We start from the raw sequence: 576,716 nt of genomic DNA, 5'->3' as shown, positions 1-576,716 counted from the left end.
CGTCATTACGACATTATGACATCATCGTCGCCATGTCGACCCTATGACATCACCGTCGCCATGACAACCATTATGACATCATCGCCATGATGACCATTATGATATCATCGTCGCCATGACAACCATTATGACAGCATCATCGCCATGTAGACCCTATGACATCATCGTCGACATGGCGGCCATTATGACATCATCGTCACCATGACGACCATTATGACATCATCGTCGCCATGACGGCCATTATGACATCATCGTCACCATGATGAACATTATGACATCATTGTCGCCATGACGACCATTATGACATCATTGTCGCCATGACGGCCAATATGACATAGTTGCCATGACGACAATTATGACATCATCGTCGACATGACGGCCATTATGACATCATCATCACCATGACGACCATTATGACATCACCGTCACCATGACGACCATTATGACATCCTCGTTGCCTTGACGACCATTATGACATCATCGTCGCCATGATGACCATTATGACATAACCGTCGCCATGACGACCATTATGACATCCTCGTTGCCTTGACGACCATTATGACATCATCGTCGCCATGATGACCATTATGACATAACCGTCGCCATGACGACCATATGACATCACCATTGCCAGCACAACCATTATGACATCATCATCACCATGTCAACCAATATGACATCATTGTCACCATGACGACCATTATGACATCATCATCTCCATGACGACCATTATGACATCACAGTCGCCATGGCGACCAATATGACATCATCGTCGCCATGACGTCCATTATGACATCATCGTCGCCAAAACGATCAATATGACATCATCGTCGCCACGACATCTATTATGACATCATCGTCACCATGACGACCATTATGACATCGTCGTCGCCATTACGACACTATCACAACATCGTCGCCATGTCAACCCTATGACATCACCGTCGCCATGACAACCATTATGACAGCATCATCGCCATGACAACCATTATGAAATCAGCGTCGCTATGATGACGATTATGACATCATCGTCGTCATGATGACAATTATGACATCATCGTCGCCATGACGGCCATTATGACATCATCGTCAAAAAGACGACCATTATGACATCATTGTCGCCATGACGACCATTATGACATCATCGTCACCATTTTGACTCTGTGATATCACTGTTACCATGACGACCATTATGACATCCTCGTTGCCTTGACGACCATTATGACATCATCGTCGCCATGAAGACCGTTATGACATAACCGTCGCCATGACGACCATATGACATCACCATCGCCAGGACAACCATTACGACATCATCATCACCATGTCAACCAATATGACATCATTGTCGACATGACGATCATTATGACTTCATCGTCGCCATGACGACCCTTTGATATCACCATCGCCTTTACGACCATTATGACATCATTGTTGCCATGACGATCATTATGACATCATCGTCGCTATGACGACCATTATGACATCACCGTTGCCATGACGAACAATATGACATCTTCGTCGCTACGACGTCCATTATGACATCATCGTCGCAATGATGACCGTTAAGACATCATCGTCGCTACGACGTCGATTATCACTTCATCGTCGCCATGATGACCATTATGACATCATCGTCGCCATGTCGACCCTATGACATCACCGTCGCCATGACAACCATTATGACATCATCATCGCCATGATGACCATTATGATATCATCGTCGCCATGAAGACCCTACGACATCATCGTCACCATTTCGACTCTGTGACATCACCGTCGCCATGACAACCATTATGACATCATCTTCATGACGACCATTATGACATCATCGTCGCCATGACAACCATTATGACAGCATCATCGCCATGAAGACCCTATAACATCATCGTCGCCATGACGACCATTATGACATCCCCGTTGCCATGATGACCATTATGACATCATCGTCGCCATGACGACCGTTATGACATCACCGTCGCCATAACAACCTTTATGAAATCAGCGTCGCTATGACAACCATTATGACATCATCGTCGCCATGACGACCATTGTGACATCCTCGTTGCCTTGACGACCATTATGACATCATCGTCGCCATGACGACTCTGTGACATCACCGTCCCCATGACAACCATTATGACATCACCGTCGCCATTACGACTATTATGACATCATCATCACAATGACGACCATTATGACATCACCGTCACCATGACGACCATTATGACATCCTCGTTGCCTTGACGACCATTATGACATCAACGTCGCCATGACGACCATATGACATCACCATTGCCAGCACAACCATTATGACATCATCATCACCATGTCGACCATTATGACATCATCGTCGCCATGACGACCATTATTACATCACCGTTGCCATGACGACCATTATGGCATCATCGTCGCCATGACGACCAATATGACATCTTCGTCGCTACGACGTCCATTATGACATCATCGTCACAATGATGACCGATATGACATCACCGTCGCTACGACATCGATTATAACTTCATCGTCGCCATGATGACCATTATGACATCATCGTCGCCATTACGACATTATGACATCATCGTCGCCATGTCGACCCTATGACATCACCGTCGCCATGACATCCATTATGAGATCATCATCGCCATGATGACCATTATGATATCATCGTCGCCATGAAGACCATTGTGACATCATCGTCGCCATGACGACGGTTATTACATAACCGTCGCCATGACGACCATATGACATCACCATCGTCAGGACAACCATTATGACATCATCATCAATATGTCAACCAATATGACATCATTGTCGCCATGACGACCATTATGACATCACCGTCGCCATAACGACAATTATGACATCACCGTCGCAATGACAACCATTATGACATCATCGTCACTATGAAGACCATTATGACATCATCGTCGCCATGAAGACCACTATGACATCATTATCGCCATGACGATCATTATGACATCATCATCGCCATGACAACCATTATGACATCATCATCACCATGACGACCATTATGACATCATCGTTGCCATTATGACACTATGACATTATCGTCGTCATGTCGACCCTATGACATCACCATCGTCATGTCGACCCTATGACATCACCATCGTCATGACAACCAATATGACATCATCATCGCCTTGACGACCATTATGACAAAATCGTCGCCATGACAACCATTATGACAGCATCATCGCCATGAAGACCCTGTGACATCATCGTCGCCATTTCGACTCTGTGACATCACCGTCGCCATGACGACCATTATGACATCACCGTCGCCATGACGACCATTATGACATCATCGTTGCCATGATGACCATTATGACATCATTGTTGCCATGACTACCATTATGACTTCATCGTCACCATTTTGACTCTGTGTTATCACCGTCGCCATGACGACAATTATGACATCATCGTTGCCTTGACAACCATTTTGACATCATCGTCGCCATGATGACCGTTATGACATAACCGTCGCCACGACGACCATATGACATCACCATTGCCAGGACAACCATTATGACATTATCATCACCATGTCAACCAATATGACATAATTGTCGCCATGACGACCATTATGACATCATCGTCGCCATAATGACAATTATGACATCACCATCGCCATGATGACCATTATGTCATCATCGTCACTATGATGACCATTATGACATCATCGTCGCCATGAAGACCACTTTGATATCATCGTCACCATGACGACCATTATGACATCATCATCGCCATGACAACCATTATGACATCATCATCACCATGACGACCATTATGACAACATCATCGCCAAGACGACCATTATGACATCATCGTCGCCATTACGACACTATGACATCATCGTCCTCATGTCGACCCTATGACATCACCATCGTCATGACAACCATTATGACATCATCATCGCCATGATGACCATTATGACAACATCGTCGCAATGACAACCATTATGACAGAGTTAAGGGAGGGCAATAACCCTTCACGGTTGACCAAGTGAGTGTCAAATTATTAAATTATTATGTTGATTGCAATCCATAGAAAACCAAACGGAAACAATGTTCTGTATTGGGAGGATTCAAAGAATCTCTGATCCCGTTTATTTTGCTTAGCATTTTATATTGTTTTGAGTATATCAAATAGCCAATCAACTCTACAGCCATACTACAATACTATTGGCTAACTGATGTTAGTATAATTATTAAGGAAACACATATATGGTCATATTATCATAGTTAGTTTGAAGCGCTATGCAAATTTTACAAGGTCAAACCTGGCCTAAACAAGTTAGATAACAGTGTCTGACAAAATGTTCTCTTGAGAAAAGGTTAGTGTGAGATAACTTCTATGGGAAGAGAAAGAAAGAATGTATGTTATGCAAGGAGTGATATTAACATGATTTTAAAGCGAGTAGACAAAATGGAGTAGCTCTAGCATGAGTATCAATATGTCCTTTACAACAGCATCATCGCCATGAATACTATATGACATCATCGTCGCCATTTCGACTCTGTGACATCACTGTCGCCATGACGACCATTATGACATCACCGTCGTCATGACGACCATTATGACATCATAGTCGCCATGACAACCATTTTGACATCATCATCACCATGACGACCATTATGACATCATCGTCGCCATGACGATCATTTTGACATCATCGTCTCCATTTCGAGTCCATGACATCACCGTCGCCATGATGACCATTATGACATCGTCGTCGCCATGACAACCAATATGACATCATCGTCGCCATAACGACAATTTTGACATCATCGTCGCCATGACGACCATTATGATATAATCGTCGCCATGACGACCCTATGATATCACCGTCACCACTACGACCATTATAACATCGTCGCCATGACGACCAATATGACATCATCGTCGCCATGACGACCATTATGACAACATTGTCGCCATGACGACCATTATGACATCACAGTCGCCACGACGACCATTATGGCATCATAGTCGCCATGATGACCAATATGACATCATCGTCGCCATGACGACCAATATGACATCATCGTCGCCATGACGACCAATATGACATCATCATCGCCACAACGTCCATTGTAACATCATCGTCGCCATGACGACAAATATGACATCATCGTCGCCACGACTTCCATTGTGACATCATCGTCGCCATGAAGACCATTATGACATCATCGTCGCCATTAAGACATTATGACATCATCGTCGCCATGTCGACCCTATGACATCACCGTCGCCATGACAACCATTATGACATCATCATCGCCATTATGACATGATCATCGCCATGACAACCATTATGACAGCATCATCGACTTGAAGACCCTATGACATCATCGTCGCCATTTCGACCCTGTAACATTACCGTCGCCATGACGACCATTTTGACATCACCGTCGCCATGACGACCATTGTGACATCATCTTCGCCATGACGACCGTTTTGACATCACCGTCGCCATGACGACCAATATGACATCATAGTCGCCATGACGGCGATTATGACATCATCGTCGCCATGACGACCATTATGACATCATCGTCGACATGACGGCCATTATGACATCATCGTCACCATGACGGCGAATATGACATCATTGTTGCCATGAAGACAATTATGACATCATCGTCTCCATGACGGCCATTATGACATCATCGTCACCATGATGACCATTACATCATTGTCGCCATGACGACCATTATGACATCATCATCGCCATGACGGCCAATATGACATCATAGTCGCCATGACAACAAATATGACATCATCGTCGACATGACGGCCATTATGACATCATCATCACCATGACGACCATTATGACATCACCGTCACCATGACGACCATTATGACATCCTCGTTGCCTTGACGACCATTATGACATCATCGTCGCCATGATGACCATTATGACATCATCATCACTATGTCAACCAATATGACATCATTGTCGCCATGACGACCATTATGACATCATCGTCGCCATGACGACCCTATGATATCACCGTCGCCATTACGACATCATCGTCGCCATGACGACCATTATAACATCATCGTCTCCATGATGACCATTATGACATCACCGTCGCCATGGCGACCATTATGGCATCATCGTCGCCATGACAACAAATATGACATCATCGTCGCCATGACGTCCATTATGACATCATCGTCGCCATGACGATCAATATGACATCATCGTCGCCACGACATCTATTATGACATCATCGTCCCCATGACGACCATTATGACATCATCGTCGCCATTACGACACTATCACATCATGGTCGCCATGTCAACCCTATGACATCACCGTCACCATGACAACCATTATGACAGCATCATCGCCATGAAGACCCTATGACATCATCGTCGCCATGATGACCATTATGACATCATCGTCGCCATGACGACAGTTATGACATCAACGTCGCCATGACAACCATTATGAAATCAGCGTCGCTATGACGACCATTATGACATCATCGTCGCCATGACGACCCTTATGACATCATCGTCGCCATTACGACACTGTCACATCATCGTCGCCATGTCAAACCTATGACATCACCGTCGCCATGACAACCATTATGACATCATCGTCGCCATGACAACCATTATGACAGCATCATCACCATGAAGACCCTATGACATCATCGTCGCCATGACAACCATTCTGACATTATCAGCGCCATGATGACCATTTTGACATCATCGTCGCCATGACAACCACTATGACAGCATCATCGCCATGAAGACCCTATGACATCATCGTCGCCATTTCGACTCTGTGACATCTCCGTCGCCATGACGACCATTGTGACATCACCGTCGCCATGACGACCATTATGACATCATTGTCGCCATGACGACCATTATGACATCACCGTCGCCATGACGACCATTATGACATCATACTCGCCATGACGACCATTATGACAGCATCATCGCCATGAAGACCATATGACATCATCGTTGCCATTTCGACTCTGTGACATCACCGTCGCCATGACGGCCATTATGACATCATCGTCACCATGACGAACATTATGACATCATTGTCGCCATGACGACCATTATGACATCATCGTTGCCATTTTGACTCTGTGACATCACCATCGCCAGGACAACCATTATGACATCATCATGATCATGTCAACCAATATGACATCATTGTCGCCATGATGACCATTATGACGTCATCGTCGCCATGACGACCCGATGATATCACCGTCGCCATTACGATCATTATGACCTCATCGTTGCCATTACTACCATTATGACATCATCGTCACCATGACGACCATTATGACATCATCATCGCCATGACGACCATTATGACATCACCGTCGCCATGACGACCATTATGGCATCATCGTCGCCATGACGACCAATATGACATCATCATCGCCACGACATCTATTATGACATCATCGTCACCATGATGACCATTATGACATCATCGTTGCCATTACGACACTATCGCATCATCGTCGCCGTGTCAACCCTATCACATCACCGTCACCATGACAACCATATGACATCATCATCGTCATGACGACCATTATGACATCATCGTCGCCATGACAACCATTATGACAGCATCATCGCCATGCAGACCCTATGACATCATCGTCGCCATGACGACCATTATGACATCATCGTCGCCTTGAGGACCGTTATGACATCACAATCGCCATGACAACCATTATGAAATCAGTGTCGCTATGACGACCATTATGACATCATCGTCGCCATTACGACACTATCACATCATCGTCGCCATTTCAACCCTATGACATCACCGTCGCTATAACAACCATTATGACATCAGCATCGTCATTACGACCATTATGACATCATCGTCGCCATGACAACCATTATGACATCATCATCGCCGTGAAGACTCTATGACATCATCGTCGCCATGACGACCATTATGACATTCCTGTTGCCGTGACGACCATTATGACATCACCGTCGCCATGACAACCATTATGAAATCAGCGTCGCTATGACGACCATTATGAATCATCGTCGCCATGACGACCATTATGACATAACCGTCGCCATGACGACCATATGACATCACCATTGCCAGCACAACCATTATGACATCATAATCACCATGTCAACCAATATGACATCATTGTCGCCATGACGACCCTATGATATCACCGTCGCCATTACGACCATTACAACATCATCGTCGCCATGACGACCATTATGACATCCAAGTTGCCATGACGACCATTATGACATCATCGTCGCCATGACGACCGTTATGACACCACCGTCGCCATGACAACCATTATGAATTTAGCTTCGCTATGACGACCATTATGACATCATCATCGCCATTACGACCCTATGATATCACCTTCGCCATTACGACCATTATGACATCATCGTCGCCATGACGACCAATATGACATCATTGTTGCCATGACGACCATTATGACATCATCGTCACCATGACGACCATTATGACATCACCGTCGCCATGACAACCATTATGGCATCATCGTCACAGTGACGACCAATATGACATCATCGTCGCCACGGAGTACATTATGACATCATTGTCGACATGATGACCAATATGACATCATCGTCGCCTCGATTTCCATTGTGACATCATCGTCGCCATGACGACCATTATGACATCATCGTCGCCATGTCGACCCTATGACATCACCGTCGTCATGACAACCATTATGACATCATCATCGCCACGATGGCCATTATGACATCATCGTCGCCATGACAACCATTATGACAGCATCATCGCCTTGAAGACCCTATGACATCATCGTCGCCATTTCGACCCTGTAACATTACCATCGCCATGACGACCATTTTGACATCACCGTCGCCATGACGACCATTGTGACATCATCGTCGCCATGACGACCGTTTTGACATCACCGTCGCCATGACGACCATTATGACATCATCGTCGCCATGACGACCAATATGACATCATAGTCGCCATGACGGCGATTATGACATCATCGTCGCCATGACGACCATTATGACATCATCGTCGACATGACGGCCATTATGACATCATCGTCACCATGAGGACCATTATGACATCATCGTCACGATGACGGCGAATATGACATCATTGTTGCCATGATGACAATTATGACATCATCGTCACCATGATGACCATTATGACATCACTGTCGCCATGACGACCATTTTGACATCATCATCGCCATGACGGCCAATATGACATCATAGTCGCCATGATGACAAATATGACATCATCGTCGACATGACGGCCATTATGACATCATCATCACCATGACGACCATTATGACATCACCGTCACCATGACGAACATTATGACATCCTCGTTGCCTTGACGACTATTATGACATCATCGTCGCCATGATGACCATTATGACATAACCGTCGCCATGACGGCCATATGACATCACCATTGCCAGCACAACCATTATGACATCATCATCACCATGTCAACCAATATGACATCATTGTTGCCATGACGACCATTATGACATCATCGTCGCCATGACGACCCTATGATATCACCGTCGCCATTACGACTATTACGACATCATCGTCGTCATGACGACCATTATGACATCATCGTCGCCATTAAGACATTATGACATCATCGTCGCCATGTCGACCCTATGACATCACCGTCGTCATGACAACCATTATGACATCATCATCGCCACGATGGCCATTATGACATCATCGTCGCCATGACAACCATTATGACAACATCATCGCCTTGAAGACCCTATGACATCATCGTCGCCATTTCGACCCTGTAACATTACCATCGCCATGACGACCATTTTGACATCACCGTCGCCATGACGACCATTGTGACATCATCGTCGCCATGACGACCGTTTTGACATCACCGTCGCCATGACGACCATTATGACATCATCGTCGCCATGACGACCAATATGACATCATAGTCGCCATGACGGCGATTATGACATCATCGTCGCCATGATGACCATTATGACATCATCGTCGACATGACGGCCATTATGACATCATCGTCACCATGAGGACCATTATGACATCATCGTCACGATGACGGCGAATATGACATCATTGTTGCCATGATGACAATTATGACATCATCGTCACCATGATGACCATTATGACATCACTGTCGCCATGACGACCATTTTGACATCATCATCGCCATGACGGCCAATATGACATCATAGTCGCCATGACGACAAATATGACATCATCGTCGACATGACGGCCATTATGACATCATCATCACCATGACGACCATTATGACATCACCGTCACCATGACGAACATTATGACATCCTCGTTGCCTTGACGACTATTATGACATCATCGTCGCCATGATGACCATTATGACATAACCGTCGCCATGACGGCCATATGACATCACCATTGCCAGCACAACCATTATGACATCATCATCACCATGTCAACCAATATGACATCATTGTTGCCATGACGACCATTATGACATCATCGTCGCCATGACGACCCTATGATATCACCGTCGCCATTACGACCATTACGACATCATCGTCGTCATGACGACCATTATGACATCATCGTCGCCATGACGACCATTATGACATCATCGTCTCCATGACGACCATTATGACATCATCGTCGCCATGACGACCAATATGACATCATAGTCGCCATGACGGCGATTACGACATCATCGTCGCCATGACGACCATTATGACATCATCGTCGACATGACGGCCATAATGACATCATCGTCACCATGACGACCATTATGACATCATCGTCACCATGACGGCCAATATGACATCATCGTCACCATGACGACCATTATGACAGCATCATCGCCATGAAGACCATATGACATCATCGTCGCCACGGAGCACATTATGACATCATTGTCGACATGATGACCAATATGACATCATCGTCGCCACGACTTCTATTGTGACATCATCGTCGCCATGATGACCATTATGACATCATCGTCACCATTAAGACATTATGACATCATCGTCGCCACGTCGACCCTATGACATCACCGTCGCCATGACAACCATTATGACATCATCGCCATTATGACATCATCGTCGCCATGACGACCATTATGACATCTTCTTCGCCAACAAGTCCATTATGACATCATCATCACCATGACGACCATTATGACATCATCGTCGCCATGACGACCATTTTAACATCATCGTCGCCATGACGACCATTATGACATCATCGTCGCCATGACGACCCTTTGATATCACCGTCGCCATTACGACCATTATAACATCATCGTCGCCATGACGACCAATATGACATCATCGTCGCCATGACGACCATTATGACATCATCGTCTCCATGACGACCAATATGACATCATCGTCGCCACGACGACCATTATGGCATCATCGTCGCCATGACGACCAATATGACATCATCGTCACCACGAAGTCCATTATAACGTCATCGTCGCCATGACGACCAATATGACATCATCGTCGCCACGACGTTCATTATGACGTCATCGTCGCCATGACGACCATTATGACATCATCGTCGCCATGACGACCATTATGACATCATCGTCGACATTACGACATTGTGACATCATCGTCGCCATGTCGACCCTATGACATCACCATCACCATGACAACCATTATGACATCATCATCGCCATGATGACCATTATGACATCATCGTCGCCAAGACAACCATTATGACAGCATCATCGTCATGAAGACCCTTTGACATCATCGTCGCCATTTCGACTCTGTAACATCTCCATCGCAATGACGACCATTATGACATCATCATCGCCATGACGACCCTATGATATCACAGTCGCCATGACGACCATTATGACATCGTCGCCATGACGACCAATATGACATCATCGTCGCCATGACAACCATTATGACGTCATCGTCGCCATGACGACCATTATGACATCACCGTCGTCATGAGGCCATTTTGACATCATCGTCACCATGACGACCAATATGACATCATGGTCGCCATGACAACCATTATGGCATCATCATCGCCATGACTAGCAATATGACATCATAGTCGCCATAATGGCCATTATGACATCATCGTCACCATGACGACCATTATGACATCATTGTCACCATGACGGCCAATATGACATCATCGTCGCCATGATGACAATTATGACATCATCGTCGCCATGACGGCCATTATGACATCATCGTCACCATGACGACCATTATGACATCATTGTCACCCTGACGACCATTATGACATCATCGTCGCAATTTTGACTCTGTGTTATCACCGTCACCATGTCAACCAATATGACATCATTGTCACCTTGACGGCCATTATGACATCATCGTCGCCATGACGACCGTTAAGACATAACCGTCGCAATGACGACCATATGACATCACCATCGCCAGGACAACCATTATGACATCATCATCACCATGTCAACCAATATGACATCATCATCGCCATGACGACCATTATGACAACATTGTCGCCATGACAACCATTATGACAGCATCATAGCCATGTAACCATATGTCATCATCGTCGCAATTTCGACACTGTGACATCACCGTCTTCATGATGACCATTATGACAACCTCGTTGCCTTGATGACCATTATGACATCATCGTTGTCATGATGACCGTTATGACATAACTGTCGCCATGACGACCATATGACATCACCATCGCCAGGACAACCATTATGACATCATCATCAGCATGTCAACCAGTATGACATCATTGTCGCCATGATGACCATTATGACATCATCGTCGCCATAACGACAATTATGAAATCACCGTCGCCATGATGACCATTATGACAACATTGTCACTATGTAGAACATTATGACATCATCGTCGCCATGAACACCACTATGATATCATCGTCGCCATGACGATCATTATGACATCATCATCGCCATGACAACCATTATGACATCATCATCAACATGACGATCATTATGACATCATCGTTGCCATAATGACACTATGACATTATCGTCGTCATGTCGACCCTATGACATCACCATCGTCATGGCAACCATTATGACATAATCATCGCCATGACGACCATTATGACAACATTGTCGCCATGACGACCATTATGACAACATCGTCGCCATGACAAACATTATGACAGCATCATCGCCATGAAGACCCTTTGACATCGTCGCCATATCGACTTTGTGACATCACCGTCACCATGACGACCATTATGACATCACCGTCGCCATGACGACCATTATGACATCATCGTCACCATGACGACTCTATGATATCACCGTCGCCATTACGACCTTTATGACATCAATGTTGCCATGACGACCAATATGACATCATAGTTGCCATGACAGCCATTATGACATCATCGTCGCTATGACGACCATTATGCCTCATCGTCGCCATGACGGCCAATATGACATCATCGTCACCATGATGACAATTATGACATCATTGTCGCCATGACGGCCATTATGACATCATTGTCGCCATGACGGTCATTATGACATCATCGTCACCATGACGACCATTATGACATCATCGTCGCCATTTTGACTCTGTGTTATCACCGTCGCCATGACGACAATTATGACATCCTCGTTGCCTTGACGACCATTATCACATCATCGTCGCCATGACGACCGTTATGACATAACCGTCGCCATGACGACCATATGACATCACCATCGCCAGGACAACCACTATGACATCATCATCACCATGTCAACCAATATGACATCATTGTCGCCATGACGACCATTATGACATCACGGTCGCCATAACGACAATTATGACATCCTAGTTGCCTTGATGACCATTATGACATCATTGTCGCCATGACGACCATTATGACATCATTGTCACTATGACGACCATTATGACATCATCGTCGCCATGAAGAACACGATGATATCATCGTCGCCATGACGACCATTATGACATCTTCATCGCCATGACAACCATTATGACATCATCATTACCATGATGACCATTATGACATCATCATCGCCAAGACGACCATTATGACATCATCGTCGCCATTACGACACTATGACATCATCGTCCTCATGTCGACACTATGACATCACCATCGTCATGACAACCATTATCACATCATCATCGCCAAGATGACCATTATGACAACATCATCGCCATGACTACCATTATGACAGCATCATCGCCATGAAGACCATATGACATCATCGCCATGACGACCCTATGATATCACCGTCGCCATTACGACCAATATGACATCATCGTCGCCATGACGACCATTATGACAGCGTCGTCGCCATGACGACAATTATAACATAACTGTCGCCATGACGACCATTATGACATCGTCGTTGCCATGACAACCATTATGACACCATCGTCGGCATGACGACCCTATCACATCATCGCTGCCAATTAGACTCTGTGACATCACCATCGCCATGATGGCCACTATGAGATCATCATCGCTATGACGACCATTATGATATCACCATCGCCATGACGACCATTATGACATCATCATCACCATGATGACCATTATGACATCACTGTCGCCATGAAGACCATTATGACATCATCGTCTCCATTACGACACTATGACATCATTGTCGCAATGTTGACCCTGTGACATCACCGTCGCCATGACAACCATTATGACATCATCATCGCCATGACGACCACTATGACATCATCGTCGCCATGACAACCATTATGACAGCATCATCGCCATGAAGACTACTATGACATCATCGTCGCCATGACAACCATTATGACAGCATCATCGCCATGACAACCATTATGACATCATCGTCACCATGACGACCATTATGACATCATCGTCACCATGATGACCCTATGATATCACGGTCATCATTACGACCAATATGACATCACCGTCACCATGACGACCAACATGACATCGTCGTTGCCATGACAACGATTATATCATCTTCGTCATGACGATACTATGACATCTTCGTCGCCAATTCGACTCTGTGACATCACGATCGCCATGACGGCCATTATAACATCATCATCGCCATGACGACTATTATGACATCACCGTCACCATGACAACCATTATGACATCATCATCACCATGACGACCATTATGACATCATTGTCGCCATGAAGACCATTATGACATCATCGTCGCCATTACGACACTATGACATCATCGTCGCCATGTCGACCCTATGACATCACCTTCGCCATGACAACCATTTTGACATCATCATCGCCATGACGACCACTATGACATCATCGTCACCATGACAACCATTATGACAGCATCATCGCCATGAAGACCCTATGACATCATCATCGCCATTTCGACCATTATCACATCATCGTTGCCATGACGACCATTATGACATCATCGGGCCATGACGACCATTATGAAATCAGCGTAGCCATGACGACTATTATGACATCATAGTCACCATGACGACCCTATGACATCACCGTCGCCATGTTGACCAATATGGCATCATCGTCACCACGACGTCCATTATGACATCATCGTCACCATTACGACCATTATGACATCCCCGTTGCCCTAACGACCATGATGACATCATCAACGCCATGATGACCGTTATGACATCACTGTCGCCATGATGACCATTATGACATCATCGTGGCCATGACGACCATTATGAAATCACCGTCACCATGATAACCATTATGACATCATCATAGCCATGACGACCCTATTATATCACCGTCGCCATGACGACCATTATGACATCATTGTCGCCATTACGACCAATGTGACATCATCGGCGCCATGACAACCATTATGGCGGCATCATCGCCATGAAGACCGTATGACATCATCGTCGCCATTTTGACTCTGTGGCATCACCGTCGCCATGACGACCATTATGACATCACCGTCGCCAGGACGACCATTATGACATCATCGTTGCCATGACGACCATTATGACATCATCGTGGCCATGACGACCATTATGAAATCAGCATCACCATGACGACCATTATGACATCATGATAGCCATGACGACCCTATGACATCACCGTCGCCATGACGACCAATATGACATCATCATCACCACGATGTCCATTATGACAACATCGTCACCATGACGGCCATTATGACTCCATAGTCGCCATGATGGCCATTATGACATCATCGTCACCATGACGACCATTATGACATCATCATCGCCATAACGACCATTATGACATCATCGTCGCCATTACGACACTATGACATCATCGTCGCCATGTCGACCCTATGACATCACCTTCGCCATGACAACGATTATGACATCATCATCGCCATGACGACCACTATGACATCATCGTCACCATGACAACCATTATGACAGCATCATCGCCATGAAGACCCTATGACATCATCATCGCCATTTCGACCATTATCACATCATCGTTGCCATGACGACCATTATGACATCATCGTGGCCATGACGACCATTATGAAATCAGCGTAGCCATGACGACTATTATGACATCATCGTCACCATTACGACCATTATGACATCCCCGTTGCCCTAACGACCATGATGACATCATCAACGCCATGATGACCCTTATGACATCATCGTGGCCATGACGACCATTATGAAATCACCGTCACCATGATAACCATTATGACATCATCATAGCCATGACGACCCTATTATATCACCGTCGCCATGACGACCATTATGACATCATTGTCGCCATTACGACCAATGTGACATCATCGTCGCCATGACAACCATTATGGCGGCATCATCGCCATGAAGACCGTATGACATCATCGTCGCCATTTTGACTCTGTGGCATCACCGTCGCCATGACGACCATTATGACATCACCGTCGCCAGGACGACCATTATGACATCCTCATTGCCATGACGACCATTATGACATCATCGTGGCCATGACGACCATTATGAAATCAGCATCACCATGACGCCCATTATGACATCATGATAGCCATGACGACCCTATGACATCACCGTCGCCATGACGACCAATATGACATCATCGTCACCACGATGTCCATTATGACAACATCGTCACCATGACGGCCATTATGACTCCATAGTCGCCATGATGGCCATTATGACATCATCGTCACCATGACGACCATTATGACATCATCATCGCCATAACGACCATTATGACATCATCGTCGCCATTACGACACTATGACATCAACGTCGCCATGTCGACCCTTTGACGTCACCGTCACCATGACAATCATTATGATATCACCATTGTCATAGCGACCATTATGACATCATTGTCGCCATGACAACCATTATTACAGCATCATCCCCATGAAGACGCTATGACATCATCGTCACCATTTCGACTCTGTGACACCACCGTCGCCATGACAACCATTATGACATCCCCGTTGCCATGACGACCATGATGACATCATTATCGCCATGATGACCGTTGTGACATCACTGTCACCATGATGACCATTATGACATCACCGTAGCCATGACGACCATTATAACATCATCGTAGCCATGTCGATCCTTTGACATCACCGTCACCATGACGACCATTATGACATCATCGTCGCCATGACGACCATAATGACATCATCGTCGCCATGACGACCCTATGATATCACCTTCGCCATGACGATCATTATGACATCATCGTCGCCATTACGACCAATATGACATCATCGTCGCCATGACGACCTTTATGACATCATAGTCGCCATGACGACCTTTATGACATCATCGTCGCCATGACGACCATTATGACATCACCGTCACCATGGCGAAGTTTATGACATCATAATCGCAATGACGACCAATATGACATCATCATCGCCACGACGTCCATTATGACATCATCGTCACCATGACGACAATTATGACATCATCATCTTCATGACGGCCATTATGACATCATCGTCACTATGACAACCATTATGACATCATCGTCGCTTTGATGACCATTATGACATCATCGTCGCCATTACGACACTATGACATCATCATCGCCATGTCGATCCTTTGACATCACCGCGTCGCCATGACAACCATTGTGACATCATCGTCGTCATGACGACCATTATGACATCATCGTCGCCATGACAACCATCATGAAACTATCATCGCCATGAAGACCCTATGACATCACCATCGCCATGATGACCATTATGACATCCCCGTTGCCATGACGACCATTATGAAATCATCGTCGCCATGACGACCGTCATGACATCACCATCGCCATGACGACCATTATCACATCACCATTGCCATTACGACCATTATGACACCATCGTCACCATGACGACCATTATGACATCATCGTCACCATTATGACACTATGACATCATCGTCGCCATGTCGACCTTATGACATCACCATCGCCAGGACAACCATTATGACCTCATCATCGCCATGACGGCCAATATGACATCATCATCACCATGGCAGCCATTATGACAGCATCATCGCCATGAAGACCCATGACATCATCATCGCCATTTCGACTCTGTGACATCAACGTCGCCTTGACAACAATTATGACATCACCGTCGCCATGACAACCATTATTACATCATCATCGCCATGATGACCATAATGACATCATCATCGCCATGTCGACTATTATGAAATCAGCTTCGCCATGACGACCATTATGACATCATTGTCGCTATGACGACCATTATGACAGCATCATCGCCATGAATAACCTATCACATCATCGTCGCCTTTTCGACTCCGTGACATCACCGTCGCCATGACGACCATTATGACATCACCGTCGCCATGACGACCATTATGACATCATTGTCTCCATGACGGCCATTATGACATCATCCTCACCATGACGACCATTATGACATCATAATCGCCATGACGACGATAATGACATCATCGTCGCCATGACGACCACTATAACATCATCGTCGCCATTTCGAGTCTATGACATCACCGTCGCCATGACGACCATTATGACATCATCGTCGCCATTACGGCACTATTACATCATCGTCGCCATGTCAATTCCATGACATCACCGATGCCATGACAACCATTATGACATCAACGTCGCCATGACAACACTATGACATCATTGCCATGACGACACAATGACATCACCATTGCCATGACGACACTGTGACATCATCGTCGCCCCTATGACATCAACGTCACCATGACGACCAATATGACATTGTCGTTACCATGACAACCATTATGACATCATCGTCGTCATGACGACCCTATGACATCATGGTCGACAATTCGACTCTGTGACATCACCGTCGCCATGACGGCCATAATGACATCATCGTCTCCATGACGACCATTATTACATCACCGTCACCATGACAATCATTATGACATAATCGTCACCATGATGACCATTATGACGTGATTGTCACCATGAAGTCCATTAGGACATCATCGTCGCCATTACAACACTATGACATCGTCGTCGCCGTGACATCCATTATGACAGCATCATCGCCATAAAGACCACTATGACATCATCGTCGCCATGACAACCATTATGACAGCATCATCGCCATGACAACCATTATAACATCGTCGTCACCAAGATGACCAATATGACATCATCGTCGCTATGACGACCATTATATCATCATCGTCGCCATTACGAAACTATGACATCACCGTTGCCATGACAACCATTATGACAGCATCATCGCCATGAAGACCACTATGACATCATCGTCGCCATGAAGACGATTATAACATCAACATCGCCATGACAACCATTATGACATCATTGTCACCATGACGACCAATATGACATCACCCTCGCCATGACGACCATTATGACATCATCATCGCCATGACGACCATTATGACATCATCGTCGCCATGATGACAATTATAAAATCAGCGTCGCCATGATGACCATTATGACATCATCGTCACCATGACAACCATTATGACATCATTGTCGCCATGACTACCATTATGACATCATCATCACCATGACGACCATTATGACATCATCGTTGCCATTATGACACTATGACATCATCGTCGCCATTTCGACTCTGTGACATCACCGTCGCTATCACGACCATTATGACATCACCGTCACCATGACGACCATTATGATATCATCGTCGCCATCATGACCATTATGAAATCAGTGTCTCCATGAGGACCATTATGACATAATTGTCGCCATGACGACCCTATGATATCACCGTCGGCATTACGATCATTATGACATCAACGTCGCCATGACGACCAATATGACATCATCTTCGCCATGACAACCATTTTGACGTCATAGTCGCTGTGACGACCATTATGACATCACCGTCGCCATGACGACCATTATGGCATCATCGTCGCCATGACGACCAATATGACATCATAGTCGCCATGACGGCCATTATGACATCATCGTCGCCATGATGACCATTATGACATCACCTTCGCCATGACAACGATTATGACATCATCATCGCCATGACGACCACTATGACATCATCGTCACCATGACAACCATTATGACAGCATCATCGCCATGAAGACCCTATGACATCATCATCGCCATGAAGACCATTATCACATCATCGTTGCCATGACGACCATTATGACATCATCGGGCCATGACGACCATTATGAAATCAGCGTAGCCATGACGACTATTATGACATCATAGTCACCATGACGACCCTATGACATCACCGTCGCCATGTTGACCAATATGGCATCATCGTCACCACGACGTCCATTATGACATCATCGTCACCATTACGACCATTATGACATCCCCGTTGCCCTAACGACCATGATGACATCATCAACGCCATGATGACCATTATGACATCATCGTGGCCATGACGACCATTATGAAATCACCGTCACCATGATAACCATTATGACATAATCATAGCCATGACGACCCTATTATATCACCGTCGCCATGACGACCATTATGACATCATTGTCGCCATTACGACCAATGTGACATCATCGTCACCATGACAACCATTATGACGGCATCATCGCCATGAAGACCGTATGACATCATCGTCGCCATCTTGACTCTGTGGCATCACCGTCGTCATGACGACCATTATGACATCACCGTCGCCAGGACGACCATTATGACATCATCGTTGCCATGACGACCATTATGACATCATCGTGGCCATGACGACCATTATGAAATCAGCATCACCATGACGACCATTATGACATCATGATAGCCATGACGACCCTATGACATCACCGTCGCCATGACGACCAATATGACATCATCGTCACCACGATGTGCATTATGACAACATCGTCACCATGACGGCCATTATGACTCCATAGTCGCCATGATGGCCATTATGACATCATCGTCACCATGACGACCATTATGACATCATCGCCATAACGACCATTATGACATCATCGCCGCCATTACGACACTATGACATCAAAGTCGCCATGTCGATCCTTTGACGTCACCGTCACCATGACAATCATTATGATATCACCATTGTCATAGCGACCATTATGACATCATTGTCGCCATGACAACCATTATTACAGCATCATCCCCATGAAGACGCTATGATATCATCGTCACCATTTAGACTCTGTGACACCACCGTCGCCATGACAACCATTATGACATCCCCGTTGCCATGACGACCATGATGACATCATTATCGCCATGATGACCGTTGTGACATCACTATCACCATGATGACCATTATGATATCACCGTAGCCATGACGACCATTATAACATCATCGTAGCCATGTCGATCCTTTGACATCATCGTCGCCATGACGACCCTATGATATCACCTTCGCCATGACGACCATTATGACATCATCGTCGCCATTACGACCAATATGACATCATCGTCGCCATGACGACCTTTATGACATCATAGTCGCCATGACGACCTTTATGACATCATCGTCGCCATGACGACCATTATGACATCACCGTTGCCATGACGAAGTTTATGACTTCATAATCGCAATGACGACCAATATGACATCATCATCGCCACGACGTCCATTATGACATCATCGTCACCATGACGACAATTATGACATCATCATCTCCATGACGGCCATTATGACATCATCATCACTATGACAACCATTATGACATCATCGTCGCTTTGACGACCATTATGACATCATCGTCGCCATTACGACACTATGACATCATCATTGCCATGTCGATCCTTTGACATCACCGCGTCGCCATGACAACCATTGTGACATCATCGTCGTCATGATGACCATTATGACATCATCGTCGCCATGACAACCATCATGAAACTATCATCGCCATGAAGACCCTATGACATCACCATCGCCATGATGACCATTATGACATCCCCGTTGCCATGACGACCATTATGAAATCATCGTCGCCATGACGACCGTCATGACATCACCATCGCCATGACGACCATTATCACATCACCATTGCCATTACGACCATTATGACACCATCGTCACCATGACGACCATTATGACATCATCGTCACCATTATGACACTATGACATCATCGTCGCCATGTCGACCTTATGACATCACCATCGCCAGGACAACCATTATGACCTCATCATCGCCATGACGGCCAATATGACATCATCATCACCATGGCAACCATTATGACAGCATCATCCCCATGAAGACCCCATGACATCATTGTCGCCATTTCGACTCTGTGACATCAACGTCGCCTTGACAACAATTATGACATCACCGTCGCCATGATGACCATTATTACATCATAGTCGCCATGATGACCATAATGACATCATCATCGCCATGTCGACTATTATGAAATCAGCTTCGCCATGACGACCATTATGACATCATTGTCGCTATGACGACCATTATGACAGCATCATCGCCATGAATAACCTATCACATCATTGTCGCCTTTTCGACTCCGTGACATCACCGTCGCCATGACGACCATTATGACATCACCGTCGCCATGACGACCATTATGACATCATTGTCTCCATGACGGCCAGTATGACATCATCCTCACCATGACGACCATTATGACATCATCATTGCCATGACGACGATTATGACATCATCGTCGCCATGACGACCACTATAACATCACCGTCGCCATTTCGAGTCTATGACATCACCGTCGCCATGACGACCATTATGACATCATCGTCGCCATTACGGCACTATTACATCATCGTCGCCATGTCAATTCCATGACATCACCGATGCCATGACAACCATTATGACATCAACGTCGCCATGACAACACTATGACATCATTGCCATGACGACACAATGACATCACCATTGCCATGACGACACTGTGACATCATCGTCGCCCCTATGACATCAACGTCACCATGACAACACTATGACATCATTGCCATGAAGACACAATGACATCACCATTGCCATGACGTCACCATGACGACCAATATGACATTGTCGTTACCATGACAACCATTATGACATCATCGTCGTCATGACGACCCTATGACATCATGGTCGACAATTCGACTATGTGACATCACCGTCGCCATGACGGCCATAATGACATCATCGTCTCCATGACGACCATTATTACATCACCGTCGCCATGACAATCATTATGACATAATTGTCACCATGATGACCATTATGACGTGATTGTCACCATGAAGTCCATTAGGACATCATCGTCGCCATTACAACACTATGATATCGTCGTCGCCGTGACATCCATTATGACAGCATCATCGCCATAAAGACCACTATGACATCATCGTCGCCATGACAACCATTATGACAGCATCATCGCCATGACAACCATTATAACATCGTCGTCACCAAGATGACCAATATGACATCATCGTCGCTATGACGACCATTATATCATCATCGTCGCCATTACGAAACTATGACATCACCGTTGCCATGACAACCATTATGACAGCATCATCGCCATGAAGACCACTATGACATCATTGTCGCCATGAAGACGATTATAACATCAACATCGCCATGACAACCATTATGACATCATCGTCACCATGACGACCAATATGACATCACCCTCGCCATGACGACTATTATGACATCATCGTCGCCATGATGACAATTATAAAATCAGCGTCGCCATGATGACCATTATGACATCATCGTCACCATGACGACCCTATGATATGACTATCGCCATTACGACCATTATGACATCATCGTCGCCATGATGAACAAAATGACATCATCGTCGCCATGACGACCATTATGACATCATCGTCGCCATGACGACCATTATGACATCACCGTCACCATGATGACCATTATGGCATCATCGTCGCCATGATGACCAATATGACATCATCATCGCCAAGACGTCCCTTATGACATCATCGTAACCATGACAACCATTATGACATCATCGTCGCCATTACTGCCATTATGACATCATCGTCGCCATCACGACCATTATGACATCATCGTCACCATTATGACACTATGACATCATCGTCGCCATGTCAATCCTTTGACATCACCGTCGCCATGACATCCATTATGACATCATCATCGTCATGACCACCATTATGACATCATCGTCGCCATGACAACCATTATGACAGCATCATCGCTATGAAGACCCTATGACATCATCGTCGCCATTTCGACTCTGTGACATCACCGTCGCTATGACGACCATTATGACATCCCCGTTGCCATGACGACCGTTATGACATCATCATCGCCATGACGACCGTTATGACTTAACCATCGCCATGACGACCATTATGACATCACCGTAGCCATGACGACCATTATAACATCATCATTGCCATGACGACCATTAAGACATCATCGTCGTCATTAGGACACTATGACATCATCATCGCCATATCGAACCTATGACCTCACCGTCACCAGTACAACCATTATGACATCATCACCATGACGACCAATATGACATCATCGTCGCCATGAGAACCAATATGACATCATCGTCGCCATCACGACCATTATGATATCATCGTCGCCATGACGACCGTTATGACATCACCGTCACCATGACGACCAGTATGACATTATCGTTGCCATGACGACCATTATGACATTATCGTCACCATGACGACCATTATGACATCACCGTCACCATGACAACCATTATGACAGCATCATCGCCATGAAGACCATTATGACATCATCGTCGCCGTTTCGACTCTGTGACATCACAGTCGCCATGATGACCATTATGACATCATCGTCGCCATGACAACCATTATGACATCAACGTCGCCATGACGACCATTATGACATCATCGTCGCCACGACGTCCATTATGACATCATCGTCATGATGACGACCATTATGACGTCATTGTCTCCATGACGGCCATTATGACAACATCGTCACCATGAGAACCATTATGACATCATCTTCACCATGACGACCATTATGACGTCATCGTCGCCATTTCGAGTCTATGACATCATCGTCGCCATGACGACAATTATGACATCATCGTCTCCATGAAGACCATTATGACATCATCGTCACCATTATGACACTATGACATCATCGTCACCATGTTGACCCCATGATATCCCCGTCGCCATGACGACACTTTGACATCATCGTCGCCATGTCGATCCTATGACATCACCGTCGCCATGACGACCAATATGACATCGTCGTTGCCATGACAACAATTATGACATCAACGTCGTCATGACGACCCTATGACATCATCATCGCCAATTCGACTCTGTGACATCACCATCGCCATGACGGCCATTATAACATCATCGTCGCCATGACGACCATTATGACATCACCGTCACCATGACAATCATTATGACATCATCGCCACCATGATGACCTTTATGACATCATTGTCACCATGAAGACCATTATGACATCATCGTCGCCATTACGACACTATGACATCATCGTCGCCATGTCGACCCTATGACATCACCGTCGCCATGACAACCATTATGACATCATCATCGCCATGACGACCACTATGTCATCATCGTCGCCATGAAGATTAGAGATGAGCGGTGTTCGACTCGAACTGTTCGCCAATCTCAAATTCGAGCTGTTTTGGGCGGTGTTCGAGCCGATCGACGAACACGAACGATTTGCAAAAAATCCGGCTCTTCGAGGTTATGTTCGATAGCTGTTCATGCACCAAAATCGTAACTGGATTTTTTCACAGTAATACTGTTAATCAATGTTAATACACATTTTCAGTGTACAGCGGGTGGGGGAAGGGACAGGGGATGGATCTCTGCAGAAATAATGCCGATCTCCTTTTTTTTTTTCTTTCCGGCATTTACAGTGGGGAGGTGCAATCTGTCAGCCTATCAGCAGCGCACACATGCAGCAAAGTGCTTTTTTTTCACACAAGCAAGGGCATGTGTCATTGGCTGTGTATGTCACATGTCCTTGCCCTATAAGACCCAGCCATTTTCCCCGTCGCCACCATTTTCTCACTGCTGCAGCTGAGTATTAGCGCTATATTGTGTAACTGTGAATTGCAAGCGAATTTTCTCTTAAATAGACAGAAAGGTTTAGGGAGTAGGGACTAGTTGTAATTGCAGCCCTTTTGAGGGCTAGGTTACAGCAGTTCCTAGCACTTTTTGCCTGGAAGGTCTGTGCTCTTAAATAGACAGATAGGTTTAGGGAGTAGGGACTAGTTGTAATTGCAGGCCTTTTGAGGGCTAGGTTACAGCAGTTTCTAGCACTTTTTGCCAGGCAGGTCTGTGCCAGTGCTGTGTGTAGCGTCGGCGTCCCTGCCCTCTGCTAGGCAGGGACGCTGTTCCCCTCACCTCTCTGCTCCGAGCCCGGCGTCCTCCTCCCGCTCTGCTGGCAGCGCGCGCTCCTTCCTGGCCACTGTGCTTAGGGCGCGCGCGCGCGCTCCCTCCCTCTTAAAGGGGCCGCGCGCGCCGTCCTAAGGAGTCCCCGGCCAATGGCCGGAGGACTTCACCATATATAAGGCACCTCCTCCAAAATGGAGGTGCCCGAGCAATGTTGTTGCACTGTTCACTACTCTGCTTCAGCCCTCAGGTCCTGTTGCCAGTTACCTGCCTGATTCCTGCCAGAGTCCTGCCAGTTTGCTGTCTGCTACCTGCCTGCTAGCCTTCCTGGAGGCTCTGCCGTCACGTGCTGTGACCACCTGCTATTCCAGAGACTCCTGCCCGCTCACCTGGGAGCGCACATCTGCTACCTGCCTGCTAGCCTTCCTGGAGGCTCCTCCGTCACGTGCTGTGACCACCTGCTATTCCAGAGACTCCTGCCCGCTCACCTGGGACCGCACATCCGCTACCTGCCTGCTTGCCTACCTGGAGGCTCCGCCGTCACGTGCTGTGACCACATGCTATTCCAGAGACTCTTGCCCGCTCACCTGGGAGCGCTCATCTGCTACCTGTCTTTTGGACTTCCTGGAGGCTCCGCCGTCACATGCTGTGACCACCCGATTATCCAGAGACTCTCGCCTGCTCACCTGGGAGCTCACGTCTATCATCTGCCGCCACAGGTCGTACCAATCCTTTACCCAGAGACTGCCCTGGTCACTTGCCGTGACCTCCTGCCCGTTCATCCAGAGACTGCCCCGGTCACTTGCCGTGACCTCCTGCCCGTTCATCCAGAGACTGCCCCGGTCACTTGCCGTGACCTCCTGCCCGTTCACCCAGAGACTGCCCCGGTCACTTGCCGTGACCTCCTGTCCGTTCATTCAGAGACTGTCCCAGTCACCTGCTGTGACTGCCTGCCCGTCTACCCTGGTCGCCACCCGCTCCCTTACAAGGACCGCCCCCTTGTATAGTAGCTCAGAGGTTCCGCCTCCCAGACCCGTTACAGTTTGCTCGGGCCATGGAACCCGGTGGCACCCAAGCTCCCTCGCTCTCGGACCTCTGTCATGAACTGTCCCGTCAGAGGTCCCAACAGGAGTCCATCCTGGGTCACCTGCGGAATGTCAATTCTCGCCTGGACACTCTGACTGCTCCACCAGCAACCACCGCCAGTGCCATGACTCGCAACCCGGCAGCTCCGCTGCCCACCAATACCATGGTATCCTACCCCGGACCCCGGCTTTCTGCACCTCCTCGCTTCGGAGGCGACTCCGCCCAGGCTCGGGGCTTCATAAATCAGTGCACCCTGCACTTTGAACTCCTGTCCCACCAGTTTAACTCCGACCGGGCCAAAATTGCATTCATCATGTCCCATCTCACCGGGGAGGCCCTGGCCTGGCTAAATCCTCTATGGGAGAGAGGAGACCCCCTGGTGTCCGACTTGCCTGCCTTTCTCATGGCTTTCCGGAAAGTCTTCGACGAACCCGGACGGAAGACCTTATCCGCATCATCTCTGCTACGCCTCCGTCAGGGAAGTCTCACCGTGGGCCAATATGCCATACGGTTCCGTACCCTTGCCTCGGAGCTGGCCTGGGATAACGACGCTCTGGTATCCGTCTTCTGGGAGGGTCTGTCCGGCCGTATTAAAGATGAACTTGCCGGTCGGGACATTCCTACCACTCTCGATGACCTAATAACTCTTGCCACCCGGATTGACCTACGGTTCCAGGAGCGTGCCAAAGAGGTCACCCGTGAGAGGAGGTTTCCACGTCTAGCTCCTACTTTTCAGAAATCCGTCTCTCCCCAGGTACACTCTCCTGAGCCTATGCAGGTTGACCAGACCAAGATGGTCAAAACCCGTCAGGACTTACGCCGTGCCGAAGCGAGCTGCTTCTACTGTGGCAGTAAGGAGCACCGGATCCGTACCTGCCCGGAGAGGTCGGGAAACGCCTGTGTCTAGGTTCGCTCAGAGAGGTCAACCTAGACAAGAATAAATCCTCTCCATCTCTGCTACTGTCAGTCTCTATTATCTGCGGGGAGAATCGTTATTTCGAACTAGCCCAACTTGACTCTGGAGCGGCCGGGAATCTTATCTCACAGTCCCTGGTAGAAAAATACCGCATTCCCACCAAACCTCTGGCTGTACCATTATCTGTCGCTGCTGTGGATGGGGGCCTCTTACCACGTCCCATCCAACTCATCACCGAATCCGTAACTCTGCAGGTGGGAATGCTGCATTCTGAGAGCATCTCTTTTCATGTTCTGCCTGGACTCTCTCACGCCCTCTTACTAGGTCTACCTTGGCTCCAGAGACATGCACCCGTGCTTGACTGGCAGACCGGAGAAGTCCTTCGCTGGGGACAGGACTGCCATAAGACTTGTTTGGTTCCTGTTCATCCCGTCCGTCCTTCTCCTACCCCAACTAATCTACCTGGACTTCCGATTCCCTATTGGTCATTTGCTGATGTCTTTAATAAAAAGGAGGCAGAGACATTACCCCCTCATAGACCATACGACTGTCCTATCGACCTGTTACCCGGTACTACTCCTCCCCGTGGGCGTATTTACCCATTGTCCGCTGCTGAGACCCGGTCGATGTCCGAATATATTGAGGAGAATTTGGCCAGGGGATTCATCCGGAAATCTACCTCCCCGGCGGGAGCAGGCTTCTTCTTCGTAAAAAAGAAGGACGGCTCTCTCCGTCCCTGTATTGACTATAGAGGCCTTAACCAGATCACGGTGAAGAATAAGTACCCCCTTCCGCTCATTCCAGAATTATTTGATCGCCTGAGGGGGGCTAGAGTCTTCACCAAACTGGACCTCCGTGGGGCATACAACCTGGTCCGTATCCGTCAAGGGGATGAATGGAAGACTGCATTTAACACCCGGGACGGCCACTATGAATATCTGGTAATGCCCTTTGGTCTCTGTAACGCTCCTGCCGTCTTTCAAGAGTTGGTCAATGACATCTTCCGGGACCTTCTCTACTCCTGCGTTGTGGTGTACCTGGACGACATCTTGGTCTTCTCTCCGGATCTCCAGACTCACCGGAGGGACGTTCGTCAGGTCCTGCTCAGGCTCAGGCAGAACCACCTCTTCGCTAAATATGAGAAGTGCCTCTTTGAGCAGACCTCGCTTCCGTTTTTGGGCTACATTATTTCTCAGACCGGCCTACGAATGGATCCAGAGAAACTGTCTGCCATCGAGAAATGGCCCCGACCGGAGGGGTTGAAGGCCATTCAGCGGTTCCTGGGCTTCGCCAACTACTACCGCCTCTTCATACCGCACTTCTCTTCCCGGACTGCCCCAATTTCCGCGCTCACCCGTAAGGGTACTAATCCCAAAGAGTGGCCGCCTGAAGCAGAGGAGGCCTTTCTTTCCTTAAAACAGGCCTTCTCTTCCGCCCCGGTGCTGCATCGTCCGGACGGCAACAAGCAGTTCTTTCTGGAGGTTGACGCCTCCTCCTCTGGAGCCGGAGCTGTACTTACTCAAAAATCTTCTTCCGGGAGGATGGTAACTTGCAGCTTCTTCTCCAAACTCTTCTCCTCTTCTGAGCGCAATTATTCCATAGGAGACCAAGAGTTATTGGCCATCAAGCTGGCATTGGAGGAGTGGCGTTACCTACTCGAGGGGGCTCTTCATCCGGTAATAATTTACACTGACCACAAGAACTTGGCTTATCTCCAGCATGCCCAGAGACTTAATCCGCGCCAAGCCCGGTGGTCCTTGTTTTTTGCTCGCTTTGATTTTGTTCTACATTTTCGCCCGGCTGACAAGAACATCAAAGCAGACGCCTTGTCCCAATCCTTTCTGGTATCTGATCTCGAGGAAGAACCTAAACATATCATCGATCCCGCCAGAGTAATGCAGGTGGCTCCCGTGAGTCTAAATCGTCTCCCTCCCGGTAAGACGTTCGTATCGGTACCTGATCGGGAGAAGATCCTACACTGGGGTCATTCGTCTAAACTAGCTGGCCACGCCGGTCAGAAGAAGACCCTCCAGCTTATTTCCCGGCACTACTGGTGGCCTAACCTGCGCAAGGATGTAATAGACTTTGTTTCTGCCTGTGTGTCCTGTGCCCGCAACAAAGTTCCGAGACACCTGCCAGCCGGTCGCCTTCTTCCTCTGCCAGTACCTGCTGCCCCCTGGCAGCATATAGCGATGGACTTCATAACTGATCTTCCCGTCTCTGCCGGTTGTACGGTCATTTGGGTGGTCGCTGACCGCTTTTCCAAGATGGCTCACTTCATTCCCCTGCCAGGCCTCCCGTCTGCACCCGAGCTGGCTAAAGACTTTATCCGCCACATCTTCCGTCTTCATGGCCTGCCCCGTCACATCGTGTCGGATCGTGGGGTACAGTTCACTTCTCGTTTCTGGAGAGCCACTTGTAAATTGCTAGACGTCACCCTGGACTTCTCCTCCGCTTACCACCCACAGTCTAATGGTCAAGTGAAGCGGATCAATCAGATCCTGACCAGTTACCTCCGGCACTTCGTTAATGCCCACCATTCTGACTGGGTGGATCTCCTGCCATGGGCCGAATTCTCGTACAACAATCACGAGAGCGAATCTTCCTCCAAATCCCCGTTTTTTGTAGTCTTCGGTCAGCATCCTCGGATCCCGTTTCCCGTCTCCACCTCGGTGGACAATCCGGCTGCGGAATCTCTTGTTAACAAATTTTCCTCCACATGGGAGAGTACCCGGTCCGCACTCCTTCTGTCATCCGAGCGTATGAAAAGACATGCTGACAAAAAACGTCTGGATCCTCCTCAATTCCGTCCAGGGGATAAGGTCTGGCTCTCGTCCAAGTATGTCCGGCTCAAGATTCCTTCCTATAAGTTAGGGCCTCGGTTCATCGGTCCTCTGGAAGTCATCAGTCAGATCAACCCGGTGGCCTATAAATTGAAACTCCCGGCCAACTTGCGGATCCCTAACTCCTTCCATGTATCTCTCCTCAAACCTGTGGTACTTAACTCTTTTTCCAAGTCTACAGGCACGCCTCCTGCTCCGGTTTCCGCTGAAAACGAATTTGAGGTAGAGAACATTCTGGCTACCAAAAGGGTAAGAGGGAAGACCTTTTTTCTAGTAGATTGGAAGGGGTTTGGTCCTGAAGAGAGAACGTGGGAGCCCCGGGAGAACATCCATGCCCCTCTCATCCTTGCTAAATTTCTGTCTGGCCTAAAAAAGGGGGGGCCTAAAGGGGGGGGTACTGTAGCGTCGGCGTCCCTGCCCTCTGCTAGGCAGGGACGCTGTTCCCCTCACCTCTCTGCTCCGAGCCCGGCGTCCTCCTCCCGCTCTGCTGGCAGCGCGCGCTCCTTCCCGGCCACTGTGCTTAGGGCGCGCGCGCGCGCGCGCGCTCCCTCCCTCTTAAAGGGGCCGCGCGCGCCGTCCTAAGGAGTCCCCGGCCAATGGCCAGAGGACTTCACCATATATAAGGCACCTCCTCCAAAATGGAGGTGCCCGAGCAATGTTGTTGCACTGTTCACTACTCTGCTTCAGCCCTCAGGTCCTGTTGCCAGTTACCTGCCTGATTCCTGCCAGAGTCCTGCCAGTTTGCTGTCTGCTACCTGCCTGCTAGCCTTCCTGGAGGCTCTGCCGTCACATGCTGTGACCACCTGCTATTCCAGAGACTCCTGCCCGCTCACCTGGGAGCGCACATCTGCTACCTGCCTGCTAGCCTTCCTGGAGGCTCCGCCGTCACGTGCTGTGACCACCTGCTATTCCAGAGACTCCTGCCCGCTCACCTGGGAGCACACATCCGCTACCTGCCTGCTTGCCTACCTGGAGGCTCCGCCGTCACGTGCTGTGACCACCTGCTATTCCAGAGACTCTTGCCCGCTCACCTGGGAGCGCTCATCTGCTACCTGTCTGTTGGACTTCCTGGAGGCTCCGCCGTCACATGCTGTGACCACCCGATTATCCAGAGACTGTCGCCTGCTCACCTGGGAGCTCACGTCTATCATCTGCCGCCACAGGTCGTACCAATCCTTTACCCAGAGACTGCCCCGGTCACTTGCCGTGACCTCCTGCCCGTTCATCCAGAGACTGCCCCGGTCACTTGCCGTGACCTCCTGCCCGTTCATCCAGAGACTGCCCCGGTCACTTGCCGTGACCTCCTGTCCGTTCATTCAGAGACTGTCCCAGTCACCTGCTGTGACTGCCTGCCCGTCTACCCTGGTCGCCACCCGCTCCCTTACAAGGACCGCCCCCTTGTATAGTAGCTCAGAGGTTCCGCCTCCCAGACCCGTTACACTGTGCAAGTGTTTTTCACAGCATTTGGCTAAATCTAACTAAGCCAATCCTTTTGCACCTCTAGCAGTGTGTGTTAGTCAGTGGAGTAGCCTATCTGTGTTGCAAGCTATACCACCTGTGTATCTAATACCATTTTTTTTACTGCACCTAGCCAAGTAAAACCTATTGGGCATAGTAGCAGTGTCTGTTACTCATTGTAGTAGCCCATCTGTACCAAGCCCCACCACCTTTGAATTTAATAACAATTTTTTACTGCATCTAGCCCAGTAAATAATTTTGGGCCTGTAGCAGTGTCTGTTACTCATTGTAGCAGCCCATCTGTACCAAGCTACACCACCTTTGAATTTAATATCAATTTTTAACTGTATCTAGCCCAGTAAATAATTTTGGGCCTGTAGCAGTGTCTGTTACTCATTGTAGTAGCCTATCTGTACCAAGCTACACCACCTTTGAATTTAATATCAATTTTTTACAGCATCTAGCCCAGTAAATAATTTTGGGCCTGTAGCAGTGTCTGTTACTCATTGTAGTAGCCCATCTGTACCAAGCTCCACCACCTTTGAATTTAATAACAATTTTTTACTGCATCTAGCCCAGTAAATAATTTTGGGCCTGTAGCAGTGTCTGTTACTCATTGTAGTAGCCCATCTGTACCAAGCTACACCACCTTTGAATTTAATAACAATTTTTTACTGCATCTAGCCCAGCAAATAATGTTGGGCTTGTAGCAGTGTCTGTTACTCTTTGTAGTAGCCCATCTGTACCAAGCTCCACCACCTTTGAATTTAATAACAATTTTTTACTGCATCTAGCCCAGTAAATAATTTTGGGCCTGTAGCAGTGTCTGTTACTCATTGTAGTAGCCCATCTGTACCAAGCTACACCACCTTTGAATTTAATAACAATTTTTTACTGCATCTAGCCCAGTAAACAATTTTGGGCCTGTAGCAGTGTCTGTTACTCATTGTAGTAGCCCATCTGTACCAACCTACACCTGTTATGATCTGCAACATAAACTAGGGAAAAAAGGGGAGAGCTGTCCCTACAGTAAGACTAAGCTGAGTCCCTACGTTGTAGCGAGCGACCTGTTCCTTGTGAACAGACCCGCCTACATCCTCGGCTAGTCTGAACGGAGACCTATAGAGAAAGAGAAGGGTCCCTAAAACAACTAAGGACTGGGACAAAAATGGGACACCTCCTAACAGAAGTTGTTGCAGAGCAAAAGATAAACTGACAAAAGTACTAGAGGTCCAGAGGACCAAGCAAACTACAGATAGATAGGCACAAAAGCACCTGGCTAGAAAGACAATCTAAACAACACTAAAGTTCAGCAAGACCAGAAGGGCGGAGCTAGAATATATAGGAAGATGGTCACGTGACCGCAAAATACAAGATAGAAACAAAAACAAACAGGAGGGTTCTAACAGTACCCCCTCTTTGATGAGGATCCTCCGGATCCTCCAGGCCCAGGCCTATCCGGAAATCTCCTGTGGAAAGCTCTGACAAGTCTAGTGGCAGAGACATCATCTGCCTTAACCAAGGAGTTATCCTCGGGACCGAAACCTTTCCAAGCGACGAGATACTGCAATCTCCCTCTATGCTCTCTGGAATTCAGGATACGAGAAATTTCATATTCGCCATCTTCCACCAATGGAGGAACTGTGACAGTGGCCTCCCTATCCGATACATGAGCCTTTTTCAAAAAGGAAACATGAAACACAGGATTAATCTTCCAGGAGGAGGGAACCTCCAACCTAACAGCAGACTGGTTAACCACCTGAAGCACCTTAAATGGCCCCACAAACTTCAGACCCAATTTTTAGAGGGAATCCTCAACCGCAGATTCTTTGAGGACAACCAAACCATGTCACCCACAGTAAACAAAACCTCTTTACGTTTCCTGTTAAAATACTTCTTGGACTTTTTGTTAGCCTCTTGAAGGTTACAATGTACATTAGTCCAAACTTTCTCCAAATCACAGGAAAAATTCTCCTCCTCCGGCACCGCCGACCCCAATTTGGAGAACGAACCAAAAGACGGATGTCTCCCAGTACAACAAAAAAAAGGAGAACACCCAGCAGAGGAGGATGTATGGTTGTTAAGAGCAAATTCTGCGAGTGACAGAAACTCAGACCACCCCTCTTGATTGTCTGCCACAAAACAACGCAAAAACTGTTCAACATCCTGGTTCTTTCTTTCAGTCTGTCCATTAGACTCAGGATGATAACCAGACGAAAATGACAAATGGACTCCCAACCTGTCACAAAAAGCACGCCAAAATCGAGCCACAAACTGAGGTCCCCTATCAGAAACAATGTAGGTGGGAACACCATGGAGCCTGACAATTTCCTTAACAAACACCTTAGCGAGTGTCTTAGCGCAGGGTAGCTTAATGAATGGAACCAAATGACACATCTTGCTAAAACGGTCCACGACCACCCAGATGACAGTGAGACCCTCGGACACAGGAAGGTCAATAATAAAATCCATTGCCAAATGCGTCCAAGGCGCACTAGGAACCTCCAGAGGGCAAAGCAACCCCGCAGCAGGGGTATGGGAAGCCTTTGACCTACACCGTACATTGACGCACCCACTTGATGACTTCCTTTTGCCACCCAGGCCACCAAAAACTGCGACTGATAAGTCTCTTAGTCTCAGAAATTCCTGGATGACCTGCCAACCGAGACTCATGATACTCCAAAAACAAATCTCTCCTAGAGGTTCTAGGCACAAACAACCTCCCATGAGGAGTGCTAGATGGGGCATCCTCTTGGGCTTTCAGAATCCCTTCTTCCAAAACGGAGTCCAATGCTGCTACCACAACTCCTTCCTGTAAAATGCTCTCCTCCTCCTCGGTACCAACCATGGGAGAAAAGCTGCGAGATAAAGCATCGGCTTTAGCATTCTTAGAACCAGGGATATAGGTAACAGAAAAATTAAACCGAGAAAAAAAAAGTGCCCACCTAGCTTGACGGGAATTCAAGCGTTTGGCAGCATCCAGATAGATCAAATTCTTATGATCTGTGGAAACCTGAACAGGAAATTTAGCACCTTCCAAGAAATGATGCCAATGTTCAAATGCAAGTTTAATAGCCAACAATTCCCGATTACCAACATCGTAATTAAGTTCGGTTTCTGAAAAAATTTTCAAAAAAAAAGCACAGAGATGTACTCCATCCTTGTTCTCCTGAGACAAAACTGCACCGACCCCACCGAAGAAGCATCAACCTCGACCAAAAAAGGCTTGGTCTCATCAGGCTGCATAAGGATAGGGGCAGAATTGAACCTCTCCTTGAGATACACAAAAGCTTCAATGACTTCAGTAGTCCACTGGACCGTATTCGCACCTTTCCTGGTGAGATTGGTCAGCGGCTCAACAATTATTGAAAAATTCTTAATGAATTTCCTGTAATAATTGGCGAAACCCAAAAATCTCTGTGTCGATTTCAAACCAATAGGCCTAGGCCATTCCTGCACAGCCTGAACTTTCACCGAGTCCATCTCAAAGCCCTCGCTGGAGACAATGTAGCCCAAAAAACTAATTCTCTGCACAGCGAACTCACATTTCTCCAGCTTAGCAAAAAGTGAATTATCACTCAATAACTGCAACACCTCACGTACGCTCTGCCAATGGGACTCCAGATCTGGTGAATAAATCAGAATGTCATCCAAATACACAACCACATTCTTGCCAATCAAAGGTCTCAGGATGTCATTAATAAGGTTCTGAAAAAACGCGGGTGCATTGGTAAGACCGAAGGGCATCACCAGATTCTCAAAATGACCTACCGGAGTGTTAAAAGCAGTTTTCCATTCATCATCCTCCTTCATTCGTAACAAATTGTATGCCCCCGGGAGATCAATTTTAGAGAACCACTTGGCCCCCACTAACTGGTTAAACAAGTCCAGAATTAACGGCAATGGGTAGGAATTGTGTACGGTAATCTTATAAATTTCACGAAAGTCCACACATGGACGTAAACCACCGTCTTTTTTTAACAAAGAAAAATCCAACAGCCACAGTTGACTTAGAAGGTCTAATGTGACCAGCAGCCAAGCTCGTCTGTATGATTTCCTCCAAGGCCTTTCTTTCAGGGATAGTCAGATTAAATAAGCGACTCTTGGGAAGAGTAGCTCCAGGAACAAACTCAATGGTGCAATCATAGTCCCTATGAGGAGGTAAAACTTGCGACTCCACCTCTGAAAAAACCTTCCAAAAATCCTGAATAGGTACAGGTAATTCCCCTTTTTCCACAGCCGCAATGCGACCATTACAACATTTATCATAGCACTTAGGACTCCAAGACTTAATCTCATTAGTAGACCAGTCCAGTAAAGGATTGTGCAGTTTTAACCAAGGCAAACCTAAAACCACTGGAGAGGGTAAATTATTTAATACCACCAAATCCAAATTTTCTTGGTGAATGCCAATGAAAGTGAGGGGAAATGCAGCAACCTTGTGAGTAATACATTTCAAAGGAGTGTTATAAATTGCAATCACAGAAATAGGTGATGACAAAGGTTTGGATTCCAATTTAAGTTTTTCCAAAAACCCCTCATCAATCACATTAAGTGTTGAACCACAGTCCACAAATACCTGAAATTCAATCAAATCTTCCTGCAATGAGGTACTCCCTGAAAGAAATACTCCCTTAGAGTTCAAACAAGCAATACGGGCGTAACTGACCTTTTTTTTTTCTTTACTTAAACGAAGCTCACAGTTCTTAATCAAATGGTCAGATTTACCACAATAAAAATACAATCCCTTGGAAAACCTGCTGTCTCTTTCCTGAGAGCGGAGTGACATCGCCCCAACCTCCATTGGTTCTCCACCGTCTGAGCAGACCCTCTGGGAACTAGGAGCTGCCATTGCAGGAACTTTTTCATCATAAACCCTGGCACGCAGTCTCCTGTCCACACGTATAGCTAATTGCATGGCTTCTTGCAAGGTTTCAGGTGCAGGAAATGCAATCAGCAGATCCTTAACCCTTTCACTTAGACCAGCAAGAAAAAAACATTTTAACGCGGAATCATTCCATTTCACTTCTGAGGACCACCTTCTGAAGTGTGTACAATAATTTTCAACATCACCTGACCCCTGATTCAAACATCTCAGTTCTGTCTCAGCAGATGAGACTCGATCAAGATCGTCATACAATATCCTCATAGCAGAAAAAAAATCCTCCACTGACCTAAAACACGGATTATTAGGTTGGAGAGAAAAGGCCCACCCCTGTGGTTCCTTGTGCAAAAGTGACATGATAAACCCAATGCGCTGTGATTCATTCCCAGAGGACTTTGGTCTCAAACGAAAATATAATAAACAAGCATTTTTAAAGGAAAAAAAATCTTGTTGTTTACCATCAAAAATATCAGGGAGTCCTACCTTCGGTTCCACAAAATACGCTCCAGGACAGCTACTCACGTGTTGCCGGAGCTCGGACACCTCCAGAGACAATCCCTGCCGGCGTTGAGCCAAATCTTGAACAGAAACAATACTGATCCCTGGATTTCTTTCCTTAAAGTTTTTTTTTGTTTGGCTGGATTTACTGTTATGATCTGCAACATAAACTAGGAAAACAAGGGGAGAGCTGTCCCTACAGTAAGACTAAGCTGAGTCCCTACGTTGTAGCGGGCGACATGTTCCTTGTGAACAGACCCGCCTACATCCTCGGCTAGTCTGAACGGAGACCTATAGAGAAAGGGAGGGGACCCTAACAGAACTAAGGACTGGGACAAAAATGGGACACCTCCTAACAGAAGTTGTTGCAGAGCAAAAGATAAACTGACAAAAGTACTAGAGGTCCAGAGGACCAAGCAAACTAGAGATTAATAGGCACAAAAGCACCTGGCTAGAAAGACAGTCTAAACAATACTGAAGTCCAGCAAGGCAAGAAGGGCGGAGCTGGAATATATAGGAAGATGGTCACGTGACCGCAAAACACAAGATAGAAACAAAAAAAACAGGAGGGTTCTAACAACACCACCTTTGAATTCAATAACAATTTTTTACTGCATCTAGCCCAGTAAATACTTTTGGGCCTGTAGCAGTGTCTGTTACTCATTGTAGTAGCCCATCTGTACCAAGCTACACCACCTTTGAAATTAATAACAATTTTGTACTGCATCTAGCCCAGTAAATAATTTTGGGCCTGTAGCAGTGTGTGGTACTCATTCTATTAGGCCATCTATACCAAGCTCCACCAACTGTGTATCTAATAAAATTGTTTTACTGCTTCTAACCCAGCCAATCCTTTTGGGCTAGTACCATAATTTGGCCACTCAGATCTGCTAGGTTTCCATCCATCGTTTTTGGTGCAAACAACTACAGAGTTGTCAAATAGTTAACCACCAAAATGAGTGGCAAAAGGCCTGCTGCTGGTGGAAAGGGGAATAGGCGTGTTGGAAATGGAAAAAAAGGTTGTGTCCGTGGGGTAGGTGTTAAAGCAACAGTAACATCTGCAGAAGAAAAACCATCTTCCAGCCAAACTAAGATGTCTACTTCTTTTCGTGGACAATGTGATACGATCCCTTTCTTACGAACACGCCCATCACTACAAATTCCAGATGAGGCACAAAAACAGCAGGTGCTCCAACAGATATCAAGTGCTCCTTCAAGTGGGCTCTCCTCCACCTCAACTTCAACATCACAAATACCCCAGACCTCAGAGGTGTCACCCCAATCGCACTTGCTTCCTCACAGCTCCCAAGTCTCCAGCTGCCCGTCTGAGTATGGGGCAACACAGATGGTTGAGTCTGCAGAGCTGTTTACTCATACTATAGCCTGGGAATTGGAGGTCTGCTCCAGAGCTTCTGTGAATCCAGACGAGGAAATGATCTGCACTGATGCCCAGAATCTTTGAGTCGGATCCAGGACCAGATGAAGAAAATTCTGAGCATAATGTAGACCCTTGTTCCCAAACTGTAACTCCTGTTGGTGGAGACAATGATGAAGACAATGATGAGACTCAAATACCTGATTGGAGCGACAACTTGACTTTTCGGTCAGGGCAGGAAGAGGTTGGCTCGGAGGACGACGGGTGTGAGAACACACAGGGTGATGATGACGAGGTTGGAGATCCCACTTACTGTCAACTCACAGTCAGCCAGTCAATGAGGTCAGCATCAGAGGTGGAGGAGGATGCTATTGACAACGAGGTTAGGTTGCGACTTCCTGGACAGAGACGGAGTACTGGAAGCACTTCAACAACTGCATCCTCAACCTGCCTCTGACCACAAGTTGTGGTGGCTCTTCAGGTCACATGGGCTCAAAGCCTTGCATAGCCTGGGCATTTTTTCAGATCGATAAGGATGACCCAACTCATGTTATCTGTAATATTTGTCACCAAAAACTAAGTAGAGGCCAAAAAATCCTTAGTTTGAGTACTTCATGCATGAACCGTCACATGGATATGAAGCATAAGTTGCAGTGGGAAGCTCACTGTGCTACAATGCGGCCTAGTGGGCTGGACCAACCACCGTCTGCCTCATCTTGTGCATCCGTGGCCTCTTCATCCTCTGTAACTGGAGGAACAGCAGTCACACCTGTTTTTGGACACAGACCTGCCACCTCTTTACCCGCAACAGCCAGTGTGATTGGCAGGTCATCATTTCATTTGGAAGTGGAAACACCAGCTGGTGTTGAGCACTCTTCGACATCGAGAGCACCACCTTTGGATCAAGGCAAAAAACCTAACATGTCCGCCTGCACCTTCCTCACAGATCGTCAGTTTGCCGGGGACACCCTACTCAACCCCGTCTAAGCACAACAGCCAGCCCTCGGTCCCTCAGGGGTGGACAAGTAAAAGACCATTTCCTCCTAGCCATGACAAAGCTAAGAGGTTGAATTTCACCATCTGCAAGCTGTTCGCTACAGAAATGCTGCCTTTCCGCCTGGTGGACACAGGGGATGTTCGAGACCTTATGTCCATCGCAGTGCCCCAGTACCAGATGCCCAGTCGGCACTACTTCTCAAAGAAAGGTGTGCCTGCGCTACACCAGCATATCGCACACAACATCACCGCTTCTTTGAGAAACTCTGTGTGTGACAGGGTGCATTTCACCACAGACACTTGGACGAGTAGGCATGGACAGGGGCGTTACATGTCGCTGACTGGGCACTGGTTAACTATGGTGACAGCAGGACAAGGGGCTGCTGTCCAAGTCTTGCCGTCCCCACGAGTTGTGCGTCAATCCTCTTTATCTAGAAGTTCCTCCACTGCTTCTGCCTCCTCAACCTCCTCTCGGTCCTCCACCTGCACCCAAAGCCTGTCTGGTAATGCCACCCGCTTTCTAACTGCGCAGAAGGAATCCTGCACACCTCCTTACTATGCTGGCAGCAGGGCTCAACGGCATCAGGTGGTTTTTACTTTGAAATGTCTGGGAAATGTGAGTCACACAGCTGAGGAGTTGTGGTCAGCTCTGGAGACCCAGTTTCATGAATGGTTGTCTCCACTGGACCTGCAACCAGGGAAGACCGTGTGCGACAATGCTGCAAACCTGGGTGCGGCACTTCACCGGGGCAATGTCACACACGTGCCTCGTATGGCTCACGTGTTGAAACTGGTTCTCCAGCAATTTTTAGCCCACTATCCCGGACTAGATGGCCTTCTGCAGAGGGCACGGTCGCTGTGTGCTCACTTCTGCCGTTCACATCCCGCAGCTCAAAGACTTACATCTCTACAGAAGCAGTTGGGCCTGCCAGTTCACCGGCTGAAATGCGATGTGCCAACACGGCGGAATTCAACTCTGCACATGTTGCAGAGACTGGTGTGGCAGCACCAACAAGCCCTGGTGCAATACGTTCAGACGTATAGCCTGGGCCAAAGAGATCCAGAGGTGGGGCAAATCACGCTGCAGGAGTGGTTTCAGATCAGGGACCTATGCACCCTTCTGCACAGTTTTGAAATGGCGACGAAGATGTTTAGTAGTGTTGAGCCACCCCCATAGTGTTCGAGTTCGGTTCGGTTCGTCGAACACCGTCGAACACTGTTAAAACCAATGGCAGGCAAACAAAAACACATAGAAACACATAGAAAACACCTTCAAAGGTGTCCAAAAGCTGACAAACTGCTCAGAAGACACTCTCTTTAAAAAAGCCGGCCGGCAATTCAGCAGCGGCATACACAGGTACCCGACAATTTAGACAAGAAGGAATAGAGCATCACACATAGATTAGATAGATAGAAACATGTCAGTCACATATATAAGAAGTACAGTGACAGTGTTGGTTACTGTACTTGTCATTTATTGTTAAAGGATTTATTAAAAAAAATATTAGTGTTTTCATGCACCGTCTCTTTAAAAAAGCCGGCCGGCAATTCAGCATCGGCACCCGACAATTTATAACAGAAGGAATAGAGCATCACACATAGATTAGATAGATAGAAACATGTCAGTCACATTTATAAGAAGTACAGTGATAGTGTTGATTACTGTACTTGTCATTTAGTGTTAAAAAGAGGATTTATTAAAAAAAAAAATTGGCGTGGGGTTCCCCTTAATTTTACTCTCTAGCGGAGGTTAAGCAGATGGCTGGGGAAGATGTTTGAAGCCTGGGAAGGGGGTAATACCCACGGAGCTTCCCAGGCTACTAATATCAGCCCCCAGCTGAATACATAGCCTTTACTAGCTATTAAAATGGGGGACCCTTCAAAAAATGACTTGGGGTCCCCCCTATTTCAATAGCTAGCAAAGGCTAGGCAGACAGCTGGGGGCTGATATTAATAGCCCAGGAAGGGTGCCATGAATATTCGCCCCCTCCCAGGCTAGAAACACCAGCCGTCAGTCGCCCCAGAAATGGCGCATCCATAGGATGTGTCAATTCTGGCACTTAGCCTCGCTCTTCCCACGTCCCTGTAGCGGTGGCAGTGGGGTAATAGGGTTAGGGTTGATGTCAGCTTATAATGCCAGCTGACATCAAGCCCAGGTTAGTAATGGAGAGGCGTCTATAAGACACCCCCATTACTAACCCCATAGTCAAAGTTACAAAAAAACACAAACACCCAGAATAAAGTCCTTTAATTGAAATAAAGACACAATTCTTTATTGTTCTAAATGAAACCATACTTACCATCACGCCCATTCCAGCTGAAGCCAACGATCTCCTGCAATAAAAGTAAAATAATAAAGCAACATCATCCTTACCTTTCCATGGTTCCCACGACAGCTTCAGCTCTGCTACATTCACATGACAGGCTGGACCGCAGCAGAACGCTGCCATCCAGCTTGCCATGGGGCAGACACTGAGAAGAGCAGGCATGCTTGCGCTCTGCAGTGTCTCTGAAGGATGACAAGCTGGATGGCAGCGCTCATCTGTAATCCAGCCTGTCATCTCAATGCCATCCCTGCGTGGGAGAATTCTCCTGCTCAAGCGCTGAGAATTTTCCCACGCTGTCAGTGACGTGCATGAGGTGAGCCGAGTTCATTGGACATGAGCTCACCTCATGCACGTCACTGACAGCGTGGGAAAATTCTCCTGCACTCACCGCATGCGCAGGAGAATTTTCCCACGCTGTCAGTGACGTGCATGAGGTGAGCTGAGTTCATTGGACATGAACTCGGCTCATCTGGATGCCGTCATAGCCAGACACTGAGGAGCGCAAGCATGCCTGCGCTTCTCAGTGTCTGAGGCATAGCAAGCTGGATTGCAGTGTTCTGCTGTGGTCCAGCCTGTCATGTGAATGTAGCAGAGCTGAAGCTGTCGTGTGAACCATGGAAAGGTAAGGATGATGTTGCTTTATTATTTTACTTTTATTGCAGGAGATTGTTGGCTTCAGCTGGGATGGGCGTGATGGTAAGTATGGTTTAATTTAGAACAATAAAGAATTGTGTCTTTATTTCAATTAAAGGACTTTATTCTGGGTGCTTGTATTTTTTTGTAACTTTGACTATGGGGTTAGTAGTGGGGGTGTCTTATAGATGCCTCTCCATTACTAACCTGGGCTTGATGTCAGCTGGCATTATACAGTGCTCCAAATTATTATGCAAATAATATTTTCTCAGATTTTCCCAAATTACCTATATGAATTGCGGTCATTGTAAATTTCCAGTCAAATAACTATTAGAGTACAATTGAAAGGTTTTTGTACAAACTGCCTATGATAACAGTATATTTTTTAAAAAATAAAAAACTCAAACTGCACTCAAAATGCATGTTCCAAATTATTATGCACAGCAGAGTCTTCAACCTTTTCATTTTAATAAAGAACAAAAAAATGGTCATTTTTGAAATTATAAGCATTAGCAGGTTATTACAAACTGAAATCAAACAGTTTTCAACTCAAAACTTTATTCTAGGTGATGTTACATTTGCACATAGGACCGCTTGTTCGAAAGGAGCTTCTGAACTCTCTCGTCCATTGAATTTGTCAGGCTTTGGATGGTTTTTGCTTCCAATTGTTTTGCATGAGGACAGAATACCCTCCCAGAGCTGTTGCTTAGATGTGAACTGCCTCCCGCCATCATAGACACTCCTTTTGATGATGCTCCAGAGGTTCTCAATGGGGTTGAGGTCAAGGGAGCATGGGTGCCACACCATAAGTTTGTCCCCTTTTATGCCCATAGCAGCCAGAGATGCAGATGTATTATGTGCAGCATGAGACGGGGCATTATCATGCATGAAATGATCTCGATGGTCCAGATGGATGGAGTGGAGGATGGCTGGTTGATGGACACCCCATGCAAACACGGCTAGGGCGCTAACAAGGAGGAGGTGGAGTAATGTTTTGGGCTGGAATCATGGGGAGAGAGATTGTCGGCCCTTTTAGGATCCCTGAAGGGGTAAAGATGAACTCCATAGTGTATGTTGAGTTTCTCAAACAGCACTTCCTTCAATGGTTCAAGAAGAATAACAGTGCATTACGCAGCAAGATCATTTTCATGCATGATAATGCCCCGTCTCATGCTGCACATAACACATCTGCATCTCTGGCTGCTATGGGCATAAAAGGGGACAAACTTATGGTGTGGCCCCCATGCTCCCCTGACCTCAACCCCATTGAGAACCTCTGGAGCATCATCAAAAGGAGTGTCTATGATGGCGGGAGGCAGTTCACATCTAAGCAACAGCTCTGGGAGGGTATTCTGTCCTCATGCAAAACAATTGGAAGCAAAAACCATCCCAAACCTGACAAATTCAATGGACGAGAGAGTTCAGAAGCTCCTTTCGAACAAGCGGTCCTATGTGCAAATGTAACATCACCTAGAATAAAGTTTTGAGTTGAAAACTGTTTGATTTCAGTTTGTAATAACCTGCTAATGCTTATAATTTCAAAAATGACCATTTTTTTGTTCTTTATTAAAATGAAAAGGTTGAAAACTCTGCTGCGCATAATAATTTGGAACATGCATTTTGAGTGCAGTTTGAGTTTTTTATTTTTTAAAAAATATACTGTTATCATAGGCAGTTTGCACAAAAACCTTTCAATTGTAGTCTAATAGTTATTTGACTGGAAAATTACAATGACTGCAATTCATATAGGTAATTTGGGAAAATCTGAGAAAATATTATTTGCATAATAATTTGGAGCACAGTGTAAGCTGACATCAACCCCAACCCTATTACCCCACTGCCACCGCTACAGGGCAGTGGGAAGAGCGAGGCTAAGTGCCAGAATTGGCGCATCCTATGGATGCGTCATTTCTGGGGCGACTGATGGCTGGTGTTTCTAGCCTGGGAGGGGGCCAATATTCATGGCACCCTTCCTGGGCTATTAATATCAGCCCCCAGCTGTCTGCCTAGCCTTTGCTAGCTATTAAAATAGGGGAGACCCCACGTCATTTTTTTGGGGGTACCCCATTTTAATAGCTAGTAAAGGCTAGGTATTCTGCTGGGGGCTGATATTAGTAGCCTAGGAAGCTCCGTGGGTATTACCCCCTTCCCAGGCGTCAAACATCTGCCCCAGCCGTCTGCTTAACCTCCGCTAGAGACTAAAATTACGGGGAACCCCACGGCAATTTTTTTTTTTTATAAATCCTTTATTTTAACACTAAATGACAAGTACAGTAATCAACACTATCACTGTACTTCTTATATATGTGACTGACATGTTTCTATCTATCTAATCTATATGTGATGCTCTATTCTTTCTGTTATAAATTGTCGGATACCGCTGTTGAATTGCCGGCCGGCTTTTTTAAAGAGACGGTGCATGAAAACACTAATATTTTTTTTAATAAATCCTTTACACTAAATGACAAGTACAGTAAGCAACTCTGTCACTGTACTTCATATATATGTGACTGACATGTTTCTATCTATCTAATCTATGTGTGATGCTCTATTCTTTCGGTTCTAAATTGTCGGGTACCGGTGTATGCCGCTGCTGCTTTTCATGTTTCACTGTGAGCACTGTTCCCATCGATTTGGGCAACCACTGTAATGCCACAACCACCATGGCTGTGGCATTACAGTGAGTGGCAGACAATCCCTGCATGATTGGTGCTCTAAATGCCAGACATGCAGGACACGCTTTTGGCACAAAAACAGTTATCGAACATAACCTCGAACAGCCAAATTTTTTGCAAATCGTTCGCGTTCGTCGAACGACTCGAACACCGCCCAAAACAGCTCGAATTTGATATTGGCAAACAGTTCTAGTCGAACACCGCTCATCTCTAATGTTTAGTGCTGACAATGCCATTATCAGCATGACTATTCCGGTGATTTACATGCTGGAGCACACGTTAAACAGAATTCGGAGTCAGGTGGTGGGACAAGAGGAGGTGGAGGAAGCAGAGGTGGAGTCGTATGAAGGGACAACATCTCCAAGGTCCAGACGGTCGGCAGCACCAAGGTTGCAGGCATGAGAGGGTGGGGAGAGGGATTAACCAAGGCGCATGGTAGCAGCCAAACTGTTGAGGAAGGTGCAGGAGCCCAGGAAGAACTGGAGGACGAACTGGCAATGGGCATGGAAGACTCATCAGATGAGGGAGACCTTGATCACATTTCTGTTGTGCGAGGTTGGGAGGAGAGGGCAGAGGAAGGAAGCATGATTCTGACCTCGCCACCAACACAACAAGGACTTGGTGCTCCTGGATGCGCAAGACACATGAGTAACTTCTTGCTGCACTACCTGCAACATGACCCTCGGATTGTCAGAATTCGAAGTAATCCTGACTACTGGGTTGCCACACTCTTAGATCCCCGGTACAAAAGTAAATTTGCCTAAATAATTCCTGCCATAGAAAGGGATTCACGCATGCAGGAGTATCAGCAGAGGCTGTTGCAGAATCTTACATGTACTTTTCCACAAAACACCAGTGGTGCACGTAGTGAATCTCACAGGAGTATCTCCAAGTGAACATCAAAGCCATGACTGTGTCACTGGACCCTTGCTCATTTTGGGCTTCTAATCTGGAAAAATGGCCTGAGCTCATCACTCATGCCTTGGAGATCTTGTCATGCCACGCAGCCAGCGTTCTCTCTGAACGTGTGTTCAGCGCTGCTGGTGGTGTGCTGACAGATAAGCGCACGCGGCTGTCCACTGACAATGTAGACAGACTCACGTTCATAAAGATGAACAACTCATGGATCTGCAAGGACTTTTCGACCCCTGTGTCATCCTCGGGAGACTAAAAGCTTGAGGATTTTGGAAAATTACCTCACCAACCATTTTAAGCAACTCTGGGGCAATTGATGCCACTTAAGTGTTGTCTGTGCCACAATTTTTGGAAAAAATGGAGACTCTTTTTGGAGTCCCCTTGCTGTGTTTTATGTGACGTTGGCATCGTCAATTCCAGGTGGGTTGGGTCGCCCCCCCTCCCCTTTTAACCATAAGAAAATACATACACTATGGCTTGGGGTAACACAGATGGTTGAGTCTGAAGAGCTGTTTACTCAGAGGTCTGCTCCAAAGCTTCAGTGGCTGCTAGTCAGCGTAGTAGCCCAGCTGCCAAGCAAGCTGCACCGCCTGTGTATCTAATAAGAATTTTTAACTGCATCTAGCCCAGGCAATACTTTGGGCGTAGTAGCCAAGCAGCCAAGCAAGCTGCACCGCCTGTGTATCTAAAAAGAATTTTTAACTGCATCTAGCCCAGGCAATGCTTTGGGCGTAGTAGCCCAGCTGCCAAGCAAGCTGCACAGCCTGTGTATCTAATAAGAATTTTTAACTGCATCTAGCCCAGGCAATACTTTGGGTGTAGTAGCACAGCTGCCAAGCAAGCTGCACTGCCTGTGTATCTGATAAGAATTTTTAACTGCATCTAGCCCAGGCAATACTTTGGGCATAATAGCCCAGCTGCGAAGCAAGCTGCACTGCCTGTGTATCTAATAAGAATTTTTAACTGCATCAAGCCCAGGCAATACTTTGGGCGTAGTAGCCCAGCTGCCAAGCAAGCTGCACCGCCTGTGTAGCTAATAAGAATTTTTAACTGCATCTAGCCCAGGCAATACTTTGGGCATAGTAGCCCAGTTGCCAAGCAAGCTGCACCGCCTGTGTATCTAATAAGAATTTTTAACTGCATCTAGCCCAGGCAATACTTTGGGTGTAGTAGCCCAGCAGCCAAACAAGCTGCACTGCCTGTGTATCTAATAAGAATTTTTAACTGCATCTAGCCCAGGCAATACTTTGGGCGCAGTAGCCCAGCTGCCAAGAAAGCTGCACTGACTGTGTATCTAATAAGAATTTTTAACTGCATCTAGCCCAGGCAATACTTTGGGCATAGTAGCCCAGCTGCCAAGCAAGCTGCACTGCCTGTGTAGCTAATAAGATTTTTCAACTGCATCTAGCCCAGGCAATACTTTGGGCATAGTAGCCCAGCTGCCAAGCAAGCTGCACCACCAGTGTATCTAGTAAGAATTTTTAACTGCATCTAGCCCAGGCAATACTTTGGGCTTAGTAGCCCAGCTGCCAAGCAAGCTGCACCGCCTGTGTATCTAATAAGAATTTTTAACTGCATCTAGTCCAGGCAATACTTTGGGCGTAGTAGCCCAGATGCCAAGCAAGCTGCACCGCCTGTGTATCTAATAAAAATTTTTAACTGCATCTAGCCCAGGCAATACTTTGGGCGTAGTAGCACAGCAGTGAAGCAAGCTGCAGCACCTGTGTATCTAATAAGAATTTTTAACTGCATCTAGCCTAGGCAGACTGTGGGGACCCCCAACCAAACCCAGACGCTCAGCACCCCTACCGCCCCCCCTTTCCTTGACAATACAATAATGTAACTCTTACAACTGGATGGGTGAGGATCGGTCACAGCTTTATTAACTCTTTATACTCATTTCATTAGAAAGGCATTTTATTTCTAAAATAATTCAGCTTGTTGCAGCATGCCCTGTGTCTCCACACCGGCATGTTGTCCAACAAGTGTAACTCTCCAACATGTCCTTTCTATTTCCAGGCCACGGAGGATCCTGCGTACTCGTATGCAGGACTCTGACCCCCATCCATCACTCTTAATGCTTGTTCCACTCCGTCCTGGAGTCCTGACAGGAATATGTCCAGTCCAATATCCATTAAGTGAACACCGTCGGGCAGTATGAGGCCTGCTTTATCTCCTTCCAGTTGTCGGTGTCGTATCACTACACCGCCTGTTTCTTATACATTTTGCCATCTGAATATTTATTACCCGCCTTGTCTGTTCGATGGCCGTGATGTCTCGCGCACCTTGCCATACTGCTATCGGCACAATCTCTGACCATACTATAGTTAGTTTTGTGAAAAATTCTCTGAAGCACTCAGTGTTTAGTTTCATTATTGCCATTAGTTCTGCGCTCTTAGGATGACCTAGGTCGTTTCCCCCGGCCTGTATAACTAAGATGACCGGACCTCTTGCCTCTCTCCCTACCTTGATTACCTCCATTAGTACCTGTGGCCATTGCAGGCCTCTAATACCTCTCCAGTTGAAATATGTGTTATAAAACTCTAATTTCCTCCCGCCTGGGCGGACTTTCGCCCTTTTTTCTGCACAATATATATACGAGTGGCCTATCACCCACACTTTTGGCTTAGCGTCACCTGTAAAAGAAACAAACCACGTTAGGATAACAAGTCCGGTCTTATGTATCTCGCCAAACACGTGGATCGCCATCTCCCTATCCTCTGAACTTCCGTTTCTGACAGTCCTGCTCTTGCTGCTTCCGTGGCCGCGCCTATGCGGAATGAGTGTGTCCCGTAATCTTTGGGGTGGTTCCCTGCCGATGTTATGCATTTATTAAATATAGCTTGGAACTGGTATCTTGATAATGGCGTTCCATCAATGTGTGATAGGAAGAAATTACTTTGTGATCTGATGGTTACAGTATATATGTTTTTACTATTATTACCCAACTCAGTGTACCGTATTGCATTATTGGCTATGACTACGTCCTGATGTAATAAGCCTCCACTGGTGGTAATTTTGGATTGAGGGACTAATTCGTTTATGCATAGCGCCCCGAAGAAGGCGATCGCAAATACAGTAGACAGTAGTGTTGCTTCAAATTGTGAGTGTCATGTTAATGGTGTTAGGGATATGGTGTGAGAAATCAGTTTTAGTGACACGGGACGTCTACACTCCTGACTTGGCTGACCCCTTTTCCACCCTTTTATGGATTGTCTGATGATGAATCTCTTTGTCACATGTCCCCAATTCAGTAGTTGGAAGTGAAATGCTACTCCGGTCAGCCACCGCTGCGCTGACGCCCCTGATATGCCCCTCATCATTAGCTGGTGGAGAAATTCTATGGTGACTTGTAATCTGGCTTGTTCACATTGGTCAACGCATCTGCCTGCTACTAGTCATGTCCACTGTTCCCATGCCTTATCGTATGCTTGCCACGTCGACGTGGCAACTGACGCTCTGATTAATGGCATCAACTATTCGCCACTAGATCCCATAGGGAGGGTGGGTAATTGTTGCCCGATGGGTGGGCATTGGGGAGGAGCTCTGTGAAAATCTGCCAATTGAATTGTGATAAAGCGTTAGCAGTAGCGTTAGACCCCTCAGCATCGAGGCTAGCGCGGACCCATATATTGTGTTTTAGGCACAGGTATGCTAGCCGACGTAGTAGGCCTAGCACTGGGAGAGGCGATGATGCCATCTTATTAATGCAGTGTGCTAGGCTGGTGTTTTTTGTTATGAAACATATATTTTTGTTAGCCAGGCGCGCGCCCCATATTTCTATTGCTACCACTATTGGGAAGAGTTCCAGGAGTGTCTGTTTTTTTGTCAGCACTTGTTCTGCCCAATACGGAGGCCATAAGCTTGTGCACCATTGGTTATTTAGTATCGCTGCATATACCCCTGATTCTGCCGCCCCGGTGATTAATCTTAGTTGAATGTTGGACTGTTCTGCTGACATAAATAAAGTGTAACCGTTGAATGATTATAAGAAGGTTTTCCACACCTCTAAGTCCACCCGTAGCTGCCTGCTGATTCTGATTCTATGACTCGGTTTTGATGCCCCTTTTCTTGCGGGCGATAAATAACGAGAAAAAACCCTTCTGACTGGCATCACCCGGCTCGCAAACACGAGGAGACCTAGTAATACTTGCATCTGCTGTAGTGTTACTTTCCATACTGCGCAAAAACCCTCGATCAGGTGTAATGTTTTGGTATTTTTTCCCATGGGAGGCGGAACAACCTTGCTGTGATGTTTATTTTGATGCCTAAGAATGATAGCTTTGTTGTGGGGCCTATGGTTTTTGTTGGGCATAATGGGACTCCAAACCGACGGGAGATGTTTGTGAATTCGTTGAGTAAGGGGCAGCGAAAGGGGATGACCAATCGCCACGGCCCGCGGAGGGGCCACCACAGTCAGTGACTCCTTCCTTATTTAGTATAGAGTCTACCAATACTTTGGACGTAGTAGCCCAGCTGTGAAGCAAGCTGCACCGCCTGTGTATCTAATAACTATTTTTTACTGCATCTAACCCAGCCAATCATTTGCTAGTATTGCTAGGAGCAGAGTCGCATGGGCTCTAAACCATGCATAGCCCGGGCATTTTTTGAGATCGCTAAGGATGACCCAACTCATGTTATCTGTAACATTTGTCACCAAAAGCTAAGTAGAGGCCCAAAAAACAATAGTTTGAGTAATTTATGCTTGAACCGTCACATGGATATGAAGCATAAGTTGCAATGCGAAGCTCACTGTGCTACAATGTGGCCTAGCGGGCCAGACCAACCACCATCTGCCCCACCTGTGTCATCCTGGGGAGACTACTGTAAAAGCTTGAGGATTTTGGAAAATCACCGCACCAACAATTTTAAGCAACTCTGGGACAATTGATGCAACTTAAGTGGTGTCTGTGCCACAATTTTGGGAAAAAATAGAGACTCTTTTTGGAGTCCCCTTGCTGTGTTTTACATGACGTTGGCATCATCAATTCCAGGTGGGTCGGGTCTCCCCCCCCCCTTTTAACCGTAAAACACTGCATACACTATGGCTTGGGGTAACACAGATGGTTGAGTCTGAAGAGTTGTTTACTCATACTACAGCCTGGGAATCTGAGGTATGCTCCAACGCTTCAGTGTCTGCTAGTCAGCAGAGTAGCCATCGCCTGTAGATCTAATTACAAATTTTTAACTGCATCTAGCCCAGGCAATACTTTGGGCCTAGTAGCAGTGTCTGCTAGTCAGCGGAGTAGCCCAGCTGTTAAGCAAGCTACACCACCTGTGGTTTGGACACTTAATTTTTTCAAAGGAAACGCTTCGGGCCCCCGGGACACTCAGTGAAGAGCATCGGGGAGGCGCCCCAAGGCAAAGGGGCTGGGACTGGCGGTAGCACGCCTTGCGGTGTTCCGCCAAGCTCGATCCTTATTAAAGCTTTGTAACTGTAGCAGCTTTAGTTGATGCTACTGGAGCTGAAATTACCGCGGCTGCTGGCATTAGACTTGCCCTCCAAAAGATCCTTGTAAAAGGATTTAAAGTGTACTCATTCAAATTACAGAGCCAATTTAAATTACAGAGATCAGACCTACCTCCACCGCGGGGGGTCTCGACCCACCAGCGGACAGGCACCAGTTTTGGGAGAGGGGGGCTGGCCGTCAGGGTCCACCTTGGCTCTGGCACAAACCCGGCGACACGGAGGTCGCATGGGCAGGAACGGACTGGCCGTGTCGGCTTCGCACTCCAGCGTAGTCCCTCTGCCCGCTCGCGCCCGCAACCTCAAAGGGATGCGCAAGCGGCTTTTCTTCCAAGGGCTGTTTCCCGTTCAGCAGGAATGTGGGGGAGCTCAGGTTGGCCTTCCACCATACTCACCTCCCTCGCCCTCTTTCCTTTTTCCGTTCTCTATCTAACCCCTCATCTCTGTGGTGTCCGCTCGCCCTCCAGCTCGCTCCTTCTCACAGGTGGACTACCGCGTGTATTCACACTGTGGCGAATATTTTGGGTCCAGGCATAAGAAGTTGTCGAGGTAATGGATAATCTGTGGCCCCTTAGAAACATCCATGACAACCAATTCGAGGAAGCAACTAAACACCTCAAATAGTGAGCAGGATCTGGAGCACCCCATGGGCAAACAGCGATCTATATAGTATGCTCCTTCCCAGAAGCAGTCCAATAGGCACCCCCTCAATGTCTGTTTTGGCCATTAGGGTGCCCCTTCCCAACTTCTTGACCCGCCTGATTGCCTTGTCAAAGGATGTACAGTATATACTTCTGTACTTGGTTCCGCGTCGATGTTGTCGTTTACTAACCTGCCCCTTGGATATGACAAATGGTGGATTAGTCCGAATGTATTGGGTTCCGTTTTTGGCACGACTCCCAACGGGGATACCACTACGTCTTGTAAGGAAAGTGTTCTGAATGGAATCGCCATTCTACCTAAAGATATTTCATTTTTTAATTTTCTTGTCACAACGTCTGGGTGTTGGTAGGCTGATTTTAGATTTTTACTCCAGCCTTTCTTGGTTTTAGAAGGGCATGACATGCCTATATCTGTGTCTCCCCTTCCTTTTACTTCTCCACCTCTTTTCTTTTCACATGACTATATGTACTTGTCACTTTTCCATGTGTTAGTTGTGTCTTCTGAGCAGTTTGTCAGCTTTTGGACACCTTTGAAGGTGTTTTCTATGTGTTTCTATGTGTTTTTGTTTGCCTGCCATTGGTTTTAACGGTGTTCGACGGTGTTCGACGAACAGTTCGATGTACAGTTCGGTGAACATACCGGTGTTCGACGAACCGAACCCGAACACTACGGGGGTGGATCAAATCTAGTCATAGGGTCTTCATGGCGACGATGATGTCATAATGGTCGTCATGGCGATGATTATGTCATAATGATTGTCATGGCAATGGTGATGTCAAAGGGTCGACATGGCGACAATGATGTCATATTGGTCGTCATGGTGACGATGATGTCATATTGGTCGTCATGGTGACGATGATGTCATATTAGTCGTCATGGTGACGATGGTGTCATAATGGTCGTCATGGTGACGATGATGTCATAATGGTTGTCATGGCAACTGTGATGTCATAATGGTCGTCATGGCGACGATGATGTCATAATGGTCGTCGAGGAGATGGTGATGTCACAGAGTCGAATTGCCGATGATGATGTCATTGGGTCATCATGGCGACAATGATGTCATAATGGTTGTCATGGCGACGATGATGTCATAATGGTCATCATGGCAACAATGATGTCATAACGGTCATCATGGCGAAGATGATGTCATAATGGTCGTCATTAAGACGACGATGTCATAATGGTCGTCATGGCGACGATGATGTCATAATGGTCGTCATGGTGACGATGATGTCATATTGGTCATCATGGCGACGATGATGTCATAAAAGTCGTCATGGCGAAGATTATGTCATAATAGTTGTCATGGTGATGATGATGTCATAATGGTTGTCATGGCGACAGTAATGTCATAATGGTAGTCATGGCGATGATGGTGTCATAATGGTCGTCATTGCGATGCTGATGTCACAGAGTCGAAATGGCGACTATGATGTCATAGAGTCTTCATGGCGATGATGCTGTCATAATGGTTGTCATGGCGATGATGATGTCATAATGGTCGTCATGGCAATGATATCATAATGGTTGTCACGGCGACAGTGATGTCATAGGGTCGACATGCCGACGATGTCATAGTATCGTAATGGCGACGATGATGTCATAATTGTCGTCATGGCGACGGTGGTGTCATATTGTTTGTCATGGCGATGGTGATGTCATAATGGTCGTCATGGCGACGGTGGTCATCATGGCGACGACGATGTCATAATAGTCGTCATGGCGACGGTGATGTCATAATGGTCGTCATGGCGATGGTGATGTTACAGAGTCGAAATGACGACGATGATGTCATAGGGTCTTAATGGCAATGATGCTGTCATAATGGTTGTCATGTTGACGATGATGTCATAATAGTCGTCATGGCGACGGTGATGTCATAGGGTCAACATGGCGACGATGATGTCATAGTGTCGTAATGGCGATGATGTCATAATGGTCATCGTGATGACAATGATATCATGATGGTAGTCATGGCGACGATGTTGTCATAAATGTCGTCATGGCGACGATGATGTCATATTGGTAGTCATGGCGACAGTGATGTCATAGGGTTGTCATGGCGGCGATGATGTCATAATGGTCATCATGGCGACGCTGATTTCATAATGGTCGTCTTGGCGACAATGATGTCATAGTGGTCGTCATGGCTATGATGATGTCATAATGGTCGTCATGGCGACTGTGATGTCATAATGGTCGTCATGGCGACGATGATGTCACAGAGTCAAAATGGCAATGATGCTGTCATAATGGTTGTCATGGCGACGATTATGTCATAATGGTCATCATGGAGACTGTGATGTCACAGAGTCAAAATGGTGACGATGATGTCATAGGGTCGTCATTGTAAGGATGATGTCATAATGGTCATCATGGCGACTATGATGTCATAATGGTCGTCATGGTGACGATGATGTCATAATTGTTGTCATGGCGATGATGAAGTCATAATGTTCGTCATGGCAACGATGTTGTCATAATGGTCGTCATGGCAACGGTGATGTCATAATGGTCGTCATGGCAACGGTGATGTCATAGGGTCGACATGGCGACGATGATGTCATTGTGTCGTAATGGCGACGATGATGTCATAATGGTCGTCATGGCAACGATGATGTCACAGAGTCTAAATGGTGACGATGATGTCATAGGGTCGTCATGGTGAGGATCATGTCATAATGGTCGTCATGGCGACGATGATGTCATAATGGTTGTCATGGCGACGATGATGTCATAATGGTCATCACGATGACGATGATATCCTAATGGTCGTCATGGCGACGAAGATGTCATAATGTTCGTCATGACGGCGGTGATTTGATAGATTCGAAATGGCGACTATGATGTCATAATGGTTGTCATGGCAACGATGATGTCATAATGGTCATCTTGGAGACGGTGATGTCATAATGGTCGTCATGGCGACGTTGATGTCATAATGGTCGTCATGTAGACGGTGATGTCATAATGGTCATCATGGCGACAATGATGTCATAATGGTCGTCATGGCGACGATGATGTCATAATGGTCGTCATGGCAACGGTGATATCATAGGGTCGTCATGGCGACAATGAATTCATAATGGTCGTCATGGCGACGCTGATTTCATAATGGTCGTTATGGTGACGATGATGTCATAATGGTCGTCATGGTGACGATGATGTCATAATGGTCATCATGGTGACGATGATGTCATAATGGTCATCATGGTGACGATGATGTCATAATGGTCATCATGGCGACAGTGATGTCATAATGCTCGTCATGGCGACGGTGATGTCACAGAGTCAAAATGGCGACGATGAAATAATAGGGTCTTCATGGCGATGATGCTCTCATAATGGTTGTCATGGCGACGATGATGTCATAATGGTCATCATGGTGACGGTGTTGTCATAGGATCGACATGGCGACGATGTAGTCATAGGGTCTTCATAGCGATGATGCTGTCATAATGGTTGTCATGGCGACGATGATGTCATAATGGTCATCATGGCGATGATGATGTCATAATGGTCGTCATGGCGACGGTGATGTCATAGGGTCGACATGGCGACGATGATGTCATTGTGTCGTAATGGCGACGATGATTTCATAATGGTCGTCATGGTGAAGATGTTGTCATAATGGTTGTCATGGCGATGATGATGTCATAATGGTCTTCATGGCGACGATGATGTCATAATGATCGTCATGGCGACGATGATGGCATAATGGTAGTCATGACGACGATGATGACATAATAGTCGTCATGGTGACGATGATGTTATATTGGTCGTCATGGCGATGATGTTGTCATAATGGTTCCCATGGCGATGATGTCATAATGGTTGTCATGGCGACGGTGATGTCATAGGGTCGACATGGCGACGATGATGTAATTGTGTCGTAATGGCGACGATCATGTCATAATGGTCGTCATGGCGACGATCATGTCATAATGGTCGTCATGGTGACGATGTCATAATTGTTGTCTTGGCGATGATGATGTCATAATGGTCGTCATGGCGACTGCGATGTCATAATGGTCGTCATGGCGACGATGATGTCATAATGGTCGTCATGGCGACGGTGATGTCATAGGGTCGTCATGGTGATGATGATGTCATTGTTTCGTAATGGCGACGATGATGTCAAATTGGTCGTCATGGCGACGATGATGTCATCATGGTCGTCATGGTGACGATTATGTCATAATGGTTGTCATGGCGATGATGATGTCATAATGGTTGTCATGGCGACTGTAATGTCATAACGATCGTCATGGCGACGATGTTGTCATAATGGTCCTCATGGCGGCGGTGATGTCACAGAGTCGAATTGGCGACGATTATGTCATAGAGTCATCATGGCGACGATTATGTCATCATGGTTGTTATGGCGACAGTGATGTCATAGGGTCGACATGGTGACGATGATGTAATTGTTTCGTAATGGCGACGATGATGTCATATTGGTCGTCATGGCGACGATGATGTCATCATGGTCGTCATGGTGACGATTATGTCATAATGGTTGTCATGGCGATGATGATGTCATAATGGTTGTCATGGCGACTGTAATGTCATAACGATCGTCATGGCGACGATGTTGTCATAATGGTCCTCATGGCGACGGTGATGTCACAGAGTCGAATTGGCGACGATTATGTCATAGGGTCATCATGGCGACGATGATGTCATAATAGTTGTCATGGCGATGATGATGTCATAATGGTCGTCATGGAGATGATGATGTCATAATGGTAGTCATGACGACGATGATGTCATAATGGTAGTCATGGTGACGATGATGTCATATTGGTCGTCATGACGAAGATGATGTCATAACAGTTGTCATGGTGATGATGATGTCATAATGGTAGTCATGACGACGATGATGTCATAATGGTCGTCATGGTGATGATGATGTCATATTGATCGTCATGGCGACGATGATGTCATAATAGTCGTCATGGCGATGATGATGTCATAATGGTTGTCATGGTGACGATGATGTCATAATGGTTGTCATGGCGACGGTGATGTCTTAATGGTCATCATGGTGATGATGGTGTCATAATGGTCGTCATGGCGACGCTGATGTCACAGAGTCGAAATGGCGACGATGATGTCATATAGTCTTCCTGGCGTTGATGCTGTGATAATTGTTGTCATGGCGATGATGATGTCATAATGGTCGTCATGGCGATAATGATGTCATAATGGTTGTCATGGCGACGGTGATGTCATAGGGTCGACATGCCGACGATGATGTCATAGTGTCGTAATGGCAACGATGGTGTCATAATGGTCGTCATGGCGATGATGATGTCATATTGGTTATCATGGCGACGGTGATTTTATAATGGTCATCATGGCGACGTTGGTCGTCATGGCGACGAAGATGTCATAATGTTCATCATGGCGACGGTGATGTCATAATGGTCGTCATGGCAACGGTGATGTCACAGAGTCGAAAAGGCGACGATGATGTCATAGAGTCTTCATGGCGATGATGCTGTGATAATGGTGGTCATGGCGATGATGATGTCATCATGGTTGTCATCGCGACGGTGATGTCATAGGGTCGACATGCCGACGATGATGTCATAGTGTCGTAATGGCGACGACGATGTCATAATGGTCGTCATGGCGATGATGATGTCATATTGGTTGCCATGGCGATGGTGATGTCATAATGGTCATCATGGCAACGTTGGTCGTCATGGCGACGAAGATGTCATAATTAGAGATGAGCGATGTTCGAATCGAACTGTTCGTCAATCTCAAATTCGAGCTGTTTTGGGCGGTGTTCGAGCCGTTCAACGAACCCGAACAATTTGAAAAAAATCCGGCTGTTCGAGGTTATGTTCGATAACTGTTCGTGCACCAAAATCGTAACTGGATTTTTTCACAGTAATGCTGATAATCAATGTTAATACACAGTTTGAGTGTACAGCGGGGCGGGGGGAGGGGCAGGGGATGGATCTCTGCAGAAATAATGAAGATCTCCATTTTTTTTTCTCTTTCCCGCATTTACAGTGGGGAGGTGCAGTCTGTCAGCCTATCAGCAGCGCACACACGGAGCGAAGTGCTTTTTTTCACACAAGCAAGGGCATGTGTCATTGGCAGTGTATGTCTCATGTCCTTGCCCTATAAGACCCAGCCATTTTCCCCGTCGCCACCATTTTCTCACTGCTACAGCTGAGTGTTAGACGGCACTGCTGCTGCTGTTAGCGCTATATTGTGTAACTGAATTGCAAGCGAATTTTCTCTTAAATAGAAAGGTTTAGGGAGTAGGGACTAGTTTGTAATTGCAGCCCTTTTGAGGGCTAGGTTACATCAGTTCCTATCACTTTTTGCCAGGCAGGTCTGTTTTAGTGCTGTGCAAGTGTTTTTCACAGCATTTGGCTAAATCTAGCTAAGCAAATCCTTTTGGGCCTCTTGCAGTGTGTGTTAGTCAGTGGAGTAGCGTATCTATGTTGCAAGCTACACCACCTGTGTATGTAATACAAATTTTTTACTGCATCTAGCCCGGAAAATAATTTTGGGCATAGTAGCAGTGTGTGGTACTCATTGTATTAGGCCATCTATACCAAGCACCACCAGCTTTGAAATTAATAATAATTTTTAGCTGCATCTTGCCTGTAAAATAATTTTGGGCATATTAGCAGTGTGTGCTACTCTCTCTATTAGGCCATCTACACTAAGCTCCACCAGCTTTCAAATTCCTAATAATTTTTAGCTGCATCTTGCCTGTAAAATAATTTTGGACATATTAGCAGTGTGTGGTACTCATTCTATTAGGCCATCTATACCAAGCTCCACCACCTGTGTATCTAATAAAATTGTTTTACTGCTTCTAACCCAGCCAATCCTTTTGGGCTAGTATCACAATTTGGCCACTCAGCTCTGCTCGGTTTCCATGCATCGTTTTTTGTGTAAACAACTCCAGAGTTGTCAATTAGTTAACCACCAAAATGAGTGGCAAAAGGCCTGCTGCTGGTGGAAAGGGGAATAGGCATGTTGGGAAGGGAAAAAAAGGTTGTGTCCGTGGGGTAGGTGTTAAAGCAACAGTAACATCTGCAGAAGAAAGACCATCTTCCAGCCAAACTAAGATGTCTACTTTTTTTTAGTGGACAATGTGATACGATCCCTTTCTTACGGCCACGACCATCGCTACAAATTCCAGATGAGGCACAAAAACAGCAGGTGCTTCAACAGATATCAAGTGCTCCTTGAAGTGGGCTCTCCTCCACCTCAACTTCAACATCACAAATACTCCAGTCCTCAGAGGTGTCACCCCAATCGCACTTGCTTCCTCACAGCTCCCAAGTCTTCAGCTGCCCATCTGAGTATGGGGTAGAACAGATGGTTGAGTCTGCAGAGCTGTTTACTCATACTATAGCCTGGGAATCAGAGGTCGGCTCCAGAGCTTCTGTGAATCCAGACGAGGAAATGCACTGATGCCCAGAATCTTTATGAGTCGGATCCAGGACCAGATGAATAAGGTTCTGAGCAAAATGTAGACCCTCATTCCCAAACTGTAACTCCTGTTGGTGGAGACAATGAGGAAGACGATGATGAGACTCAAATACCTGATTGGAGCAACAACTTTAGTTTTTTGTCAGGGCAGGAAGAGGTTGGCTCTGAGGACGACGGGTGTGAGAACACACAGGGTGATGATGACGAGGTTGCAGATCCCACTTACTGTCAACCCACGGTCAGCCAAGAGATGAGGTCAGCAGAGAAGGTGGAGGAGGATGCTAGTGACGACGAGGTCAGGTTGCGCCTTCCTGGACAGAGACGTAGTACTAGAAGCACATCAACAACTGCATCCTCAAACACAACTCTGCCTCTGACCAGAAGTCGTGGTGGCTCTTCAGGTCGCATGGGTTCTAAGCCTTGCATAGCCTGGGCATTTTTTTCAGATCGATAAGGATGACCCAACTCATGTTATCTGTAACATTTGTCACCAAAAGCTAAGTAGAGGCCAAAAAATCCATAGTTTGATTACTTCATGCATGAACCGTCACATGGATATGAAGCATAAGTGCATAAGTTGCAGTGGGAAGCTCACTGTGCTACAATGCGGCCTAGCGGGCCGGGCCAACCACCGTCTGCCCCATCTTTTGCATCCGTGGCCTCTTCATCCTCTGTGACTGGGGGGACACCAGTCACACCTGTTTTGAGACGCAGACCTGCCAACTCTTTACCTGCAACAGCCAGTGTGATTGGCAGGTCATCATTTCATTTGGAAGTGGAAACACCAGCTGGTGTTGAGCGCTCTCCGACATCGAGAGCACCACCTTTGGATCAAGGTAACCTAATTTTCCGCCTGCATCTTCCTCACAGACCGTCAGTTTGCCGGGGACACCCTACTCAACCCCGTCTAAGCACAACAGCCAGCCCTCAGTCCCTCAGATGTGGACAAGTAAAAGACCATTTCCTCCTAGCCATGAGAAAGCTAAGAGGTTGAATTTCACCATCTGCAAGCTCTTGGCTACAGAAATGCTGCCTTTCCGCCTGGTGGACACAGAGGATTTTCGAGACCTTATGTCCGTCGCAGTGCCCCAGTACCAGATGCCCAGTCGGCACTACTTCTCAAAGAAAGGTGTGCCTGCGCTCCACCAGCATGTCGCACATAACATCACCGCTTCTTTGAGAAACACTGTGTGTGACAGGGTGCATTTCACCACAGACACTTGGACGAGTAGGCATGGACAGGGGCGTTACATGTCGCTGACTGGGCACTGGGTAACTATGGTGACAGCAGGACAAGGGGCTGCTGTCCAAGTCTCGCCATCCCCACGAGTTGTGCATCAATCCTCTTTATCTAGAAGTTCCTCCACTGCTTCTGCCTCCTCAACCTCCTCTCGGTCCTCCACCTGCACCCAAAGCCTGTCTGGTCATGCCACCCGCTTTCTAACTGCGCAGAAGGGATCCTGCACACCTCCTTACTATGCTGGCAGCAGGGCTCAATGTCATCAGGCGGTTTTTACTTTGAAATGTCTGGGAAATGTGAGTCACACAGCTGAGGAGTTGTGGTCAGCTCTGGAGAACCAGTTTCATGAATGGTTGCCTCCACTGGACCTGCAACCAGGGAAGGCCGTGTGCGACAATGCTGCAAACCTGGGTGCGGCCCTTCGCCGGGGCAATGTCACACACGTGCCTTGTATGGCTCATGTGTTGAAACTGGTTGTCCAGCAATTTTTAGCCCACTATCCCGGACTAGATGGCCTTCTGCAGAGGGCACGGTCTCTGTGTGCTCACTTCTGCAGTTCGAATCCCGCAGCTCAGCGACTTGCATCTCTACAGAAGTCGTTGGGCCTGCCACTTCACCGGCTAAAATGCGATGTGCCAACATGGTGGAATTCAACTCTGCACATGTTGCAGCGACTGTGGCAGCACCGACAAGCCCTGGTGCAATACGTTCTGACGTATAGCCTGGGCCAACAAGATCCAGAGATGGAGCAAATCACGCTGGAGGAGTGGTCTCAGATCAGGGACCTATGCACCATTCTGCACAGTTTTGAAATGGCGACAAAGATGTTTAGTGCTGACGATGCCATTATCAGCATGACTATTCCGGTGATTTACATGTTGGAGCACATGTTAAACAGAATTCGGAGTCAGGTGGTGGGACAAGAGGAGGTGGAGGAAGTAGAGGAGGAGGAGTTGTATGCGGAAGGGCTAACATCTGCAAGGTCCAGAAGGTCGGCAGCACCAAGGTGGCAGGCATGGGAGGGTGAGGGAGAGGGATTAACCAGGGCGCATGGTAGCAGCCTAACTAGTGAGGAAGGTGCAGGAGCGTATTAGGGATAGTCAAACCAGTTATTTTCTCAATCATGGGAACCACCTTTGCCCAAATGCATTTATTATAGGGCATGCCCACCATATGTGTGACATTGTCCCTTCCCCCTTCCCACATCTCCAACATCTATCTGAGACCACTGGATACCATCCATGAAGGACTGCTGGTACCCGGTACCATATAGAGATAATTTTGAAGGAGGTTTCCTGAGCTTTGGACCCTATTGAGGTTTTGTGTGTTAGGAAGAAACATTTATCCCATTGTGAGTCAGAGAAGGACTTCCCCAGTTCCCTTTCCCATGCACCGCAGAATCCTGGCCTATTTTCAGTTACCTGGGCAATGAGGAGATTATACAGTATGGAGATGGAGTGTGTGGGGGGTGACAATGATAGGCTCAATTTTTCAAAGTTTGTGAGATCTCTATGAAGATGTGTGCGCTTCTTAACAGTTGAATAGAAGTGTTGTAACTGGCTATATTCAAAATTAGCCTTCGGGGAAGCGGCTCTTCCCTGTAACAAGTCATTGAGGGGGAGCAGCGAAGTATTGGAGATGACATGAGAAAATTATATTGGATGGGATTTATTTGAACCGAGAAATCTATTTGCAGATAGTCCTGTTGGGAAATCTGGATTATCTGAAATCGGGAGCAAGGGGCCCTGGGGGTCGATTGAGGATAAGCTTTTTTTTGGGGATCTCAAAGCCAAAGCAGTGGCATAAGTACTATATGACATGAGGCCAAGAGAGGGGACAATTAAATGGGCGCACTATGGGAGAGTGGTAAGAGCTTTAGGACAAATGGATTGAGCTATTTTGACCCACAATTTCCCCTCCGAATGATGGAAGAAGTCCAGGATTCAAGCGTGTACTGCTGCCATGTAATACCTTCTACAATCCGGAAGGCTAAGGCCCCCCTTTTGTTTGTGTCTGATCAGAACGTCCCCCCGAATACGTGGACGCCCACTTGCCCAGATAAATCTGCAAAAGCTACTGCGTAGTCTTTTCCAAAAATTTGAGGGAATTACCACGGGAATGGTTTGGAAGAGGTATAAGAGTTTAGGTAGGACGTTCATTTTTAGTATATTTATTCTGCCGAACCAGGAAAAATCCTTCACCGTCCAAGAAGTAAGATCTCTATGGAGTTGTTCAATAAAGGGCCTAAAATTAAGATAAAATAGACGGGAGAGGTCTCTATGAATACAAATTCCTAAGTATTTGATACCCTGTGAGGGCCAGGCAAAGGGAAAGTTGGACTGGATGGAATACTGTATGGATTTGGGGAGGGAGACATCGAGGGCCTCAGACTTCGCTGCATTGATTTTAAAATTTGACCATGTACCAAAGTGATCTATTTCAGCCATAACAGCAGTGATGGATATATATGTGGTTGAGCGATATATACTAGGACATCATCAGCAAATGCAGAGCACTTGTACTCGGTGCCTCCCACCTCAATCCCCCTAATATTGGGGTTATCGTGAATTGATGAGAACAGGTGCGCCATCACTAGGATGTATAAGAGAGAGGACAGAAGACATCCCTGCCTTGTCCCATTGGTGATTATGAAAGGTGATGATAATGTTCCATTTATCTTCAGCCTAGCTGACGAATTGCGATACAGGGCCATGATTTTTGCTATAAAAGGGTCCCCTACCCCAAGCTTTTTAAGAGAATAATATATGGCATGCCAGGAGACTCTATGGAATGCTTTCTCAGCATCCAACGAGAGTATCTAATTACAAATTTTTAACTGCATCTAGCCCAGGAAATACTTTGTGCCTAGTAGCAGTGTCTGCTAGTCAGCGGATTAACCCAGCTGTTAAGCAAGCTACACCACCAGTAGTTTGGACACTTAATTTTTTCAAAGGAAATGGTTCGGGCCCCCGGGACACTCAGTGAAGAGCATTGGGGAGGCACCCCAAGGCACAGGGGCTGGGACTGGCGGTAGGACGCCTTGCGGTGGACCGCCAAGCTCGATCCTTATAAAAGCTTTTTAATTGCAGCAGCTTTAGTGGACGCTACTGAAGTTGGAACTCTATTTTATTATAAATGTAAAAACACAAACTAGTACAAGTAACGAAAACAATTTCCAGCAATATAACCCATACATAAACAATGTATATACAAGGGACCCCACCTGCCTGACAACCACCATACAACCACAGCCTATCCAAACATACCTCAAACTTACTCCAGACTTACACCTGATTCTGCTGTAACAGAAACCTGAGATGCAGAAGCAAAATACATATAACAAAATATAATCCACATAAACCATATGAAATAACACACAACACTTAAATCATGAGTAACACATAATAACACATACACTACTCCAACTCTCACTATACCCCCAACCCGAACCGGCCTCTAAGTTCCGAAAAAGTCCTTCCGGACTTAGGGCGAACCCCGACAGTTTTGGGCCCGGGCCAGTCCAAGTTCATGCCTAACCCCCCTCAAAACCCCCACCCCACCTAACTAATCCGCAAAGTAAAAGAACAATGAGACAACAACAATAATAACAACAACAAGAACAATAACAAAAATACCATCCGCACCGTTTGGGTGCTTGTAAACCCTTTTCATGATACCATTCTCAAAACAAAAAGCTACTGTGAGAACTTAGCCCACCACCAGGAGGCTTGGAGCAATCCAGAACTAAGGCACCTGGAAGAAGAAACCCCTCCAGAGACGGGAGGCCCCCGATGCACCCAGCCTTTCATACTCCAAGGAGCGCACCTTCACCAGGTCACCAAGGATGTTGCTACATACCTCACCCACTGGGAGGATTTTACTGCCCGTCGACACTAAACACCGTGCATTCCATGTGAAAAACCTAACCACTAGGCTAACTAGAAAAAGAGTGCAATGGTCCCGTCCACCAAGGTCTCTGAATGCCCCATAGGCCCACTCAGCGTAGGAGAGGCCCGCCAGCCTAGGTCAGCCAATGGAAGCGCCCACCCTGTTGCATACCTCTGCATTAAAGGGACACTGAAGTAGGAAGTGCTCCATGCTCTCAAGTGTGTCAGCACAACTCTCACGAGGACAATTCCTATCCTCTGAGTTCCTGTACTTCAAGTTGTCCCTCACATACAGCTTACCATGAAAGCAGCGCCAAGTTAAGTCCCAATACTTCGCGGGGATCCGTTTTGAATTTAAAAGACGCAACCCCACCTCCAGATCCCAACTTGGGCAGTCCCTGAGGGCCAGTGGCTTTTGAAAATGGGTCGATTAGATCCTCTCCTCGAGAAGTTTCCTCGTGAGAGTCCTCACCTCCCACACTCCCAAACCCCACCAGCGTATTACTTTCAAAACCAGGGTAACATAAGCCGGGAGATGCCCGTGGGGTGTGCGAAGATCCTTCACACGCCCTCCTGTCTCCCATTCCTGGAAGAAGAACTGCAACCATCCCCTACAGGAAAATACCCACAGAGGAGCCCTCTCTTTCCAGAGGTTTGATACATTTAGCTTAAGAAAGGTGCAAACCAAGAACACCACGGGGTTGACCATATTCAACCCCCCTAGTCTCCTCGTACGGTAAGTAACCTCCCGCTTGACTAGGTTCAGCCTGTTTCCCCATAACAGTTGGAAAAACAGGCTGTAGACCCGCGTCCAGAGAGGCTCTGGCAAAATACAAACGCTGCCTAGATTCATTAACAATGGGAGCAGGAAACCTTTGCACAAGCTCACCCTTTCCCTCAGGGTCAAAGACTAACCCTTCCACTGGTCCACTCTCTGTGTGGCAGTTTTAAGTCTACTTTCCCAGTTTTTGGTTGGGTAATCACCCTGGCCAAATTCAACGCCTACGATCTTGGCATACTCTTGGGGCTCTGGGAGGGTGTCCGGGAGATCAAACCTGGGATCTCCTCCCCCAGCCAGAGACTCCCACACTTGCTCCGATTGGCCATGGAACCAGAGGCCCTGGAGTAGCCCTCCACCTCAGACATCACTGCCCACACCTCCTCTTCCAAGGAGACAAAAACAGAGACATCATCAGCATAGGCCACTACCTTCAGGGCGGCCTCCCGTTCGCCCACCTGGTCCATCCTCACCCCCGCTATTGGTCCACGATCCACCCTCCTTATGAAGGGATCCATCGCGAACACATACAGCATGGGACTGAGAGGACATTCCTGACAAACGCCGGAGCCTACCGCAAAGGCTTGTCCAATCCAACCATTCACAAGTGGGAAACTCTCCGCCCCTCTGTACAATGTCTTCAGCCAGTCCACGAACCTCCCTGGCAGACCATACCTCAGAAGAGCGGACCACAGGTACTCGTGATCAAAGGCTTTGGCCTGATCCAAGGACAGAAGATACCCCTTCCATAGGCCAGCCCTACCCTGCTCCACAGCCTCCCGGACACCGAGAACAGCACTAAAAGTGCTAAGGCCAGGAACACAGCAGTGCTGGGACTCCGAAAGGAGCCGTGGCGCAAACTTCACCAACCTGTTAAAGAGTACTTTAGCCAAAACCTTCCTGTCCACATTGAGAAGCGCTATGGGCCTCCAGTTCTCAATGTGCGACGGATCCTTCCCCTTAGAAAGAAGGATCAAAACTGACCTCCTCATTGATCTCGGAAGAGTGCCCGAGGAGAGACACTCATTAAAAACCTGAGTCAATAAGGGGACCAAAAGGTCCTTAAAGGTCTTGTAGAACTCTGACGTTAAGCCGTCCGGACCTGGTGATTTCTTGAGCTGGAGCCCGTCAATCGCCAGTCTAACTTCCTCTTCTTTGATCTCATCCACCAAGACATCGAGCGAGGGGTCTACCCCTGATTCAGAAATGGCCTCAGCCAGGAAAGCCGACGTCTCATCTCAAACCAGCTCCTTCCTCCCCAAGAGATGTGAGTAAAAGGATCTGACGACCTCCAAGATCCCAGACCTGGACCTGGTCAGGGATCCTGTACTGTCCCTCAGACCCACCACTATCTTACTACTCACTGACATCTTGCAGTTTCTGTAAGGATCGGGCGAGCGATACTTCCCGAAGTCACTCTCAAAAACCAAAGGTGTGTGCCTATCATACTGACATCTCTTGAGTAAGGCTTTCACCCTGGTGATGTCCTCACGGCCACCCCCAGTCGAGACAAGTTCCTCGAGTTTCCTCCTCAGGCCCCGATACAGGAGATCCCTGTAGAGGCTTCTTAGGTTAGAAAGCTGGCGGAAGAATCTCGCCACCCGATGTTTGAAGATCTCCCACCACTCTGACTTAGTGTTACCAAGGCCCAGCAGCGGTACCTGACTTTGAAAGAATTCCTCAAAGGACCGTCTTACAGCTGCTTCCTTCAGGAGTGACGAATTCAGCTTCCAAAAACCTCTTCCCATCCGAGGAGTCTCTGTAACATTCAGAGAAAACATAATCAGACAGTGGTCGGAGAATTCAACCTCTACCACCGATAAGGGTGAAGAGACTGCCTCCTCCTTCAAATAAAACCTGTCTATTCTAGACCTACTCTGAGTACCTCTGAAATAAGTGTAACCCGCGTGGCCCGTAGTGTTCCGGATGTGGACATCCACTAGGCGAGCCTCACTAACTATGCTATTCAAGGCGACGCTGTCGTAGGCCAACCGGTCTCTGGAACCTCCTCTGTCTTGGGGCCTCGAGACATTGTTGAAGTCCCCTCCAAAGACCACCTGTCGGCTACAAAACAAAAAGGGTTTAATACTCATAAAGAGACACTTGCGGTCCCACTTAGTCTGGGGGCCATAGATGTTTATGAGCCGAAGCTCTTGTCCCCTTATGAACACATCCAAGATCAAGCACCTCCCCATTTCCAACTCAATAACCCGTCGGCATACTACATCTGCGGTCTTGAAAAGGACCGCCACCCCGCTATACGGCTCAGCCGCAAGAGACCAATAGGATGGCCCATGTACCCACTCCCTCTTAGCTTTTTTAAGGGACGTGAGATCGGCCAACCTGGTCTCCTGCAAAAACAAAATGTCGGCGTCAAGCTGGCCGAGAAAATGAAAGGCCGTGAACCTAGCCACATCAGACATTATGCTGGCAACATTAATGGTCACCAGCATCAACAGGGTGAGTGCCGCCATCATGAGTGATCAAGTTGGACAGCAACCTTCTTCCCACCCCCCTTACCCTTTACATGTGTTCCATTTTTCTCCTCAGAGGACGATATAGCACGTTTCAGGCACACCGACACATCCATACCTGCTGTTCCAGACACAACTTTAACGGGCACAACTGTTTCAGGCGCACCCTTGCCCTTGTCAGGAGGCCCTGGGTCGACCCCCCCCCCACCAGAGGCCCGGTTTTCCTGACCCCCGATGTTGAGGGCCTGGCGCCCCTTTTAGCCCCTACATCCTTGTCCGCAACCCCCAGCACCAGACCCCCCCCATCCGAAGACAAGGGAGACTCGCTTAGGGCCTGGTACTGGTTGGAGAGCTCCACCGGAGGAAGGGAGGAAGAGCCTTCCTTTGGCACCTGACCCCGGGTTGCCTTCTCCTTCGAGTTACCCTTCTTCCTCACCCTTTTCTTCTCCCTCTTCTTTTGCTGTTGCCACTCTTCATTCCCCCCCACATCCACGCCTTCGCTGGATGAGGCTAAGGGAGCGGTGGGCCCCCATCCACACTGACCATCCTCCTGACCTCTTCATCTATCTCACTGTCCGGGACCTCAGCTGCAAGCTCCCTAGAACTAGGGACCAGAGGCAGGGACATAACCCCCTGGTCCCTCTCCACCACTCTCCTCGGACGCTGCTCTTTCCCTCCCGCCTCAGGGGGAGGTCTGCTCCTCACCGGTCCCTTACTTCCTATGCCGCCGCTAGTCCCTTCACCGGCTGGTCTGGTCCTCGCCTCCTCCCTACCAGCACCTCCCGGATTCAGGCCAACATTGGCATAGGAGCGTGGACAGCAACTAAACGGGTGTCCCAAGACACCACACAGGTTACACCGAATGTCCCTACAGGTTGCGGCCAGATGACCCACCCCTCCACACATCGCGCACTTCTCCACCTTGCACCCCGCGCTGAAGTGAGAGGGGCTGCCGCACCTGTGACACAACTTCGGCTGCCCCTGGTAAAAGATCAGGATTCGGTCCCTTCCCAAGAATGTTGAAGTGGGAATGTGGGTAACCGAGTAACCCGAGACCTTCAGTTTTACCATAAAGGTCCAGGCCCCTGACCAGATGCCATGCTTGTCCAGATTCTTTTTGGGAATCTGGACCACCTCCCCATACCTGCTCAGCCAGGTCATGATGTCCATCTCAGAAAGTGACTGTTACTGGTGAGCACGGTCACTTTCTTCACTGAGTTTTGGCGAGAGATAGCCTGGACTATAAACCCTCGCCATTCAGGGCAAATCCGAGCCAGCTCATACTGAGACCAGAAGAGCTCTAGGCCCTCCAATCTCACAAAGCTGACGTCGAAAAAGGTGGCACCATAGGGATGAATCAGGGCATAGATGTCATCAGCCCTGAAGCCCATCCCCAGGAAAAGCTCCACCACCTTGTCCCTAGAGGGGCACACTTCATGCCTTCCCACCGGAGGTGGACCACATTCCTACGGACGCCTCCCTGCCCTGCTGTCAGCAGAGACCACCTAACGTTCTCTGCCCCTAACTCTCGGAAGGTGGACAGACCATGTCGGTCTATCCAGAATGATAAATCTACCTCCCTACCCTCCACTGTAATGGACTGCTCTCCCCTCTTCAGGGCGTCCAGGAGATGCCATTGCAAGTAACCCTTCTCAGCGTCCCCTGACAAGGACCCTCCACCAACCGCGGCAGCGGCCGCCGCAAAGGTGCGGACATGCGAACCGCCCTCTAACGAGGCCGCCAACGAACCGGGATTCCTTGGCCTCACAATTGGCCCCTCATTCACACTCACACTCTGCCTCACAGCCTCACCTACCGCCCCTGCACCACTACCATCACCACCAGCCGTACCACTCACAACTTCCATACCTGCATCCTCACCTACATCCTCACCTCCTTCATGTACCCCATTCATCCCCACCTCATGCACCCCATCCATGCCAGCCAGAACAGGTGGGGTACTAACTGCTTTACCCAAGGTCCCGGCATCACTGGGGGGGAAGGACAGGACACTCACCACATTCGCAGCATTGCCCTTACTCCCCTTCTCCTCCTCTGCCACCTTGGACCCTCCAATATTCATGCACTGGGTATCACAGGGGCCGGGATTTTGGGCGCCGGGTTTTACCAACCTCACAGGTGCAGACACCCCTGCCGGTTTACCCCCGGCACCCTTGTCCCCAGCATGCGGCCCCTCAACCCTCTGGCCAGATACGGAAGCAGTGGCTCTCTCCTCCCCCACCATCCTCCGGACCTCAGCCAAGATCTCTGAAAAAGCCGCTCCGGCTCCACCGCCACAACCCCCACCTCCCTCTGCTCGAGACCCAGAGGCCATAGGAGACAGAGACAGGAACTCCACCACACTGAATATGTCTGGCGCCACCGCCAGCGATGACCCTTTGCCATCCCTACTGTCCTCCGTAGGGATCGCCACACCATCACCACTCGCCTTACATTTGCCTTTACTCTCCCCACCGGACCTGCGCCGTGGACCAACTTCATGATCCGGGCGCCCTTGACCGGCGGGGGTTACACAGGAGACAGCAGCAGCATCAGTATCATCATTAAACACGTAACGCATACTCACCGTCTCCTGTGCCTTCTTCTTGCGCCCCTTCTTCTCCTTTCCGGGTCCAGGATCTTCGTCCCCTTAACAAAAATGCTGGAGGTTCACCGGGGAACTCCAGCAACCGGACGCCGGCCATGAGCCCCCCGGACCCCGAAGACGTCTTCATGTCCTCCTCCTCTGATGTGCTGGAGGCAGGCAGCACCAACTGCTCAGGACGCAGACCGTAAGATTTAGGAGGCTCCCCGGTAACGCTGGCAGACTGCTCGACCGGGGTTACTGCCACCTCCTGGGACACTGTTCCTGGATCCGCCTATGTCTTCACTGCTGTCTTTCCTGCTGTCTTCCCTGCTGCCTCCCTCCCAGCCGCAGGTTTCTTCTGGGCAACTCCAGGTGCTGCGGTGGACAGGACGAGGGGTGGAGCAGCGGTGCAAGGCTTGCTGAGCCTTGTGTGCTATAAGTATTGCTAGCTGCTTTAACTTTCATGTCCCTACTGCCTCCTTCCTTCCCTCCGCCCACAGACTGTACAGAGGCAGTGCCAAGAGCTGCGGTGGGCGGGACTAGGGGCGGACGGGCAACCGCTGGGCTCTGCAGTTCCACTCGCGGCTCTCATGGTGGCCGCGCCGAGCACCGAGGTGGGCAGGGCAAGGGGCGGGCCAACAGACCGGGGACCGCTGGGCTCCGCAGTTCCATGTGTGTCTCTCATGGTGGCTGTGCCGAGAGCTGAGGTGGGCGGGGCTTGTGGCGGGCCGGCAGACTGGGGGCCGCTGGGCTCTGTAGTTCCACGTGTGCCTCTCATGGTGGCCATGTCGAGCACCGAGGTGAGCAGGGCTAGGGGCAGGCCGGCAGACCGGGGGCCGCTGGGCTCTGCAGTTCCACGTGTGTCTCTCATGGTGGCCACGCCGAGCGTCGAGGTGGGCGGGGCAAGGGGCGGGCCGCCGGTCCGGGGACCGCTGGGCTCCGCAGTTCCTCCTGCGGCTCTCACAGCCACCACGCTGAGCTCCAAGGTGGGTGGGGCAAGGGGCGGAGCCCCGGACCGCGATCCCCCGGCCTCTGTGCCTGCACCCACACTATCCTCTGCTCTCACTAAAAGCGCGCCTCTTCCTCCACCCCCCACCTTCTCCTCCTCCATGGCTGGGGTAACCCCTGGGGCTGCACCCAGCGCTGTGGTGGGTGGGACAGGGGGCGGGGCTCCAGACAAACGTTCCTTTCCAGGCTCCTGGCTGCAATGCATAGTCCTGGGTGTGCCTTCACTGCCCGGCAGGCCCCCTTCATGCGCCCCCCTTCCTTGCTGCGTGGTTAACCCCTCCTGGCCTGAGAACCGCTGATCGTTAGAGAATTTCTCAAGAAAGGGACCCGCAGCCCTCTCTATTTCCGCCTGCCTCTGCTCAACCTCGGCAATCCTATCCTTGACCCTCTGGATTTGCGTGGCGATCGCCGGGCGCTTCCTCTGGGCTGCTGCATTATATAGCGCCTTGGCCTGCCGCAGCTCCAGCAGGAGTTTCGCCAGTGCCACCTTCCCCTTCTCGTGGCACCGCAGCATCTCCACCACCCGCTGGGAGAAAGCCTCCGCCGACTCGTCCGGGCCCCTCTCGGCCCATGGGGCACTCCCCTTGCCTCCCTTCGGCTTGCCAGTCCCCTTGTTAGCCGATGCCAGCATGCTCACCGTAGCCGCTTCATGCTGGTACAGCCTCCCAGACCTCCTCACAGAGTCCTCCGACCCCACCCAGCCCAGACCGGGAGGGCCGGAGCCTGGGGATGCCCCCCGACACCCCTGCCTCGGTCCTGGGAAAACGAAGAGGCAAGGGTCGGGCTTTAGAAAAAAGTCCTATTTGGAGATTCCCAGGAGCTCCTACACACAGCTCTCACTCAGCTAGGAAGACAGGCCACACCTCCTCCACTTCCTGCTACCGCGGCTGCTCGCATGAGACTTGCCCTCCAATAGATCCTTGTAAAAGGATTTAAAGTGTACTCATTCAAATTAGAGAGACAATTTAAATTAAAAAGATTAGACCTGCCTCCACCGCAGGGGGGCTCGCTCGATCCATCAGCGGACAGGCACCAGTATTGGGAGAGGAGGGCTGGCCGTCAGGGTTCACCGCAGCTCTGGCATAAACCCGGCGACACGGAGGTCGCACAGGCAGGAATGGACTGGCCGTGTCGGCTTCGCACTTTTTTGGTTTTAGAAGGGCATGACATGACTATATCTGTGTCTCCCCCTCCTTTTACTCCTCCACCTCTTTCCTTTTCGCATGACTATATGTACTTGTCACTTTTCCATGTGTTAGTTGTGTCTTCTGAGCAGTTTGTCAGCTTTTGGACAACTTTGAAGCGTTTTCTATGTGTTTTCTATGTGTTTCTATGTGTTTTTGTTTGCCTGCCATTGGTTTTAACGGTGTTCGACGAACAGTTCGACGAACATATGGGTGTTCGACGAACCGAACCGAACTCGAACACTACGAGGGGTGGCTCAACACTAGTCATAATGGTCATCATGGCGACGGTGATGTCATAATGGTCGTCATTGCGACGGTGATGTCACAGAGTCAAAATTGCGACGATGATGTCATATGGTCTTCATGGCGATGATGCTATCATAATGGTTGTCATGGTGACAATGATGTCATAATGGTCGTCATGGCGACGGTGATGTCATATTGGTCGTCATGGCGACGATGATGTCATAATGGTCGTCATGGCGACGGTGATGTCTTAATGGTCGTCATGGCGACGGTGATATCACAGAGTCAAAATGGCGACGATGATGTCATAGGGTATTCATGGAGATGATGCTGTCACAATGGTTGTCATGGCGACGATGATGTGATAATGTCATCATGGCGACAGTGATGTCACAGAGTCGAATTGGCGACGATGATGTCATAGGGTCGTCATGGTGACGATGATATCATAATGGTCGTCATGGCGACGATGATGTCATAATGGTCATCATGGCGACGATGATGTCATAATGGTTGTCATGGCGACAATGATGTCATAATGGACGTCATGGCGACGATGATGTCATATAATGGTCGTCATGGCGATGGTGATGTCATAGGGGCGAATTGGCGATGATGATGTCATAGGGTCGTCATGGTGACGATGATGTCATAATGGTCTTCATGGCGACGATGATGTCATAATGGTCGTCATGACGACGGTGATGTCATAGCGTCGACAATTACGACATCATCGTAGCAATTTCAAGTCTATGATACCACCGTTGCCATGACGACCATTATGACATCATCGTCGCCATGATGACCATTATGACATCATCGTCGCCGTTACGACACTATGACATCATCGTCGCCATGTCGACCCCAAGACATCACCGTCGCCATGACAACCATTATGACATCATCATCGCTATGACAACACTATAACAAAATTGCCATGACGACACAATGACATCACCGTTGCCATAATGACACTATGACATCATCGTCGCCATGTCGATCCTATAACATCAACGTCGCCCATATGACAACACCGTCGCCATGACGACCAATATGACATCATCGTCATCATGACGACCCTATGACATCATCGTCGCCAATTCGACTCTGTGACATCACCATAGCCATGATGGCCATTATGACATCATCGTCGCCATGACAACCATTATGACATCACCATCACCATAACGAACATTATGATATCATTTTCGCCATGAAGACCATTATGACATCATCGTTGCCATTACGACACTGTGACATCATCGTCGCCATGTCGACCCTATGACATCACCGTCGCCATGACAACCATTATGACATCATCATCGCCATGACGACCACTATGACATCATCATCGCCATGACAACCATTATGACATCATCATCGCCATGACGACCATTATGACATCATCGTCGCCATGACGACCATTATGACAGCATCATCGCCATGAAGACCCTATGACATCATCGTCGCCATTTTGACTCTGTGACATCACCGTCGTCATGACGACCATTATGACATCACCGTCGCCATGTTAACCATTATGACAACATCGTCGCCATGACGACCATTATGACAACATCGTCGCCATGACGACCATTATGACATCATCGTTGACAATTCGAGTCTATGATATCACCATCGCATTACGACCATTATGACATCATCGTCGCCATGACGACCATTATGACATCTTCGTCTCCATTACGACACTATGACATTATCGTCGCCATGTCGAGACCATGACATCACCGTCGCCATAACAACCATTATGACATCATCGTCGCTATAACAACAAAATGACATCATTGCCATGACGACACAATGACATCACCATTGCCATGATGACATCACCGTCGCCATGACGACCATTATGACATCACCGTCGCCATTACGACCATTATGACATCATCGTCGCCATGTCGACCATTAAGACATCATCGTCGCCATTTCGAGTCTATGATATCACCATCGCCATGACGACCATTATGACATCATAGTCGCCATTACGACACTATGACATCATCGTTGCCATGTCGAGCCCATGACATCACCGTCGCCATGACAACCATTATGACATCATCGTCGCTATTACAACACAATGACATCATTGCCATGACGACACAATGACATCACCGTTGCCATGATGACCATTATGACATCATCGTCGCCATGACGACCATTATGACATCATCGTCGCCATTACGACACTATGACATCATCGTCGGGATGTCGATCCTATAACATCACCGTCGCCCATATGACATCACCGCCGCCATGATGACCAATATGACATCGTCGTTGCCATGACAACAATTATGACATCATCGTCATCATGACGACACTATGACATCATCGTCGCCAATTCGACTCTGTGACATCACCGTCGCCATGACGGCCATTATGACATCATCGTCGCCATGACAACCATTATGACATCACCGTCGCCATGACAAACATTATGACATCATCGTCGCTATGACAACACAATGACATCATTGCCGTGACGACACAATGACATCACCGTTGCCATGACGACCATTATGACAGCATCATCGCCATGAAGACCCTATGATATCATCGTCTCCATTTTGACTCTGTGACATCCCTGTCGCCATGACAGCCATTATGACATCATCGTCGCCATGACAACCATTATGACATCACCGTCGCCATGACAAACATTATGACATCATTGTCGCCATTACGACACTATGACATCATCGTCGCCATGTCGACCCTATGACATCATCGTCGCCATGTCGACCCTATGACATCACCGTCGCCATCACAACCATTATGACATCATCGTTGCCATGACAATCATTATGACATCATCGCCATGAAGACCCTATGACATCATCATCGCCATTTTGATTCTGTGACATCACCGTCGCCATGACAACCATTATGACATCACTGACTTCAAGCGCTGAGGTGAGCGGGGCTAGGGGCGGGCCGGCAGACCGGGGGCCGCTGGGCTCTGCAGTTCCACGTGTGTCTCTCATGGTGGCCACGCCGAGTGCCGAGGTGGGCGGGGCAAGGGGCGGGCCGCCGGACCAGGGACCGCTTGTCTCTGCAGTTCCTCCTGCGGCTCTCACAGCCGCCACGCTGAGTTCCAAGGTGGGTGGGGCAAGGGGCGGAGCCCCGGACCGCGATCCCCCGGCCTCTGTGCCTGCACCCACACTATCCTCTGCTATCACTAAAAGCGCGCCTCTTCCTCCACCACCCACCTTCTCCTCCTCCATGGCTGGGGTAACCCCTGGGGCTGCACCCAGCGCTGTGGTGGGTGGGACAGGGGGCGGGGCTCCAGACAAACGTTCCTTTCCAGGCTCCTGGCTGCCATGCATAGTCCTGGGTGTGCCTTCACTGCCCGGAAGGCCCCCTTCATACGCCCCCCTTCCTTGCTGCGTGGTTAACCCCTCCTGGCCCCAGAACCGCCGATCGTTAGAGAATTTCTCAAGAAAGGGACCCGCAGCCCTCTCTATTTCCGCCTGCCTCTGCTCAACCTTGGCAATCTTATCCTTGACCTCCTGGATTTGCGTGGCGATCGCCGGGCGCTTCCTCTGGGCTGCTGCATTATATAGCGCCTTGGCCTGCCGCAGCTCCAGCAGGAGTTTCGCCAGTGCCACCTTCCCCTTCTCGTGGCACCGCAGCATCTCCACCACCCGCTGGGAGAAAGCCTCCGCCGACTCGTCCGGGCCCCTCTCGGCCCATGGAGCACTCCCCTTGCCTCCCTTGGGCTTGCCAGTCCCCTTGTTAGCCGATGCCGGCATGCTCACCGTAGCCGCTTCACGCTGGGACAGCCTCCCAGGCCTCCTCACAGAGTCCTCTGATAGAATCATAGAATCATAGAATGGTAGAGTTGGAAGGGACCTCCTGGGTCATCTGGTCCAACCCCCTGCTCAAAGCAGGATTCACTAGATCATCTCAGACAGATGTCTGTCCAGCCTCTGTTTGAAGACGTCCATTGAAGGGGAACTCACCACCTCTCGTGGCAGCCTGTTCCACTCATTAATCACCCTAACTGTCAAAAAGTTTTTTCTAATATCTAATCTGTGTCTCCTCCCATTTAGTTTCATCCCATTGCTTCTAGTCTTTCCTTGTGCAAATGAGAATAAAGATGATCCTTCTACAATGTGACAGCCCTTGACATATTTGTAGACAGCTATTAAGTCTCCTCTCAGTCTTCTTTTTTGCAAGCTAAACATTCCCAAATCCTGCAACCGTTCCTCATAGGACATGGTTTGCAGACCAGTCACCATTCTGGTCGCTCTTCTCTGAACTTGCTCCAGTTTGTCTATGTCTTTTTTAAAATGTGGTGCCCAAAACTGTACACAGTATTCCAGATGAGGTCTGACCAAAGAGGAGTAAAGACCGATAATGACTTCACGTGATCTAGACTGTATGCTTCTGTTAATACATCCCAGAATTGTATTTGCCTTTTTTGCTGCTGCATTACACTGTTGACTCATGTTCAGTCTATGATCTATTAGTATACCTAAGTCTTTTTCACATGTACTGTTGCTTAGCTCTATTCCTCCCATTCTGTATATGCTTTTTTCATTTTTATTGCCCAGATGTAGTACTTTGCATTTTTCCCTGTTAAAAACCATTCTGTTGGTTGCTGCCCACTGCTCCAGTTTATTTAGGTCTTTTTGAATCCTCTCTCTCTCTTCTCTAGTATTAGCTATCCCTCCTAGCTTTGTGTCATCAGCAAATTTAATCAGTTTACCCTCAATTCCTTCATCTAAATCATTGATAAAGATGTTGAACAATACAGGTCCCAGGACGGAGCCCTGTGGTACCCCACTTGAGACATTCATCCAGCTGGATGTGAAGCCATTTAAAACCACCCTTTGAGTCCGATCACTAAGCCAGTTATGAATCCACCTAACAGTTGCCTGGTCCATTGCATACTTGGTCATTTTTTCAATAAGGATGGTGTGAGATACTTTGTCAAATGCTTTGCTGAAGTCAAGATATACTATATCTACAGCATTTCCCTGATCCACCCAGTCAGTGATTCTGTCATAGAAGGAAATTAAGTTAGTCTGACATGACTTGTTAGTTACAAACCCATGCTGACTCTGGTTAATCACTTCATTCTTATCCAGGTACTTACATACATGTTGTTTAATAATTTGTTCAAAGATCTTTCCTGGTATAGAAGTCAGACTCACCGGCCTATAGTTCCCTGGGTCCACCTTCTTCCCCTTTTTGAAGATAGGAACAACATTTGCTCTTCTCCAGTCTTCTGGGACTTCTCCTGTTCTCCAAGAATTTTCAAAGATTATGGAGAGTGGTTCTAAAATTTCTTCTACGATCTCCTTCAGTACTCTGGGGTGTAATTCATCTGGACCCGGAGACTTGAACTCATTTATGTTAGCTAAATATTCCCTCACAATCTTTCTGTTTACAGATAACTTGGATTCCTCTATTCCTTTAAAAGGACAGTGAAGATCAGTTGATGTTACATTTTCTTTCTGAGAGAAAACAGATGCAAAATAGGAATTAAAAAGTTCGGCCTTCTCAACATCCTCTCTTACCATTTCTCCATTTTCATCCTGTAAAAATCCTATAGCATCTTTGACTTTTCTTTTACTTTTGACATACCCCCAAAATCCTTTTTTATTGCTTTTGACATCTCTTGCAAGCCTTAATTCATTGTCAGCTTTAGCTAACCTGATACGTGCCCTGCAGGATCTGCAGACTGCATTATAATCTTCTTTAGATATGCCTCCCTCTTTCCATTTAATAAACATTTCTTTCTTTCTTTTTAGCATGTGTTTAAGTTCTGTGTTCATCCATCCTGGTTTCCTTAAATGCTTCCCATTCTTCCTACTTTTCGGGATTGTTAACGATTGTGCTTTGAGAATCTCATTTTTAAAAATTTCCCATCCTTCCTGGACATTTTTGGATAGATCCTTATAGATCCTGGATAGATCCTTATTCAGTCCTCTGACCCCACCCGGCCCAGACCGGGAGGGCCGGAGCCTGGGGATGCCCCCCGACACCCCTGCCTCGGTCCTGGGAAAGCGAAGAGGCAAGGGTCGGACTTTAGAAAAAAGTCCTAGTTGGAGATTCCAGCAGCTCCTCCACACAGCTCTCACTCAGCTAGGAACACAGGCCACACCTCCTCCACTTCCTGCTACCGCGGCTGCTGGCATGAGACTTGCCCTCCAATAGATCCTTGTAAAAGGATTTAAAGTGTATTCATTCAAATTAGAGAGACAATTTAAATTAAAAAGCTTAGACCTGCCTCCACCGCAGGGGGGCTCGCTCGACCCACCAGCGGACAGGCACCAGTATTGGGAGAGGGGGGATGGCCGTCAGGGTCCACCGCAGCTCTGGCATAAACCCGGCGACACGGAGGTCGCACGGGCAGGAACGGACTGGCCGTGTCGGCTTCGCACTTTTTTGGTTTTAGAAGGGCATGACATGCCTATATCTGTGTCTCCCCCTCCTTTTACTCCTCCACCTATTTTCTTTTCGCATGACTATATGTACTTGTCACTTTTCCATGTGTTAGTTGTGTCTTCTGAGCAGTTTGTCAGCTTTTGGACACCTTTGAAGCGTTTTCTATGTGTTTCTATGTGTTTTTGTTTGCCTGCCATTGGTTTTAACGGTGTTCGAAGGTGTTCGAAGAACAGTTCGATGAACAGTTCGGCGAACATATGGGTGTTCGACGAACCGAACCGAACTCGAACACTACGGGGGTGGCTCAACACTAGTCATAATGGTCGTCATGGCGACGGTGATGTCATAATGGTCGTCATTGCGACGGTGATGTCACAGAGTCAAAACTGCGACGATGATGTCATATGGTCTTCATGGCGATGATGCTGTCATAACGGTTGTCATTGCGACGATGATGTCATAATGGTCGTCATGGCGACGGTGATGTCACATTGGTCGTCATGGCAACGATAATGTCATAATGGTTGTCATGGCGACGATAATGTCATAATGGTCATCATGGCGACAGTGTTGTCGCAGAGTTGAATTGATGATGATGTCATAGGGTCGTCATGGTGACGATAATGTCATAATGGTCGTCATGGCGACGATGATGTCATAATGGTCATCATGGTGACGATGATGTCATAATGGTCATCATGGTGACGATGATGTCATAATAGTTGTCATGGCGATGATGTCATAATGGTCGTCATGGCGACAATGATGTCATAATGGTCGTCATGGCGACGATGATGTCATAATGGTCGTCATGGCGATGGTGATGTCATAGGGGCGAATTGGCGATGATGATGTCATAGGCTCGTCATGGTGACGATGATGTCATAATGGTTGTCATGGCGACGATGATGTCATAATGGTAGTCATGACGACGGTGATGTCATAGCGTCGCCATGTCGACCATTACGACATCATCGTCGCAATTTTGAGTCTATGATATCACCGTCGCCATGACGACCATTATGACATCATCGTCGCCATAACGACCATTATGACATCATCGTCGCCATTTCGAGTCTATGACATCACCGTCGCCATGACGACCATTTTGACATCATCGTCGCCATGACGACCATTATGACATTATCGTCGCCATTACGACACTATGACATCATTGCCATGACGAAACAATGACATCACCGTTGCCATGACGACACTATGACATCATCGTCCCCATGTTTACCCCGTGACATCACCGTCACCATCACAACCATTATGACATCATCGTTGCCATTACGACACTATGACATCATTGCCATGACGAAACAATGACATCACCGTTGCTATGTCGACACTATGACATCATTGTCGCCATGTCGATCCTATGACATCACCGTCGCCCCTATGACATCACCATCGCCATGACGACCAATATGACATGGTCATTGCCATGACAACCATTATGACATCCTTGTCGTCATGACTACCCTATGACATCATCGTCGTTAATTCGACTCTGTGACATCACCGTTGCCATGACGGCCATTATGACATGATCGTCACCATGACGAACATTATGACACCACCGTCGCCATGACAACCATTATGACATCATCGTCACCAAGACGACCAATATGACTTCATTGTCGCCATGAATACCATTATGACATCATTGTCGCCATTACACTATGACATCATTGTCATCATGTCAACCCTATGACATCACCATCGCCATGACAGCCATTATGACATCATCGTCGCCATGACGACCACTATGACATCATCGTTGCCATGACAACCATGACAGCATCATTGCCACAAAGACCACTATGACATCATCGTCGCCATGACAACCATTATGACAGCATCATCGCCATGACAACCATTATGACATCATCGTCACCATGACAACCATTATGACATCATCGTCGCCATGACGAGCATTATGATATCATCGTCGCCATTACGACACTATGACATCACCTTCGCCATAACAACCATTATGACATCATCACCGCCATGACGACCATTATGACATCATCATCGCCATGACAACCTTTATGACAGCATCATCGCCATGAAGACCCTATGACATCATCGTCGCCATTTTGACTCTGTGACATCACTGTCGCCATGACGACCATTATGACATCACTGTCGCCATGACGACCATTATGACATCATCGTCGCTATGACTACCATTATGACATCATCGTCGCCATGACGACCATTATGAAATCAGCGTCGCCATGACGACCATTATTACATCATCGTGACCATGACGACCATTATGACATCTTCGTCGTCATGACGACAATTATGACATCTGAGTCGCCATGACGACCATTATGACATCATCGTCGCCATGACGACCAATGTGACATCATCATTGCCATGACAACCATTATGACATCATCGTCGCCATGACAAACATTATGACATCATCGTCACCATGACGACCATTATGACATCATCGTCGCCATGACGACCATTATGACATCATCGTCGCCATGAAGACCATTATGACATCATCGTCGCCATGAAGACCATTATGAAATCAGCGTCGCCATCACGACCATTATTACATCATCGTCGCCATGACGACAATTATGACACAATCGTCGCCATGACGACTAGTAAGAAATCACCGTTGCCATGACGACCATTATGACATCATCGTCGCCATGACGACAAATATGACATCATCGTCACCATGACGGCCATTGTGACATCAACGTCACCATGACGACCATTATGACATCATCGTCACCATTACGACACTATGACATCATCGTCGCCATGTCGATCCTTTGACACCACGGTCGCCATGACAACCATTATGACATCATCGTTATGACGACCATTATGACATTAACGTCGCCATGACAACCATTATGACAACATCATCGCCATGAAGACCCTATGACATCATTGTCGCCATTTCGGCTCTGTGACATCACCGTTGCCTTGACGACCATTATGACATCCTTGTTGCCATGACGACCATTATGACATCATCGTAGCCATGACAACCGTTATGACATCACCGTCGCTATGACGACCATTATGACATCACCGTAGCCATGACGACCATTATAACATCATTGTCGCCATGACAACCTTTATGACATCATCGTCGCCATTACGTCACTATTACATCATCGTCGCCATGACAACCAAAATGAAATCATCGTCGCCATGGCGACCATTATGACATAATCATCGCCATGACGATCATTATGACATCATCGTCGCCATGACGACCATAATGACATAATAGTCACCATGACGACCATTATGACATCACCGTCGCCATGACGACCATTATGAAATCATCATCGCTATGACTACCATTATGACATCATCGTCGCCAAGACGACCATTATGAAATCAGCGTCGCCATGACGACCATTATTACATCTTCGTTGCCATGACGACCATTATGACATCATCGTCGCCATGACGACCATTATAACATCTCCGTGGACAAGACGACCATTATGACATCATCGTCGCCATGACGACCAATATGACATCATCGTCGCCATGACAGCCATTATGACAGCATCATCGCCATGACAAACATTATGACATCATCGCCACAATGACGATCATTATGACATCATCATCGCCATGACGAGCATTATGACATCATCGTCGACATTACGACACTATGACATCATCGCTGCCATGTTGACCCTATGACATCAGCATCGCCATGACAACCATTATGACATCATCTTCGCCATGACCACCATTATGACATCATCGTCGCCATGACAACAATTATGACAGCATCATCGCCATGAAGACCCTATGACATCATCGTCGCCATTTTGACTCTGCGAAATCACTGTCGCCATGACGACCATTATGACATCACCGTTGCCATGACAACCATTATGACATCATCGTCGCCATGACGACCATTATGACATCATCGTCGCCATGAAGACCATTATGAAATCAGCGTTGTCATCACGACCATTATTACATCATCGTCGCCATGACAACCATTATGACATCATCGTCGCCATGACGAACATTATGACATCATCGTCACCATAATGACCATTATGACATCATCGTCGCCATTTCGAGTCTATGACATCATCGTCGCCATGACGACCATTATGACATCATCGTCGCCATGTCGATCCTATGACATCACTGTCACCCCTATGACATCACCATCACCATGACGACCAATATGACATGGTCGTTGCCATGACAACCATTATGACATCCTCATCGTCATGACTACCCTATGACATCGTCGTCGTTAATTTGACTCTGTGACATCACCGTCGCCATGATGGCCATTATGACATCATCGTCGCCATGACGAACATTATGACACCACTGTCGCCATGACAACCATTATAACATCATCGTCACCATGACGACCAATATGACTTCATTGTCGCCATGAATACCATTATGACATCATTGTCGCCATTACACTATGACATCATTGTCGTCATGTCGACCCTATGACATCACCGTCGCCATGACAGCCATTATGACATCATCATCGCCATGACGACCACTATGACATCGTCGTTGCCATGACAACCATGACAGCATCATCGCCATAAAGACCACTATGACATCATCGTCGCCATGACAACCATTATGACAGCATCATCGCCATGACAACCATTATGACATCATCGTCGCCATTACGTCACTATGACATCATCGTCGCCATGTAGACCCTATGACATCACCTTCGCCATGACAACCATTATGACATCATCACCGCCATGACGACCATTATGACATCATCATCGCCATGACAACCTTTATGACATCTCTGTCGCCATGATGACCATTATGACATCATCGTCGCCATGACGACCATTATGACATCTCTGTCGCCATGACAACCTTTATGACAGCGTCATCGCCATGAAGACCCTATGACATCATCGTCGCCATTTTGACTATGTGACATCACTGTCGCCATGACGACCATTATGACATCATCGTCGCCATGACGACCATTATGAAATCATCATCGCCATGACTACCATTATGACATCATCGTCGCCATGATGACCATTATGACATCATCGTCGCCATGACGACCATTATGACATCTCTGTTGCCATGATGACCATTATGACATCATCGTCGCCATGACGACCAATATGACATCATCGTCACCTTGACAACCATTATGAATGACATCATCATCGCCATGACAAACATCATGACATCATCATCACCATGACGACCATTATGACATCATCGTCGCCATGACGACCCTTATGACATCATCGTCGCCATGACGACCATTATGACATCTTCGTCGCCATGAAGACCATTATGAAATCAGCGTCGTCATCACGACCATTATTACATCATCGTCGCCATGACGACCATTATTACATAATCGTCGCCATGACGACTCTTAAGAAATCACCGTTGCCATGACGACCATTATGACAACATCGTCGCCATGACGACCAATATGACATCATCGTCGCCACGACGTCCATCATGACATCATCGTTGTAGCGCCGGCGTCCCTGCCCTCTGCTAGGCAGGGACGCTGTTCCCCTCACCTCTCTGCTCCGTGCCCGGCGTACTCCTCCCGCTCTGCTGGCAGCGCGCGCTCCTTCCCGGCCACTGTGCTTAGGGCGCGCGCGCTCTCCCTCCCTCTTAAAGGGGCCGCGCGCACCGTCCTAAGGAGTCCCCGGCCAATGGCCGGAGGACTTCACCATATATAAGGCACCTCCTCCAAAATGGAGGTGCCCGAGCAATGTTGTTGCACTGTTCACTACTCTGCTTCAGCCCTCAGGTCCCGTTGCCAGTTACCTGCCAGATACCTGCCAGATTCCTGCCAGCTTGCTGTCTTATTCCTGCCTAATATTCTGCTACCTGCCTGCTAGCCTGAGGTCCGACGGTCTGCCTTACTACTCCTGTCAGTCTGTCTAAGGACCAGCTTGCCCGCTCACCTGGGAGCGCACATCAACTACCTGCCTGCTTGCCTGAGGTCCGACGGTCTGCCTTCCAACTCTTGTCAGTCTGTCTATGGACCAGCTTGCCCGCTCACCTGGGAGCGCACATCTGCTACCTGCCTGCTAGCCTACCTGGAGGCTCTGCCGTCACGTGCTGTGACCACCTGCCTGTCCAGTGACTCCTGCCCGCTCACCTGGGAGCGCTCATCTGCTGCCTGTCTGCTAGCCTACCTGGAGGCTTTGCCGTCACGTGCTGTGACCACCCGCCTGTCCAGAGACTTCTGCCCGCTCACCTGGGAGCGCTCATCTGCCGCCTGTCTGTTGGTCTTCCTGGAGGCTCCGCCGTCACATGCTGTGACCACCCGTTTATCCAGAGACTCTCGCCTGCTCACCTGGCAGCTCACGTCTACCATCAGCCGCCACAGGTCGTACCAACCCTTTACCCAGAGACTGCCCCGGTCACTTGCCGTGACCATCTGCCCGTTCACCCAGAGACTGCCCCGGTCACTTGCCGTGACCATCTGCCCGTTCACCCAGAGACTGCCCCGGTCACTTGCCGTGACCATCTGCCCGTTCATCCAGAGACTGCCCCGGTCACTTGCCGTGACCTCCTGCCCGTTCTTCTAGAGACTGTCCCGGTCACCTGCTGTGACTGCCTGCCTGGTCGCCACCCGCTCCCTTACAAGGACCGCCCCCTTGTATAGTAGCTCAGAGGTTCCGCCTCCCAGACCCGTTACAGTTTGCTCGGGCCATGGAACCCGGTGGCACGCAAGCTCCCTCGCTCTCGGACCTGTGTCATGAACTGTCCCGTCAGAGGTCCCAACAGGAGTCCATCCTGGGTCACCTGCGGAATGTCAATTCTCGCCTGGACACTCTGACTGCTCCGCCAGCAACCTCCGCCAGTGCCATGACTCGCAATCCGGCAGCTCCGCTGTCCACTAATACCATGGTATCCTACCCCGGACCCCGGCTTTCTGCACCTCCTCGCTTCGGAGGCGACTCCGCCCAGGCTCGGGGCTTCATAAATCAGTGCACCCTGCACTTTGAACTCCTGTCCCACCAGTTTAACTCCGACCGGGCCAAAATTGCCTTCATCATGTCCCATCTCACCGGGGAGGCCCTGGCCTGGCTAAATCCTCTATGGGAGAGAGGAGACCCCCTGGTGTCCGACTTGCCTGCCTTTCTCATGGCTTTCCGGAAAGTCTTCGACGAACCCGGACGGAAGACCTCATCCGCATCATCACTGCTACGCCTCCGTCAGGGAAGTCTCACCGTGGGCCAATATGCCATACGGTTCCGTACCCTTGCCTCGGAGCTGGCCTGGGATAACGACGCTCTGGTATCCGTCTTCTGGGAGGGTCTGTCCGGCCGTATTAAAGATGAACTTGCCGGTCGGGACATTCCTACCACTCTCGATGACCTAATAACTCTTGCCACCCGGATTGACCTACGGTTCCAGGAGCGTGCCAAAGAGGTCACCCGTGAGAGGAGGTTTCCACGTCTAGCTCCTACTTTTCAGAAATCCGTCTCTCCCCAGGTACACTCTCCTGAGCCTATGCAGGTCGACCAGACCAAGATGGTCAAAACCCGTCAGGACTTACGCCGTGCCGAGGGGAGCTGCTTCTTCTGTGGCAGTAAGGAGCACCGGATCCGTGCCTGCCCGGAGAGGTCGGGAAACGCCTGTGTCTAGGTTCGCTCAGAGAGGTCGACCTAGACAAGAATAAATCCTCTCCATCTCTGCTGCTGTCAGTCTCAATTGTCTGCGGGGAGAACCGTTTTTTCGAACTAGCCCAACTTGACTCTGGAGCAGCCGGGAATCTTATTTCACAGTCCCTGGTAGAGAAATACCGCATCCCCACCAAACCTCTGGCTGTACCCTTGTCTGTTGCTGCCGTGGATGGGGGTCTCTTACCACGCCCCATCCAACTCATCACCGAATCCATTACTCTGCAGGTGGGAATGCTGCATTCTGAGAGTATCTCCTTTCATGTTCTGCCTGGACTCTCTCACGCCCTCTTGCTAGGTCTACCTTGGCTCCAGAGACATGCACCCGTGCTTGACTGGCAGACCGGAGAAGTCCTTCGCTGGGGACAGGACTGCCATAAGACCTGTCTGGTTCCCGTCCATCCCGTCCGTCCTTCTCCTACCCCAGCTAATCTACCTGGACTTCCGATTCCTTATTGGTCTTATGCTGATGTCTTTAATAAAAAGGAGGCAGAGACACTACCCCCTCATAGACCATACGACTGCCCTATCGACCTGTTACCTGGTACTACTCCTCCCCGTGGGCGTATTTATCCATTATCCGCTGCTGAGACCCGGTCGATGTCCGAATATATTGAGGAGAATCTGGCCAGGGGATTCATCTGGAAATCTACCTCCCCGGCGGGAGCAGGCTTCTTTTTCGTCAAAAAGAAGGACGGCTCTCTCCGTCCCTGTATAGACTATAGAGGCCTTAACCAGATCACGGTGAAGAATAAGTACCCCCTTCCGCTCATTCCGGAGTTATTTGATCGTCTGAGGGGGGCTAGAATCTTCACCAAACTGGACCTCCGTGGGGCGTACAACCTGGTTCGTATCCGTCAGGGGGATGAAATGGAAGACGGCATTCAACACCCGGGACGGCCACTATGAATATCTGGTAATGCCCTTTGGTCTCTGTAACGCTCCTGCCGTCTTTCAAGAGTTGGTCAATGACATCTTCCGGGACCTTCTCTACTCCTGCGTAGTGGTGTACCTGGACGACATCTTGGTCTTCTCTCCGGATCTCCAGACTCACCGGAGGGACGTTCGTCAGGTCCTGCTCAGGCTCAGGCAGAATCACCTCTTCGCTAAATACGAGAAGTGCCTCTTTGAGCAGACCTCGCTTCCGTTTTTGGGCTACATTATTTCTCAGACCGGCCTACGAATGGATCCAGAGAAACTGTCTGCCATCGAGAAATGGCCTCGACCGGAGGGGTTGAAGGCCATTCAGCGGTTCCTGGGCTTCGCCAACTACTACCGCCTCTTCATACCGCACTTCTCTTCCCGGACTGCCCCAATTTCCGCGCTCACCCGTAAGGGTACTAATCCCAAAGAGTGGCCGCCCGAAGCAGAGGAGGCCTTTCTTTCCTTAAAACAGGCCTTCTCTTCCGCCCCGGTGCTGCATCGCCCGGACGGCAACAAGCAGTTCTTCCTGGAAGTTGACGCCTCCTCCTCTGGAGCCGGAGCGGTACTTACTCAAAAATCATCTTCCGGGAGGATGGTAACTTGCGGCTTCTTCTCTAAACTCTTCTCCTCCTCAGAGCGCAATTATTCCATAGGAGACCGAGAGTTATTGGCCATCAAACTGGCATTGGAGGAGTGGCGTTACCTGCTCGAGGGGGCTCTTCACCCGGTAATAATTTACACTGACCACAAGAACTTGGCTTACCTCCAGCATGCCCAGAGACTTAACCCGCGCCAAGCCCGGTGGTCCTTGTTTTTTGCTCGCTTTGATTTTGTTCTTCATTTTCGCCCGGCTGACAAAAACGTCAAGGCGGACGCCTTGTCTCGATCCTTTCTGGTGTCTGATCTCGAGGAAGATCCGAAACACATCATCGATCCCGCCAGAGTAATGCAGGTGGCTCCCGTGAGTCTAAATCGTCTCCCTCCTGGAAAGACGTTCGTATCAGTACCTGATCGGGAGAAGATCCTTCACTGGGGTCACTCGTCTAAACTGGCTGGCCACGCCGGTCAGAAAAAGACCCTCCAGCTTATTACCCGGCACTACTGGTGGCCTACCCTGCACAAGGACGTAATAGACTTTGTTTCTGCCTGTGTGTCCTGCACCCGCAACAAGGTTCCGAGACATCTGCCAGCCGGTCGCCTCCTTCCGCTTTCTGTACCTGCTGCCCCCTGGCAGCATATAGCAATGGACTTTATAACTGACCTCCCAGTCTCTGCCGGTTGTACGGTCATTTGGGTGGTCGCTGACCGCTTCTCCAAGATGGCTCATTTCGTTCCCCTGCCAGGCCTCCCGTCTGCACCCGAGCTAGCGAAAGACTTAATTCGTCACATCTTTCGTCTTCATGGCCTGCCCCTCCACATCGTGTCGGATCGTGGGGTACAGTTCACCTCACGCTTCTGGAGAGCCACTTGTAAACTGCTAGACGTCACCCTGGACTTCTCTTCCGCTTACCACCCACAGTCCAATGGTCAAGTGGAGCGGATCAATCAGAACCTGACCAGTTACCTCCGGCACTTCGTTAATGCCCATCATTCAGACTGGGTGCATCTCCTACCATGGGCCGAGTTGTCTTATAACAATCACGAGAACGAATCCTCCTCCAAATCCCCGTTTTTTGTAGTCTTCGGTCAGCATCCTCGGATTCCTTTTCCTGTCTCCACCTCTGTGGACAATCCGGCTGCGGAATCTCTCGTTAGCAAATTTTCCTCCATTTGGGAGTGTACCCGATCCGCACTCCTTCAGTCGTCCGAACGGATGAAAAGACACGCTGACAAAAAACGCCTGGATCCTCCACAATTTCGTCCTGGAGATAAAGTCTGGCTCTCATCTAAATATGTCCGACTCAAGATACCTTCTTACAAGTTAGGGCCTCGGTTCATTGGTCCTCTGGAGGTCATCAGTCAGATCAACCTGGTGGCCTATAAATTGAAACTCCCGGCCAACTTACGGATCCCTAACTCCTTCCATGTATCTCTCCTCAAACCTGTGGTACTTAACTCTTTTTCCAAGTCTACAGGTACGCCTCCTGCTCCGGTTTCTGCTGAGGACGAGTTTGAGGTAGAGAACATTCTTGCCACCAAAAGGGTAAGAGGAAAGACCTTTTTTCTAGTAAATTGGAAGGGGTTTGGTCCTGAGGAGAGAACGTGGGAGCCCCGGGAGAACATCCATGCCCCGCTCATCCTTGCTAAATTTCTGTCTGGCCTAAAAAAGGGGGGGCCTAAAGGGGGGGGTACTGTAGCGCCGGCGTCCCTGCCCTCTGCTAGGCAGGGACGCTGTTCCCCTCACCTCTCTGCTCCGTGCCCGGCGTCCTCCTCCCGCTCTGCTGGCAGCGCGCGCTCCTTCCCGGCCACTGTGCTTAGGGCGCGCACGCGCGCTCTCCCTCCCTCTTAAAGGGGCAGCGCGCGCCGTCCTAAGGAGTCCCCGGCCAATGGCCGGAGGACTTCACCATATATAAGGCACCTCCTCCAAAATGGAGGTGCCCGAGCAATGTTGTTGCACTGTTCACTACTCTGCTTCAGCCCTCAGGTCCCGTTGCCAGTTACCTGCCAGATACCTGCCAGATTCCTGCCAGCTTGCTGTCTTATTCCTGCCTAATATTCTGCTACCTGCCTGCTAGCCTGAGGTCCGACGGTCTGCCTTACTACTCCTGTCAGTCTGTCTAAGGACCAGCTTGCCCGCTCACCTGGGAGCGCACATCAACTACCTGCCTGCTTGCCTGAGGTCCGACGGTCTGCCTTCCAACTCTTGTCAGTCTGTCTATGGACCAGCTTGCCCGCTCACCTGGGAGCGCACATCTGCTACCTGCCTGCTAGCCTACCTGGAGGCTCTGCCGTCACGTGCTGTGACCACCTGCCTGTCCAGTGACTCCTGCCCGCTCACCTGGGAGCGCTCATCTGCTGCCTGTCTGCTAGCCTACCTGGAGGCTCTGCCGTCACGTGCTGTGACCACCCGCCTGTCCAGAGACTTCTGCCCGCTCACCTGGGAGCGCTCATCTGCTGCCTGTCTGTTGGTCTTCCTGGAGGCTCCGCCGTCACATGCTGTGACCACCCGTTTATCCAGAGACTCTCGCCTGCTCACCTGGGAGCTCACGTCTACCATCAGCCGCCACAGGTCGTACCAACCCTTTACCCAGAGACTGCCCCGGTCACTTGCCGTGACCATCTGCCCGTTCACCCAGAGACTGCCCCGGTCACTTGCCATGACCATCTGCCCGTTCACCCAGAGACTGCCCCGGTCACTTGCCGTGACCATCTGCCCGTTCATCCAGAGACTGCCCCGGTCACTTGCCGTGACCTCCTGCCCGTTCTTCTAGAGACTGTCCCGGTCACCTGCTGTGACTGCCTGCCTGGTCGCCACGCGCTCCCTTACAAGGACCGCCCCCTTGTATAGTAGCTCAGAGGTTCCGCCTCCCAGACCCGTTACAATCGTCACCATGACGATCATTATGACAACATCGTCACCATGACGGCCATTGTGACATCAATGTCACCATGACGACCATTATAACATCATCGTCACCATGACGACCATTATGACATCATCGTCACCATGACGACACTATGACATCATCGTCGCCATGTCGATCCTTTGACACCACCGTCGCCTTGACAACCATTATGACATCATCATCGTTATGACGACCATTATGACATCATCGTCGCCATGAGCACCGTTGCCCTGACGACACTATGACATCATCGTCGCCATGTTTACCCCGTGACATCACCGTCGCCATCACAACCATTATGACATCATCGTTGCCATTACGACACTATGACATCATTGCCATGATGAAACAATGACATCACCGTTGCTATGTCGACACTATGACATCATCGTCGCCATGTTCATCCTATGACATCACCGTCGCCCCTATGACATCACCATCGCCATGACGACCAATATGACATGGTCATTGCCATGACAACCATTATGACATCCTCGTCGTCATGACTACCCTATGACATCATCGTCGTTAATTCGACTCTGTGACATCACCGTCGGCATGACGGCCATTATGACATGATCGTCGCCATGACGAACATTATGACACCACCGTCGCCATGACAAACATTATGACATCATCGTCACCATGACGACCAACATGACTTCATTGTCGCCATGAATATCATTATGACATCATTGTCGCCATTACACTATGACATCATTGTCGTCATGTCAACCCTATGACATCACCATCGCCATGACAGCCATTATGACATCATCGTCGCCATGACGACCACTATGACATCATCGTTGCCATGACAACCATGACAGCATCATCGCCATAAAGACCACTATGACATCATCGTCGTCATGACAACCATTATGACATCATCGTCACCATAACAACCATTATGACATCATCGTCGCCATGACGAGCATTATGATATCATCGTCGCCATTACGACACTATGACATCATCGCCGCCATGTCGACCCTATGACATCACCTTCGCCATGACAACCATTATGACATCATCACCTCCATGACGACCATTATGACATCATCATCGCCATGACAACCTTTATGACAGCATCATCGCCATGAAGACCTTATGACATCATCGTCGCCATTTTGACTTTGTGACATCACTGTCGCCATGACGACCATTATGACATCACCGTCGCCATGACGACCATTATGAAATCATCATCGCCATGACTACCATTATGACATCATCGTCGCCATGACGACCATTATGAAATCAGCGTCGCCATGACGACCATTATTACATCATCGTCGCCATGACGACCATGATGACATCATCGTCGTCATGACGACCATTATGACATCTGTGTCGTCATGACGACCATTATGACATCATCGTCGCCATGACAACCATTATGACATCATCATCGCCATGACAAACATTATGACATCATCGTCACCATGACGATTATTATGACACAATCGTCGCCATGACGACTAGTAAGAAATCACTGTTGCCATGACGACCATTATGACATCATCGTCGCCATGACGACCATTATGACATCATCGTCGCAATGACGACCATTATGACATCTCTGTCGCCATGACAAACTTTATGACATCGTCATCGCCATGAAGACCCTATGACATCATCGTCGCCATTTTGACTCTGTGACATCACTGTCGCCATGACGACCATTATTACATCATCGTCGCCATGACGACCATTATGAAATCATCATCGCCATGACTACCATTATGACATCATCGTCGCCATGATGACCATTATGACATCATCGTCGCCATGATGACCATTATGACATCTCTGTTGCCATGATGACCATTATGACATCATCGTCGCCATGACGACCAATATGACATCATCGTCGCCTTGACAACCATTATGACATCATCATCGCCATGACAAACATTATGACATCACCATCACCATGACGACCATTATGAGATCATCGTCGCCATGACGACCATTATGACATCATCGTCGCCATGACGACCATTATGACATCTTCGTCGCCATGAAGACCATTATGAAATCAGCGTCGCCATCACGACCATTATTACATCATCGTCGCCATGACGACCATTATTACATAATCGTCGCCATGACGACTATTAAGAAATCACCGTTGCCATGACGACCATTATGACAACATCGTCGCCATGACGACCAATATGACATCATCGTCGCCACGACGTCCATCATGACATCATCGTCACCATTACGATCATTATGACATCATCGTCACCATGACGGCCATTGTGACATCAATGTCACCATGACGACCATTATAACATCATCGTCACCATGACGACCATTATGACATCATCGTCACCATGACGACACTATGACATCATCGTCGCCATGTCGATCTTCTGACACCACCGTCGCCTTGACAACCATTATGACATCATCATCGTTATGACGACCATTATGACATCATCGTCGCCATGAGCACCGTTGCCCTGACGACACTATGACATCATCGTCGCCATGTTTACCCCGTGACATCACCGTCGCCATCACAACCATTATGACATCATCGTTGCCATTACGACACTATGACATCATTGCCATGACGAAACAATGACATCACCGTTGCTATGTCGACACTATGACATCATCGTCGCCATGTCGATCCTATGACATCACCGTCGCCCCTATGACATCACCATCGCCATGACGACCAATATGACATGGTCATTGCCATGACAACCATTATGACATCCTCGTCGTCATGACTACCCTATGACATCATCGTCGTTAATTCGACTCTGTGACATCACCGTCGCCATGACGGCCATTATGACATGATCGTCGCCATGACGAACATTATGACACCACCGTCGCCATGACAACCATTATGACATCATGGTCACCATGACGACCAACATGACTTCATTGTCACCATGAATACCATTATGACATCATTGTCGCCATTACACTATGACATCATTGTCGTCATGTCAACCCTATGACATCACCATCGCCATGACAGCCATTATGACATCATCGTCGCCATGACGATCACTATGACATCATCGTTGCCATGACAACCATGACAGCATCATCGCCATAAAGAACACTATGACATCATTGTCGCCATGACGAGCATTATGATATCATCGTCGCCATTACGACACTATGACATCATCGTCGCCATGTCGACCCTATGACATCACCTTCGCCATGACAACCATTATGACATCATCACCTCCATGACGACCATTATGACATCATCATCGCCATGACAACCTTTATGACAGCATCATCGCCATGAAGACCTTATGACATCATCGTCGCCATTTTGACTCTGTGACATCACTGTCGCCATGACGACCATTATGACATCACCGTCGCCATGACGACCATTATGAAATCATCATTGCCATGACTACCATTATGACATCATCGTCGCCATGACGACTATTATGAAATCAGCGTCGCCATGACGACCATTATTACATCTGTGTCGCCATGACGACCATTATGACATCATCGTCGCCATGACGACCAATATGACATCACCGTCGCCATGACAACCATTATGACATAATCATCGCCATGACAAACATTATGACATCATCATCAGCATGACGATCATTATGACACAATCGTCGCCATGACGACTAGTAAGAAATCACTGTTGCCGTGACGACCATTATGACATCATCGTCGCCATGATGACCATTATGACATCATCGTCGCCACGACGTCCATCATGACATCATCGTCACCATGACGATCATTATGACATCATCGTCACCATGACGGCCATTATGACATCAACGTCACCATGACGACCATTATGACATCATCGTCGCCATGACGACCATTATGACATCATCGTCGCCATTACGACACTATGACATCATCGTCGCCATGTCGATCCTTTGACACCACTGTCGCCATGACAGCCATTATGACATCATCATCGTTATGACGACCATTATGACATCATCGTCGCCATGACAACCATTATGACAGCATCATCGCCATGAAGACCCTATGACATCATCGTCGACATGACGTCCATTATGACATCATCGTCACCATCAGGACCATTTTGACATCATCGTCGCCCTGACGTCCATTATGACATCATCGTCACCATGGTGACCATTATGACATCATCGTCGCAAGTACGACACTATGACATCATCGTTGCCATGTCGATCATTAGACATCACCGTCACCATGACGACCATTATGAAATCATCATCGTCATGACGACCAAATTGACATCATCGTCGCCATGACAACCATTATGACAGCATCATCGCCATGTCGACCCTATGACATCATCGTCGCCATTTCGACTCATTGACATGACCATCGCCATGACGACCATTATGAAATCTTCGTCGCCATGATGACCATTATGACATCTTCGTCGCCATGACGACCATTATGACATCATCGTCACCATGACGACCAATATGACAGCATCATCGCCATGTAGACCCTATGACATCATCGTCGCCATGATGACTATTATAAAATCAGCGTCGCCATGATGACCATTATGACATCATCGTCGCCATGACGACCATTATGACATCATCGTCGCAATGACGACAATAATGACAACATCATCGCCATGACGACTATTATGAAATCAGCGTCGCCATGATGACCATTATGACATCATCTTCACCATGACGACCATTATGTTATCATCATCGCCATGAAGACCCTATGACATCATCATCGGCATTTCGACTCTGTGACATCACTGTCGCCATGACGACCATTATGACATCATTGTCGCCATGACGACCATTATGACATCATCATCGCCATGACGACCATTATGACAACATCGTCGCCATGACGGCCATTATGACATCATCGTCACCATGACGAACATTATGACATCATCGTCGCCATGACGCCCATTATGACATCATCGTCGCCATAATGACCATTATGACATCATCGTCGCCATTTCGAGTCTATGACATCATCGTCGCCATGACGACCATTATGACATCATCGTCGCAATTACGACACTATGACATCATTGCCATGACAAAACAATGACATCACCGTTGCCATGACGACACTATGACATCATCGTCGCCATGTTTACCCCGTGACATCACCGTCGCCATCACAACCATTATGACATCATCGTTTCCATTACGACACTATGACATCATTGCCATGACGAAACAATGACATCACCGTTGCTATGTCGACACTATGACATCATTGTCGCCATGTCGATCCTATGACATCACCGTCGCCCCTATGACATCACCATCGCCATGACGACCAATATGACATGGTCGTTGCCATGACAACCATTTTGACATCCTCGTCGTCATGACTACCCTATGACATCATCGTCGTTAATTCGACTCTGTGACATCACCGTCGCCATGACGGCTATTATGACATCATCGTCGCCATGACGAACATTATGACACCACCGTCTCCATGACAACCATTATAACATCATCGTCACCATGACGACCAATATGACTTCATTGTCGCCATGAATACCATTATGACATCATTGTCGCCATTACACTATGACATCATTGTCGTCATGTCGACCCTATGACATCACCGTCGCCATGACAGCCATTATGACATCATCATCGCCATGACGACCACTATGACATCGCCGTTGCCATGACAACCATGACAGCATCATCGCCATAAAGACCACTATGACATCATCGTCGCCATGACAACCATTATGACAGCATCATCGCCATGACAACCATTATGACATCATCGTTGCCATTACGTCACTATGACATCATCGTCGCCATGTCGACCCTATGACATCACCTTCGCCATGACAACCATTATGACATCATCACCGCCATGACGACCATTATGACATCATTATCGCCATGACAACCTTTATGACATCTCTGTCGCCATTATGACCATTATGACATCATCGTCGCCATGACGACCATTATGACATCTGTCGCCATGACAACCTTTATGACAATGTCATCGCCATGAAGACCCTATGACATCATCGTCGCCATTTTGACTCTGTGACATCACTGTCGCCATGACGAATATTATGACATCATCGTCGCCATGACGACCATTATGAAATCATCATCGCCATGACAACCATTATGACATCATCGTCGCCATTACGTCACTATGACATCATCGTCGCCATGTCGACCCTATGACATCACCATCGCCATGACAACCATTATGACATCATCACCGCCATAACGACCATTATGACATCATCATCGCCATGACAAGCTTTATGACATCTCTGTCGCCATGATGACCATTATGACATCATCGTCGCCATGACGACAATTATGACATCTCTGTTGCCATGATGACCATTATGACATCATCGTCGTCATGACGACCAACATGACATCATCGTCGCCTTGACAACCATTATGACATCATCATCGCCATGACAAACATTATGACATCATCATCACCATGACGACCATTATGTCATCATCGTCGCCATGACGACCATTATGACATCATCGTCGCCATGACGACCATTATGACATCATCGTCACCATGATGACTATTATGATATCTTCGTCACCATGACGATCGTTATGACATCATCATCGCCATGACGACCATTATGACAGCATCATCGCCATGGAGACCCTATGACATCATCAATGAATTTCATGAAATAATTAAAAAAAAATTGACGTGGGGCTTCGCCCTATTTTTGTGTCCAGCCAGGTACAGCAGGCAGGAACGGGCTGCCCCTAACCACCAGCTGCCTATTTGTACCTGGCTGGACACAACAATATAGAGAAGCCCTTTTTTTTAATTATTTCATGAATTTCATGAAATAATTTAAATAAAAAATATGTGGAGCTTCGCCCTATTTTTATGTCCAGCCAGGTACAACTAGGCAGCTGGGGGCTGGAATCCGCAGCGCAGGAAGGCCCAAGCTTTCTGGCCCCCCCCTGCTGCAAATTGCAGTCCGCAGCCACCCCAGAAAATGGCGCGTTCATAGAAGCGCCATCTTCTGGCGCTGTACCCAACTCATCCAGGGCCCTGGTGCGTTGACTCACTGGGTAATAAAGGGGTTAGGGCCAGCTTGGCATTATCAGCTGGCCCTAAGCCCAAAATTCATGGGGTCACGCCAATATTAGACATGACCGCCATGAATTTCTAGTAAAGTATTTAAAAAAAACACAACACCCAGAAAAAAGTCCTTTAATTGAAATAAACACACATTTTTTTATTGTTCTAAATTAAACCATACTTACCCTCACGCCCATTCCAGCTGAAGCCAATGTCTTCTGCAATAAAAGTAAAATAATAAACCAACATCATCCTTACCTTTCCATGGTTCCAAGGACGGCTCCAGCTCTGCTAAATTCACATGACAGGCTGGATCGCAGCCGAAAGCTGCCATCCAGCTTGCCATGCCACAGACACTGAGAAGCGCCGGCATGCTTGCGCTCCTCAGTGTCTGGCTGTGATGGCATCCAGATGAGCCGAGTTCATGTCCAATGAACTCAGCTCACCTCATGCACGTCACTGACAGCTTGTGAAAATTCTCCTGCGCTTGCCGTGAGCGTGAGAGAATTCTCCTGCGCTCACGGCAAGCGCAGGAGAATTTTTCCACGCTGTCAGTGAAGTGCATGAGGTGAGCTGAGTTCATAAACTCGGCTCATCTGGATGCCATCACAGCCAGACACTGAGGAGCGCAAGCATGCCTGCGCTTCTCAGTGTCTGCGGCATGGCAAACTGGATGGCAGCTTTCGGCTGCGATCCAGCCTGTCATGTGAATGTAGCAGTGCTGGAGCCGTCCTGGGAACCATGGAAAGGTAAGGATGATGTTGGTTTATTATTTTACTTTTATTGCAGGAGATCGTTGGCTTCAGCTGGAATGGGCGTGACGGTAAATATGGTTTAATTTAGAACAATAAAGAATTGTGTGTTTATTTCAATTAAATGACTTTATTCTGGGTGTCTGTGTATTTTTTTAACTTTGACTATGGGGTTAGTAATGGGGGTGTCTTATAGACGCCTCTCCATTACTAACCTGGGCTTGATGTCAGCTGGAATTATAAGCTGACATCAACCCCAGCCCTATTACCCCACTGCCACTGCTACAGGGCAGTGGGAAGAGCGAGGCTAAGTGCCAGAATTGGCGCATCCTATGGATGTGCCATTTCTGGGGCGGCTGACGGCTGGTGTTTCTAGCCTGGGAGGGGGCCAATATTCATGGCACCCTTCCTGGGCTATTAATATCAGCCCCCCGCTGTCTGCCTAGCCTTTGCTAGCTATTAAAATAGGGGGGACCCCACGTCATTTTTTGGGGGGTCCCTTATTTTAATAGCTAGTAAAGGCTAGGTATTCAGCTGAGGGCTGATATTAGTAGCCTGGGAAGCTCCGTGGGTATTACCCCCTTCCCAGGCTTCAAACATCTGCCCCAGCCATCTGCTTAACCTCCGCTAGAGACTAAAATTACGGGGAACTCCAAGCCAATTTTTTTTTTTAATAAATCCTTTATTTTAACACTAAATGACAAGTACAGTAATCAACACTATCACTGTACTTCTTATATATGTGACTGACATGTTTCTATCTCTCTAATCTATGTGTGATGCTCTATTCTTTCTGTTCTAAATTGTCGGTACCGGTGTATGCCACTGCTGAATTGCCGGCTTTTCCTGTTTGACTGTGAGCGCTGTTCCCATCGATTTGGGCAACCACTGTAATGCCACAACCACCATGGCTGTGACATTACAGTGAGTGGCAGACAATCCCTGCATGATGTGAAAGAATCCAGTTACGCTTTTGGTGCACGGACAGTTATCGAACATAACCTCGAACAGCCGAATTTTTTGCAAATCGTTCGCGTTCACCCAAAACAGCTCGAATTTGAGATTGGCGAGCAGTTCGAGTCGAACACCGCTCATCTCTAGTGGGGAGCCGTTCCGTCTCTAGCTGCCCTAACATCTGCCTCAGAGGACTGTTGCAGCGCTGGTGATCCTCACCAGACACCACAGGTGGCATCACGAACTTTCTGAACTTTTCCTAATAATTAATTCCCCTTTTTGCACTGACCGCCCTGGGTCAAGGACCGGGCCAGCCACCGTGATATCCCCCAAAAGCAGCCATAAGGCCCAGCTGCCGAGTACCCCACGGCCCTGGGGGCACGTCACACTCTTCCGTGGAGCCTCACTCCCAGTCCTTTTTGGTACGACAGTGTCACTGTATTATTGAGTATTACCATACACTTCTTGCCTTGGACATTGTTATACTTCTATATTGACCATGATTAGGTCCTATTTTGGTTTTACTAAGTGTTACATATTCTTAAATGTAATTAATTAAAGGTTATGTTTTAAATTACCCTTGCTGCCCTATATTTAAATAACGGGTCTGGAGATATTTTGGGGTTATTTACCCTTTTGCTGCAATTGCTTTTATTATTAAACCCTATTAAAGCCTGAGATGAAATAACGGCACCGCTGCAATCTCAGATATAGCAGCCATATATCTAAACCTCCATCTTCTGGGTTCCTTAATAACCCATCAGTGTAAAGCCCCTCCATGAATTCTGTACGTATCTGCCCCTGGATTCCACTCACGATGCCCACAATACAGTGTTTATGGCAGAGCCGGTATATGAGGCCCCAACATGGCAGGAGCCCAGTGACGGCTCCATGTGCGGCTCTCAGGTCATGTGACCGGCATGCGGACAGCTGCCAATCACTTTCCAACTGTCAGTGGCAGCGAGCGGGAGAGCGTTGGATTGATTGGAGAAAGTTTTACAAAATGACGTCCAGTGGACAAGAAAACGGTGAGAAGATGAGAGAGGATGAGAAGATGAATAAAAAAGAGATGAAGAGAGGTGAAGAGAAGAGGAAGAGAGAAGACAGCCCGGAGGAAGACATCAAGAAGAAGAAGAGGAGGAGGACTGAATCCAAAGCAAGAGAGCTGGGGGACGAGGAGCCAAGAGCAGGTGAGAGGCACATTCACGTCTCACAGGTCTCATGTGGTGGTAGTCCTAGATTTATTGTAAATGTCCTATATAAACAATATGAGGAGGTTCATACAAGTCCCGGTATTAGGTGTTACTACATGTATATGGAGATATTACTGACATTGTGTTCTTATTACTAAGGGGCCGGATGGTCCTCATGGACTTTATAGTTTTGTTAGTAGCAGGGCACGACAAAGTGACAGTTTCCCGTCAGATCTTCAGGTAGAAGGTTCATGGCCGAAATGTGAGAAATATGCAGAAAAGTTTCCTGTTTTATTACTGAAGCTCAGACCCCATTCCATGAGATTCTCCTGTGGTTTTTAGGTAAATTTGAAAAATGTCATAAAAATGTCGTCAGCAGTGTGTGAGTATGTGGTAAAAGGTTCTGGCAGGTGATATGATAGTACAGTATATGACTGCTCCTCATATGGTGCACTACACGTAACAGCGGCACCTTATCAAGCCTCATCTGTGGGCACATATAATGCTGCAGGATTGTGACCGGCCCTGATATCTGTAGGTGCAGCCATTCTCAACGATATGATGTCTACACAAGCCTTATAATAATATAGATAGAGCTACAGATCTAACATGTACTGTGATGCTGGAAAGTTTGTGAACCCTTCAGAATTTTCCATATTTCTGCATAAATTTGATCTAAAGCTACATTAGATTTTCACACAAGTCCTAAAAGTAAATAAATGACCAAATAAAACACTTAAGTAAAAAAATAAAATTGTTTTTGTAATTTTTTAAATGAGGAAAATGATCCAATTATGAAATATCTGTTAGAGACGGTTTTGTCATCTTCTTCAGCCTTAAGAGCATCAACAACGTTTCTTCTCAGGTCCTCAGTCATCTCCTTGGACCGCACCATGATACACCACCACAATCGTGTTGTGAATATCAGACTTTGATAGATCTGTAAATAAAACAGGTCGCCCACTCACATCTGATTGTCCTCCCATTGATAGAAAACACCAAACTGTAATTTCTCCATCTAATTATCTGCTCATCCTAAAGGTTCACATACTTTTGCCACTCACAGATACGTGATGTTGCATCATTTTCCTTATTTAAAAATGAAAAAAAGTTCTTATGTATTTGATTCATTGTTTTTATTTGGTTCTTCATCTACTTTTAGGTCTTTTGTGAACATCTGATGTAGTTTTCAGTCAAATTTTTGTAGAAATATGTAAAATTCTGAAGGGTTCACAAACTTACAATCATCACTGTATAATGGCCACTTTATACAATTATATACATTTATAGGCTCTTCCAGTAGAGATGAGGTCTGCAGCTTTCTAGAGGCTTTTCTCACAATCTCTACTTGATTTATTACATTTATTACAAATAATCTAATATTATATTTCTTCTTTCATTCCTTTAGGATCCGGCACCGCAATAACATCCAACACCCAACTTTCCATCAACGGGTTCCAGTTCCATCAGGTGCTGGGTGAGGGCAGCTTCGGCCAAGTAAGTATTACACCCGGTAGATGCCAGCAGTGGCCGGAGCTGAACTCTGAGTGCTGCTGTTAACCATTTAAATGCTACTGTTAATTTAAATGTAGTGGTGACCAGTGTCCGCGCTCACTGGATCCCATCGGTCTCCACAACACAACGACGAGGAATGGATGGATTACCATGGCAGCGCGGCTTGCTGAAGGCTGCTGTCAAAGCCATCTTTGTACTCCTGTAAAGGCCAACCATAGGCCGAACTTCACAGGAGACCCCCGTTTCAATATTCCCCCCCAATACTGTAGTATTGCAGTATATAGAACCAGCGATCAGACGATTTCAGGTTTATGTCCCCTCAGAGGTATAAAAAATAAAGTATAACATTTAAAAAACACTTGAAAATCTAAAAATGTTTCTTGTTTTAGAACTTCCATGTATGTTTGGTGTCGCCGTGATTACAGTGACCTGGAGAATTATGTTTCCACTCAACAAACACCGTAAAAAATCCAAGGAACAATGGAGGAATTACTTTGTTTTTTAACACAATTTTAACCCTTTTTGAATTTTTTTCATGTTTTTCTGTACATTTTATGGTAAAATGAACGGTGTCATCCACCAACTACAAACTGCCGAGCAGAAAACAGGTCCTTGCACCGCTATGTCAGCGGGAAAATACAAAGCTAACCGATCCTGAAGGGTATAAATAACAATAGAGGTTTTTCACCTCTGACTTCTTTAATGCTTCTTCTCCCTGTGTTTCCTCAGGTGGTCCTGGCATCTGTCCGCGGCCAAAACATCTACAAGGCCATTAAGATCATTGAGAAGCAGGACAATGCCAAAGCCCTACGGCGAGAGAGGCGGATACTCCTGGCGGCCAGAGACTCCCCATTCCTCAGTCACCTGGATGCCGCTCTGGAGTCTCAGGTACAGAGGAGTCTTCTTGTTCCCGTCATCTCTTCCATGTATCCATGTAGTCAGGGATAATATCTATGTATTGTGCTTTATTCCCAGAGCCAGGCCTATTTCATCATGGAGTATTCGTCCGGTGGCAGCCTTGAGTCTCTTATTCAAATGAGCGGCAAATTGAACATCGAGACTACACGGTGAGTATCTAATACCCACCCAAAAAAACTCTCTATATGCATTACACCACACATTGTAACTCATCCCACCCAAATAAACCCCTCTACATGCATTACACCACACATGGTAACTCATCCCACCCAAATAAACCCCTCTACATGCATTACACCACACATGGTAACTCATCCCTCCCAAATAAACCCCTCTACATGTATTACACCATACATGGTAAATCATCCCACCCAAATATTCCCCTCTACATGCATTACACCACACATGGTAACTCATCCCTCCCAAATAAACCCCTCTACATGTATTACACCACACATGGTAACTCATCCCACCCAAATAAACCCCTCTACATGCATTACACCACACATGGTAACTCATCCCACCCAAATAAACCCCTCTACATGCATTACACCACACATGGTAACTCATCCCACCCAAGTAAACCCCACTACATGCATTACACCACACATAGTAACTCATCCCACCTAAATAAACCCCTCTACATGCATTACACCACACATGGTAACTTATCCTACCCAAATAAACCCCTCTACATGCATTACACCACACATGGTAACTCATCCCACCCAAATACACCCCTCTACGTGCATTACACCACACATGGTAACTCATCCCACCCAAATAAACCCCTCTACGTGCATTACACCACACATGGTTACTCATCCCACCCAAATAAACCCCTCTACGAGCATTACACCACACACGGTAACTCATCCCACCCAAATAAACATCTCTATGTGCATTACACCACACATGGTAACTCATCCCACCCAAATAAACCCCTCTACATGCATTACACCACACATGGTAACTCATCCCACCCAAATAAACCCCTCTACGTGCATTACACAACACATGGTAACTCATCCCACCCAAATAAACCCCTCTACGTGCATTACACCACACATGGTTACTCATCCCACACAAATAAACCCCTCTACGAGCATTACACCACACACGGTAACTCATCCCACCCAAATAAACATCTCTATGTGCATTACACCACACATGGTAACCCATCCCACCCAAATAAACCTCTCTACATGCATTACACCACACATGGTAACTCATCCCACCCAAATAAACCTCTCTACATGCATTACACCACACATGGTAACTCATCCCACCCAAATAAACCCCTCTACGTGCATTACACCACACATGGTAACTCATCCCACCCAAATAAACCCCTCTATGAGCATTACACCACACACAGTAACTCATCCCACCCAAATAAACATCTCTATGTGCATTACACCACACATGGTAACTCATCCCACCCAAATAAACCTACCCACATGCATTACACCGCACATGGTAACTCATCTCACCCAAATAAACCCCTCTAAGTGCATTACACCACACATGGTAACTCATCCCACCCAAATAAACCTCTCTACATGTATTACACCACACATGGTAACTCATCCCACCCAAATAAACCTCTCCACATGCATTAAACCACACATGGTAACTCATCCCACCCAAATAACCCCTCTACATGCATTACACCACACATGGTAACTCATCCCACCCAAATAAACCCCTCTACGTGCATTACACCACACATGGTGACTCATCCCACCCAAATAAACCCCTCTACATGCATTACACCACACATGGGAACTCATCCCACCCAAATAAACCCCTCTACATGCATTACACCACACATGGGAACTCATCCCACCCAAATAAACCCCTCTACGTGCATTACACCACACATGGTAACTCATCCCACCCAAATAAACCCCTCTACGTGCATTACACCACACATGGTAACTCATCCCACCCAAATAAACCCCTCTACGAGCATTACACCACACACGGTAACTCATCCCACCCAAATAAACATCTCTATGTGCATTACACCACACATGGTAACTCATCCCACCCAAATAAACCTCTCTACATGCATTACACCACACATGGTAACTCATCCCACCCAAATAAACCTCTCTACATGCATTACACCACACATGGTAACTCATCCCACCCAAATAAACCCCTCTATGAGCTTTACACCACACACGGCAACTCATCCCACCCAAATAAACATCTCTATGTGCATTACACCACACATGGTAACTCATCCCACCCAAATAAACCTCTCCACATGCATTACACCACACATGGTAACTAATCTCACCCAAATAAACCCCTCTATGTGCATTACACCACACATGGTAACTCATCCCACCCAAATAAACCTCTCTACATGCATTACACCACACATGGTAACTCATCCCACCCGAATAAACCTCTCCACATGCATTACACCACACATGGTAACTCATCCCACCCAAATAACCCCTCTACGTGCATTACACCACACATGGTAACTCATCCCACCCAAATAAACCTCTCCACGTGCATTACACCACACATGGTAACTCATCCCACCCAAATAAACCTCTCTACGTGCATTACACCACACATGGTAACTCATCCCACCCAAATAAACCTCTCCACATGCATTACGCCACACATTTTCCTCCACATAGGACATATGTGTGATATACTATGTGGTTCTTCTGACTGTTTGGAGAGATTTAGTGTTTAATATCTGGTACCATTTGTGGTCTATGGTGATACGTAAAGAATTATTCCTGATGCTGACAGTTCTCCTCTACCCTGATGATCTGACCACTAGGACGTTCACCGATTCCGACAACAAAGCTCTAAAAATGGCCATCGATTCGTGGCACGCCACAGCTCCATTCATTCTTTCAGGGACGGCCAGAGAAAGCCGTGTACAGAACCCAAAATGGAGCAGTAGTTTGCATGCAAGGCCAGTATTTCAGACCTGCGCTCTCTGGACCGATGGGAATCCCACCACTTGGGCTCCAAACACTGAGTAAGTTACCACTTATCCTATAGGAAGGTGATAACTTTCAGTGTTGGGAATACCCCTTTAAGCTTTACTATGCAGTCAATAGGTTATATTAGAGATTATAATAAGTTTTCCCTTCAGGATGATTTCATGTCATTGATACTAAACCGTCTCCTTTTTTCATCAGGTTTATCACAGCAGAGTTAATTTGTGGCCTCCAGTTCCTCCGCGGGCATGGCATCACCCATCGGTAAGAGAAGAGGGCTTGTATTGTCTTGGGAATGTCAGTGATGTCAATGAGCTATGTCTGCAGCCTAGGTCTATATGTGAAAACCAAGTGATACATCTTTATTTTTCCTTTGCAGAGACATCAAACCAGCCAACATCATGCTGGATAAAGATGGTCACGCCCGAATTATAGATCTTGGGGTGGCGAAAGACGGTCTGACCGCGTCCAGTAAGATCTATGGACGGGAACCTTCCGCTACATGGCCCCAGAGGTGCTCCTGGAGAAAGCTTACAGCGTAGCAGCAGACTGGTGGAGCCTGGGGATAGTGGTATCCAAAATGTCATCTAGACATTCCCCATTTTACAACAGCCCCCAGAAGCAAATTGTCTACAAGTCAATCACCACCGAGAAGCCAAAATTTCCAACATGGCTCGATGTAGACGTGAAACATCTAATAAAGAAGCTGCTGCGGAAGAATCCAGAGAGGCGCCTGGGTGTGTCATGGAACATCAGAGACCACCCATTTTTCGGGATCATCTGTTGGGAGGAACTGGAGCAGAGGAGAGCACAGCCGCCCTTTATACCTTTCCATGTAAGTGAAGACTTATTACAAATGGAATTTAGGGTTTATAGACTATGATGATAAAAGTGATAGAAATCCTCCAGGCTTTAGTGATGGATGGAGAAATGTTTCTATAGACTAATGGGGAGTGTTCAGCTTAGTCCATGATTCATGGTATGGTAGGTCACTATATACATGCATGTCAGGTGTATATAGTAGGAGGAGAGGAGAGAAAATGCTGGTTTTTACATCTCTGTACACTTCTTTCTCTTGCAGCATGTTCTGGAGTGAATCATCTGGATTGGCCGGAGGATGAACCAGCTCTTCACCCTGTGTCCGACTTTTGTCACCAAGCTGGACACAGTAGGATAAACCCGCGCCACCTGCCCAGAACCCTGTGCCTCCTCCGCCCGCTGCTTGTGGACCCGACCTTGGCTTGCCCTGGACAACGACTCTCTCTGCTGATTCTGTGCCGTGAATAACACCATAATGCTGCCCCAGTCTCTTGGCTCTGAGTCCTCTGACCTCTGGCCTGAACTCGACATCTCTTGAAGACATGGATTCCTTTGGCTCTGAATAACTATTTGTAGCCAAGACCATCAAGTCCAGGATAATTACCAGCATGGAGTCTTGGAGGCAGATTTCCATCTTGGCACTTCACGCGGTGGTATGAGGTAAGTATCAGTATGGGCATTGGATCCAGGGACTATTTTCCGACTGCCGTGTTTTGAGTCAGGAAGGATTGTTTTTCCCCTTATATCAGGACAAATTGGCAGATGTCATAAAGGGTTTTTTTCTCTCCTTCCTCTGGATCAGCACAGTTGCCCCCCACCATTCATCCACCCCCTAATCAATACCACAATTACTTAGTAATGATTCGGGGACTAGTCTGACGGCCATGCGTGGAGTCGGGAAGGAATTTTTCCTCACTTGAACCTAAATTGGCCAATGGTTCAATGAGGTTTTTTCGCCTTCCCCCGGATTAATGAAATGTATTATAATCGTTAATCCTGAGAACAAGTCTGACTTTCCTAAGAGGAGTTGGAAGGGAATTTTTTCCTATTCCCCTGAATCAATAAAAGTCCATGGATCTCACATATCCTTGGCATTAAATCACCTGCTTCCCATCCACCATTAATAAAACTCTGTAATATGCACCCTATGTCTCTGTGTAGTTGCCTTTATTGCCAGTGGTAAGCCGCACTTTGCTCTGTGCTGTATTTCTGGGGTTCTCTGGTCTCACACTGTGATTACATTTTACATTTCTGCTCTTTACACTCCATAATTACAAAGTGACCATGAGAATTCATCATTAAGATCAATATCAGGGGCGGGCAGGCACATGCCCCCGGGCCGGTCTTCTTATCAATGTGTAGCGGTGTCCAAAGAATACCGCAAGGCAGGATTCAAGTACGGCACAGCAGACGAGAAGGCTGAAACAAAACTCCGGCTTTATTATGTGCAAAGGGATTATATGCCGGGAAGAGAGAATAACAATATTTACAATGACAATATCAATAACATGAATAGAGGAAGGAACAGCTGAAGCGAGTCACAAAGCTTGCTCCAGCTTTGGCAATGAAAGCTCAATACAGAAGTACACAGCAAGTTTCACATACTACTCTAGACTAGTCCCCTATCTGGCTTTCCGCTAATCGGGCCACGTTGCTACAGCATCCTAACTAAAGAAAACTACACTAAACCCTAGCACAGTTCACCATCGGTGAGTCACTCAGTGTTGCGCAAATCAAACACAGATGGCGGCCGTTGCTTGTTCGTGGTGTAACCGAGCAGTATCACGTCACTCGAGACCTTTTCTTTGTATATTGGATCTCTTTCTTCTGCAGGCAGGCAAACCTTGCTTCACTTTCACTGAGGTAAAATGTCTGGTACTCTCTGTTGTGTGTTACCTAAGGTCAGCAGCCTTCAGGGAAAACGTTCTCCAAAAAGGGATGGATTTCTCTACTCTTGACACATTTCTGACAACAAATCTTGATAAAGTCCACGCTCATATCTTTCCAGAGATTTATGGTTTCTTTTTATAGACTCTCTTTATCAGGAACAGGCAGGAGCCTCTCTGCTCCTTCAGACACACACACAGGTCCCTCTGCTCCCTGGTTCATTTCCCTCTCCCAGCACAGACCAAGAAGCAGGGGAGACACAAGTCCACAAGCAGAAAACCCAAAGGGGAGCATGGTTCCTTAAAGCCACAGTGTATTCAATGTCCGGTAAGGGCTGATCCCCTACAACTGTTCAGGACCCCCGGCCCCCGCGGCTTCAGCAGTGCTGTACCACCCATTACATCCCCTGCAGTCACATCACATTCTGTAATATGCTGCTGTGAGGAGACCGCAGAGGATTTACTGGCAGGTACAGCACTGCAGAGGCATCATCCGGCAGCTCTGAGCACGCCTCATCTTCACTGTACCTTTAAATGTCCTGCCTCATCAGGAAGAGGAGGACGCGCACATGCAGAGGCAGAGGCACGCTGTGCAGGTGAGGGCAGGACTCATCCTGCCTGTCAGAGAGAAGCAGCAAGATCAGAGGACGGAACCAGCGGCAGAGGCAGAGGAAGGCCGAGGAGCAATGTACTGTATATTGAGGCTGTAAACAGAGGCTGAAAAGAGATGTACTGTATATAGAGGCTGTAAACGGAGGCTGAGGAGCAATGTACTGTATATAGAGGCTGCAGAGAGAAACTGAGGAACGATGTACTGTATATGGAGGCTGTAAACAGAGGCTGAGGAGAAATTTAATGTATATGGAGGCTGTAAATATTATTATTATTTATTTATATAGCGCCATTGATTCCATGGTACTGTACATAAGGGGTTACATACCAAATACAGATATCACTTACAGTAAATGACTAACAATCATAGACTGGTATGGAGGGAAGAGGCCCTTGCAGGCTTACATTCTACAGGAATGGGGAAGGAGACAGTAGGTTGAGGGGTTGCAGTAGTTCCGGTGTTGTCGAGGTGGCAGCAAGCAAGGTCACGGCAGGCTGTAAGCTTGTTTGAAGAGATGGGTTTTCAGGTTCTGTCTGAAGGATCCAAGTGTGGCGGATAATCAGACGTGTTGAGGCACAGAATTACATAGGATGGGGGATATTAGGGAGAAATTTTGAAGGCGATTGTGTGAGGAACGAATTAGTGTGGAGGAGAGAAGGAGGTCTTGGGTGTTATGTTCTGCTACCAAAGCTAAGGAAAGAGAGGAGATCTGTCCCTACTATAGGACTCAGCTGAATCCCTACGATGTAACAGGGAACCTGATCCTGCGATCAGACCTGCTAAAGTCCTAATCTAGTCTGTACGGAGACCTATAGATGTGGGGAGGGAATCCCTACAAGTACTAAGGACTGGGAGGAATATGGGACACCTCCTAACAGAAATAGTAGCAGACAGACGAACAAACAAAATAGATAGAACATAGAGGTCCGTAGACCAAGCAAACTAACAGAGTTAGATACAGAGCACAGGCTAGCTAGAAAGTAGATATACAATGAAGTCCAGCAAAGCCAGAAGGGCGGAGCAGGATTAAATAGGCCAACAAGGTCATGTGACCAGCAAAGGAAAAAAAAACCTAACAGCAAGGTTCTAACAGTACCCCCCCTTCTAAGAGGATCCTCCGGATCCCCTAGGACCAGGCTTATCAGGAAATCTCCTGTGAAACGCTCTGATAAGTCTGGACGCGGAAACATCATCTGACCTCACCCAAGAGTTATCCTCGGGTCCGAAACCTTTCCAGGCCACAAGATACTGCAAACTACCTCTATACCGTCTAGAGTCAAGGATGCGAGAAATTTCATATTCCCCGTCCTCCACCACCGGAGGAACAGAGGCAGAGGCGTCACCATCCGACACAACAGCTTTTTTTAACAGAGAGACATGAAAGACCGGATTAATTCTCCAGGAGGTAGGAACCTCCAACCTAACAGCAGATTGGTTGACAACCTGAAGCACCTTAAAGGGCCCTACAAACTTGGGACCCAATTTCTTAGAAGGAATCCTCAACCGCAGATTCCTAGAGGACAACCAAACCATGTCACCAACAGCGAACAAAACCTCCTGTCGTTTCCTATCAAAGTAGTCTTTAGATTTTCTGTTGGCCTCCTGAAGATTACCACGCACATCCGTCCAAACTCTTTCCAAATCACCGGAAAAATTCTCCTCCTCAGGCACGGCAGATCCCAACTTGGAGAACGACCCAAACGACGGATGTCTCCCAGAACAACAAAAAAAAGGCGAACAACCAGCAGAAGAAGATGTATGATTGTTCAGAGCAAATTCGGCAAGTGGCAGAAACTCAGACCACCCCTCTTGATTGTCTGCCACAAAACAACGCAAGAACTGCTCAACATCCTGGTTTTTCCTTTCTGTCTGGCCATTAGATTCAGGATGATATCCGGACGAAAACGACAAATGAATTCCCAACCTGTCACAAAAGGCACGCCAAAAACGAGCCACGAACTGAGGACCCCTATCAGAAACAATGTCAGTAGGAACGCCATGCAGTCTGACAATTTCCTTGACAAAGGCCTTAGCGAGAGTTTTAGCGCAGGGCAGTTTGACGAAGGGAACCAAGTGACACATCTTGCTAAAACGGTCCACGACCACCCAGATGACAGTAAAACCCTCAGAGGGGGGAAGGTCAGTTATAAAGTCCATAGCCAAATGTGTCCAAGGAGCACTGGGGACCTCCAAAGGACAAAGCAACCCCGCAGCAGGAGTATGTGAGGACTTAGATCTAGCACATATAGTACATTGGCGCACCCACTTAATGACTTCCTTCTGCCATCCAGGCCACCAAAAACTGCGACCCACCAGTCTCTTGGTCTCAGAGATTCCGGGATGACCTGCCAACCGAGATTCGTGACACTCAACAAACAAATCTCTCCTAAAGGTCCCAGGCACAAACAACCTCCCATGAGGAGTGTTAGATGGGGCATTCTCCTGAGCTTTAAGAATCTCATCTTCCAAAACGGAGTCTAAAGCAGCTATCACAACACCTTCTTGTAAAATGTTCTCCTCTTTCTCACCACCGACTATGGGAGAAAAACTGCGAGACAAGGCATCCGCCTTAACATTCTTAGTACCAGGGATGTAAGTAACGGAGAAATTAAACCGCGAGAAAAACAGTGCCCACCTAGCCTGACGGGCATTCAGGCGCTTGGCAGCATCAAGATATATCAGATTTTTATGATCCGTAAGAACCTGAACGGGAAATTCCGCACCTTCCAAGAAGTGGCGCCAGTGTTCAAATGCGAGTTTAATAGCCAATAATTCCCGATTACCAATATCGTAATTCAGTTCAGTCTCCGAAAATTTTTTTGAAAAAAAGGCACAGGGATGTAATCCATCCCCGTTATCCTGAGACAATACTGCGCCAACCCCCACAGAGGAAGCATCAACCTCAACCAAAAACGGCCTAGTAACATCAGGCTGCATAAGGATGGGAGCAGAGGTGAACCTCTCCTTGAGATACACAAAAGCTTCAATGGCCTCAGAAGACCACTGAACCGCATCAGCACCTTTCCTGGTGAGATCAGTCAGAGGTTTGACAATACTAGAAACATTTTTTATGAATTTTCTATAGTAATTGGCGAAACCCAAAAACCTCTGTATCGATTTCAAACCAATAGGCCTAGGCCATTCCTGCACAGCCTGAACCTTAACCGGATCCATCTCAAAACCTTTGCTGGAGATAATGTAGCCCAAAAAACTAATTCTCTGTACAGCGAACTCACATTTCTCCAGCTTAGCAAAAAGCGAATTGTCCATTAATAACTGTAATACCTCACGCACGCTCCGCCAATGAGACTCCAGATCTGGCGAATAAATCAAAATGTCATCCAAATACACAACCACATTTTTACCGATCAAAGGTCTAAGGATGTCATTAATCAGATTCTGAAAAAATGCAGGAGCATTAGTAAGACCAAAAGGCATAACCAGATTCTCAAAATGACCCACAGGAGTGTTAAAAGCAGTCTTCCATTCGTCACCCTCCTTCATGCGCAACAGATTGTATGCCCCCTTAAGGTCAATTTTAGAGAACCACTTGGCCCCCAATAACTGGTTAAACAGATCAGGAATCAATGGCAGTGGGTAAGGATTGCGTACCGTAATTTTGTTAATCTCACGAAAATCCAGACAAGGACGTAAACCGCCGTCCTTTTTTTTTACAAAAAAAAATCCAACCGCCACAGGAGACTTAGAGGGCCTAATGTGACCGGCGGCCAAGCTTGTCTGTATGTATTCCTCCAAAGCCTTCCTCTCAGGAATAGTAAGGTTAAATAAACGACTCTTAGGAAGAGTCGCTCCAGGGACAAATTCAATAGAACAATCATAGTCTCTATGGGGAGGCAAAACCTGCGATTCCTTCTCAGAAAAAACTCTCCAAAAATCCTGAATAGGAACAGGCAATTCTCCCCTATCCAAAGCTGCAATACGCCCGTTACAACACTTGTCATAACATTTATGGCTCCAGGATTTAATTTCACTGGTAGACCAATCCAGTACAGGATTGTGAAATTTTAACCAGGGCAAACCCAATATTACTGGAGAAGGCAAGTTATTCAACACTACCAAATCCAATTTCTCATGGTGAACACCATTAATAGTGAGAGGAAATTCACTGACCTTGAGAGTAATATTCTTCAAAGGGGAGCCATCCACAGAAACCACAGCAATGGGGGATGATAAAGGTTCAGGTTTTAAATTGAGTTTTTCCACGAATCCCCCATCAATTACATTCAGTGTAGACCCGCAATCAACAAACACCCGAAATTCCATCAATTTTTCCTGAGCAATCGTGGAAGCAGCTAAAAATATACCCTTGGAATTTAAACAGGCAATACGGGCGTGACTGACCATTTTTTTTTCTTTCTTCATACGAAGCTCACAGCCTTTAATCAAATGACCAGATTTTCCGCAATAGAAACACAAGCCTTCCGAAAAACGACGGTCTTTTTCTTGAGAGCGAGGTGCCACCGATCCAATCTCCATCGGTTCACCACTGTTAATACACACATTATCATAACCAGAAACTGACATAGCAGAAGATTTGCTCTCATTAACCCTTGCACGCAGTCTCCTATCCACCCGTATAGCTAATTGCATAGCCTGTTGCAAATCCTCAGGTGTAGGATAAGCAATTAGCAGGTCTTTAACCCTTTCACTGAGCCCAGCAAGAAATAGACTTTTCAGAGCAGAATCGTTCCACCCTGTTTGAGTGGACCAACGACGAAAATGTGTACAATATTTTTCCACATTACCCGATCCTTGTTTTAAACGTCTCAACTCAGTCTCAGCTGATGCGACACGGTCAGGATCATCATATAATAGTCCCAAAGCAGAAAAAAAACTATCCACTGATCTGAAGCATGAATCACTAGGTTGCAAAGAAAAGGCCCACTCCTGAGGCTCTTTGCGCAAAAGTGACATTATGAACCCTACGCGCTGGGATTCATCCCCAGAGGACTTAGGTCTCAAACGAAAATACAATAAGCAAGCATTTTTAAATGAAAAAAATTCTCGGTGTTCACCAAAAAATAAATCCGGCAAACATACCTTAGGCTCCAAGAAATGTGCTCCAGGACAGTTACTCACGTGCTGACGGAGCTCGGCCACCTCCAGAGAGAGTCCCTGCAGGCGATGAGCCAAATCCTGAACCGACACCATGATGGAACAGAAAAATCTTTCCTTAGAGAATTTGCTGGCTGGACTTACTGTTATGTTCTGCTACCAAAGCTAAGGAAAGAGAGGAGATCTGTCCCTACTATAGGACTCAGCTGAATCCCTACGATGTAACAGGGAACCTGATCCTGCGATCAGACCTGCTAAAGTCCTAATCTAGTCTGTACGGAGACCTATAGATGTGGGGAGGGAATCCCTACAAGTACTAAGGACTGGGAGGAATATGGGACACCTCCTAACAGAAATAGTAGCAGACAGACGAACAAACAAAATAGATAGAACATAGAGGTCCGTAGACCAAGCAAACTAACAGAGTTAGATACAGAGCACAGGCTAGCTAGAAAGTAGATATACAATGAAGTCCAGCAAAGCCAGAAGGGCGGAGCAGGATTAAATAGGCCAACAAGGTCATGTGACCAGCAAAGGAAAAAAAACCTAACAGCAAGGTTCTAACATTGGGAGGATCGGAGGTTACGTGAGGGAATATATAGGGAGATTAGTTCAGAGATGTATGGAGGAGAGAGGTTATGGATGGCTTTATAGGTCAGTCTTAGTAGTTTGTATTGGATACACTGGGCAATTGGGAGCCAATGAAGGGATTTGCAAAGGGGGGTAGCAGAGGAGTAGCGAGGCGAGAGATGAACCAGTCACGCAGCAGAGTTAAGCAGGTAGGCCACAGAGGAGGATGTTGCAGTAGTCGAGGCGGGAGATGATGAGGGCATGCACAAGCAGTTTAGTAGATTGGGGGTTGAGGAAAGGACAGATTCTGGAAATATTTTTGAGCTGGAGGAGACAGGAGGTGGCGAGAGCTTGGGTGTGGGGTTTGAAGGACAGGGCAGAGTCAAGGGTTATTCCGAGGCAGCGGATTGTCGGTACAGGGGAAAGAGTGATGTCATTTATTGTGATAGAAAGATCAGGTGGGAAAGATATGCGAGATTGGGGAAAGATGATGAGTTCAGCTTTGTCCACATTGAGCTTGAGGAAGCGGGAGGAGAAGAAGCAGGATATGGCTGATAGATATGCTGGGATTCTGGACAGCAGAGAGGTGACATCTGGGCCAGAGAGGTAGATCTGGGTGTAGCGTACAGATGGTACTGGAAGCCATGGGATTTTATGAGCTGTCTATACAAAGAAAGGAAGTCCACACCTGTGCAACTAGTGAACAAATCCCTTGGAACACAATCCAGATGAGAGACCAGAAAATCCACAATGTCCAATACGACCGGGTGCTTACCAGTAAATGAGTGAATGTCAAAAAAAGAGAAAAAAGGAAAAAAAAGGTAGCACTCACCGATCTTCTTATAAAAGCCAACAATTTATTGATCCATTAAAAATGGTACAGGGGGAGAATGAAAGGAAACCTCCAGACGACGGTTACCTCATTTACACTTTGCATGCACATCAATTTATTTCAGTTCAGACTCCCAGGTTTTTTCTTTGTATATGGAGGCAGTATACAGAAGCTGAGAAGAGATGTACTGTATATGGAGGCTGTATACAGGAGCTGAGTAGAGATGTACTGTATATGGAGGCTGTATACAGGAGCTGAGTAGAGATGTACTGTATATGGAGGCTGTATACAGGAGCTGAGTAGAGATGTTCTGTGTATGGAGGCTGTATACAGGAGATGAGTAGAGATGTACTGTATATGGAGGCTGTATACAGGAGCTGAGTAGAGATGTACTGTAAATGGAGGCTGTATACAGGAGCTGAGTAGAGATGTACTGTATATGGAGGCTGTATACAGGAGCTGAGTAGAGATGTACTGTATATGCAGGCAGTATGCAGGAGCTGAGTAGAGATGTACTGTATATGGAGGCTGTATACAGGAGCTGAGTAGAGATGTACTGTATATGGAGGCTGTATACAGGAACTGAGTAGAGATGTTCTGTGTATGGAGGCTGTATACAGGAGCTGAGTAGAGATGTACTGTATATGGAGGCTGTATACAGGAGCTGGGTAGAGATGTACTGTATATGCAGGCTGTATGCAGGAGCTGAGTAGAGATGTACTGCATATGGAGGCTGTATGCAGGAGCTGAGTAGAGATGTACTGCATATGGAGGCTGTATGCAGGAGCTGAGTAGAGATGTAGTGTATGCATTTATTTTTTACACCATTCCTCGTGCGGTATAAGTGATTCGACGTCTTTATTCTTCGGGTCGGTGCGATTACAGCGATAATAGATTCATATCGGGTTTTTATGTTTGGCTGCTGTCACACTAAGACGCTTTTTATTGCAGAAACTGCATCGCCATACTGTGAGAGCTATAATTTTTCCATATTTTGACCGACAGAGTCATGTGATGGCTTGTTTTTTTGCAGGACAAGTTGACGTTTTTATTGGTGCCATTTTCAGGCACGTGACATTTTTTGATCGCTTTCTATTCCGATTTTTGGGAGGCAGAATAAACAAAAAACAACAATTCAGGAAGTTTTTTTTATGCCGCTCCGCGTGTGGTGAAATTGATAAGGCAGATTTATTCTTCAGGTCAGTACGTTTACAGCGGTACCACATTTATATTGTTTTTATGTTTTGGCGCTTTTACACAAAACTATTTTATAGAAAATTTTTATTTTTTTGCATCGCTTTATTCTGAGAGCTATAACTTTTTTATTCTTCGGCTCATGGAGCTGTATGGCAGCTTGTTTTTTATGGGACAAGATGACGTTTTCAGCGGTACCATTTTTATTTACATTTATCTTTTTGATGTTTTATTCCACTTTTTGTTTGGCAGTATGATGATAAAGTATCGTTTTTTGCTCTTTTTTTTTACGGTGTTCACGGTAGCCCCTCGTCATCTGTCCCCGTCTCCGCACAGCCCCTCATCATCTGCCCCAGTCTCCGCACAGCCCCTCGTCATCAGCCGGTCTATGCACAGCTCGTCATCTGCCCCCGTCTCCGCACAGCCCCCTTCTACCCACAGCCCCTCGTCATCTGTCCCCGTCTCCGCACAGCCCCTCGTCATCAGCCCCCATCTCCGCACAGCCCCTCGTCATCAGCCCCCGTCTCCGCACAGCCCGTCTCCCCACAGCCCCTCATCAGCCCGTCTCCGCACAGCCCCTCGTCATCTGCCCCCGTCTCCGCACAGCCCCTCGTCATCAGCCCCCGTCTCCCCACAACCCCTCGTCATCAGCCCGTCTCCGCACAGCTCGTCATCTGCCCCCGTCTCCGCACAGCCCCTCGTCATCAGCGCCTGTCTCCGCACAGCTCCTCATCAGCCCGTCTCCGCACAGCTCCTCATCTGCCGCCGTCTCCGCACAGCTCCTCATCTGCCGCCGTCTCCGCACAGCCCCTCGTCATCAGCCCCCTTCTACCCACAGCCCCTCGTCATCTGTCCCCGTCTCCGCACAGCCCCTCGTCATCTGTCCCCGTCTCCGCACAGCCCCTCATCATCAGCCCCCGTCTCCGCACAGCCCGTCATCAGCCCCCGTCTCCGCACAGCCCCCGTCTCCCCACAGCCCGTCTCCGCACAGCCCCTCGTCATCTGCCCCAGTCTCCGCACAGCCCCTCGTCATCAGCCCCCGTCTCCCCACAACCCCTCGTCATCAGCCCGTCTCCGCACAGCTCGTCATCTGCCCCCGTCTCCGCACAGCCCCTCGTCATCAGCGCCTGTCTCCGCACAGCTCCTCATCATCAGCCCCTGTCTCCGCACAGCCCCTCATCATCAGCCCCCGTCTCCGCACAGCCCCTCGTCATCAGCCCGTCTCCCCACAGCCCCTCGTCATCTGCCCCAGTCTCCGCACAGCCCGTCTCCCCACAGCCCCTCGTCATCTGCCCCAGTCTCCGCACAGCCCCTCGTCATCAGCCCCAGTCTCTGCACAGCCCTTCTTCATCACTCCTTCTCCGCACAGCCCCGCACCACCATCACTCCCCTCATCCGCACAGCCCCTCATCAACACCTTCCCCAGCTCAAGTAACATCATCCCTTTTCCTGTGAAAGCCCCCCAGTAAGCAGCCCCATAAAAGTAGCAGAGGCTATCTTCCTGTGTGACCCTCCTACATGTAGTAGCATCATCCATGTTTTCTTGCCCCCACAATCCATCCTCAGAGCCCCCACACTGAGGCCCGTGTCCTCATTCCCATCTGCACATGGCTCCATGGTGCAGAGCTCAGTACACGCACGGCCTCAGCACCACGCAGCGCCCCAATATCAGGTCAGGCTAGCATTGGCGGGGCTAGCATTGGAGGAGGCCCCGCCCCGCCCCTTCCGATGACATCATCTCCTCACTCCATTCTACATGCTACTGTGCATTGTTGCCAACCATGTGTACAAACAAGGAAGTGAGACTGCGCCAACCAGGAAGCGGCTATCCCACCCCGAGCAGTGAGCTGCGGACCTTTCCGGAGAGGGGTGAATGGGGTAACAGGAAGCATCATGGGTAGGAGAACATCAGGTCCCTGTGATGTAGAGATGCAGTGAATCATTATGCAGAGCAGGGCGGTCAGAATGTGAACAGCTCCCTACAGCAGCCGTGCAGTCTGCAGGCCCCCAGTGCAGCGGCCATGCTGAGACGGAGACTGCTCTGAGGCTGCCGCAGCCGTATACACTGAGGGTGCTACAAGGATTGGGGGGAATTAAAGAATAAAAAAGCCAATTCTGACACCAAATATTTATTTCATTAGATCATTAAACTAGATATTAAATTAGTAGATATTATTGTAATTATAGCACGAGGAAAATGGCAATATAAAAGAGAGAGAAACTGTATCCACCATAGCATAAGATAAGTCTGCTCAGATGGCAGCATGATGAGGTAACCCAGGGTCCGGGATCCCATAAGGCCAACCTGGGCCATGGCCGAGGGCGCAGCAGGTAGGGGGCGTATATTTATTATTAGTGACCTTCAGCTCAATCTCGAGCCATGACGACTTGATGGATGAATGCTCGGTAAGAAGATGGATCTTGTGCAGCCTAGAAAGGTCCACCAGGGTCTTCTCCAATGTTATCTTGATTGTATCAAGCCATCGGGTTGCTGGTGTACCTCTTCGTCTTGTTCCTTCTAGTCTTCTATGATGTCCTCCATACAGTATAATGGGCACCACATAGTCCTCCATACAGTATAATGGGCACCACATAGTACTCCATACAGTATAATAGGCACCACATAGTCCTGCATACAGTATAATGGGCACCACATAGTCCTCCATGCAGTATAATGGGCACCACATAGTCCTGCATACAGTATAATGGGCCCCACATAGTCCTCCATACACTATAATGGACCCACATAGTCCTCCATACAGTATAATGGGCCCCACATAGTCCTCCATACAGTATAATGAGCCCCACATAGTCCTCCATACACTAAAATGGACCCACATAGTCCTCCATACAGTATAATGGGCCCCACATAGTCCTCCATACAGTATAATGAGCCCCACATAGTCCTCCATACAGTATAATGGGCACCACATAGTCCAACATACAGTATAATGGGCACCACATAGTCCAACATACAGTATAATGGGCACCACATAGTCCAACATACAGTATAATGGGTACCACATAGTCCTCCATACAGTATAATGGGCACCACATAGTCCTCCATACAGAATAATGGGTACCACATAGTCCTCATACAGTATAATGGGCACCACATAGTCCTCATACAGTATAATGGGCACCACATAGTCCTCCATACAGTATAATGGGCACCACATAGTCCTCCATACAGAATAATGGGTCCACATAGTACTCCATACAGTATTATGGCCCCACATAGTCCTACATACAGTATTATGGCCCCACATAGTCCTACATACAGTATAATGGCCTCACATAGTCTTCCTTACAGTATAATGGCCCCACATAGTCCTCCATACAGAGTAATGGGCCCCACATAGGCCTCCATACAGAGTAATGGGCCCACAAATTCCTCCATACAGAATAATGGGTCCACATAGTCCTCTGTACAGTATAATCGCCCCGCATAGTCCTCCATACAGTATAATGGGCCGCACATAGTCCTCCGTACAGTATAATGGGCACCACATAGTCCTCCATACAGTATAATGGGCCCCACATAGTGCTCCATACAGTATAATGGGCCGCACATAGTCCTCCATACAGTATAATGGGCACCACATAGTCCTCCATACAGTATAATGGGCCCCACATAGTGCTCCCTACAGTATAATGGGCCCCACATAGTGCTCCAAACAGTATAATGGGCCGCACATAGTCCTCCGTACAGTATAATGGACCCACATAGTCCTCCATACAGTATAATGGCCCCACATAGTACTCCATACAGTATAATGGCCCTACATAGTCCTCCATACAGTATAATGGCCTCACATAGTCCTCCATACAGAACAATGGGTCCACATAGCCATCCGTACAGAATAATGGGTCCACATAGTCCTCTGTACAGTATAATCGCCCCGCATAGTCCTCCATACAGTATAATGGGCCGCACATAGTCCTCCGTACAGTATAATGGGCCCCACATAGTCCTCCGTACAGAATAATGGGCCCCACATAGTCCTCCATACAGAATAATGGGCTCCACATAGTCCTCCATACAGAATAATGGGCCCCACATAGTCCTCCGTACAGAATAATGGGCTCCACATAGTCCTCCGTACAGAATAATGGGCCCCACATAGTCCTCCGTACAGAATAATGGGCCCCACATAGTCCTCCTTACAGAATAATGGGCCCCACATAGTCCTCCTTACAGAATAATGGGCCCCACATAGTCCTCCATACAGAATAATGGGCCCCACATAGTCCTCCATACAGAATAATGGGCCCCACATAGTCCTCCATACAGAATAATGGGCCCCACATAGTCCTCCATACAGAATAATGGCCCCACATAGTCCTCCATACAGAATAATGGGCCCCACATAGTCCTCCGTACTGAATAATGGGCCCCACATAGTCCTCCATACAGTATAATGGGCCGCACATAGTCCTCCATACAGTATAATGGCTCCACATAGTCCTCCATACAGTATAATGGCCCCACATAGTCCTCCGTACAGAATAATGGGTCCCACATAGTCCTCCGTACAGAATAATGGGTCCCACATAGTCCTCTGTACAGTATAATGGCCCCACATAGTCCTCTGTACAGAATAATGGGTCCCACATAGTCCTCCGTACAGAATAATGGGCCCCACATAGTCCTCCGTACAGAATAATGGGTCCCACATAGTCCTCTGTACAGTATAATGGCTCCACATAGTCCTCCATACAGTATAATGGGCCGCACATAGTCCTCCATACAGTATAATGGGCCCCACATAGTCCTCCATACAGAATAATGGGCCCCACATAGTCCTCCATACAGAATAATGGGCCCCACATAGTCTTCCACACAGAATAATGGGCCCCACATAGTCTTCCACACAGAATAATGGGCCGCACATAGTCCTCCGTACAGAATAATGGACCCCACATAGTCCTCCGTACAGAATAATGGGCCCCACATAGTCCTCTATACAGTATAATGGCTCCACATTGTCCTCTATACAGAATAATGGGCCCCACATAGTCCTCCATACAGAATAATGGGCCCCACATAGTCCTCCATACAGAATAATGGGCCGCACATAGTCCTCCGTACAGAATAATGGGCCCCACATAGTCCTCCGTACAGAATAATGGGCCCCACATAGTCCTCCATACAGAATAATTGGCACCAGATAGTCCTCATACAGTATAATGGGCCCCACATAGTCCTCTATACAGTATAATGGCTCCACATAGTCCTCCATACAGTATAATGGGCACCACATAGTGCTCCATACAGTATAATGGGCCCCACATAGTCCTCTATACAGTATAATGGCTCCACATAGTCCTCCATACAGTATTATGGGCACCACATAGTCCTCAATACAGTATAATGGGCCCCACATAGTCCTCCATACAGTATTATGGGCTCACCCATAGTCCTTCATGCAGTATAATGAGTCCACATAGTCCTCCATACAGTATAATGAGTCCACATAGTCCTCCATACAGTATAATGGGCCGCACATAGTCCTCCATACACCACCTCTTGTTATGAATATAACCATCTCCAGCTCCGTCCATTTCAGCGCAGCTAGGAGAAGCTGGTGTGAAAACGCCAATAATCGCATAATTTAGGCGCAGCTCCGAGTTGCCGGGGATTAAGCTTGGCTAATAAACCAAACTTGGCATATGTCCATTCATCGTGTCACTGACGGGGGAAAGCTTCTACCTGTGTCAGTGATAAGGTGGAGATGTAACTTCTGGCACAAGTAGAACAGGATGATTGGTGAAGATTTAATACACAATTATCGGAAAATTTCCTGAAAATACGATTGATTGTCCTCCGGTGTGACAAGAGCTTTAAGTGCTGTGCTCCATTTTTATACTTTTCATAATAAAATTTTATTATGTACTCTAAACTTTAGTGCAACACTTTTGTCTGACAATAATTTTATTTTTCACTCTTTTTAACACCTATTGTTGTAGTAATCAATATACTGCACTGTTGTGTTCAGACTGTGCCGCCTGGTGACTATTTATAAGATTTATTTCAACTAAACTTCCTTCAAATATAAATTGGAGACTGTAGTTATCTTGGGGTGCGTTCAGACACTGCAGTAATGGTACAGCAGAACGCCACATTACCACACCACAAGAGCAGCGCTGCATATGCTTTACTTGTTGGGTTTTGTATAGATGGGAATTGTTTCCTTTCAGAATCCTGACACACAGCCGAACTTTGTTACTATGTTTTTGTGGTATGTTAATGTCCCCGCTTGGTGCCACTATTACAGCCGTGCGAATACTCCTTCAGTATTGATGGAAATAACGTATGTTATCTTGTACCTTTCCAGAACAGTCTCATTACAGGTTTTATATCGGGCTGGCTCTCGCGATTTCTTCCAGTGTCTTTATTGGAGGAAGTTTCATTCTTAAGAAAAAGGCATTACTAAAGCAGTGTGCATATGGTCAGCTTAGGGCAGGTAAGACCTCTACATTGTCCTCATGGCTCGCAAAGAGGAAACCACAATCCATTATTTAAAGGGTTTGTCCAGGTTTGAGCTGTAAGTCTGCACTCACTCCTGTGACTGCAGAATTTTGCTCCCCAACTCTGTCAAGATTCTCCGTTGCTTACCCCGGGAGCAGGCGGTCATGTGACTACAAGTATGCAATTTGCATACTTCTGGCCACATTCTGACTAGTCGTGCGTGGCCTTGCTCTATACAAGTGAATTAAGTGAGGCTGCATACGTCTAGTTGGCATGTGACTGCTGGTATGTAAATCGCGTGCTTGTCGTCAGGCGACTTCCTGCACTCGCCCCCGGCACCAGAGAATCATGACAGCGGTCGTTCAATAAAGCAAAACAGGGCTCTAGACTAATGACCAGTGGTGGCCCCCATTATGAACAGACATTTATCGCCCATACTGTAGGTGGGTGTTGAATGTCTGTTGTAGGGAAATCCCATTAAAGTGATTTCAGAATGTGTCCGTAGATTTGAAAAATAATTGAATACAATGACATAAAAAGTTTTTTGTATTTCTCCTAAGGCATTTTGTACACATATATAGAACCGGTCAAAAGTTTGGACACACTTGTTCATGCAATGGTTTTACTTGTTCTTATTGGAATGTGCACATTGTAGATTCAGACTCAAGGCAGCAAAACCACAAAGGAAAACATATGTAAACATGGAGTAAAGAAACATGGTGAAAGAAACTAGAGTATGTGTTAAACTTTAGATTCCTCAAAGTACCTTACATTTCCGCTGATGACAGTTTTATACCCCCTTGGCATTCTCTGAAGCAGCTTCATCTGGTATCACCTGGATTGGCCTCCCAGAGGTGCTGAGCACTTGTTGGCTGATTTGCCTTCACTCTGTGTCCAACTCATCTCAAACCATCTCAATTGGGTTGAGGTCTGGTGATGGTAGAGGTCATGTCATCTGACGCAGCCTCCATCCATCTCCTTCTTGGTCACATCGCTCTTACATAGCCTGGTGGTGTTTTGGGTTATTGTCCTGTTGCATCACAAATGATGGTCCCAGTAACTGCAAGTCAGATAGGATGGCATGTTGTTGCAGAATGCTGTGGTAGCCATGTTGGGCAGTTTGCCTGGAATATGCAATAAATCACAAACACTGTTGCCAGCAAAGCACCCTCACATCATCACACTTTTCCTCCATGCTTCACCATGAGCACCACACTGGTAGAAAGCAAACGCTCACCTTTTCTGTGTCTCACAAAGACATGGTGGTTGGTGCATAAAATCTAAAATTTAGACTCCCCAGACCACAGTACAAATTGACACTGATCTGATGTCCAGTCCTTGTGTTGTTGGCCGACACAAGTCTCCTCTTGTCTGAGGTCCTCAGTAGTGGGGCTTTGAAGCAATTCGACAATAAAAGCCTGCTTCTCACAGTCTCATCTCAACACTTAATATTGAGATGTGTCTTCTACTTGATGTCTGTGCATCATTTAGGGGGAATGTTATCTGAGGTGCTGTCAATTTGCTGTTTCTGAAGCAACTCTGATGAACTTATCCTCTGCAGCAGAGGTGATTCTTGGTCTTCCTTTGCTGTGGGTGTCTTCATAAGTGCCAGTTTCATCATGGCGATTAATGGTTTTCATTAGTGCATCATCAAGGTTCTAGAAATTTTCAAGCTGACTAATCTTCATGTCTTAAAGTAACGATGGGCTGTCATTTCGCTTTACTTAGTTGGGTGGTTCTTGCCATATTCTGGCTTAGAACAGTTGTACAATAGAGCTCAGTATTGTATGGAGCTGTGTACCAACACTGCTGGCCCAAAATACACCTGGTGGTTGCAAAAAATTTATGTTAGGGGGTGCCACAAAAAGATTCTGGATGAGGCATAGCTGTTCATTGGAGACCATTACAGGTGACCACCTGATGAATCTGGTTGAGAGAATGCCAATAAGGTGTAAAGATGATATCAGATTAGAAGGGGTGTTTCATATCTGTTTCTTTATTCCTTGTTTCCATATGTGTCCCTTTGTGGTTTTGCTGCCTTCAGTCTGAATCTTCAATGTGCACATTCCAATAAGAACAAGTTAAACCATTGTATGAATAGGTGTGTCCAAAGTTTTGACCAGTACTGTATGTTATAAATACTTTTTTTATTATTATTATTATTATTATAATACTTTTAAGACTTACGGATGGTTTGTAGTTAATTATTTTACTCATACAACATAAAGAACCTCTTCTCTACGACCAAGTACTCGGTTACCACTTGCTCAACCTAAAGGAATTCTTCTTAACTCAATCCTAAAACCCAAGTAATTGGGGTGCATTTTACCTCTGTGATATAGTTGGACATGTGCGACATCTGTGGGGTGTACTTGCTGCACAATGCCATGTACAGGTGCTTCTCACAAAATTAGAATATCATCAAAACATTAATTTATTTCAGTTCTTCAATACAAAAAGTGATACTCCTATATTATATAGAGTCATTACACACAGAGGGATCTATTATATAGAGTCATTACACACAGAGGGATCTATTATATAGAGTCATTACACACAGAGGGATCTATTATATAGAGTCATTACACGCAGAGGGATCTATTATATAGAGTCATTACACACAGAGGGATCTATTATATAGAGTCATTACACACAGAGGGATCTATTATATAGAGTCATTACACACAGAGGGATCTATTATATTGAGTCATTACACGCAGAGGGATCTATTATATAGAGTTATTACACGCAGAGGGATCTATTATATAGAGTCATTACACGCAGAGGGATCTATTATATAGAGTCATTACACGCAGAGGGATCTATTATATAGTCATTACACGCAGAGGGATCTATTATATAGAGTCATTACACGCAGAGGGATCTATTATATAGAGTCATTACACACAGAGGGATCTATTATATAGAGTCATTACACACAGAGGGATCTATTATATAGAGTCATTACACACAGAGGGATCTATTATATAGAGTCATTACACAGAGGGATCTATTATATAGAGTCATTACACAGAGGGATCTATTATATAGAGTCATTACACGCAGAGGGATCTGTTATATAGAGTCATTACACGCAGAGGGATCTGTTATATAGAGTCATTACACGCAGAGGGATCTATTATATAGAGTCATTACACGCAGAGGGATCTATTATATAGAGTCATTACACGCAGAGGGATCTATTATATAGAGTCATTACACGCAGAGGGATCTATTATATAGAGTCATTACACGCAGAGCGATCTATTATATAGAGTCATTACACGCAGAGGGATCTATTATATAGAGTCATTACACGCAGAGGGATCTATTATATAGAGTCATTACACGCAGAGGGATCTATTATATAGAGTCATTACACGCAGAGGGATCTATTATATAGAGTCATTACACGCAGAGCGATCTATTATATAGAGTCATTACACGCAGAGCGATCTATTATATAGAGTCATTACACACAGGGATCTATTATATAGAGTCATTACACACAGGGATCTATTATATAGAGTCATTACACACAGAGGGATCTATTATATAGAGTCATTACACGCAGAGGGATCTATTATATAGAGTCATTACACGCAGAGGGATCTATTATATAGAGTCATTACACGCAGAGGGATCTATTATATAGTCATTACACGCAGAGGGATCTATTATATAGAGTCATTACACGCAGAGGGATCTATTATATAGAGTCATTACACACAGAGGGATCTATTATATAGAGTCATTACACACAGAGGGATCTATTATATAGAGTCATTACACAGAGGGATCTATTATATAGAGTCATTACACGCAGAGGGATCTATTATATAGAGTCATTACACAGAGGGATCTATTATATAGAGTCATTACACGCAGAGGGATCTATTATATAGAGTCATTACACGCAGAGGGATCTATTATATAGAGTCATTACACGCAGAGGGATCTATTATATAGAGTCATTACACGCAGAGGGATCTATTATATAGAGTCATTACACGCAGAGGGATCTATTATATAGAGTCATTACACGCAGAGCGATCTATTATATAGAGTCATTACACGCAGAGGGATCTATTATATAGAGTCATTACACGCAGAGGGATCTATTATATAGAGTCATTACACGCAGAGGGATCTATTATATAGAGTCATTACACGCAGAGGGATCTATTATATAGAGTCATTACACGCAGAGGGATCTATTATATAGAGTCATTACACGCAGAGGGATCTATTATATAGAGTCATTACACGCAGAGGGATCTATTATATAGAGTCATTACACGCAGAGGGATCTATTATATAGAGTCATTACACGCAGAGGGATCTATTATATAGAGTCATTACACGCAGAGGGATCTATTATATAGAGTCATTACACGCAGAGGGATCTATTATATAGAGTCATTACACGCAGAGGGATCTATTATATAGAGTCATTACACGCAGAGGGATCTATTATATAGAGTCATTACACGCAGAGGGATCTATTATATAGAGTCATTACACGCAGAGGGATCTATTATATAGAGTCATTACACGCAGAGGGATCTATTATATAGAGTCATTACACGCAGAGGGATCTATTATATAGAGTCATTACACGCAGAGGGATCTATTATATAGAGTCATTACACGCAGAGGGATCTATTATATAGAGTCATTACACGCAGAGGGATCTATTATATAGAGTCATTACACGCAGAGGGATCTATTATATAGAGTCATTACACGCAGAGGGATCTATTATATAGAGTCATTACACGCAGAGGGATCTATTATATAGAGTCATTACACGCAGAGGGATCTATTATATAGAGTCATTACACGCAGAGGGATCTATTATATAGAGTCATTACACGCAGAGGGATCTATTATATAGAGTCATTACACGCAGAGGGATCTATTATATAGAGTCATTACACGCAGAGGGATCTATTATATAGAGTCATTACACGCAGAGGGATCTATTATATAGAGTCATTACACGCAGAGGGATCTATTATATAGAGTCATTACACGCAGAGGGATCTATTATATAGAGTCATTACACGCAGAGGGATCTATTATATAGAGTCATTACAGCCAATGAAAACACAAAAGTCATTATCTCAGTAAATTAGAATACTTTATAACAACAGCTTGAAAAATGATTTTAAAATCCGAAATGTCCTACTGAAATGTATGTTCAGTAAATGCCTCAATACTTGGTCGGCTCCTTTTGCATCAATTACTGCATCAATGCGGCAATGTGGCATGGAGGGATCAGCCTGTGGCATGGAGGTGATCAGCCTGTGGCACTGCTGAGAGGTTATGGAAGTCCAGGTGGCTTTGATGGCAGCCTTCAGCTCGTCTGCATTGTTGGGTCTGGGGTCTCATCTTCCTCTTGACAATACCCCATAGATTCTCTATAATAGATTCTCTATGGGGTTAAGGTCAGGCGAGTTTGCTGCCAATCAAGCACAGTGATACTGTTGTGTGTAAACCAGGTATTGGTACTTTTGGCAGTGTGGACAGGGGCCATGTCCTGCTGGAGAATGACATTTCCATCTCCATAAAGCTTGTCGGCAGAGGGAAGCATGAAGTGCTGTAAAATGTCCTGGTGTTTGGTCTTGATAAAACACAGTGGACCTCCACCAGCAGATGACATGGCTCCCCAAACCATCACCGATTGTAGAAACTTCACACTAGACCTCCAGCAGCTTGGCTTGTGGCCTCTCCACTCTTTCTCCAGACTCTGGGACCTTGTGGAGTGTGTCAGTGACTGCCTTCTGGACATCTGTCAAGTCAGCAGTCTTCCCCATGATTGTGGAGCCTACTGAAACCGACTAGGGGACCTTTTTAAACACTTAGGAAGCCTTTGCAGGTGTTTTCTGTTAATTATTCTAATTTACTGAGATAATGACTTTTGTGTTTTCATTGGCTGTAAGCCATAATCATCAACATTAACGGAAATAAACACGTGAAATAGATCCCTCTGTGTGTAATGACTCTATATAATATAGGAGTTTCACTTTTTGTATTGAAGAACTGAAATAAATTAACTTTTGATGATATTCTAATTTTGTGAGAAGCACCTGTATGTGCCCGCACGACAACCACAGGAGGACGACTGTAACAAATATCAAGGCATTGAATGCAACAGCGGTGTTCAGAGATAATGATGATGAACGCCCGACGTCACCATCTTCATAGCTCATATAAGGCCTGTGCACGTTATGCTTACAGTCCCCATAAAAAATGTAAAATAAATAACAGAGAAGGAAACTTTTTCTTCCAATAAAGAATATATTACGTATTGTTTTCCGCTTTATGGGCAGAGTTCAGCAATTCCTCATGGTTTTGCATGATTCTTTGTGTGACTTTTTAAAAAGTTTCAGAATTTGGTACAACTCCACTCGAGTCCCGCACCCCAACTCTGGTTTTTTGAGTACACTATTTTTGTTTGTGAAACTTTTGCATCATTTTATGAAACGTGACATTTTACACTAAGAAGTCACAAACACAACTTAAGACAGAAGTTTTTGTGCCAATTTGAGGGCTGTGTGCACCATTTTGAAGAATTGGGCGCAAAAATGGCAATGAGTACCACAAGACAAAAAAGAAAGTGACAAACCCTCCCTCTGCAAGCGATAAAACGGGGGCCTAAGTGATTGTGCGGGGAAACAGTGAGGAGACGGCAGCGACACAGGGCTGTTGGGGCTACAAGCTGCAGTGTGACCGCTGTGTAGGATTAGGGGCAGCTGATTGGTTTTGGGAATATAGTGTATTTTAAAACACTTTTCCGATCTATAGGTGTAGGCTGACACTTTGTACAGTTTTCAAACTTAAGTATTTATCCCTTCATCATGCAGGTCAAGGAGGACACGCATACCTAAAAGAGGGGCTCTGGTGGGCAGGACTTTTGTCCAGTGAGTATAATGTGGTATCAGGTATACGAAAAAAAATATTAATTTATAGACGCTGTAACTTTTGTGTTTCTGTTTTAACAATTGGACATTGTGTCTGAGTCACTGATATTGCAGCAAGTGGCAGAGTTCAGTGAGCGCTGAGGAGTTGCCCCTTCTTGCTAGAATTTACTTTCTTTGTGTGACAGACGGCTTTTGTGACTAATCACTGATTGATCAACATTGCATTGAGAAAAGGAAATAAGGCTGAAAGAACTCTGAGTATTGCAGTGGGAAAATGTGTATTTTGCCTGATATTTTTTGCCGCTCTGCTGGCTGCCTGTCTGCTGCTCTGTGGGATATTGTTCTGCTGCTCTGCCGCTCTTTTGGCCGCCCCTGTTGTCGCCAGGCCTCTGTTTTGGCCAGCCCCTTCTGTTGCCCGGCCGCTCTTTTGGCCAGCCCCTTCTGTTGCCCGGCCGCTCTTTTGGCCGGCCCCTTCTGTTGACCGCTCTTTTGGCCGGCCCCTTCTGTTGACCGCTCTTTTGGCCGGCCCCTTCTGTTGACCGCTCTTTTGGCCGCCCGTTCTGTCTGCCGCCCGTTCTGTCTGCCGCCCGTTCTGTCTGCCGCCCCTTCTGTCTGCCGCCCCTTCTGTCTGCCGCCCCTTCTGTCTGCCGCCCCTTCTGTCTGCCTCCCCTTCTGTCTGCCTCCCCTTCTGTCTGCCTCCCCTTCTGTCTGCCTCCCCTTCTGTCTGCCTCCCCTTCTGTCTGCCTCCCCTTCTGTCTGCCTCCCCTTCTGTCTGCCGCCCCTTCTGTCTGCCGCCCCTTCTGTCTGCCGCCCCTTCTGTCTGCCGCCCCTTCTGTCTGCCTCCCCTTCTGTCTGCCTCCCCTTCTGTCTGCCTCCCCTTCTGTCTGCCTCCCCTTCTGTCTGCCTCCCCTTCTGTCTGCCTCCCCTTCTGTCTGCCTCCCCTTCTGTCTGCCTCCCCTTCTGTCTGCCTCCCCTTCTGTCTGCCTCCCCTTCTGTCTGCCTCCCCTTCTGTCTGCCTCCCCTTCTGTCTGCCGCCCCTTCTGTCTGCCGCCCCTTCTGTCTGCCGCCCCTTCTGTCTGCCGCCCCTTCTGTCTGCCGCCCCTTCTGTCTGCCACTCTGCCGTCCCATAACATGAGTTGATGAGGAGTTGTCTACATACACATCTTTCTCCAAAGTGTCCCCGGAGACACAGTAACGCCCGGCAGCATGTTGCTCATGCTACTGTTGCCCGTCTGTGTGGCCGAATTGTGCTACTGTGTTCTGCATCAGTGTTTTGGCTGCAGCAGTGATGTCATGTTTAGAGGATGCACCACCACTGTAGCCAGTCAATGATTGATTGCAGTGGTAATGCACTCTGTCGATATGACATCATCACTGCAACAAAAATACAGCCGGTGCTGGACCCAGGTAGGGGGAGAGTGCCTACTCTGTTTATTTTAAGTGTTCTAGATAATTTTGGGTCCAGTTTCCTGAAATTCTAAAACCCGTTTTCTACTATTGCTTGTAATATTAGTGCTTGACCAGCCGATGTCGCCCCATATATCATATATATATAATGGCATTGGTGTAACACACCTGCCCCGGTCTGTAAGATTTTCTTGTGCTCCATGTCAGGCTTTACATATAGCCCGGCGTGCTCCATGTGTGGCATTTCCTGGGCCTATATGAGACCTCCCAGGACACACGCCTGTGCTTGGTATTGTATTAACACTTTCTGGTAACTCTTATTTGGTCTGTGCACAGTTTCTGTCCAAAGGCTCCAAGCCGTCTGTGGTTTCCAATCCATGAGTTACTTGTCTGCGGCTTCCAGTAACCCTGCTGTCTGTCAGTGGTCTTCAGGACTTCACCTGCTTGTCTGCGGCTTCCAGTAACCTTGCTACCTGTCAGTGAAGGACTTCACCTGTTGTTTGCGGTTTCCAGGACATACAGTTTGTTTCTACATATCTGCTTGTGGCTTTCAGGACCCCTTTAAGACTTTCAGTTTGTCTCTACACGTCCTCCTGTGGCTTCCAGGACGTCTCCTTTCTGCTTACAGCTTCCTGGAAGCCATAGCCGGACACGTAGAGGCAAAGTCTTAAAGGCGTCCAGGAAGCCACAAACAAGCAGGTAGCAGGGTTACTGGAAGCCGCAGACCAGTATCTCAGGGACTGGATACCACAGACGGCCTTGGAGCCTTTGGTCAGAAACTGTGCACAGACCAAATAAGAGAAAGTGTCACCGGTGTGTGTCCTGGGAGGCCTTATACAGGTCCAGGAAATACCAGACTATATGCAAAGCCCGACGTGGAGCACAAGAGAATCTCACATACCGGGTCAGGTGCGTAACAATTTCACGCTGTTTATTTTTTTCTTTGTTAAATTGTCAATAAAGTAAACAATTACAATAATCTTGAATAAAAACTAGTCGATAACTTGTTCAAGAGGAACGAGGACCCTCCCCGCGAGGGCTCAGTCTACAAGGGATGAGTGAGGGTACAGTAGGTGAGGGTAGAGCTGGTCGTGCAGCGGTATGGTGGAGCGAGGTCCCTGCCTGCGAGGGCTCAGTCTACAGGGGATGAGTGAGGGTACAGTAGGTGAGGGTAGAGCTGGTCGTGCAGCGGTGTGGTGGAGCGAGGTCCCTGCCCGCGAGGGCTCAGTCTACAGGGGATGAGTGAGGGTACAGTAGGTGAGGGTAGAGCTGGTCGTGCAGCGGTGTGGTGGAGCGAGGTCCCTGCCCGCGAGGGCTCAGTCTACAGGGGATGAGTGAGGGTACAGTAGGTGAGGGTAGAGCTGGTCGTGCAGCGGTGTGGTGGAGCAAGGTCCCTGCCCGCGAGGGCTCACAGTCTACAAGGGATGAGTGAGGGTACAGTAGGTGAGGGTAGAGCTGGTCGTGCAGCGGTATGGTGGAGCGGTGGTTACTGCAGGTTGTAGGCTTGTCGGAAGAGGTGGGTCTTCAGGTGCCTTTTAAAGGATTCCACGGTAGGCGAGAGCCTGATATGTTGGGGTAGAGAGTTCCAGAAAGCAGAAAAATCCAGCTCACAGATAAAGTCCAAAAAAGTGCATTTTATTTTCCAAGGTACATGAAGCGAAGATTCGCATCGTGTCGAAAGATGCCTACATTCTGGTTTTTTTTTGTGAACACACAATTTTAATCTTTGCTTCATGCACCTTGGAAAATAAAATGCACTTTTTTGGACTTTATCTGTGAGCTGGATTTTTCTGCTTTCTCTGTTGGATGTTGTGCCCAGGTGCTATCCGAGCTCCAGAAGTGCGGAACTGCAGGTGGTGAGCTGGATCTACTTCTGTGGGAGAGTTCCAGAGTAGGGGGGATGCACGGGAGAAATCTTGTATGCAATGAGGAGATTTCTGGCATATTCCCAGGATTCACCATAACTATATAACACATGCAGGACCCTTCAATGGAAAACACATCTATTCTGAGGATGGGACCCTGACGTGCCTCACAGGTCAGCAGAGAGGTGATTGGGAATCCTTTCATTCATATGAACATTCAGCTCCCCCATCCCTGACATCAGTGCATGACATGGTCCCATCCCCCAGATAGGGTCAGGTCCATCCTGGTGCCGGCATCTGATATACCTCATGGCATATCCTGTCCTATGGACATGCATTATATGTGCATGATGGAAATACTCCTTTAAATATCCGTTACTGGTTTTGATGTTATTGGTTTATGACTTTTTTGAGCGTATGTTCACACATGGCGGGTATGCTGCGAATTTCCATCAGGATTTGCCATACTGTCTTATTGTAGCTTCATACTGGATGAGATTATAACAAATGAAAATAATCAGCGTGGAAATTAAGCCACAGTGTGAATGTGAACTTCTGCTGCAGACTGCACTCCTTGTGATGTGTAGAGTCAAATCTGCAACCAATTTGCAAAGTATCTTTCCAGGTAACTCCTTCTATGTGTGGACATAGCCTGGTGGCCAATATGGGCTGGTGATCAATGGGGTTATTCATGTAAAAAGCTGTTTTTTTTTGTTATTTTTATTGTTGTCCATGTTTTATATTCCAGTGGGACTCGGTGAAACCGCCAACTTTGCAGCATACATCTTTGCTCCTGCCACATTGGTGACTCCCCTTGGAGGACTAAGTGTGCTGGTGAGGTAGGTGGACGCAGTGATTAGCAGGCCAAAGTCTGAACACTGTTTTTGAGGATGCTCCATTTTTTTCCATCTTGGCTACATCCGTTGGACAAGTACGGTGGATGTGCGCACTAGCTGTATGGAACGGTCCAAGGCCGCAGCAATTGTGACAGAAGGATTTTAGTGGTTTACCTACCCATCACCCTCTTCTCCCCGGGTACAAAACGCCATCATGTGGTTCCAGTTGTGTTTTCATCATAGTAGGGGCCTACTGGGCTTCATAGGAGATCGCCAGTTTAATGACACGTTCATGAGTTTAATATGTATTCTACAGGGTTAAAGGGGTACTTCCATCTCAAAGATCCCATTCCAATATGTAGTAGGTGTAATAATAACAATAATAATAATAATATTGACAAATACCTCCAAGCAACATAGCTAATCAGAAGAACTACACTACATTTCTAATTGGAGGTATTTTCTAATATTATTATAATTACACCTACAACATATTGGGAGAGGATCTTGGAGATGGGAATACCCCATTAAATCCCCTTAGTAAAATAATAAAATAAAATGTAAAAAAATAACATGTAAAATATTTTTTAAAACGTTCAAATCATCTCTCTTTACCCAAAATAAAAATGGGAGATAGTATTATTATATGGTGAACACTAAAAGGAAAAAAGAAAGTAATTGAATAATTGCTTTGTTTGATCACTTAGCCACCATAGAATACACTGTGTGCAGAATTATTAGTGAGTATTTTGATCACATGATACTTTTTATACATGTCGTCCTACTCCAAGCTGCATAGGCTTGAGAGCCAACTACCAATTAAGTAAATCTGGTGATGTGCATCTCTGTAATGAGGAGGGGTGTTGACTAATGACATCAACACCCTATATAAGGTGTGCTTAATTATTAGCCAACTTCCTTTCCTTTGGCAAAATGGGTCAGAAGAGAGATTTGACGGGCTCTGAAAAGTCCAAAATTGTGAGATGTCTTGCAGAGGGAGGCAGCAGTCTTCAAATTTCCAAACTTTTGAAGGTTGATCACCGAACAATCAAGTGTTTCATGGCAAATAGCCAACAGGGTCGCAAGAACCGTGTTGGCCAAAAAAGGCGCAAAATAACTGCCCATGAATTGAGGAAAATCAAGCATGAAGCTGCCAAGATGCCATTCGCCACCAGTTTTACCATATTTCAGAGCTGCAACGTTACTGGAGCATCAAAAAGCACAAGGTGTGCGATACTCAGGGACATGGCCAAGCTAAGGAAGGCTGAAAAACGACCATCTTTGAACAAGAAACATAAGATAAAACGTCAAGAATGGGTCAAGAAATATCTGAAGACTGATTTTTCAAAGGCTTTATGGACTGATGAAATGAGAGTGACTCGTGATGGGCCAGATGGATGGGCCAGAGGCTGGATCAGTAAAGGGCAGAGAGCTCCACTCCGACTCAAGGTGGAGGTGGGGTACTGGTATGGGCTGGTATCATCAAAGATGAACTTGTGGGACCTTTTCGGGTTGAGGGTGGAGTGAAGCTCAACTCCCAGACCTACTGCCAGTTTCTGGAAGACAACTTCTTCAAGCAGTGGTACAGGAAGAAGTTGGTATCGTTCAAGAAAAACATGATTTTCATGCAGGACAATGCTCCATCACATTCATCCAGCTACTCCACAGCGTGGCTGGCCAGTAAAGATCTAAAAGAAGAAAAAATAATAACATGGCCCCCTTGTTCACCTGATCTGAACCCCATAGAGAACCTGTGGTCCATCATAAAATGTGAGATCTACAGGGAGGGAAAACAGTACACCTCTGGGAGGCTGTGGTGGCTGCTGCACGCAATGTTGATGGAAAACAGATCAAGCAACTGACAGAATCTATGGATGGAAGGCTGTTGAGTGTCATCATAAAGAAAGGTGGCTATATTCATCACTAATTTTTTTGTTTTTTGTTTTTGCATGTCAGAAATGTTTATTTCTAAATTTTGTGCACTGATATTGGTTTACCTGGTGAAAATAAACAAGTGAGATGGGATTATATTTGGTTTTTATTAAGTTGCCTAATAATTCTGCACAGTAATAGTTACCTGCACAAACAGATATCCTCCTAAGATAGCCAAATCTAAAAAAAAACCAACTCCAACTTCCAAAAATATTAAGCTTGTATATTTATGAGTCTTTTGGGTTGATTGAGAACATAGTTGTTGATCAATAATAAAAATAATCCTCTAAAATACAACTTGCCTAATAATTCTGCACACAGTGTACAGCTCATCCTGCAAAAAAGAGCTTGACTGAAAAAAAAAGTTTATCCGAATTTGGCAGCCAAACAAATTTTATTTTATTTAAATAGTGAAACAAATAAAAAAAAATAAACAATAAACTTGGTATCGCCATTATTGTATTGACCACAGAATGTAGCTAACATAATTTTTATTGCAAAGTGAGAATCGTACAAACAAAATGCAAATGCGAAATAGCTAATTATTTTCCATTCTACTTGTATTGTATTCTCCTGCTTTCAGTACATTAGGGAATAAAATGTCATTTAAAACCACAACTCGTCGTTAAACTACCCTCCCCCCAAAAAAACCCAAACAAAAAACAAGCCCTCATATGACTATTTCTGAAAAATGGCTGCGTAATGACAGCCAAATTTTTCAAATCTGACATGTGGCAATAACTCTGGAATGTTTCCACATATCCCAGTGACTGTCAGCCGATTTATCATGTCCTATCTACAAGAAGCAAATGATGAGAAGTAGAGATCTGAGAATCCTCATGGATATTGGCCCCTTCCCAGCCTAATATGAGCAGCCCTCAGCCACCCCAGAAATGGCATATCCATTAGATGGGCCAATTCTGGCATTTAGCCTCGGCTCTTGCCTGGTGCGGTGGCAATCGGGGTAATGGGATTGTGGGGTTGATGTCAGCAGCTGGCGCTGACATCAAGCCCTGGGGTTAGTAAAGGAGAGGCGTCTGTCAGACACCGCCATTACTAATCAAGTTGTCAAAAGAAATAAACACACACAAAATAAAATCTTTATTTGAAAAATGAAAAACAAAAACTCCCCAACAATTTCCCTCTTCCACTCATTTCTTAAAAACAAAAAAACACGGGTCCGAATAGTTTAAATGGAGGTCCCACGACGATCCCCCGTCTCCATTTTCCAGTGTATGGAGCCCGTTCGGAGAACATGACTCCATAGACTGGAGCTGCAGCGATTGCCGGGTCTCTCAGAGCACAGCGTGAGAGGAGGAATGGTGAGAGGTGACGTGACCTCAGGTGACTTATGCAGACTCGTTCTCAAGGCTACATAAGTCACTTATGGTCATGTCTCTCGGGCGATGATGTCAGTAACGTCAGCCTTATAGATTATAATGGGTGTGCGTATATAAGTGTAAACGTTTAAAAACCGACGCCACACATACCAGAAACACAGACGTGTGAAGGGTGCCTTATTGTTTTTTTCCTTTGGCTCCAGCAGCCTCAATAACTCTTCTTTGGAGGGTGGGACAGAGAGGAGATGGTCCGTGGTGCGGGGCTGTCTCACAGAGAGGAGATGGTCCGTGGTGCGGGGCTGTCTCACAGAGAGCAGATGGTCCGTGGTGCGGGGCTGTCTCACAGAGAGGAGATGGTCCGTGGTGCGGGGCTGTCTCACAGAGAGCAGATGGTCTGTGGTGCGGGGCTGTCTCACAGAGAGCAGATGGTCTGTGGTGCGGGGCTGTCTCACAGAGAGCAGATGGTCTGTGGTGCGAGGCTGTCTCACAGAGAGCAGATGGTCTGTGGTGCGGGGCTGTCTCACAGAGAGCAGATGGTCTGTGGTGCGGGGCTGTCTCACAGAGAGGAGATGGTCTGTGGTGCGGGGCTGTCTCACAGAGAGGAGATGGTCTGTGGTGCGGGGCTGTCTCACAGAGAGGAGATGGTCTGTGGTGCGGGGCTGTCTCACAGAGAGGAGATGGTCTGTGGTGCGGGGCTGTCTCACAGAGAGGAGATGGTCTGTGGTGCGGGGCTGTCTCACAGAGAGGAGATGGTCTGTGGTGCGGGGCTGTCTCACAGAGAGGAGATGGTCTGTGGTGCGGGGCTGTCTCACAGAGAGGAGATGGTCTGTGGTGCGGGGCTGTCTCACAGAGAGGAGATGGTCTGTGGTGCGGGGCTGTCTCACAGAGAGGAGATGGTCCGTGGTGCGGGGCTGTCTCACAGAGAGGAGATGGTCCGTGGTGCGGGGCTGTCTCACAGAGAGGAGATGGTCCGTGGCTGTCTCAAAGAGAGGAGATGGTCCGTGGTGCGGGGCTGTCTCACAGAGAGGAGATGGTCCGTGGCTGTCTCAAAGAGAGGAGATGGTCCGTGGTGCGGGGCTGTCTCACAGAGAGGAGATGGTCCGTGGCTGTCTCAAAGAGAGGAGATGGTCCGTGGCTGTCTCACAGAGAGGAGATGGTCTGTGGTGTGAAGCTTTCTCACAGAGAGGAGGTGGTGCGAGGCTGTCTCACAGAGAGGAGATGGTCCGTGGTGCGGGGCTGTCTCACAGAGAGGAGATGGTCCGTGGTGCGGGGCTGTCTCACAGAGAGGAGATGGTCCGTGGTGCGGGGCTGTCTCACAGAGAGGAGATGGTCCGTGGTGCGGGGCTGTCTCACAGAGAGGAGGTGGTGCGAGGCTGTCTCACAGAGAGGAGATGTTCTGTGGTGCGGGGCTGTCTCACAGAGAGGAGGTGGTGCGGGGCTGTCTCACAGAGAGGAGATGGTCCGTGGTGCGGGGCTGTCTCACAGAGAGGAGATGGTCCGTGGCTGTCTCAAAGAGAGGAGATGGTCCGTGGTGCGGGGCTGTCTCACAGAGAGGAGATGGTCCGTGGCTGTCTCAAAGAGAGGAGATGGTCCGTGGCTGTCTCACAGAGAGGAGATGGTCTGTGGTGTGAAGCTTTCTCACAGAGAGGAGGTGGTGCGAGGCTGTCTCACAGAGAGGAGGTGGTGCGAGGCTGTCTCACAGAGAGGAGATGGTCTGTGGTGTGAAGCTTTCTCACAGAGAGGAGGTGGTGCGAGGCTGTCTCACAGAGAGGAGATGGTCCGTGGTGCGGGGCTGTCTCACAGAGAGGAGATGGTCCGTGGTGCGGGGCTGTCTCACAGAGAGGAGATGGTCCGTGGTGCGGGGCTGTCTCACAGAGAGGAGATGGTCCGTGGTGCGGGGCTGTCTCACAGAGAGGAGGTGGTGCGAGGCTGTCTCACAGAGAGGAGATGTTCTGTGGTGCGGGGCTGTCTCACAGAGAGGAGGTGGTGCGAGGCTGTCTCACAGAGAGGAGATGGTCCGTGGTGCGGGGCTGTCTCACAGAGAGGAGATGGTCTGTGGTGCGGGGCTGTCTCACACAGAGGAGATGGTCCGTGGTGCGGGGCTGTCTCACACAGAGGAGATGGTCTGTGGTGCGGCGCTGTCTCACAGAGAGGAGATGGTCTGTGGTGCGGGGCTGTCTCACAGAGTGGAGATGGTCTGTGGCTGTCTCAAAGAGAGGAGATGGTCCGTGGTGCGGGGCTGTCTCACAGAGAGGAGATGGTCCGTGGTGCGGGGCTGTCTCACAGAGAGGAGATGGTCTGTGGTGCGAAGCTTTCTCACAGGAGATGGTCCGTGGTGCGAGGCTGTCTCACAGAGAGGAGATGGTCCGTGGTGCGGGGCTGTCTCACAGAGAGGAGATGGTCCGTGGTGCGGGGCTGTCTCACAGAGAGGAGATGGTCTGTGGTGCGGGGCTGTCTCACAGAGAGGAGATGGTCCGTGGTGCGAGGCTGTCTCACACAGAGGAGATGGTCCGTGGTGCGGGGCTGTCTCACAGAGAGGAGATGGTCTGTGGTGCGGGGCTGTCTCACAGAGTGGAGATGGTCTGTGGCTGTCTCAAAGAGAGGAGATGGTCTGTGGTGCAGGGCTGTCTCACAGAGAGGAGATGGTCTGTGGTGCGGGGCTGTCTCACAGAGAGGAGATGGTCTGTGGTGCGAAGCTTTCTCACAGGAGATGGTCCGTGGTGCGAGGCTGTCTCACAGAGAGGAGATGGTCCGTGGTGCGGGGCTGTCTCACAGAGAGGAGATGGTCCGTGGTGCAGGGCTGTCTCACAGAGAGGAGATGGTCCGTGGTGCAGGGCTGTCTCACAGAGAGGAGATGGTCCGTGGTGCGGGGCTGTCTCACAGAGAGGAGATGGTCTGTGGTGCGGGGCTGTCTCACAGAGAGTAGATGGTCCGTGGTGCGGGGCTGTCTCACAGAGAGGAGATGGTCCGTGGCTGTGTCAAAGAGAGGAGATGGTCCGTGGTGCGGGGCTGTCTCACAGAGAGTAGATGGTCTGTGGTGCGAAGCTTTCTCACAGGAGATGGTCCGTGGTGCAGGGCTGTCTCACAGAGAGGAGATGGTCCGTGGTGCAGGGCTGTCTCACAGAGAGAGGTACTAGAGACAACCAGGCAGCAGCTGATGGGGCAGATACTGGGCAGCCGGGTTGGGCAGGCACCGGGTGCAGATCTAGCACGATTGGTGGCACAGAGTGGGGTCTTGTGGCCCCAGGCTCTCCTGCTTCACCTTACTGTAGCTATGTAGCCCTACCGTCATATATAAAGCCACTGTCTGACCCTGTTAGAAACAAAACTAGATGTAATTCTTGTATCACCTTGTACATTTACCAGGATTTGTACTCAGAGGCTTTTCTGTACTGATTGAGGATAACGCAGTCCTATGCCACCACTATATTCACGTTCTGACTTTCGTCTGTATATTTTCTTTTAGTGCTATATTATCGTCTCATTTCCTGAACGAGAGACTCACCTTCCCAGCCAAAATAGGCTGCGCTCTAAGTATTTTTGGCTCTACTATTATGGTTCTTCATGCGCCTCAAGATGAAGAAATTTCCACATTAGGCGAAATGGAGCAAATACTCAAGAAGCCAGGTATGTTATTGTTATATTCATGCCTTAAAGGGGTCGTCTGGCAACGGCACAGTGATGTCCTATCCACAGGATAAGTCACCAGTATGAGATGTGTGGGGTCCGACACCCAGCGCCCCTACTGATCAGCTGTTGTTTGCTCCGCTGGTGGTCAGATGTAAGCACGGTGTAGCTTCATTAAATGTGTAGCTCCTGCTGCCGGGCGACGCAGAACGGCTCCTATCCACAGGATAAGTCACCAGTATGAGATGTGTGGGGTCCGACACCCAGCGCCCCTACTGATCAGCTGTTGTTTGCTCCGCTGGTGGTCAGATGTAAGCACGGTGTAGCTTCATTAAATGTGTAGCTCCTGCTGCCGGGCGACGCAGAATGGCTCCTATCCACAGGATAAGTCACCAGTATGAGATATGTGGGGTCCGACACCCGGCGCCCCTACTGATCAGCTGTTGTTTGCTCCTCTGGTGGTCAGATGTAAGCACGGTGTAGCTTCATTAAATGTGTAGCACCTGCTGCCATGCGACGCAGAACGGCTCTTATCCAGAATGAAAGGGCTGTTCTGCAGTATCTGGCAGCAGTCAAGGGATGCACTACATTTTTGTTTTAATTTACACCCATTTTTGGCTTAAATTATGATTAATTAGTTGGCCATTCCCTTTTCAGGTAAGCTCCGTCCACTTTCCAAAAAAAGTTGTCTGAATGGCGTAAAATCTCCAAAAGTCGTAACTTTTTTACACAACTCACAACTGCTTGATGAATGAAGATAAGGAAAAAAACAATTGAAGAGTTTGTGCCTTTAAATGACTTCTTGATGTATAATAACCAGAAATGTAATGTTGTATCTCTGTCCTTCAGGTTTTGTGGCTTACGCATCGTGTGTGGCGTTGCTTTCTCTGGCGCTGGCGCTCTTAGCCGTTCCGCGGTGGGGTCACACCAATGTGCTTGTGTATACGCTGATCTGCTCTCTCATGGGCTCGCTCACGGTGGCTTGTGTAAAGGGCCTTGGTGTGGCCATAAAGGGCTTATTTTTAGGCAATGCAGTCTTTAAGGACCCCCTTACCTGGTTACTCCTGCTGTGCTTGGTCATCTGCATTTCCGTACAGATCCATTTCCTGAACAGGTAACATTACATATAGTTATAATGATTTGGATTATTATACATGTCGCTCTTTCTCCTTCATTTACAGCTACTTTTTCTTTCTCCAGAGCTCTGGATGTGTTTACTGCTTCTCTCGTAACCCCAATTTATTACGTCTTATTCACCTCGTCCGTGCTGATATGTTCGGCCATCCTGTTCGAAGAATGGCGACATCTTAACTTTGGAAATGTGTTGGGAACGGTCAGTGGATTTGTCACCATCATACTTGGCGTTTGCATGCTTCATGCTTATAGAGATTTCTCCATGCACTTTTCAACATTGCCAAATTATTTAAGGTCTGTGCAAAAGCGAGAATAAGCATGTCAGCATCAAGATGGGAATCGTCTAAGCCGTGTCTCTCCTGTCTCCCCAGGCATGGAGGAGCGGTGGTGGTGATGCAGGGTACGTCCTGGAGGTCTCCTCCATTCTGTGTCTGGGCAGTCCCAGAAGCCTGGTCATTTATGTGCTGGAGGTCTCCTCCATTCTGTATCTGGGCAGTCCCAGAAGCCTGGTCATTTATGTGCTGGAGGTCTCCTCCATTCTGTGTCTGGGCAGTCCCAGAAGCCCGGTCATTTATGTGCTGGAGGTCTCCTCCATTCTGTGTCTGGGCAGTCCCAGAAGCCTGGTCATTTATGTGCTGGAGGTCTCCTCCATTCTGTATCTGGGCAGTCCCAGAAGCCCGGTCATTTATGTGCTGGAGGTCTCTTCCATTCTGTGTCTGGGCAGTCCCAGAAGCCCGGACATTTATGTGCTGGAGGTCTCCTCCATTCTGTATCTGGGCAGTCCCAGAAGCCCGGTCATTTATGTGCTGGAGGTCTCCTCCATTCTGTATCTGGGCAGTCCCAGAAGCCCGGTCATTTATGTGCTGGAGGTCTCCTCCATTCTGTGTCTGGGCAGTCCTAGAAGCCCGGTCAACATTGGGCTATTACACAGATCCCCCGGGCCTGGAGCAAGCAAAGGAGCCGAATAATCAGCTGTTCTCCCAGCCTGAGCTTCTGCATTTGGACAAGAACCCCGTGACGTAACGACGTCCCAACAATGCCCTTCAGAGAGGACGTGGTAGAATGAAAAGACAATATTTCCTCGGTAATTATATGATACTATATCCCCTAAATTCTTACTCCTTCTATAGGAGATAATCGGATTTTTGGCTGCTATTTCTTGTAAATCCTGATCATTTGCTATCAAGTGCCAATTTTTCCTCATGGCATTTTGAATAAGGTCTATTTCTGCATTAGAAAACGCAGAAATAGAATGGTCAATCAAGATGGTACAAACAAGGCAATAAATAGATTCATCTTTAACCCCTTAAGGACTGAGCCAATTATGAGTAATAACCCTGGAACGCTTCAACGGATCCCACTGATTTTGAGACTGTTTTTCGTGATATATTGTACTTCATGATAGTGTTAAAATTTATTCGATATGACTTGTGTTTACGTGTGAAAAAATGGAAATTTGGTGAAAATTTTGCAATTTTAAAACTTTGAATTCTTATGCCCTTAAATCAGAGAGATATGCCACGCAAAATAGTTAATAAATAACATTTCCCACATGTCTACTTTACATCAGCACAATTTTTTAAACAAATTTAAAAAATTTGATTTAGATTTTGGTAGTATAGTTTGTGGGTGACATTTGTGGAGCCCCTAAGGTGCCAGAACAGCAGAAAAAACCCAAAAGTGACCCCATTGTAGAAATTACACATCTCAATGAATTCATCTACTGCTGCAGTGTCTATTATGTAACATCCACGCCAGGCTTTATTCTGGAGAATTCCAAATATCTCAGCTTAGTGCCCATACATTGTGCCCCCATATATTGGAGCGCCCCCATACATTTCTCCTGGTGACACACACCCCGTAAATTGTTAAGTGATCTCCCCGCTACAATAATGCCAAACATGTGGCCGCTTACTGCGGTTTAGGCACAGTGGGGCTCAGAAGCAGGGGGCATTTGGATTTGGGAGTGCAGAATTCACTGGATTTTATTTGAGGGGGTTGAAGCTGTCGCTTTTTCAGAATACGACTGGATCGCCAGTCTACGCTGCGCACTTACGTCTGAGTTTCTGTGTAAACCCTACAAAAATGTGATTCATACAAAACCCTCAACGGAACAACCCACCATAATGAGGCAGATGGAGACACTTTGGAGTCCGTTTGACATCTGCTCCTGTGGTCTCCATCTCTTTAGGCGTACACAGATCTGTGGTCGTCCACACTTGTGCGCTAAAAAAGCCTAAAATGATGGGACGCCCCAGGAACAGAGACCACTCCAAAGGGACTCCATCAGCCTCATAAGTGAGTGGCTCCATCTGGGTTTTTTGTCTGAATTGCGGTTTTGGTGAATTTACACGGAAACCCCAATGTAAGCGGTCACTGGAGAGCGCAGGATAAGGGCTCTTTCACACGTAAGTGTCTTCGGTACGAGTGGTGACAGTTTCCACACGTACCGGAGACACTGACACACGCAGACCCATTAAAATAATTGGGTCTGTGCACACCTCAGTGTGTTTTCATGGACCGTGTGATCCACTCAGAGATAAGTCTGTTTTTTTGTGGATACACGGTCCACAAAACGTTCCACACGGATGATATCCGTGTGACATGTACCGGTGTCTGGGAATCAGTGTACAGTTAGCGCTGTTCCCAAGCGCTGGGTGCTGAACGCTGCCCTCATCACTGTTACCTGCCGGCGCTGCCATCAGCACGAGCATGGACAATGATGAGGGAAGTGGTAGTCTGCTCCGAGTGTCCCCACCTGTAAAATTAAGAATAAAATAATCAAATCCATGTACTCACCTCTCCTAGGTGTCCCCCGCTGTAATCCATGCGACCGTTGCTGCCGGGGAGAATGAGCCACTCCGGAGCTGCGCTCAGTGAGTGACAGGACACCACTCCTGAGCTGCAGCTCTGGAGCGACTCCTTCTCTCCGGCTCCTCTGCAGCAGCGGTCGCATGGATTACAGCGAGGCACACCTAGGACCGGTGAGTACATGGATTTTATTATTTTATTCTTATTTTTACAGGTGGGTACCACTACCCTCATCAGTGTCCCTGCTGGTGCTGATGACAGGAAGCCATGATGAGGGCAGCGTTCAGCACCGGCGCTTGGGGACAGCGCTAACTGTACACTGATTCCCAGGCGCTGTTCTGTGTGCTCCTGATGTGACCCACGGTTGCCACACGTGTGAAACACTCGGACACACGGGACACGGATATCTCCGGTACCGGAGATATGCGAACGTGTGAAACCGGCCTACACCTGAGCCGAGCCTTATTCTGATTTTTTTGGAGGTAGAATGAAGAAATAGACAGCAGTACCAGAATAATCTTTATTTTTATTTTTTTCGCGGTTCACCGTGCGGTATAAGTGATAAGGTGGATTTATTCTTTGGTTCGGTGCAATTACAGCGATACCAGATTTATATTGATTTTTTTGTAGGTTTTGCTGCTATCACACAGTAAAAATGCTTTTTTATAAAAAGTAGTTATTTTCGTCGCTATATTCTGAGAGCTGTAACTTTTTTATTTTTTGGTGAACATAGCTGTATGATGGCTTATTTTTTGCGGGGCGAGTTGCAGATTTTTTTGGTACCATTTTGGGGCATATAGTAATTTTTGATCTCTTTTTATTCATATTTTTCAGACACAGAATGAACAACAACCAGCAATTCAATTATTGTTTTTATTTTTTGCGTTGTTCGCCGTGTGGTAAAAGTGATAAGACCGATATGTTTGTCGGGTTGGTACAATTACAGCGCTACCAGATTTTTTATTTTTTTTTTAGGATTTGCTGTTTTTACACACTAAATCAAATTCTTTTTTGTAAAATACTGTTTTTTGCATAGTCATATTCTGAGAGCTGTAAATTTTTTATTGAGCCACATTATGGCTTGTTTTTTTGCGGGACGGTTTGGCGTTTTTATTTGTTTTTCTTTTTTACATATGACTTTTTGATCGCTTTTTATTCACATTTTATGATGAAAAAGCGTCATTTTTGGCGTGTTTTTTATTTCTTTTTTTCTATGTTCACCAAACAGAATAAATAACATGACCGTTTTATAGAGTTTTGTAGTGCTGATGCCCTGCTATATATAGTACGAGCAATTGGAGGATCGCAGCTTCAAGTTATTACATACAGTAAGAAGTGGAAAAAAAAAAAAGTTTTTAAAAATATGAAAAAAATGTTACTTTTTTTTTTTTAATAATTGGAACTGAAACTAAAAAATACACGTTTGGTTTCGCTGCGTTCATAAAAGTCCGGTTTATCAAAATATAAAATAAATTAATCCGATTAGTAAACGGTGAAACAGGAAAAAAAATCGAAACGTCAGAATTTTTTTTTGGGCCGCAACATTGCAATAAAACGCATTAAGAGGTGATCAAAATATCGTGTCTATCCCAAAACAGTATCAATAAACACGTCAACTCAGGGTGCAAAAAATAAGCCCTTACCGAGCCCCAGATCACGAAAAATGGAGACGCTACGGGTCTCGGAAAATGGTGACAAAAACAAATTTTTTTTTTTCTTACAAATTTCAGATTTTTTTTTCACCATTTAGGTGAATACATGTTTGGTCTCTGTGCACTTATACTGACCAGGAGAATCATACTGCCTGGTCAGTATTACCACATAGTGAATGTGGTAAATCAAAAAATTGTAAAATTGCTCTTTTTTTTTTGCATTTTCACCGCACTTGGAATTTTTTTCCCGCTTTCCAGTTCACTATACGGTAAAAATCAATGGTGTCATTCAAAAGTACAACTCATCCCGCAAAAAACAAGCCCTCGTACGGCAATGGGGTACGGAAAAATAAAAAAAGTTTATGGCTCTTGGAAGAAGGGGAGAAAAAACAAAAACAGAAAATGGAATCTAGCCATAAGTTATACAGCACTGGCTATTTTGGCTTGCACCGAGTATCCGTCCTCAATACTGTGATTGCACACAATATAACTCTGTATTGATTTGTAGTATTCACACAAGGGCGTTATGTCATTATCACTTTCCTACCTTTACTATTTTATGTGTCTATTTTTATGCTTTTAAATATGTTATTCAATAAAAAATAAATATATTTGTACTTATTTTGTGCATCAAAAATTTCTATACGGGCCACTTATATATAGCTCATTATGTAGGGGGTTTATTTACTGTATATACAGTGGTGTGAAAAAGTGTTTGCCCCCTTGCTGGAGTCCCAAAGCTTTAGAAATTTCCAGACTGATAGATCTCAATTACTTTGATTCTCATTTGTTCCTGAATTTCTTTGAATCGCAGCATGATGTCTAGCTTTTGAGGATCTTTTGGTCTACTTCACGTTGTCAGGCAGGTCCTATTTAAGTGATTTCTTGATTGAGAACAGGTGTGGCAGTCATCAGGCCTGTGTTTGTGGTTAGGGAAATTGAACTCTGCTTCCCAAAGATGTGATAAACCACAGTTCATTTATGTCTTAGGAAGGGGGGGGGGGGGTCACTTTTTCACACAGGACCCTGTAGGTTTGGATTTCTTTTTCCCTTAATAATAAATATCTTCATTTAAAAACTGCATTTTGTGGTTACTTGTGTTATCTTTGTCTAATATTTAAATTTGTTTTGTGATCTGAAACATTTAAGTGTGACAAACACGCAAAAGAATAAGGAATCAGGAAGGGGGCAAACACTTTCACACCGCTGTATCTTTATCACATTATTAGGTTATCAGGTTATTTCTAAGTAGTTTCTATATAAATCACTGCTGTCCATCTTGACATGACCTAACAATGGCTCTGCTGTCAATGAGCTGAGACTTTGCCATCATGTCCACGACGAATAAACCTACGTTTTTCTGCATTTGAACTACTGTAGGGCTGATAGATTTCTTGGTTGCACTATTCCAGCGTTTCCTACGCCCCCGTCCTCCCGGTCCCAGCAGGTCATGTGTTCAGGATTTCCTTAGCATTGTACCATCACGGCACCAGGAATCCTCTCACCCGTGGGGCCGGTGACACCGGTCTATGCCAGAGGTGCCCGTGTGGGAGCTGCCGGCTGCACTGCGGAGACACTGGGTTAGTGCTGCTTCCTATTGTGTCCACAGATCATGCACTTTATTCTCTATTAACATGTGCTCTCATAGTTAACCCCTTCATGATCAATGACATGTTTACATCAGCGGCTGTGTCCCTGCCTTTGATGCCCTGGGCTGTTAACCAGTTAAATATTCGCTGTCAATCAAATGACAATGGCGTTTAACACGTACTGGCCGAAGCGCGTCACAAGTTCCTCCCATCGGTGCCCGTCACATGATCGCGAGGCACTGATTGGTTGTCATGACAGCCGGGGATCTGCTGATGACCCCCGTGCCTGTCATCATGATCGTGATTTTTGGTGTAACACAAGCGATCAGACAATCGCGGCTTCAAGTTTCCTAGGGGGGGGGGGCCTATTAAATACAGTAAAAAGTTAAAAAAAAAAAAAAAAAAAAGTTTTAAAAAAATATTTTAAAAATTAAAACAGATCACATCACCCCCATTTTTGCCTCATTAAAAATAAAACCATAAAAAAAAAATAAATACACATATTTGGTATTGTTGCATTCAGAAATGTCCGATCTATCAAAATATAAAATAAATTAATCCGATCGGTAAATGGTGTAATGAGAAAAAAAAATCAAACCCCAGAATTATGATTTTTGGCTGCCGCAACATATTACATTTTATTACAAAGAGACGATCAAAACATCGGATCTATCCCAAAATAGTATCAATAAAAACGTCAGCTTAGGGTGCAAAAAAATAAGCCCTCACCCGACCCCAGATCCCAAAAAATGGAAACGCTACAGATCGTTTCCATCAAAACTTTTCCAAACCTTTTTCATGCAAATTTCAGAATTATTTTTTTCCACCACTTAACATAAACAAATAAAAGCAAACCTATAGATGTTTGGTATCTGCGTACTCGTACTGACCTGGGGATTCATAATGGCAGGTCAGTTTTACCATATAGTGAACATGGCAAATAAAAACCCAAAAAAACAATTGTGGAATTGCACTTATTTTTGCAATTTCACCGCACTTGGAATATTTTCCCTGTTTTCCAGTCTACTATGTGGTAAAATCAATGGTGTTGTTCAAAAGTGCAACGTGTCCTGCAAAAAAACAAGCCTTCACACGGCCACATTGATGGAAAAATAAGAGTTATGGCTCTTACATAAAAGGAAGGAAAAAATGAAAAACGGAAAATTGCCCGAGGGTGAAGGGGGGTTAAAAAAAAAATTGTATTGGTTTAAAATTAAAAAGTAATAACCATAAAAAATAAGAAAGCCCCGTGTGTGTGTGTGTGTGTGTGTATAATATATAAAAATAAAAAGTTTACACCTCTCAGAACCTACAGATATTAAATTGGTTATTACACTAACATTTTTGGGTAGCTGAACGGCCTCTCCATAGACACATGTAGACGGCCATTAACTAGCGAGTGAGCGTTTTGCGCGTCCTTGATTATCGGCCCATATTAACATGCTGCAATCGCCCAAAGAACGAGCAAAATGAACATTTATCAGATCTTTTATGCTGGTATAAAAATCATCCATGATTCTGTATGGGGATAAGTGTAATAATGTGTATAGTGGAGCAGCAGTCCCAGCTGTCAGGGGGTCTGTGCCCAGGGAGGCAGTCCGGTTCCCAGGGTGCTTCCGGTCCTCCGCTCCTGCCCTGTGACATCGGATCTGCTTATCCAGGACCGCACACATCATGGCTCCTTATCTCCACTGCTCCCTGGCTCTTTGGTCTTCCTCCTCGTCTCTGGAGAGCAGAAGATACCGCAGAACAGACAGTAATTACAGCAGGATCTTGGAGCTGTAAATTAACTGAACAATAATTAAAGGGGTCGTCCACTCTAGTTAGTGCAGCTTCCAATAGACTGTATAGATGAACCTCATCTGATCGGACCAGCGCTTGCTGCAATTTTTTTTCTCTTTTATTTAAAACGAACTATTGGTCCATGTGAAAAAAACATTTGCGTGAACTACTACCACATTGATGAACATTGGTCCGTGTTCTGTCCTTCATTCTGTCATCCTACAAAAAAATGGAGTCCTCATGCAAATTTTAAAAAGTATTAGTAAAATATAACTATATAGAATTTAGTATTACCATAATTATATTGCTGTGAAGAATGGTTAAAGGGGTTGTGCAGTGTAAAAGGATAAGTCTGCAGTCATCTGAATCCCCTGAACCGCTGCGAGGATTCGCCGGTGTCTGAGCCGGAAACGTATGTGATAGGCATGCGCCCGGCCTCACTCCATATAAGTGTATAGAGTATAGTTGAGTAGCATGGGCAGGACAGGGCGTGGTCACTCTCACCCGTCAAATTTATCATAAGTTACGCCACAAAAGTATCATAAATGAGTCCACAAATTGCGTTGTCATATGACCACAAATATGCCATTTACATACATTTAGTCACGTGCCGACTAGACGTGTGCGGACCAGACACATCTAGTCGGAATGTGGCCGGAAGTCACTGAGTGACTGCAGACTTGTAACCCAAGGCCGGACAACCCCTTTAAGACTGGGCTATTTTAATATGGCCCAAACTGCCTGTGGTGGTAAAGGGACGTTATCATCTTATTATATGGGTAACATTGCGAAGTGTCTGTAAAAACAAGTAACTTTACAACTTCGCCTTTATCAAATATCTTCTCCATTTTGAAGAATAGAGGGATTTATAATCGTATAGTGTACACCTCGTAACCGCAGTAAGGAGCCGACAAGTGCTGCTCTGATGGCGGCCGACGTGAGAGTAGACAGGTGTGAACGTCGCCGTATGGAGAGATTACCACCTGCTCTGCATGTTGGAGCCGCGCCTGGTAATACTGATGACATACTGACTTCTGATAGGAGTCACCCTGCAGCTATTGCACATGACGTCTTTTTCAGGCCAATTTTGTCAGGAAAAGCGCTAAAACCCCAGCTCCAGAACTGAACACACACACAGTACTGTAAAAAGGTGTATTGTCACTTTTAACCACTTCAGCTTTCAAAATCCCCAAAACAGTGAAAAGAAGTAACATGTTCATTATTTGGGCAAAGTGTTCACTATTTAGTTTAAAGTACAAAAAAAAAACAACAAAAAAAAGCAGTAAAGGACTCAGGAAATACACTGCCAAGCGTTCCCGGAATCCTCTTTGCCTTCTCCTGTCGCTACCATCTTACATTTCCATGGGCGACATAGGAGAGAGTCATTTCTGTTATGTACTGCAATATTCTAATATATATACACTTACCCCATGTGAAGGGCATTGCTGTAGCTTAGGTATCCATGATTATGACCACTAACAACTGTCACTATATGAGTGGTCGTAAGCATGGATACCCAAGCTACGGCAATGCCCTGCACATGAAGTAAGCAACATAGCTAATCAGAAGAACTATACTACATTTCTAATTGGAAGTATTTGCTAATATTATTACACCTGCTACATACTGGTATATGATCTTGGAGTTGAGAATATCCCTTAATGTCATTGAATATTAATAAGGTTTTATATATTTTGTGGTTTCTGGACTCATTTGGGGTTGAAGATAATTACACAATTGTGTTTAGAGTAAGGCTATGTTCACACTGGATTTTTTTTCTGCAGCAAAATCCGATCTCTTGGCAGGAAAGAAGCTGTGGCAAAAACACAGGTTTTGGTGCGTTTTTCAGAATCCCAAAGTTCAGCTTTGCTTCCACCACAGAATCATGAACACAGGTCACCAATGGCAGTGCATTTACTTACTTTCACACTTTGGTCTGCCATTGGGTTGCTCACACCTTTGTCAGCCACAGTTTGGATTAGTACAGTTTAATTAGTGAAACATTGGCCAACCAAGGTGTGAGATTGAACAATACGTGGTCGGCCAATGTTTATTGTTACACATCACTAATTTAATTACACTGTCCTAATCCAAACTGCCATCTCAGGTGACCAAGACAAGATGGTAAACTTGGGAAATATCACAGGAATGAGTTTCACATACTGCTGTACTTGCTCTTTTTCACTAAAATGCAGCAAAACCTGATGGCAATGTTCACACTAGGCGTTTTTTCACCACCCATTCCTTTCAATGGGTGAAAAATGCTAAAAGAAAAAACATGCTTTATTGCGCAAAAAAAACATGCAAAGCACAAAATACTGATGACACAAAAACCAATGTGTGCGCAGGAGATTCCTGAAATCTCACCTTGCTGGTATTGTAAAAGGCAGCTGAAAATTTGCATAAATCAACGCCTAGTGTGAACATAACCTTAGACATCTTCATTAATCCGCTGCACATTTCTAGACTTCTCTAGAAGATATCATTACAGCACCACTACAGCGTTTTCTTTATAATTCCCTGTTGGAGTGGTGTCATTACTGCATGTTCCCAGCCCCCAGTAGTACACCTACCAGCCGCCATCTTCTGTTCTCAGCGCCGCTCCAGTCGTCTTCTGCAGGTTGTGATTTGCTGGGCACCGGACGTCACAGCTCAGTGTGAGTCTATGAGGCCAGAACGAGGTCATAGACTTACACTGAGAGCCTGTGACCGTTAGCTCTGATGTCCGGTCAGTCAGGAGCTGCGGTCACAAGATGGCGGAGCGGAGCCAGAAAGAGCAGGAGATGGCGGCTGGTGAGTATATTACCGGGGAACATAAACTAGTGACACCTCCAGCAGTGAAGAACAATGCTGACTGCTGCTTCAATGCAGATACAAGATAGGAAAAATTGTCTGTTTTTCATCCAGAAAAATAATGGTAGATTTTTCATCCTTATATCTACCATCTCTGGCATCTCATTTTTACATAATAATAAAAAAAGCACAATTTATTTTTCTACTCCTTCTGTGCAATAGGTCTGGTAAAAAGTGATGCAATACACATTGTCTGTATTACATCCACCTAACAAAATACAAGTCTCAAGGCAAAAAATATTAGGCTTGTGCTTGGTGCCATTCCCTGCCCCCCGCACCCACCACACACTGACATTGGATCCTGAAATATGCGGCACCGCACACAGGTACCCACTACATGAGCACCCTCTGTATGACCACAATCCAGGCGGATGTTCAGGGATCACGGTGTAAGAATGGGAAGAATATGAAACCAGGCATTTCTTCTTTTATTTGATGAGCAGACATTCATACATATGTACTGTAGCGATGCTTTCATGGTTAAAGGGGCTGTCCATTACTCCAACAACCCCATCCCAATGACTATATCCCCCCATGTAATATATAAACACTGTACTCCCCCTGGTGTCAGCGACGTTGGGTCTCACGTGATGTTGTTGAGCCCTGCAGCCAGTCAGCGGCGCTCCACTCTCACCGGAGGAGAGTATAGGAAGTATTTATTTTACATGGGGGAATAAAGCAATAGATTGGTCAAAAAAGTGGACAACCCCTTTAAATGAAAATACAATCGAGAACAATCAATTCAGCAGTGAGGTGAGGCTAGCGCCCTCCATGTAGTGACCTCCTCCGCAGCGCTGTGGACCTCTGATGTTCTCTGGCAGATCTGTAGCCTCGGGGTCTCAGCGGACGTCGTCAGCTTATTTTTTCCAAGGCCACAAAGAGAAGATACTCGGTGATGTGAGCATGGAGCCAGCGGCTGGCGGAGGACACTCCTGAACCGAAGACATGTTCTCAAAGAAATTCACTCCTCAGTCTGTAAGGCTCTCGGAAAAGGATCCACGAGATTTTTGAGTCTGTTCTAATCGGTTTAGGATAAATTGGCTTGTGTCTATAAATCTCTCCACACAGTTCACAAAGCAGCCCTCACTTCGGGCGTCCAGCTTTGGTCCGGGCTTCTCCATACATTTGTCCTGGAAAAATGGAAAACACAATCATTCACCAGGAGTCACACGTCTGGCACATAATCAAGAGGAAATACTCACTATAGTGTGTGAGTAACATCTGACATGGAGAGCACCATGCAAAGCCGTGTTATAGGGATGGACCAAGCCATGTACCTATACGTGCTCCCCATAGTCTCCTCTCACAGCTGTAGTACAGCATTATCATGGTGTCACATGTCCATCATCTGCATTATATACATATTAGATGTCGGGAAGGAGCGCAGCAATGATCTGCAGTCCTGTATTAGTGCTGGCGAGAAGCCGATCACTGCTCGCCTACAGCACTGACCAGGAGGAGGTTCCTTCTGTACCCCATCTCTCCTCATGTGCCACTATTGGTGGGGTAGTATGGCAGCCATAGGCCTAACAATGGCTTCTGGGTCTACCGTATATTTAAAGGGCTTGTCCAGGCTTGTTGTGGTACAAGTCTGCGGTCACTTTATATGACACTGCAGTGTCAGGATTCTCCTCCGTGACATGCCGACTACATGGGTGCGGCCTCGATCAATACAAGTGACTTCAACAACGTATCTAGTCATCATGTGATGAAAGCGTACTTACAGTCACATGAGTGACAGCTCCCGAGGCAGGAGATACTGAGAGCGCGCACTGCGAGGATGCACAGATCTGCAGACACAGAGTACGTGGAGACTTGTACCCCAAGCCTGGACAACCCCTTTAAGCCCACTAGGCTATACCACAGCGAGGGCCCAGCAGTCTGCCTGTAAGTCCCATACTGACAGAATACATTTCAACAGGTTACAAGAAGTGGCCCACTACCTAGTATACTGCACCCATAGATTTAAACCTTTTAAGTATTTTTGTAACTACCTTCTGCTTCCATTTGTGCCTGTGAGTGGCGCTATCGCTACCGTGACCCCGGCTACAGCTGCCGCTGATGTCACGTCAACTTCTGGACCTCCTTCATTCACCCAGGTGTGACCCAATCTCACGCACCCCCTGATAGACTAAGCTGTGGTCGGTGTTTCACCGCAAGTCACAGCCCGGTATCCAGCATGAGCTCTTGCGGCCAATGAATGCAGAGGAGAAGGAAAGAACGCACTGGAACCCAGACACCCATTCTCTATGGGGCGGCCAGACATAGCCGAGCGCAGCGCTCGACAGCCACATGAATGAGCGGAGCTGAGGGATTACAGGGATCCATGCGAGTCCCGGTAGACGGATCCCCACCGATCAGCAAGTAATCACTGGAAATAAAGGGAACCTGTCACCAGAAAAAAAACACTTAGGCTATGTGCCCATGATGAAAAACCAAAGACAAGCAAAATACCCAAGTAACCGGAAGTAAATGGGTAAATCGCACAGTGCAAAAATAACTAAATACCCTTATTTATTAACATAATTTTGATCAAAATAATGTAAAATGTTTATTCTGCCTCGGGTCTATGCTTCTACTAGGGGGTCAGTCTCTCTGCCCTTATCCATATGTACGTCACTTGACAAATGGTAAGGTTTTAATATTAGAGTTAGGACTGTCCCATAAGGGTTGCCGTGATGTTGCGGGATAGCTTTTACATTATTTGATCAAAATTATGTTAACTAAATACCCTTCATTATTTATTATTTTTGCACTGTGCGATTTACCCATTTACTTCCGATTTACTTGGGTATTTTGCTTGTCTTTGGCTTTTCTTTGTCTAGTGGCCTTGTGTGAACATGCATTTAAATTTTGCATGCACATCAATTTATGTTTCAGTTCAGACTTCTAGGTTTTTTCTATGTGCCCACGATGCAGAAATGCTCTGGATTTTTCCTGAGCGTTTTCTGCAGATTTTACATATCTTTTTTCTGCCAGGGACAAGCGTTTGTCAGGCGTTTTTAGCATCCAATTTCACATGTGGGTTGACAAGCGATTTTAGCATCACTTGGAAAAGTGCTTGACAACTTGGTCACACAATATAAATCCATGCAACCAGCATGGATTTATATTGGGTGACCAACATAATGTTAAAAACAAACAAACATATAACCTTATATTCACCTTCCGATGGCCTCCGCTCTGCTCCCGGCAACGTAAAAGGTCCTTCCATGACGTCAGTGGTCGAGTGACCTGTCACATGACTGCTGACGTCATGGAAGGTCCTTTTACATTACCGGTACCTGCCACGGAGCCAGCAGCGACGCCGGGAGCAGAGCGGGGGGCCATGGGAAGGGGAGTATAAGGTTACTTTTTATTTTAATTATTTTCTTACAAGTTGTATGGTACCCGGGTGCGGAGGAGAGTCTCCTCTTCTCCAGACCTGGGTACCATCCGCGCATTAATCACATGCGATCTTACGCGATCCAATGCAAGTCAATGGCGGCGATTTCGCACTAGAATCGGTCTTGCTGCGGGTTTTACCGCAATGCGAATTTGCAGCGGAAATTTCCGCATGATGTGCACAGCACATGAGGATTTTCATTGCAGTAAATGGCAGACCTATTACAAGCGATTTTAATGCGTTTTCGCAGCGAAAATACACCGCAAAAACACATTAAAATCGCTTTGTGTGCACATAGCCTCATCCTGCAGATATGGGGTTAATCTGTAGCCGAAAACTGCGGGGTGAGAATGATCTTTATTCTCTGGGCAGTGTGAGTATACAGAGTATACGGCTGTGACTGACACCGGCTCTGCATGCTGCTGACTGCGGCACTTAGAAGCACAGAGATGTGTGGTGGCCCTCCGCCGGCTCCTGGCTGCCATGGCAACCCATCTACAACCTACAATGGCGGTGACAGGAGGCTGCCCCAAGTGACGCCCCATATATTGGTATATATATTGGAATAATGCTGCTAATAGACATTACACCAGTCTGCCAGGAGAGGCGGGGGCACTGCAGTACAGTGTGAACAGGACCTATCTGCGGCAGCTGATGACAGCGCCCTGGTATAAGGAGGCGACATATATAATGTTTAATACACAGCACGAGCCCATCCTCCTCCATCAGTGACAGCACGGTGCACTCTCCTCTCACAGCCTGTGGGCGGCGCTCAGCCCGGCCTCTGGGTGCGGGGGGCACTAACATACCCAGCACAGCTCGGTCAGCTGATGCACCAGGCCCTGGAACCGCTGCTTCTGAGTCTCTGCCTCGATAAAACTCTGCAGCTCCGGGTCCGCAGCCGCAGCCGCCATGTTACAGAGCACACGGTGACCTTCGATCCGCCCCGGAACCGGAAGTCTGCCCCGCACTGCGCGCATCCTGACCTTGCGGCCATCTTGGTGTCCCCTTCTGCGCTACTGCCACCTTGTGGTAGAAACCGTGCACATTTTACCAACGAATTCCTTATTCATTTATAAAGGACACGTTAGGAAGCCTGTATAGAGTATATGACTCGCCCCCTGGGCCGTGGGGCACGCGGAACCGGGCAATAGGGAGACGCTGGGAGTAGTGCTGGCGGCCTGGTCCCGCGGCTCAGGGTGGTCAGACCAATGGTAGTCTGCTACGTACTGATGATAATGTCCGACTACGCCACCCGTGGATTTGCGGTCATTAGGAACCGCCGCTGCAGGGCAGACCGCTGGGGCTGATGGTGGGTGCAGCTGAGCTGGTGTGACTCCCCACGGGAACAGTGCGGCCCCAGGGCAGTGTAGTGGATGATGGGAGTGATGGTGGTGAGAGTCCCAGTACCGGTAGTGCTGGAGGCGCGAAGGAGCACACAGACAAGTTACAGTCCAGGGTCTTTACTCACAGTTCATGTGCTCCGGGTCACTTCGGCACCGGTAGTGACCGCCCGAGCCGTGCTGCATCCACCAGGTGTGGGGCTCGGTCAACTCCCAGGCAGTTCAGGAGCATGGCTGCCGCGGACTTGTGCGGGTAAACGTGGGCCCCATCCTCCGCTGTCCTATATGGTGCCTTCCTAGCAGGTTTGATGAGGTGTCGCACCAATAAATGATCACGACGACCGGTCTTTGGCTGAGGGTAGTTTCTCCTCCACCAACTTGGGATCCGATACCCTTAATCTGCCTGACCCTTCACCCTGGATTCTCGTGGGTTCTTAGGGTCCCTTCCACCTTCTTGTTCCTGAGCCCTTCTGTTTCTCTCTCTCTCTTCTTCTTTCCTGTTCTGTCTTCTTCTCCTTCCCTTGGCCTCTTCTCCAGGCCCACTACTCCTTCTCCTCTCAGGCTCCGGCCTCTTCTCTAGGCCTGCCTCTGGAGCAGCACCCAGCCTGAGCTGCTGCTCCCTGTCAGCTCTCCTCACAGACTGAACTTCTTATCTCAGAGCTAAGATGGTGCCCACCTTTTATACCTCCCTCTGACCATGAGCCCAGGTGACCAGCAACCAATGGGCTCCTACCTACGCTCAGGAACCAACCCCTATCTGCCCCTACAGCACTGGGTGTTCCACCCCCCTCCCCATTCCAGCCAGGGACATAGTCGGTCGTGCCTGCACTTCTGTCTAGTGGGAGCACCGTTGAGCTGTCCCTCGGAAATGGGGTGTGTGTGCTGTATGCAGCTAACTGAGCCCTGGTCCATACTCCATCCTTACCCGGGAGTGGAATATCACACCTCTGGCAGAGGTGCAATACCCCTGTAGCGGCCGAACCATCGGGGCGCTACATTTCCCCCTGGTAAAGCACAGCACGTCCTCGGGCTGGAAAAGAGCAAAAACAGTTGATTACAGGACATGCAAAAACTTTTTCAAAACTCTTCACATCAGAAAACAGGCAATACAGTTCAATTCCCTTTATGGGAAATGCTTTTCTTTTCTTGTCACACTATTATAAAACACGTACTAATACTTCTGGAACTCTTTTGACATATAAACACTATTAGAAAACATTCACATTACTATCTAGCAGCATATAAAAACTTTTCATATAAAGCATTTGCAGGAAAACATTTTTACAACACATTCTTGGATCCTGGCGGCGGTGCAACTTGCGACCAGGTGTGCACTCTTCTTGGAAGTGCAGGAACTTTGGCAAACTTGTAAACACGAGGGACTTGCTGTCCCGAGGTAGACGTAGTAGTCTTTTTATAAAACCAGTAGGGGGCGCTTTAGGAAGCGCAACTATATACAAGGGATTGGCCACTCTCAGTCCTCGGCCAGTTTTGGGAAGGGGAATGGCTGCTCACAGTCCTCAGCCTGGTAGGGGATGAGGGGATAACGTTCACACAGTTCCATAACAGCAATCAGTTCTCTGTACCCTAACGGGTAACTATGTACACAGGTACGTGGCTACTTACTAGTAGCGGTGTCCTCCATATGCTCCTTCTTCCTCCTCATATGGTTCTTCAGACCCGTCCGGGTCCTCTTGGCTCTCCTCATAGCCGCGGTGTTGTAGTTCCTCCTCAGTGAGCCGATGAACATGTAGGGCGTACGGTCCTTTTGCGCCCAAGTGGCGGGTGAAGGTGACCACATCACCAGGGTACAAGTCACGGCCACGGTGTCCCTCAGGTAGATGACTCTCAACGTCCCTGCGGGTCACAAAGACGTCGCCTGCGGTTTCTGGGCCCCTGATGAAACCCCAGCCGTTTTCCATGTGGAATTTGACTATGGTCCCGGTGATTCGGGGACCGCGGGCTGCTCGGGGGTCTTGGCGGGCCTTACGTTTTTGCTCAGCACTCTGGGCCTGGAGCCGTTCCTCTCTGACGCGCCTCTCTCGTCGCTCCCGCTCAAAGGTCGCCAGTTGCTGATGACAGGCCTCCAGACGACGGACCGCGTCTGCCCGGGTCTCTTGAGCGAACCCCACTAAGCTCTCATCGGCGGGGTCCCACTCAGATTGGGCTTGTTCTTGCGAGGGCGGTGTGACCTTCACGGGCTCCGGAGCTGGTGTTGAAGGCTCGCGCGCGGGGGCTGGGTCTTCCATGGCTGGCCACTGATCAGTTCGGCCGGCCACTCCAGCGGCAGTCCATCCGGACCGGTATGGTATGCTATTAGGTCCACACCCAGCTGTGGTATATTGGAGGGACCTGGTCTGGGAGCAGCGCCCGGGGGCACTCGGCCTTGCGACCAGGCCGGGGGTTTCTTGGTTGCGTCCGATGTCAGTCCCGTCCGGGACAGGGGCGCAGGCGTAGCGATGGCGCCCGGGTCATCCAGGCCTTGTGACCGGGCCGATGACGCTTCTCGCTTTACGGCGCCCGGGGTCAAGGGGCGTGGCGCCGGGCGGGGCGTGGCCGCGGCGCTCGCCGCTTGAGGCCTAGCTGGGAGCAGTGGCGGCGCGGCAACCGGCGTGGTGAGTGGGGCTGCGGGTTCCGCTGCGGGAGGCTGGGGCAGGCTTGCAGCTGCTGGGCCTGGAGTGGTGACGTCCCCTGTACCTGCCTTGGTCCTCACAGCTTCCTCTGCGACGCCGCCTCCGGCCTTCACTTCTCCTGCTCTGTCCTCAGAGGCAGGCGGACTCCGGGGAGCGGGTAGTACCTGCCGCTGGCGGGTCCCAGCCTGCCGGGCCAGTTCTTCTCTCCATTCGCTGAGCGCACCCCGCTGCGCTCGGACCATCCTCCTCTCCAGGTTCTCCAGTGCAGCTTGTGCACGCTCCAGGTCTCGGGGGAGCTGCGCTAGGACTTCTGCTAGGCTGCAGAGCGGTTCAGCCTGCAGCAGGCTTCGGGCCAGGAGGCTGGTGCTGCTGAGGGCGTCCATTCCCGGGTGCGGTCTGTCTGGACTGATCCAGACCGCGCCCTGCCCCACAGTTTTCTTCTCTTCCCACCCCCATTGGGGGTGGCCCCGGGGCAACTTGGTGACAATCACTTTCAGGGGCAGCCCCCCCACTTTGATGGACATCTCCACAGCCGCGCTCATGGCTGTTGGGGGCGGGCTCCCTCCTTGGCGCCATTCTGGGACCTGGCCCACGATGGGAGGTGGCCTCCTGTGGTCTTTTGGCGCGCACATTATGGCGCTCGTTCTTCTAGGGCGAGCGCCATTTTCAGCACAGTCAATTTTTAATAAAACAGTCTCTTTCTCTTCAGGCGCGCAGTACCCGTTGTTAGCGGGCACGTAATCCTGCCGACTATGCCAAAGCTGACTCGCCCCCTGGGCCGTGGGGCACGCGGAACCGGGCAATAGGGAGACGCTGGGAGTAGTGGTGGCGGCCTGGTCCCGCGGCTCAGGGTGGTCAGACCAATAGTAGTCTGCTACGTACTGATGATAATGTCCGACTACGCCACCCATGGATTTGCGGTCATTAGGAACCGCCGCTGCAGGGCAGACCGCTGGGGCTGATGGGTGCAGCTGAGCTGGTGTGACTCCCCACGGGAAGAGTGCAGCCCCAGGGCAGTGTAGTGGATGATGGGAGTGATGGTGGTGAGAGTCCCAGTACCGGTAGTGCTGGAGGCACGAAGGAGCACACAGACAACAAGTTTCAGTCCAGGGTCTTTACTCACAGTTCATGTGCTCCGGGTCACTTCGGCACCGGTAGTGACCGCCCGAGCCGTGCTGCGTCCACCAGGTGTGGGGCTCGGTCAACTCTCAGGCAGTTCAGAAGTATGGCTCAGGACCCCCTTTTGTCCTTTCTCTGGCCTGCCTCACCAGTGACCCACTTTTGTCCAGCTACCGCGGACTTGTGCGGGTAAACGTGGGCCCCGTCCTCCGCTGTCCTATATGGTGCCTTCCTAGCAGGTTTGATGAGGTGTCGCACCAATAAATGATCACGACGACCGGTCTTTGGCTGAGGGTAGTTTCTCCTCCACCAACTTGGGATCCGGTACCCTTAATCTGCCTGACCCTTCACCCTGGATTCTCGTGGGTTCTTAGGGTCCCTTCCACCTTCTTGTTCCTGAGCCCTTCTGTTTCTCTCTCTCTCTTCTCCTTCTTTCCTGTTCTGTCTTCTCCTTCCCTTGGCCTCTTCTCCAGGCCCACTTCTCCTTCTCCTCTCAGGCTCCGGCCTCTTCTCTAGGCCTGCCTCTGGAGCAGCACTCAGCCTGAGCTGCTGCTCCCTGTCAGCTCTCCTCACAGACTGAACTTCTTCTCTCAGAGATAAGATGGTGCCCACCTTTTATACCTCCCTCTGACCATGAGCCCAGGTGACCAGCAACCAATGGGCTCCTACCTACGCTCAGGAACCAACCCCTATCTGCCCCTACAGCACTGGGTGTTCCACCCCCCTCCCCACTCCAGACAGGGACATAGTCGGTCGTGCCTGCACTTCTGTCTAGTGGGAGCACCGTTGAGCTGTCCCTCGGAAATGGGGTGTGTGTGCTGTATGCAGCTAACTGAGCCCTGGTCCATACTCCATCCTTACCCGGGAGTGGAATATCACACCTCTGGCAGAGGTGCAATACCCCTGTAGCGGCCGAACCCTCGGGGCGCTACATATATACATCCTGCTCACAAGAGAGTTACTCCAAAATGTTCAAGTTATCTCCTATTCACAGGAAAGGGGAGACATCGCTGGGGGTCTGACTGCTGCGACACCGAACGATCCCAAGCTCAGGGCTCTGCACCAAGGGCCGCCAAGTGCCAGGGCCCTGCACAAACGGGGGGCTCTCACCATCGGGGACACCGGCACGCTATGGGGCCCATGAGTCGGGGGAGTGCAGTGCCAATGCTGGCACCGTCCCCCCTTCCAATACTCCCCTGAACCCACTGCTCCAGTCTCTTCAGCATCTTATGACTCTGTGACGTCTCAGGGCAGAGGGCACGATGGCGTCACTACTAGTGTTGAGCGAGCACTAAAATTCTCGGGTGCTGGAAGCTCGGGCCGAGCTCGCCGTGATACTCGGGTGCTCGACCCGAGCAACGAGCCCAGTGTTAGTCTATGGGAGACCCGAGCATTTTTGCGGCGGCACCCCCGGCAGTCTTTTAAAAGCCTAACAAGTGCCCAAAACGATAGTGACAGTGCTCAAATGACATGGGGACAGTATGGGCATCGCCCCAGGAAGCATTTCTGACCCCCAGGTCACTGCTGTCAACAACGTGGTCAGAGGTATTAAGCCACTTTAACAGGCTCACAATAAAACGTTCAAAAACGAAACTGAAAGTGCTTTCCTGTGAAATATGTTAAGGAACTTCCTTTCCAGGGTAAAGACTTGTGTATAAGGTAAAATAAATAACCCAAAAAAAAAATACTCCTCCACACCTTGGGCTATGTTCACAAGTAGCATTTTTTATGCGTTTTTGCACTTTTGTATTGCTTTCAACCAGGACAAATGCATTCACCGGGAAATGTCATTTTAACATTTTACAACCTTATCTGGCCATGTGCTGTGTGACACATGCATACAGTACTGAAAAGACATGGGGACAGCATGGGGAAGACCCCTGGAAGCATCTCTGACACCCATGTCATTGTCTAAATGTGTGCCCATCAGAAGTCATCCTTGCCGCATCAGAAGATGCAGACTTGCAACTATCCCCGTGCAAGTTCTCGTCCCAGGGCAGTGTTCAATAGTACCTCCCCCATTCCTTGCAATGCAAGCGCCAACCACCCACCCACCGCCAGGCTGCAATACCATACTGCTAGCTTGCACTTGAAATTGGGCCTTTTAGGCATGTGGAGGCGGAATCTGGCCACCACGTCATGGCTGTGTTGGCGGCCTGGAATCCATACTCAGTCCCCAGCCGCCCGGCGGCCGGGTGTCCACACTCGGTCCCCAGCCGCCAGGGGGCGGCCGGGTGTCCATACTCGGTCCCCAGCTACCCCGCGGCCGGGTGTCCACACACGGTCCCCAGCCGCCTGGAGGCAGCCGGGTGTCCATAAACGGTCCCCAGCTGCCCCTATTTCTCCTGTCAACTTCCCCCCACACACTTTTCTTAGCCCGGCCTGCTTTAGGGCAGCATTGGACGAGCCCACCAGAGAACCAGACTCCTCCGGTGGGCCCTGGATTCTCCATCAGGGGAGTTGAGAGTGCCAAGGTGAGGAGCATCATGATGATAGAAGTTAGCATCTGCTTTGTTTTCTTTTAATGCAAGCATAAGTGTGCAGCCTGCCACCCACCCACCCCCAGGCTGCAATGTCATACTGCTAGCTTGCACTTGAAATGGGGCCTTTTAGTTTGGAGGAGGCCGAAGCTGGCCACTACCTCATGTCTGCTTCGGCAGAGAGGTATCCATACTCAGTCCCCAGCCGCCCCTATTTGTCCAGGTGTGCCTTATACATAAGATTAAGTGCGCATACCAAAACATTACCTGTGCCCTCCCCAGTGCGTTTAGTGGGAAGGACAGCCTATTCCGCTGTAGTGTGTGCATGCCAAACCCCTGTTCATGGTACATGCGAAGATGCCTCCCACCATGCAACTGTCATTGCAGACTTGCAACTATCCCCGTTCAAGTCCTTGTCCCAGGGCAGTGTTCAATTGTACCTCTCCCATTCCTTGCAATGCAAGCGCAAGTATGCAGCCTGCCACCCACCCACCCCCAGGCTGCAATACCATACTGCTTGCTTGCTTGCACTTGAAAATGGGCCTTTTAGGCATGTGGAAGCGGAATCTGGCCACCACGTCATGGCTGCGTTGGCGGCCTGGTATCCATACTCAGTCTCCTGCCGCCCGGCGGCCGGGTGTCCACACTCGGTCCCCAGCCGCCAGTGGGCGGCCGGGTGTCCATACTCGGTCCCCAGCCGCCCCGCGGCCGGGTGTCCACACACGGTCCCCAGCCGCCTGGGGGCAGCCGGGTGTCCATAAACGGTTCCCAGCCGCCCCTATTTCTCCTTGGAACATCCCCCCACACACTTTTCTTAGCCAGGCCTGCTTTAGGGCAGCATTGGACGAGCCCACAAGAGAACCAGACTCCTCCAGTGGGCCCTGGCTTCTCCATCATTGGAGTTGAGAGTGCCAAGGTGAGGAGCATGATGAGGATGATAGAAGTTAGCATCTGCTTTGTTTTCAAGGAATGCAAGCGCATGTATGTAGTAGCGGCTAGGCCTGAGGTGGTCAGCGTTTTGGCGCATATCCTACCTCCTCCGAGGATTGCTGGATGTTTTCCTGCTACTATCCCAGTTCTATGACTCCCGTTAAAACAACGCTTCAGGTGATGAATGATGGATGAGGTGGTGGCAAAGGAGAAAGAGCAAGAGGAACAGGGACCATTCACATCAATATCAGGCCAGTCAACCACATTTGTCTTGTAGGATATGTTTCTGTAACAAAAGGAGCGGTTCGGCTACACAGTTATAGGGCATACAGTGAGTGCAATGCCTACCAAAAATTTTGAGGCACTCCAATGCCCCTTAGAAATGACATGGAGGTCAGAGGGCCTTAACTAAACCTTTTTTTCCATTTATACCCACTGGGTCTCCTGTGCACTGTTGGACTAAGCAGTGAATGGGAGGCTTTCCAAAAATTATGAGGAACTTCAATGCCCCTTGACACAGACGTGGATTACAGCATACTAAAAACCTTGTACCCATTATTGGGGTGTGGGTCTCCCTTAGTTTTCGCCTTTGCATTGAAAAGCAAAAGCTGACTAAAATTAGGAGGAAATGCAATGCCCGTTGGAAGAGTTGTGGAGGTTAGAGGTAATTAAAAACAACATTTCAATGCCCCTTGGAAGAGCTGTGGAGTTCAGAGTGGCTTAAGAAGACGCTTTTAATGCCCCTTTTAAGAGACATGGAGGTCACAGTAGCTTAACAAGATGGTTTTAATGCCCCTTACAAGAGCCATACAGTACAGCATATTACCAACATTATTCCCATTATTGGGGAGTGGGTCTCCCATAGTATTTGCTTATGCCTTCCAAACAAAAGCTTCCAAAAATTAGGACAGAGCAACTTGCAATGCCTCTTACAAGAGCCATGCAGTACAGCATATTATAAACATTAGTCCCATTATTGGGGAGTGGGTCTTCCATAGTATTTGCTTATGCCTTCCAAGCAAAAGCTTCCAAAAATTAGGACGGAGCAACTTGCAATGCCTCTTACAAGAGCCATGCAGTACAGCATATTACAAACATTAGTCCCATTATTGGGGAGTGGGTCTCCCATAGTATTTGCTTATGCCTTCCAAGCAAAATCTTCCAAAAATTATGAGGAAATGCAATGCCCGTTCGAAGAGTCGTGGAGGTCGCAGTAGCTTAACAAGACACTTTTAATGCCCCTCAGAAGAGACGTGGAGGTCAGAGTGGTATAACAAGATGCTTTTAATGCCCCTCAGAAGAGACGTGGAGGTCAGAGTGGTATAACAAGACGCTTTTAATGCCCCTCAGAAGAGACGTGGAGGTCAGAGTGGTATAACAAGACACTTATAATGCCCCTCAGAAGAGACGTGGAGGTCAGATTGGTAAAACAAGATGCTTTTAATGGCCCTCAGAAGAGACGTGTAGGTCAGAGTGGTATAACAAGACGCCTTTAATGCCCCTCAGAAGAGACGTGGAGGTCAGAGTGGTATAACAAGACGCTTTTAATGCCCCTCAGAAGAGACGTGGAGGTCAGATTGGTATAACAAGACGCTTTTAATGCCCCTCAGAAGAGACATGGAGGTCAGAGTGGTATAACAAGACGCTTTTAATGCCCCTCAGAAGAGACGTGGAGGTCAAAGAGGTATAACAAGACGCTTTTAATGCCCCTCGGAAGAGACGTGGAGGTCAGAGTGGTATAACAAGATGCTTTTAATGCCCCTTGGAAGAGACGTGGAGGTCAGAGTGGTATAACAAGACGCTTTTAATGCCCCTCAGAAGAGACGTGGAGGTCAGAGTGGTATAACAAGACGCTTTTAATGCCCCTCAGATGAGACTTGGAGGTCAGAGTGGTATAACAAGACGCTTTTAATGCCCCTCAGAAGAGACGTGGAGGTCAGAGTGGTATAACAAGACGCTTTTAATGCCCCTCGGAAGAGACGTGGAGGTCAGAGTGGTATAACAAGACGCATTTAATGCCCCTCGGAAGAGACGTGGAGGTCAGAATGGTATAACAAGACGCTTTTAATGCCCCTCAGAAGAGACATGGAGGTCAGAGTGGTATAACAAGACGCTTTTAATGCCCCTCAGAAGAGACGTGGAGGTCAGAGTGGTATAACAAGATACTTTTAATGCCCCTCAGAAGAGACATGGAGGTCAGAGTGGTATAACAAGATACTTTTAATGCCCCTCAGAAGAGACGTGGTGGCCTGAGTGGTATAACAAGACGCTTTTAATGCCCCTCAGAAGAGACGTGGAGGTCAGAGTGGTATAACAAGATGCTTTTAATGCCCCTCAGAAGAGACGTGGAGGTCAGAGTGGTATAACAAGACGCTTTTAATGCCCCTTGGAAGAGACATGGAGGTCAGAGTGGTATAACAAGACGCTTTTAATGCCCCTTGGAAGAGACGTGGAGGTCCGAGTGGTATAGCAAGACGCTGTTAATGCCCCTTAGAAGAGACGTGGAGGTCAGAGTGGTATAACACGACGCTTTTAATGCCCCTCAGAAGAGACGTGGAGGTCAGAGTGGTATAACAAGACTCTTTTAATGCCCCTTGGAAGAGCCATACAGTACAGCATCTTAAAAATATTATTCCCATTATTGGGGAGTGGGTCTCCCACAGTCTTTGCTTATGCCTTCCAAGCAAAAGCTGACAAAAATCAGGATGGAGGAACTTTTAATAATGGCAACACGGACCACGGTCACCCTGATGGTATAGTGGTGGTGGAGGTTGAGGATAAGGAGAAGAACATAAAACAGCCGAAATGAGGAAGCGTATACCCATGTGTGGGTGTGAAGCGGTGCATGTGAATACACCTCCCGAAATAACACAGTGGATTTTACTTTATGTTACTCTGCTGTCATTTGGTGGTGATGAGAAGTCTGGCCCAATCCAGCCCTCGTTCATTTTGATAAGGGTCAGCTTGTCAGCATTGTCAGTTGACAGGCGAGTGCGCTTATCAGTTATAATTCCCCCAGCGGCACTAAAAACACCCTCCGATAACACGCTAGCAGCAGGGCAGGCCAGGAACTCCAAGGCGTACAGAGCGAGTTCATTCCAAGTGTCCAGCTTGGTTGCCCAATAATTAAAAGGCACAGAGGAATCACGGAGGATGCTGGTACGGTCGGCAAAGTACTCCCTCACCATCCTTTGAAACTTTCCACTCCTTGTGAGAGTACCCCTCGTCTCAGGGTCAGTCCGAAGGGAGGGTCTGAGAAAACTGTCCCAGAACGTTGACAGTGTTCCCCTGCCTCTGCTGGATTGGAGTTGCGTCTCTCTCGCATGTACGCCTTGGTTGGGCAACAACGAACTGTGACCTCTGCTGCTAGCGTGTTCAGATGGGAATTTTTTTAACAGTTCTGCAGCAAGAGCCTTCTGGCACTGCCCCATTTTTGTAGACCTCTCCACCTCAGGAATAAGAGAGTGAAAGTTCTCCTTGTAGTGGGGGTCTACAAGTGTCACCAACCAGTAATGACTGTCACCCAACATTTTGACAACGCGAGGGTCACGGTTAAGGCAGCGTAAGATAAAGTCAGCCAAGCTTGCCAGACTGGTAACGGGCAAGATTTCCATGTCCTCACCAAGATGACGACTGACCATGCTCTCCTCCTCCTCCTCCTCCTCCTCCCCCCTGTCCTCAGGCCACCCACGTTGAACTGACGGTATGACAGTTGTACAGGTACTACCGTCTACAGCGCATGATACCAGCTCCTGTTCTTCCGCCTCCTCCTCCTCCTCTCCCTCATTGTCCCCCAATGCACGTTGGGATGAGATGAGGCTGGGCTGTGTGTAATCACCAGCTACAGCTTCTTGATCCATCTCATCATACTCTGGCTGCAATGCCTCCTCTTTAATTCTCTGCAGAGAGCGTTGCAAAAGACAGACAAGTGGGATGCTGACACTAATGATGGCGTCATCGCCACTCACCATCTTGGTGGCCTCCTCAAAATTTGTCAGGGTGGTACATATGTCAGACATCCAGGTCCACTCCTGAGGTCTTATGTGTGAAGTCTGACCTGAATATCGACAGCCTTGTTGCAGCTGGTACTCCACAACTGCTCTCTTCTGCTCACAAATCCTTAGCAACTTGTGGAGGGTAGAGTTCCAACGTGTGGGGACATGACACACCAGTCGGTGTGCCAGAAGCTGCAAATGCTGCTGCAACACAGCAAGGGCGGCGGAAGCTGTAGCCGACTTGCGAAAATGAGCTAACAGGCGGCATACTTTCACGAGCAGATCTAGCAACTCGGGGTACGATTTAAGAAACCGCTGAACCACGAGGTTAAGCACATGAGCCAGGCATGGTACGTGTGTGATCTCGCCTCGCCTCAGAGCCGCCACCAGGTTACGGCCATTGTCACACACGACCATGCCTGGATGTAGGTTCAGCGGTCTCAGCCACAGATCTGCCTGCTCTTTCACAGCTGTCCACAACTCACAAGCAGTGTGAGGTTTATCACCTAAGCTTATGAGTTTCAGCACAGCCTGTTGCCGCTTGGCGGAGGCAGTACTGCAGTGCTTCCAGCTTGTAACTGATGTGGTGATATCTGAGATGGAGGCTGAACATGAGGAGGAGGAGGAGGATGCGCAGGAGCTGTACACTGTGGGGGCAACTCTGACTGACATAGGGCCCGCAATCCTCGGTGTGGGGAGGATGTGTTCTGTCCCAAGGTCCGACTGGGTCCCGGCTTCCATTATGTTTACCCAGTGTGCCGTCAGGGAGATGTAACGTCTCTGGCCACAAGCACTTGTCCACGTGTCCATTGTCAGGTGGACTCTCCCAGTAACTGCGTTCTTGAGGGCACAGCAGATGTTTTGGAACACGTGCTTGTGTAGTGCGGGGATGGTACACCGGGCAAAATAGTGACGGCTGGGGACCGACTACCGAGGGACGGCCACTGCCATAAGGTTGCGGAAGGATTCCGTCTTCACCAGCCTATAAGGCAGCATTTCCAACGCAAGCAGTCGTGAAATGTGCGAATTTAGGACTGTGGCCTGTGGGGCGTTTGCAGCGAATTTCCGCTTTCGTTCAAAGGTCTGGGATATAGACAATTGAACGCTGCGGTGGGACTTGGACGTGGACGTTGATGCTGTTTCTTGAGAAACTGCAATAACAAGTGAAGACTGAGAGGAGGGGGCATCTTTACATGCAGTATGGACAGGGGATTGCCTTGCACACACAACAGGGGGTTCTATTGCACGCACAACAGCGGAAGAAGCAGTGGTGATGCCCGCTGACACTAGTCGTGGACCCTGGGGTTCGCCCCATAAAGTCGGGTGCTTTGCTGATATGTGCCTGATCATGCTGGTGGTGGTCAGGCTGGTAGTTTTGTCACCCCTGCTGATGCTGGCATGGCAGGTGGTACAAATGGCCTTTTTCGGGTTATCAGCAGAGTCTTTAAAAAAATTCCAGACTCTGGAAGACCTACCGCTTGTACTGGCAACGTCCCTCGTGTTGGTGTTACGAGGAACGGTTGCCCGCCTTCTGTCTGCGGCCACCACACTGCTTCTTCCTGCCTGTTGGGGTACTCTGCCTCCCTCCCCCTGTGTGCTGCTGGCCTCACTCTGCATGTCCTCCTGCCACGTTGGGTCAGTTACTAGATCATCCATCACCTCTGCCTCTTCCACTTGCGCACCACGATCCTCCTCCTCACTTCCTGGCAATTGTGTCTCGTCATCGTCCACCTCTTGTGACAAATTGCCAGCGTCGACTTCCTGTGGCCATGGCTGTTCAAATATTTGGGCATCGCTACATGGGATCTCCTCTTCCACCACTTCAAGCGGACCAAGCGAGGGACTCAAATCTGGAAATGGACCAGTGAACAGCTCTTCAGAGTGTCCAAGTGTGGGATCAGTTGCTGTCTGACGACACTCGGCATGGTGGGAGGAAGGACCATCAGGGTGAGAAGGAGTATGCGGTCGAGACTCACAGCTACTAAGAGTTGACCGTGTGGAAGACAGACCGGAGGTGGTGGTCCCCAGGTAACTGGAAGTATTATCTGCTATCCAATTAATAACCTGTTCACACTGATCAGTTCGCAATACTGGTGTTGCTCTTTGCTTCCCTAGTAATTCGGTCAAGAAGTGGGAGAGAGAAGATGTGGCTGTTAGTTGTGGCACATTTTCACCTTGGCCAAGGCCCCGTCCTCTGCACGCACCATCACCAGAACGACCAGTTCCACGTCCCTTGTCACGCGCCTTGCCCATTGTAAAGGAAGTAAAATAGCTTACACTCGCACTATCAATGGAAAAAGGTTAATAAAAAGTAGATTAGAACCGTGGAAGAGGAAAATCACAGTTCTATTTCTCTGGCCTACACCCGACTCTTTTAAACAATCAGAACAATCAGGGAGAAACTATTACTGTTTTTCTTTACGGAAAAAATACCAAAACCTGAATAATAGAGATTTTTTACCGTGGAATGGCAAAACCACAGTTATTGTTTACTGGGGTATACCATAAAATTTTAAATATATGTATTTGTGACTGAACAGTGAGCGACACACTCAAACAGGTTTTTTTTTAGATACAAACGGCCCAAAAGTGGATAATACAGAGATTTGACCCGTGGAACTGCAAAACCACACTGGGATTTGTCGGGCCTACAACAGACTATTTTCAACAGATATATTTTGTGTCTGAACAGTCAGGAGACACTACTGTTGTTTTTTAAGGCAAAAAATGCGAAAAGCAGGATAATAGAGATTTTTTACCGTGGAACAGCAAAACCACAGTTTTAATTTACTAGTGTATACCATGTATACCAGCCTTTTTTAAATATATAGGTTTGCGGCTGAACAGTGAGCGACACACTCAAACTGTTTTTTTTTAGATACAAACGGCCCAAAAGTGGATAATACAGAGATTTGACCCGTGGAACTACAAAACCACACTGGGATTTGTCGGGCCTACAACAGACTATTTTCAACAGATATATTTTTGTGTCAGAACAGTCAGGAGACACTACTGGGTTTTTTAAGGCAAAAAATGCGAAAAACAGGATAATAGAGATTTTTTACCGTGGAACAGCAAAACCACAGTTTTCATTTACTGGTGTATACCAGACTTTTTTAAATATATAGATTTGCTGCTGAACTGTGAGCGACACACTCAAACTGGTTTTTTTAGATACAAAAGGCCCAAATCTGGATAATACAGAGATTTGACCCGTGGAACTGCAAAACCACACTGGGATTTGTCGGGCCTACAACAGACTATTTTCAACAGATATATTTTTGTGTCTGAACAGTCAGGAGACACTACTGTTTTTTTTTAAGGCAAAAAATGCGAAAAACAGGAAAACAGAGATTTTTGACCGTGGAACAGCAAAACCACAGTTTTAATTTACTGGTGTATACCAGACTTTTTTAAAAATATAGATTTGCGGCTGAACAGTGAGCGACACACTCAAACTATTATTTTTAGATACAAAAGGCCCAAAACTGGATACTACAGAGATTTGACCCGTGGAACTGCAAAACCACACTTGGATTTGTCGGGTCTATAACAGACTATTTTCAACAGATATATTTTTGTGTCAGAACAGTCAGGAGACACTACTGTTTTTTTTAAGGCAAAAAATGCGAAAAACAGGATAATGGAGATTTTTTACCGTGGAACAGCAAAACCACAGTTATAAATTACTGGTGTATACCAGACTTTTTTAAAAATATATATTTGCTTCTGAACAGTGAGCGACACACTCAAACTGTTTTTTTTTTTAGATACAAAAGGCCCAAAACTGGATAATACAGAGATTTGACCCGTGGAACTGCAAAACCACACTTGGATTTGTCGGGTCTATAACAGACTATTTTCAACAGATATATTTTTGTGTCAGAACAGTCAGGAGACACTACTGTTTTTTTTTTAAGGCAAAAAATGCGAAAAACAGGATAATGGAGATTTTTTACCGTGGAACAGCAAAACCACAGTTATAATTTACTGGTGTATACCAGACTTTTTTAAAAATATATATTTGCGGCTGAACAGTGAGCGACACACTCAAACTGTTTTTTTTTTTAGATACAAAAGGCCCAAATCTGGATAATACAGAGATTTGACCCGTGGAACTGCAAAACCACACTTGGATTTGTCGGGCCTACAACAGACTATTTTCAACAGATATATTTTTGTGTCTGAACAATCAGGGAGACACGATTACATTTTTTTTTTTTACGCCAAAAAATGCGAAAAGCAGGATAATAGAGATTTTTTTACCGTGGAACAGCAAACCCACAGTTATAATTTACTGGTGTATACCAGACTTTTTTAAATATATGTATTTGCGGCTGAACAGTGAGCGACACACTCAAACTGTGTTTTTTTAGATACAAAAGGCCCAAATCTGGATAATACAGAGATTTGACCCGTGGAACTGCAAAACCACACTTCTGTTTATGTGGCCTATACCAGACTCTTTTCAACAGATATATTTGTGTCTGAAAAATCAGAGACACACTTTTTTTTTTTTGTGGGGTGGGGGGGGGGCACCAATAGGTTAATAAGACGGGTATTTGTACAATGTGAAGGAGGAAAAAAAAAGAGGATTTAGATGAAAAAAAAGGATTTTTCCTGGCCCCGAAACCTGAAGCTAAGTCCAGCAATTTCAGCAACTGGAGCACACAGGACTGTAATGCAGCGTTTGCTGGTATAACCACTGCGTCTCCTATACAGCCTGCCTGCCTGCCTGATATCTGGGATGGATATTAGTCCTGAGAAGGACTGTTTGTTTGTTCTGGCAGCCTTTACAGACCCTACACTAACTATTTCGCAGGATAAATCTCTCCCTAGCTCAGCAGCGCTGTCCCTACACTGTCTAATCCGGAGCGACTGTGTCCAAGATGGCGGCGCCCGGTTTTAAATACTCGAGGTGACGCTGTGCGGCCAGCCAATCACTGTAATGCCCACAAACAACATGGCTACGGCATTACAGTGACTGGCTGGCAATCCCTGCATGTTCATTGGCTCTGTAAAGAGCGCCAAACCTTCATGGCGGAGACCCGAGCTCCCGCCCGAGTGACCCGAAAATGCTCGGTGCTCGCCGAACATCCCGAGTAGCGTGATGCTAGGGCGAGTACCGAGCAGTGTCGAGCATGCTCGCTCAACATTAGTCACTACACCTCTCTCAGAAGAGCCCATTATACTGTATGGAGGACTATGTGGGGCCCATTATACTGTATGGAGGACTATGTGGGGGCCTTAATACTGTATGGAGGACTGTGTGGGGCCCATTATACTGTATGGAGGACTATGTGGGGCCATTATACTGTATGGAGGACTATGTGGGGCCATTATTCTGTATGGAGCACTATGTGGGGCCATTATACTGTATGGAGGACTATGTGGGGCCCATTATACTGTATGGAGGACTATGTGGGGCCATTATACTGTATGGAGCACTATGTGGGGCTATTATACTGTATGGAGGACTATGTGGGGCCCATTATTCTGTATGGAGGACTATGTGGGGCCATTATACTGTATGGATGACTATGTGAGGCCCATTATTCTGTATGGAGGACTATATGGGGCCTTTATACTGTATGAAGGACTATGTGGGGCCATTATACTGTATGGAGGACTATGTGGGGCCTATTATTCTCTATGGAAGACTATGTGGTGCCATTATACTGTATGGAGGACTATCTGGGGCTTATTATTCTGTATGGAGGACTATGTGGTGCCATTATAATGTATGGAGGACTATGTGGGGGCCATTATACTTTATGGAAGACTATGTGGGGCCATTATACTGTATGGAGGACTATGTGGGGCCATTATACTGTATGGAGGACTATGTTGGGTCATTATACTGTATGGAGGACTATGTGGGGCCCATTTTTCTGTATGGAGGACTATGTGGGGCCATTATACTGTATGGAGGACTATGTGGGGCCATTATACTGTATGGAGGACTATGTGGGCCTATTATTCTCTTTGGAGGACTATATGAGGCCATTATTCTGTATGGAGAACTATGTGGGGCCCATTATACTGTATGGAGGACTATGTGAGGCCATTATACTGTATGGAGGGCTAAGTGGGGCCCATTTTTCTGTATGGAGGACTATGTGGGGCCATTATACTGTATGGAGGACTATGTGGGGCCATTATACTGTGTGGAGGACTATGTGGGGCCTATTATTCTGTTTGGAGGACTATATGAGGCCATTATTCTGTATGGAGAACTATGTGGGGCCCATTATACTGTTTGGAGGACTATGTGAGGCCATTATACTGTATGGAGGACTATGTGGTGCCAATATACTGTATGGAGGACTCTGTGGGGCCTATTATTCTGTATGGAGGACTATGTGGGGCCATTATACTGTATGGAGGACTATGTGGGGGCCATTATACTGTATGGAGGACTATGTGGGGCCCATTATTCTGTATGGAGGACTATGTGGGGCCATTATACTGTATGGAGGACTATGTGAGGCCCATTATACTGTATGGAGGACTATGTGGGGCCCATTATACTGTATGGAGGACTATGTGGGGCCATTATACTATATGGAGGACTATGTGGGGCCTATTGCACTGCATGGATGACTATGTGGGGCCATTATACTGTATAGAGGACTATGTGAGGCCCATTATACTATATGGAGGACTATGTGGGGCCCATTTTTCTGTATGGAGTACTTTGTGGGGCCTTTATACTGTATGGAGGACTATATGGGGCCATTATACTGTATGGATGACTATGTGAGGCCCATTATTCTGTATGGAGGACTATATGGGGCCTTTATACTGTATGAAGGACTATGTGGGGTCATTAAACTGTATGGAGGACTATGTGGGGCCTATTATTCTGTATGGAAGACTATGTGGTGCCATTATACTGTATGGAGGACTATCTGGGGCTTATTATTCTGTATGGAGGACTATGTGGTGCCATTATAATGTATGGAGGACTATGTGGGGCCTATTATTATGTATGGAGGACTATGTGGGGCCCATTATACTGTAAGGAGGACTATGTGGGGGCCATTATACTTTATGGAGGACTATGTGGGGCCATTATACTGTATGGAGGACTATGTGGGGCCATTATACTGTATGGAGGACTATGTTGGGTCATTATACTGTATGGAGGACTATGTGGGGCCCATTTTTCTGTATGGAGGACTATGTGGGGCCATTTTACTGTATGGAGGACTATGTGGGGCCATTATACTGTATGGAGGACTATGTGGGGCCATTATACTATATGGAGGACTATGTGGGGCCTATTGCACTGCATGGATGACTATGTGGGGCCATTATACTGTATAGAGGACTATGTGAGGCCCATTATACTGTATGGAGGACTATGTGGGGCCCATTATACTGTATGGAGGACTATGTGGGGCCATTATACTGTATGGAGGACTATGTGGGGCCATTATACTGTATGGAGGACTATGTTGGGTCATTATACTGTATGGAGGACTATGTGGGGCCCATTTTTCTGTATGGAGGACTATGTGGGGCCATTATACTGTATGGAGGACTATGTGGGGCCATTATACTGTATGGAGGACTATGTGGGCCTATTATTCTCTTTGGAGGACTATATGAGGCCATTATTCTGTATGGAGAACTATGTGGGGCCCATTATACTGTATGGAGGACTATGTGAGGCCATTATACTGTATGGAGGACTAAGTGGGGCCCATTTTTCTGTATGGAGGACTATGTGGGGCTATTATACTGTATGGAGGACTATGTGGGGCCATTATACTGTGTGGAGGACTATGTGGGGCCTATTATTCTGTTTGGAGGACTATATGAGGCCATTATTCTGTATGGAGAACTATGTGGGGCCCATTATACTGTATGGAGGACTATGTGAGGCCATTATACTGTATGGAGGACTATGTGGTGCCAATATACTGTATGGAGGACTCTGTGGGGCCTATTATTCTGTATGGAGGACTATGTGGGGCCATTATACTGTATGGAGGACTATGTGGGGGCCATTATACTGTATGGAGGACTATGTGGGGCCCATTATTCTGTATGGAGGACTATGTGGGGCCATTATACTGTATGGATGACTATGTGAGGCCCATTATACTGTATGGAGGACTATGTGGGGCCCATTATACTGTATGGAGGACTATGTGGGGCCATTATACTATATGGAGGACTATGTGGGGCCTATTGCACTGCATGGATGACTATGTGGGGCCATTATACTGTATAGAGGACTATGTGAGGCCCATTATACTATATGGAGGACTATGTGGGGCCCATTTTTCTGTATGGAGTACTATGTGGGGCCTTTATACTGTATGGAGGACTATATGGGGCCATTATACTGTATGGAGGACTATGTGTGGCCCATTATTCTGTATGGAGGACTATGTGGTGCCATTATACTGTATGGAGGACTATCTGGGGCCTATTATTCTGTTTGGAGGACTATGTGGGGCCCATTATTCTGTATGGAGGACTATGTGGGGCCATTATAATGTATGGAGGACTGTGGGACCATTATACTGTATGGAGGACTATGTGGGGCCATTATACTGTATGGAGGACTATGTGGGGCCTATTTTTCTGTTTGGAGGACTATATGAGGCCATTATTCTGTATGGAGAACTATGTGGGGCCCATTATACTGTATGGAGGACTATGTGAGGCTATTATACTGTATGGAGGACTATGTGGTGCTATTATACTGTATGGAGGACTATATGGGGCCATTATACTGTATGGAGGACTATGTGGGGCCCATTATACTGTATAGAGGACTATGTGGGGCCCATTATACTGTATGGAGGACTGTACTGTCCGGTCTGCACTGTGCACTGTGAGGAGTCGCCGGTTTCTGAGCTATTGTAGAATTTACCAGAGAACCATAGACAGAAAAAATACCCAATAAAAGTTAACTTTTAATAATTATCCTTAAAAGTGTACTCTATAGTACAAGTGAGAAAAAACTACACATATATCTCAAAAACAGGATACCATGTAAGGAGAATATAATATGAAATTAGCAATTAATTCAGACAAACTTACCCTGGATAGCACCTAATAAGATTGCTCTCCCTACCTAACAGCGGAGTGTTTTTCACCCTAAGGTTCAGATGGTGTCCCCGCTCCTCGGAGGCTGTCCCTCTCCTTTCCCTAGGTATCCCTACACAGTCAAAAGATGCCACACACATACATATAAATGGACCAATTGTAGACTATTCATGTCATAATTGACATGCTCAATATAAAAAATTACAACAATACCATATCAGTGGGGAGTGGGCAAAAATAGATATAGTTGCACAAATAGAAGGTTTTTGATTTACAGTAGCCCACTAATATAAATAGATAGACATGTGTACCAGTCAGAGCAAGTCCGAAAAAAATATTAAGAATATTTTCTTCCCCAATCAAACTAGGATTCAAGCAATGCCATAAATGATATCAATTAGTTGGCCTTTAGTACAATGACTAAATGTAGTCAATCCACAATACAAAATTTCCCAAAGCTATAATAGCAATATTCCAGACATCAATATTATAAGATTCCTCAGACTGGTGTAAAGTCATCCGCAAATAAGGTTATAATTAATCCCTTTGTCCCAACCCACTGGAATAGGTAAAAATGTGTACTAGTCAGACCAAATAAGAAATAGTAATACACTTATCTTAATCTCTAGTCCATCTGAGATTCACACAGTGCCTTGAGTGGTGTCCATTAGATGTCCTTTTTTATATACATAACTGAATATAGTCAATCCACAATTCAGAACTCCCCAAAATAGTAACAGCACTCCAGGCATCAATTTTCAAGGTCCCTCAGACTGGTGTAAAATCATCAGCAGTAAAGTTATTCCTTAGGATCAGTCCCTTCGTCCCTACGCGTTTCACCCCCTCCTCAATGTGGGGCTCATCAGGGGACAAGAAATATTAGAGGAGATGAGCCATAATAGATGCCCGCATAATAGCTCCTTGTGTACCGGAGTCCAACCGCATGTTCAATGGTGGGATTCATCCTTATATATCTGTGGAATGCCATGTGCCACGAGATTAATTTCACCTGTGATCAATCCCAGCGTTACCCTGACTACGAGACGCAAGCTTTAAGAAACTGGCGTACCACCGTGTTTAACATCACTTCCGGTCCCAACGTAATACGTCATTTCCGATTGCGTAGCCCAGGGTATTAGCTAAGGGATCGTGCGAAGAATGCGTAAGCAAAGTACGTATCCTCCCGCTTTTTACGTCACTTCCTGGAACCACCAGGTGGAACGCTGACTGCGTTTCACTATCTGCATGGAGGATACCGCTACTCTCAGTTCAACGGGAACATGCAAGAGACAATCACTACCACAAAACAATAGACCCGGAAAATCACAAGATGAGCTGAATATTCCACCATAATTAAAAAGATGTGCATCCATCCCCAAAGAAAAAGGGGGGAGGGGGAATAGGTAGCATATTATCCACTTATGTGTGAGTAACTAAGCCAGTATTACAGTCCACCAGTATGGTGAATACACACACCGGGACTATCTGTAGATGTATAAAAAAGGCTGATCAGGATTTTTATCCGTAAGGCTAATTGAAACAACAGTAAGGCTATACAAAGCTAGAAAAGCTTAACTGTTCATTAATACCCCCGGGATTCAGAGATTCAAGCCAGAAAATCCATCTGGACTCCCGCTGCAGAATTCTTTTATCCCAGTCCCCCTGTCGCACTGAGGGACTCACCACTTCAATAGAACGAAATGTAATAGAATTTAAATCACCTCCATGGTGTGTATTGACGTGTTTCGCTAGAGGAGTATCTCGCTTGTTTCAGATGTCACCTAAGTGTTTACCAATACGTACTTTAAATTGTCTTCTGGTTTTTCCCACGTAGTCTTTTGGGCAAGTGCACGTACATACATAGACGACACCTATTGTTTTACAATTAGCAAAATGTTTGTTCCTATAGGTGCGTCCAGTTACAGAGCTCACAAATGTATCTGAGATGGAGACATAACGACAATAAGTGCACTGTCCACATCTAAAAGTACCAGTAGACCTCCTATCCAACCAGGTCCCCTCCTTCTTGGGGGGCACAAAGTGAGTATGTACTAGGTGATCTTTGACAGATCTGCCTCTCCTAAAGGTGACAGAGGGATAGTCTGCAATCCATTTGGAAACATCCGGATCTGTCCTCAAGATACCCCAATATTTTCTCAGGATTGTCATAATCCTAGGATGTTGATCATCATATGTTCCAATTAGCCTAGTAAGGGAGGTCTGTTCGGGCCTGGAGTGAGACACCAGTAATTTAGATCTATCCTGTTTAAAGGCATGATTAAATGCTCTATTGATCACCCTTGTTGGATAGTCCCGATCAGAAAAACGGTCCTTAAGGTCCCTAGCCTTATGAAAATAGTCAGAGGTAGAGGAGCAATTTCTCCTTAATCTTAAGAACTGGCCTTTAGGGATCCCTTGTTTCAAAGGAGCCGGATGATAACTATCCCATTTTAATAGGCTATTTGCTGCTGATGGTTTTCTAAAGATAGATGATCTCAATGAGCCAGATTCATCAATTGATATTATAACATCCAAAAAGGCAATCTTTTTACCTCCTATCTCATAAGTAAATTTAAGGCCCAAATCATTTTCATTGAGGCACTGTATGAACTCAATGAAGGACTCCTCATCTCCAGTCCAGAGGACGAGGATGTCGTCAATGTATCGGCCCCAAAATTGAATGTGGGGGCCCCCGACGACATCCTCGTCCCCAAAGACTATGTTGTCCTCCCACCAGCCAAGGAGCAAATTAGCATAAGTGGGGGCACAGGGGCTCCCCATCGCTGTGCCCCTAAGCTGGTGGTAGAATCTCCCATGAAAAAGAAAAAAATTATGCGTAAGAACATAATCAAGCAACCGAAGAATGAATTCGTTGTGTGGGATCAAGTGGTTTCCCCTTGTTTTCAAAAAGGACTCCACTGCCATCAGGCCAGCCGTATGGTGGATACTAGAATACAATGCCTCCACGTCTATGGAAACCAAAATAGTACCAGGATCAACTGTAATGTCATCCAATTTTGTTAATAAATCTGTTGTGTCTCTCAGATAGGATGGGAGAGCTGTAACAAAAGATCTAAGCATCTGATGAAGATAGATGCTTGAGTTTTGACTCAATGCATCCACACCTGAAACTATTGGCCTCCCTTTCAATGGTGGATAGCCCTTATGAACCTTAGGAAGGGCATAAAAAGTTGCAATCACAGGAAATTTTGGAAGCAGAAAATTCAGTTCACTCAATGAAATCAGATTATTTTGTCTAGCTTGTTGCAGAATGTCAGATAAGGTCCTCATAAAAGCAGGTGTAGGATCACCCTGTAATACCTGATATGATATGGTATCTGAAAGAATATTCATACACATAGAAACATATTGATCACAATCTAGAAGCACTATGTTCCCTCCCTTATCGGAGGGTTTTATGATAAGGGAAGTGTCACCACTCAAATCCTGTAATGCTCTCCGTTCATCAAATGTAAAATTGGGGTTCACCCTATGTGCCCTTGGATTTATTCTCCTGATTTCCTCCGTGACTAACGACGAAAAAATATCTATACTACCAATATCTCCTACAGGTGGCATTTTACTACTTTTAGGTTTTAAATCCGAGAAAGGGCCCTCTCCCAATACACGAGTGCCCTCGTTTTCAAGTTCAGCTAAGAGATGAACATCCTGGAGATCCTCCATTGAGATGCCCAATTGTAAACATTTATTTTTGTCATTGAGTGCAAAAAACTTTCTCCATCTCAACTTCCTCAAGAATAGGTGAATATCTTTAACCCACGAAAAAGGGTCAAAGCGAGTCGTTGGTACAAAGGACAGTCCTGTCCCTAAGACCCTTCGTTCAGCCTCTGTAAGTGTGTGTGAGGACAAATTTATCACATTCTTATCATTACCTGCATGTAATCGATGTGGTATTTTCTTATTGGCTAACGATTGTAATTCACCATTCTTTCCCGCAAATGGTAGCGTGCTTCCCTGTTCTCTAAAAAAGAGGGAGTTGAAGTAGAGGATAATCCCATAGATGGTGATGTGGAGAAAGATGGACCTTGGCCTGAATAACCTCGATTTTGCCATCTTCTACCAAACCCTCTCCTTCCTTGCCCCCTAGATCTACTAGACAGTCTAGGGGTTTCCTTCGGAGTACGTTCAGTATCAGAGGACTCCAGATCAGAGGAGGAGATGTCCGTCGTTGGGCCACCCATACTATTTAGGGCAGGATATGCTCATTTTTCCCTAAAATCAGTCAAATCTCTAGTGAATCGTTTATGTTTTCTATCTTTTAGAACGAGTTGATATTTTTCTACTGACACCCTCAGTGCTTCTTCTCTTGTGGAGAAGTCCAATGCGGACTTAAAGTTAAGGGCCCTATCTATCTGCTCTTTAAGGGTGGCTGCAGACTTCTCAAAAGTGACCTTTTCTTCCTCTAGTAGGATTTGCATAAACCTCAAAGATGAGGCTGTAGATTCTTTCTCCCACTTAGATAAAAGTGAAACTGACCTGCTCCTATGTGCTGGTAACAAGTTAATCCTTAGGCCACGTGGCACTATCCCTTGTTTTATATAGTTGTCCAATGATTGGACCTCCCACCATGACTTGATGTTTTCTTTATAGACTTCTAATAAATCCGTAAAGACATTCTTAATACTGGGCTCTGTTGAAATATTGACCCCACACTCAGTCCCTGAAAAAAGTTCCTTAGCCTCGTCCAACCATCTGTTAGTGTTTAAAGGTCCCGACAAAAATCCAGCCATAATACTCTCAAGAAAAACCAGAAAAATATTCACCAAACTAAATTGGTAATAGGGTATATATATTTACCAGAGAACCATAGACAGAAAAAATACCCAATAAAAGAAGTAAGTAAAATCTTTACATTGTACTATACCTATTTTTCTTTTCTGTGCATCATGAATCGTGGTATGTGTTAAAAGGCCCCACTGAGACTCTTTCGCCTGGGGCCCATGAAAATCTGCAGCCGGCCCTGTCGGAAGAGAGATCTTGACAACCAAGAAGAGGTTAGATTGGACACCTCCACCTGGACGAAACCCTCACTTTGATACATATATAGACTCTTTCAGATATTTGATAAAATCCACCATCCTAGACACAAACAAGAGACAAACATCCAACATGAGTGCCCAGGAGAGAAAAGCCATACAATCTCTGAAAACCAACAAAGAAATCATCATTAAACCTGCTGACAAGGGTGGTGCAATAGTCATGCTGAACACATCAGACTACATGAAGGAAGCAAACAGACAACTGATGGACACGCGCTACTAAAAAAAACTGGAGTCTGACCCTACACAGGACTATTACAAGGAATTAAACAAGTTGGTATCTTGTCTGCCTGACAAATCCATAAGAGCCGATGACCTGATACCAGAGAGTCCAAGAATAGGGACATTCTCGATGCTCCCCAAAATCCACAACTCTGGAAATCCAGGAAGACCAATTATTTAATGTGTGGGCTCCTTACTGAGCAAGTTTCTGGATGGGTTGAGTGTGTTCTTAAACCACGGGTAAAGAGTACACCCAGCTACATTCAGGACACGACAGACCTACTGAATAAACTAGCAGCAATAGGTCCTCTACCAGAAGGAACCATCCTGGCCACCATGGATGTGGAATCTTTGTATTCTAATATCCCACACCAGGATGGATTAAATGCCTGCGAAATCTTCATGGAAAATACAGGAATTGTTGCTCATTCTGTGGTCAAACTTACAAAATTCATCCTCACCCACAATTACTTTGAATTTGATAACAACATATATCTACAGGAGACTGGTACAGCGATGGGAAGTAAAATGGCTCCACAGTACGCAAATCTTTTCATGGCCAAGCTTGAACGTGACTTTTTGTCCTCATGTCCCATCAGGCCTCTGGCCTACTATCGCTTCATTGACAATATTTTCATCATCTGGACGGGGTCTGAGCAACAGCTGAAGACGTTCCATGAACACTTTAATCAATTTCATCCCACCATCAACCTAATACTCAACTACTCCTGTACTGAAATCAACTTTTTTACACCATCATTAAACTACAGAACAACAAAATCGAATCACCCCTGTATCAGAAGCCAATTGACCATCCAACATACTTTAAATGGGACAGTTTCCATCCATAACACATAAAAAAATACTGTCTACAGTAGCCATCAGATACAATCGGATATGTTCCAACCCGATAGAGACAAACACCTTCGTGGCCTCAGAGAGACCTTTTTTAATCAGGGATACATCCAAGAACAATTGAAAACCAGATTACAAGAACCACCAGAATATCAAGGAATCATCTCCTACATTACAAAACCCAACAAGAAAGCAACCGGGTGCCTCTAGTAGTCACCTACAATCCAAATCTGGAGGCGCTAAGGAGAGCTGCACGGAAACTACAACCTTTACTACAAAAAGATGCCCGATTACAATCCATATTTCCAGACCCCCCGCTTCTGTGTTTTAGGCAGCCCCCAAATCTAGGAAGCATCATTGTCAGAAGCTCCTTGGTTTACAGAGTATGATTCAATTTACTATAAATTTACTATAAAAGATATTTTGGCTACTCGCTGTGTTTAAAATGTGAACTTTACATGACTGTGTGACGCCTGTTACTCCAAAAAGCCCTTTAGTTTACCCTGGGAGATGGGGGACTCGGAGTCGGGTCCTGTGATGGAGAGATGGGGTGCAGCCGTGGCCCGGACCCGACCTGTGCTCAGGGCCGTCACAGTTTAAAAAGGATGGTGTGGGCTTATCCGGGTTGAGTGGCTGATTAACGACTACGCCACCTGTGGCACCTGGTGAAGGCCACCAGCGCCTCTGCAGTCCGCTGAGGCATAATGTTATGGCTGCCAGAGTTATTACTACTCCCCACAGGCGGAGCAAGGCCTCAGGGCAGAGGGACAGGAGGATGGGAGGCATACTAGAGGGAGACGGGCACCGCGTCGTGCGGTGTAGCGCAGAATAAACAGTCCAGAGGTCATAGGGGTGAACTTCCAAGGCTTTACTCACATAGATGGCATAAGGAAGGCGACTCCCTGCTCCCCGTGGAGTCTTGCGGTCACCAGAGACCTGGGTCCGACAACCTCCGAGTAAGTCCAGCATTCAGTCGGGACCCTACACCAGAGTGTTCCTGAACTACAGACCGATTCCTTTCCTGTCCGTGTGTGTGCTAATAGGCCGGGCCTCCCTCTAAGCTCCTCTCAGAACAAGGGTACGGGTGGCAGCTTCGCTCCATCCGATACCCAGTGGGATCCGCAGGGCCTACTGGGCTTTCCCGACCAGGACATGAAGTAGCAAGGTCGGGTGTTGGGGGCCGGTACCCCTCTTGCAGCCGGACTCCCTCTGAATATATCAGGTTGGCGAGGACAGGTGGCGTACTCCGCTCCGTCTGCATCCTGCCTGGGATCCATTTGCTATGGAGCCACACTCTCAAGCTCCGGGTCTTCTTGGTCATGGGCCTTGACTGGGTTGAGACATATGTTAACTTGAACCTGCCCCTCGACCCAAGGCCAGGGTATGAGGGCCGTGTCTCCATCCACTGCAGGTCCACACAGGATCCACGTTCAGGGCGGGAGATCACAATCAAAGACCGACCAATGACCAAGATGGCAGTGTGTTAAATATGAAATTTGAAGTGTAACTAACTTGTAAGTCCTCCACCCTCACCCACTAACTGGTTCCCCTAACTCTTGGTTCCCCAGTCTCCCTGTAACCAGGGGAGCAGCACCTAGTGCATACCAGCCCCCTCTGGTGGAGAAATGTGGTGTTGGATGCAAAGGTTGGGTCACGACTATCACACTGTTCTTACCTCAGAGGAGGAACACTTCACTCCATTAGAGAAGTGCAGCATCCCTGTGGCGGTCGAACCCTCAGGGGCGCCACAACTGCTTATCATGAACCTGCTATGAGATCCTTATTAGATGTTTGGTTGGGTGATAGGAGGGCCACAGGGACCTGACTGTGAGCTGTTCAGCCGGCGCGAGAGAACAATTTCTTGATTTGCTGAAGGTGTGAAGCCAGTGTCGGACTGGGGTGCCAAGGGCCCACCAGTAATCAACTCCAGGGTTCCACTTTTCAACTACTTGCAAATGTGACATTATCCTCTATCACAAATTTATATAACAATGAACTGGGTAGATTGTTAAATTAATAAGATGCTTCCTTTATCTGTACAAAGTGATTCAAGTATATAGTGCCAAGTACTGCTCATATAAGAGGGTGGTGGCCACTCTTGCACAGTGGCCTACCGGAGGATTCTCCTGTGGGCCAGTCCAAGCCTGTGTGAAGCAGAGATCAGGCATGTGTAAAGTTACCGAGGGCGCAGTGGTCGTGGTCGAGCTGCTGCTCCATAATGCCCTGGCACTTCACAGGAAAATCGTGTCCCAGTCTCAATGTGCTGTCAGGTGTGAGGTGCATCACACTCGTAGGCTGAAGGCCTCCGCTATCTCAGGTCCTCCATCCTCCGGAGCCGCCGTACATAGCTCAGGGGACACCAGGTTTGTTTCAACACACAGAAGTTTACTGGTCAGCTGAAGTTCATCAGATTGTAACACACAGTATCGAGCACAACACTTCTTATTTCTGGTTCCCTTAACACAATACATTTTCATCATCACTATCCTGCTGGACTATCCCTACGTTTACATCATCAGCCCTAGGGCGTTCACGCCCAGTTCCGCAGTGCATCGGAATCTGTTACCTTCCCTTCTCGCGGTTCCACGTCCATCGTTCATTGTCCCATGTATGCCAGAGGATCAGGCGCTCTCCATATTACATATACCGAACTACCAGCTCTGGATGTTGCAGGAATATCCGCAAGGGATTCCAGTAAGGCCTCTCACTGCCCCGAGCGTTATGTTCTTGCTCTCGCTGTCAGCCCACTGCACTTGAACTTGACCTTGGTTGCTGTACTACTCTATCTGAACGTCTATCAGGAAGCAGTCCCTTTTTACTGGGGCTTTTCCTTCCCATTATGGGCTAGTCCCATACATTAACTGTATCTTATCATTGTATTAAATCCTAATCTATACCTTATCCTATGCTGCACACTGTCAGCACTATGTATCTTATACTGTACATTCCCTATATTCCTGCACACTATACCTATTACACTAACAATACTTATCATTATTCATTACCATATCACATTATATAAAAAACGCAATACACAGTTCACACTTCACATGACAAGATATATGTAAAACCGCATGACACTATTTACATTATAACACACAACAAAGCGCAATTGGTGTCTCCAGGGGTAGGAACAGGACCGTATTTGCCACTAGGCACTCGAGGTTGTATGGGGCGCCACCAAGATGGAAGATTTTTTTTTAAATTTCCCACTTCTTCTTACCTCCACTGGACTGTGTATGAAATCCACTATCTTTATTGGGGGGTGCATGGGCAGAGGGGCACCGATCTGCTCCCTGCCCAGAGGAGGAAGTTAAATGATAGAAGTGAAGGACCTGTGATGACGTCATGCCTATGTGACTTATGAGTGGAGCCATGCAACAGCTTGCAAGTGAAATGTTCGCAGGAAACATCAGAAGAGAAAAAGCATTAGTGACAGGTAATTAGGGAACAGGGGTACATGGGATGCAGGCTATGTGGAGGTACATACGGGGTGCAGGATGTATATGGGGGTGCAGAATATATATGGGGGTGCAGAATATATGTGGGGGTACATATAGGAGGTGCTGGAGATATGTGGGGGTACATATAGGAGGTGCTGGATATATGTGGTGGTACATATAGGAGGTGTTGGAGATATATGGGGGTGCTGGAAATATCTGGGGGTACATATATGGGGGTGCAGGCTACATGGGATACAAATAGGGGTGCGTATACTATATGTGGGGGTACACATAGAAGGTGCAGGCTACATGTCAGGAGTATGTATATTGGGGTGCAGGCTACATGTGGGGGAACGTATATGGAGTGCAGGCTATATATAGGGGTACGTATGGGTGAGTGCAGGCTATATGTGGTGGTGTATATAGGGGTGCTGGCTATATTGGGGTACATATGGGAGTGCAGGCTATATGTGGGGTTACATATGGGGGTACAGGCTATATGGGCAGCATGGTGGCTCAGTGGTTAGCACTGTTGGTTTGCCGCACACGGAGGTCCTGAATTCAAATCCCATCAAGGACAACATCTGCAAGGAGTCTGTATGTTCTCCCCGTGATTGTGTGCGTTTCCTTTTGATTCTCCAGTTTCCTCCCACACTCCAAAAACTGATTGGGAATTTACATGGTAAGCCCTAATGGTGACAGTGATGATAAAGTCTGTAAAGTGCTGCGTAAAATGATGGCGCTATATTAGCAATGCATAATTATGATGAAACAGCTTCTTATCTTCTTAACCCCTCTATGACATTATATGTATTACTACATACCTGCGCACTGCGCATATTGAACCAGATAAGTATTAATACGCATCGGCGATTGCGCCCGCACACAGGCTGTGCGGGGCGATCGCCCTCGGGTGTCAGCTGATTGTCACAGCTGACTCCCAGTACTATGTGCAGGGAGTGGTCCCGCACCGCTCCCTGCACATTAACCCCCAAAATGCTGCAATCAAAGTCGATCACAGCATTCCGGGAACAAGAGGAGGTAAGCGCCGGTACTCACCTCCTCTCCAGCATCCCGCGCTGTCTCTCTGCCGGGTACCGGTGGTTGTCACGGTGACCCGATGTCGTCATGGCAACATCCGGGTGTAAAAGTTAAAAAAGTGTCAGAAAGTGAAAAAAAAATTGTAAAAATATAAAAAAAAAATGAAAAAAATTATCCAAAAAATTAAAATATACTGTACCCATGAATAAAGATTATTCTGAAAAAAAAGCAACAAAACAATAAAAGTACACACATTTGATATCGACCTGACCTATAAAACTGTCCCACTAGTTAACCCCTTTAGTGAACACGGTGAAAGAAAAAAAAAAAAAGAAAAAAATGATGCTTTATCATCATACCGCCAAACAAAAATTGGAATAAAACACAATCAAAAGGACGAATGTAAATAAAAATGGTACCGCTGAAAACGTCATCTTGTCCCGCAAAAAACAAGCGGCCATACAGCTCCATCAGCCGAAAAATAAAAAAGTTATAGCTTTCAGAATAAAGCGATGCAAAAAAACCCATTTTTTCTATAAAATAGTTTTATTGTGTAAAAGCGCCAAAACATAAAAAAATGATATAAATGTGGTATCGCTGGAGACGTACTGACCCGAAGAATAAAGCTGGCTTATTAATTTTACCACATGCGGAACGGAATAAAAAAAAACAAAAAAACAACTCCTGAATTGTTGTTTTTTGTTTATTCTGCCTCCAAAAAAATCGTAATAGAAAGCGATCAAAAAATGTCAAGTGCCTGAAAATGGTACCATACCATACATCGTGCTGCATACCATGGCATACCTGAATACCCAATGCAAACTCAAGTAGCGAGCACTTGCGCTCAAGACTAATGACAACTTATTCAATATGATGACCTAATGTTATCAAATTCTGTGTCGTACCACTGGGTTCAAAATGTTCACTATATCCCCTGATAAAATCCTTGAGGGGTCTAGTTTCCAAAATGGGGTCACTTGAGGGGGGTTTCCACTATTTAGGCACATCAGGGGCTCTCCAAATGTGACATGGCGTCTCAATTCCAGCCAATTTTGCATTCAAAAAGTCACACAGTGCTCCTTCCCTTCTGAACCCTGCCGTGTGCCCAAACAGTGTATTTTCCCCACATATGGGGTATCGGCGTACTCAGGAGAAATTGCAGAAAAGTTTTTGGGGTCCATTTCTCCTCTTACACTTGTGAAAATAAAAAAATTGGGGCTAAAACATAATTTTTGTGGGAAAAGTTTGATTTTTTACTTTCATGGCTCCATGTTATAAATTTCTTTGAAGCACCTGGGGGTTCAGAGTGCTCATCACACACCTAGATAAGTTCCCTGGGGGGTCTAGTTTCCAAAATGGTGTCATTTGTGGGGGGTTTCCACTGTTTAGGCACATCAGGGGCTCTCCAAACGCCACATGGCGTCCGCTAATTATTCAAGAAAATTTTACATTCAAAAAGTCAAATGGTGCTCCTTCCCTTCCGAACCCTGCCGTGCGCCCAAACAGTAGTTTTCCCCCACATATGGGGTATCGGCTTACTCAGGAGAAATTGCACAACAAATGGTATGGCACAATTTCTCCTGTTATCCTTATGAAAATGCAAAATTGGGGGTTGAAAACAATTTTTGTGGGAAAAATGTGAAAATTGTATTTTTCCGGCTCAATTTTATAAACTTCTGTGAAGCACCTGGGGATTCAAGATGCTCGCCACACATCTAGATAAGTTCCCTGAGGGGACTAGTTTCCAAAATGATGTCACTTGAGGGGGTTTTCCACTGTTTAGGCTCAGGAGAAATTGCACAACAAATTTTGTGATCCATTTTTTCCTGTTACCCCTGCAAAAATAAAAAAAATTGGGGTCTAAGGTAACATTTTTGTGCAAAAAGGTAAATGTTCATTTTTTTCTTCCACATTCCAAAAATTTCTGTAAAGTACGTGAAGGGTTAATAAACTTTTAGAATGTGGTTTTGAGCACCTTGAGGGGTGCAGTTTTTATAATGGTGTCACTTTTTGGTATTTTCTGTCATAAAGGCCCCTCAAAGTCACTTCAAATGAGATGTGGTCCCTAAAAAAATGATTTTGTAAATTTTGTTGAAAAAATTAGAAATCGCTGGTCAAGTTTTAACCATTATAACTTCCTAACAAAAAAAATGTTGGTTCCAAAATTGTGGTGATGTAAAGTAGACATGTGGGAAATGTTATTTATTAACTATTTTGTGTGATATATCTCCCTGATTTAAGGGCATGAAAATTAAAAGTCTGAGAATTGCAAAATATTCTACATTTTTGGCAAATTTCCGATTTTTTCACAAATAAGCACAAGTCATATCGAAGAAGTTTTACCTCTATCATGAAGTACATAAATATGTCATGAAAAACAATCTCAGAGTCAGTGGGATCCGTTGAAGCATTTCAGATTTATTACCTGATAAAGTGACAGTGGTCAGAATTGTAAAAATTGGCCTGGTCATTAACGTGCAAACCACCATTGGGGGTAAAGGGGTTAATCAGCCAGATGTCTAGATTTGTTAAACCAAGAGAAATACACTATTGTGTTCGTGTTGACTTGTGAATATATGTGTTTTTCAGTGGCTGGTCAAGAAGGACATACTATTATGTGTATAAACCTGAATGTTGACTTCTCTTCGTTTGGAAACAATAATGTTTGTTAATATGCTAATTACATATTGTACTAAAGACAGCTAATTTTTGATTTAAAGAGTCCCCTGCTATACCAACTATATAAATCGATTAAATGCACAAACAATGAGACCTGAGCCCTTTGGAATAATACCTTCCCTAATCCTTGACCAGTGGATGTGTACTTGAAAGGACAATTGTAACTAATTAAGGGACATATGCCTCTGTAGCAGGGAGAATTGAAAAAGGGAATCAAAGATCAGACTGACTCTTCAGGACATCAGCTTGGTAGCATGGCTCGATCCAGAGAGACACAAATTTGGGATTCTACATGATTCCAGCCTAAGGGTATATACCATATCGCCCTGACTGGAAGGATACTGATCTGATTCATTGACCATCAGAGAACCCATGGATACATTTGAGGAGACCAGGTTGAGACGATGAAGTCACCTGGCCCCATGGATATGTTGTTTGGGGTTGCCAGGTGGGACTCTCCGGTCACCCGGAACCCATGGAGAAACTCAGGGAAGCCAGATTGGGAACAGCCGGTCATCTGGCCCCATGGCAATTGTTGAAGAAGCCAGGGTGGGACCCTTGGTTTCCTGGCCTTGTACCTCGATGGATTGTCAGCTTTCTAAGCTTGCCACTACCTCCTCTCTGTGGGAGCCAAATGTTTCAGGAAGTTTGCCCTGAAAGTCCCAAAGTCGCATCTGTTCTATTCCCAGTCGGGCCAGCGGAAGAGTGAGACTGTGTAATGTTGTATCATGGGGTATTTGCTGGGAATATTCTATGTGTTTATTGTCTGTTTGGTGGTTCAATAAAGTACTGCCACACTGTTTTACCCTCATCCTGTGTTGTCTGAGTAGTATTAAGCCCACAAAAGACCCTGGGTCTTCACATTTTGGTGGCAACAGTGGGATACTACTCAGCCAGGCAGATCTGGGGGATCTGTGAAGAGACTGTCCAAAGGGCTCCACAACCGGGGAGGAATATATACAGACCCAGCAGACCATAGGTGAGACATACATAGCGGGTTTCGGATGCTACCATGTCCAACCCCACCAGCCTGGCCTTGGGAAAAGGACCAGAGAGTCTATACAGCAGCAACAAGAAACGGCAACTATAGGAGCTGTGCCAGATTCAAAAGATTGAATACCAGGCCACCGACACTCATTGGATTTAATTCAGGAACCACAGGATGCTGAGTACGGCATGTGTGGACGCAATGGATACCAGTTGGTTCTTGTCATTTACGTGTGGAGTTTATTCACAAGGAAGACCTGGAATATGCTCTAAGGAAACTGGATCATACAAAATTTTGTTCTCATGAAGGTGAGACCTCTTACATTTGTATCTGTGCTTAAAGACATGCTGATGGACTATCTCCAATAAGTGGAGAAGGATGATTGGGATTTTATCATGTCTGGCTAATTAAGATAGGGGAGCAATGTGATGAAACAGCTTCTTATCTTAATCAGCCAGACGTCTAGATTTGTAAAGCCAAGAGAAATACACTATTGTGTTTGTGTTGAATGTATGAGTTTTTCAATGGCTGGTCAAGAAGGACATACTATTATGCGTATAAACTTGAATGTTGCCTTCTCTTCCTTTTTGTTAATATGCTTATTACATATTGTACTAAAGCCAGCTAATTGTTGATTTAAAGAGCCCCTGCTATACCAACTATGTAAATTGATTAAATGCATAAACAATGAGAACTGAGCCTTTTGGATTAATACCCTCCCTAATCCTTGACCTGTGGATGTGTACTTGAAAGGACGAATGTAGCTAATTAAGGGAAATATGCTTCTGTAGCTGGGAGAATTGAAAGAGAGTCATCTGGCGCCATGGCAACTTTTGAAGAAGCCAAGGTGGGACCCTCGGTCTCCTGGCCTTGTACCTCGATGGACTGTCACCTTCCCAAGCTTGCCGCTACCTCCTTTCTTTGGGGGCCCGTCAAAAGCGGGGGGCCACTGGTTGAGGCAGTTGGCCCTTGATGTCCCAAAGTTGCAGCTGTTCTATTCCCAGGCGAGCCAGCGGAAGGGTGTGGACTGTAATGTTGTACCATCTTGGGTATTTGCTGGGACTGTTCTATGTGTTTATTGTCCATTTGATGGTTCAATAAAGTATTGTCACACTGTTTTACCCGCGTCCTGTGTTGTCTGAGTAGTATTACGCCCACGGAAGACCCCGGTCTTCAGAATAATAAATAATTAAAATATACATGGGGTGCAGGCTATTTGTGGGGGTGCATTTTGAGAAGCAGGCTGTATGTGGGGGGTACATATGGGGATGAACGCTGTATGTTGAGGTTACATGGGGGTGCAGGAAGCATGTATGGGGGTGCAAGCTGCATGTGGGGGTTACATGGGGGTTACATGGGGGTGTTGGCTGTATGTGTGGGGGATAAGGGAATGCAGGCTCTGTGTAGGGGGAACATATGATTGCACACTATATGTAGAGTGTACATGGATGTACAAGCTGTATGTGGGGATTACAAGGGGGTGCAGGTTGTATATGGGGGTGCTTAGGGGTGTAAGCTGTATGTGCGTTGTACATGGGGTGCGGACTGTATGTAGGGGTGCAGGCTGTATGAGTGTGGTACATGGGGTGCGGACTGTATGTAGGGGTGCATGCTGTATGTGTGTGGCACATGGGGTGCGAACTGTATGTAGGGGTGCATGCTGTATGTGTGGGTACATGGGGTGCGAAGTGTATGTAGGGGTGCATGCTGTATGTGTGGGTACATGGGGTTCGGACTGTATGTAGGGGTGCAGGCTGTATGTGTGTGGCACATGGGATGCGGACTGTATGTAGGGGTGCATGCTGTATGTGTGGGTACATGGGGTGCGAAGTGTATGTAGGGGTGCATGCTGTATGTGTGCGGTACATGGGGTGCGGACTGTATGTAGGGGTGCAGGCTGTATGTGTGTGGCACATGGTGTGCGGACTGTATGTAGGGGTGCATGCTGTATGTGTACGGTACCTGGGGTGCGGACTGTATGTAGGGGTGCATGCTGTATGTGTGCGGTACATGGGGTGTAGACTGTATGTAGGGGTGCAGGCTGTATGTGTGCGGTACATGGGGTGCGGACTGTATGTAGGGGGTGCAGGCTGTATGTGTACGGTACCTGGGGTGCGGACTGTATGTAGGGGTGCATGCAGTACGTGTGCGGTACATGGGGTGCAGGCTGTATGTGTGTGGTACATGGGGTGTAGACTGTATGTAGGGGTGCTTGTTGTATGTGTGCGGTACATGGGGTGCGGACTGTATGTAGGGGTGCAGGCTGTATGTGTACGGTACCTGGGGTGCGGACTGTATGTAGGGGTGCATGCTGTACGTGTGCGGTACATGGGGTGCAGGCTGTATGTGTGTGGTACATGGGGTGTAGACTGTATGTAGGGGTGCTTGTTGTATGTGTGCGGTACATGGGGTGCAGACTGTATGTGTGTGGTACATGGGGTGCGGACTGTATGTAGGGGTGCAGGCTGTATGTGTGTGGTACATGGGTTGCAGACTGTATTTAGGGGTGCATGCTGTATGTGTGCGGTACATGGGGTGCAGACTGTATGAAGGGGGTGCAGGCTGTATGTGTGCGGTACATGGGGTGCGGACTGTATGTAGGGGGTGCAGGCTGTATGTGTGCGGTACATGGGGTGCGGACTGTATGTAGGGGTGCATGCTGTATGTGTGCGGTACATGGGGTGCGGACTGTATGTAGGGGTGCAGGCTGTATGTGTGTGGAACATGGGGTGTGGACTGTATGTAGGGGGTGCATGCTGTATGTGTGCGGTACATGGGGTGCGGACTGTATGTAGGGGTGCATGGTATATATGTGTGTGTGGCACATGGGGTGCAGACTGTATGTAGGGGTGCATGCTGTATGTGTGCGGTACATGGGGTGCGAACTGTATGTAGAGGTACAGGCTGTATGTGTGCGGTACATGGGGTGTGGACTGTATGTAGGGGGTGCATTCTGTATGTGTGCGGTACATGGGGTGCGGACTGTATGTAGGGGGTGCATGCTGTATGTGTGTGGTACATAGGATGCGGACTGTATGTAGGGGTGCAGGCTGTATGTGTGCGGTACATGGGGTGCGGACTGTATGTAGGGGTGCATGCTATATGTGTGCGGTACATGGGGTGCGGACTGTATGTAGGGGTGCAAGCTGTATGTGTGCGGTACATGGGGTGCGGACTGTATGTAGGGGTGCATGCTGTATGTGTGCGGTACATGGGGTGCGGACTGTATGTAGGGGTGCATGCTGTATGTGTGCGGTACATGGGGTGCGGACTGTATGTAGTGGTGCAGGCTGTATGTGTGCGGTACATGGGGTGCGGACTGTATGTAGGGGGTGCAGGCTGTATGTGTGCGGTACATGGGGTGCGGACTGTATGTAGGGGGTGCATGCTGTATGTGTGCGGTACATGGGGTGCGGACTGTATGTAGGGGTGCAGGCTGTATGTGTGCGGTACATGGGGTGCGGACTGTATGTAGGGGGTGCAGGCTGTATGTGTGCGGTACATGGGGTGCGGACTGTATGTAGGGCGTGCATGCTGTATGTGTGCGGTACATGGGGTGCGGACTGTATGTAGGGGTGCATGCTGTATGTGTGCGGTACATGGGGTGCGGACTGTATGTAGGGGGTGCAGGCTGTATGTGTGCGGTACATGGGGTGTGGACTGTATGTAGGGGTGCATGCTGTATGTGTGCGGTACATGGGGTGTGGACTGTATGTAGGGGTGCAGGCTGTATGTGTGCGGTACATGGGGTGCGGACTGTATGTAGTGGTGCATGCTGTATGTGTGTGGTACTTGGGGTGCAGACTGTATGTAGGGGTGCATGCTGTATATGTGCGGTACATGGGGTGCGGACTGTATGTAGGGGTGCAGGCTGTATGTGTGTGGAACATGGGGTGTGGACTGTATGTAGGGGTGCAGGCTGTATGTGTGCGGTACATGGGGTGTGGACTGTATGTGTAGCACCCTGAGGATTCGGCTGCTACAGGGGTATTGCACCTCAACCCAGAGGTGTGGTATTCCACTCCCGGGTAAGGATGGAGTGTGGAACTGAGCTAGTAGGCTGCATGCACTACATACATCCCATTTCCGGGGGACAGAACAACGGTACTCCCACCAGTATATGTGCAGGTACGACAGCGTCTGTCCCTGGCTGGAGTGGGAGGGGGGTGGAACATCCCAGTAGTGTAGGGGCAGATAGGGGGAGTAGTCTGGGTAAAGCTAGGAGCTCATTGGGTGCTGGTCACCTGGGCTCACACATAGAGGGAGTATAAAAGGTGGGCACCATTTTAGATCAGAGTGAGTTCAGCCTGAGGAGAAGCAGAGCAGAGGAGCTCAGCCAGGAGGGCTGACAGGGAGCTGTGGCTCCGGCTGGGCCCAGCTCCAGAACAGAGCCTGCTGAGAGAGAGAGAGAGAGAGGAGTAAGAAGGACCCAGAGAGGAAACAAGAAGAGAACCCCAAGATCCCAGAATAAGGACAGAAGGGTGAAGGGTTGGCGGACAAGGGTACCGGATCCCAAGCTGGCAGAGGCCAAAACAAACCTTAGCCAGGAACCGGAGGTCGTGGTCTGGATCAGCCACGACCCTCACCAAATCCACTAGAAAGGCATACCAAGTATAGGGTCAGGGAGCCCAGAGGAGGCTTGACCACCAAGAGACCCGAGGGAGCCGGCCAAAAGTGGATCCCTGGTGGGAACGGCCAGAAGAAGGGAGAGTCAGAAAGGAGCTCAGGACCACGCTCCGGAATTGCCTGGGGGTTGGCCGAGTCCAGGACCTGGTGGACGCAGCACGGCTCGGGTGGTCACTCAAGACCAGAGTGACTAAAAGGACACCAGTAAGTAAAAACCCTGAACTGCATCTCCCGACTCTGAGTCTTCTTACTGCACCATCACAACCCCCATCATCCACACCTGCTGCCCTGAGGCCATACCCCTCCCGTTGGGGGTTATACCATCACTGCTGCACATATACCACCGGCCTCAGCGGACTGCTCTGCAGCGGCGGCTTCAAAGCCGCACTCAACGGGTGGCGTAGTCGACACTTAACAACATCTACTGCCATAGACTGCCACTTAGTTTGACACCCTGGGCACGGACCGGGTCACCGCCACAAGGACTACTACCCCCATACAGATCCGGCTCCGGGTATCCCCTGCAAGAGGCCAGCTCCCATCGTGGGCCAGGACCAAGAATGGCGCCAAAAACGAAGACCGCCCCCACCAGCAGAGACTGTGATGCTTGAGATGTCCATCAGCGTGAGGGGACTGCCCCTGGGACTGACAATCACCAAGTTGCCCCGGGACCACCCTCAGTGTGGGCGGACCAAGAACAAAAGAGTGAAGATGGGAGCAGCTTGGAGGAGTCTGGAGGAGTCGTACCCGGAGATGGAGGGGGAGGCAGGCAGCACCGACCCAGTGGTCAGGAGCCTGTTGCAAGCGACAACCCCAGAAGGCCTGGTGGAGATCCTGGCGCAGCTCCCCAGAGATCGGGAGCATGCACGGAGCGCACTGGAGGGCTTGGCTCAGAGGATGGCCCGAGTGCAGCGAGACGTACTGGTCGCATGGAGCAGAGAGATGGCCCAGCAGGCTGGAGCCCGCCAGCGAAGCACACCACCCGCAACGAGAAGCACGCCTGCCCCTGAAGAGGATGCAGAAGGGACGGAGGCCGGAGACGACGCCACAGAGGGAGCTGAAGATACGGAGGCAAGTAAAGGGGACGTCACTACCCCAAGCCCGGCCACCGTAAGCCTACCCCTGCTCCCCGTCGCAGAGCCCGAAATCCCACCGATCGTGCCCGTTGCCGCTCCGCTACCGCTCCAGACTAGGCCTCAAGCAGGAGCCGCGGCCACGCCTCTTGTGACGTCACGCGCCTCAATCCTGAGCGCGGCCAAGCAGGAGGCGCCACCGGCCTGGTCGCAAGGCCGAGTGCCCCCGGGCGCCGCAGTACCAACAGCGCCCTCTACCTCTGCCGAGCCACCGGCCTGGTCGCAAAGTCAGGAACACCTGGGCGCCGCCGTCTTCACGGTGCCCTTCACCTTCAGGGTGCCCCAGGCCTGGTCGCAAGGCCTGGTGAACCCGGGCGCCGCTACCACCACCGCGCCCTCAACTTCCACTGTGCTGCACCTGGGTGAGGACTTGTTGGCCCAGCACACTTGCCCGGATGGGCAGCCCTTTGTGTGGCCACCGGAGTACCACCATCCCCGACTCCGGAAAGAAAGACCCCTGGATGAGCCCCTGATCCCGGCTCCGGCACCCGCCAAGATCACCCCACTCTCGTTGGAGGAGACGCAGTTCGAGTGGGACCCCGCAGGAGGAGACCTCATCGGGTTCACTCAGGAGACCCGGGCGGCCGCAGCTGAGCGTGCGGAGTGCTGCCGCCAGCAGTTGGACGTCTTTGACCGAGAACGAAGAGAGAGGCGGGTCCGCGAGCAGCGGCTGCAAATAAAAAGTGCAGAACAAAAGAGCCGGACCCGAAGGAACCCCCGTGCAGCCCACGGTCCCCGTGCCACCGGGACTGTAATTAAATTCCAGTTGCAGCACGGTTGGGACTTCATCAGAGACCATCACACCCCCGGCGACGTCTTCGTGACCAGAAGAGATGTCGAGTCCCACCTACCGGAGGGACACAGAGGTCGTGACCTTTACCTGGGTGATGAGGTCACCTTTACCCGGCACCAATGTGCCAAAGGACCCTATGCCCTTCATGTACATCGCCTGACAGAGAAAGAGCTGAGGTGTCAGGAGGAGCAAGAGGACCCGGACGGGTCTGAAGGGTACACGGAGGAAGTATTAGGAGGACGCCGCTACTAGAGTACGGTAAAAAGAACTGTGCATAGTTACCCGTATGTTCCTTCTTCCCACTGACCGAGGACTGAGAGCGGTCATTCTTTCCTTAATCCCACTGGTCGAGGACTGAGAGCGGCCATACCTCCCCTTGTATATAGTTGCGCTTTTTAAGGCGCCCCCTACTGGTTTTATAGGAAACTGTGTTTTTTCCAGAAGAGACTGTTGCACTTTACCCGGTCACAAGTTGCACCGTGGCCGGAGGAACAAGAATGTTTACTATGAAAAGTTTTATATGAAAAGTTTTATGCTGATGATATATATAGTGTTTTATATGTTTATGATGTTTTTGAAAGAAAATTTGTATGTTTGTGGATGTTTTTGTTCTTTTACAGCCCGAGGACGTGCTGTGATTTACCAGGGGGGAATGTAGCACCCTGAGGATTCGGCTGCTACAGGGGTATTGCACCTCAACCCAGAGGTGTGGTATTCCACTCCCGGGTAAGGATGGAGTGTGGAACTGAGCTAGTAGGCTGCATGCACTACATACATCCCATTTCCGGGGGACAGAACAACGGTACTCCCACCAGTATATGTGCAGGTATGACAGCGTCTGTCCCTGGCTGGAGTGGGAGGGGGGTGGAACATCCCAGTAGTGTAGGGGCAGATAGGGGGAGTAGTCTGGGTAAAGCTAGGAGCTCATTGGGTGCTGGTCACCTGGGCTCACACATAGAGGGAGTATAAAAGGTGGGCACCATTTTAGATCAGAGTGAGTTCAGCCTGAGGAGAAGCAGAGCAGAGGAGCTCAGCCAGGAGGGCTGACAGGGAGCTGTGGCTCCGGCTGGGCCCAGCTCCAGAACAGAGCCTGCTGAGAGAGAGAGAGAGAGGAGTAAGAAGGACCCAGAGAGGAAACAAGAAGAGAACCCCAAGATCCCAGAATAAGGACAGAAGGGTGAAGGGTTGGCGGACAAGGGTACCGGATCCCAAGCTGGCAGAGGCCAAAACAAACCTTAGCCAGGAACCGGAGGTCGTGGTCTGGATCTGCCACAACCCTCACCAAATCCACTAGAAAGGCATACCAAGTATAGGGTCAGGGAGCCCAGAGGAGGCTTGACCACCAAGAGACCCGAGGGAGCCGGCCAAAAGTGGATCCCTGGTGGGAACGGCCAGAAGAAGGGAGAGTCAGAAAGGAGCTCAGGACCACGTTCCGGAATTTCCTGGGGGTTGGCCGAGTCCAGGACCTGGTGGACGCAGCACGGCTCGGGTGGTCACTCAAGGCCAGAGTGACTAAAAGGACACCAGTAAGTAAAAACCCTGAACTGCATCTCCCGACTCTGAGTCTTCTTACTGCACCATCACAACCCCCATCATCCACACCTGCTGCCCTGAGGCCATACCCCTCCCGTTGGGGGTTATACCATCACTGCTGCACATATACCACCGGCCTCAGCGGACTGCTCTGCAGCGGCGGCTTCAAAGCCGCACTCAACGGGTGGCGTAGTCGACACTTAACAACATCTACTGCCATAGACTGCCACTTAGTTTGACACCCTGGGCACGGACCGGGTCACCGCCACAAGGACTACTACCCCCATACAGATCCGGCTCCGGGTATCCCCTTGAACATGGCCCAGGGGGCGCGTCATATGTAGGGGGTGCATGCTGTATGTGTGCGGTACATGGGGTGCGGACTGTATGTAGGGGTGCAGGCTGTATGTGTGCGGTACATGGGGTGCGGACTGTATGTAGGGGGTGCAGGCTGTATGTGTGTGGTACATGGGGTGCAGACTGTATGTAGGGGGTGCAGGCTGTATGTGTGTGGTACATGGGGTGTGGACTGTATGTAGGGGTGCATGCTGTATGTGTGTGGTACATGGGGTGCGGACTGTATGTAGGGGGTGCAGGTTGTATGTGTGCAGTACATGGGGTGTGGACTGTATGTAGGGGGTGCAGGCTGTATGTGTGTGGTACATGGGGTGCAGACTGTATGTAGGGGGTGCAGGCTGTATGTGTGCGGTACATGGGGTGTGGACTGTATGTAGGGAGTGCAGGCTGTATGTGTGCAGTACATGGGGTGCGGACTGTATGTAGGGGGTGCATGCTGTATGTGTGCGGTACATGGGGTGCGGACTGTATGTGTGGGTGCAGGCTGTATGTGTGCGGTACATGGGGTGCGGACTGTATGTAGAAGTGCAGGCTGTATGTGTGCGGTACATGGGGTGCGGCATGTATGTATGGGGTGCAGGCTGTATGTGTGCGGTACATGGGGTGCGGACTGTATGTAGGGGGTGCATGCTGTATGTGTGTGGTACATGGGGTGAGGACTGTATGTAGGGGGTGCATGCTGTATGTGTGTGGTACATGGGGTGCGGACTGTATGTAGGGGGTGCAGGCTGTATGTGTGCGGTACATGGGGTGCGGACTGTATGTAGGGGTGCATGGTATATATGTGTGTGTGGCACATGGGGTGCAGACTGTATGTAGGGGTGCATGCTGTATGTGTGCGGTACATGGGGTGCGAACTGTATGTAGAGGTACAGGCTGTATGTGTGCGGTACATGGGGTGTGGACTGTATGTAGGGGGTGCATTCTGTATGTGTGCGGTACATGGGGTGCGGACTGTATGTAGGGGGTGCATGCTGTATGTGTGTGGTACATAGGATGCGGACTGTATGTAGGGGTGCAGGCTGTATGTGTGCGGTACATGGGGTGCGGACTGTATGTAGGGGTGCATGCTATATGTGTGCGGTACATGGGGTGCGGACTGTATGTAGGGGTGCAAGCTGTATGTGTGCGGTACATGGGGTGTGGACTGTATGTAGGGGGTGCAGGCTGTATGTGTGCGGTACATGGGGTGCGGACTGTATGTAGGGGGTGCATGCTGTATTTGTGCGGTACATGGGGTGCGGACTGTATGTAGGGGTGCATGCTGTATGTGTGCGGTACATGGGGTGCGGACTGTATGTAGGGGGTGCAGGCTGTATGTGTGCGGTACATGGGGTGCAGACTGTATGTAGGGGTGCATGCTGTATGTGTGCGGTACATGGGGTGTGGACTGTATGTAGGGGTGCAGGCTGTATGTGTGCGGTACATGGGGTGCGGACTGTATGTAGTGGTGCATGCTGTATGTGTGTGGTACTTGGGGTGCAGACTGTATGTAGGGGTGCATGCTGTATGTGTGCGGTACATGGGGTGCGGACTGTATGTAGTGGTGCAGGCTGTATGTGTGCGGTACATGGGGTGTGGACTGTATGTAGTGGTGCAGGCTGTATGTGTGCGGTACATGGGGTGCGGACTGTATGTAGGGGTGCATGCTGTATGTGTGCGGTACATGGGGTGCGGACTGTATGTAGGGGTGCAGGCTGTATGTGTGCGGTACATGGGGTGCGGACTGTATGTAGGGGGTGCGGGCTGTATGTGTGTGGTACATGGGGTGCAGACTGTATGTAGGGGGTGCAGGCTGTATGTGTGTGGTACATGGGGTGCGGACTGTATGTAGGGGGTGCAGGCTGTATGTGTGCGGTACATGGGGTGCAGACTGTATGTAGGGGTGCAGGCTGTATGTGTGCGGTACATGGGGTGCAGACTGTATGTAGGGGGTGCAGGCTGTATGTGTGTGGTACATGGGGTGTGGACTGTATGTAGGGGTGCATGCTGTATGTGTGTGGTACATGGGGTGCGGACTGTATGTAGGGGGTGCAGGTTGTATGTGTGCAGTACATGGGGTGCGGACTGTATGTAGGGGGTGCAGGCTGTATGTGTGTGGTACATGGGGTGTGGACTGTATGTAGGGAGTGCAGGCTGTATGTGTGCGGTACATGGGGTGCAGACTGTATGTAGGGGGTGCAGGCTGTATGTGTGCGGTACATGGGGTGCAGACTGTATGTAGGGGGTGCAGGCTGTATGTGTGCGGTACATGGGGTGCGGACTGTATGTAGGGGGTGCAGGCTGTATGTGTGTGGTACATGGGGTGCAGACTGTATGTAGTGGTGCAGGCTGTATGTGTGCGGTACATGGGGTGCAGACTGTATGTAGGGGGTGCAGGCTGTATGTGTGCGGTACATGGGGTGCGGACTGTATGTAGGGGGTGCATGCTGTATGTGTGCGGTACATGGGGTGCGGACTGTATGTAGGGGGTGCAGGCTGTATGTGTGCGGTACATGGGGTGCAGACTGTATGTAGGGGGTGCAGGCTGTATGTGTGCGGTACATGGGGTGCAGACTGTATGTAGGGGGTGCAGGCTGTATGTGTGCGGTACATGGGGTGCGGACTGTATGTAGGGGGTGCAGGCTGTATGTGTGCGGTACATGGGGTGCAGACTGTATGTAGGGGGTGCAGGCTGTATGTGTGCGGTACATGGGGTGCGGACTGTATGTAGGGGGTGCATGCTGTATGTGTGCGGTACATGGGGTGCGGACTGTATGTAGTGGTGCAGGCTGTATGTGTGCGGTACATGGGGTGCGGACTGTATGTAGGGGTGCATGCTGTATGTGTGCAGTACATGGGGTGTGGACTGTATGTAGGGAGTGCAGGCTGTATGTGTGCAGTACATGGGGTGCGGACTGTATGTAGGGGGTGCAGGCTGTATGTGTGCGGTACATGGGGTGCAGACTGTATGTAGGGGGTGCAGGCTGTATGTGTGCGGTACATGGGGTGTGGACTGTATGTAGGGAGTGCAGGCTGTATGTGTGCGGTACATGGGGTGCAGACTGTATGTAGGGGGTGCAGGCTGTATGTGTGCAGTACATGGGGTGCAGACTGTATGTAGGGGGTGCAGGCTGTATGTGTGCGGTACATGGGGTGCGGACTGTATGTAGGGGTGCAGGTTGTATGTGTGCGGTACATGGGGTGCGGACTGTATGTAGGGGGTGCAGGCTGTATGTGTGTGGTACATGGGGTGCGGACTGTATGTAGGGGTGCAGGCTGTATGTGTGCAGTACATGGGGTGTGGACTGTATGTAGGGAGTGCAGGCTGTATGTGTGCAGTACACGGGGTGCGGACTGTATGTAGGGGGTGCATGCTGTATGTGTGCGGTACATGGGGTGCGGACTGTATGTAGGGGGTGCAGGCTGTATGTGTGCGGTACATGGGGTGCAGACTGTATGTAGGGGGTGCAGGCTGTATGTGTGCGGTACATGGGGTGTGGACTGTATGTAGGGAGTGCAGGCTGTATGTGTGCGGTACATGGGGTGCAGACTGTATGTAGGGGGTGCAGGCTGTATGTGTGCGGTACATGGGGTGCAGACTGTATGTAGGGGGTGCAGGCTGTATGTGTGCGGTACATGGGGTGTGGACTGTATGTAGGGAGTGCAGGCTGTATGTGTGCGGTACATGGGGTGCAGACTGTATGTAGGGGGTGCAGGCTGTATGTGTGCGGTACATGGGGTGCAGACTGTATGTAGGGGGTGCAGGCTGTATGTGTGCGGTACATGGGGTGTGGACTGTATGTAGGGAGTGCAGGCTGTATGTGTGCGGTACATGGGGTGCGGACTGTATGTGTGGGTGCAGGCTGTATGTGTGCGGTACATGGGGTACGGACTGTATGTGTGGGTGCATTCTGCATGTGTGCGGTACATGGGGTGCGGCATGTATGTATGGGGTGCAGGCTGTATGTGTGCGGTACATGGGGTGCGGACTGTATGTAGGGGGTGCATGCTGTATGTGTGTGGTACATGGGGTGCGGACTGTATGTAGGGGTGCAGGCTGTATGAGTGCAGTACATGGGGTGCGGACTGTATGTAGGGGGTGCAGGCTGTATGTGTGCGGTACATGGGGGGCGGACTGTATGTAGGGGGTGCATGCTGTATGTGTGTGGTACATGGGGTGCGGACTGTATGTAGGGGGTGCAGGCTGTATGTGTGCGTTACATGGGGGGCGGACTGTATGTAGGGGGTGCAGGCTGTATGAGTGCAGTACATGGGGTGCGGACTGTATGTAGGGGTGCAGGCTGTATGTGTGCAGTACATGGGGTGCTGACTGTATGTAGGGGGTGCAGGATGTATGTGTGCGGTACATGGGGTGCGGACTGTATGTAGGGGGTGCAGGTTGTATGTGTGTGGTACATGAGGTGCGGACTGTATGTAAGGGTGCATGCTGTATGTGTGCGGTACATGGGGTGCGGACTGTATTTAGGGGGTGCATGCTGTATGTGTGCAATACATGGGGTGCGGACTGTATGTAGGGGGTGCATGCTGTATGTATGTGGTACATGGGGTGCGGACTGTATGTAAGGGTGCATGCTGTATGTGTGCGGTACATGGGGTGCGGACTGTATTTAGGGGGTGCATGCTGTATGTGTGCAATACATGGGGTGCGGACTGTATGTAGGGGGTGCAGGCTGTATGTGTGCGGTACATGGGGTGCGGACTGTATGTAGGGGGTGCATGCTGTATGTGTGTGGTACATGGGGTGAGAACTGTATGTAGGGGGTGCATGCTGTATGTGTGTGGTACATGGGGTGCGGACCGTATGTAGGGGGTGCATGATGTATGTGTGTGGTACATGGGGTGCGGACTGTATGTAGGGGGTGCAGGCTGTATGTGTGCAGTACATGGGGTGCGGACTGTATGTAGGGGGTGCAGGCTGTATGTGTGTGGTACATGGGGTGCGGACTGTATGTAGGGGTGCAGGCTGTATGTGTGCAGTACATGTGGTGCGGACTGTATGTAGGGGGTGCAGGCTGTATGTGTGCGGTACATGGGGTGCAGACTGTATGTAGGGGGTGCAGGCTGTATGTGTGCGGTACATGGGGTGTGAACTGTATGTAGGGAGTGCAGGCTGTATGTGTGCGGTACATGGGGTGCAGACTGTATGTAGGGGGTGCAGGCTGTATGTGTGCGGTACATGGGGTGCAGACTGTATGTAGGGGGTGCAGGCTGTATGTGTGCGGTACATGGGGTGCTGACTGTATGTAGGGAGTGCAGGCTGTATGTGTGCGGTACATGGGGTGCGGACTGTATGTAGGGGTGCAGGTTGTATGTGTGCGGTACATGGGGTGCGGACTGTATGTAGGGGGTGCAGGCTGTATGTGTGTGGTACATGGGGTGCGGACTGTATGTAGGGGGTGCAGGCTGTATGTGTGCGGTACATGGGGTGCACACTGTATGTAGGGGGTGCAGGCTGTATGTGTGCGGTACATGGGGTGTGGACTGTATGTAGGGAGTGCAGGCTGTATGTGTGCGGTACATGGGGTGCGGACTGTATGTGTGGGTGCAGGCTGTATGTGTGCGGTACATGGGGTACGGACTGTATGTGTGGGTGCATTCTGTATGTGTGCGGTACATGGGGTGCGGCATGTATGTATGGGGTGCAGGCTGTATCTGTGCGGTACATGGGGTGCGGACTGTATGTAGGGGTGCAGTCTGTATGTGCGCGGTACATGGGGTGCGGACTGTATGTAGGGGTGCATGCTGTATGTGTGTGGTACATGGGGTGCGGACTGTATGTAGGGGTGCAGGCTGTATGAGTGCAGTACATGGGGTGCGGACTGTATGTAGGGGGTGCAGGCTGTATGTGTGCGGTACATGGGGGGCGGACTGTATGTAGGGGGTGCATGCTGTATGTGTGTGGTACATGGGGTGCGGACTGTATGTAGGGGTGCAGGCTGTATGAGTGCAGTACATGGGGTGCGGACTGTATGTAGGGGGTGCAGGCTGTATGTGTGCGTTACATGGGGGGCGGACTGTATGTAGGGGTGCAGGCTGTATGAGTGCGGTACATGGGGTGCGGACTGTATGTAGGGGGTGCAGGCTGTATGTGTGCGGTACATGGGGTGCGGACTGTATGTAGGGGTGCAGGTTGTATGTGTGCGGTACATGGGGTGCGGACTGTATGTAGGGGGTGCAGGCTGTATGTGTGCGGTACATGGGGGGCGGACTGTATGTAGGGGTGCAGGCTGTATGTGTGCGGTACATGGGGTGCGGACTGTATGTAGGGGGTGCAGGCTGTATGTGTGCGGTACATGGGGTGCTGACTGTATGTAGGGGTGCAGGTTGTATGTGTGCGGTACATGGGGTGCGGACTGTATGTAGGGGGTGCAGGCTGTATGTGTGCGGTACATGGGGGGCGGACTGTATGTAGGGGGTGCAGGCTGTATGTGTGTGGTACATGAGGTGCGGACTGTATGTAGGGGGTGCAGGCTGTATGTGTGTGGTACATGGGGGGCGGACTGTATGTAGGGGGTGCAGGCTGTATGTGTGCGGTACATGGGGGGCGGACTGTATGTAGGAGGTGCAGGCTGTATGTGTGCGGTATATGGGGTGCGGACTGTATGTAGGGGTGCAGGTTGTATGTGTGCGGTACATGGGTGGGGTGCGGACTGTATGTAGGGGGTGCAGGCTGTATGTGTGTGGTACATGGGGTGCGGACTGTATGTAGGGGGTGCAGGCTGTATGTGTGCGGTACATGGGGTGCGGACTGTATTTAGGGGGTGCATGCTGTATGTGTGCAATACATGGGGTGCGGACTGTATGTAGGGGGTGCAGGCTGTATGTGTGCAGTACATGGGGTGCTGACTGTATGTAGGGGGTGCAGGTTGTATGTGTGCGGTACATGGGGTGCGGACTGTATGTAGGGGGTGCAGGCTGTATGTGTGTGGTACATGGGGTGCGGACTGTATGTAGGGGGTGCATGCTGTATGTGTGCAGTACATGGGGTGTGGACTGTATGTAGGGGGTGCAGGCTGTATGTGTGCGGTACATGGGGTGCGGACTGTATTTAGGGGGTGCATGCTGTATGTGTGCAATACATGGGGTGCGGACTGTATGTAGGGGGTGCAGGCTGTATGTGTGCAGTACATGGGGTGCTGACTGTATGTAGGGGGTGCAGGTTGTATGTGTGCGGTACATGGGGTGCGGACTGTATGTAGGGGGTGCAGGTTGTATGTGTGTGGTACATGAGGTGCGGACTGTATGTAGGGGGTGCATGCTGTATGTGTGTGGTACATGGGGTGCGGACTGTATGTAAGGGTGCATGCTGTATGTGTGCGGTACATGGGGTGCGGACTGTATTTAGGGGGTGCATGCTGTATGTGTGCAATACATGGGGTGCGGACTGTATGTAGGGGGTGCAGGCTGTATGTGTGCGGTACATGGGGTGCGGACTGTACGTAGGGGGTGCATGCTGTATGTGTGTGGTACATGGGGTGAGAACTGTATGTAGGGGGTGCATGCTGTATGTGTGTGGTACATGGGGTGCGGAACGTATATAGGGGGTGCATGCTGTATGTGTGTGGTACATGGGGTGCGGACTGTATGTAGGGGGTGCAGGCTGTATGTGTGCAGTACATGGGGTGCGGACTGTATGTAGGGGTGCAGGCTGTATGTGTGCGGTACATGGGGGGCGGACTGTATGTAAGGGGTGCAGGCTGTATGTGTGCGGTACATGGTGTGAGTACTCTATGTAGGGGTGCAGGTTGTATGTGTGCGGTACATGGGGTGCGGACTGTATGTAGGGGGTGCAGGCTGTATGTGTGTGGTACATGGGGTGCGGACTGTATGTAGGGGTGCAGGTTGTATGTGTGCGGTACATGGGGTGCGGACTGTATGTAGGGGGTGCAGGCTGTATGTGTGTGGTACATGGGGGGCGGGCTGTATGTAGGGGGTGCAGGCTGTATGTGTGCGGTACATGGGGTGCAGACTGTATGTAGGGAGTGCAGGCTGTATGTGTGCGGTACATGGGGGGCGGACTGTATGTAGGTGGTGCAGGTTGTATGTGTGCGGTACATGGGGTGCGGACTGTATGTAGGGGGTGCAGGCTGTATGTGTGTGGTACATGGGGTGCGGACTGTATGTAGGGGGTGCATGCTGTATGTGTGCGGTACATGGGGTGCGGACTGTATGTAGGGGGTGCATGCTGTATGTGTGCGGTACATGTGGTGCGGACTGTATGTAGGGGGTGCAGGCTGTATGTGTGCGGTACATGGGGTGCGGACTGTATGTAGGGGGTGCAGGCTGTATGTGTGCGGTACATGGGGTGCGGACTGTATGTAGGGGGTGCAGGCTGTATGTGTGCAGTACATGGGGTGCGGACTGTATGTAGGGGGTGCATGCTGTATGTGTGCGGTACATGGGGTGCGGACTGTATGTAGGGGGTGCATGCTGTATGTGTGCGGTACATGGGGTGCGGCTGTATGTAGGGGGTGCAGGCTGTATGTGTGCGGTACATGGGGTGCGGACTGTATGTAGGGGGTGCAGGCTGTATATGTGCGGTACATGTGGTGCGGACTGTATGTAGAGGTGCATGCTGTATGTGTGCAGTACATGGGGTGTGGACTGTATGTAGGGGGTGCAGGCTGTATGTGTGCGGTACACGGGGTGCGGACTGTATGTAGGGGGTGCAGGCTGTATGTGTGCGGTACATGGGGTGCAGACTGTATGTAGGGGGTGCAGGCTGTATGTGTGCGGTACACGGGGTGCGGACTGTATGTAGGGGTGCAGGCTGTATATGTGTGGTACATGGGGTGCGGACTGTATGTAGGGGGTGCATGCTGTATGTGTGCGGTACATGGGGTGCGGACTGTATGTAGGGGGTGCATGCTGTATGTGTGCGGTACATGGGGTGCGGACTGTATGTAGGGAGTGCAGGCTGTATGTGTGCAATACATGGGGTGCGGACTGTATGTAGGGGGTGCAGGCTGTATGTGTGCGGTACACGGGGTGCGGACTGTATGTAGGGAGTGCAGTCTGTATGTGTGCGGTACACGGGGTGCGGACTGTATGTAGGGGTGCAGGCTGTATATGTGTGGTACATGGGGTGCGGACTGTATGTAGGGGGTGCATGCTGTATGTGTACGGTACATGGGGTGCGGACTGTATGTAGGGGGTGCATGCTGTATGTGTGCGGTACATGGGGTGCGGACTGTATGTAGGGGTGCATGCTGTATGTGTGCGGTACATGGGGTGCGGACTGTATGTAGGGGTGCAGGCTGTATGTGTGCGGTACATGGGGTGCGGACTGTATGTAGGGGTGCAGGTTGTATGTGTGCGGTACATGGGGTGCGGACTGTATGTAGGGGGTGCATGCTGTATGTGTGCGGTACATGGGGTGCGGACTGTATGTAGGGGTGCAGGCTGTATGTGTGCGGTACATGGGGTGCGGACTGTATGTAGGGGGTGCAGGCTGTATGTGTGCGGTACATGGGGTGCGGACTGTATGTAGGTGGTGCAGGCTGTATGTGTGCGGTACATGGGGTGCGGACTGTATGTAGTGGTGCATGCTGTATGTGTGTGGTACTTGGGGTGCAGACTGTATGTAGGGGTGCATGCTGTATGTGTGTGGTACTTGGGGTGCAGACTGTATGTAGGGGTGCATGCTGTATGTGTGCGGTACATGGGGTGCGGACTGTATGTAGTGGTGCATGCTGTATGTGTGTGGTACTTGGGGTGCAGACTGTATGTAGGGGTGCATGCTGTATGTGTGCGGTACATGGGGTGCGGACTGTATGTAGGGGTGCATGCCGTATGTGCGCGGTACATGGGGTGCGGACTGTATGTAGGGGTGCAGGCTGTATGTGTGCGGTACATGGGGTGCGGACTGTATGTAGGCGTGCAGGCTGTATGTGTGTGGTACATGGGGTGCGGACTGTATGTAGGGGGTGCAGGCTGTATGTATGCGGTACATGGGGTGCGGACGGTATGTAGGGGCTGCAGGCTGTATGTGTGCTGTACATGGGGTGCGGACTGTATGTGTGGGTGCAGGCTGTATGTGTGCGGTATATGGGGTGCGGACTGTATGTAGGGGGTGCACGCTGTATGTATGCGGTACATGGGGTGCGGACGGTATGTAGGGGGTGCATGCTGTATGTGTGCGGTACATGTGGTGCGGACTGTATTTAGGGGTGCATGCTGTATGTGTGTGGTACATGGGGTGCGGACTGTATGTAGGGGTGCAGGCTGTATATGTGTAGTACATGGGGTGCAGACTGTATGTATGGGGTGCAGGCTGTATGTGTGCGGTACATGGGGTGCGGACTGTATGTAGGGGGTGCATGCTGTATGTGTGTGGTACATGGGATGAGGACTGTATGTAGGGGGTGCATGCTGTATGTGTGTGGTACATGGGGTGCGGACTGTATGTAGGGGGTGCAGGTTTTATGTGTGCGGTACATGGGGTGCGGACTGTATGTAGGGGTGCAGGCTGTATGTGTGTGGTACATGGGGTGTGGACTGTATGTAGGGGGTGCAGGCTGTATGTGTGTGGTACATGGGGTGCGGACTGTATGTAGGGGGTGCAGGCTGTATGTGTGCGGTACATGGGGGGCGGACTGTATGTAGGGGTGCAGGCTGTATGTGTGCGGTACATGGGGTGCGGACTGTATGTAGGGGGTGCAGGCTGTATGTGTGCGGTACATGGGGTGCGGACTGTATGTAGGGGTGCAGGTTGTATGTGTGCGGTACATGGGGTGCGGAGTGTATGTTGGGGGTGCAGGCTGTATGTGTGTGGTACATGGGGTGCGGACTGTATGTAGGGGTGCAGGTTGTATGTGTGCGGTACATGGGGTGCGGACTGTATGTAGGGGGTGCATGCTGTATGTGTGTGGTACATGGGGGGCGGACTGTATGTAGGGGGTGCAGGCTGTATGTGTGCAGTACATGGGGTGCAGACTGTATGTAGGGGGTGCAGGCTGTATGTGTGCGGTACATGGGGGGCGGACTGTATGTAGGGGGTGCAGGCTGTATGTGTGCGGTATATGGGGTGCGGACTGTATGTAGGGGTGCAGGTTGTATGTGTGCGGTACATGGGGTGCGGACTGTATGTAGGGGGTGCAGGCTGTATGTGTGTGGTACATGGGGTGCGGACTGTATGTAGGGGGTGCATGCTGTATGTGTGTGGTACATGGGGTGCGGACTGTATGTAAGGGTGCATGCTGTATGTGTGCGGTCCCTGGGTTGCGGACTGTATTTAGGGGGTGCATGCTGTATGTGTGCAATACATGGGGTGCGGACTGTATGTAGGGGGTGCAGGCTGTATGTGTGCGGTACATGGGGTGCGGACTGTATGTAGGGGGTGCATGCTGTATGTGTGGGGTACATGGTGTGAGAACTGTATGTAGGGGGTGCATGCTGTATGTGTGTGGTACATGGGGTGCGGACCGTATGTAGGGGGTGCATGCTGTATGTGTGTGGTACATGGGGTGCGGACTGTATGTAGGGGGTGCAGGCTGTATGTGTGCAGTACATGGGGTGCGAACTGTATGTAGGGGTGCAGGCTGTATGTGTGCGGTACATGGGGGGCGGACTGTATGTAGGGGGTGCAGGCTGTATGTGTGCGGTACATGGTGTGCGTACTGTATGTAGGGGTGCAGGTTGTATGTGTGCGGTACATGGGGTGCGGACTGTATGTAGGGGGTGCAGGCTGTATGTGTGTGGTACATGGGGTGCGGACTGTATGTAGGGGTGCAGGTTGTATGTGTGCGGTACATGGGGTGCGGACTGTATGTAGGGGGTGCAGGCTGTATGTGTGTGGTACATGGGGGGCGGACTGTATGTAGGGGGTGCAGGCTGTATGTAGGGAGTGCAGGCTGTATGTGTGCGGTACATGGGTGGCGGACTGTATGTAGGTGGTGCAGGTTGTATGTGTGCGGTACATGGGGTGCGGACTGTATGTAGGGGGTGCATGCTGTATGTGTGTGGTACATGGGGTGCGGACTGTATGTAGGGGGTGCATGCTGTATGTGTGTGGTACATGGGGTGCGGACTGTATGTAGGGGGTGCAGGCTGTATATGTGCGGTACATGTGGTGCGGACTGTATGTAGAGGTGCATGCTGTATGTGTGCAGTACATGGGGTGTGGACTGTATGTAGGGGTGCATGCTGTATGTGTGCGGTACATGGGGTGCGGACTGTATGTAGGGGGTGCAGGCTGTATGTGTGCGGTACATGGGGTGCGGACTGTATGTAGGGGTGCATGCTGTATGTGTGTGGTACATGTGGTGCGGACTGTATGTGGGGGGTGCATGCTGTATGTGTGCGGTACATGGGGTGCGGACTGTATGTAGGGGTTGCAGGCTGTATGTGTGCGGTACATGGGGTGCGGACTGTATGTAGGGGGTGCAGGCTGTATGTGTGCGGTACATGTGGTGCGGACTGTATGTAGAGGTGCATGCTGTATGTGTGCGGTACATGGGGTGCGGACTGTATGAAGGGGGTGCAGGCTGTATGTGTGCGGTACATGGGGTGTAGACTGTATGTAGGGGTGCAGGCTGTATGTGTGCAGTACATGGGGTGTGGACTGTATGTAGGGGGTGCAGGCTGTATGTGTGCGGTACATGGGGTGCGGACTGTATGTAGGGGTGCATGCTGTATGTGTGCGGTACATGGGGTGCGGACTGTATTTAGGGGGTGCAGGCTGTATGTGTGCAATACATGGGGTGCGGACTGTATGTAGGGGGTGCAGGCTGTAAGTGTGCAGTACATGGGGTGCTGACTGTATGTAGGGGGTGCAGGCTGTATGTGTGCGGTACATGGGGTGCGGACTGTATGTAAGGGTGCAGGCTGTATGTGTGCAGTACATGGGGTGCGGACTGTATGTAGGGGGTGCAGGCTGTATGTGTGCGGTACACGGGGTGCGGACTGTACGTAGGGAGTGCAGTCTGTATGTGTGCGGTACACGGGGTGCGGACTGTATGTAGGGGTGCAGGCTGTATATGTGTGGTACATGGGGTGCGGACTGTATGTAGGGGGTGCATGCTGTATGTGTGCGGTACATGGGGTGCGGACTGTATGTAGGGGGTGCATGCTGTATGTGTGCGGTACATGGGGTGCGGACTGTATGTAGGGGGTGCATGCTGTATGTGTGCAATACATGGGGTGCGGACCTGTATGTAGGGAGTGCAGGCTGTATGTGTGCAGTACATGGGGTGCGGACTGTATGTAGGGGGTGCAGGCTGTATGTGTGCGGTACACGGGGTGCGGACTGTATGTAGGGAGTGCAGTCTGTATGTGTGCGGTACACGGGGTGCGGACTGTATGTAGGGGTGCAGGCTGTATATGTGTGGTACATGGGGTGCGGACTGTATGTAGGGGGTGCATGCTGTATGTGTGCGGTACATGGGGTGCGGACTGTATGTAGGGGGTGCATGCTGTATGTGTGCGGTACATGGGGTGCGGACTGTATGTAGGGGGTGCATGCTGTATGTGTGCGGTACATGGGGTGTGGACTGTATGTAGGGGTGCATGCTGTATGTGTGCGGTACATGGGGTGCGGACTGTATGTAGGAGTGCAGGCTGTATGTGTGCGGTACATGGGGTGCGGACTGTATGTAGGGGTGCAGGTTGTATGTGTGCGGTACATGGGGTGCGGACTGTATGTAGGGGGTGCATGCTGTATGTGTGCGGTACATGGGGTGCGGACTGTATGTAGGGGTGCAGGCTGTATGTGTGCGGTACATGGGGTGCGGACAGTATGTAGGGGGTGCAGGCTGTATGTGTGCGGTACATGGGGTGCGGACTGTATGTAGGGGTGCATGCTGTATGTGTGCGGTACATGGGGTGCGGACTGTATGTAGGTGGTGCAGGCTGTATGTGTGTGGTACATGGGGGGCGGACTGTATGTAGGGGGTGCAGGCTGTATGTGTGCGGTACATGGGGTGCGGACTGTATGTAGGGGGTGCATGCTGTATGTGTGTGATACTTGGGGTGCAGACTGTATGTAGGGGTGCATGCTGTATGTGTGCGGTACATGGGGTGCGGACTGTATGTAGTGGTGCATGCTGTATGTGTGTGGTACTTGGGGTGCAGACTGTATGTAGGGGGTGCAGGCTGTATGTGTGTGGTACATGGGGTGCGGACTGTATGTAGGGGTGCATGCTGTATGTGTGCGGTACATGGGGTGCGTACTGTATGTAGGGGTGCATGCTGTATGTGCGCGGTACATGGGGTGCGGACTGTATGTAGGGGTGCATGCTGTATGTGCGCGGTACATGGGGTGCGGACTGTATGTAGGGGGTGCATGCTGTATGTGTGTGGTACTTGGGGTGCAGACTGTATGTAGGGGGTGCAGGCTGTATGTGTGAGGTACATGGGGTGCGGACTGTATGTAGGGGTGCATGCTGTATGTGTGCGGTACATGGGGTGCGGACTGTATGTAGGGGTGCATGCTGTATGTGTGCGGTACATGGGGTGCGGACTGTATGTAGGGGTGCATGCTGTATGTGCGCGGTACATGGGGTGCGGACTGTATGTAGGGGTGCAGGCTGTATGTGTGCAGTACATGGGGTGCGGACTGTATGTGTGGGTGCAGGCTGTATGTGTGCGGTATATGGGGTGCGGACTGTATGTAGGGGGTGCACGCTGTATGTATGCGGTACATGGGGTGCGGACGGTATGTAGGGGCTGCAGGCTGTATGTGTGCGGTACATGGGGTGCGGACTGTATGTAGGGGTGCAGGCTGTATGTGTGTGGTACATGGGGTGCGGACTGTATGTAGGGGTGCAGGTTGTATGTGTGCGGTACATGGGGTGCGGACTGTATGTAGGGGGTGCAGGCTGTATGTGTGTGGTACATGGGGGGCGGGCTGTATGTAGGGGGTGTAGGCTGTATGTGTGCGGTACATGGGGTGCAGACTGTATGTAGGGAGTGCAGGCTGTATGTGTGCGGTACATGGGGGGCGGACTGTATGTAGGTGGTGCAGGTTGTATGTGTGCGGTACATGGGGTGCGGACTGTATGTAGGGGGTGCAGGCTGTATGTGTGTGGTACATGGGGTGCGGACTGTATGTAGGGGGTGCATGCTGTATGTGTGTGGTACATGGGGTGCGGACTGTATGTAGGGGGTGCATGCTGTATGTGTGCGGTACATGTGGTGCGGACTGTATGTAGGGGGTGCAGGCTGTATGTGTGCGGTACATGGGGTGCGGACTGTATGTAGGGGGTGCAGGCTGTATGTGTGCGGTACATGGGGTGCGGACTGTATGTAGGGTGTGCAGGCTGTATGTGTGCAGTACATGGGGTGCGGACTGTATGTAGGGGGTGCATGCTGTATGTGTGCGGTACATGGGGTGCGGACTGTATGTAGGGGGTGCATGCTGTATGTGTGCGGTACATGGGGTGCGGCTGTATGTAGGGGGTGCAGGCTGTATGTGTGCGGTACACGGGGTACGGACTGTATGTAGGGGGTGCATGCTGTATGTGTGTGGTACATGGGGTGCGGACTGTATGTAGTGGTGCAGGCTGTATGTGTGCGGTACATGGGGTGCAGACTGTATGTAGGGGTGCAGTCTGTATGTGTGCGGTACACGGGGTGCGGACTGTATGTAGGGGTGCAGGCTGTATATGTGTGGTACATGGGGTGCGGACTGTATGTAGGGGGTGCATGCTGTATGTGTGCGGTACATGGGGTGCGGACTGTATGTAGGGGGTGCATGCTGTATGTGTGCGGTACATGGGGTGCGGACTGTATGTAGGGGTGCATGCTGTATGTGTGCGGTACATGGGGTGCGGACTGTATGTAGGGGTGCAGGCTGCATGTGTGCGGTACATGGGGTGCGGACTGTATGTAAGGGTGCATGCTGTATGTGTGCGGTCCCTGGGTTGCGGACTGTATTTAGGGGGTGCATGCTGTATGTGTGCAATACATGGGGTGCGGACTGTATGTAGGGGGTGCAGGCTGTATGTGTGCGGTACATGGGGTGCGGACTGTATGTAGGGGGTGCAGGCTGTATGTGTGCGGTACATGGGGTGCGGACCGTATGTAGGGGGTGCATGCTGTATGTGTGTGGTACATGGGGTGCGGACTGTATGTAGGGGGTGCAGGCTGTATGTGTGCAGTACATGGGGTGCGGACTGTATGTAGGGGTGCAGGCTGTATGTGTGCGGTACATGGGGGGCGGACTGTATGTAGGGGGTGCAGGCTGTATGTGTGCGGTACATGGTGTGCGTACTGTATGTAGGGGTGCAGGTTGTATGTGTGCGGTACATGGGGTGCGGACTGTATGTAGGGGGTGCAGGCTGTATGTGTGTGGTACATGGGGTGCGGACTGTATGTAGGGGTGCAGGTTGTATGTGTGCGGTACATGGGGTGCGGACTGTATGTAGGGGGTGCAGGCTGTATGTGTGTGGTACATGGGGGGCGGACTGTATGTAGGGGGTGCAGGCTGTATGTAGGGAGTGCAGGCTGTATGTGTGCGGTACATGGGGGGCGGACTGTATGTAGGTGGTGCAGGTTGTATGTGTGCGGTACATGGGGTGCGGACTGTATGTAGGGGGTGCAGGCTGTATGTGTGTGGTACATGGGGTGCGGACTGTATGTAGGGGGTGCATGCTGTATGTGTGTGGTACATGGGGTGCGGACTGTATGTAGGGGGTGCAGGCTGTATGTGTGCGGTACATGTGGTGCGGACTGTATGTAGAGGTGCATGCTGTATGTGTGCAGTACATGGGGTGTGGACTGTATGTAGGGGTGCATGCTGTATGTGTGCAGTACATGTGGTGCGGACTGTATGTGGGGGGTGCATGCTGTATGTGTGCGGTAAATGGGGTGCGGACTGTATGTCGGGGGTGCAGGCTGTATGTGTGCGGTACATGGGGTGTGGACTGTATGTAGGGGTGCATGCTGTATGTGTGCAGTACATGTGGTGCGGACTGTATGTGGGGGGTGCATGCTGTATGTGTGCGGTAAATGGGGTGCGGACTGTATGTAGGGGGTGCAGGCTGTATGTGTGTGGTACATGGGGTGCGGACTGTATGTGGGGGGTGCATGCTGTATGTGTGCGGTAAATGGGGTGCGGACTGTAAGTAGGGGGTGCAGGCTGTATGTGTGCGGTACATGTGGTGCGGACTGTATGTAGAGGTGCATGCTGTATGTGTGCAGTACATGGGGTGTGGACTGTATGTAGGGGGTGCAGGCTGTATGTGTGCGGTACATGGGGTGCGGACTGTATGTAGGGGTGCATGCTGTATGTGTGCGGTACATGGGGTGCGGACTGTATTTAGGGGGTGCAGGCTGTATGTGTGCAATACATGGGGTGCGGACTGTATGTAGGGGGTGCAGGCTGTAAGTGTGCAGTACATGGGGTGCTGACTGTATGTAGGGGGTGCAGGCTGTATGTGTGCGGTACATGGGGTGCGGACTGTATGTAAGGGTGCAGGCTGTATGTGTGCAGTACATGGGGTGCGGACTGTATGTAGGGGGTGCAGGCTGTATGTGTGCGGTACACGGGGTGCGGACTGTATGTAGGGAGTGCAGTCTGTATGTGTGCGGTACACGGGGTGCGGACTGTATGTAGGGGTGCAGGCTGTATATGTGTGGTACATGGGGTGCGGACTGTATGTAGGGGGTGCATGCTGTATGTGTGCGGTACATGGGGTGCGGACTGTATGTAGGGGGTGCATGCTGTATGTGTGCGGTACATGGGGTGCGGACTGTATGTAGGGGGTGCATGCTGTATGTGTGCAATACATGGGGTGCGGACCTGTATGTAGGGAGTGCAGGCTGTATGTGTGCAGTACATGGGGTGCGGACTGTATGTAGGGGGTGCAGGCTGTATGTGTGTGGTACACGGGGTGCGGACTGTATGTAGGGAGTGCAGTCTGTATGTGTGCGGTACACGGGGTGCGGACTGTATGTAGGGGTGCAGGCTGTATATGTGTGGTACATGGGGTGCGGACTGTATGTAGGGGGTGCATGCTGTATGTGTGCGGTACATGGGGTGCGGACTGTATGTAGGGGGTGCATGCTGTATGTGTGCGGTACATGGGGTGCGGACTGTATGTAGGGGGTGCATGCTGTATGTGTGCGGTACATGGGGTGCGGACTGTATGTAGGGGTGCATGCTGTATGTGTGCGGTACATGGGGTGCGGACTGTATGTAGGAGTGCAGGCTGTATGTGTGCGGTACATGGGGTGCGGACTGTATGTAGGGGTGCAGGTTGTATGTGTGCGGTACATGGGGTGCGGACTGTATGTAGGGGGTGCATGCTGTATGTGTGCGGTACATGGGGTGCGGACTGTATGTAGGGGTGCAGGCTGTATGTGTGCGGTACATGGGGTGCGGACTGTATGTAGGGGGTGCAGGCTGTATGTGTGCGGTACATGGGGTGCGGACTGTATGTAGGGGTGCATGCTGTATGTGTGCGGTACATGGGGTGCGGACTGTATGTAGGTGGTGCAGGCTGTATGTGTGTGGTACATGGGGTGCGGACTGTATGTAGGGGTGCATGCTGTATGTGTGCGGTACATGGGGTGCGGACTGTATGTTGGTGGTGCAGGCTGTATGTGTGCGGTACATGGGGTGCGGACTGTATGTAGGGGTGCATGCTGTATGTGTGCGGTACATGGGGTGCGGACTGTATGTAGGTGGTGCAGGCTGTATGTGTGTGGTACATGGGGTGCGGACTGTATGTAGGTGGTGCAGGCTGTATGTGTGCGGTACATGGGGTGCGGACTGTATGTAGGGGGTGCATGCTGTATGTGTGTGGTACTTGGGGTGCAGACTGTATGTAGGGGTGCATGCTGTATGTGTGCGGTACATGGGGTGCGGACTGTATGTAGTGGTGCATGCTGTATGTGTGTGGTACTTGGGGTGCAGACTGTATGTAGGGGGTGCAGGCTGTATGTGTGTGGTACATGGGGTGCGGACTGTATGTAGGGGTGCATGCTGTATGTGTGCGGTACATGGGGTGCGTACTGTATGTAGGGGGTGCAGTCTGTATGTGTGCGGTACACGGGGTGCGGACTGTATGTAGGGGGTGCAGGCTGTATGTGTGTGGTACATGGGGTGCGGACTGTATGTAGGGGTGCATGCTGTATGTGCGCGGTACATGGGGTGCGGACTGTATGTAGGGGTGCATGCTGTATGTGCGCGGTACATGGGGTGCGGACTGTATGTAGGGGGTGCATGCTGTATGTGTGTGGTACTTGGGGTGCAGACTGTATGTAGGGGGTGCAGGCTGTATGTGTGAGGTACATGGGGTGCGGACTGTATGTAGGGGTGCATGCTGTATGTGTGCGGTACATGGGGTGCGGACTGTATGTAGGGGTGCATGCTGTATGTGTGCGGTACATGGGGTGCGGACTGTATGTAGGGGTGCATGCTGTATGTGCGCGGTACATGGGGTGCGGACTGTATGTAGGGGTGCAGGCTGTATGTGTGCAGTACATGGGGTGCGGACTGTATGTGTGGGTGCAGGCTGTATGTGTGCGGTATATGGGGTGCGGACTGTATGTAGGGGGTGCACGCTGTATGTATGCGGTACATGGGGTGCGGACGGTATGTAGGGGCTGCAGGCTGTATGTGTGCGGTACATGGGGTGCGGACTGTATGTAGGGGTGCAGGCTGTATGTGTGCGGTACATGGGGTGCGGACTGTATGTAGGGGTGCATGCTGTATGTGTGCGGTACATGGGGTGCGGACTGTATGTAGGGGTGCATGCTGTATGTGTGCGGTACATGGGGTGCGGACTGTATGTAGGGGGTGCAGGCTGTATGTGTGCGGTACATGGGGTGCGGACTGTATGTAGTGGTGCATGCTGTATGTGTGTGGTACTTGGGGTGCAGACTGTATGTAGGGGTGCATGCTGTATGTGTGTGGTACATGGGGTGCGGACTGTATGTAGGGGGTGCAGGCTGTATGTATGCGGTATATGGGGTGCGGACTGTATGTAGGGGTGCAGGCTGTATGTGTGCGGTACATGGGGTGCGGACTGTATGTAGGGGGTGCAGGCTGTATGTGTGCGGTACATGGGGTGCGGACTGTATGTAGGGGGTGCATGCTGTATGTGTGCGGTACATGGGGTGCGGACTGTATGTAGGGGTGCATGCTGTATGTGTGCGGTACATGGGGTGCGGACTGTATGTAGGGGTGCAGGCTGTATGTGTGCGGTACATGGGGTGCGGACTGTATGTAGGGGGTGCAGGCTGTATGTGTGCGGTAATGGGGTGCGGACTGTATGTAGGGGTGCAGGCTGTATGTGTGCGGTACATGGGGTGCGGACTGTATGTAGGGGGTGCATGCTGTATGTGTGCGGTACGTGGGGTGCGGACTGTATGTAGGGGGTGCATGCTGTATGTGAGCGGTACATGGGGTGTGGACTGTATGTAGGGGTGCATGCTGTATGTGTGCGGTACATGGGGTGCGGACTGTATGTAGGGGGTGCAGGCTGTATGTGTGCGGTACATGGGGTGCGGACTGTATGTAGGGGGTGCAGGCTGTATGTGTGCGGTACATGGGGTGCGGACTGTATGTAGGGGTGCATGCTGTATGTGTGCGGTACATGGGGTGCGGACTGTATGTAGTGGTGCATGCTGTATGTGTGCGGTACATGGGGTGCGGACTGTATGTAGGGAGTGCAGGCTGTATGTGTGCGGTACATTGGGTGCGGACTGTATGTGTGGGTGCAGGCTTTATGTGTGCGGTATATGGGGTGCGGACTGTATGTAGGGGGTGCAGGCTGTATGTATGCGGTACATGGGGTGCGGACGGTATGTAGGGGCTGCAGGCTGTATGTGTGCTGTACATGGGGGGCGGACTGTATGTAGGGGGTGCATGCTGTATGTGTGCGGTACATGTGGTGCGGACTGTATTTAGGGGTGCATGCTGTATGTGTGTGGTACATGGGGTGCGGACTGTATGTAGGGGGTGCATGCTGTATGTGTGCAATACATGGGGTGCGGACTGTATGTAGGGAGTGCAGGCTGTATGTGTGCAGTACATGGGGTGCGGACTGTATGTAGGGGTGCAGGCTGTATGTGTGCGGTACATGGGGTGCGGACTGTATGTAGGGAGTGCAGGCTGTATGTGTGCGGTACATGGGGTGCGGACTGTATGTAGGGAGTGCAGGCTGTATGTGTGCAGTACATGGGGTGCGGACTGTATGTAGGGAGTAGAGATGAGCGGTGTTCGACTAGAACTGTTCGCCAATCTCAAATTCGAGCTGTTTTGGGCGGTGTTCGAGTTGTTCGACGAACCCGAACGATTTGCAAAAAATTCGGCTGTTCGAGGTTATGTTCGATAATTGTTCGTGCACCAAAAGCGTGTCCTGCATGTCTGGTGCTATTTAGAGCACCAATCATGCAGGGATTGTCTGCCACTCACTGTAATGCCACAGCCATGGTGGTTGTGGCATTACAGTGATTGCCCAAATCGATGGGAACAGTGCCAACAGTGAAACATGAAAAGCCGGCAATTCAGCAGCGGCATACACCGGTACCCGACAATTTAGAACCGAAAGAATAGAGCTTCACACATAGATTAGATAGATATAAACATGTCAGCCACATATATACGAAGTACAGTGACAGTGTTGATTACTGTACTTGTCATTTAGCGTAAAGGATTTATCAAAAAAAATAATAGTGTTTTCATGCACCGTCTCTTTAAAAAAGCCGGCCGGCAATTCAGCAGCGGTACCCGACAATTTAGAATAGAAGGAATAGAGAATCACACATAGATTAGATAGATAGAAACATGTCAGTCACATATATATGAAGTACAGTGACAGTGTTGATTACTGTACTTGTCATTTAGTGTAAAGGATTTATTAAAAAAAATAATAGTGTTTTCATGCACCGTCTCTTTAAAAAAGCCGGCCGGCAATTCAGCATCTGTACCCGACAATTTATAACAGACAGAATAGAGCTTCACACATAGATTAGATAGATAGAAACATGTCAGTCACATATATATGAAGTACAGTGATAGTGTTGGTTACTGTACTTGTCATTTAGTATTAAAATAAAGGATTTATTATTAAAAAAATTGGCGTGGGGTTCCCCTTAATTTTAGGCTCTAGCGGAGGTTAAGCAGACAGCTGGGGCAGATGTTTGAAGCCTGGGAAGGGGGTAATACCCACGGAGCTTCCCAGGCTACTAATATCAGCCCCCAGCTGAATACATAGCCTTTACTAGCTATTAAAATGGGGGACCCCCCCAAAAAAATGACGTGGGGTCCCCCCTAATTTAATAGCTAGCAAAGGCTAGGCAGACAGCTGGGGGCTGATATTAATAGCCCAGGAAGGGAGCCATGAATATTGGCCCCCTCCCAGGCTAGAAACACCAGCCGTCAGCCGCCCCAGAAATGGCGCATTCATAGGATGCTCCAATTCTGGCACTTAGCCTCGCTCTTCCCACTGCCCTATAGCGGTGGCAGGGGGTAATAGGGCTGGGGTTGATGTCAGCTTATAATGCCAGCTGACATCAAGCCCAGGTTAGTAATGGAGAGGCGTCTATAAGACACCCCCATTACTAACCCCATAGTCAAAGTTAAAAAAAACACAAACACCCAGAATAAAGTCCTTTAATTGAAATAAAGACACAATTCTTTATTGTTCTAAATTAAACCATACTTACCGTCACGCCCATTCCAGCTGAAGCCAACGATCTCCTGTAATAAAAATAAAATAATAAAGCAACCTCATCCTTACCTTTCCATGGTTCCCACGACAGCTTCAGCTCTGCTACATCGAGATGACAGGCTGGACCGCAGCAGAACGCTGCCATCCAGCCTGTCATGCCGCAGACACTGAGAAGAGCAGGCATGCTTGCGCTCCACATTGTCTCGCTGTGACGGCATCCAGATGAGCCGAGGTCATGTCCAATGAACTCGGCTCACCTCATGCACGTCACTTACAGCGTGGGAGAATTCTCCTGCACTCAGCACTTCAGCGTGAGAATTTTCCCACGCTGTCAGTGACGTGCATGAGGTGCGCCGAGTTCATTGGACATGACCTCGGCTCATCTTTATGCCGTCACAGCCAGACACTGCAGAGCGCAAGCATGCCTGCGCTTCTCAATGTCTGCGGGATGACAGGCTGGATGGCAGCGTTCTGCTGCGGTCCAGCCTGTCATCTCGATGTAGCAGAGCTGAAGCTGTCGTGGGAACCATGGAAAGGTAAGGATGAGGTTGGTTTATTATTTTTCTTTTATTGCAGGAGATCGTTGGCTTCAGCTGGAATGGGTGTGATGGTAAGTATGGTTTAATTTAGAACAATAAAGAATTGTGTGTTTATTTCAATTAAAGGACTTTATTCTGGGTGTTGTGTTTTTTTTAAATACTTTACTAGAAATTCATGGCGGTCATGTCTAATACTGGCGTGACCCCATGAATTTTGGGCTTGGGGCCAGCTGATAATACCAAGCTGGCCGTAACCCCTTTATTACCCAGTGAGCCACCGCACCAGGGCCCTGGATGAGTTGGGTACAGCGCCAGAAGATGGCGCTTCTATGAACGCGCCATTTTCCGGGGTGGCTGCGGACTGCAATTTGCAGCGGGGGGGCCCAGAAAGCTTGGGCCTCCCTGCGCTGCAGATTCCAGCCCCCAGCTGCCTAGTTGTACCTGGCTGGACACAAATATAGTGCGAAGCCCCACATCAATTTTTTTAAATTATTTCAGGAAATTCATGAAATAATTAAAAAAAAATTGACGTGGGGCTTCGCACTATATTTGTGTCCAGCCAGGTGCAGCAGGCAGGAACGGGCTGCCCCCAACCACCAGCTGCCTATTTGTACCTGGCCGGACACAACAATATAGGGAAGCCCTTTTTTTCTTAATTATTTCATGAAATAATTTAAAGAAAATTGACGTGGGGCTTCGCCCTGTTTTTGTGTCCAGCCAGGTACAACTATGCAGCTGGGGGCTGGAATCCGCAGCGCAGGGAGGCCCAAGCTTTCTGGGCCACCCCCGCTGCAAATTGCAGTCCGCAGCCACCCCGGAAAATGGCGCGTTCATAGAAGCGCCATCTTCTGGCGCTGTACCCAACTCATCCAGGGCCCTGATGCGGTGGCTCACTGGGTAATAAAGGGGTTAGGGCCAGCTTGGTATTATCAGCTGGCCCTAAGCCCAAAATTCATGGGGTCACGCCAATATTAGACATGACCACCATGAATTTCTAGTAAAGTATTTAAAAAAAACACAACACCCAGAATAAAGTCCTTTAATTGAAATAAAGACACAATTCTTTATTGTTCTAAATTAAACCATACTTACCATCACGCCCATTCCAGCTGAAGCCAACGATCTCCTGAAATAAAAGAAAAATAATAAAGCAACCTCATCCTTACCTTTCCATGGTTCCCACGACAGCTTCAGCTCTGCTACATCGAGATGACAGGCTGGACCGCAGCAGAACGCTGCCATCCAGCCTGTCATCCCGCAGACACTGAGAAGCGCAGGCTTGCTTGCGCTCCACAGTGTCTCTCTGTGAGGGCATCCAGATGAGCCGAGGTCATGTCCAATGAACTCGGCTCACCTCATGCACGTCACTGACAGCGTGGGAAAATTCTCCTGCACTCAGCGCTTCAGCGTGAGAATTTTCCCACGCTGTCAGTGACGTGCATGAGGTGCGCCGAGTTCATTGGACATGAACTCGTCTCATCTTTATGCCGTCACAGAGAGACACTGCAGAGCGCAAGCATGCCTGCGCTTCTCAGTGTCTGCGGGATGACAGGCTGGATGGCAGCGTTCTGCTGCGGTCCAGCCTGTCATCTCGATGTAGCAGAGCTGAAGCTGTCGTGGGAACCATGGAAAGGTAAGGATGAGGTTGCTTTATTATTTTTCTTTTATTGCAGGAGATCGTTGGCTTCAGCTGGAATGGGCGTGACGGTAAGTATGGTTTAATTTAGAACAATAAAGAATTGTGTCTTTATTTCAATTAAAGGACTTTATTCTGGGTGTTTGTGTTTTTCTTTAACTTTGACTATGGGGTTAGTAATGGGGGTGTCTTATAGACGGCTCTCCATTACTAACCTGGGCTTGATGTCAGCTGGCATTATAAGCTGACATCAACCCCTGCCCTATTACCCCACTGCCACCGCTACAGGGCAGCGTGGAAGAGCGAGGCTAAGTGCCAGAATTGGCGCATCCTATGAATGCGCCATTTCTGGGGCGGCTGACGGCTGGTGTTTCTAGCCTGGGAGGGGGCCAATATTCATGGCACCCTTCCTGGGCTATTAATATCAGCCCCCAGCTGTCTGCCTAGCCTTTGCTAGCTATTAAATTAGGGGGGACCCCACGTCATTTTTTTGGGGGGGTCCCCCATTTTAATAGCTAGTAAAGGCTATGTATTCAGCTGGGGGCTCATATTAGTAGCCTGGGAAGCTCCGTGGGTATTACCCCCTTCCCAGGCTTCAAACATCTGCCCCAGCTGTCTGCTTAACCTCCGCTAGAGACTAAAATTAAGGGGAACCCCACGCCAATTTTTTTTAATAATAAATCCTTTATTTTAATACTAAATGACAAGTACAGTAACCAACACTATCACTGTACTTCATATATATGTGACTGACATGTTTCTATCTATCTAATCTATGTGTGATTCTCTATTTCTTCTATTCTAAATTGTCGGGTACCGCTGCTGAATTGCCGGCCGGCTTTTTTAAAGAGACGGTGCATGAAAACACTATTATTTTTTTTAATAAATCCTTTACACTAAATGACAAGTACAGTAAGCAACACTGTCACTGTACTTCATATATATGTGACTGACATGTTTCTATCTATCTAATCTATGTGTGAGGCTCTATTCCTTCTTGTCTAAATTGTCGGGTACCGGTGTATGCCGCTGCTGAATTGCCGGCCGGCTTTTTTAAAGAGAGTGTCTTCTGAGCAGTTTGTCAGCTTTTGGACACCTTTGAAGGTGTTTTCTATGTGTTTCTATGTGTTTTTGTTTGCCTGCCATTGGTTTTAACGGTGTTCGACGGTGTTCTAAGGTGTTCGACGAACAGTTCGACGAACAGTTCCTCGAACATCCCGGTGTTCGACGAACCGAACCCGAACACTACGGGGGTGGCTCAACACTAGCACTGACCCATGTTATTCAAGAGGGCTGTTCAGATGAATGACTGCCCAGGAGAAAAAAAGTCAGCATGCACTACCTTCTACCGAGTCTCGGATGAGACTCACACATTTAAGTCTATGGGCGCGAGAAAAAAACGGAACATTCAAGGGGCATCCTATTTTTACAGATAGATTTCAATTATAAACCAGGAAATTGTATGTGATCACGTAGTTGTATAAAAAACAGATACATGGATGGCACTGATTTCTCACAGGCTCGTTTGCAGGCACCCTTAGGCCTCTTTCACACGTCCTGATATTTACGGTACCGGAAAAACCAGTACCAGAGATATCCGTGTCTGTGTTCACCTGTGTGGCATACGTGTGGCAACCATGTGCCACATCAGTGTGACACGTACCGGCGCCTGGGAATCAGTGTACAGTTAGCGCTGTTCCCAAGCGCCGGGTGCTGAACGCTGCCATCATCATGGTTCTCTGCCAGCACTGCGATCAGCGCCAGCAGGGACCATGATGAGAGTAGTAGTAGTTTGCTTCTGCAGTGTCCACCTCTAAAAATATGAATAAAATAAAAAAATCCTAATACCTATTCCTAAGTGTCCCTCGCTGTAATTCATGCAACTGCTCAGCAGAGGAGCTGGGGAGAATGACTCCTGCAGTCAGCGGCCCCAGAGCTGAGCGCACTGAGTGACAGGACACCGCTCGCTGAGCGCAGCTCCGAGTCTCACTCAATGCAGGAGTCATTCTCACCGGCTCCTCTGCTGAGCGGTCGCTTGGATTACAGCGGGGGACACTTAGGACAGGTGAGTATAAGTTTTTTTTTATTTTGTTCTCATTTTTACAGTTGGAGACAGCGGGAGCAGACTACTACTACTCTCATCAGCACCAGCAGGGGACAATGATGAGGGCAGCGTTCAGCACCCGGCACTTGGGAACAGCGCTAACTGTACACTAATTCCCAAGCGCCGGTAAGTGTCACACTGAGCGTTATGTGTTTACATGAACCCATTGACTTAAATGGGTCTGTGTAATCCGTGCTGCCGCCCAAAAATGGACATGTCAGCGTGTGGAGCACAAGGACACACGGGCCGTGGAAGCACACTGACATGTGCACAGACCCATTCATTTGAATGTGTCTACATGTGTCAGTGTCTCCGGTAATGTGTGGAAACTGTCATCACACCTGAAATACTGACGTATGAAAGAGGCCAAAGACTGTCAGCCGAACCCAAGATATCGGTGAGATTGGTCAACATTAGTTTGGTGTGTATGGGGGACTTTATTATTTAAAGGGGTTTTCCCATGAACAAAAGTTCATTTTAATCAGTAGATCTTGGAATAATAATAGCTTCCACAATTGGATATGTTTATATAAAATGTTCCTGTGCTGAGATAATCTTATAAATGTGCCCTTGCTGTGTACTGTGTAATGGCTGTGTCTGACCGTACAGGAACATGGTCTGATCATACCATATCTCCTGGGCAGGGGAAGAAGGAAAAGAGTATACAGACATTACAGCAGGGGAGGAAGCAGGAGAGTATACAGACATTACAGCAGGGGAGGAAGCAAAAGAGTATACAGACATTACAGCAGGGGAGGAAGCAAAAGAGTATACAGACATTACAGCAGGGGAGGAAGCAGGAGAGTATACAGACATTACAGCAGGGGATCACAGATGATTCTTTCTTTGAAGTAAAACCTTTTTAAAAACAAGCAGTGAAATGTTTTATCTCACAAACAGAATCAGCTGTGATCCCCTGCTGTAATGTCTGTATACTCTCCTGCGTCCTCCCCTGCTGTAATGTCTGTATACTCTCCTGCATCCTCCCCTGCTGTAATGTCTGTATACTCTTTTGCTTCCTCCCCTGCTGTAATGTCTGTATACTCTCCTGCATCCTCCCCTGCTGTAATGTCTGTATACTCTCCTGCGTCCTCCCCTGCTGTAATGTCTGTATACTCTTTTCCTTCCTCTCCTGCTGTAATGTCTGTATACTCTTTTCCTTCCTCCCCTGCTGTAATGTCCGTATACTCTTCCTCCCCTGCCCAGGAGATGTGGTATGATCAGACTGTATTCCTGTACAGTCAGACACAGCCATTACACAGTACACAGCAGGGGACTAGTGATGAGCGAGTATGTTTTGTTAACCCTTTCGCCGAGTATACTCAGGCGAGCACCGAGTATTTACAGCTGCTCGGTGATATGTTTGAATCGCTCCCGTGTGCATAATTTACGACTGTTTGACAGCTTTAATACATGTGAGCAATGTGTAAGAAATAGACATTCCTCACATGTAATAAAGCTGTCAAACAGTTGCAAATCATGCACACGGGAGCAATTCAAACATAACACCGAGCAGCTGTAAATACTCGGTGCTCGTCTGAGCATACTTGGCGAAAGGGTTAACAAAACATACTCGCTCATCACTACAGGGGACATGTATAAGATTATCTCAGCACAGGAACATTTTATATAAACACATCCAATTGTGGAGCTTATTATTATTTCAAGAGCTATTGATTAAAATAAACTTTCGTTCGTGGAAAAACCCCTTTAAAGAGTATGGGCACTTTTAGTCTGACTTATCAGTAGGGGGCGTCACGACTTAGAGTGCCTAGGGCAACATGAACACCAAATACGCCCCTGGTTAGGAACGCGACAGTACAGTCATGCCAGAATGCACACAGAGAGCAGTGCCTCATGCCAGAATGCACACAGAGAGCAGTGCCTCACATCTGCACACACACAGAGAGCAGTGCCTCATGCCAGAATGCACACAGAGAGCAGTGCCTCACATCTGCACACACACAGAGAGCAGTGCCTCATGCCAGAATGCACACAGAGAGCAGTGCCTCACATCTGCACACACACAGAGAGCAGTGCCTCATGCGTGCACGCACACAGAGAGCAGTGCCTCACGCCTGCACGCACACAGAGAGCAGTGCCTCACGCCTGCACGCACACAGAGAGCAGTGCCTCACGCCTGCACGCACACAGAGAGCAGTGCCTCACGCCTGCACGCACACAGAGAGCAGTGCCTCACGCCTGCACGCACACAGAGAGCAGTGCCTCACATCTGCACACACACAGAGAGCAGTGCCTCATGCCAGAATGCACACAGAGAGCAGTGCCTCACATCTGCACACACACAGAGAGCAGTGCCTCATGTGTGCACGCACACAGAGAGCAGTGCCTCACGCCTGCACGCACACAGAGAGCAGTGCCTCACGCCTGCACGCACACAGAGAGCAGTGCCTCACGCCTGCACGCACACAGAGAGCAGTGCCTCATGCCTGCACGCACACAGAGAGCAGTGCCTCACGCCTGCACGCACACAGAGAGCAGTGCCTCATGCCTGCACGCACACAGAGAGCAGTGTATCACGCCTGCACGCCCACAGAGAGCAGTCCCTCACGCCAGTACACATGCAGAGAGCAGTGCCTCATGCCAATACACACATAGAGAGCCGTGCCTCATGCCAGTACATGCAGAGAGCAGTGCCTCATGCCAGTACACACACAGAGAGCAGTGCCTCATGCCAGCACGCCCACAGAGAGCAGTGCCTCACGCCTGCACGCCCACAGAGAGCAGTGTATCATGCCTGCACGCCCACAGAGAGCAGTGCTTCATGCCTGCACGCCCACAGAGAGCAGTGCCTCATGCATCCACGCCCACAGAGAGCAGTGCCTCACGCCTGCACGCACACAGAGAGCAGTGCCTCACGCCTGCATGCACACAGAATGCAGTGCCTCACGCCAGTACACATGCAGAGAGCAGTGCCTCATGCCAATACACACATAGAGAGCCGTGCCTCATGCCAGTACATGCAGAGAGCAGTGCCTCATGCCAGTACACACAGAGAGCAGTGCCTCATGCAAGTGCACACACAGAGAGCAGTGCCTCATGCCAGTACAAACACAGAGAGCAGTGCCTCACGCCTGCACGCCCACAGAGAGCAGTGCCTCATGCCTCCACGCCCACAGAGAGCAGTGCCTCCCGCCTGCACACACACAGAGAGCAGTGTCTCACGCCTGCACGCACACAGAGAGCAGTGCCTCATGCCTGCATGCACACAGAGAGCAGTGTATCACGCCTGCACGCACACAGAGAGCAGTGTATCACGCCTGCACGTACACAGAGAGCAGTGTATCACGCCTGCATGCACACAGAGAGCAGTGTATCACGCCTGCACGCACACAGAGAGCAGTGTATCACGCCTGCACGCACACAGAGAGCAGTGTCTCATGCCTGCACGTACACAGAGAGCAGTGCCTCACGCCTGCACGCACACAGAGAGCAGTGTCTCACGCCTGCACGCACACAGAGAGCAGTGCCTCATGCCTGCACGTACACAGAGAGCAGTGCCTCACGCCTGCACGCACACAGAGAGCAGTGTCTCACGCCTGCACGCACACAGAGAGCAGTGCCTCATGCCTGCACGTACACAGAGAGCAGTGCCTCATGCCAGCACGCCCACAGAGAGCAGTGCCTCACGCCTGCACGCCCACAGAGAGCAGTGTATCATGCCTGCACGCCCACAGAGAGCAGTGCTTCACGCCTGCACGCCCACAGAGAGCAGTGCCTCATGCATCCACGCCCACAGAGAGCAGTGCCTCACGCCTGCACGCACACAGAGAGCAGTGCCTCACGCCTGCACGCACACAGAGAGCAGTGCCTCACGCCTGCATGCACACAGAATGCAGTGCCTCACGCCAGTACACATGCAGAGAGCAGTGCCTCATGCCAATACACACATAGAGAGCCGTGCCTCATGCCAGTACATGCAGAGAGCAGTGCCTCATGCCAGTACACACACAGAGAGCAGTGCCTCATGCAAGTGCACACACAGAGAGCAGTGCCTCATGCCAGTACAAACACAGAGAGCAGTGCCTCACGCCTGCACGCCCACAGAGAGCAGTGCCTCATGCCTCCACGCCCACAGAGAGCAGTGCCTCACGCCTGCACACACACAGAGAGCAGTGTCTCACGCCTGCACGCACACAGAGAGCAGTGCCTCATGCCTGCATGCACACAGAGAGCAGTGCCTCACGCCTGCACGCACACAGAGAGCAGTGTATCACGCCTGCACGCACACAGAGAGCAGTGTCTCATGCCTGCACGTACACAGAGAGCAGTGCCTCACGCCTGCACGCACACAGAGAGCAGTGTCTCACGCCTGCACGCACACAGAGAGCAGTGCCTCATGCCTGCACGTACACAGAGAGCAGTGCCTCACGCCTGCACGCACACAGAGAGCAGTGTCTCACGCCTGCACGCACACAGAGAGCAGTGTCTCACGCCTGCACGCACACAGAGAGCAGTGTCTCACGCCTGCACGCACACAGAGCAGTGTCTCACGCCTGCACGCACACAGAGAGCAGTGCCTCACGCCTGCACGCACACAGAGAGCAGTGTCTCACGCCTGCACGCACACAGAGAGCAGTGTCTCACGCCTGCACGCACACAGAGAGCAGTGTCTCACGCCTGCACGCACACAGAGAGCAGTGCCTCATGCCTGCACGCACACAGAGAGCAGTGTCTCACACCTGCACGCACACAGAGAGCAGTGTCTCACGCCTGCACGCACACAGAGAGCAGTGTCTCACGCCTGCACGCACACAGAGAGCAGTGCCTCAGCAGTCAGGCAGGCAATGTACTGTGTGCACCTGACCTACATGTCTATGCAGGTCAGATGCAGAATGTACCATAGAGCCCCAGCACCGCCCCGTCACTGCCGCAGCATTTGATTTCTGTCTCTTTGGCTGTCCCTCTCCACAGGCTTAACAGGAACAAGCAAAAGGCCGGATGTGGCCGGTGGGAATCACTTTACCCAGGTCTGATCTAGAGGCAGCAGTAGACAATGAGGGTCGAAGTTGGTTTTGTTGAGCACAAGAGAACCCAAAGTAATGATCAATAGTAGCCACTTCTTCTGTACTTCGGCACTGTTCACATTTGCAGTGGAGTCTCTGTTTTTACCAGAACAAAAACTTTTCGCAGAACAAGTTGTAGTTTTGAATGACAATATTCATTTTACCATATACAGTGGGGAAAAAAAGTATTGGTCTTCAACATAGTGGAGTTTGGAGTGTGACTGTTTGAGGTTGCGGACAGGTGTCTTTTATACTGATAACAAGTTCAAACAGGTGCCAGTACTACAGGTAATGAGTGGAGGACAGAGGAGCCAGTACTACAGGTAATGAGTGGAGGACAGAGGAGCCAGTACTACAGGTAATGAGTGGAGGACAGAGGAGCCAGTACTACAGGTAATGAGTGGAGGACAGAGGAGCCAGTACTACAGGTAATGAGTGGAGGACAGAGGAGCCTCTTAAAGAAGAAGTTACAGGTCTGTGAGAGCCAGAAATCTCGCTTGTTTGTAATTGACCGAATACTTATTTTGCACCAAAATTTAACAATAATTTCTTTCCAAATCAGACAATGTGATTTTCAGGATTTGTTTTGTCATTTTGTCTCTCATAGTTGAGGTCTACCTATGATGTCAATTACAGTCCGACCTCATCTTTTTAAGTGGAAGAACTTGCACAATTGGTGGCTGACAGAATACTTTTTTCCCTACTGTAATGTACTGAAAAGTGGGAGCATTTCTTTCCAGTGGGGTGAAATGGTGAAAAAATGCAGTTCTTCAATTATTTTTTTGGGAATTTCAGTTTTAAGGTGTTCACTGTGTAGTAAAAATGATAAGGCAACATAATTATTAAGTTCACTTTATTTATGGCATTTTCATGGACACACCTTACCTCCACCCCCTTCTATGGTCTAGCACATGCGGAAGTGTGGCCCATCCAAGGGTCACCAAACTCCCCGAGTCCAGAAGTCCCATCACATGGACACCGTTCACAGTCTCCTGGCATTCTTGAGACCCCTCGCCATGATGAGGAACAGCACTGCAGGCAGGGTAAGTGAAGTATGAGTAGCGTAGGTCTACACTGCAGTCCATCAGCTCCGAGGTCAAGAGACAATTGGCTAACCCGGGACTCGACACCCCAAACAGATAATGTTACAAGATTTACCCCTTGAACCTGGCTCTGATGCCTCTTGGGACCTTGGGTGCCCCTCAGAAGTGATCTTGGGTCCCTTCTTTTGCTTAAAGAGTTCTCCACAGCCAAGTATCTTTCTACCAAGCTCACTAGGTCATCTGCATTCTGGGGATCTCCCTGAGAAACCCAGTTTTACACAGATTTAGGTAGTTAGTGTATAAATCTGTCTACTACCACTCTTTCCACCATTTGTGCCGGGGAGCAGGTCTGAGGCTGCAGCCATTTTGGGCCAAGTGCAGCAAGTCAAGAATCTGGGACCGGGGAGATTTGTCCCTTTGGCAGTGCCAGAGGTGCACCCCTTGTGCCCTGATGGACTGGGTTACACCCAAACGGTGCTCAGAGCAGTAGCTGACGTGCCTCCTCCCTGTGTATTAGACACTGATCTATATACCTGCAATGCAAAAGCATTGTAGAGTATTAGATCAGCAATCAGTCAGAGGAAAGTTGATGTCCCATGCTGGGAAAGGGTAAAAAAAAGTTTTAAAAAATGTAAAAAATATAAAAAAAAATCACAAAATAAAGAGCAAAAAAAAAAGCAAATACATTAATCCAATAAATACATTTATTTATGTAAAAAAACAAAACAAAACTGTACAAATATTTAGTATTGCTGCCTCCTTAATGACCTGACCTATAAAACTGTCCCACTAGTTGACAACTTCAGTGAACACTATAAAAAAATAAATAAAAAACGAGGCAAAACCGATGCTTTTTCATCATACTGCCAAACAAAAAGTGGAATAAAACACAATCAAAAATATGCATGTAAGTAAAAATGGTACCGCTGAAAACGCCATCTTGTCCCACAAAAAAACAAGCCGCCATACAGCTCCATCAGCGGAAAAATAAAAAAGTTATAGCTTTCAGAATAAAGTGATGCAAAAATAATTATTTTTTCTATAAAATAGTTTTTATTGTGTAAAAGCGCCAAAACATAAAAAAAAAAATCTAAATGTGGTATCGCTGTAAACATACTGACCCGAAGAATAACGTTGCCTTATCAATTTTACTACATGCAGAACGGCATAAAAAAAACAAAAACAAAAAAACAATTCCTGAATTGTTGGTTTTTGTTTATTCTGCCTCCAAAAAATCGGAATAGAAAGTGATCAAAAAATGTAATTTGCCAGAAAATGGCACCAGTAAAACCGTCAACTCGTCCTGCAAAAAACATGCCATCACATGACTCTGTTGGCCAAAATATTGTAAAGTTATAGCTATCTAAATATGGCGATGCAGCAATAAAAAGCATCTTTTAGCATGTGACAGCTGACAAACATAAAAACCCAATATAAATCTAGTATCGCTGTAATTGCACCGAAGTATAAAGTCATCTAATCACTTATACCGCACTAGGAATGGCGTAAAAAATAAGTAAAACCAATTCTTCACCTGCTGTTGATTTGTTCATTTTGCCTCCCAAAGATCTCAGTAAGGCTTGGCTCACATTTATCCTGCGCTCTGCACTGAGCGCTTACACCGGGGTTTCTGTGTAAATCTCTGAAATACGTGATTCAGACAGAAAATTTCCTATAATAAGACAGATAGAGGCACCATGGACGCCGTCTGACCTGTGATCCGGCAGTGTCCGTCTTTTTAAGTATGCATAAAAGCGCCATTGGCCACAGTTTTGTGCACTTCTGAAAAGAAGGACAACGCTGAACAGAGGCCAGACGGAGTCCAGAGTAACTCTGCTGCCTCATTATAGTGAGTGGGGTTTCATCTGAATCACGTCACTCGGAGATTTAGATGGAAACTCTGATATAAGTGCTCAGCATAAAATGCAGGATAAATGTGATCCAAAATGTTATGTAAAATGTTCCCAACACATGTTTCAACTCAATCAACAAAAAAAGCCCTCACTCAGGTCTGTTATCAGAAATATAGGGGGCTTCCACATTACTGGTAGCACAAAGGCTCTGGAAAAGTGAAATGAGTCCTCGCACCCCAAATGAAATTCTGCAAATTCTGCGCTCCCAAATCCAAATGCCCCCCTCCTTTCTGAGCTCCACAGTGAGCCTAAACCACATTTAGCGTCCACATGTTTGGCATTTCTGTAGTGATCAGAGCCCGCCTAATTTGCAGGCTCTCCAAACACGGTATGACACTCGCAGACCATTCCATCAAAGTCTGCATTCCAAAACATCCTTCCTTCATTTCTGAGCTCTGCCATGTGCCCAAACAGTAGTTTTCCCCCACATGTGGGGTATCGTCAGGATAAATTGCACAACAATTTTTGTGGTCCTTTTTCTCCTGATACCCTTATGAAAATAAAAAATTGGCGTCTAAAAACATTTTTGTAGGAAAAATGTGATTTTTTATTTTCATGACTCAATGTTATAAACTTCTATGAAGCACCTCTCAATTTATTGTCATTTTGTGCCCCCCCACCCTCAATTCATCATCATTTGCTCTCCCAGTTCCTATTTAATTAATTTTATAAAAAAAAAAAATGTCATACTGACATCTCCATTATATCTCCTGCAGCTTCACTTCTGTAGCCAGTGTGTACATGCTAGCACCTGCGCAATGACGTCATCGCGCAGGCACAGTTGCCAGCTGAAGCATGTCACAAAAATAGACAGAGGGAGCTCCTCTGCCGTTCTGTTTTGCTGGCCATGGAGCTCCAGGAAATTTGCCTGAGCAGGGGTTTGCGCCGCCATCTGTGGCTTACAATACATTGTTATGAGGGCAATCTGCCCTCATTATAATCCGCCTATGGCTGCCAATGCTGCTGCTGTATATTAGCCTGGACCAGCTGCTTTTCAAGCTCCTCCATGCTTTAGACTATGTTCAATGCTGTAGCTGCCTTAATCCATTAGGGTGCTTTCACATAGCGTTATATGTCCCCGTTGGGGCATACGTCCTAAAAATTCCCTGCAAAACGGGGTCCGGACGTGTGCTCTGACAGGGCCATAGACCGCAATCGTGATGGGAGAGTAAACGCAGACCCAACGCGCGCTCTGCCGTGCACTTTTTTCACGAGTGTACGCTCACGTGAGGCGGATACTCAGACGCAGCAGCCTGACATAGAACGCTAATATGTGAAAGCACCCTTGCATTCAAGCTTTACACTGCAATTACCTATGCGCTCTGGGACTTCACACCCACATTTTATCCACCAAGTGTAGAGGTTCATGCTGTCAGGTAGGCAGTAGGTAGCGTTCATACAGGCATTGGATTCTTGTATCAAAACAATGTGACATTTATTTTTCACAGGTTGCATAGTACCAAACAAAACCATAAACATAAATCCCAGCCTTGTCCAGGCGCAAACTAAACACAGCCCTGGACTACTCATACATGGCTGAATTTGTCACAATCTGGTCAAACACAACAGCTATCGTCCACAGAGCAGCCATCAGGGCACTACTGCCCTTACTGGCGTAAGGGACCCGGTGAGCAGAGGGGCCCAGATGGGGCCCCCCCTCTTTCTGCTTCTGCTCACCAGCCCCAGTGAACTGAACTTGTGTCCTCGGATGCACATTCACTTGAAATCTACTGCCGTGTGGGAGTCTTCCCACTCTGCAATAGTTACCAGCCGCCAGCCAATCACAGGCCGGCAGCTGACATCAGTGCACACGTCGCCGGCGTATGACATTACTGCTGGCCTGTGACTGGCTGGCATCCGCGCCTCAGTCCAATATAGGAGAGACACCACTGGACCGGCAGCCAGGTAAGAAGAAACTTTTTTTTTTAAACTTTTTTTGTAAAGTAGCAGAATGGGAGATGACATGGGGGCACAATGGAGACATGGGGGCAGAATGAAAGATGTCATGGGGGCACAATGGAGACATGGGGGCAGAATGAAATATGTCATGGGGGCACAATGGAGACATGGGGGCAGAATGGAGAGACATGCGGGCAGAATGGGTGATGACATGGGGCAGAATGGAGACATGGGGCAGAATGGAGACTTGGGGCAGAATGGGAGATGACATGGGGGCAGAATGGAGACTTGGGGCAGAATGGGAGATGACATGGGGCAGTATGAAGAGACATGGGGGCAGAATGGAGAGACATGAGGGCAGAATGGGAGATGACATGGGGCAGAATGGAGAGACATGGGGGCAGAATGGGAGATGACATGGGGGCAGAATGGAGAGACATGGGGGCAGAATGGAGAGACATGGGGCAGATTGGGAGATGACATGGGGCAGAATGGAGACATGCGGGCAGAATGGGAGATGACATGGGGCAGAATGGAGAGATATGGGGCAGAATGGGAGATGACATGGGGCAGAATGGGAGATGACATGGGGGCACAATGGAGACATGGGGGCAGAATGGAGAGACATGGGGCAGAATAGGAGAGACATGGGGCAGAATGGAGACATGGGGGCAGAATGGAGACATGGGGGCCGAATGGAGAGACATGGGGGCAGAATAGGAGAGACGGGGCAGAATGGGAGATGACATGGGGCAGAATGGAGACAAGGGGGCAGAATGGAGAGACATGGGGTCAGAATGGGAGATGACATGGGGCAGAATGGAGACATGGGGGCAGAATTGAGAGACATGGGGCAGAATGGGAGATGACATGGGGCAGAATGGAGACTTGGGTCAGAATGGGAGATGACATGGGGCAGTATGGAGAGATATGGGGGCAGAATGGAGAGACATGGGACAGATTGGGAGAAGACATGGGGCAGAATGGAGACATGGGGCAGAATGGAGAGACATGGGGGCAGAATGGGAGATGACATGGGGCAGAATGGAGAGACATGGGGGCAGAATGGAGAGACATGAGGGCAGAATGGGAGATGACATGGGGCAGAATGGAGAGACATGGGGGCAGAATGGGAGATGACATGGGGCAGAATGGGAGATGACATGGGGCAGAATGGAGAGACATGGGGGCAGAATGGAGAGACATGGGGCAGATTGGGAGATGACATGGGGCAGAATGGAGACATGCGGGCAGAATGGGAGATGACATGGGGCAGAATGGAGAGATATGAGGCAGAATGGGAGATGACATGGGGCAGAATGGGAGATGACATGGGGGCACAATGGAGACATGGGGGCAGAATGGAGAGACATGGGGCAGAATAGGAGAGACATGGGGCAGAATGGAGACATGGGGGCAGAATGGAGACATGGGGGCCGAATGGAGAGACATGGGGGCAGAATAGGAGAGACGGGGCAGAATGGGAGATGACATGGGGCAGAATGAAGACAAGGGAGCAGAATGGAGAGACATGGGGTCAGAATGGGAGATGACATGGGGCAGAATGGAGACATGGGGGCAGAATTGAGAGACATGGGGCAGAATGGGAGATGACATGGGGCAGAATGGAGACTTGGGTCAGAATGGGAGATGACATGGGGCAGTATGGAGAGATATGGGGGCAGAATTGAGAGACATGGGACAGATTGGGAGAAGACATGGGGCAGAATGGAGACATGGGGCAGAATGGGAGATGACATGGGGGCAGAATGGGAGATGACATGGGGGCAGAATGGAGAGACATGGGGCAGAATGGGAGATGACACGGGGCAGAATGGGAGATGTCATGGGGACAGAATGGAGACATGGGGCAGAATGGGAGATGACATGGGGCAGTATAGAGAGACATGGGGCAGAATGGAGAGACATGGGGACAGATTGGGAGATGACATGGGGCAGAATGGAGACATGGGGGCAGAATGGGAGATGACATGGGGCAGAATGGAGACATGGGGGCAGAATGGGAGATGACATGGGGCAGAATGGAGAGACATGGTGCAGAATGGGAGATGACATGGGGCAGAATGGAGAGACATGGTGCAGAATGGGAGATGACATGGGGTAGAATGGGAGATGACATGGGGGCAGAATGGAGACATGGGGAAGAATGGAAGATGACATGGGGCAGTATGGAGAGACATGGGGGCAGAATGGAGAGACATGGGAGCAGAATGGGAGATGACATGGGGGCAGAATGGAGAGACATTGGGCAGAATCGGAGATGACATGGGGCAGAATGGGAGATGACATGGGGCAGAATGGGAAATGACATGGGGCAGAACGGAGACATGGGGCAGAATGGGAGATGACATGGGGCAGTATGGAGAAACATGGGGGCAGAATGGGAGATGACATGGGGGCAGAATGGAGAGACACGAGGGCAGAATGGAGACAAATAATGGCAGAATGGAGACAAATGGGGCAGAATGGAGAGACACAGGGGCAGAATGGAGAGACATGGGGACAGAATGGAGACATATGGGGCCAGGAATGAGACACATGGGGGACGTTATTACAGAAAGGTGCCAGGATGCGGAACATTATTACTGTAGTGGGTAAATATGGATATTATTACTGCTGTGATGTATTTTATTTTTGAGGATACTGTTTTCAGTGTGGGGGGTCCTGTTACTGTGCAGGGCGACACTATGTCGCTTTTCTTTCTTCATCTGGTGTAGTGCAGAAGTTGTGGAAAAAATGGGGAATGTGCTCTGGAAACTGCTTTAGATAACTGTGTGTTGCTGAGACAAGACCTTATTGGAAGAAGTGATGGTGGTTTGTGCAGGATGAAGAGGAAAAATGAGGACAACTAGAGAGACGTCTCCGGTGAGTCAGTGTGTTATCTGGGCACTGACACTATACACTGTAAACTATATACAGAGCTGCTGTGTATAATGTCACCAGTGATCTCTGTACTACCTGTACACTGTATACTATATACAGAGCTACTGCGTATAATGGAACTGGTGATCACTGTATTACATGTACACTGACACTATATACAGAGCTCCTGTGTATAATGTCACTGGTGATCCCTGTATTACTTGTACACTGACACTATATACAGAGCTCCTGTGTATAATCGCACCGGTGATCCCTGTATTACCTGTACACTAACACTATATACAGAGCTCCTGTGTATAGTGTCACTGGTGATCGCTGTATTACCTGTACACTATACACTATATACAGAGCTCCTGTATATAATGTCACTGGTGATCCCTGTATTACCTGTACACTATACACTGTATACAGAGCTCCTGTGTATAATGTCACTGGTGATCACTGTATTACCTGTACACTATATATAGAGCTCCTGGGTATAATGTCACTGGTGATCCCTGTATTACCTGTACACTGACACTATATACAGAGCTCCTGTGTATAATGTCACTGGGGATCACAGTATTACCTGTACACTATACACTGTATACAGAGCTCCTGTGTATAATGTCACTGGTGATCACAGTATTACCTGTACACTGACACTATGCACTGTATGTTATGTACAGAGAACCTGTGTATAATATCTCTGGTGATCGCTGTCTTACCTGTACACTGATACTATATGCAGACCTCCTGGGTATAATGTCACTGGTGATCCCTGTATTATCTGTACACTATATACTGTATACAGAGCTCCTGTGTATAATGTCACTGGTGATCACTGTATTACCTGTACACTGACACTATACATTGTATATTATATACAGACCTCCTGGGTATAATGTCATTGGTGGTCCCTATATTACCTGTACACTATATAGTATATACAGAGCTCCTGTGTATAATGTCACCGGTGATTCCTGTATTACCTGTACACTGACACTATATACAGAACTCCTGTGTATAATGTCACCAGTGATCTCTGTATTACCTGTACATTGACACTATATACAGAGCTCCTGTGTATAATGTTAATAATGTTACAGGTGATCCCTGTACACTGACACTATACACTGTACAGTCATGGCCAAAAGTTTTGAGAATGACACCAAAATTATATTTTCACATGATCTGCTGGCCTCTGGTTTTTATTAGTGTTTGTCTGATGTTTATATCACATACAGAAATATAATTGCAATCATATTATGAGTACCAATAGGTTATATTGACAGTTAGAATGAGTTAACGCAGCAAGTCAATATTTGCAGTGTTGCCCCTTCTTCTTCAAGACCTCTGTAATTCTCCCTGGCATACTCTCAATCAACTTTTGGACCAAGTCCTGACTGATAGCAGTCCATTCTTGCATAATCAATGCTTGCATTTTGCCAGAATTTGTTGGTTTTTGTTTGTCTACCCGTCTCTTGATGATTGACCACAAGTTCTCAATGGGATTAAGATCTGGGGAGTTTCCAGGCCATGGACCCAAAATCTCTATGTTTTGTTCCATGAGCCATTTTGTTATCACCTTTGCTTTATGGCAAGGTGCTCCATCACACTGGAAAAGGCATTTTTGGACGCCAAACTGCTCTTGGACGGTTGGGAGAAGTTGCTCTTGGAGGACATTCTGGTACCATTGTTTATTCATGGCTGTGTTTTTAGGCAAGACTGTGATTGAGCCGATTCCCTTGGCTGAGAAGCAACCCCACACATGAATGGTTTCAGGATGCTTTACAGTTGGCATGAGACAAGACGGTGGTAGTGCTCACCTCTTCTTCTCCGAATAAGCTGTTTTCCAGATGTCCCAAACAATCAAAAAGGGGATTCATCAGAAAAAATGACTTTGCCCCAGTCCTCAGCAGTCCACTCCCTGTACCTTTTGCAGAATATCAGTCGGTCCCTGATGTTTTTTCTGGAGAGAAGTGGCTTCTTTGCTGCCCTCCTTGAAACCAGCCCTTGCTCAAAGAGTCTCCGCCTAACAGTGCGTGCAGAAGCACTCACACCAGCCTGCTGCCATTCCTGAGCAAGCTCGGCACTGCTGGTAGTCCGATCCCGCAGCTGAAACAGTTTTAAGATACGGTCCTGGCGCTTGCTGGTCTTTCTTGGGCGCCCTGGAGCCTTTTTGACAACAATGGAAGCTCTCTCCTTGAAGTTCTTGATGATGCGATAGATTGTTGACTGAGGTGCAATCTTTGTAGCTGCGATACTCTTCCCTGTTAGGCCATTTTTGTGCAGTGCAATGATGGCTGCACGTGTTTCTGTAGAGATAACCATGGTTAACTGAAGAGAAACAATGATACCAAGAACCAGCCTCCTTTTAAAGTGTCCAGTGATGTCATTCTTACTTAATCATGACTGATTGATCGCCAGCCCTGTCCTCATCAACACCCACACCTGTGTTAATGGATCAATCACTAAAACGATGTTAGCTGCTCCTTTTAAGGCAGGACTGCAATGATGTTGAAATGTGTTTTGGGGGTTAGAGTTCATTTTCTGGGCAAATATTGACTTTGCAAGTACAGAAATTGCTGTTAAGCTGATCACTCTTTGACATTCAGGAGTATATGCAAATTGCCATTACAAAAAATGAAGCAGTAAACTTTGGAAAAATTACTATTTGTCTCATTCTCAATACTTTTGGCCATGACTGTATACTATGTACAGAGCTCCTGTGTATAATGGCACTTATAGTAAAATTAGTATTGTGTTTTTTTTTTATTAATGATCAGTATTGTAGTATTCGGCTACTATGTGGTGGTAATATGTGGTCTGGTCATGGTGTGGTGGTATTTGTTCCTTGTAAGTGGTATTATTTGGTCACTATGTGTTGGTAATATGTGGTCCGGCCGTGGTATGGTGGTATTTGTTCCTTGTATGTGGTATTATTCGGTCACTATGTGGTGACAATATGTGGTTCGGCCATGGTGTGGTGGTATTTGTCCCTTGTATATGGTATTATTCGGTCACTATGTGGTGGTAATATGTGATCTGGCCGTGGTGTGGTGGTATTTGTTCCTTATATGTGGTATTATTTGGTCACTATGTGGTGGTAATATGTGGTCCGGCCATGGTGTATCTGTATTTGTTCCTTGTATGTGGTATTATTCGGTCACTATGTGGTGGTAATATGTGATCTGGTCATGGTGTGGTGGTATTTGTTCCTTGTATGTGATATTTATCGGTGACTATGTGGTGGTAATATGTGGTCTGGTCATGGTGTGGTGGTATTTGTCCCCTGTATGTGGTATTTTTCGGTCACTATGTGGTGGTAATATGTGGTCCAGCGATGGTGTGGTGGTATTTGTTCCTTGTATGTGGTATTATTCGGTCACTATGTGGTGGTAATATGTGGTCTGGTCACGGTGTGACAGTATTTGTCCCTTGTATGTGGTATTATTGTCCTTTTTAAAAAATGTATGTGACACATTCCCTTAAAGAAAAATAAAGAAAAATATGCCTGAAAAGAGTATTGAATATTTTAAGAAATGTTTAATAGGTTAGAGTAGAGTAGGCCCCTAACAGAAGAGTCTCCTTGTCATGGTGGCGGCTTATAAAATTTTTTGTCCAAAACAAAAGCTGATGGCTATGGATGTGATATGGTGTTAGATGGGAACTGTTATTGTGTGATTGGTGAGGACATGGTGCAGAAGTGGAGTTTTTCCAAGAGTGGGTGGTGGGACTGTGGAAGGTTCGAGGGGTGGAGGTGGAGCTGGGGTGGAGGCACTGGGGTGGAGCCTGGTCAGAGTCTCAAGGGGGCCGAATATTTTGCCAGTATGGGGCCCTTAAATTCCTGGTGGCAGCCCTGATTGTCCATAGCATCTACTGATACTTGCAATTTGGTGCACATGGCCTGTGCAGTCTCTTCTCAGAGAGATTCTGGCTTGTCTCTCTCTTTAGCTCCATCGCAAATCCACTCTGGTCAGCTTCCCACAACTGACTGACTAAGGAGAACACCTAGCCTGGTTATATGCAGGTCTATCCAGGTGAAAATAATCAGAGTCTGTAGAGCTAGGATTTAACCCTACCTGGCTTTGCTACAATTGTTATATTAGTTTTTATTATATTTTTTTATTTTATTGTTTTAATGCACTAACCTTATCACTAATGCTATCCCTCACCTTGAAGGGGTTGTCTGACCATAGGCTACACGTCTGTGTCATGATCTGCAACACGTACTAAGGAAAGATAGGGGAAAGCTGTCCCTACAGTAAGACTAAGCTGAATCCCTACAATGTAGCGGCCTGCCTGTTCCTAGCGAACAGACCCGCCTTAGTCCTCGGCTAGTCTGAACGAAGATCTATAGCATTAAGGGAGGGGTCCCTAAAAGAACTAAGGACTGGGACAAAAATGGGACACCTCCTAAACAGAGAAGTTGTTGCAGAACACAAAAAGACAAACTGACAAAAAGTACTAGAGGTCCCAGAAGGACCAAGCGAACTGACAGAGAAAGGCTCAGAAGCACCTGGCTAGAGAAACAGTCAAACACTGAAGTCCAGCACAGCCAGAAGGGCGGAGCTGGAATATAAAGGCAGATGGTCACGTGACCGCAAAACACAAGATGGAAAAAACAAACAGGAGGGTTCTAACAGTTTGTAGTCATTCCATGTGACTGCAGACTTGTGAACCCTCACATCGTACGCATTACGTGCTGTGAGGATTCTCTGGTGCCGGCGCTGGCAGCGTCAGGCGCGCCGACTGGACATACGTGGCCCGCTCTAGTCAGATTGTGGCCGGGAGTGTGCATAACACATTCTTGCGGTCACACGATCGCTCCCGGCGCTGACACCGGAGAATCCTCACAGCGCACAGTGTGTGCGATGTGAGGATTCATAAGTCTGAAATAACGTAGAATGACTGCAGACTTGTAGCCTAAGGCCGAACAATCCCTTTAAATATAGCCCCTAACACTAACACTAGTAGGGGTTAGAAAATTTTAGTAATGAATGGCGACCATATTGATTGAGAATTCAGTACTGTTGTCACTCATTCGCTGCTTGGCTTATAGAAAAGTATTCTATGATACTTGTTAACGAATCAAAATAATAATAAAGACAAAATGGAGCTTGAGATAAGACAGTAAAATCTTTAATTTCCTTTACACTGTACACAACATTTTACCAACACCACACAGAAAGAGAAGACGGCGGCATATTACTAGGCTGTACCGTAGAGCGAGCAGGGGCAGGTCCATCATGGAGCCTGTGGATTCATAACATTGTGAAGATGAGCTCAGTGCTTGTCTGCTGATACAATTCCTTCAATATGCCGGAATATAAACTGTTAGAATATTATTATATTTTACACGCTGTTCCCATGTTCAGATTTTGAGGCCGTCAGCTGATGAGTAATGTGAAAAGGAACATTTAAACCTTCTTTAAAGTGGCTGTCCTGGGTTATAAATAACATTACTGCATTCTTAATAAAACAGCACCACCCTAGACTACAGGTTGTATGTGATATTGCAGCTCTGCAACATTCAATTCAATAGAGCTATTTTGGAGAGAAGGCAGCCATGTTTTTCTAATCCCTGACAAGTCTTTTAAAGGGAATCTTTTAGCATACTTTTGTAAGGGGGGCAGAGACCCTGATTCCATTGAAGTGTCACCGAGTTTACTGGGTGTAGCACTTGTGATACAGTCACTGTTTTATATGCTGCAGATCTAGCAGAGCTCTGAATGCTGAGCTGTGCATAACCTCGCCCACACCAATGATTGGTAGTTTTCAGTGTACACTGTGCATAGGCAGAAAGCTGCCAATCAGTGATGGGGGTGTTTTTGGACCTAGAGGTATGAGACAACTAGTCCTGGAGTGATAATCTCCTGCTAAAACACTGGTTTTATTGAAACAGCAAAGAACAGCCCAGTAAGTGACACATCACTAGAATCAGGGTCTCTGCCCCTACGTCATGCTACTCTCACATTACGCAGCAAAAACCTGTGGACAGATTCCCTTTAAGGTTAAACAATAATATAACGCTCTAAATATGAGCATTTTAATTACTGCACATGGTGACTCCAAACACTTTTCACTTATTTAACCCCGCATCTGAATATGTTTTTAGTATAAATGGCGACTTAATTTTTTTTTTTATAAAACTATAGTACAAGTAAAAATCAATTGTCTCCTTCTGGATTATTTACTCTCAATTCACCGGTGACATTTAGAATCCAGATTTATCACTGAGGGATCAGATGACTGTTGCTTCTCATAAAAGTCTATGGAAAGGGGAGGAGGATGGAAGAGCTGGAGGCAAACACAGACATCCTGCCGCAAGGATGCTTGAAACAACACTTACTCTTTAATATTGGATATTTATGTGTGCGTATACATATTATAGTTTCTTAAAAAAAAAAAGAACAAAAGAAAAAAATGACTTGAACAATGTGGTTTCCATTTTCTATAAATATTAACAAATGAGAAATATAACAATTTATTTTCCATTCCGATTGCCGTTAAACCAACAATATTAAAAATCAAAATGACATCTCCGCTCAGATATAAAGTCCAGTGAGCGTGTTTCATTTCAGTCATTAATTTGCAGAGAACCCTTTAATTTCAGCAAATTCCAAAGTTCTGCTTCTTTACAAATCCTCCATCAGTGACAACATTGCAGCCTGTAGGTTTCGAAAAGCTGGTCTCTCATCAGCTTTCTGTGAAAAAAAAAAGATATTTTTCAGATGAGACCCGACTATAGAATTTAAAGGGGTTGTTTCGTCTTAAGCTACAAGTCTGCAGTCACTTTGTGTGATGGATCCTCACATTGCACACACTATTTTCTGTGAAGATTCTCCGGTGCCGGCGTTGGGAATGGGCACTCATGTGACTGCAAGTATGTGATTTGCATAAATGCAGTCACATGCCAACTAGACATGTGTGGCTTCACTCAATACAAGTGAAACAGTCTAGTCGGAATGTGGCCGGAATTATGCACATCACTCCGGAGACTCTTCACAGGACGCAGTGTGACTGCAGACTTGTGGCTTAAGACTGGACAACCCCTTTAATGGGAGCATAAAAACGGGATGCCGTACTGACACATTTAAATGGCTTCTGTTTTTAACAGATTCATTGCAAAGATTAAAATGGTAATTTACTGTCGAAGAGAATCTATCATGTTCAGAAATGCTGTTTACCGGCACATATAGAGTTTCTCTGCAGATAAAATCACATTAGGCTGCCATACTGGAGCAGCGGCTGCAGGTAGAAAAATAATTTATATCCTCCCTGCCTCCCTATAGCCTCTCGCTTCCAGTCACATGGGCAATTCAGGGTCACTGATCACTAGAACAGCTAGTAATCACTCTCCAGCACTTTGATTAACAGACCGCTAGTAAAAAGTAAATATTAAAAAGATGCGAAAACAACATCAAAACCGATTGCTTTTTACTGAAACGGCTTTGTGAAAGAACCCCAACGCCGTGTGCACCAAATGAGAGGAAACTCTCCAAATCTCAAAACATTGAGTTTCTGCTCAGTGGCTATGTGCACACAAAGTCTTTTTTTTCTGACGAGGAAACTGAGCCTAACCTTTGAGTTTTTGAGGAGTTTTGAGATTTCGAGAGTTTCCGCTTGAAAAACTCTGTGTGCACATACAGTGGCAACCAAAAGTTTAACATTTTTATTTAAAGTGTGATTACTTCTGTCTGGTTGTTGTGATGCAATTTCCCTGGTGATGAATTGAAAGTGCATGAAGTTGTCATCATAAAAGACCTTAATTTTAACCAAAATACCTTTGAATATAGGTCTGGTCATTTAATTAAAGAAAACCGACTGCCAAAAGTTTTGCATCTACTATTTATTGATCACAACACAGAGAGTAATTCATTGCTTACAATGCCATAACTTAGTATTTTGTAGCATAACCTCTTGCTTTAATTACTGCACCGCACTGACGAGGCATTGAAGCCAATCGGGTATTCAAGACATCTTGAAGGATCTTGCTCCAATCCATATGCAAATCTGCAAGCAATTCATCTTTATTGCTCTGGGAACGGGCCCCAACTCGTCGCCCTAACTCATCCCAAAGGTGCTCTATAGGGTGTATAGGTGATTGGCTCGGCCATTGCAACAGGAGAACATTTTTCTTTGCTAACCAACTTTTGACTAAATTGGATGTGTGCTTAGGATCATTGCTGGAATTTCCTTCCCCAGCCTACTTTGGTTTTACCATGTGGCAGCATTACATTCTCCAGTATATCCTTGTACATGGTAGCATTCATATTTCCATCAATTCTATGCAGAGGGCCAATGGCAGATGCAGAAAAGCAGCCCCAAATCATGACATTGCCACCACCATGCTTCACTGTAGGTGTTTGGTACCTTACATCATTACGTTTTCCAATTGGGGCGGTATATATAGTGCTGCCATCACTGCCAAACAGATTGAACTTGGATTCATCTGACTACAACACCTTAGACCGATCTGTCTCCTTCCATTGGCTGTGTTCTTTGTTCTTTGGAAAACTCAAGTTGGACCTTCCGGTTCTTTGTAGAGATGAAAGGCTTCTTGACTGGAACTCGTGCATTCGCCCTACTGCTCTTAGCCGTCGCACCACAGTTTGGCGACTCACTTTGATGCCATATTCTTCGTTCATTTGTAAAATCTGTACAGCACTTTTATGGTCATCAGATACTACATTTTTCTTAATAATGTGATCAGCTCTGGAGGAAGTTCTCCGTGGTCGTCCACTTCTAGGTTTGTAAGCTCTTCCAGAACCTTCTTTTTCTTTCTTTAATATACGTGACACTGGACTCTGAGAACAGGTGAATTCCATAGAGACCTCTTTTTGGCTTTTGCTTGACTTCACCGTCAACTACCCATGATAAAGTATACAAAACATTTGACCCAGCAAATGTTGAAAACTAACACATAAAGGGATAAAACAATGTCACACACAATTTTGGTCCTTATAGCTGACATCCATTTGCTTCCGGTTTACTAAAATCACCAGGAAAATGGCATCACAACAACCAGACAGAAGAAATCACACTTTTAAAAAAATACAAAACTTTTGGTCTCCACTAGAGTTGAGCCACCCCCGTAGTGTTCGAGTTCGGTTCGGTTCGTTGAACACCCGTGTGTTAGTCGAACTGTTCGCCGAACACCGTCGAACACCGTTAAAACCAATGGCAGGCAAACAAAAACACATAGAAACACATAGAAAACACCTTCAAAGGAGTCCAAAAGCTGACAAACTGCTCAGAAGACACAACTAACACATGGAAAAGTGACAAGTACATATAGTCATGTGAAAAGAAAAGAGGTGGAGGAGTAAAAGGAGGGGGAGACACAGATATAGGCATGTCATGCCCTTCTAAAACCAAAAAAGTGCGAAGCCAACACGGCCAGTCCGTTCCTGCCCGTGCGACCTCCGTGTCGCCGGGTTTGTGCCAGAGCCGCGGTGGACCCTGACGGCCAGCCCCCCTCTCCCAATACTGGTGCCTGTCCGCTGGTGGGTCGAGCGAGCCCCCCTGTGGTGGAGGCAGCTCTAAGCTTTTTAATTTAAATTGTCTCTCTAATTTGAATGAATACACTTTAAATCCTTTTACAAGGATCTATTGGAGGGCAAGTCTGATGCCAGCAGCCGCAGGAATTCCAGCTCCAGTAGCGTCCACTAAAGCTGCTGCAGTTAAAAAGCTTTTATAAGGAACGAGCTTGGCGGTCCACTGCAAGGCGTCCTACCGCCAGTCCCAGCCCCTGCGCCTTGGGGTGCCTCCCCGATGCTCTTCACTGAGTGTCCCGGGGGCCCGAACCATTTCCTTTGAAAAAATTAAGTGTCCAAACTACAGGTGGTGTAGCTTGCTTAACAGGTGGGATAATCCACTGACTAGCAGACACTGCTACTAGGTCCAAAGTATTTCCTGGGCTAGATGCAGTTAAAAATTTGTAATTAGATCTACAGGCGGTGGCTACTCTGCTGACTAGCAGACACTGCTACTAGGCCCAAAGTATTGCCTGTGCTAGATGCAGTTAAAAATTTGTAATTAGATACTCTCGTTGGATGCTGAGAAAGCATTCCATTGAGTCTCCTGGCATGCCATATATTATTCTCTTAAAAAGCTTGGGGTAGGGGTCTAGGGGACCCTTTTATAGCCAAAATCATGGCCCTGTATCGCAATCCGTCAGCTAGGCTGAAGATAAATGGAACATTTTCATCACCTTTCATAATCACCAATGGGACAAGGCATGGATGTCCTCTGTCCCCTCTCTTATACATCCTAGTGACGGAGCACCTGCTCTCATCAATTCGCCATAACCCCAATATTAGGTGGATTGAGGTGGGAGGCACCGAGTACAAGTGCTCTCTATTTGCTGATGATGTCCTAGTATATATCACTCAATCACATATATCCATCCCTGCTGTTATGGCTGAAATAGATCACTTTGTTACATGGTCAAATTTTAAAATCAATGCAGCGAAGTCTGAGGCCCTCGATGTCTCCCTCCCCAAATCCATACAGGATTCCATCCAGTCCAACTTTCCCTTTGCCTGGCCCTCACAGGGTATCAAATACTTAAGAATTCGTATTCATAGAGACCTCTCCCATCTATGTTATCTTAATTTTGGGCCCTTTATTGAACAACTCCATAAAGATCTTACTTCTTGGACGGTGAAGGATTTTTCCTGGTTCGGCAGAATAAGTATACTAAAAATGAACGTCCTACCTAAACTCTTATACCTCTTCCAAACCATTCCCGTGGTAATTCCCTCAAATTTTTGGAAAAGACTAAGCAGTAGCTTTTAGTCTCCCCAGGTTGACACAGGTGGGGCAGACAGTGGTTGGCCCGGCCCGCTAGGCCGCATTGTAGCACAGTGAGCTTCGCACTGCAACTTATGCTTCATATCCAAGTGACGGTTCATGCATGAAGTACTCAAACTACGGATTTTTTGGCCTCTACTTAGCTTTTGGTGACAAATGTTACAGATAACACGAGTTGGGTCATCCTTAGTGATCTGAAAAAATGCACAGGCTATGCAAAATTTAGAGCCCATGCGACTCTGCTACTAGCAATACTATCAAATGATTGGCTGGGTTAGATGCAGAGCGTCTGGGTTTGGTTGGGGGTCCCCACAGTCTGCCTAGGCTAGATGCAGTTAAAAATTCTCATTAGATACACAGGCGGTGCAGCTTGCTTCGCAGCTGGACTAATACGCCCAAAGTATTGGTAGACTCTATACTAAATAAGGAAGGATTCACTGACTGTGGTGGCCCCTCCGTGGGCCGTGGCGATTGGTGGAGATTTGGTGGATGATTATAGGAGAAAGCTCCTTAATAGAGAAAGTTGGTGGATTTATACTTTAAATACACGTGTACCAGCGGGTTTAAACATCAGACATGATTTGATGTATCATTATGAGTGATCATTTATAGATTATTATTATACAGTGCCTACAAGTAGTATTCAACCCCCTGCAGATTTAGCTGGTTGACACATGCGGAATTAACTTGGCATTGTGACATTTGTACTGTAGATCAGCCTGGAAGTGGGAAATGCACTGCAGCAAATTTTTTTTTTTTTTTTTTTAAACGTTAAAAGTTAATTCAGAGTGTCATTTATTATTCAACCCCTCAAACCACATGAATTCTGTTTGTTCCCCCTAAAGTATTAAGAAGTAGTTCAGGCACCAAGAATAATGAGCTTCACATGTGTGGATTAAAGATCTCTTTTGCCAGCCTTTTCAGACTATTTAAGAACAGCACTCAGACATGGTCAACATGGGAAAGACAAAGGAGCATTCCAAGGCCATCAGAGACAAGATCGTGGAGGGTCACAAGGCTGGCAAGGGGTACAAAACCCTTTCCAAGGAGTTGGGCCTACCTGTCTCCACTGTTGGGAGCATCATCCGTAAGTGGAAGGCTTATGGAACTACTGTTAGCCTTCCACGGCCTGGACAGCCTTTGAAAGTGTCCTCCCGTGCCGAGGCCAGGCTTGTCCGAAGAGTCAAGGCTAACCCAAGGACAACAAGGAAGGAGCTCCGGGAAGATCTCATGGCAGTGGGGACATTGGTTTCAGTCAATACCATAAGTAACGTACTCCACCGCAATGGTCTCCGTTCCAGACGAGCCCGTAAGGTACCTTTACTTTCAAAGTGTCATGTCAAGGCTCGTCTACAGTTTGCTCATGATCACTTGAAGGACTCTGAGACAGACTGGTTCAAGGTTCTATGGTCTGATGAGACCAAGATCGAGATCTTTGGTGCCAACCACACACGTGACGTTTGGAGACTGGATGGCACTGCATACGACCCCAAGAATACCATCCCTACAGTCAAGCATGGTGGTGGCAGCATCATGCTGTGGGGCTGCTTCTCAGCCAAGGGGCCTGGCCATCTGGTCCGCATCCATGGGAAGATGGATAGCACGGCCTACCTGGAGATTTTGGCCAAGAACCTCCGCTCCTCCATCAAGGATCTTAAGATGGGTCGTAATTTCATCTTCCAACAAGACAACGACCCAAAGCACACAGCCAAGAAAACCAAGGCCTGGTTCAAGAGGGAAAAAGTCAAGGTGTTGGAGTGGCCTAGTCAGTTTCCTGACCTTAACCCAATTGAAAACTTGTGGAAGGAGCTCAAGAATAAAGTCCACATGAGACACCCAAAGAACCTAGATAACTTGGAGAAGATCTGCATGGAGGAGTGGGCCAAGATAACTCCACAGACCTGTGCCGGCCTGATCAGGTCTTATAAAAGACGATTATTAGCTGTAATTGCAAACAAGGGTTATTCCACAAAATATTAAACATAGGGGTTGTATAATAATTGACCCACACTTTTATGTTTAAAATTTAATAAAATTCAACTGAGCAACATAATTTTTTGGTTTGTAAGATTTATGCTTCTGTTCATAAAACCTACTCTCGTTTGCAGTTTGAAGGCTCTAACTTATTTGCATCTTATCAAACCAGCTAAATCTGCAGGGGGTTGAATACTACTTGTAGGCACTGTATATATGTTCCTTTTTTCTTCTTTTCTTTTTCTTTTTGATTATTTACATTTATATGCATTGTTTCTATGCGATACGATTTTAACATGGTATGTGTGTTTAAATTTCTGATTAACTCAGCCTTGAACAGGTGCATAGCAGGACATGACATATAAATGCCACTTCCTTGCTGTTTTTTTGCTATGCAATGATTAAGAACTCGTATATATATTGTGCAGAAAGAAGGGTGAAAGTCCGCCCAGGCGGGAGGAAATTGGAGTTTCATAACACATATTTGAACTGGAGAGGTATCAGAAGCCTGCAATGGCCACAGGTACTAATTTAGGTAATCAAGGTAGGGAGAGAGGCAAGAGGTCCGGTCATCTTAGTTATACAGGCCGGGGGAAACAACCTAGGTTATCACAAGAGCGCATAACTAATCGCAATAATGAAACTAGACACTGAGCGCTTCAGAGAATTTTTCACAAAACTAACTATAGTATGGTCAGAGATTGTGCCGAGAACGGTATGGCAAGGTGCGTGAGACATCACGGCCATCAAACGGACAAGGCAGGTAATAAATATTCGGATGGCAAAATTTATAAGAGACAGAGGCTGTGTAGTGATACGACACCGACAACTGGAAGGAGATAAAGCAGGCCTCATACGGCCCGACGGTGTTCACTTAATGGATATTGGACTGGACATATTCGTGTCAGGACTCCAGGACGGAGTGGAACAAGCGTTAAGAGTGATGGATGGGGGTCGGAGTCCTGCATACGAGTAAGCTGGATCCTCCGTGGCCTGGAAATAGAAAGGACATATTGGAGAGTTACACTTGTTGGCCAACTTGCCATTGTGGAGACTGGAGACTCAGGGCATGCTGCAACAAGCTGAATTATTTTAGAAATAAAATGCATTTCTAATGGAATGAGTATAAACAGTTAATAAAGCTGTGACCGATCCTCACCCATCCAGTTGTAAGAGTTACATGATTGTATTGTCAATGAAAGGGGGACGTTAGGGGGCTGAGCGTCTGGGTTTGGCTGGGGGTCCCCACAGTCTGCCTAGGCTAGATGCATTTAAAAATCATTATTAGATACACAGGCGGTGCAGCTTGCTTCACAGCTGGGTTACTACGCTGACTAGCAGACACTGAAGCTTTGGAGCAGACCTCTGAGTAAACAGCTCTTCAGACTCAACCATCTGTGTTACCCCAAGCCATAGTGTATGTATTTTCTTACGGTTAAAAGGGGGGGGAACCCAACCCACCTCTGATTGACGATGGCAACGTCACGTAAAACAAAGCAAGGGGACTCCAAAAAGAGTCTCCATTTTTTCCAAAAATGTGTGGCACAGATGTGGCACCCCAGGGGTCTGGTTTCCCACAGTAATGTAATGTTATGTCTGAGAGCAGGTGGGAGGTCCTTTGGTCAGGGATCCTGTGCATGCCACACCTCCTGCCCAGTCTTGGGAGGGGAAGACCTTCCCCTATATAAACCCGGGGCTGAAGCAGGGTTAGTCAGTCAAGGAGAGTAGAGACAAGAAACAGTCACAGGAAGAAACAGCAGAAGCTCAGTGGGAGCAATACTACTACAAGTCAGGGGCTGGCAGCTGCAGAGCTCGCCCTGACTGAGAAGTTTTCTTACCGGACCCGGCGTCCGAGGCTGTGGGGACTAACTCTTACCCAGCAGCAGAAGCCGACCGGCAGGGGATTTCAGGTCCTCAGGCCCAGAAACCCGAAGGCACGGTCACACGGGTGGGACCAGCGCCGCCATCGTGGAGCGGAAGCCATTAGAAGGCCCCGAGTCACCGGCCATACGGGTGAGCACCACACGGTACACTCAGGGACGTGGGCTACTTATATCCGCTTCTAGCAAGGTAGCCAGAAGAGTACAGTCAGTTTGGGAGGCCTACAACTCCGCCTGGCCAGGGGAGATCCCATCTGCTCAAGGACTGACCAGGCCCCGTTCGCTAGCAAGTACTCCGGGAGGGTCTATCGTTGTTACCAGTAAAGACCCTGAATTACACCGCACCGTCTCTGAGTGATTCCTGCTACCCTCATCTTCCACGTCGGCTGCCCTGAGGCCATACCCCTCCCGTTGGGGGTTATACTATCACGCTGCACAATTCTACACCGGCCTCAGCGGTCTGCCCTGCAGCGGCAGCTCCATAGCTGCAAATCAACGGGTGGCGTAGTCGACACTCAAATAACATCTATCAAGACTGCCACACACTGAGTTGACTCCCTGGGCACGGACCGGGTCCCCGCCACTCGGAGACTACAACCCTCATCTGATCCGGTTCCGGGTAAGCCCCCGTGCGCGAGACGCTGCGCGACACAGCAGGCCCAGGGGCGCGTCAACTTTGGCGTAGTCGGCAGGATTTCGTGCCCGCAACCACCGGGTACTGCGTGCCTGAAAAAGAGACTTTTAAAACTTACCATCCGTGAAGTTTTCCCGCCATCGGTGAAGATTCCCGCCATCCGGCGCCATTTTCAGCCTTCTTCCCGCCATCTGTGAAGATTCCCGCCATCCGGCGCCATCTTCAGCCTTCTTCCCGCCATCCGTGGAGTTTTCCCGACGTTGGACGCCATCTTGAGGACGCCGCGCGGGAAGAAGAGGGGCGTGGACTCCGAAAGCGCGCGAGAACTGAAGCCCCGCCTCACGTCCGGACGTTGCGTAAGGTCCTGGAAGGAGCCCAGCAGACGCCAACGTCACCGGAGCGCGACGGAAGGTCCTCAACCCTGACGATCTACTGCGGAGCCGCGGCTTACGGAACAGGATCATCGCAAGGTAGGCCACGGTTCACTAGGGGGGAGGAAGATGTCGGATGCGGAGGAGAGCTTCATTGCCTCAACCCCCGCCAGCGCCACCGCTGCTGCAGTTATGCCCTTCACCATGCCCTATATCCCGGGAGCAGCTTGGCTACCCCAGTACTCAGGGGAGTCACATACCCTGCATGACTTTAGAGAAAAGCTGGATAGCCTCTTCCAGGTGTACCCCCTCACAGAAGAGCAAAAAGTGAGCATCCTGGTGGCCCAACTAACCGGGGCAGCCAAAAGGGAAGTAAAATCCTGGCCACCTGGGAGGAAGACTGTCGCAGGGATACTAACCCGGCTGAAGGATACCTTTGATACCCGCACCTCAGCCGAGATTAAGCTTAGATTCTACGGGTGCAAGCAGCGAGCGCATGAGAGTATAAGGGACTATGCACTAAACCTACAAGAGGCCCTGAGGGCCATTAAGCAGACCGACCCTGATGGAGTGGGAAACGAGGACAGGCTGTTGACCGAACAATTTATAGAGGGACTATATTGTAATGCCCACCGAACCCAGTTGCGGGCGATGGCCTTACAGGATCCCCATCTGGGCTTTGCACAGTTCAAGGACAGAGCCATCCGGGTGCTCCGAGAACCGGCACCGGGTGGCGTTGTGACCCACAGGCGCCCAGCTATCACTTACCACCAGGAGGCGGCGCCCTTGTCGGCAGGGCCTGTGGGAGCTGATGCGCAGGCTTTGGACAATGACCCGGCTCCAGACCTACACCATCAGGTCCAAGAGCTAGCTAAGAGCGTTGCTGCGCTAACCCGAACTGTGCAGTCTTTACAGGTTTCCACCCCAGGGAAGATCCAGCTGGCATCCGGACCGGAGGACATCCCGTGGCGTCGACCAAGGAGGACCCCACCGGCCAGAGGAAGACCCAGTGACCGATACAGTGAAGACGGACGACCCATCTGCCGCCGCTGTAATCAACCCGGACCTATGGCAAGGTACTGTTCTTTAAACGGGCACAACCTGGGGTAGAGGGCCAACCCCCAGGAAAAAGATCACCAGGCCCATCGAACTGGCGCGACAGATATGTGGGAGGACGTCCAGTCTTGCCTGTGGTACTGGATGGCATTCCCATGAGTGCCCTACTGGACACCGGGTCACAGGTCACCACCATCCCGTACGTGCTCTTTAAGCAGTACTGGAATGACTCGGATATTACCCGCTACCCTGACGACGACTTGAGTATCATCGCCAGCAATGGCCAGCCCGTGCCACAGATCGGATTTAAAGAGGTGACCATCAAAATCGGTAGAGTCGAACTGGCAGCACAGGGACTGATCATTGTAGATATTGACAAACATGAGAGTCACCCAAAAATAACTCTAGGAACTAATGTAATTGAAAATTGTCTTGCAGAGGTGATTTTCCTTTTACAGCAGGTTGCCAAGAACGCCAGCTCCGGCGAGCAGCGGGTGCTCCAGAAAGAGATCCGGGCACTGATGCGACGGCAACAGGTGGAACTCTCCGGCGGTGAGATTGGTAGCGTAAGAATGTGTGACCCTTTTCCTATTGCCATGCCCCCAAAAAGTGAAATGATGATTTGGTGCCGGGCAGCTATTGGTCTGAGAGGTAGAGATTACCAGGCAATGGTAGAACCAGTTTACTCAGACAGTAGGCCCACCATCTTGACAGCACGGGGGGTGGTTAATGTACGCCATGGGAGGGTGCCCGTTCGCATAATCAATATCGGGAAGAGGGAAGTGTACCTGCCCCGGTATGCCACGCTAGCCAAATTATATACCATTAACCAAAATGCTATACAATCTGTGGAACCCTTGCCTCCATCTCACCCGGAGGAAGGTAACGGCTCTAAGAAAACAAAGGAGGACTGGTGTCAGCAACTACATTTGGGTACTGACTCCACTCCCTCACATCAGAAACAGGGAGTCTATCGGGTGGTTCAAGAGTACGAGAGAGTGTTTAGTAAACACCCGTTAGACTTCGGGCGAGTCAACGGGGTAGAACACCACATCCCCACGGGAGACCATCCTCCCATAAAAGAGAGGTATCGACCCGTACCCCCTGCACACTACCAACACGCCAAGGGGATGCTTAGAGACATGAAGGAGGCTGGGGTGATCAGGGATAGCTGTAGCCCCTGGGCAGCTCCACTAGTCTTAGTCAGAAAAAAAGACAACACCATGAGGATGTGTGTAGATTACCGGAAAATCAACCGTATCACACACAAGGATGCGTACCCCTTACCAAGGATAGAGGAGTCATTGGCTGCTTTAAGATCTGCTAACTTCTTCTCTACCTTGGATCTCACTAGCGGGTACTGGCAGGTTCCTGTAGCAGAGGCGGACCGGGAGAAGACCGCATTCACCACCCCGATGGGACTTAGCGAGTTCACCTGCATGCCGTTCGGACTCTGCAACGCACCAGGAACCTTCCAACGACTAATGGAGTGTTGTCTGGGCCACAGAAACTTCGAGACGGTCCTGTTGTACCTGGACGATGTCATCGTATATTCCAAGACGTATGAGGACCACCTGAAACACCTGGCGGAAGTGTTCGAAGCTCTGGCGAGTTACGGCCTAAAGGTGAAACCCTCCAAGTGTCACCTCCTGAAACCAAAGGTGCAGTACCTGGGACACGTGGTGAGCGCTGACGGAGTGGCTCCCGACCCTGATAAGATCACCGCAATTAAGGAATGGCCAAGCCCCTCCAGCGTAAAAGAAGTGCGGCAGTTCCTCGGGTTGGTAGGCTACTACCGAAGGTTTATTCCCGGTTTCACCAAAAAGGCAGCACCTATGCAGGACCTCCTGATAGGCCAGTCCCAGAAGGCCAAGAACCAGAAGCCGCCCTTCAAATGGGAGGAGCTGGAAGAAGAGTCCTTCCGCCAGCTGAAGATGGCCCTCACGGGGGACGAAATCCTGGCGTACCCGGATTATAGCCAGCCCTTTATCCTCTACACCGACGCCAGTAACTTCGGGCTAGGAGCCGTACTGTCCCAGATCCAGTAGGGGAAGGAACGAGTAATCGCCTACGCCAGCCGAAAGCTGCGACCCACCGAAAGGAATCCCGAGAATTACAGCTCATTTAAGCTAGAGTTCCTGGCCGTAGTATGGGCAGTCACCGAGCGCTTTAAGCATTACCTCGCTTCTTCCCGGTTCACCGTGTACACGGATAACAACGCGTTGACACACCTGGACACGGCAAGACTCGGTGCCCTGGAGCAGAGGTGGATGGCCCGTCTGTCCAACTACGAGTTCACAATCAAATACCGGGCCGGACGCTCCAATACCAACGCGGACGCCCTGTCCAGGATGCCCAACCTGCCGGACGAAGGAGAAGATCCGGAGGGACTGGAAGAAGTTGAACTCCCTGCATTCCACCGTCATGGGACTATCCAGTACTCCCACCGGGTAAGGAGTAAGCAGGCTGCTACGTTGAACCCCTTACCTCACTACAACTGGGCGGAAACGCAAGACAGCGACCCTGCCGTCCGACTGGTGAAGGAGATGCTGACTCGCCCGGAGGCTTGCCTTGAACCAGACGCTCCGGAGGAAGCCAAACAACTATGGGCAGAGAGGAGTCGACTGTTCCTTTACAAGGGGAAGTTGTGCCGCAGAATGGTTAACTCCCGGATGCATGAACTACTCTGGCAAGTAGTGGTGCCACGAAGAGACGCAGCCATGGTGATGGAGGCATACCACGACGGAGCTGGACACTTCGGGTGGAAGAAGCTGGAGTTCCTGCTGCGCGAGCGATTCCACTGGGTAGGCATGAGGGGAACCATTGAGAAGTGGTGCAGAGACTGTGGCCCGTGCAACCTAAGAAGGAAGGATCGTGCCAGCCAGAAGACTCCCCTGCAGTCCATCGTCACCCGGCAGCCGTTGGAACTGGTAGCCTTGGATCATGTAAAACTGACCCCAAGCAGAAGTGGCTACGTCTACGCACTAACCATCGTGGATCACTACTCCCGGTTCTTGGTTGTCGTCCCCGTCAAGGACTTAACAGCTCGAACAGCAGCGAGAGCCTTCCAGCAGCATTTCTGCCGTCCACACGGGTACCCGGACCAAGTGTTGACAGACCAGGGACCTGCCTTTGAAGCGGAGGTCTTCCAAGAATTCTGCACTCTGTATGGCTGCCGGAAGATAAGGACGACACCCTATCATCCGCAAACTAATGGACTTTGTGAGAAAATGAACCAGGTGGTAATGGATCTTCTGAAAACGTTGCCCCTGGAAGAACGCAGTCTGTGGCCTGAGAAGCTGCCCGATCTGGTGGACCTATACAACCACATCCCGGTAGGTTCCACCAACTGTACCCCGGCTTACCTAATAAGGGCAAGACCTGGTAAGTTACCTGTTGACCTGGAAATGGGAGTCCTGACACCCGAGGACACTTCACCAGAAGCAGACTGGGACACAGAGAGGCAGGAGCAGTACCGGAGAGTACAGGAGAGCGTGGAGCGAAGTCTCTGTCAGGCTAGGGAAAGACAAGAGAAAACTTACAACCAGTATGCTCCCGCTGTTCCCCTGGTACCCGGAGAGCAGGTCTTGAAGAGGAAGAGACGGCTCCACAAGTTGGACGACCAGTGGGAGAAGGACCCGTACACCGTACTGCCCTCAAGCCACGAGAACCCGAAGGTTTGTACCATCAGTAAAGACGGAGGGGAAACTACAGCCATTGTATCCCGGGACCACCTGAAGAAGTGTCCCGAACAACTGAGGAACCCTGAAGAGGAACAAGAAGACCATCGACCCGTAGAGGAAAGGGAAGATATGGTTAGTACTGTGCTCGGGGACTTCCCTCGGTCTTGGACTCAAGTCAATGGTGCAGTTGTGGTACCCGTACTCACCTTCCTCCAACCAGCATCCCAAGCACCTACGGAGCAACAGGTAGAGCTGGAAGAACAGCCGGTCCAGGAGGCAGAAGACCCCACACCCGCAGACCAGGAGGATCAACCCTCTGCTTGCAGTGAGCCTGCCATATCCCTAGTGAGCCAAAGAGCCGGTAGACAGCTGCCCAGTTTACCCGTGACAGCTCCTACACCCTGTAGTTCAGGGCTAGACAGTCAGCTCCGTAGGTCCACTAGGGCCACTAGAGGCCAGTTACCCGCACGTTGGAGGATTTGAAGTGTATAAATTGTTTTATTTATGTTTACCTGTGTATTGTTGCTTGTGTATAATTTTGTGTTTCTAGTTATTTGTAGGAGTCCTTGGTGGATTTACCGGGAATCCTTTGTACATAGTTGGAGCGTAACCCAGGACGGACTAAAGACTGTTAAGGACTCGGGGCAGGACAAACCCCTACCTGGTTACGTCTCCCTGTTTTGGTGAAATGGACACCTTGCTTTTCTTCAAAGACTACACCCGGTTACGGACATGCCGTGACCACCTTTATGTGTTTCTTCTTATTGTACTATTATTGTTGTTATATCTTGTTATGTTTTTCTAAAATATGTTTAGTCCCGGAGTACTAAATTTCACTAGGGGGGAATGTGGCACCCCAGGGGTCTGGTTTCCCTCAGTAATGTAATGTTATGTCTGAGAGCAGGTGGGAGGTCCTTTGGTCAGGGATCCTGTGCATGCCACACCTCCTGCCCAGTCTTGGGAGGGGAAGACCTTCCCCTATATAAACCCGGGGCTGAAGCAGGGTTAGTCAGTCAAGGAGAGTAGAGACAAGAAACAGTCACAGGAAGAAACAGCAGAAGCTCAGTGGGAGCAATACTACTACAAGTCAGGGGCTGGCAGCTGCAGAGCTCGCCCTGACTGAGAAGTTTTCTTACCGGACCCGGCGTCCGAGGCTGTGGGGACTAACTCTTACCCAGCAGCAGAAGCCGACCGGCAGGGGATTTCAGGTCCTCAGGCCCAGAAACCCGAAGGCACGGTCACACACGTGGGACCAGCGCCGCCATCGTGGAGCGGAAGCCATTAGAAGGCCCCGAGTCACCGGCCATACGGGTGAGCACCACACGGTACACTCAGGGACGTGGGCTACTTATATCCGCTTCTAGCAAGGTAGCCAGAAGAGTACAGTCAGTTTGGGAGGCCTACAACTCCGCCTGGCCAGGGGAGATCCCATCTGCTCAAGGACTGACCAGGCCCCGTTCGCTAGCAAGTACTCCGGGAGGGTCTATCGTTGTTACCAGTAAAGACCCTGAATTACACCGCACCGTCTCTGAGTGGTTCCTGCTACCCTCATCTTCCACGTCGGCTGCCCTGAGGCCATACCCCTCCCGTTGGGGGTTATGCTATCACGCTGCACAATTCTACACCGGCCTCAGCGGTCTGCCCTGCAGCGGCAGCTCCATAGCTGCAAATCAACGGGTGGCGTAGTCGACACTCAAATAACATCTATCAAGACTGCCACACACTGAGTTGACTCCCTGGGCACGGACCGGGTCCCCGCCACTCGGAGACTACAACCCTCATCTGATCCGGTTCCGGGTAAGCCCCCGTGCGCGAGACGCTGCGCGACACAGCAGGCCCAGGGGCGCGTCACAGACACCACTTAAGTGACATCAATTGCCCCAGAGTTGCTTAAAACGGTTGGTTAGAATGAGTACCACACACTGCTACTATGCCCAAAATTATTTTCCAGACAAGATGCAGCTAAAAATTATTAGTAATTTGCAAGTTGGTGGAGCTTAATATAGATGGCATAATAGAATGAGTACCACACACTGCTACAGGCCCAAAATTATTTTCCAGGCAAGATGCAGATAAATATTATTAGTAATTTGAAAGCTTAAAACGGTTGGTGAGGTGATTTTATGAAATCCTCAAGCTTTTACTCTCCCCAGGATGACACAGCGGTAGAAAAGTCGTTTCGGATCCATGATTTGTTCATCTTTATGAACGTGAGTCTGTCTACATTATCAGTGGAGAGCCGCGTGCGCTTATCTGTCAGCACACCACCAGCAGCGCTGAACACACGTTCACAGAGAACGCTGGGTGCGGGGCATGACAAGATCTCCAAGGCGTAAGTGGCGAGTTCCGGCCATTTATCCAGATTGGAAGCCCAAAAAGAGCAAGGGTCCAGTGACACAGTCATGGCTTCGATGTTTACTTGGAGATACTCCTGTACCATCGTCTCTAGGCGTTAACTATGTGTCAGACTTCTTGTCTCCTGTGGCCTTGCAAAGGATGGGCTAAAAAAGCTGTGAAATGATTCCGCAAAATTGCTGTTACCAGCAGATACTGTATTTCTGTTACGGTTTGAGTGCTGAACACTCGACAGTCCCACGGTTGGCAAGTTAGAACTGTGAGATTCACTACATGCACCACTGGTGTTTTGTGGAAAAGCACATGTAAAATTGTGCAACAGTCTCTGCTGATACTCCGGCATGCGTGAATCCCTTTCTATGGCAGGAATTATTTCGGCATATTTACTTTTGTACCGGGGATCTAACAGTGTGGCAACCCAGTAGTCAGGATTATTTCGAATTCTGACAATTCGAGGGTCATGTTGCAGGTAGTGCAGCAAGAAGGCACTCATGTGTCTTGCGCATCCAGGAGCACCAAGTCCCTGTTGTGTTGGTGGCGAGGTAACAATCATGCTTCCTTCCTCTGCCCTCTCCCCCCAACCTCGCACAATAGAAATGTGATCATGGTCTCCCTCATCTGATGAGTCTTCCATCAGTTCGTCCTCCACTTCTTCTTCCTGGGCTCCTGCACCTTCCTCACTAGTTTGGCTGCTACCATGCGCCCTGGTAAATCCATCTCCCCCACCCTCACATGCCTGCCGCCTTGGTGCTGCCGACCGTCTGGACCTTGCAGATGTTAGCCCTTCCGCATACAACTCCTCCTCCTCTACTTCCTCCACCTCCTCTTGTCGCACCACCTGACTCTGAATTCTGTTTAACATGTGCTTCAGCATGTAAATCACCGGAATAGTCATGCTGATAATGGCATCGTCAGCACTAAACATCTTCGTCGCCATTTCAAAACTGTGCAGAAGGGTGCATAAGTCCCTGATCTGAGACCACTCCTCCAGCGTGATTTGCCCCACCTCTGGATCCCGTTGGCCCAGTCTATACGTCAGAACGTATTGCACCAGGGCTTGTCGGTGCTGCCACAGTCACTGCAACATGTGCAGAGTTGAATTCCACCTGGTAGGCACATCGCATTTTAGCCAGTGAAGTGGCAGGCCCAACGACTTCTGTAGAGATGTAAGTCGCTGAGCTGCGGGATGCGAACGGCGGAAGTGAGCACACAGCGACCGTGCCCTCTGCAGAAGGCCATCTAGTCCGGGATAGTGGGCTAAAAATTGCTGGACAACCAGGTTCAACACGTGAGCCATACAAGGCACGTGTGTGACATTGCCCTGGCGAAGGGCCACACCGAGGTTTGCAGCATTGTCGCACACGGCCTTCCCTGGTTTCAGGTCCAGTGGAGACAACCATTCATGAAACTGGTTCTCCAGAGCTGACCACAACTCCTCAGCTGTGTGACTCACATTTTCCAGACATTTCAAAATAAAAACCGCTTGATGACGTTGAGCCCTGCTGCCAGCATAGTAAGGAGGTGTGGAGGATCCCTTCTGCGCAGTTAGAAAGTGTGTGGCATGACCAGACAGACTTTGGGTGCAGGTGGAGGACCGAGAGGAGGTTGAGGAGGCAGAAGCAGTGGAGGAACTCCGAGATAAAGAGGATTGACGCACAACTCGTGGGAACGGCAAGACTTGGACAGCAGCCCCTTGTCCTGCTGTCACCATAGTTACCCAGTGCCCAGTTAGCGACATGTAACGCCCCTGTCCACGCCTACTCGTCCAAGTGTCTGTGATGAAATGCACCCTGTCACACACAGAGTTTCTCAAAGAAGCGGTGATGTTGTGTGCGACATGCTGGTGGAGCGCAGGCACACCTTTCTTTGAGAAGTAGTGCCGACTGGGCATCTGGTACTGGGGCACTGCGACGGACATAAGGTCTCGAAAATCCTCTGTGTCCACCAGGCGGAAAGGCAGCATTTCTGTAGCCAAGAGCTTGCAGATGGTGAAATTCAACCTCTTAGTTTTCTCATGGCTAGGAGGAAATGGTCTTTTACTTGTCCACATCTGAGGGACCGAGGGCTGGCTGTTGTGCTTAGACGGGGTTGAGAAGGGTGTCCCCGGCAAACTGCCGGTCTGTGAGGAAGATGCAGGCGGACATGGTAGGTTGCCTTGAACCAAAGGTGGTGCTCTCGATGTCAGAGAGCGCTCAACACCAGCTGGTGTTTCCACCTCCAAAGAAAATGATGACCTGCCAATCACGCTGGCTGTTGCGGGTGAAGAGGTGGCAGGTCTGCGCCCCAAAACAGGTGTGACTGCTGTCCCCCCAGTCACAGAGGATGAAGAGGCCGCGGATGCACAAGATATGGCAGACGGTGGTTGGCCCGGCCGGCTAGGCCGCATTGTAGCACAGTGAGCTTCCCACTGCAACTTATGCTTCATATCCATGTGGTGGTTCATGCATGAAGTACTCAAACTATGGATTTTTTGGCCTCTACTTAGCTTTTGGTGACAAATGTTACAGATAACACGAGTTGGGTCATCCTTATCGATCTGAAAAAATGCCCTGGCTATGCAAGGCTTAGCACCCATGCGACCTGAAGAGCCACCACGACTTGTGGTCAGAGGCAGAGTTGTGTTTGAGGATGCAGTTGTTGACGTGCTTCCAGTACTACGTCGCTGTCCAGGAAGGCGCAACCTGACCTCTCCGTCACTAGCATCCTCCTCCACCTCCTCTGCTGACCTCATCGACTGGCTGACTGTGGGTTGAAAGAAAGTGGGATTTGCAACCTCGTCATCATCACCCTGTGTGTTCTCACACCCGTCGTCCTCAGAGCCAACCTCTTCCTGCCCTGACAAAAAACTCAAGTTGTCGCTCCAATCAGGCATTTGAGTCTCAACATCGTCTTCCTCATTGTCTCCACCAACAGGAGTTACAGTTTGGGAACGAGGGTCTACATTATGGTCAGAAACTTCTGCGTCTGGTCCTGGATCCAACTCATAAAGATTCTGGGCATCAGTGCAGATCATTTCCTCGTCTGGATTCACAGAAGCTCTGGAGCCGACCCCTGATTCCCAGGCTATAGTATGAGTAAACAGCTCTGCAGACTCAACCATCTGTTCTACCCCATACTCAGACGGGCAGCTGGAGACTTGGGAGCTGTGAGGAAGCAAGTGCGATTGGGGTGACACCTCTGAGGACTGGAGTATTTGTGATGTTGAAGTTGAGGTGGAGGAGAGCCCACTTAAAGGAGCACATGATATCTGTTGAAGCACCAGCTGTTTTTGTGCCTCATCTGGAATTTGTAGCGATTGGCGTGGCCGTAAGAAAGGGATCGTATCACATTTTCCGCTAAAAGAAGTAGACATCTTAGTTTGGCTGGAAGATGGTCTTTCTTCTGCAGATGTTACTGTTGCTTTAACACCTACCCCACGGACACAACCTTTTTTTTCCCTTCCCAACACGCCTATTCACCTTTCCACCAGCAGCAGGCCTTTTTCCACTCATTTTGGTGGTTAACTAATTGACAACTCTCGAGTTGTTTGCACAAAAAACGATGGATGGGAACCGAGCTGAGCTGAGTGGCCAAACTGTGGTATTAGCCCAAAAGGATTGGCTGGGTTAGATGCAGTAAAACAATTTTATTACATACACAGGTGGTGGAGCTTAATATAGATGGACTAATAGAATGAGTCCCGCACACTGCTACAAGCCCAAAATTATTTTCCGAGCTAGAAGCAGATAAAAATTATTTGTAATTTGCAAGCTGGAGGAGCTTAGTATAGATGGACTAAGAATACGTCCCACACACTGCTACAGGCCCAAAATTATTTTCCGAGCTAGAAGCAGATAAAAATTATTTGTAATTTGCAAGCTGGAGGAGCTTAGTATAGATGGACTAAGAATAAGTCCCACACACTGCTACAAGCCCAAAATTATTTTCCGAGCTAGATGCAGATAAAAATTATTTGTAATTTGCAAGCTGGTGGAGCTTAGTATAAATGGCCTAGTAGAATGAGTACCACACACTGCTAATATGCCCAAAATTATTTTCCAGGCAAGATGCAGCTAAAAATTATTATTCATTTCAAAGCTGGTGGAGCTTGGTATAGATAGCCTAATACAATGAGTACCACACACTACTACTATGGCCAAAATTATTTTCCAGGCAAGATGCAGATAAAAATTATTATTAATTTCAAAACTGGTGGAGCTTGGTGTAGATGGCCTAATAGAATGAATACCACACACTGCTAATATGCCCAAAATTATTTTACAGGCAAGATGCAGCTAAAAATTATTATTAATTTCAAAGCTGGTGGAGCTTGGTATAGATGGCCTAATACAATGAGTACCACACACTACTACTATACCCAAAAAATTTTTCCGAGCTAGATGCAGATAAAAATTATTTGTAATTTGCAAGCTGGAGGAGCTTAGTATAGATGGACTAAGAATAAGTCCCACACACCGCTACAAGCCCAAAATTATTTTCAGAGCTAGATGCAGATAAAAATTATTACTAATTTGCAACCTGGTGGAGCTTAGTATAGATGGCCTAATAGAATGATGCTATGCCCAAAAGGTTTTACTTGGCTAGGTGCAGTAAAAAAAATTGTATTCTATACACAGGTGGTGTAGCTTGCAACACAGATACGCTACTCCACTGACTAACACACACTGCAAGAGGCCAAAAAGGATTTGCTTAGCTAGATTTAGCCAAATGCTGTGAAAAACACTTGCACAGCACTGGCACAGACCTGCCTGGCAAAAAGTCCTAGGAAATGCTGTAAAATAGTCCTCAAAAGGACTGCAATTACAATTAGTCCCTACTCCCAACCTGTTTATTTAAGAGCACAGACCTGCATGCTAAAAGTCGTAGGAAATGCTGGAACCTAGTCCTCAAAAGGACTGCAATCACAACTATTCCCTACTCCCAAGCTATCTGTAGATTTCAGAGAAAATTGGCTTTAAATTAACACTGAAAGTATAGCGCACACAGCAACAGCGGTGCCGTCTAACACGCAGCTGCAGCAGTGAGAAAATGGTGGTGACGGGGAAAATGGCTGGGTCTTATAGGGCAAGGACATGTGACATACACTGCCAATGACACATGCCCTTGCTTGTGTGAAAAAAAGCACTTCGCTCCGTGTGTGCGCTGCTGATAGGCTGACAGATTGCACCTCCCCACTGTAAATGCGGGAAAGAGAAAAAAAAAATGGAGATCTTCATTGTTCCTGCAGAGATCCATCCCCTGCCCCTCCCCCCACCCCGCTGTACACTCAAACTGCGTATTAACATTAATTTTCATCATTACTGTGAAAAAATCCAGTTATGATTTTGGTGCATGAACAGTTATCGAACATAACCTCGAACAGCCGAATTTTTATCAAATTGTTCGTGTTCGCCGAACGGCTCGAACACCGCCCAAAACAGCTCGAATTTGAGATTGGCGAACAGTTCGAGTCGAACAACGCTCATCTCTAGTCTCCACTGTAGGCACAGAGTTTCTGTACTGAAAACTCAGCAAAACGACTCCATGGGCACATAGAATACTGCTCTTTGGTTATTTGCACACAACTTTTTTTTCATGTGGATTCTGCTAGGAAGTAACCTGAAAAAGAGCCACAAAAGTACCCCATAAAATGAAAATAATACATTGCTGTGCATAAGTTTTGTCCTATATCACTTTTTAACCACTTCAAGTTATGGAAAACCTGGAGCGGTTAAAAGAAATGATATGCAAATTTTTTCAGATGGTTTCCACTTGGCAGCTGCCCGCTCTTTATACTTAACAGTATAGAGTGAAAGCCACCGGTGAAGCAGCCTCAAGAAAATGACCATCGGTGGTTTACTGTTGCAGCTTCACTGAAAAAACTCTGTATCGGCATCTAAATGACGTCATGTGCACATCGCCTTTCTTTGGGGAGATTTTTAATTACCTGAAGCATTTCCTAAAGTGGTCTTGAAGAGACTTTTGCAGAGTTTTGGAAGAGTTTTTTTTCCAGAAGTGTTTTTTTGCAGTCTTTTGATTGCACACTGCCTTGTTCAGGAACAGAATCCACAAGGAGTTGTTCCAAAGAAGTGAATTTCACTTTTTTTTTTCCCACCATATTATCTGTTCTATGACAGTGGGCAGAACATACAGCAAAAACATAGAGGAGGAAAAGGGCGTTTCTGTGATGTACATGGAGCTGTATGATCACATGTTATACCGCAGCTCCCATTCCAAAAATATCCTGTGGAGTATCCCAAATGGCAACACATGCCACAGGTTTATGTGACGCCCAGCTGCGCTTGGTATCACAGATCCTAGAAGGGTGTATTGATGGATTCCTCCACAAGAGGCCCCCATAACCATTCACACATCTCCACCTTCCACCTCAGACCACCAGAGGGAGCCCATTAGGGATATAAAAAGGGAAGGTGGAACCAGGCAGTTCAGTTCCTGCAGAGTGAGACACAGAAACAGGTCAGTCTGCAGTGGAGCTCAGTGATTCAGCAGTTCCTCTGGAGAGTTCAGTTAGTGCAAATCTGAATACAGAGTTGAGTTCAGTTGAGTCGTAGCTCAGAGTAGTGAGTTTTAGGTGTGCCGGCGCCATAAGATCAGTGAAGCGCGGCAAGCTGCCGTTAATGTGTATAGCCTAGTGAGGGCCCGAGTAGGCCGAAGGCGAGTGGAGAGTTAGTACGTAGTGGGCAGAGGAGCTTAACTAGCTCACCCCGAAGAAGTTACCGGACACCGGGTCCGAAGTTCACCTGGATCTCTATGACCCAGTAAGTCATAACCGGAATCCCTGGAGAACTACAAGTCCCAGGATCGCTAAAGTGCTTATGCGTAACAGAGCCAGGAGACACATAGGCCCGCAGCTAAGGTGCGTGTACTCTAAGAAAAGGCCCTACCACAAGGTCAGCCAGCGCAGGACAGAGACAAAGTTAGGCCTAGCTCCAGGCAGGTCAGAAACTTACTATGCAGAGGTAAGAAACAGGAGGTCCAAAACCCGCTCATTGGGGAGGATCCTGACATGCACCCTTCACCCTAAAGTGCTCCGGGACGTGCCTGAATTTCCATCAGTAAAAGGTACTGAAGTGACTATCGTGTCTGTCCCTGTTCTTGCTCTGACTCGGCTGGGTCTCGCCTGTCCTTCATTCCACCGTCATACACTGCTCTGAGGCCTAGCTCCACCTGTGGGGAGCCAAACCATCGAGCTGCCTTATCACCGGCCTCAGTGGACTGCGCAGCGCTGGTGATCCTCACCAGAAGCCACAGGTGGCTTCACAAACTTCCATAAAACTAAGAAATCTATTAACCCTTTTAAAGGAGCGACCCCAGGGTACGGGCCTGGGAGCCAACAACCGCGACATCCCTAAAGGCTAGGCTAAAGGCCCGGGTACCGAGTTATCCCCATCCCCCTGGGCTAGTCATTTACTGCTCCTGACATACAGTGCCTTGAAAAAAGTATTCATACTCTGAACTTTTCCACATTTTTTCACATTAAACCCACCAACTTAAATTTATTTTATTGGAATTTTATGTGATGCCAACACTAAGTAGCAAGTATTTGTGAAGTGTAAAGGAAATGATACAGGATTTTCTAAATACTTTAAAAATATAAATCTGAAAATTGTTTAGTGCATTTCTATTCAGCTCCCTGTAGTCTGATACACTTAAATAAAATCCCAAGTGACCAATTGCCTCCAGAAGTCACATAGTTAGTAACTTGAGTCCACCTGGATATAATTTCTTCTCAGTATAACTACAGCTGTTCTGTGAAGGCCTCAGAGATTTGTGTGAGAACATTAGGGATCAAACAGTATAATGAAAACCAAGGAACACACCAGACAGGTCAGGTTGTGGAGAAGAGTAAAGCAGGGTTAGGTTATAAAAAATAGCCCAAGCTCTGAAAATCTCACGTAGCACTGTTCAATCCATCATCCAAAAATGGAAGGCGTATGGCACAACTGCCAACCTATCAACACATGGCCGTCCAGGCGTCCACCTAACCTGACATGCCAGGCAAGGAGAGCACTAATTAGAGAAGCAGCCGAGAAGCCCATGGTCACTCTGGAGAAGCTGCAGAGCTCCACAGCTAAGGTGCAGGAATCTGTCCATACGACATCTATTTGTCATATCCTCCACAAATCTGGCCTTTATGCAAGAGTGGCAAGAAGAAAGCCAAATTTGAAAGCAAGCCAAGACGTCCAGTTTGCAGTTAGCAAAAAGCCATGTAGGGGACACAGCGAGCATGTGGAAGAAGGAGCTCTGGTCATATGAAACCGAAGGAGAAATTTTTGGGCTAAATGCAAAACATTATGTGTGGTGGAAAACTAACATTGCAGATCACCCGGAAAACACCATCCTCACTGTCACACATGGTGGTGGCAGCATCATACTGTGGGGAGGCTTTTTCATCAGCAGGGACAGAGAAGCTAGCCAGAGTTGATGGGAAGATGGATGGAGCTAAATACTGGGAAATCCCATAGGAAAACCTGTTAGAGGCTGCAGAAGTCTTGAGACTGGGGTGTAGGTTCACCTTCCAGCAGGACAACGACCATAAACATCCTGCCAAAGCTACAATGGAGGGTTTACATCAGAGCACATTCATGTGTGTGAATGGCCCAGTCACAGTCCAGACACAAATCCCATTGAGAATCTGTGACAAGACGTGAAAATTACTGATCACAGATGTCTCCATCCAATCTTACTGAGTGAGTGTGCAAAGAAGAAGGGGCAAAATGTCACCTCTAGATGTGCAAAGCTGAAGTGACGGACCCCAAAAGACTGCAGAGAAAGCTGGAGTGACAGACCGCAAAAGACTGCAGAGAAAGCTGGAGAGCCAGACCCCGAAAGACTGCAGAGAAAGCTGGAGAGACAGACCCCAAAAGACTGCAGCAGTACTTGTAGAGAAAGATGATCCTACGAAGGGGCTGAATACAAATGCACGTTACAATGTTCAGATTTATATTTTTTAAATACTTCTAAAACCTCATATAATTTCCTTTACATTTCACAAATACTTGTTAGTTTGTGTAATCACATAAAATCCAATAAATAAAGTTTGTCGGTGTAATGTGAAAAAATGTGGAAAAGTTCATGGGGTATGAACACTTTTTCAAGGCACTGTAGATAAAAAAAAATTCACTGACATATTTTTATATTATAATTGTAAAAGAAGTGTAAGGAATGTAGGTAACTGTTGATATTACATAAAACTTGTGTAAATGCAATACCTCTTCCCAGCAGCTAATCATCACACTGTACACTTTATCTGTTGCAAGCTGAGGTCTGTACAGACGAACTCCTTTTAATATTTGATCCACAATTTCATTGTTACTGAACATTTCGTACGGCATCTTTCCAAATGTGAAAACTTCCCACATCAGGACACCTAAAAAATGTAAATGAGTATATATTAATTTAAGAAGAAAATGTTTAAAGGCTTTTCCAGGTTTATGATATTGATGTCCTATCCCTGGGTCACCCAGCACCCCCCACTGACCAGCTGTTCTCAGCTGTAGTAGTAGCGATGCTTCAGTTCTTGGCAATGGCCGTTACACAGTGAACGACGCTGCGCAGTCCCAGTTCCATTCACCATTTACATCTGATCGGTGGTGCATGTTAGAAACCCGCCTATCCAATATTAATGACCTTTCCAAAGTCACATCAGCATTATTTTTGAAACATCCTTTTATTTTGTTTTGATTTTAGAATGCTTAAATTTTATCAGAATTTTGTTAAAAATTTTTCAATTAAATTTACAAAACTTAAGTTTATGGACCACTTCGGACAACCTGATGCCCCAACATCAAGATGGGTTTATGAGGGATCAGTCCTGTCAAACTAATCTGATGAGTTTCTATGAGGAGGTAATTTACAGACTGCACCATTGAAATGCTGTTTATGTTATGTCTATATGGACTTTTCAAAGGCCACAGAAAAGGTTGGTACACAACATGAGAGCAAAGGGATTAGAAAAAGATGTGTATCTGGGTTAATAACTGGCTCAGTGATAGGAAACAGTGGGTGCGTATTCATGGAACACATTTGGTGTCATTCACAGTTAAAAGTGGGATACCACAAAGGTCAGTATTGGGCCCTTTTCTTTTAAACATATTTATTAATGACCTTGTAGGTATCATACAGAGTAGAATTACAATATTTTCAGATTATACTAAACTGTGCAAGGTAATCTACACAGAGGAGGATAATTTAATATTACAGAGGGATATACAGTTATATGAAAAAGTTTGGGCACCCCTATTAATCTTAAGCTTAATGTCTTATAAAAATTGGTGTTTTTGCAACAGCTATTTCAGTTTGATATATGTAATACCTGTTGGACACAGTAATGTTTCTGCCTTGAAATGAGGTTTATTGTACTAACAGAAAATGTGCAATCTGCATTCAAACAAAATTTGACAGGTGCATAAGTATGGGCACCTCACCAGAAAAGTGACATTAATATTTAGTAGATCCTCCTTTTGCAAAAATAACAGCCTCTAGTCGCTTCCTGTAGCTTTTAATGATTTCCTGGATCCTGGATGAAGGTATTTTTGACCATTCCTCTTTACAAAACAATTCCAGTTCAGTTAAGTTTGATGGTCGCCGAGCATGGACAGCCCTCTTCAAATGATCCCACAGATGTTCAATGATATTCAGGTCTGGGGACTGGGATGGCCATTCCAGAACATTGTAATTGTTCCTCTGCATGAATGCCTGAGTAGATTTGGAGCGGTGTTTTGGATCATTGTCTTGCTGAAAGATCCATCCCCTGCGTAACTTCAACTTTGTCACTGATTCTTGAACATTATTGTCAAGAATCTGCTGATACTGAGTGGAATCCATGCGTCCCTCAACTTTAACAAGATTCCCGGTGCCGGCATTGGCCACACAGCCCCAAAGCATGATGGAACCTGCACCAAATTTTACTGTGGGTAGCAAGTGTTTTTCTTGGAATGCTGTGTTTTTTTGCCGCCATGCATAACGCCTTTTTGTATGACCAAACAACTCAATCTTGGTTTCATCAGTCCACAGGACCTTCTTCCAAAAAGAAATTGGCTTCTCCAAATGTGCTTTTGCATACCTCAGCCGACTCTGTTTGTGGTGTGCTTGCAGAAACGGCTTCTTTCGCATTACTCTCCCATATAGCTTCTGCTTGTGCAAAGTGCGTTGTATAGTTGACCGATGCACAGTGACACCATCTGCAGCAAGTTGATGCTGCAGCTCTCTGGAGGTGGTCTGAGGATTGTCCTTGACTGATCTCACCATTCTTCTTCTCTGCCTTTCTGATGTTTTTCTTGGCCTGACACTTCTGGCCTTAACAAGAACTGTCCCTGTGTTCTTCCATTTCCTTACTAGGTTCCTCACAGTGGAAACTGACAAGTTAAATCTCTGAGACAGCTTTTTGTATCCTTCCCCTGAACAACTATGTTAAATAATCTTTGTTTTCAGATCATTTGACAGTTGTTTTGAGGAGCCCATGATGCCACTCTTCAGAGGAGATTCAAACAGAAGAACAACTTGCAAGTGGCCACTTTAAGTAGCTTTTCTCATGATTGCATACACCTGGCTATGAAGTTCAAAGCTCAATGAGGTTATAAAACCAAAAAAAGTGCTTTAGTAAGTCAGTAAAAAGTAGGTAGGAGTATTTAAAACAAGAAAATGATAAGGGTGCCCATACTTATGCACCTGTCAAATTTTGTTTGAATGCAGATTGCACATTTTCTGTTAATACAATAAACCTCATTTCAAGGCAGAAACATTACTGTGTCAAACAGTTATTACATATATCAAACTGAAATAGCTGTTGCAAAAACACCAATTTTTATAAAACATTAAGCTTAAGATTAATAGGGGTGCCCAAACTTTTTCATATAACTGTATGTAAGATGGAGGCTGGTCTGTGAAATAGCAATTGTTGAAGTTTAATGTAGCTAGGGAACTAGTATGATTGCCATATGTGGAGACAGAAAGGAATTTTTCCCCGTAATATGGAGCTATTAATGTCTGCTTCATGGGTTTTTTGCCTTCCTGTGCATTAATATATTGGGTTATAGGTTGAACTCAATAGAGTTATTTATACCTTCAACCTTAAAAACTATGACACTTCACTTTTAGGGGCCAATATGTCAGATAAAAACCAAATACCCCATTTTAAAACAGCACTTATCAAAGTATTCAAAAATGCATTCAGGAAGTTTATTGAACCTTCAGATGCTTCCAAGGAATTGCTGCAAAGTGGAATTAAAAACATGAAAAATATTATTTTTTTTTACCTCTAAAGTGACTGATTTAGCCTCAATTTTCAATTTAAACAACTTTCATAGTAGAAAATGGATCTTATAAATTTTTATGCAATTTATTCAGAGCTTGGAAATGCCCCATAAGATACTGTTTGGGCGCATGGTTATTTTAGTGCCCATACATTATGTCCAGCTTGTGCTACTGGAGACAGACACCTCTTTAATTGTTTAGAGGGTTCTCCTTATTTCAGCACTACCATACAGTATAGACCAAAAGTTTGGACACATCTTCTCATTTAAAGATTTTTCTGTATTTTCATGACTTTGAAAATTGTACATTCACACTGAAGGCATCAAAACTATGAATTAACACATGTGGAATTATATGCTTAACAAAAAAGTGTGAAACAACTGAAAATATGTCTTATATTCTAAGTTCTTCAAAGTAGCCACCTTTTGCTTTGATGACTGCTTTGCACACTCTTGGCATTCTCTTGATGAGCTTCAAGAGGTAGTCACCGGAAATGGTTTTCACTGCACAGGTGTGCCCTGTCAGGTTTAATAAGTGGGATTTCTTGCCTTATAAATGGGGTTGGCACCATCAGTTGTGTTGTGTAGAAGTCTGGTGGATATACAGCTGATAGTCCTACTGAATAGACTGTTAGAATTTGTATTATGGCAAGAAAAAAGCAGCTAAGTAAAGAAAAACGAGTGGCCATCATTACTTTAAGAAATGAAGGTAAATCAGTCCGAAAAATTGGGCAAACTTTGAAAGTGTCCCCAAGTGCAGTTGCAAAAACCATCAAGCACTACAAAGAAACTGGCTCACATGAGGACCGCCCCAGGAAAGGAAGACCAAGAGTCACCTCTGCTTCTGAGGATAAGTTTATCTGAGTCACCAGCCTCAGAAATCGCAGGTTAACAGCAGCTCAGATTAGAGACCAGGTCAATACCACACAGAGTTCTAGCAGCAGACACATCTCTACAACAACTGTTAAAAGGAGATTTTGTGCAGCGGGCCTTCATGGTAAAATAGCTGCAAGGAAACCACTGCTAAGGACAGGCAACAAGCAGAAGAGACTTGTTTGGGCTAAAGAACACAAGGAATGGACATTAGACCAGTGGAAATCTGTGCTTTGGTCTGATGAGTCCAAATTTGAGATCTTTGGTTCCAGTCACCTTGTCTTTGTGCGACGCAGAAAAGGTGAACGGATGGACTCTACATGCCTGGTTCCCACCGTGAAGCATGGAGGAGGAGGTGTGATGGTGTGGGGGTGCTTTGCTGGTGACACTGTTGGGGATTTATTCAAAATTGAAGGCATACTGAACCAGCATGGCTACCACATCTTGCAGCGGCATGCTATTCCATCCGGTTTGTGTTTAGTTGGACCATCATTTATTTTTCAACAGGACAATGACCCCAAACACACCTCCAGGCTGTGTAAGGGCTATTTGACCAAGAAGGAGAGTGATGGGGTGCTACGCCAGATGACCTGGCCTCCACAGTCACCAGACCTGAACCCAATCGAGATGGTTTGGGGTGAGCTGGACCGCAGAGTGAAGGCAAAAGGGCCAACAAGTGCTAAGCATCTCTGGGAACTCCTTCAAGATTGTTGGAAGACCATTTCCGGTGACTACCTCTTGAAGCTCATCAAGAGAATGGCAAGAGTGTGCAAAGCAGTCATCAAAGCAAAAGGTGGCAACTTTGAAGAACCTAGAATATAAGACATATTTTCACTTGTTTCACACTTTTTTGTTAAGTATATAATTCCACATGTGGTAATTCATAGTTTTGATGCCCACAGTGTGAATGTACAATTTTCATAGTCATTAAAAAACAGAAAAATCTTTAAATGAGAAGGTGTGTCCAAACTTTTGGTCTGTACTGCACATCTGGACACTGACTGTGGTTTGGGCTCAGAAGCGAGTAAGGGCCCTTTGGCTTTGGGAACATGGATTTGGATTGGATTTTGGAAGCCATGTCACGTTTCCAGATCATGTGTTCTATTAATGTAGAAACCCCTATTTTTCTGTCGGACCTGAGTGTGGGCTTGTTTTATGCGGGATGAGCTCAAGTTGTTATTGGTACCATTTTGGGTACATAACATGTTTTTCATTGTTTTAAGGTAAAGTTCACATTGAACACTTATGTTGAAGAGTGCATTGCTTTGCAATTTGGGGCACCCGCATTGGCACAGTTATTATGCTTGGCATGATTATTTTGGTGAACCCTGTTGGCACTATTAGTATTGGAGGCACCGTAGTTGGCACACTTATTTTGGGGGACACTATTTGGGCAGACAGTAATATTGTTATTATGACCTACTGGCACAGTTATTATTGGGGCAGGTAGCTACTTGGCACCAATGTGGGCATTGTATGTGGCACTGTTAGGGAACAAAGATGCAAGTTTGTATTGAGAAGATGAGGAGGATGGTGAAAAAAAAAGAGGAACTAAAGATGTCTGTGTGGCAAATTGTTCAGAGATGAGTTGTGTTTGAAAGGAGCGTCATGACACTAAACTGCAGTGACAAGATTATGTAAGCGAGTGTTAACAATCAGAGAAGACGTCACCGCTAAGTAATTGGATGTAATTGCTTATTTCCATCTCTGCCTTTCATGGCTGGAATAGAAACTGCTTCTAAGTCCCGGCCACCACAGGTCCTGAAAATGGCAGAGCACAGTTGGGCTGCGCTGTTTGTCTAACTCCCATGGGGGTAAATCAGGAGTTACGCCAATAGTGCAGCTCACTCTGCTTTGCTGTTTTTGTAACTCCCATTTATGTCTATGGCAGTCTTGTATTATTCTGTATATTCTCTACATTTCAGATTTTTTAATTTACAATTCTTTTACAGGTTTTTGCCCAAATCTTGTAAAATCCCTCCATCACTTACCGAAGGACCACACATCTGATTTACTGCTGAACTTGCTGTATAAAAGCACTTCGGGAGGAGACCAACGGACAGGAAATTTTGAGCCCAGTGAGCTCGTATATTCATCATCCAATACATATCTGTTCAAGACAGGAACATTGTACATAAGTATTAAGTTCAATCACATCCGTGCAAAACTCAGATTATATGCTAAAGTTAATATTCATATATGGAAACAATTTTTAAGCGAAATAAGTCCAAGTGATGTGCAAATTAATTTTCTAATATATAATTTTTGGGGTCAAAGCTTTTTTATTGTATGGATATTCAGATACCCTACATAGACATGTTATCACGATTCCTCTTATCTGAGTGTCTGGATGCAGTGAATGACACTTCTGTTGTCCCATCTAGGACAGGGGCGTGCTGAGCTGTCAGTATGGTGATGGACAGCTCAGCCGTCCATTTGGATGCTGGGTCGTGCTGAGCTGTCAGTGTCTGGAGTGACAGTTTAGCCATCTAATCAGGACCAGGGTGTGTCTCCCGTTCAGACTACTTACCTGGCTATTTAACCAGCTCTCTGCATTAGATTACTGCCAATTGTAACTTTGCTCAAAAGGTGTGTGTGTGCTCTGCGCTCCTAGTCTTATATTTTGATCTTTGTTGCTCGACCTTGGATTTGCCTTTGACCTTGTATTTGCCTAGCCCTTTTATCGTGATCTGCTACCTTCATGGAATTCTGACCCTGGATTTTACCTGACTATGTCTTTGTCTCACCCCTCTGTCTATGACGTACCCTTCTGGCTTTTGACCTCTGACCTCTTGACTATCCAGCCTCGTGGCTTGTCCATGAGTAGTGACTAGCCTCACATTTGTACAGCTAAATGACACAATTCGGGCTGCCTGTAGCCACAAGTATGGGGAATCTTAAGCCCCCCATATACATTAGATTAATGTCAGATGCACCCAACGATATCCACGGATATGCTGGGCACTCTAATGTGTGTGTGGGGGGGGCGCCTTCCAACTGATTGTTGAAGGAGATGTCGATCGGGCATGTCCAATTTCAGACTGCCAATCGCTTTGTTCTCTAGGAGATAAGCCGTTGGCAGAGATGTCAGTCGGCGGCTTTCTCATAGAGAACACAGGAGTGCTCGGCTGAATGAGTTCTTAAGGGAAAATGGCTGTTGCCAAACTATCGGCTGAAGCATCATTCGGCTGACAGACTTCTGATGTGCATCAGGTCCTTTATGCACTTACTACAATAGGCCACGTTCACACGGTCAGTATTTGGTCAGTATTTTACATCAGTATTTGTAAGCCAAAACCAGGAGTGGATCAATCAGAGGAAAAGTATAATAGAAACTCATCACCACTTCTGCATTTATCACCCACTCCTGGTTTTGGCTTACAAATACTGAAGTGAATACTGACCAAATACTGAACGTGTGAATGTGTTAGATGTATAAATTGAATCCAATTATAAAAGAGGGGCAGAGATCGCTGGGCTGGAAAATGTACAGCAGAGACCACTGCTGTGCTGTAGTATGGACTCTATCAGGATAATTAGTCAGAAAAAAGAGCTGTTGAATTGGGCACCACTCATATATGAGCACTAATGTGCAATACACTGTACAGAATCTGAACTAGATATTACCACTAATTAAACAAGTACAATAAAAAAATGGCGCCCTCACAGGGATCTAATAATGGGATCTGATAATGAAGGCTTGCAGGGAAATACCAGCAGAAATTGCATTTTTGTAATCATAATTTTAAATTGAGAGTACTCCATTTCTTGAAATACCATCCTATACCATCTACCACCCACATAGTACAAATAGGAGAGCACTCACAGTATTTGGGCAATTTGTATGTATGAGCATTATCTAGGGTTAGCTGGGAGATTTTAAGGATATTTAATAAAGGTTTTAATACCACATCCCCCTTTAAAATACAAGAAGAATAAAAAAAACGCAGGCACATTATTGTAGCCCCAAGTCAATGTCAATTGTCAAACAGCAAACTATTCACCTGTAAAATCAAATAATTGTTTAAGACATCAAAAAAACAAAAACACTTTTTTTGCTGCACCAAAGAAGCTTTGTTTGGTTTTACTCTTAGCACTTGTGCACGCAAAGTTTTTTGAGGAGTTTATGGAGCATAAACTGAGAGGAAACTTCAAATCCTCCGCTCTCTTAATAGAAAGTAAAAAGATACCAGCAGAGCTGCTTCAGAAGAAAGGCTGTAGACTTTTTCTTCAAGTGGCTTTGTGAGAGGAAACTCTAGTGACTGTGCCGGCATCTGAAAGACGCCATATGCACATAGATACTTATTGGAAACTCTCCAAGTGCTCTTCCAAATCTCAAAAGGTCTCCCTCATTAAGATCAGCATGAAAATCACCGGTCTTGATGAACTGGGGCCTCCATGTGCACATAGTTTGTTATGTGCATACAGACTTTTTTTTGAGGTTTTGGAACAGATAGGCTCGAAAACCCTTCTCAAAGACAACTTCAAAAATCCATGTGAAATTATTTCTATTCACTTCTATGGGAAATCCACTTTGTTGTTCAAATGAGTCATTTTTTGAGCATTTTTTCCCAGAACAGGGTTTGAAAAATGACTGATTGGAAAAAAAAAGTGTATGTTACCTCAAAGTGGATCCTGATGGAATGTACTTCAAACTAGGTACTGTCAAATCAAAAGGCTGAAAAAATACTCTCTCAAAACTTTTCAGGAAACCTTGCAAAATTACTCCTACAAAAACTTTATAAAAAAACTGCTCCGGGGTGTGGCCTGGCTATAAAGGAGTGAGGACACATGCTGCTTGACTCCCACTCCCGGCCCAGAGAAAAACAGCAGAATCTCCATTTAAGTACCCAAACTATGCCTGATGGGTCCTAAGAGGAAGAAGACGACCTCCATTAACCCCGAAACACCGCTTTCGCACAATATCGAGTACTTTTTAACTTCATCCTGCTGATCGAAATCTCACAGGCCGCTTCCAAGATGGCGCTGCCACGAGACCTGTTGACCAAGGAGATCCCTGTCTCCTTCGACCTGGTGGCAATGCACAAGCCTGCAGGAACGGACACATCGGTTCCACACGGGGACCTCAAGGTACAACATATCCCTCTCTCGTCCACCTCTCCCTCTCCATCATCCTCAGTTAGCAGTGTATCAAGCCCGGTGACAACGATTATGTTTCCCGCATCAGAGGAAAGTCCTCATCTGCTACAGATGGCATCCGAAAACATATCCCCAGGCAGCCTTACCAATGGCATTACTCAAATGCCCAAGGGTACCCTCCTTGAATGAAGGGAACTGTGATTGTGTCTCAGTACCATATCCACCAGAAAGGATACGGAAACATATCACGAGGTTGGAGAACTCTTATAAAAGCGAGATTGCTTCATTCCAGACTGAGATCCAACAGCTTGATTCAAAAACCTCTGCGACTGAAACAAAGGTAATGGGGCTTGAGGATAAGGTGAAAACACATGAGGTAGAACTGACATCACATGCCTTCCAGCCACAGTATCTCCTGGATATGATAGATGAGGCCGAAAACAGGGGATACAGGTATAATGTCAGAGTGAGAGAACTCCTGGACACAGTGAGGCACAATCATCTGGATTCCACACTCAGGCTATGTGCCCACGTTGCGGAACTGAAGCATATTTTTTACGCTTCTCCCTAGCGGGAAAATCGCATTCGGATTTTACATGCGGTTTTCCCGCCAGGTAGAAGCGTTTGTGAGGCGTCTTTGCATGCATTTCCGCATGCGGGTTATCAAGCACTTCTCCAAGTGATTTAAGCATCACTTGGAAAAGTGCTTGACAACTTGTTCACACTATATAAATCCATGCAACCGGCATGGATTTATATAGTGTGACCAAGTAATAGTTAAAAAAAAAGAATCAGAATGGTAAAAAATAAAAAAATAAAGTTTATACTCACTTTCCGATGCATTCTCTGCCCCGTCCGGAGTCTTGAGCGGCTCACGCTATTGTGTGCAGGACCTGCGGTGACGTCATTGAGTCATGTGATGGGTCACATGACTCAATGACGTGGCAGGTCCTTCACACAACACCGCGACGGCGGGAAAACACCGGGAAGACATCAGAAGATAAGTATAAACTTTATTTTTTCTTTTTTTTACAGGTTCTTTGGTACCCAGGTCTGGATGAGAGTCTCCTCTCATCCAGACTTGGGTACCATCCGCACATTGATTCCGCTGCGCTTCCGGATTTTTTACCGCAGCATATACACTGCGGAAAAATCCGCAGCATGGGCATTGACTTTGCGGAATGCCATTGGGGACCATGGGGTGCGGATATACATGCGTTTTACAAGCGTTTACGCTGCGGAAATTCCGCAGCATATACGCTTGTAATACGCAACGTGGGCACGCAGCCTCAGAATAATCTTCAACTCTGTCATTGGGAAAACACCTGATACCCCTCTGGAGCACCACGGAGTACATAGAGCTCTTGGCCCAATGTCTTCAGACCCTGATCATCCTAGGAACTTGATATGTCAAGTCCACCATTATAAGATCAAGGACTCTATCAAATGAAAGACGAGAGATTTTGGCCCCTTGTCTTACAAGAATGGTTCTATACTGCTACTTGTTGAGCTCTCCCGTCTAATGCTTTAAATAAGGCAGGAGCTGCAACCACTGCTAGAATATCTGAGACAACAAGGCCTCCTATTTTCCTGGTGATTTCCATTCTTCCTGCAGGTGAGAAATTGAGGGAGACTGCACTATCTCCGTCATCCTAATGCCTTCCCTCCTTTACGACTGTACTTGATCTACCCACTGTGGATGTGCTGGACTGACCTACCCTACCAAGCCCTCCATCAGATGATCCTCCTCCTCATCCTCAGCGAGTGCCTCGCAGGAAAGTGAAACATTGAGATATTGTTCCATATCCTGCACCAAATGTCATAAAGTGAAGATATACACTGTATATGTAAATTGGTTCTTTACAGGTCTAAAAATCTTTTATGTGCACTTAAGGTTCATACACTGATGTCGTGACACTGAAGATTTTATATGACATCACTGGGGTTCGTTTCATTGGTGAAGTCCTTTCACTCCGAGAATTCCTTTATACCAGTTCTTGTTGTTATACACTGCTCAACAAAATAAAGGGAACACTCAAATAACCCATCCTAGATCTGAATGAATGAAATATTCTCATTGAATACTTTGCTCTGTACAAAGTTGAATGTGCTGACAACAAAATCACACAAAAATCATCAATGGAAATCACATTTATTAACCAATGGAGGCCTGGATTTGAAGTCACCCCCAAAATTTAAGTGAAAAAAAACACACTACAGGCTGATCCAGCTTTGATGTAATGTCCTTAAAACAAGTCAAAATGAGGCTCAGTATTGTGTGTGGCCTCCACGTGTCTGTATGACCTCCCTACAATGCCTGGGCATGCTCCTGATGAGGTTGCGGATGGTCTCCTGTGAGATCTCCTCCCAGACCTGGACTAAAGCATCCGCCAACTGCTGGACAGTCTGTGGTGCAACGTGACGTTGGTGGATGGAGCGAGACATGATGTCCCAGATGTGCTCAATCGGATTCAGCTCTGGGGAACAGGAGGGCCAGTCCATAGCTTCAATGCCTTCATCTTGCAGGAACTGCTGATACACTCCAGCCACATGAGGTCTGGCATTGTCCTGCATTATGAGGAACCCAGGGCAAACCGCACCAACATATGGTCTCACAAGGGGTCTGAGGATCTCATCTCGGTACCTAATGGCAATCAGGCTACCTCTGGCGAGCACATGGAGGGCTGTGCGGCCCTCCAAAGAAATGCCACCCCACACCATTACTGACCCACTGCCAAACCGGTCATGCTGAAGGATATTGCAGGCAGCAGATCGCTCTCCACGGCGTCTCCAGACTCTGTCACGTCTGTCACATGTGCTCAGTGTGAACCTGCATTCATCTGTAAAGAGCACAGGGCGCCAGTGGCGACTTTGCCAATCCTGGTGTTCTGTGGCAAATGCCAAGCATCCTGCATGGTGTTGGGCTGTGAGCACAACCCCCATCTGTGGACGTCGGGCCCTCATACCACCCTCATGGAGTCGGTTTCTAACCGTTTGTGCAGACACATGCACATTTGTGGCCTGCTTGAGGTCATTTTGCAGGGCTCTGGCAGTGCTCCTCCTGTTCCTCCTTGCACAAAGGCAGAGGTAGCAAGCGGTCCTGCTGCTGGGTTGTTGCCCTCCTATGGCCCCCTCCACATCTCCTGGTGTACTGGCCTGTCTCCTGGTAGTGCCTCTGTGTCACCCCAGGCCTGGATGCCACAAATAATAAAGGCTGTGTCTGAGAGCAGGAGGGAGGTTCCCTGGTTAGGGACAATTAGCATGCAGCACCTCCTGTCCCAGGCCAGTAGGGGGAGCACGCTGCCCTATAAAAGCTGGAACTAGGGGCAGGGTTAGAGAGACCTGGGAGACCTGAGACCGTGACAGAGTCTAGGCCCAGAGAGGAAGGGTCAGCAGCAGGCTGAGGAGGTCGTGAGGCAGTGGAGGAACTGCTAGCCAGGAACGTACGGCGCTGAGAGCCTGTCCTGGCAGAAAGGGAGAACTATCTACTGGACATTGGGGTCCGAGGCTGTAAAGACTCTAAGTCCAGCAGCAGAGAACCAATCCGCGAGGGATTTCATGTCCTTTGGCCTAAAAAGCCCGGAGGCTCCGCCACAACAGAAGGGACCAGCAAAGTCAAGAGAGGCCAGAGGTAAAAGGAGCCCAAGTTGCAAGCCATACGGGTGAGAATACACGGCACGCTCAGGGACGTGGGCTATTTTACCACTAAGAGGGGAATAGTCAGAAAGAGCATAGAGAGCACGGTAGGCCTACACCCTCACCCTGACCAGAGGGGCTTCCCGAGTGTTCTCAGACATCCAGGCCCCCTTCTAGCCGGTACTGTTGTTGGGTCATTACCATCTGTTACAATAAAGACCCTGAACTGTTTAAGCGGACTCTGCATTCTGACCATTGCGGCGGGAACTATCACCCCCAACATCCACCTACACTGCCCTGGGGCTACACTCCTCCCGTGGGGAGTTATACCATTCCTGTGTTGCTCACCAATACCAGCCCCAGCGGTCTGTCCTGCAGCGGCGGTTATCCCTGACCGCAATCCACGGGTGGCGTAGTCGGACTTTCACATGTATATATATATAAAGAGACTGCCACCATTTTTAGCTTGACACCCTGAGCATGGGACCGGGTTGACACTACTACCCCCATCAGCACCGCGCAACGTAGAGACCCCGTCTTGAGTACCCCACGGCCCAGGAGGCGAGTCACCTCCAGCCTCTGAACACTACGCTGACAGACACAGCAAACCTTCTTGCCACAGCTCGCATTGATGTACCATCTTGGATGAGATGCACTACCTGAGCAACTTCTGTGGGTTGTAGAGTCCGTCTCATGCTACCACGAGTGTGAAAGCACAACCAACATTCAAAAGTGACCAAAACATCAGCCAGAAAGCATTGGTACTGAGATGTGGTCTGTGGTCCCCACCTGCAGAACCACTCCTTTATTGAGGGTGTCTTGATAATTGCCAATAATTTCCATCTATTGTCTATTCCATTTGCACATCAGCATGTGAAATTGATTGTCAATCAGTGTTGCTTCCTAAGTGGACAGTTTAATTTCACAGAAGTTTGATTTACTTGGAGTTATATTCTGTTGTTTAAGTGTTCCCTTTATTTTTTTGAGCAGTGTATATCTATTATTTGGTAACTGAAAGCAAAACGTTGCCTTGAAAGTTTTACTCTTTTCTTATTCTTGTGATACTAGTACAGCATCTATATGTTGCTCTCTTTACTGATCATGATAGTGTTAAAGTGAATGCTTAGGCTAGATCTGTGACTGACTATAATTTGGCTTTTCGGTTCTAGGTGAGAGGGTACGCTGCTTTCGTCATTTTGTATAAAGTTTATTCCCCACACAGGCTCTGCTTCCCTGGAGGAATGCAGAATATACAATACCCACTCTTCCCTACCCCTTTTTATTTCATTTTTTTCTCTCTTTCACTTCCTTTTTCTCTCTTCTACCTAACCAACTCCTTTGTCTCCCTACTCGTCTTCTCCTCCGCCTCGCATCCATTTTTCCCTAGGAGGATCTCCAATGACATCAATCAATGTGGCATCCCTGAATGCCTGTGGATTGAATGTTTCACAAAAGAGATCTCAAGTTCTCTACGATATGCATTAAGCCATGTTCACACATTCAGTATTCTGTCAGTATTTTACCTCACTATTTCTAAAGGCAAAATCTGGAGTGGCGCGATCAGAGGAAAAGTATAATAGAAAGACGTCACTACTTCTGCATTCATCACCCACTCCTGGTTTTGGCTTACAAATACTGAGGTAAAATACTGACCAAATACTGAACATGCGAACGTGGCCTAAAATTAAGGTTGTTGCTGCAGAAAATGAATTTTTAAAAGCTTGGTTCCATAGTGCCAACCCTGAAAAAAATCAAGTGGGGTGTTGATTGCCATTCATAGGTCCCTCTCCCATGACCTTGTAGACTGTTGCGTTGACCCTCAAGGGCACTTTATCTTCCTCAAGCTTAAAATTAATTTTACCACAATCACATTTGCAAATTGGTACTTTGCTAATATACACTGTGTTTCAAATTATTATGCAATTAATATTTTCTCAGATTTTCCCAAATTACCTATATGAATTGCAGTCATTGTAATTTTCCAGTCCAATAACTATTAGAGTACAATTGAAAGGTTTTTGTACAAACTGCCTATGATAACAGGATATTTTAAAAAAAATAAAAAACTCAAACTGCACTCAAAATGCATGTTCCAAATTATTATGCACAGCAGAGTTTTCAACCTTTTCATTTTAATAAAGAAGAAAAAAATGGTCATTTTTGAAATTATAAGCATTAGCAGGTTATTACACACTGAAATCAAACAGTTTTCAACTCAAAACTTTATTCTAGGTGATGTAACATTTGCACATAGGACCCCTTGTTCGAAAAGAGCTTCTGAACTCTCTCGTCCATTGAATTTGTCAGGTTTTGGATGGTTTCTGCTGCAATTGTTTTGCATGAGGACAGAATACCCTCCCAGAGCTGTTGCTTAGATGTGAACTGCCTCCCACCATCATAGACACTCCTTTTGATGATGCTCCAGAGGTTCTGAATGGGGTTGGGGTCAGGGGAGCATGGGTGCCACACCATAAGTTTGTCCCTTTTTATGCCCATAGCAGCCAGAGATGCAGATGTGTTATGTGCAGCATGAGACGGGGCATTATCATGCATGAAAATTATCTTGCTGTGGAATGCACGGTTCTTCTTCTTGAACCATGGAAGGAAGTGCTGTTTGAGAAACTCAACATACATTATGGAGTTCATCTTTACCCCTTCAGGGATCCTAAAAGGGCTGACAATCTCTCTCCCCATGATTCCAGCCCAAAACATTACTCCACCTCCTCCTTGTTAGCGCCGTAGCCGTATTTGCATGGGGTGTCCATCAACCAGCCATCCTCCACTCCATCCATCTGGACCATCGAGATCATTTCATGCATGATAATGCCCCGTCTCATGCTGCACATAACACATCTGCATCTCTGGCTGCTATGGGCATAAAAGGGGACAAACTTATGGTGTGGCATCCATGCTCCCCTGACCTCAACCCCATTAAGAACCTCTGAAGCATCATCAAAAGGAGTGTCTATGATGGCGGGAGGCAGTTCACATCTAAGCAACAGCTCTGGGAGGGTATTCTGTCCTCATGCAAAACAATTAAAGCAGAAACCATCCAAAACCTGACAAATTCAATGGACGAGAGAGTTCAGAAGCTCCTTTCAAACAAGGGGTCCTATGTGCAAATGTAACATCACCTAGAATAAAGTTTGGAGTTGAAAACTGTTTGATTTCAGTGTGTAATAACCTGCTAATGCTTATAATTTCACAAATGACCATTTTTTTGTTCTTTATTAAAATGAAAAGGTTGAAAACTCCGCTGTGCATAATAATTTGGAACATGCATTTTGAGTGCAGTTTGAGTTTTTTATTTTTTTAAAAATATACTGTTATCATAGGCAGTTTGTACAAAAACCTTTCAATTGTACTCTAATAGTTATTTGACTGGAAAATTACAATGACTGCAATTCATATAGGTAATGTGGGAAAATCTGAGAAAATATTATTTGCATAATAATTTGGAACACAGTGTAGGTTCAGTGCTGGCTTGCAAATCATTCCTAGCTACTTTGTCTGAATTCTCTGAGGGAGTTTTGGTGGTGGTGGTGTGGGGGGGGGGGGAATTTAATCTTAATTGGACTTATCTGTGGACTCAACCTTAGGGAGCGGCTCTGTCCCGCAGAGACAACTGTACTATCTGTACTACTGCGCCTAGTAGATGTCTGGAGAACCCTAAGCCCCCATACCAAGGACTATACTTTTTATTCTTCATCTCACAATTCATGAAGCCAAACTGATTTTTTCTTAGTAAGTGATTGCATGTTTTTCTGGCAACCACTTCCATCCATTGGAGACATAGTGATCTCAGATCATGCACCCATTTTCCTTTCTTTAACCCTCCCAGATACTGCTGGTTGTACTTGGACCTGGCGGTTAAATGATAACCTACTGAAAGACATGTTTTGTGCAACTACGATTAGGGACTTCATTGACTCCTTCATCTCTATTCACTCCTCGGACGCTACCCTTCTATCTACTCAGTGGGAATCATTGACATGTGTTATTCAGGGTATTTTAACCAAATACATTACCAGGTTGAAAAGAGAGAGGGAGTCCACAATCTCATCACTTCTCCAGCAGATCCATTTACTAGGGACTGAACATAAACCGACTCTATCCCATACTTCTCTGGCAGAATTGACTAGAGATAAAGAAGACCTGAAAGCTCTTCTAGACCAAAAATACTTGAAATATAGAGAACAATACAGGAGATACTTTTACGAACATGCAGATAAATGTAGACACCCACTCTCCAGGTTTCTTCACTCACGAAACACTACCACCTATATTACTTGAACTAAAAGAGCTGATGGTTCAGAAACTAGTAATCCAGCAGAAATGCTAGAAACATTTAGGACATACTATGCCCAACTTTACGACATTAGAGGCCAGTTTGCTTACATGGACCTCCAGTCCCTATCAGACTGTAGAGAAACATATGTGAAGGAGACTGCTTTACCAGTATTGAGCGCATAAACTATAGAATGTCTAGAGATTGATAGAAATAAGTATTTGATACACTGCTGATTTTGCAAGTTTTCCCACCTACAAAGAATGGAGAGGTCTGTAATTTTTATCGTAGGTGCACTACACCTGTGAGAGACAGAATCTTGAAAAAAATCCAGAAAATCATATTGTATGATTTTTACATAATTAATTTGCATTTTATTGCATGAGATAAGTATTTGATACAATAGAAAAACAGAACTTAATATTTGGTCCAGAAACCCTTGTTTGCAATTGCACAGGTCAGACGTTTCCCGTAGTTCTTGACCAAGTTTGCAGACACTGCAGCAGGGATCTTGGCCCACTCCTCCGTACAGATCTTCTCCAGCTCTTTCAGGTTTCGGGACTGTCACTGGGCAACATTAAGTTTCAGCTCCCTCCAAAGATTTTCTATTGGGTTCAGGTCTGGAGACTGGCTAAGCCCCTCCATGACCTTGAAATGCTTCTTGTGGAGCCACTCCTTAGTTGGCCTGGCTGTGTGTTTCGGGTCATTGTCATGCTGGAAGACCCAGCCACGACCCATCTTGAATGCTCTTCTTGAGGGAAAGAGGTTGTTGGCCAAAATCTCGCAATACGTGACCCCATCCATCTTCCCTTCAATATGGTGCTGTCTTCCTGTCCCCTTTGCAAAAAAGCACCCCCAAAGTATGATGTTTCCCCCACCATGCTTCACGGTTGGGACGGTGTTCTTGGGGTTGTACGGGGAGTGGAGTTGATACCAAAAAGTTCTATTTTGGTCTCATCTGACCACATGACTTTCTCCCATGCCGCCTCTGGATCATCCAGATGGTCATTGGCAAATTTCAAACAGGCCTGGACATGTGCTGGTGTCAGCAGCGGGACCTTCCCTGCTCTGCAGGATTTTAATCCATGACGGCGTGGTGTGTTACTAACGGTAATGTTTTAGACTGTGGTCCCAGCTCTCTTCAGATCATGGACCAGGTCCTCCTGTGTAGATCTGGGCTGATTCCTAACCTTTCTCAGAATCATCCTTACCCCACGAGGTGAGATCTTGCATGGAGCCATTGAGGAAGATTGACAGTCATCTTGTGTTTTTTCCATTTTCTAATAATTGTGCCAACAGTTGTTGCCTTCTCACAAGGTGGTTACCTTTTGTGTTGTAGCCCATCCCAGCCTTGTGTAGGTCTACAATTTTGTCCCTGGTGTCCTTAGATGGCTCTTTGGTCTTGGCCATGGTGGAGAGGTTGGAGTGTGATTGATTGAGTGTGCGGACAGGTGTCTTTTATACAGGTAATGAGTTCAAACAGGTGCAATTAATACAGGTAATGAGTGCAGAGCAGGAGGGTTTCTTATAGAAAAACTAACAGGTCTGTGAGAGCCAGAATTCTTGCAGGTTGGTAGGTGATCAAATACTTATTTCATGTAATAAAATGCAATTTACCGTAATTATGTAAAGATCATACAATGTGATTTTCTGGATTTTATTTTTAGATTCTGTCTCTCACAGGTGAAGTGTACCTACGATAAAAATTACAGACCTCTCCATTCTTTGTAGGTGGGAAGACTTGTAAAATCGTCAGTGTATCAAATACTTATTTTCCCCACTGTATTAGCGTTGCAGAAGTTGACTCTGTGAATACTTAGTCTCCAAATGGTAAAAGTCCGGACATGATGGGTTCACTTCAGCTTTTTATAAAACATTCTTACATGCTTACCCCCTTCCTTTCCAGGGTTTTCAATTGTTTAGCTGATAATGCGGCTTTGTACCTCAATCATTAGAGGCCCACCTGAGTGTATTACCTAACCCAGGGAAAGATGCCTCTACACCTTCTATCTACAGACCTCTCTCACTGACCAATGTAGATGTAGCGCCCCGAGGGTTCGGCCGCTACAGGGGTATTGCACCTCAGACCAGAGGTGTGATATTGCACTCCCAGGTAAGGATGGAGTATGGACCAGGGCTCAGTTAGCTGCATGCAGCACACACACCCCATTTCCCAGGGACAGCTCAACGGTGCTCCCACTAGACAGAAGTGCAGGCACGACCGACCATGTCCCTGCTGGAGTGGGGAGGGAGGTGTGGAACACCCAGTGCTGTAGGGGCAGATAGGGGGCGGTTCCTGAGCGTAGGAAGGAGCTCATTGGTTGCTGGTCACCTGGGCTCATGGCTAGAAGGAGGTATAAAAGGTGGGCACCATCTTAGAACAGTGTTCAGTCAGAGAAGAAGACAGGGAGCAGCAGCTCAGGCTGAGTGCTGCTCCAGAGGCAGGCCTAGAGAAGAGGCCGGAGCCTGAGAGGAGAAGGAGAAGTGGGCCTGGAGAAGAGGCCAAGGGAAGGAGGAGAAGACAGGACAGGAAAGAAGGAGAAGAGAGAAACAGAAGGGCTCAGGAACAAGAAGGTGGAAGGGACCCTAAAAACCCACGAGAATCCAGGGTGAAGGGTCAGGCAGATTAAGGGTACCGGATCCCAAGTTGGTGGAGGAGAAACTACCCTCAGCCAAAGACCGGTCGTCGTGATCATATATTGGTGCGACACCTCATCAAACCTGCTAGGAAGGCACCATATAGGACAGCGGAGAACGGGGCCCACGTTTAACCGCACAGGTCCGCGGCAGCTGGACAAAAGTGGGTCACTGGTGAGGCAGGCCAGAGAAAGGATAAAAGGGGGTCCTGTGCCATGCTCCTGAACTGCCTGGGGGTTGACCGAGCCCCTCACCTGGTGGACGCAGCACGGCTCGGGCGGTCACTGCTGGCCGAAGTGACCTGGAACAAACGAACTGTGAGTAAAGACCCTGGACTGTAACTTGTCGTCTGTGTGCTCATTCGCGCCTCCAGCACTATTAGCAACGGGACTCGCACTACCATCACCCCCACCATCCGCTACACTGCCCTGGGGTCGCACTCTTCCCGTGGGGAGTCACACCATCCCAGCTGCACACACCATCAGCCCCAGCGGACTGCCTTGCAGTGGCGGTTCCTAATAACCGCAATCCACGGGTGGCGTAGTCGGACATTGTCTGAAGCACGTAGCAGACTACCATTGGTCTGACCACCCTGAGCCGCGGGACCGGGCCGCCACTACTACCCCCAACATCTCCCTATCGCCCGGTTCCGCGTGCCCCACGGCCCAGGGGGCGAGTCATAGACATTAAATTGTATTCCAAAACCCTAGCAAATCGATCGGCTCCTCTCCTCCTGTCTCTGATACATACGGGCCAGGTTGGATTCGTTCAGGGGCGTGAGTCGAGGGATAATACTATTAAAATGTTGCTACTGACATTTAAGGCCAAATCTATGCCTGTGCTCATGTGTCTTCTATCGGTTGAAGCAGAGAAAGCCTTTGATCGGGTTGACTGGGGGTTCATGTCAGTTGTCCTTAGACAGATAGGCTTAGGTCCTCATTTTCTCTCTCAGATCCTGTCCCTATATACCTTTCCTACTGTGAGAGTGCAAGTCAATGGGTCCATATCCAGTCCTATACCTATATATAATGGAACCCAATTGGGGTGCCCTATGTCCCCTCTCCTATACGTTCTCATTATGGAGCATTTGGCAGTAATCATCAGAAAGAACCCCTGATATCAAGGGCATTTCAGTAGGGCAGACAACTTATAAAAAGGCCATCTACGTTGGCGATCTCCTGCTTTATGTATCCCAACTGCATATCCCCTTTCCCTCTATCATGCAAGAGTTTGATCATTGCAGCCAATTGACGAATTTCAAAGTCAACTATACTAAATCAGAGATACTAAATATCTCCTTCTCACAAGCACTTAAAGTCCAGATTTCTCAGAACTTTCCCTTTAAATGGAAATCTAGTTCCCTGTTGTATTTGGGAGTCCAAATATCTGTGGATAGTCGGATCCTATATCAATTAAACTATCGTCCTCTTTTGGACAACATCCCTAAAGATTTATATGAATATGATAAATCACAACGCTCTTCGTTTTGGTTGTGGCGCCCAGCTGCGCTTGGTACCACAGATCCTAGAAGAGTGCATTAATGGAATCCTCCACAAGAGGCCCCCATAAACATTCACACATCTCCACCTTCCACCTCAGACCAGCAGAGGGAGCGCGTTAGGGATATAAATAGGGAAGGTGGAGCTAGGCAGTCAGTGTTAGTCTGGAGTGCACAGAGAGTGAAAAGCTGTGTGTGCAGAGAAGCATGTGGGTTGCTGTGTAGGCAAGCTAGGCCTCCAGCGGTCCTGAAGCCCAGTCTAGACTCAGGAGCTCAAGTGAATGAGCCCAAGGTATGCCGACGCCTGTAAGAGCGGTGAAGAGCGGCAAGCTGCCGTTAGTGTAAGTAGCCTAGTGAGGGCCCGAGCGTGGCCGAAGGCGAGTGGAAAGTGAGTAGCATTGGGTGCAGAGAAGCTTACCAGCTCACGCCGAAACATATACTGGACACCGGGTCCGAGCTTACCGGGATCTCTACGACCCAGTAAGGCATAACCGGAATCCCTGGAGAACTACAGGTCCCAGGTTCACCAGAGAGCTGATATGTAACAGAGCCAGGAGACACATAGGCCCCGTAAGCTGGGAGCGTGCACTCCAAGAGAAGGCCCTACCACAACGTCAGCCGGTGCAGGACAGGGATAAAGTTAGGCCTAGCTTCAGGGAGGTCAGAAACTTACTACGCAGAAGCAAGAAACAGGAGGCCCTACACCCGCTCATTGGGGAGGATCCTGATATGCACCCTTCACCCTACAGTGCTCCGGGATGTGCCTGAATTACCACCAGTAAAAGGTACTGAAGCAACTACTGTGTCCATCCCCGTTCTTGCTCTGACCCGGCTGGGTCTTGCCTGTCCTGTATCCCCCTCTCCGTACGCTGCCCTGAGGCCTAGCTCCACCTGTGGGGAGCTATACCATCGAGCTGCCTTATCACTGGCCTCAGTGGACTGCCGCAGCGCTGGTGATTCTCACCAGAAACCACAGGTGGCGTCACGAACTTTCATAAAATTAACAAACAATCCCCTTTTAAAAGCTGACCCCAGGGTACGGGCCCGGGAGCCGACCACCGCGACATCCCCAAAGGCCAGGCAGAGGCCTGGGTACCGAGTCGTCCCCATCCCCCTGGGCGAGTCAGGGTAAAATAATGCCATAAAAATGGATGTTTTGCCAAGATATCTTTATGTATTCCAGACTATTCCTATTCGCCCTCCAGCAATTTTCTTTCGCAAACTGCATTCAGCAATAATTAAATTTATATGGGGACGTACAAAAGCTATGACAGCATGTAAAATTCTGATTTGTCCTAAACATTTAGGGGGAGCTAGACTTCCTGACTTTAAGGCCTACCATTCTGCTTTGCTTCTTCTTAGGGCTCTAGACAGGCATTTTCATAGACAAACTCAATAATGGGCTTCTATTGAACAACAGAGTATTAATACCCCTTTAAAACATCTCCCCTGGATTAGCCTAAATCATAGACAATACACAAAAAATGATTCTGAACTTTTTAGTTCTTTCTGCAAGGCGTGGGATGCATTTATTAAGAGGTCAATACTATATAGACCCTGTAGTCCCCTCTCTGCCTTATTTGGTAACCCAAATTTCCTGGTTGGTTCTTGTGTTACGTGGCGCGGAGTGGTAGCCGTGGTTGAGGTCCTCATCTTCTGCGTCCAGACATGTTATATAAAAATGGGGGTCCTGGCTGGGTGTGTTGACTTTGTCTACGGGGATGCTAGCAAGGACGCAGGCCACATCATCCCAGTGACGTCAGCTGGCCAGGACCATAGGTTGTAGAGTTCAATGAGGGAGACCACCACTCATAAATAAACTGTCTTTTACTGAACAATACTGTAGGGAAGAGTATTCGCAAATCTTCATGGATGTTTCTCTTAACACAAAGAACATCTTTATACACATTATTTCTCTATTTCTAAAGTCACTCGGTTCAGTCTCAGTTGGTTCCTCTGCCTTCACCACAACCCAGCACAGTGCTTCAGGAGATTCTCTTGTCCCCAATAACAGCACTACAGTCCAGTAAGAGCGAGCCCTATTTCTCAACCTGCGGTTTCGCATACTTTTCCCCTTACGTCAGCTACTTCGGCCACTATGGCCGTCACTTAGCTTCTCTGCTTGCTGACACCTCAGAAGTACCACATGGGACACTCTCTTCATCTCGCGTTCCCTGCTCTGATTCTTCCTGTTACCTCTTTGACTTGCAAACTTGGGTTTGTCCCGTTGGGCCTCCTGCGTAGACACTGTCTCTGGAGAATGACTCACTCCTTCTATCAATTTTCCTTGTCTCTACTCTGGATCACGCTATCCATTGCCTCGGTCTCATCTCACTTCAGGGACACCCACTTCAAGCGGCTCTGCTCTCTGGTCAGACCGCAGGTCTGCTTCTGCTGCACGCTGTGCCCCATTTCACTCCTGACAGGAAACCCACTCTGTCCCTCACTTTAGCCCCTCCCACTCTGGGCTAGTCCCAATCATTAACTCTAGCTCTCCCTACTTTTAGGCAGAACACAACACTTTTACTAATGACATGTAATTTAATTAACAACACTAAACACTTCATGCATTTAAATGCATTACAGCAACACACATGTCTTCAAGGGGGAACGTGGGCAGAACTTCCATCTTCTTACACTCGGAAAAACAAATTCCTGATATGGAAGGCTTAAGAGGATACGTGGTTCTTTCATGTGTTATCAGGCGCTCATCTTCAATCTTTCAGGGACCAACAGGTTTGTGCTCCATTAGTTAATCTCTCTTGGCTCGAATATTCTCAATTGAAATATGTTAGAACCCTCCTGTTTGTTTTTTCCATCTTGTGTTTTGCGGTCACGTGACCACCTGCCTTTATATTCCAGCTCCGCCCTTCTGGTTGTGCTGGACTTCAGTGTTTGACTCTTTCTCTAGCCTGGTGCTTCGGTGCCTTTCTCTGTCAGTTCGCTTGGTCCTCTGGGACCTCTACTACTTTTTTGTCAGTTTGTCTTTTTGTGTTCTGCAACAACTTCTCTGTTTAGGAGGTGTCCCATTTTTGTTCCAGTCCTTAGTTCTTTTAGGGACCCCTCCCTTAATGCTATAGGTCTTCGTTCAGACTAGCTGAGGACTAAGGCGGGTCTGTTCGCTAGGAACAGGCTGCCTGCTACATTGTAGGGATTCAGCTTAGTCTTACTGTAGGGACAACTTTCCCCTATCTTTCCTTAGTACATGCTGCAGATCATAACAAAATAATTCCTTAATTCTCACGTGGTACAGAGCTCATATCAAGATACCCCCACTTCATTTGAGGCCTTGTTTCTTTTGGAGTCCTCCCCCTCGTGCTATCTCTCCGATTTACAATATTTTAAACCAAGAGGACAATAGTGGTGTCTTGCACTACGTTGAATTGCAAAAAGGACTTCGGCACTCCATAAATGAATATATAAGAAATATTGCATCTAGACTGATGTCACTTTGAAAAATGAAGGTTTTTTGCACATAATTTGGCCAATTTATGTGTGCCCATCAACCATGACAATGTCACCTTTGTATTTCGTATAATGGGTAACTACGCTACGCTACCTCTGGATATGCCACTCTTGGGCTGTAAGCCTGTATGGACAATATGTCTCTGCTTGGGCTTTAAACCTACAATGTATGGGCTGGTAGAGCTAGTGAAAACCACCTGTGACTGAATGGGAGGGACACATGGTCAGAAAAAAGGCTGTCAAACTTCTAATAGTGCATAGACATTGCAGCAGGTACGTGTTCACACTATTAGAAGTTTGACAGCCTTTTTTCGGATCATGCGTCCCTCCCATTAATTCCTTCTATTCATTCACAGGTGGTTTTAACTAGCTCTACCAGCCCATACATTGTAGGTTTAAAGCCCAAGCAGAGACATATTGTCCATACAGGCTTACAGCCCAAGAGTGGCATATCCAGTGGTAGCGTAGCGTAGTTACCCATCATACGAAGGTGACCTTGTCGTGGTTGATGGGCACACATAAAATGGCCAAATTATGCGCAAAAAAAAATCATTTTGTAAAGTGACATCAGTCTAGATGCAATATTTCTTATATATTCATGTATGGAGTGCCGAAGTTCTTTTTGCAATTTAGATTACTTTTTTTTTCAGAGCACCCGAATAGACCAGTGAGCGACCCCTCTCTTTTCTATTGCACTACGCTGAGACATGGGAGAGGGAACTAGGCATGGAAATCTCATCACAGGAATGGCAAAAGGCTTTCCTGTTCTCTCTTAAGATGTCGTTTGCATGCAGGGCACAGGAGAAAAAATTCAAAATACTCTCTGGGTGGTATCTATGCCCCTCACAACTGCACAAGATCTTTCCTAATGTATCTGAGATTTGTTGGCGCTGTGGAAGCGACATAGGGACAATGTCCCACATCTGGTGGAGCTGGCCGAATATTCAACCTTTCTGAGGTAAAATTTTCCAGATCAGTAACTCTCTAAGTGGTCAGATAGTGGCTAAAAGTCACAAAGTTGCCCTGATTTCCATTCTTCCTAAATCCATTAAAGCACAGAAAAAAACATTCTGTGACACGGCCTTACAGCCGTCAGAACAGTTTTTCCACGCCATTGGAGGTTCTCCACCACGCCTTCAGTGTTGGAATGACAGCAGGACATGCAATTGCCTTAAGTGATGAAAAAACTTTCAGCTGAAAACCCGGATGATTTTGGGAAATTCTGTCAGATATGGCACCCATGAGAAGAATTTAGGGATTCGGAGAACTTCCACACCCTTTTTTCCTGAGCTATGGCTTGGGTCTGTCCAGTGTGGCATCCCCTTCTCTTCCTGTCCTCTGTCTTTTTCTTCGACCACCACCTCTTCCCCCCCACTTTTTTTCTTGTTTCAGCCCACGGGACCTATATCATCACTATTGGATGATCCATATATTGAGAATTAATGTACGATGTTACTCTATCGCATATTTGTAATTTGATGGTCCTGTGTAACTGTTATCTGCTTATTGTTTAAAACGTAATAAAAACCAATTAAACAAAAAAAAATGCTCCATTTTCATGAAAGATCGTTAGCTTGAAAATGTTGATGTTTTTGAATGCATCAGATACCTCTGTGTGAACATAGCCTTAGACTACAAGAGAGAGAGCCATGTATATGTGCAGACACCAACAAATAATCATATAAGGATCGAAAGGGATACACTGCCTTTGGGGTATGTACACATGATATCTTTTTCAGGCAGATTCTGCCTGCAACCGGCCTGAAAAAGCCCTAAAAAAAGACCCCAAAAAGAATGAACGTATGCACAGCAATGTCAAAACCACTTGCTGATTCTGTTTAAATACCTTAAATGTTAACACAATAAAAAGCCTGCAATATATCATTTGCTATACCTTGAGAGGCCAAAATCTGAAACTTTTACGGTGCCATTTTCAGCAACTAAACAGTTCCTGGCAGCCTGTAAAAAATAAGAAATGAGGTTATTGATAGTTTTATCATTTTTTTGTCATAATTTTTTATTAAAAGTAAACTCCAATTTCAACCATTCATGGCTAAGATGGGAATGCGTGTCTTTATTCAGTGACAGGTGGTCAGGACAGCTGCGCAGTCTGCATTACGCTGTTCCTGCAACTCCAAGAGAAGTCCTTAGGAGTTGCAGAGAAAGCGTAGTGCAGCACGCTGTGCTGTTTCACCAGTTGCAAAACTAGCATTAGGTTATGGGCATGTAATGTCTTTTTCAGGTGGATTCCGCCGGGAACCCACCTGTAAATGTGCTGCAAACCTGCTTCAAAAAATGAACAAAATGCACAGCAATGTAAAAACGACATAGCTGTGCACATGTTCTGTCTTTTATTACTTCTTTTAACCGTATCACGGTTTGGAAACTATGAAGTGGTTAAATGTTCATTTTTTGGGGTAACTTCTGCGCAAGTAATAGTTTAAATTGCAGAAAAATGAAGCCGCTGCAAAAATCAATGGCAAAACCACGGGTGAAGCCACTTCATGAAAAAGACAGTAGGCTTTTTCCTGCAGCGGCTATGACTAGGAAAACCTTAGCCGGCATCTTAGAAATGTCGTGTGCACATGTCCTTAGGCTATAGAGTCTTTTGCTGACTTTTTGGAACAGAAACTGAGTAGAGCCTCCAGGTTTTTGAGGAGTTTTGAGTTTAAGAGAAGGATTTTGAGACTTTCCCCTCAGTTTCCGTTCCAAAACTTTGTCAAAAAACTCTGCGCACAAGCTTTTCCCTAGCTCCAATTCACTTTTATGGAGTTGCATGCTCAGTGTCGTTCAGCCCGTTGTTTTTTTCTAAAACTGCATAGAGATAGATATTCCCATCTCAGCCATTTATTCAGCCATCCATACTCCTTTTAATGTTTAATGTGAATTTTTTACCAAATCGCGGTGGAGAAACTGTTTGGACTCTAAATAATTCATTGCCGCGCATACGTCCCTGCACATGGACAGGAGGTCTCCTGCTCCCACATGTGGACGAGCCTCTTTCAGGTATGACAGCAGGCAGCCATGAGAGAGATACTCGGTAATTATAAAGATTGGCCGTTGTTTCGTGCAGACTCCATATAACTGAACTAAGTTTTCATGTGATAGTTTCCTATAAGGCAAACACACTATTATTAACAATAAGATAATATTATACCTAGTAATCATGTTCATCGTTTACATGTAAGAGTCAGAACAACAGCTTCCAGCTCTAGAAAACATGGCGGTTCCACCTCAGTATTGAGACACAGAGCCTGGTTATCAGTGAGATCGCTCTCGCAGTATTCTGCGTTACCTCTCTCAGGATCGGCCCATATGGTGGACTCACATACGCAGGGCACAAGAATATTTAGAGACACACACACTTCCAGAAGATCTCCCAGTGAATACCAAGGTCTTCATCAGGTCTCAGGTCACATAAGCTCAGGGTCTAGGCCACATTTGATGACTCTCAGGTCATGGCAGTAACTATCAGTACAGGCCATATTTGCTTTCACCATCTCATGCCGCAGCCACACTCAGCCGTCAGTGAAACATGGTCTGAGTATGAACCATGATGTCTGGACTGGCCACGGGGTTCGCGACCCAAACTCAATAGCCTGAAATATGTCTTTGAAGCTGTCAAGTTCGGATCAGGAGACCTGAAGCCAGTTCCTGCATCGTGGACTGTACATCGACCATGTTTCACGGACATATGAATGAGGCTTTATGGGTAGATGCTCTCACTAACACTGATTTAGGCCAAAGATCCACTCTGCAGAGTCTGATGTCTCCAGCTCTGATATATGATATACACGCAGTCCCAGAATGGCATGGTCAATAAAAGTAGGTCATAAAATTTGGCCAAAAGTCAATAAACTAGCTTGGGTGACTCTTCCCTCATGAGTTGCCAGCAATTAGCACCAGGGATCCGTCCATATGTAACTTATTATAAGATTACTCTACTTTATTTTCTAGAATTCATATATCTTGGTAAATGTCAGTGTATTTTATTACAAAGTGCTGTAGTCAGTGATATAAAGGGGTGATCACCATAGATCTGGCTCCTTCTTCCTTTACGGATCAGCTGGGATTTCTCGGGAAGACATTACCTACTGGAGATGAGCTAATCGATTCACAGAACCCTGGTCCAGCAGTCAAGTCAGTTGTCTGTGGTCACTGGATGGGAGATGTGTGAACCACCTCCCAAACTGCCGGCATCCCAGGCCCGGGGCCATGTTGTGTGTACATTATGCTGAAACAATGGCCCTACAAATCATAAGAGGTGGTGGGGATTCCGGCAGCCAGGTGGTGGTTTGCAGGACTCTAGTTGAATCAATTGACTTGGTCGCTGGATCAGAGTATTGCAAATCAATTTGCTCACCAAACCAGACGCTGTTCTTTCATATGGCTCTCCACTAGGGCTCATACACAGGAGTCCCCAGCAGAGGACCCCTCTAATCTGTGTAAATTCCCTATTAGGGCTTGTAGACAAGGGTCCTTTTTTAAAAACAAACAAACCCTTTTAAAGTTCTAGTTATTTTAGTACACTGATAGGTATAGTTCAGATAAAAAAAAATTCCAATTTTTTGAGAGCATGGTGGCTCAGTGCTTAGCACTGTATGGTGGCTCAGTGGTTAGCACTATACGGTTTCCTAGTCATTAGCACTGTTGCTTTGCAGCACTGGGGTCCTGGGTTCAAATCCCATTGAGGACAACATCTGCAAGTAGTTTGTATTTTCTCCCCGTGTTTTCATGGGTTTCCTCCAGTTTCTCCATAGACTGCTAGGTAATTTAGATTTTGAGCCCTAATGGGGACAGAGATAATGATGTCTGTACAGCGCTGCGGAATATGATGGTGCTATATAAGCAACACATAATACTGATAGACTCTTGATTATGTTGCCCCTCTTAAAACTGACAAAAATTCTTAACAAAGGATCAATGTTGTAAAGAAAAATGTCACTTACATCATGCACTTTGCTTCGTCAATGAACTCGTCCTCTGACATGGAGCCCTCTTTTACCATTTTGATGGCAACTTCAAATTGTCCCCTCCATTTGCCGTACTTTACAACCCCAAACTGTCCGTTCCCCAATTCTTTTAAGAAAGTCAGATCTTTGAGATCAATCTCCCAAGAGCCTTGGCATGAAATAAAAAACAATATAAAGCATCATACGTATGTTATATTACGGCTGACTATTTAGTATGCTGGTGTAAGGCTTTCTTACTGGTTGGCCATCATTAGTAGTCTCTTTCTTTCTTTTTAGATGCTTTTTAACCAATAGATATGAAATATGGGTAATCGCTTGTAATCTGTAGGAACTTAGGTGCCATTTTCCCTCGTCTCTCTAGAGGCTCAGCCTGCTCCATTCAGGAGAATTGCTCTGCTCTCTCGCTATGTAACGTGACTATATTTCTACATCTATTGTATATTTATACATATTTAATCATGTTCTTGCTGGTCCATTGCCTGATATATTGTAATCCTGCCTACTGTAATTCATATTTTTTTATTAGGTTACGTTCACACATTGTAGATGCGTTTTTGTTTTTTTTGGCACAATCATGGGAAAAAGATCATGTTTTACTACGATTTCCAAAAGTGTGGCAAAAACACTACGGCTGTACTATGATTGTACCAACAAAATGTGGTTGCAACACGTGAATGCAGCTTAATAAAGCTATGTTCCCACAATGAGCTTTCGATGTTGCAGATTTTCAGCACCATTCCTTCAACTATTAAGTAAATTAGGTTACGTTTAAAACATGACTTACCAAAAAGAGTAAAAAACTGGACAAAACTACATGCAAAAAAACACATTGAAAAATGCAATGAAAAAAATGCAAATAACCTAATTTACTAAATAGGTGGAGAAATAGAATATGAAGATAACCTTGAGATCTTGAGATGCTTTGATGTGTCAGAAAACTATGTATAATCATTTTGTGTTCATTTTCGATATTTTCACTGCATTCAACAAAACAAGGAATAGAATCTAAATACAGAAAAGGAATAATGCCACTATTCACGTCACTTGTTTGTATTCAGTCCTTGTATTACTTGACAAGTACAAGTGGAAAATACAGATTTAGGCCTCATACAGACGTCCTTTTTCATGTACGAGGGTCCATGGTTTCCAGCTATAGCAAAAAATCGGACCTCTCTCAGAAGGTGGAGAGTTTTTTTTCTTTCACTTACAATAAAAACTGATGACGATCGGACCAAACTATGATCAAAGTCTGATCAAAATAGTCCGTCTGTTTCTTTTGTACATGAGAAAATCAGACATCTGAATGCGGCTTGTGTGACAGTGAGCTCAGGTGTCGGTCATTGTACTGCTCCCAAATATTGCTTCTTACCATAGCCAAGGCCAGCAGTGGATGGGGAACTTCTCACAGAACACACTGGATATTTAAGTCTTGAGATCAATCCTGTACAAGAAAATGAATACAGATTTATTAAACTGTATCATTTACAGATCTAAACCATAAGATTCAACATATCCGTAGCAATGGCATTAGTTAAATGAAGACATTTTTTTTTTGACCTTGTGATATCTATTCCCAAGTATCTAAGCATACTCGTCTGCGGCTTCTAGTGACTCGAGAGTTCAGTCGGCTACCTGTCCGTCTTTTAGGATCTCTTCTCCTTGCTCGCTTGTGGTTTTCAGGACGTCTTCCTGGCTGTGTGCGGCTTCCTTGGTTGCTGACTTTCCTGTTTTCTGGAATATTATCTTCTACCTTGGAATAATTTCCCGGATATCTCCAACTTGTTTGCCTACGGTTTCCTGATGTCCTCTTCCTACTTGCGGCTTCCTGCACTCCCCCTGTTTGCCTGCGGTTTCCTGCACTCCACCTACCTGCCTGCGGTTTCCTGACATCTGCCACTTGCCTGCGGTTTCCTGACATCCTCCACCTGCCTGCGGTTTTCTGCACTCCTCTTGCCTGTGGTTTACTGATGCCCTCCGCTTGCCTGAAGTTTCCTGCACTCCACCTGCCTGCAATTTCCTACAGCCTACTTGCCCGCCTGCGGTTTCCTGACATCCTCCACTTGCCTGCAGTTTCCTGACATCCTCCACCTGCCTGCGGTTTTCTGCACTCCTCTTGCCTGTGGTTTCCTGCACTCCACCTGCCTGCGATTTCCTACACTCCACTTGCCTGCCTGCGTTTTTTTGATGCTCTCCACTTGACTGCTTTTTCCTGCACTCTACCTGTATACCTGCAGTTTTCAGTCCCTCCACTAATCAACCTGCTGCACTGATGCCCGTGGCCCATGTAGCCACCTGGCCCTTGGGCTTAGAGGATCCACCTCACCCAGTGAGTCCCTTGAATTTCTAGTCACAGATAGTAAAACAAGTTGTCATCAGAGGGCAGAGGCACCGGTCACTGATGATGTTTCATTTCAGGGGCTGGGCTAGCCTCTGCCTTACTGAGCATGCATCAGTTATCAATGCGGACGGATGCTCAGTACTATCTTGTCACCGTGCAATATGCACAGTGACAGTGCGCTCACCAGATCTGATGAGAAGTAACAAGCCGGCAAGAGAGAGCACTGTCAGTGCCAGTTGTCAGAAGATTACCTGGCATGCACAAAAAGCAGTGACCAGTGCTGCCCCTGCAAGTGACATCACTTCCATTTAAATAATCAATTGAATTCAGCTGTTTGTCTTTTAGCTCTTTTTTACCTAAACACATTTTTAACTGTCCCTTTGTATCTCTGTAGCATCGGCATCTCTGCCCTCTGCCAGGCAGAGACGCCGTCCCTCTCACCACCACGCTCCCCGCCCGGCGTCCTCCAGTGCTCCTCTTCCTGCTTCTGCCAGCGGGCGCAGCTTCCCGGGCACTGTGCTTAGGGCGCGCGCTCCCTCCCTCTTGAAGGGGCCGCCCGCGCCGCCCTAAGGAGTCCCCGGCCAATTGCTGGAGGTCCTCCCATATATAAAGCACCTCCTCCAATATGGAGGTGCCCGAGCAATAGTTGATGCACAGTGTACTTACCTCTGCTTCAGCCCTCAGATCCCGCTGCTAGCCTGACTACTAGTCCTGCAAGCCAGCCTGACTATCAGTCCAGTCCGCCAGCCTGATTACTCTCCAGCCCGACAGTCTGTCTTCGGTTCAGTCCGCCAGCCTGTCTATGGGCTTTGCCTGCCTGCTTACCTGGAAGCACCTGCCTGTTACCTGCCATGCCTACCTGGAGGCCCCTGCTTGCTACCTGCCGTGCCTACCTGGAGGCTCCTGCCCGTCACTTGCCATGACCAGCTGTCTGCCTACCTGTTGGCCACTGCCCGTCACTTGCCATGACCACCTGACAGCCTACCTAGAGGCTCCCGCCTGTCACTTGCCGTGACCACCTGACAGCCTACCTAGAGGCTCCTGCCTGTCACTTGCCGAGACCACCTGTCAGCCTACCTGGAGGCTCCTTCCCGTCACTTGCCATTGTGTCACCCCAGGCCTGGATGCCACAAACAATAATCTGTGTCTGAGAGCAGGAGGGAGGTTCCCTGGTTAGGGACCATTAGCATGCAGTACCTCCTGTCCCAGGCCAGTAGGGGGAGCTGGCTGCCCTATAAAAGCTGGAACTGGGGCAGGGTTAGAGAGACCAGAACCCACTTCTGAAGTGTCCAGAAGGGTTCTCAGAGAAGAGGGACAGGTCAGCAGCAGCTGAGGAGTCCGTGAGGCAGAGGAGAGACTGCGAGCCAGGGACAGAGGCGACGAGAGCCGGTCCTGGCTGAGAGAATCACAAAACCGGACATTGGGGTCCGAGGCTGTCAGGGTTATAAGCCCAGCAGCAGAGAACCAACCCGCGAGGGATTTCAGGTCCCTTGGCCTAAGAAGCCTGGAGGCTCCGCCACACAGAGGGACCAGTACAGCGAGGAGAAAGCAAAAGGTACCCAAGGCCAGAGTCGCAAGCCATACAGGCGAGAAGTACACGGCCAGCTCAGGGACGTGGGCTATTACACCACGAAGAGGGGGATAGTCAGAAAGAGCATAGAGAGAACGGTAGGCCTACACACTCACTCTGACCAGTGGGGCTCGCCCGAATGCTCTCAGACACCCAGGCCCATTCCTAACCGGTACTACTGTTGGGTCATTAATGATATCTACAATAAAGACCCTGAACTGTTTGAAGCGGACTCTGAACTCTTACTATTGCGGCCTGCACTATCACCCCCAACATCCACCTACACTACCCTGGGGCTACACTCCTCCCGTGGGGAGTTATCCTACCTCTGTGCTGCACACCAACACCAGCCCCAGTGGCCTGCCCTGCAGCAGCAGTTATCCCTGACCGCAATCCACGGGTGGCATAGTCGGACATTTAAAGCACTGATTGATAGACTGCCACAATTTGGTCTGACCACCCTGAGCCACGGGATCGGGTTGCCACTACTACCCCCAGCATCGTATAGAAGCCTGGTTACGGGTACCTCACGGCCCAGGGGGCAAGTCAGCTTTGGCATAGTCGGCAGGATTGTGACCAACCCGCCACAAACAGGTATTGCATGCCTAAAAAAGACTTTATGAATACCTGAGTGAAGTTTCCCGCCATTCGGGGCCATTTCCCGCCAATCGGAGCCGTTTCCCGCCATCGGGCGCCATCTTCGGGACGCCACGCGGGAAGAAGAGGGGCGTGGACGTCAAAAACGCGCGAGACATGAAGCTCCACCCCACGCTGAGACGCTGTGCAAGGTCCTGGAAGGAGATCCAGCGGACTCCGACATCATCACCGAGAGACGCAAGGTCCTCGCCCAGAGCATCGCGAGCGGAGACGCGGCCTACAGAAGAGGATCGCCGGAAGGTAGGCCATGGTTAACTAGGGGGGAGGAAGATGTCGGACGCGGATGGACCCTCCACTACAAGCGTAGCCGCTGCAGCTGTGATGCCGTTTTCCATGCCCTATATCCCCGGAGCGGCCTGGCTGCCACAGTATGCCGGCGAGTCGCATACCTTGGGCGACTTTAAAGAAAGGCTGTATAGCTTGTTCAAAGTTTATCCCCTGACAGAAGAACAGAAAGTAAGCATACTGATAGGGCAGTTAACTGGTGCGGCCCAGCGGGAGCTAAAGTCTTGGACAGCTGAGGAGAAAAGGACTGTAAAGGGGGTTCTGTCCCGTCTACGGGACACCTTTGATACCCGTACCTCAGCAGAAATCAAAATGCGGTTCTATGGATGTAAGCAGCGGGCCCAAGATAGTATCAGAGACTATGCCTTAAACTTGCAAGAAGCCCTGAAAGCAATCAAACAAGCTGACCCTGGCAGCGTGCAGGACACAGATAAACTATTGACTGACCAGTTCATAGAAGGTCTGCTGTCCAGCGCCCACAGAACCCAGCTGCGCCTCATGGCCCTACAGAGCCCCGATTTGACTTTTGCACAGTTCAAAGATAGGGCCATCCGGGTGCTCCGAGAACCCGCACCAGGTGGCGCTGTAGTTTCCCGGCGCCCTGCCATCACTTACCACCAGGAGGCAGCGCCCTACCCTGCAGACCTTGTGGGGGCTGATGCGCAGGCCCTAAACCCATCCCTGCCTGCAAACCTGCACCATAAGGTCCAAGAACTAACAAAGAGTGTTTCTGCATTGACCAGGACCGTACAGCCATTGCAGATGGAACGATCAGGACCAATCAAGCTGGCTTCCAGTCCAGAGGATGTCCCGTGGCGTCGGCAGAGGAGGATCCCGTCGTTCAGAGGGAGGCCCGCTGACCGTTACACTGAGGATGGACAGCCGATTTGCCGCCGTTGCAGCCAGCCAGGACACATAGCCAGGTACTGTACTTTAAATGGGTCCGACCTGGGGCAGAGGGCCAACCCCCAGGCATAAGGTCATCAGGCCCGTCTAATTGGCGTGATAAGTACGTGGGGGGACGCCCGGTCTTACCCGTAGTGCTGGGCGGTATCCCCATGAGTGCACTGCTGGACACCGGGTCCCAAGTGACTACCATCCCCTATGTACTTTTCAAGCAGTACTGGAGTGACACTGATATAACCCATTATCCAGACGATGACTTGAGCATCATCGCCAGCAATGGTCAACCCGTGTCGCAGGTGGGGTTCAGAGAGATGACCATCAAGATTGGTAAGGTTGAACTGCCGGCACAGGGAGTGATTATTGTGGACATTGACCGCCGAGAAAGTCACCCTAAAATAACCTTGGGTACTAACGTGATTGAAAATTGTATTTCAGAAGTAATTGTAATTTTGCAGCAGGTGGCGATGAATGCTAGCTCCAGTCAACAGAGGGTCCTCCAGAAAGAGATAAGAGCCCTGATGAGATGGCAACAGGTAGAACTGTCTGGTGGTGAGATCGGTAGCGTGAGGATGAGCGACCCGTTCCCCATTGCCATGCCTCCCAAAAGTGAAATTATGATCTGGTGTCGAACTGCAATCGGGTTAAGAGGGAGAGACTACCAAGCCATGGTAGAACCCGTGTACTCAGACAGCAGGCCCACCATTTTGACAGCCCGGGGGGTGGTTGATGTCCGCCATGGAAGGGTGCCCGTCCGGATCTTAAAAATTGGGGAAAGGGAAGTACATTTGCCCCGGTACGCTACATTAGCCAAATTGTTTGCTGTCGAACACAATGCTCTCAGGGTCGTGGAGCCCTTGCCTCCATCTCTCCCGATGGAGGATAATGGCTCCCAGAAACACGAGGAGGACTGGTGCCAGAAACTCCATGTGGGTGCTGACTCTACTCCCCTGCACCAAAAAGAAGGAGTCTACCGGGTGGTTCAGGAGTACGAGAGAATCTTTAGTAAGCACCCGCTAGACTTCGGCCGAGTAAAGGGAGTGGAACACCACATCCCCACGGGGAGCCACCCACTAATAAAAGAGAGACACAGACCTGTACCCCCTGCCCATTATCAGAACACAAAGGGCATGCTGAGAGAAATGAAAGAAGCTGGGGTCATTAGATATAGCTGTAGCCCCTGGGCAGCTCCCTTAGTTTTGGTAAAAAAGAAAGACGGTACCATGAGAATGTGCGTGGACTATAGAAAGGTCAACCGTATCACCCATAAAGACGCGTACCCGTTACCTAGGATAGAGGAGTCTTTAGCCGCACTAAAATCAGCTAACTTCTTCTCTACTTTGGATCTTACTAGCGGGTACTGGCAGGTTCCTGTGGCAGAGGCTGACAAGGAGAAGACCACCTTCACCACCCCGATGGGACTCAGTGAATTCAACTGTATGCCGTTCGGGCTCAGTAACGCACCAGGGACCTTCCAGAGGCTGATGGAATGCTGCCTAGGACATAGGAATTTTGAAACAGTCCTACTCTACCTGGACGATGTTATTGTCTATTCGAAGACTTACGAGTACCATCTAAAGCACCTGGCCGAGGTGTTCGAGGCCCTGGCAGGCTTTGGCATGAAAGTGAAACCCTCCAAGTGCCATCTGTTAAAGCCGAAGGTACAGTACCTGGGACACGTGGTGAGTGCAGAAGGAGTAGCCCCCGACCCTGACAAAATCACGGCAATAAAGAACTGGCCAAGCCCCTCAAACATAAAAGAAGTGAGGCAGTTCCTCGGGCTGGTAGGCTACTACTAAAGGTTCATTCCCGGGTTCACCAAGATGGCAGCCCCTAGGCAGGACATCCTTATAGGACAATCTAAGACCAGAAGCCAAAAGCCACCCTTCAAGTGGGACAAGCCGGAAGAGGAGTCCTTCCGTCAGCTGAAGATGACCCTCACGGGGGATGAGATCCTGGCCTACCCCGATTATGGCCAGCCTTTTATCCTCCACACGGACGCCAGTAATGTGGGGCTGGGAGCCGTACTGTCACAGAACCAACAGGGCAGAGAAAGGGTGATCGCGTACGCCAGCCGGAAGCTGAGGCCCACCGAGAGAAACCCGGAGAATTACAGCTCCTTTAAGCTGGAGTTCTTGGCAGTGGTGTGGGCCGTAACGGAAAGTTTCAAGCATTACCTGGCCTCTGCGAAGTTCACTGTGTACACGGACAACAATCCGTTGACGCACCAGGACACTGCGAGACTTGGTGCCCTAGAGCAGCGGTGGATGGCCCGGCTATCAAACTGTGACTTCACCATCAAGTACCGGGCAGGCCGAGCCAATGCCAATGCAGATGCCCTATCGAGAATGCCCCACTTGCCCAATGAGGGAGAAGATCCAGACGAGCTGGAGGAAATAGAGCTCCCTGCATTCCACCGGTATAGGACCACTCAGTACTCCCACCGTGTAAGAGACAAAGACTCGAACACCGTCATGTTCAATCCCTTACCTCACCACGGCTGGGCTGTAACGCAGGATAGTGACCCTGCAGTTCGCTTGGTGAAGGAAATGCTGACTCAGGCAGATGCCTATCCCTATCCGGATGCCCCTGAGGAAGCTAAGCAGCTGTGGAATGAGAAGAGCAGACTATTTCTCTACGAAGGTAAACTGTGCAGAAGGCTCGTCAACCACCGGACACATGAGTTAACCTGGCAAGTAGTAGTTCCCAGGCGAGATGCGGCTATGGTCCTGGAGGCCTACCATGACGGAGCAGGACACTTTGGGTGGAAGAAACTGGAGTTCCTGTTACGGGAGCGGTTCTTCTGGATAGGAATGAGAGGGGCCATAGAAAGATGGTGCAGAGATTGCGGCCCATGTAACCTCAGAAGGAAGGACCGTGCCAGCCAGAAGACTCCATTGAGGCCCATCATTACCAGGCAGCCTCGGGAGCTGGTAGCGCTAGACCATGTGAAGTTGGCTCCAAGCCGGTCCGGCTACATCTAAGCCCTCATGATTGTGGACCATTACTCCCGGTTCCTGGTGGTGGTTCCTGTTAAAGACTTGACAGCCCAAACAGCGGCCAGAGCCTTCAAACAACACTTCTGCCGTCCACACGGGTATCCGGAACAGCTCTTGACAGATCAAGGTCCAGCGTTTGAGGCTGAAGTCTTCCAGGAGTTCTGCAACCTCTACGGCTGTAAGAAGATTCGGACAACGCCTTACCACCCGCAAACCAACGGGCTGTGTGAGAAAATGAATAATATCGTCATTGATCTCCTCAATAGAGATGAGCGTTGTTCTACTCGAACTGTTCGCCAATCTCAAATTCGAGCTGTTTTGGGCGGTGTTCGAGCCGTTCAGCGAACACGAACGATTTGAGAAAAATTCGGCTGTTCGAGGTTATGTTCGATAACTGTTCGTGCACCAAAATCATAACTGGATTTTTTCTCAGTAATGATGAAAATTAATGTTAATACGCAGTTTGAGTGTACAGCGGGGTGGGGGGAGGGGCAGGGGATGGATCTCTGCAGGAATAATGAAGATCTCCATTTTTTTTTCTCTTTCCCGCATTTGCAGTGGGGAGGTGCACTCTGTCAGCCTATCAGCAGCGCACACACGGAGCGAACTGCTGTTTTTCACACAAGCAAGGGCATGTGTCATTGGCAGTGTATGTCACATGTCCTTGCCCTATAAGACCAAGCCATTTTCCCCGTCGCCACCATTTTCTCACTGCTGCAGCTGCGTGTTAGACGGCACCGCTGTTGCTGTGTGCGCTATACCTTGTTAATTTCAAGCCAATTTTCGCACAAATCTACAGATAGCTTGGGAGTAGGGAATAGTTGTGATTGCAGTCCTTTTAAGGACTAGGTTACAGAATTTCCTACGACTTTTATCAGGCAGGTCTGTGCTCTTAAATAGATAGATTGTGGGAGTAAAGACTAATTGTAATTGCAGTCCTTTTCAGGACTAGGTTACATCAGTTCCTATCAGTTTTTGCCAGGCAGGTCTGTGCCAGTGCTGTGCAAGTTTTTTTCACAGCATTTGGCTGAATCTAGCAAAGCTAATCCTTTTTGGCCTATTGCAGAGTGTGTTAGTCAGTGGAGTAGCCTATCTGTGTTGCAAGATATACCACCTGTGTATAGAATACCAATTTTTTTACTGCACCTAGTGAAGTAAAATCTTTTGGGCATAGCATCATTCTATTAGTCCATCTATACTGACCTCCATCAGGTTGCAAATTGAATATAATTTTTTTCTGCATCTAGCTCTGAAAAAATATTTGGGCTTCTAGCAGTGTGTGGGACTTGTTCTATTAGTCCATCTATACTGACCTCCATCAGGTTGCAAACTGAATATAATTTTTTTCTGCATCTAGCTCTGAAAAAATATTTGGCCTTCTAGCAGTGTGTGGGACTTTCTCTATTAGTCCATCTATACTGACCTCCATCAGCTTGCAAATTAAAAATAATTTTTATCTGCATCTAGATCTGAAAAAATATTTGGCCTTCTAGCAGTGTGTGGGACTTTCTCTATTAGTCCATCTATACTGACCTCCATCAGGTTGCAAATTAAAAATAATTTTTATCTGCATCTACCTCTGAAAAAATATTTGGGCTTCTAGCTGTGTGTGGGACTTGTTCTATTAGTCCATCTATACTGACCTCCATCAGGTTGCAAACTGAATATAATTTTTTTCTGCATCTAGCTCTGAAAAAATATTTGGCCTTCTAGCAGTGTGTGGGACTTTCTCTATTAGTCCATCTATACTGACCTCCATCAGGTTGCAAATTAAAAATAATTTTTTATCTGCATCTAGCTCTGAAAAAATATTTGGCCTTCTAGCAGTGTGTGGGACTTTCTCTATTAGTCCATCTATACTGACCTCCATCAGGTTGCAAATTAAAAATAATTTTTATCTGCATCTAGCTCTGAAAAAATATTTGGCCTTCTAGCAGTGTGTGGGACTTTCTCTATTAGTCCATCTATACTGACCTCCATCAGGTTGCAAATTAAAAATAATTTTTATCTGCATCTACCTCTGAAAAAATATTTGGGCTTCTAGCTGTGTGTGGGACTTGTTCTATTAGTCCATCTATACTGACCTCCATCAGGTTGCAAACTGAATATAATTTTTTTCTGCATCTAGCTCTGAAAAAATATTTGGCCTTCTAGCAGTGTGTGGGACTTTCTCTATTAGTCCATCTATACTGACCTCCATCAGGTTGCAAATTAAAAATAATTTTTTTTCTGCATCTACCTCTGAAAAAATATTGGGCTTCTAGCTGTGTGTGGGACTTGTTCTATTAATCCATCTATACAGACCTCCATCAGGTTGCAAACTGAATATAATTTTTTTCTGCATCTACCTCTGAAAAAATATTTGGCCTTCTAGCAGTGTGTGGGACTTGTTCTATTAGTCCATCTATACTGACCTCCATCAGGTTGCAAACTGAATATAATTTTTTTCTGCATCTAGCTCTGAAAAAATATTTGGCCTTCTAGCAGTGTGTGGGACTTGTTCTATTAGTCCACCTATACTGACCTCCATCAGGTTGCAAATTCAAAATAATTTTTTGTCTGCATCTAGCTCTGAAAAAATATTTGGCCTTCTAGCAGTGTGTGGGACTTTCTCTATTAGTCCATCTATACTGACCTCCATCAGGTTGCAAACTGAATATTTTTTTTTTCTGCATCTACCTCTGAAAAAATATTTGGGCTTCTAGCTGTGTGTGGGACTTGTTCTATTAGTCCATCTATACTGACCTCCATCAGGTTGCAAATCGAATATAATTTTTTTCTCCATCTAACCCAGCCAATAGTTTTGGCCTAATACCACAGTTTGGCCACTCAGCTCTGCTCGGTTCCCATCCATTGTTTTTTTGTGCAAACAACTCCAGAGTTGTGAATTAGTTAACCACCAAAATGAGTGGAAAAAGGCCTGCTGCTGGTGGAAAGGGGAATAGGCGTGTTGGGAAGGGGAAAAAAGGTTGTGTCCGTGGGGTAGGTGTTAAAGCAACAGTAACATCTGCAGAAGAAAGACCATCTTCCAGCCAAACTAAAATGTCTACTTCTTTTAGCGGACAATGTGATAAGATCCCTTTCTTACGGCCACGCCAATCGCTACAAATTCCAGATGAGGCACAAAAACAGCAGGTGCTTCAACGGATATCAAGTGCTCCTTTAAGTGGGCTCTCCTCCACATCAACTTCAACATCACAAATACTCCAGTCCTCAAAGGTGTCACCCCAATCGCACTTGCTTCCTCACAGCTCCCAAATCTCCAGCTGCCCGTCTGAGTATGAGGTAGAACAGATGGTTGAGTCTGCAGAGCTGTTTACTCATACTATAGCCTGGGAATCAGAGGTCGACTCCAACGCTTCTGTGAATCCAGACGAGGAAATGATCTGCACTGATGCCCAGAATCTTTATGAGTCGGATCCAGGACCAGACGCAGAAGGTTCTGACCATAATGTAGACCCTCATTCCCAAACTGTAACTCCTGTTGGTGGAGACAATGAGGAAGATGATGATGAGACTCAAATACCTGATTGGAGCGACAACTTTAGTTTTTTGTCAGGGCAGGAACAGGTTGGCTCTGAGGACGACGGGTGTGATAACGCACAGGGTGATGATGATGAGGTTGGAGATCCCACTTACTGTCAACCCACAGTCAGCCAAGAGATGAGGTCAGCAGAGGAGGTGGAGGAAGATGCTAGTGACGACGAGGTCAGGTTGCGCCTTCCTGGACAGAGACGTAGTACTGGAAGCACGTCAACAACTGCATCCTCAAACACAACTCTGCCTCTCACCACAAGTCGTGGTGGCTCTTCAGGTCGCATGGGTGCTAAGCCTTGCATAGCCTGGGCATTTTTTCAGATCGATAAAGATGACCGAAACTCGTGTTATCTGTAACATTTGTCAGCAAAAGCTAAGTAGAGGCCAAAAAATACATAGTTTGAGTACTTCATGCATGAACCGGCACATGGACATGAAGCATAAGTTGCAGTGGGAAGCTCAGTGTGCTACAATGCGGCCTAGCCGGCCGGGCCAACCACCGTCTGCCATATCTTGTGCATCCGCGGCCTCTTCATCCTCTGTGACTGGGGGGACAGCAGTCACACCTGTTTTGGGGCGCAGACCTGCCACCTCTTTACCCGCAACAGCCAGCGTGATTGGCAGGTCATCATTTTCTTTGGAGGTGGTAACACCAGCTGGTGTTGAGCGCTGTCCGACATCGATAGCACCACCTTTGGATCAAGGCAACCTAACATGTCCGCCTGCATCTTCCTCACAGACCGGCAGTTTGCCGGGGACACCCTTATCAACCCCGTCTAAGCACAATAGCCAGCCCTCGGTCCCTCAGATGTGGACAAGTAAAAGACCATTTCCTCCTAGCCATGAGAAAGCTAAGAGGTTGAATTTCACCATCTGCAAGCTCTTGGCTACAGAATTGCTGCCTTTCCGCCTGGTGGACACAGAGGATTTTCGAGACCTTATGTCCGTCGCAGTGCCCCAGTACCAGATGCCCAGTCGGCACTACTTCTCAAAGAAAGGTGTGCCTGCGCTCCACCAGCATGTCGCACACAACATCACCGCTTCTTTGAGAAACTCTGTGTGTGACAGGGTGCATTTCACCACAGACACTTGGACGAGTAGGCATGGACAGGGGCGTTACATGTCGCTGACTGGGCACTGGGTAACTATGGTGACAGCAGGACAAGGGGCTGCTGTCCAAGTCTTGCCGTCCCCACGAGTTGTGCGTCAATCCTCTTTATGTCAAAGTTCCTCCACTGCTTCTGCCTCCTCAACCTCCTCTCGGTCTTCCACCTGCACCCAAAGCCTGTCTGGTCATGCCACAAGCTTTCTAACTGCGCAGAAGGGATCCTGCACACCTCCTTACTATGCTGGCAGTAGGGCTCAACGTCATCAGGCGGTTTTTACTTTGAAATGTCTGGGAAATGTGAGTCACACAGCTGAGGAGTTGTGGTCAGCTCTGGAGAACCAATTTCATGAATTGTTGTCTCCACTGGACCTGAAACCAGGGAAGGCCGTGTGCGACAATGCTGCAAACCTGGGTGCGGCCCTTCGCCGGGGCAATGTCACACACGTGCCTTGTATGGCTCACGTGTTGAACCTGGTTGTCCAGCAATTTTTAGCCCACTATCCCAGACTAGATGGCCTTCTGCAGAGGGCACGGTCGCTGTGTGCTCACTTCCGCCGTTCGCATCCCGCAGCTCAGCGACTTACATCTCTACAGAAGTCGTTGGGCCTGCCACTTCACCGGCTAAAATGCGATGTGCCTACCCGGTGGAATTCAACTCTGCACATGTTGCAGCGACTGTGGCAGCACCGACAAGCCCTGGTGCAATACGTTCTGACGTATATCCTGGGCCAACGAGATCCAGAGGTGGGGAAAATCACGCTGGAGGAGTGGTCTCAGATCAGGGACTTATGCACCCTTCTGCACAGTTTTGAAATGGCGACGAAGATGTTTAGTGCTGACGATGCCATTATCAGCATGACTATTCCGGTGATTTACATGCTGAAGCACATGTTAAACAGAATTCGGAGTCAGGTGGTGGCACAAGAGGAGGTGGAGGAAGTAGAGGAGGAGGAGTTGTATGCGGAAGGGCTAACATCTGCAAGGTCCAGACGGTCGGCAGCACCAAGGCGGCAGGCATGTGAGGGTGGGGGAGATGGTTTTACCAGGGCGCATGGTAGCAGCCAAACTAGTGAGGAAGGTGCAGGAGCCCAGGAAGAAGTGGAGGACGAACTGATGGAAGACTCATCAGATGAGGGAGACCTTGATCACATTTCTGTTGTGCGAGGTTGGGGGGAGAGGACAGAGGAAGGAAGCATGATTGTTACCTCGCCACCAACACAACAGGGACTTGGTGCTCCTGGATGCGCAACACACATGAGTGCCTTCTTGCTGCACTACCTGCAACATGACCCTCGAATTGTGAGAATTAGAAATAATCCTGACTACTGGGTTGCCACACTGTTAGATCCCCGGTAAAAAAGTAAATTTGACGAAATTATTCCTGCCATATAAAGGGATGCACGCATGCAGGAGTATCAGCAGAGACTGTTGCAGAATCTTACATGTGATTTTCCACAAAACACCAGTGGTGCACGTAGTGAATCTCACAGTTCCAACTTGCCAACCGTGGGACCGTCAAGTGTTCAGCACTCAAACCGTAACAGAACCACAGTATCTGCTGGTAACATCAATTTTTCGGAATCATTTCACCACTTTTTTAGCCCATCCTTTGCAAGGCCACAGGAGACAAGAAGTCTGACACATAGTCAACGCCTAGAGACGATGGTACAGGAGTATCTCCAAGTAAACATTGAAGCCATGACTGTGTCACTGGACCCTTTCTCTTTTTGGGCTTCCAATCTGGATAAATGGCCGGAGCTAGCCACTTACGCCTTGGAGATCTTGTCATGCCCCGCAGCCAGCGTTCTGTCTGAACGTGTGTTCAGCGCTGCTGGTGGTGTGCTGACAGATAAGCGCACGCGGCTCTCCACTGATAATGTAGACAGACTCACGTTCATAAAGATGAACAAATCATGGATCCGAAACGACTTTTCTACCCCTGTGTCATCCTGGGGAGAGTAAAAGCTTGATGATTGGTTAAAATCACCCTACCAACCGTTTTAAGCTTTCAAATTACTAATCATGTTTATCTGTATCTTGGCTGGAAAATAATTTGGGCTTTGTAGCAGTGTGCACCACTGATTCTATTAGGCCATCTATAATAAGCTCCACCAGATTTAAAATTACTAATCATGTTTATCTGTATCTTGGCTGGAAAATAATTTGGGCTTTGTAGCAGTGTGCAGCACTGATCCTATTAGGCCATCTATACTAAGCTCCACCAGATTTAAAATTAATAATAATTTTTAGCTGCATCTAGCCCGGAAAATAATTTTGGGGCTCCGAGATGCGCAAGACACATAAGTGCCTTCTTGCTGCACTACCTGCAACATGACCCTCATATTGTCAGAATTCGAAGTAATCATGACTACTGGGTTGCCACACTCTTAGATCCCCCAAACTTTTCGATCAACCTTTTCATTTTAATAAAGACCAAAAAAATGGTCATTTTTGAAATTATAAGCATTAGCAGGTTATTAGAAACTGAAATCAAACAGTTTTCAACTCAAAACTTTATTCTAGGTGATGTTTCATTTTCACATAGGACCCCTTGTTCGAAAGGAGCTTCTGAACTCTCTCGTCCATTGAATTTGTCAGGTTTTGGATGGTTTCTGCTTCAATTGTTTTGCATGAGGACAGAATACCCTCCCAGAGGTGTTGCTTAAATGTGAACTGCCTCCCGCCATCATAGACACTCCTTTTGATGATGCTCCAGAGGTTCTGAATGGGGTAGAGGTCAGGGGAGCATGGGGGTCACACCATAAGTTTGTCCCCTTTTATGCCCATATCAGCCAGAGATGCAGATGTTTTATGTGCAGCATGAGATGGTGCATTATCATGCAAAAAAATGATCTTGCTGTGAAATACACGGTTCTTCTTCTTGAACCATGGCAGGAAGTGCTGTTTGAGAAAATCCACATACATTATGGAGTTCATCTTTAGCGCCTTCAGGGATCCTAAAGAGGCCGACAATCTCTCTCCCCATGATTCCAGCCCAAAACATTACTCCACCTCCTCCTTGTTGGCGCTGTAGCCGTGTTTGCGTGGGGTGTCCATCAACCAGCCATCCTCCACTCCATCCATCTGGACCATCGAGCGCTGCACGGCACTCATCCGTGAACAAAACAGTTTTGAAATCAGTCTTCATGTAATGTTTAGCCCACTGGAGCCGTTTCTGCTTGTGTGAAGTGGATAGAGGAGGTCGACAGGATGGCGTATGCACAGCTGCAAACCTCTGAAGGACCCTGCATCTTGTTGTTCGGGGGACGTTGGAGGCACCAGCAGCTTCAAAAACTTGTCTGCTGCTATGACAAGGCTTTTTTGCCGCTGCTCTTTTAACCTGACGTAATTGCCTGTAGGAAAGAATCCTCAATTTGCCCTTATCAGCACGCACACATGTGTACTGTGAATCAGCTACATACTTCTTGATTGCCAAGACACTTCATCCTGATCATCGCACAATGTTGATTGTAGTCATGCCTTGACCTAAACACTCCACAATTTGTTGCTTCTCAGCAGCCGACACATCCTTTTTCTTTCCCATTTTGGCAGAAAATGTAGGCTGCTTAATAATGTGAGACAGCCTTCTTAAGTAGTCTTGCCTTTCATTGGACACACCTGCCAAACTAATTAGCACAGGTGTCTGCAATTGCTTACAGTGATATAAAGAGCCCTGACACACATCACCATCAATGAGTTTAACTGACAAACAAACAAATTCTTCCCTTATCACTCCTAAACACTTTTTGCATAATAATTTGGAACACAGTGTACATGTGCTTTTCCACAAAACACCAGTGGTTCACGTAGTGAATCTTACAGTTCTAACTTGCCAACCGTGGTCTGTATGGAGTTGTTCAATAAAGGGCCCAAAATTAAGATAACATAGATGGGAGAGGTCTCTATGAATAGGAATTCCTAAGTATTTGATACCCTGTGAGGGCCAGGCAAAGGGAAAGTTGGACTGGATGGAATCCTATATGGATTTGGGGAGGGAGACATCGAGGGCCTCAGACTTCGCTGCATTGATTTTAAAATTTGACCATGTAACAAAGTGATCTATTTCAGCCATAACAGCATGGATGGATATATGTGATTGAGTGATATATACTAGGACATCATCAGCAAATAGAGAGCACTTGTACTCGGTGCCTCCCACCTCAATCCACCTAATATTGGGGTTATGGCGAATTGATGAGAGCAGGTGCTCCGTCACTAGGATGTATAAGAGAGGGGACAGAGGACATCCCTGCCTTGTCCCATTGGTGATTGTGAAAGGTGATGAAAATGTTCTGATGCACCCCCTGGGCCTTGGGACACCCGGAGCCGGACCCTTTTTGGTGGATGCTGGTGGTTGTAGTCTTCGTGGCGGCGACCCGGTTCCGTGGCTCAGGGTGGTCAAACCAGTGGCGGAACTATTTATGTGGTTTTGATGTTTAAATGTCCGACTACACCACCCGTGGATTGCGGTCAGAGTGAACCACCGCTGCAGGGCAGACCGCTGAGGCTGGTGTTGTGGGTGCAGCAGAGCATAGCATAACTCCCCACGGGAGGAGTATAGCCTCAGGGCAGTGTATGCGGAGGATGGGGGTGATGGTGCAGGGCAGCAGCAGTAACGACACGGAGTCAGTGATGCAGTCCAGGGCCTTTACTCACAGTTCTTATTATCCAGACCACATCTGCAGGTAACGGCTGCCCACGTCGTACTGTGCTCACCAGGTGAGGGGCTCAGACAACTCCCAGATAACTTTGGAGCACTTCACAGGACCCCCTTTGTGTGTCCTTTGTCTGGCCTTTCTTACCAACCCTTCTGTCCGGCTGCCTCGGGCCTCCTCTTGGTAAACTTGGCGCCAGTTTCCCTGACCCTATGTGGTGCCTTCCTAGCGGGTGTAGCGAGGGGCTGCGCCACATAAAATGACAGAGCCTCCGGTTTCTAGCTGAGGGTCGTTTCCTGCCTCCACTAGTTTCGGGGACCGGTCTCCCCCTTTGGCCTGACCCCTCCACGCAGTTGGATTCGGGCGTGCGGTGGCGACTCGCCCGTCCGCACCCCTGGGATCCCTTCATTCCTCGTTCCTGGAGCCTTCTCCGCTCCTCTTCCTTCCTTCTCCCTCTTCCAGGCCTGGGCCTCTGTTACTAGGCCCGCCTCCGGAGCAGAGCTCATGCAGAGCCCCTGCTCCCTGCCACTTCTGCTCAGACTTCTCTGCACTGAACTAAGATGGTGCCCACCTTTTATACTCCCTTCTCAATGCACCCAGGAACTGCTTCCTCCCTGCTCCTGCACTACAGGGTTCCCCTTCCTCAGTGTTCCCTCCCCCCACTCCAGCCAGGGACAGGGACTGTCGTGCCCATCTCAGAGGCATATTGGTCGCCCTGCCCCACGGCAATGTGGTGTAATGCATGCAGGTGTCGGGTCCTGATCCACACTCCATCCTTACCTGAGAGTGAGATATCACACCTCTGGGTGAGGTGCAATACCTCTGTAGCAACCGAGCCCTCAGGGTGCTACAGTTCCATTTATCTTCAGCCTAGGTGACGTATTGTGATACAGGGCCGTGATTTTGGCTAAAAAAGGGTCCCCTAGACCCCTACCCCAAGCTTTTTAAGAGAATCATATATGGCGTGCCAGGAGACTCTATGGAATGCTTTCTCAGCATCCAACGAGAGTATCTAATTACAAATTTTTAACTGCATCTAGCCCAGGAAATACTTTGTGCCTAGTAGCAGTGTCTGCTAGTCAGCGGATTATCCCGGCTGTTAAGCAAGCTACACCACCTGTAGTTTGGACACTTAATTTTTTCAAAGGAAATGCTTCGGGACCACGGGATACTCAGTGAAGAGCATCAGGAGGCACCCCAAGGCATAGGGGCTGGGACTGGCAGTAGGATGCCTTGCGGTGGACAGCCGAGCTCGATCCTTATAAAAGCTTTTTAACTGCAGCAGCTTTAGTGGACGCTACTGGAGCTGGAATTACGCGGCTGCTGGCATGAGACTTGCCCTCCAATAGATCCTTGTAAATTTAAAGTGTATTCATTCAAATTAGAGAGACAATTTAAATTAAAAAGCTTAGAGCTGCCTCCACCACAGGGGGGCTCGCTTGACCCACCAGCGGACAGGCACCAGTATTGGGAGAGGGGGGCTGGCCGTCAGGGTTCACCGTGGCTCTGGCACAAACCCGACGACACGGAGGTGGCACGGGCAGGAGCGGACTGAACGTGTCGGCTTCTCACTTTTTGGATTTTAGAAGGGCATGACATGCCTATATTTGTGTCTCCCCCTCCTTTTACTCCTCCACCTCTTTTCTTTTCGCATGACTATATGTACTTGTCACTTTTCCATGTGTTAGTTGTGTCTTCTTAGCAGTTTGTCAGCTTTTGGACACCTTTGAAGGTGTTTTCTATGTGTTTCTATGTGTTTTTGTTTGCCTGCCATTGGTTTTAACGGTGTTCGAAGGTGTTCGACGAACAGTTCGACGAACAGTTCGGCGAACAGTTCGGCGAACACACGGGTGTTCGACGAACCGAACCGAACTCGAACACTACGGGGGTGGCTCAACACTACTCCTCAAGACGTTGTTCCTGGAAGAACGCAGCCTGTGGCTGGAGAAGCTGCCAGACCTGATAGACTTATACAACCATATCCCGGTGAATGCTACAAATTGCACCCCGGCTTACCTGATGCGAGCAAGACCAGGTAAGCTGCCGGTAGACCTGGAGATGGGAGTCCAGACACCCGAAGACACCTCCCCTGACGCGGACTGGGATACGGAACGGCGGCTACAGTACAAGAAGGTACAGGAGAGTGTGGAGAAGAGTCTGGCTCAAGCGAGAGAAAAGCAAGAGAGGCTCTTCAACCAACACACCCCTGCTAGTCTCCTGGAACCTGGTGAGCAGGTCCTGAAGCGGAAGAGAAGGCTTCACAAGCTAGATGACCAGTGGGAGAGCGACCCGTAGACAGTACTGCAGTCCGACCACAACAACCCGAAGGTATGTGTAATTACCAAGGATGGAGGAGAAACCACTAGCACCGTCTCCAGAGACCACCTAAAACGGTGCCCCGAGCAACTGCAGAGTCCAAGTGAAGATCAAGATGACCTTGAGCCCGCAGTGGACAAGGAAGAAATGGTTAGCACCGTCCTCGGGGAGTTTCCCCGGTCCTGGACTCGGATAAACGACGCAATAGTGGTACCCGTCCTACACTTCCTTCAACCAACCCAGCAGGAGCCTACAGGAGAGCAGGAAGAACAAGAGGAACAAGCAGCCCCGGAGGCAGAAGAACCCATGCCAGCAGCCCAGGAGAGTCAACCCTCTGCTAACAGTGAGCCTGCCATGCCTGTTGTAAACCAAAGGACCCGCAGACATCTGTCTGCACTGCCTGTAAACCCAGCTAGTAGCTGTACCCTAAATGCTAGTGGGGAAAGCCAGGTTAGACCATCACCAGACAGTGGGTTACGCAGGTCAACCCGGAGCACTAGGGGTCAAATACCTGCTCGCTGGAGGATCTGAATGCAAAGTATATAGTTAATGTTTTATGTTTGTTACCTGGTTATTAATAATGTTTTTCCAGTTTTTCCTAGTTCAATGGACTGACAGGTCATGGACACTGAATGGCCGGAACTGTCTTGTAGATAGTTGCACTTGGTGCCCTCTTGCGAAGATGGCTACAGAAGAAAAACCTGTCCGGCGTGGCCCTCTTGTGGTCCAAAGTAGGTAGCTCAGCCTTGTCGCCAAGCCCAAGGCCAGGAACTTGGGGTTTATGGAGACAGGTCCCCCACCTTTCAAGACTTCACCTAGTTGGGTGACATGAATTCCCGGTTGCGGAAGCGCCGCGACCTTAAGGACAAAATGTACTTGTATATATGTTATGTTATCATTTATACACAGTATTTTTGTTTCCTGTTTAGTCCGGAGTACTAAATTTTACTAGGGGGGAATGTGTCACCCCAGGCCTGGATGCCACAAACAATAATCTGTGTCTGAGAGCAGGAGGGAGGTTCCCTGGTTAGGGACAATTAGCATGCAGCACCTCCTGTCCCAGGCCAGTAGGGGGAGCTGGCTGCCCTATAAAAGCTGGAACTGGGGCAGGGTTAGAGAGACCAGAACCCACTTCTGAAGTGTCCAGAAGGGTTCTCAGAGAAGAGGGACAGGTCAGCAGCAGCTGAGGAGTCCGTGAGGCAGAGGAGAGACTGCGAGCCAGGGACAGAGGTGACAAGAGCCGGTCCTGGCTGAGAGAATCACACAACCGGACATTGGGGTCCGAGGCTGTCAGGGTTATAAGCCCAGCAGCAGAGAACCAACCCGCGAGGGATTTCAGGTCCCTTGGCCTAAGAAGCCTGGAGGCTCCACCACACAGAGGGACCAGTACAGCGAGGAGAAAGCAAAAGGTACCCAAGGCCAGAGTCGCAAGCCATACAGGCGAGAAGTACACGGCAAGCTCAGGGACATGGGCTATTACACCACGAAGAGGGTGTTATCCTACCTCTGTGCTGCACATCAACACCAACCCCAGTGGCCTGTCCTGCAGCGGTGGTTATCCCTGACCGCAATCCATGGGTGGCGTAGTCGGACATTTAAAGCACTGATTGATAGACTGCCACAATTTGGTCTGACCACCCTGAGCCACGGGATCGGGTTGCCACTACTACCCCCAGCATCGTATAGAAGCCGGTTCCGGGTACCACACGGCCCAGGGGGCGAGACACCATGACTACCTGTCTGCCTACCTGGTGGCCCCTGCCCGTCACTTGCCGTGACCACCTGACAGCCTACCTTAGAGGCTCCCGTCTGTCACTTGCCATGACCACCTGTCTGCCTACCTGGAGGCTCTTTCCCGTCACTTGCCATGACCACCTGACAGCCTACCTAGAGGCTCCAGCCTGTCACTTGCCGAGACCACCTGTCAGCCTACCTGGAGGCTCCTTCCCGTCACTTGCCGTGACCACCTGACAGCCTACCTAGAGGCTCCCGCCTGTCGCCTGCTGTCTCTGCCAGTTCATCTACCCGGATCACTCGTCAGCCTGCCTGCTGTGCCCATCTGCAGTATCGGTCAGTCCCAGCCATCTGACCCGTGGGAGTCACCTGCTCTCTAACAAGGTCGTCCCCACAGTAGCACCTGGTCCCTCTGCTCGGTCCCTCCCTGGTCACGGAGTCGATAGCCGCCGTACGACCTAGGTCGGTCCGAGTTGATACTTAGTTACGCCCCTCTGGGTCCCTCCTTGCACCGCAGCACAGAGGTTCCACCACCCGGATCTGTAACAATCTCCATGAGAAAGTCGGAAAAATCTTCAGTCTTTTGTTGTTATAAACAATATTTAGTTTATCTCTAAATGTCCTAATTACTGCATTATGATCTGTAGAAGTGAAGCATGTTCTAATCACAGACTTTGGCTATCCCTCTGTAAGCCAGCGCTCCAAAAGCATCCAGTGAGCTCTCTCTATGCAGAACCATACCAAAAAGATAATCTTTTCTAAAGTCTCCCAAACCAGTTTTTTTAAAAAAAAGACTTCAAAATTGTTCCCCTCACAAACTTCTGGAAACCCAAAGTGCTTTACATTATACTTCCTAATACTGTTTCCCCTGCGTGGCAGATATCTCCCCTCGTGCGTGCATAAAGAGAGGCATGTCAGTGATTGGCAGCAGGCGGGGAGACACCGCCGGGGATCCTCCTGTCTGAGTAGTCTCATGTGCAGCTCGGTTCCTGGTGGCTTTTAAAGTATGTTTTTTTCTGAAATGCCACATTATCTCAGAATGACCCATACCTGGCTGAAATCATGCATCCATTGTTGGATACATGATGCCCGTAGTTTTGGCAGCATGTATCAGCTGTCAGGTTCCTGTAATGTCCCAAATAGGCAACATCAAGAAGGGGCTAAATTACCTTTGCCACAAATGTTAAGTTATCTTACCGGCAGCATTATGCTGATGGTAGGTGATTAGTTCTGGAATTGAAGAATAGAGATGTTTTTCTGCCAAGTAATACTGGTTTGAAGGCGTCTCACATACAACATAATGACGGATAATTCCTTCCCTACATAGCACAAATAAATAAAAAATATTATTTAATAAATGAGAGAAATCTAAATCAAATCAGTGTTTGGTATGACCGCCCTTTACCTTTATCAATTCTTCTAGGTACTTGTCACTTACAAAGTTTTTGAAGGAACTCTGAAGGGATGATGTTCCAAATATCTTGGAGAATCAACCGCAGATCTTCTGCGGATATCATTTGTGCAAATCCTTCTGTCACTTCATGTGATCCCAGACGGGATGGTGTGAGATCAGGGCTCCGTTGCCGGATCATCACTTCCAGGACTCCTCGTTCTTCTTTACGCTCAGGATAGTCATTATTGACATTGGCTGGATGTTTGGGGTTGTTGTCCAACTGCAGAATAAATTTGGAGCCTGTCGTCTCCTGGATGGTATTATATGATGGATAAGTATATGCCTGGATTTCCCAGCATTGAGGACACCAATAAATGGGCAACATTGAGAACTGTAGATGTAGTAGTCGGCCATGGAAACTTAGTGCAGCAGATGGAAGACACATCATGCTTAGTTCTCAAGTGTACCCAGAAGAATTGATGCTGTTTTGAGAAAGGTTGATGACACCAAGTATTGATTTGAGTTAGATTTCTCTTTTGTCCATTGACTTTGCAGTAAATAAATAATTAACACTTCTGTTTTTGAAAGCATTCAAATATATATCATTATACTGAGAGACAAAGAAGGTATATTATACTATATACTGTAGAGTATATAATATACTGTATAGTATATGCTATACTTAGAAAATCAATAATTGAGGTTTTGCTGTGTCTTTAATTTCTTTTACTCACCCAGATGACTTTGCATACACAGATACTGTATATTTTCCAGCTTTGCTAGAATCTCTAACAATAAATCCACCCTCTTTGTCCTGTAAAACATTTGTTTTACATATTATTGCAAGAAGAACATTTTAAAAATGTCATTTTGAGCAGTTTTTACAACTTTTTTTCTTTTTAAAGAAGCCCTCCTCCCATTAAAGTTTTTATTCTCTTAATATATTGCAATCATCATATTATACAGCACTGTGTACTTACAATTGCACATTTTGCCCTTCTTCCCAGTTAATTCTTCTCTTTTACATTAGGTCATGACTTCACGCAATTAAAAACAGATTAGTTGAATCCTTCTAAGCTTTATGTAGAAACAGGGGATACATTTTTCCAGCATGAGTCATGAGTCATTGTAAAAGTCCTTGGCAGGGGGAGGAGGGGGCAGGTGGGTCAGGAGTTGAAGAGGGCAATGACTCATGCAGGGAAAATAGACCTCCTGTTCCTACATAGAGCAGAGAAAAGAGAAGAAATAACTGGATAGAAAGGCAAAATGAGCAATTGTAAGTACACTGTGCTATATAATATGATGATTGCAAAATATTAAGAGGATAAAAAGTTTGATGGGAGGAGGAGGGCTTCTGTAAGTTATAAGGCTTATTTCCTTGCCCTTAGTACTATTCTTACTAACCACCGTCTTCTTCTGTTCCCGGCACCGCTCCGGTCGTCTTCTGCAGGCTGTGACCTGCTGGATCTCTCCATGATTTGCTGTTCGAATCGGAAGTCACAATTCAGTGTAAGCCTATGTGAACCAGAACGGGACTCTCATAGACTTACCCTGAGAGCCTGTGACCGTTACCTCTGACGTCCGGTCAGTCAGGAGCTGCGGTCACAAGATGGTGGGGTGGGACTGGCATGGAACCAGAAGAGCTGAAGATGGAGGCTGGTAAGTGTAATACTAGGAGCAGGGAACTTACATTAGTGGCACCACTGTAGCCCTGAAATAAAAAGAAACGCTGGTGATGGAGTGGTGCTTTAGGCTCAGTGGTCAGTGTGGAAATTGTAATATTTTAGGGCTACTTTTAATTTATACTGTATATTAACATGGAGAAAAAAACATCACCAAACATTCAAAACCAAATATGATCCATATAAATGACGCGCCCCCTGAGCCAGTGTTGTTTGGGGGATACCCGGAGCCGGATCAGATGGGGGTTGTAGTCTCCGAGTGGCGGTGACCCGGTCCGTGCCCAGGGTGTCAAGCTCAGTGTGTGGCAGTCCTACAGATGTTGCTGGATGTTCTTTTAGTGTCGACTACGCCACCCGTTGAATTGCGGTCAATACGGCCGCCGCTGCAGCAGGGTCCGCTGAGGCTGGTGATGTGTGTGCAGCTCAGGTAGTATAACCCCCAACGGGAGGGGTATAGCCTCAGGGGGTCAGGTGTAGAGGATGGTGGTTGTGGAGGTGCAGTGAGGATGGTAATGAGACTCAGAGTCGGGCTGTGCAGTTCAGGGTCTTTACTTACTGCTGTTATGCTGGTCACTCCGGCCTTGAGTGACCGCCCGAGCCGTGCTGCGTCCACCAGGTCCTGGACTCGGCCAACTCCCAAGTAATTCTGGAGCGTGATCCTGAGCTCCCTTTCTGACGTTCCTTCTCTCTGGCCTTCCCCACCAGGGATCCACCTAAGTCCGGCTCCCTCGGGCCTCTTGTTGGTAAACCCTTGTCTCTGGGTCCCCTGACCCTATTCTTGGTTTGCCTTCCGGGTGGATTTAGTGGGTGGTCGTGGCAGATCCTGCCCACGACCTCCGGTCTCTGGCTAAGGATTAGGGCCCTCCACCAGCTTGGGATCCGGTACCCTTGTGCCAACTCTTCACCCACTGATCTAATCTTGGGTTCTTGGAGTTCTCTCTTCTCCCCCTCTGGGTCCTTCTTTCTCCTCTCTCTCTCTGGGCCTTGGAGCTGCTCTTCTCCTCTGCTCTCTTCCTCTGACTCACTCTACAAAAGACTGACAGACTGACTGACTGACTGACTGACTGACCCTGATCTAACATGGTTCCCACCTTATATACTCCCTCTATGTGTGAGCTCAGGTGACCAGCACCCAATGAGCTCCTAGCATTACCCAGACTGCTCCCCCTATCTGCCCCTACACTACTGGGATGTTCCACCCCCCTCCCACTCCAGCCAGGGACAGACACTGTCGTACCTGCACATTTCTCTAGTGGGAGTACCATTGGTCTGTCCCTCGGAAATGGGATGTGTGTAGTGCATGCAGCCTACTGAGCTCAGTTCCACACTCCATCCTTACCCGGGAGTGGAATACCACACCTCTGGCTTGAGGTGTAATACCCCTGTAGCAGCCGAATCCTCAGGGTGCTACATAAAGACTGGCTGTTAACGACATTATCTAACGATACTCATCCCCTTAATCTGGAGTACTATTTACAAAAGTTTGCAAGATTCATGGTTGATATCTCTTACCTGTGCTCTTAGTAATTGCTCTGCTTGGCTTCTGGTCATATTTTTGGAATACCATCTGTAGAGCAAAAAAAGAGACACATCTGTAGTGAATCTAAACCACATGCATCTCCATGAATTATTCATCTGGGATTGTTCAGTGAGAAAATGAGAATTGTGTAAGATCTGCTGCAACTAGTCCAGAATGACCACAAGCCTATGCAACCTCTAAGAAGAAATGGGATTGTGATCAGTGCTGCCGGCAACACCGCAAACCCTTCAGCCTAGAGATACTAAACGTACCTCTTGCATTTGATCTAAGGAACACACCTTTAAGGGTATTGTTTACGCTGGCATAAAAATGATTGTTGTTGGCGGTACATAGATGATGTGCTACCGACAACATGCATGCCGTATGGCGATAGAAAGATAGTATCAAATGATCCCTCTGTCCCCATCAGTCTGCGTTAGCCAGTAAACTTGTACATAGGCAATCATCACTCATAAATGGACTTAAAATGGCCAGTATAAATGACTCTTTACCTGATTTTTTAGGATTATCTTATTCAATATGGTAAGACAACAGCAGCTTGAGAGTGAGTGAACAGTACACACTGTGCGTCTGGCTGCACGACCAGGAACCAAATGGCAAAACCCCTGGTTGTTTTTATACTGAAATGCAGAGGTATTTTTTGGCTGTGTGGTGTAGATAGATGACGTAAAAAAAAGCTATATATGCGGTCACCTTTACAGGTATTACATAAGGAGGTGAGTACAGAAATAGGCATTTATCTGTAATAAATGTGTTGATGAAAGATGCTGCATGTTTCTTCTTTATCCATAATTTATCATACTTACTCATATATTTCCATTGGATCCTGAGCTTCGGTAACATAATTGCCAGGGATGTAACCCTCCTGTCTGGACAAAACTTAATAGATTACTATTAAAGCATAAAGGAAATAAAGCATATACTGAACCTCAGAACTGTGAAAAATGAGAAAGAGGAATACATACAGCATTGCGTAGCACAACATGGCAGGTTTTATATATCGTCACAGTACATTGCCCCACACACAGTATAGGACCCCCACAGCCACCTCCCACATAGTCTGATGCAAGTACCAATCCCTCTCCAAAGTATGATGCCTCCACCGTATACGCACACGCTGCTACATCAACACATAAATACACACACAGCTCTGCTGCATCAACACACAAATACACACACAGCTCTGCTACTACAACACACACCCCCATTATATACTGTATACATACACACACACACTATATACATGCACACATTAAATGTTGTATAAATACACACAGCTCTGCTACAACACACACATCCACTATATACTGTATACATACAGTACAGACCAAAAGTTTGGACACACCTTCTCACTTAAAGATTTTTCTGTATTTTCATGAATATGAAAATTTTACATCCACACTGAAGGCATCAAAACTATGAATTAACACATGTGGAATTATATACTTAACAAAAAAGTGTGAAACAACTGTAAATATGTCTTATATTCTAGGTTCTTCAAAGTAGCCACCTTTTGCTTTGATGACTGCTTTGCACACTCTTGGCATTCTCTTGATGAGCTTCAAGAGGTAGCCACCGGAAATGGTCTTCCAACAATCTTGGAGGAGTTCCTAGAGATGCTTAGCACTTGTTGGCCCTTTTGCCTTCACTCTGCACTCCAGCTCAACCCCAAACCATCTCGATTGGGTTCAGGTCTGGTGACTGTGGAGGCCAGGTCATCTGGCGTAGCCCCCCATCACTCTCCTTCTTGGTCAAATAGCCCTTACACAGCCTGGAGGTGTGTTTGGGGTCATTGTCCTGTTGAAAAATAAATGATGGTCCAACTAAACGCAAACCGGATGGAATAGCATGCCGCTGCAAGATGCTGTGGTAGCCATGCTGGTTCAGTATGCCTTCAATTTTGAATAAATCCCCAACAGTGTCACCAGCAAAGTACCCCCACACCATCACACCTCCTCCTCCATGCTTCACGGTGGGAACCAGGCATGTAGAGTCCATCCGTTCACCTTTTTTGCGTCGCACAAAGACACGGTGGTTGGAACCAAAGATCTCAAATTTGGACTCATCAGACCAAAGCACAGATTTCCACTGGTCTAATGTCCATTCCTTGTGTTCTTTAGCCCAAACAAGTCTCTTCTGCTTGTTGCTGTCCTTAGCAGTGGTTTCCTAACAGCTATTTTACCATGAAGGCCTGCTGCACAAAGTCTCCTCTTAACAGTTGTTGTAGAGATGAGTCTGCTGCTAGAACTCTGTGTGGCATTGACCTGGTCTCTAATCTGAGCTGCTGTTAACCTGCGATTTCTGAGGCTGGTGACTCGGATAAACTTATCCTCATAAGCAGAGGTGACTCTTGGTCTTCCTTTCCTGGGGCGGTCCTCATGTGAGCCAGTTTCTTTGTAGCACTTGATGGTTTTTGCAACTGCACTTGGGGACACTTTCAAAGTTTTCCCAATTTTTCGGACTGACTGACCTTCATCTCTTAAAGTAATGATGTCCACTCATTTTTCTTTACTTAGCTGCTTTTTTCTTGCCATAATACGAATTCTAACAGTCTATTCAGTAGGACTATCAGCTGTTTATCCACCTGACTTCTGCACAACACAACTGATGGTCCCAACCCCATTTATAAGGCAAGAAATCCCACTTATTAAACATGACAGGGCACACCTGTGAAGTGAAAACCATTTCCAGTGACTACCTCTTGAAGTTCATCAAGAGAATGCCAAGAGTGTGCAAAGCAGTCATCAAAGCAAAAGGTGGCTACTTTGAAGAACCTAGGATATAAGACATATTTTCAGTTGTTTCACACTTTTTTGTTAAGTATATAATTCCACATGTGATAATTCATAGTTTTGATGCCTTCAGTGTGAATGTACAATTTTTATAGTCATGAAAATACAGAAAAATCTTTAAATGAGAAGGTGTGTCCAAACTTTTGGTCTGTACTGTATGTACTCTGCATACTATATACATACACACACTATATACTGTATACATACACACACTATATACTGTACACAAAAACACTTTTTTTATGCATATATGCACTCACTATATACTGTATACATACACACACTATATACATACACACACTATATACATGCACACACTATATGCTGTATAAATACACAGCTCTGCTACAGCACACACATCCACTTTATACTGTATACAAATTTTATACTGTAAACATGCGCAGACACACTATATACTGTATATATATGTACTGTACATACTGTATACATACACACACTATATACTGTACACAAAAAACACTATTTTCTGTATATATTCACTCACTATATAATGTATACTTACACGTACTATATACTGTATAAATACACACACTACATACTGTACACATACACACAATATACTGTATATATACACACAGCTCTGCTACAACACCCACACCCACTATATATTATATACAAATTATGTGCTGTACACATACACACACTATACAGTATTCTGTATACATACACACTATGTACTGTATACAAATACACACACTATATACTGTATACATACTGTAAGGCAGTGAGGGGAATTATATGCGAGGGACGGTATGTATGTGGTTGCAGTGCAAGATAAAAGTAAGTTTTGACTTGGTCAAACTATTTGACCAAGTCGGATTTAAGAAAATCCAGCATGGGCTTTTATTTTTGGAGTGAACTACAGGATTGTAGTTGGGCAGTCCACTTCCTCCAGCCCGTGTTTTGCATGTGGCTCATGTCCACAGTTTTCATTTAAAAACCTGCAGCAAAGGTTTGGTTGTGTCAGTCTTTGGTTTGCAAGTTGCAGAGCAGGAGGCTCTGTGCTATACAGGCCCGTGTGACCTGAACACAGAGCCCAAGAAGGCAAAGCTTCTGACGCACCTCAGAGGGATACAGCAGCGTAGTCGCCTACGGCAACGGGTTTGGAAACAGACTGTTCTTTGACGACCCGGCTACGAACCGGAGGATACCATTTGCCTTTAATTTGTGAGGTTTGTAAAAATAAAGACGTTTAAGTTGAACTTTACTTGGGTCACTGCCTCACCCTATATACTACACATGCAGTTTATACTATATACATACACGCAGTATATACTATATGCATACATACCTTCCAACTTTTACAGAAGAGAACGAGGGACTAACATATTGATAAGGTTATGTTTACAAGTAGCGTGAATGCTACTGCACCAAACTACACATTAATAATCTACTCTGGTTATTGCATTTTTGCTGCATTTTTATGTGTTTTCCCCCTTATTTGATGTGTTTTGGTGCAGATTTGAAGCAGCATTTTTAATATTTTTTGATAGTACAGAAAAACTTTGATTCTGCACTGAGAAAAGTAACTTTGCTTTTTATATGCATTTTTTACATGTGTTTTTTCAGGCTCTGCACAGAAGCCTTTAGAGAAAAAAAAGCAACCAAACCGCACAGTTCAAATGTGTCTTTGATGTCCATGATGATGATGTTTGCTTGCACGGTTAAACGCAGCAGATTTTCTGCACAAAATATGCAACATTTACGCTACGTGAGAATACAGCCTAACTGTCCAAAGAAAGTGGATGTGATTTCATGAAAACTGTGCCCACTGTGTGTCTAAAGATACAGCTGATCTGCGCAGTTTTGGTTCTTTTTTCTTTATAGACTTCTAGGTAGAGGCTGAAAAAAATGCATGTAAAAAAAAAACAAAGTTATGTTTTTAAGTACAGAATCAAAGCTTTCTGTGCAATAAAAAGCTGCTTCAAATCCACACCAAAGATGCATCTAATAAAAGAGATAAATCATAAAAAAGCAGCAAAAACACAATAATCAGAGAAAATTATTATTGTATACAGTAGTTTAATTCGGACACCTGCTGAAAACGTGTAGATAAAAAGTAGCATTTATGTTATGTGCGATCACAGCCTCAGCTTTAAATTTTTATTACATTTTTATGGGTTTAATGGAGAAAAAAATTCAATCACTGCATTTTTTTTTTTACATCATCTGCCGATCAGTGTAAATAATCTACTCAATGTATTGTACGGGTTGTTACAATTACAGGGATGCCAAATATGTCTGCGTTCTTTGCTGATTTGTATTTTATTTCTTCTTCTTAGTCCACATGCATACATTGAGCATTTGTTGAGTTTTTTACATCAGTATTTGTAAGCCAAAACCAGAAGTGGAACAGTCAGAGGAAAAGTTAAATAGAAACTCGTCACCACTTCTGTATTTATCACCCACTCCTGGTTTTACAAATGACAAACTCACAAATACTGAGGGAAAATACTCACCAAATACTCAACGTGTGCATGTGGCCTAAAAGTGCACTAAAAATGTCATTATTGTCATTTTTAACAATTATTTTATAGTAATTTTATAGGAAGAAAACAAATCTGACTTTTTTACCCCTATAATACAGCTACATATACAGTTGTGCTCAAAAGTTTACACACCCCGGCAGAATTTTTGCTTTCTTGGCCTGGTTTCAGAGAATATGATTGATAACAAAACAACTTTTTCTCCACTCATGGTTGTTGGTTGGGTGAAGCCATTTATTGTCAAACTACTGTGTTTTCTCTTTTTAAATATTAATGACAACCAAAAACATCCAAATGACCCCGATCAATGGTTCACATACTCTGGTGGTTTTGGCCTGATAACATGCACAGAATTTGACACAAATGGGTTTGAATGGCTACTAAAGGTAACATCCTCACCTGTGACCTGTTTGCTTGTAATCAGTGGGTGTGCATAAAAGCTGAGTGAGTTTTTGGGATCCAGACAGACTCATGCATCTTTCATCCAGCCACTGATGTTTCTGGATTGTGAGTCATGGGGAAAGCAAAAGAATTGTCAATGGATTTACGGGAAAAGGTAGTTGAACTGTACAACACAGAAAACGGATACCAAAAAATATCCAGGGAATTGATAATGCCAGTCAGCAGCGTTCAAACTGTGATAAACAAATGGAAAATCAGGGGCTCTGTAAAAACCAAACCACGGTCAGGTAGACCAACAAAAATTTCGGCCACAACTGCCAGGATAATTGTTCAGGATGCAAAGAAAAACCCATAAATAACATCAGCTGAAATTTAGAACTCTTTGAAAACTAGCGGTGTGGCTGTTTCAAGATGTACAATAAGGAGGCACTTGAAGAAAAATGGGCTGCATGGTCGAGTCGCCGGAAGAAAGCCATTACTGCGCAAATGCCACAGAGTATCTCACCTACAATACGCCAAACAGCACAGAGACAAGCCTCAAAGCTTCTGGAACAAGGTAATTTGGAATGATGAGACCTAAACTGAACTTTTTGGCCACAACCATAAACGTTACATTTGGAGAGAGGTCAACAAGGCCTATGATGAAAGGATGGATCGCTGATGTTTTGGGGATGTGTGAGCTACAAAGGCATAGGGAACTTTGTAAAAGTTGAAGGAAAGATGAATGCAGCACGTTATCAGCAAATACTGGAGGCAAATTTACACTCATCAGCCCAGAAGCTGAAGTACTTGGATGTTCCAACATGACAACGATCCAAAACACAAAGCCAAGTCGACCTGTCATTGGCTACAGCAGAACAAAGTGAAGGTTCTGGAGAAGCCATCTCAGTCTCCTGACGTCAATATCATTGAGCCACTCTGAGAAAATCTCAAGTGCGCAGTTCATGCTAGACAGCCCAGGAATTTACAGGAACTGGAGGCTTTTTGCCAAGAAGAATGGGCAGCTTTACCATCTGAGAAATTAAAGAACCTCATCCACAACTACCACAAAAGACGTCAAGCTGTCATTGATATTAGAGGGGGAATACACGGTATTAACTGGGGTATGTGAACTTTTTATCAGGGTCATTTGGATGTTTTTGGCTGTCACTAAGATTTAAATAGAGAAAACACAGTAGTTTGACAATAAATGGCTTCACCCAACCAATAACCATGAGTGGAGAAAAAGTTCTTTTATTATCATTCATATTCTCTGGAACAAGGCCAAGCAAGGAAAAATTCTGCCGGGGTGTGTAAAATTTTGAGCACAACTGTAAATGCAATGGTAGACAGAGATGTAGTTCTATGCACCAGTACTATGTACCTGTACAGAAGAAGGATACATTACATATTCAAGCACAGGAAATGTTCCTATACTTAGCAGTGCAGCCTGTGGCTCATAGCCATTGCTGCTGCCTCCAATAGCACTCATACGTATAATAGTGAATAGGACTGTTCACTCATCTGGGATTTTTTCACAGACTGAGTAGTCCATGCAAAATCACGGTGACATGTAATAATAGAACACTCAGTAAGCATAGACTGTCATTGTTCTCGGCGAGTCCAGTTTACACTGAATGATACACCACTGAGAACGATTTAGCTTGTTCATTGGATAATTGGCAGTCTGTTTACACTTCAAGATAATCGATTCAATGAGGGTTTATAAGAACGCTTGTTCACGATTATCCTTTCAGTGTAAATGCAGCTTGTGAATTATCACTGCTGCAAAGGATAAGTTCATCAGTTACCAGCCTCAGAAACCGCAAATTGACAGCACCTCAGATAACTGCCCTCAAAAATGATGCACTAACATCAAGAAGCATCTCAACAACAACTGTCCAGAGGAGATTGCGAGAAGCAGGCTTTTATGGTTAAATTACTGCAATGGAGGTACTACTGAGAACCACAAACAAGAAGAGACTTGTTTGGGCCAGCAACATTAGGACTGGAAATTAGATCAGTGGAAATCTGTACGGTAAGGATGAGTCAAAATTTTAGTTTTTGTGTACCAACTGCCATGTCTTTGTGAGACGCGGAAAAGGTGAGCGGATGGTTTTTACATGTGAGGTGCCCACTGTGAAGTATGGAGAGAAGGTCTGATGGTGAGGGGTTGCTTTGCTAGTGATTTATTCCAAATTCAAGGCATACTTACCTAGCATGGCTACCACATCATTCTGGAACAACATGCTATTCTATCTGGTTTGTACTAAGTGGATCCATCATTTATGTTGCAACAAGACCATGACCCAAAACACCGCCAGGCTATGTAAGGACTATGTGACTATTAATGAGAGGGATGGAGGCTGCATCAGATGACAAAGCCTCCACAATCACTCAACTTTAACCCAATTGAGATGGTTTGGGATGAGTTGGAGTGAAGGCAAAGCAGCCAACACGTGCTCAGAACCTCTGGGAACTTTTTCAAGACTGTTGGAAAGCCATTCAAGGTGATGACCTGAAGAAGCTTCTTGAGGAAATGTCAAGGGTGTGCAAAGCTGTCATCAGAGGGAAGGTGGGTACTTTGAGTAATCTAAGTGTGTCACCCTGGCCTGGATGCCACAAGTGTAATTGACGCGCCCCCTGGGCCATATTCTTTAGGGGAATACCCGGAGCCGGATCAGATGGGGGTTGTAGTCTTCCGAGTGGCTGTGACCCGGTCCGTGCCCAGGGTGTCAAGCTCAGAGTATGTGGCAGTCCTACAGATGTTATAAAGTTCTTTATGTCGACTACGCCACCCGTTGTATTGCGGTCACTACGGCCGCCGCTGCAGCAAGGTCCGCTGAGGCTGATGGTGTTGGTGCAGCTTTTGATAGTATAACCCCCAACGGGTGGGGTATAGCCTCAGGGGGTCAGGTGCAGAGGATGGGGGTTGTGGTGGTGCAGCATAGATGGTAATTAAAGACAGAGTCGGGTTGTGCAGTTTAGGGTATTTACTTACTGCTGATGTTCCGGTCACTCCAGCTTCAAGTGACCACCCGAGCCGTGCTGCGTCCACCAGGTCCTGGATTCAGCCAACCCCCAAGCAAGTCCGGAGCGTGACCCTGAGCCCTCCTTCCTGTCCTGTCTTCTGGCCGTCCCCACCAGGGATCCACCTAGGTCCAGCTCCCTCGGGCCTTCTGTTGGGAAACCCTTGGCCTTAGGTTCCCTGACCCTACACGTGGTTTGCCTTCAGGGTGGATGTGGTGGGTGGCCGTGGCAGATCCTGCCCACGGCCTCCGGTCTCTGGCTGAGGTGTGCTTGAGCCCCCACCAGTTTGGGATCCGGTACCCTTTTGCCAACTCTTCACCCTAGGTTCGTATATGGGTTCTCAGAGTTCCTGCTTGTTTTCTCTGGGTCCTTCTGACTCTCCTCTCTCACTCTCTCTGGGCCTGGGGCTGCTCTGCTCCTCTTCCTCTGACTCCTCTGCAAAGACTGACTGACTGACCCTGATCTTTGATGGTGCCCACCTTAAATACTCCCTCTATGTGTGAGCTCAGGTGACCAGCACCCAATGAGCTCCTAGCTTTACCCAGGCTGCTCCCCCTATCTGCCCCTACACTACTTGGGATGTACCACCCCCCTCCCACTCCAGCCAGGAACAGACTCGGTCGTACCTGCACATTTCTAAGTGGGAGTACCGTTGGTCTGTTCCTCGGAAATGGGATGTGTGTAGTGCATGCAGCTTTCTGGACTCAGTCCCACACTCCATCCTTACCCGGGAGTGGAATATCACACCTCTGGGTTGAGGTGCAATACCCCTGTAGCAGCCGAATCCTCAGGGTGCTACATTCCCCCCCTGGTAAATCACAGCACGTCCTCGGGCTGTAAGATATAAAACATCCACAAACATACATTTTTTTTTCATATAAACAACATAATAACAACATATAAAATATCATATATATATCAGCATCATCATAAAACTTTTCATATTAATAACATTCTCGTCGCCTCTGGCTCCTCCTCCGGTCACTGTGCAACGTGTGACCGGGTAAAGTGCGACAGTCTCTAGAACTCGTGGCTTTCCTATAAAACCAGTAGGGGCGCTTTAGGACGCGCAACTATTTACAATGGAATATGGCCGCTCTCAGTCCTCGGCCAGGTATTAGGGAGGAATGACCGCTCTCAGTCCTCGGTCAGTGGGATTTAAGGGATGAACGGGTAAACAGTTCACACTTGCTGGTCCCAACGGGGACTATAACAACAGCAGTAACAGTTCACTGTGCCCCGACGGGCAACTATATACAGCTTCTACTCCGCTGTACTCAACGACGACGTCCTCCTGCTCTTTCTTTGTGGTTACCTTTAACTTCAGACCCGTCCGGGTCCTCTTGTTCTTCCTCCTCACACCGCAGCTCTTCCTCCGTCAGGCGATGCACATGGAGGGCGTAGGGTCCTTTGGCACACTTGTGCCGGGTGAAGGTGACCTCGTCCCCTATATACAGGTCACGACCTCTGTGTCCCTCCGGTAGGTGGGACTCAACGTCTCTCCTGGTCACGAAGACGTCGCCTGGGGTGCGGTGATCTCGGATGAAGCCCCACCCGTGCTGCATATTGAACTTGATCACAGTCCCGGTGGAAGGGGGACCATGTGCTGCACGGGGATTCCTCCTGGCCCGGCTCTTCTGCTCCGCGCTCCTTATCTGGGCTTGTTGTTCCCGGACCCGCCTCTCTCTCCGCTCCCTCTCAAAGACCTCGAGCTGCTGCCGGCAGCACTCTGCACGCTCCGCTGCAGCTGCCCGGGTCTCCTGAGTGAACCCCATGAGGTCTTCTCCGGTGGGGTCCCACTCAAACTGCGCTTCGGCTAGCGGGGGCGAGATCCTCTTTACGGGCTTTGGAGCCGGGATCAGGGGTTCATCTAGGGGTCTCTCTTTCCGGAGTCGGGGATGGTGAAACTCCGGTGGCCATATAAAGGGCTGCCCATCCGGGCACGTATGTTGGGCGAACAGATCTTCTCCCAGATGCGGCACTCTTGGTTTTATGGGCGCGGTGGTGGTGGCGCCCGGGTTGCCCAGGCCTTGCGGCCAGGCCTGGGGCACCTGGAAAGTGAAGGGCACCGTAAGGACGGCGGCGCCCTGGGCTACTTGGCCCTGCGACCAGGCCGGTGGCTCCGCGGAGGTAGGGGGCGCTGTTGGTATTGCGGCGCCCGGGGGTACTAGGCCTTGCGACCAGGCCGATGGTACTTCCTGCTTGGTCACGCTTGGGGTCGAGGCGTGTGACGTCACAGGGGTCGCGGCTCCCGTTTGAGGCCTAGTCTGTGGCGGTGACGTTGCGGTTACGGGCACGGCAGGGGGTACTTCGGGCTCTGCGACGGGGAGCTGGGGCAGGTACGCGGTTTCCCGGTTTGGGGTAGAGACGTCCCCTTTACCTGCCTCCTTTCGTTCGGCTCCCTTCTCGGCGCCGTCTCCGGCCTTCAGTCCTCCTGCGCCATCCTCAGAGGCGGTCTGTCTCCTCGTCTCGGGTGGCGTGCTCCGCTGACGGGTTCTTATCTGCTGGGCCATCTCTCGGCTCCACTCCGCCAACGTCTCTCGTTGCACCCGGGCCATCCTCCGTGCGAGGCCCTCCAGCGCAGTCTGCGCACACTCCCGATCTCGGGGGAGCTGTGCCAAGACCTCCACTAGGCCTAGTGGGGTCGTTGCTTCTAGCAGGCTCCTGACCAATGGGTCGGTGCTGCTCTGCTCTCCTTCTGTTGTCTCCAGCAGGCTCCTGGCCAGCGGGCCGGTGCTGCTCTGCTCTTCTCCCATCTCTGGGTAAGCTTCTTCTGGACTCAGCTCTAGGCTTCTTGTCTCCGGGTGCGCTCTCTCCAGACTGCTCCAAGCGACACCCATCTTTGTTCTCTTCTTCTCAGTCCTCCCACTTCGAGGGCGGTCCCGGGGCCACTTGGTGATTGTCAGCTCCAGGGGCAGTTCTTTCACGCTGACAGACACCTCTAGCATCACAGTCTCTGTTGGTGGGGGCGGTTTCCACTTTTGGCGCCATTTTCGGTCCTGGCCCACGATGGGAGGCGGCCTCTTGCCATCCTCTGGCACGCCCATAATGGCGTCCGCTCTTCCAAGGCGGGAAATCTTCGGAAATGGCGGGAATCGTCTCCCAGTGGCGGGAAACTCTGCAGATGGCGGGAAAAAGCTGTTAATGGCGGACAACCGGCGGGAATCGATCTGTGATGGAGTCCGATGGCGGGGACCCTCCGGAACCGGCAGGAGACTTCTTTTTGAGGTAAACTTGTTCTTTTCTTCAGGCACGCAGTACCCGGTTGTTGCGGGCACGGTATCCTGCCGACTACGCCAAAGTTGACGCGCCCCCTGGGCCATATTCTTTAGGGGAATACCCGGAGCCGGATCAGATGGGGGTTGTAGTCTTCCGAGTGGCTGTGACCCGGTCCGTGCCCAGGGTGTCAAGCTCAGAGTATGTGGCAGTCCTACAGATGTTATAAAGTTCTTTATGTCGACTACGCCACCCGTTGTATTGCGGTCACTACGGCCGCCGCTGCAGCAAGGTCCGCTGAGGCTGATGGTGTTGGTGCAGCTTTTGATAGTATAACCCCCAACGGGTGGGGTATAGCCTCAGGGGGTCAGGTGCAGAGGATGGGGGTTGTGGTGGTGCAGCATAGATGGTAATTAAAGACAGAGTCGGGTTGTGCAGTTTAGGGTATTTACTTACTGCTGATGTTCCGGTCACTCCAGCTTCAAGTGACCACCCGAGCCGTGCTGCGTCCACCAGGTCCTGGATTCAGCCAACCCCCAAGCAAGTCCGGAGCGTGACCCTGAGCCCTCCTTCCTGTCCTGTCTTCTGGCCGTCCCCACCAGGGATCCACCTAGGTCCAGCTCCCTCGGGCCTTCTGTTGGGAAACCCTTGGCCTTAGGTTCCCTGACCCTACACGTGGTTTGCCTTCAGGGTGGATGTGGTGGGTGGCCGTGGCAGATCCTGCCCACGGCCTCCGGTCTCTGGCTGAGGTGTGCTTGAGCCCCCACCAGTTTGGGATCCGGTACCCTTTTGCCAACTCTTCACCCTAGGTTCGTATATGGGTTCTCAGAGTTCCTGCTTGTTTTCTCTGGGTCCTTCATACTCTCCTCTCTCACTCTCTCTGGGCCTGGGGCTGCTCTGCTCCTCTTCCTCTGACTCCTCTGCAAAGACTGACTGACTGACCCTGATCTTTGATGGTGCCCACCTTAAATACTCCCTCTATGTGTGAGCTCAGGTGACCAGCACCCAATGAGCTCCTAGCTTTACCCAGGCTGCTCCCCCTATCTGCCCCTACACTACTTGGGATGTACCACCCCCCTCCCACTCCAGCCAGGAACAGACTCGGTCGTACCTGCACATTTCTAAGTGGGAGTACCGTTGGTCTGTTCCTCGGAAATGGGATGTGTGTAGTGCATGCAGCTTTCTGGACTCAGTCCCACACTCCATCCTTACCCGGGAGTGGAATATCACACCTCTGGGTTGAGGTGCAATACCCCTGTAGCAGCCGAATCCTCAGGGTGCTACATAATTAAAGCTGTGTCTGAGAGCAAGGGGGAGGTTCTCTGGTCAGGGGAACATTAGCATGCAATGCCTCCTGTCTCAGGCCAGTAGGGGGAGCTGGCTGCCCCTATAAAAAGCTGGTACTGAGGGCAGGGTTAGAGAGAACTGGATGGCCTGTCTCAGCATTGAGACTTGTCCCAGAGCAGAACAGGGACAGACAGTTGCACTGCACCTAAGAGGAAGTGTGGCAGGAGGAGAGCCACAAGCCAGAGACAAGAGGCAAAGAGAGCCTGTCTTGGCAGAAAGAGAACTTCATTTACCAGACTTTGGTGTCTGAGGCTGGAAGGATTCCACATCCCCCAGCAGATAACCAGTTCGCAAGGGACTGTATATTCCTTGGCCTAAGAAGCCTGGAGGCCCTGCCACAACAGAAGGGACCAGTAAAGCCGTACAAGGCTGGGAGCAGAAAGGAACCCACGTCGCAGGCCATACAGGCGAGAATACACGGAAAGCTCGGAAACGTGGGCTGCTACCCTATAACGAGGAGATAGCCAGAAGGAGCACAGAAAGCACGGTAGGCCTACACCCTCACCCTGACCAGGGCCAATTTCCCCGTTGCTCTCAGACATCCAGGTCCCCTGCTAGCTGGGACTGTTTGTGGGTCAGTTTACCTGTTCTAGTAAAGACCCTGGACTGCAACCTGTTGTCTGTATGCTCCTTGCTCCTCCAGCACTATTAACACTGGGACTCTCACTACCATCACTCCCACCATCCATTATACTGCCCTGGGGCCGCACTCTTCCCGTGGGGAGTCACACTACCCTAGCTGCACACCTCATCAGCCCCAGCGGTCTGCATGTGACGCGCCCCCTGGGCCATATTCTTTAGGGGAATACCCGGAGCCGGATCAGATGGGGGTTGTAGTCTCCGAGTGGCTGTGACCCAGTCCGTGCCCAGGGTGTCAAGCTCAGTGTGTGGCAGTCCTTACTGATGTTACTAAAGTTCTTTATGTCGACTACGCCACCCGTTGAATTGCGGTCACTACGGCCGCCGCTGCAGCAGGGTCCGCTGAGGCTGATGGTGTTTGTGCAGCTTAGGTAGTATAACCCCCAACGGGAGGGGTATAGCCTCAGGGGGTCAGGTGCAGAGGATGGTGGTTGTGGAAGTGCAGGGATGATGGTAATGAGAGACAGAGTCGGGTTGTGCAGTTCAGGGTTCTTTACTTACTGCAGATGTTCCGGTCACTCCGGCCTTGAGTGACCACCCGAGCCGTGCTGCGTCCACCAGGTCCTGGACTCGGCCAACCCCCAAGTAGTTCTGGAGCGTGGTTCTGAGCTCCCGTTCTGTCCTGTCCTCGTCTCTGGCCTTCCCCACCAGGGCTCCACCTATGTCCGGCTCCCTCGGGCCTCTTGTTGGCGAACCCTTGCCTCTGGGTTCCCTGACCCTATGCGTGGTCTGCCTTCTGGGTGGATATGGTGGGTGGCCGTGGCAGATGCTGCCCACGGCCTCCGGTCTCTGGCTGAGGTATGTTGTAGCCCCCACCAGTTTGGGATCCGGTACCCTGTTGCCAACTCTTCACCCTGTGATTGTATTTGGGCTCTCAGAGTTCCTTCTTTCTCCCCCTCTGGGTCTTTCTTTCTCCTCTCTCACTCTTGGCCTTGGGGCTGCTCTGCTCCTCTGCTCTCTTCCTCTCCTCTGGCTTCTCTGCAAAGACTGGCTGACTGACTGTGGCTGACTGACTGACTGACTGACCCTGATCTTAGATGGTGCCCACCTTAAATACTCCCTCTATGTGTGAGCTCAGGTGACCAGCACCCAATGAGCTCCTATCTTTACCCAGGCTGCTCCCCCTATCTGCCCCTACACTACTGGGATGTACCACCCCCCTCCCACTCCAGCCAGGAACAGACTCTGTCGTACCTGCACATTTCTAAGTGGGAGTACCGTTGGTCTGTTCCTCGGAAATGGGATGTGTGTAGTGCATGCAGCTTTCTGAGCTCCTCACTCCATCCTTACCCGGGAGTGGAATACCACACCTCTGGGTTGAGGTGCAATACCCCTGTAGCAGCCGAATCCTCAGGGTGCTACACATGCAGCGGCGGTTCCTAATAACCGCAAATCCAGGGGTGGCGTAGTCGGACATAATCATCAGCGCATAACGGACTACCACTGGCCTGACCACCCTGAGCCACGGAACCGGGTTGCCACTACTACTCCCATCGTTCCACCTATTGCCCGGATCCGAGTGCCCCACGGCCCAGGGGGTGTGTCATAAGCTTTAACACATATTCAGGTTTGTTTCATACATCTTTCTTTGCATCTTGTTTCCATATGTGTTTCTTTGTGGTTTTGCTGCCTTCAATCTGAAACTACGTGTGCAAATTCCAATAAGAACAAGGAAAACCATTAGATGAAAAGGTGTGTCCAAACGTTTGACTGGTACAGTATATACATCATCTATTTAGATAGATGATGTATATACAGTCAGTATATACTCACCAAGTACAGGTATGCACACTCAGTACATAGTGTATATACAGTCATGAATTTGTGCATTTGGTATATGCACACTCACTGTGCACATAGAGTCATGGCCGAAAGTATTGGCACCCTTGAAATTGTTCCAGAAACTGAAGTATTTCTTCCAGAAAATTATTGCAATTACACATATTTTGTTATACACATGTTTATTTCCTTTGTGAATATTGGAACAACACAAAAAAAACAGAGAAAAAATGGCAAATTGGACATAATTTCACACAAAACTCTAAAAAATGGCCTGGCCAAAATTGTTGGCACCTTTCGAAAGATATGGGCAAACTACTTTGTTTCACGCACGATATGCTCGTTCAAACTCACCTGTGGCAAGAAACCTGTGTGGGCAATATGAATATCACATCTGAAACTAGATAAAAAGGGGATAAGTTGACTCTATTTGTGTGTCTGTGGGTGCCACATTAACCATGGAGAACAGAAAGAGGAGAAGAGAACTGTCTGAGGACTTGAGAACCAAAATTGTTGAAAAATATCAACAATTTCAAGGTTACAAGTCCATCTCCAGAAATCTTGATGTTCCTTTGTCAATGGTGCACAACATAATCATGAAGTTTACAACCCATGGCACTGTAGGTAATCTCCCTGGATGTGGACGGCAGAGAAAAACTGATGAAATGTTGCAATACAGTATAGTCCAGATGGTGGATAAGCAGCCCCAGTCAAGTTAAAAAGAAATTCAAACTGTTCTGCAGGCTCAGGGTGCATCAGTGTTAGTGCGAACTATCCGTCAACATTTGAATGAAATGAAACGCTATGGTAGGAGACCCAGGAGGACCCCACTGCTAACACACAAACAAAAAAAAGGTAGACTGCAATTTGCCAAAATATATGTAAGTCAAAATTCTTATGGGAAAGCATCTTGTGGACAGATGAGACTAAGACAGAGCTTTTGGTAAAGCACATCATTCTACTGAAAACAGTACCTACAGTCAAATGTGGTGGAGTTTCAAAGATGTTTTGGGGTTGTTTTGCAGCCTCTGGCACTGGGTGCCTTGACTATGTACAAGGCATCATGAAATCTGAAGAGAACCAAAGTATTTTGGGTCGCAATGTAGTGCCCAGTGTCAGAAAGCTGGGTTTGCATCCTAGGTCATGGGTCTTCCAGCAGGACAATGACCCCAAACATACTTCAAGAAATGGATGGAAACAAAGTGCTGGAGAGTTCTGAAGTGGCCAACAATGAGTCCGAAACTAAATCCCATTGAACACCTGTGGAGAGATCTTAAAATTGCTGTTGGGAGAAGACGCCTTCACATATGAGAGACCTGGAGCAGTTTGCAAAAGAAGAGTCGTCCAAAATTCCAACTGAGAGGTGTAAGAAGCTTGTTGATAGTTATAGGAAGCGATTGATTGCTGTTATTTATTTCAAAGCGTGTGCAACCAAATATTGACGGTGCAATTTTGTTCGGCCCAAGCTTTCGGTTTTTCTATTTTTCCCTCCCATTGTTTTTTATTTTAAATAATTGTTTATCATTTGCTCTTTTGTATTTTACACGAGTCTCTATACAAAAAAACTGTTTCAATTGATTCATTTTTTTCAGGAGCTATTCCACATTATGTATTGTGAGGCAGTGAGAGGGATCATATGCGAGGGACGGTATGTGTCTCCTAGGGTATGCATAGAGGCATATTGAACTATCTGGAATGCATTGCAATCACAGACACAGCCCTGATTGCAATGCAGATTAAAAGTAAAGTTTGAACTTGGTCAAGCTATTTGGCTAAGCTGGGTTTAAGAAAACCCGGCATGGGCTTTTATTCTTGGAGTGGACTACAGGTGGCAGTGGGCAGTCCACTCCCTCCAGCCTGGGTCTTCCTTGTGGCTCATGTCGACAGTTCTCATTTAATACCTGCAGCCAAAGTCTTGGGTGTGTCAGTGTTTTGTCTACAAGCTGCAGAGCAGGTGGCTCTACAACGCAGGTCTGTGTGAAGGGAACACAGAGCGAAGAGAAAAGCAAAACTCCTGGAGCACCCCAGTGTGAGGGGCTCAGGGTGGTAGTTGTGGCGAGGGGCTCCTGTGTTCCAACACCCTGGCCCCCTGACAAAGACAAATGTCCCAATTCTCCTGTGCTGTGCGTGTGGTGCAGAACACTCACTTTTTGGTCGCAGATATCTGCTGTCTTTGGTTCTTCTACCTCAAGAACCGCCGCACACACATTTAGGGACTTCCATTCCATTTTATTACAAAGAACTTTACTTAAACACTTAAAATCAACTTCATACAGCATGCAGCATTGATCACATACTTTTCCAGGGTTACCGTCCGATGCACTGTCCGTTTGTCCTGAGCTGTCCCTTCCCTTCCATAGTCAATCCTTTTGGCCTATGAGATGCTCGCAGCTCTGAGAATCCCGTACTGTCTTTGTACTATCTCCCGTCTGATTTCCCCTTCTGGGAAGATTTCTGAACACACACACTTCTCTGTGGCTCCTGTGGACCATAGGCCCCGAACTTTAAGGAAATATCTGCTTCAGAGTTTCTGACTGAGGCTTCTTTGCTGCTGGACAGGCAGTCTCTCTCTCACTGTCACTAGAACTGCCTGCAATCAGGAAGTATCTCAGTTCTTCACTGAACCTGCTCCTCCCACACTGGAGCAGCTCCTAAACCCCTTAACTCTTTCCTAACTTACAACTACATCTCCTCTAAGGTATAGTGCCCATCTTTTCACTACTCTTCTACTAATATAATACTCTACCTGCACTAAGCTAAACTGACCCTGTAACTGACACATCAGACAGTTGGTCATAACACATGATCATATGTAAAACAAGGTGTAACATTATGTGCACACAGAGGGAGAAGGCGCATGACAGTCCTGGTCACCCTCTTACACCAGCGCGACACGGCAGTGCCGTCACCCTCGGTAACGGATTGGAGAAGGACTGTGTTACGAACTGTGTGGGTCCCGGCTGCGCTCCGGAGGATACCATTTACCTTTACTTTGTGAGTTTTTGCTAAATAAAGCCGTTTAACTTGGACTTCCCTTGGGTCACTGCCTCATCACTGCACAGTGTGAACACCGTCGCACTACAGTATGGTGGAGAATGCGGGCAGTGTGAACTGAAGCATACCCCAAACGCTGCATGTCTGTGATCAAGCCGGCAAAGCTACAGCTCAGGCCTGCCGACAACATGGAGGAGCTACTGAAGCAGTTGGTACTCACTCAGCAGCAGCAGCTGCAGTTACAGCTTCAATAGCAAGAGCAGCACCAGCATCTTCAACGGCAACAGCAGGAACATCACCAGCATCTCCAACAGCAACAGCAAGAGCAGCAGCTCCGGTACCAGGAGCTGCAGAAAACTAATGTAATAATCCTGCAGCAGTTTGCGGCTCTGCAAGAGACGCCACCGTCACCGACCCCGGGATGTTGTGAGGCCCGGGACAAAGTCCGTTCCGCATTGAGGAAGCAGAGTCCAGAGGACGACGTGGAAGCCTTCCTCACCATCTACAAGCGCACCCCGGAGCGGGAGAACCTGTGAGCCAACCAGTGGGCTGAAGTAGTGGCTTCGTCCCTGATGGGTGACGCGCAGAAAGCCTACTTTGAGCTCAGTCGGGAGGACGACCAGGACTATGGGAAGCTAAATGGTGAGATCCTTGCCCAACTGGGGGTTAATACATATGTGCGTGCCCAACTGGTGTTTTCATGGACCTTTGTGGAGGCCCGCAGCTAGTTAAAAGATGGCTCCAGCCTGAGACCTTGAGCCCAGCCAAAATGGTAGAGAGGGTGGTGGTGGACTGGCTGGTGCAGACTCTGCCAGCCGCTATACAGCGTTGGGTGGGGCAAGGGGACCCGGGTAACCTGGACCAAGTGATTAGCCTGATCGAGCGGTATACAGCCACTCAGGACTTTATGCGGGACTCTGCCCCACTGCGAGTGGCACGCCAACCCCTGCAAACTCAGGAGTCTGCGAAAGAGCCACGTCCCTCTGCTGGTGACAGTCAGCACCGAGCCCCTACTGAGGGGGTACCCCGGAGTGAGCATGGCAGAAGACAAATTTCCCCTAAATCGGTCTCGAGGACTGGCACTGCCAATGCTATTAGGTGCTGGGCCAAGGGCCAGGACATATGGCTTCCAACTGCCCCCTGACTGTTGAACCCATGGACTGCGGGTACAGCCGCAGGTCGTCTATGTATGCTCAGACCGTCTACACCGCGGACCCTGTAGGTCCAATAGGCGAACCTTATCTGTTCCAGGTGCGCGTCAATGGAGGCTCTCTTGGACTCGGGGAGCCTAGTGATCCTCGTCCATGGGTCATTGATTTCTGGATTGGAACCCACTGGGGGTAAGGTCGGGGTCATGTACACGGTGAACTCTGTGAGTATCCGACGGCGGAGGTTACCTTTTCCACTCCGCGTGGAGAGGTAAAACATGTGCTGGGAGTGGTAAAGTCTCTTCCTTATGGGACTGTGCTGGGAAGAGATGTGCCACTGTTTTGGTCCTTGTGGGAGATTAAATTAACCCTCCCAGAATAAAGATGTGTCCGGGTGCAGAACCTGAAGATCCCGAGACAGGGATACCTGCCCTAGGGGTCGCCAACCTAGGGTCAGAGTGTAACCCCGATAGGTTCCCCCTAGAGGTATTGGCAGGAGAGGTCAAGGAGACCCCATCGATGCCAGAGCTGGAAGTGTCCCGGGGAGCATTTGGGACAGCTCAGCTACAGGATCCTACCCTGACCTGAAACCTGGAAAGGGTAACAAAGCTAAATGGAGTGGTTCAGCAATCGGAAACAGTTTTTCCGTGCATGGCAGTCAACCAAGATTTACTACATAGGGTTGACAAAGCCCGGGACTAGGTCATGGAACAACTAGTAGTGCCTCATTCATACAGTCGGGTGGTACTCGAGATGGCCTGCACACACCTGCACGGGGCATCTAGGGGTTAAAAAGACACAAGAGTGCATCTTGCAGCGGCTCTTTTGGCCTGGGATTTATGCTGACGTACAGAGGTATTGTGAATCTTGCCCGGAATATCAGCTGACCACACCCACCGCAAGCTTCCGTAGCCCATTGGTACCTCTGCCAGTTATAGAGGTACCTTTTGAACGGATTGCGATGGATTTGGTGGGGCTCATTGTAAAATACTCTTGAGGCCACCAATACATACTTCTGGTCGTCGATTATGCCACCCGTTACCCAGAGGCTATTCTACTTCGCCACACTTCGGCTAAACGTATTGCCCGGGAGCTGTTTGCCATGTTCTGTCGCCTTGGACTGCCTAAGGAGATCCTTACAGATCAGGAGACTCCTTTTATGTCCAAGGTGACTAAGGAACTGTGTAAGCTGCTGAAAATAAAACAGTTGCGCACGTCGGTGTACCATCCACAGACCGACGGGCTAGTCGAGCGATTTAATAAAACCCTCAAGTCCATGCTAAAAAAAAGTAGTTTCCAAGGATGAGAGGGATTGGGACATGTTACTGCCATATTTAATGTTTGCCATCCGTGAAGTACCACAAACATCCATGGGTTTCTCACCCTTTGAGCTACTGTACGGTAGGCATCCCAGGGGTCTGTTGGATGTAGCCAAAGAGACGTGGGAACAGGAACCAACTCCGCATAAGTGTGTAATTGAGCACGTGGCAAATATGCTGGATCGAATCGCGGCGGTCATGTCTATAGTAAATGAGCATCTAATGGATTCCCAGGCAGCACAGAGTAGCACATATAATAAAAGGGCCACAGTCAGGTCCTTTAAAGAAGGGTATTGGCTATTGGTATTAGTGCTCACTGCAGAGAGTAAGCTCTTGGCCAAGTGGCAAGGGCCATATGAAATCTGGGAAAAGGTGGGGGAGGTAAATTATAGAGTATACCAGCCCGGGAAGAGGAAACCCGAACAGTTATACTACATCAATTTGCTTAAAGCCTGGAAAGACCAGGAATGTATGATTACGGAGGCAACTCCGGTCGTATCATCTGTTGACCCTCCGACACCGGCCCGGGAGGAGGCCAGAGGAGAGGTAAAAATAAGTGACGCTCTCACTAAACATCAGAGGCGGGAGGCTCGGAAATTAGTGCAGCAGAATGGGGACATATTCTCCGAAACTGCTAGGCCGTACTTCTGTCATCCAGCATGACATTGTCACCGAGCCTCGGGTGAGGGTGCAGATGAAACCGTACCGTGTACCCGAAGTCCGGAGGCAAGCCATTGCAGCAAAAGCAAAACAAATACTCAGACTGGGGGTAATCGAGGAATCCAGGAGTGGGTGGGCTAGCCTCATTGTGCTGATGGATCGACTTCCGAAAATTGAATGAGGTGTCAAGATTTGACCTTTATCCAATGCCCCAGGTGGACGAGCTGATTGAGAGACTAGGGCATGCCTAGTACTTCACAATGCTCGATCTCACCAAGGGTTACTGGCATGTGCCTCTGACAGAATCGACGGAGGAGAAGACCGCCTTTATAACATCAGAGGGCCTCTATCACTATGTCGTCTTGCCTTTTGGGTTCCATGGGGCCCCAAACACCTTTCAGAGGCTGATGGACATAGTGTTGGAGCCCCATCAGAAGTACACATCCACATATTTGGACGATATTATCATCTTTAGTACTGATTGGCAGACCCACTTGTCCCAGGTACAAGCAGTAGTGGATTCACTCAGAGAAACAGGCCTGACAGCGAACCCAAAAAATGTGCGATAGGTCTCGAGGAAGCCCGGTACTTGGGGTACGTGATTGGCTGCGGGGCTATCAAAGCCCAAGTAAACAAGACTGAAGCCATTCAAAACTGGCCCAAACTGGTAACTACTAAACAAGTGAGAGCCTTCCTTGGCATTGTTGGGTACTACCGACGATTTATACCTAACTTTACTGGGAAAGCGGCGCCCCTGACCGAACTGTTAAAGGGTGAAAAGTCGGTTATGGTATGGCGGAACCCTCAGGCGGAGGAAGCGTTCCAGTCCATGAAGTAAGCACTGTGTGGACAGCTGGTCCTCATCAGCCCCAACTTCAAGAAAAACTTTATTGTACAAACGGACGCCTCAGAGGTAGGCCTAGGTGTGGTACTATCGCAAGAGGTGAACGGAGAAGAACATCCGGTCACCTACTTGAGTAGGAAACTTACCCTGGCAGAGAGAAATTATAGCGTAGTGGAGAAGGAGTGTGTAACATACCTGGCGGCGTCCTTGCATGGTGGTCCATCTCCCACTGTGCAAGAGGGCGCACTTGATCTCCTGTCCAGAATGTCTCTCTGGCTTCCCTCCATGCTGTCTGTTTGTGTCTGTTTCTGCTGCTTAAGGGCGGCGCCCGATCACTTCCTGCCTTTTGTACCTGCTGTGGGTCACACCCCTTGTGCGTCCTCAGCCTATTGCTGTCTGTCACTTGGTATATAGCTCAGCAGCTCCCTTCTATCCCTGCCTGAGCATAGTGTTTCCTTCAGTGTGTGCTTGCACTCTGAAGGTGCCAGGTCCCGTCTCTTGTCTCCTGCTTTTTGTATCAGTTCCCGTGTCTGAACTGAGTCCTGTATGTCTCCTGCTTTGCGGTATCAGCTCCCGTGTCTGAACTGAGTCCTGTATGTCTCCTGCTTTGCGGTTTCAGCTCCCGTGTCTGAACTGAGTCCTGTATGTCTCCTGCTTTGTGGTATCAGCTCCCATGTCTGAACTGTGTCCTTTTTGTGTTCTCTGGTCTGTCCTGTCTGAACACGCTCCTTGCCTGTTCGTTCCGCCTTTTAGTGGCCGATTTCCTAGACCCGCTCCTGCGTCTGGTCTGTCCTGTCTGAACACGCTCCTTGCCTGTTCGTTCCGCCTCTCTGGGGGCCGTATTCCCAGACCCGCTCCTGTATCCCTCTGCAGTGTCGGTCTCCTCCGTACACTCAGTTCCAGTCTGAACTCTCTCCTGTCCTTTACCTGTTTTGCCTCTATGTCCGTTCCCTTCCTTTTTCTGCAGAGTCTGAACTCGTACCTAACTCCTGCTTGTTGTCTCTGCAAGTACTGTGTGAGTATCTGGCTCTGTCTTTCCCTTCCTGTCTGTTCCGTGTGAACAGAGCCCTGTCCTCCCTGCTCAGCCTTGTCTGCACTCTAGCTGTGCTTGCCTGTAACCCTCTGCCTGTATTGTTCCTGAGTCCCGGTGTGTACTGGGTCCTATCCCGCCTGTGTTCCTACCTGCTAGTGCCTCCCTGTCTGCACTCTAGCTGTGCTTGCCTTTACCCCCCTGCCTGCATACCCGCCTGCCTGCATACCAGTCGTGCCTGCCTATACCCACCAGTCTGTGTGCCAGCCTACCAGCCTGTTCCTGTATTCCCCTGTGTGGGTCAACAGCCGTGTCCGGGGTCTGTCCTGGAGTAGCACCTGGTCCCTCTGCTCGGTTCCTCCTTGGTGCACTGGCGTCGTATGCCGTCGTGCGACCCTGGTCGGATCGGGTGAATACTTAGTCACGCCCCTCCAGGCATTCACTCTCCGGCACGGTCCAGTGGAATCACTACAATCACACGCACACGCCGCTTAGCCCGGGCGTGTGCATAACAGAGTGCTTGGCAATTAAGGGGGCCTTGGAGTCCCTATGCTATTATTTGCTTGGGCGACACAATCGCTTAGTTATGGACCATTCACCCCTCATCTGTATGAGAAACACAAAGGAGAGGAATGCTTGGGTTACCAGATGGTTCCTGTCCCTACAAAATTTTAGTTTCTCGGTGGAACATCGGGCTGGGAAGTCGCAGGGAAATGCGGATGCCCTGTCTCGGGCAGCCTGTATGGTGACAAGTGTTCAACCCCACAAGTTTGAACAAAGGGGGGGGGGGGGGGGATATGTGAGGCAGTGAGAGGGATCATATGCGAGGGACGGTATGTGTATCCTAGGATGTGCGTAGAGGCATATTGAATTTCCTGGAGTGCATTGAAATCACAGACACAGATGTGATTGCAGTGCAGATTAAAAGTAAAGTTTGAACTTGGTCAAGCTATTTGGCTAAACTGGATTTAAGAAAACCTGGCATGGGCTTTTATTCTTGGAGTGGACTACAGGTGGCAGTGGGCGGTCCACTCCCTCCAGCCTGGGTCTTGCTTGTGGCTCATGTCCACAGTTCTCATTTAATACCTGCAGCCAAGGTCTTGGGAGTGTCAATGTTTTGTCTACAAGCTGCAGAGCAGGTGGCTCTACAACGCAGGTCTGTGTGAAGGGAACACAGAGCCAAGGGAAAAGCAAAACTCCTGGAGCACCCCAGTGTAACACGACAGTACCATCGCCCTCGGTAATGGGTTGGAGAAGGACTGTGTTACGAACTCTGTGGGTTCCGGCTGCGATCCGGAGGATACCGTTTACCTTTACTTTGTGAGTTTTTTCTAAATAAAGCTGTTTAAGTTGGACTTCCCTTCGGTCACTGCCTCATCACTGCACAGTGTGAACACCACCGCACTACAGTATTTAAACTTTATGGGTGCCAATAACGATGAGCAGGACTGTATAATGAATCTAAATAATGTACATTGATACATACCTGAAATGCTCTTTTTTGTGCTCTAATTTTATAGTTTACATCTCATTGCCAAAGTTACTGACCACCTCTGCAGTCTATCCCAGGTGGCTTTTGCAAGTTTAATGCTATATACGGCTTGCAAGTGCAGCTCTGAAGCTGGCCGAATTTGTGGATCCTGTCAGGCTCTGTGCTCCAGTACTCCTTTGATGCTGCAGAGGCAAAAATGCCTGTGATAACAGCATCGGAGAGAGCATTATTAAGAAGAGACTCAGACATGCTGGCACACCGAACTGGAGTGCACAGCCCCCTGGCAAGCGGGAAGGTAGGAGCTCTCCTGAAAATAGGATCCTGAGACAGCCCCTCAGGATAAAGGACAAAACTGGGCAGTCTTTTACCCATCTTAATAATTATTATAAAAAAATATATAATTAGAATATAATTATTTTATTATGCCCTTATTGATCGTATATTTTTTTAATGTGTTTTTTTTTATTTCTTTCTTTGATCTTCAAAATGTAATTTTCTTTAATTCTCAAATTCTTTTTATTAAAATCTTCTCTATTGTTTTTGCTCTTCATAGCATATCAAAAATATTTTCTGACCCTAATCACAATGAATAAAAATAACAAATACATTGTTTTACCCATTTTTATCTCTTGCTCTTAACCAGGGCTGTCCACTGCCTTCTTCTAGTAACAGATACTCTTCTCCTTTGAGCAACTGTAAATCCTGAGAATTGATTGGAGTGAAATCATACATTGCTACAACTTTCCGTGGTCCCAGTGGAGAAGTAGCATTTGTTGGTGCCGGTGGTAGAGGCTTTACAGATTTTACCTGTGGGTAAAGAGAAACCAAATATTATAGTTTGCTATATAGAACTACGTACTTTGAGTTCTATATTGTAACATTTACAATTGGTCTTCAAAAAGTATGAAAATCCTGTCAAAATTAACAGTCATCCAAGTTTTGTAAAGTAATATTTTACTTAGATGTTTTAGGTGATTTCATGTGAGAATTCATCTGCTGGCACCTGCACTATAAGTAAATGAAAAAAATGGCGTGGGTTCCCCTGTATTTTTGATAACCAGCCAGGTAAAACTGACGGCAGCAGGCTGCAACCCTCAGCTGTCAGCTTTAGCTAGGCTGGTTATCAAGAATAGAGGCGTCCCCACACCGTTTTTATAATGATTTAAATAAATAATTTTAAAAAATGGTGTGCGGTCCCCCCCCCCATTTTTGATAACCAGCCAAACTAAAGCAGACAGTTGAGGGCTGGTATTCTCAGGCTGGTAAGGGGCCATGGATATTGCTCCCCCCCAGCCTAAAAATAGAAGCCCGCAGCTGCCCCAGAAAAGACGCATCTATTACATGCACCAATTCTGGCGCTTTGCCTGGCTCTCCTCACTGATCTGTTGCGGTGGCAAGTGGGGTAATATTTTTGGGGTTGATGTCACCTTTGTATTGTCTGGTGACATCAACCTCACGGGTTAGTAATGGAGAGGCATCTGTAAGACTCCTCTCCATCGCTAATCCTCTAGTTATATTGTAAATAAAGACAAATACCCAGAATAAAGTCTTTTATTTGAAATAAAACACACACGCACTTTTACTGAGGTCACCGTGTGGCACCCCAGGGGTCTGGTTTCCACAGTAACATGTAATGTTATGTCTGAGAGCAGGTGGGAGGTCCTTTGGTCAGGGATCCTGTGCATGCCACACCTCCTGCCCAGTCTTGGGAGGGGAAGAACTTCCCCTATATAAACCCGGGGCTGAAGCAGGGTTAGCAGTCAAGGAGAGTAGAGACAAGAAACAGCAGAAGCAATACTACTACGAGTCAGGGGCTCGCCCTGACTGAGAAGCTTTCTTACCGGACCCGGCGTCCGAGGCTGTGGGGACTAACTCTTACCCAGCAGCAGAAGCCGACCGGCAGGGGATTTCAGGTCCTCAGGCCCAGAAACCCGAAGGCACGGTCACACGCGTGGGACCAGCACCGCCATCGTGGAGCGGAAGCCATTAGAAGGCCCCGAGTCACCGGCCATACGGGTGAGCACCACACGGTACACTCAGGGACGTGGGCTACTTATATCCGCTTCTAGCAAGGTAGCCAGAAGAGTACAGTCAGTTTGGGAGGCCTACAACTCCGCCTGGCCAGGGGAGATCCCATCTGCTCAAAGACTGACCAGGCCCCGTTCACTAGCAAGTACTCCGGGAGGGTCTATCGTTGTTACCAGTAAAGACCCTGAATTACACCGCACCGTCTCTGAGTGGTTCCTGCTACCCCCATCATCCACATCTGCTGCCCTGAGGCCATACCCCTCCCGTTGGGGGTTATACCATCTACGCTGCACCATCCATCCACCGGCCTCAGCGGACTGTCCTGCAGCGGCAGCTCCATAGCTGCATTCAACGGGTGGCGTAGTCGTCCTGCATCTACTGCTGTTACATCGCCGCTCAGTTTGACTCCCTGGGCACGGACCGGGTCACCGCCACGAGACTACAACCCTCAAGAGATCCGGCTCCGGGTAAGCTCCCGCGTGCGCAACGCAGCGCGACACAGGCCCAGGGGCGCGTCAACCGCAGTGCATTGCCCTGGCTGGGAACGCAGCCTCAATGACCAGCGGTGAACTCTATGATGTTACCACTAGTCACTGAGGCTGAGCTCGCAGCAACTCATTCCTCAAGTGGTTTTCAGCCCAGATGGTCGCACCTTGGCCCCGTCCAGGTTGAAAATTATTTATCCCAGATATGGACTACGGAGTGGGACAGAACTTCGGACAGGTGAGGGTTATTGCTTTTTTTTTTGTTTTGTTTTCTTACAGGACACATTGGCTTCAGTGGATTGAGCATTAGGTAAGCATAATTGTTTTTGGTAAATTAAGAATCATAAATAAAGGAGTCTGTGTCATTATTTCAAATAAAATATTTTGGGTGTTTTTTTTTACAATTTGACTATGGGATTAGTAATGGGGGCATCTTATAGATGCCTCTCCATTTCTTACCTTGGCTGCATGTCAGCTGAAAATACAAGGCTTACATGAACCCCAACCCTATTACTCCACTTGCCACCACTACAGGGCAAGTGGGAAGAACGAGGCTAAGTGCCAGAATTGGCGCATCTTATTGATTCGCCATTTCTGGGGCCTCGAAGGGATGATATTATTAGCCTCGGAGGGGGCCAGCATCCATGGCTCCTTCCCTGGCTATTAATATCAGCTCACAGCTGTTTGTTTAGCCTTTGCTGGCTAGATTTTATAGGGTGACCTCATGTCAAATTTTTTCTGGGGTCCCCCTGTAATCTAGCCAGTAAAGGCTAATAAAACAGCTGTGAGCTGTTATTAATAGCTCGGGAACATTTTGGGCTAATGGTCCATTCCCTGACTAGTAATATCAGCCCCCCAGTGATCGAATTTCGTCTGGTTATGAAAATTACGCAAGAGCCCACGCTGTTTATTTTCTTTTTTTTAATTCTTTATTTTACACCTAATGTACACTGTGGGTGTATAACAAAATGAATCCCTAATAAGAGCAATCAGGTCTACTATGAACATTGAAGACCACAAATAGACTTGATCAGTTCAGGATCAAATGTTCCTGCGCTTGGATGGAAGGAAAAAAAAACAGGTTTTCCTATACCCAAAAATGGGAAATTGTAAATACTCTTTTGTGGAACAGGATTCAGTGCACTGTAACAAGAAGCTAAAGAATAAGGTCCCAGTAGACAGAATTTCAAAAAAGACCTTCCTTAGTTCTTGACCACAGTCACAGCAAAAGCAGTACTGAAGCATTCCTGGTAATCGAGCTGCTCTGTTCAGGACTAATATTTCTGTAAAATGGTGATGGTAACAAGGTTTCCATCCAGCAATCTCAAGAATACATTTACAAATGTATTTAAAAAATTATGAAAAACCATGTTGAAAAATGGAGTGGGAAAAGGAGTGATAAATCACATGGCTATCATGATTAAGAATTCATGCAGTCTCCTCAAGTTATTTTATCACCCTCTCTCCCTCCGCATTTTTCCTTCCCATTTTTTTCAATATAGTTTTTAATTAGTTTTTAAATAAAGTTGTAATTTTATTCCTGGGATTGAGGAATAGAAACCTTGTTACCTTCATTACCTAGAAACAAGCTTAGATTTATCATTTATCATCATCACACCCTGAGTAAGCAATTCGGGCATCACGTGTTGGGGTGCATGAAGTCATCGTTCAATATGACCCCAGATCTGCATTAAAGTTTTTTATTTATCTGTTGTATGTTTTATGCTTATACGTTCAAGCCATCAGTGTTTCATTTTTGACCAGTCTTACTTGGTTTGCACTTGCACTTTATTATTCTTTATTTCATTTTATGTATATTACATATAGTTAATTAATATTTTTTTTATTCTCTCATATAATTACACTAAATTAATACTCCTTTAGTAGAATTGACACTGATGTGATCTTATTTATTCTGTATATTTATTTTATTATACTTATTGTTTTTTTCCCCTGATGTATTGGCACTTCTCGCTCCCCTTACCCGATATTTATCAATTTTGAATCGTGTTCTTGTGATATGTTGTTTGTAGACTTTATAATTTTATTTATGCAAAATAATTAGTGATTAATTTTGTGTAATTTATTTATTTTACAGGAGCATTTTGCATTTTTGTATTTTCAATTGGTATACTTTGGTAAATTTGTTATTTGTTTTGGTTATTTTTGGTATTTCATTCTTTAGGCAGGTTTATATCTCTCCAAGAGCTAGTTTATGATAATTCTCAGAAATTGAAGCTATATAGGAGAATACTAAAAAAGAAGCAATAACTCTTCAAAAACTTCTCCAAAAAAAGTGTACCATAAAGAGAGCTTGACAGCCACAAGAAGGGAGATTGAAGATACAACTACCGATGATCTATTGGATACATAACAAATATAAAACTAAAGGAGACCAATGAAATAAAAACTGCTATAATCACACAACATATAGAGCATAACAGCTTTCTGAAATGAAAAATACAAAAGTAGTGAGATAAAATAATAATCTGACAATATCTCTCAAAAGAGCACTCATTTTCCGTGCTTCCTCAGATGCTATTGGAGCTGCCTCTGTAAGTTCCTGTACTTCTCCTGAATCGCTTGTTTCCGCACGGTCTCGTCTGATAATTCAGCTTCTCCTGAGTGTCGATCAGTCTCTTCAGGGGCCGGTGTTCGATCATCAGATCTGAATTGGACATCATCTGTACTCCTTGGTATGAACTCTGGAGCCTCAGGACTTAGTTCATTCTCCTGAGGACGGTACATCCCTCTCCTTGCCAGTCGGAGAAATACAACGGTGTGTTCTTCTCCATAGAAACTTTCAAGGTCACTATCCACCTCCGGAGCTTCAGTCTGTGGTGGTCCCTTAGTCGATCTCGGACAATGTCGGTCTACTTCTGGGAAGTCTTATTGTGGTGGGAGATAATCACAGGGTAGCAGTAAATTCCGATGGACTATTCTGGTTTTCTTGTCTCCCTTTTCCAATCGGATTTCATACACTGGGCTGTCATCAGCTTTCCTCCTTACGACCACATACACCTTGTTTTCCCAGTACGAACTAAGTTTTCCTGGACCGCCTTTCTCACGTACGTTCTTGACTGGGATCCAGCTTCCTGGTACCAATTCTGCTCCATAACATTTTCGATCATAGTACTCCTTACTTTTGCTCTGTCCTTGCGTAACCACTTTGGACGCTATGTTGTATGCCTCTGCCATCCGTTCCTTCCATTTCCGAACGTCCTCCGGATACGTTCTGTAAGTCTCTAACGCAGGAGTATCGAACATAATGTTGATTGGCAGTCTTGGCGATCGTCCATACAATAGGAAAAAGGGTGAGAAACCCGTTGCATCGCTCTTTGTACAGTTATAGGCATGTACCTCTTTTGACAGAGAACTCTTCCAGTCTTTCTTCTCATCAGCTGTTAAAGTGCGCAACATCGACAATAATGTCTGGTTAAAACGTTCCACTTGTCCATTACCCTCTGGGTGATAGGGCGTTGTGTGGGATCTCTGAATTCTACAGTACTTTCCTAGCTTGGCAAAGAGCTGGTTCTCAAATTCTTTTCCTTGGTCGTGGTGTAACCTCGTAGGGAACCCAAACCTCAAAGCAAAATCATTGAAGATCTTCTCTGCTGCTGTTCAACCCGATTTATTGGTGGTGGCATATGCTTGAGCAAATTGAGTGAAATGCTCCATCACCACCAAGATGTATTCGTAACCACCCTTGCATATCTCGAGATGTAGAAAGTCTATTGATGCCATCTCAAATGGATACGTAGCTTGGATGTTGCCCATAGGAGGGAAGTTTATCTTTCAGATACCCACACTCCCTGGTCACGTACCTCTCAATATCTCTCTGCATGTACAGCCAGAAGAAACGTTCACGGATCAAATTTGTTGTCCTTTCCACTCCCAGGTGTCCCATGTTTTCGTGGAGTTCTTTGAAGACCAACCTACGGAATACTCTTGGTAGTACCAACTGCTGCTTTTGTCCTCCTTTACGATACAGGATACCGTCTTCACTGAGGTAAAGCTTTGTTGATTCTTCAGTCAAAACAGATACTGCTGGCGACTCATTGTCTCTCTCCTGTTTACTTGGAAACTGATTTTGGTCCACATAAAGTAATATTCTACCAATTATCTGATCTTCCCGTTGAGCTCTATAAATTTTCCCTTTTGGTAGTTGTTGAATAGACCGGGGGTGATCTTGTTCTCTCGCTTTTATGGTGGTTTCCACCGTCAATGGACACCACAATGGTGTGTCTTCCTCCTGATAAGCTTGTACTGCTTGGGTAGTGCTCTCAATTGCTTCCAGACTGACTTCCTCCGAGCATTTTTGCATGAACTCCTCAGGCTCTAGTGGCATTCTTGACAACCCATCAGCATCTGCATTACATTTTCCTGGCCTGCACTTGATGCTGAAATTGAAGTCAGCTAGTTCAGCGGCCCATCTCTGACCCATTGCATTCAGTTTGGCTGTAGTAAGGACACAGGTCAAAGAGTTGTTGTTAGTGTATACCTCAAACTCTTTGCTGTAGTAGAGATAATCTCTAAATCGTTCATAGATAGCCCATTTCAATGCCAGGAACTCCAATTTTCCGGAATGTAGATGGTAATTCTTCTCGGAGTCTGTCAACGCTCTAGAACTGTAACCGATGACTCTCATTTTTCCATCTTGATGCTGATACAGGGCAGCTCCCAATCCAACTTGAGAAGCGTCACAATGAAGAACAAATGGTAAATTGAAATCAGGATATCCCAAGATGGGTGGTTTTACCAGGTAGTCTACTAGTTCTTCCAATACATCCTGGTGGTCTGCTGTCCAGAGAATGGGCTGTTGTGACAAAACGGCGTTGTTTCTTTTAAGCCCAGTCCTACCCGTGTTCTTCTTTTTCTCCGTGGGTGTTGTCTCTGTCCCCCCCCCAAAGAGGCTGGACTGGACTCTTCGACAAACCCTTGGTGGTATGCCTTACCCTGATCGAGGACCGAGAACTAGGTGCTTCCTGATAGGCTATCCGGAATATCACACTCAATTTGCAGACACGTGTTTCTGGGTGTTTGCCTTTCATCAGTGTAAAGCAGGAGGGCTAATTTGGTTAGGCGAGAGGCCTTTGATATAGAGTGTAAGGGTCAAAGTTTCTCCTTGCGGAGAGTGCCAAGATGGCCTAAGGATTCTTATAGGCAATGCAATGCTCCTCTTGGAATTTAAAGAGGATATTTGCATATTTAGAGAGGAAGAGGACTAGAACTCTAGGGGCACCTATTAAGAGTAGCAATACTAAAAGTCAATATCGACCCCTTAATGTGCCTTGCCACATGATTTAGGATTAAAAGCCAAACCAGACAAGTGTATGCAAATGGAGTGTTTGGTTCTGGATATTGCCTTAAGTCATCTGGCAAGGCTCATTAACCCCTTTAAAGCCCATGACGTACTAATACACGTCAGTGCCCTGGGCTTTAAGAGCCTGACCCATATTAGTACGTCATGGCGATCGCGCGCGCACACAGGCTGTGCGGGCGCGATCGCCGCCGGGTGTCAGCTGATTGTCACAGTTGACACCCGGTACTATGTGCAAGGAGCGATCCCGCACCGCTCCCAGCACATTAACCCCCGCAATGCTGCGATCTAAGTCGATCGCAGCATTGCGGAGGCAAGGGGAGGTGATAGGTATGCTCGCCTCCTCTTCCGGCCTCCAGCGCTGTCTGCCGCGGCTTCCCGCGTGTTGCCATGACGACCCGATGTCGTCATGACAACATCCGGGTCACCAGACAGCAGTAAGATTGTTTGGACATGCGCAGTGCATCTCCAAACTATCTTCTCCCTGTCCAGCGCTGACTGCCTGCGTGGCACAGGGATGGTGCTCCATCCCTATGCTGTGCAGGCGATCAGAATAAAAAAAGTGAAAGTCCCACAGTGGGACAAAGTAAAAAAGTGTAAAAACTCCCAGAAAGTGAAAAAAAAAAATAAAAAAAAATGGTAAAAATATGTTAAAAAAAAAATAAATAAAAAAAATAATCCACTAAAAATAAAAATATAATGTACCCATCAATAAATATTATGAAAAAACAAGCAAACAATAAAAGTACACATATTTGGTATCGCCACGTCCGTAACGACCTGGCCTATAAAACTGTTCCACTAGTTAACCCCTTCAGAGACAACGGTAAAAAAAAAAAAAAAAAGCAAAAAACAATGGTTTATCATCATACCGCGATCAAAAAGACGAATATAAATAAAAATGGTACCGCTGAAAACTTCATCTTGTCCCGCAAAAAACAAGCCACCATACAGCTCCATCATCCGAAAAATCGAAAAGTTACAGCTCTCAGAATAAAGCAATGCAAAAAAATATTTTTTTCTATAAAATAGCTTTTATTGTGTAAAAGTGCCAAAACATAAAAAACGATATAAATGTGGTACCGCTGTAAACGTACTGACCCGAAGAATAAAGCTACCTCATCAATTTTACCACACCTGGAGCAGAATAAAAAAAAAACAAAAAAAACAATTCCTGAATTGTTGGTTTCTGTTTATTCTGCCTCCCAAAAGCTGGAATAGAAAGCGATCAAAAAATGTCACATGCCTGAAAATGGCACCAAAAAAAATGTCAACTCATCCCGCAAAAAACAAGCCGTCACATGACTCTGGCGGCCAAAATATGGAGATGCAAAAACTAGATTTTACAAAATATGTGTCTTTTAGTGTGTGACAGCTGTCAATCATAAAAACCTAATATGATTCTGGTATCGCTGTAATCGCACCGACCCGAAGAATAAAGTAATCTCATCACTTATATTGCATGGGGAACGGCGTAAAAAATAAACGCTAGGGCTGGGGTTGGGGTTGTGCTAATGTTAGGGTTGGGGTTGTATTTTTTTTCAAAAGTTAAAAAAAAAAAGAAAAAAAAAAAGACGACGATATGGCAACTAGTGTTGAGCGCAAGTGCTCGCTACTTGAGTTTGCATGGGGTGCTCGGGTATGAACTGAGTATCGCGGGTGCTTGAGTCTCCGCCCCATATGCTTCGCGGCCAAAAAAACCTGCCATGCACGAGCGATCCCCGCATGTTTTTTTTGGGGTGTCTAATAACTGTGAAACATGCGGGCGGGGACTCGAGAATTTCACTTGAGCACCCATGATACATGGTGCATACCTGAGTACGCGATGCAAACTCAAGTAGCGAGCACTTGCGCTCAAGAGTAATGACAACATTAGGTCATCATATTGAATAAGTTATCAAATTCTGTCGTACCTCTGGGTTCAAAATGTTCACTATACCCCTTAATAAAATCCTTGAGGGGTATAGTCTCCAAAATAGTGAGAACTTGGAACCCCTAGGTGCTTCACAAATTGATTCGTAAAAATGAAAAAGTATTTTTTTTTCCACTTTTTCATTTTTACGAATCAATTTATGAAGCACCTGAGGATTCCAAGTGCTCACTATGCATCTAGATAGGTGCCTTGGGGGGTCTAGTTTCCAAAATGGGGTCACTTGTGGGGGAGCTCCACTGTTTAGGCACATCAGGGGCTTTCCAAACGCAACATGGCATCCGCTAATTATTCAAGCAAATTTTACAATCAAAAAGTCAAATGGCGCTCCTTCCCTTCCGAGCCCTTCCGTGCGCCCAAACAGTGTTTTTTCCCCACATATGGGGTATCTGCGTGCCCAGGGGAAATTGCACAACAAATTTTGGGGTCCATTTTTTCCTGTTACCCAATGCGAAAATAAAAAAAATTGTGTCAAAAGTAACATTTTTGTGAAAAAAGTTAAATGTTCATTTTTTTCTTACACATTCCAAAAATTCCTGTGAAGCACCTGAAGGGTTAATAAACTTCTTGAATGTGGTTTTGAGCAGCTTGAGGGGTGCAGTTTTTAGAATGGTGTCACTTTTGGGTATTTTCTGTCATTAAGGCCCCTCAAAGTCACTTCTAATGTGATGTGGTCCCTAAAAAATGGTTTTGTAAATTTTGTTGGAAAAATGAGACATCGCTGGTCAACTTTTAACCCTTATAGCTCCCTAACAAAAAAAATTTTGGTTCCAAAATTGTGCTGATGTAAAGTAGACATGTGGGAAATGTTATTTATTAACTCTTTTGTGTGACATCTCTCTGATTTAAGGGCATAAAAACTCAAATTTTGAAAATTGCAAAATTTTCAAAATTTTTGCCAAATTTCCATTTTTTTCACAAATAAACGCAAGTGATATCGAAGAAATTTTACCACAATCATGAAGTACAATATGTCACGAAAAAACAATCTCAGAATCAGCGGGATCCGTTGAAGCGTTCCAGAGTAATTACCTCATAAAGTGACAGTGGTCAGAATTGTAAAAATTGGCCTGGTCATTAACGTGCAAACCACCTTGGGTTGTAAAGGGGTTAAAGGGTCGATATTGACTTTTAGTATTACTACCACCAAAAGGAAGCACTAGAGTTCCTGTCTTTTTCTTTCTAAAGGGGATATTTGTATCTTTAAATTCCTAGAAGAGCACTGCATGGCCTACAAGTCTCCTTACAATGTATTGCGAAAAGAAAAGAAAGGGCGCATGTGTAGACTCACAGGGCTATTTAAATAATTTAAAAAGTGCCAGTGCACTCACCTGTGATGGTTGTGTACGTCTACACAACCAAGATTAAGCGTGTGATTAATGAGGCTCCGGGTCACCTCTATTTGTAATACCGTCCTGTCGGTGTTTGCCTCGCAACTCCGTGCTCCTCAAGTGGTCACACGATCCTGCCGGACCAGATACCACGTCACCGCAGGTCCTCAGTAGTTTAACCTGGTGGCTGGATAACCGCAGGTCCTCACACATCCAAATAGACCAGGCTGCTCCTGCCGCTTTGGCTCCATATGGAGATATTTCACAAGTAAACAATGGTGCAGCGGTCTCAGGGAGCGCCAAAGGAATACTGGACAATTTAATAGATGGCAACCGACTTTTATTCTTCCTCCAATACCACTGCCACAACGCGTTTCAACGCGTTTCAAAAACCAGGGGAGGAGTCCTGAGGAGATAATTTGCATATTCCCACTGCATTTTGGGGTAAGTGAAGAGTCTCCGCGAGCTCAAAGAACACTGGATTTTGGCTGTTGGAGCTGAAAACAGGACATCGGTAAACCAGGGGAGGAGTCCTGAGGAGATAATTTGCATATTCCCACTGCATTTTGGGGTAAGTGAAGAGTCTCCGCGAGCTCAAGGAACACTGGATTTTGGCTGTTGGAGCTGAAAACAGGACATCGGTAAACCGCGCGCCTACTGGCGCGCGCATTTTGAAGCTTTTTTTTTAAGCTTTTTTCACTGTTTTCAGAACATTAACAATAAGAACATGGAAGAGTCCAGGAACCATTTGGTGAGCTGCATATCCTGCTACATGTTCACAGACTTGCCAGTGGAAAAGCCAAACTTCACATGCCAGAAATGCAAGCTTGTGTCCCTGTTGGAGGAAAAGTTGCGAAATCTAGAAGAGAGGTTAACTACCTTGAAAATCATTAAGGAAGGTGAAGAGTTCTTAGACAGAGCAGAATTATCTCTTCATGATTCAGAAAGAGAAGAAATTCGAACTGCACCTGACGAAACAGAGGAATGGAAGCATGTGACCCACAGAAGCAGGAGGATCGAGAGGCAGTCAGCACCCATACTGCTCAGGAACCAGTACCAGGCTCTCACGCAGGAGAACCATGAAGAAATACAGCAAAATAAGACTTTGCCAGCAATGAATAACCTTGTAAGCCCTCAGAATCCTCCTGGATGGAGAAAGAAGAATGTTGTGAAGAAAAAACGGAGAGTGGTGGTCATGGGGGATTCCCTGTTAAGAGGAACAGAGGCCGCTATCTGCAGACCAGACATAACCTCAAGAGAAATGTGCTGTCTTCCAGGAGCAAAAATTAAAGATGTGTCTGACAGGATATCAAGACTCTTCAGACCTACAGATCACTACCCATTCCTGCTAATACATGTGGGGACAAATGACACCGCAAGAAAGGACCTGGAAACCATCTGCAGTGACTTTGAAGACTTAGGCAAGAAAGTGAAAGAATTGGGAGCGCAGGTGGTCTTCTCATCCATCCTCCCAGTGGATGACCATGGAACAATGAGGTGGAATAAGATTCTACAGGTGAACAACTGGCTACGTCGATGGTGCCGTCAACAAGGATTTGGATTTCTGGATCACGGAATGAATTACCTATACGATGGACTACTTGCTAGAGATGGGGTGCACCTTACGAAGACTGGAAAACATGTATTTGGAAGTCGCCTTGCTACACTCATCAGGAGAGCTTTAAACTAGAACAATGTGGGAAGGGAAGCAAAAGGCCAGAAAAAGCCATACAGCTGACAAATACTATTGAGATCTCTGCTACTGGAAGTGGAAAGGAAGAACAAAGACAAAACAATTTAAATAATAAAAATATGGGAGGAAGAGAAACCAATCACAAACTAAAATGTTTTTATACAAATGCACAAAGCATGGGCAACAAACAAGGAGAATTGGAACTACTAATGCAGGAAAAGGAATATGATGTCATTGGAATCACTGAAACTTGGTGGGACGATACACATGATTGGAATAAAAGGCTAAAAGGATACAACTTATTTGCAAGAAACAGACTTGATAAACGAGGAGGAGGTGTTGCATTGTATGTTAGAAAAGCGTATATCTGCACAGAGATTGAAGCTTCAGAGACTGGGAGTTCTGTGGAAACTGTTTGGGTAAGAATACAAGGAGAGAACAACGGAAAGGACACCATTGTAGGCATTTACTACAGGCCACCTGGGCAAGCTGAAGATATGGATGAACTCTTTATTTATCAAATGACCAAGTTCTCCAAAAAATATGACGTAGTGGTCATGGGAGATTTCAACTATCCAGACATTTGTTGGGAATCTCTCTCAAGTAAAACTAACAGGTCAAGCAAATTCTTATCCTCTCTTGCTGACAACTTTATCTTCCAAAAGGTAGGGGAGAAAACAAGGGGATCTGCTACTTTGGATCTAATCCTTATAAACAGGGAGGAAATGGTTGAGGAGGTAAAGGTGGCTGGGACCCTAGGAGGCAGCGATCATGCTATTATAGAATTTTTGATAACTAGAGGAGGAAGACATGTGAAGACTCAAACTTCAAGGTTAGATTTTAGAAAGGCAGATTTTAAGAGACTCAGAAAGAGAATAGGAGGGATCCAATGGCTGGATGTCCTTAAGGACAAAAATGTTCAGGAAGGATGGGAAATTTTTAAAAATGAGATTCTCAAAGCACAATCGTTAACAATCCCGAAAAGTAGGAAGAATGGGAAGCATTTAAGGAAACCAGGATGGATGAACACAGAACTTAAACACATGCTAAAAAGAAAGAAAGAAATGTTTATTAAATGGAAAGAGGGAGGCATATCTAAAGAAGATTATAATGCAGTCTGCAGATCCTGCAGGGCACGTATCAGGTTAGCTAAAGCTGACAATGAATTAAGGCTTGCAAGAGATGTCAAAAGCAATAAAAAAGGATTTTGGGGGTATGTCAAAAGTAAAAGAAAAGTCAAAGATGCTATAGGATTTTTACAGGATGAAAATGGAGAAATGGTAAGAGAGGATGTTGAGAAGGCCGAACTTTTTAATTCCTATTTTGCATCTGTTTTCTCTCAGAAAGAAAATGTAACATCAACTGATCTTCACTGTCCTTTTAAAGGAATAGAGGAATCCAAGTTATCTGTAAACAGAAAGATTGTGAGGGAATATTTAGCTAACATAAATGAGTTCAAGTCTCCAGGTCCAGATGAATTACACCCCAGAGTACTGAAGGAGATCGTAGAAGAAATTTTAGAACCACTCTCCATAATCTTTGAAAATTCTTGGAGAACAGGAGAAGTCCCAGAAGACTGGAGAAGAGCAAATGTTGTTCCTATCTTCAAAAAGGGGAAGAAGGTGGACCCAGGGAACTATAGGCCGGTGAGTCTGACTTCTATACCAGGAAAGATCTTTGAACAAATTATTAAACAACATGTATGTAAGTACATGGATAAGAATGAAGTGATTAACCAGAGTCAGCATGGGTTTGTAACTAACAAGTCATGTCAGACTAACTTAATTTCCTTCTATGACAGAATCACTGACTGGGTGGATCAGGGAAATGCTGTAGATATAGTATATCTTGACTTCAGCAAAGCATTTGACAAAGTATCTCACACCATCCTTATTGAAAAAATGACCAAGTATGCAATGGACCAGGCAACTGTTAGGTGGATTCATAACTGGCTTAGTGATCGGACTCAAAGGGTGGTTGTAAATGGCTTCACATCCAGCTGGATGAATGTCTCAAGTGGGGTACCACAGGGCTCCGTCCTGGGACCTGTATTGTTCAACATCTTTATCAATGATTTAGATGAAGGAATTGAGGGTAAACTGATTAAATTTGCTGATGACACAAAGCTAGGAGGGATAGCTAATACTAGAGAAGAGAGAGAGAGGATTCAAAAAGACCTAAATAAACTGGAGCAGTGGGCAGCAACCAACAGAATGGTTTTTAACAGGGAAAAATGCAAAGTACTACATCTGGGCAATAAAAATGAAAAAAGCATATACAGAATGGGAGGAATAGAGCTAAGCAACAGTACATGTGAAAAAGACTTAGGTATACTAATAGATCATAGACTGAACATGAGTCAACAGTGTGATGCAGCAGCAAAAAAGGCAAATACAATTCTGGGATGTATTAACAGAAGCATACAGTCTAGATCACGTGAAGTCATTATCGGTCTTTACTCCTCTTTGGTCGGACCTCATCTGGAATACTGTGTACAGTTTTGGGCACCACATTTTAAAAAAGACATAGACAAACTGGAGCAAGTTCAGAGAAGAGCGACCAGAATGGTGACTGGTCTGCAAACCATGTCCTATGAGGAACGGTTGCAGGATTTGGGAATGTTTAGCTTGCAAAAAAGAAGACTGAGAGGAGACTTAATAGCTGTCTACAAATATGTCAAGGGCTGTCACATTGTAGAAGGATCATCTTTATTCTCATTTGCACAAGGAAAGACTAGAAGCAACGGGATGAAACTAAATGGGAGGAGACACAGATTAGATATTAGAAAAAACTTTTTGACAGTTAGGGTGATTAATGAGTGGAACAGGCTGCCACGAGAGGTGGTGAGTTCCCCTTCAATGGACGTCTTCAAACAGAGGCTGGACAGACATCTGTCTGAGATGATCTAGTGAATCCTGCTTTGAGCAGGGGGTTGGACCAGATGACCCAGGAGGTCCCTTCCAACTCTACCATTCTATGATTCTATGATTCTAAGCCGTCCACCTGATGAAGACGGCTTAGACCGTTGAAATGCGTTGTGGCAGTGGTATTGGAGGAAGAATAAAAGTCGGTTGCCATCTATTAAATTGTCCAGTATTCCTTTGGCGCTCCCTGAGACCGCTGCACTATTGTTTCCTTACAATGTATTGGCACTCCCCACAAAGAGAAAGGGTTCCCTTTAGACCTCAGCATAGTTTGAGCCAGATAAATCCAGAGAATTTTGAACCTATATATAAACTAAAACTGGATGGACTCCACTTGTATTAGCACTTGTAAAGCAAATACGCTGTTAATCTTGGAGCAGATGAGTATAACACATGTAATACTAGATAGTATACACAATAAATTAAGGATATAACTGGAGAGCAAGTATGTTGGATGGACTATCTTTTATACATGAATTGCCATTCTGCTTTTGTTTTTACCAAAGAATCAGAAGGTGCGGGAGGAAGTGGTTTTCGAGATCTTCTCTTTGAAGAATCATTCTTTAGCACTGTATAATAGAGAAAGAAATACAAATGTCATTTTAAAACATCTTATATTTTAGATAAAGGTAAAAGTAGATTGAAATATTTGTTGTTTCTATGTTAAGGATTTTACCTTATCATCATGTAATATATCACAATCTCTTTATGGTCACAATACATGAAAACTGGACATATGATAGCGTAAGATAGCAAAGAAATAAATCTGTCTGAGTTTCTTCTGACAACCAGGTTTGCAACCTTTTTCTCCTGAATAAACAGATTTATGGACGCATCGACCTTTAACCTTAAACTAATTCTTCTAATTGTCTTAGATGTTTCACATCTACACGTGGATCTGAGCCTCCAATGACAGCTTCTTTCACCAGGTGCCGCTGTGGGTGGCACTGGTGATGTTGGAGACTTCATGACCAGAAGTTCTATTTGGTGTAGGCTCTGTCCAGCCATGGATACTAGTGTGGCTGGAAACTGTAGTGCCACCCAGTCTGGCAGGATGGGTGTGCGTGCAACCAGCAGGAGTAATCGGTGCCCTGCTGTGACCAATGTGACAGCATCACACCCTACTTAAACTCCCAGCATACTGCTGGTAGTTGTCAGTTGTAGTTTTTCCTTGGCCTGGTTCATTCCTATTGTTCAGCTCTTGTACAGCGTAATTCTCTTTTCTGACCATAGCCTGTGTTTAGATTACCCTTCTGCCTGTGATTCTGTTTCTGTCCCTGATCTCATGGTATTGACATGGCTTTCTGGCCATTCCCTGCCAACCTTCACCTCCAGCTATAAGCTACTCAGTGGACTCAATGTAAGTACAATGGATAAGTCCAAATCCCTTTAAAGGGTGAAAACCAGGTTTCTCTGAGACAGAGTAGCTAGTACAAAACCTGACCATGAAAGCCTTATTTAGAGCTGCCAGGCTACCACCTACCATGCTATCTGACATGATAGTTCAGGAAAACAGAGATGATGGTTGCAACTCTTGAGGAAACTGACAGAGGACTCAGAGGCTACTCTCCAGGAATCTGTCAGTTTCTGCATAAATTTCTACATAAATTTGTAAAGGTAGATAACCACTGCCATATCTAGGACACTTTTTGAGACTTAAATTTCCAATATTAAATGAAGGATGTTGAATGTAAAAATAAGGTACATTACCATCAACATCTCTTAAATGTGTTTATTGAGGGTTTTTGTTACAGATTCACAGACCAAAACCACAATGAGGCGATCAATGTAATCAGAAAGGGAGACAAATCAGATTTCAATTCCTATAAGTCTATATCATTAACTGGAACGTTAAACTCCTAGCAAGAATCATGATTTCTCGGCTAGCTAAGCTTAAAACAAATATTGGGGATGAGAAAATCTGGAGCGACCTTAATAAATCTAACAAAATTATATACAGATGAGTGAAGTAGCAGGGAGAAAGAAAGCAATTTTGTCTACAGGTGCTGAAAAGGTGTTTGTCACTATCAAGTGACTATTTCTGCCGGCTATCCTTCACAAATTTTGCTTTGGAGAAAAATTCTTAAGGCCAGTGCAAATTTTTTTTTTTAAAAAATAAATATATAACTTACTGATAGTAGAGGATTACTGCATGGATGGATACAGGAAACCTGCCATATACTATTGCTTCTCAGTTAAAACTGTCAATTGGTAGGTCCACAGACAAAAAGCTGGGGTGCACTTTGTTAGCAGTGTACTTTGCCTTGCTGTGATGTTAAAACAAGAAGATGAAATTGCAGGATGGAGAGTAGGACAGACAGAGGATTCTGTTTGCTAACAATAGGCTACTATTTCTGGAGAACACTGAGATGGGTCCAGAAGTAATAGAGGTTTTGAGAACTTTAGACAATATTTCATATTTAAAGTAAATAAGGCAAAATCCGTACTCCTCTATTTGAGGAATGAACCCTCATTATAGTCCAAAATATGTGGGTTCTCGCTCCAGAACTCCATAAGGCCTGGGCTACACTGTGACTTTCTGTAGCACTACTGATTGATTTTAACTATTAAAAGGGTTGTCTGAAATCTACCAGTTAATTTGGGTTATCAATTAGTGTTGAGCGATACCTTCCGATATCAGGAAATATCGTATCGGATTGGATCGGACCGATACTCAAAAAGTATCGGATATCGCCGATTCCGATACCGGAAACCAATGCAAGTCAATGGGACACTAATATCGGAATGAAAATAAACCCTTTCTTTCCTTGTAGGTTAATTCTACATGAAGTAAAACAACTAAGAATAATGTAGAATGTATTACATGAAAAGCCGGCAATTCAGTAGCGCATACACCGGTACCCGACAATTTAGAACAGAAAGATAGAGCATCACACATAGATTAGATAGATAGAAACATGTCAGTCACATATATATGAAGTACAGTGACAGTGTTGCTTACTGTACTTGTCATTTAGTGTTAAAATAAAGGATTTATTTAAAAAAAAATTGGCGTGGGGTTCCCCTTAATTTTAGTCTCTAGCGGAGGTTAAGCAGACGGCTGGGGCAGATGTTTGAAGCCTGGGAAGGGGGTAATACCCACGGAGCTTCCCAGGCTACTAATATCAGCTCCCAGCTGAATACCTAGCCTTTACTAGCTATTAAAATGGGGGACCCCCCCAAAAAAATGACGTGGGGTCCCCCCTAATTTAATTGCTAGCAAAGGCTAGGCAGACAGCTGGGGGCTGATATTAATAGCCCAGGAAGGGAGCCATGAATATTGGCCCCCTCCCAGGCTAGAAACACCGCCGTCAGCCGCCCCAGAAATGGCGCATCCATAGGATGATTTATTTAGAAAATTGGTGACGTGTTCAATACTTGTTCCACCCAATGTAAGTATTACTACAGACTAAGGCTGTGTGCACCCGTTGCAGATTTGGTGCGTTTTTGTCGCATTTTTTCTCCGCAGATTTGTGACAAACCTTGAAGCAATCCTGATGCCAGAAAAGTGAATGAGAAATCTGAAGTGTCATGCACACGTTGAGTATTTTTGACGTGAAGATTTGGTGCAGAAAATAATCTGCAGCATGTCAATTCTTCGTGCGTTTTTCACCCATTCAGTGCACTGAAAAAACACAGGCAAAAGATGCGGCAAAAACGCAACATTTTTGAGGTTGCGTTTTCCTGCAAAGAGATGCAGAAACGTTGCAGAAATTTCTGCAATCAAATACTCATCGTGCGCACATAGCCTAAGGCTATGTGCTCACGATGCAGAAATGAAGCAGAAAATTTCTGCAGCATTTCTGCATCTCCCTGGCAGAAAAAAAACGCATGCAGATTGTGCATGCGTTTTTCCTGCGGAATACATGCGGATTCACATGCGTAGCCACATGCGTTAACGCATGTGTTTCCACATGCGGACTGACAAGCACTTTCCAGGCGATAGCATCATTTGGAAAGTGCTTGACAACTAGGTCACACTGTATAGATCCATGCAAACGGCATGGATTTATACAGTGTGACTGTAAAAATAAAAAAAATAAAGCTATACTCACCCCCGATGCCCCGGCGTGTGCTGCAGCGCTCGTCCTGGCTTCTTCCGGGTTGCCGGCACATCGCGAGACAGCCTGCGGTCTCATGACCACGACGTCATCTCAGGTCCTGGAAGGAGAAGCGCTGCCGGCAAGCAGAGAGAAGCCGCCGGACAGGTGAATATAAACTTTATTTTTTATTTTATTCTTTTTTTTACAGGTACAATGGTACCCAGGTCTGGATGAGAGTCTCCTCTCCTCCAGAACTGGGTACCATCCGCACATTGAGACGCATGTTATCCGCTTGTACAAATGTATAGACGCGGATATTATGCGTCTCAATGCAAGTCAATGGCGGCGCTTCTGCAAAATTAATGAACATGCTGCGGATTTATTTGCGCTGCGGAAAAATCCGCAGCATGTGCATTGACATTGCGGAATGCCATTGGGGACCATGGGGTGTGGATTACAATGCGTTTTTGATGCGTCTCCGCTGCGGAAATTCCGCAGCATAAACGCGTGAAAAACGCATCGTGTGCACGCAACCTAATTGACATTTTGGGGTGACAGATTCCCTTTCAATAAGCTTAAAAATCATTTCACTAGACGAATGAATGTTTTACTCATGCATCGGGTGATCGACAGGTCTGTTTGGATAGATCGATGATCAGTCTCCCCATTATTGGCTGCAGTGTTAATACTCCTTAAAAGGGGTTGTCTCAAGTTGGAAAGTTATCCCCTATCCTCAAGTGGTTGAACCCCCAGTTTTTCCAAGAACCATAGTGGAGGTTGATCATTCACACTACAACTCCATTTATTCTTAATAGATTGCCAAGCGCAGCACTCTGCTGATCTTCAGCATTCCCATTAGAATGAACGGAGCAGTAGTGAGGATGAGCAACCTCTGCTCCATTCAGCCCTTTGTTCAAGATCGGTGGGGACTAGTGTTGAGCGAGCACTAAAATGCTCGGGTGCTCGAAGCTCGGGCCGAGCTCGCCGTGATACTCGGGTGCTCGACCCGAGCAACGAGCCCAATGTTAGTCTATGGGTGACTCGAGCATTTTTGCGGTGGCACCCCCGGCAGTCTTTTAAAAGCCTAACAAGTGCCCAAAACGATAGTGACAGTGCTCAAATGACATGGGGACAGCATGGGGATCGCCCCAGGAAGCATTTCTGACCCCCAGGTCACTGCTGTCAACAACGTGGTCAGAGGTATTAAGCCACTTTTACAGGCTCACAATAAAACGAAAGTGAAACTTTTTTCCTGTGAAATATGTTAAGGAACATCCTTTCCAGGGAAAAGACTTGTGTATAAGTTAAAATAAATGACCAAAAACAAAAATACTCCTCCACACCTTCGGCTATGTTCAGAAGTAGCATTTTTTATGCGTTTTTGCACTTTTGTATTGCTTTCAACAATGACAAATGCATTCACCGGGAAATGTCATTTTAACATTTTACAACCTTATCTGGCCATGTGCTGTGTGACACATGCATAAAGTGCTGAAAAGACATGGGAACAGCATGGGGAAGACCCCTGGAAGGATCTCTGACTCCCAGGTCACTGTCTAACAGTGTGCCCATCATAAGTGATCCTTGCCACATCAGAAGATGCAGACTTGCAACTATCCCCATGCAAGTTCTAGTCCCAGGGCAGTGTTCAATTGTACCTCCCCCATTCCTTGCAATACAAGCGCAAGTATGCAGCCTGCCACCCACCCACCCCCAGGCTGCAATACCATACTGCTTGCTTGCTTGAACTTGAAATTGGGCCTTTTAGGCATGTGGAGGCTGAATCTGGCCACCACGTCATGGCTGTGTTGGCGGCCGGGTGTCCATACTCAGTCCCCAGCCGCCCGGCGGCCGGGTGTCCATACTCAGTCCCCAGCCGCCCCGCGGCCGAGTGTCCACACGGTCCCCAGCCGCCTGGGGGCAGTCGGGTGTCCATAAACGGTCCCCAGCCACCCCCATTTCTCCTTGGAACATCCCCCCACACACTTTTCTTAGCCTGGCCTGCTTTAGGCAGCATTGGACGAGCCCACCAGAGAACCAGACTCCTCCGGTGGGCCCTGACTTTTCCATCGGTGGAGTTGAGAGTGCCAAGGTGAGGAGCATGTTGATGATGACAGAAGTTAGCATCTGCTATGTTTTCTTTTAATGCAAGTGTAAGTGTGCAGCCTGCCACCCACCCAACCCCAGACTGCAATTCATACTGCTAGCTTGCACTTGAAATGGGGCCTTTTAGTTTAGAGGAGGCCGAAGCTGGCCACTACCTCATGGCTGCTTCGGCAGCGAGGTATCCATACTCAGTCCCCAGCCGCCCCTATTTGTTCTGGTGTGCCTTATACATAAGATTAAGCGCGTATGCCAAAACATTACCTGTGCCCTCCCCAGTGCATTTAGTGGGAAGGAGAGCCTATTCCGCTGTAGTGTGTGCATGCCAAACCCCTGTTCATGGTACATGCGAAGATGCCTCCCACCTTGCACCTGTCGTTGCAGACTTGCAACTATCCCCATTCAAGTCCTTGTCCCAGGGTAGTGTTCAATTGTACCTCTCCCATTCCTTGCAATGCAAGCGCAAGTATGCAGCCTGCCACCCACCCACCCCCAGGCTGCAATACCATACTGCTTGCTTGCTTGAACTTGAAATTGGGCCTTTTAGGCATGTGGAGGCGGAATCTGGCCACCACGTCATGGCTGTGTTGGCGGCCGGGTGTCCATACTCAGTCCCCAGCCGCCCGGCGGCCGGGTGTCCATACTCAGTCCCCAGCCGCCCCGCGGCCGAGTGTCCACACGGTCCCCAGCCGCCTGGGGGCAGTCGGGTGTCCATAAACGGTCCCCAGCCACCCCCATTTCTCCTTGGAACATCCCCCCACACACTTTTCTTAGCCTGGCCTGCTTTAGGCAGCATTGGACGAGCCCACCAGAGAACCAGACTCCTCCGGTGGGCCCTGACTTTTCCATCGGTGGAGTTGAGAGTGCCAAGGTGAGGAGCATGTTGATGATGACAGAAGTTAGCATCTGCTATGTTTTCTTTTAATGCAAGTGTAAGTGTGCAGCCTGCCACCCACCCACCCCCAGACTGCAATTCATACTGCTAGCTTGCACTTGAAATGGGGCCTTTTAGTTTAGAGGAGGCCGAAGCTGGCCACTACCTCATGGCTGCTTCGGCAGCGAGGTATCCATACTCAGTCCCCAGCCGCCCCTATTTGTCCTGGTGTGCCTTATACATAAGATTAAGCGCGTATGCCAAAACATTACCTGTGCCCTCCCCAGTGCATTTAGTGGGAAGGAGAGCCTATTCCGCTGTAGTGTGTGCATGCCAAACCCCTGTTCATGGTACATGCGAAGATGCCTCCCACCTTGCACCTGTCGTTGCAGACTTCCAACTATCCCCATTCAAGTCCTTGTCCCAGGGCAGTGTTCAATTGTACCTCTCCCATTCCTTGCAATGCAAGCGCAAGTATGCAGCCTGCCACCCACCCAAACCCAGGCTGCAATACCATACTGCTTGCTTGCTTACACTTTAAATTGGGCCTTTTAGGCATGTGGAGGCGGAATCCGGGTGTCCCCGCTTGCTCCCCAGCCTCCAGGGGGTGGCCGGGTGTCCATACTCGGTCCCCAGCCACCCCTATTTGTACCGGTAACCTTTCCCACACTTTTCTTAGCCTGGCCTGCTTTACGGCAGCATTGGCCGAGCCCACCGGACTATCAGACTCCTCCGGTGGGCCCTGGCTTCTCCATCAGGGGAGTTGAGAGTGCCAAGGTGAGGAGCATGATGAGGATGATAGAAGTTAGCATCTGCTTTGTTTTGTTGTAATGCAAGCGCATGTATGTAGTAGCGGTTAGGCCTGAGGAGGTCAGCGTTTTGGCGCATATCCTACTTCCTCCGCGGATTGCTGGATGTTTTCCTGCTACTATCCAAGTTCTATGACTCCCGTTAAAACAAAGCTTCAGGTGATAAATGATGGATGAGGTAGTGGCAAAGGAGAAAGAGCAGGAGGAACAGGGACCATTCACATCAATATCAGGCCAGTCAACCAGATATGTCTTGTAGGATATGTTTCTGTAACAAAAGGAGCGGTTCGGCTACACAGTTATAGGGCATACAGTGAGTGCAATGCCTACCAAAAATTTCGAGGCACTCCAATGCCCCTTGGAAATGACATGGAGGTCAGAGGGCGTTAACTAAACCTTTTTTTCCATTTATAGCAACTGGGTCTCCTGTGCACTGTTGGCCTAAGCAGTGAATGGAATGCTTTCCAAAAATTATGAGGTACTGCAATGCCCCTTACAAGAGCCATGTGTGGCACCCCAGGGGTCTGGTCACCACAGTAATAGAGATTACGTCGGAGAGCAAGTGGGAGGTTTCCTGGTCAGGATCCCTTAAACATGCAACATACTCCTGCCCCAGTCCTGGGAGGGGAGAATTCTGCCCTTATAAACTGGATCTGGGGTGGGGTTGAGTGAGTCAGAGAACAGAGAACAGTCAGAGTCAGAGTGAGAGCAAGGGAAAGTAACAGCAAGGAGCTCTGTAGGAGCTAGGAGCTAAAGACGAGGGGCTGGAAGCTGAGCAGAGCTCGCCCTGGCAGAAGACAATAGGAACCGGACACAGGAGTCCGAGGCTGTGAGGACTTATATATCCAGCAGCAGAAACCAGCCGGCAGGGGATTTCAGGTCCTCTGGCCATAGAAGCCCGGAGGCTCAGTCACAAGCAAGGGACCAGCACCGCCGTCGTGGAGCGGAGGCTAACAGAAGGCCCCAAGTCACCAGCCATACGGGTGAGCACTACACGGTACACTCAGGGACGTGGGCTACTTCTACCCGCTTACAGCAAGGTAGCCAGGAAGAGTGCAGACAGACGGGGAGGCCTACAACTCCACCTGGCCAGGGGAACTCCTGCTTGCTCAGACTGACCAGGCCTCTTATGCTAGCCAGTACTCCCGGGAGGGTCTACCTTATAATCATCAGTAAAGACCCTGAACTGCACTGCAAAGACTCTGAGTCGTTCCTGCTGCACTCGTGCACCATCACCCCCATCATCCACACTCACTGCCCTGAGGCTATACTCCTCCCGAGGGGAGTTATCCCATTTTATGCTGCACACACAACACCAGCCTCAGCGGTCTGCCTCGCAGCGGTGGTACTCCCTGACCGCAATCCACGGGTGGCGCAGTCGGACAATTAACCTCAAAATCTAAGAAAGATTGCCACTGGTTTGACCAGGTCACCGCCACGGAGACTACAGACCCAAGAGACACGGCACCGGGTATCCCACACATGTGTACACACGGCCCAGGGGGCGCGTCACATGCAGTACAGCATATTACAAACATAAGTCCCATTATTGGGGAGTGGGTCTCCCATAGTATTTGCTTATGCTTTCCCAGCAAAAGCTGCCAAAAATTAGGACGGAGCAACTTGCAATGCCCCTTACAAGAGCCATGCAGTACAGCGTATTACAAACATAAGCCCCATTATTGGGGAGTGGGTCTCCCATAGTATTTGCTTATGCTTTCCCAGCAAAAGCTGCTAAAAATTAGGACGGAGCAACTTGCAATGCCCCTTACAAGAGCCATGCAGTACAGCATATTACAAACATAAGTCCCATTATTGGGGAGTGGGTCTCCCATAGTATTTGCTTATGCTTTCCCAGCAAAAGCTGCCAAAAATTAGGATGGAGCAACTTGCAATGCCCCTTACAAGAGCCATGCAGTACAGCGTATTACAAACATAAGTCCCATTATTGGGGAGTGGGTCTCCCATAGTATTTGCTTATGCATTCCCAGCAAAAGCTGCCAAAAATTAGGACGGAGGAACTTGCAATGCTGGCACCCTGGTGGTATAGTGATGGTGGAGGCTGAGGATAAGGAGAAGAAGATTAAACAGCTGAAACGAGGAAGCGTATACCCATGTGTGGGTGTGAAGCGGTGCATGTGAATACACCTCCCGAAATAACACAGTGGATTTGACTTTATGTTACTCTGCTGTCATTTGGTGGTGATGAGAAGTCTGGCCCAATTCAGCCCTTGTTCATTTTGATAAGGGTCAGCTTGTCAGCATTGTCAGTTGACAGGCGAGTGCGCTTATCAGTTATAATTCCCCCAGCGGCACTAAAAACACGCTCCGATAACACGCTAGCGGCAGGGCAGGCCAGGACCTCCAAGGCGTACAGAGCGAGTTCATTCCAAGTGTCCAGCTTGGATACCCAATAATTAAAAGGCACAGAGGAATCACGGAGGACGCTGGTACGATCGGCAAGGTACTCCCTCACCATCTTTTGAAACTTTCCACTCCTTGTGAGAGTACCCCGCGACTCAGGGCCTGTAAGCTGGGCGGGTGTCAGAAAACTGTCCCTGAATGTTGACAGTGTTCCCCTGCCTCTGCTGGATTGGAGTTGCATCTCTCTCGCCTGTACGCCTTGGTTGGGCAACGAACTGTGACCTCTGCCGCTAGCGTGTTCAGATGGGAATTTTTTTTAAGAGTTCTGCAGTAAGGGCCTTCTGGTATTGCCCCATTTTTGTAGACCTCTCCACCTCAGGAATAAGAGAGTGAAAGTTCTACTTGTAGCGGGGGTCTACAAGTGTCACCAACCAGTAATGACTGTCACCCAACATTTTGACAACGCGAGGGTCACGGTTAACGCTGCGTAACATAAAGTCAGCCATGCGTGCCAGACTGGTAACGGGCAAGATTTCCGTGTCCTCACCAAGATGACGACTGACCATGCTCTCCTCCTCCTCCTCCTCCCCCCTGTCCTCAGGCCACCCACGCTGAACTGACTGTATGACACTTGTACAGGTACTACCGTCTACAACGCATGATAGCAGCTCCTGTTCTTCCTCCTCCTCCTCCTCCTCCTCCTCCTCTCCCTCATTGTCCCCTAATGCACGTTGGGATGAGATGAGGCTGGGCTGTGTGTAATCGCCCGCTACGGCTTCTTGATCCATCTCATCATACTCTGGCTGCAATGCCTCATCTTTAATTCTCTGCAGAGAGCGTTGCAAAAGACAGACAAGTGGGATGCTGACACTAATGATGGCGTCATCGCCACTCACCATCTTGGTGGCCTCCTCAAAGTTTGTCAGGATGGTACATATGTCAGACATCCAGGTCCACTCCTGAGGTCTTATGTGTGGAGTCTGACCTGAATATCGACGGCCTTGTTGCAGCTGGTACTCCACAACTGCTCTCTTCTGCTCACAAATCCTTTGCAACATGTGGAGGGTAGAGTTCCAACGTGTGGGGACATCACACACCAGTCGGTGTGCCGGAAGCTGCAAACGCTGCTGCAACATAGCAAGGGCAGCGGAAGCTGTAGCCGACTTGCGAAAATGAGCTGACAGGCGGCGTACTTTCACGAGCAGATCTGGCAACTCGGGGTACGATTTAAGAAACCGCTGAACCACGAGGTTAAGCACATGAGCCAGGCATGGTACGTGTGTGATCTCACCTCGCCTCAGAGCCGCCACCAGGTTACGGCCATTGTCACACACGACCATGCCGGGATGTAGGTTCAGCGGTCTCAGCCACAGATCTGCCTGCTCTTTCACAGCTGTCCACAACTCACAAGCAGTGTGAGGTTTATCACCTAAGCTTATGAGTTTCAGCACATCCTGTTGCCGCTTGGCGGAGGCAGTACTGCAATGCTTCCAGCTTGTAACTGATGTGGTGATATCTGAGATGGAGGCTGAACATGAGGAGGAGGAGGAGGAGGAGGATGCGCAGGAGCTGTACACTGTGGGGGCAACTCTGACTGACATAGGGCCCGCAATCCTCGGTGTGGGGAGGATGTGTTCCGTCGCAAGGTCCGACTGGGTCCCGGCTTCCACTATGTTTACCCAGTGTGCCGTCAGAGAGATGTACCGTCCCTGGCCACAAGCACTTGTCCACGTGTCCGTTGTCAGGTGGACTCTCCCAGTAACTGCGTTGTTGAGGGCACGGCAGATGCTTTGGGACATGTGCTTGTGTAGTGCGGGGATGGCACACCGGGCAAAATAGTGTCGGCTGGGGACCGAGTACCGAGGGACGGCCACCGCCATAAGATTGCGGAAGGATTCCGTCTCCACCAGCCTAAAAGGCAGCATTTCCAATGCAAGCAGTCGTGAAATGTGCGAATTTAGGACTGTGGCCTGTGGGGCGTTAGCTGCGAATTTCCGCTTTCGTTCAAAGGTCTGGGATATGGACAATTGAACGCTGCGGTGGGACGTGGACGTTGATGCTGTTTCTTGAGAAACTGCCATAACAAGTGAAGACTGAGAGGAGGGGGCATCTTTACATGCAGTATGGACAGGGGATTGCCTTGCACACACAACAGGGGGTTCTATTGCACGCACAACAGTGGAAGAAGCAGTGGTGACACCCGCTGACACTGGTCGTGGACCCTGGGTTTCGCCCCACAAAGTTGGGTGCTTTGCTGCCATGTGCCTGATCATGCTGGTGGTAGTCAGGCTGGTAGTTTTGTCACCCCTGCTGATGCTGGCATGGCAGGTGGAACATATGGCCTTTTTGGGGTTATCAGCAGAGTCTTTAAAAAAATTCCAGACTCTGGAAGACCTACCGCTTGTACTGGCAACGTCCCTCGTGTTGGTGTTACGGGGAACGGTTGCCTGCCTTCTGTCTGCGGCCACCACACTGCTTCTTCCTGCCTGTTGGGGTACTCTGCCTCCCTCCCCCTGTGTGCTGCTGGCCTCACTCTGCATGTCCTCCTTCCACGTTGGGTCAGTTACTAGATCATCCACCACCTCCTCCTCTTCCACTTGCGCACCACGATCCTCCTCCTCACTTCCTGGCAATTGTGTCTCGTCATCGTCCACCTCTTGTGACAGATTGCCAACATCGACTTCCTGTGGCCGTGGCTGTTCAAATATTTGGGCATTGCAACATGGGATCTCCTCTTCCACCACTTCAAGCGTATCAGGCGAGGGGCCCAAATATGGAAATGGACCAGTGAACAGCTCTTCAGAGTGTCCAAGTGTGGGATCACTTGCTGTCTGACGACACTCGGCATGGTGGGAGGAAGGAGCATCAGTGTGAGGAGAAGTATGCGGTCGAGACTCACGGCTACTAAGAGTTGACCGTGTGGAAGACAGACCGGAGGTGGTGGTGCCCAGGTAACTGGAAGTATTGTCTGCTATCCAATTAATAACCTGTTCACACTGATCAGTTCTCAATACTGGTGTTGTTCTGTGCTTCCTTAGTAATTCGGTCAAGAAGTGGGAGCGAGAAGATGTGGCTGTTGGTTGTGGCACATTTTCACCTTGGCCACGGCCCCGTCCTCTGCACGAACCATCACCAGAACGTCCACTTCCACGTCCCTTGCCACGCGCCTTGCCCATTGTAAATGAAGTAAAATAGCTTACACTTGCACTATCAATGGAAAAAGGGTGATAAAGAGTAGATTAGAACCGTGGAAGAGGAAAACCACAGTTATTGTTTACTGGGGTATACTACACTTTTTTAAATAGAGATATTTGCGGCTGAACAGTGAGCGACACACTCAAACTGCTTTTTTTTTAGATACCAAAGGCCCAAAACTGGATAGTACAGCGATTTGACCCGTGGAACTGCGAAACCACACTGGGATGTCGGGCCTACACAAGACTATTTTCAACAGATATATTTTTGTGTCACAACAGTCAGACACTACTGTTTTTCTTTACGGAAAAAACTACCAAAATCTGAATAATAGAGATTTTTTTTACCGTGGAACAGCAAAACCACAGTTATAATTTACTGGTGTATACCAGGCTTTTTAAAAGATATATATATTTGCGGCTGAACAGTGAGCGACACACTCAAACTGTTTTTTTTAGATACAAATGGCCCAAAAGTGGATAATAGAGAGGTTTGTACCGTGGAACTGCAAAACCACACTTGTATTTCTCGGGCCTATACCAGACTATTTTCAACAGATATATTTGTGTCTTAAAAATCAGAGAGACACTATTTTTTTTTTTACAGCAAAAAATGCAAAAAGCAGGATAATAGAGATTTTTTACCGTGGAACAGCAAAAGCACACTTCTGTCTCTCTGGCCTACACCAGACTATTTTCAACAGATATATTTGTGTCTGAAAAATCAGGGAGACACTTTTATTATTTTTATACAGCAAAAAATGCCCAAAACAGGATAATAGAGATGTTTTACCGTGGAACATCAAAACCACAGTAATAATTTACTGGTGTATACCAGGCTTTTTAAAATATATATATATTTGCGGCTGAACAGTGAGCGACACACTCAAACTGTTTTTTTTTAGATACAAATGGCCCATAGAACTGCAAAACCACACTTCTATTTCTCTGGCCTACACCAGACTATTTTCAACAGATATATTTGTGTCTGAAAAATCAGAGGCACACTTTTTTTTTTGGGGGGGGGGGGGGGGGACCAAAAGGTTAATAAGATGGGTATTTGTACATTGTGAAGGAGGGAAAAAAAAAGAGGATTTAGATAAAAAAAAAGGATTTTTCCTGGCCCCCGGGACCTGGAGCTAAGTCCAGCAATTTCAGCAACAGGAGCAGCACACAGGACTGTAATGCAGCGTTTGCTGGTATAACCACTGCGTCTCCTATACAGCCTGCCTGCCTGATGTACCTGGGATGGATATTAGTCCTGAGAAGGACTGTTTGTTTGATCTGGCAGCCTTTACAGACCCTACACTAACTATTTTGCAGGATATATCTCTCCCTAAATCAGCAGCACTGTCCCTACACTGTCTGATCCGGAGCGACTGTGTCCAAGATGGCAGCGCCCGGTTTTAAATACTCGAGGTGACGCTGTGCGGCCAGCCAATCACTGTAATGCCCACAAACAACATGGCTGCGGCATTACAGTGACTGGCTGGCAATCCCTGCATGTTCATTGGCTCTGTAAAGAGCGCCAAACATGCAGGGCGGAGACCCGAGCTCCTGCCCGAGTAACCCGGAAATGCTCGGTGCTCGCCGAACATCCCGAGTAGCGTGATGCTCGGGCGAGTACCGAGCAGTGTCGAGCATGTTCGCTCAACACTAGTGGGGACCATGGCGGTTGGACCCCCAGCAATCAGAAAGTTATTCCCTATCATGTGGATAGGGAATAACCTTCAAACTTGAGACATCCGCTTTAAAGAGTATCTAAACTTTTGGTATTTTTTAAAATGTTTTATGCCCTTTCTGAGCAGATTGGTGAGTCACCTGGTGGGTTCACCCCACCAGTCGCAAACTAAAGACCTCCTCGAAGACCGCAGCTCAGGTGACAGGAAAGCTTGCACACAGCACAGACTGGATGCAGTGAGCAGGAAGTCATAGTCCTGTCTCCTGAGCTGTGCACTTCTAAGAGTTTTTTTTTGGGCAATCATTAGAGGTCTCAGGTCCAACCTCATGATGCCTCTTCTCCATACAGAGCCCACGTCACACCAATCTGCACAGAATTAATGGATCTAAAACATCTAAGATATCTTCCAAAAGTTAAGTTACTCTTTAAATGCTTAATAAAGCTACTGCCTAGGAATAAGCAGTACTGTGGTTCCTGTATGGTCTGCAGTCTGATGATAACTGGTAATCTTCTAACCATTGTTAAGGATATACTGGGATCTGTAGGTTAATGTGATACAATTGTATATGGGGCTGACCTGACACCACAATTGATGGCTGTACTAAGCTTGGCAATGTATGCATGTACTGATGTAGGTTCTGGTGATGTATTACTGTACTGACGGTTGTTGTGGTGATGTATTACTGTACTTATGTAAGTTCTGATGATGTATTACTGTACTCACAGTGGTTCTAGTGATCTATTACTGTACTGATGGTGATTCTAGAGATGCAGTCGTGTAGATGTTGTAATCTTTAGCTTTTCAGACTTGACACTAAAATATTTTATGGTCTGTGTGCTGGACTAAAAATAGAACTGTCTGAATGTCTGTCAGCCGAACAAGTAATTGACTAAAATCCCTATAAAATGTAAACAACTGTCTGATCGTTCAGCCGGCTGCTATCTCACCCGACTCTCCCATGTAAAGGAGGCTTCTGCCGAGCGCTCAAGTGTTCTATACGAGAGCCACTGTTAAACATTTCTGGCAGCAGCTTATCACTTAGAGAACAAAAGGATCTATAGTCCAATATCGGACATGCTGGATCTTTATCTCCCCCAACAATCATCAGTCAGAGGTCACCACAGAACTGTCAGCAGAACCTGTTGATATGTCGGGTTTGTCAAATGTAGTCTAATATGTATGGGGGTCTTAACTACTAGCTGAAGGTTATGTACACACGACATCTGTTAGACGTCTGCAAATTCCTTGAGTTCTTCAGACAGAAGATGCTACAGTCTGAAAAAGTCCAAATTTTTTGCTGAAGTGACTATTTGCTTCTTTTTGATAGTCTTTTCCAACATCTTTTAGCCTCTGGGTTTTGTTAATTTTTTTTTAACACATTAGTAAGCGGCTTTCAAGTGGAAGCCACCCATGTAATGTAGTGGTCACTTTTTTTTTTAATAGCTTCATATCTTAGGAAACCCAAGCATTTAAAAAAGACCTCAAAAGAAAGCCACCAAATTAGATACACAAATGGTGTAGGTATCAAAATTGTAAAAAGCTCACTAAGCTACATTTTTTTTACTTCAATTTGAGGTCCAGCTTTTCACTGAATTGATCTCAATGAAAGTTCAGAAACAACATCTAAAGCCACATTTTAAATGGGACCTCTGCTTTCATTGAACTCTGATAAAACTTGCCTAACTCCATCTTGCTGAGATAAAAGTGACTGCAAGCTCACTGTGGTGTCATGTGATATAGCCTATTATACTCTATAGAGAGATAAGAGGGAGGAAACATAGGGAGACACAAAAATTGTTCTGAGCTTTCTACCAAGTCTTTTGCCTCACTTTAATGTTGGATTAATATCTACACTGCTCAGTACTGCTGCTGCGTAATGTATTTCATGCCGCTGACACTTGTCTCTGTATGCTAAAAAAGGAGAGAAGAGCAGGAATCCCGCTCTGTGACATGTGTTGTGTGTATGAGAGATTATAACAGCTAGTTTCCTCCCACCAGTCAACTGCAAATTAGAGATAGAGACTGCAGTAGGGAAAATCTGTGAAAATGAAGATTACAGTTCATGCAATGGCCAGAAACTGTGTTTTTCCTCATGTAAACACAAAGGACAGATGATTTTGAAAAGTTACTTCACAGTCTTGAAAGGCCAGTTATCCTTTAAGTGAAACCATAAGAATGTTATGTGAAGTCAACAATAAACATCATATGAAAAATTCTGATGTCTATTTCGACTTCTTTGTATGCAATACAGTAGCAAAGCAAGCATCAGTGTTGGCATTATATGATATTTCTTTTTGATATCTGAGTTACAAAAAAGCATAAAAAAATTTAGAAATCATTCATGGGTTGTTGATTTAGGAGGATAAATCTATGGTATCTACAGATAATGAACATACAGCTAGCAGTTATCATCAGTTTTGATTCATGAATTCACAATTTTACATTAAGTTGGTAAACTGACTTCCATTGGCACTCCGCAGAACTTGGCATCCCATGGCATTTTTAGCAGTTTGTGCACAGCATATGTACTGTCCATCTTGGTGGAAGCGTGGATGAAACTTCTGAGCCAGGTCACTATTAAATCGGATCACTAAAAAGAATGAAAAACACGAAAATATTGATTGTCTTATTCACTTTAGAGATGTAATAGAATTTAATGTAAGTCAATTAGCAAGCTCTAGGGCTCAGTGAGTAACATTCTTCTATAAACATACATTTCACCAATATTGTTAGGTATTCTGCATAATAAATAATAAAAGATCTTAATTGTTTTACTTTCTATAAACAACATGCTTATATGAAGAAACCTTGCGTTTACTGTGAAAAGGGGCTACAAGGAAGAGTTAAAGTTGGGTTCTGCTCACACCACATTTTTGCATCATTTTGACAAGTTCTATTTTCCCCAAAATTTAATTTAAAAAGAGTTGTCTGCTACTTTGACAACCTCTTGTTAAATATTATTTTCCCCAGTGTAAAATAATAAAAAAAAAAATACTCACATTTTGCACTGGCATTGTCCCAGCGATGTTGATGCCGGGTCTTTCTATCCTTGCAAGACATTGTTGTGTCATGTGAGCACCAAAGCCAATCGTTGGATGGATATTATTTAGGTGGCGCTCGGGTGGCATGGTAGAACATGGTGATTGTTAGAGCAGCAAAGAAAAATGTGGCGCTCTCTAAGCATAGTAAGATTTGATCAATTAAAAGGGTGAGCATCTATAGGAAATTGCTCACCTGATGCGGTTGTGCAAACAGAGGCACAACTCCCGTTTGTAGTATGGATGAATTTGTGAAAGACTGTGGCCAACCTGGCGAGGTGGGATTGAACCCTGATACAGGATATCCCACAGCAAGGATCCCAAAATGAAGAACCAGAGGATGGCGCTGTCTTTGTCACCGAGAGAGATCAAGGTGCAGAAACTTCAGGTTGCTTGTAAGTAAAATAAATTTATTCGTACTAATATAAAACAAATAATAACTATATACACAACACGTTTCGGCTGTTTGTAGCCTTCTTCAGGTGTATGGAGAAAATGAATTTGACCATTCTCATACAGCCCTTTCCCAGAGTGAGGGAGGGAGGGGATACAAAAGAGAAAGAGGGGGGGGTGCTTCATCCTGCATTGTTCTCAGTTTTTTTTATATATAAAAAAAAACAACAACATATAAATGTTATATATAAAATAAGAAACCTTTTTTGTAAGAAACATGTCAATTTTATTAACTTCCCATTATCTTGAAAGCTAAAATGTATCACTTCAACATAAAAGTACACATCTGTTCTTTTTATATGAAAAAAATGACAATAAAAAATTTGAAAAAAGAAATACATTTTTTTTTCGAAAGAAGAAAATAAATGCGAAAAATGTAAAATAGATACAATAAAAGTGAGAAAAGATACATAAACAGGGGAAGGTTTATATATATATATATATATATATATATATATATTGGTACTTTGCTAGTTAGATGTAGGACTTTACATGAAAAATACTCATATATATTTATCGAAAAAAACAGAGATTCATAACAAAACTTATTTGTAACGTTGATGATCAAACTTGTTGTAGTTTATTATTCAGAATATCCGGAAATAAACTTTGCAACTTAAATATCCAAAATGATTCTTTAGCATTCAATGTCTTTTTTCTATTTAGTGATTCTATAGTGATCTGTTCCAGTGGTTTACATTTGACCAAATCAGAGGTTTTATTGTGTTTCATCGCTATATGACTAGATAAACATTTTTTACATTATGTCTGTGGCCATTGATGCGTGATCGCAGAGTCTGGGTCCTACGTCCCACGTATTGTAGACCACAGACACAGGTTACCACACAAATCACTTGATCGGAATTGCATGTTAGATTTTGTGAGATCTTGTGTTTTTCTCCTGTTCTATTAGAAGTAATTTCTTTTGCTCAATGATTTATAATTCTGCAGCAGCATTTTTTTAAAAAAAGCATTTACAGACTCCCCCTCCTCTTTATAAACCGATGGATCAACATTGATTTTTTGGGGTCTTTTTTTCTTCAATTTACTTGGAGCTATCATGTTTTTTTATCCCTTCTGAAAGTGATTCTTTCGGTAAAATAGTTTTTAATATAGTGTCCTTTTCCAATAAGTACCAATATTTCTTTAAAGTGTTACGGATATACTGATTACCCCGGTTATATGCCGTAATAAAATTGTGTCTCCAACGCCTTCAGTCCCTTTACCACAGACTATGACATTATCTCTCAGACATCAAGATGTGAGCTCTAATTTTACCCTTTCACCACCGGGGACATCATTTGGATGCATTCTACTCCTTGGTAGCAGAGGATTTTAACTCCTTAATAACTGGGCCAAATTTTACAATTCTGACCACTGTCACTTTATGAGGTGATAACTCTGGAACGCTTCAACCCACTGATTTTGAGACTAATTTTTCGTGACATATTGTACTTCATGATAATGGTAACATTTCTTCAATATGACTTGCGTTTACTTGTGAAAAAAACGGAAATTTGGAGAAAATTTTCAAACTTTGAATTTTTATGCCCTTAAATCAGAGAGATATGTCACACAAAATAGTTAATAAATAACATTTCCCACATGTCTACTTTACATCAGCCCAGTTTTGGAACCAACATTTTTTTTGTTAGGAAGTTATAAGGGTTAAAAGTTGACCAGAGATTTCTCATTTTTCTAACAAAATTTACAAAACCATTTTTTTAGGGACCACATCACATTTGAAGTCACTTTGAGGGGCCTTTATGACAGAAATTACACAAAAGTGGCACCATTCTAAAAACTGCACCCCTCAAGGTGCTCAAAACCACATTCAAGAAGTTTATTAACCCTTCACGTGATTCACAGGAACTGCAGCAACGTGGAAGGAAAAAATGAACATTTAACTTTTTTTCATAAAATGTTTACTTCAGACCCAAGTTTTTTATTTTCACAAGGGTAAAGAGAGAAAATGGACCCCAAAATGTATTGTGCAATTTCTCCTGAGCACGCAGATATGCAATATGTGGGGGAAAACCACTGTTTGGGCGCACGGCAGGGCTCGGAAGGGAACAAGAGCCATTTGACTTTTTGATTGAAAAATTTGCTTGAATAATTAGCGGACGCCATGTTGCGTTTGGAGAGCCCCTGATGTGCCTAAACAGTGGAAACCCCCCACAAGTGACACAATTTTGGAAACTAGACCCCTCAGTGAACTTATCTAGATGTGTGGTGAGCACCCCGAACCCCCAGGTGCTTCACAAACGTTTATAACATTGAGCCGTAAAAATAAAATTTTCAAATTTTTCCCACAAAAAAATTAGCATTTTCATAAGGGTAACAGAAGAAATTGCACCACACCATTTGTTGTGCAATTTCCCCTGAGCACGCAGATACCCCATATGTGGAAGAAAACCACTGTTTGGGCGCACGGAAGGGTTCGGAAGGGACGGAGCGCCATTTGACTTTTTGAATGTAAAATTTGCTTGAATAATTAGCGGACGCCATGTTGTGTTTGGGGAGCCCCTGATGTGCTTAAACAGTGGAAATCACCCACATAACAAACAGGCAATCCCTGCATGTGTCGCAGCTGTCTAACAGCCGTGACACATAAAGCTGCGGCGGCTCAAACGTAGATGCCGAGCATGCTGAAAATACTCGGCGAGCACCCAAGCATGCTTGATTAAAGGGTTAAACAAGCACGCTCGCTCATCACTAGTCCCCTTTACTAGCGGATGATTATCTTTTATTTGGGCCATTAAGATGTACTAATGTGGAGAACCTTGAATGAAACATCTAAGAATATATTTCCCTATGGGGTGAGTCATTAGGTATCCAAGTCAATGTTCTAGATCATGGTAATTTATAGTAATAATTACTCCAGCTTATTCTCTTCCCTAGATATGTGGGGAACATCGTTTTTGGGTGAATCTATGATTGTACTTGGAACACAATATCAGATCCTGACCATGCTTGGACCGATAGGTATGGATGAGCCCTTACAGAAGCCTAGGGCAGGTAAAGCATTGCAGCAATCACCCCTTCCCCCACTGTGTAATAAACTATTATAATAAATGAATAAAAAAAAAATAGTTAAATAAATAAATTAATCATCACAATTAATCACACACCCCTGTTGTTAGAACCTTGCTGTTAGGTTTTTTTTCCTTTGCTGGTCACATGACCTTGTTGGCCTATTTAGTCCTGCTCCGCCCTTCTGGCTTTGCTGGACTTCATTGTATATCTACTTTCTAGCTAGCCTGTGCTCTGTATCTAACTCTGTTAGTTTGCTTGGTCTACGGACCTCTATGTTCTATCTATTTTGTTTGTTCGTCTGTCTGCTACTATTTCTGTTAGGAGGTGTCCCATATTCCTCCCAGTCCTTAGTACTTGTAGGGATTCCCTCCCCACATCTATAGGTCTTCGTACAGACTAGATTAGGACTTTAGCAGGTCTGATCGCAGGATCAGGTTCCCTGTTACATCGTAGGGATTCAGCTGAGTCTCATAGTAGGGACAGATCTCCTCTCTTTCCTTAGCTTTGGTAGCAGAACATAACAGTAAGTCCAGCCAGCAAATTCTCTAAGGAAAGATTTTTCTGTTCCATCATGGTGTCGGTTCAGGATTTGGCTCATCGCCTGCAGGGACTCTCTCTGGAGGTGGCCGAGCTCCGTCAGCACGTGAGTAACTGTCCTGGAGCACATTTCTTGGAGCCTAAGGTATGTTTGCCGGATTTGTTTTTTGGTGAACACCGAGAATTTTTTTCATTTAAAAATGCTTGCTTATTGTATTTTCGTTTGAGACCTAAGTCCTCTGGGGATGAATCCCAGCGCGTAGGGTTCATAATGTCACTTTTGCGCAAAGAGCCTCAGGAGTGGGCCTTTTCTTTGCAACCTAGTGATTCATGCTTCAGATCAGTGGATAGTTTTTTTTCTGCTTTGGGACTATTATATGATGATCCTGACCGTGTCGCATCAGCTGAGACTGAGTTGAGACGTCTAAAACAAGGATCGGGTAATGTGGAAAAATATTGTACACATTTTCGTCGTTGGTCCACTCAAACAGGGTGGAACGATTCTGCTCTGAAAAGTCTATTTCTTGCTGGGCTCAGTGAAAGGGTTAAAGACCTGCTAATTGCTTATCCTACACCTGAAGATTTGCAACAGGCTATGCAATTAGCTATACGGGTGGATAGAAGACTGCGTGCTAGGGTTAATGAGAGCAAATCCTCTGCTATGTCAGTTTCTGGTTATGATAATGTGTGTACTAACAGTGGTGAACCGATGGAGATTGGATCGGTGGCACCTCGCTCTCAAGAAAAAGACCGTCGTTTTTCGCAAGGCTTGTGTTTCTATTGCGGAAAATCTGGTCATTTGATTAAAGGCTGTGAGCTTCGTATGAAGAAAGAAAAAAAAATGGTCAGTCACGCCCGTATTGCCTGTTTAAATTCCAAGGGTATATTTTTAGCTGCTTCCACGATTGCTCAGGAAAAATTAATGGAATTTCGGGTGTTTGTTGATTGCGGGTCTACACTGAATGTAATTGATGGGGGATTCGTGGAAAAACTCAATTTAAAACCTGAACCTTTGTCATCCCCCATTGCTGTGGTTTCTGTGGATGGCTCCCCTTTGAAGAATATTACTCTCAAGGTCAGTGAATTTCCTCTCACTATTAATGGTGTTCACCATGAGAAATTGGATTTGGTAGTGTTGAATAACTTGCCTTCTCCAGTAATATTGGGTTTGCCCTGGTTAAAATTTCACAATCCTGTACTGGATTGGTCTACCAGTGAAATTAAATCCTGGAGCCATAAATGTTATGACAAGTGTTGTAACGGGCGTATTGCAGCTTTGGATAGGGGAGAATTGCCTGTTCCTATTCAGGATTTTTGGAGAGTTTTTTCTGAGAAGGAATCGCAGGTTTTGCCTCCCCATAGAGACTATGATTGTTCTATTGAATTTGTCCCTGGAGCGACTCTTCCTAAGAGTCGTTTATTTAACCTTACTATTCCTGAGAGGAAGGCTTTGGAGGAATACATACAGACAAGCTTGGCCGCCGGTCACATTAGGCCCTCTAAGTCTCCTGTGGCGGTTGGATTTTTTTTTGTAAAAAAAAAGGACGGCGGTTTACGTCCTTGTCTGGATTTTCGTGAGATTAACAAAATTACGGTACGCAATCCTTACCCACTGCCATTGATTCCTGATCTGTTTAACCAGTTATTGGGGGCCAAGTGGTTCTCTAAAATTGACCTTAAGGGGGCATACAATCTGTTGCGCATGAAGGAGGGTGATGAATGGAAGACTGCTTTTAACACTCCTGTGGGTCATTTTGAGAATCTGGTTATGCCTTTTGGTCTTACTAATGCTCCTGCATTTTTTCAGAATCTGATTAATGACATCCTTAGACCTTTGATCGGTAAAAATGTGGTTGTGTATTTGGATGACATTTTGATTTATTCGCCAGATCTGGAGTCTCATTGGCGGAGCGTGCGTGAGGTATTACAGTTATTAATGGACAATTCGCTTTTTGCTAAGCTGGAGAAATGTGAGTTCGCTGTACAGAGAATTAGTTTTTTGGGCTACATTATCTCCAGCAAAGGTTTTGAGATGGATCCGGTTAAGGTTCAGGCTGTACAGGAATGGCCTAGGCCTATTGGTTTGAAATCAATACAGAGGTTTTTGGGTTTCGCCAATTACTATAGAAAGTTCATAAAAAATTTTTCTAGTATTGTCAAACCTCTGACTGATCTCACCAGGAAAGGTGCTGATGCGGTTCAGTGGTCTTCTGAGGCCATTGAAGCTTTTGTGTATCTCAAGGAGAGGTTCACCTCTGCTCCCATCCTTATGCAGCCTGATGTTACTAGGCCGTTTTTGGTTGAGGTTGATGCTTCCTCTGTGGGGGTTGGCGCAGTATTGTCTCAGGATAACGGGGATGGATTACATCCCTGTGCCTTTTTTTCAAAAAAATTTTCGGAGACTGAATTGAATTACGATATTGGTAATCGGGAATTATTGGCTATTAAACTCGCATTTGAACACTGGCGCCACTTCTTGGAAGGTGCGGAATTTCCCGTTCAGGTTCTTACGGATCATAAAAATCTGATATATCTTGATGCTGCCAAGCGCCTGAATGCCCGTCAGGCTAGGTGGGCACTGTTTTTCTCGCGGTTTAATTTCTCCGTTACTTACATCCCTGGTACTAAGAATGTTAAGGCGGATGCCTTGTCTCGCAGTTTTTCTCCCATAGTCGGTGCTGAGAAAGAGGAAAACATTTTACAAGAAGGTGTTGTGATAGCTGCTTTAGACTCCGTTTTGGAAGATGAGATTCTTAAAGCTCAGGAGAATGCCCCATCTAACACTCCTCATGGGAGGTTGTTTGTGCCTGAGACCTTTAGGAGAGATTTGTTTGTTGAGTGTCACGAATCTCGGTTGGCAGGTCATCCCGGAATCTCTGAGACCAAGAGACTGGTGGGTCGCAGTTTTTGGTGGCCTGGATGGCAGAAGGAAGTCATTAAGTGGGTGCGCCAATGTACTATATGTGCTAGATCTAAGTCCTCACATACTCCTGCTGCGGGGTTGCTTTGTCCTTTGGAGGTCCCCAGTGCTCCTTGGACACATTTGGCTATGGACTTTATAACTGACCTTCCCCCCTCTGAGGGTTTTACTGTCATCTGGGTGGTCGTGGACCGTTTTAGCAAGATGTGTCACTTGGTTCCCTTCGTCAAACTGCCCTGCGCTAAAACTCTCGCTAAGGCCTTTGTCAAGGAAATTGTCAGACTTCATGGCGTTCCTACTGACATTGTTTCTGATAGGGGTCCTCAGTTCGTGGCTCGTTTTTGGCGTGCCTTTTGTGACAGGTTGGGAATTAATTTGTCGTTTTCGTCCGGATATCATCCTGAATCTAATGGCCAGACAGAAAGGAAAAACCAGGATGTTGAGCAGTTCTTGCGTTGTTTTGTGGCAGACAATCAAGAGGGGTGGTCTGAGTTTCTGCCACTTGCCGAATTTGCTCTGAACAATCATACATCTTCTTCTGCTGGTTGTTCGCCTTTTTTTTGTTGTTCTGGGAGACATCCGTCGTTTGGGTCGTTCTCCAAGTTGGGATCTGCCGTGCCTGAGGAGGAGAATTTTTCCGGTGATTTGGAAAGAGTTTGGACGGATGTGCGTGGTAATCTTCAGGAGGCCAACAGAAAATCTAAAGACTACTTTGATAGGAAACGACAGGAGGTTTTGTTCACTGTTGGTGACATGGTTTGGTTGTCCTCTAGGAATCTGCGGTTGAGGATTCCTTCTAAGAAATTGGGTCCCAAGTTTGTAGGGCCCTTTAAGGTGCTTCAGGTTGTCAACCAATCTGCTGTTAGGTTGGAGGTTCCTACCTCCTGGAGAATTAATCCGGTCTTTCATGTCTCTCTGTTAAAAAAAGCTGTTGTGTCGGATGGTGACGCCTCTGCCTCTGTTCCTCCGGTGGTGGAGGACGGGGAATATGAAATTTCTCGCATCCTTGACTCTAGACGGTATAGAGGTAGTTTGCAGTATCTTGTGGCCTGGAAAGGTTTCGGACCCGAGGATAACTCTTGGGTGAGGTCAGATGATGTTTCCGCGTCCAGACTTATCAGAGCGTTTCACAGGAGATTTCCTGATAAGCCTGGTCCTAGGGGATCCGGAGGATCCTCTTAGAAGGGGGGGTACTGTTAGAACCTTGCTGTTAGGTTTTTTTTCCTTTGCTGGTCACATGACCTTGTTGGCCTATTTAGTCCTGCTCCGCCCTTCTGGCTTTGCTGGACTTCATTGTATATCTACTTTCTAGCTAGCCTGTGCTCTGTATCTAACTCTGTTAGTTTGCTTGGTCTACGGACCTCTATGTTCTATCTATTTTGTTTGTTCGTCTGTCTGCTACTATTTCTGTTAGGAGGTGTCCCATATTCCTCCCAGTCCTTAGTACTTGTAGGGATTCCCTCCCCACATCTATAGGTCTTCGTACAGACTAGATTAGGACTTTAGCAGGTCTGATCGCAGGATCAGGTTCCCTGTTACATCGTAGGGATTCAGCTGAGTCTCATAGTAGGGACAGATCTCCTCTCTTTCCTTAGCTTTGGTAGCAGAACATAACACCTGTTACATAGGAGTATAATACATCACCGTCTCAGAAATCACCATCCTCTCCACCACAAGATCCAGCTTGCTGCACATTGGCAACAACACTCAACAGCCTTTGTATTGTCAATCACAGAAGTTCTTCTACTTCTCCAATCTCATATAGAAAATATGCACATGCTAATACATTGCACACATTGTCACATTACACATGCATACGAGTACTGCACACATGCACGCAAGCATATACAAAATCCGCACCCACATAACACACGCACATGACACACATACAAACACACATGACACACACATACACTACCGTTCAAAAATTTGGGGTCACCCAGACAATTTTGTGTTTTCCATGAAAACTCATACTTTTATTTATCAAATGAGTTGCAAAATGATTAGAAAATATCGTCCAGACATTGACAAGGTTAGAAATAATGATTTTTATTAGAAAGAATAATTTTCTCCTTCAAACTTTGCTTTCATCAAAGAATGCTCTTTTGCAGCAATTACAGCATTGCAGACCTTTGGCATTCTAGCTGTTAATTTGCTGAGGTCATCTTGAGAAATTTCCCTCATGCTTCCTGAAGCCCCTCCACAAGTTGGATTGGCTTGATGGGCACTTTTTGCGGACCATACGGTCAAGCTGCTCCCACAACAGCTCAATGGGGTTGAGATTTGGTGACTGCGCTGGCCACTCCATTACAGACAGAATACCAGCTGCCTGCTTCTTCCCTAAATAGTTCATGCATAATTTGGAGGTGTGCTTTGGGTCATTGTCCTGTTGTAGGATGAAATTGTCTCCAATCAAGCGCTGTCTACAGGGTATGGCGTTGCAAAATGGAGTGATAGCCTTCCTTATTCAAAATCCCATTTACCTTGTACAAATCTCCCACATTACCAGCACCAAAGCAACCCTAGACCATCACATTACCTCCACCATGCTTGACAGATGGCATCAGGCACTCTTCCAGCATCTTTTCAGTAGTTCTGCGTCTCACAAATGTTCTTCTGCGTGATCCAAATACCTCAAACTTTGATTCGTCTGTCCAGAAAACTTTTTTCCAATCTTCCTCTGTCCAATGTCTGTGTTCTTTTGCCCATATTAATCTTTTTCTTTTATTAGCCAGTCTGATATGGCTTTTTCTTTGCCACTTTGCCCTGAAGGCCAGCATCCCGGAGTCGCTTCTTCACTGTAGATGTTGACATTGGCGTTTTACGTGTACTATTTAATGAAGCTGCCAGTTGAGGAGCTGTGAGACATCGATTTCTCAAACTAGAGACTCTAATGTACTTGTCTTGTTGCTCAGTTGTGCAGCGGGGCCTCCCACTTCTCTTTCTACTCTGGTTAGAGCCTGTTTGTGCTCTCCTCTGAAGGGAGTAGTACACACTGTTGTTGGAAATCTTCAGTTTCCTGGCAATCTCTCACATGGAATAGCCTTCATTTCTAAGAACAAGAATAGACTGTCGAATTTCACATGAAAGTTCGCTTTTTCTGGCCATTTTGAGAGTTTCATAGAACAAACAAATGTAATGCTCCAGATTCTTAACTAGCTCAAAGGAAGGTCAATTTTATAGCTTCTCAAATCAGCCAAACCGTTTTCAGCTGGGCTAACATACTTGTGCAAGGGTTTTCTAGGGTTTTCTAAACATCCATTATACAGTTATCAAACACAATGTACCATTAAAACACTGGAGTGGTGGTTGTTGGAAATAGGCCTCTATACACCTATGTAGATAGTGCAATAAAAACAAGATGTTTGCAGCTAGAATAGTCATTTACCACATTAATAATGTATAGAGTGGATTTCTGATTCATTTAATGTTGGCTTCATTGAAAAAAATTTGCTTTTCTTTCAAAAATAATGACATTTCTACATGACCCCAAACTTTGGAATGGTAGTGTATACACACGCACACACACATACATAACACACGCATACACACACACAACACACACATAATACATGCATACACACGCACATAACACACGCATACACACAAACATAACACACGCATACACACACGCATAGCACACGCATACATACACACAACACACACATACACACATAACACACGCATACACATGCACATAACACACACATACACACACCTAACACACACATACACACACATACACACACATAGCACACGCATACACACACAAGACACACATAACACACGCATACACACGCACATAACACACGCACACACACATACATAACACACGCATACACACACATAGCACACACATACACACACACAGCACACGCATACACACATAACACACACATACACACGCACATTACACACGCATACACATACATAACACGCATACACACACACATAGCACACGCATAGACACACAACACACACATACACACAACACACGCACATAACACACGCATACACACGCACACACACGCACATAACACACGCACACACACATGCACATAGCACACGCATACACACGCACATAACACACGCATACACACATACATAACACACGCATACACACATAGCACACACATAACACACGCATACACACGCACATAGCACACGCATACACACATAACACACGCATACACACGCACATAACACGCATATACACACACACATAGCACACACACAACACACGCATACGCATACACACGCATATACACACACATAGCACACACACAACACACGCATACACACACATAGCACACACACATAACACACGCATACACACGCACAACACGCAAGCACACACACATAGCACACACACATAACACACGCATACACACGCACAACACGCAAGCACACACACATAACACACGCATACACACGCACATAACACACGCATACACACATAACACGCATATACACACACACATAGCACACACACAACACACGCATATACACACACACATAGCACACACACAACACACGCATATACACACACACATAGCACACACACAACACACGCATACACACACACATAGCACACACGCATACACACACATACACACGCACAACACGCAAGCACACACACACAACACACACATACACACATAACACACGCATACACACGCACATAACACACGCATACACACATAACACACGCATACACACGCACATAACACACGCATACACACATAACACACGCATACACACGCACATAACACACGCATACACACGCACATAACACACGCATACACACATAACACACGCATACACACACATAACACACGCATACACACACACATAGCACACGCATACACACGCACATAACACACACACATAACACACGCATACACATACATAACACGCATACACACACACACATAGCACACGCATAGACACACAACACACACACACACACATAGCACACGCATAGACACACAACACACACACATAGCACACGCATAGACACACAACACACACACACATAGCACACGCATAGACACACAACACACACATACACACACGCACATAGCACACGCATACACACGCACATAACACACGCACATAACACGCATATACACAACACACACATAACACACGCATACACACGCACTTAACACTCGCATACACACATACATAACACACACATACACACACATAGCACACGCATACACACGCACATAACACACGCATACACACACATAGCACACGCATACACACACAACACACGCATACACATGCACATAACACACGCACACACATGCATACACACATACAAACACACATGAAAACACACAACACACGCATACACGCATACACACATGTATACACACACGCATACAAACACACAACACCTGCATACACACATAACACACACACATACACACACATAACACACCCATACACACATACACACACGCATGCACACACATAGAACATGCATACACACAAACATAACACACGCATGCACACACATATACACACATAACACACACATACACACACACATTCAAACACACATAACACACGCATAACACACAAATACACATACACGCATACACACATAACACACACACACATAGCACACACATAGCACACACATAACATACATACACACATACACACACAAACATACACAAACACATAACACACGCACACACAACACACACACATTTCACACACATACACGCAACACACGCATACACACACACACATACACACATAACACACGCATACACACATACATAACACACGCATACAAACACACAACACAAGCATACACACATACATAACACACGCATACAAACACACAACACACGCATACACACATACATAACACACACATACATACACGCATACACACACACATATAACACACGCACACACACACATATAACACACGCACACACACACATAACACATGCATACACACACATAACACATGCATACACACACATAACACATGCATACACACACATAACACATGCATACACAAACATAACACACGCATACACACACATATACACACATATACAAATACACACACGCATGCACACATAACACATGCATACACACATAACACATGCACACACATCACACATAACACACACATACACACACATTCAAACACACATAACACACGCATAACACACAAATACACATACACGCATACACACATAACAACACACACACATAACACACACATAGCACACACATAACATACATACACGCATACACACACAAACATACACAAATACATAACACACGCACACACAACACACGCACACACACATTTCACACACATACACGCAACACACGCATACGCACACACACATACACACATAACACACGCATACAAACACACAACACACGCATACACACATACATAACACACACATACATACACGCATACACACACACGCATACACACACATAACACACGCACACACACACACATAACACATGCATACACACACACATAACACATGCATATGACGCGCCCCCTGGGCCAGTGTTGTTGGGGATACCCGGAGCCGGATCAGATGGGGGTTGTAGTCTCCGAGTGGCTGTGACCCGGTCCGTGCCCAGGGTGTCAAGCTCAGTGTGTGGCAGTCCTTATGATGTTACTAGATGTTCTTTTGTGTCGACTACGCCACCCGTTGAATTGCGGTCAATACGGCCGCCGCTGCAGCAGGGTCCGCTGAGGCTGGTGATGTATGTGCAGCTCAGGTAGTATAACCCCCAACGGGAGGGGTATAGCCTCAGGGGGTCAGTTGCAGAGGATGGGGGTTGTGGTGGTGCAGCGAGGATGGAAATGAGACTCAGAGTCGGGCTGTGCAGTTCAGGGTTTGTTTACTTACTGCAGTTGTTCTGGTCACTCCGGCCTTAAGTGACCACCCGAGCCGTGCTGCGTCCACCAGGTCCTGGACTCAGCCAACCCCCAGGTGATTCTGGAGCGTGGTCCTGAGCTCCCTTTCTGTCCTGTCCTCTTCTCTGGCCTTCCCCACCAGGGATCCACCTATGTCCGGCTCCCTCGGGCCTCTTGGTGGTAAACCCTTGTTTCTGGGTTCCCTGACCCTATTCCTGGTCTGCCTTCCGGGTGGATTTAGTGGGTGATCGTGGCAGATCGATCCTGCCCACGACCTCCGGTTCCTGGCTAAGGTGTGCTGTAGCCTCTGCCAGCTTGGGATCCGGTTCCCTGTTGCCAACTCTTCACCCTCTGGTCTAATTTGGGCTCTTGGAGTTCCTTCTTTCTCCCCCTCTGGGTCTTTCTTTCTCCTCTCTCTCTCTCTTGGCCTTGGAGCTGCTCTTCTCCTCTGCTCTAACAGACTGACCTCACTCTGCAAAAGACCCTGTCCTAAGATGGTGCCCACCTTATATACTCCCTCTATGTGTGAGCTCAGGTGACCAGCACCCAATGAGCTCCTAGCACTACCCAGACTGCTCCCCCTATCTGCCCCTACACTACTGGGATTTTCCACCCCCCTCCCACTCCAGCCAGGAACAGACTCTGTTGTACCTGCACATTTCTCTAGTGGGAGTACCATCGGTCTGTTCCTCGGAAATGGGATGTGTGTAGTGCATGCAGCTAACCGAGCTCAGTTCCACACTCCATCCTTACCCGGGAGTGGAATATCACACCTCTGGGTTGAGGTGCAATACCCCTGTAGCAGCCGAATCCTCAGGGTGCTACATTCCCCCCTGGTAAATCACAGCACGTCCTCGGGCTGTAAGATATAAACATCCACAAACATACATTTTTTTTTTTTTCATAAACAACATAATAAACTATCATATAAAACTTTTCATAAAAACTTTTCATAAAAACATTCTTGTTTTCTGGTACCTCCGGTCACGGTGCAACTTGTGACCGGGTAAAGTGCGACAGTCTCTTGAAGAAAACAGTTCCCTATAAAACCGGTAGGGGGCGCTTTAGGAAGCGCAACTATATACAAGGGGATATGGCCGCTCTCAGTCCTCGGCCAGGTATTAGGGAGGATTGACCGCTCTCAGTCCTCGGTCAGTGGGAATAGGGACACACGGGGTTAACAGTTCAATTGGCTGGTCCCAACGGGGACTATATTTTAACTAGCAGCAGTAACAATTCTTATACCCAGACGGGTAACTTTATACAGTCTCTTTCTACCGTACTTCAACGACGGCGTCCTCCTGCTCTTTCTTTGTGGACAGTTTCAGTTTCAGACCCGTCCGGGTCCTCTTGCTCCTCCTCACACCGCAGCTCCTCCTCCGTCAGGCGATGCACATGGAGGGCGTAGGGTCCTTTGGCACACTTGTGCCGGGTGAAGGTGACCTCGTCCCCTAAATACAGGTCACGACCTCTGTGTCCCTCCGGTAGGTGGGACTCAACGTCTCTCCTGGTCACGAAGACGTCGCCTGGGGTGCGGTGATCCCTGATGAAACCCCACCCATGCTGCAGATTGAACTTTATCACAGTCCCGATGGTACGGGGACCATGCGCTGCACGGGGGTTTCTCCTGGTCCGGCTCTTCTGCTCCGCGCTCCTTATTTGGGCTTGTTGTTCCCAGACCCGCCTCTCTCTCCGCTCCCTCTCGAAGACCTCGAGCTGCTGGCGGCAGCACTCTGCACGCTCCGCTGCGGCTGCCCGAGTCTCCTGAGTGAACCCCATGAGGTCTTCTCCGGTGGGATCCCACTCAAACTGGGTCTCTTCTAGCGGGGGCGAGATCCTCTTTATGGGCTTTGGAGCCGGGATCAGGGGTTCGTCTAGGGGTCTCTCTTTCCGGAGTCGGGGATGGTGAAACTCCGGTGGCCATATGAAGGGCTGCCCATCCGGGCACGTATGCTGGGCGAACAGGTCCTCACCCAGGTGCGGTACTTTAGGTGTTATGGGCGCCGTGGTGGTAGCGGCGCCCGGGTTAACCAGGCCTTGCGACCAGGCCTGGGGCACCTTGAAAGTAAAGGGCACCGTAAGAACGGCGGCGCCCTGTGTTACTTGGCCCTGCGACCAGGCCGGGGGCTCCGCGGAGGTAGGGGGCGCTGTTGGTATTGCGTCGCCCGGGGGTACTAGGCCTTGCGACCAGGCCGATGGTACTTCCTGCTTGGCCACGCTCGGGGTCGAGGCGTGTGACGTCACAGGGGTCGCGGCTTCCGTTTGAGGCCTAGTCTGCGGCGGTGACGTTGCAGCGACGGGCACGGCAGGGGGTACTTCGGGCTCTGCGACGGGGAGCTGGGGCAGGCACGCGGTTTCCCGGCTCGGGGTAGTGACGTCCCCTTTACCTGCCTCCATTCGTTCGGCTCCCTTCTCGGCGCCGTCTCCGGCCTTCAGTCCTCCTGCGCCATCCTCAGAGGCGGTCTGTCTCCTCGTCTCGGGCGGCGTGCTCCGCTGTCTGGTTCCGGTCTGCTGGGCCATCTCTCGGCTCCACTCCGCCAACGTCTCTCGCTGCACCCGGGCCATCCTCCGTGCGAGGCCCTCCAGCGCGGTCTGTGCACACTCCCTTTCTCGGGGGAGCTGTGCTAGGATCTCCAGCAGGCCTTCTGGAGTGGCGACCTGCAACAGGCTCCTGACCACTGGGTCGGTGCTGCCTGGAGTGGCGGCCCGCATCAGGCTCCTGACCACTGGGTCGGTGCTGCCTGGCTCTCCCTCCATCTCCGGGTGTGCTTTCTCTGGACTCCCTTCCAGACGTCTTGTCTCCGGGTGCGCTCTCTCCAGACTGCACCCATCTTTGCTCTCTTGTTCTGTCTCCGCCCACATCGAGGGTGGTCCCGGGGCAACTTTGTGATTGTCAGTTCCAGGGGCAGTTCTCTTACGCTGATGGACACTTCCAGCATCACAGTCTCTGTTGGTGGGCGCGGTTTCCGCTTTTGGCGCCATTCTTCGACCTGGCCCACGATGGGAGGTGGCCTCTTGCCACCCTCTGGCACGCCCATAATGGCGTCCGCTCTTCCAAGGCGGGAAATCTTTGGAAATGGCGGGAATCGTCTCCCAGTGGCGGGAAACTCCATGGATGGCGGGAAAAAGCTGCAAATGGCGGACAACCGGCTGGAAACGACCTGTGATGGGGTCCGTTGGCGGGGACCCTCCGGAACCGGCGGGAGACTTCTTTTTGAGGTAACGGTGAACTTTTCTTCAGGCACGCAGTACACGGTTGTTGCGGGCACGTTATCCTGCCGACTACGCCAAAGTTGACGCGCCCCCTGGGCCAGTGTTGTTGGGGATACCCGGAGCCGGATCAGATGGGGGTTGTAGTCTCCGAGTGGCTGTGACCCGGTCCGTGCCCAGGGTGTCAAGCTCAGTGTGTGGCAGTCCTTATGATGTTACTAGATGTTCTTTTGTGTCGACTACGCCACCCGTTGAATTGCGGTCAATACGGCCGCCGCTGCAGCAGGGTCCGCTGAGGCTGGTGATGTATGTGCAGCTCAGGTAGTATAACCCCCAACGGGAGGGGTATAGCCTCAGGGGGTCAGTTGCAGAGGATGGGGGTTGTGGTGGTGCAGCGAGGATGGAAATGAGACTCAGAGTCGGGCTGTGCAGTTCAGGGTTTGTTTACTTACTGGAGTTGTTCTGGTCACTCCGGCCTTAAGTGACCACCCGAGCCGTGCTGCGTCCACCAGGTCCTGGACTCAGCCAACCCCCAGGTGATTCTGGAGCGTGGTCCTGAGCTCCCTTTCTGTCCTGTCCTCTTCTCTGGCCTTCCCCACCAGGGATCCACCTATGTCCGGCTCCCTCGGGCCTCTTGGTGGTAAACCCTTGTTTCTGGGTTCCCTGACCCTATTCCTGGTCTGCCTTCCGGGTGGATTTAGTGGGTGATCGTGGCAGATCGATCCTGCCCACGACCTCCGGTTCCTGGCTAAGGTGTGCTGTAGCCTCTGCCAGCTTGGGATCCGGTTCCCTGTTGCCAACTCTTCACCCTCTGGTCTAATTTGGGCTCTTGGAGTTCCTTCTTTCTCCCCCTCTGGGTCTTTCTTTCTCCTCTCTCTCTCTCTTGGCCTTGGAGCTGCTCTTCTCCTCTGCTCTAACAGACTGACCTCACTCTGCAAAAGACCCTGTCCTAAGATGGTGCCCACCTTATATACTCCCTCTATGTGTGAGCTCAGGTGACCAGCACCCAATGAGCTCCTAGCACTACCCAGACTGCTCCCCCTATCTGCCCCTACACTACTGGGATTTTCCACCCCCCTCCCACTCCAGCCAGGAACAGACTCGGTCGTACCTGCACATTTCTAAGTGGGAGTACCGTTGGTCTGTCCCCCGGAAATGGGATGTATGTAGTGCATGCAGCTAACCGAGCTCAGTTCCACACTCCATCCTTACCCGGGAGTGGAATATCACACCTCTGGGTTGAGGTGCAATACCCCTGTAGCAGCCGAATCCTCAGGGTGCTACACATACACACACACACATAACACATGCATACACACACATAACACATGCATACACACACACACATAACACATGCATACACACACACATAACACATGCATACACACACACACATAACACATGCATACACACACATAACACACGCATACACACACATATACAAATACACGCATGCACACATATACAAATACACGCATGCACACATATACAAATACACGCATGCACACATAACACACATACACACATAACACATGCATACACACATAACACATGCATACACACATAACACACGCACACATAAAACACACACATACACGCACACATAACACACACAAATCACACGCATACAGGTTGTACAAGTTGTTACGATTCCACGGATGCTAAATATGTGACTGTTATTTACTGGTTTGTGATGCTTATTTTTAAGTTCATTAAATTGATTATTGTAATTGTTTTAATTTTTTTAGTCTTTTATTGGAAAAAAAAATCTTTGGATTTTAATGTACTCCTCCTAATTTACAGTTATATAGAGAAGTATCTGTATGTACTAGTACAATATGTCTATAGAGAAGACAAATACTATGTACAGATTTAGGAACGGAAAATCCTTCTATACTTCTAGCAGTCTGTAGCTACATTAGACGACCCCTTTAAGACAATTGGCTGAAATATGTAAGGGGATTCCATGTAATGCTCTGTATGGGGTTTATATGGGAGAATATAAGTTATTCTTTAACCCCTTCACTACACGGCGATTTTCAATTTTTTCGCTTTTGGTTTTTCCTCCCCTTCTTCCAAGAGCCATAACTTCTTGTTTTCTGGCCATATAGCCACATGAGGGCCTTTTTTTGTAATTTTGAACAACACCATTCATTCTACCATGTAGTGCACTGGAATATGGGGAAAAAAATTCCAAGTGCAAAAAACTGATATTCCACAATTGTTTTTTGTGTTCACTATCACTATATGGTAAAACTGACCCGGCAATACGATTCTCCAGGACAGTATGAGTATGCAGATACCATACATGTATATATATTTTTTTCATTTAGGCAGTGACATTTTTTTTGTAATTTGTGAGAAAACACTTTTTGGACTTTGTTGCCATTTTCCGAGACTCGTAACGTTTTCAGTTTTTGGGATCTGGGGCTCGGTGAGGGCTTATTTTTTGAGCCCTGTGCTGATGTTTTTACGGATAACATTTTGGGGTTAGATAAGATGTTTTGATCGCCTCTTATTGCATTTTATTGCAATCTTGTGGCGGCCAAAGAATCGTAATTCTGGCGTTTTGATTTTTTTCTTGTTACGCCGTTTACCTGTCGGATTAATTTATTTCATATTTTGATTGATTGGACATTTCTGAACGCCTTGTTTTATTTAGGGCAGAAGTGGGGTGATTTGAACTTGTGTTTTTTTTATTTTTTCCATATTTTTTTTAAAAAACTTTTTTTTTTACTTTTTACTGTATTTAATAATCCTCTTAGGAGACTTTAAGCTGCAATCGTCTCATCACCTGTGCTATACATAGTACTGAAGTACATAGATACATAGATCCTGACAAGTGATTTTGACAAGTGATTTTGACAAGTGATTCTGACTAGTGGATCACTTGTCAGAATCACTTGTCAGAATCAGTTCTCAGGGTATTTAGCCTCAAACTGACATCATTCTGATGTTTGATTTTGATATCTGATCATGTCCTAAAATGGACACTGTAGATAGGAGATTCACAATGACAAGCACGGGGGTTATAATTATTACATTATAATGTTCTGTACATGAGATGCCTGACAATAGTGCCGGCCCTCGTTTTTGTTTTTCTTTAGTTTCTTGTACCCAGTACATTTGGGGGTGTTCACCTTCCCCAGAGCCGTGCACCATTATATATTCATGTTTCCACAGGCAGGTCCCAATACAGTCAGGGACTGGTCCTGCTCTGCCCCATCTATAGTGAGGCCTAGTTGGCACATAGCGAGGTGAGATACTAGAGATGGGGACCATCCCCTGATTGGGTAAACCTTGTTGAGTTATTATGGCTTTTACACTTTTTTGATAAAAAAAGTTAACTACATACCCTGTGTTATTTACATGTGTTACTATTTATTTCCTTAGTGCAGTGTGCCTGTGCATTATGTTTTTATTCTTGCTTGTTGATGGCCACAGTGTGAATGTGCACCTGCATAACACAATTATACTAACACTAGCTATTGAGCCCGTTCGTTCTACGCCTGGGTGGCAAGCATTTTTATTGGTATATTGTCTCTAGTGTTGAGCGAGCATGCTCGACACTGCTCGGTACTCGCCCGAGCATCACGCTACTCGGGATGTTCGGCGAGCACCGAGCATTTCCAGGTTACTCGGGCGGGAGCTCGGGTCTCCGCCCTGCATGTTTGGCGCTCTTTACAGAGCCAATGAACATGCGGGGATTGCCAGCCAGTCACTGTAATGCTGCAGCCATGTTGGTTGTGGGCATTACAGTGATTGGCTGGCCGCACAGCGTCACCTCGAGTATTTAAAACCGGGCGCCGCCATCTTGGACACAGTCGCTCCGGATTAGACAGTGTAGAGACAGCGCTGCTGATTTAGGGAGAGATATAAACTGCGAAATAGTTAGTGTAGGGTCTCTAAAGCCGCCAGATCAAACAAACAGTCCTTCTCAGGACTAATATCCATCCCAGACATCAGGCAGGCAGGCTGTATAGGAGACGCAGTGGTTATACCAGCAAACGCTGCATTACACTCCTGTGTGCTCCTGTTGCTGAAATTGCTGGACTTAGCTCCAGGTCGTGGGGGCCAGGAAAAATCCTTTTTTTTTCATCTAAATCCTCCTTTTTTTTCCTCCTTCACTCTGTACAAATACCCGTCTTATTAATCTTTTGGTGTGTCCCCCCCCCCCCCCCCAAAAAAGCGCGTCTCTGATTTTTCAGACACAAATATAACTGTTGAAAATAGTCTGGTGTAGGCTAGAGAAACAGAAGTGTTGTTTTGCACTTCCACGGTTCAAACCTCTGTATTATCCATTTTGGGCCATTTGTATCTAAAAAAATAAAACAGTTTGAGTGTGTCGCTCACTGTTCAGCCGCAAATATCTCTATTTAAAAAAGTGTGGTATACCCCAGTAAACAATAACTGTGGTTTTCCTCTTCCACGGTTCTAATCTACTCTTTATTATCCTTTTTCCATTGATAGTGCAAGTGTAAGCTATTTTACTTCATTTACAATGGGCAAGGCGCGTGGCAAGGGACGTGGAAGTGGACGTTCTGGTGATGGTTCGTGCAGAGGACGGGGCCGTGGCCAAGGTGAAAATGTGCCACAACCAACAGCCACATCTTCTCGCTCCCACTTCTTGACCGAATTACTAGGGAAGCACAGAACAACACCAGTATTGAGAACTGATCAGTGTGAACAGGTTATTAATTGGATAGCAGATAATACTTCCAGTTACCTGGGCACCACCACCTCCGGTCTGTCTTCCACACGGTCAACTCTTAGTAGCCGTGAGTCTCGACCGCATAATCCTCCTCACCCTGATGCTCCTTCCTCCCACCATGCCGAGTGTCGTCAGACAGCAAGTGATCCCACACTTGGACACTCTGAAGAGCTGTTCACTGGTCCATTTCCATATTTGGGCCCCTCGCCTGATGCGTTTGAAGTGGTGGAAGAGGAGATCCCATGTTGCGATGCCCAAATACTTGAACAGCCACGGCCACAGGAAGTCGACGTTGGCAATCTGTCACAAGAGGTGGACGATGACGAGACACAATTGCCAGGAAGTGAGGAGGAGGATCGTGGTGCGCAAGTGGAAGAGGAGGAGGTGGTGGATGATCTAGTAACTGACCCAACGTGGAAGGAGGACATGCAGAGTGAGGCCAGCAGCACACAGGGGGAGGGAGGCAGAGTACCCCAACAGGCAGGAAGAAGCAGTGTGGTGGCCGCAGACAGAAGGCAGGCAACCGTTCCCCGTACCACCAACACGAGGGACGTTGCCAGTACAAGCGGTAGGTCTTCCAGAGTCTGGAATTTTTTTAAAGACTCTGCTGATAACCCCAAAAAGGCCATATGTTCCACCTGCCATGCCAGCATCAGCAGGGGTGACAAAACTAACAGCCTGACCACCACCAGCATGATCAGGCACATGGCAGCAAAGCACCCGACATTGTGGGGCGAAACCCAGGGTCCACAACCAGTGTCAGCGGGTGTCACCACTGCTTCTTCCACTGTTGTGCGTGCAATAGAAACCCCTGTTGTGTGTGCAAGGCAATCCCCTGTCAATACTGCATGTAAAGATGCCCCTTCCTCTCAGTCTTCACTTGTTATGGCAGTTTCTCAAGAAACAGCATCAACGTCCACGTCCACGTCCCACCGCAGCGTTCAATTGTCCATATCCCAGACCTTTGAACGAAAGCGGAAATTCGCAGCTAACGCCCCACAGACCACAGTCCTAAATTCGCACATTTCACGACTGCTTGCGTTGGAAATGCTGCCTTTTAGGCTGGTGGAGACGGAATCCTTCCGCAATCTTATGGCGGTGGCCGTCCCTCGGTACTCGGTCCTCAGCCGACACTATTTTGCCCGGTGTGCCATCCCCGCACTACACAAGCACGTGTCCCAAAGCATCTGCCGTGCCCTCAACAACGCAGTTACTGGGAGAGTCCACCTGACAACGGACACGTGGACAAGTGCTTGTGGCCAGGGACGGTACATCTCCCTGACGGCACACTGGGTAAACATAGTGGAAGCCAGGACCCAGTCGGACCTTGGGACGGAACACATCCTCCCCACACCGAGGATTGCGGGCCCTATGTCAGTCAGAGTTGCCCCCACAGTGTACAGCTCCTGCGCATCCTCCTCCTCCTCCTCATGTTCAGCCTCCATCTCAGATATCACAACTAGAGATGAGCGGTGTTCGACTAGAACTGTTCGCCAATCTCAAATTCGAGCTGTTTTGGGCGGTGTTCGAGTTGTTCGACGAACCCGAACGATTTGCAAAAAATTCGGCTGTTCGAGGTTATGTTCGATAACTGTTCGTGCACCAAAAGCGTGTCCTGCATGTCTGGCGCTATTTTGAGCACCAATCATGCAGGGATTGCCTGTAATGCCACAGCCATGGTGGTTGTGGCATTACAGTGATTGCCCAAATCGATGGGAACAGTGCCAACAGTGAAACATGAAAAGCGGCAATTCAGCAGCGGCATAGACCGGTACCCGACAATTTAGAGCAGAAAGAATAGAGCATCACACATAGATTAGATAGATAGAAACAAGTCAGCCACATATATACGAAGTACAGTGACAGTGTTGCTTACTGTACTTGTCATTTAGTGTAAAGGATTTATCAAAAAAAATAATAGTGTTTTCATGCACCGTCTCTTTAAAAAAGCCGGCCGGCAATTCAGCAGCGGTACCCGACAATTTAGAATAGAAAGAATAGAGAATCACACATAGATTAGATAGATAGAAACATGTCAGTCACATATATGAAGTACAGTGACAGTGTTGCTTACTGTACTTGTCATTTAGTGTAAAGGATTTATTAAAAAAAATAATAGTGTTTTCATGCACCGTCTCTTTAAAAAAGCCGGCCGGCAATTCAGCAGCGGTACCCGACAATTTAGAATAGAAGGAATAGAGAATCACACATAGATTAGATAGATAGAAACATGTCAGTCACATATATATGAAGTACAGTGACAGTGTTGCTTACTGTACTTGTCATTTAGTGTTAAAATAAAGGATTTATTTAAAAAAAAATTAGCGTGGGGTTCCCCATAATTTTAGGCTCTAGCGGAGGTTAAGCAGACGGCTGGGGCAGATGTTTGAAGCCTGGGAGGGGGTAATACCCATGGAGCTTCCCAGGCTACTAATATCAGCCCCCAGCTGAATACCTAGCCTTTACTAGCTATTAAAATGGGGGACCCCCCCAAAAAAAATGACGTGGGGTCCCCTCTATTTTAATAGCTAGCAAAGGCTAGGCAGACAGCTGGGGGCTGATATTAATAGCCCAGGAAGGGTGCCATGAATATTGGCCCCCTCCCAGGCTAGAAACACCAGCCGTCAGCCGCCCCAGAACTGGCGCATCCATAGGATGCGCTAATTCTGGCACTTAGCCTCGCTCTTCCCACTGCCCTGTAGCGGTGGCAGTGGGGTAATAGGGCTGGGGTTGATGTCAGCTTATAATGCCAGCTGACATCAAGCCCAGTTAGTAATGGAGAGGCGTCTATAAGACACCTCCATTACTAATCCCATAGTCAAAGTTAAAAGAAAACACAAACACCCAGAATAAAGTCCTTTAATTGAAATAAAGACACATTCCTTTATTGTTCTAAATTAAACCATACTTACCACCACGCCCATTCCAGCTGAAGCCAACGATCTCCTGCAATAAAAGTAAAATAATAAAGCAGCATCATCCTTACCTTTCCATGGTTTCCACGACAGCTTCAGCTCTGCTACATCGAGATGACAGGCTGGACCGCAGCAGAACGCTGCCATCCAGCCTGTCATCCCACAGACACTGAGAAGGGCAGGCATGCTTGCGCTCCTCAGTGTCTCGCTGTGACGGCATAAAGATGAGACGAGTTCATGTCCAATGAACTCAGCTCACCTCATGCACGTCACTGACAGCGTGGGAGAATTCTCCTGCACTCAGCGCTACAGGGTGAGAATTTTCCCACGCTGTCAGTGACGTGCATGAGGTGAGCTCTTTCATGTCCAATGATCTCAGCTCACCTCATGCACGTCACTGTCAGCGTGGGAAAATTCTCACGCTGTAGCGCTGAGTGCAGGAGAATTTTCCCACGCTGTCAGTGACGTGCATGAGGTGAGCTGAGATCATTGGACATGAACTCGTCTCATCTTTATGCCGTCACAGCGAGACACTGAGGAGCGCAATCATGCCTGCCCTTCTCAGTGTCTGCGGGATGACAGGCTGGATGGCAGCGTTCTGCTGCGGTCCAGCCTGTCATCTCGATGTAGCAGAGCTGAAGCTGTCGTGGGAACCATGGAAAGGTAAGGATGAGGTTGCTTTATTATTTTACTTTTATTGCAGAAGACATTGGCTTCAGCTGGAATGGGCGTGACGGTAAGTATGGTTTAATTTAGAATAATAAAGAATTGTGTGTTTATTTCAATTAAAGGACTTTATTCTGGATGTTGTGTTTTTTTTAAATACTTTACTAGAAATTCATGGCGGTCATGTCTAATATTGGCGTGACCCCATGAATTTCGGGCTTAGGGCCAGCTGATAATGCCAAGCTGGCCCTAACCCCTTTATTACCCAGTGAGCCACCGCACCAGGGCCCTGGATGAGTTGGGTACAGCGCCAGAAGATGGCGCTTCTATGAACGCGCCATTTTCCGGGGTGGCTGCGGACTGCAATTTGCAGCGGGGGGGCCCAGAAAGCTTGGGCCTCCCTGCGCTGCAGATTCCAGCCCCCAGCTGCCTAGTTGTACCTGGCTGGACACAAAAATAGGGCGAAGCCCCACGTATTTTTTTTTTAAATTATTTCATGAAATTCATGAAATAATTAAGAAAAAAAGGGCTTCCCTATATTGTTGTGTCCGGCTAGGTACAAATAGGCAGCTGGTGGTTGGGGGCAGCCCGTTCCTGCCTGCTGTACCTGGCTGGACACAAATATAGTGCGAAGCCCCACGTCAATTTTTTTTTAAATTATTTCATGAAACTAGATGGTGGCCCGATTCTAACGCATCGGGTATTCTAGAATATGTATGCGGCAGACCCGGCGCAATCAGCAGAGCAGTGTTTAAATTTGGCGCCAAAATCGCTGACTGGTCGCGGCCAGCAACCGCGACCAGTCAGCAAAACGGTGTTGAAATTTGGCGACTATATCGCTGATTGGTCACGGCCGGCGGTTGCGACTAATCAGCAGAGCGGGGTTTAAATTTTGCGCCAATAATGCTGATTGGTCGCGGCCGTGACCAATCAGCAAAGCGGTGTTTAAATTTGGCGCCAATAACGGTGATTGGTCACGACCGCGACCATTCAGCAGGGCGGTGTTTAAATTTGGCGGCAACAATGTTGATTAGTCGCGGCCGGAGGTCGCGACCAATCAGCAGAGCGGGGTTTAAATTTGGCGCCAATAATGCTGATTGGTCGCAATCGCCGGCCGCGACCAATCAGCAGAGCGGTGTTTCAATTTGGCGCCAAAATCGCTGATTGGTCGCAGCCGGCAACCGTGACCCATCAGCAGAGCGGGGTTTAAATTTGGCGCCAATACTGCTGATTGGTCGCGGCCGGCAACCGTGACCAATCAGCCGAGCAGGGTTTAAATTTGGCGCCAATACTGCTGATTGGTTGCGGACGGCGACCGCTTTCAATCAGCAGAGCGGTGTTTAACTTTAGCGCCAAGATCACTGATTGGTCGCGCTCTCCGCACGCGACCAATCAGCGAATCGTATTGGTGAGGACCGGGCAGCGCCGCTGCCTGGTCGGATACTTCCGCTGCGAGAAGCCGGGAGATGAGCGACTGCTCGCAGCAGATCTATCCCGACCCGCAGCTCCGCTCCCCGGTCCTCCCTTGACACCCTAGTCGCTGATCTCCCCACAGTATCCGCATGGTGTTACAAAGATCCTGACATTTGTGTTAAAAATCGCTGATTGGTCGCTGGCGCTGCCCGCGACCAATCACCGATTTGGGCGCCAAATTTAAATATCGGCCGCAACCAATCACCGATCTTGGCTCCACATTTAAACACCGCTGTGCTGATTGGTCGCCGACGCTGGGCGCGACCAATCACCGATTTTGGCGCCACATTTAAATAGCGTCCGCGACCAATCAGTACAGCGGTGTTTAAATGTGGAGCCAAGATGGGTGATTGGTCGCGGCCGATATTTAAATTTGGCGCCCAAATCGGTGATTGGTCGCGGGCAGCGCCAGCGACCAATCAGCGATTTTTAACACAAATGTCCGGAACTTTGTAACACCATGCGGATACTGTGGGGACATCAGCGGCTAGGGTGTGAAGGGAGGACCGGGGAGCGGCGCTGCGGGTCGGGATACTTCTGCTCCGAGCACCCGCTCATGTCCCGGGTTCTCGCAGCGGAAGTATCCGCACAGGCAGCGCCGCTGACATCCATGCGGCTAGGGCGTGAAGGGAGGACCGGGGAGCGGCGCTGACATCCAATTGGTCGCGGCCGCTATTTAAATGTGCTGCACAAATCGGTGATTGGTCGCCGTCTTGACCGCGACCAATCACTGATCTTGCCGCCAAAGTTAAACACTACTGTGCTGATTGGTCGCGGACGCTGCCCGCGACCAATCACCGATTTGTGCGCCAAATTTAAATATCAGCCTCATGCACGTCACTGACAGCGTGGGAAAATTCTCCTGCACTCAGCGCTTCAGCGTGAGAATTCTCCCACGCTGTCAGTGACGTGCATGAGGTGAGCCGAGCTCATTGGACATGACCTCGGCTCATCTTTATGCCGTCACAGCCAGACACTGAGGAGCGCAAGCAAGCCTGCGCTTCTCAGTGTCTGCGGGATGGCAGGCTGGATGGCAGCGTTCTGCTGCGGTCCAGCCTGTCATCTCGATGTAGCAGAGCTGAAGCTGTCGTGGGAACCATGGAAAGGTAAGGATGATGTTGGTTTATTATTTTACTTTTATTGCAGGAGATCGTTGGCTTCAGCTGGAATGGGCGTGATGGTAAGTATGGTTTAATTTAGAACAATAAAGAATTGTGTGTTTATTTCAATTAAAGGACTTTATTCTGGATGTTTGTGTTTTCTTTTAACTTTGACTATGGGGTTAGTAATGGGGGTGTCTTATAGACGCCTCTCCATTACTAACCTGGGCTTGATGTCAGCTGGCATTATAAGCTGACATCAACCCCAGCCCTATTACCCCACTGCCACCGCTACAGGGCAGTGGGAAGAGCGAGGCTAAGTGCCAGATTTGGCGCATCCTACGGATGCGCCATTTCTGGGACAGCTGACGGCTGGTGTTTCTAGCCTGGGAGGGGGCCAATATTCATGACACCCTTCCTGGGCTATTAATATCAGCCCCCAGCTGTCTGCTTAGCCTTTGCTAGCTATTTAAATAGGGGGGACCCCACGTCATTTTTTTTGGGGGGTCCCCCATTTTAATAGCTAGTAAAGGCTAGGTATTCAGCTGGGGGCTGATATTAGTAGCCTGGGAAGCACCATGGGTATTACCCCCTTCCCAGGCTTCAAACATCTGCCCCAGCCGTCTGCTTAACCTCCGCTAGAGACTAAAATTACGGGGAACCCCACGCCAATTTTTTTCTTAATAAATCCTTTATTTTAACACTAAATGACAAGTACAGTGATCAACACTATCACTGTACTTCTTATATATGTGACTGACATGTTTCTATCTATCTAATCTATGTGTGATGCTCTATCTTTCTGTTCTAAATTGTCGGGTACCAAGGCTGAATTGCCGGCCGGCTTTTTTAAAGAGACGGTGCATGAAAACACTATTATTTTTTTAAATAAATCCTTTACACTAAATGACAAGTACAGTAACCAACACTGTCACTGTACTTATTATATATGTGATTGGCATGTTTATATCTATCTATGTGTGATGCTCTATTCTTTCTGTTATAAATTGTCGGGTACCGCTGCTGAATTGCCGGCCGGCTTTTTTAAAGAGACGGTGCACGAAAACACTATTATTTTTTTAATAAATCCTTTACACTAAATGACAAGTACAGTAAGCAACACTGTCACTGTGCTTCTTATATGTGTGACTGACATGTTTCTATCTATCTAATCTATGTGTGATGCTCTATTCCTTCTTGTCTAAATTGTCGGGTACCGGTGTATGCCGCTGCTGAATTGCGGGCCGGCTTTTTTAAAGAGAGCGTCTTCTGAGCAGTTTGTCAGCTTTTGGACACCTTTGAAGGTGTTTTCTATGTGTTTCTATGTGTTTCTATGTGTTTTTGTTTGCCTGCCATTGGTTTTAACGGTGTTCGACGGTGTTCTAAGGTGTTCGACGAACAGTTCGACGAACAGTTCCTCGAACATCCCGGTGTTCGACGAACCGAACCCGAACACTACGGGGGTGGCTCAACACTAATCACAACATCAGTTACAAGCTGGAAGCATTGCAGTATCCTCCTCCTCCTCCTCCTCCTCATGTTCAGCCTCCATCTCAGATATCACCACATCAGTTACAAGCTGGAAGCATTGCAGTACTGCCTCCGCCAAGCGGCAACAGGATGTGCTGAAACTCATAAGCTTAGGTGATAAACCTCACACTGCTTGTGAGTTGTGGACAGCTGTGAAAGAGCAGGCAGATCTGTGGCTGAGACCGCTGAACCTACATCCCGGCATGGTCGTGTGTGACAATGGCCGTATCCTGGTGGCGGCTCTGAGGCGAGGTGAGATCACACACGTACCATGCCTGGCTCATGTGCTTAACCTCGTGGTTCAGCGGTTTCTTAAATCGTACCCCGAGTTCCCAGATCTGCTCGTGAAAGTACGCCGCCTGTCAGCTCATTTTCGCAAGTCGGCTACAGCTTCCGCTGCCCTTGCTATGTTGCAGCAGCGTTTGCAGCTTCCGGCACACCGTCTGGTGTGTGATGTCCCCACACGTTGGAACTCTACCCTCCACATGTTGCAAAGGATTTGTGAGCAGAAGAGAGCAGTTGTGGAGTACCAGCTGCAACAAGGCCGTCGATATTCAGGTCAGACTCCACACATAAGACCTCAGGAGTGGACCTGGATGTCTGACATATGTACCATCCTGACAAACTTTGAGGAGGCCACCAAGATGGTGAGTGGCGATGACGCCATCATTAGTGTCAGCATCCCACTTGTCTGTCTTTTGCAACGCTCTCTGCAGAGAATTAAAGAGGAGGCATTGCAGCCAGAGTATGATGAGATGGATCAAGAAGCCATAGCGGGCGATTACACACAGCCCAGCCTCATCTCATCCCAACGTGCATTGGGGGACAATGAGGGAGAGGAGGAGGAGGAGGAGGAGTAGGAAGAACAGGAGCTGCTATCATTCATGCGTTGTAGACGGTAGTACCTGTACAAGTGTCATACCATCGGTTCAGCGTGGGTGGCCTGACGACAGGGGGGAGGAGGAAGAGGAGGAGGAGAGCATGGTCAGTCGTCATCTTGGTGAGGACACGGAAATCTTGCCCATTACCAGTCTGGCACGCAAGGCTGACTTTATGTTACGCTGCCTTAACCGTGACCCTCGCGTTGTCAAAATGTTGGGTGACAGTCATTACTGGTTGGTGACACTTGTAGACCCCCGCTACAAGCAGAACTTTCACTCTCTTATTCCTGAGGTGGAGAGGTCTACAAAAATGGGGCAGTGCCAGAAGGCCCTTGCTGCAGAACTCTTAAAAAAATTCCCATCTGAACACGCTAGCGGCAGAGGTCACAGTTCATTGCCCAACCAAGGCGTACAGGCGAGAGAGATGCAACTCCAATCCAGCAGAGGCTGGGGAACACTGTCAACATTCTGGGACAGTTTTCTGACACCCGCCCAGCTTACAGGCCCTGAGGCGCGGGGTACTCTCACAAGGAGTGGAAAGTTTCAAAAGATGGTGAGGGAGTACCTTGCCGACCGTACCAGCGTCCTCCGTGATTCCTCTGTGCCTTTTAATTATTGGGTATCCAAGCTGGACACTTGGAGTGAACTCGCTCTGTACGCCTTGGAGGTCCTGGCCTGCCCTGCCGCTAGCGTGTTATCGGAGCGTGTTTTTAGTGCCGCTGGGGGAACTATAACTGATAAGCGCACTCGCCTGTCAACTGACAATGCTGACAAGCTGACCCTTATCAAAATGAACAAGGGCTGGATTGGGCCAGACTTCTCATCACCACCAAATGACAGCAGAGTAACATAAAGTCAAATCCACTGTGTTATTTCGGGAGGTGTATTCACATGCACCGCTTCACACCCACACATGGGTATACGCTTCCTCGTTTCGGCTGTTTTATCTTCTTCTCCTTATCCTCAGCCTCCACCACCACTATACCACCAGGTTGCCAGCATTGCAAGTTCCTCCGTCCTAATTTTTGGCAGCTTTTGCTTACAAGGCATAAGCAAATACTATGGGACACCCACTCCCCAATAATGGGACTTATGTTTGTAATATGCTGTACTGCATGGCTCTTGTAAGGGGCATTGCAAGTTGCTCCGTCCTAATTTTTGGCAGCTTTTGCTTGGAAAGCATAAGCAAATACTATGGGACACCCACTCCCCAATAATGGGACTTATGTTTGTAATATGCTGTACTGCATGTGACGCGCCCCCTGGGCCGTGTGTACACGTGTGTGGGATACCCGGTGCCTGGTCTCTGGGGTCTGTAGTCTCCGTGGCGGTGACCCGGTCCCATGGCTCAGGCTGGTCAAACCAGTGGCAGTCTTTCTTAGGTTTTGAGGTTAATTGTCTGACTGCGCCACCAGTGGATTGCGGTCAGGGAGTACCACCGCCGCGAGGCAGACCGCTGAGGCTGGTGTTGTGTGCGCAGCATAGAATGGGATAACTCCCCTCGGGAGGAGTATAGCCTCAGGGCAGTGAGTGTGGATGATGGGGGTGATGGTGCACGAGTGCAGCAGGAACGACTCAGAGTCTTTGCAGTGCAGTTCAGGGTCTTTACTGATGATTATAAGGTAGACCCTCCCGGGAGTACTGGCTAGCATAAGAGGCCTGGTCAGTCTGTGAGTAAGCAGGAGTTCCCCTGGCCAGGTGGAGTTGTAGGCCTCCCCATCTGTCTGCACTCTTCCTGGCTACCTTGCTGTAAGCGGGTAGAAGTAGCCCACGTCCCTGAGTGTACCGTGTAGTGCTCACCCGTATGACTGGTGACTTGGGGCCTTCTGTTAGCCTCCGCTCCACGACGGCGGTGCTGGTCCCTTGCTTGTGACTGAGCCTCCGGGCTTCTATGGCCAGAGGACCTGAAATCCCCTGCTGGCTGGTTTCTGCTGCTGGATATATAAGTCCTCACAGCCTCGGACTCCTGTGTCCGATTCCTATTGTCTTCTGCCAGGGCGAGCTCTGTTCAGCTTCCAGCCCCTGGTCTTTAGCTCCTAGCTCCTACAGAGCTCCTTGCTGTTACTTTCCCTTGCTCTCACTCTGACTCTGACTGTTCTCTGTTCTCTGACTCACTCAACCCCGCCCCAGATCCAGTTTATAAGGGCAGAATTCTCCCCTCCCAGGACTGGGGCAGGAGCATGTTGCATGTTTAAGGGATCCTGACCAGGAAACCTCCCACTTGCTCTCCGACGTAATATCTCTATTACTGTGGTGACCAGACCCCTGGGGTGCCACACATGGCTCTTGTAAGGGGCATTGCAGTTCCTCATAATTTTTGGAAAGCCTTCCATTCACTGCTTAGGCCAAAAGTGCACAGGAGACCCAGTTGCTATAAATGGAAAAAAAGGTTTAGTTAACGCCCTCTGACCTCCATGTCATTTCCAAGGGGCATTGGAGTGCCTCGAAATTTTTGGTAGGCATTGCACTCACTGTATGCCCTATAACTGTGTAGCCGAACCGCTCCTTTTGTTACAGAAACATATCCTACAAGACATATCTGGTTGACTGGCCTGATATTGATGTGAATGGTCCCTGTTCCTCCTGCTCTTTCTCCTTTGCCACTACCTCATCCATCATTTATCACCTGAAGTTTTGTTTTAACGGGAGTCATAGAACTTGGATAGTAGCAGGAAAACATCCAGCAATCCTCGGAGGAGGTAGGATATGCGCCAAACGCTGACCTCCTCAGGCCTAGCCGCTACTACATACATGCGCTTGCATTACAACAAAACAAAGCAGATGCTAACTTCTATCAACCTCATCATGCTCCTCACCTTCGCACTCTCAACTCCCCTGATGGAGAAGCCAGGGCCCACCGGAGGAGTCTGATAGTCCGGTGGGCTCGGCCAATGCTGCCCTAAAGCAGGCCAGGCTAAGAAAAGTGTGGGAAAGGTTACCGGGACAAATAGGGGTGGCTGGGGACCGAGTATGGACACCCGGCCACCCCCTGGAGGCTGGGGAGCAAGCGGGGACACCCGGCCACCAGGCGGCTGGGGACTGAGTATAGATACCAGGCCGCCGACACAGCCATGGCGTGGTGGCCAGATTCCGCCTCCACATGCCTAAAAGGCCCAATTTAAAGTGCAAGCAAGCAAGCAGTATGGTATTGCAGCCTGGGGGTGGGTGGGTGGCAGGCTGCATACTTGCGCTTGCATTGCAAGGAATGGGAGAGGTACAATTGAACACTGCCCTGGGACAAGGACTTGAATGGGGATAGTTGCAAGTCTGCAACGACAGGTGCAAGGTGGAAGGCATCTTCGCATGTACCATGAACAGGGGTTTGGCATGCACACACTACAGCGGAATAGGCTCTCCTTCCCACTAAATTCACTGGGGAGGGCACAGGTAATGTTTTGGTATACGCGCTTAATCTTATGTATAAGGCACCCCAGGACAAATAGGGGCGGCTGGGGACTGAGTATGGATACCTCGCTGCTGAAGCAGCCATGAGGTAGTGGCCAGCTTCGGCCTCCTCCAAACTAAAATGCCCCATTTCAAGTGCAAGCTAGCAGTATGGAATTGCAGTTTGGGGGTGGGTGGGTGGCAGGCTGCACACTTACACTTGCATTAAAAGAAAACATAGCAGATGCTAACTTCTGTCATCATCATCATGCTCCTCACCTTGGCACTCTCAACTCCACCGATGGAGAAGTCAGGGCCCACCGGAGGAGTCTGGTTCTCTGGTGGGCTCGTCCAATGCTGCCTAAAGCAGGCCGGGCTAAGAAAAGTGTGTGGGGGGATGTTCCAAGGAGAAATAGGGGCGGCTGGGGACCGTTTATGGACACCCGGCTGCCCCCAGGTGGCTGTGGACCGTGTGTGGACACCCGGCCGCGGGGCGGCTGGGGACCGAGTATGGACACCCGGCCGCCGGGCAGCTGGGGACTGAGTATGGATTCCAGGCCGCCAACACAGCCATGACGTGGTGGCCAGATTCCGCCTCCACATGCCTAAAAGGCCCAATTTCAAGTTCAAGCAAGCAAGCAGTATGGTATTGCAGCCTGGGGGTGGGTGGGTGGCAGGCTGCATACTTGCACTTGCATTGCAAGGAATGGGGGAGGTACAATTGAACACTGCCCTGGGACTAGAACTAGCATGGGGATAGTTGCAAGTCTGCATCTTCTGATGCGGCAAGGATCACTTATGATGGGCACACTTTTAGACAGTGACCTGGGAGTCAGAGATGCTTCCAGGGGTCTTCCCCATGCTGTTCCCATGTCTTTTCAGCACTTTATGCATGTGTCACACAGCACATGGCCAGATAAGGTTGTAAAATGTTAAAATGACATTTCCCGGTGAATGCATTTGTCATAGTTGAAAGCAATACAAAAGTGCAAAAATGCATAAAAAATGCTACTTGTGAACATAGCCGAAGGTGTGGAGGAGTATTTTTGTTTTTGGTCATTTATTTTAACTTATACACAAGTCTTTTCCCTGGAAAGGATGTTCCTTAACATATTTCACAGGAAAAAAGTTTCACTTTCGTTTTATTGTGAGCCTGTAAAAGTGGCTTAATACCTCTGACCACGTTGTTGACAGCAGTGACCTGGGGGTCAGAAATCTTGGGGCGATCCCCATGCTGTCCCCATGTCATTTGAGCACTGTCACTATCGTTTTGGGCACTTGTTAGGCTTTTAAAAGACTGCCGGGGGTGCCACCGCAAAAATGCTCGAGTCTCCCATAGACTAACATTGGGCTCGTTGCTCGGGTCGAGCACCCGAGTATCACGGCGAGCTCGGCCCGAGCTTCGAGCACCCGAGCATTTTAGTGCTTGCTCAACACTAATTGTCTCCCATCCAGGTATTTGTGCTGCCCCCATCCTGGTATTTGTCCTCCCCAATCCTGTTCCCCCATCTTGTTATGTGCTGCCCTCATCCCTATCCTGGTATGCATGGCACCCCTCACCCTCAATCCTTGTGCGCATGGCACCCCTCACCCTGAATCCTGGTACGTATGGCACCCCTCACCCTCAATCCTGGTACGCATGACACCCCTCACCCCCAATCCTGGTATGCATGGCACCCCTCATCCCTATCCTGGTATGCATGGCACCCCTCACCCCTCACCCCTCAATCCTGGTAAGCATGGTACCCCTCACTCCTCAATCCTGGTATGTTTGGTCCCCTCATCCCAAATCCACCTATGCATGGCACCCCTCATCCCCCAATCCTCGTATGTATGGTCCACTCACCCCCAATCCTGGTATGCATGGCGCTCCTCATACCCCAATTCTGGTATGTATGGTACCCCTCATCCCCCAATCCTGGTATACGTGGCCCCCTCATCCCTCAATCCTGGTATGCATGGTCCCCTCACCTCCAATCCTGGTATGCATGGTCCCCTCATACCCAATCCTGGTATGCATGGTCCCCTCACCCACCAATTCTGGTATGCATGGTACCCCTCATCACCCAATCCTGGTATGCATGGTCCCCTCACCCACCAATCATGGTATGTATGGTACCCCTCACCCCCCAATCCTGGTATGTATGGTAACCCTCATCCCCCAATCCTGATATGCATGGCACTCCTCATCCCCCAATCCTGGTATGCATGGTCCCCTCACCTCCAATCCTGGTATGCATGGTCTCCTCATACCCAATACTGGTATGCATGGTCCCCTCACCCACCAATTCTGGTATGCATGGTACCCCTCACCCCCAATCCTGGTATGCATGGCACCCCTCATCCCTATCCTGGTATGCATGGCACCCCTCACCCCTCAATCCTGGTAAGCATGGTACCACTCACTCCTCAATCCTGGTATGCATGACACCCCTCATCCCCAATCCTGATATGTATGGCACTCCTCATCCCCCAAACCTGGTATGCATGGTACCCCTCATCCCCAAATCCTGGTATGCATGGTACCCCTCATCCCCCAATCCTGGTAGGCGTGGCACCCTCATCCCCCAATCCTTGTAGGTGTGGCACCCTCATCCCCCAATCCTGGTATGTGTGGCCCCCTCATCCACCAATCCTGGTATGTGTGGCCCCCTCACCCACCAATCCTGGTATGCATGCTACCCCTCATCCCTCTTTCCTGGTATGCATGGTATCCCTCATCCCCCAATCCTGGTATGCATGGTACCCCTCATCCCCCAATCCTTGTATGCGTGGTCCCCTCACCCCCAATCCTGGTATGTATGGTCCCCTCATCCCAAATCCACCTATGCATGGCACTCCTCATCCCCCAATCCTCGTATGTATGGTCCACTCACCCCCAATCCTGGTATGCATGGCCCTCCTCATACCCCAATTCTGGTATGTATGGTACCCCTCATCCCCCAATCCTGGTATACGTGGCCCCCTCATCCCTCAATCCTGCTATGCATGGTCCCCTCACCTCCAATCCTGGTATGCATGGTCCCCTCATACCCAATCCTGGTATGCATGGTCCCCTCACCCACCAATTCTGGTATGCATGGTACCCCTCATCACCCAATCCTGGTATGCATGATCCCCTCACCTACAATCCTGGTATACATGGTCTCCTCATCCCCCAATCCTGGTATGCATGGTCCCCTCACCAACCAATCCTGGTATGCATGTTACCCTCATCCCTCAATCCTGGTATGCATGGACCCCTCACCCACCAATCCTGGTATGCATGGTACCTCTCATCCCCCAATCTTGGTATACATGGTACAGCTCATCCCCCAATCCTGGTATGCATGGTACCCCTCATTCCCCAATCCTTGTATGTATGGTACCCCTCATCCCCCAATGCTGGTATGTGTGGCCCCCTCATCCCCAATCCTGGTATGCGTGGTCCCTTCATCCCCGATTCCTGGTATGTGTGGTCCCCTCATCCTCCCAATCCTGGTATGTGTGGCCCCCTCATCCCTCAATCCTGGTATGTATGGTACCCCTCATCCCCCAATCCTGGTTTGTGTGGCCCCATCATCCCCCAATCCTGGTATGTGTGGCCCCCTCATCCCCCAATCGTGGTATGTGTGGCCCCGTCACCCCCCAATCCTGGTATGCGTGGTCCCCCTCATCACCCAATCCTGGTATGCGTAGTCCCCTCACCCCCAATCCTGGTATTCATGGTCCCCTCATCCCCAATCCAGCTATGCATGGCACCCCTCATCCCCCCAATCCTGGTAAGTGTGGTCCCCTGACTCCCAATCCTGGAATGCATGGCCTCCCTCATCCCCCAATCCTGGTAAGTATGGTACCTCTCATCCCCCAATCATGGTATCCATGGTCCCCTCACCTCTAATCCTGGTATGCATTGTCCCCTCATCCCCCAATCCTGGTATGCATGGTCCCCTCTACCACCAATCCTGGTATGCATGGTACCCCTCATCCCCCAATCCTGGTATGCATGGTACCCCTCATCCCCCAATCCTGGTATGCATGGTACCCATCATCCCTCAATCCTGGTATGCATGGTACCCATCATCCCCCAATCCTGGTATGCATGGTATCCTCTGCACACATAAAAAAAATAAACACTTATACTCACCTTTCTTCCCTGTGCTCCAGTGCTGCTGTTTCCTCTTCGGCCGGAGGACGGGGGAGGAGTGCGGCGCCGAAGCACCGCGTTGTCCGGCGCCATTTTGCTGAAGACACTCTGTAAATGTGTCTTCAGTAAAATGGCATCGGATAGCACTATGTGCATGCGCCGATTCCGACACCTTCACTCCGTCCCCGCTCTCTGGCCAGAAGAGAGGTGCTGCGGCAACGCTCCTCCCGGTCACGTAAGTATGGCGCTGAAGATCGCGGTATGTGTTCAGTGTCTACGCATACCGTGATCTCCGGCGCCAACACTCCTCTTACCTGTAACTTCTCCCAGCATTCTTCTGTCTGGAGCCAGACTGCGCGTCGCGCATGCGCAGTCTGTACAGGTTTCAGACAGAGGGACGCTTAGCCGATTATATTATAGATGTGTGCCGGCCTTAGATTTTTATTTGTTCCAAGTACTAGTAAAGCCCACTGTACCTGATGCCTACACACTAGGTCAGTGAGGCTTCATTCTGACGTTCTTGTGCGAGTGCTATTTGAGGTTTTCACGGATAGCACTTGTACCTGTGACCTTATGGGGCCATTCAGTTGTCTGGGATCTTTCATGGACCGAGCGGTCTGCGGAAAATTGCGGACACACAACCAATTTTAATCCGAGGGTCAGATCAAAATTGGCAATGCAAGTCTATGGATCCGTGAAAAAATCTGACTGTCGCTCGGATAACATCTGAGTGCGGTTTAATTTTCACAAACTGTCAGAAAGGAGAAGGTTTTAGAAACTCTTTTTTCTCATTCATGTACGAGAAAAACTGATGACACTCAATGATAACTCTGATCAAAGTTTGATCAAAATAATTGCTCCATTTTTCTCATACATTAGAAAACTGATGTCTGAATGAGGCCGATGACAGCAATGGAGTGGTTGAAGTATTAAGGAAGGAAACATTTTTATGACCAAGTTGAGAGGAGCAGTAGTTTTTGTGGATAATGAATCTCATTTTGGTTTTGAGATAACGATATTGTGTGAAGTGTAAAATTCTCCTTTTCATCATGACACTTGCAGTCATTAGTGTTATATGGATGACTAGGATAGGGAAAAAGGTTTTATAATAGGGGGCCAATATCCTATTTGGACGAGGGGCTCAGCCTAATTTATGACGACCAATAAAGATTTCAAATTCTTCAATCCAGATTCCTGTGTGTACTTTAGTTATTCCGCTGTAGTTGTAGAAAAGTTGGTCAATTTATAAAACTCGTAAATTAGTCCATTGTTTCCAAGCAGGGTGTAGAGTTTTGGGACTAAAGAATCTAATCTAATAGGAGTTATGGAAGTTTTTATAGCTCTTATCTGGCGGGGGCCACTGCCATCATGAATGGAGATGACTAAGTTGAGGGTCTCCCTATGACTATGTGTGTGAGAGCCCTATATCACAAGGCTCTCTACGTATGGATAATTTGGAGAGACTTTCACAAATTATTAGATCGGTCTTTCTTCCATTCGGAGGCCAATCTGATGAAGGTGCCAGTGATTTGTTTTGCTTGTCACACACTTACCCTTAGAGGCTTCAGGGTTCAGGTAATGTGAAAATATATTCTAAAGTCTCATTCTACCCGAATTTTAACACTGGAGTAACAAAAATTGGATGGACTGTCCAGATTACTATAAGACTGTGTCATTGCAACGGGAAAAGAGTTCATAATGATAGTGAGAACCCCTCTTATTTTATAGGGATGTGTGACGTTAAGAAACCTATTATACTGGGTGTAAAAATATTTGGGATGTGAGGAGTTTGAAGAGGGTAAAAAATGTAGAAAACAAGTTATAATATAGTTACAAATTGTGTAATTAACCATATACATACTTAGTTCATTCTGCAAATTGTCTCTTCAGAAAGGAAGAGAACCAGAACTCCAGTGCCACCTACAGGAAGTAGCAATCCTAGAAGTCATTAGTGACCCTTTAACGAGCCTTACCAAGCCTGATAGTTCATTCTGAAAATTCACAATCATAATGACAATTGAAGCACTTACATAAATTCTTATTATACATAGAATTGCACTTTACCATGTTTTATCTGATGAAGCCAACGTTTCCTCAGATCCTCTGTGGGGGCAAAGACATAGAGTGGTCCATCATCATACATTATCTGTAAGCATAATTTGTGGTTTAGAGAATATCTGATAAGGGCTGTACATAGAAATTTATTCTGCATGATATTTAAAACAAGGAATAGTCTAGTAGATGTTATTAAACATTTGATTTTATTTATTTATTGATACATCTTACAAATAAGAGAATTCTCCTGATACTTTGATATGATATAGTTGACACCATAAAGTTTGAGATGAAAAAACTGCTTTAGCGGACTGCCAGCATGCTCACAGCACTCATCCTCAAACTGTGAGGCTGGCTAGTTATCAGCGAGGCTGGCTAATTGCCGGAGAGCTGTAGCAGGAGACAGTTTCCATATCAGTGATTATATGCTGCATCGTCCTTTCTATGGATGCAGTAACTGACTACTTAGGTCAAGGATTTTTTTTTAATGTATATGTGAAGCGTGGCAGAATTGGGGAAAGATGCTCACTACAAGATGGGGACCAGGATGGGGACATTACTACAAGATGGGGACCAGGATGGGACATTACTACAAGATGGGGACCAGGATGGGGACATTACTACAAGATGGGGACCAGGATGGGACATTACTACAAGATGGGGACCAGGATAGGGTCATTACTACAAGATGCTGACCAGGATGGGCACATTACTACAAGATGGGGACCAGGATGGGACATTACTACAAGATAGGGACCAGGATGGAGGACATTACTACAAGATGCTGACCAGGATGGGGATATTACTACAAGATGGGGACATTGCTACAAAATGCTGACCAGGATGGGGACATTACTACAAGATGGGGACCAGGATGGGACATTACTACAAGATGGGGACCAGGATGGGGACATTACTACAAGATGCTGACCAGGATGGGACATTACTACAAGATGGGGACCAGGATGGGACATTACTACAAGATGGGGACCAGGATGGGGACATTACTACAAGATGCTGACCAGGATGGGACATTACTACAAGATGGGGACCAGGATGGAGGATATTACTACAAGATGGGGACCAGGATGGGGACATTGCTACCGGAGAGGGACCAGGATGGGCACATTACTACAAGATGGAGACATTACTATAAGAGTTTGGTCAGAATTACTATATGGTGCTAATTGTAAGAAAAAAATACTGTATGTGGCCAATTAGGGGACACAAAAAAGAAATAAAAATTGAAAACGTAAAAAAAAATTCAAAATAAAGTGTGACTTTTTTTTACACTACAAATGCTGTTTTATGCATAAACTAAAGTAAAAAAAAAGTGCACGTTTGTTATCGCCGCACCTGTAATTACCCAAGCTATAAAACTGTACCATAACCCATACGATGAATGCCTGTCAAGGGTGTCAGGTGTAATAAACAGTCGCTCTGGATCTAGCTGTAGAAGGTCACTGCGATTGGCATTGCAGACACCTTCTTAATCCTTCTTCCTTTAAGACTCAGCGGCGACCTCTTTCCCTCTGCTGAATGACACACCCTTGCATGGGAGTTAAAAAGCCTCAGTTTTCTCCAGGCAATCTGTGGTGATATTTCTATGTACAGACTTGGAGCACTATCTACCGTATTCTCTGTTGCCCTTGGAGGACAGTTGGCGTTGCTCGTCTGTTGTCTGCTCAAGCTAAGTTAATCCCCTTTGTTTGTCTCCATTGTTGTCTTTAGTTTGTAGTGGGGCTTGACCAGTGCTCACCCCTCCCCCTCCCTATCTAGGGCCAAGCTCTAGGGTTATCAGGGTTTAGGGTCCTGCTCGGTGATAGGTGTGGAACCTATATAGGAACGGTAGGGTAGGCAGAGTGATATTAGATCAGCCTAGGGGTCTCCACTCCCCCTTTCCCTAGTGTTTGGGCTTCCTCCCCCTCTTCCCTTCATGTTGCACTTAGTCTTTTCCACACTTTGTGTGACAATGCCATTTAGAAGAATTAAATAAAAATGAGCCAAAAATGTTTAAAAAATGATCAAAAGGAGTATAGAAAAAATAATATGGTATCATTAAAAATGTCATCTCGTCCTGCAAAGAATGCGACCCTTCAAATTCACATCTTTTCTATGTGCGACCCATAGACCCAGCTGTGTTTAATACCCCTGATTTAGGTACTTCTTTTAATCTTAGGCCACGGCCCCACTATCAGTATTTGTTCAGAATTCAGTCAGTATTTTTTCTCAGGAGTGGTAGCCAAAACCAGGTGAGGAACAATCAGAGAAAAGGTATAATAGAAACAAGTCAATTCTGCACTTATCACCCACTCCTGGTTTTGGCTCCCACTCCTGAGAAAAAATGCTGACCGAATACTGACCAAATACTGATAGTGGGTCTGTGGCCTTACACTGAGTTCAGGAGTACAGTGTCCATTTTAGGACATGATCAGATATCAAAAACAAACATCAGAATAATGACTTTGTCATCTGACTTTGATAAGTGATTTTGATTGGAAACTTTTTTACACGCACACCGCTAGGTTCAGATAGGGACGAGACAGGTTACATGAATTCTTTGGAATCCTGGGGGAACCGTTACTCAGGGCGGCCATAAATCATGTGCTGCAGCTTCTCTCAGGCACACAGGGGTATTGAACCTCAGGCACAGACACGTAGATTGTTTCACTTGCTGACTAGACACACTTGACAAGAGTCCTCATAAACGGTAGAACAGTAGCATTTAATAAGAAGCCGCACAGCCAGTGCAAGTTAAGTCTTATGAGCAACAGGCTCCAGTGACAAACAGTACAGTTTCCTTAGCAGCACCGCAGTTCACAGTCACATAGTACAGGACAGCACAGTTCTAATGCAAAGGCACATTAATGAACACTCTTTACAGTACAGTGAGATGGAGGAGGGGGAGGGTTTTCTGAGAGAGATGATCCCTGTGACACCATTTCTTACAGTTCTTATCTTTCTGCCTTACAATACTCTGCACTGCTAGTTCAGGAACTCTACCTGATCTGTGCTTGGCTTCACTCCTGACTTGAATCCTTTTCACTTGCAGGGGCACTTCTGTCAGATGCAGAACAAACACACCACCTTTCTCTTAGGCTCCAGCCAGACAGTAAACAACTTCCTGACAATCCCCCTGGGGCTCTGATAAAACACTCCCCTTCTCCTGTGACTGTGTTAACCCCTCTAGTTGCTGGATGCTTCTGGCGCACAACACTTCCTGTCTCATGTGCTTGTGTTACTTCTAATAGTTGCTGAATGCTTTTAAAGCAACAGGACTACTTCTGCATGTCACACTCTTCCCTCCTTTTTGAATATCGTCCTCGACATTCATCTTAATTGGTCAATCTGAGCAATTCTGAGACAGTGGTGAAAGTTTTATAGCTTTATATACAAATTGGCATTGTGAAATTGGTATAATGTTCATAAACATTGATAACAACCTAATCTTACAACCTTTTTCTTGTAGGATGCCTGTAAGAAATAAACAATTAACACAATTAAAACAATCAGCATCTCTTCAGCTGGAGCTTTTCGCATGTCTTCAACCAGCTCTCTCTCTCACTAGGCTTTAACAGTTCTTTGTTTCTACAAAGTCTTTTAAGAAAAATCAAAGCATGAAAGCAAGTCTTTCCAGTAGGCAACATCTTCCATACTGCCTCTCGGTGGTGAATACCACTCAACTGGGCTTACCTGGTCCGCAGGCAGAGATACCTGTTCCAGTCAACAGTCCTTGGTACTTGACTCGGTTCACCAAGTGTCTCATACATCAGCATCAAGGACCACTCACTTCGACATCCTCCTGGTGGTCTGCTGTCCAGAGAATGGGCTGTTGGGACAAAGCGGCATTGTTTCTTTTAAGCCCAGTCCTACCCGCGTTCTTTTTTTTCTTGGTGGGTGTTGTCGTTTCTGTTGTCCCCCCCAAGAGGAGGTATAGTGGGGCGGCAATCCTGGATAAGTTCCAAATGTAAGTACGATAGTAGGAGAGGAATCTTAAGATCTGCCTCAACTCCCTGACGGTAGAGGGCCGCTTGTCTTTTAAGGCCAGTACCGGAGCAATTTCTGCTGCGTCCATGGTATATACTTCTCCGGACACAATTTTCCTTAGAAATCGGACTTGCCTTTTGAACAGTTCACATTTCTTTGGGGTCAACTTAACTCTGTGTTGTTGATACTGTTGTAATACGGTCCTCACGTGTTCAACATGCTCCTGGAAAGTATTGCTGTATATCACATTGTCATCCAAGTACGGCTGGCAGATATCATCCCTCAATCCTTCTAAACATGACTCCATGCTCCTCTGGAATTCTGCTGGAGCTGAACTGAGCCCAAACGGTATGCGGATCCACTCATATAATCCACGCAGTGTGATGAGAGCTGTCAAGGGTCTACTGGACTCTTCGACAAACTCTTGGTGGTATGCCTTACCCTGATCGAGGACAGAGAACCAGGTACTTCCGTATAGGCTATCCAGCATATCTTGGTTCTTTGGTATCGGGTGTCGATCAGGTACTGACTTTCGGTTTAGTTCCCGGTAATCACAACATAGTCTCAACGTACCGTCCTTCTTCCTAACACAGACAATAGGAGAGGAATAAGATGACTTCGACTTTTGGACCCAACCTCTGTTGAATTAGCCCTCGTGTAGCTCCATTGATGAAAAAAATTTAAAACTTACGCCTCTCAGAATATGATGACACCAAATCAAATAATACTGTTTTCAAATGCTATTTATTGAACAAAAGTTATACAACATAAATAAACTATAGAAATGTGGTTTTACGTAATTGTCCTGACCCACAGAATAAAGGGGTCAGAACTGCCGGCAGTAAAATCCCAGGACAAGAGAAACGTCTTCCTAGCCAGCACCATTCACACTGATGCCACATTACCTGTGACAATTTACAGAAAAACCAATGTTGGTGGTTGACTTCAACAAATTTATTGGGGCAGATGATTTTAATGACCAGATTTGTAAAAAACTAAGTGCTGGTATAAAAAAGTACAATGCATGTATAATTGATACGAGAGTGCCTTTCTGATGTTTCAGGGAGATATCATTCATTTATGACTCATTTTACCTGTCATATACTGTTCCTTTGGGCATTGAATCAATTTATTAGCAGGGTCCATGTCACACACTTTCCTGATATTCTCCCTCCAGACAGAAATTGATAAGAATCACCAGAAAAGGAGCCAAATATGGCATAAAAAAAAGCCATCCAAACCCTGGTTTCTGTGCAACAAGCTGTTCCATGTCACCACACAATGATTACAATCCTCACGTTGTGGAGAATTTCCCCACCATAAATTGAGTGATGCTGTAGATGTTGAGGGGCAGAGATTCACTCTGCGGAAATCTGTGGAAAATCTGCAGTGAAATCTTTTCTACAAATTTTTAGCTGTGGAAATTCTGCAGATGAAGCATCGCCTGTGGACATAACCTCACATAGTGTGAGATAAAGGGGTTACATGGGGGTGCAGACTGTCTGTAATGGAAGGGGCATGAGGATCTTAGTCTGTGTGTGTCTATTGGAGGCACAGACATTAAATATGTTCAAAAGTGCAGACTTGAGTGAGATATACAAGGTCTATGGCCATGGGGAGTACGGGCTGTGTGTGTGTATGATAGAAAAGATCAAGGGGGAATGGAAGTCATACAGTAGTGGCCAAAAGTATTGGCACCCCTGCAATTCTGTCAGATAATACTCAGTTTCTTCCTGAAAATGATTGCAATCACAAATTCTTTGGTAATATTATCTTCATTTAATTTGTCTTCAATGAAAAAACACAAAACGAATTGTCCTAAAGCCAAATTGGATACAATTCCACACCAAACCTAAAAAAGGGGGTGGACAAAAGTATTGGCACTGTTTGAAAAATCATGTGATGCTTCTCTAATTTGTGTAATTAACAGCACCTGTAACTTACTTGTGGCACCTAACAGGTGTTGGCAATAACTAAATCACACTTGCAGCCAGTTAACATGGATTAAAGTTGACTCAACCTCTGTCCTGTGTCCTTGTGTGTACCATATTGAGCATGGAGAAAAGAAAGAAGACCAAAGAACTGTCTGAGGACTTGAGAAACCAAATTGTGAGGAAGCATGAGCAATCTCAAGGCTACAAGTCCATCTCCAAAGACCTGAATGTTCCTGTGTCTTCCGTGTGCAGTGTCATCAAGAAGTGTAAAGCCCATGGCACTGTGGCTAACCTCCCTAGATGTGGACGGAAAAGAAAAATTGACGAGAGATTTCAACGCAAGATTGTGCGGATGATGGATAAAGAACCTCGACTAACATCCAAACAAGTTCAAGCTGCCTTGCAGTCCGAGGGTACAACAGTGTCAACCCGTACTATCCGTCGGCGTCTGAATGAAAAGGGTCTGTATGGTAGGATACCCAGGAAGACCCCACTTCTTACCCCGAGACATAAAAAAGCCAGGCTGGAGTTTGCCAAAACTTACAAGAGATAGCATAAAACGTTTTGGAAGAATGTTCTCTGGTCAGATGAGACAAAAGTAGAGCTTTTTGGGAAAAAGCATCAACATAGTGTACAGGGAAAAAAAAGAGGCATTCAAAGAAAAGAACACGGTCCCTACAGTCAAACATGGCGGAGGTTCCCTGATGTTTTGGGGTTGCTTTGCTGCCTCTGGCACTGGACTGCTTGACCGTGTGCATGGCATTATGAAGTCTGAAGACTACCAACAAATTTTGCAGCATAATGTAGGGCCCAGTGTGAGAAAGCTGGGTCTCCCTCAGAGGTCATGGGTCTTCCAGCAGGACAATGACCCAAAACACACTTCCAAAAGCACTATAAAATGGTTTGAGAGAAAGCATTGGAGACTTCTAAAGTGGCCAGCAATGAGTCCAGACCTGAATCCCATAGAACACCTGTGGAGAGATCTCAAAATGGCAGTTTGGAGAAGGCACCCTTCAATTATCAGGGACCTGGAGCAGTTTGCCAAAGAAGAATGGTCTACAATTCCAGCAGAGCATTGTAAGAAACTCACTGATGGTTACCGGAAGCGGTTGTTCGCAGTTATTTTGGCTAAAGGTTGTGCAACCAAGTATTAGGCTGAGGGTGCCAATACTTTTGTCTGGGCCATTTTTGGAGTTTTGTGTGAAATGATCAATGATTTGATTTTTGCTTCATTCTCTTTTGTGTTTTTTCCTTGCAAGCAAATTAAATGAAGATAATAATACCAAAGAATTTGTGATTGCCATCATTTTCAGGAAGAAACTGAGTATTATCTGACAGAATTGCAGGGGTGCCAATACTTTTGGCCACCACTGTAAGTGTTTGATAGAGGGAGATTAGAGCGCACACTAGGTGTGATAATTGTAGCATAGAGAGATACAGGCTGTGTGTGATAGAGGGGCTGTGAAGACCCGGGGTCTTCCGTGGGTGTAATACTACTCAGACAACACAGAGTGAGGGTAAAACAGCTTGACAATACTTTATTGAACCACAAAATGGACAATAAACACATAGAACAGTCCCAGCAAATACCCAAGATGGTACAACATTACACAGTTTCACCCTTCCACTGAACCCGCCTGGGATAGAACAGCTGCAACTTTGGAACTTCCAGGGCCAACTAGTTCCACCAGTGGCCTCCCCCCCGCTTCTGGCGGGCAACCACAGAGAGCAAGTAGCGGCAAGATTAGGAAGCTAGCAGTCCATCGAAGTTCAAGGCTAGGAGACCTGAGGGTCCCACCCTGGCCTCCCTGAGAGTTTTCATGAGGCCAGATGACTGGCGGGTCCCAATCTAGCTTCTCTGAATGGCTTCATGGGTTCCAGGCAACCGGACGGTCCCTCCTGGCAACCCAAAACAACATATCCATGGGGCCAGGTGACTTCATCGTCCCAACCTGGTCACCCCAAATGTATCCATAGGCTCTCTGATGGTCAATGGAGCAGATCCATATCTTTCCAGTCAGTGCTATATACCCTTAGGCTAGAATCATGTAGAATCCAAATCTGCGTCTCTTTGGATGGAGCTGCCATGCAATCCATCTATTGTGCTGAAGGATGTCTCTCATTCTCCTTGTAAAATCTTTCTGATGCTCCTTGATTCTGCTTGCAGCACTGCAGACATTCTTGTTTATACTTACACCTGTGTAATGTCATCAGTCACAGGTTGGGGGGAAAGAGCAGAGCTCAGGTCTCATTGTTTGAGCTAATCAATTTACATAGTTGGTATACAGTGGGCTCTTTAAATCAACATTCAGCTGGCTGTTAGTAAAATATGTAATTAGCATATTAGCAAACATCATTGTTTCCAAATCCAAGAGGAGATTACAATCAGGGTTATACAAATACTGGTCTGTCCTTCTTGAAATACACATACATTTACAAGTCAAAATAAACACAAAGATAATAGTGTATTTCTCTTGACTTAACAAATCGTCTGGCTGATTAAGATTTTAAGCTGTATCGTCACAGGGACATAGGGTACAAGCTGTGTGTGATAGAAGGGGACATGGGGAGCAGGCTGTGTGTGATAGAGGGGGACAAGGGGAGCAAGCTGTGTGTGATAGAGGGGAATATGGGGAGCAAGCTGTGTGTGATAGAGGAGAATATCGGGAGCAAGCTGTGCGTGATAGAGGAGGACATGGGGAGCAGGCTGTGTGTGATACAGGGGGACATGGGGTGTAGGCTGTTTGTGATAGAGGGAGACATGGGAAGCTGACTGTGTGTGATAGAGGGGCACATGTTGATCAGACTGTATGTGATAGAGGGAGACAAGGGGAACAAGCTTTGTGTAATAGAGGGGGACATGCTAGTCAGGCTATGTGTGATAGAGTGGAACATGGGGCGAGTCTGTGTGTGATAGAGGGAGACATGGGGAGCAAGATGTGTGTGATAGAGAGGGACATGGGGCGCAGGCTCTGTGTGATAGAGGAAGACATGTTGGTCAGGCTGTGTTTGATAGAGGGGGACATGGGGAGCTGGCTGTGTGTGTTAGAGGGAGACATGGGGAGCAGGCTGTGTGTGATAGAGGAGGACATGGGGAACAGGCTGTGTGTGATAGAGGTAGACATGGGGAGCAAGCTGTGTGTGATAGAGGGAGACATGGGGAGTAAGCTGTGTGTGATAGAGTGGGACATGGGGAGCAGGCTGTGTGTGTTAGAGGGAGACATGGGGAGCTGGCTGTGTGTGATAGAGTGGGACATGGGGAGCAGGGTGTGTGTGATAGTGGGACATGGGGAGTAAGCTGTGTGTGATAGAGTAGGACATGGGGAGCAGGCTGTGTGTGATAGAGTGGGACATGGGGAGCAGGCTGTGTGTGATAGAGTGGGACATGGGGAGCAGGCTGTGTGTGATAGAGTGGGACATGGGGAGCAGGCTGTGTGTGATAGAGGGGGACATGGAGAGCAGGCTGTGTGTGATAGAGGAGGACATGGGGAGCAGGCTGTGTGTGATAGAGTGGGACATGGGGAGCAGGCTGTGTGTGATAGAGGGGGACATGGGGAGCTGGCTGTGTGTGATAGAGTGGGACATGGGGAGTAAGCTGTGTGTGATAGAGTAGGACATGGGGAGCAGGCTGTGTGTGATAGAGGAGGACATGGGGAGCAGGCTGTGTGTGATAGAGTGGGACATGGGGAGCAGGGTGTGTGTGATAGAGGAGGACATGGGGAGCAAGCTGTGTGTGATAGAGGAGGACATGGGGAGCTGGCTGTGTGTGATAGAGGGAGACATGGGGAGCTGGCTGTGTGTGATAGAGTGGGACATGGGGAGCAGGCTGTGTGTGTTAGAGGGAGACATGGGGAGCTGGCTGTGTGTGATAGAGTGGGACATGGGGAGCAGGGTGTGTGTGATAGTGGGACATGGGGAGTAAGCTGTGTGTGATAGAGTAGGACATGGGGAGCAGGCTGTGTGTGATAGAGTGGGACATGGGGAGCAGGCTGTGTGTGATAGAGTGGGACATGGGGAGCAGGGTGTGTGTGATAGAGGGGGACATGGAGAGCAGGCTGTGTGTGATAGAGGAGGACATGGGGAGCAGGCTGTGTGTGATAGAGGGGGACATGGGGAGCAGGCTGTGTGTGATAGAGTGGGACATGGGGAGCAGGCTGTGTGTGATAGAGGGGGACATGGGGAGCTGGCTGTGTGTGATAGAGTGGGACATGGGGAGTAAGCTGTGTGTGATAGAGTAGGACATGGGGAGCAGGCTGTGCGTGATAGAGGAGGACATGGGGAGCAGGCTGTGTGTGATAGAGTGGGACATGGGGAGCAGGCTGTGTGTGATAGAGGAGGACATGGGGAGCAAGCTGTGTGTGATAGAGGAGGACATGGGGAGCTGGCTGTGTGTGATAGAGGGGGACATGGGGAGTAAGCTGTGTGTGATAGAGGGGGACATGGCGAGCTGGCTGTGTGTGATAGAGTGGGACATGGGGAGTAAGCTGTGTGTGATAGAGGGGGACATGGGGAGCAGGGTGTGTGTGATAGAGGGGGACATGGGGAGCAGGCTGTGTGTGATAGAGGGGGACATGGGGAGCTGGCTGTGTGTGATAAAGTGGGACATGGGGAGTAAGCTGTGTATGATCGAGGGGAACATGTTGGTCAGGCTGTGTGTGATAGAGGAGGACATGGGGAGCAGGCTGTGTGTGATAGAGGGGGACATGGGGAGCAGGCTGTGTGTGATAGAGGGGGACATGGGGAGCAGGCTGTGTGTGATAGAGTGGGACATGGGGAGCAGGCTGTGTGTGATAGAGGGGGACATGGGGAGCTGGCTGTGTGTGATAGAGTGGGACATGGGGAGTAAGCTGTGTGTGATAGAGTAGGACATGGGGAGCAGGCTGTGCGTGATAGAGGAGGACATGGGGAGCAGGCTGTGTGTGATAGAGTGGGACATGGGGAGCAGGCTGTGTGTGATAGAGGAGGACATGGGGAGCAAGCTGTGTGTGATAGAGGAGGACATGGGGAGCTGGCTGTGTGTGATAGAGGGGGACATGGGGAGTAAGCTGTGTGTGATAGAGGGGGACATGGCGAGCTGGCTGTGTGTGATAGAGTGGGACATGGGGAGTAAGCTGTGTGTGATAGAGGGGGACATGGGGAGCAGGGTGTGTGTGATAGAGGGGGACATGGGGAGCAGGCTGTGTGTGATAGAGGGGGACATGGGGAGCTGGCTGTGTGTGATAAAGTGGGACATGGGGAGTAAGCTGTGTATGATCGAGGGGAACATGTTGGTCAGGCTGTGTGTGATAAAGGGAGACATGGGGAACAGGCTGTGTGTGATAGAGGGGGACTTGCTAACTGCTGATCAGTGAAACTGCCAGTTATCAGAGACCCACAAATTTTAAATTCATGACATATCCTGGAGGTAGATCATCAAAATTGTAATCTTGGACCAATACGTCTAATCTTGGTTGGAACATTTGTCTTATTTGTGAACATGTAACTACCAGGTCTCTTAAGGTCGCCATACACACTATATGGTTGGTTCGGCCGATCATTCGGCAGGTAGCCATCTCGGCCGGTTCCTGTGCTCCCTATGATATAGCTATTGCAAGACATGTCTAGTTGCGGCTTATCTCAGTGAGACAAAAGAGATTGGCAAGTCAAAAATCGGACTTGCCTAATTGACATCTCAACCAACAATCAGTTGTCTGAGGCCCCCATACACATTAGCCTTTTGGCCAAACCCATCGATATTAGCGGGTTCTGCCGGCATTAGTCTAATGTGTATGGAGGGCTTTAGTTCTTGAGCGTTGCTTTTGCTGAAGAACATTAGAGTGAAGATGAAGAGGTGACACATAGTAGAGGGTGGTCTATAAAAAAGTGTATGGTGTGAAAAATGTGTGGGTCCTATAAAAAAATTGCCGTGGTGCGCATGACAAAATCTCCCTGGAAGCAGTTTAGATAAGTTGGCAAATATGCTTTCCCTTTAAAACCATTAACAAAAAAATTAAGTCAAAATTTAAGACAAAAATGACCAATCAAGATATATTGATCGACTGCATGTTTCTTGGTAACAAGATAGCCACATCTGAGCTACCCTATCCTTAGCTACCCTATCCTATTAGCAGCCTAATCTATGAATGCGAACTTACAACAAGTTGAGCACTTTTTATATGGATCAGTGAAGACAGAGGAAACATCAAATTTTTGGGGGGAATCTAGGGCATACTGAGGAGTTCATGGAAAGTATGTTGCAGAAAATGTCTTACCTGGAATGGGTAGGGAAATCGCTCAATGATACTAATCTGTTCAGTATCAGCAAATTCGTCCCTTGTCTGAAATAACAAGAAACATTGTTAGCAAAATCTGGAGATGACAGGTGACCACAATTGGTTGCCACCATTATAGTGAAGTCCTTTTTATTTATATCTTGGTGGTCCAAACCCATTGGGTTTTTAAATGCACTATTACGTGCTTGTTACTAGCCTAAGTGTGATTTCCCTTACACTTCTGCGCATATTTCCACAGTCACTATTCCACTTTAATTGAACTTCCGGTAAACTTTGGCTAGTTATTTCCATTTTTATATGGGTACATTAAACAATAATTCCATACAGTTCTTGGATAAAGCCATACAGTGACCAAATAAAGCATTCCCACATTTTCCAGATAGTTTCATAAAGCATTTTCTGACAGTGCACAGTGAGTGCCATGCATTGCCTAGAGTGCAATGCTTGTTCCTGTAGTGTCATCCAGTGCCCACAGTAAGGCCTCCTTCACACGTCCTGGTGATTCCTGTACAGGAAATCCAATACTGGTAAGCAGAGGCATACAAAGGAATCATGGAGCTCCATAGCAGAAGTTCTAATTGCCCCCCCCCCCCCAAATGTAAATAATTGTCGGAGATCCCTCTTTCATTATCCCTATAAGGTATGATGCCAACAAAAGTGCCCCTCAAACACAGTGATACCCCCATGTTGAATTCCTCCACATGCACAGTATAATGACCCTACTTTACCCCACATCAACTCCCAACACAAAGTATGGTGACCCCAACATGACACAAACACAGTATGATCCCCCAATCCCCACACAGCTCTCCAGGCAGTATAATGTCCCCCACACAAACCTTCACACTCCACGGAGTATAATACGCTCCCCATGGTCTGCCACACAGTATAAGACACTCCCCATGGTCCGCCACACAGTATAAGACACTTGCCATGGTCCTTCACACAGTATAATGCACTCACCATGGTCCTTCACACAGTACAAGACACTCCCCATGGTCCACCACACAGTGCAAGACACTCGCCATGGTCCTTCACACAGTATAATGCACTCGCCATGGTCCTCTACACAGTATAAGACACTCGCCATGGTCCACCACTCAGCAAAATGCGCTCGCCATAGTGCACCACTCAGCATAATACACTCGCCATAGTGCACCACTCAGTATAATGCACTCGCCATAGTCCTGTACGCAGTATAATGCACTCCCTATGGTCCTCCATGTAGTATAACGCACACCCCATAGTCCTCCACTCAGTATAATGCACAAGCCATTGTCCTGTATGCAGTATAATGCACTCCCCATGGTCCTCCACTCAGTATAATGCACTCCCCATGGTCCTCCACTCAGTATAATGCACTAGCCATGGTACTGTACTCGGTATAATGCACTCCCTGTTGTCTTCCACACAGTATAATGCAGTCCCCATGGTCCTCCATGCACTATAATGCACTCCCTATGGTCCTCCACTCAGTATAATGCACTCCCCATGGTCCTCCACTCAGTATAATGCACTCCCCATGGTCCTGTACGCAGTATAATGCACTCCCTATGGTCCTCCACTCAGTATAATGCACTCCCTATGGTCCTGTACGCAGTATAATGCACTCCCTGTGGTCCTCCACTCAGTATAATGCACTCCCTATGGTCTTGTACGCAGTATAATGCAGCCTCAACAATAGGGTAAAAGTGCGGCCCCCACCAAGTCTGCTGCTTACAGTTAATTCTATTGCCTGCGTTGATATTTGGTTGAACTAGCACACTTGTCATTGCAATAACTGAATATACTGATGTGTACTGTATTGATCAGTCTTTATTGGATCCTATTTGGATAATGTATATACCATGAACCGTTTGCTATAGGTTGTCATCTCTACACCTATTGTTATTTTCCCTGGTATATTTACAATTATTCTGAGCACATCCTCCTATATTTATTGCTCCTTTGGCATAGGGATTTGGCTTCCATCACATTGCTTTTTGTTGCCCAAAACTGATAGCACTATTGCACTTTATTTGATTAGACGGATTCTTTGAAATAATGACATATGTCTCACACTGGTTGTCATGAAATACGGCACATCTGATAGTGCTATGTGTCAGCCTAATTACATCTTATGAAGTAGTGCAATTTCCCTCTTTCCACATAATTGCTACATGGAATACTGTAATCTTTTTCATTCAGCATGTTATCAGCATGACTGTTGGCCTTCATCATTAATTGATGTATGTTTTCTATAAGTGTGTATGTCTGTTTACGGGTGGATAGGGTTATGGAGGGAGAGAAGCCATGGAGTGAGGGCGCCAAATCGACTCGCTAGGGTGTCAACCTCCCCTGATAGGCAGGATATCAGCCCATAAGGGAACTATAGGGCGCGCCTGTATGTCATTTGCTTTATATTTTTCTTATTACCCTTCTCCCATATATGTAAAATTCTAATGGATTGTTTCCTTTTACTTGTATTTCTCTTCTATCTTCACACAGATATAACATCTCTGCTTGCTGTATCTATGTCATCTGCTAAATTCTCATCTTGAACAATTTTATGGTATAATGTCTCTGCTTGCTGTATAGATGTCTGTCCTTCCATCATTGTAGACTTTATCTGATGCAAGGTGCTATACTGTGTCAGGCATAGTGTGGTAGGTCTCTGTCTTTGATCAGCTCTCCACCCCCTGATGTGTTGAGCAGCTGTTAATTTATCCACAAGCAGCTCCCTATCACCTGATGCTATAGTCCTTCCTATAAATATAGATGCATCATAAGGGGTGCACCTGGTGTGGGGTGCATGCACGTGTCATCTTCAGCAAAGTGTCCTACTCGACAAGTGTATCTGACAGTCATTTCAATGGCAGTCATTCAGGGCAGAAGTCAGGTAACCCACACTTTGTACTCTCTTCTAACTATGTACATTATTCCTGCGTCCATATTCCTGTGTGCTTTTTTCATGCACATTCACCGCCCCATCCCTCCTCTACAACCACTCATTCACATCTGCCCCTTTCTCCTTCCCTGTCCCATGTACAGCTACCATGCTCTTTTTAATTTCCTAAAAAAATCTCACTCCAGCTTATCCAAAGATATTGCACAATAAACCATGTCACAAATTCAAAAAATATTTGCTCTTTCTCTTTTTACTGCTGCTACTTATTTAAGGGGATATCTCTCCTAACCCCAGTCCACCCCGCCAACCTCAACCTCTCCCCCACCTCACATCGAAACCCTGCTAACCTTATTAACATTAGTTGTACTCCATCTCTGTAACATCCCTGGCGGCGTGCTGGCATGGCTTACCACCTCCCACCATGCAAGACCGCCATCTTACCTATCAGTCCAGGCTGCACACTTTGCTCCAGTACCTGCTGTGTGCATGTCTCTTGTCTAATTGCTTAGGATGGCGACGCGGTTACTGACTGTTTCTTATAGTTACTGTGTGCACAGTCCTAAAGCGTCCCCAGCCTATTGCTGTGAGTCACTGGATACTTAAACCCCCTCCACCCAGTAGGAGGGGCCTGAGCAACACTTTCTTTCAGTGTGTTCTGTGCAACTGAGTTGCCAGGTCCTGTCCTGTATCTTGTGTGTTTCCGCCACCCTGGGGGCTGTATACCCTGGCCTGTTACCTGTATCTGTGACTTGTAGTCTATTTCTGCCACCCTGGGGGCTGAGTTCCCAGGATCGTTACTGTATCTTGTTCCTGGTTCAGTTCCAGTCTGAACAGTGTCTTAGCCCGTGACTGGTTTGTTTCTATGTCCGTATCTTCCCTTTTCCTGCAGTGTCTGAACCTGCACCTAACTTCAACTCGTTGTCTCTGTACTTCTGTTTGTGAGTTTAGTGTCCACTCGCTACTTCATTGTAAGTACCTTGTGTGTATTTGCTCTGCTCTGCTTGTCTACCGCACTTGCGGGTTTTGCTCTGCTCTGCTTGTTTACCGCACCTGCGGGTTTTGCTCTGCTCTGCTTGTTTACCGCACCTGCGGGTTTTGCTCTGCTCTGCTTGTCTACCGCACCTGCGGGTTTTGCTCTGTTCTGCTTGTCTACCGCACCTACAGGTTTTGCTCTGCTCTGCTTGTTTATCGCACCTACAGGTTTTGCTCTGCTCTGCTTGTTTACCGCACCTGCGGGTTTTGCTCTGCTCTGCTTGTCTACCGCACCTGCGGGTTTTGCTCTGCTCTGCTTGTCTACCGCACCTACGGGTTTTGCTCTGCTCTGCTTGTCTACCGCACCTGCGGGTTTTGCTCTGCTCTGCTTGTCTACCGCACTTACGGGTTTTGCTCTGCTCTGCTTGTCTACCGCACCTGCGGGTTTTGCTCTGCTCTGCTTGTCTACCGCACCTGCGGGTTTTGCTCTGCTCTGCTTGTTTACCGCACCTGCGGGTTTTGCTCTGCTTGTCTACCGCACCTGCAGGTTTTGCTCTGCTCTGTTTGTCTACCGCACCTGCGGGTTTTGCTCTGCTCTGTTTGTCTACCGCATCTGCTGGTTTTGCTCTGCTCTGCTTGTCTACCGCATCTGCTGGTTTTGCTCTGCTCTGCTTGTCTACCGCATCTGCGGGTTTTGCTCTGCTTGTCAACCTCACCTGCGGGTTTTGCTCTACTCTGCTTGTCTACCGCACCTGCCGGTTTTGCTCTGCTTGTCTACCGCACCTGCTGGTTTTGCTCTGCTCTGCTTGTCTACCGCACCTGCAGGTTTTGTTCTGCTCTGCTTGTCTACCGCACTTGCGGGTTTTGCTCTGCTTGTCTACCGCACCTGCGGGTTTTGCTCAGCTCTGCTTGTCTACCGCACCTGCAGCTCTGTTCCTCTATGCCAGTCTGTACTGGTCCTTATTCTGCCTGTGTTCCTACCTGCCAGTACCCACCTGTCTGCACACCAGCCATGCCTGCCAGTATCTACCTGTCTGCATACTTGCCGTGCCTGCCAGTATCCACCTGTCTGCATACCAGCCGTGCCTACCAGTACCCACCTGTCTGTATGCCAGCCTAACCTGTCTGTTCCTGCATTCCCTGGTGTGGGTCAACAGCTGTGACCAGGGTCTGACCTGGAGTAGCACCTGGTCCCTCTGCTCGGTTCCTCCCTGGTTCACGAAGTCGACTGAGCCGCCGTGCGATCTTGGTCGGACCGAGTTGATACTTAGTCACACCCCTCCAGGCACTCCTCAGTTCATGGTCCAGTGGGATCACTAACCACGCTCACGTCAGGCAGTCCGGGCATGTGCGCAACAGTTTGATCAGGCCATGGTTCGTTGAACCCCACGGCCCTTCACTCTTGGAGACATTTGAATCCTTGTCTGGCGAATACATGCACCAAGAAATTATTATTTTTTTTCTCAAGCTGAGGTCCAGGCGATTTACGCACCAGGCCAAATGGAGCTATCAGCACCCCTACCTGCGGATCCACCACAGTACTATGGGGATCCAAAACAAAGCCGTGCAATTGTGGAACAATGCATGCTGCATTTCAAATTCTATTCTCACTATTTTCCCACTGATTGGGTTAAAGTAGCATTTCTGATGTCCTACTTAGCGAGTGATGCCTTGAATTGGATCACCCCCCTATGGGAAGCATGGGATCCTATCGTCTTTGACCTGCAGGCCTTCCTGGTGGCCTTTCTAATGGTCTTCGATGACCCTAACCCTGAGGCTTCTGCTAAAGCTTCCCTTCCCAATATCCTGGAGCAGTCCCGATGGGTGATACGTGTAGGTAACCCACCCGCTCTCCAGCCTGAAGAGACTGCTGCCCACACAGAATCCACACAGGATGACAATGCTCCACAGAATACTTATCTTCCCAATCTCAAGAGGCAGTCCAGACGTGCAAGTCGTAGAGGTAAACTGTCACGCCAGGTTCTGTCCTCCCAAAGACCTCCTGTTCCCCAGCCTGTAGAGGCAGCTATCCACACAGAATCCATGAAGGATGACCATGTTCATCAGGCAAAGCAGAGGCCAGAACTCAGTCACAAAATTGGATTGCGGTCCCGCTTCGGTTGTTTGGGACCCCCTGACGGTCTTTGTCCAGCGAAGGTTGGAGAATCCCAAGACATTTGGCCTGTAGGAGAGGCTGCCCTTGGCGTTAGTGTTTCCTCTCCACAGATGACCATGACTGTCTCCATGGCAAGTGAAGGCCTCGGAATAACCGGAAGTTTCGGGCTTAAAGCCTTGAAGAGTCGGTGTCTGATTCCTGTCCGACAACTCCAGAATCCGGTTGGGGCATTGTCAGTGGAAGGACGAGCCCTACTCAGAAACAGTCAAAATATGTCTGTACAAATTGAGCTCCAGATTGGAGCCTTACTCATGAAGAAGTTCACATTCCAGGTGTTGTCTGGTTTACCCACAGGTCGTTCAGAACCAAGAGATCTAGTGCCCGCTCGGGTCTGGAGATCCTGTATGGTGTTTCCTGGGGGACTGCTGAGGCACAAGGGGTATATAGCCTACAAAAAATAGAGTATCACCCCCAAATAATATGGAACAAATATTGATACATATTAGAAACAATTTTATTAGATAGACAGAATAAAACCGTATAACAAGATTAAAAATAGTACGTCACTCAGGGTAGGAATACACACAATTACATAACGGCAAGTGTAAGTAAATCCACATGGGATAGGTTAATCAACCCTCTAGACACATATACTCAGTAATACCGGTAAACCCATGCAGGAACTCATGTAATCCAAATATTATTAAGAACAATGTATAGGGACTAGAGGGCCTCCGTAAGATAGGGGTTTAAGCACTCACAAATTAGTGGGAGCCACATGAGAAGTAGTTAGTCAAAAAAAAGAGAAGTAACAGTCAGATCTGGAGGCTCACCCATAAGGTACTGTGGAGAACACTGAACCGCTCTGAAGCCCCGACGCGCGTTTCGCGTAGCTTCTTCGGGGGGCTGTGGTTGTGGAAGGAGATAGACACCATTATATACCCTGCGAGATTGTGTCGCAGGTGACACCGCTGATATATGCGGAGCATGCACAGTGACGTGCGTCCCCCCACGCGGCGTCACGTCCGGCCAGTTTCCCGAAGAGTATTGTGGGTAGGAACGTGCGTTACAATGACGTCACCACCCACAATCCCATCGTACGGAAGCCAGACAGGACGCAGCTAGGCAGGGACGGCACCGCGCATGCGCGGCTCAGCGGCGGCCATGTCAGGTCAGGGAAAGAGTTTGGGCAACTGCATTAAGTTACTAAAGTGGGACAGAGCTAAGTAGCTAAGAAGGAAGGATAATGGGCCACCAGCTGGGTCAACTGCTGACCTGATCACAAGACTTTACACAGTAAAACAAATATGTGTATACAGAAACATATATGAAATACAATTACAGTATTGAGAAGTCTGTTGGATCTTTCGATGTAATTTCAGAGATCAATTCCATGTAGATCAAAGCGGCCTGTCCCTAATATGTCCAATAATCCTGTACATAGTCAAAGTATAATAATGATGACACCGAGATGCAGAAACTATAGAAGAAAACATATAATAAATGTTAAAATCCACATTAAAAACAAGGGAAAAAGATCTATAAGAATGAGGAAAAACTATTGAATTAGTTTAGACCCCTGGGGGTCACCGTGTCCAGGATCGCTATCCAGTGGCACTCCAGCTGCGCCAAAATACGTTTGTAGTTACCACCTCTAGTTCCCAGGTGTACCTGATCAATACGTCTAAATTTGAGGGAAGAGGGGTCACAATTATGGCACAGCTTGAAGGATGGTTTTAAGTGTTGTTACATCTGGGATGTCTCGTGCTGAGACGACATCCCTGACGTGTTCCCTAACACGGACCCGAAATTCTCTAGATGTAAGCCCCACATAATTCAAATTACAGGAACACGTGGCCAGGTAAACGATGTATGTAGAGCTGCAAGAAATATAGTGCATGATTTTAAATTCTTTGCCTCCATTGGAGGCAAATGACTTAGTGCAAACTATATTTCTGCAGACCATACAAGACCCACAAGGGTAGCATCCCCACTTCTGTTTTCCAACCCCAAATGGGGTAGGAGTGGGGGCAACATAATGACTTCTGACCAACGAGTCTCTCAGGCTTTTGCCCCTCCTAGCCGTCATCATTGGTCTATCAGGCAAAATTTTATTAAGTACTGGTTCAGTTTTAAGAATTGACCAGTGTTTACTAAGAATTCCTCGTATAGCATGCCAGTGGCTATTATAAGTTGATATAAACCTAATAGGGGGATCACTCTCAGGTTGCCTCTTAGTATTAATTAAAAGAAGGTCCCGTGGAGTACTCCTCGCCCGTCTATAGCCTCTTTTAATACTCCGCGTGCTATATCCCCATTCACGGAATCTCTCGTCAAGGTCCCGGGACTGAGTCTCAAACGCCGCATCGGTGGAACAGATGCGTTTCGTTCTTAGGTACTGTCCGACTGGAATGGCCCGGATAGTGGACGGTGTATGAGCCGATGTTGCATGAAGTAATGAATTGACTGATGTCTTTTTACGAAAGACATCAGTTTGTAGCAGGCCATCCCGCTGGACAGTAATCCTAATATCCAAAAAGTCAATATGGGTAGCATCCCATATATACGTAAGTCTGATGTTGCGGTCATTGGTATTTAATGAGATAATGAAGTCGTGAAGCTCAGTCTCGGGACCCTGCCAAATGATGAACATGTCATCTATATATCTATACCAGCACTGCACGTGAGTGGTGGCGCATGCCCCATCCCCGAAAATCTCTCTCTCCCAGAAGCCAAGAAGGGTATATAATGGTGTCTATCTCCTTCCACAACCACAGCCCCCCGAAGAAGCTACGCAAAACACGCGTCGGGGCTTCAGAGCGGTTCAGTGTTCTCCACAGTACCTTATGGGTGAGCCTCCTGATCTGACTGTTACTTCTCTTTTTTTGACTAACTACTTCTCATGTGGTTCCCACTAATTTGTGAGTGCGGAAACCCCTATCTTACGGAGGCCCTCTAGTCCCTATACATTGTTCTTAATAATATTTGGATTACATGAGTTCCTGCATGGGTTTACCGGTATTACTGAGTATATGTGTCCAGGGTCGGTCTGGCCTGGCGGGAAATTTCCCAGTGGGCCCCGATATGAGAGTGAGAGAATTGGTGGCAGGGGCCCTTTAAAAGCGCGGCTGAAGCAAATGTAGCGTCGCGCGCACGGCACATTCATTGGTGACAACGGGCCTGCAGTGACGTGCATGCGGAATACTTACCACGTGAGTCTCTGACACTAAGAGGAAGGAAGTTCTTTCTGGGCGGTGACACGCACCGCGCTCTGCTTTCCCGCTGGCTGGCAGACTGTGGTGTGGTGTCAGGTGACGCTGACGCCGCTCTCTTCTGGCCTCTGATACGCTGCGCCCGCGCTCTGCAGTGCTTTCTCTCTGCTCCGGGGCCGTCCTCTGATACGCCGGCACCACCGAAGCTGATGTCTCGCTCTGCTCTCCCTGCTCCCGGGCTTCTGATACGGTCCCATCCCGGCTCTATATCTGCCCTGGCCTGCTCCCCTGTAGTAATACTGCCTCCCGACCGGGTGGTGGCGCCGCCCCCTTCTCTCCTTCTCTGACTCTGGGCTTTTTTATACCGGCTCCGGGGCTGGATATGTGGACGGTGACCTGCAGCACTCTACAGTTCAAATCTCCAACCTGGCATGGAATTGGAAACAAGGCTGCAGGCCTACAGCTCTCACTGCTTCAATTTCATGTCAAGAGCACTGTGCCAAGTATTCAATAACGTTTTTATGGGTGAGTCATATGCCTGTGTGTGTGTATATGCCTGTGTGTGTGTATATGCCTGTGTGTGTGTATATGCCTGTGTGTGTGTATATGCCTGCGGGTGCTTGTATATGCCTGCTGGTGCGTGTATATGCCTGCTGGTGCGTGTATATGCCTGCATGTGTGTGTGTGTATATGCCTGCATGTGTGTGTGTGTGTATATGCCTGTATGAGTGTGCGTGTATATGCCTGCGGGTGCGTGTATATGCCTGCGGGTGCGTGTATATGCCTGCGGGTGTGTGTATATGCCTGCGAGTGCGTGTGTGTATGTGTATATGCCTGCATGTTTGTGTGTAAATGCCTGCATGTGTGTACAGTGTGTGTGTAAATGCCTGTGTGTGTACAGTGTGTGTGTGTGTATATGCCTGTGTGTACAGTGTGTGTATATGCCTGTGTACAGTGTGTGTATATGCCTGTGTGTGTGTATATGCCTGTGTGTGTGTATATGCCTGCTGGTGCGTGTATATGCCTGCGGGTGCGTGTATATGCCTGCGGGTGCTTGTATATGCCTGCTGGTGCTTGTATATGCCTGCTGGTGCGTGTATATGCCTGCATGTGTGTGTGTGTATATGCCTGCATGTGTGTGTGTGTATATGCCTGTATGAGTGTGCGTGTATATGCCTGCGGGTGCGTGTATATGCCTGCGGGTGTGTGTATATGCCTGCGTGTGTGTGTGTGTGTATATGCCTGCATGTGTGTGTGTAAATGCCTGCATGTGTGTACAGTGTGTGTGTAAATGCCTGTGTGTGTACAGTCTGTGTGTGTGTGTGTCTATGCCTGTGTGTACAGTGTGTGTATATGCCTGTGTGTGTACAGTGTGTGTGTATATGCCTGTGTACAGTGTGTGTATATGCCTGTGTGTGTACAGTGTGTGTGTATATGCCTGCCTGCATGTGTGTGTGTATATGCCTGTGTGTGTACGGTGTGTGTGTGTATATGCCTGTGTGTACAGTGTGTGTGTGTATATGCCTGCATGCGTGTGTGTGTATGTATTTGAGTGCCTGCATGTCTAGGTGTGTATATGTGTCTTCTCACGTGTGCGTGCTTCCCTGCATGTCTGCATTTTTGTGTGTGATTGTCTGAGTGTGTCTGTGCATGACTGCGTGTGCATTTCTGTGTGTGCTTGCCTGTGTGTGTACGTGTCCCCATTTCTGTGAGTATGTGTATCTGCGTGTGTATATTAGGGCTCTTTCACATATCCTGATATTTACGGGACTGGAGATATCCGTGTCCACCTGTGTGTCATCCGTGTGACACGTACCGGCGCTTGGGAATCAGTGTACAGTTAGCGCTGTTCCCAAGAGCTGGGTGCTGAGCGCTGCCCTCATCATAGATCCCTGCCGGTGCTGTGATCAGCAGCAGCAGGGTCAATGATGAGAGTAGTAGTCTACTCCCGCCGTGTCCAACTGTAAAAATAGGAATAAAATACGGATTACAGCGGATGACACTTAGGAGAGGTGAGTATAAGGTTTTTTTTATTTTATTCCTATTTTTACAGTTGGACACAGCGGGAGTAGACTACTACTCTCATCATTGACCCTGCTGCTGCTGATCGCAGCGCCGGCAGGGATCTATAATGAGAGCAGTGTTCAGCACCCGGTGCTTGGGAAGAGCGCTGTCATCAGTGTGCGGGATGTTTTGCGGGAGGTGCAGCAGGTAAAAACATTCATTTGAATGGGTCTACGTGTACCAGTGTCTCTGGTACGTGTGGAAACTGTCATCGCATGTATTGACGTGTGAAATAGCCCTTAGTATGTGTCTGTGTGCGCTTCTGCATGTCTGTGTGCTCTTCTGAAGATTTATTATATTTGGCGAGAGATGGGAGAGAAATTTTAGGAGACAGAATGGGGAGATGTGTGAAGAAACAGTATGGTGAACCAGAGGAGGGGTGGGAATGAGTGCAGGAACAGAATGGGGAAGGGGGATATGTGAGGAAACAGTATGGAGAGTGGGGGAATAGTGTGAGGAGACAGTATGGAGGGAGAAAAGTGTGAGGTGACACAGCACAGAGACTAGGTAGTGTGGGGGAAGGTATGGAGATGCGGCAGTATGGGGGAAACAGTGTGAGGGCACAGAAAGGGGGGAACAGTATGCTGAGGAGGGGGAGTGTGATGAAGGGGCACAGTATAGAGACTGGGCAGTATAGGGGGGACACCGTGTGAGAGGACAATGTGAACAGGGGGCCCAGTATGGTAAGGAGAGGACAGTGTGGAGAGCAGGTACCATAAGAGGGGTAGAGTGTATGTCATGTTTTTTGTGCAGGGAGCATTGTAAGAGTTAGGTTTATTCAGGGGCTCAGTGTAGATATTTTTATTCAGGAGCATTATAATGACACTGGCAAAGTCTACGTCAAGGTAGTGGTTACCCCCGAGTCTCTGCACCCCTGCAACCCGATGGAGGATCTCCCAGTTGTCCTGTGAATCCTTTGGGGTGCTACCCGATATTAACAAATGGAGAGAGACTTTCCTGTGTCTTGTTCCTGGTACTTCACTCACTTCATCTGTTGCTGAGGCGGGCTCGATGGGAGGAAGCATCCTAGTCACTAAGATGATGAGCGCAGTTTCATTCCCTCTAGTGGACAGAAGAGGTAGTCTTCTTGAAGAGAAGGATCGGCCTACAAATTCTCTGCAGAAAATCCTTGCAGACTTGAAGAAGAGGGGGAGTAAAGGGGGGGGGGTACTGTAACATCCCTGGCGGCGTGCTGGCATGGCTTACCACCTCCCACCATGCAAGACCGCCATCTTACCTATCAGTCCAGGCTGCACACTTTGCTCCAGTACCTGCTGTATGCATGTCTCTTGTCTGATTGCTTAGGGCGGCGGCGTGGTTACTGACTGTTTCTTATAGTTACTGTGTGCACAGTCCTAAAGCGTCCCCAGCCTATTGCTGTGAGTCACTGGATACTTAAACCCCCTCCTCCCAGTAGGAGGGGCCTGAGCAACACTTTCTTTCAGTGTGTTCTGTGCAACTGAGTTGCCAGGTCCTGTCCTGTATCTTGTCTGTTTCCGCCACCCTGGGGGCTGTATACCCAGGCCTGTTACCTGTATCTGTGACTTCTAGTCTGTTTCCGCCACACTGGGCGCTGAGTTCCCAGGCTCGTTCCTGTATCTTGTTCCTCGTTCAGTTCCAGTCTGAACAGTGTCCTAGCCCGTTACTTGTTTGTCTCTATGTCCATATCTTCTCTTTTCCTGCAGTGTCTGAACCTGCACCTAACTCCAACTCGTCTCTGTACTTCTGTTTGTGGGTTTAGTGTCCACTTGCTACTTCATTGTAAGTACCTTGTGTGTATTGCTCTGCTCTGCTTGTCTACCGCACCTGCGGGTTTTGCTCTCCTCTGCTTGTCTACCGCACCTACGGGTTTTGCTCTGCTCTGCTTGTCTACCGCATCTGTGGGTTTTGCTCTGCTCTGCGTGTCTAGCGCACCTGCGGGTTTTGTTCTGCTCTGCTTGTCTACTGCACCTGTGGGTTTCACTCTGCTCTGCTTGTCTACCGCACCTGCGGGTTTTGCTCTGCTCTGCTTGTCTACCGCACCTGTGAGTTTTGCTCTGCTCTGCTAGTCTACCGCACCTGCGGGTTTTGCTCTGCTCTGCTTGTTTACCGCACCTGTAGGCTTTGCTCTGCTCTGCTTGTTAACCGCACCTGCGGGTTTTGCTCTGCTCTGCTTGTCTACCGCACCTGCGAGTTTTGCTCTGCTCTGCTTGTCTACCGCACCTGCAGCTCTGTTTCTGTATGCCAGTCTGTACTGGTCCTTATTCTGCCTGTGTTCCTACCTGCCAGTACCCACCTGTCTGCACACCAGCCATGCCTGCCAGTACCCACCTGTCTGTATGCCAGCCTAACCTGTCTGTTCCTGCATTCCCTGGTGTGGGTCAACAGCTGTGACCGGGGTCTGACCTGGAGTAGCACCTGGTCCATCTGCTCGGTTCCTCCCTGGTTCCCGGAGTCGACTGAGCCGCTGTACGACCTTGGTCGGACCGAGTTTATACTTAGTCACACCCCTCCAGGCACTCCTTGGTTCATGGTCTAGTGGGATCACTAACCAGGCTCACGCCAGTCAGTCTGGGCGTGTGCGTAACAATCTCCCTCTTTCAATTGTGCACTGAGGAATCCACGGTCTGTATGCAACAAGCTTCCTTTCCTGCACAACTACTTTCTGACCAACTCTCTCAATCTGCTGGCCCTCACTGAAACCTGGATTCAGAATTCTGACACTGTCTCCCCTGCTGCTATTTCTCATGGTGGCTTGCATTTTTCTCATTCCCCGAGACCTGCAAGCAGACTTGGTGGTGGAGTCGGCTTACTCCTGTCCCCACAATACTCTTTCCAGGTCACCCCCCCAGTTCCATCACTCTCATTCCCTTCTTTTGAGGTCCACACCATCAGGCTCTTCCATCCACTCTCCCTCAGAGTAGCGGTTGTATACTGTCCCCCAGGCTCACCCACCCAGTTCCTTGACCATTTTTCTGCCTGGCTGCCGCAGTTCATATCCTCTGATTTACCAACTCTTATCCTTGGAGACTTCAACATCCCTATAAACAGCCCCACCTCCTCATCCGCATCCCAGCTTCTATCTTTAACCTTCTCTTGGCCTCTCACAGCTTTCAACCTCTGAGACACACAAAGACGGAAACACCCTTGATCTGGTCTTTGTCCATCTTTGTTCCATCCCCTACCTAGATAACTCACCTCTTCCCCTCTCTGACCAAAATATCCTCTCCTTCACGCTCACAAATCCTCACCCACCGCAGCACACTCCTACCTATCACAATTTAGAAATCTACAGGCCATTAACCCTCATACATTTACAGACTCCCTTCACTCATCACTGTCCCCAATCTCCTCTTTTTCCTGTCCTGATCTGGCTGTATATCACTACAATGACACTCTCAGATGCACCCTGGACCAAGTAGCACCCCTCACCCTCAGAACCTCTAAACATAGAGTAAAACAGTCCTGGCTCACACCGCAAACCCGATTTCTCCAGCAATGCTCTAGAAGAGCCAAACACCTATGGAGGAAAATTCGCACACCAGAAAACTTTATCCACTATAAATTTATGTTAAAAACCTATAACTCTGTGCTTCACCTTGCCAAACAGTCCTACTTCACCACCCTGATCTCCTCACTCTCCAACAACCCAAAAAAACTCTCAGACACCTTTCAGTCCCTCCTCAGTCCTAAAGCGCAGGTCCCTATCACGGACATTTGTGCTGAGGACCTGGCCTCCTGCTTCGCAGATAAAATAGAGAACATCCGTCAGGAAATCAGCTTGCAGTCACCAAGAATTTGCAAGAATTTTCTCACGGTGCTAGCGGTGATCTCACTGATCTCAGTGCAAGCATCGTGAGCAGCTCAAGCTAGCGGTGATCTCACTGAGGTCACCCCACTTCATCGGCCCGCTCGCAGCAGCTTATTCTCCCCTGCTTTTCAGCATGAACGGTACCATCATGCCATCATTCATTTTGAAAACCACATCCATGTGTCGCACAGATGGATTACAGCGTGGGACAGAATGGGTTATCTTCACAAAGGGTTATCTGCATTTTGTCACAGGGTCTTGCATAGTGGTCTCAATGAGGCGCATTCTCTCACACATGACATTTAATGAAGAGCGAGCATGCTCGCTACTGCTTGGTGCTCACCCGAGCATCTCACTGCTCAAGATGCTTAGTATTTCCGGGTTGCTCGGGCGGGATCTCGGGTCCCCTCCCTGCATGTTTGACGCTCTTTAGAGAGCCAATGAACATGCAGGGATTGCCTGCCATGCACTGTAATGCCGTAGCCATGTTGGTTGTGGCCTTACAGTGATTGGCTGGCCGCACAGCGTCATCAGGTCTATATCAGACCTGGCGCCACCATGCTCGTCAGTCACTCCGGATCAGACAGTGTAGGGAGAGCAGCTGCTGTGTCAGGGAGAGATTTCATCGTGTATTAGGTAGTGTAGGGATAAAAACCGTACATTACACATATCCATCTTAACAAACAGTCCTTCTGAGGACTAATCCATCTGCAGAGATATCAGGCAGGCAGTGTATATAGGCAGGCAGTGTATATAGCAGACTGCAGTGCATATAGCACAAGAGGCTCCATTCCAATTCTGCGTTCTGCTGCTGTTAGATATTTCTATACAAAGGCCCAGGTCTCAGGGGCCAGGAATACTTTTCTTTGGATCTTAATCCTCATTATTTGCTTAAAAAGCAATCCAGAGAACACTGTTTTCTGCGCCATTTGCTTGTTGGCACTGCAGAATACAGCCAGGTCCTTTCCATATTACAGCGCTAGAAATCCTGCTATTTAAAACTGTGTTTTCTCCGTCAAACGGATCACATATACGTTGTCAGAAAATACTGTCATTTCTTGCCTCCATTAAAAATTTCCTTTAGGCTGTGTGCCCACGATGCATTTTTTAATGCTGCAGAAACGCTTAAAAAATGCATGGTAGAAGGCCTGCCATGTTCCCCAATGATAATCCGCATGTGCTATGCACATGCTGCGGAAATTTCCGCTACGGATTATCATTGCGGAAAAAAACGCAGCACTACCAATTATTTTGCGGAAGCGCTGCGTTTTCGCCGCCATTGACTTGCATTAGAACGCATGTATTCCACTTCACTAGATAAGCTAATGCAGAATACATGCGTTCAATGTGCGGATGGTACCCAGGTCTAGAGGAGAGGAGACTGTAAAAAAAAAAAAAAGAATAAAAAATAAAATTTAGATTTTCTTTCTGATGGCCCTCGCTACTCGCGTCCTCCCATGTCGGCCGATCGCGATGGACTGGAGGACCTGCGCTGACGTCATAGTCATGTGACGGGGTCACGCGACGCTGACGTCGGCAGGTCCTTCAGTGTACCGCAATCTGCCGGCAGCCAGGACGGAGCGAAGCAAGACTGTGGGGGCCATCAGAAGGTAAGTATAGATTTATTTTTTATTTTTAAACATTCTTTCGGTCACAGTATATAAATCCATGCCGTTTGCATGGATTTATAAAGTGTGACCAAGTTGACAAGCACTTTCCAAGTGATGCTAAAATCGCTTTGAAAGCGCTTGTCAGCCCGCATGCGGAAATGCATGTGAAGAACGCTTCACATCCGCTTGTCCTTCTCAGGAAAACGCATGTACAATCCGCATGTACAATCCGCATGTGTTTTTTTCTGCCAGGGAGATGCAGAGACGCTCAGGAAAAATCCGGAGCATTTCTGCATCGTGGGCACTTAGCCTTAGTGTGACAGTGAAGCAATTCACACCAATTTGCTGGTCAAACTACTTACCTACAGGCCAGGTATTTAAAACTCTGTTTTCTCCGTCACACGGATCACATATAAGTTCGCTCCAAACTCAGTCATTTGTAGTGAGCGTGGAAGATACTGTCCTCCATTTAAAATGGGCAAGGCACGTGGCAAGGGATGGGGAACTGGACGTGATGGTGATGGTGCATGCAGAGGCCGAGGACAAGGCCATTGGCTAGCTGAAATTGTGCCACAACAAACACCCACATCTTCTCGCCTAACCTTCCTGTCCCAATTTCTAGGGGACAGCAGCACACCACTATTGAACCCAGAGCAGTGTCAAAAGGTTGTTGGTTGGATAGCGGATAATGCTTTCAGTCACTTAGCCTCCACCACCACTACCCTGTCTTCCACAAAGTCTCAGTAGCCGTGAGTCTGGACCGCATATTCCTCACCCTGATCCTCCTTCCTCCCACCATGCCAAGTACCCAGAGACAACTGATCCCACACTTGGACACACTGAAGAGCTGTTCTCTTTTCCATTTATAGATTCGGGCCTCTCGCCCAGTCCATTTGAAGCGGGGCAAGAGGAAATTATGTGTAGCGATGCCCAAATATTTGAGCAGCCAGGGTCACACGAAGGAGACGGTGGGAAAGAGTCACAAGAGGTGGACGATGATGAGACACAATTGCCAGAAAGTCAGGAGGAGGACCAGGGTGCGGAAGTGGAAGACAAGGTGGTGGATGATATAGTAACTGACCCAACCTGGCAGGAGGACATGCAGAGCGAGGACAGCAACACACAGGGGGAGGGAGACAGAGCACCCCAACAGGCAGGAAGAAGCAGTGTGGTGGCCACAGACAGAAGGCAGGCAACTGTTGCCCGTAACACCAAGACGAAGGAAGTTGCCAGTACAACTGTTAGGTCTTCCCGAGTCTGGTTGTTTTTTAAAGACTCTGCCAATAACCCCAAAAAGGCCATTTGCACCACCTGCCAGGCCAGCATCAGCAGCGTTGGCAAAATGACCAGCCTGACCACCACCAGCATGATCAGGCACGTGGCCGCAAAGCACCCAACTTTGTGGGCCAAACCCCAGGGTCCAGGAACAGTGTCTGGCACCATTGCTTCTTCCGCTGTTGTGCATGCAAGCCAATCCCCTGTCCATGGTGCATGCGAAGATGCCTCCTGCCCTGCACCTGTCATTGCACACTCTCAAGTAGCAGCATCAGGAAGCACGTCCATGTCCTTGTCCCAGCGCAGCGTTCAGTTGTCCATACCTCTGTCCTTGGAATGCAAGCACAAATATGCAGCCAACACACCACAGGCCACACTACTAAGTTCTCACATTTCGCGACTGCTTGCGCTCGAAATGTTGCCTTTTAGGCTCGTGGAGGCGGAAGCATTCCGCAACCTGATGGCGGCGGCCGTCCCTCGGTATTTGGTTCCCAGCCGCCACTATTTCTCCCGGTGTGCCGTCCCTGCATTACACAAGCACATGTCCCAAAACATTAGCCGTGCCCTCAACAATGCAGTTACCGGTAAAGTCCACCTAACCACAGACACGTGGACAAGTGCTTGTGGGCAGGGAAGGTACATCTCTCTGAAAGCACATTGGGTTAACATAGTGGAGCTGGGACCCAGTCGGACCTTGGGACGGAACACGTCCTCCCGACGCCAAGGACTGCGGGCCCTAGGTCAATCAGGGTTGCCCCCACGGTCTACAGCTCCTGCACCTCATCCTCTTCAGCCTCCTCCTCCTCTTCAGCCTCCATGTCCGAAATGACCACATCAGTCACAAGCTGGAAGCACTGCTGCACTGCTTCGGCCAAGTGGCAACAGGCTGTGCTGAAGCTAATATGCTTAGGTGAAAAACCGCACAATGCTGAAGAGTTGTGGACAGCTCTGAAAGAGCAGGCAGATCTGTGGCTCATACCGCTGTACCTACAGCCAGGCATGGTCGTGTGTGACAATGGCCGGAACCTGGTGGCGGCTCTGAGGCGAGGCGAGCTCACACACGTACCATGCCTAGCACATGTGCTTAACCTCATGGTTCAGCGGTTTCTCAAATACTACCCGGAGCTGCCGGATCTGCTTGTTAAAGTACGCCGCCTGTGTGCCCATTTTAGAAAGTCAGCTACAGCTTCCGTCGCCTTGCAGTGTTTCAGCAGCGTATCCAGCTTCCGGCTCACAGACTGGTGTGTGATGTCCCCATGCATTGGAACTCTACACTGCAGATGTTGGGAAGGATTTGTGAGCAGAAGAGGGCAGTTGTTGAGTACCAGCATCAACAAGGCCATCGGTATTCAGTTCAGACTCCACACATAAGACCTCAGGAGAGGACATGGATGTCAGACATATGTACCATCCTCCAAAACTTTGAGGACTCCACCAAGATGGTGGCCATAATTAGCGTCACCATCCCACTTCTCTGTCTTCTGAAACGCTCTCTGCTCTCAATCAAAGAAGATGCATTGCAGGCGGAGCACGATGAGATGGAGCAAGGAACCATACAGGGTGATTACACACAGCCAAGCCTCATCTCATCCCAACGTGGATTGGGTGACAATGAGGAAGAGGAGGAGGAGGAAGGACAGGAGCTAGTTTCATGCACTATAGACGGTATTACCTGCACCGCTCTCATACTGTCTGTTCAGCATGGATGGCCAGAGGACAGAGAGGAGGAGGAGGAGGAGAGCATGGTCAGTCATCCTCTTGGTGAGGACACGGAAGTCTTGCCTGTTAGTAGTCTGGCAGGCATGGCTGAGTTTATGTTACGCTGCCTTTCTCATGACCCTCGTGTTCTCAAAATTTTGGGTGACAGTCATTACTGGTTGGTGACACTTCTACACCCACGCTACCAGGAAAACTTTATATTTCTTATTCCTGAGGCGGACAGGTCTACAAAAATGGGGCAGTACCAGAAGGCCCTTGTTGCGGAACTATTAAAAATATTCCCATCTGAAAATGCTGGCGGCAGAGGGCACACTTTGTTGGACAACGAAGGAGTACAGGCGAGAGAGACACAACTTCAATCCAGCAGTGGCAGGGGAACACTGTCAAAGTTCTGGGAGAGTTTTCTCAGATCCTCCCATTGCACAGGCCCTGAGGCGCGGGGTACTCTCACAAGGAGCGCAAAGTTTGGGAAGATGCTGAGGGAGTACCTTGCCGACAATACCAATGTCCTCCGTGATTCCACTGTGCCTTATAATTATTGGGTATCCAAGCTGGATACGTGGAACTGGCTCTCTATGCCTTGGAGGTCCTGGCCTGCCCTGCTGCCAGCGTTTTATCAGAGCGGGTTTTTAGTGCCACTGGTGGAATTATAACTGATAAGCGCATCCGCCTGTCAACTGAAAATGCTTACAGGCTGACTCTTATAAAATGAACAAGGGTTGGTTTGGGCCAGACTTCTCAACACCACCGAATGATAGCAGCGTGACATAAACTCAAATCCAGTGTCTTTTCTTGGGAGGTGTATTCCCATGCACCTTTTCACACCCACACATGGGTATACGCTTCCTGATTTTGGCTATTTGCTCTTGTCCTCCTCCTTCTCCTTATCCTCCACCACCATATCACCAGGGTGAACGTGGCCCGTGATGCGACACCCACATAATTTTTTTAAAGGGTTTTTATGATGCTCGTACAAAATTTTTTTATACAGTATGTTCATGTATACCCCCCAGGGGTAAATGTTTGTCAGCCCATACACTTAGTGCATGGGCATTACAAGTTTAGGAGGCCCGCTCCTTTCTAATAGGAACATTTTTTTATGAGACCCTCCTCCACGTTTCTTCCAAGGGGCATTGAAGTGCCTCCAAATTTTTGGCAGCCCTTGCATTCACTGCATAGGCCAACACTATGGGAGACTCTCTCCTTTCTAATGGGAATTTGTTGTTACTGTGGCCCTGCTCTATGTGTCTTTAAATTCTTAGTGGGGTTTTCCCTAAAATTGTTCAGCCGTTGGACTCACTGCATACCCTATAACTGTATAGCAGACCCTCTCCTTTCTAATGGGAACATGTCGTACTAGTTACTGTGGCCCTGCTCTATGTGTCTTTAAATTCTTAGTGGGGTTTTTACTAAAATTGGTCAGCCGTTGGACTCACTGCATACCCTATAACTGTATAGCAGACCCTCTCCTTTCTAATGGGAACATGTCGTACTTGTTACTGTGGCCCGGCTCTTTAAATTCTTAGTGGGGTTTTTCCCAAATTTTAGCAGCCCTTGCAGTCACATCATGGGCATTACCACTATAGGAGACCTGCTCCTTTACAATGGGAACATTTTTTTACTGAGACCCTCCTCTATGTCTCTTCAAAGGGGTATTGGGTTGCGTCCAAATTTTTGGCAGCCCTTGCAGTCACTGGATACGCAATAGCAGTATAGGAGTGTTAGAACCCTCCTGTTTGTTCTTTTTCATCTTGTGTTTTGTGGTCACGTGACTATCTGCCTTCATATTACAGCTCCGCCCTTCTGGCTTTGCTGGACTTCAGTGTTGTTTAACTGTCTTGCTAGCCAGGTGCTTCGGTGCCTATCTGTGTCAGTTCGTTTGGTCCTTCTGGGACCTCTAGTGCCTTTTTGTCAGTTTGTCTTTTTGTGTTCTGCAACAACTTCTCTGTTTAAGAGGTGTCCCATTTTTGTTCCAGTCCTTAGTTCTTTTAGGGACCCCTCCCTTATGCTATAGGTCTTCGTTCAGACTAGCCGAGGACTAAGGCGGGTCTGTTCGATAGGAACAGGCAGCTTGCTACATCGTAGGGATTCGGCTTAGTCTTCCTGTAGGGATAGCTTTTCCCTTCTTTCCTTAGTACATGTTGCAGATCATAACAGTAAGTCCAGCCCAAAAAACTAAAAGGAAAGAAATTCGGGGATCAGTATGGTTTCCATCCAGGATTTGGCTCAAAGCTTGCAGGGATTGTCTCTGGAGGTGGCCGAGCTCCAGCAACACGTGATTAGCTGTTCTGGAGCGCATTTTGTGGAGCCCAAGGTAGGACTGCCTGATGTTTTTTATGGTAAACAACAAGATTTTTTTTTCCTTTTAAAAATGCTTGTTTGTTATATTTTCGTTTGAGACCAAGGTTCTCTGGGAATGAATCACAGCGCATTGGTTTTATTATGTCACTTTTGCGCAATGAACCACAGGGGTGGGCCTTTTCTCTCCAACCTAAAGATTCATGTTTAAGCTCGGTAGAAGAATTTTTTTCTGCTATGGGGCTATTATATGACGAACCTGATTGAATCTCATCCGCTGAGGCAGAACTCAGGCATTTGAATTCAGGGGTCAGATGATGTTGAGAATTATTGCTCACACTTTAGAAGGTGGGCTTCAGAAGTGAAATGGAATGATCTTGCTCTGAAATGTTTATTTCTTGCTGGTCTGAGTGAAAGGGTTAAGGAATTGCCAATTGAATTCCCCGCACCTGAGACTCTGCAGAATGCAATGCAGTTAGCTGTTCGTGTGGATAGGAGGCTGAGGTCCAGAGTGAATGAGGTAAAGACTCCTGTAATGCCAGGTCCTAGTCCCCAGAAAATCTGCTCAGAACCGATGGAGGTTGGGGCGATGTCACTCCGCTCTCAGGAAAGAGACCAGAGGTTCACCGAGGGATTGTGTTTTTATTATGGTAAAGCTGACCCTTTGATTAAGTATTGTGAGCTTTGTTTAAGTAAAGAAAAAAAAAAGGTCAGGTACGCCCATATAGCTTGTTTATGCCAGAGTATTTCTTTCTGGGAGTACTACTTTGCAGGGAGATTTGATTGAATTTCAGGTATTTGTGGATTGTGGTTCAACACTTAATGTGATTGATAAAGGGTTTTTGGAAAAACTTAAATTGAAATCCAAACCTTTGTCATCACCTATTTCTGTGATTGCAATTGATATCACTCCCTTGAAATGTATTACTGCATTTCCCCTCACTATCAATGGAGTTCACCAAGAAATTTTGGACTTGGTTGTATTAGATAATTTACCCTCTCCGGTCGTTCTAGGTTTGCCTTGGTTAAAACTGCACAATCCTTTGCTGAACTGGTCTACTAATGTGATTAAGTATTGGAGTCCGAAGTGCTATGTTAAATGTTGTAATGGTCGCATTGCGGCTGTGGAAAAAGGAGAATTACCGGTACCTATTCAAGATTTTTGGAGGGTTTTTTCGTAGGAGGAGTCGCAAGTTTTACCTCCTCATAGGGACTATGATTGCACCATTGAGTTTGTTCCGGGAGCTATTCTTCCCAAAAGTCACTTGTTTAATCTGACTATCCCTGAAAGAAAGGCCTTGGAGGAGTACATACAGACTAGCCTGGCTGCTGGTCACATTAGACCTTCTAAGTCGCCTGTGGCCGTTGGATTTTTCTTTAGTAAAAAAAAGGACGGAGTTTACGTCCATGTCTGGATTTTCGTGATCTTAATAAGATTACCGTACGCAATTCCTACCCATTGCCGTTAATTCCTGACTTGTTTAACCAGTTAGTGGGAGCCAAGTGGTTCTCCAAAATTGATCTCCGAGGGGCATACAATTTGTTACGTGTGAAGGAGGATGATGAATGGAAAACTGCTTTTAAAACTCCGGTAGGTCATTTTGAGAATCTGGTGATGCCTTTTGGTCTTACCAATGCACCTGCATTTTTTAAGAACCTTATTAATGACATCCTGAGACCTTTGATTTGTAAAAATGTGGTTCAGTATTTGGATGACATTTTGATTTATTCACCAAATCTAGAGTCCCATTGGCAGAGTATATGTGAAGTTTTGCAGTTATTGAGTGATAATTCACTCTTTGCTAAACTGGAGAAATGTGAGTTCGCTGTGCAGAAAATTAGCTTTTTGGGCTACATTGTCTCCAGCGAGGGCTTTGAGATGGACCCTGTGAAGGTTCAGGCGGTGCAGGAATGACCTAGGCCTATTGGTTTGAAATCTATACAGAGATTTTTGGGTTTTGCCAATTATTACAAGAAATTCATTAAGAATTTTTCTGTAATTGTTAAGCCTCTAACCGATCTCACCAGGAAAGGTGCGAATGCGGTCCAATGGACTACTGAGGCCATTGAAGCGTTTAAGTATCTCAATGAGAGGTTTAGTTCTACCCCTATCCTTATGCAGCCTGATGAGACCAAGCCTTTTTTGGTCGAGGTCGATGCTTCATCGGTGGGGGTCTGAGCAGTTTTGTCTCAGGAGAACAGGGATGGAGTACATCCTTGTGCCTTCTTTTCGAAAAAAAATTCAGAAACTGAACGGAATTATGATGTTGGAAATTGGGAGTTGCTGGCTGTTAAACTCGCGTTTGAACATTGGCATCATTTTTTGGAAGGTGCTTGATTTCCTATTCAGGTTTTCACAGATCATAAGAATTTGATCTATCTGGATGCTGCCAAGCGCTTGAATGCCCGTCAAGCTAGGTGGGCACTTTTTTTTCCTCGGTTTCATTTTTCTGTTACCTATATCCCTGGTACTAAGAATGTTAAAGCCGATGCTTTATCTCGCAGCTTCTCTCCTACAGTCAGTGCCGAGGAGGAGGAGAGCATTTTACAGAAAGGAGTTGTGGTGGCGGCATTGGACTCCATTTTGGAGGATGGGATTCTGAAAGCTCAAGATGATGCTCCATCTAACACTTCCCATGGGAGGTTGTTCGTGCCTAGAACCTTTAGGAGAGATTTGTTTGTGGAGTGTCATGAGTCTCGGTTGGCAGGTCATCCAGGAATTTCGGAGACTAAGAGACTTATCAGTCGCAGTTTTTGGTGGCTTGGATGGCAGAAAAAAGTCATCAAGTGGGTGCGTCAATGTACGGTGTGTGCTAGGTCAAAGGCTTCACATACTCCTGCTGTGGGGTTGCTTTGCCCTCTGGAGGTTCCTAGTGCGCCTTGGATGCATCTCACACTGGATTTTATTACTGATCTTCCTGTGTCCGCGGGTTTTACTGTCATCTGGGTGGTCGTGGACCGTTTTAGTAAGATGTGTCATTTGGTTCCATTCATTAAGTTGTCCTGCGCCTAGACACTCGCTAAGGTGTTTGTTAAGGAGATAGTCAAGCTTCATGGTGACGCGCCCCCTGGGCCGTGTGTGTGTGTGAGGATACCCGGAACCGGACCTTTTGTGCATGCTGGGGGTTGTAGTCTCTGTGGCGGCGACCCGGTCCGTGCCCAGGGCGGTCAAACCAAATGGCAGTCTATATGCTGAATGTCCGACTTCACCACCCGTGGATTGCGGTCAGAGTGAACCGCCGCTGCAGGGCAGACCGCTGAGGCTGGTGTTGTGGGCGCAGCAGAGGGTAGTATAACTTCCCACGGGAGGAGTATAGCCTCAGGGCAGTAAATAGGGATGTTGGTGGTGATGGTGACCGGGAGCAGCAGTAACCACACGGAGTCTGTCATACAATTCAGGGTCTTTACTGTTGGTGGTATTAAGGGACCCGTCCGGAATACAGGTTAACAATGGAGGCCTGGTCAGTCTGAGAGCAACTGGGAAATCCCGCTAGTCAGGGGGAGTTTGTAGGCCTACCGTGCTGACTTCACTCTTTCTTGGCTATCCCGCTGTAGTGTAGTGGTAGCCCACGTCTCTGAATGTACCGTGTTGTTCTCACCCGTATGACTGGCGACTCGGGCCTTCCGTGCTTCTCACCCCTCCAGGGCAGTAGTGGTCCCTCTCGTGTGGCTGAGCCTCCGGGCTTCCTTGAGCCAGAGGACTTGAAGTCCCCTGCGTGGTGGTTTGCTGCTGCTGGGCTTATAAACCTCACAGCCTCGGACTCCAGTGTCCGGCTTTGTAAGTCTCTGGCCAGGACGAACTCTGCTAGTTCCCCTCCTGGCCTCGTGTTCCTCCTCTACCTACAGGGACTCCTCAGCCTGCTGCTGACCTGTCCCTATCTGCAACTACACTGGAACCTGATCTGGCACTTCTCTCTCTAACCCCGCTCCAGATCCAGTTTATAAAGGGCAGGTTTCTCCCCTCCCTGGACTGAGGCAGGAGGTGCTGCATGCTAATTGTCCCCAACCAGGGAACCTCCCACCTGCTTTCAGACATGACATTGCTGCCACTGTGGCGACCAGACCTGGGGTGCCACAATGGCGTTCCCACTGATATTGTTTCTGATAGAGGACCTCAGTTTGTGGCTCGCTTTTGGCGTGCTTTTTGTGACAGGTTGGGAGTCCATTTGTCATTTTCGTCTGGGTATCATCCTGAGTCTAATGAACAGACTGAAAGAAAGAACCAGGATGTAGAACAGTTTTTGCGTTGTTTTGTAGCGGACAATCAAGAGGTGTGGTCTGAGTTTATGCCTCTCGCAGAATTTGCTCTTAACAATCATACATCTTCCACTGCTGGGTGTTCTCCTTTTTTTTGTTGTACTGGGAGACATCCATCTTTTGGTTCGTTCTCCAAATTGGGGTCGGCGGTGCGGGAGGAGGAGAATTTTTCCGGTGATTTGGAGAGAGCTTTGACTAATGTACGTTGCAACCTTGAAGAGGCTAACAAGAAGTCCAAGAAGTATTTTGACAGGAAACGTAAGGAGGTTTTGTTTACTGTGGGTGATATGGTTTGGTTGTCCTCAAAGAACCTGCAGTTGAGTATTCCCTCTAAAAAACTGGGTCTTAAGTTTGTGGGTCCATTTAAAGTGCTTCAGGTTGTTAACCCGTCTGCGGTTAGGTTGGATGTCCCTACTTCCTGGAAGATTAATCCTGTGTTTCATGTTTCCTTGTTGAAAAAGGCTGATGTATCAGATAGGGATGCCACTGTCACAGTTCCTCCTGTGGTGGAAGACGGCGACTATGAAATTTCTCGTATCTTGAATTCTAGATGGCATAGAGGGAGATTAGAGTATCTTGTCTCCTGGAAGGGTTTCGGTCCCGAAGATAACTCCTGGGTAAGGAGGGATGATGTCTCTGCTCCTAGGCTGGTTAGAGCTTTCCACAAGAGGTTTCCAGATAGGTCTGGTCCTGGAGGATCTGGAGGATCCTCATAAAAGAGGGGGTACTGTTAGTACCCTCCTGTTTGTTCTTTTTCATCTTGTGTTTTGCGGTCACGTGACCATCTGCCTTTATAATCCAGCTCCACCCTTCTGGCTTTGCTGGACTTCAGTGTTGTTTAACTGTCTTGCCAGCCAGGTGCTTCAGTGCCTATCTCTGTCAGTTCGCTTGGTCCTTCTTGGACCTCTAGTACCTTTTTGTCAGTTTGTCGTTTTGTGTTCTGCAACAACTTCTCTGTTTAGGAGTTGTCACATTTTTGTTCCAGTCCTTAGTTCTTTTAGGGACCCCTCCCCTTATGCTATAGGTCTACGTTCAGACTAGCCAAGGACTAAGGTGTGTCTGTTCGCTAGGAACAGGCAGCCCGCTACATCGTAGGGATTCAGTTTAGTCTTCATGTATTGAAAGCTTTTCCCTTCTTTCCTTAGTACATGTTGCAGATCATAACAAGGAGACCCACTTGTTAATAATGGGAACAACAAAGCATAGCCGGCTGATGGCTCTCTAACAATAGCGAGGGCCGACTGCTGGCCATTTTAGAATAGTAAGGGCCGTCTGATGTCCCTATAAAAATAGGCTTTATGACTTTCAGAGTCCCTCCATCATAAATAAAACAGGATGTGTCTGATGATGTGTCACACACCACATTGCCAGATAACGTTGTAAAATGTTAAAATGATATTTCCCGGTGAATGTATTTGGCTTAAAAAATAACGTAAAAAAAAAAAAACAATAGGATCTTTCTTTAGTATAAAAAACAGCGTCACCAATTTATCCTCAATGTAATCACATTGTTCAGCTCATGCACCTCCTCCTCCATCTCTGAAATGACTCCATCTCTGAAATGACCACATCAGTCACAAGCTGACAGCACTGCAGCACTGCTTTGGCCAAGCGGCAACAGGCTGTGCTGAAGATAACATGCTTAATGCTTAATTGACAAACCTCCCTACGCTGCAGAGTTGTTGAAAGCTGTGACACAGCAGCCTGATCTGTGGCTCTCACCGCTGTACATACAGCCAGGCATGGTCGTGTGTGACAATTGGCGGAACCTGGTGACGGAGAAATGACAGCTGGGGTAGATACGGTTTCCCTCTATGCCAGTCCTTTCACCGAGCTAAATACAACTCTCAGCAAAAAAAGTTGTGGACTGGCTCCGTACCGTCCCTGGCCACATTCACCTGTCCACGTGTTTGTGGTTAGGCGGTCCTTCCCAGTATGTGCACTGGGGAGGGCATGAGTAATGTTGTGGGACCCATGGTTGTGGAAGGCAGAGACGATAACGGGAGAAATAGTGGCGGCTGGGGACCGAGTATGGACACCCGGCCGCCGCCGGCATGAGGTTGTGAAAAGCTTCCAACTCCACGAGCTTAGAAGGCCATATTTCAAGTGCAAAAAACTGCCCAGAAATCTGGCAGTTTAGTGTTGCGGCCTGTGGGTGGGTGGGTGGCTGGCTGCATACTTGCATTTGCATTCCAAGTAACAGAAAACTAAGCAGATGGTGGCCTCTATCATCATCATGGCCTCACCTCGGCACTATGAACTCTCCAGAAGGAGAAGCCAGGGCCCACCGGAGGAGTCTCCGGTTCTCTGGTGGGCCCGTCCAACCCTGCCGAGAAGCAGCCCTGGCTAAGAAAATCGCGGGGGAAGGTTCCCGAACACTCTATGGCTGCTTTTTTAATGTGGATCGAACATGCTAATGCATATTATTTCTTAAACCGCATTGCAGATCAGGCCATTGTTTAACTCTGTATTCATGAAATTAAATGTGCAAAGAAAGATGTGTGTGTGTCAAAGCACCACCGACAAGTGCGAGTTGATGTTGAATGGGCTGCCATTGCTCCTGCAACAAGCTGCATTAGAGGACTTCCTGGGAGAAATGACACCCAGGGTAGATACAGTTTCCCTCTATGCCAGTCCTTTCACCGAGCTAAATACAACTCTCAGCAAAAAAAGTTGTGGACTGGCTCCATACCGTCCCTGGCCACATTCACCTGTCCACGTGTTTGTGGTTAGGCGGTCCTTCCCAGTAAGTGCACTGGGGAGGGCACGGGTAATGTTGTGGGACCCATGCTTGTGCTACAAAAACTACTGAATAAAACACCAGAGAAGATGCATTTGGCATTTTTCTGAAGCGTCTTCGGCTTGAAAAACTTAGTGTCTTGAAGACATTGCGTGCATATATCCTAATATTTGTTTTAACAAGTATCTTAGCTCTACGGGGAGGATAAAGGTCATTAGTTTTGTGCCAAATTGCTAAGTAATGGCTCCAAATATGTTTAGGATTAACAGGGTTTTTCAGCAGCTCATCTCAAATGCATTTTGCCATGTTGGATTCTGGCCATAACCCCAAGGCGCAAATCTTTGCATTATACCATTTTGGTTTATGTTACATGCTCCATTATAAAGACTGACCAAAATATCACTGTGTGAAAGAGGCCTTAGCAAAAGTATATTTATGGGGTAGAGGTGGCCATGAATGTGTTGCCAGAGTTGTACCCTGAGCACCTAGTCCCCAGTGCCAACACTAATTACAATTTTGTAATAGGATCCCCCATATCCATCTCCATGTGCTACTGATAATGGTTGTGGGCTGAGGTGTCACTGTTTCCTTTTTAGCATCCATTACTGCAGCCCTGTGTGTAGCTCACACTTTCGAGTCTATCTTTTGAACGCCAAGAAAGATGATGCCTTTGTAGTCTCTATCAAGGGTGGACATACCATTGGAGCAACCTGTGCAGCTACACATGAGCCCAAGAGGTAAGGGGGCCACGTCCACCTCCAAAGCAGGAAACGGCTTTTATCACAGACACATTATTGGACTGCTTTTGTACAGGGGCCTCTTCTATCTGTGTCCACCAGTGGTGTCATGCAAGGTGTGGGAAAGACTAAGTGCAAAGGGAAAGGGAACCCAGACTCTAGGGAAAGGAGCGAGTGGAGACCTCCTAGGCTGATCTAATATCATCCTGTCTCTACTAACGTTCTTATATTGGTTCTTCACCAATCGCCGAACGCGAACCTCGCCCTGTCTTTCCCTGGCGCTTGGCCTTGGGTAGGGGAGGGAGGGGGATGAGTGCTAGTCGATCCCCACTGACAACTTAAGGCAACAAGGGGGAACAAACAAGGGAAGATAGCTTAGCTTTTAGATGATTTCAGAGAGATGAACACCCGTCCTCATAGCTCCAGAGAGGAAGAAGTAATGCACTTGCTCTGAGCCTTCACAAGGGGTAATGTATCTGTGGCGCCCCTGCGGGTTCAGTTACCACAGAGGTACTGCATCTCACCCAGAGGTGTGATGCCTCACTGTCAGGTAAGCATGGGGTACTGCCCGGGACCCACCCACCTGCATTCAACACTACACCATTCCAGACCAGCAGGCGGGGTAAGATGCATGCGTACAGTGCTGAGCCCTGTCCCTGGTTGGAATGGGGGGAATCAAGAGAGAGGGAACCATGTAGTGGGTGTGGGTAGAGGAAGAAGATGAGGGGAGCACCTTCAAAAAAAGTATAAGAAAGAAGGGAACCATCTAGAAGCAGATCATTTAGTGGAGAGAGTTCAGTCAGACCGTTGGGAATGGGAGCTCAGAAGGAGCTCCGCTCAGGAGAGCAAAGGAGAGGGGCCTAGTCTGAGAGGCCCAGGAGGAGAGACTGAAGAGAAGAGAGGAGTGGTGAGGAGGGCTCCAAGAGAGAGAGAGGGGATCCCAGGGGCAAGGCGAGAGCGGATGCCACCCATGCGTCCAAATCTACACGGACGTGGAGGGATCAGGCCGCAGAGGGGACCGGCCCTTAAACTAGTGGAGAAGAATCAGACTCAGCTAGATAACCGGAGGCTACTGTACTTTCAAGGTGCAGCTGCCCACTACCACAGTTACTTTGCCGAAAAGGTGGCCTCATAGGATCCAGGGGACTGCACGTCGCCAGACAAGATCAGAGGCTACTCGCTTGGGACACTGATTGTGAGGCGCAGGGCAGGAGGGTGAGAGCCAGCGCAGGAAGACGACCGAGAAAGAAACATGTAACGGGTCCTGTTTAAGTACTCCTGAAATACATGAGAGCTGCTGAACCCCTTTCTTAGTGAACCGCAGGACGACGTGGGTGGTAATAATCTGGCAGTTGTAACCTGGAGCAGCGTGATAACTGTGAGTAAAACCTTGAAGACTGCAATCAACTGTGTCCTAGAATTATTGCTGCGCCATCACCAGCCTTGCACTACACAGCACCAGCAACATCTACCTCATAGCATCACTATATCCTGCCCTGGGGCTAAGCTCTGCCTGTGGAGAGCTGAACCAACTCTGCTGCGTGACCACCAGCTCCAGAGGATCTGCACCGCAGCGGCGGCTCCATATAGCTGCATACCACAGGTGGCGTCATGAACATTATCTTTAAAAACTATATTCCCCTTTTACTTTTCTCCTTTTATTAACCTCCCTGGGTCATGGACCGGGTCACTGCCACTGTGACATCCCCCAGCATCGACCCCCACGGCCCAGGAGGCGCGTCATATTGCCGGCACTTCCCTCTAGCAGGCAGCAGGTATTTGGGTCACCCTGGCCTGGATGCCACAAATATAATAAAGCTGTGTCTGAGAGCAAGGGGGAGGTTCTCTAGTCAGGGGAACATTAGCATGCAATACCTCCTGTCACAGGCCAGTAGGGGGAGCAGGCTGCCCCTATAAAAGCTGGAACTGGGGGCAGGGTTATGGAGAACTGGACGACCTGTCTCAGGACTGAGACTTGTCCCAGAGCAGAGCAGGGACAGAAAGTTGTATTGCACCTAAGAGGAAGTGTGGCAGGAGGAGAGCCACAAGCCAGAGACAAGAGGCGAAGTGAGCTTGTCTTTGCAGATAAAGGACTTAATTAACCAGACTTTGGTGTCTGAGTCTGGGAGGATTCCACATCCTACAGCAGATAACCAGTCCTCAGGGGACTGTATGTTCCTTGGCCTAAGAAACCTGGAGGCTCTGCCACAACAGAAGGGACCAGTAAAGCCGTACCAGGCTGGGAGCAGAAAGGAACCCACGTCGCAGGCCATACAGGCGAGAATACACGGAAAGCTCGGAGACGTGGGCTGTTACCCTATAAGGAGGAGATAGCCAGAAGGAGCGCAGAAAGCACGGTAGGCCTACACCCTCACCCTGACCAGGGCCAATTTCCCAATTGCTCTCAGACATCCAGGTCCCCTCCTAGCCGGGACTGTTTGTGGGTCAGTTCATCTGTTTTAGTAAAGACCCTGGACTGCAACCTGTTGTCTGTGTGCTCCTTGCTCCTCCAGCACTATCAGCACTGGGACTCTCACCACCATCACTCCCACCATCCACTACACTGTCCTGGGGCTGCGCTCTTCCCGTGGGGAGTCACACCACCTCAGCTGCATACACCATCAGCCCCAGCGGTCTGCCCTGCAGTGGCGGTTCCTAATGACCGCAAATCCACGGGTGGCGTAGTCGGACGTTATCAACAGCACATAGCAGACTACCACTGGCCTGACCACCCTGAGCCACGGAACCGGGTTGCCACTACTACCCCCATCGTTCCCCTATTGCCTGGATCCGAGTGCCCCACGGCCCAGGGGGCGAGTCATATTTATATACCCAGGTCAAGGTGTTAATTAGCCAGAGGGAGGTAGCTGCTGGGCCCTAGAGAGACAGCCTCTAAGAAGTTGTCTTTAATGCCAGACGTAGAGATCTCCTGCAACCAACTGCAGGGTGACTGTCTGTCACTTCTGACACACCTGTGACAAGTGGGCCATGTAATACAATTCACTATAGTCACATCTTATATGCGTGGATGTGGCTGGTCTCCTGATCCGAGATTACAGCCTCATAGACACATATGGGGCTGTAAGATTCGCCGCCAGACCTGACGTTGTGGTCCGTATATTTTTTTCTGAACCCAGCCTAAGCCTTCAGTCACACACTCATGTATATTTTTTTGCATCCATGAGAAATAGATCGTTTATTTCTTGCATCATCTGTTTCCTACATGTTGCATATGTTTTTTTCTCATTTAGTAACATAGTTTTTAAGGTTGAAGGAAGACTAAGTCCATCTAGTTCAACCCATAGCCTAACATGTTGATCCAGAGGAAGGCAAAAAAAAACATGTGGCAAACACTAAGCTCCACATTGGGGAAAAAAATTCCTTCCTGACTCCATACGACAATCAGACTAGTTCCCTGGATCAACGCCCTATCAAGGAATCTAGTATATATAACCTGTAATATTATACTTTTCAAGAAAGGCATCCAGGCCCTTCTTAAATGTTAGTAGTGAATCCCTCATTACAACATCATGCGGCAGAGAGCTCCATAGTCTCACTGCTCTTACAGTAAAGAATCCGCGTCTGTGATTATGATTAAACCTTCTTTCCTCCAGACGTAGAAGATGCCCCCTTGTCCACATCTCAGGCCTCAAAGTAAAAAGATCAGTAGACAGGTCTTTGTACTGTCCCCTCATATACTTGTACATAGTAATAAGATCACCCCTCAGCCTTCTTTTTTCCACAGTAAATAACCCCAAGTGTAATAACCTGTCTTGGTATTGCAGACCCCCCAGTCCTCTAATAACCTGTCTTGGTATTGCAGACCCCCCAGTCCTCTAATAACCTGTCTTGGTATTGCAGACCCCCAGTCCTCTAATAACCTGTCTTGGTATTGCAGACCCCCCAGTCCTCTAATAACCTGTCTTGGTATTGCAGACCCCCCAGTCCTCTAATAACCTGTCTTGGTATTGCAGACCCCCCAGTCCTCTAATAACCTGTCTTGGTATTGCAGACCCCCCAGTCCTCTAATAACCTGTCTTGGTATTGCAGACCCTCCAGTCCTCTAATAACCTGTCTTGGTATTGCAGACCCCCCAGTCCTCTAATAACCTGTCTTGGTATTGCAGACCCCCCAGTCCTCTAATAACCTGTCTTGGTATTGCAGACCCCCCAGTCCTCTAATAACCTGTCTTGGTATTGCAGACCCCCCAGTCCTCTAATAACCTGTCTTGGTATTGCAGACCCTCCAGTCCTCTAATAACCTGTCTTGGTATTGCAGACCCTCCAGTCCTCTAATAACCTTGGTCGCTCTTCTCTGCACCCGCTCTAGTTCAGCTATGTCTTTCTTATACACCGGAGACCAGAACTGTACACAGTATTCTAAGTGTGGTCGCACTAGTGACTTGTATAGAGGTAAAATTATCTTCTCCTCATCAGCATCTATGCCTCTTTTAATGCATCCCATTATTTTATTTAAACTGAAGCAGGTACTGTCTGAACTTTTTATCCATTGACTCTAAAATGGATCAGTGAAAAACGTATGAAACATAACTAGGACTCTGAAGTACAAAGACTGTATTCCATGTTTCATCTGTTTTATACAAATACCCACAGTATTTAACAGCTGAGTTTGATCAGCAAAACGGATGAGAATAGGACATGCTCTGAATCTCACGGACCTGAGACAGAACCTGCTTTTACAACTGATGTATGTATGGCTCAATGAAAGTCTATGGGTCAGAGTGCTGTCTGAGAAAAACATGGACATCACCTGGAACTGTCCAACGAATGGGTGAATGTAGCCTAAAGCCTCATTCAGAAGTCTGTGTGCCATCTGTGATTTTCACGGATAGAACACGTAGCCATTATAGTCTATGGGCTTGTTCACAAGTCACTGATTTTTGCAAACCCTGTGTCCGTGCAAAAATCAGAGAAATACAGTGGCAAGTTTGGGCACCCCTGGTCAAAATTACCTTTATTGTGAACAATTAAGCAAGCTGAAGATGAAATGATCTCAAAAAGGCCTAAAGGTAAAGATAAAACATTCCTTGGTATTTTAGGCAAATATATATATATATATATATATATATATATATATATATATATATATATACAGTACAGACCAAAAGTTTGGACACACCTTCTCATTTAAAGATTTTTCTGTATTTTCATGACTTTGAAAATTGTACATTCACACTGAAGGCATCAAAACTATGAATTAACACATGTGGAATTATATACTTAACAAAAAAGTGTGAAACAACTGAAAATATGTCTTATATTCTAGGTTCTTCAAAGTAGCCACCTTTTGCTTTGACGACTGCTTTGCACACTCTTGGCATTCTCTTGATGAGCTTCAAGAGGTAGTCACCGGAAATGGTCTTCACTTCACAGGTGTGCCCTGTCAGGTTTAATAAGTGGGATTTCTTGCCTTATATATGGGGTTGGGACCATCAGTTGTGTTGTGCAGAAGTCATGTGGATACACAGCTGATAGTCCTACTGAATAGACTGTTAGAATTTGTATTATGGCAAGAAAAAAACAGCTAAGTAAAGAAAAACGAGTGGCCATCATTACTTTAAGAAATGAAGGTCAGTCAGTCCGAAAAATTGGGCAAACTTTGAAAGTGTCCCCAAGTGCAGTTGCAAAAACCATCAAGCGTTACAAAGAAACTGGCTCACATGAGGACCGCCCCAGGAAAGGAAGACCAAGAGTCACCTCTGCTTCTGAGGATAAGTTTATCCGAGTCACCAGCCTCAGAAATCGCAGGTTAACAGCAGCTCAGATTAGAGACCAGGTCAATGCCACACAGAGTTCTAGCAGCAGACACATCTCTACAACAACTGTTAAGAGGAGACTTTGTGCAGCAGGCCTTCACGGTAAAATAGCTGCTAGGAAACCACTGCTAAGGACAGGCAACAAGCAGAAGAGACAAGTTTGGGCTAAAGAACACAAGGAATGGACCTTAGACCAGTGGAAATCTGTGCCTTGGTCTGATGAGTCCAAATTTGAGATCTTTTGTTCCAACCACCGTGTCTTTGTGCCTCCCATAAAGGGAAGAGTTATTGTATTGTTCATGTTTACTATTGTCGTTTTAAAAAAATGTACTTCAGCCCGGGAGTGCTGAGCTTTGCTAGGGGGGAATGTGGCGCCCAGCTGCGCTTGGTACCACAGATCCTAGAAGTGTGCATTGATGGAATCCTCCACAAGAGGCCCCCATAAACATTCATACATCTCCACCTTCCACCTCAGACCAGCAGAGGGAGCCCGTTAGGGATATAAATAGGGAAGGTGGAGCTAGGCAGTCAGTTCCTCTGAAGAGTTCCTGCAGTAAAGAAGCCTGAGAGAGGTCAGTCTGCAGTGGAGCTCAGTCTAGTTTAGGGAACTCAGCTAATAGTTCAGCAGTGGAGCACGAGGCTCCTGCTAGCTAGATTCAGGGAGCTCAGTTAGAGCTTAAGGTGTGCCGGCGCCATAAGATCGGTGAAGAGCGGCAAGCTGCCGTTAGTGTGAGTAGCCTAGTGAGGGCCCGAGTAGGCCGAAGGCAAGTAGTGGAAAGTGAGTAGCAGTGGGGGCAGAGGAGCTTATCCAGCTCACCCCGAAACATTTACCGGACACCAGGTCCGAGCTTACCGGGATCTCTACGACCCAGTAAGGCATAACCGGAATCCCTGGAGAACTATAGGTCCCAGGATCACCAGAAAGCTGATACGTAACAGAGCCAGGAGACACATAGGCCCCGTAAGCTGGGAGCGTGCACTCCAAGGGAAGGCCCTACCACAACGTCAGCCGGTGCAGGACAGAGACAAAGTTAGGCCTAGCTCCAGGCAGGTCAGAAACTTACTACGCAGAGGCAAGAAACAGGAGGCCCTACACCCGCTCATTGGGGAGGATCCTGATATGCACCCTTCACCCTACAGTGCTCCGGGATATGCCTGAATTTCCACCAGTAAAAGGTACTGAAGTGACTATCGTGTCTGTCCTTGTTCTTGCTCTGACCCGGCTGGGTCTCACCTGTCCTGCATTCCCCTCTCCGTACGCTGCCCTGAGGCCTAGCTCCACCTGTGGGGAGCTATACCATCGAGCTGCATTGTCACCGGCCTCAGTGGACTGCCGCAGCGCTGGTGATTCTCACCAGAAACCACAGGTGGCATCATGAACTTTCATAAAATTAACAAACAATCCCTTTTTAAAAGCTGACCCCAGGGTACGGGCCCGAGAGCCGACCACTGCGACATCCCCAAGGTCAGGCAAAAGGCCCGGGTACCGAGTCGTCCCCATTCCCCTGGGCTAGTCATCTTTCCTGGCGTCACAAACAGGATTGCGTGCCCGCAGCAACGGAAGAAGTTACCCCCATTGCTACCGGGTACTGTGCGCCTTTAATAAAAACTGTGTACGTTAAACTGTGGTGAAGATGGCCGCCATTGTTGGGCCGCCGAGCAAGAAGAAGGGCATAACCGCGGGAAACTGAGGGGCGGACCTGCAAAAGCGCGCGAAGCCCCGGACACGCCCTACGCTTTGACGTCAAACCAGGAAGCGCCAGGTCCTGGAAGGAGCCGCGGTGAGCGCTCTGACGTAGGACGCAAGCGACGCAAGATCCTGAAGAAGACCGTGACCTGCGGAGCTGCGACCTACCGGAAGAAAAAGAAAAGAAGGTAGGCCACGGTTCTCTAGGGGGGCGCCAGAATATCCGAGGAACAGCACGACGCCGGAATACCGGTTAACGGCCCTAATGTAGCTCCTGTCATTCCTATAACTCTACCGTACATTCCTGGAGCAAAGTGGCTTCCCCAGTACAATGGCAAACCAGATACCCTGTCTGGATTCAAATGGAAGATATGTGGTATTTTAGATATGTACTCTATGACAGGCAAGCAGAGGGCCGCTGTAGTATTAGGACAATTGACTGGTCCTGCGGAGCGGGAAGTGGAAACATGGTCGGCTGCAGACCAGGAGTCAGTATCCGCAATCTTTAAAAAGCTACAGACTGTTTTTGAGGATCATACTGAGGCGGACCTCAGGATGAGATTCTACAACTGTTCTCAACAGCCGAGGACAATGTTCGGGACTATGCCTGGCGTCTTCAAGGGGCCCTGCGAGCTCTGAAACAGGTTAGTCCAACCAGCATCGAAAATGAGAACAAAATGCTGAAGGAACAGTTTGTCCGAGAACTGAAGTCTCCTGAGGAGAGCAGGACTGTATGTTGGTGGTCCCTGGATCATCCAGATGCCACCTTTGATAATCTTAAGGACATGGCTATAAAAGGACTGCAGCCTCTGGAAACAAATTCCATCCAATGTTACCAGGGTGGAGCCACCCCAGTGCCTGCAACACCCACCTTTTCCCCGGTGGCTGCTGAAGCCAAAGTTCCAGCAACGTCCCCTAGAGAGCTGGACAGCTTGCGCTCTGAAGTGCGTTAGTTGAGCAAAACCCTGACCACTGTGCTGAGTGCCCTGCAGCTGCGGACGGAACCCGAGGAAGGAGGGAAAATCCTGCTAGCCGATAGCCCTGAGGATGACCCCTGGATGCGAAGGAGGAGGAGAATAACACCACCCTCTACGAGGATCAGTGACCAGCGCCGTCCACAGAAGGACCCTGCCTGCTACCGATGCCGCAAGACAGGTCACACCGCCCAGAATTGTCCTTTAAACGAGAAAACCCTGGGGCCGAGGGCAGACACCCATGAGTAGATTTTCCAGGCCTATCAGACTGGTACAACAGGTTCGTCGGAGGAAGACCTTTCCTGTCCATTGTGCAGGACGGCATCCCGACGTATGCTCTGCTGGACACAGGATCTCAGGTAACGATAATGCCTGACGTCCTCTACAAGAGGTTCTGGTCCATGGACGACCCACGTCCGGCAGCTCCAAATCTTTCTGTTTATGGCTCAAACGGACTCCCCCTTAACCTAATCAGGGTTAAGAATGTGACTGTAAAAGTGGGGAGAATGGAGCTGAAGGACCAGGGGCTAATTGTAGTAGAGACTAATCCTGATGACACCAATCCGTATATGGTACTTGGCACTAACATTGTTGGTAACTGTTTGGGAGAAGTTGTGTTCTTGCTCCAACAGATAGCTGACACTGCCAGACCAGGACAGAGGAGGGCGCTGCAGAAGGAGATCCGAGTCCTGATGTACCAACAGCAAGTAAGGTTAATAGATGGTGAAATCGGTAATGTGCGGGTGACGGACCCCATACCCATTGTGATCCCCACTATGAGTGAAATGCTTATCTGGTGTAGAGCAGCCTTAGGTCTTAGAGGATAGAGCTACCAGGCGGTAGTAAAACCCTTTGCTCCAAGCATAGACCCACGCTCTTAACCGCCAGAGGAGTGGTAGATGTACGCAATGGGAGGGTGCCCGTTCGTCTTTTCAACATTGGGGAAGATGAGGCTAGATTACCACGTTATGCCACTGTTGCCAAATTACATGCTGTAAATAACAACTGCATTCACAAGGCGGAGTCCTTAACCTCACCAGACGAAGTGGAGGATAATGACCCTGCAACCCAGGTGGAGGATTGGTGTCAACAGCTCCATGTTGGGACAGACACCACTCCTGCCCATCAGAAACAGGGTGTACACCGGGTGGTTCAAGAATACGCGCAGGTGTTCAGTAAAAATCCACTTGACTTCGGGAGGATTAAGGGGGTTCAACATCATATCCCCACAGGTGACCATCCACCCATCAAAGAACGGTACAGGCCTATACCACCAGCTCACTACCAGAAGGCAAAGGAGAAGCTGCACGACATGAGAAAGGTGGGGGTGGTAAGGGATAGTTGTAGTCCCTGGGCAGCTCCCCTAGTGCTAGTTAGGAAAAAGGACTGGATAATGAGAATGTGTGTAGATTACCGACAAGTAAATCGCATTACACATAAAGATGCATACCCTTTACAATGCATAGAGGAGTCCCTAGCTGCCTTAAAGTCTGCACATTACTTTTCCACTCTTGACCTCACTAGTGGGTACTGGCAAGTAGCTGTGGCTGAGGAGGATCGGGAGAAGAAGGCCTTTACAACCCCGATGGGACTCTGCGAGTTCAACAGTATGCCGTTTGGACTCTGCAATGCCCCCGGGACGTTCCAGAGATTGATGCAGTGCTGCCTGGGACACCGCAACTTCGAGTCTGTGCTACTTTACCTGGATGATGTGATAGTGTACTCCAAGGCGTACGAGGATCACTTGAAGCACCTGGCGGAGGTATTTGAGTCACTGTCCCAGTAGGGGATGAAGCTGAAGCCCTCAAAGTGCCACCTGCTCAAGAGAAAGGTACAGTACCTGGGGCACATTGTCAGTCCAGAAGGGGTAGCACCAGACCCGGAGAAGATTACTGCCATCCAGAAGTGGCCGGAGCCGAAGAACCTCAAGGAGGTGCGTCAGTTCCTGGGACTAGTAGGATACTACCGGAGGTTTGTAAAAGACTATACTAAGAAAGCAGCCCCTCTGCAAGACCTCCTGGTAGGGCAGTCCCCCAAAGGCAGAAACCCCCCATTCCACTGGGGTAAGGAGCAAGCCGAGTCATTTCAGGAGATGAAGGAGATCCTGACAGGCGACGAGATCCTGGCCTACCCTGACTACAGCCAACCGTTCCTGCTGTATACAGATGCCAGCAACGAAGGGCTGGGCGCTGTCCTAAGTCAGAAGCAGAATGGCCAAGAGAAGGTAATCGCATACGCAAGCAGGAAGCTCTTCCCAGAGAACTATAGCAGCTTTAAGTTGGAGTTCCTGGCCTTGGTCTGGGCCATCACCGAAAGATTTAAGCACTACTTAGCCTCCAGCAAGTTCACTGCCTACACTGACAATAACCCCTTGACCCATCTTGAAACAGCCAAGCTAGGAGCACTGGAACAACGATGGATGGCTCGGCTGTCAAATTACCAATTTACAATTAAATACCGGGCGGGCCGCAAGAGCGCCAATGCCGATGCCCTGTCCAGGATGCCTCACCAGTCAGACACAGAAGAAGAAGCGGATGACCTGGAAGAGATTGAGCTACCTGCCTTTCACCGGAATGGGATGATCCACGAGCAACGAGCCTTCAGGAAGCAGCGTGGAAAGACGTTAAACCCCCTGCCTCACCACAGCTGGAAAGAGACCCAGGACAGTGACCCGGTTGTCAGCCGCATCAAGGAGCTGATAACCCAAGAAGTTTCCTCCCTGGAAAAAGAAGCGTCTCTGCAAGTAAAGCAGCTGTGGAGCGAGAGAAGCCGGCTGTTTATCTACCGTGAGAAGTTGTGCCGGAGGTACGTCAATCCAAAAACCCATGAGATGGTATGGGAGATAGTGGTCCCCAAGACAGACATCCAAATGGTGTTGGAGGCCTACCACGATCAGGAGGGGCACTTTGGCTGGGAAAAGCTAGAGACCCTGCTGAAGTGTCGATTCTACTGGGTAGGAATGCGCAGATCCATTGAGCGGTGGTGCCGGGACTGTAGACGCTGTGGCCTCAGAAGAAAAGACTACAGCAGCCAGAAGGCACCCCTGCAACCCATCAGGACGACTCGACCCCTGGAGATCGTGGCCCTAGACCATGTCAAGCTGTCCCCCAGCAGGTCAGGGTACTCTTATGCTCTGACCATGGTGGATCACTACTCACGTTTCCTGGTGGTCACCCCCGTCAAAGACTTGATGACAGAGACAGCAGCAAAGACATTCCAAGCGTATTTCTGTAGACCCCATGGTTATCCTGAGCAGGTGCTGACGGACCAAGGCCCGGCCTTTGAGGCTTAGCTGCTCAAGGAGTTCTGCCATCTATACGGGTGTAAGAAGATAAGAACTACACCGTACCACCCACAAACCAATGGTCTCTGTGAGAAGATGAATAACATCATCATTGACCTGTTAAAGACCATACCACTTGGAGAGAGAAACCAGTGGCCAGACCTACTACCTGACCTAGTGGATCTGTACAACCACATGCCCGTGAGTTCCACCAATTGTACTCCGGCATACCTTATGCGTGCAAGACCTGGGAAGTTGCCCATGGACCTGGAGCTTGGTGTAGTAGAACCAGAAGCGGATGTGACCACTGAGGACTGGGACACGACCAGACAAGAGCAGTACTGAAGGGTACAAGCCTGTGTCGAGGACAGTCTCACTCAGGTGAGAGTCAAGCAGGAGGCCCACTACAACAAAATTGCGCCTGCACAGCCTTTCACACCTGGTGAAATAGTATTGAAAAGGAAGCGAAGGAACCACAAACTTGATGACCAGTGGGAGAAAGAATCCTACACTGTGCTGAAGTCAAGATTTGATAATAAGTAGTGTTGAGCCACCCCCGTAGTGTTCGGGTTCGGTTCGGTTCGTTGAACACCGGGATGTTCGAGGAACTGTTCGTCGAACTGTTCGTCGAACACCTTAGAACACCATCGAACACCGTTAAAACCAATGGCAGGCAAACAAAAACGCATAGAAACACATAGAAAACACCATCAAAGGTGTCCAGAAGCTGACAAACTGCTCAGAAGACGCTCTCTTTAAAAAAGCCGGCCGGCAATTCAGCAGCGGCATACACCGGTACCCGACAATTTAGACAAGAAGGAATAGAGCATCACACATAGATTAGATAGATAGAAACATGTCAGTCACATATATATGAAGTACAGTGACAGTGTTGGTTACTGTACTTGTCATTTAGTGTAAAGGATTTATTAAAAAAAATATTAGTGTTTTCATGCACCGTCTCTTTAAAAAAGCCGGCCGGCAATTCAGCAGCGGTACCCGACAATTTACAACAGAAAGAATAGAGCTTCACACATAGAAACATGTCAGTCACATATATATGAAGTACAGTGTCAGTGTTGGTGACTGTACTTGTCATTTAGAGTTAAAATAAAGGATTTATTAAAAAAAAATTGGAGTGGGGTTCCCCGTAATTTTAGTCTCTAGCGGAGGTTAAGCAGACAGCTGGGGCAGATGTTTGAAGCCTGGGAAGGGGGTAATACCCATGGAGCTTTCATAGGCTACTAATATCAGCCCCCAGCTGAATACCTAGCCTTTACTAGCTATTAAAATGGGGGACCCCCCCAAAAAATGACGTGGGATCCCACCTATTTTAATAGCTAGCAAAGGCTAGGCAGACAGCTGGGGGCTGATATTAATAGCCCAGGAAGGGTGTCATGAATATTGGCCCCCTCCCAGGCTAGAAACACAAGCCGTAAGCCGCCCCAGAAATGACGCATCCATAGGATACGCCAATTCTGGCACTTAGCCTCGCTCTTCCCACTGCCCTGTAGCGGTGGCAGTGGGGTAATAGGGTTGGGGTTGATGTCAGCTTATAATGCCAGCTGACATCAAGCCCAGGTTAGTAATGGAGAGGCGTCTATAAGACACCCCCATTACTAACCCCATAGTCAAAGTTACAAAAAAAACACAAACACCCAGAATAAAGTCCTTTAATTGAAATAAACACACAATTCTTTATTGTTCTAAATTAAACTCTACTTACCGTATCGCCCATTCCAGCTGAAGCCAACGGTCTCCTGCAATAAAAGAAAAATAATAAAGCAACATCATCCTTACCTTTCCATGGTTCCCACGACAGCTTCAGCTCTGCTACATTGACATGACAGGCTGGACCGCAGCAGAAAGCTGCCATCCAGCCTGTCATCCCGCAGACACTGAGAAGCGCAGCCTTGCTTGCGCTCCTCAGTGTCTGGCTGTGACAACATCCAGATGAGCCGACAATGAACTCAGCTCACCTCATGCGCGTCACTGACAGCGTGGGAAAATTCTCCTGCACTCAGCGCTTCAGCGTGAGAATTTTCCTACGCTGTCAGTGACGTACATGAGGTGAGCTGAGTTCATTGGACATGAACTCGGCTCATCTGGATGCCGTCACAGCGAGACACTGAGGAGCGCAAGCATGCCTGCGCTTCTCAGTGTCAGCGGCATGGCAAGCTGGATGGCAGCGTTCTGCTGCGGTCCAGCCTGTCATCTCGATGTAGCATAGCTGAAGCTGTCGTGGGAACCATGGAAAGGTAAGGATGATGTTGCTTTATTATTTTACTTTTATTGCAGGAGATCGTTGGCTTCAGCTGGAATGGGCGTGATGGTAAGTAGAGTTTAATTTAGAACAATAAAGAATTGTGTGTTTATTTCAATTAAAGGACTTTATTCTGGGTGTTTGTGTTTTTTTTTAACTTTGACTATGGGGTTAGTAATGGGGGTGTCTTATAGACGCCTCTCCATTACTAACCTGGGCTTGATGTCAGCTGGCATTATAAGCTGACATCAACCCCAACCCTATTACCCCACTGCCACCGCTACAGGGCAGTGGGAAGAGCGAGGCTAAGTGCCAGAATTGGCGCATCCTATGGATGTGCCATTTCTGGGGCGGCTGACGGCTGGTGTTTCTAGCCTGGGAGGGGGCCAATATTCATGGCACCCTTCCTGGGCTATTAATATCAGCCCCCAGCTGTCTGCCTAGCCTTTGCTAGCTATTAAATTAGGGGGGACCCCACGTCATTTTTTGGGGGGGTCCCCCATTTTAATAGCTAGTAAAGGCTAGGTATTCAGCAGGGGGCTGATATTAGTAGCCTGGGAAGCTCTGTGGGTAATACCCCCTTCCCAGGCTTCAAACATCTGCCCCAGCTGTCTGCTTAACCTCCGCTAGAGACTAAAATTACGGGGAGCCCCATGCCAATTTTTTTTTTTAATAAATCCTTTATTTTAACACTAAATGACAAGTACAGTAATCAACACTGTCACTGTACTTCATATATATGTGACTGACATGTTTCTATCTATCTAATCTATGTGTGATTCACTATTCCTTCTATTCTAAATTGTCGGGTTCTGATGCTGAATTGCCGGCAGGCTTTTTTAAAGAGGCGGTGCATGAAAAAACTATTAATTTTTTAAAAAAACCTTTACACTAAATGACAAGTACAGTAAGCAATACTGTCACTGTACTTCATATATATGTGACTGACCTGTTTCTATCTATCTAATCTATGTGTGATTCTCTATTCTTTCTGTTCTAATTTGTCGGGAACCGGTGTATGCCGCTGCTGAATTGCCGGCTTTTCGTGTTTCACTGTGAGCACTGTTCCCATCGATTTGGGCAATCACTGTAATGCCACAACCACCATGGCTGTGACATTACAGTGAGTGGCAGACAATCCCTGCATGATTGGTGCTCTAAATAGGGCCAGACATGCAGGACACGCTTTTGGTGCACGAACAGTTATCGAACAAAACCTCGAACAGCCGAATATTTTGCAAATCGTTCGGGTTCGTCGAACAACTCGAACACCGCCCAAAACAGCTCGAATTTGAGATTGGCAAACAGTTCTAGTCGAACACCGCTCATCTCTAATAATAAGAAGACCTGCATAATTAGTAGTGACGGAGGAAGGACGACTGCAACAGTATCCAGGGATCACCTGAAATTGTGTCCAGATCTGCTAAAACCCCAAGAAGAAGTGCCTCTCATCATCCAGGAGGAACCTGAAGAAGCAGTAATCCATACTGATTTAGGAGATTTCCCGGCAGATTGGCCTCAAATTGGAGGAGCAGTCATCATCCCAGTAATCCATTTCTTTCAACAGCCAGAAGACCCTCCATAGCAAATTGAACCTGTAAGTGCTGCAGAAGAGCCTAGTGCCGCAGAAGAGCCAGCTCAAGAAGAATCCCCGGACGAAGGATCCCCGGCAGGAGTAGAGCAGGAAGGCCCAGCCAATGGTAGACTTGCCAGTTCCAGAGAGAGGTTAAGGCAGTTTTACAACTTAGTCACACGTAGAACTGGTAGGGTAACTGACAATGCAGACATTGATACCACCCAGACCACCGCACTACGCAGATCAACACGTAGTACTAGAGGTAAACCTCCTGTCAGATACACTCAGTAAGATAGTTACCCCTGGGGTATTGTGTATGATTGTACTGAATTATTGTGTATTTTCATGCATATGTATATTACTTTGTGTTTTGCCTATTAACTCCTTTATTATTTACCTAAGAACTCTGTGGCTGAGGACTGTGTGCAGCCCAAAAACTATTTATTGTATATAATTGCGCTCCCTGGAGTGCCCCTTTAGGTGACCTCAGAAGCAAAACCTGTCTGGAGTGGCTCTAATGGAGGTCCAACGCAGGATCTTCATGCCCTGCAGCCACCCCAGGGCCTACGTTGAGGGTTTGGGACAGGTCCCTCAAACCACCAAGTACTCTACCCTGTGAGATGGACATCCTGTCTGGGAACCGCACCATAAGAGACTTGAATTCTGAGGACACTTGATATCTGTTTATGTTTTGTTATGCAACGTTTAAGAAATGTGCCTCCCTTAAAGGGAAGAGTTATTGTATGGTTCATGTTTACTATTGTCGTTTTAAAAAAATGTATTTCAGCCCGGGAGTGCTGAGCTTTGCTAGGGGGGAATGTGGCGCCCAGCTGCGCTTGGTACCACAGATCCTAGAAGTGTGCATTGATGGAATCCTCCACAAGAGGCCCCCATAAACATTCATACATCTCCACCTTCCACCTCAGACCAGCAGAGGGAGCCCGTTAGGGATATAAATAGGGAAGGTGGAGCTAGGCAGTCAGTTCCTCTGAAGAGTTCCTGCAGCAAAGAAGCCTGAGAGAGGTCAGTCTGCAGTGGAGCTCAGTCTAGTTTAGAGAACTCAGCTAATAGTTCAGCAGTGGAGCACGAGGCTCCTGCTAGCTAGATTCAGGGAGCTCAGTTAGAGCTTAAGGTGTGCCGGCGCCATAAGATCGGTGAAGAACGGCAAGCTGCCGTTAGTGTGAGTAGCCTAGTGAGGGCCCGAGTAGGCCGAAGGCAAGCAGTGGAAAGTGAGTAGCAGTGGGGGCAGAGGAGCTTATCCAGCTCACCCCGAAACATTTACCGGACACCGGGTCCGAGCTTACCGGGATCTCTACGACCCAGTAAGGCATTACCTGGAATCCCTGGAGAACTATAGGTCCCAGGATCACCAGAAAGCTGATACGTAACAGAGCCAGGAGACACATAGGCCCCGTAAGCTGGGAGCGTGCACTCCAAGGGAAGGCCCTACCACAACGTCAGCCGGTGCAGGACAGAGACAAAGTTAGGCCTAGCTCAAGGCAGGTCAGAAACTTACTACGCAGAGGCAAGAAGCAGGAGGCCCTACACCCGCTCATTGGGGAGGATCCTGATATGCACCCTTCACCCTACAGTGCTCCGGGATGTGCCTGAATTTCCACCAGTAAAAGGTACTGAAGTGACTATCGTGTCTGTCCCTGTTCTTGCTCTGACCCGGCCGGGTCTCGCCTGTCCCGCATTCCCCTCTCCGTACGCTGCCCTGAGGCCTAGCTCCACCTGTGGGGAGCTATACCATCGAGCTGCATTGTCACCGGCCTCAGTGGACTGCCACAGCGCTGGTGATTCTCACCAAAAACCACAGGTGGCGTCATGAACTTTCATAAAATTAACAAACAATCCCTTTTTAAAAGCTGACCCCAGGGTACGGGCCCGGGAGCCGACCACTGAGACATCCCCAAGGTCAGGCAAAAGGCCCGGGTACCGAGTCGTCCCCATTCCGATGGGCTAGTCATGGGGGTGCTTTGCTGGTGACACTGTTGGGGATTTATTCAAAATTGAAGGCATAATGAACCAGCATGGCTACCACAGCATCTTGCAGCGGCATGCTATTCCATCCGGTTTGCGTTTAGTTGGACCATCATTTATTTTTCAACAGGACAATGACCCCAAGCACACCTCCAGGCTGTGTAAGGGCTATTTGACCAAGAAGGAGCGTGATGGGGTGCTACGCCAGATGACCTGGCCTCCACAGTCACCAGACCTGAACCCAATCGAGATGGTTTGGGGTGAGCTGGACCGCAAAGTGAAGGCAAAAGGGCCAACAAGTGCTAAGCATCTCTGGGAACTCCTTCAAGATTGGTGGAAGACCATTTCCGGTGACTACCTCTTGAAGCTCATCAAGAGAATGCCAAGAGTGCGCAAAGCAGTTATCAAAGCAAAATGTGGCTACTTTGAAGAACCTAGAATATAAGACATATTTTCACTTGTTTCACACTTTTTTGTTAAGTATATAATTCCACATGTGTTAATTCATCGTTTTGATGCCTTCAGTGTGAATGTACAATTTTCATAGTCATGAAAATACAGAAAAATCTTTAAATGAGAAGGTGTGTCCAAACTTTTGGTCTGTACTGTATATATAGGAATATCAGCTGTGTATCCACCTGACGTCTGCACAACACAACTGATGGTCCCAACCCCATTTATAAGGCAAGAAATCCCACTTATTAAACCTGACAGGGCACACCTATGAAGTGAAAACCATTTCTGGTGACTACCTCTTGAAGCTCATCCAGAAAATGCCAAGAATGTACAAAGCAGTCATCAAAGCAAAAGGTGGCTACTTTGAAGAACCTAGAATATAAGACATATTTTCAGTTGTTTCACACTTTTTTGTTAAGTATATAATTCCACATGTGTTAATTCATAGTTGTGATGCCTTCAGTGTGAATGTACAATTTTCATAGTCATGAAAATACAGAAAAATCTTTAAATGAGGTGTGTCCAAACTTTTGGTCTGTACTGTATATATATATATATATATATATATATATATATATATATATATAAATAATAATTTTTTTACATTTTAAAAATTACAAAAAGGAAAATGGGCCAGTGCAAAAGTTTGGGCACCCTTGGAGATTTGTGTGCTCAGATAACTTTGACCAAGGTTTCAGACCTTAATTAGCCTGTTAGGGTCATGGCTTGTTCACTATCATCGTTAGGAAATGCCAGGTGATGCAAATTTCCAGCTTTATAAAAACCCAGACTCCTCTAACCTTGTGCTTAAAAAACAGCAGCCATGGGTTATTCTAAGTAGCTGCCGAGCACTCTGACAATGGTGGAGGCCACAAAGCAGGAGAAAGCTATAAGAAGACAGCAAAGCGTTTTCATGTTGCCCTTTCCTCATTTCTAAATGTAATTACAAAATAGCAGTTACCAGGAACAGTGGAGGTCAAGTTAAGGTCTGGAAGACTGAGCAAAATGTCAGTCAGAGCTGCTTGTATGATTGCTAGAGGCAAATCAGAACCCCCGCTTGACTGCAAAAGACCTTCAGAAAGCTTTAGCAGACTCTGGAGTTGTGGTACATTGTTCTACTGTTCAGAGACACCTGCACAAATATGGCGTTAATGTAAGAGTCATCAGAAGAAAACCTCTCCTGCATCCTCACCATAAAATTCAGCACCAGAAGTGCAAAAGAACATCTAAACAAACCTGATGCATTTTGGAAACAAGTCCTGTGGACCGATGAGGATAAAATAAATATCTTTGGCCACAAGGATGAAAAGTATGTGTGGAGAAAAAAGGGCACAGAATTTCAGGAAGGGAACATCTCTCCAACCATTAAGCATGGGGGTGGATCAATCATGCTTTGGGGTTGTGTTGCAGTCTATGGCACAGGGAACATTTCACGGGTAGAAGGAAGAATGGATTCAATAAAATTTCAACAAATTCTTGATGCAAACATAAGCTGAAGCTGAAGCTGATGCAAAAAAAAGCTGAAGCCGAAAAGAGGATGGCTTCTAGAAAAAGATAATGATCCTAAACACACATCCAAATCCACAAGAGACTGCCTGAAAAGGCGCAAGCTGAAGGTTTTACAATGGCCCTCACAGACCCCTGCTCTGAACATCATTGAAAATCTGTGGCTAGACCTCAAAATAGCAGAGCATGCAAGGCGACCCAGTAATCTCACAGAACCGGAAGAATTCTCCAAGGAAGAATGGATAAAAATCCCTCAAACAAGAATTGAAAGACTCTTGTCTGGTTACAGAAAGCGTTTACAAGCTGTGATACTTTCAAAGAGGGTGCTACTAGGTACTAACCATGCAGGGTGCCCAAACTTTTGCATCAGCCCATTTTCCTTTTTGTAATTTTTAAATAGTAAAAGATGAAAATTTATTTTCCACTAAAATTCAAAGGAAATGTGTCCTCTGTAACTTTATGTCTTTTAGAGATCATTTCATCTTTAACTTGCTTAACTGTCCACAATAACAGGAATCATGACTGGGAGGGCTCAGATTTTTACATGCCACTGTATGTCCATTTTTTTTACCAACATCATGGATGAAAACTTTTAAGCTGTGTTCACATTATCAGAATTTGGTCGTATTTTACATCAGTATTTGTAGCCAAAACCAGTAGTGGAACAATCAGAGGAAAAGTATAATAGAAACTCGTCACCACTTCTGTATTTATCACCCACTCCTGGTTTTGGCTTACAAATACTGATGTAAAATAATGAACATGTGAAAGTGGTCTTAAGCCTGTGGGTCCATGAACATCGCATGGATGCCATCAGTGTGCTGTCCGTGACACACGGACCAAAATCTGATGAATATCGGTTCCAAATCACAGAGGACAGGAGGCCTTAGAGACAGCAGGAGAGGCTGGTGAGTGATTAGGAGAGAAATTATTAGTTAGAAAACAATTTTTTTTTAATCCAGCTGCCTTACCGGAATTTGTCTTTCTAGAGGAGGGTTTTCTTCAGGCTCTACGCACTCCACACAAATGACCTTTTCTAGATCTACTGATCCCTTCTTAGTTCCTCGGCGCTGTGAATAAAACATCCAACAAATTTTGATTGACATTTTGAGAGATTCAGAACAAATTACTTGCTTTCTACAGAGTAAGATTTCATGCAGATGTCTGTGGACGGACTGCAATGCACAGAGTGGCCGCTGGTCTCCCAACCTGAGCTTGCCAGCTTCATATATTTCTATGAAGCTGTCACTCTTGGGTTGGGAAAGCTGTGGCCTGTCTGTGCATTTTGGTCTGTGGTTGGACCAAGATCCACGGATGTTTACACGAGCCCTTATGATCACAATATTTTCAACTTACAGGTGCTTCTCACAAAATTAGAATATCCTCAAAAATGTAATTTATTTCAGTTCTTCAATACAAAAAGTGAAACTCCTATATTATATAGAGTCATTACACACAGAGTGATCTATTATATAGAGTCATTACACACAGAGCGATCTGTTATATAGAGTCATTACACACAGAGCGATCTGTTATATAGAGTCATTACACACAGAGGGATCTATTATATAGAGTCATTACACACAGAGGGATCTATTATATAGAGTCATTACACGCAGAGGGATCTATTATATAGAGTCATTACACACAGAGGGATCTATTATATAGAGTCATTACACACAGAGGGATCTATTATATAGAGTCATTACACACAGAGGGATCTATTATATAGAGTCATTACACACAGAGGGATCTATTATATAGAGTCATTACACACAGAGGGATCTATTATATAGAGTCATTACACACAGAGGGATCTATTTCACGTGTTTATTTCTGTTAATGTTGATGATTATGGCTTACAGCCAATGAAAACACAAAAGTCATTATCTCAGTAAATTAGAATACTTTATAACACCAGCCTGAAAAATGATTTTAAAATCTGAAATGTATGTTCAGTAAATACCCTCAGTACTTGGTCGGGCTCCTCTTGCATCAATTACTGCATCAATGCGGCAATGTGGCATGGAGGCGATCAGCCTGTGGCACTGCTGAGGTGTTATGGAAGCCCAGGTGGCTTTGATAGCAGCCTTCAGCTCATCTGCATTGTTGGGTCTGGTGTCTCATCTTCCTCTTGACAATACCCCATCGATTCTCTATAATAGATTCTCTATGGGGTTAAGGTCAGGCGAGTTTGCTGCCAATCAAGCACAGTGATACTGTTGTGTGTAAACCAGGTATTGGTACTTTTGGCAGTGTGGACAGGGGCCAAGTCCTGCTGGAGAATGACATTTCCATCTCCCAAAAGCATGTCGGCAGAGGGAAGCATGAAGTGCTGTAAAATGTCCTGGTAGACGGCTGCGCTGACTTTGGTCTTGATAAAACACAGTGGACCTCCACCAGCAGATGACATGGCTCCCCAAACCATCACTGATTGTGGAAACTTCACACTAGACCTCAAGCAGCTTGGATTGTGGCTTCTCCACTCGTCTTCCAGACTCTGGGACCTTGATTTCCAAAATAAATGCAAAATTTACTTTCATCTGAAAACAACACCTTGGACCACTGAGAACAGTCCAGGTCTTCTTCTCCTTGGCCCAGGTAAGACGCTTCTGACGTTGTCTATTGGTCATGAATGGCTTGACACAAGGAATGTGACACTTGTAGCCTAAGTCCTGGATATGTCTGTGTGTGGTGGCTCTTGAAGCAATGACTCCAGCAGCAGTCCACTCCTTGTGAATCTCCCCCAAATTTTTGAATAGCCTTTTCTTAACAATCCTTTCAAGGCTGCTGTTATCTCGGTTGCTTGTGCAACTTTTTCTACCGCACTTTTTCCTTCCACTAAACTCTCCATTAATATGCTTGGATAAAGGACTCTGTGAACAGTCAGCTTCTTTAGCAATGACCTTTTGTGGCTTACCCTCCTTGTGGAGTGTGTCAATGACTGCCTTCTGGACATCTGTCAAGTCAGCAGTCTTCCCCATGAATGTGGAGCCTACTGAACAGACTAAGGGACCTTTTTGAATGCTTAGGAAGCCTTTGCAGGTGTTTTTTGTTAATTATTCTAATTTACTGAGATAATGACTTTTGTGTTTGCATTGGCTGTAAGCCATAATCATCAACATTAACAGAAATAAACACTTGAATTAGATCACTCTGTGTGTAATGACTCTATATAATAGATCCCTCTGTGTGTAATGACTCTATATAATATATGAGTTTCACTTTTTGTATTGAAGAACTGAAATAAATAAAATTTTTGTGATACTGTAATTTTGTGAGAAGCACCTGTACATGGTTATGTAGCCAAAGAGAAAAAAAAGAGGGGGGTGGGGGTTGGTGGCAGGAACAAAGTACAACAATGTTTTATAATAATAAACATAAATTTTATTGAGTCAGTCAAAAAAAAAAATTATATATACATATGTATATACATATATAAAAACAACAATACAGTAAAAGCAAAAAACACGGTTGACCCCTGATGAAGCTGTGGTGAAACGCGTGTTGGGTCTCTTGATGGGTGAGCTGACCACATTTAGGTATAATTGATCGTTTGTGTGTATACCATTTGTAACTCTTTCCCTTTTTTTTCTTGTATTTATTCTCTATTATGGATTATACACATTATTCCTCTTAAAGGGGATTCCCCTGTAATTGTGATACACTGCTAACAGCTGCTATACTTAAGGCTGTAACATACCTGGCGGCGTCCTTGCATGGTGGTCCATCTCCCACTGTGCAAGAGCGCGCACTTGATCTCCAGTCCAGAATGTCTCTCTGGCTTCCCTCCTTGCTGTATGTTTGTCTGTTTTGGCTGCATAGGGCGACGCCCGCTGAACTTCCTGTTTCTTGTACCTGCTGCGGACACGCCCCTGTTGCACCTTCAGCCTATTGCTGTCCATCTTTGGGTATTTATACCACCTTCTTCCTCAAGATGGCGCCTGAGCATAGTGTTTCATTCAGTGTGTGCTTGCACTCTGATGGTGCCAGGTCCCGTTCTTTGTCTCCTGCCTTGCGGTATCAGTTCCCGTGTCTGAACTGAGTCCTGTCTATGTCTCCTGCCTTGCGGTATCAGTTCCCGTGTCTGAACTGAGTCCTGTCTATGTCTCCTGCCTTGCGGTATCAGTTTCCGTGTCTGAACTGAGTCCTGTCTGTGTACTCTTGCCTGCTGCCTCTCCTGGAGGCTGTATTTCCAGGCCTGTCTGAACACGCTCCTAGCCTGTTCCTCCTGCCTTCTAGGGGCCGATTACCTAGACCCGCTCCTGTATCTTGTCTGTCCTGTCTGAACACGCTCCTTGCCTGTTCGTCCCGCCTCTCTGGGGGCCGTATTCCCAGACCCGCTTCTGTATCCCGCTGCAGTGTCGGTCTCCTCCGTACACTCAGTTCCAGTCTGAACTCTCTCCTATCCTTTACCTGTTTTGCCTCTATGTCCGTTCCCTTCCTTTTTCTGCAGAGTCTGAACTCGTACCTAACTCCTGCTTGTTGTCTCTGTACTCCCGTTTGTGAGTTTGTGGTCCACTCGCTACTTCACTGCAAGTACCCTGTGGGAATCTGGCTCTGCCTTTCTCTTCCTGTCTGTTCCGTGTGAACAGAGCCCTGTCCCCCCTGCTCTGCTTTGTTTGCCGCTCTGCGGTTTCCGCTCTGCTCCTGCCTACTTAGCCACTCTGCGGTTTCCGATCTGCTTCTGCCTTGTTTACCGCTCTGCGGTTTCCGCTCTGCTCCTGCCTTGTTTACCGCTCTGCGGTTTCCGCTCTGCTCCTGCCTACTTAGCCGCTCTGCGGTTTCCGCTCTGCTCCTGCCTTGTTTGCCGCTCTGCGGTTTCCGCTCTGCTCCTGCCTTGTTTGCCGCTCTGCGATTTCCGCTCTGCTCCTGCCTTGTTTACCGCTCTGCGGTTTCCGCTCTGCTCCTGCCTTGTTTGCCGCTCTGCGGTTTCCGCTCTGCTCCTGCCTTGTTTGCCGCTTTGCGGTTTCCGCTCTGCTCCTGCCTACTTAGCCGCTCTGCGGTTTCCGCTCTGCTCCTGCCTTGTTTACCGCTCTGCGGTTTCCGCTCTGCTCCTGCCTTGTTTACCGCTCTGCGGTTTCTGCTCTGCTCCTGCCTTGTTTGCCGCTCTGCGGTTTCCGCTCTGCTCCTGCCTTGTTTGCCGCTCTGCGGTTTCCGCTCTGCTCCTGCCTACTTAGCCGCTCTGCGGTTTCCGCTCTGCTCCTGCCTTGTTTACCGCTCTGCGGTTTCCGCTCTGCTCCTGCCTTGTTTACCGCTCTGCGGTTTCTGCTCTGCTCCTGCCTTGTTTGCCGCTCTGCGGTTTCCGCTCTGCTCCTGCCTTGTTTGCCGCTCTGCGGTTTCCGCTCTGCTCCTGCCTACTTAGCCGCTCTGCGGTTTCCGCTCTGCTCCTGCCTTGTTTACCGCTCTGCGGTTTCCGCTCTGCTCCTGCCTTGTTTACCACTCTGCGGTTTCTGCTCTGCTCCTGCCTTGTTTGCCGCTCTGCGGTTTCCGCTCTGCTCCTGCCTTGTTTGCCGCTCTGCGGTTTCCGCTCTGCTCCTGCCTACTTAGCCGCTCTGCGGTTTCCGCTCTGCTCCTGCCTTGTTTACCGCTCTGCGGTTTCCGCTCTGCTCCTGCCTTGCTTACCGCTCTGCGGTTTCCACTCTGCTCCTGCCTTGTTTACCGCTCTGCGGTTTCCGCTCTGCTCCTGCCTTGTTTACCGCTCTGCGGTTTCCGCTCTGCTCCTGCTTAGCTTGCCGCTCTTGCGGTTTCCACTCTGCTCTTGCCTTGCTTGCCGCTCCTGCGGTTTCTGCTCTGCTTCTGCTCGCTGCCCTGGCAGTCCCGTCCTGCTCTGCATCTGCTCGCTGCTCCGGCAGTCCCGTCCTGCTCTGCATCTGCTCGCTGCTCCGGCAGTCCCGTCCTGCTCTGCATCTGCTCGCTGCTCCGGCAGTCCTGTCCTGCTCTGCTTGCGCTCGCTGCTCCGGCAGTCCCGTCCTGCTCTGCTCTTGCCCACCGCTTCGGATATTCCCTCTCTGCTGTGTTTGGCTACTGCATCTGCGGTTCTGTTTCTGTGACCCAGTCTGTACTGGGTCTTGTCCTCTCTGTGCTCCAGCCCGTCCTTTCGGCTAGTACCTCCCCGCCTGCATATTCGCTTATATCCACCAGTCTGTGCCAGCCTAACCTGCCTGTTCCAGTAATCCCTGTGTGGGTCAACCCCCGTGTCCGGAGTTTGACTTGGAGTAGCACCTGGTCCCTCTGCCCGGTTTCTCCTTGGTGCACTGGCGTCGTATGCCGTCGTGCCACCTTGGTCGGATCGGCCAGATACTTAGTCACGCCCCTCCAGGCACTCTCCGGTTCATGGTCCAGTGGAACCACTACTCCCGCACACGCCAGTCAGTCCGGGCGTGTGCATAACAGCATGCTCAGGCCATGGTTCCCGTTGAGCCCCACGGCCTTCGCTCTCTGAGAAGTTTTCCAGCGAATACATGCATTAAAAATAAATAATTTTTTTTTTTTTCTCAGCTGAGTTCCAGGCGAATTACGCACCCGTCCAGATGGATCTATCTGCTCTCGTTCCTGCGGATCCGCCACGTTACTATGGGGATCCAAGACAAAGTCGTGCATTTGTGGAGCAATGCATGCTACACTTCAAGTTCTACCCTCTATGTTTTCCCACCGATTGGGTTAAGGTGGCATTCATTATGTCTTACCTGGCGGGTGATGCCTTGGAATGGATCAACCCCCTATATGAAACACAGGATCCGATCCTCCTGGACCTAATGGCCTTCCTGGTGGCCTTTCTAATGGTCTTCGATGATCCTAACCCGGAGGCTCCTGCTGAAGCTTCACCTCCCAATATCCCGGAGCAGCCCCGATGGGTAATGTGTGTGGGTAGCGCAATAGTCCTTCAGCCCAATGAGACTACTGCCCACCCAGAATCCTCACAGGGTGACTACGCTTTCCGGAATACTTCTCCCAACCTCAAGAGGCAGTCCAGACGTGCTAGACGTAGAGGCAAGCCGTCATGCCAGGGTCTGTCCTCCCTGAGACCTCCTGACCCCAACCTTGAAGTCCCTACTGAAGCTTCATCTCCCTGTATCCCGGAGAAGCCCCAACGGGTAATGTGCGTGGGTAGTGCTCCGGTTCTCCTGCCCGAAGAGACTTCTGCCCATCCAGACTCCACACAGGAGAACTTCCTGCACCCGGCATCAGATGCTTCACCCACTTTAACCGGTGTGCATGTCCAAGGATGCTCCAAAGCTGTGGTTACCTCTGAGTCTGTGCACCTCTACTACCTGGCGGAGGACCCCCTGTTGCCTCCTGAATCCTCTGGAATACCACTCGATGACAAATGAAGAGAGACTTCTCTACACTCGGTACTCGATACTTTGTCCGCTTCGTCCTGTGAGCCTGACAATGGGTACCCCAAAGTGGTAGTTACCCCCGAGTCTCTGCACCCCTCCAACCAGGCGGAGGACCTCCAGTTGTCTCCAGAACCCTTCGGGGTGCCACCTGGTGGTGAATGGACAGAGACTTTCCTATATCCTGGATCTGATACCTCGCTTGCTTCGTCCAGTGAGTCCGACCTTGTGTACTCTGAAGCAGATGTTTTCTCTGAGCCTCTGCACTCTTCTGACCCGGCGGAGGACCTCCAGTTGTTTCCTGAATTCTCCGGGGTACCACCAGATAACAAAGAGACAGTGACTTTTCCTCATTATGTACCTGATAACCCGTCTATTTCTTCCTGTGAGCTTGACAAGATGTACCTCGAAGCAGAGATTACCCCCAAGTCTCTGTCCCCCTCCAACCCGGTGAAGGACTTCCAGTTGTTTCCTGTACCCTCTGGGGTGCCACCTGAAAATATGTGGAGAGAGACTTCCTTGTGTGCTGTTCCTGGTACTCCACCCGTTTCGTCTGTTGCAATGGACCAGGCAACTGTTAGGTGGATTCATAACTGGCTTAGTGATCGGACTCAAAGGGTGGTTGTAAATGGCTTCACATCCAGCTGGATGAATGTCTCAAGTGGGGTACCACAGGGCTCCGTCCTGGGACCTGTATTGTTCAACATCTTTATCAATGATTTAGATGAAGGAATTGAGGGTAAACTGATTAAATTTGCTGATGACACAAAGCTAGGAGGGATAGCTAATACTAGAGAAGAGAGAGAGAGGATTCAAAAAGACCTAAATAAACTGGAGCAGTGGGCAGCAACCAACAGAATGGTTTTTAACAGGGAAAAATGCAAAGTACTACATCTGGGCAATAAAAATGAAAAAAGCATATACAGAATGGGAGGAATAGAGCTAAGCAACAGTACATGTGAAAAAGACTTAGGTATACTAATAGATCATAGACTGAACATGAGTCAACAGTGTGATGCAGCAGCAAAAAAGGCAAATACAATTCTGGGATGTATTAACAGAAGCATACAGTCTAGATCACGTGAAGTCATTATCGGTCTTTACTCCTCTTTGGTCAGACCTCATCTGGAATACTGTGTACAGTTTTGGGCACCACATTTTAAAAAAGACATAGACAAACTGGAGCAAGTTCAGAGAAGAGCGACCAGAATAGTGACTGGTCTGCAAACCATGTCCTATGAGGAACGGTTGCAGGATTTGGGAATGTTTAGCTTGCAAAAAAGAAGACTGAGAGGAGACTTAATAGCTGTCTACAAATATGTCAAGGGCTGTCACATTGTAGAAGGATCATCTTTATTCTCATTTGCACAAGGAAAGACTAGAAGCAATGGGATGAAACTAAATGGGAGGAGACACAGATTAGATATTAGAAAAAACTTTTTGACAGTTAGGGTGATTAATGAGTGGAACAGGCTGCCACGAGAGGTGGTGAGTTCCCCTTCAATGGACGTCTTCAAACAGAGGCTGGACAGACATCTGTCTGAGATGATCTAGTGAATCCTGCTTTGAGCAGGGGGTTGGACCAGATGACACAGGAGGTCCCTTCCAACTCTACCATTCTATGATTCTATGATAAGGATGGCTGGATAGGAGGTAGCATCCTAGCTAACCAGATGAGATCAATTTTTCCTGTGGACAGTGGAAGTGATCTCCTTGAAGTGAACGACTGGTCCTCGAATTCCCTGCGGAAGATTCTGGCAGGCCTGAAGAAGAGGGGGCGTAAGGGGGGGGGTACTGTAACATACCTGGCGGCGTCCTTGCATGGTGGTCCATCTCCCACTGTGCAAGAGCGTGCACTTGATCTCCAGTCCAGAATGTCTCTCTGGCTTCCCTCCTTGCTGTCTGTTTGTCTGTTTTGGCTGCATAGGGCGACGCCCGCTGAACTTCCTGTTTCTTGTACCTGCTGCGGACACGCCCCTGTTGCACCTTCAGCCTATTGCTGTCCATCTTTGGGTATTTATACCACCTTCTTCCTCAAGATGGCGCCTGAGCATAGTGTTTCATTCAGTGTGTGCTTGCACTCTGATGGTGCCAGGTCCCGTTCTTTGTCTCCTGCCTTGCGTTATCAGTTCCCGTGTCTGAACTGAGTCCTGTCTATGTCTCCTGCCTTGCGGTATCAGTTCCCGTGTCTGAACTGAGTCCTGTCTATGTCTCCTGCCTTGCGGTATCAGTTCCCATGTCTGAACTGAGTCCTGTCTGTGTACTCTTGCCTGCTGCCTCTCCTGGAGGCTGTATTTCCAGGCCTGTCTGAACACGCTCCTAGCCTGTTCCTCCCGCCTTCTAGTGGCCGATTACCTAGACCCGCTCCTGTATCTTGTCTGTCCTGTCTGAACACGCTCCTTGCCTGTTCGTCCTGCCTCTTTGGGGGCCGTATTCCCAGACCCGCTCCTGTATCCCGCTGCAGTGTCGGTCTCCTCCGTACACTCAGTTCCAGTCTGAACTCTCTCCTATCCTTTACCTGTTTTGCCTCTATGTCCGTTCCCTTCCTTTTTCTGCAGAGTCTGAACTCGTACCTAACTCCTGCTTGTTGTCTCTGTACTCCCGTTTGTGAGTTTGTGGTCCACTCGCTACTTCACTGCAAGTACCCTGTGGGTATCTGGCTCTGCCTTTCTCTTCCTGTCTGTTCCGTGTGAACAGAGCCCTGTCCCCCCTGCTCTGCTTTGTTTGCCGCTCTGCGGTTTCCGCTCTGCTCCTGCCTACTTAGCCGCTCTGCGGTTTCCGCTCTGCTCCTGCCTTGTTTACCGCTCTGCGGTTTCCGCTCTGCTCCTGCCTTGTTTACCGCTCTGCGGTTTCCGCTCTGCTCCTGCCTTGTTTACCGCTCTGCGGTTTCCGCTCTGCTCCTGCCTTGTTTACCGCTCTGCAGTTTCTGCTCTGCTCCTGCCTTGTTTGCCGCTCTGCGGTTTCCGCTCTGCTCCTGCCTTGTTTGCCGCTCTGCGGTTTCCGCTCTGCTCCTGCCTTGTTTGCCGCTCTGCGGTTTCCGCTGTGCTCCTGCCTACTTAGCCGCTCTGCGGTTTCCGCTCTGCTCCTGCCTTGTTTACCGCTCTGCGGTTTCCGCTCTGCTCCTGCCTTGTTTACCGCTCTGCGGTTTCCGCTCTGCTCCTGCCTTGTTTACCGCTCTGCGGTTTCCGCTCTGCTCCTGCCTTGTTTACCGCTCTGCAGTTTCCGCTCTGCTCCTGCCTTGTTTACCGCTCTGCGGTTTCCGCTCTGCTCCTGCCTTGTTTGCCGCTCTGCGGTTTCCGCTCTGCTCCTGCCTTGTTTGCCGCTCTGCGGTTTCCGCTCTGCTCCTGCCTTGTTTGCCGCTCTGCGGTTTCCGCTCTGCTCCTGCCTTGTTTACCGCTCTGCGGTTTCCGCTCTGCTCCTGCCTTGTTTGCCGCTCTGCGGTTTCCGCTCTGCTCCTGCCTTGTTTACCGCTCTGCGGTTTCCGCTCTGCTCCTGCCTTGTTTACCGCTCTGCTATTTCCGCTCTGCTCCTGCCTTGTTTACCGCTCTGCGGTTTCCGCTCTGCTCCTGCCTTGTTTACCGCTCTGCGGTTTCCGCTCTGCTCCTGCCTTGTTTACCGCTCTGCGGTTTCCGCTCTGCTCCTGCTTAGCTTGCCGCTCTTGCGGTTTCCACTCTGCTCTTGCCTTGCTTGCCGCTCCTGCGGTTTCTGCTCTGCTTCTGCTCGCTGCTCCGGCAGTCCCGTCCTGCTCTGCATCTGCTCGCTGCTCCGGCAGTCCTGTACTGCTCTGCTTGCGCTCGCTGCTCCGGCAGTCCCGTCCTGCTCTGCTCTTGCCCACCGCTTCGGACATTCCCTCTCTGCTGTGTTTGGCTACCGCATCTGCGGTTCTATTTCTGTGACCCAGTCTGTACTGGGTCTTGTCCTCTCTGTGCTCCAGCCCGTCCTTTCGGCTAGTACCTCCCCGCCTGCATATTCGCTTATATCCACCAGTCTGTGCCAGCCTAACCTGCCTGTTCCAGTAATCCCTGTGTGGGTCAACCCCCATGTCCAGAGTTTGACCTGGAGTAGCACCTGGTCCCTCTGCCCAGTTTCTCCTTGGTGCACTGGCGTCGTATGCCGTCGTGCCACCTTGGTCGGATCGGCCAGATACTTAGTCACGCCCCTCCAGGCACTCTCCGGTTCATGGTCCAGTGGAACCACTACTCCCGCACACGCCAGTCAGTCCGGGCGTGTGCATAACAAAGGCCCTCTAGATAGGCTTTAGCAGACTAAGTGAACCAACACGTGTTCTCTTATGTTACTATGAAATCTACCTCCTGGTGATTTGCTTTTGGTATACCCGTGTACACATGCACTTACTTACTCAAGCTTCTATGTGATTAGCTCACTCACCAACTTTCTTTGTCACCTGTGTGTTTTTTTGCTTTTGTTGTTTATATATATAATTTTTTTGACTTACGCAATAAAATTTATGTTTTTTATTAAAAACATTGTTGTATGTTGTTCCTGGCACGTCCCCCCTTTTTTCTCTGAGGCTACATATTTGCTTTTTTGTCTTATGAGAACTCTAATTAATCTAAAAATTTTGGTTAAATTGAGATTTATCTGACAACTTACATGGTAATCCAAGTTTTGGCTGCACATTGTGAAAAGGATGTTGGAAAGCTAGTGTTGGCCCAAAGGCGGCCAACTTCATTATTACATGGGATGGAAGGTTTCTCTTAGGGTTCAGACAGACGGCCACATATCTTGTGCGATGATCGCATCGTAGTCCACGGACTGGCCGAGCACCTTTTCTGACCTGAGTGTGACAGAGATGTATTTCTATGTAGCTGTCACACTCAGATGGGGAGAGTCAGTTTGAAGATTGCGATGCGATCCTTGCACGAGGAATACGGCCATCTGTCTGCACCCTTAGGGCTGTTTAACGTCTGATTTTCTTGTACAATTGCTATTGATGTTTTTCATGGATAGCACCCGTACCTAAGATATTCTATGGGGCTGTGCACATGTCTGATTTTTTCTTTGGACCAAGCGGTCCTCGGAAAATATCAGAGACATGTCCAATTTTTGGTCTGAATATCAGCAATGCAAGTCTATGGGTCCGTGAAAAAAATCGTACTTGACTCAGATGAAATCGAAGTACGAGAAAAACTGATGACACTTGGACCTCACTCTGATCAGAATAATCAGTTTGTTTTTCTCATACACTAAGATGTCAGCAAACATTGAATATTTGAAGTCTGGACTGCCTTACTGCTGCGTAGCATATACTTTTAACATAAAGGTACTTAGAACACAAATTGGCAAATTCATGAAAGCCCACCTACTGCGACATGGTGACCTTTCTTTGATGGGAACCTAAGGACTTTTGTTGTGTTGGTCATTTAAAGGTTGGTCCCCAAGGTGACTGCTTTGGCACATATCCTAGTCTCGTGCAAATCACAATGACGAGCATTGATGTACTTGTGTGTAATTTTTCATTAAAGGGTAACAAAAGAAGGTGAAAAAATTAGGTAATATGTATTTTTTTCTGCTGTGTTTTGAGAATTTTCTTAAATTCTACAAAAAGTGTTGACAACTTAATATAAATTAATAAGAATGCCCAAAGTGTTTTTGGTACAAAAGAAAAAAAAGGATAGATTGCGAAATAAAGGAATTAAAAAAATATGTAAACCACTGCAGAAAAGATTGCAAATGAGCACCAGATTTGTGGTAAAGCTTGTGAAATTTTGCTTCACTTGCCAAATTTGGAAAATGACAAAAGAAAATGGATGTGGTCTCTTAGAACATGGTCTAGGCCGCATTTATTAAAATATGAGGTAAGATCTATATATTTAATTATCAAAAAACCAAGCAATGTGAACTGAGGTCTAAGATGGTAGACATGCAAGAAATAGGAGTATGTTCACACTAGCAAAAAGAAGCAAAACCTACAAAAGACAAAAATATATCTCATACCCTACCATCATTATATATAAATGTAAAGCAAAGTTGCATAATAAATATAGGGTACTTAGTGAACTATTTTTGATCAAAAAAAGTATACAAGCCGTCCCACCAGCGGCAAGGTGACCCTAAATTGGGACGGTACCTATACTGTCTATATTAAAAACCTTACTGTATATCAAAGTTGAAGTAATGCATATAAAAGGGTAGACAAATAGGACCGGGTCCCAACTCCAGACCACCTAGGCCCGTGGTAAGCTACATATATACTAATCAGCTCAACAAAGGGGATGCCACACCCTTAAATTGCACAGAATGCAGACAAGACAAAAAACCAAGCAATGTGAACTGAGGTCTAAGATGGTAGACATGCAAGAAATAGGAGCATGTTCACACTAGCAAAAAGAAGCAAAACCTACAAAAGACAAAAATATATCTCATACCCTACCATCATTATATATAAATGTAAAGCAAAGTTGCATAATAAATATAGGGTACTTAGTGAACTATTTTTGATCAAAAAAAGTATACAAGCCGTCCCACCAGCGGCAAGGTGACCCTAAATTGGGACGGTACCTATACTGTCTATATTAAAAACCTTACTGTATATCAAAGTTGAAGTAATGCATATAAAAGGGTAGACAAATAGGACCGGGTCCCAACTCCAGACCACCTAGGCCCGTGGTAAGCTACATATATACTAATCAGCTCAACAAAGGGGATGCCACACCCTTAAATTGCACAGAATGCAAACAAGACAAAAAACCAAGCAATGTGAACTGAGGTCTAAGATGGTAGACATGCAAGAAATAGGAGCATGTTCACACTAGCAAAAAGAAGCAAAACCTACAAAAAACAAAAATATATCTCATACCCTACCATCGGACGGCTTGTATACTTTTTTTGATCAAAAATAGTTCACTAAGTACCCTATATTTATTATGCAACTTTGCTTTACATTTATATATAATGATGGTAGGGTATGAGATATATTTTTGTCTTTTGCAGGTTTTGCTTCTTTTTGCTAGTGTGAACATGCTCCTATTTCTTGCATGTCTACCATCTTAGACCTCAGTTCACATTGCTTGGTTTTTTGTCTTGTTTGCATTCTGTGCAATTTAAGGGTGTGGCATCCCCTTTGTTGAGCTGATTAGTATATATGTAGCTTACCACAGGCCTAGGTGGTCTGGAGTTGGGACCCGGTCCTATTTGTCTACCCTTTTATATGCATTACTTCAACTTTGATATACAGTAAGGTTTTTAATATAGACAGTATAGGCACCGTCCCAATTTAGGGTCACCTTGCCGCTGGTGGGACGGCTTGTATACTTTTTTTGATCAAAAATAGTTCACTAAGTACCCTATATTTATTATGCAACTTTGCTTTACATTTATATATAATGATGGTAGGGTATGAGATATATTTTTGTCTTTTGTAGGTTTTGCATATTTAATTATCAGTTCACTATGTGCTAAATTTTAAATGATACACTTTAAAAGTTTATAAATTTTACATAAAGATAAATTGCTTGATTAACACCAACTACCTGGTTTACCTAGAATGACATTATACACAGCAGTAAGTGTGGACCATTGAGTCTGAAATCATGTATTATAGTACTGGTTCTGGTCTACAATATAACAGTCGGAGGCCCATGACTGTCTTTTCCTGATGGTCCAGACTCTATCTCCACCAGGGAACAATGTAAAACTCTTGTAAAGAGAAGCTGTGAGTAGAACTTTGCATTATGCTAACAACTACAGAGGAATATAGTCGCATATTCAAAGCTGTAGCTATGCAAATATTACAAAAACAAATGTGTTACACTTTGCGCTATATCCTTCACTGTTTTGAATTACATGTACCCAGAAAATCAATCTAGGCTTTCATACAATTAGTATTTGCATACATATATTTCTTCATTGTATAAATGGTACAGCATGTAAATGAGAAAGCTTACTTGTGACAGTAGATACTTTCTTTTTCAGACGTGTGATAGTTAAATTCCTGAAGCTAATCTGTCAGTAGATCATACCTCCTAAGCTGGGCATGTAGTTCATAGGAAGCTGAGTAAAATGATACATTGATATCTGCAATCTGATATCTTATTCCAGAGAAAGACACATTTTTCTTATATGTAAATGAGCAGTTAAGATCTATGGGATGGACATAGATCTCCCTGAGGATTTGACTCTAGATATTACTTTAAATGACAGTGGTGCTACCAGTGTGAGACATGTAGATGAGGAGAACAGACTGTCAGTCATTACATGTCTACAATGGTAACATCTCCTTTCATCTAAAGGAAGCTCTGGGGGCAGATTCCCAGGAAGATCTATGTCCGGCCCAAAGGTCTTAACAGCTCATTTACATACTAAGATAAAAATGTTTTCTTTGGAAGGAGACATCTCATTGCAGATATCAAGATAGCTCAGGAGGGTTGAGCCTACTGACAGATTCCCTTTACTAGAGTTAAGGGGATTATTTTGCTTGTTTAAGGATTTATCTTTAGTGTAGTGTAGTTGTTAAAAAAAACTGGAGGTCTAAGGGTTAATATTTTACTTTGAGGAGAGCACCAAGTTGGCATAAGGAGACTTATAGGCCATGTCATGCTCCCCTGAGAATTTAAATATGCAATTATTATCTTCAGAGAGGAAGAGGATGAGAACTCTATTAGAAGTAGCAATCCTAGATGTCAATATCGACTTTTTATCGAGACTTGCAACAAGACAAAGGATAAGAAGGCAAACCAAAAACTCCATTTGCAGAAACATGCCTCAGGGTCTTTGCCCCTCATTAGTGCAAAGCAGGAAAGAAGTGCTTTAGCTGGGTTATAGGCCTCTAAGGAGTTCTAAGAAGTTAAGTTTCTCCCCAGTCAAAGGCCTCTCATTTAACCAAACCAGTACTCTGCCCCTTTGTACTGATAAGGAGCAAAAGCCCCAAAACAGATGTGTGATGATACAGCTTAAAATCTCAATAAACCAGACGATTAGATTAGTTAAGCCAAGAGAAATACACTATTGTGTTCATGTTGACTTATAATTGCATGTGTATTTCTGTGGCTGGTCAAGAATGTCCTACTATTTGTACAGTATAAATCTGAATGTTGACTTATCTTCCTTTGTAAAGAATGAATGTTTGATAATTATGTTAATTAACCTTTGTGGACCCTGTGGCTTATTGACTCACAAGACAAGAGGACAAACTAAGCAAATTCATTAAATGCTCAAACAATGAGACATGAGGTTGCCCTCCCTAACCTCTTACCCGTGAATGTGTACTTGCAAGGACAACTGTGACTGTTTTGAGGAACATGTGTTTCTTTAGCAGTGAGACTTGGGACAGAGAATCAAGGAGAAGCAAGAGGACACACAGACTCTGTCACACCATCAGCTTGGCAGTATGTCTTTACCCATAGAGACACAGATTTGTTTTCTACATGATTCCGGCCTAAGGGTATATGGCTCTGACTGGAAAGATACGGACCTGCTCCATTGACTGTTAGATACATTTGGGGAGACCAGGTTGGGACGATGAAGGCACCTGGCCCCACCATGGATATGTTGTTTGGGGTTGCCAGAAGGGACTCACCGGTCACCTGGAACTCATGGAGACATTCGGAGAAGCCAGATTGGGACCCGCCGGTCATCTGGCCCCATGGAAACTCTCAGAGAGGCCAGGGTGGGACCCTCAGGTCTCCTGGCCTTGTACCTCAATGGATTGTTAGCTTGCCACTACCTCTTCTCTGTGGGGGTCTGCCAGAAGCTGGTTGAGGTAGATGGCCCTGGAAGTCCCAAAGTCACAGCTGTTCTATCCCTGGCGGGGGGAGCGATAGGGTGAGACTCTGTAATGTTGTACCATCCTGGCTACTTGCTGGGACTGTTTTATGTGTTTATTGTCCACTTTGTGGTTCAATAAAGTATTGCCACGCTGTTTTATCCTCATCCTGTGCTGTCTGAGTAGTATTACGCTCACTGAAGAACCCAGGTCTTCACAAGACGTTTGCACATAGAGTGTGTGGTCTGGCTTCTTATGCTAAGTCATGTGGCTGTGCCCTTTAGACAACCGATATTGACTGTTAGGATTGCTACTTCCAAAAAAACTGGAAAAATGTCAAATTCTCTAATGCCATCCTAGCAATCAATGAGAAAAGCTGACACAAGCACAACATTAATATATAGTCAAAGCAGAAGGAAAATTAATTAAAAACATTCCTGACAGAAATCTCCTTAAATCTGGACAGGTTCTGGTCACGAGCAAGCACAGCTCAGCTCCAATCTGCTGCTTCCCTGGTGTCAGTGAGGTGTTCCCACGAGCAGATGGTGCTGGATACCCCTCCAGCACGTCCTTCCCTGTTCAGGACATCTCCAGACTGCTCCCAATATGACCACACTTCCTGTGTCTTACATCAGTCAGATCGTAGTTCCTCCTCTGACAATTTTATATGCATCACACAGTCTTTCAACAATACTTAGACAACAGCGATATCTTGTGGCCAAATAGCAACATTTCGTAAAGAAGCAAATCTATTTACAACAAGTACAGTGTTATCATAGCTCCCAACTGTCCTGTATTTGGCAAGACTGTCCCGATTTGAAGGCTCAGTACCTCATCATGTCACGGCACAGCTATTCTCCCGGCTTCAGGGCTGGTGTCAGCACCTGAGCAAGTGCCGGGGCCCTGAGAAAGCGGGGAGTCCACTTGCCGTCGGGGACCTCGGCACGCTATGGGCCCGGTGAGTTGGGAGAGCCGGTGCCAGTGCCCCCAGCTTTTTCAGGGCTCCGGCACTTGCCATACTTACCTCTCCTCGATCCTCCACAGCTCCAGTGTCTTCCGTGTCTCCTGACACAGTGACATGGAGGGCAGAGGGCACGCTGACGTCACTACAGCGCAGAGAGACGGAAGACGCTGAGGAGTCCTGACCTGCCACCAGTTAGGAGAGATGAGGATTTGATTTATTTATATATATATATATATATATATATATATATATATATATATATATATACACATATATTTTTATATATATATATATATATATATATATATATATATATATATATGTGGCCCATACTGTATGGAGCAATATATGGAGCCCATACTGAATGGGGCACTGTATGGGGCCCGTACTGTATGGAAGCACAGATGAAGTCGCGCTGCCCTAGCTGATCAAAAGCTGCTTCGGGGATGCTGGATGGTTAGAGATTCACGGTCTCCTGTCCAGACGCTAGGTAGCACTGACCTGGATGCTGGACCGGAGTCCCGTGAATCCATCCTCTCATCTCTAGTCCCAATTGTCCTGAATACAGCGGACAGTCCTGGATTTGGGTCTGCGCCCTGCAGTCTCAGCTGTCAGCTGAATGTCCCTCATTAACATTGCCCCTCTGCTGACATCTCCTCCTGCCAGGGGAGAAAGAAATGGTAAATGGGCAAGAATTGGGGTATGGCAAAATTTGCTGCAGCGAGTTATGCACGCCACATGATCTGTCCCTCTTTCTATTCTTCAAAAGTTGGGAGGTATGGTGTTATACTGGGGTGGATACAGGCATACACAATTATATCACTCTGGTGAGCTGACACACATCTCACAGCTAGACGGAAAGCCCACAAATCTCTTACGTTCTGGTTTTCCCAGCGCAGCATTTGATTGTTTTTCAGGGCTGGTGTGATGTCATTTGTGCAATGTGATGAAAAGATGACATCTTGTCAGCCCCAGCTAACCAAAACTCAAGCCGAGATGCAATAGGGTAAGAGTTTAGTAGGCCTCCCATCCATTACCACTGACCTGGACACTGGATCGTAGTGTTGAAAATCGACCTGCCCATCTCTACTGATCCTTAAAGGGTTTTTCAGACCAGGGCAAATTTTTGTCAGGCACTGTGTGGCGCCCATGTCTGTAGAATCACAAAATGCCTGCATGTGTGATATACTTTTATATGTATTGCCAGCTATGGTGAGGGCTAGTTTATCTGCTGTTAAAACTGAATCCACACATTGTACCGGATCCCTTACTGGAGGATTATGCACTTTTGCCTGAACCAGGAAATGTGCTTGATCCCTCAGGGGGGAGAAGGGGCTTCTGAGCAGTGAAGATGTGAGGAGAAGTAGCAACATGGAGGTCTGGATAAAGAGGAGCAGCATGCTCTCTTCAAGGACAAGCTGCATAAAGCAGGGTATCAGTCCATAGAGCCACAGATTTCCAGAGTCTGTGGTGAAACTGAGAGGCTGCTCAGTCTTCATATAATGAGCAGTGAAGTGCTTTGCCCAGGAGCTCAGCAGTGCATAGAATCAGGGACACTGCTGCAAGAGGAAGTAAGTGTTTTCCACAGGATTCGAGCTGCCTGCTCACTGGCAAGGATCAAGGATACAGTACCTGTCTATCCTAGATCCCCATGGTCCAAGGAGTCTTTGACGAGAAATATGATTAGCAGCAGGAAAGCTACACTACATCACAGCAGAGAAACTGAACCCTCACAGCGCAGGTCTGACCAAAACCCTTTGTGAGAGTTCTATGGAATCTTCTGGAACTATTTGTAGAACTTCAGTAAAAAGGTACAAATTGATTATGACCCTGTCCAACGCTGATCATTCTCTGCTGCGCCATTCCTGCTCCAACTCCCCTGGGAGCCATCCCTGGTTGGGATGAGTTTATCATCTGGCACTGCTCATCACCACTTAACTCCCAGGGGCCTTCATCAGTGCACGGCTATACCTGGCCGAACATCCCAACTGGCATCACAAACCTTTTAATTATTTTATTAATTAGCCCCATAATTGACAAAGACTGGCGCGCCCCCTCCTGTCGGACTTGACCAGTACTAAGACCGGCATGCACCAGTACCATGACCGTGTTTTGATGAACAATACAATAATCACAGCCGGCGCTTCCTTGTTTGTGCTGGACAGTACAGAAAGCAGAAAAAAGCATCTGTTTTTTTGCAGACTGTCCTTGAACTTATGGACAGTTGGCCACACAGGTCCCTGTTTTGATGCATTTCACTAATTTAGGAGTGAAGCAGCGCTATACTGGATGATAGACAAGCATCACTTATCTTACATAGAAATTTTCTACACTTTTTATTTTCATGGTTAGAAGTGTGATCACGATGTTCCTCTTACTTCAGCTATACAAATATTATGCAAACCTGCTCTATATTTACAATCATCCCCTTTCTGAACAAGGAGGATACTTACTGTAGGTCAGCCTCCTTTGCATAGTATAAAAATCAATGTACAGTATAAGGGCTAAAAGAAGAGACAGCGCCTCAGGGCTAGTAACTTCAAAGGGCGTATGAAGACAGGAGAGGGAGTTGTGTTCACATGGAAAACTTGAGCTGTCAGGAAAGCAAATTACCAGCAGTGGGATTGCTGCCCTTGACCCTCTGTGGCATGGCTGGCAGTCTGGCACAGAATTATTATTATTATTTATTATTATAGCGCCATTTATTCCATGGCACTTTACATGTGAATGAAAATAATTGAAGAAAAAGGGGGAAAATGGAGTCTTGCGGCAGACACTACTGCAGATCCAGTTATACCACCAGGAGTTTGCTACAAAAGTGTATTTATTTAAAAGCAGAAGTTTAATGTGTAACACAGAATCAATATAAAAATTACAAATAAAATCACTGTCATTAGTGTATAGAAAAGAAGCTAAATTATTACAGTCACAATGCATTTCATACTCAAAAGGAGTGCACCACATGTAATTGTGGAGGGTGGGTGTAGTAATGGAACAGCTTATAAATGAACCTCTGTGAACCACCAGTTTATTAAAGGTCAGAGTTCAAGGTGGAGGGTTTTTAGTAGCATATTATACCTACATTAAAATGATAAGAATTGAAACAGTGCATTAAACTGAGCATAAAATGGTAACTTAACTACTTCTAGACCATGACTGGGAGGTCCGCATTCTACTCTGTAGTGAAGTTCTAACACATCACAGCATAGTACAGCATAACAGAGCAGCTGCAGACAATCATGCAGCTGTGAGAGTGAGGAGTCGGCTGTCAGACACAGCCGGAGTTCCTATAGAGAAGGCAGAGATGGTTTATTGCTGTCTCTGTCTTCCCTATCCCTGTATACACATATAAGAAGCGCTGACAGCACTTTGTCCTCTGGACCCAGCAGTCATGTGATCACTGGTTCTAGCAGACCCAGTCAGCTTTACTATGCACCCAAGAGGCTGAAGTTTTCCTGTAAGTGAGGCTTAAATACCATGAGAAATATTGTACAGAGGAAAGAAGGTAAAAAAAAACTTTTTAAATGTTGAAAGGCCTCCCAAAAGGACACTTATGTGAAATAAAAGACACATAAATTAAAGGCAGGAAAAAAATTATCAGGGAGAAATGGTGGAAGAGGATGAGGAAGAGGGTGATGTACTAAACACCTTTTACCTTTTTCTCTACAGTATTTACACAAGAAAATGTCATGACTAGTGTTGAGCGAACCTGCTCGACACTGCTCGGTACTCGCACGAGCATCACGCTACTTGGGATGTTCGGCGAGCACCGAGCATTTCCGGGGTACTCGGGCGGGAGCTCGGGTCTCCGCCCTGCATGTTTGGCGCTCTTTACAGACCAATGAACATGCAGGGATTGCCTGCCAGTCACTGTAATTCCGCAGCCATGTTGGTTTTGAGCATAACATTGATTAGCTGGCCGCACAGTGTCACCTCGAGTATTTAAAACCGAGCGCCGCCATCTTGGACACAAACGGCCGGGATCAGACAGTGTAGGGAGAGTGATGCTGAGCTAGGGAGAGATTTATGCTGCGAAATAGTTAGTGTAGGGTCTGTAAAGGCTGCCTGATCAAACAAACAGTCCTTCTCAGGACTAACATCCATCCCAGGTATATCAGGCAGGCAGGCAGGCTGTATAGGAGATGCAGTGGTTATACCAGCAAACGCTGCATTACAGTCCTGTGTGCTGCTCCTGTTGCTGAAATTGCTGGACTTAGCTCCAGGTGTCGGGGGCCAGGAAAAATCCTTTTTTTTTTTCATCTAAATCCTCTTTTTCTTTCCTCCTTCACACTGTACAAATACCCGTCTTATTAATCCCCCCCCCCCTCCAAAAAAAAAAAAGTGTGTCGGTGACAGTTCAGACACAAATATATCTGTTGAAAATAGTCTGGTGTAGGCCAGAGAAACAGAAGTGTGGTTTTACAGTTCCATGGTTCAAACCTCTGTATTATCCACTTTTGGGCCATATGTATCTAAAAAAAAACAGTTTGAGTGTGTCGCTCACTGTTCAGCCGCAAATATATACAGTATATTTAAAAAAGTCTGGTATGCACCAGTGAATTATAACTGTGGTTTTGCTGTTCCACGGTAAAAAATCTCTATTATCGTGCTTTGGCATTTTTTGCCGTGAAAAAAAAACTGTAATAGTGTCTCCCTGATTGTTCAGACACAAATATATTTGTTGAAAATAGTCTGGTGTAGGCCAGAGAAAAAGAACTGTGGTTTTGCAGTTCCACGGGTCAAATCTCTGTATTATCCTGTTTTTGGCATTTTTTGCCGTAAAGAAAACAATTATAGTGTCTCCTGATTGTTCAGACACCAATATATATGTTTAAAAGAGTCTGGTATACACCTGTAAATTATAACTGTAGTTTTGCCGTCACACAGTCAAAAATCTCTATTATCCAGCTTTTGGTATTTTTTCCATAAAGAAAAACAGTAATAGATTCTCCCTGATTGTTCAGATTGTTTAAAAGAGTCGGGTGTAGGCCAGAGAAATAGAACTGTGGTTTTCCTCTTCCACGGTTCTAATCTACTTTTTATTACCCTTTTTCCATTGATAGTGCGAGTGTAAGCTATTTTACTTCCTTTACAATGGGCAAGGCGCGTGGCAAGGGAAGTGGAACTGGACGTTCTGGTGATGGTGCGTGCAGAGGACGGGGCCGTGGCCAAGGTGAAAATGTGCCACAACCAACAGCCACATCTTCTCGCTCCCAATTCTTAACTGAATTACTAGGGAGGCACAGAACAACACCAGTATTGCGAACTGATCAGTGTGAACAGGTTATTAATTGGATAGCAGATAATACTTCCAGTTACCTGGGCACCACCACCTCCTGTCTGTCTTCCACATGGTCAAATCTTAGTAGCCGTGAGTCTCGACCGCATACTCCTCCTCACCCTGATGCTCCTTCCTCCCACCATGCCGAGTGTCGTCAGACAGCAACTGATCCCACACTTGGACACTCTGAAGAGCTGTTCACTGGTCCATTTCCATATTTGGGCCCCTCGCCTGATACGCTTGAAGTGGTGGAAGAGGAGATCCCATGTAGCGATGCCCAAATATTTGAACAGCCACGGCCACAGGAAGTCGACGCTGGCAATTTGTCACAAGAGGTGGACGATGACGAGACACAATTGCTAGGAAGTGAGGAGGAGGATCGTGGTGCGCAAGTTGAAGAGGAGGAGGTGGTGGATGATCTAGTAACTGACCCAACGTGGCAGGAGGACATGCAGAGCGAGGCCAGCAGCACACAGGGTGAGGGAGGCAGAGTACCCCAACAGGCTGGAAGAAGCAGTGTGGTGGCCACACACAGACTGCAGGCAATAGTTCCCCGTAACACCAACACGAGGGACATTGCCAGTACAACCTGTAGGTCTTCCAGAGTCTTTTTTTAAAGACTCTGCTGATAACCCCAAAAAGGCTATTTGTACCACCTGCCATGCCAGCATCAGCAGGGGTGACAAAACTACCATCCTGACCACCACCAGCATGATCAGGCACATGGCAGCAAAGCACCCGACTTTGTGGGGTGAACCCCAGGGTCCACGACCAGTGACAGCGGGTGTCACCACTGCTTCTTCCCCTGTCAGCTTTTGCTTGGAAGGCATAAGCAAAGACTGTGGGAGACCCACTCCTCAATAATGGAAATAATATTTTTAAGATGCTGTACTGTATGGCTCTTGTAAGGGGCATTAAAACCGTCTTGTTAAGCTACTGTGACCTCCACCACTTTTCCAAGGGGCATTAAAACCGTCTTGTTAAGCTACTGCGACCTCCACGTCTCTTCCGAGGGGCATTAAAAGCGTCTTGTTAAGCTACTGGGACCTCCACGTCTCTTCCAAGGGGCATTAAAGCCATTTTGTTAAACTACTGTGACCTCCACGTCTCTATCAAGGGGCATTGATATTGTCTTTTTATTCCACTGCGACCTCCACCACTCTTCCAAGGGGCATTAAAACTGTCTTGTTAAGCTACTGCGACCTCCACGTCTCTTCCAAGGGGCATTAAAACCATCTTGTTAAGCTACTGTGACCTCCACGTCTCTTCCAAGGGGCATTAAAACCGTCTTGTTAAACCATTCTGAACTCCACAACTCTTCCAAGGGGCATTGAAATGTTGTTTTTAATTAACTCTAACCTCCATGACTCTTCCAACGGGCATTGCATTTCCTCCTAATTTTAGTCAGCTTTTGCTTTTCAATGCATAGGCGAATACTAAGGGAGACCCACTCCCCAATAATGGGTAGAAGGTTTTTAGTATGCTGTAATCCACATCTGTTTCAAGGGCCATTGCAGTTCCTCATAATTTTTGGAAAGCCTTCCATTCACTGCTTAGGCCAACAGTGCACAGGAGACCCAGTTGCTATAAATGGAAAAAACGGTTTAGTTAAGGCCCTCTGACCTCCATGTCACTTCCAAGGGGCATTGGAGTGCCTCGAAATTTTTGGTAGGCATTGCACTCACTGTATGCCCTATAACTGTGTAGCTGAACCACTCCTTTTGGTACAGAAACATATCCTACAAGACATGTGTGGTTGACTGGCCTGATATTGATGTGAATGGTCCCTATTCCTCCTGCTCTTTCTCCTTTGCCACCACCTCATCCATCATTCATCACCTGAAGCTTTGTTTTAACGGGAGTCATAGAACTGGGATAGTAGCAGGAAAACATCCAGCAATCCTCGGAGGAGGTAGGATATGCGCCAAAACGCTGACCACCTCAGGCCTAGCCGCTACTACATACATGCGCTTGCATTCCAAGGAACAGAAAGCTAAGGAGATGGATGGCCTCATGATCATGAATAATTTACTCGATGTGTAGGAGGCTGACCACTGCTGCTGTCTACCTTTTGAACTTTTTGTTGAAGCCTTATTGACCCAGGAACCGCAATCCTCTATGTCTGGAGGACGTGTTGCATCCTAGTGTCCAACTGTGTCCCGGCTTCCACAATATTAACCCAGTGTGAAGGCGTGAGATGGACCATCCCTGGCCACATTCACTTGTCCACGTGTTTGTGGTTAGGCTGTTCTTCAAATAGGGGCGGCTGGGGACCGTTTATGGACACCCGGCCGCCCCCAGGTGGCTGGGGACCGTGTGTGGACACCCGGCCGCGGGGCGGCTGGGGACCGAGTATGGACACGCGGCCGCCCCCTGGCGGCTGGGGACCGAGCGTGAACACCCGGCCGCCGGGCGGATGGGGACTGAGTATGGATATCAGGCCGCCGACGCAGCCATGATGTGGTGGCCAGATTCCGCATCCACATGCCTAAAAGGCCCAATTTCAAGTGTAAGCAAGCTAGCAGAATGGTATTGCAGCCTGGGGTGGGTGGGTGGCAGGTTGCACACTTACTCTTGCAGTCCAAGAAAACAAAGCAGATGCTAACTTCTATCATCATCATGCTCCTCACCTTGGCACTCTCAACTCCCCTGATGGAGAAGCCAGGGCCCACCGGAGGAGTCTGGTTCACTGGTGGGCTAGTCCAATGCTGCACTAAAGCAGGCCGGGCTAAGAAAAGTGTGTGGGGGGAAGTTGACAGGAGAAATAGGGGCGGCTGGGGACCATTTATGGATACCCGGCTGCCCCCAGGTGGCTGGGGACCGTGTGTGGACATGGTGGCCGGCGTCTGCCTCCACATGCCTAAGCAAGCTAGCAGCATGCTATTGCAGCCTGGGGGTGGGTGGGTGGCAGGCTGCACACTTGCGCTTGCATTGCAAGGAATGGGGAAGGTACAATTGAACACTGCTCTGGGAGAAGGACTTGCACGGGGATAGTTGCAAGTCTGCATCTTCTGATGCGGCAAGGATCACTTCTGATGGGCACACTTTTAGGCAGTGACCTGGGTGTCAGAGATGCTTCCAGGGGTTTTCCCCATGCTGTTCCCCTGTCGTTTCAGCACTGTATGCATGTGTCACACAGCACATGGCCAGATAAGGTTGTAAAATGTTAAAATGAAATTTCACGGTGAATGCATTTGTCACAGTTGAAAGCAATACAGGAGTGCAAAAACAAATAAAAAATACTACTTGTGAACATAGCCGAAGGTGTGGAGGAGTATTTTTGTTTTTAGTTATTTATTTTACCTTATACACAAGTCTTTACCCTGGAAAGGAAATTCCTTAACATATTTCACAGGAAAGCACTTTCAGTTTCGTTTTTGAACGTTTTCTTGTGACCCCGTAAAAGTGGCTTAATACCTCTGACCACGTTGTTGACAGCAGTGACCTGGGGGTCATAAATGCTTCCTGGGGCGATGCCCATGCTGTACCCATGTCTTTTGAGCACTGTCACTATCGGTTTTGGCACTTTTTAGGCTTTCTACAGACTACCGGGGGTGCCGCCGCAAAAATGCTCGAGTTTCCCATAGATTAACATTAGGCTCGTTGCTCGGGTCGAGCACCTGAGTATCACGGCGAGCTCGGCCCGAGCTTCGAGCACCCGAGCATTTTAGTGCTCGCTCAACACTAGTCATGACCGATGACATGATCAAAGAGACCAGGAATTCTCCATTATATGTCACCTGATAACCCAGCAGGGAGTGCGGCGTTGGCTCAAAATCAGTAAAGTAGACAAATCCCCGGGCCTGGATGGCAGCCACCCTGAGTACTGCGGGAATTAAGTACAGTGATAGACAGATGTGTCAAATATTGCTAATATTCACAGATTCCATAATAACAGGGTCTGTACCACAGGACTGGCGCAGAGCAAATGTGGTACCAATATTCAAAAAGGGGACAAAAACCGAACTTGGAAATTATAGGCCGCAAAGTTTAACCTTTAGTTTGGGTAAAATCCTTAAGTGTTTCCTAAGAGATGCTAAACTAGAGTATCTCAATAAGAATAGTCTCATGACCCAGCATCAGCATGGCTTTATGAGGGATCGGTCCTGTCAGACCTGATCAGCTTCTATGATGAGGTAAGTTCTGGACTGGACCAGGGAAATGCAGTGGATGTTTTGTATATGGATTTTTCAAAAGCGTTTGATGCGGTGTCACACAAAAGGTCGGTTAATAAAATGAGAAAAATGGAACTAGGGGGAAATATGTGTAACTGGGTTAACAACTGGCTCAGTGATAGGAAACAAAGGGCAGTTATTAATGGAACACACTCTGATTGGGTCACAATTAACAGTGGAGTATCATAGGGGTCAGTATTGGGTCCTTTTCTTTTTAACATTTATTACTGACCTTGTTGGGGGCATCCAGAGTAGAATTTCAATATTTGCAGACAATACTAAACTCTGCGGGGTAATCAACACAGAGGAGGATAATTTAATATTACAGAAGGATTTATGTAAGGCCACGGCCCTACTATCAGTATTTGGTCAGTATTCGGTCAGTATTTTTCTCAGGAGTGGTAGCCAAAACCAGGAGTGGGTGATAAATGCAGAATTGGTGACTTGTTTCTATTATACTTTTCCTCTGATTGTTCCTCACCTGGTTTTGGCTTCCACTCCTGAGAAAAAATACTGACTGAATACTGACCAAATACTGATAGTGGGTCCGTGGCCTAAGCTGGAGGCTTGGGCTGAGAAATGGCAATTGAAATTTTATGTAGATAAATGTAAGGTTATACACTTGGACAGAGGAAATACAATGTATTATTATGTCCTAAATTGTAAAACACTGGGTAAAACTGTCACTGAAAAAGACCAGGGTGTGTGAGTGGACAGCGATCTCAACTTTAGTGGTCAGTGCCAGGCTGCTGCTGCCAAGGCAAATAAAGTAATGGGATGCATTAAAAGAGGCATAGATGCCCATGAGGAGAACATAGTTCTGCCTCTATACAAGTCACTAGTGCGGCCACATTAAGAATACTGCGTTCAATTTTGGTCACTGCTGTATAAGAAGGACAATGCTGAACTAGAGCAGATGCACAGTAGAGCAACCAAGGTTACTAAGGGAAAGGGTGGACTGCAATACCAAGACAGGTTATCAAATTTGGAGTTATTCAATATGGAAAAGCAAAGGCTTAGGGGTGATCCTTTTACATCAAACAAATATACAGTATGAAGTTCAGAGATCTTTATAATGATCTTATTACACATAGGCCTGCAATGATTACAAGGGGGCAGTCGCTATGTCTAGAGGAAAGAGGGTTTAATCATACTCAGAAAACAGATTCTTTACTGTAAGAGCAGTGAGATTATGGAACTCTCCTCCACATGATGTTGTAATATTGTAATGGTTGTGTCAGGATTCTGTTGTCCTTCTATGAATTTACCACTTATGGCTGCTATTATTCACTTTGCTAAATTGTGCTGCAATTCCACCCTTACCTCTAGAGGCTGTTATTGTGTTTCTGAAATCTCTCTTTACCAATATGGCAGATTGCGAACCTGTAGAAGCAATCTTGTTTCCTGTTTGGGACTACTTAAAGCCACATGGAGCATTCACTCATTGCTTCAGTATTGTGTTTAGCAGTTGTCTAGTTTCAGTCTCCAGCTCCTGAACTGCCTTACCCAGACTGTTCTCATTATCTCCGCATTGTGTCTACCATACCTTCCAACTTTTGAAGAACAGAAAAAGGGACAGATGATGCGTAGCACGCCACAGTAAATTATGGCTACGCCCCAGACCACACCCCAATCCCCGCCCATTTACAATTTCTTTCTTCCCTGGCAGGAGGAGATGTCAGGGGGGCGGTGGTAATGTAGGACATTCAGCAGATGCCCGAGACTGCTGGGCATAGACCCAAATCCAGGACTGTCCGCTGTATCAGGGACAGTTGGGACTAGAGATGAGCGGATCAATTCACAGGTCTCTGGTCCAGTGTGCAAGTCAGTGCTACCGAGCGGCTTGACAGGAGCCCACGAATCTCTAACCATCCGGTGTTCCCTGTGCGGCTTTTGATCGCCCAGAGCTGGCGGGACGTCATCTGTGCGTCCTGCTCATCTCTAGTTGGGACCTGTGGATTATTTTTTGTTCCCTCATTCACAGTCGGAGAACTTTCTCATCTTTATGTAGCTTCACTATATGACATCTGGCTTTTTTGTGTTTGTAAAGCCGTGTTCACACGTTGCAGAAATACTGAGTTTTTTGTTTTCTGCAGGATCCACACTAAACTACTCAATAACAATCTTCTCCCCTTTATTTGATGCATTTTTGGTGCAGATGTGAAGCCGTGTTTTTAATGTGTATTTTATAATACAGAAAAGCTTTGATTCTGCACTCAATAAAGTATCTGCAGTTTTTTAGATGTGTTATATTTAGGCTCCACATAGAAGACAAGAGAGAAAAAAAGCACCAAAACCGCACTGTTCAGCAGCGTTTTTAGACCACAGGGGGCGCAGTTTTCATGAAATCACATCCATTTTGCTTGGGCAGTTAAACACAACAGAATTTGTGTGCAAAAAAAGCAGCAGAAAATATGTAGCATTTATGGTACATGTGAACACGGTCTAAATTTCAAACAAAGTAGATGTGATTCCATGAAATCTGCCTCATATTTGCACCAAAATTGCATCAAATAAGGGGAAAAAGCATAAAAGAAACGCAACAAACACGCAATAAGCAGAGAAGATTGTTATTGTGTCGTCAGATGCAGACACCTGCAGAAAACATGCACGGCTTCAGTATTCCAGTTGACGTATAGGTACAGCATAGGTCACCTCTCCCTCTTTGATGCGGGCTCCGGCACCGAGCCCGCATCTTTTCTGGCACATGACAGCTGAATTCATCATTGATGATCCGCTCTCCCCATCTGGTACTAATCTTCTTTCCTTAAACGCCTATCTCGGTCTTTCACAATTTACTAGCTCTCCTACACATTAAGACAGGAATATGCTGGACCTGATCTCCTCCCAGCTCTGCTCAGTGCAAGATTTTACTAACTCTCCTCTTCCGCTCTCTGACCACAATCTTCTTTCTTTGTTAACTGTCTCCCCGCTAAGGACACCCCCACTTACCGCACATACAGAGATCCATGTGCCATCAACACCCAGCAGCCTATGAACGATCTCTGATCTCCTCCCTCTCCTGTCCATACTTAACATTGTCACATTATAATAATACATTGCAGAATGCCCTGAATGAAGCAGCACCTGCTATATGCTGAACAACCCGACACAGATGGTGGCAACCCTGGCACAAGTTGCAAACACATTTTCTTCAGCGGTGCTCAAGGTGTGCCGTCAGTGGAGAAAATCACTTTCATCAGAAGACTTTGTCCACCATAAGTTTGTGCTCAGAATTTATAACTCTGCTTTTCATCTGGTCAAACAAGTCTACTTCACATCCTCATCACATCACCAGTCAACAATCCAAAACGACTCTTCTAAACTTTCCACTCACTCCTGAGCCCTAAAGTGCAGGTTCCCTTCACCAACCTCAGCACTGACGATCTGGCCACTTATTTCATAGAAAAAATCAACCATATCCGTCAGGACATTTTCACACAATCTACTCAGAGCCTGGATCCCCTTCATTCCGCACCACAAGTTCACTTTCCACCTTTGAACCTGTTACGAAAGAAGAAGTTACCGGGCTTCTTGCTTCTTCTCACTGTGCAACCTGCACCAGTGACCCTATTCCCGCACATCTCCTTCAGTCCCTTTTCCCAGCTGTCACCACTCACCTAACTAAAATATTTTTAATCTCTCTCTCATCTGGTATATTTTCCTCCTACTTCAATCATGCCAGCATACAGCCATTACTTAAAAAAAAAAAACTCAACCAAAACTGTGCTGCTATCTACAGACCTGTCTCTAATCTTCCCTACATTTCTAAACTGGAACACTTGGTAAGCTCTCCTCTCATCCACTATCTCTCAGATAACGCTATTCTTGACCCTTTGCAATCCAGTTTCCTCTCTTTACACTATACAGAAACTGTAGAGAGTACGTGATCTGTTTTATATATTTGTTCCCATCTGCCCCCATTTTTCTCCCATGCATTAATAATTTCATTTCCTCCTCACCCACGCCTTTTTTCCTTTCCTCACCCTCAAATAATGTATGTCACATGATTTTTATACAGTTACATTCACTCAATTTATCTATATATTAACAGTGTATTAATAGGATATTACCAATTGATAACATATTCCTTCTATAATATTATGACTTCTTACCCTTTATTGATACTTCACTTCTTTCACTCTCTCATAACTATTTTTTTATCATCCTAGTCACATTTTGTGCCTCACAGTCACACAATTCATTCACAGTTATTCTTTGCGTTCCACAGTGGAACGCAGTTCTCATTTCACTTGTGGCCTAGTGTGCACCGCACCTTTCATCACTTCCTCGCTGTACGCAATGGGGGGCATATACCACACGCCCCCATGCATTCCAGGGTGAGACGCACGCTGACGTTACTTCCCCCTGGCGCGCCACGCTCCTAGGAGACGCGTCCTTCTGGGTGGATGTGACGCTGGTTCCACCATGCATAGGGGCATAGGGGCGATTCCCATCAGTTGGGAACAATACCACAACTCCCACACCAGCACTGATTGGTCCAGTACATCTTAAATACCCTCTTTTCCGGTCTTATGGATGTTCCCTTGTCAAAGCATAAGGCGAAACATAGATGTCATCATTTTTATAGGATTGTCTCATAGGTTTATGCTAAATTAGTCACACAGCATTGCACATAATTTACCCATGTGTTTATGATCATGATACCCCCATCGCCTGCACTTTGAGGTATCTTTTCCCTTGATGTTTTATACTTTGTTGTTTTAATATGTAATTACTAATTAATAAATATGATGATTTTTATTGATATCTTGATTATGTGTCATATTTGTAGATTTACATTCTACTGAAGCTGCCTTAACTAAAGTCTTCTAACGCTCTACTAACAGCTAAATCTAATGGTCACTGCTCCTTGCTGATTCTTCTGGATCTCTCTGCAGCTTTTGACACCGTGGATCACCAGCTCCTCCTCACTATGCTCCGCTCTATCAGCCTTAAAGACACCGTTCTCTCCTTGTTCTCCTCCTACCTCTTTGACCGCTTCTTCACTGTATTCTTTACCTGCTCTTCTTCTTCTCCTCTTCTCCTTACTATCGGGGTTCCTCAGGATTAGTTGTACACCCACAGTTTTTTAGAACTGCTTCACATCTATGTTGCATAGATTCAACCAAATTCTGGCACCTGGCAAATGTTATTCCAACCTAGGATGCTTTGACTACATCGCACAATTTTTGAGCATTTGTTGGCTTTGCCTCAGAAACGGCATTTTTGATGTCACCCCACAAGTGTTCTATCAGATTAAGGTCCGGGGATTGGACCGGCCACTCCATAACCTGAATTTTGTTGGACTGGAACCAAAATTTTGCTAATTTACTGGTGTGTTTAGGGTCGTTGTCTTGTTGAAACACCCATTTCAAGGGCGTATCCTCTTCAGCGTAAGGCAACATGACCTCTTCAAGTATTTTAATATAAGCAAACTGGTTCATGATCCCTAGTATGCGGTAAATAGGTCCTGCACCATAGTAATAGAAACATGCCCATATCATGATGCTTGCACCACCATGCTTCACTGTCTTTAGAGTGTACTTGAATGCAGAGTTTGGGGGTCGTCTGATGAACTGTCTGTGGCACTTGGACCCCAAAAGAACAATTATACTTTCATCAGTCCACAAAATGTTTCTCCATTTCTCTTTAGGCCAATTGATGTGTTCTTTGGCAAATTGTATCTGCTTCAGAACATGTCTTTTTTTTAACAGTGGGACTTTGCGGGGACTTCTTGCTAAGAGATTAGCTTCACACAGGCGTCTTCTAACTGTCACAGTACTCACAGGTAACTTGAGACTGTCTTTGATCATCCTGGAGCTGATCATTGGCTGAGCCTTTGCCTTTCTGGCTATTCTTCCATCCATTCGAATGGTAGTCTTCTATTTTCTTCCTTGTCTGTCTGGTTTTGCTTTCCATTTTAAAGCATTGAAGATCATTTTAGCTGAATAGCCTATCATTATCTGCACTTCTTTATAAGTTTTACCCTCTCCAATCCAATCATCTTTGTAATCCAAGTACTCTGTTCTTCTGAACAATGTCTGGAGCGACCCATATTTCTCAGGCTTTCAAGGAGAAATCCATGTACAACATGTGCTGGCTTCATCCTTAAATAAGGTCCACCTGATTCACACCTGTTTCTTCACAGAATGATTGACCTCACTAATTGAACTCCACACTGCTATTATTGTGAACTCACCCCCGTACAATTAATTATTCAAATACACAGACTCAAAAACCTGCAGATCATAAATGCGGAGTCTGGTGGTTTTCTTATAATCTACTGCACCAACTGATGAATTGTTTGATGTGTGGTGATATAATTTATACCAAAAACAGTGATTGATCTGGTTAGCCATATTGGACGGCTATTATTTTGAACAGTGCTGTAACCTTTTATTTCAAAAAGTTTGCAAGGGTAAGAAGCCACTGGAACTCACAATCTGATATTCCTGTCCTTGGTAATTACATATGAAGTATGTGTTAAATGTTTGTAGAGATACTTACACTTGCAGAACATACTGCAGGTACAGACATTACCCTTGGGTAGATGCTGAATATTGTTCAGTGCCCCAGTGTTGCTCAGAAAAGTGGTAACTACTAAACCATTATTGGTCTGTTCTGGAATTATATAAAACCGAATATTAAAAACATATTTTCTTACCCCTCTGTCAAAGTCGTATTCATAGTACGTGATCTTGCTCTCTGTGAGTACAAACAGTCTCTTCTTGTAGTTTAGAGGTGATGTCTTACGTTTTTGCTGTGACCTTTTTAAAAAAATACTTTCCAGTATGCTGGGAGTAACTGTGGCCATGGTATATATTTCTTAAGTGCTGTATGGATGACAGGAATACTTCAGATGTCTAAGTATGCTGTCAGCGTAACTTTTTTTTATCTCAGTGTATTAGTCTTTGGCTTCTTTGAATCCTTTGTATCCAGGCTTTTGGAGCATAGTTTTCAGCAGGATGAGAAATCTGAGGATAAAACAGAGAAAATATAAAATGATTTGGTAGCAAAATCTTAAAGATGTTCTATAGAAATTGAGGGAAAATCTGTTATTAAAAAATTCCTTTAATTAGCAAATTACATTCATCTTGTGTATGGAGCCAATCAATATAGTATATTAAAGTGGCAGCCGTCTATTTACAATTACTGAAACCTGTTCCAAAATGTTAATCGGACAGATGCTTTTGAACATTTGCAGTAGGAGGCTATGCTCTTCTCCCTTTATGTGTCGAAAGATGTGTTCCTAGTGGATATTTGGATCCAACACTGGAAATATCAATGGTGCTGATGTAAGGAGAGGCTGCTCACACTGCTGTCTACCCTATTTGACATAATACTGGAGAAAGCACTGCACTGAGTTAAGAAGAGGCTGCTCACACTGCTGTCCACCATGTCTATCTCATCTAATACATAAGATATCAGGAAGGCTGATGTAAGAAAAGGCTGCTTACACTACTGTCAACCCTGTCTATCTGATCTAATACTAGAGATACCAGGGGTATTGAGTTAAGAATAGGCTGCTCACAATACTTCCACCCGGTCTTCTGATTTAATACAGGAGACACCAGGAGTGCTGAGGTAAGAAGAGGCTGCTCACACTGCTGTCTACCACGTCTATCTGATCTACTACTAGAGATACCAGGGGTGCTGAAGCAAGAAGAGGCTGGTCACACTGCTGCCCACCATGTCTATCTGATCTAATACTAGAGATACCAGGGTGCTGGGGTAAAAATAGGCTGCTCCCACTGTGTCTACCCTGTCTATCTGATCTAATGCCGGACATACCACGAGTGCTGAGGTAAGAAGAGTCTGCCTACACTACTGCCCACCCTGTCTATTTGGAGATACCAGGGATGCTGAGGTAAGAAGAGGTCTCTCATACTGTTTTTCAACCTGTTTATCTGATGCTGGAGATATCAGGGGTACTGAGGTAAAAGAGCCTGCTCACACTGCTGTCCACCCTACATTTCTGATCTAGTGCTGAAGATATCAGGAATGCTGAGGTAGGAAGAGGCTGCTCATACTGCTATCCACCCTACATTTCTGATCTAGTGAAGGATATATCACTAATGCTGAGCTAGGAGGAGGCTGCTCACACTGCTGTCCACCCAACATTTCTGATCTAATATTGGAGTGATAAGAGATTACACTGCTGTCAACCCTGCCTATCTGATCTAATGCTGGAGATACCAGAGGTGCTGAGGTAAGAAGAGGCTTCTCACACTACAGTCCACCATGTCTATATGATCTAATACTGGAGTTACCAATGGTGCTGAGGTAAGAAGAGGCCACTCACACTACAGTCCACCATGTCTTTCTGATCTAATGCTGGAGATACCAGGAAGAAGAGACTGTTCACAGTGCTGTTATTCCTGCCTTTCTTATCTAATATTGGAGATATTGGGGTGCTGAGGCTTAGAAAATGCTGCTCACATTGCTGTCCACCTTTTATTTCTGAATGTTAAGTTACCTAGCATGTGTACAGGCACTTGTCCTTTTAAAATTTTAAGACAGGTTTCTATCAGTATAGTTGGTTTCCATTTGAAGACACTATAGTAATGTGATTTGCTAATTAAAGGGATTTACAAATGTATTTTTAGTGACATTTTTTTCTCTGCATCTCCAATATCCTGGAACACCCATACATGTTTGATACACACAAGACGATGACGTAGTTGTCTGTCTTTTCAGAAAAATTATTTTATCACTGATTTTTTGTCATTCAAAAACACTTTAGCCCTTTATGCTGTGATTTAATTTGTTATTGACGCTTGTGGTTTTCTACAGGGGTGTGAGTATGGGAGCAGGAAATTGAATATGATACTTTTACTGTATACTGTTTCCTGCATCTGCAATTTCAAGATAACAAATAAATTGACAAGGATTTTTAACACTTTGATAGAAAAAAAGGCATTTGGCAGAAAACAGAGGTAAAGAATTGCTATCATTATATATATATTTTTTTGTACAAAAGATAGTGACCCAATTTACACCAATAAAAGGGCTGGTCCTAAAATGTTCTTTCTAAATATCTATCTTTACACACTTACCACTCTTGTAAATTGCTTTATTATAACATTTCCTACACCTTTCCCTATCCGTCTAACCCCTAAATGTGTTTTTTACTGCACAATGAGTTGTGATGACACAAGAGGCTGGAGCTGCACTTACTCCCTGCAGCGTCTATCGCTACTCATGGAACAGGACATCATTAGGGGGCAGCTCTGTAGTTACATCGCTGCCCTCTGAATATGTCCTGGATCCTGGGTGATGGATGCTGAGGGAGATGTGAGTGCAGCGCCGGCGCTCTGCTTCTGGGTCCGCCATCGCTGTAGCTTCTGTGAATGAAGATGTCATCAGGGGGTGGTGATAGAAGCAGTGAGAAATACCACCGCCGCCCCACAGCCTCTAGCAAAACCCTCAAACGTATTATCATCACGGGGCGGTGATAGAGGCAGTGAGTGACAGTCAGCCACGGTCCTCTTCAAATTATTCACACCCATCGCAGCCTGATTTATTGCCTGGACTGCTCCAATGTCATGGCAATCTTTCAGTGAGATTCACTCTTGCACACTGACGATCAGGTTCTCGCGCATGCACACTGAATCTGGGTGAACGTCCCCAGCTTCATTTCATATCTGCGCTTGCTCCGGAGCCACGGCGAGTTAGTGACTTGGTGACGTATGTGTTGTGAGCGCACTCTGTTCCCGCTGCTCCAGAGCATGCACAAATATGAAATGAAGCTGGGGACATACACCCAGATTCAGTGCGCATGCACGGGGAACTGATAGTCAGTGCACAAGCGCGGGATTTACTGAGCAATTGCCGTGACATTGGGGCAGTCCTGGTAGTCAATCAGGATGCGATGGGCGTGAATAACTTGAAGAGGACCGTGAATAGTGAATAGTGGGAAGTTTTGCTTGAGAAGACCATGTTAGTGATGCACACTGCATCACTAGCAAGACATTAGCGGCAGTTTAATATCGAAATAGGACGTGACAGGTTCCCTTTAATTGATCCATTGTTAAGAGTCAATATGTAAAAGAAGTTAAAACGGTCTAATGCTTCAGTGAAATAAGTCGGCCATTCCACTGGTTCCACGACCAAATCAATGTAACTCCAGGCTATTGGTGTACTTGGAATGAGGACAATAGGCGTCCATATACTGTACATTATGCCACCCAACACTATAAACCCAGGAGCAGGAGACCGATGTGACCTTCCTTGGTGAAGGACTCTTCCTGGTGCTATCCACTTGGTTTCCAGACTAATCTCCAACTATCACTGCATCCAAGACAAAAATGGGACTCATCACTGAAGAGCATAATCCTCCATTCCAGCCTCCACCTCCATTGCCATCTTGCTCTGCATCATAATAGCCTTTGAGAGCGATGGCGTAATGACAATGGAGCACATGTAGCTGTAGGTCTGGCTCATAGCTCAGTGTCGTGCAAACACCTTCCGGTGGTTTCTGTAGATATTGATTGACGAATAAAGATTGGTATATGACATCCAATTTAACTTGCAGTACAGGATAGATTAATCATAGAACCAGCGATAGAGCAATTTATCCAAATTTTCCCAGGAGCAACATGACAATGCCAGGCCACATGTTGCTTGTACTACTGTGAGCAGCCTCCGTAGCCTAAAAGTGCTAGCATTGCTTTCAGCATTTCCAAACTTGTCTCAGATCAAGTATATCTGCCACGTCATTGGTCGGCAATTGCAAATAAAGCTGCCAGCAGCGGATCTTGATGATTTGTTACCCAAGTGCATTCAGTGCAGTAGAACAATCCTCAAACAATGATTAATAACCTCATAGATAACAGCCACGGTGTGTAAGTGCCTGTACTTCTATGCCTGGCGCTCATACACCATACTGAATAAACTGAGATGTTTTGAAAACTTCGTTTTAATTTTTTTATTATTTGCAGATCATTAATATGTCTATTTATCTTATTTCCATGGTTTTGTGACATATTTTCAATTGTTATATATATTTTTCACTTCATTCAATAATGAAGAATCCACTAGGTTTTTCTCTAAAGCAAAAGATGGCAAAATGCTCAGACAATCGGGAACGGAAGATGCCGGAAGCCTGGTCACGTCATTTCTTTTAACTACTTGGTGTTTTAGAAACCTGATTAAAAGACGTAAATAAGCCTGAACATACAAATCATTTTTACATAGAAATGCCTATGTTCATTCTCTTGCGCAGTCTCTGCTGGGGAATCCGCCTGAAAAAGCTGTAGAATGTACATATCCAAAGGGTATGTGCACACTGCGTCAAATAGACACCGAAGCAGCTGCTGAGTTTTCCCAAGCAAAGCTGCTTTGCTGAATTATCCCAGAAATTTTATTGCCAGCTAACAAATTTAGACAAATAGCATATTAAAAAGCCTTTAATTGCCTGGAAAATATGTGTACAACACAGAGTTCCCATTGTAGTCAATTGAACACAGTTTGAGCTCTGTAATGCAACCCAGCCTTTTTAATGTCCATATGACTTTAACCAATCTGGTTGGTATATACAGAGTGTAACCAACAGTACATTTAACAACACACTGCAGTATCAGACTTTTTAGACTACATAAATTGTTTAAACAGTCTAAAAATGATCCCTTTTGGGGTGGCAGGGCGGCGCAAACAGAAGAAGCCGTGGCATATTCACACAGTTGGGTACAACTATTATCAATCTTTGGGGAGTATAAAAAGCATTGCATTTTGATGAACAAAGAAGTGATAGCTTTTTCATAAGTCGTCTAAAAATGATCCTTTTAATTAGGGAGACAAAACAGGTCTACAGTTTTGAATGTAAAGAAGTAATAACTATAACTACAACTATAAGTGAACAAATTATCATTTTTGGGGGGTCCACAATTGGTTTGCCACTCACAAAATGCTTAGGCAATTCCAAAGGCCTTTTTTTCAATCCGTCCAAAAATTGCCCCATTTTTCGCGAGACAAAACAGGAATGCAGTTTTAAACATGAAGAAGTTATAGATTGTTTCCAAATCTTTTCAAAAAGTAGCCCTATTTTTAGAGCTAATTTTAAACTGTTGGAGCAATAAAGAGGGTTCAAAAAATATTTAAACAATGCAGACACTTTAGTAGGTGAGCACTTGAGAATATGCTTCTATATACCATATAAACTAGGTAGTTTTTTAAATAAATAATGAGATGCTGCCCTTGTCTGTACATGTTGCATTAAATGCACTGTTCCAAACAATGCTTGTGTAGGAGTTGGCTGATTGACCTGTTCCCTTGAGGGTCAGTCTGAGCCTGGGTTGATAAAAAATCATTCTTCACCAAATAAGGAGATGACCTTCTTCCTAGGGCAGCGATGCTTAACCCTTAGTAAAAAGTAAGTATCGTAAATACTTGTTAATGCATAGGCAGGACATTCTGCCTGTGCTTCTTTGCTGGACCTAAGTGGTCTTGGCTATCACTAAAATGGGGATTTATAAATCCATCAGTGTGTGATTTATGAGTATCTGAATGTTGGAATCCCATCTTATGAGAACAAGAAGTAAGCAGAAGTGTAAATTTACATATGACAGATCTGTTTCAGGAAATTCTGCAACTGAAAATTAGTTGCATCTAATAGATAGGGGATGTTTTTATCTGTCTATAAGATTTGTAAAAACAAAATAAAAAAATAACACATCTAAGATCATGAAAAAATGTTTTGTGTTGTAAAAAAAAAAATAAGCAAAAAAAGAAGTACCGTATTTTTCGGACTATAAGATGCACCGGACCATAAGACGCATCTAGGTTTTAGAGGAGGAAAATAGAAAAAAAAAATTGAAGCAAAAAATGTGGTCATGATGTACTGTTGAGGGGGAGGGGGTCTGCTGCTGACACTGTTGTAAGGGTAATGTTCCCCAATTCTGTACTAATAACCCCCATCTTGATATATATGCCCCCCTTCCTGTTATACATGGCCCCAACCCTATCTTGGTATACATGGCACCCCCATCCCCATCCTGGTATGCATGGCACCCCAATCCCCATCCTGGAATGCATGGCACCCCTCATCCCCATCCTGGTAGGCATGGCACCCCTCATCCACATCCTTGTATGCAAGGCACCCCTCATCCTCATCTTCGTATGCATGGCCCCTCATCCCCCGATCCTGGTATGTATGGCAACCCTCATCCCCATCCTGGTATGCATGGCACCCCTCAACCCCATCCTGGTATGCATGGCCCCTCATCCTCTGATCCTGGTATGTATGGCACCCCTCATCCCCATCCTGGCATGCAAGGCACCCTTCATCCCCATCCTGGTATGCAAGGCCAAGGCACCTCTCATCCCCTTCCTGGTATGCAAGGCCAAGGCACCCCTCATCCCCATCCTGGTATGTAAGGCACCCCTCATCCCTAACCTGGCATGCATGGCACCCCTCATCCCCATCCTGGTATGCATGGCACCCCTCATCCCCGTCCTGGTATGCATTGCACCCCTCATCCCCCGATCCTGGTATGCATGGCACCCCTCATCCCCTTTCTTGTATGCAAGGCACCCCTCATCCCCATCCTGGTATGCATGGCACCCCTCATCCCCCAATCCTGGTATGCATGGTACCCCTCATCCCCCGATCCTGGTATGCATGGCACCCCTCATCCCCATCCTGGTATGCATGGCACCCCTCATCCCCGTCCTGGTATGCATTGCACCCCTCATCCGCCGATCCTGGTATGCATGGCACCCCTCATCCCCATCCTGGTATGCATGGCACCCCTCATCCCCTTTCTTGTATGTAAGGCACCCCTCATCCCCATCCTGGTATGCATGGCACCCCTCATCCCCCGATCCTGGTATGCATGGCACCCCTCATCCCCCGATCCTGGTATGCATGGCACCCCTCATCCCCATCCTGGTATGCATGGCACCCCTCATCCCCTTTCTTGTATGCAAGGCACCCCTCATCCCCATCCTGGTATGCATGGCACCCCTCATCCCCATCCTGGTATGCATGGCACCCCTCATCCCCATCCTGGTATGCATGGCACCCCTCATCCCCATCTTGGTATGCATGGCCCCTCATCACCCGATCCTGGTATGTATGGCACCCCTCATCCCCATCCTGGTATGCAACGTACCCCTCATCCCCATCCTGGTATGCAAGGCACCCCTCATCCCCATCCTGATATGCAAGGCACCCCTCATCCCCATCCTGGTATGCAAGGTACCCCTCATCCCCATCCTGGTATGCATGGCCCCTCATCCCAATCCTGATATGCATGGCCCCCTCATCCCCATCCTGGTATACATGGCCCCCTCATCCCAATCCTGGTATACATGGCACCCCCATCCTTGTATGCACGTCTCCCCCATCCTGGTATGCCTGGCACCCCAATCGCCACCCCCATCATGCTGCACACACAGAAAAGAAAGATTCTACTCACCTTCCCTCTGCTCCAGCGCTGCGTCCTGTTCTGCTGCCCTCACTGTATGAGCAGCGCATGACATCACTGCCATGCGCCCTCACATGCTGAGATGAGCTGCCGGAATAGTCACTGCTCTCCACACCCAGACTATGGGCTTGTGGAGTAGTGATTATTTGTTCTCCTTAATAGCGTGCACAGTATCAGCCGGAGCCGCGGCTCCTGCAGCAGCTTGGCAATCACGTGTGCCCGCTACTAAAGAGCATGAATATTCACTACTCCCCGAACCCATGCTCTTTTAAGGAGAATGAATATTCAGTGCTCCACACACCCTTGGGCGTAGGGAGCAATTCATTTTCATTTTCTTTAGCAGTGAGCACAGTGTGGGCTGCAGCAGGCGGCTCCTGCTTCTTGTGCCCCCCTTCTCCACAGCTGCTGCCTTCACCTCCACTTACACAGCCCCAGCAACACCATTCGGACTATACACATTCAGACTATAATACGCACTCCCCACTTTCCTTCAAAATTTTGGAGGAAAAAAGTGCGTCTTACAGTCTGAAAAATGCGGTACACATTTGGTAATACAGCCTTCTGTATGAACAAAGTTGTAAAACTGTTGCGTTGTTTATCTTCTACAAAAATTAATAAACTTGTCAAAAATGCTTTTTTTGCATCATATTGTTACACAAAAAATGGAATGGAAAATGGAAAAGTGATTAAGATGTTGTATATTAATTAAAAACACAGCATCACTAAAAATGTCAACTCCATCACCAAAACATGCCCTCTTACAGGTTTTTGGCAAAAATATGTTTTTCAAGTACAAAAGTGGCAAACCCTAAAAAACCTATATAAATCAGTTATTGCTGTAATTGTACTGACCTGAATAATTGTGTCCTATCACTTTTATTGCAAAGTGAACGGTGAAAAAATGATAAATAATAACTGTTCCAGAATTGCTGTTTTGGTTCATTCTCCCTCCAAAAAATAAGGACAAAAAAAATGATCAATTAATGTTATGTGTCCCAAATTGTTACCAATAAAATGTTAAGGTCATCCTACAAAAATAAGCCCCCATACAGCTCCGTTGGCAGAAAAAAAACAAAAAGTTATAGCTTTCAAAATACAGTGATGTAAAAAACTATTTTAAGTGTGCAAAAGTAGCAAAACAGAAAATGAAAAAACTTGCAGTATATAAATCTTGTATCACTGGAATCATATTGAAGAATAAAGTTGCCATCCCTTTTACCAAATGGTAAAGTACATAAAAAAGAGAAATATAAAAAAAAGCAAAAAAAAAATTCTTGAAGTGCTGCTTATTTGTTCATTCTGCCTCCCAAAAATCAGAATAAGACAAGGTTTACATCCTGAAGACTTACGACACGGTTTCCAGCTAAGTAAGTGAAAAATATGATTCAGACGGAAATCCTGCTGCAATCAATCAATGTAATGAGACAGATGGAGTCACTTTGGACTCCGTCTGGCCGATTTCACCTGAGACGTCCATCTTGTTTGTGTTTTTTTGCACATGGCTGTCTGCTGTATTATTGTGAATAGTTCTGTCGGGGGTTTCATCTAAATAACATTTTTCAAGGACTTAGACAAAAAGCCTGATGTCATTCTTGGTGCAGAGCACAGGATATATGTGAAACTAACCTTAAAAGCAATCAAAAAATGTCATCTACCCCAAAATGGTATCAATAAAAACTTCAGCTTATTCCACAAAAGCAAGCCCCATACTCAGGTCCATCATCAGTCAATGCAGATATAGGGGGGTTCTACATTACTGATGGCTCAAAAGCTCTGGAAAAGCAACATGCCTTCCTCCCCAAAATTTAAATCCAGCAAAATCCATGCTTGCTCTCAAAGCAGAATGCCATCCCCACCCCCTTCTGAGCTCCATAAGGTACACAAATCACAGCACTAACATGTATGGTAATGCTTTTAATAAATTAAGGAGTGCATGTTTCCACAAGAACAAGCTGGACGCAATCTATTGGTCACTAAAATGGCATATTCATAATTTTCACTCTGCAACAATCACTGTGTGCTTATTTCTGAAAACCACCTGTGGGATAAAAATAGTCACTACACCCGGAGATAAATTCCCAGAAGGGCATAATTTACAAAATGATTTTTTGAGTGGGTTTCCTGCTGTCATGGCACTGAGGGGCTCTGCAAATGGAACCCGCAAAGTATTCCTGCAGAATCTGTGCATCAAAAGTCAAATAGTGCTCCTTCCTTACCGGACCCTGCTGTAATCATGGGGTCCATTTTCTCCTATTACTCCTTCTCAAAATGAAAAATTTGGGACTACAGTAACATTTTAGTGCAAATTGTTTTGTGTTTTCATGCCACAATTTTTCAAGATTCTGTAAAGCTTCTGGGGGTCAAAATGCTCAACACGCTGCTGGTTAAATCCATTTAGGGATGCAGTTTCCAAAATAGGGTCACTTGTGGGGAGCTTCTGCAGTTTTGGCACCACAAGGGCTCTGTAATTGTGACATGGGGTCTGCAATTTATTCAATATAAATTGGTGCTCTAAATGTCAAATAGCGTTACTTCCCTTCTATGCCCTCCTAAGCATGCCCAATTGTGCCCAAGTTGTTTCCAACCACATGCAGAGTATTTCTGCATTCAAGAGGTAATCACTACTCACGGACTTACCATGAGGCAGAATAGTCAAGAGGTCAGTACTAAGAGGGCTCGTAATAGACAAAGGGAAAAGACAAAAGTGTAGTCAGGTAACAGTCCGAGGTCAGAGTATCAGGAAGGTAGCGAATCGAGACAAAGGGGTAAATCAAACCGTTGATCAAAGCTAAATCCAAGGTCAGCTATGGAGATCAGAATATAACAAAAAGTACAGAGCAAACACACACATCGCTTGAGTAAAGCTACAATTGGCAAATGTCTGACAATTGTCAAAGTGCTAAATAACCCTGTAATCACCCAGAATAGATGACACCTGGAGGAGATTCCACAGACCCAGCCAGATAGGACGCCTGAGCTGTCAATCACGATACTCATACCTCCCTCTCAGATTGGGCAGTAGAGCTGTCACTCACAATCCTGACAGCTCAGCCATCCCTTGATCCCATAGCGTCCCTAGGACACTTTGAGTCGTGGAATCGTGACATTACACCTATTATAAATTGAAAAATGTGAGACTTTGAGCAACATTTTAATGTAAAAAATGTAATATTCTTAATTTCTTCATTCCAATTGGCATTAATTCCTGTGAAGCACCTGAAGGGTTAACAAACTTTCTAACAGCAGTTTTTAATACTTTGAGGGTTTCTGTTTTTAAAATGTGTTGCTAAACTTTTAAACCTTCTAACAACTTAACAAAATACAAGGACATTTGATTTGAAAAATGATGCAGACTTACAGTAGATATATGGGAAATGTTGCTTATTAACAAGTTGGATGGTATGACTATCTGGTTTACAGTCATAGAAATACAACATTTTTCAAAAATATTTTTAAATCTGAAAAATTGTAGATATTTTCATAAAGAAACGCAAAAAAACTAATCAACTTAAATTTATTAGTGGTCAATAAAATACAATGTGTCAAGAAAATGAATTACAAAAAAAACCCTCAAAATCATTGAGATATGAAGAAGCATTCCATGTTAAGTTTTTAAAATTAAATAGTTAGACATTAATATTAAATGAACTGTTAGGATTTGTTCTTCACTTTGAAAATAGCTAGCCTATTCCTGCTCCCATAAAAAAGGTATCCTTTTTTCATGACTTGATTAAAAGCCTTTGTAGTGGCTTAAAGGGAACCTGCCACGTGAAAAAACGCTATATGGGGTTATTCTGCAGGTTAATAGCATTCTGAACAAGTCCTGTGGCAGCTCTTGGACCCCCACTCTTGGGAGGAAATTAACTTTATTAATCCCAGTAGCGTTCAGTCACAGGAGCGGTGCCTGTGCGGGTTCAGTCACCGCTTTGTGTATAGAGAGCGGCAGCTTTAAACGCTCCCCCGGCACTGACTGACAGCAACTCAGCATTAATTAATTTCCTCATGGCAGCGGGGGTCTAAGTTCCAGTGCAGGACAGGTTCAGAATGCTATTAACCTGCAGATTAACCCCATATCTGCAGGTTAATAGCATTTTTTGGCATGACAGATTCCCTTTAATCATTTTGTTAATCGTAAAACTGTTGCAGATCCCCAAAAAGGGATAATTTTTCATGTTCTAGGTAAGAAACCACTACTCCTTCATGTTAAAAAAAATAAACTGCTGTTGTCTCCCTAAATAAAGGGATCATTTTTGCTACCAATTTATTTAGCAAAGGACAAATTTGTAGATACCCACCAAACATATAATATTTGCACCCCTATAGCTTCTTCCATTTTTACTGTTTGTTCATAAACATCAGCAATGCAGGCATCTGACCCCAAAGGGATATTTTTTGAGCATTTTCAAAAATTTAAGTAACCTACAAAGTCTAAAACTGCAATGTGTAGTTAAATAGGCATTTGGTTAACTGCTACCACCCATTAACATCAATTTTCCCCTAACTAGATAGATTAAGGTCGCTTGGACATTAATAAGACTATCTTTGCATTACAGAGCTCGGAAAGTTATTATCACATAAAGTGACATGTCAGAAAAATTTGGGCTGATCAGAAATGCCAAAACTGGCTGCAGCAGGAAGGATTAAAAAAAATGTTTTTGTATTGCCAAACTTTATTTTTCCCATCGCTGGAGCTGTTTGACGGCTCGTTTTCAGGGGGATGAGCTAACAATTACATTTTTACAGTATTCACTGTGCAGATTAACATTATATTTTTGCAGGTAGGGTAGTTATGGACATGGCAATAATAATGATTTTTTTTCACATAATTATGAAATGGGTAAGGGGGAAAAGCAGTTTTTTAATGTTTTAGAAAAAAATGTAATCTTTTTTTCTGACTATTTTACTTTCTTTAAGGTAACTGAAGATGCTACAAAGAAGGTTGTAGCCTTACTTTGACAAAGAACTGCCAGAGGAACAAGCAGCATGTGATTGCTAACATTGGATGGATAATGGAAAAGGCTGAAGAATACAACAAGGAGACTTCAGCTAAGTCTTCATCTGTGTTGATCACCAGAAACTTTCGCATACCATGAAGGATATGGGTGTGTCGAATCGTCTGATCAGCCTCATTAAGAACATTTATATCGAACAAAAAGCAACAATCCAAACAGAACATGGCATGGTTCAAAGTAGAGCGAGGTGTCAGACAAGGCTGCATCCTGCCACCATTTCTCTTCAATCTATATGCAGAAGCTATATTCAGGAAGGTTGAACTTGCCAAAAAAGAAGGAATTAAAATTGCTGGACAAATCATCAACAACCTTAAATATGCAGACGATACAACATTGATAGCTACAAGCATAGATAGAATGAAGGACTTACAAAGTGTCAAGATGGAAAACTAGAGCATGGGACTCCTACTCAACACAATGAAGATACTGACTACTGGCAGGTACGACCGGGACACATTTGAGATGCATGGCGACGAACTGGAAGTTGTAAAGGACGTCAACCTGCTCAGATTGATGATCACTCAAGATGCATCAACGACACTGGAAGTCAATAGGAGAATAGCTAAGGGCAAATCAGTTATTAAGTCACTGGACAAGGTCTTCAAATTGGCAAACATTTCACTGGTGATGACGACATGGCTCGTACGTTGTCTGGTCTTATGGGTTACAAAATGTGATGCTTGAGAAGGATGTTATCAATATCATGGATGGCAAGAAAAATAAACAAATCAATTTTGGAACAAATCAAGCCAGACATGTAACTCGAAAGAAAGGATCACCCAACTATGACTTGCCTACTTTGGACACATCATACGAAGAGAGCAATCACTGGAGAAGGACATCACGGTCAGAAGAATAGAAGGAACAAGGTGAAGAGGAAGACCAGCAACCCGATGGCTTGACACAATCAATATAATGGTGGACCTATCTAGGCTTGTACAAGATTGACTTTTCTACAGATTATTCATCCATCAAGTCGCCATGGCTTGAGATTGAGCTGTTAAAAAAATTGGCGTTCAATGAGCAAGATTGCATATGTATTAACCTGCAATGCTACTATAGTAAAAAAACATCTCAACTGCACACAAAATATTTGCTTTTGTTGCCTTATTGGAGGAACCATCCAGTGTGCAGTTTTATCTGACGTTTTTTAGAACTAGTAGTTCTTGCTCTTGCTCTTAACATGAGATTCCACTGGATTGTATTTAAACCAACACAAGAGAAAACTACAATGGAAATATTTGATTTTTTTTCAATTTTTTTGTTCTTACCCACTGCTGTTTTTGGCTTAAATGAATTGTCCAAAGTAAATATATTTCTTTTTTTTAAGGCATGGATTGATTACAAGCAATAATCAAAAGCCTACACACCTACTAGCACCCTCACTGATCCAGAAAATCCCGCTCAGGGGGTCTGCATCAACTACAGAAGTGGTGTCTGCTCAGCTCAGAAGCCAAAGCAGTGGTCGGGTGACTAGAAAAGTGCATCATTAGATGATTCTCTGATGACACGCACTACTAGTCACCTGACTACTGCAGCCAATCACAGGCTGTATCGGTGCTGTGATATCCGAATAAGGCAGACACCACTTCTAGAACCAGAGCAGACCTCGAAAGTGTCATGAAAGGGATCTGCTGGGGCGCTGGAAGGTGAGTATGCCATTTATTATCTTAATTCTATCCATGCGTAAAGAAAAATATTTTACTGTCAGACAACCCCTTTAAAAATAATAATGCAAAATACTGACCAGAATACTAATGTGTGAATGAAAGCTATAGAATAATCCTGAAGTAGGAGGCATCTTGCAATTTTTATTTAAATAGATGCACATAGGAGAAGTTCAACAACACTGCTGTTTCATATGTCAGCCTTGAACTAACGCCTGCTAAAAGTAAGGATAAGGCTACACAGCGACTTTGGCAGAGACACCTACACACGTGCTCAAAATTGTTGGTACCCCTTGTTTAATGAAGGAAAAACCCACAATGGTCACAGAAATAACTTGAATATGAAAAAAGTAATAAATTAAAAATCTATGAAAATGAACAAATGAAAGTCAGACATTGCTTTTCTGCTTTCACAGATTTAAAAAAAAATTAAACTCATGAAATAGGCCTGAAAATAATGTGACAAAAGGGACGTGTTAAATCAAGTTGTGTCCACTAATTAGCATGACAGGTGTCTACAATCTTGTAATCAGTCAGTGGGCCTGTGTATAGGACTACAGATACTCACTGTGCTGTTTGGTGACATGGTGTGTACCACACTCAACATGGACCAGAGGAAGCAAAGGAAAGAGTTGTCTCAGGAGATTAGAAAGAAAATTATAGACAAGCATGTTAAAGGTAAAAGTTATAAGACCATCTCCAAGCAGCTTGATGTTACTGTGACTACAGTTGCACATATTATTCAGAAATGTAAGATCCATGGGACTGTAGCCAACCTCCCTGGACGTGGCCGCAGGCGGAAAATTGATGACAAATCAAAGAGACGGATAATACGAATGGTAACAAAAGAGCCCAGGAAAACTTCTAAAGAGATTAAAGGTGAACTTCAAGCTCAAGAAACATCAGTGTCAGATCGCATCATCCGTTGTTGTTTGATCCAAAGTGGACTTCATGGGAGACGACCAAGGAGAGCATCATTGTTGAAAAAAAAATCATAAAAAGCCAGACTGGAATTTGCCAAACTACATGTTGACAAGCTACAAAGCTTCTGGGAGAATGTCCTATGGACAGATGAGACAAAAATGGAAGTTTTTGGCAAGGCACATCGAGCTGATGTTCATAGATGGAAAAATGAAGCATATCAAGAAAAGAACACTGTCCCTACTGTGAAACATGGAGGAGGCTCTGTTATGTTCTGGGGCTGCTTTGCTGCATGTGGCACAGGGTGTCTTGAATCTGTGCAGGGTACAATGAAATCTCAAGACTATCAAGGGATTCTAGAGAGAAATGTGCTGCCCAGTGTCTGAAAGCTTGGTCTCAGTCACAGGTCATGGGTCTTGCAACAGGATAATGATCAAAAACACACAGCTAAAAACACGCAAGAATGGCTAAGAGGAAAACATTGCACTATTCTGAAGTGGCTTCTATGAGCCCTGACCTAAATCCTATTGAGCATCTTTGGAAAGTGCTGAAACATGCCGTTTGGAAAAGGCAACCTGCTCTTGAGGAGTAGGCCAAAATACCTGTCGAGAGGTGCAAAAGTCTCATTGACAGTTAGGCTGTGTGCCCATGATGCATTTTTTAAGCATTTCTGCAGCGGCAATTCCGCTGCAGAAACGCTTAAAAAACGCTTGGTAGAAGGTCTGCCATGCTCCCCAATGATAATCTGCATCTGCTGTGCACATGCTGAGGAAATTTCCGCTGCGGATTATCATTGCGGAAAAAAACGCCGCCATTGACTTGCATTGGAACGCATGGAATCCACATCACTGGATCTGTACAGCGGATTACATGCGTTTCAATGTGCGGATGGTACCCGGGTCTGGAGAAAAGGAGACTCTCCTCCGGACCCGGGCACCATAGAACCTGTAAAAAAAAATAATAAAATAAAAAATAAACATTATACTAACCTTCCGATGCCCCCCAGTGTCTTTGTCCTGGCTTGCCGGCTGATCGCGGTGGACTCAAGGACCTGCCATGATGTCATTTAGTCATGTGACAGGTCACGCGACCGCTGACGTCAGCAGGTCCTTTCAGTGTACAGCGAGCTGCCGGCAAGCCGAGACACATCGGATAAAGACTTCGGGGGCCATCAGATGGTAAGTATAGATTTATTTTTTACCATTCTTTATGGTCACACTATATAAATCCAAGCCGGTTGCATGGATTTATATAGTGTGACCAAGTTGTCAAGCACTTTCCAAGTGATGCTAAAATCACAACCCGCATGCAGAAATGCATGAGAAGAACGCTTCACATCAGCATGTCCCTGGCAGGAAAAATGCATGTAAAATCCACATGTACAATCCGCATGTACAATCCGCATGTACTATCCGCATGTACTATCCGCATGTACAATCCGCATGTACTATCCGCATGTACAATCCGCATGCACAATCCGCATGTACTATCCGCATGTACAATCCGCATGTACTATCCGCATGTACAATCCGCATGCGTTTTTTCTGCCAGTGAGATGCAGAAACGTTCAGGAAAAAATCCGGAGCATTTCTGCATCGTGGGCACATAGCCTTACAGGAATGGTTTGATTGCAGTGATTGCCTCAAAAGGTTGTTCAACAAAATATTAAGTTAAGAAGAACCATCATTTCTGTCCAGGCCGATTTCAGGAGTTAAATTTTTTTTTAAATTCTGTGGAAGCAGAAAAGCAATGTCTGACCTTCACTTGTTCATTTTCATAGATTTTTAATTTATTATTACTTTTGTCAGATTCAAGTTATTTCTGTGACCATTGTGGGTTTTTCTTTCATTAAACGAGGGGTACCAACAACTTTGACCACGTGTGTATGTCGTGAGAAAAGTTGGTCAATTATCGAAAGTCACAAAAAATTACAATGCGGTTGGACTTCTTTCAACTTGCTTGTCGTGGTCTCCCTTGTCGTACCTTCAGGGTAACAATGCAACCCCATTCATTTGTATTGTGCTGAGATGTAGCAGCGACACCTAACGAATTTTGGTCACACGACAGGTGTCCCCCCAACGGTCCCAGTGTAGCCATGGCCTTAGAAGTTCAAATCTGTCTTCTAATTACCTGCCATTTTATTTTATGCTGTGTGTTTTCTAGGACTATGTAAACATATGCTGAAGGGAAATGTATATGTAACAGATTATCTGCTAATATCCACAACAAATCCGCCAGCCCTGACAAATTAAATATCACTCCGGGGATGCTGGAAGGCAAGATATTTGGGGAAACCCAACTACCACTGACCCGGACGCTGAACCAGAGTTCCGCAAATCGATCCTCCCATCTCTCGTTGGGACTTATAGATTTAGTTTTGTTTATTGATTCATAGTCGTTCATTCCATAATCTTCATTATGTTACATCTTGCTTTTTTTGTGTATGTAAGGTAGTGTTCACACACATAGCGTAAATACAGTTTTTTTTCCTGCATGTTTTCTGTAACTGTTTGTTTAATACTACACAATAATAATCTTCTCTGATTATTGCATTCTTGCTGTATTTTATGCCTTTTCCCTTTATTTGATGCGTTTTTGGTGCAAAAGAGAAGCCACGTTTTTAATGTGTTTTTTAAAATACAGAAAAGCTTTTTGATATGACCGAGTTTTTGGACCAATGACAGTGACATCACTCGGACCAATGTTATTCCATTGGACTGTTCAGATGAGTGTTTTCTTTTTACAAAAAAGAAAATGCAGCACGCACCAGTCTTCTCCATATTTAGGATGAGAATCTCTTTTTCAACTTTAAGGGTTCACAAAAAAAATAGGATCCCGTATGGATGAATCATATAGCATCTGATTTTTAAGGATATATTGAAATTATTAACCTAGGAAACTGTATTAGATCGTGTACGTTTTAACATGGATGTAGCAAAACGGACACCCGCATGGCACACGGACGGCATATGGATGTCAGTATCGATGAAAATAATCTGAGTTTTCTGGATGAAACTCTAAGAATTTTTTAAACTCTTGAGGGCACTCAGCCTAACCCTCCCCCTTGACTATTACCCCATGTGAAGAATATTCAAGATATAATCCCATGTCAATCATTGTGCCCTGTTTGGCGGGAGATTATAGAGATCTACAATGTACAGCTGTAATCCGACACTTCTGCAGCTAAAGAAGAAGGGAGGGGGCTGAGGGACAGTGAGTGACAAAACCCCCACCAGCTAGCTGTGAGCTGCTACAGGATGACCCCCTGGAGATCCCAGCCATGTGGCCGTCCCTTTGTGTCAGACAATTATAATTCATTACCGAGTTATGGCAATACTATATGTCCCAGCTATTCATAACCTAGATTTTCAAGATCACAAGAGAATGGGAAATGTCACTCTGGCTTCTAGTCCCGTCTAGCGTGTAGGGATGGGGAGATACCCGGCACAGCCTTTCGGAAACCCCTAGGGCCCCAGTGTTTGGTCTCCATGCGTAGCAGGGGCCCGGCTGGATCCGATGACACCAGAACTGGCCCCCTAGAACCGTCAACTAAGGAAGTATAACCCATTTTAGCTTTTAGAGTTTATAGATGAGGGAGGCCACGAGTGAAGATTGAGGTCCAGCCAGGGGGCAGTAGGACGAGTGACCCAGAGAGGTTAAAAGCCCCTACAGCTATAGCTCAGTGCTTTTTCTCTGGGGAGGTCATGACTCACGATAACACGTCATGTTGTGAGGGAAGTCACAGAAGAAGAGTGAGGGACCCACCAGCCTCCCATGTGGCAGACCATCCCCCGCAAGCCAGGCCTTCCATCTGACTGATAACTGACTCTTAATAACTGCTGATACCTTTTGTACCACTACTATTGTGTTTGCATCTCTGACCATTATGTATGTATAATCCTTATGTATATAGTGTATTGTCTAGTGTGCTCTTAAGGCAATTAAATATATAATTTAACCTTGGGCTGCTCTTTTATCTCGATCCACAAACTCTCACATCCATTGTTCGGTCCAACGAACACGCTACCAGGCTGGTTTCTGGCCTGATATAATCCCCCGGTCCTAGCGGGAATTATATCTAATAGAAACCGATGGCAGCTCTACCAGGTCAACAAGGTTCTGCTTCACTGGGGCTAGGGAAGGCGCCTCTCAGCCTGTCAGGGGTGTGAGCGAGTGTGGTGCCACATCAGTGACTGAGTGGGCCACCTCTTCTCACTCCCAGTGCCTTCCTGTACTCGTGTGGACCAAGGGTGTCTGTGTAGAACTGTACCAATCTGACCTTACATGTCCCCGAGGGGGTGTGGAACATCACGTTGGTGTAAAGGGCAGATCCGTCTGACGTAATTGTGACGTCAGGTGGGTGACGAGGTGTGGATTCGTCACAAGTGGTGGCAGCGGTGGTCCTGAATGCGAAATAGTGCAAAATAGTGCAATAGGGAAAACTGCAAAAAAGCAGAAACACTGCAAAGATATGATAGTAAGGGCATGTTCACACAACCTAAAACTCCACACTCTTTGATCAGAGTGTCATACGTTTTTCTCGGACGTGGAGAAAAAAAAAGTTTCTCCACCTTCTCCATTATGTCAGTCAGTGAAAATCGGATCACACTTGGATGTCATCCAAGTGCGGTCCGATATTTTTCAAGGACCCATAGACTTGTATTGTAGATGTTGATCTGACACTCGGATAAAAATTTGACATGCCTTCTATTTTTTCAGCGGACTACTCGGTCCGATGAAAAAATCTGGCATGTGCACAGCCTCATAGAATATCATCATTACATGTGCTGTCTGTTATAACAACAGATAGCACTCGTACAATAAAATTGGTTGTGCGCATAAACCCTAAAAAGAATGAAAAAAAAAAATTGTTAAGGTTGTCTCCACAAGCTTTTTCCTTTCATTACTGGCGCTGTCTTCCATTTTTTTCTGTTGCATTCTTTTCTTTTTGCTGTCTTGTATTATTTCACTGTAATGTTGGACCTCGAGAATAATCAGTTTTTTAATGTTCTCCAGCTCAACACTGACGCCTCATATTTTGGCATCTTTGGGTTATCCATGGGACTCTAAATCTGTGCTACCAGAGATCACCACTATATGTACACTAGAATTTACACCAATATATAGAGTAAATTATAATAAATCTGTCAAACCGCAGTGTGTTGGGCCAGTGGAAAACCGCAAAAAGTTGTAAAAGGTTTGTCTTTCTATATCAACTAAGGATTGTGCTCCTCAGACTTGTGGGGGCATCACAACCATGGACCAGACCTCAATCACAGGACAATAAAACTCTCACAATCCTTATCTATGAACTGTTCCAATATTTACCGCCACAAATGGTTATCCCTCTCCCATAATGATATTTCTGCTTCACGTCACTTGTCTCATCTATTGCATTATTTCTGTGTTTTGTTGTGTATAAATATGTGACTCTTCAAATTTTATGTTATACTATGCCTGGTGAAGAGACCTGAGTAGTCTCGAAAGCTTGCAACTTGTTACCATCTTTTCAGTTAGCCATTAAGTGGTATCAACCACTGAGGACTCTCAAATCTAAATATTTTTTTATCTACTTGCTAACACAGTACAAAGATATATTTTTTTTCTGGATCTAAAAGTTGGGCTAAAAATAATGTTTCCAAATTTCTGGAATTTAATCATTACTTCACTATGCGTATCTATTGAGATTAAAAGTAGTGTTCAGCCACCCCCGTAGTGTTCGGGTTCGGTTCGTCGAACACCGGGATGTTCGTGGAACTGTTCGTCGAACACCTTAGAAAACTGTTGAACACCGTTAAAACCAATGGCAGGCAAACAAAAACACATAGAAAACACCTTCAAAGGTGTCCAAAAGCTGACAAACTGCTCAGAAGACACTCTCTTTAAAAAAGCCTGCCGGCAATTCAGCATCAGTACCCGACAATTTAGAACAGAAAGAATAGAGCATCACACATAGATTAGATAGATAGAAACATGTCAGTCACATATATAAGAAGTACAGTGATAGTGTTGGTTACTGTACTTGTCATTTAGTGTTAAAGGATTTATTAAAACAAATAATAGTGTTTTCATGCACCGTCTCTTTAAAAAAGCCGGCCGGCAATTCAGCCTCGGTACCCGACAATTTAGAACAGAAAGATAGAGCATCACACATAGATTAGATAGATAGAAACATGTCAGTCACATATATAAGAAGTACAGTGACAGTGTTGGTTACTGTACTTGTCATTTAGTGTTAGGCTCTGTGCCCACGATGCAGAAATGAAGCAGAAAATTTCTGCATCATTTCTGCATCTCCCTGGCAGAAAAAACGCATGCAGATTGTGCATGCGTTTTTCCTGCAGAATACATGCGGATCCACATGCGGGTTCACATGCGTTTCCGCATGCAGATTGACAAGCGCTTTCCAGGCGATAGCATCACTTGGAAAGTGCTTGAAAACTAGGTCACACTGTATAAATCCATGCAAACAGCATGGATTTATACAGTGTGAACCGTAAAAATGAAAACAAATAAAGCTATACTCACCCCCGAGGCCTCGGCGTGTGCTGCAGCGCTCGTTCCTGTCTGGTTCCCGGCTGCCGGCATATCGCGAGACAGAGCAGTGAAGGGCCTGCGGTCACATGACTGTGACGTCATCGCAGGTCCTCAAGCGATGCCGGCATTCAGAGAGAAGACGCCGGACAGGTGAATATAACTTTATTTGTTATTTTATTCTTTTTTTACAGGTACAATGGTACCCAGGTCTGGATGAGAGTCTCCTCTCCTCCAGAACTGGGTACCATCCGCACATAGAAACGCATAGAAGCCGCTTGTAGAAATGTACAGTCGCGGTTTCTATGCGTTTCAATGCAAGTCAATGGCGGGAGTTCCGCTGCGCTACCGCAAAATTAAATGACATGCTGCGGATTTTTGTACGCAGCATAAACACTGCGGAAAAATCCGCAGCATGTGCATAGAACATGCGGAATCCCCTTGGGGACCATGGGGTGCGGATTACCTAGTGTTTAACAAGCGTTTACGCTGCAGAAATTGCGCAGCATAAACGCTTGAAAAACGCTACGTGGGCACCCAGCCTAAAAGGATTTATTTAAAAAAATAATAGTGTTTTCATGCACCGTCTCTTTAAAAAAGCCGGCTGGCAATTCAGCATCGGTACCCGACAATTTAGAACAGAAAGAATAGAGCATCACACATAGATTAGATAGATAGAAACATGTCAGTCACATATATAATAAGTACAGTGATAGTGTTGATTACTGTACTTGTCATTTAGTGTTAAAATAAAGGATTTATTAAAAAAAAATTGGCCACAGAGCTTCCCAGGCTACTAATATCAGTCCCCAGCTGAATACCTAGCCTTTACTAGCTATTAAAATGGGGGACCCCAAAAAAAAATGACGTGGGGTCCCCCCTATTTTAATAGCTAGCAAAGGCTAGGCAGACAGCTGGGGGCTAATATTAATAGCCCAGGAAGGGTGCCATGAATATTGGCCCCCTCCCAGGCTAGAAACACCAGCCGTCAGCCACCCCAGAAATGGCGCATCCATAGGATGCGCCAATTCTGGCACTTAGCCTCGCTCTTCCCACTGCCCTGTAGCAGTGGCAGTGGGGTAATAGGGTTGGGGTTGATGTCAGCTTATAATGCCAGCTGACATCAAGCCCAGGTTAGTAATGGAGAGGCGTCTATAAGACACCCCCATTACTAACCCCATAGTCAAAGTTAAAAAAAACACAAACACCCAGAATAAAGTCCTTTAATTGAAATAAACACACAATTCTTTAATGTTCTAAATTAAATCATATTTACCGTCACGCCCATTCCAGCTGAAGCCAACGATCTCCTGCAATAAAAGTAAAATAATAAACCAACCTCATCCTTACCTTTCCATGGTTCCCAGGATGGCTCCAACTCTGCTACATTCACATGACAGGCTGGATCGCAGCAGAATGCTGTCATCCAGCTTGCCATGCCGCAGACACTGAGAAGCTCAGGCATGCTTGCGCTCCTCAGTGTCTCGCTGTGACAGCATCCAGATGACCCGAGTTCATGTCCAATGAACTCAGCTCACCTCATGCACGTCACTGACAGCCTGGGAAAATTCTCCTGCGCTTGCCGTGAGCGCAGGAGAATTCTCTCATGCTCACCGCAAGAGCAGAAGAATTCTCCCACGCTGTCAGTGACGTGCATGAGGTGAGCTGAGTTCATTAGACATGAACTTGGCTCATCTGGATGCCGTCACAGCGAGACACTGAGGAGCGCAAGCATGCCTGAGCTTCTCAGTGTCTGCGGCATGGCAAGCTGGATGACAGCATTCTGCTGCGATCCAGCCTGTCATGTGAATGTAGGAGAGCTGGAGCTGTCCTGGGAACCATGGAAAGGTAAGGATGATGTTGCTTTATTATTTTTCTTTTATTGCAGGAGATCGTTGGCTTCAGCTGGAATGGGCGTGACGGTAAGTATGGTTTAATTTAGAACATTAAAGAATTGTGTGTTTATTTCAATTAAGGGACTTTATTCTGGGTGTTTGTGTTTTTTTGTAACTTTGACTATGCAGTTAATAATGGGGGTGTCTTATAGACGCCTCTCCATTACTAACCTGGGCTTGATGTTAGCTGGCATTATAAGCTGACATCAAGCCCAGCCCTATTACCCCCCTGCCACTGCTACAGGGCAGTGGGAAGAGTGAGACTATGTGCCAGAATTGGCGCATCTTATGGATGCGCCATTTCTGGGGTGGCTAACGGCTGGTGTTTCTAGCCTGGGAGGGGGCCAATATTCATGGCACCCTTCCTGGGCTATTAATATCAGCCCCCAGCTGTCTGCCTAGCCTTTACTAGCTATTAAAATAGGGGGGACCCCACATCATTTTTTTTTTGGGTCCCCCATTTTAATAGCTAGTAAAGGCTAGGTATTCAGCTGGGGACTGATATTAGTAGCCTGGGAAGCTCCGTGGGTATTACCCTCTTCCCAGGCTTCAAACATCTGCCCCAACCGTCTGCTTAACCTCCGCTAGAGACTAAAATTACGGGGAACCCCACGCCAAGTTTTTTTTTAATAAATCCTTTATTTTAACACTAAATGACAAGTACAGTAATCAACACTGTCACTGTACTTCATATATATGTGACTGACATGTTTCTATCTATCTAATCTATGTGTAATACTCTATTCTTTCCGTTATAAATTGTCGGGTACCGGTATATGCCGCTGATGAATTGCCGGCTTTTCATGTTTCACTGTGAGCACTGTTCCCATCGATTTGGGCAACCACTGTAATGCCACAACCACCATGGCTGTGGCATTACAGTGAGTGGCAGACAATCCCTGCATGATGTGAAAAAATCCAGTTACGCTTTTGGTGCACGAACAGTTATCGAACATAACCTCGAACAGCCGAATTTTTTGCAAATCATTCGCGTTCGTCGAACGACTCGAACACCGCCCAAAACAGCTTGAATTTGAGATTGGCGAACAGTTCTAGTCGAACACCGCTCATCTCTAATAAAAAGGTGAAGATTTTAACTGTAGTAATCCAGGTTTATTCTCCATCCAGGGAGCCAAACCCTGCTGCTCTGTGCATGGGCTGAATCTTTTTTCTACAGAGGGATCTGGATTATATAAAATGATCTCAGATTTTTTCTTCCCTTTGAGAAGAATAATATAAGGCTGATCACCTGCGGTAGATGACTGTCAAGCTGGAGGAGGGGAATATGCAGCTGTCAGACACTTGTACAGGATATGTTAAAGGGTTATTCCAATCCCAAACATTTATGATATATCCACAGGACAGTAGTATAACTATAATAGGGACAGAGGTTGCAAAAGCCTCGAGACCTAAAAGACCCAAATAAAAAGAACAGTACTAATTATAAAGCTGGGAGAGTTGGGGTCCCTGTTGGAGATTTTGCATTGGGGTCCATGACCTTCAGGTTACACCACTGCCACAGGATATAATATAAAAATATGATAGATGCGGATTCAGTTGTTACGCTGTCAGAGGAGACAGAACCACGCGCTCTGTGGGATTTTTTGTAAATTGCCATGCAAGCTTACCAGGCAAATTTTGTTGCTTCCATAAAAATTAGACATTGTAGACCTGCCATAAATGTGCAAGATGGGAATAACCCACTAAGCAGCATGCATGGGTTATACATGCAGATAGCAACCTTCAGTGAAACCAACTGCTAGTGTCTATCAGAGAGGGTTGTAGTACAGAATGAAAGTATTTGCTGTAAATATATGTTTTATGTGCAATAACCATTAAAAAAAAATTATGCAATAAAAATATATGAAAAAGGAGATATTCCCAACGTCCGCATTTGACAAACACGCATACACAATGTGTCTTTGCACCCATGTAAAATCTAGCTAATTATGCATTATCTATTTTCAACTGCCAACAAAAAACCAATATTAATATATGGAAAGCAATCAATAATTTTACTTAAATCTTACTTATATGTTCAAATAAAATGATAATAAATAGAACAATCAACGTCAAAATGAATGAATAGGAGTGAGCTTGTACTTACAGAGTTGCTGGGGATCTCTATGTGCACCCCTGCAGTTAGAAACTGTTGTACCCCACTAAAACAGACACTTCTAATGAAGCAGATGAAGGAAAACATGCTCTAGATTGAGAAGCTTTTTATTCTTCTGTTTTTTTTTTTCACAATACTCCCAGTTCCTCTTTTTAGTTTCCGGTGTCAGGAGCTAGCACATTTTTGATTACTGCACAAATGAGACTAAAGTGGCACCCTCAGTATATTACTGTACATGACTAATCTGCACTGTAAATATTCTGCATTATCTATAGGTCTCGTTGCAAAATAATCATTTCACATGTCATTCGAGATGAAGCAGCATAATATTCCTTTTAATTAAGTGTAAGGGAAAGGACATTGAGAAATTCCCTTATATTGGGTTTGGTTTATTACATGGCTACTAGTTGTGTGTATTTAATGTAAATATTTATTGTTTCTATTGTCATACTTCTTCCCACTATACTGTTACTTCAGGCAGGAAGTTCTGGTAAGTTGGGTGAAAGTTCCAGAACAGGGTGACAGGGTAAGAAGGATAAGAAGTCCTATAACTTGGTGTCGCTTCTATAGTTAGGTAATTGGTTAGTGTTCACATGTAGGTGCACTGCCATATAGGGTTAATCTGCAGGTGAATAGCGTTACAATGCTGCCAGACCACCTTAGGCCCCTTTCACACCTCCGAGTTTCCTGTACGTGTAGCATCCATTTTTTCAACACTAGGACTACTCGACTCGTGACCCCGCCTAGAACTACTGAAAGGAGTCATTTTGACTCCTTGCTTGTTTTCGTTTATTTTTAGAGTTTCATTTGTGGTTATTTATTAATAATTATATTTTTTGTAATGTATTATTATTGTGAGATCCAACAGTAATGCTTTTGATTGTTTTTTTTCTGCTTTTCTTATTTTTCTACAGAAAATAACAATAATTATAATAGACGTTTTTCAAACATTTTTTTTTATTCAAGTGCACACATATAAACAACAACTGAAGAACAAAAAGCAGAGAAAATGTAGGTGGAGGAGCATAAAAATGAAAATATGGCGCAGAATTCACCTTCTAAACATTTGGTGTTTCGCATTTTAGGCATTGCCTTTGATTTATGGCAGTACATTGCCCACACAAAGACTTACCACAAGTCTTACAATTTCCGACAGATCTATTTTTCTTGCACTTTTCTTTGATCTGGCAAAATTTTGTTTGAACCATCACTTCTGAGCATGTAGAAACTTGGGACGTGGAACTGTAGCACCCTGAGGACTCGGCTGCTACAGGGGTCTTACACCTCAAGCCAGAGGTGTGATATTCCACTCCCGGGTAAGGATGGAGTGTGGAACTGAGCTCAGTTAGCTGCATACACTACATACATCCCATTTCCGAGGGACAGACCGATGGTACTCCCACTAGGTATATGTGCAGGTACGACAGTGTATGTCCCTGGCTGGAGTGGGAGGGGGGTGGAACATCCCAGTAGTGTAGGGGCAGATAGGGGGAGCAGTCTGGGTAATGCTAGGAGCTCATTGGGTGCTGGTCACCTGAGCTCACACATAGAGGGAGTATATAAGGTGGGAACCATCTTAGATCAGGGTCAGTCTTCTGTAGAGGGTTAGTCAGTCCTGAGAGAGGTCCAGGAGCGCCTGCAGAGAGAAGAGAGAGAGGAGAAGAGAAGGACCCAGAGGGGGAGAAGAAGGAACCCCAAGAACCCAGAATTAGACCAGAAGGGTGAAGGGTTGGCACGCAAGGGAACCGGATCCCAAATTAGTGGAGGAAAGAAACAACCCTCAGCTAAGAACCGGAGGCTGCGACATTGCATGTGGAGCAGCCCCTCACTAAGTCCACTAAGAAGGCACACCAGGTATAGGGTCAGGGAACACTGAAGAGGTGCACCCACCAAGAGGCCCGAGGGAGCCGGACATGAGTGGACCCCTGGTGAGAAAGGCCAGTAGAGAGGACAGTCAGAAAGGGAGCTCAGGACCACGCTCCAGAATTGCTTGGGGGTTGGCCGAGTCCAGGACCTGGTGGACGCAGCACGGCTCGGGCGGTCACTCAAGGCCAGAGTGACCAACAGAACAGCAGTAAGTAAAAACCCTGAACTGCACAGCCCGACTCTGAGTCTTCTTACCATCCACACTGCACCACCACTACCACCATCCTCTACACCTGACCCCCTGAGGCTATACCCCTCCCGTTGGGGGTTATACTACCCGAAGCTGCACACATACCACCAGCCTCAGCGGACCCTGCTGCAGCGGCGGCCGTATTGACCGCAAATCAACGGGTGGCGTAGTCGACACAAAGAACAACTAATAACATCTGTAAAGACTGCCACACACTGAGCTTGACACCCTGGGCACGGACCGGGTCGCCGCCACTCGGAGACTACAACCCCCATCTGATCCGGCTCCGGGTATCCCCCAAACAACACTGGCCCAGGGGGCGCGTCAACTTTGGCGTAGTCGGCAGGATAACGTGCCCGCAACAACCGGGTACTGCGTGCCTGAAGAAAAGTTCACCGTTACCTCAAAAAGAAGTCTCCCGCCGGTTCCGGAGGGTCCCCGCCAACGGACCCCATCACAGGTCGTTTCCCGCCGGTTGTCCGCCATTTGCAGCTTTTTCCCGCCATTTCCAAAGATTTCCCGCCTTGGAAGAGCGGACGCCATTATGGGCGTGCCAGAGGGTGGCAAAAGGCCACCTCCCATCGTGGGCCAGGTCGAAGAATGGCGCCAAAAGCGGAAACCGCCCCCACCAACAGAGACTGTGATGCTGGAAGTGTCCATCAGCGTGAGAGAACTGCCCCTGGAACTGACAATCACTAAGTTGCCCCGGGACCACCCTCAATGTGGGCGGAGACAGAACAAAAGAGCGAAGATGGGTGCAGCCTGGGGGAGTCCAGAGAGAGCGCACCCGGAGACAAGAAGTCTGGAGAGGAGTCCAGAGAAAGCGTACCCGGAGATGGAGGGAGAGACAGGCAGCACCGACCCAGTGGTCAGGAGCCTGCTGCAAGCAACAACCCCACTAGGCTTAGTGGAGATCCTAGCACAGCTCCCCCGAGACCGGGAGTGTGCACAGACCGCGCTGGAGGGCCTCGCACGGAGGATGGCCCAGGTGCAGCAAGACACGCTGACGGAGTGGAGCCGTGAGATGACCCAGCAGACCGGAGCCCGTCAGCGGAGCACGCCGCCCGAGATGAGGAGACAGACCGCCTCTGAGGATGGCGCAGGAGGAATGAAGGCAGGAGACGGCGCCGAGAAGGGAGCTGAACGGACGGAGGCAGGTAAAGGGGACGTCTCTACCCCGAGCCGAGAAACCGTGTACCTGTCCCAGCTCCCCGTCGCAGAGCCCGAAATTCCCCCTGCCGTGCCCGTCGCTGCATCGTCACCGTGCCAGACTAGGCCTCAAGCAGAAGCCGCGGCCGCGACCCCTGTGACGTCACGCGCCTCAACCCTGAGCGCGGCGAAGCAGGAAATACCATCGGCCTGGTCGCAAGGTCTAGTACCTCCGGGCGCCGCAATTCCAACAGCGCCCCCTACCTCCGCGGAGCCACTGGCCTGGTCGCAAGGCCGAGTAACCCCGGGCGCCGCCGTCCTTACGGTGCCCTTTACCTTTAGGGTGCCCCAAGCCTGGTCGCAAGGCCTGGTCGACCCGGGCGCCGCTACCATCAACGCGCCCTCAACATCTCGAGTGCCGCACCTGGGCGAAGATCTATTTGCCCAGCACACGTGCCCGGATGGGCAGCCCTTTGTATGGCCCCAGGAGTACTACCAACTGGAACTCCAAAGAGCAAGGCCCCTGTGCGAGCCCCTGATTCCGGCTCCGAAGCCCGTCAGGAGAACCCCGCTCCCGCTAGAAGAAGCAGAATTCGAGTGGGACCCCACCGGAGGAGACCTCATGGGGTTCACTCAAGAAACGCGGGCAGCTGCAGCAGAGCGAGTGGAGTGCTGCCGCCAGCAGTTGGCAGCCTTCGAGCAAGAGCGGAAAGAGAGGCGGATCCGTGAGCAGCGGCTGCAGGAACAGAGCGCAGGGCAGAAGAGCCGGACCAGGAGGAACCCCCGTGCAGCTCATGGTCCCCGTGCCACCGGGACTGTAATTAAATTCCAACTGCAGCACGGTTGGGGTTTCATCAGAGACCATCATACCCCCGGCGACGTCTTTGTAACCCGCAGAGACGTAGAAAGCCATCTGCCGGAGGGACACAGAGGTCGTGACCTGTATGTAGGGGATGAGGTCACATTCACCCGGCACAAGTGTGCCAAAGGACCCTACGCCCTCCATGTGCATCGCCTGACGGAGGAGGAGCTGCGGTGTGAGGAGGAGCAAGAGGACCCGGACGGGTCTGAAGAAGGAGCAGGTGGACGCCGTCATTAAAGTACGGTAAAGAGACTGTAAATAGTTACCCGTCAGGGTATAAGAACTGTTACTGCTGCTAGTTAAAATATAGTCCCCGTTGGGACCAGCAAATTGAACTGAAACCCGTGTGTCCCTATTCCCACTGACCGAGGACTGAGAGCGGTCATTCCTTTCCTAATACCTGGCCAAGGACTGAGAGCGGCCATATCTCCCTTTGTACATAGTTGCGCTTTTTAAGGCGCCCCCTACCGGTTTTATAGGAAACTGTTGTTTTTCTACCAGAGACTGTGGCACTTTACCCGGTCACAAGTCGCACCGTGGCCGGAGGAACAAGAAAGTTTACAAGAAAAAGTTTATGCTGATGATATATATATAATGTTTTATATGTTTATGTTGTTATGAAAATTTGTATGTTTGTGGATGTTTTGTTTTCTTACAGCCCGAGGACGTGCTGTGATTTACCAGGGGGGAATGTAGCACCCTGAGGATTCGGCTGCTACAGGGGTATTACACCTCAAGCCAGAGGTGTGATATTCCACTCCCGGGTAAGGATGGAGTGTGGAACTGAGCTCAGTTAGCTGCATACACTACATACATCCCATTTCCGAGGGACAGACCGATGGTACTCCCACTAGGTATATGTGCAGGTACGACAGTGTCTGTCCCTGGCTGGAGTGGGAGGGGGGTGGAACATCCCAGTAGTGTAGGGGCAGATAGGGGGAGCAGTCTGGGTAATGCTAGGAGCTCATTGGGTGCTGGTCACCTGAGCTCACACATAGAGGGAGTATATAAGGTGGGAACCATCTTAGATCAGGGTCAGTCTTCTGTAGAGGGTTAGTCAGTCCTGAGAGAGGTCCAGGAGCGCCTGCAGAGAGAAGAGAGAGAGGAGAAGAGAAGGACCCAGAGGGGGAGAAGAAGGAACCCCAAGAACCCAGAATTAGACCAGAAGGGTGAAGGGTTGGCACGCAAGGGAACCGGATCCCAAATTAGTGGAGGAAAGAAACAACCCTCAGCTAAGAACCGGAGGCTGCGACATTGCATGTGGAGCAGCCCCTCACTAAGTCCACTAAGAAGGCACACCAGGTATAGGGTCAGGGAACCCCGAAGAGGTGCACCCACCAAGAGGCCCGAGGGAGCCGGACATGAGTGGACCCCTGGTGAGAAAGGCCAGTAGAGAGGACAGTCAGAAAGGGAGCTCAGGACCACGCTCCAGAATTGCTTGGGGGTTGGCCGAGTCCAGGACCTGGTGGACGCAGCACGGCTTGGGCGGTCACTAGTGTTGAGCGATACCTTCCGATATCAGGAAATATCGTATCGGATTGGATCGGGCCGATACCCAAAAAGTATCGGATATCGCCGATTCCGATACCGGAAACCAATGCAAGTCAATGGGACACAAATATCGGAATGAAAATAAACCCTTTCTTTCCTTGTAGGTTAATTCTACATGAAGTAAAACAACTAAGAATAATGTAGAATGACATGAAAAGCCGGCAATTCATCAGCGGCATACACCGGTACCCGACAATTTACAACAGAAAGAATAGAGCATCACACATAGATTAGATAGATAGAAACATGTCAGTCACATATATATGAAGTACAGTGACAGTGTTGCTTACTGTACTTGTCATTTAGTGTAAAGGATTTATTAAAAAAAATATTAGTGTTTTCGTGCACCGTCTCTTTAAAAAAGCCGGCCGGCAATTCAGCAGCGGTACCCGACAATTTATAACAGAAAGAATAGAGCTTCACACATAGATTAGATAGATAGAAACATGTCAGTCACATATATATGAAGTACAGTGACAGTGTTGCTTACTGTACTTGTCATTTAGTGTAAAGGATTTATTTAAAAAAATAATAGTGTTTTCATGCACCGTCTCTTTAAGAAAGCCGGCCGGCAATTCAGCATCTGTACCCGACAATTTAGAACAGAAAGAATAGAGAATCATACATAGATTAGATAGATAGAAACATGTCAGTCACATATATATGAAGTACAGTGACAGTGTTGATTACTGTACTTGTCATTTAGTGTTAAAATAAAGGATTTATTTAAAAAAAAATTGGCGTGGGGTTCCCCTTAATTTTAGGCTCTAGCGGAGGTTAAGCAGACAGCTGGGGCAAATGTTTGAAGCCTGGGAAGGGGGTAATACCCACGGAGCTTCCCAGGCTACTAATATCAGCCCCCAGCTGAATACCTAGCCTTTACTAGCTATTAAAATGGGGGAACCCCCCCAAAAAAATAACGTGGGGTCCCCCCTAATTTAATAGCTAGCACAGGCTAGGCAGACAGCTGGGGGCTGATATTAATAGCCCAGGAAGGGTGCCATGAATATTGGCCCCCTCCCAGGCTAGAAACACCAGCCGTCAGCCGCCCCAGAAATGGCGCATCCATAGGATGCGCCAATTCTGGCACTTAGCCTCGCTCTTCCACGCTGCCCTGGTGCGGTGGCAGGGGGTAATAGGGTTGGGGTTGATGTCAGCTTATAATGCCAGCTGACATCAAGCCCAGGTTAGTAATGGAGAGGCGTCTATAAGACACCCCCATTACTAACCCCATAGTCAAAGTTAAAAGAAAACACAAACACCCAGAGTAAAGTCCTTTAATTGAAATAAAGACACAATTCTTTATTGTTCTAAATTAAACCATACTTACCATCACGCCCATTCCAGCTGAAGCCAACGATCTCCTGCAATAAAAGAAAAATAATAAAGCAACCTCATCCTTACCTTTCGATGGTTCCCAGGACAGCTCCAGCTCTGCTACATCGAGATGACAGGATGGACCGCAGCAGAAAGCTGCCATCCAGCCTGTCATCCCGCAGACACTGAGAAGGCAGGCATGCTTGCGCTCCTCAGTGTCTCTCTGTGACGTCATCCAGATGAGCCGAGTTCATGTCCAATGAACTCAGCTCACCTCATGCACGTCACTGACAGCGTGGGAAAGTTCTCCTGCACTCAGCGCTTCAGCGTGAGAATTCTCCCACGCTGTCAGTGACATACATGAGGTGAGGTCATGTCCAATGAACTCAGCTCACCTCATGCACGTCACTGACAGTGTGGGAAAATTCTCACGCTGAAGTGCTGAGTGCAGGAGAATTTTCCCACGCTGTCAGTGACGTACATGAGGTGAGCTGAGTTCATTGGACATGACCTCGGCTCATCTTTATGCCGTCACAGCCAGACATTGAGGAGCACAAGCATGCCTGTGCTTCTCAGTGTCTGCGGGATGACAGGATGGATGGCAGCGTTCTGCTGCGGTCCAGCCTGTCATCTCGATGTAGCAGAGCTGAAGCTGTCGTGGGAGCCATGGAAAGGTAAGGATGAGGTTGCTTTATTATTTTACTTTTATTGCAGGAGATCGTTGGCTTCAGCTGGAATGGGCGTGATGGTAAGTATGGTTTAATTTAGAACAATAAAGAATTGTGTGTTTATTTCAATTAAAGGACTTTTTTCTGGGTGTTGTGTTTTTTTAAATACTTTACTAGAAATTCATGGTGGTCATGTCTAATATTGGCGTGACCCCATGAATTTTGGGCTTAGGGCCAGCTGATAATACCAAGCTGGCCTTAACCCCTTTATTACCCAGTGAGCCACCGCACCAGGGCCCTGGATGAGTTGGGTACAGCGCCAGAAGATGGCGCTTCAATGAACGCGCCATTTTCTGGGGCGGCTGCGGACTGCAATTTGCAGCGGGGGTGGCCCAGAAAGCTTGGGTCTCCCTGCGCTGCGGATTCCAGCCCCCAGCTGCATAGTTGTATCTGGCTGGACACAAAAATAGGGCGAAGCCCCAAGCATTTTTTTTTTTAATTATTTCATGAAATTCATGGAATAATTAAGAAAAAAAGGGCTTCCCTATATTGTTGTGTCCAACCAGGTACAAATAGGCAGCTGGTGGTTGGGGGCAGCCCATTCCTGCCTGCTGTACCTGGCTGGACACAAATATAGTGCGAAGCCCCACGTCAATTTTTTTTTAATTATTTCATGAAATTCATGGAATAATTAAGAAAAAAAGGGCTTCCCTATATTGTTGTGTCCAACCAGGTACAAATAGGCAGCTGGTGGTTGGGGGCAGCCCATTCCTGCCTGCTGTACCTGGCTGGACACAAATATAGGGCGAAGCCCCACGTCAATTTTTTTTAAAATAAATCCTTTATTTTAACACTAAATGACATTTGAGGAGTTAATAAAGATGCAGTCCCTAAATTATTATTTATTTTTTAATTAATTTTTCCCAAAACTTTTGACGTGGGCTTCGCCATATTTTTGTATGCCAGCCAGGTACAGCATCCAGCTTCTATGAACGCGCCATTTTCCGGGGTGGCTGCGGACTGCAATTTTCAGCGGGGGGGGGGGGGGGGGAGAAAGCTTGGGCCTCCCTGCGCTGCAGATTCCATCCCCCAGCTGCCTAGTTGTACCTGGCTGGACACAAAAATAGGGAGAAGCTTCACGTATTTTTTTTTTTTAATTATTTCATGAAATTCATGGAATAATTAAGAAAAAAAGGGCTTCCCTATATTGTTGTGTCCGGCCAGGTACAAATAGGCAGCTGGTGGTTGGGGGCAGCCCGTTCCTGCCTGCTGTACCTGACTGGACACAAATATAGGGCGAAGCCCCACATAATTTTTTTTTAATTATTTCATGAATTTCCTGAAATAATTAAAAAAAAATTGACGTGGGGCTTCACACTATATTTGTGTCCAGCCAGGTACAGCAGGCAGGAACGGGCTGCCCCCAACCACCAGCTGCCTATTTGTACCTGGCCAGACACAACAATATAGGGAAGCCCTTTTTTTCTTAATTATTCCATGAATTTCATGAAATAATTAAAAAAAAAAAAACGTGGGGCTTCTCCCTATTTTTGTGTCCAGCCAGGTACAACTAGGCAGCTGGGGGATGGAATCTGCAGCGCAGGGAGGCCCAAGCTTTCTGCCCCCCGCTGAAAATTGCAGTCCGCGGCCGCCCCGGAAAATGGCGCGTTCATAGAAGCTGGATGCTGTACCTGGCTGGCATACAAAAATATGGCGAAGCCCACGTCAAAAGTTTTGGGAAAAATTTATTAAAAAATAAATAATAATTTAGGGACTGCATCTTTATTAAGTCCTCAAATGTCATTTAGTGTTAAAATAAAGGATTTATTTTAAAAAAAAATGGCGTGGGATCCCCCATAATTTTAGTCTCTAGCGGAGGTTAAGCAGACGGCTGGGGCAGATGTTTGAAGCCTGGGAAGGGGGTAAAACCCACGGAGCTTCCCAGGCTACTAATATCAGCCCCCAGCTGAATACCTAGCCTTTACTAGCTATTAAAATGGGGGACCCCCCCAAAAAAAATGACGTGGGGTCCCCCCTATTTTAATAGCTAGCAAAGGCTAGGCAGACAGCTGGGGGCTGATATTAATAGCTCAGGAAGGGTGCCATGAATATTGGCCCCCTCCCAGGCTAGAAACACCAGCCGTCAGCCGCCCCAGAAATGGCGCATCCATAGGATGCGCCAATTCTGGCACTTAGCCTCGCTCTTCCACGCTGCCCTGGTGCGGTGGCAGGGGGTAATAGTGGTGGGGTTCATGTCAGCGCCAGCTGCCATGAAGCCCAGGTTAGTAATGATGGGTGTCTATAAGACACCCCCATTACTAACCTACAAAGTGTTAAAAAGAAAAAACACACTACACCCAGAAAAAAATAATTTATTTGAAATAAAACACCATTTTATTTAATTCTTAGTTTACTAAAAAAAAATAGTTACCTGTCCACGTTCCTGCGCTGATCTCCCATGCACAGCTGTCACATCTGGAGATGGTGACAGCTGTGCATGGCTGCTGTAAGCTCACGCTGCCGGGAACACGTCCGCTCCCGGCAGCGGGAGCCACTGACTGAGGTTACCGGAGTGCATTCAGGCAGCGCAGCTCCGGAGACCTCCTTTACGGCAGTGCTGTACCGTGGGAATTTCTCACGATACAGCAGTGCCGTAAAGCAGCTAACCGGAGCAGCGCTGCCTTAACTCTGGTGAACCCTTACGGCCCCGTCATTCTAGCGGCGGCAGCGGTTCAGAGCGGTCACATTCTATGTGGCTGCTCTGAACTGGAGATCTTCGTGGGACACTCGTGGACTGCTACGGAGGGGTAAGGATAAGGTTGTGGTTTATTATTTTATATTTTATTACAGGAGATCGATGGCTTCGGGGAATTAGGTGTCTAGGTGAGTATAGGTGTAGTTTTTTATTTTTTACTTTATTTTAGGTGACGATCGGCGGGGACAGGTAATGTATAAACTAATTTCTTTTAGGTAACCACTGGCCACCAATGACATGTATCTAACATTTATTGGGGACACAGTAGGGCAATTTATATAGCAGGATCAGGCTGATGGGAACTACTGCTCCCATCGAGCTGATCCTGCTGGCACGAGTGGACGGGGGACAGACATAGGCCGATGGGAGTAGTAGTGTCACATCGGCCTATGTCTGCCTGCACACACACACACCCCGCACACACACACCCCGCACACACACCCCGCACACACACACACCCCGCACACACACACCCCGCACACACTAATCATGACGGGTCTGGGAGGTGAGGCTGACCTGTGCGGCCGTGGGAAAGTTCATGTGAGTTCATGCAGTCAAGCATGAACTCACATGAACCCTCTGAGGGCACCGCGGCTACTTCAAATGAACAGCTGATCGGCATCACCTGATACCTCAGCTGTTCATTTGAAATAACCGGCGGGAAAGCGCAGCACAGAACGGGAAAGCCGGCGGTGAAGTCTTTTCACTGCCGGCTTCCCCGCCCGGGTCCTTCGCTCCTTGGTGCTGCGCTCCCCGCCCGGTCCTAATTTACGATTGGGATTGGAGGTGGCGAGGGGAGCGGAGGATCGGGGTGGGAGGCTGCGGGGAAGCAGTATGGGGCTGTGTGATTGTTTAAAAGCCGGCGGCTTTTTACCGCCCGCCGGCTTTTAAACAATCAGGAGAATTCTCCCACGCTGGGATGGCATTCTGATGACAAGCTGGATCGCAGCTGAGCGCTGCCATCCAGCTTGTCATCCTTCACAGACACTGCAGAGCGCAGGCATTATGGGAACTTCCGATTCCGGTATTCGATATTATAAAAGTATCGGAATTAAGTATCGGAATTCCGATACAGTGAATATCGGCCGATACCCGATATTTCAGTATCGGAATGCTCAACACTAGCGGTCACTCAAGGCCAGAGTGACCAACAGAACAGCAGTAAGTAAAAACCCTGAACTGCACAGCCCGACTCTGAGTCTTCTTACCATCCACACTGCACCACCACTACCACCATCCTCTACACCTGACCCCCTGAGGCTATACCCCTCCCGTTGGGGGTTATACTACCCGAAGCTGCACACATACCACCAGCCTCAGCGGACCCTGCTGCAGCGGCGGCCGTATTGACCGCAAATCAACGGGTGGCGTAGTCGACACAAAGAACAACTAATAACATCTGTAAAGACTGCCACACACTGAGCTTGACACCCTGGGCACGGACCGGGTCGCCGCCACTCGGAGACTACAACCCCCATCTGATCCGGCTCCGGGTATCCCCCAAACAACACTGGCCCAGGGGGCGCGTCAGAACCTTTTTCCTTATCTGTGACATAAGGACCACTCAACTCTCTCACAAGCGTTTGCAAAAATGCCTTGCGTGACATTTTTTGGTGGGTAATCTCCTTGAATATTATCCATGCATTTATACCCGCAAAGTCTAAGGCATTTTCAAATGCATGAACAGGCCATCTCCTTGTGCATGTTCGTGTGGTATATTTTCGTGCCATCTGATCCACTACATCTACTCCATATTTTGTTTCATTGTAAAACTTTACCGTTTCTGGAGTTTTTTTAGCGGAATCAGACGCAACAACAACATCTGGATGGACGGAACTCAAAATGACAACATTTTTGTTGGGCTTTCCTTGATATACTGTAAGTGTAAAATTGTCTTCATTTCTAAACACTTTAGTGTTGTACAATTCCTCTTTCATGGATTTTATTTCTTTAGGCACTTCTCGCCTTATCTTGTTCAGTGTTCCCACGATGGTTGTTCCTTTGCTTTTTAGCTGTTTAGCTAATTTTACTGAAGTAAAATAATTATCGGTTGTAACATTGCGACCTTTTTTCAAAAACGGGTCCAATAACTTCATTACCACATGGTCAGCTAAACGGTCCTCAGCACGGCGTGTGTCATCTTTGCCTAGATAAGGGAAGCCATTTGCCAGATATTTGCTCCTCTTATCAACAGCTAGCCAATATTTGTGGCCATATTTATCTGGTTTGGAAGGCATGTACTGCGTGAATGGACACCTAGTTTTGCTTGGGAAAAGTTGCTCATCCACCGTTATGTATGGGCCAGGTTTGTAACACGCAATACAATTTTCAATAAACCTGTCCCACACAGTAGAAAATAGAGCAAACTTGTCCGTTTGCAGTCTCTCCGATCGAGTAGATTTCTCATCAAATCTGAGAAACCTCATAATTTCAACAAAGCGGTCCCTAGACATTGTCGCTTTGCAAAACGGTATTCCCCAGTCATTACACCAAATACTGCTAATCGAGTGACGGTTCGTGCCAGATATTCCACGAGCATAGAATATCGCAATGAATGCATCTAGCTCCTCATCAGATAGAGTAAACTGTAAATTATTGTTCCTGCATGCTTCTGCAAGCGTACAGTTCTTTATATGTGTCAATATATATGAATCAAAAAATAAACGCCATGCGCTCAAAGGACTATCGATAATGATATTTCTTCTGGCGTATCCTGTAGGGCCAGGTGCTTCTCGAAGAATATTTTGGCTGTCACGCCTACCAGGCAAGTGTTCTCCAATTTCAACAGGTTTCCATTGAATACCATCCGCTGAAACTAGTATTCCTTCAGATTCGCCTTCTCTGGTGTTTGTTGTTGCATTACCTTCGCCGCCATCGCTATCTGTTGTTCTTTCATTTCTGGGACGTTTTGCTGATTTTTTCTGTCCACGACCAGGAGGATGGTCACGAGGCAACATAACTGCATGAGCCCAATCCCCAGTTGATGTGCTTGGAATATCTGTAAAAAAGTTGATGAATATTTAGAATTTTTGTTTTGTAAGGGTCCGTGCACACTGGCTTGATTAGCGGCGGAATATCCGACCGGATATTCTCACCACAATCCGGCCCGTACCTGCCCGCTCAGGTACAGAGCGGAGTTTCATACCTGAAGCTCCGCTCCGAACCCCGGGCTGGAGCCGCTGTCTGGGACGGAGCCGTGCTCGCGCGTAAGCAAGCGCTGCTCTGTCCCTGACAGCGGCTCCAGCCCGGGGTTCGGAGCGGAGCTTCAGGCATGAGCGGGCAGGTATGGCCTGTATTGCGGCAAGAATATCCAGATGGCTATTCAGCCAGAATTCTGCTAGTGTGCACAGGCCCTAACTCAGTGTGTGGAAGAACAAATAAATACACATAACTACTTACCTTCTGGATTTGTTCCTTCTGAGTCTTCAGATTCACTTGATATGTTCTGAGGAATGAAATCTTCATCACTGTCAGAATCAAATACATGTTCCTGCAATTCGGATTCCGATTCATCCTCCGGTATGGATTGCAAAGTAGCCAGAATATCCTGAGGCTTTATCAAACGTCTTCTCTCCATATTCCTCACAAATTCCATAATTCTATATAGTTCCCTGCTGAAAAATAGAAATGAAATGAAAACTAAAAGAAATAATAACTGTTCTGCCACCTTCAAAAGTAGGTGGGCTGAATCAGTTGACAGACAGCTAAACTATTTCATAACAATTCATACCTGTATGAGTCTTCAGAGCTCGTATGTCTGCGTCTGTTCTCTTTGTCTCTTCAGCTGAACTGAAAGTAAAGTTACTGTCTCCTGCTAGGACCTTAGAAAAACACCACCCTTCATTAGCATAAGATAAGAGCCTAGAGTAAACAAGCTATTTTGTTCAGCATTACACAGTAATACAAGCAGGTAAAACACAAGGAAAATGTGAAAAGTTGACATGTAAATTGAACTACATCTATATGAACATCAGGGTAAATAAGACAGAGTGAAAAAATTATGCACAAAACTTTATAGCAACATTTAGTGACAAAAGGACCTCAAAATATAGTAGGGAGTCAAAATGACTCCCTTCAGTAGTTCTTGGTAAATTTTGAAAAAAACGCGCAAATTTTTCACCAAAATTATTTATTCTCACAAAATCTTTTTTCACATCATATTTGAGGAAAAGTCACCGAGTTTCAAGCCGGAATTCTGAAAAATGTAGTCACAGAAGAGAAATAAAAAACGAAAGGAGTCAAAATGACTCCATCAGTAGTTCTAGTGTTAAGAATACCACACGTACCCATTATAAGCTATGGGGCTGCTGATTTTACACGGACTGTGTATTTGTGTGAACCACACGGAGACATGAGCTTTTCTTACCAGCAGCACGGATGACAAGGGCCAATACAAGTATATGGGTCAGTGTAAAAGATGTATAGCACATGGATGACATCCGTGCGTCATCCGTGTGTGGTGCGTGTGCTGTACGTGTTGTAGGGTTTTACTCACTCAGCTGCGGTTGAGATAGGTACAAGAAACAGGTTCTATTAAAATGTCTCAGCAGGTTTATAAAGACTGCATAAACCGCACTTCATGAGTAAACAAAATGACAGCCTTTTCCGGCACAAGTGGAAAACAGAAAATAAACAGTCCATACAGTATGGCAGGTTTGCCCACTCAGGTCAGTGTCCTTTAACAAAACACCCTGGAAGTCTCCACACCTCCAGTCACAAACCCTGAATGAGAGTTTTGGTCTCCATTTTATCTGCCAAACCACGCCCCCCGGGGTGGGGATATGTGAGCAGCCACTGCCACCCATCTCTTTGACTGCTTGTAAAACCCAGTCCTGATATGCCCTAATAACTCTCTCAGCACTATACGTGCTGGAGCATGCTTTCCCAGGCTTACATCACCGAAGCTACCAACCTTGATGATACATATCTCCTCTCAAGGACTTCGGTGGCCATCTTACATACCGCCCCCCTCTGCCCAAAGTCAGGGGCCTTGGCTCCTTCTGCCATCAAACAATAGACTCTCGACAGAGCGTCAGCATTGCCATGCAGTTTCCTGGGTCTATGCTCTACATGGAAGCTAAAATCCTGAAAGGCTAGGAACCAGCTGGTCACTTGGGAATTGTTCCCTTGCTTCTCCCTCATCCACCTTAATGGGGCATGATCTGACACCAGCCTTTATTTCCTGCCTAAGAAGTAGTATCTTAGAGTGTCCAACACCCACTTGATGACCAAACACTCCTTCTCCACTATGAAGTAATTCTCACAAGATGTCAGCTTTCGACTTAAATACATTACGGGGTGCTCTTCCCCGTTCACGTCTTGTGATAGGACAGCATCCAGCCCGACTCCTAACATGTCTGTCTGGACCACAAACTCCGTAGAGGAATCTGGTGCCACTAACATTAGTCCCTGGAAGGCTGTCTCAGCTTCTGGAGACCACTTAGCCATAGCCGATTTTGTTTCTTTAAGGAGGTCTGTCAAAGAGGTGGTTATCATGGTGAAGTTAGGGATAAACCCGCGGTAATAGCCCATGATGCCCAGGAATGCTCTGACCTGTTTCTTTGAGAGGGGTTGTGGCCAACTCTGTATCGCATCAACTTTCTTTGGGGCTTTACTTCGCCCCTGTCTATGACATAGTCCAAGCATTTACGTATCTTCCTCCATTCCCATGGCACTTTTCTTTGGGTTTATCGAACACACCTTCCATAGAGCATCAAGTATCGCCTGTAGTTCGCTCAGGTGGCTTCCTCAATCCTGGCTGAAGATTATGATGTCACCCAGGTAGGCCGCTGCGTACCTCTTGTGGGGGTTTAGGATCCGGTCCATGGCTCTCTGGTAGGTGGCTGGTGCTCCTTGTAACCCAAATGGCATCCTTGTGTACTGGAAGCATCTGTCTGGCATTGAGAAGGTAGTCTTTTCTTTGGCGTCTTGGGACATGGAAATTTGCCAATACTCTTTTCTGAGGTCAAGGGTGGTAATATACCGGGCCGGCCCTAGTCTTTCAATCAATTCATCGACATGGGGCATTGGGTACGTATCGAACTTAGAGACCTCATTCAGCTTCTTATAGTCATTGTAACACCGCCATTCTCCATCGGGTTTCGGCACTAAGACTATGGGACTGGACCAGCAACTCTTGGACCCTTCAATTACTCCCAGGCTCCGCATCCGCTTCACCTCTTTTGAGATAACCTCTCAGCAGGCTTTGGGAATCCGATACGGCTTCAAGTTTACCTGGACATGATGCTCAGTAATAATCTCAAGCTCTATGATCTAAATACAGCCTGGTAGTTCCGAGAACAGGTCTCTGTTCTGATGCAGCAACTCTCGGCACTGTTGCTTTTGGGCACGTGACAGCAACTCTGCCATCTTGACCTCTTCCATGTCAGCTTTAGACTTCGCCACCAAACATGGAACTTCCACGTGCTCCCTATCTTGCCATGGCTTAATCAGGTTGACGTGGTACACCTGGTAGGGCTTCCTTCTCCATGGACGGTGGACGTTATAGTTGACGTCACCAACCTTTTAAACTACTTCATAGGGGCCCTGCCATTTGGCCAGGAACTTGTTCTCCACCGTAGGTACCAGCACCAGTACCCAATCCCCAGGGTTGAAGTGTCTCACCCTCAACTGTGTCTCTTGTGCTTTGAGGAGGTGTTCTTTCACAATGGGCATCACCTCAGCAATCCTCTCTTGCATTTGGGCCACATCTTCGATGACATTCCTGTAGGGTGTAGACTAGAGATGAGCGTTGTTCTACTCAAACTGTTCGCCAATCTCAAATTCGAGCTGTTTTGGGCGGTGTTCGAGCCGCTCGGCGAACACGAACGATTTGAGAAAAATTCGGCTGTTCGAGGTTATGTTCGATAACTGTTCGTGCACCAAAATCATAACTGGATTTTTTCTCAGTAATGATGAAAATTAATGTTAATACGCAGTTTGAGTGTACAGCGGGGTGGGGGGAGGGGCAGGGGATGGATCTCTGCAGGAATAATGAAGATCTCCATTTTTTTTTCTCTTTCCCGCATTTACAGTGGGGAGGTGCAATCTGTCAGCCTATCAGCAGCGCACACACCGAGCGAAGTGCTTTTTTCACACAAGCAAGGGCATGTGTCATTGGCAGTGTATGTCACATGTCCTTGCCCTATAAGACCAAGCCATTTTCCCCGTCGCCACCATTTTCTCACTGCTGCAGCTGCGTGTTAGACGGCACCGCTGTTGCTGTGTGCGCTATACCTTGTTAATTTCAAGCCAATTTTCGCACAAATCTACAGATAGCTTGGGAGTAGGGAATAGTTGTGATTGCAGTCCTTTTAAGGACTAGGTTACAGCATTTCCTACGACTTTTATCAGGCAGGTCTGTGCTCTTAAATAGATAGATTGTGGGAGTAAAGACTAATTGTAATTTCAGTCCTTTTCAGGACTAGGTTACATCAGTTCCTATCAGTTTTTGCCAGGCAGGTCTGTGCCAGTGCTGTGCAAGTTTTTTTCACAGCATTTGGCTGAATCTAGCAAAGCTAATCCTTTTTGGCCTATTGCAGAGTGTGTTAGTCAGTGGAGTAGCCTATCTGTGTTGCAAGATATACCACCTGTGTATAGAATACCAATTTTTTTACTGCACCTAGTGAAGTAAAATCTTTTGGGCATAGCATCATTCTATTAGTCCATCTATACTGACCTCCATCAGGTTGCAAATTGAATATAATTTTTTTCTGCATCTAGCCCTGAAAAAATATTTGGGCTTCTACCAGTGTGTGGGAATTGTTCTATTAGTTCATCTATACTGACCTCCATCAGGTTGCAAACTGAATATAATTTTTTTCTGCATCTAGCTCTGAAAAAATATTTGGCCTTCTAGCAGTGTGTGGGACTTTCTCTATTAGTCCATCTATACTGACCTCCATCAGGTTGCAAACTGAATATATTTTTTTTCTGCATCTACCTCTGAAAAAATATTGGGCTTCCAGCTGTGTGTGGGACTTGTTCTATTAATCCATCTATACAGACCTCCATCAGGTTGCAAACTGAATATAATTTTTTTCTGCATCTACCTCTGAAAAAATATTTGGGCTTCTAGCAGTGTGTGGGACTTGTTCTATTAGTCCATCTATACTGACCTCCATCAGGTTGCAAACTGAATATATTTTTTTTCTGCATCTACCTCTGAAAAAATATTGGGCTTCTAGCTGTGTGTGGGACTTGTTCTATTAGTCCATCTATACTGACCTCCATCAGGTTGCAAACTGAAAATAATTTTTTGTCTGCATCTAGCTCTGAAAAAATATTTGGCCTTCTAGCAGTGTGTGGGACTTTCTCTATTAGTCCATCTATACTGACCTCCATCAGGTTGCAAACTAAAAATAATTTTTATCTGCATCTACCTCTGAAAAAATATTTGGGCTTCTAGCTGTGTGTGGGACTTGTTCTATTAGTCCATCTATACTGACCTCCATCAGGTTGCAAACTGAATATAATTTTTTTCTGCATCTAGCTCTGAAAAAATATTTGGCCTTCTAGCAGTGTGTGGGACTTTCTCTATTAGTCCATCTATACTGACCTCCATCAGGTTGCAAATTAAAAATAATTTTTATCTGCATCCAGCTCTGAAAAAATATTTGGCCTTCTAGCAGTGTGTGGGACTTTCTCTATTAGTCCATCTATACTGACCTCCATCAGGTTGCAAATTAAAAAAAAATTTTTGTCTGCATCCAGCTCTGAAAAAATATTTGGCCTTCTAGCAGTGTGTGGGACTTTCTCTATTAGTCCATCTATACTGACCTCCATAAGGTTGCAAATTAAAAATATTTTTTTGTCTGCATCTAGCTCTGAAAAAATATTTGGCCTTCTAGCAGTGTGTGGGACTTTCTCTATTAGTCCATCTATACTGACCTCCATCAGGTTGCAAACTGAATATATTGTTTTTCTGCATCTACCTCTGAAAAAATATTGGGCTTCTAGCTGTGTGTGGGACTTGTTCTATTAGTCCATCTATACAGACCTCCATCAGGTTGCAAACTGAATATAATTTTTTTCTGCATCTACCTCTGAAAAAATATTTGGGCTTCTAGCTGTGTGTGGGACTTGTTCTATTAGTCCATCTATACTGACCTCCATCAGGTTGCAAACTGAGAATAATTTTTTGTCTGCATCTAGCTCTGAAAAAATATTTGGCCTTCTAGCAGTGTGGGGGACTTTCTCTATTAGTCCATCTATACTGACCTCCATCAGGTTGTAAATTAAAAATAATTTTTATCTGCATCCAGCTCTGAAAAAATATTTGGCCTTCTAGCAGTGTGTGGGACTTTCTCTATTAGTCCATCTATACTGACCTCCATCAGGTTGCAAATTAAAAATAATTTTTATCTGCATCCAGCTCTGAAAAAATATTTGGCCTTCTAGCAGTGTGTGGGACTTTCTCTATTAGTCCATCTATACTGACCTCCATCAGGTTGCAAACTGAATATAATTTTTTTCTGCATCTACCTCTCAAAAAATATTTGGGCTTCTAGCTGTGTGTGGGACTTGTTCTATTAGTCCATCTATACTGACCTCCATCAGGTTGCAAACTGAAAATAATTTTTTGTCTGCATCTAGCTCTGAAAAAATATTTGGCCTTCTAGCAGTGTGTGGGACTTTCTCTATTAGTCCATCTATACTGACCTCCATCAGGTTGCAAATTAAAAATAATTTTTATCTGCATCCAGCTCTGAAAAAATATTTGGCCTTCTAGCAGTGTGTGGGACTTTCTCTATTAGTCCATCTATACTGACCTCCATCAGGTTGCAAATTAAAAATAATTTTTATCTGCATCTACCTCTGAAAAAATATTTGGGCTTTTAGCTGTGTGTGGGACTTGTTGTATTAGTCCATCTATACTGACCTCCATCAGGTTGCAAATTAAAAATAATTTTTATCTGCATCCAGCTCTGAAAAAATATTTGGCCTTCTAGCAGTGTGTGGGACTTTCTCTATTAGTCCATCTATACTGACCTCCATCAGGTTGCAAACTGAGTATAATTTTTTTCTGCATCTACCTCTGAAAAAATATTTGGGCTTCTAGCTGTGTGTGGGACTTGTTCTATTAGTCCATCTATACTGACCTCCATCAGGTTGCAAACTGAAAATAATTTTTTGTCTGCATCTAGCTCTGAAAAAATATTTGGCCTTCTAGCAGTGTGTGGGACTTTCTCTATTAGTCCATCTATACTGACCTCCATCAGGTTGCAAATTAAAAATAATTTTTATCTGCATCCAGCTCTGAAAAAATATTTGGCCTTCTAGCAGTGTGTGGGACTTTCTCTATTAGTCCATCTATACTGACCTCCATCAGGTTGCAAATTAAAAATAATTTTTTGTCTGCATCTAGCTCTGAAAAAATATTTGGCCTTCTAGCAGTGTGTGGGACTTTCTCTATTAGTCCATCTATACTGACCTCCATCAGGTTGCAAACTGAATATATTTTTTTTCTGCATCTACCTCTGAAAAAATATTTGGGCTTCTAGCTGTGTGTGGGACTTTCTCTATTAGTCCATCTATACTGACCTCCATCAGGTTGCAAATTGAATATAATTTTTTTCTGCATCTAACCCAGCCAATAGTTTTGGCCTAATACCACAGTTTGGCCACTCAGCTCTGCTTGGTTCCCATCCATTGTTTTTTTGTGCAAACAACTCCAGAGTTGTGAATTAGTTAACCACCAAAATGAGTGGAAAAAGGCCTGCTGCTGGTGGAAAGGGGAATAGGCGGGTTGGGAAGGGGAAAAAAGGTTGTGTCCGTGGGGTAGGTGTTAAAGCAGCAGTAACATCTGCAGAAGAAAGACCATCTTCCAGCCAAACTAAAATGTCTACTTCTTTTAGCGGACAATGTGATAAGATCCCTTTCTTACGGCCACGCCAATCGCTACAAATTCCAGATGAGGCACAAAAACAGCAGGTGCTTCAACGGATATCAAGTGCTCCTTTAAGAGGGCTCTCCTCCACATCAACTTCAACATCACAAATACTCCAGTCCTCAAAGGTGTCACCCCAATTGCACTTGCTTCCTCACAGCTCCCAAATCTCCAGCTGCCCGTCTGAGTATGAGGTAGAACAGATGGTTGAGTCTGCAGAGCTGTTTACTCATACTATAGCCTGGGAATCAGAGGTCGACTCCAGCGCTTCTGTGAATCCAGACGAGGAAATGATCTGCACTGATGCCCAGAATCTTTATGAATCGGATCCAGGACCAGACGCAGAAGGTTCTGACCATAATGTAGACCCTCATTCCCAAACTGTAACTCCTGTTGGTGGAGACAATGAGGAAGACGATGATGAGACTCAAATACCTGATTGGAGCGACAACTTTAGTTTTTTGTCAGGGCAGGAACAGGTTGGCTCTGAGGACGACGGGTGTGATAACGCACAGGGTGATGATGATGAGGTTGGAGATCCCACTTACTGTCAACCCACAGTCAGCCAAGAGATGAGGTCAGCAGAGGAGGTGGAGGAAGATGCTAGTGACGACGAGGTCAGGTTGCGCCTTCCTGGACAGAGACGTAGTACTGGAAGCACGTCAACAACTGCATCCTCAAACACAACTCTGCCTCTCACCACAAGTCGTGGTGGCTCTTCAGGTCGCATGGGTGCTAAGCCTTGCATAGCCTGGGCATTTTTTCAGATCGATAAAGATGACCCAACTCGTGTTATCTGTAACATTTGTCAGCAAAAGCTAAGTAGAGGCCAAAAAATACATAGTTTGAGTACTTCATGCATGAACCGGCACATGGACATGAAGCATAAGTTGCAGTGGGAAGCTCACTGTGCTACAATGCGGCCTAGCCGGCCGGGCCAACCACCGTCTGCCATATCTTGTGCATCCGCGGCCTCTTCATCCTCTGTGACTGGGGGGACAGCAGTCACACCTGTTTTGGGGCGCAGACCTGCCACCTCTTTACCCGCAACAGCCAGCGTGATTGGCAGGTCATCATTTTCTTTGGAGGTGGTATCACCATCTGGTGTTGAGCGCTGTCCGACATCGATAGCACCACCTTTGGATCAAGGCAACCTAACATGTCCGCCTGCATCTTCCTCACAGACCGGCAGTTTGCCGGGGACACCCTTATCAACCCCGTCTAAGCACAATAGCCAGCCCTCGGTCCCTCAGATGTGGACAAGTAAAAGACCATTTCCTCCTAGCCATGAGAAAGCTAAGAGGTTGAATTTCACCATCTGCAAGCTCTTGGCTACAGAAATGCTGCCTTTCCGCCTGGTGGACACAGAGGATTTTCGAGACCTTATGTCCATCGCAGTGCCCCAGTACCAGATGCCCAGTCGGCACTACTTCTCAAAGAAAGGTGTGCCTGCGCTCCACCAGCATGTCGCACACAACATCACCGCTTCTTTGAGAAACTCTGTGTGTGATAGGGTGCATTTCACCACAGACACTTGGACGAGTAGGCATGGACAGGGGCGTTACATGTCGCTGACTGGGCACTGGGTAACTATGGTGACAGCAGGACAAGGGGCTGCTGTCCAAGTCTTGCCGTCCCCACGATTTGTGCGTCAATCCTCTTTATGTCAAAGTTCCTCCACTGCTTCTGCCTCCTCAACCTCCTCTCGGTCTTCCACCTGCACCCAAAGCCTGTCTGGTCATGCCACAAGCTTTCTAACTGCGCAGAAGGGATCCTGCACACCTCCTTACTATGCTGGCAGTAGGGCTCAACGTCATCAGGCAGTTTTTACTTTGAAATGTCTGGGAAATGTGAGTCACACAGCTGAGGAGTTGTGGTCAGCTCTGGAGAACCAATTTCATGAATGGTTGTCTCCACTGGACCTGAAACCAGGGAAGGCCGTGTGCGACAATGCTGCAAACCTGGCTGCGGCTCTTTGCCGGGGCAATGTCACACACGTGCCTTGTATGGCTCACGTGTTGAACCTGGTTGTCCAGCAATTTTTAGCCCACTATCCCAGACTAGATGGCCTTCTGCAGAGGGCACGGTCGCTGTGTGTTCACTTCCGCCGATCGCATCCCGCAGCTCAGCGACTTACATCTCTACAGAAGTCGTTGGGCCTGCCACTTCACCGGCTAAAATGCGATGTGCCTACCCGGTGGAATTCAACTCTGCACATGTTGCAGCGACTGTGGCAGCACCGACAAGCCCTGGTGCAATACGTTCTGACGTATAGCCTGGGCCAACGAGATCCGGAGGTGGGGCAAATCACGCTGGAGGAGTGGTCTCAGATCAGGGACCTATGCACCCTTCTGCACAGTTTTGAAATGGCGACGAAGATGTTTAGTGCTGACGATGCCATTATCAGCATGACTATTCCGGTGATTTACATGCTGGAGCACATGTTAAACAGAATTCGGAGTCAGGTGGTGGCACAAGAGGAGGTTGAGGAAGTAGAGGAGGAGGAGTTGTATGCGGAAGGGCTAACATCTGCAAGGTCCAGACGGTCGGCAGCACCAAGGCGGCAGGCATGTGAGGGTGGGGGAGATGGTTTTACCAGGGCGCATGGTAGCAGCCAAACTAGTGAGGAAGGTGCAGGAGCCCAGGAAGAAGTGGAGGACAAACTGATGGAAGACTCATCAGATGAGGGAGACCTTGATCACATTTCTGTTGTGCGAGGTTGGGGGGAGAGGACAGAGGAAGGAAGCATGATTGTTACCTCGCCACCAACACAACAGGGACTTGGTGCTCCTGGATGCGTAACACACATGAGTGCCTTCTTGCTGAACTACCTGCAACATGACCCTCGAATTGTGAGAATTAGAAATAATCCTGACTACTGGGTTGCCACACTGTTAGATCCCCGGTACAAAAGTAAATTTGCAGAAATTATTCCTGCCATAGAAAGGGATGCACGCATGCAGGAGTATCAGCAGAGACTGTTGCAGAATCTTACATGTGCTTTTCCACAAAACACCAGTGGTGCACGTAGTGAATCTCACAGTTCCAACTTGCCAACCGTGGGACCGTCAAGTGTTCAGCACTCAAACCGTAACAGAACGACAGTATCTGCTGGTAAGATCAATTTTGCGGAATCATTTCACCACTTTTTTAGCCCATCCTTTGCAAGGCCACAGGAGACAAGAAGTCTGCCACATAGTCAACGCCTAGAGACGATGGTACTGGAGTATCTCCAAGTAAACATTGAAGCCATGACTGTGTCACTGGACCCTTGCTCTTTTTGGGCTTCCAATCTGGATAAATGGCCGGAGCTAGCCACTTACGCCTTGGAGATCTTGTCATGCCCCGCAGCCAGCGTTCTGTCTGAACGTGTGTTCAGCGCTGCTGGTGGTGTGCTGACAGATAAGCGCACGCGGCTCTCCACTGATAATGTAGACAGACTCACGTTCATAAAGATGAACAAATCATGGATCCGAAACGACTTTTCTACCCCTGTGTCATCCTGGGGAGAGTAAAAGCTTGATGATTGGTTAAAATCACCCTACCAACCGTTTTAAGCTTTCAAATTACTAATCATGTTTATCTGTATCTTGACTGGAAAATAATTTGGGCTTTGTAGCAGTGTGCAGCACTGATCCTATTAGCCCATCTATACTAAGCTCCACCAGATTTAAAATTAATAATAATTTGTAGCTGCATCTAGCCCGGAAAATAATTTTGGGGCTCCGAGATGCGCAAGACACATAAGTGCCTTCTTGCTGCACTACCTGCAACATGACCCTCATATTGTCAGAATTCGAAGTAATCCTGACTACTGGGTTGCCACACTCTTAGATCCCCCAAACTTTTCGATCAACCTTTTTATTTTAATAAAGACCAAAAAAATGGTCATTTTTGAAATTATAAGCATT

The 576,716-nt window shown here is 47.1% G+C and overlaps 4 protein-coding genes across 6 annotated transcripts; 1 reads left to right on the top strand and 3 right to left on the bottom strand.

Annotated features, from left to right (window-relative positions):
- The first annotated feature begins 121,112 nt into the window (after positions 1–121,112).
- On the top strand, positions 121,113–146,459 carry LOC141154157 (magnesium transporter NIPA2-like). Of its 3 annotated transcripts, none has more exons than XM_073639660.1 (7): positions 121,113–121,264; positions 125,706–125,834; positions 132,709–132,765; positions 136,786–136,876; positions 143,612–143,772; positions 144,622–144,886; positions 144,973–146,459. In XM_073639660.1, the coding sequence occupies exons 1-7, from the start codon at positions 121,261–121,263 to the stop codon at positions 145,220–145,222; spliced, it is 957 nt and encodes a 318-aa protein (XP_073495761.1). In that variant the 5' UTR covers positions 121,113–121,260; the 3' UTR covers positions 145,223–146,459. The 3 variants fall into 3 exon arrangements, with proteins under 3 accessions (XP_073495761.1, XP_073495762.1, XP_073495760.1); XM_073639661.1 differs by having other exon boundaries at positions 121,114–121,264; positions 125,711–125,834; XM_073639659.1 differs by lacking the exon at positions 121,113–121,264 and adding an exon at positions 121,289–121,773.
- A 9,541-nt stretch (positions 146,460–156,000) lies between these two features.
- TIMM8A (translocase of inner mitochondrial membrane 8A) lies at positions 156,001–159,954 on the bottom strand. The gene is made up of 2 exons (XM_073637744.1): positions 159,788–159,954; positions 156,001–156,723 (listed from the first exon to the last, which is right to left on the bottom strand). The coding sequence occupies exons 1-2, from the start codon at positions 159,890–159,892 to the stop codon at positions 156,562–156,564; spliced, it is 267 nt and encodes an 88-aa protein (XP_073493845.1). The 5' UTR covers positions 159,893–159,954; the 3' UTR covers positions 156,001–156,561.
- Positions 159,955–248,069: 88,115 nt separating this feature from the next.
- Positions 248,070–551,624, bottom strand: BTK (Bruton tyrosine kinase). Its single transcript, XM_073639658.1, has 19 exons — positions 551,491–551,624; positions 525,593–525,902; positions 492,413–492,511; positions 442,240–442,305; positions 430,077–430,158; positions 389,575–389,703; positions 372,546–372,613; positions 356,950–357,140; positions 331,962–332,024; positions 331,128–331,182; positions 328,668–328,747; positions 327,738–327,859; positions 305,808–305,879; positions 304,415–304,586; positions 302,361–302,577; positions 301,360–301,424; positions 280,833–280,951; positions 274,927–275,084; positions 248,070–249,650 (listed from the first exon to the last, which is right to left on the bottom strand). Exons 2-19 carry the CDS (start codon positions 525,740–525,742, stop codon positions 249,582–249,584), a joined length of 1,977 nt encoding a protein of 658 aa, XP_073495759.1. The 5' UTR covers positions 525,743–525,902; positions 551,491–551,624; the 3' UTR covers positions 248,070–249,581.
- On the bottom strand, positions 525,833–568,085 carry LOC141155467 (uncharacterized). Its single transcript, XM_073642332.1, has 4 exons — positions 567,715–568,085; positions 565,317–565,531; positions 563,727–564,915; positions 525,833–525,902 (listed from the first exon to the last, which is right to left on the bottom strand). Exons 1-4 carry the CDS (start codon positions 568,083–568,085, stop codon positions 525,833–525,835), a joined length of 1,845 nt encoding a protein of 614 aa, XP_073498433.1.
- Between the last annotated feature and the right edge of the window lie 8,631 nt (positions 568,086–576,716).

The sequence above is a fragment of the Phyllobates terribilis genome, unplaced genomic scaffold (genome assembly GCF_046119375.1).
Source record: "Phyllobates terribilis strain yellow unplaced genomic scaffold, ASM4611937v1 Scaffold_7__3_contigs__length_470593459, whole genome shotgun sequence".
NCBI classification, from domain to species: Eukaryota; Metazoa; Chordata; class Amphibia; order Anura; family Dendrobatidae; genus Phyllobates; species Phyllobates terribilis.
The sequence above is the reverse complement of the archived record's forward strand: the minus strand, read 5'-3'. Positions and strand labels throughout refer to the sequence as shown.

Coding starts and splice junctions, on each gene's coding strand:
- LOC141155467 (XM_073642332.1), bottom strand. CDS start 568,085: ATGCGGAGCCTGGGAGTAATTGAAGGGTCCAAGAGTTGCTGGTCCAGT. Junction 565,532..567,714: donor ATCCTAAACCCCCACAAGAG/GTACGCAGCGGC, acceptor TCTATTTTTCAG/CAGGGAACTATATAGAATTA. Junction 564,916..565,316: donor AGAAGGAACAAATCCAGAAG/GTAAGTAGTTAT, acceptor ACTTTTTTACAG/ATATTCCAAGCACATCAACT.
- BTK (XM_073639658.1), bottom strand. CDS start 525,742: ATGGCCACAGTTACTCCCAGCATACTGGAAAGTATTTTTTTAAAAAGG. Junction 389,704..430,076: donor GCTTCATCAGATAAAACATG/GTAAAGTGCAAT, acceptor CATTCTTTTTAG/TGATCCGATTTAATAGTGAC. Junction 304,587..305,807: donor CACTGCTGGCCTTGGCTATG/GTAAGAAGCAAT, acceptor TTTCATGCCAAG/GCTCTTGGGAGATTGATCTC.
- LOC141154157 (XM_073639659.1), top strand. Junction 132,766..136,785: donor GTGGGCAGGACTTTTGTCCA/GTGAGTATAATG, acceptor TTTATATTCCAG/TGGGACTCGGTGAAACCGCC. Junction 143,773..144,621: donor GCAAATACTCAAGAAGCCAG/GTATGTTATTGT, acceptor TCTGTCCTTCAG/GTTTTGTGGCTTACGCATCG.
- TIMM8A (XM_073637744.1), bottom strand. CDS start 159,892: ATGGCGGCTGCGGCTGCGGACCCGGAGCTGCAGAGTTTTATCGAGGCA. Junction 156,724..159,787: donor AGCTGACCGAGCTGTGCTGG/GTATGTTAGTGC, acceptor CCATTTTTCCAG/GACAAATGTATGGAGAAGCC.